Consider the following 464,485-nt stretch of genomic DNA (forward strand, 5'->3'; position numbering starts at 1 on the left):
AAACCTACGGCAAACATCATATTGAACAGGAAAAAAATGGAATGCTTTTTCTCTAAGATCTGGAATAAGATAAGCACTCCCACCACTTCTAGTCAATGTCGTATTGGAAGCCCTCATCAGAATTATTAGACAAAAAAGAACAACAAAGGAAGGGAGGGAAGGAAGGAGAAAAGCCATCCAAATTGGAAAAGAAGAAGTAAAATTATATTTTTGCGGACAAGATTGTATATATAGAAAACCTTGCCGGGTACGGTGGCTCACGCCTGTAATCCCAGCACTTTGGGAGGCCGAGGTGGGTGAATCACAAGGTCAGGGGTTCAAGACCAGCCTGACCAACATGGTGAAACCCCCGTCTCTACTAAAAACACAAAAATTAGCTGGGCGTGGTGGCAGATGCCTGTAATCCCAGCTACTCAGGAGGCTGAGGCGGGAGAATTGCTTGAACCTGACAGGCGGAGGCTGCAGTGAGCCGAGATCGTGCCACTGCACTCCAGCCTGGCAACAGAGCGAGACTCTGTCTCAAAAAAAAAAAAAAAAAAAAAGAAAAAGAAAAAAGAAAACCCTAAAGACACCACCAAAAAATTGTTAGAACTAAAACAAATGCAGCAAAGTTGCAGGATATGAAAATCAACATATAAAAATCAGTAGTGGCCCCAGCCTGGCCAATATGGTGAAACCCCATCTCTACTAAAAAAAAAAAAAAAAAAAAAATTAGCCAGGCATGGTGGCAGATGCCTGTAGTCCCAGCTACTCGGGAGGCTGAGGCAGGAGAATCGCTTGAACTTGGGAGGCAGAGGTTGCAGTGAGCCGAGATCGTGCCACTGCACTCTAGCCTGGGCAAGAGAGCAAGACTCTGTCTCAAAAAAAAAAAAATTCAGTAGTGTTTCTATATGCCAACAGCAAACTATTAGAAAAAGCCATCAAGAAACCAATTCCATAGATGATAGCTACAAAAATAAAATATTTAGGAATAAATATAACCAAAGAGGTGAAAGAGCTCTACAATAAAAACTATAAAATGCCGGTGAAATAAATTGAAGAGGACACAAATAAATAGGAAGATATTCTGTGTTCATGGACTGAAAGAATTAATATTTTTCTTTTTTTTTTTTTTTTTGTTTTGAGACAGAGTCTCACTGTCACCCCAGGTTGGAGTGCAGTGCTGTGATCACAGCTTACTGCAGCCTTGATGTTCTGGGCTCAAGTAACCTTCCTGCCTCAGCTGGGACTACAGGCACACACCACCCCGCCCAGCTAATTTTTTTAAAATTTCTTGTAGAGACGAGGTCTCACTGTTTCCTGGGCTAGTCTCAAACTACTGGGCTCAAGTGATCCTTCTGCCTCTGCCTGCCAAAGTGCTGGGAATACAGATGTGAGCCACCATGCCCAGCTTAGAATATTCTTCAAATGTCCATACCACCCAAAGCAATTTGCAGATTCAAGTGTGATCCCTATCAAAATACAAGAGCCATACTTCACAGAAATCGAAAAAATTATCCTAAAATTCATATGGAACCACAAAAATAGCCAAAGCAATCTTGAGTATGACTTCACAATAGACTACAAATCTAAAGTAACCAAAAAAGCACCATACTGGCATAAACATAGACAGACCAGTGGAACAGAATAGAGAAACCAGAAATAAATTCACACACTTACCAACGATTTTTGACAAAGGTGCCAAAAACACAGACTGGAGAAAGGACAGTCTTCAATGAATGGTGATGGGAAAACTGGATTATCAACATGCAGAACATTGAAACTGGACCCCTATCTTTCACCACATACAAAAATCCACTCAAAATGGATTACGGACTTACATGTAAGACTTGAAACTGTAAAACTACTAAAAGAAAACAGTAAAATTCTACATGACCTTGTCTGTGCAAGGACTTCGTGGATAAGAACTCAAACACACGGGCAGCAAAAGCAAAAACAGACATGAGATTACATCAAACATCTCAATCCCAGCATTATCTCACTCATTCCACCTCTGGGAGTTACTCTGGGGCAGTCTCTGGCTGGATTCATCTTTCTCTGTGCTCTGCACAGACCTAGTACCAAGGGGACTAGAAGCAGCATTTACTTGTTCACTAAAAAAGGGGTATCTGCAGGAAGGTGCTGCAGTTCAGGCTGTGGCCACGCTGGGGCATCAGTAGACAGGTAAAATGTAGTACGATAACCCACAGAAGGTGCATCGTGACGTGCTTGACAGTAATTCTGTCTGAAGCGTTTTGTTTTGCTTTGTTTTGTTTGAGACAGGGTCTCACTCTGTCACACAGATTGAAGCGCAGTGGCATGATCTCAGCTCACTGCAATCTCCGCTTCCCAGGTTCAGGCGATTCTCCTGTCTCAGCCTCCCGAGTAGCTGGAATTACAGGCGTGTACCACCACGCCCGGCTAATTTTTATATTTTTAGTAGAGACGGGGTTTCACCATGTAGGCCAGGCTGGTCTTGAACTCCTGACCTCAAGCTATCTGCACACCTCGGCCTCCCAAAGTACTGGGATTACAGGCGTGAGCCACTGTGCCTGGGCATAAAGTGTTTCCATTAGCAGTACTCATATTGCGGTATTATTGTCATCATCATCATTTTCATAAAGTAGAAAGTAAAACTTCTCTCAATGGTACCCATAATTTACACTGAAGATGTAACTATTCCTTGAGAACAAGATAGAACCTGGCCTGGGAAACAGAACTAATGCTTGTAAATTAGTTCTGTGACAGCTATACTGATTTCTTCTATGGTTGCTTATTCTTCCATACCATGTAAGTAAATTCCATGATTATTAGTTTTGGGTGATTCATGCCTTCCCCACTAGAAAGAACAATTTGGTTTATTACGCTATCTTCCACCTGTTTCTCCAACACCAGTCACTATTTCAGTCAGAGCATGAAGAAAAATAATTTTGGAAATGGAAACCTGATGTTCTGCCATTTAAAGGTACTTCATGAAATCCACTCCAAGAGGGATCACTTGCTTCATTTCCTTGCAGAGTTGTTTTTGTTTGTTTGTTTTTTGCGATGGGGTCCCACTCTGTCGCCCAGGCTAGAGTGCAGTGGTGCAATCTTGGCTCACTGCAACCTCCGCCTGCTGGGTTCAAGCAATTCTCCTGCCTCAGCCTCCTGAGTAGCTGGGATTACAGGCGTGAGCCACCATGCATGGCTAATTTTTCGTATTTTTAGTACAGTTGGGGTTTCACCATGATGGCCAGGCTGGTCTCAAACTCCTGACCTCGTGATCCATCCGCCTTACCCTCCCAAAGTGCTGGATTACAGACATGAGCCACTGTGCCTGGCCCATTTATTTCTTTATTGTGCAAGCAGTGACTTATTTATCCACTGCCTTTTTTTTTTTTTTTTTTTTTTTGAGATGGAGTCTGGCTCTGTCACCTAGGCTGGAGTGCAGTGGCGTGATCTCAGCTCACTGTAACCTCTGCCTCCCAGGTTCAAGCAATTATCTTGCCTCAGCCTCCCAAGTAGCTGGGTACAGGTGTGCACCACCACACCCAGCTAATTTTTCTGTTTTTAGTGGAAATGGGGTTTCGCTGTGTTGGCGAGGCTGGTCTCGAACTCCTGGCCTTAAGTGATCTGCCTGCCTCGGACTCCCAAAGTGCTGGGATTACAGGCATAAGCCACCACACCAGGCCTGGCTCTCCATTTCTTGAACACCACCTTTACCCCAGGTACAGAATTAGTGGTAAATAGTTACACATTACCTATTACATAAACTTTCCATACCTAAGAAGTTCTCTCCCACCTTTTCTGGACACTATATGCTGCTAATTTCTTCTCATATTCTTAAAGATTTATTTCCGAGTAAAAAATTTCTATTTGCTTAAATTATCAGATATATATTTGATATACATGTCTGTGAATAGTGTGCAGAGGAAATTAAAAGTATCCCTCTTCAATAAAGGGAAGTGGTTATCATAGGCCCTGGGTCTGGGAGTGAGGTCCAGGTCTACAGTGAAGGGGGGAGGAGACAGGGAAGTCAATCCTGGGGATCAAATCTAAATGCCTACTAAAATCCAAATGGACTGTGTAGGAACAGGTCCCTCATGGATAGAAAAACGAAAAAAACAGTGCTGAGAACAAGTAGGAAAGAGACCTAGAGACTAGGCGCAGTGGCTCACGCCTGTAACCCCAGCACTATCGGAGGCCGAGGTGGGCAGATCACTTGAGATCAGGAGTTCAAGACCAGCCAGGCCAACATGGCGAAATCCCGTTTCTACTAAAAATACAAAAATTAGCTGGGTGTGGTGGAGCGCACCTGTAATCCCAGCTACTCGAGAGGCTGAAGCATGAGAATCCTTTGAATCTGGGAGGCAGAGGGTGCAGTGAGCCAAGATCTCACCACTGCACTCCAGCTTGGGCGACAGAGCAAGACCCTATCTCAAAAAAAAAAAAAAAAAAAAAGAGAGACCTAGAGTGTCTTGGTATGCTGAAGGTCCCACAAGGTCTGTGCAGTACTGTGGTCTTTTCTCCCTTTTTTGTGTGTAAAACATACATAAAATTCACCATCATAATCAATTTTAAGTGTACAGTTCAGTGCCATTAAGAACATTCATACTAGTGTGCAACCATCACCACCATCCACCTCTGGAACCCTTTTTATCTTGCAAAATTGAAACTCTATGCCCATGAAATAACTATCCATTACCCAATTTCCCTAACCTTTGGCAAATGGTATTGTACTTTCTCTATCAATATGACTAGTCTAGATACCTGATATAAGTAGAATCATACCATATTGTCTTTACATGAATGGCCCATTTCACTTAGCACATCAAGGTTCATCTTGCAGCATATTTGTAAATTTCCTTACTTTGTAAGGCTCAGTAATATTCTCTTGTATGTATAAACTTCCTTTTGTTTACTCATCTGTTGATGAAAACCTGAGTAGTTTCCAGAGTTTACCTATTGTGAATGATGCTATGCACACAGGTGTACAAAACCTATTTGAGACTTTGCTTTCAATCTTTTTTGTTTTGTTTTGTTTTTTGAGACGGAGTCTTGCTCTCTCACCCAGGCTGGAGTGCAGTGGCGCGACCTCAGCTCACTGCAAGCTCCACCTCCCGGGTTCATGCCATTCTCCTGCCTCAGCCTCCCGGGCAGTTGGGACTACAGGTGCCTGCCACCACGCCCGGCTAATTTTTTGTATTTTTTAGTAGAGACGGGGTTTCATCATGTTAGCCAGGATGGTCTCAATCTCCTGACCTTGTGATCCACCTGCCTCGGCCTCCCAAACTGCTGGGATTACAAGCGTGATCCACCACGCCCGGCCCTGCTTTCAATCTTTTTATTTTCCCAGAAATGGAAATGCTGATCATATGTTATTTCTATATTTTAATCAGGGGATCTGCCATACTGTTTTCAGCAGGCTTATACCACTTTACATTCCCAGTGATAGTGCACAATGTTCTCCAACATTCCACATCCTTGACAGTATTTCTTGTTTTCCATCTTTGATACTACTAATCCCAATGAGATGCTATGTATGTCTTGAGTTTGATTTGTATTTCCCTAATGACTAAAGATGTCGAGCATTGTTACGTGCTTATTGGCCTTCTGGGTATCTTCTTTGGAGAAATGTCTATTCAAGTCCTTTCCTCCATTTTAAAATTGGATTGTGTCTTAGCTTGGGTTGCTAAAACAAAATACCATAAATTGGAAAGCTTAATTAATCAACAAACATTTATTTCTCATGGTTTGGGAGGCTGGGAAGTCCAATATCAAGGCACTGGCATAGTCCATGTCTGGTAAGGGCCTGCTTCCCGGTTCAAAGATAGCTATCTTCTCACTGCACCCTCTCATGGTGAAGGGCAAAGCTAGCTCTCTAGGGACTCCTATCAGGAAACTAATCCCAATGACAAGGCCTCCATCTTCATGATGTCCTCCAATCCTAAAAACCACCAGAGACAGGGCCTCCAAATACTATCACATTGTGGGGGAGGGGGGGGCGCGGGGGTAACGTTTCAACATATGAATCTGAGGTGGCATACACTCAGCCAAAACATTACACCTCTGGCCCCCAAAATCCATGTCATCACATGTAAAATATATTCATCTCATCCCAAAGGCCTCAAAAGTCTCAGTTAATTCCAGCATGAAGCCTAATGTTTAAACTCAAACTCCAAAGTGTCATCTCAATATCACATCACTCAGATATGGATGAGACTCAATTCATGCTGAGGCAAAATTCTTCTTCAGCTCCGAACTGGTGAAAACCAAACTAGTCATGTATTTCCAAAATATGAGACAGGCACAGGATAGAGATTCCTATTCCAAAAGTGAGAAACAGGAGAAAGGGGTGAGCTCCCAAACAAGTCTGAAACCCAGAAAGCAAACTGAAGACTTTCCATATTCTTTAGATATGTAGATACTTGTAGACCTGTCCTCCACTATTGATTTTCACAGGTATTCGAAGGTTGTGTGATAAATGAAAGCTTTCCCACATTCTTTACGTAAGGTTTATCTCCATTATGAGCTCTTTCATGTCTTTGAAAGGAACTGGAATAACTGAACGTTTTTCCACATTGCTTACATTCATAGGGTTTTTCTCCGGTATGAGTTCTTTCATGTATTCTAATGGAACTGGCATAATTGAATGCTTTCCCACATTCTTTACATTCATAGGGTTTTTCTCCAGTATGAGTTCTTTCATGTGTTCGGACAGAACTAGGACAGTCAAAGGCTTTACCACATACCTGACATTTATAAGGTCCATCTCCAGTGTGCAGTATCATATGTTTTCTAATCCTTTTAAGAGAAATGAAGGCTTTCCCACATACCTGACATTCATAGGGTTTCTCTCCAGTGTGAGTTCTTTCATGTATTTGAAATGAACTGGGGCAGTCAAAGGCTCTACCACATATCTGACATTTATAAGGTCCATCTCCAGTGTGCTTTATCATGTGTCTTCGGACACTTGGGAGAGAAATGAAGGCTTTCCCGCATTCCTTACATTCATAGGGCTTCTCTCCAGTGTGAGTCCTTTCATGTGTTCGAACATTACTGGAAGAACTGAAGGTTTTACCACATTTATTACATTCATAGGGTTTCTCCCCAGTATGAGTTCTTTCATGCTTTCGAACATAACTGGGAAAAATAAAGGCTCTCCCACATACTTTACATTTATAAGGTCCATCCCCAGTGTGCCTAATCATATGACTTTGAAAATTTGTGAAAGAAATGAAGGCCTTCCCACACTGTTTACATTCATGGGGTTTCTCTCCAGTATGAGTTCTTTCATGTATTCGAAATAAACTGGGGCGGTCAAAGGCTTTTCCACATTCCTGACATTTATAAGGTCCATCTCCAGTGTGCCTAATCATGTGTCTTTGAAAACTTGGAAGAGAAATGAAAGCTTTCGCACATTCCTGACATTCATAGGGTTTCTCTCCAGTGTGAGTTCTTTCATGTATTTGAAATAAACTTGGGCGATCAAAGGCTTTCCCACATTCCTGACATTTATATGGTCCATCTCCAGTGTGCTTAATCATGTGTCTTCGAACACTTGGGAGAGAAATGAAGGCTTTCCCACATTCTGGACATGCATAGGGTTTCTCACCAGTGTGAGTTCTTTCATGTCTTCGAAAGGATTGACAAGAACTGAAGGCTTTCCCACACTGCTTACATTTATATGGTTTCTCTCCATATTCCTGATAGTCATATGGTTTGTGTCCAAGGTGAGATCTGATGTGCCTACTAAGGGATGAATGATGCATGAAGACTTTCCCACACAAACTACATTCACATGGTCTTACTATAGTAGGAATTTTCTTGTTCAGATTAAGATTGAGAATCTGACTGAAGGCTTCTCCACATTGATCATATTCTTTACTTTCACTGAGTCCCTCTTCCATATGATTTCTGGAAAAAATAGAAAGCAAGATTTAGTGGTTTATGACTTTATATTTATTAATAGGTATTCGACTTACATTTTTACCATAATCGGGGAAAGGGTAAGTTTTCAGGCCTGTATGAATTGTTTGAAAGTGAATGGATGGAATGCTCTGCAAGAGAGCTCAACAGTAGCTATCACCAAAAAAGTGATATCCATATATACAGTTTCTTAATACTATTTCCAACTGAATGATTTTGCAACACTGAACATCTATGCCACTTTTTCTTTTTCTGGTGAAAAAGTTGTAGGAATAAATAAATCTGAAGCTGGGCTTACTGGTTTGTTTCCTTATTTTTAAAATTTCATGACATACTAAGAAGGAGACATTGCTTTCTCTTGTCAGTGCAAATTACCTTAAAATTCTCCCCTGATTTTTGTACCAATCTTCAATGCTCTGGTCTTCCCATTTTTTTCCTAAAATATAGTCAGAAAAAATCCTTATGAACTGATAGACATTACAGAAAAATGACTAGATTCTAAGTTCATGATAAGGTGCAAACAACCCTGATTTATTCACCCAAGTATTCCCTTTTCCACATCAGACATCATGAAAAAGCATTAAAAAGCAAGAAATACTTCTTCTCTAACTGACTAAAAGAAGGAATGATGTCATCCTTACCTACACAGGCCAGGTTTCTAAAGGTTTCCCGCATCACATCTCTGTAGAGTTTCTTCTGGGAAGGATCCAGCAAAGCCCACTCCTCAAGTGTGAAGTTCACAGCCACATCCTCAGAGGCCACTGAGTCCTAAAACATCCCAAATATGCAATGCAGGAGGAAGAATGAGATGACAGTACAGGGATGTAAACTCAATTCATAAAAGTTCACAAATGGCTAGGTGCGGTGGCTCATGCCTGTAATCCCAGCACTTTGGGAGGCCAAGGCATACAGATCACCTGAGGTCAGGAACTTGAGGCCAGCCCGGTCAACATGGTGAAACCCCATCTCTACTACAAATATATGAATTAGCTGGGCGTGGTGGCGTATGCCTGTTAATCCCGGCTACTCAGGAGGCTGAGGCAGGGGAATCACTTAAACGAGGGAGGCAGAGGTTACGGTGAACCGAGATCACGCCACTGCACTTCAGCCTGGGTGAGAGAGAGAGACCCCATCTCAAACAAACAAACAAACAAAAAACAAAACAAAAAAGTTGACAAAACGATGTGGCAGTCTCCAAACATTTATTTTATGATAAATAAATATGGTTGTCAGAATTCCGTCTACATTCACTTTCTCATAAATTTAATTACCCCATGAAAACATGCAACTGATCTCTACATTTTTACTGTAGTCACTGCAAGTTTTATTGGTCTCTAATGGCAGGATCCAGTTCACCTTGGAGAAACAAATAAAATGCTATACAAAGAAAACAAATTTTGGCCAGGCCTGGTGGCTCACGCCTGTAATCACAGCACTTTGGGAGGCTGAGGCAAGAGGATCACAAGGTCAGGAGTTTGAGACCAGCCTGACCAACAGAGTGAAACCCCGTCTCTACCAAAAATACAAAAAAATTAGCCAGGCATGGTGGGATGCACCTGTAATCCCAGCTACTCGGGGGGCTGAAGCAGGAGAATAGCTTGAACCCAGGAAGCGGAGGTTGCAGTGAGCTGAGATCGTGCCATTGCATTCCAGCCTGGAGGACAGAGAGAGACTAAGTCTCAAAAAAAAAAAAAAAATTTAAGATCATCATTCCTACCGGGAAAAACTTCCATTTCCTTTCATATCTCACACCAATCAGCATTCCATGAAACACAGGGTAGGCCAGGCGCACTGGCTCATGCCTGAAATCCCAACACTTTGGGAGGCAGAGGCAGGCGGATCACCTGAGATCAGGAGTTTGAGACCAGGCAGCCCAACATGGCAAAACCCTGTCTCTACTAAAAATACAAAAAATTCACTGGGCGTGGTGGTGGGCACCTGTAATACCAGCTACTTGGGAGGCTGAGGAAGGAGAATCGCTTGACCAGGAGGCAGACGTTGCAGTGAGTAGAGATTATGCCACTGCACTCCAGCCTGGGTGACAAGAGCAAAACTCTGTCTCAAAAAAAAAAAAAAAAAAAGAAAGAAAGAAAAAAAGAAACACAGGATAAAAACTGAAAAAGGTATCCATGAATAAATAAATATACGCTGAAGAAGCGAAACCATTTTCTTCTGTTCCCTTCATCAAACATGAGAGGCCAGAAGGCCCGTAGAAATCCACGTTCTGACAAAATCCAGCTGACCACACTTTCCTGAAGGATTCCAGGCCATCAGACGTAGACAGATCAAGTTGGTTGAAAGAAAATATTCCTCTGCAAAAATAGTCATTTTAACCTGCATGTATAACATTTGTTATAGACTCACTGATTCCTTTGACTCTGTCCCATTTCACTAGGCTAGGAAGCTACTGGGAAGACAGAACTCAGGCATGAAGAAGAAGGTATGGCAACTTAGGCAGCGCCCCCTCACCCAGCAAAATCCCCATAGTCATGAACGTCAAGGGCAGTTTCCCACCTATTTTTACCTTACATACACACACATACTAAGAAGACAAAATGCCAGAAGAGTTTTTTCTGGCAGATACATAACAAGGTACCCTATGACTTGCTAACCTTGAGGAACAGGTTAAGAGTTGCAATTTCTGAGGGATTTCATTCAAGTCCAGATGGTTTGATGGTGAATTTGACCATGATTATAAAATACATGAAGGGATCAGCAGTGCTTTTCTCCAAAAGAACATAAAATCCTCATTCTCAAATTTCAAGAGGAAATGATTCCTGACCAGTCACTATGTGATACTACATTGTGTAATGTCAAGGCAAAATAAAATAAGGGGAAAGATGGGTTCTTTTGGTTTTCTTAGAAATGGGAACTTGCTCCATCATCCACACTGGAGTGCAGTGGCATGATCACAGCTCACTGAAGCCTTGATCTCCTGGGCTCATGTGATCCTCCCTCCTGACTCTCCCAAGTAGCTAGAACTATAGTCGCAAGACACCATGCCTAGCTAATTTTTAAATTTTTTGTAGAGATGGGGTCTTACTTTGTTGCTCAAGCTGATCTCAGATTCCTGCCTCAGCCTCCCAAAGTGCTGGGATTACAGATGTAAACCACCACACCTGGCTGGAAAGATGGGTTCTGAGAAAGAATGAAATGTCCTCAAGATAGCCTCTTACAAAATATTTTTTAAATTCTATAAATCCCCTAAAAACTGTTGAAGAGTCAACAAAAAGTTCTTCTCCAAATGTAGCAGGAATAATGAATATCTAACAATGGCCAAAGTCTTCTGAAGAACAACATGATAGCTTCCCTAACCTTTAACAAGAATTCTGAATGCTGGCCAGGTATGGTGGCTCATGCCTGTAATCCCAGCACTTCGGGAGCCTGAGGCAGGCAGATCACTTGAGTTCACTTGAGTCAGGATCATTTGAGTTAGGAGTTTGAGTCTGACCTGGGAAACACGGCGAAACCTCGTCTCTACTAAAAATACAAAAATTAGTCAAGCATGTTGACGCGCACCTGTTACCCTAGCTACCTGGGAGGCCGAGGCAGGAGAATCACTTGAACCCGGGAGGTGGAAAGTGCAGTGAGCCGAGATTGTGCCACTGCACTCCAGCCTGGGTGGCAAGACTCTGCCTCCAAAAAAAAAATAGGAGAACCATGGTAGGCACTGAGGAGAAAAGACCACATATCTTTCTTACAATACCACAGAAGGCCACAACCCAGGCCAGGAACAAAGGCTCACTAACAAATCATATGGTTACAGAACATGTCACACCTCCAGGTAAAATGCTCAATTAAAGCCCAAGAAGGAAGGTCAGAGACAAAAAAAGAAACAAAAGCAAGGGCAACTAATAGAAAAAAGTAAAAACTATGGTAGATATTAATACAACTGTATCAATAATTGAATGTCAATAGTCCAAATATAATTAGAAGACAGATGCTGTTATAGTGGATTTTAAAAACATAGTATGTTGGCTAAAAGGAAACCACTTTAAATACAAAGACACACATATTAAAAGTAAAGGGATAGGGAAATATATAAAATGCTAACATTAATTAAAAGAAACATGGCATGGCTATCTTAATATCACAAAGTACACTTCAGAGAAAGGAAAAAACACAGAGATAAGCCAGGTGCACTGGCACATGCCTATGGTCCCAGCTACTTAGGAGGCTGAGATAGAGGATCGCCTGAGACCAGGAGTTCAAGGATATAATGCGCTATAATTTATTGTGAATAGACCCTGCACTCCAGCCTGGGGAACAGCGAGACCTTCATCTCTATAAAAAAAATTTAAAAAAAAAATTTTTTTTTTAAATTAACCAGTTGGGGTATCACAAACTTGCAGTCAGCTACTTGAGAAGCTGAGGCAGGTAGATTGCTGGAGCCTGGGAGTTCAAGGCTGCAAAGAGTTATACGATCACACCACTGCATTCCAGCCTGGGAGACATAGTGAGACTCTGTCTCTAAAAAAAATAAATTAAATTTTTAAAATAAATAAAGAGATATAAGTGAGCATCACATAATGATAAAGGACTCAACATGCCAAAAAAACCTGACAACCCTTAGTGTGTGTTTGCATAACAAGCGTCGCAAAATACATGTGGCAAAATACAACCGATAGAACTGCAAAGAAAAAATACACTAATCTACTTGTATAGTTGGAGACTGCAGCACCCCTCTAGCAGTAATTAAGAGATCCAACAGGCAGAAAATCTGAAAGGACATAGTGAAGTAAATAGCGTCATCAAACAACTGGATTTAATTGAAATGCATGGAATACTTCATCTAACAATAGCAAAACACAAATTCTTCTCAAGTTCACAGGAATATTCACAAAAATAAACCAAATACTGGGGCATAAAACACACCTTAATAAATATGAAAAATTAAAAAAAACATACAAAGTATGCTCAGACCGCAAGTCATTCATCTAGAAATCAATAACAGAGATAGTTACCAACTCCCCCACATCTTTAGAGATTAAACAACACAATTCTAAATAAGCACATGGATCAAAGAAGTCTGAGAAATCAAAAATAATTTTTGACCTAAAATGAAAAAGAAAACAAAATTTATCAAAAATTAGGGTATGCAGCAAAAGCAGTGCATAGAGGAATATTTACAGCATTGAACACCTACACCAGGAAAGAACAAGGGTTTATAATGAATCATCTAAGAGTCTACTTCGGGCTGGGTGCAGTGGCTCACGCCTATAATCCCAGCAATTTGGGAGGCCAAGGCGGGCAGATTACTTGAGGCCAGGAATTGGAGACCAGCCTGGACAACATGGTAAAACCTCATCTCTACTAAAAATACAAAAATTAGCTGGGCGTGGTGGCGCATGCCTGTAATCCCAGCTACTCAGTAGGCTGAGATACAAGAATCACCTGAACTTGGGAGATGGAGGTTACAGTGAGCCAAGATCATACCACTGCACTCCAGCCTGGGCAACACAGCAGGCTGCTGTCTCCAAAAAAAAAAAAAGAAAGAAAAAAGAAAAGAGTCTACTTCAGGAAAACAGAAAAACAAGAGAGCAAATTAAACCCAAGTTAGCACACACACAGACAGAATAATTGGAGAAGTCAATGAAATGGCAGGAAATCAATAGAGATTAAAAAAAAAAAAACAAGTTGATTATTGGAGAACACCAATAAAATTGATAAAACTCTAGTCATGGTAAGAAAAAAGAAATTACTAAGATCAGAAATGAAAGAAGGCAAAAGTAAAAACTAAAGAACATTTGACAAAATCTACCATCCACTCATGGTGGCAAACTGGGAATAGAGAACTTCCTCCTCAGAAAGAACATCAATGAGGAACCTGCAGCTAACATCATACTTAACAGTGAGAAACTAGATGCTTTCTACACAAGACCAGAAACAGGGTAAGAATGTCTTCTCTCACCACTGCTATTCAACAACATCCTTAAAGTCCTACATAAGCAACAAGACAGAGGAAATAAAAAGTATATCGATTTAGAAGGAAGAAATAAAATTGTCTTTGCTGCATAAGACATGATTATATAAAATATATAGATGGCATATAAACATATGAAAACATGCATATTTTGTCACTGGGGAATTACAAATTTAAAAATTAAAGACTAACACAACCTTTATTAGAATGGCTAAAATTTAAAACACTGAGAACATCAAATGATGGCAAAGATGTGAAGCAACAGGAACCCTCATTTGTTACTTGTGGGAATGGAAAACAGTGCACCTATTTTGGAAGATGGTCAGTTTCTTATAAAACTAAACATACTCGGCCAGGCACAGTGGCTCATGCCTGTAATCCCAGCACTTTGGGAGGCCAAGGAGGGTGGATCACCTGAGGTCAGGAGTTCAAGACCCGCCTGGCCAACATGGTGAAACCCTGTCTCTACTAAAAATACAAAAATTAGCTGGGCATGGTGGCACATGCATGTAATCCCAGCTACTCGAGAGGCTGAAGCAGGAGAATTGTCTGAGCCCAGGAGGTGGAGGCTGCAGTAAGCCGAGATCTTGCCATTGCACTCCAGCCTGGACGACAGAGCAAAACTCTGTCTCAAAACAAAACTAAACAAAACATACTCAACATATAACCTAACAATCATGCTCCTTGGTATTTATCAAAATAAGCTGAAAACATGTTCACACAAAAACCTGTACATGGATGTTTATGGGAGATTTATTCATAATTTCTAGAATTTAGAGTTAACCAAGAGATTCTTGATAAACAAACGAACAATCTGCAGTACATCCATATGATTAAATATAATCATATGGATAAAAAGAAGATATCAAGCCATGATAAGACATAGAGGAGATTTAAAAGTATGTCACTGGGCCAGGTGTGGTGGCTCACACCTGTAATCCCAGCACTTTGGGAGGCAGAGGCGGGAGGATCACCTGAGGTCAGGAGTTTGAGACCAGCCTGACCAAATGGTGAAACCTCTTCTCTACTAAAAATACAAAAATCAGCTGGGCATGGTGGCAGACACCTGTAATCCCAGCTACTCAGGAGGCTGAGGCAGGAGAATCGCTTGAACCAAGGGGGCGGAGGTTGCAGTGAGCCAAGATCACATCACTGCACTCCAGCCTGGGCGACAGAGTGAGACTCCGTCTCAAAAAGAAAAAAAGAAAAGTATGTTACTAAGTGATAGAATCCAATCTAAAAAGGCCATATACAATGTATTACCAACTATAAGATACTCTGCAAAAGACAAAACTATGGGACATGAAAAAGTCTTTGGTTCTAAGGGATTTCAGGATGCAAAGGGCAGATGAATGAATGTGTGAACTGTAGGTGATTTTTAGGGCAGTGAAACTACCCTAACAGAAATAACACACGTCATTAAACATTGTCAAAGTCCAATGAATATACAATAGTCAACTCTAATGTAAAATGTGAACATTAATGCATCCATATTGGTTCAACTGTAGTAAATGTACCACAGTAATACAATATATAAAAAATAGGGCAAACTGGCCGGGTGCGGTGGCTCACGCCTGTAATCCCAGCACTTTGGGAGGCTCAGACAGGCAGATCACGAGGTCAAGAGATCGAGACCATCCTGGCCAACATGGTGAAATCCATCTCTACTAAAAATACAAAAATTAGCTGGGCGTAGTGGTGCGTGCCTGTAGTCCCAGCTACTTGGGAGGCTGAGGCAGGAGAATTGCTTGAACCCGGGAGGTGCAGGTTGCAGTGAGCTGAGACTGTGCCACTGCATTCCAGCGTGGCGACAGAGCATGACTCCGTCTCAAAAAAAAAAAAAAAAAAAAAAATAGGGCAAACTGTAAAGAAGAGTGATCATTAAATAACTCTGTACTTAATGATCAATTTTTCTGTAAACTTAAAACTGTTCTGAAAAAATCTGTTACAAAAAGTTAAAATGAAGAGACTCATGACTGAGAAGTAACTAATCACTGAACCATGTGTTCTTTTTTTTTTTTTTTTTTTTTGAGACAGGGTCTCATTTTGTCACCCAGATTGGAGTGCAGTGGTATGATCACAGCTCACTGCAGCCTCAACCTCCAAGGCTAAAGTGATCCTTCCACCTCAGCCTCCCAAGGATCTGGGACTACAGGTACATGCCACCATGCTCAGGAAATTTGTGTATTTTTTGTAGAGACGGGGTTTTGTCATGTTGCCCAGGCTGGTCTCAAACTCTTGGGCTCAAGCAATCTGCCTACCTTGGCCTCCCAAAGTGCTGACATGGCAGGCGTGAGCCACCATGCCTGGCCCATATCATATTTCATGCAACTGATTTGAACTTATTTTAGTAAGCCATTATGGTGATGAATGAGGTCTTCAGCCAATGCCTTGTTTAGGAGCCCTGCACTGTATATTCTGAGAAGTTAGGAGGCCAGCACTGTATATTCTGAGAAGTTAAATTAGGGCCTTGGTTACCATCAGTACTGTCTAGAATTCGGACATGGATGAGTATCCATGGTATTGTGGACTTCGTATAAGATATGTATTGGCCAGGCAAGGTGGCTCACATTTGTAATCCCAACACTTTGGGAAGCCGATAGAGTGAGCCATCACATCCAGCCCTGAAGTCTTATTCTCATTGGTAAATACAAGAAAAACAGTAACAGATTATATAGATTTGGAATGAACCTGAAAACTCCTAATACTTTTAACAGATGGTTTTTAGTATATATGTGCAATCATAATCACAATTTTCATCACCTCAAAAATAAGCCCATGTACTTTTTACCTGTCAATCTCCTATCCTCCCATCTTCTTCCGCCAATCCCCAGCCCTTGATAAGCAGCAATCTTTCGGTCTCTATAGATATTCCTATTATGGACTTCCATATAATCAGAATCATGCCATGTGGTATGTGACTGGCTTCATTATAGGTTTCTTAAGTCACATCCATGTTGTAGCATGCATCCCCACTTTGTATTTATGGTAGAATTATATTCCACTGGATGGACATTACACATTTTCTTTATCTATCATCCAATGATGTATTACAGTCAGCCCTCCATACTTGGAGTTTCTGTATCCTCAGATTCAACCACCCTCTGATCATGTACTATGTGGTTAGGTCTATGATGGTTAGGTACATACTGAACACGTACAGACTTTTTCTTCTTTTTATTATTCCCTAAACAACACAATATAGGCCGGGCGCGGTGGCTCACGCCTGTAATCCCAGCACTTTGGGAGGCCGAGGCGGGCGGATCACGAGGTCAGGAGATCGAGACCATCCTGGCTAACACGGTGAAACCCCGTCTCTACTAAAAATACAAAAAATTAGCCGGGCGTGGTAGCGGGCGCCTGTAGTCCCAGCTACTCGGGAGGCTGAGGCAGGAGAATGGCGTGAACCCGGGAGGTGGAGCTTGCAGTGAGCCGAGATCGCGCCAATGCACTCAGCCTGGGCGACAGAGCGAGACTCCGTCTCAAAAAAAAAAAAAAAAACAACACAATATAACAACTATTTACCTAAAATTTATGTTGTATTAGGTATTATAAGTGAGCTAAAGATGATTTAAAGTATATGGAAGACAATGTTTTCTAAGCCGGGCGTGGTGGCTCACGCCTCTAATTCCAGCACTTTGGGAGGCCGAGGGGGGCGGATCACCTGAGGTCGGGAGTTCGAGACCAGCCTGACCAAAAAGGAGAAACCCTGTCTCTACTAAAAATACAAAATTAGCCAGGTGTGGTGGCGCATGCCTGTAATCCCAGTTACTGGGGAGGCTGAGGCAGGAGAATCACTTGAACCCAGGAGGCGGAGGTTGCGGTGAGCTGAGATTTCGCCACTGCACTCCCGCCTGGGCAACAAGGGTGAAACTCCGTCTCAAAAAAAAAAAAAAAAGAAAAGAAAATGTTTTCTTAATTTCCATCTTGGGTTGTTCAGTGACAATGTATAGAAATAACAGATTTTTGCAGGTTCCATTTGTATCCTACCAATTTGCTTAATTCATTTATTACTTCTAAGTGCATGTGTGGGGTGGGGAAAGCTCTTGGAAGTTCTACATGTAAAATCACATAATTTGTGAACAGGAAAAAATTTCCTTCTTCCTGTCCAATTTTGATATCTTTTCTTTTTCTTGTCTAATTACTCTGACTAGAACATCCGGTACTATGTTGAATAGTAGTGGTAAAAGTTAACTAAGTCTCAATAGATTTTTTTAAGTAGAATAAAAAATAACAGTAAGTTAAAATATAAAATGATTGTATAACACACATTCAACATACGAATATACATTTACACTGTTAATATATAAATACAAAATAAAGTAAAATATAAAATAATATTAGCTGGGTGCAGTGGCTCACACTTGTAATCCTAACACTTTAGGAGGCAAAGACAGGAGGACTGTTTAATGCCAAGGAGTTTAAGACCAGCCTGGGCAACATAGTGAAATCCTGTCTCTATTAAAAAAAAAAAAAAAATTTGGCCAGGCGCAGTGGCTCACGCCTGTAATCCCAGCACTTTGGGAGGCCAAGGCGGGTGGATCACGAGGTCAGGAGTTAAACACTAGCCTGGACAAGATGACGGAACCCCGTCTCTACTAAAAATAGAAAAAAATTAGCCAGGCATGGTGGTGGGCACCTGTAATCCCAGCTACTTGGGAGGCTGAGGCAGAGAATTGCTTGAACCCGGGAGGCGGAGGTTGCAGTGAGCCAAGATTGCGCCATTGCATTCCAGCCTGGGCAACAGAGCAAGACTCTGTCTAAAAAAAATAAATAAATAAAAAATAAAAAAATTTTAACTCGTCGAGTGTGGTGGCACAAGCCTGTAATCCCAGCTACTTGGGAGGCTGACACAGAAGGATACTTGAGTACGAGAGGTCAACACTACAGTGAGCTATGATTGCGCCACTACACTCCAGTCTGGGCGACAGAGCAAGACCCTGTCTCAAAAAAAAAAGTATCAACTTTAGTTAATAATAATGTTATTGGTTTGCCAATTTTCATCATTATCAGATGTAATATGTTGGTTTATAATCATAACTAATACACTACACTAAGGCAGTATGTTAAAAATAGGGGAGGTAGGCCAGGCGTGGTGGCTCACGCCTGTAATCCTAGCACTTTGGGAGGTCGAGGCAGGTGGATCACCTGAGGTCAGAAGTTCAAGACCAGCCGGGCTAACATGGCGAAATCCAGTCTCTACTAAAAAAATTCAAAAAAAAAATTATCTGGACATGGTGGTGGGCGCCTGTAATCCCAGCTACTCCAGAGGCTGAGGCAGAAGAATCGCTTGAATCTAGAAGGCTGAGATCGCACCTCCTGTCACCGCACTCCAGCCTCGGTGACAGAACGAGACTCCAACTCAAAAAAAAAAATAGGGGAGGTAGGGAGAAGGGGCTCTGTAATAGCTCCCAAATTTTTCTGTAAACTATGAATTAAAAAAGCAAATAAACTAACCTTTCATGGAAAATTCTTGTGTAAAAAAAGAAAGCTGGCTGGGCACAGTGGCTCACGCCTATAATTCCAGCACTTTGGGAGGCCGAGGCGGGTGGATCACAAGGTCAGGAGTTCGAGACCATCCTGGCTAACATGGTGAAACCCCATCTCTACTAAAAATACAAAAAAAAAAAAAAGAGTGGGGCAAGGTGGCACGTACCTGTAGTCCCAGTTACTTGGGAGGCTGAGGCAGGAGAATCGCTTGAACCCAGGAGGCGGAGGTAGCAGTGAGCTGAGATCGTACCACTGCACTCCAGCCTGGGCGACAGAGCAACAATTCCTCTCAAAAAGACAAAAAAGAAAAAAGAAAAAGGCCAGGCGCAGTGGCTCATGCCTGTAATCTCAGCACTTTGGGAGGCCGAGGTGGGCGGATCACAAGGTCAGGAGATAAAGACCATCCTGGCTAACACGGTGAAACCCCATCTCTACTAAAACTACAAAAAAGAAAAATTAGCCAGGTGTGGTGGCGGGCGCCTGTAGTCCCAGCTACTCGGGAGGCTGAGGCAGGAGATTGGCGTGAACCTGGGAGGAGGAGCTTGCAGTGAGCCGAGATCACGCTACTGCACTCCAGCCTGGGTAACAGAACGAGACTCTGTCTCAAAAAAAAAAAAAGAAAAAAGAAACCTGACATTCCATAGTACACACAGTATAATGTCACTTGAGTAAGATTCATTCAAAAATGAAATATATAACTGACTGGCTTAAAATAAAATATATTGACATAGGGTTAAATACACAGGTTAAGAAAAGCAAGGAAATTATCTTATAATCTATAACACTGGCCCCATCTGGAAAGAGAATGGATGATTTGGCTTCTAGGAATCATTTCAAGTGGGGCATGTGGTGAGAAGTCTTCAAAGTCCTGGCCTGGCTGTCATGAGACTGACATTCCCTTTACAATGTTTCAGTTGACTGTGCAACTGTTTTATGTAGTTTCCTCATATGCAATATGTTTAGTAAGTTTCCACAATGAAAACTCAATACACAAATAAATCTCAGTGTACTCCGAATTGTGAGCATCAAGCCATTGAAGTAAACATTTAAAAGAAAGCATAGGGCCAGTGTGGTGGCTCACACCTGTAATCCCAACACTTTGGGAGGCTGAGGCGGACAGATCAATTGAGGTCAGGAGTTCGAGACCAGTCTGGCCAACATGGTGAAACTCCATCTCTATTAAAAATACAAAAACCAGCCAGGTGTGGTAGCTCATGCCTGTAATCCCAGCACTTTGGGAGGCCAAGAAGGGCAGATCACGAAGTCAGGAGATCACCACCATCCTGGCTAACACGATGAAACCCCGTCTCTACTAAAAATACAAAAAATCAGCCGGGCGTGGTGGTGGGCACCTGTACTCCCAGCTACTCAGGAGGCTGAGGCAGAAGAATGGTGTGAACTCGGGAGGCGGAGCTTGCAGTGAGCTGAGATGGCACCACTGCACTCCAGCCTGGGTGACACAGCAAGACTCCGTCTCAAAAAAAAAACCAGCCAGGTCTGGTGGCAGGCACCTGTAGTCCCAGCTACTCGAGAGGCTGAGGTAGGAGCATTGCTTGAACCCAAGAGTGGAGGTTGCAGTGAGCTGAGATCATACCACTGCACTCCAGCCTGGGCAAGAGAGACTCTGTCTCAAAAAAAAAAAAAAGACAGCATAGCCCCAGCCCCGGGAATGTGGCAAAACCCTGTCTCTACAAAAAAAAAAAAAAAGAAACACAAAAATTAGCTGGGTGTGGTGGCACGCACCTGCAGTTCCAGCTACTCAAGAGGCTCGAGGGAGGAGGATCACCTGAGCCCAGGAAGTCTAGGCTGCAGTGAGCCATGACTGCACCACTGCACTCCACCCTGGGTGATGGGGTTAAGACCCTGCCTCAAAAAACAAAAATAGCTAGGCAGGGTGGCTCACGCCTGTAATCCCAGCACTTTGGGAGGTTGAGATGGGCGGATCACCTGAGGTCAGGAGTTCGAGACCAGCCTGGCCAACATGGCAAATGCCCATCTCCACCAAAAATACAAAAAAATTAGCTCGGCGTGGTAGAACGCACCTGTAATCCCAGCTACTTGGGAAGCTGAGGCAGGAGAATTGCTTGAACCCAGGAGGCGGAAGTTACAGTGAGCCAAAATCGCGCCACTAGACTCCAGCCTGGGGATGGAGACTCTGTCTCAAAAAAAAAAGAAAAAAAAAAAATCAAATTAGGAAGCACTACATGGAGAAATGGCATAGATCCTTAGAAAAGAGGCTGAATATTACCATGATTTATGCTTAAGCTGTCCCAAATACAGTGCTTTATTTAATTCCATAAAATTCACAACCAGATTTGCTTGGTATGTTTTTAAACTTAAGAAATGCTATTTCTGCCAGGCATGGTGGCTCACGCCTGTAATCCCAGCACTTTGGGAGGCCGAGGCAGGCGGATCACATGGTCAGGAGATCAAGACCGTCCTGGCTAATACGGTGAAACCCCGTCTCTACTAAAAATACAAAAAATTAGCCGGGCGTGGTGGCAGGCACCTGTAATCCCAGATACTCAGGAGGCTGAGGCCGAGGAATCGCTTGAACCCGGGAGAGAGGAGGTTGCAGTGAGCCAAGATTGTGCCACTGCACTCCAGCCTGGGTGACAGAGCGAGACTCTGTCCAAAAAAAAAAGAAATGCTATTTCTTGGCGGGGCATGGTGGCTCACGCCTGTAATCCCAGCACTTTGGGAGGCCAAGGTGTTCAAGACCAGCCTGGCCAACACAGTGAAACCCCGACTCTACTAAAAATACAAAAATTAGCCGGGCATGGTGGTGGGCGCCTGTAGTCCCAGCTACTCGGGAGGCTGAGGCACAAGAATTGCTTGAACCGGGTAGGCAGAGGTTGCAGTGAGTAAAGATCAGGGCACTACACTCCAGCCTGGGTAACAGAGTGAGACTCTGTCTCAAAAAAAAAAAAAGGTTTAAGAAACACTACTTCTAGGCCAGGCACACACATGGAATCCCAGCATTCTGGGAGGCCAAGGTAGGAGGATCACTTGAAGCCAGGAGTTCAAGATCAGCCTAGGCAACATAATGAAACCTTAACCAAAATTAAAAATTAGCTGGGCATGATAGCACGTGTCTGTAGTCCCAGCTACTCAGGAGGTTGAGGCAGGAGGATCGCTTGAACCCAAGAGTTGTAGGCTGCAGTGAGCTATGATCACGCCAGTGCAGATCATGCCTGGTGACATAGCGGGACCATCTCAAGGAAGAAAGGAAGGAAAGAAAGGGAAAGGAAGAAAGAAAAGAAAAAAGGAAAGGAAGGAAGGAAAGGAAAAAAAGGAAAGAAAGGAAGGGAAAGAAAAAAGGGCCGGGCACCATAGCTCACGCCTGTAATCCCAGCACTTTGGGAGGCCGAGGTGGGTGGATCACCTGAGGTCAGGAGTTCTACACCAGCCTGACCAACGTGAAACCCTGTCACTACTAAAAATACAAAATTAGCAGGGCATGGTGGCACATCCTGTAATCCCAGCTACTTGGGAGGCTGAAGCAGGAGAATCACTTGAATCCCAGAGGCAGAGGTTGCAGTGAGCCAAGATCATGCCATTGCACTCTGGCCTGGGCAATAAGAGAGAAACTCCACCACAAAAAAGAAAAGAAGGTGCCAGGCGCGGTGGCTCACGCTGTAATCCCAGCATTTTGGGAGGCCAAGGCGGGCAGATCACCCAAGGTCAGGAGTTCAAGACCAGCCTGGCCAAAACAGTGAAACCTTGTCTCTACTAAAAATACAAAAAAATTAGTCAGGCGTGGTGGGGTGCACCTGTAATCCCAGCTACTCGGGAGGCTGAGGCAGGAGAATGGCCTGAACCCAGGAGGTGGAGGTTGCAGTGAGCTGAGATCACACCACTGCACTCCAGCCTAGGTGACTGAGTGAAACTTGGTCTCAGAAAAAAAAAAAAAAAAAAAAGAGAAGGGGAAGGGAAGGGGAAGGGGAAGGGACCACTTCTAAAAACTGAAATAGCCGGGTGCGGTGGCTCATGCCTACAGCACTTTGGGAGGCCAAGGTGGGTGGATCCTGAGGTCAGGAGCTCGAGGCCAGCCTGGTCAACATAGTGAAACCCTGTCTCTACTAAAAATACAAAAAATTAGCCAGGCATGGTGGCACACCTGTAGTCCCAGCTACTCGGGAGGCTGAGGCAGGAGAATCACTTGAACCCGGGAGGTGGAGGTTGTGGTGAGCCAAGATCACGTCACTGCACTCCAGACTGGGCAACAAAGCGAGACTTCATCTCAAAAAAAAAAAAAAAAAAAAAAAACCTGAAATAGGACTCAAATATCTAAAAACAGCAAAGACTTCGTACAGTACACTGTTAGAAAATGTTACAGCCTGAATCTGTGTGTCCCTCCCAAAATTCATATACTGAAATTCTAACTCCTAATGTCGTTGCATTAGGAGGTGGCATCTTTGGGAGGTAATCGGGGTTAGAGACCATGAGTGTGGTGCCCTCATAAATGGGATTAGCACCTTTAGAAGAAATGACAGGAGACAGCTTGCTTCCTCTCTCCTCTGCCTTGTGAGGATACAATGAGAGATGATGATCTGAAAACCACAAAGGAAGCCCTTACCAGATACTACATCTGCCAGCACTTGAACTTGGACTTCCCAGCCTCCAGAACTGTGAAAACTACATGTGTGCTGTTCAGCCACCCAGCCTATGGCAATGTATTACAGCATCCCCAGGTGACTAAGACAGTACAGCACTTTCTCAACCATACATCAGGGTTATGAAATAATTAGGACACTATGGCAGTAGCAGAAAGATAAACCAAAGAAATATGGGAAATTCTGAAACCAGGGCATCTATGTAGGGTATGTGAACCTATGACAGAGCAGGTATGGTCAGTCAGGGACAAAACGATGGACAGTTAAACCCCAGCGGCAGTGATAACCCATCTTCTGCCATCATCTCCACATAATGTTGTGAATTCAGTGTAGAGCTATCTATTGCAGTGAATTCTTAAAATTGTATGTTACCTCAGAAGCCACTTTGAATATGGCTTTAACTTTCTCATACCAGAAGCAGGGCTTAGTCACCCTTAATACAGTTTCCAGTTCTACGCCTCCTCCCATTTCCTCCATGTGGTCAATCCAGTTACCTGCCTTACACAGCCGCCTCCCTGTGACCACCTCTGCATGAGATGGCTAGATACAAACTGCTGGAAATCATCCAACTGACTCTACACAAGGAATGCACAGAGAGGCTGCAGGGACCACCTCTCAGTCACCATGTGACTCCACGAAATTCCCATCTGGTTGCTCTAAACTCACCAACTAGAACTCCCACAGAGTCTCCAATAAAGGCGTCTGTCCAGATTCCTCTGTCTTGCTCCCTGGTTAGGTGTGTATGTCAGGTCCGAAACAGCCACCCTCTTCCTGTTGGCCTACAAGGAGAACTATCCTTTCTCTCTGGGATCTATTACCTAGCAGCCTGTTTCACCCACAGTTCACAAGGAAACCCACATTCAGAAGGTTAAACAAGCCCGAGGACCATTCATGTGAAGATGTGGCCCACTCCTAAGAGATGAGTGAGGGAGCCGGGTGTGGTGGCTCATGCTTGTAATCCCAGCACTTTGGGAGGCCAAGGCGGGTGGATCACCTGAGGTCAGGAGTTTGAGACCAGCCTGGCCAACACGGAGGAACCCCCCGTCTCTACTAAAAATACAAAAAATTAGCTGGGCGTGGTGGCGCGTGCCTATAATCCCAGCTACTCAGGAGGCTGAGGTAGGAGAATCACTTGAACCTGGGAGGTGGAGGTTGTGGTGAGCCGAGATCGCACCATTGCACTCCAGCCTGGGCAACAAGAGCAAAATTCCGTCTCAAAAAAAAAAAAAAAAAAAAAGAAATGAGTGAGGGAAACATCCTGGGAGCTCCACGCACCCTACTCTCTTCTCCTCATGACGTGATTCATGGTCTCGATTCTCACCAGTGACCAGATGTTTACCTGGAGTCAGTTTAAGGTTCTGACCTCTGGTGTCTTTTCTGTGACACCCAAAGTGTAAACACCGACCAGTTCTAACAGCAGGTGTCTAACAGTTCAGTTCTGACACCACTCAGAATTAGGACAGACCTACAAGTTCAGGGCTCAGTCTCACAACATGCCAGTTCACATGCCAGTCACAAGCCGCAGGGCCACCCACATTTCTGAACAACTGTGTACAAATCGTGAGCTCCCATAATCTCCTCCTCGGGTTCAATAATTTGCTAAAACTATTCAAAGAACTTAGCAAAACATGTTACTTAAGTATAACTCAGGAACAGGCAAATAAGAGCTGAAAAATGGCAGGGAAAGGGGGGTGGATATAGGCAACGCTCCTCATCTTAGGGTGCACCACCCTCCCAGCACATCAATGTCCTCATCAACCTGGAAGTACTCTCTGAATGTCTTTGCTCAAAAATTTTTACACAACTCAATCTCCAGCCTCCACTCTTTCCTGAGGTAGGGAATGGAGCTTAAAGCAACAACCCTCTAGTCATGGGTTTGGTCTTTCTGGTCACCAGTCTCCACTCTGAAAGTATCCAGGGGTTCCACAGAATCACCTCATTAGCTTAAAACTCAAGTATGGTCTGAAAGGGGATTGTTGTGAATAACAAAACACACTCCACCTATCACTTAGGGAATTCCAAGGGTTTTAGGATCCCTGTCCCAGGAACTGCAGACAAACACCAAATATATTTATTACACCACAGAAGCAAATACACTCGTAAATTCATAAACCTTTTCTCCAGCAGAAAGAAGCCAAAGGTGTCTTTCTCTAAGTCTGACCCTCACAGACATTTGCAGAAATTACACTGTGACTAAACCAACTCTGTGGATACAAAACCAAATTGCTGACAATGTTGAATTTTACCCAAGCTCTATAATCCTACAGAATAGCTATGATTAAAACACTCTCCACCACCACCACCACCCTTGGTGTTCCGGAGAAGCAGCATACTTGGGGGGGAAAAAAACCCTATTACTAACTTAGACGTCCTTTATTTTACCTATAAGAAAGCCAGACAGGCGGCTGGGTGCAGTGGCTCACGCCTGTAATCCCAGCACTCTGGGAGGCCGAGGTGGACGGATCACAAGGTCAGGAGATCAAGACCATCCTGGCTAACACGGTGAAACCCCATCTCTACTAAAAATACAAAAAAAAAAATTAGCCAGGCATGGTGGCGGGCACCTGTAGTCCAGGCTACTCGGGAGGCTGAGGCAGGAGAATGGCGTGAACCCAGGAGGTGGAGCTTGCAGTGAGCCGAGATCGCGCCACTGCACTCCAGCCTGGGTGACAGAGCAAGACTCTGTCTCGAAAAAAAAAAAAAAAACAGAATCTCCAAATTCCCATCGTTTACTTCATCAACAACTGGCTGGACAGTTTTGTCTTCACTCATCAGTCAAAACAAAGTATCTGTAAATCCAACCTTAATGGTTGTTTCTCTCCTCCTTTCAGGCCCTGAACTTTGACCCATCCTCCACAGCCTAAGGAAGCACCCACCCAATCCCTCCTTTATAAACCATCCTAAAAACAGACTAACCTCAGGAAAAATATTATCTGATCTAGGATCCGATTTTGCACTTTCCACTCTGCCCTCTCCTCCCACCTATTCCTAATCTTATTTGTTCCTCCCCATGAATGAAAAACTTTTTTAGGGGAAAAGGAGGAGGGGAGACAGGGTCTTGCTCTGTTGTCCAGGCTAGAGTACAATGCCAGAATCATTGCTCACTGGAGCCTTGATCTTCTGGGCTCAAGGATCCTCCCATCTCAGCCTCGGCTGGGACTACAAGTGTGCACCACCACAATTTTTTTTAATTTTGTAGAGCGATGGTCTTACTATGTGTACAGGTTAGTCTCAAACTCCTGACCTCAAGCAATCCTCCTGTTTCGGCCTCCCAAAGTGCTGGGATTATAGATGTAAGCCGCCACTTCCACCAGAAAAGCCTTTTTCTGCCTAACCTCTGGGATGCTTGCAGATCTTGTATCTACTGCTTTCACCTTTTCGTTATACTCCTTTCACATAAAGTCACTTCTTACCTAACTCCAGATTTCTTGTATTTGAGGATGTCTAGAAACAACTCTCTCAAATCATGGGAGCCCATGGTTTACTGTTATTATCTGAACAATTAACAATTACAACCTCAGACAGGGTATCACCCTCCCAACTATACCTATGTGTGCATCCCCAGCTTTCCAGTGGTCTGTAGCTTCTCTCAGTATAAAGGACCCCTCCCCTGGTTGGAGTGATAAGGCTGGGATGCCTGCCAAGTTCTACCCAGGAAGAACCAACTGGGACTTCAATGACCTCCCTTTGCAGGCTCTTACTTTGGAGTCACTCTGAGGCACACTTGGCCTCAGACCTCTGCTTCCTTAGACAAGACTATTCACTTACTTTTTTTTTTTTTTTTGAGACTGAGTTTCACTCTTGTTGCTTAGGCTGGAGCGCAGTGGCACGATCTCGGCTCACCGCAACTTCCGCCTGCTGGGTTCAAGCAATTCTCCTGCCTCAGCCTCCCGAGTAGCTGGGATTACAGGCATGCGCCACCATGCCCGACTAATTTTGTATTTTTAGTAGAGACAGGGTTTCTCCATGTTGGTCAGGCTGGTCTCAAACTCACCTCAGGTGATCCACCCACCTCAGCCTCCCAAAGGGCTGGGATTACAGGCATGAGCCACCGCGCCCAGTTTCACTTACTTTTAAGTAAGAAAATATCCTGTGTTTGAAGAATCCAGCAAAATCACTCAAACTTACCATTTATGTATATAGGAGGAAAGGAAACTGTAAGACATTTGTATTCTTTTTTTTTTTTTTTTTTTTTTTGAGACGGAGTCTAGCTCTGTCGCCCAGGCTGGAGTCCAGTGGCACAATCTCGGCTCACTGCAACCTCCGCCTCCCGGGTTCACGCCATTCTCCTGCCTCAGCCACCCAGCAGCTGGGACTACAGGCACACGCCGCCACACCCGGCTAATTTTTGTATTTCTAGTAGAGACCGGGTTTCACCGTGTTAGCCAGGATGGTTTCGATCTCCTGACCTTGTGATCCACCCACCTCGGCCTCTCAAAGTGCTGGGATTAAAGGCGTGAGCCACCGCGCCCGGCCAATTTTTTGTATTTTTTAGTAGAGACGGAGTTTCACCGTGTTAGCCAGGATGGTCGCGATCTCCTGACCTCGTGATCCACCTGCCTTGGTGCTGGGATTACAGGCGTCAGCCATTGCGGCTGGCAAGACATTTGTATTCTATAGCTTAAACATGAAAAGCACATTTATCTATCCCTTTCAGACAATAGAGACCTCACATTATTATTACTTCCATGACAACTTCTTTACTAATATTTAATTCACTAATATTTAATATTTCAAAGTCCCATCTGATAGGATTTAGCATTAATCACCAAAGTCCAGATGAAAGGATACAGAACAGTTATGCATTACGACAAAATCTCTGCCCTGCAAAGGAGAAGATATTTTAGAGAATCTCTGTATTTCACCAATTAATGTGGAAATGTATTCGTTTCTCTGTAGCCATAATGGAAGACTGAATTTCCCTACTTATCTGAGATTCTTATCCCCAGTAGCATTCTCAAGGCTAAGTTCTGGGATTGATCTGAAATCACCCAAAAGAAGAAAACAGACCTGAGAAACCTACCATACATGTTGTGGAGAAGAAACTACACAAATAAGATTTTTTAACAAATTGAATGTAAGACTAGATCATTGTTTTCCCTCAAATCTACTTTCTGCCTCTTTCTCCCCCTTATGACCCTCCCTTTGTAAACACTTTATCTTGTCTTTCAAGCACTACTGATAAAATACATTTTACATTTAATAAAAAACAGGATCAAATAAGGAAATAAACCTTTTCAAGGGTTTACAAACCCAGGGAGAGGCAATGCTGACCTGGAATACAGACATTTATCTGATTCCAATGTCAGGTGAGGTCACCCTATCCCCCAGGACATCTCCCAGCCCCACCCTGGCTCACTGAGTGCTCAGTGACCAACCTCCCTGAAGACAGTGAATTGTGCCCTGCTCAGTCTGCCCCAAGGGCATTTTAACTTTTAGGTTCTCGCACCATTTCAATGGAGTAGGTTTTCCTTCTCCTTTGAGATAGTTCACTAGACTAAAAACAATCCAGAGGTCAGGAATCATTTGTGTCTTTTCCTCTCAGTAACAGCCTAAGATTGGGTAACCATCAATGTGTCCCTAAGGAACGGAAACTGGGGTTGAGGAAGAAAAGCTGAGCGTCCCAAAGGGTAAACTTTTCAGAGGAAGGGGATACCGGGAGACTCCTCCCACCTCAGGGCATGCAGCTGCTCCCGTGAGAGGCCCCACCCCTACACCTTAAGCTGTCCTCTGGGAGGAGTGACCCAGGGGTTGATAATCACTAGATCCTCCCAGAGAAGTGGCAGCTGTGGGTATCCTGGGTCAGGCCCAGGCAGTTCTGAAAATCAGGACCAGGAAAAGATAGAGGGCCACATCACCTTGTAAAGTTTCCAAAGGGGAAGCTCCACCCAAAGACATTTTGATTAGGCGTTGGGGCTTAGGAAAGATAAAAGGAGGGGAAGCACAAAAATTTTTTACCACGGCCGGGCGCGGTGGCTCACGCCTGTAATCCCAGCACTTTGGGAGGCCGAGGCAGGCGGATCACCTGAGGTCGGGACTTCGAGACCAGCCTGGCCAACATGGAGAAACCCTGTCTCTACTAAAAATACAAAATTAGCCGGGCATGGTGGCGCATGCCTGTAATCCCAGTTACCCGGGAGGCTGAGGCAGGAGAATCGCTTGAACCCAGGAGGTGGAGGTTGCAGTGAGCTGAGATCGCGCCATTGCACTCCAGCCTGGGCAATAAGAGCGAAACTCTGTCTCAAAAAAAAAAAAAAATTCTTTTTTTTACCGTAGAGTGTTAGGTTCTTATTTTCTGTTTCCCTCTCAGGTTACAAGTACACAAACAAGAGGCCGGGCGCGGTGGCTCACGTCTGTAATCCCAGCATTTTGGGAGGCGGAGGTGAGCGGATCACCTGAGGTCTGGAGTTTGAGACCAACCTGGGCAACATGGAGAAACCCAGTCTCTACCAAAAGTACAAAAAGTAGCCGGTCGTGGTGGCGCATGCCTGTAATCCCAGTTACTCGGGAGGCTGAGGCAGGAGAATTGCTTGAACCTGGAAGGCGAAGGTTGCAGTGAGCTGAGATCTTCCCACTGCACTCCAGCCTGGGCGACAGAGCGAAACTCTGTCTGAAAAGAAAAAAAAAACAACAAACAGAAAACAAATCCTTTCAAAAGAGTATGGTGAAAGAAACTATAAACAACTAAAATACTGTGTCTTAAATGTCAAACAAAAAACAGCTGATAATGTTGATTTGGCGAGGGGAGGTCACCTTTGGGAATGCGGGGAAGGAACCGGAAATTTAGGCATTTATTCCCAGCCCCAGAAAAAGCTAGGCTAAAAAAAAACGGGAGTCGTAGGTTTGAGATTCTTTTTCCAGTACGTTTGGAAGACTCGGAGGAAGACCATTCCCCCGGAAAAAAAGAGGATGTACTGGGAAGGCCACAGCCCACAGCTCTTCCCATGCACGAACCGCACACCCGAGACGGGATTCCGCCTTATGACCCTCCCGTGTCCCAGCACAAACAATCCGGAGAGAGGCGGGGCTGCGGGCGCGGAGCTGCCCAGAGAGGGCTCCGAGGCCGGGGCCGCAGTCGCCGCGCAGGGACGGGACAGGACGCCCGAGGTACTGGCTACGGCCCAACCCACCCTGCGGCCGAAGGGACAGAGGGCCGAGCTCCGCCAGGGAACTCGGGTCCCAGACCCTGGAGTCGCTGCAGGGAGGCCAGGGTGCTTCCACAGCCGGTTCCGGCCGGTTCCCACAAGCCCCTCCCCCAGTCTCCAGGCGCCCGGCCCCGCACACGCACCATTTCCTGGCTTCCAGGGTGTCCCAGGGTCCTGCCTACGGCTCTCTCCGGCCTGTGCAGGTCCCAGCGCGCCAGACGCTGCGGTGGAGCCACCGGGGCCACTGGAGAAGCGGAGACCGGAACCCAAACGCAGTGGACACGAAACAGGAAGACCCCGCGGAGTTGTTGAACGTTGCCCCCCGTCCCCCTTGCAGAGTTCCTGATTGGATGGTTTGCAGGTCCCCGCCCTAGTGCCCCTGATTGGGTGATGATTCAAGTCCTGCCCCCTTGGTACTGAGTGACAGGAGAAGCAATGCGGTATGTGGCTGAGTAAAGACAGATTGACAGGGTCTTGGCCACTGCCCTTCGCGGGCTGGGCTTCCTCCCTCTGTAACCTTCTGTGCCGGGGAGGTTATTTGCATTTAAGCAGAAAGTGTTTCAGGCTCTGCAGAGGTGACACTGGCGTGTTTCTGCACTCAGGGTGCCCTTCCTGCCTTTTCCTCCCGGACACAGAGTCACAAGTGTGCATAGGGAATGACAGACTCGGCGTCCAGTGGAGCCATCCCCTGGCCTCGGAGTAGGAGGCGCGCCCAGGCCAGGCCAGACCACAGTGTAACAGGAGGGAGGAGGGCTTGCTTCTTTCAGGCAAGAAAATTAAAACGGACAAAGAAATAAAAGTATTAAATGTATAGGAAAAACTGGAGTTTTTGTGACAGCGATCATCTATAAAGAAACCAAGAGAAGTAAGCAAACATTTGAACTAGCTCAGACAAGCAGCCTGCTTCACCCGCAGTTCACAAGGAAAACCCACAATCATAACGTTAAAAATATTCCCAAGCGCCGGGCGCGGTGGCTCACGCCTGTAATCCCAGCACTTTGGAAGGCCAAGGTGAGAAAATTGCTTAAGGTCAGGAGTTCAAGACCAGCCTAACCAACATGGTGAAACCCCATCTGTACTAAAAATACAAAAATTAGCCAGGCGTGGTGGCAGGTGCCTGTAATCCCAGCAACTCGGGAAGCTGAGGTACGAGAATCGCTTGAACCCGGGAGGGGGAGGTTGCAGTGAGCCGAGATAGCGCCATTGCACTCCAGCCTGGGCGACAGAGCGAGATTAAAAAATGAAATATGAAATGAAATGAAATAATGAAATGAAGAAATGAAATATAAAATAAAATAATCCCAAGCTTGGGACCCAGACTCTAACTGCTGAAATGGAACCCCAGTGTGGATCAGAACCTGGTGATGAGACAGGGACACTTAAGAATTCAACTTTGGGAGCTCAAGGTGCCCTCCAGTCCTCTCCTCACAGTGTGGAAACACTCTTTCCTTCAAAACCTTCATTTGTACCAGCAGGAAACTCTCACCCGAAGTCAATGTAAAGTCGTGACCTAAATAAACTGTCATGTTCCCAAACCTTTTCTCCAGGGGACAATGCAAACAAGTTTTTCACTGAGCCTGACCTTCACAGATTTTCTTCATGTATACAAATTACAGCCTGACCTCAGCGACCCCATGAATGCTAAAACCAAAACACTGTCCAGGAAATGGCCCCAGGCGCCAAAGGTACAACCTCAGAAAAGACAGAACCCTCCACCCCCAACCCAACCACATCTGCACATGGATCTCCTGCTTTTCACAGCTCTGCAGCTTCTCAGAATCCACATTCCTGGCCAGGCACGGTGGCTCACACCAGCACTTTGAGAGGCCCAGGTGGGCGGATCACCTGAGGTCAGGAGTTCAAGACCAGACTGGCCAAATGGTGAAACCTCGTCTATAGTAAAAATACAAAAATTAGGCGGGTGTGGTGGCGCATGCCTGTAATCCCAGCCACTCGGGAGGCTGAGGCAGGAGAACCGCTTGAACCCGGGAGGCAGAGGTTGCAGTAAACCCAGACTGCGCCACTGCACTCCAGCCTGGGTGCCAAAACAGTGAGACTCTGTCTCAAAAAAATAATAAAAGTAAAAAATAAAATTAAAATTAAAAAAAGAATCTGCACTCTTGAGCAGCTGGAGGCCACCTGCAAGGGAGGGCAGGCTGCCCAAGAAGCACCCTTTCCCTCTCTTTGCAGGCTCCAGACTGGTCTCAGGCTCTCCTGCCCACTCAGTTTATTCACTTGCTTCTCACCAACACTGATCCACTTAGGTAAGAAAAAAGACCTTCAATCCCCTTTGCTGTTTGTTTGTTTGTTTTTAAGAAACTAGCAGAGTTCCTGCTTTCCTTCTGTGGTTATGTATAAGCTGGAAGACAAAAAATTCTAAAATACTTTATATGGATTTTAAAACTGGCAAGTAATGATTCCTTTGAGAAAACAAAGATATCAGCTATGCTATTATGATTTATACATTGGTTTCCATCCATGGTTCCTGACTCATAACTCCCATAGTCCTTATTACAGTAAACAGAAACTCTCTCTCTCTGACCTTCTCCTGCCCCCATTCACCTGTCCACTGCAGAACTCTAATGTGATCGTGGGTCATAAGACTTTCACTCCAAAGAGTGCCCTGTCCTGTATGGTGGGGAAAGGAATTCTACACAGAAGCCAAAAATTATCTGGACAGGGGTTGGATGCAGTGGTTCACGCCTGTAATCCCAGCACTTTGGGAGGCTGCGGAGGGAGGATTGCTCGAGCCCAGGAATTCAAGACCAGCCTGGGAAAGATGTCGAGACCCCATCTCTATGAAAAATAAATAAAAAGGCCGGACGCGGTGGCTCATGCCTATAATCCCAGCACTTCAGGAGGCTGAGGTGGGCGGATCATGAGGTCAAGAGATCAAGACCCTCCTGGCCAACGTGGTGAAACCCCCGTCTCTACTAAAAATACAAAAATTAGCTGGGCGTGGTGGCGCGTGCCTGTAGTCCCAGCTACTTGTAGTCCCAGCTACTTGGGAGGCTGAGCCAGGAGAATCACTTGAACCCAGGAGGCGGAGGTTGCAGTGAGCCGAGATCACTACTGCACTGCAGCCTGGCAGACAGAGTGAGACTCCGTCTCAGAAAAAAATATTTTTCTTTTTATTTATTATTGTTATTATTTTGAGACGGAGTCTTGCTCTGTCGCCAGGCTGGAGTGCAGTGGCAAGATCTCAAGTTGCTCACTGCAACTTCCGACTCCTAGGGTTCAAGTGATTCTCCTGCCTCAGCCTCCTGAGTAGCTGGGATTGCAAGTGTGTGCCACTACGCCTGGCTAATTTTTGTATTTTTAGTAGAGATGGGGTTTCACCATATTGGCCAGAGTGGTCCTGAGCTCCTGACATCAAGAGATCCACCCGCCTCGGCCTCCCAAAGTGATGGGATTACAGGCGAGAGCCACTGTGCCCAGCCTAATAATTTTTTGTTTCCTTTCTTTAAAACTGTTTTAGGTGTGGCGTCACATGGCGTGGCAGCACATGGTGTGGTGGTATATGCCTGTAATCCCAGCTACTCAGGAGGCTGAGGCAGGAGAATCACTTGAACCCACCAGGCAGAGGTTGCAGTGAGCCGAGATCTTGCCACTGCACTCCAGCCTGGGTGACAGAGCAAGACCCTGTCGAAAGAAAGAAAGAAAGGGAGGGAGGGAGGGGGAGAGAGAGAGAAAGAAAAAGAAAGAAAGAAAGAGAGGAGAGGAGAGAAAAGAAAGAGAGAGGGAGGGCCGGGTGCAGTGCGGTGGCTCACGCCTGTAATCCCAGCACTTTGGGAGGCGGGGGCGGGTGGATTGCCTGAGCTCGGGAGTTCGAGACCAGCCTGGCCAACATGGCGAAATCCCGTCTCTACTAAAAATACAAAAAATTAGCTGGGCGTGGTGGCGGGCGCCTGTACTCCCAGCTACTCCAGAGGCTGAGGCACGAGAATCACTTGAACCTGGGAGGTGGAGGTTGCAGTGAGTCAAGATCGTGCCACTGCACTCCAGCCTGGGTGACAGAGTGAGACTCCATCTCAAAAAAAAAAAAAGAGAGAGAGAGAGAGAAAGAAAGGAAAGAAAGAAAGAAGGGAGGGAAGGAAAGAGAGAGAAAGAGAAAGAAAAAGGAAGGAAGAAAGAAAGAAAGGAAGGAAGGAAGGAAGGAAGGATTATACCAGTGCTGGGGAGGACATAAGAGAAACTGGATTCTACTCCTACTCCTACTCCTACTTTGGTGGTGGAAATGTAAAATGGTACAGAGAGCGCGGTGAGACGCAGAGTGCGGCCGGCTTGCCGAGTCCCAAGCAGGCAGGTGAGCTGGAGGGCGGGGATGTCCCGGGACAGGCCGCGGCACCTGCCCCGCAGACACCGGGGCCCTCGCTGTGCCGGGCACAGACGAAGCCCCAGCCGAGACGCAGCGCCTCCGGGTGGCTGCGGGAGCGGCGGGCGGGAAGCGGGGCGGTCGCGATGGGCGTCAGGGTGCAGAGGGCCCTGGAGGCGGTCTAGGGACACAGGCTCGGCCGCCTTGCTTTAGACCAGGAAGCCGCGCAGATCCGGGACCTGGGGGACCTCTCTGTCCCAGTGGGGCGAGACCTACCTAGCCCTGACGATAGCGGAGAATAGCCTTAACCGGCCTGGAAGGTGAACGAGTCCCCTGACTACGAGTGGAACGATTAGCGGCCATGCGGCTGTTCGCCTTCGTTCTACCAGACCTTCATATGGAAGAGAGAAACGGTAAAATGGCCTGGCACATGTGGTCCTGGGAAATCCCCAACACCCTTTGGGAAGATTTACTGACCGTCTATAGAAGGCCTGTGTAGGCCAGGCACGGTGGTGGCTCACGCCTGTAATCACAGCACTTTGGGAGGCCAAGGCGGGTGGATCACCTGAAGTCGGGAGTTCAAGACCAGCCTGACCAACATGGTGAAACCTGGTCTCTACTAAAAATACAAAAATTAGTCGGGCGTGGTGGCGGATGCCTGTAATCCCAGCTTCTCGGGAGGCTGAGGCAGGAGAATCACTTGCAGTGAGCCGAGCTCGCACCCATTGCTCTCTAGCCTGGGCAACAAGAGTGAAACTCCAGCTCAAAAAAAAAAAGAAGAAGAAGGCCTGTGTCTATAATAGGAAAAAGCTGCTCAACTTCTCCCTCAACCTAAAATTTTTTTTATTTATTTAATTTTATTTTTTTGAGACGGAGTCTTTCTCTGTTGCCCAGGCTGGAGTGCAGTAGCGCAATCTTAGCTCACTGCAACCTCCGCCTCCCGGGTTCAAGTGATTCTCCTGCCTCAGCCTCCCAAGTAGCTGGTACTACAGGCCACACCACCACGCCCGGCTAATTTTTATATTTTTAGTAGACAGGATTTCTCTATATTGGTCAGGCTACTCTCAACCCCCTGACCTCGTGATCCGCCCGCCTCAGCCTCCCAAAGTGCTGGGATTACAGGCGTGAGCAACCGCTCCCGGGTTTGTTTGTTTTGTTTGTTTGTTTGTTTTGAGACAGAGTCTCACTCTGTCGCTCAGGCTGGAGTGCAATGGCAGGATGTCAGCTCTCTGCAACCTCCACGTCGCGGGTTCAAGCGATTCTCCTGCCTCAGCCTCCCAGGCAGCTGGGATTACAGGCGCCCACCACCACGCCCCACTAATTTTTTTGTATTTTTGTAGAAATTGGGTTTCACCACGTTTGCCAGGCTGGTCTCAAACTCCTGCTGGCCTCAGCCTCCCAAACTGCTGGGATTACAGGCGCAAGCCAAGGCGCCTGGCCTTTCCTGGGAATTTTAAAACAAAATATGCAAAATATATTCATTTACGAACTCTACATTTGTCATTGCACTCCAGCCTGGGCAACAAGAACGAAACTCCGTCTCAAAAATAAATAAATAAATAAATAAAAATAAAAAATAAAATTCCTATGAAATATTGTCTTCTGAAGATTTGAGCATTTTTGCCCACTGGGTTGATGGAGACAGAAAGGGTTCTAGGCCAGAATGTTCATATTTGGAAGACTTTCAAATTATAACTGTTGTCACATGTTTGCAGTTTATTCAAGACTGCTGTTACATAGTGGAAAAATTAACTCCTTACTTCAAATGTCTAGTCTACCTAGATGTTTGGAAGTGTCCCACGTATATTAAATGTAGAGGTAGTGAAATATCACTGTAAATATCTTTTTGTTAAAATTTATAGGAAACACTGCCTTTTGGAAATTGAATTGTTTAACTACCTTTGTGAGCAGTGTAGTACTGTGTATAGTTGTTCGATAGTTTAGAGGAGGTGGGAGGGAAGAAATTGCAAAAGGTAATAGGCCAGTGTGTTCATAATTGGACATTTTCAGACACTATTTTTCTGTATGTTTTGTGCATTTTGTTTTGCTCTGTATATAGCATATACAATGGGCAAATGCATCCTAATTTTGCAACATCTAATTGCTGGATGTTAAAGAGGTTGCCAGTGTGTGATAAAGTACTTAGTAAATTTAGCATATTTTGTATACTTTGTGTTGAAATTCATAGGAAACTTGTCTTCTGTGAATGACTTTTGGATAGGAGTTTGTTCAACCATCTCTAAGCATTACACATGCGTGTACTTGTCCACTGGATTGAAAGCAGAGAGAAGGAAGTGAGGAGGGAATGGTTCAAGGCCAAAATGGTCATATTTAGGAGATACCTCAGATTATAACCACGGTTACATATGTGGAATTTTATTTAACAGTGCGTGTACATGGTGGACAAGTTAGATGAAATATCTAGTATTTCTAGATATTTGGAAGTGCTTCATGTATTTAAAAGTAGTAGTAGCATAACACTGTTTTTTGTTTTTGTTTGAGACGGAGTCTCACTCTGTCACCCAGGCTGGAGTGCAGTGGCACGATATCGGCTCATTGCAACCTCCGCCTCCTGGGTTCAAGCAATTCTCCTGCCTCAGCCTCCTGAGTAGCTGGGATTACAGGGGTGCACCACCATGCCCAGCTACCTTTTGTGTTTTTAGTAGAGACAGGGTTTCACCATGTTGGCTAGGCTGGTCTTGAACTCCTGACCTCAGGTGATCCACCCACCTAGGCCTCCCAAAGTGCTTGGATTACAGGCATGAGCCACTGCGCCCGGCAAATAATACTTTTTGTAAATAACTTTTAAAAACTGATGGGGCTGGGGCCAGGCACGGTGGCTCACGCCTGTAATCCCAGCACTTTGGGAGTCCAAGGCAGGTGGATCACGAGGTCAGGAGATCGAGACCATCCTGGCTAACATGGTGAAACCCTGTCTCTACTAAAAATACAAAAAATTAGCCAGGCGTGGTGGCGGGTGCCTGTAGTCCCAGCTACTTGGGAGGCTGAGGCAGGAGAATGGCGTGAACCCAGGAGATGGAGCTTGCAGTGAGCTGAGACTGCGCCACTGCACTCCAGCCTGGGTGACAGAGCGAGACTGTGTCTCAAAAAAAAAAAAAAAAAAAAAAAAAACAACTGATGGGGCACAGTGGCTCACGCCTGTAATCCCAACACTTTGGGTGGCTGATGCTGGTGAATCATTTGAGGTCAGGAGTTCCAGAACAGCCTGGCCAACATGGCGAAACCCTGTCTCTACTAAAAACACAAAAAGTAGCTAGGCTTGGTGGTGAGTGCCTGTAATCCCTCAGCTACTCAGGAGGCTGAGGCACGAGAACCGCTTGAACCCAGGAGGCAGAGACTGCAGTGAGCTGAGATCGTGGCACTGCACTCCAACCTAGGTGACAGAGTGAGACTCTGTCTCAAAAAATAAAAAAAGAAAAGAAAAAAGAAAAAAAAACTGGTGGGAAATACTCTTTGGAAGTAGAATTGTTGAACCACCTCTGTGAACAGTGTACTCTCTGTACTTGTTCATTGGGTTGACGGAGGTGGGTGAGATGAAATTTCCTGATTAGGACATTGTACTACAGCTATGCAACATGTTACCATTGAGAGAAAATGGCTGTATAATTTCCTACATGTGAATATGCAATGACCTCAAAATAAATTTTTGTTAAAAAGTACACCACTGGCCAGGTGCGGTGGCTCACGCCTGTAATCCCAGCACTTTGGGAGGCCGAGGTGGGTGGATCAGGAGGTCAGGAGATGGAGACCATCCTGGCTAACATGGTGAAACCCCGTCTCTACTAAAAATACAAAAAATTTGCCGGGTGTGGTGGCGGGAGCCTGTAGTCCCAGCTACTCGGGAGGCTGAGGCAGGAGACTGGCGTGAACCCAGGAGGTGGAGCTTGCAGTGAGCGGAGATCGCACCACTGCACTCCAGCCTGGGCAAGAGAGCGAGACTCCATCTCCAAAAAAAAAAAAAGTATACCACTGGATTCTGCAAACCTCCCGAGCACACGTCGGTAGCCGGCTCCCTGGCTGTCTGAATTACCAAGCTGTCTCCCCAGCTGTATTTCCAAAATGTCACTTTCTAACAAGCTGATGCTGGACAAGCTGGACGTGAAAGGGAAGCCGGTCGTTATGAGAGTCGACTTCAATTTTCCTATGAAGAACAACCAGATAACAAACAACTGGAGGATTAAGGCTGCTGTCCCAAGCATCAAATTCTGCTTGGACAATGGATCCAAGTCAGTAGTCCTTATAAGCCACCTAGACTGGCCTGATGGTGTCCCTATGCCTGACAAGTACTCCTCAGAGCCAGTTGCTGTAGAACTCAAATCTCTGCTGGGCAAGGATGTTCTGTTCTTGAAGGACTGTGTAGGCCCAGAAGTGGAGAAAGCCTGTACCAACCCAGCTGCTGGGTCTGTCATCCTGCGGGAGAACCTCTGCTTTCATGTGGAGGAAGAGGGAAGGGAAAAGATGCTTCTGGGAACAAGGCTAACGCTGATCCAGCCAAATTAGAAGCTTTCCAAGCTTCACTTCCCAAGCTAGGGGATGTCTATGTCAATGATGCTTTTGGCACTGCTCACAGAGCCCACAGCTCCATGGCAGAAGTCAATCTGCCACAGAAGGCTGGTGGTTTTTTGATGAAGAAGGAGCTGAACTACTTTGCCGAGGCCTTGGAGAGCCCAGAGCGACCCTTCCTGGCCATCCTGGGCAGAACTAAAGTTGCAGACAAGATCCAGCTGATCAAGAATATGCTGGGCAAAGTCAATGAGATGATTATTGGTAGTGGAATGGCTTGTACCTTCCTTAAGGTGCTCAGCAACATGGAGATTGGCACTTCTCTGTTTGATGAAGAGGGAGCCAAGATTGTCAAAGACCTAATGTCCAAAGCTGAGAAGAATGGTGTGAAGATTATCTTGCCTGTTGACTTTGTCACTGCTGGCAAGTTTGATGAGAATACCAAGACTGGCCAAGCCACTGTGGCTTCTGGCATACCTGCTGGCTGGCTGGGCTTGGACTGTGGCCCTGAAAGCAGCAAGAAGTATGCTGAGGCTGTCACTCAGGCTAAGCAGATTGTGTGGAATGGTCCTGTGGGGTTTTTTGGGGTTTTTTGTTTGTTTGTTTGTTTGTTTGTTTTTTGAGATGGAGTCTCACTCTGTCACCCAGGCTGGAGTGCAATGGCGCGGTCTTGGCTCACTGCAACCTCCACCTCCCTGATTCAAGTGATTCTCCTGCCTCAGCCTCCCCAGTAGCTGGGACTACTGGTGCGTGCCACCACGCCCGGCTAATTTTTGTATTTTTAGTAGAGACTGGGGTTTCACCATGTTGACCAGGCTGGTCTCGAACTACTGACCTCATGATCTGCCCACCTTGGCCTCCCAAAGTGCTGGGATTACAGGCGTGAGCCACCGCGCCCGGCCTTCTGTAGGGGTTTTTGAATGGGAAGCTTTTGCCCGGGGAACCAAAGCCCTCATGGATGAGGTGGTGAAAGCCACTTCTAGGGGCTGCATCATCATCGTAGGTGGTGGAGACACTGCCACTTGCTGTGCAAAATGGAACATGGAGGATAAAGTCAGCCAGGTGAGCACTGGGGGTGGTGCCGGTTTAGAGCTCCTAGAAGGTAAAGTCCATCCTGGGGTTGATACTCTTGGCAATATTTAGTACTTTCCTGTCTTTTAGTTCCTGTGCACAGCCCCTAAGTCAACTTAGCATTTTCTGCATCTCCACTTGGCATTAGCTAAAACTTTCCATGTCAAGATTCAGCTAGTAGCCAAGAGATGCAGTGCCAGGAACCCTTAAATGGTTACACAGAATCTCAGCTCATCTCTACTGTAAAAATTAAAAAAGTGAGGTGAGAGGATCGCTTGATCCTGGGAGGTTGAGGCTGCAATGAGCCATAATCTTGCCACTGCACTACCTGGGAGTGACACCCTGTCTCGAAAAAACAACAACAACAACAACAAACTGGCACTCCACATTCAAAGGGAAGAGAATTAAACTCCATTTAAAGGGACTAAATGTTTCTGTCTCCCACCTCCAATAAATTAATATAATAAATCCCTACTCTCCAGTGTGCTGGTATTTGCAGATGGGGCCTCTGGGAGATAATTGGTGAGGTCATGAGGGTGGGGCACGCATGATGGAATGAGTTACCTTATAAGAAGAGACACCAGGGCCGGGCGTGGTGGCTCACGCCTGTAATCCCAGCACTTTGGGAGGCCGAGGTGGGCGGATCATGAGGTCAGGAGATCGAGACCATTGTGGCTAACACTGTGAAACCCCATCTCTACTAAAACTACAAAAAATTAGCCAGGCATGGTGGCGGGCACCTGTGGTCCCAGCTACTTGGGAGGCTGAGGCAGGAGAATGGCGTGAACCCAGGAGGCGGAGCTTGCAGTAAGCCGAGATCGCGCCACTGCACTCCAGCCTGGGCCACAGAGTAAGACTCTGTCTCAAAAAAAAAAAAAAGAAGAGACACCAGGCTGGGCGTGGTGGCTCACACCTGTAATCCCAGCACTTTGGGAAGCTGAGGCAGGAGGATCCTTTGAGCCCAAGAGTTTGAGGTTGCAGTGAGCTATGATTGTGCCACAGCACTCCAGCCTGCGTGACAAAGCGAGACCCTGTCTCAATAATAATAATAATAGGCTGAGTGTGGTGGTTCACACCTGTAATCCCAGCACTTTGGGAGGCCTAGGTGGGCGGATCACCTGAGAACAGGAGTTCGAGACAGTCTGGCCAAAATGGTGAAACCCCATCTCTACTAAAGATACAAAAATTAGCCGGGCATGGTGGTGGGCACCTGTAATCCCAGCTACTTCGGAGGCTGAGACAGGAGAATCACTTGACCTCAGGAGGCAGAGGTTGCAGTGAGCCAAGATCGCACCACTGCACTTCATCCTGGACGACAGAGTGAGACTCTGTCTCAAATAATACTACTACTAATAAATAATAATAATAATGAAAAGACACCAGAGACCTCTCTTTCTCTCTGTCTTTCTCTCTGTCACCCCTATGCCCTCTTCCCAGCTTGAGGACACAACCAGAAAGTAGCCATCTTTGAGCCAGGAAGAAAGCCCTCACCAAGAACAGAATCTACTGTCATTTCGACCTTGGACTTCATGGTGTCAAGAATCGTATTTTGTTATTGTATTTTGTTATTTTGTAATCGTATTGTATTTTGTTATAGTGGCTCAAGTAGAGTAAAAGACAGAAATGGCAAGAAAGTTAAACCCATCCCACTAGAGGTTTGTCATGGAGGGGACAGAGCGTTGGGTTTAGGCCTGAGCTTTGGAGTTGGAAAGAATTGAGTTCATACCTAGGCTGGGGACCTTGAACAAGTCCCTTGAGTTCTCTAAACCTCAATAGCCCCTTCTGTAAAACGAAGATAATAAAGTTGTTGTGAGTGCACCTTGAAACTGCAAGACACATGTCTTAGCACCAGGTAGGCACTCAATAAATAGAGGTAGTGCTATTCTTTTTATTAATGTCTTTCTAGTTGGTCATGCTAATGATATAGTGGGACAGGCAGAACTGGGTCTTCAAGACTTCAGGTGCCAGGCTGAGGAGCTTGGACTTGCACTTGAGAGCACTAGGGAGCCATGGGAGGTGTGTGAGCAGGGAAGAGAGAGAAAAATGTCCCTTTGGTGCCGAGGTGAATGACTAGGAATTGAAGTTTGGGAGACCAAGGAGGACACTTTGACAGGTACCCAGGTGAGTGTCTAGACCTGGGTGGTGGCAATCGGGATGATGGGAGTGAGAAGAAATAAGTAGGTCAGGCTTGGTGGCTCATGCCTGTAATCCCAGCACTTTGGGAGGCCAAGGTGGATGGATAACCTGCGGTCAGGAATTCAAGACCAGCCTGGCCAACATGGTGAAACCCTGTCTCTACTAAAAATACAAAAATTACCCAGGTGGGGCCAGGCGCAGTGGCTCACGCCTGTAATCCCAGCACTTTGGGAGGCTGAGGCGGGTAGATCACGAGGTCAGGAGTTCAAGACCGGGCTGACCGACATGGTGAAACTCTTGTCTCTACTAAAAATACAAAAATTAGCCAGGCATGGTGGTGCGTGTCTGTAATCCCAGCTACTCGGGAGGCTGAGGCAGGAGAATTGTTTCAACCCAGGAAGTGGAGGTTGCAGTGAGCCGAGATCATGCTACTGCACTCCAGCCTGGGCAACAAGAGTGAAACTCTGTCTCAGAAAAAGAAAAAAAAATTATCCAGGCATGGTGGCAGGTACCTGTAATCACAGCTGCCCGGGAGGCTGAGGCAGGAGAATCACATGAACCCGGGAGGTGAAGGTTGCAGTGAGCCGAGATCGCGCTACTGCACTCCAGCCTGGGTGACAGAGTGAGGCTCCGTCTCAAAATAATAATAATAATAAATAAATAAATACATAAATAAGTAGTTAAGTAGTTCAAGATGAGTATTGGGTATAGGGCTTGAATGGTAGCTCCACGACCCAGGTCGGAAGTAGCAGTTAAGAGGGGTTGGGGTCGGGGTATCAATGTCAGTTTTCACTTTGCCTAGAATGTTTTTTCTTGTTGTGTCTTCCTGAAATATTCTTACTGGTCCTTGGAGACACTGCCCAAAGATCCCTCCTCTGAGAATCTCCCTGGAACATGTGTGGTCCTGCAAAGCTGCTGCTCATGATGTTATCCTACAAACATCCAAATCCCGGCATATGAGTTTCTCTAGGGCAGTCTCTGGCTGGTTCCATTGTAGGATCTGTCCACGCCCTGCATATGCCTGGTACCAAAAAAGGAAACTGGGTCTGCAGGACGTTGCTGCAGTTCAGGCGTTGGCCGCGTGGGGGCAGAAGTGCACAGGTCAAAGCGTCTGGAAAAAGCCCTCAGGCTGCAGGACCAGGAGAGCATCACCAAAGACGTCCCTGGTTGAGAACTACGACTTTTTATTCGTTTTAAAGGGGCGCATAGGCACTAGGATCGTTTTGTCCACCTAATCCACCCACCCAGCGACACACGCCCCGCAGCCCATAGCTGGAGGATATTTACGCAAAACCTAAATCAGATCAGTCTTTCCTCTGCTCAGAACATTTTTTTTTTTTTTGAGGGACGGAGTCTTGCTCTGTCGCCCAGACTGGAGTGCAATGGTGCAATCTCGGCTTACTACAACCTCCACCTCCCAGGTTCATGTAACTCTCCTGCCTCAGCCTCCCGAATAGCTGGGATTACAGATGTGCGCCACCACGCCCAGCTAGTTTTTGTATTTTTAATAGAGACAGGGTTTCACCACGTTGGTCGGGCTGGTCTCGAACTCCTGACCTCAAGTGATCCACCCGCCTCGGCCTCCCAAAGTGCCGGGATTACAGGCATGAGCCACCGCGCCCAGCCTGCTCAGAACCATTTGTGGCTCCCACTTAACCCAGTGGGAGTGCTGAAATAAACATTTTACATGGCATTTACAAATGCGATATTTTATTCTTTAATCCTTTAAAATCTTTCCATCAATAAAACTCTTCAGAAGTCCTTACCAGTTGTTACAAATCTAAAATATAAATATACAAATAAGTGGTAATGTATGTTCTCTCAAACATTCTGACACTACTTCTACACTCAACCAAATTGTGATATACTTTTCCATTTAAAATTACCAGTCTTAGCCGGACGTGGTGGCTCACGCCTGTAATCCCAGTACTTTGGGAGGCCAAGGCGGGTGGATCAACTGAGGTCAGGAGTTCAAGACCAGCCTGGCCAACATGATGAAACCCCGTCTCTACTAAAAATACAAAAAAGTTAGCCGGGTGTGGTGGCCAGTGCCTGTAATCTCAGTTACTTGGGAGGGTGAGGCAGGAGAATTGCTTGAGCCTGGGAGGCAGAGGTTGCGGTGAGCCGAGATCAAGCCATTGCACTCCAGCCTGGGCAACAAAGCAAAACTCTGTCTTTTTTTTTTTTTTTTTAAAGGAACCTCACTCTGTTGCCAGGCTGGAGTGCAGTGGCGTGATCTCAGCTCTCTGCAACCTCCACCTCCTGGGTTCAAGCGATTCTCCTGCCTCAGCCTCCTGAATAGCTGGGACTACAGGTGTGTGCCACCACGCCTAGCTACTTTTTTGTATTCTTAGTAGAGATGGGGTTTCACCATGTTGGCCAGGATGGTCTCGATCTCTTGACCTTGTGATCCACCTGCCTCAGACTCCCAAAGTGCTGGGATTACAGGCGTGAGCCACCGTGCCCAGTGAAACTCTGTCTTTAAAAAAAAAAAAAATACCAGTCCTGGTGAGGCGCAGTGTCTCCCGCCTATAATCCCAGCACTCTGGGAGGCCAAAGCGTGTGGATCACTTGAGGTCAGGAGTTCAAGACCAGCCTGGCCAATGTGGTGAAACCCCATCTCTACTAAAAACACGAAAATTAGCCGGGTGTTGTGGTGCATGCCTGTAATCCCAACTATTTGAGAGGCTGAGGCAGGAGAGTCACTTGAACCCAGAAGGTGGAGGTTGCAGTGAGCCGAGATCATGTCAATGCACTCCAGCCTGGGCGATAGAGCAAGACTCCCTCTCAAAAAAAAAAAAAAGCCCGGGCGCGGTGGCTCATGCCTGTAATCCTGGCACCTTGGGAGGCTGAGGTAGGCAGATTGCCTGAGCTCAGGAGTTCAAGAGCAGCTTGGGCAACATGGTGAAACCCTGTCTCTATTAAAAATACAAAAATTAACCAGGCGTGGTGGCGGGCGCCTGTAATCATGGCTGCCCAGGAGGCTGGGGCAGGAGAATCACCTGAACTTGGGAGGTGGAGGTTGCAGTGAGCTGAGATTCTGCCACTGCACTCCAGCCTAGGCAACAGAGTGAGATTCTGTCAAAAAAAAAAAAAAAAAAAAAAAAAAAGCCGGGCACGGTGGCTCACGCCTGTAATCCCAGCACTTTGGGAGGCAGAGGCGGGCGGATCACGAGGTCATGAGATCGAGACCATCCTGGCTAACACAGTGAAACCCTGTCTCTACTAAAAATACAAAAAATTGACTATAAATCATGCTGCTATAAAGACACATGCACACGTATGTTTATTGCGGCACTATTCACAATAGCAAAGACTTGGAACCAACCCAAATGTCCAACAATGATAGACTGGATTAAGAAAATGTGGCACATATACACCATGGAATACTATGCAGCCATAAAAAATGATGAGTTCATGTCCTTTGTACGGACATGGATGAAATTGGAAATCATCATTCTCAGTAAACTATCGCAAGAACAAAAAACCAAACACTGCATATTCTCACTCATAAGTGGGAATTGAATAACGAGAACACATGGATGCAGGAAGGGGAACATCACACTCTGGGGACTGTTGTGGAGTAGGGGGAGGGGGGAGAGATAGCATTAGGAGATATACTTAATGCTAAATGACGAGTTAATGGGTGCAGCACACCAGCATGGCACATGTATACATATATAACTACCCTGCACATTGTGCACATGTACCCTAAAACTTAAAGCATAATAATAATAAAATAAATAAATAAATAAATAAATAAAAATAGAAAAGAACTATGTACCATTAAAAAAAAAAATACAAAAAATTAGCCGGGCGTGGTCATGGGCGCCTAAAGTCCCAGCTACTCAGGAGGCTGAGGCAGGAGAATGGCGTGAACCCGGGAGGCAGAGCTGGCAGTGAGCCGAGATTGCACCACTGCACTCCAGCCTGGGCGACAGAGCGAGACTCCGTCTCAAAAAAAAAAAAAAAAAAAAGTATTGAACTCTTGTTGATGATGTGAGCAATGGAGAATTAGGAGGGAAGTGTACAGCCTTGTGTAATTTATATTAACATGCGTAAAAATCGAGATGGATGAAGCGATACCTACAAAGAGATTAAAACAAGCTGGGCACGGTGGCTCACGCCTGTAATCCCAGCACTTTGAGAGGCCGAGGAGGGCGGATCACCTGAGGTCGGGAGTTCGAGACCAGCCTGACCACCATGGAGAAAACCTCTCTCTACTAAAAATATAAAATTAGCTGGGTGTAGTGGCGCATGCCCGTAATCCCAGCTACTCAGGAGGCTGAAGCAGGAGAATCCCTTGAACCTGGGAGGCAGAGGTTGCGGTGAACCGAGATCATGCCATTGCACTCCAGCCTGGGCAACAAGAGTGAAGCTCCATCTCAAAAAAAGAAAAAAAAACACACACAAATATATTCAAATATTAATTGCGTTATCTAGGGGTATGTGGGTGTTTAAGAGAAACTAAATCCTGTTATCCATAATAGCTACACCATTTTACATTCCCACTAACAATGAAAAGCATTCCAAATTCTATGGATCCTCACCAGCACTTGTTATTTTCTGTGATTTTGACGAACGTGAAGAATTATCTCTTTGTGCTTTTGATCTTCATTTCTCTTATGACTTGTAATGTTGAACATCTATTCCTATGGAGGCTTTTTTTTTTTTTTTTTTTGCATTTTTTAGAGACAGGGTCTCACTCTCTCACGCTGGAGTGCAGTAGTGCAATCATAGCTTACTGCAGCCTTGAACTCCTGGACTCAAGAGACCCTCCTGCGTTGATCCCAAAATGCTGGGATTATAGGCATGAGCTACTGTGCCGGCCAATATCAAGACACTTTTCCAAGTGATGAGACCAGCCATTTAGTCTATCCTTAAAGAACTGAGTCATGGAAATTTAATCATGTCAATAGTCTTTTTTACATTATTAACCAAACAAAAATGAGTTCCTTTTAAAGATTTTTTTTAAGATTAGGAAATAGCTGGGCTTGGTGGCTCAAGCATGTAATCCCAGCACTTTGGGAGGCTGATTGCTTAAATCCAGGAATTTGAAACTAGCCCAGCCAACATGCTGAAATCCTGTCTTCACAAAAAAATACAAAAAATTATCGAGGTGAGGTGGCACATACCTGTAATCTCAGCTACTGGGGAGGCTGAGGTGGGAGGATCACCTGAGCCTGGGGAGGTTGAGGCTGCAGTGAGCCCTGATCCTACCACTGCACTCCAGCCTGGGCAACAAAGTGAGATCCTGCCTCCCAAAAAAAGTTGGAGCGGGGAGGCTGGGCGCGGTGGCTAACGCCTGTAATCCCAGCACTTTGGGAGGCCGAGGCGGGTGGATCATGAGGTCAGGAGATCGAGACCATCCTGGCTAACATGGTGAAACCACATCTCTACTAAAAATACAAAAAAAATTAGCCGGGGGTGGTGGCGGGCTCCTATAGTCCCAGCTACTCAGGAGGCTGAGGCAGGAGAATGGTGTGAACCCGGGAGGCGGAGCTTGCAGTGAGCCGAGATCGCGCCACTGCACTCCAGCCTGGGCGACCAAGCAAGACTCCGTCTCAAAAAAAAAAAAAAATTGGAGCGGGGAGGAGGAGCCACATCAGGATGGTACGGTGGATGCCTAATGATTTTACAATAAAACTCTCACAAAATTGTTCTTGTTCAACAAAAGGAATGTGCAGGAGCACTGTCGTGGTGGTATAGGACTCTCTGGTGGAGCTTTCCTGGATATTTTTCTGCCAAAGCTTTGGCTGACTTTCTCAAAACACTCAAGCAGAGGTTTTTATTCTTTGACCTTCCAGAAGGTCACACTTAGTACTATGTTTTTTGTTTTGGCTTGATTTTTTTGAGACAGTCTCACTCTGTCACCCAGGCTGGAGTGCAGTGGCCCGATCTCGGCTCACTGCAACCTCTGCCTCCCAGGCTGGAGTGCAGTGGCCCGATCTTGGCTCACTGCAACCTCTGCCTCCCAGGTTCAAGCGATTGTACTGCCTCAGCTTCCCAAGTACCTGGGATTACAGGCGTGCAGTACCACGCCCGGCTAATTTTTGTATTTTTGGTAGAGATGGGGGTTCTCTATCTTGGCCAGGCTGGTCTCGAAATCCTGGCTTCAAGTGATCCACCCACCACGGCCTCCCGAGGGGCTAGGATTACAGGCGTGAGACACTGTGACCGGCTGGTACTATGTTTTGAACATAGGAATTGTGAGGCCTCTAGCTTTGTTCTTGTTTTTCAAGATTGTTTTGGATATTTGAGATTCTTGGAAGTTTCATATACATTTTCAGATTCTTTTTTCTATTTTTGCAAAAAAATGCCATTGAATTTGTTATGAATTGCATTGAATCTGTGCATCACTTTGAGTAGTGATTTACAATTGGATAATTTCACAATGTTAAGTAGTCTAATCTATGAACTGGGGATGTTGTGAGAATATAGAGAAAAACAAATCAACACAATTTCTCTGAGTGTTAGGCTTTTCCATACACACCCAGCAAGCAATTCTGCAGAGGATTCACCAGCTAGATATCCTCAAATTCTATTCAATTCCAATACTATCTATCTGGAGATAGCATCACATCCCAAAGATTAAGGACAATGTTCCACAAGACTGTCCCTCATCTTAGATGCCAGTCACAAGCCAGGGCCTCTAGAACTTCTGACTGACCAACTTAAACACTGGGGTTCCGAAAACCCCTTCCTTGAGTTTAATTAGTGTGATATTTAATATTGAGTGTCAACGTGATTGAAGGATGCAAAATATTGTCCCTGGGTGTGTCTGTGAGGGTGTTGACAAAGGAGATTAACATTTGAGTCAGTGGACTGGGAGAGGCAGACCCACCCTCAGTTTGGGTGGGCACCATCTAATCAGCTGCCAGCGTGGCTAGAATAAAGCAGGCAGAAGAAAATGCAAGGAGCTGACTTGTTGAGTCTTCCCGTCTTCATCTTCCTCCTGTGCTGGATGCTTCCTGCCCTCAAACATCAGACTTCCAATTCTTCAGCTTTGGGATTCTTGGACGTACACCAGTGATTTGCCAGGGTCTCTCGGGCCTTTGGCCACAGACCGAAGGCTACACTGTCGGCTTCCCTAACTTTTGAGGTTTTGGGATTTAGACTGATCCACCACTGGCTTCCTTGCTCCTCAACTTACAGACTACCGTGGGACTTTACCTTGTGATTCTGTGAGTCAATTCTAATAAACTCCCTTTCATATATACAGATATCCTACTAGTCTTTCCCTCTAGAGAACCCTGACTAGTACGATTTGCTAGAACAGCTCAGAAAACTCAGAGAAACATATTAGTTTAATTTACCCCCCCCCCTTTTTTTTTCTGAGACGGGGTCTTGCCTTGTTGCCCAGACTGGTCTTGAACTCCTGGGCTCAAGCGATCCTCCCACCTCAGCCTCTCAAATAGCTGGGACTACAGGCTCATGCCACTGTGCCCAATTTTGTTTACCCACTTATTACAAAGAATATTACAAAAGATACAGGTGAACAGCCAGATGGAAGAGATGTTTGACTCTAGGTGTGACACCTTTCAGGAACCTCCACATGTTCAGCTCCCCAGAAGCTCCCGAACCCAGGCCTTTCAAGTTGAATGGAGTCATCATTATGTAGTCATGACTGATTACATTATTGCCCATTGATTATCAACTTAACCTTCAGTCCATCTCCCGACTCTGGAGGTCCAAAGGAATGGAGCTGAAAGTTCCAATCCTATAATCACATGGTTAGTTCCTTTGCTACCTGCCCCCATCCTGAGGCTATCCAGCAGGCCCAAGCCATCAGTCAACTCATTAGCATACAAAATGTCACTTATCACTTTTAAGACTCAAAAAATTTTAGGGGTTATATGACAAGAAACGGGAAGAAGATTGCTATGGTATGAAGACAGTAGGGACACCTTTTATTAGCAGCCTGTGGACCCCAAGCATGGAAATAAAGAAAAATCCTGAGTTTAAAGGAAATTCTAGGCACCTAGTGAAGCCATGAGAAGCAAATAAGTAACTTGTTAAACAAGAAGGTAATAGACCTAAAACAATAGCTCAGGAAGTTAGAGGCCCAGATATGTTTGCTTTCCCCATATAAACTAAGGATAAGATCTTTTTTTTTTGAGAGGGAGTCTTGCTCTTTCACCCAGGCCAGAGTGCAGTGGCGCTATCTCTGCTCACTGCAAGCTCTGCCTCCTGGGTTCACGCCATTCTCCTGCCTCAGCCTCCCGAGTAGCTGGGACTACAGGCGCCCGCCACCGCGCCCGGCTAATTTTTTGTATTTTTAGTAGAGACGGGGTTTCACCGTGTTCGCCAGGATGGTCTCGATCTCCTGACCTCGTGATCCGCCCGCCTCAGCCTCCCAAAGTGCTGGGATTACAGGCGTGAGCCACCACGCCGGCAGGATAACATCTTAACATACATCCCGGAGTTGTCTTTCAGAGGCTTGGAACCCCACTGAGGACCCCCGCTGAACAGATCCATTCACTGGCACAGACTCCTAGATAAGGAAGAAGCGAAGACTAAACTCGACCTTTGTTCTGTTTCTTCCTTGGGGGATTAGAGAAAGTCACTCCCTGTAACCAGTTATTTTTCTACTGACCCCTGTCAGGCCTCTGAGCCCAAGCCTGCACGAATACATCCAGATGGCCTGAAGCAAGTGAAGAATCACAAAAGAAGTGAAAATAGCTGGTTCCTGCCTTAACTGACATTACCTTGTGAAATTCCTTTTCTTGGCTCAGAAGCTCCTCCACTGAGCACCTTGTGACCCCCACTCCTGCCCGCCAGAAAACAACCCCCTTTGACTGTAATTTTCCACTACCTACCCAAATCCTATGAAACAGCCCCACCCCTATCTCCCTTCACTGACTCTTTTTGGACTCAGCCCGCCTGCACCCAGGTGAAATAAACAGCTTTACTGCTCACACAAAGCCTGATTGGTGGTCTCTTCACACGGACGTGCGTGACAACCCGATTTTTCTTTTTTTTAATGTTATGACCTCATTTTTCTCAGAGATGAAGTCTTGTTATGTTGCCTAGGCTGGTCTTGAAATCCTGGCCTTAAATGATCCTCTTGCCTAGGCCTCGCAAAATGCTGGCATTACAGGCATGAGCCACCGCACCTAACTCAAAGTTTTTTTTTTTTTTTGAAATGGAGATTCACTCTTGTTGCCCAGGCTGGAGTGCAATGGCGTGATCTCAACTCACTGCAACCTCTACCTCCCAAGTTCAAGCGATTCGCCTGCCTCAGTCTCCCAAGTAGCTGGGATTACAGGTGTGAGCCACTTGCCCAGCCTAGCTTAAATTTTTAAACAAAACTTCTCTCTTCCTTTTTTTTTTTGTTTGTTTTTGAGATGGAGTCTCGCTCTGTTGCCCAGGCTAGAGTGCAATGGTGCAATCTTGGCTCACTGCAACCTCCGCCTCCCGGGTTCAAGCTATTCTCATGTTTCAGCCTCCCGAGAAGCTGGGATTACAGGCGCCCACCACCACACCCGGCTAATTTTTGTATTTTTAGTAGAGACCGGTTTTCGCCATGTTGATCAGGTTGGTCTCGAACTCCTGACCTCAGGTGATCCGCCGGCCTCGGCCTCCCAAAGTGCTGGGATTACAGGCGTGAGCCACTGCGCCCAGTTTACTTCTTTCTTCCTTAACCAATTGCAGATGTGATCTTTGAATCTACCTGTGACTTATGAGCCCCACTTCAAGATATTCCATCCTTTTAAGCTTATACCACTGTGTAACCTGAATGTACTGATTTATGATTCTTGCCTGTAGCCTCTGCTTTCCTGAAATTTACCCCTGCCTTTTCCGTGTGTGTCTGTGTGTGTTTCCCCTGCTGTCTTTACAATACTCCTGCCTTTAAAAACTCTTACCTGCGGCCAGGTGCGGTGGCTTACCCCTATAATCCCAGCACTTTGGGAGGCCAATGTGGGCAGATCACCCGAGGTCAGGAGTCCAAGACCAGCCTGGCCAACATGGTGAAACCCCATCTCTACTAAAAATACAAAAAATTAGCTGGGTGTGGTGGCAGGTGCCTGTAATCCCAGCTACTCGGGGGCGGGGAGGGGGGAGACTGAGGCAGGAGACTTGCTTAAACACAGGAGGCAGAGGTTGCAGTGAGCCGAGATTGCACCATTGCACTCCAGCCTGGGTGACAGAGCAAGATTCCGTCTCAGAAAAACAAAACAAAACAAAACAAAAAACCCAAAAAACTCTTACCTGCAAGCTATTGGGAGCTCAAGTCAGGCCAGGTGAGGTGGCTCACTCCTGTAATCCCAGCACTTTGGGAGGCCGAGGCTGGTGGATCACAAGGTCAGGAGATCGAGACCAGCCTGACCAACATGGTGAAACCCCATCTCTACTAAAAATACAAAAAATTAGCCAGGTGTGGTGGCACGTGCCTGTAGTCCCAGTTACTCGGGAGGCTGAGGCAGGAGAATAGCTTGAACTCGGGAGGTGGAGGTTGCAGTGAGCTGAGATCGCACCACTGCACTCCAGCCTGGGCGACAGAGTGAGAGTCTGTCTCAGCACTCCTGCCTGGGCCATAGAGCAAGACTCTGTCTAAAAATAAATAAATAAATAAATTATAGAGTGTACCTTCTTACATTTAGTGGGATTCCTAGATATAACTGATTCCTGGGATTGATTAATCCCATGAAGGATTGTCAGTTAGTGCATTACAGAGATGTTAAAATTAGAAATTTTAACCCGGGAGGCGGAGATTGCAGTGAGCCGAGATCGCGCCTCCAGCCTGGGCAACAGGGAGACTCCATCTATAAATTAATTAATTAATTAATTAAATGGGGCCTAGCTATGCTGACCAGGCTGGTCTCAACTTCCTGGGATCAAGTAATGCTCCCACCTTGTGTCCTAAAGCACTGGGATTACAGGTGTGAGCTACTATGCCTGGCCTCACGTTGACATCTGATCTCCAAAGCAGCTGTTTTGAGAGGTGCGGCCAGGTGGCAGGTGTTTGGGTCAAAAAGGCAACTCCATCACAATAGATTAACGCCCTTCTGTTATTGCTTTCACAGGAATGGTTCCCACGAGAGTAGGTTATTAAAGGGTCTGTCTTCCTTGATGTCCTCTTACTTCCTGTCTCACCACGTGATCTCTGCACACGCTGGCTCCTCTTCTGCTTTCTGCCGCAAATGTAGGCAGGTGAAACCCTCCCCAGATGCAGCCTGAACAAGATTTTACTAATGAGAAGAGCACGAAGTCTTTCATGAGGCATCTACCCTATGACTTAAACACCTCCCACTAGGCCTAAAACCACTACACTGGACCATATTTCAATGAACTATGGAGAAGACATTGAAACCGTAGCAGGAATTTCCTGGATGACAACAGATGCTTTACATAATTTAAGGATACTGGGATTTATTCAGGTTTGAATACGTTTGTTGAGCTACAGGAATGCCACAGGGGTTGTCCCTTATAACCCAGAGGATCAGGGTCTCTGTTGAGATAGAAGCATGGGCAGCGGCAGCAGCAGAGGTACTTAAAGGTCCAGCTGAGTGTGAACTTCAGGACACCATCTAATGGTAGCTTCCCCACCTTCTCTTCTTTCGCATTTTTTCTTTTTTTTTGAGATGGAGTCTCGCTCTGCTGCCCAGGTTTATGTGCAGTAGGGCAATCTTAGCTCACCGCAACCTCCACCTCCCAGGTTCAAGTGATACTCCTGCCTCAGTCTCCTGAGTAGCTGTGATTACAGGTGTAAACCACCATGCCTAGCCTTCTTTCTCACTTTTTTTTTTTTTTTTGAGACGGAGTCTTACTCTGTTGCCCAGGCTGGAGTGCAGTGGTGCGATCTCGGCTCACTGCAACCCCTGCCTCCCAGGTTCAAGAGATTCTACTGCCTCAGCCTCCCGAGTAGCTGGCATTACAGGCGTCCACCACTATGCCCAGCTAATTTTTGTATTTTTAGTAGAGATGGGGTTTCACCATAATGGCCAGGCTGGTCTCAAACTTCTGACCTCAGGTGATCTGTCTGCCTTGGCCTCCCAAAGTGGTGGGATTACAAGCGTGAGCCACCACAACTGCACCGGGCTCTTTCTCATTTTCAAATGACTGCTCTTTCAGGAATGACCACTAATGGGGCCCCAACATGCACAAGATGAAATCTCACCACCAGCCCCCACCACCAGACCTACAGGACAAGGCCAACACCTAGCATCAGTCCCAGCTTCATTCTACATAGAAAGGCAAAGTGAAAACTCCTAGCCCCAGACCATTTTAAGGAGGGCCCAAATCCGATACTCCTGCTCCTAAATGCCAAAGACTTATAGAAACTGCCATCTTTGGTTGGCTAAATCTGGAACACAAGTTTGTTCGGCCTCAGCAATGGAACACAGAGCAGCAAGCAGCAGCAGCTCAAAGAGCACGCTGGCCACCAGGTAGCAGAGCAGGTTAGCACCTGAGAGAAAGGGAAAGCTGACCCATTGCGTGGTGACCAACATCTAGACATCCTGCTGACAGTGCCAACTGTTACGGTTGCCTGAAAAGGTGTGCTTCAGAGGTTGACACCGAGAGCTATGTGGTGCACACACACACCGAGAGTATGAAAAGGCTTATTACAAAAATGAGGTATCAGGGAGAACAATGCAGGGCTCTCAAGCAAGTATGACATGGCGTGAGAGCAAGGAAGATGGCATTCCTGTCCCTTATGAGTACTGATGCAAAAATCTTGAAATAAATGCCAGCAAAGCATATAAAGCAATATATTCAAAGCATTATGCAATATAACCAAGTGAGATTTGTCCCTGGAATGTAAGGATGGTTCACCATATGGAAATTGATCAGTGGAATACACCACATTAGGAAATGACGGAAAAATGACAGTCTCAATTGATGCAAAAAAGCATGACATAATTCAACACCCATTTATGATTAAAAATCTGCAACAAACAAGGAATATAATTTACTCAAATTGCTACAAGGCATATATGAAAAACTCAATAAAATCTTTGATGGTGAAAAACCATATTTTTAATATCTAATATCAGAAACAAGGATATTTGCTCTCACCAGCTCCATTCAGTGTTAAGGGGGGTGCTCCCAGGGAAATCAGGCAAGAAAATGCAAGCATTCTAGCCGGGCCTGGTGGCTCAAGCCTCTAATCCCAGCACTTTGAGAGGCCGAGGCAGGCGGATCACAAGGTCAGGAGAGCGAGACCATCCTGGCCAACGTGGTGAAACCCCGTCTCTACTAAAAATAAAAAAACTAGCTCGGTATGGTGGCACGCGCCTGTAATCCCAGCTACTCAGGAGGCTGAAACAGGAGAATTGCTTGAACCTGGGAGGCAGAGATTGCAGTGAGCCGAGATCATGCCACTGCAGTCCAGCTTGGTGACAGAGCGAGACTGTGTCTCAAAAAAACAAACAAACAAAATAACCAGCCAGGCACAGTGGCTCACGCCTGTAATCCCAGCACTTTGGGGAGACCGAGGTGGGTGGATCACAAGGTCAGGAGATTGAGACCATCCTGGTCAACATGGTGAAACCCCATCTCTACTAAAAATACAAAAAAATTTAGCTGGGTGTGGTGGCACGCGCCTATAGTCCCAGCTACTCAGGAGGCTGAGGCAGGAGAATTGCTTGAACCCGAGAAGTGGAGGTTGCAGTGAGCCAAGATTGTGCCACTGCACTCCAGCCTGGCAACAGTGAGAATCCATCTCAAAAAAAAAAAAAAAAAAAACCTAAAAGCATTCCATATTTAAAAATATATATAAATATATATACACACAGCCCTCTAGACAAATATACAAAAATCACACACGTTGTCACTGTACATACAGGTGGACAGACACAAATTCACAAACCCACAGGTGTAACAGCCCAGATACTAAAAGATTCTCCCAAATAGAAGGACCCCAGGTGTTCTGATCTCTTCTCCAGGTTTCTCTGGCTCCTCAGGAATAACCACCACAGTGCCTTATATATTCTTGCTTGCTTTCGTGTCTTCCAGAATGCCAGGATCAAGGGGACAGAGATATTAGCACAGCTTTGTTGACTACACCTATTAGAGGGAGTTACACAGAGGAAAATACTTACTGAATATTAGGACTCACACAGACACATACACAAAAGGGTTTTACAAAAACATCATCATAGACCCACATATACTTGTCCTTCAAAAAGTGAATGTTCTCACTCCCATTCCTGTAGCAGAGATACCCCTTAGTTCCCCAATACCTATCACAAAAGATGGCTCCTTGAGCCCATTCTGACAGTGAAGGAATCTCGAACTTCCTGACCTCCCACAGTACAATAATCATCTCTCTACAAAAGCACAACATGGCAGCTCAAGAATGTGAAAGTAAGGACCTGAAATGGGTTGAGTAATAATGTTCCAACCCCTCATACTACCATAAATGTTCCTGGTGAGAGAAGCGAAGGTGTGTATCTCCTGGCTCAGCCACCAGGTCCTCCACTGCATCTCCACAGTAGCCGTCACTTCCACTGAGGCCTCATCTGCCAGCAAACCTTGCTCCAGTCAGCCTCTGGACCCTAGTATCTTCACCGTGGTTTTGGATGCTGCCACCTGACCCAACCCTGCTGCTGGGGCAGGGTGGAGGCCAGAGGCCTAAAGAGTTCCGACCCAAGCGACACAAAGATCACTTCTGGGACCCACCCAGGGAGACTGTTGTTACGAGGGTGGATGGTGACCTGGTTTCCCTCAATGCTGCCACCTCCCTTCTAAAACACACTGACTTGCTAAGAAAAGGGGGGACTGACTCCAACAAAGGACAGACCCGACCCCTATCGTGCCTATGCAATTCAGAAAAGGGAGAATTCGGAGGCTCCAGCAAGCAGTTTATTGGGAGTCGAGTTCACCTTGCCTTGTGATGTGAAGCAAGGTAGTTCCATGGCTTGTGAACCCTGACACCAGCACCTCCCATACACAACAGAGCTGGAGCGCTGCAGGGTGGGTCCTTTTCCAAGAAGAGCTAAGTGCTAGTCTTAGCGGGAGGCTAGGAAACCAGTCCTGGAGCAGGATGCATGTGACATGCACTGATGTGAGAAGGCCGGAGCATCATCAGTGCATATGCCGCTGAATATCTCAGGGTAGAATGTGCCAGAAAACAGGGAAAGCAAGTTAGGGGAGGTAAGAATTCTGAGTGTCCTACAGCTAAGACATGGCAGAGTGTGTCTGTGACTCCACTAGCAGTTTTGAGATTATTCTGACTGTGGTGGTTGGTGCAGGGCTGGTAACCGCAGGAGAGTGGATGCTGTGTGGTCAAGGGGCGTGTGTCCCATGATACAGGTTCTGCTTCTTCAGTCTCTCACCTCAGAGCCACCTGCGGTTGCCACAGAGAAATTCAGATGTGAATGTTTAAACATGTTTCCCAGTAAGTATCCAAAGTGTAGGTTTGAGATGGGAAGTGGAGCTGGAGATGACCTCAAAACAGCCCTGGAATAATGCAAGGCTGACAATGTCTGTGAATTAGGATGTGCATAGGCAGATCCCACTTGGGGAGAAACTGTAAGATGCGAACCACCGTCTTAGAAGTACAGCATTCCCACAGTCTGACCCGAGGACACTGATGGAAACTTAAAAGGCAGATTCTGGGAGTCTTCTCACTTCTCTCCAGTCATGCGTGAGAGCTGAGGGCAGGCACTGCCCTAGAGGGTGTTTCCTAACTTCTGACTGGATGCCACAAAAGGCCTGCTGGGGCCCAAGTCCTTCTTCCCCATTCCTTTAATTCTTCCTACGAAGAATCTCGACAATGGTTGCAGATGTCATTGAAGATGTTCCCATATTGCTTACATTTAAGAAGGCGGCTCTCCAGTGTGGGTGGTTTCATGGTTTTAAAATGAACTGGAGGCTGGGCGCGGTGGCTCACGCCTGTAATCCCAGCACTTTGGGAGGCCGAGGAGGGCGGATCACGAGGTCAGGAGATCAAGACTATCCTGGCTAACACAGTGAAACCCCGTCTCCACTAAAAATACAAAAAATGAGCCGGGCGTGGTGGCGGGCGCCTGTAGTCCCAGCTACTCGGGAGGCTGAGGCAGGAGAATGGCATGAACCCGGGAGGCGGAGCTTGCAGTGAGCTGAGATCGCGCCACTGCACTCCAGCCTGGGCAAGGACTCCGTCTCAAAAAAAAAAAAAGAACTGGGGGCCGGGTGTGGTGGCTCACGCCTGTAATCCCAGCACTTTGGGAGGCCAAGGCAGGTGGATTACCTGAGGTCAGGAGTTCAAGACCAGCCTGGCCAACATGGTGAAACCCCGTCTCTACTAAAAATATAAAAATTAGTTGGGTGTGGTGGCATGTGCCTGTAATGCCAGCTACTAGGGGGCCTGAGGCAGGACTGCTTTGACCTGGGAGGCAGAGGTTACGCCACTTTCACTCCAGCCTAGGCAACAGAGTAAGACTCCAACTCAAAAAAAAAAAAAAAAAAAAAGTAAAACGAACACTTTGGGAGGCCAAGGTGGGTGGATCATTTGAGGTCAAGAGTTTAAGATCAGCCTGGTCAACATGGTGAAACACTGTCTCTACTAAAAATATAAAAATTAGCTGGGCATGGTGGTGGGCACTTGTAATCCCAGCTACTTGGAAGGCTGAGGCAGAAGAATTGCTTGAACCCAGAGGTTACAGTGAGCCAGGATCACACCACTGCACTCCAGCCTGGGGCAACAGAGTGAGACACCATCTTGGGGTGCGGGGGGGAAAAAAAGGTTGGGTGCTGTGGCTCACACCTGTAATCCCAGCACTTTGGGAGGCCGAGGCAGGCAGATCACCTGAGGTCAGGAGTTTGAGACCAGCCTGACCAACATGGAGAAACCCCATCTCTACTAAAATTACAAAATTAGCCAGGCGTGGTGGCGCATGCCTGTAATCCCAGCTTCTTGGGAGGCTGCAGCAGGAGAATTGCTTGAATCCGGGAGGCGGAGGTTGCCGTGAGCCGAGATCGCACCACTGCACTCCAGCCTGGGCAACAAGAGCAAAATTACATCTCAGAAAAAACAAAAACAAAAAACAAACCCCACAAAAGATGGGATGGATATAGAATTTTCTTTATAGTTTCTCTCCAGTATATATTCTCAGGTGTCTTTAAAAGATTACGTGAAGTGAAGGCTTTCCTACACTCCATACATTCATAGCGTTTCTGTCCATGGAGTCCATTCACATATCTGCAATCCCGCAGGAGAGTGGAAGTTCCTCCCCCATTTGTTAAATATTTCATTGCCGCATGAGTCACGTCTTCAAAGTGAATTAGGACAACTGAAGGCTTAATCACACCGTTTACATTCCTTGAATTTCTCTCCAGCGTAAGTACTCTCATACATCCAAAAGGAACTAATACAACTGACAGCATTACCACACTTTACTTTCTTAGGGCTTCTGTCTACTATGAGTCCTTTCGTGCACGTGCAAAGACTTTGAGTAACTGAAGGCTTTACCACATTGTCTACACTGAAAGGGTCTTTCTCCAGTATGAATTCTTTTGTGTACTTTCAGGGAATTTAAACAAGTGAAAGCTTTGCCACACTGCTTACACTCACATGGTTTCACTCCAGTGTGACTTCTTTCGTGCCTTCGAAGGTGACTGAAGTAAATGAAGACCCGACCACACTGTTTGCATTCATAGGGTTTCTCTCTAGTATGGGTTCTTTCATGGATTCGAAAGTGAGTGGAATAAAGAAAGGCTTTACCACATTCTTTACATTCGTAAGTTTTCTCGCCAGTGTGAACTCTTTCGTGCAACTGAAGGTAACTTGAAGAATTGAAGGCTTTACCACATTGTTTACATTCATAGGGTTTTTCTCCAAAATGAGTTCTTTCGTGCACTTCACAGGAACTAGATGACTTGAAGGCTTCCCCACATTTCTTACATGTATAAGGTTGAACTCCGGTGTGGGTTTTCACGTGTTTTCGAAGGCTTGAGTGAGAAAAGAAGGCTCTCCCACATTCCCTACATACAAAAGGTTTCTCTCCAGTATGAGTTTTCTCATGACTCCGTAAGTACGTGGGACAACTGAAGGCTTTCCCACATTGCTTACATTCATAAGGTTTCTCTCCAGTGTGAGTCCTTTCGTGGGTTAGAAAAGGCTGGTAATATATAAAGGCTTTTCCACACTGTTTACATTTGTAGGGTTTCTCTCCAGTGTGATTTTTTTCATGGCGCCGAAGAGCAGTGAGATATCTGAATGCCTTCCCACATTCCTTACATTCATAGGGTGTCTCTCCAGTATGAATTCTTATATGGTTTCGAAAGGAAAAGAGAAATGCGAAGGCTTTGCCACATTCCTTACATTCATAGGGTTTCTCTCCAGTGTGAATTCTTTCATGGGTTCGAATACTGGAGCTGCGAGTGAAGGTTTTCCCACATTCTTTACATTTATGTGGCTTCTCTCCATATTCGTGACACTCATTTGGTTTCTGTTCAGTGTGAGATCTCATGTGCCTATTAAGGGAGACCTGATGCATGAAGACTTCCCCACACACACTGCAGTCACATGGTTTTAATCCAGTAGGAGTTTCCAGGTTCGTATTAAGATCAGGAATCTGGCTAGTGCTTTTTCCACATGGACAATCTTCTTTATTTTCACAGAGTGCTTCAACCATAGGACTTCTGTAAAGAATGAGTGCCGTATTATTAATAGTTTTGTATGAATGATCTTATATTTATTAGCAAGTACCAGAATTACATTTTAAATATTTTCAGAGAAACTGTATGTTATCTGCCCTGTCTAAATTGTTTTGAAAGCTAATATACTCAATAGTCTAGAACAGGCCGTGACCATAGCTATTATCAAAATAGTTAAAAAAAATTATTATTATTATTTTTGAGACAGAGTCTCTCTGTTGCCCAGGCTGGAGTGCAGTGGTGTGATCTCGGCTCACTGCAACCTCCGCCTCCTGGGTTCAAGTGATTCTCCTGCCTCAGCCTCCCAAGTAGCTGGGATTACAGACATGCACCACCACGACCCGCTAATTTTGTATCTTTTTTAGTAGAGACGGGGTCTCAAACTCCTGACCTCAGGTGATCCGCTCGCCTCAGCCTCCCAAAGTGCTGGGATTACAGGCATGAGCCACTGCGCCCGGCCAGGATTTTTAAATGCTGTTTCATAGTGATTTCTTCTCACACCCTGAACATCTATTGCTTTTTTTTTTTTTCTGTAGAGACAGGTTTTCGCTATGTTGACCAGGCTGGTGTTGAACTCCTGGCCTCAAGCAATTCTCCAGCCTTCACCTACCAAAGGCTGGGATTAGAGGTATTCGCTACCTTACCCAGCCAATGACAGTTTCTGTTGTTTTTTTTTTTAGACGGAGTCTCGCTCTGTCACCAGGCTGGAAGTGCAGTGGATCGATCTCAGCTCACTGCAATCTCCACCTCCCAGGTTCAAGCGATTCTCCTGCCTCAGCCTCCCGAGTAGCTGGGACTATAGGTGCACGCCACCACGCCCGGCTAATTTTTTGTATTTTTAGTAGAGACAGGTTTCATCATGTTGGCCAGGATGGTCTCGATCTCCTGATCTCATGATCCACTGGCCTCAGCCTCCCAAAGTGCTGGGATTACAGACATGAGCCACCACGCCTGGCTGCCCATGACAGTTTCAATGAAACACCTTCAGTAAAAATTTTCTAAGAATGAATAAACTTGAAACTCTGCTTATTGTTTTGCTTGCTTGGCTTTTGAAATTTATGAAATACTAAGATTCTCTCAGGGGCTATATAATTATTTGTGAATGCAACTCACCTTAGATTTCTTCCCTGGTTTTTGTGTTCATCTTCAATATCCTGGTCTTTCCATTTTTCCCCTAAAATACAAGCCCAGAGAACTCACAATAAATTATTAGAAATTATAGAAAATTATAACACTCTAAGATCCATGATTAGCTATTGATTAGCTATGACACTGTCTGATCTACTTACTAAAGTATTCTCTTCCCACATTTTTTTTTTTTTTTGAGACAGAGTCTCGCTGTTGCCCAGGCTGGAGTGCAATGGCGCGGTCTCAGCTCACTGCAACCTCGGCCTCCCGGGTTCAAGCAATTCTCCTGCCTCAGCCTCCCGAGTAGCCAGAATTACAGGCACCTGCCACCAGGCCTGGCTAATTTTTTATTTTTAGTAGAGACAGGGTTTCACCATGTTGGTCAGGCTGGTCTCAGACTCCTGACCTCGTAATCCGCCCGCCTCAGCCTCCCAAAGCACTGGGATTACAGGCGCGAGCCACCGTGCCTGGCCCCTTCCCCCATTTTAAACCTTGGAACTCAGTTGTTGTGCAAGAAACACCTGTTCCCTCCTTAATTAAGTAGAGAAATTATGTCACCCTTACCTATACAGGCCAGGTTCTTGAAGGTTGCCCGCATCACATCTCTGTAGATATTCCTCTGGCCAGGATCCAGCAAAGCCCACTCCTCCAGGGTGAAGTTCACAGCCACATCCTCAAGGGAGATGGAGTCCTAAAACATCCCCCATGTGTGTTTAGGAGGAGGAGAGAGATTCGCAGTAGTGAGGATCCATTCTCAGAATTCCTGAGAAATTCCATATAATCCTGTAGTCTCGCTTTAGTGGTATAACTTGGTTGTCAGAACTCTTGACTCTTTCCATACTCACTTCCTCATAAATTTAACACTATCGTGAACATACAAAAATTATTGCTCTCTCTCTCTCTCTCTCTATATATATATACATATATATATATATTTTTTGAAACATTCTTGCTCTGTCGCCCAGGCTGGAGTGCAGTGGCACAATGTCGGCTCACTGAAAGCTCCGCCTCCTGGGTTCACACCATTCTCCTGTCTCAGCCTCCCGAGTAGCTGGGACTACAGGCGCCCACCACCACACCCAGCTAATTTTTTGTATTTTTAGTAGAGACAGAGTTTCACCATGTTAGCCAAGATGGTTTCCATCTCCTGACCTCGTGATCCGCCCGCCTCGGCCTCCCAAAGTGCTGGGATTATAGGCGTGAGCCACCGCACCCCGCCATTATTTCTATATTTTAACTGTGGTCACTTGAAGCCTTATTGTTCTTTTTATTTTTATGTTTTTTGAGATGGAGTCTTGCTCTGTCGCTCAGGCTGGAGTGCAATGGTGTGATCTTGGCTCACTGCAACCTCCTCCTCCCAGGTTCAAGTGATTATCCTGCCCCAACCTCTCAAGTAGCTGGGACTACAGGCACATGCCACCACGCCTGGCTAATTTTTTGTATTTTTAGTAGAGACGGGGTTTCAACATGTTAGCCAGGATGGTCTTGATCTCCTGACCTCTTGAATCGCCCCCCTCGGCCTCCCAAAGTGCTGGGATTACAGGCGTGAGCCACCGCGCCCGGCCACCTTATTGTTCTTTAAATGCAGACCCAAGGCCATCTTGGAGATATGAGAGAAATGCTGTACAAATGAAACAAACTGTAAGATCATCAATTCCTTGTGAGAAAAACTCTTTCATTTTCTACCTTATTACATACTGTACCACTCAGCATTTCATGAAACTTGGGGTCAAATCTGGATGAGATTTTAATAAATGAATACACCCTTTAGACTATAAGCTGCACATCTCCCATTGAGGATGAAAAACTGTGTATTTTTCTTTTTCATAAACAACATGAGAGATCAGGAAGTCTGTGAAAAGCCAGAAGTCACTGGCCATGTTGCCCTGAAGGATCTCGGGCCATTAGAACCATGCAAATCCAGGTGGCTGAAAATATTCTTCTGCATTAGTATTAATTTCAACGTGTTTGTGTAATATTTATCATAGGTTCAGTTTTTCCTTTCTGTCTCATTTCATGGGTCTAGGAGGTTATTGGAAAGAAAGCACAGCAACTTGGACCTCTATAAACCCCTGTACTCATGAAGGTTTATTACTCGCATGCTTGAGCTCTCAGGCAAAGCTGTGTAACTCTCAAGCACTTGTGAAATGGCTTCGGAGAGCAAGAAAAGGAGCCTGGCTGGGGATTTTTACTGACATTAGGGAGTGGGCTAGTGTGAGTTCAAGCATACAGGTGGAGGCTGATGTGAATTGACTCTGTCGCCAGCACCAAATGAGGGTGACCCAGGCTTTCTTCCTACCACGTCCATATGTGGGGTACACAGTGGAAACTGAGGAATGAGGTTTTAAAGCTGTGAGCAGTCAAAGGCCAGGCGGGGTGGCTCACGCCTATAATCCCAGCACTTTGGGAGGCAGAGGTGGGCAGATCATTTGAGGTCGGGAGTCCAAGCACTAAACCTCCAGCCCTTTTTCTCTCCCCCGATTTTGGGGGCTAGGGCTAGAGGAAGATCAAGACTGGGTGTCTTTCGGGACATCAATCCCCACCCTGAAGTTAGGTAGGCATTCCTTCCAGTAGTCATTTATTTACAACAAGAGAGGGTCCATTACCCTTATCACTCATGAAATTCCAAGAGATTTAGGAACTCTGTACTAGGAACCACACACAAAGACCAAACAAATGTCTTTCTTATCATAGCAAAGAACATCATAGCTCGGGGCACAGGCTCACCAGAAGACAGATGATTCATAGGATTATATCATGTTTCCACTCCAGCCACTGGTAACAGTGTGACATTAGAGTTTTGTTTTTATTTTGAGACCCAGTCTCGCTCTGTCACCCAGGCTGGAGTGCAGTGGTGCAATCTTGGCTCACTGCAACCCCTGCCTCCAGCATTCAAGCAGTTCTCCTGCCTCAGCCAACAGAGTAGCTGGGATTACAGACATGCACAACCACACCCAGCTAATTTTTGTATTTTTAGTAGAGACAGGGTGTTTCTTCATGTTGGCCAGGATGGTGTCGAACTCCTACCTCAAGTAATTTGCCTGCCTTGGCCTCCCAAAATGCTAGGATTACAGGAATGAGTCACCACTCCTGGCCTGGGTTTTTGTTTTAAAACAGTAGAACAGGCCAGGTGTGGTGGCTCACGACTGTAATCCCAGCACTTTGGGAGGTGGGGGGCGGGCAGATCACTTGACATCAGGAGTTTGAGACCAGCCTGGCCAACATAGCAAAACCCCATCTCTACTAAAAATACAAAAATTTGCCAGGTGTGGTGAGCACCTGTAATCCCGGCTACTTGGGAGGCTGAGGGAGGAGAATCGCTTAAACCTGGGAGGCAGAGGTTGCAGTGAGCCAAGATCGTGCCCCTGCACTCCAGCCTGGGCGAGAGAGCGAAACTCCACCTCAAAAAATAAAATAAAATAAAATAAAATAAAACAGTAGAATACAATGAAACAATATTCTATTTCTTTCTGCATGTTTCACAATTGAAGAAATCTCTAGAGAACCCCCAAAATGACAGAACACAGAAAACCAGGGACACCAAAGGCAATTTTATCTGACACCTACGGCTACTGAAAATAGTAAACACAGCCTAAAATCAACAGGATAAACCTAAACCCTCACATTTAAAGCCTGTTTACCTCAGTTCCTTTTCAACACCATGCCCAGATCTCAACAAAAATTACAAGATATATTAAAAGACTTAGACGGTTTGAAGAGAGAGTGCAGGCATCAGAACCAGACTGAGATATAAAAGAGATGCTGGAATTATCAGACCAGAAATTTATTTCTTTTCTTTTTTTTTTGAGACAGAGTCTTAACTCTGTTGCCTAGGCTGGATTGCAGTGACACAATCGCAGCTCACTGATACTGTCATAGTGGATAAAAAAGAACACCTGGCCAGGCGTGGCTCACGCCTGTAATCCCAGCACTTTGGGAGGCCGAGGCAGGAGGACCTCTTGAGGTCAGGAGTTCAAGACCAGCCTGACCAACATGGAGAAACCCTGTCTCTACTAAAAACACAAAATTAGTCAGGTGCAGCGGCACATGCCTGTAATCCCAGCTACTCACGAGGCAGAAGAATCACTTGAACTTGGGAGGCAGAGGTTGCAGTGAGGCGAGATCGCGCCATGGCTCTCCAGCCTGGGCAACAAGAATAAAACTCCATCTCAAAAAAAAAAAAGGAAAAAGAAAAAAGAATACCTAATATATGTTGTCTGCAAGAAATTCGCTTTTTTTTTTTTTTTTTTACTTTCTTTTGTTTTTTAGAGACAGGGTCATGCTCTGTCACCCAGGCTGGAGTGCAGTTGTGGGATGACAGATGACTATAATCTCAAACTCCTGGGCTCAAAGGACTCTCACCTCAGCCTCTGAGTAGCTGGAACTACAGGTGTGCACTACCATCCCTTGATAATTTTGTTTCTTTTTATAGAGATGGGGTCTCACTATGTTGCCCAGGCTTGTCTCAAACTCCTGGCCTCAAGCAATCATCCTGCCTCAGCCTCCCAAAATGCTGGGATTACAGGTGCGAGCCACCATACCTAGGCCAACAAATCCACTTTAAATATATCACAAAGATTGGGGGGAGGGGGGAGGGATAGCATTAGGAGATATACCTAATGTAAATGACGAGTTAATGGGTACAGCACACCAACATGGCACATGTACACATATGTAACAAACCTGCACATTGTGCACATGTACCCTAGAACTTAAAGTATAATAATAAAAAGTAATAATAAATAAATATATCACAAAGATATATTAAAAATAAAGGAATAGAGAAAGATATACTATGCTAACACTAATTATTATTATTATTATTTTGAGACAAAGTCTCACTCTGCCACCCAGGCTGGAGTGCAGTGGCGCAATCTTGGCTCACTGCAACCTCCACCTCCCGGGTTCAAGCGATTCTCCTGCCTCAGTCTCCTGAGTAGCTGGGATTACAGGCGCACACTACCACACCCAGCTAATTTTTTTTTTTTTTTTTTTTGAGTCGAAGTTTCGCTCTTGTTGCCCAGGCTGGAGTGCGATGGCGCAATCTCGGCTCCCTACAACCTCCGCCTCCCAGGTTCAAGCGATTCTTCTGCCTCAGCCTCCTGAGTAGCTGGAATTGCAGGCACCTGCCACCACGCCTGGCTAATTTTTGTATTTTTAGTAGAGACAGGGTTTCACCATGTTGGCCAGGCTGGTCTCAAACTCCTGACCTCAGGCGATCCGCCTGCCTCCCAAAGTGCTGAGATTACAAGCGTGAGACACCATGCCTGGTCAATTTTTATATTTTTAGTAGAGATAGGGTTTCACCACGTTGGTTAGGCTGGTCGCAAATTCCCGACCTCGTGATGTGCCCGCCTTGGCCTCCCTAAGTGCTGGGATTACAAGCATGAACCACCATGCCCGGCCAACACTAATTTTTTAAAAGCTGGCACAGCCTTATTAATTTCAGAAAAAGCTGACTTCATAGCATGAAATTATCAGTGATAGAAGGGCATTACATACTGACAAAGGGGTTAATTCACCAAGAAGACAAGGCAATCCTTACTGTGTATGTACATAACCACAGAGTGGCAAAATATATGAGGGGAAAACTAATACAACTGCAGGAAGAAATACATGAATTCACTGGTACAGCTGTATATTTCAATAACCCCCAGCATTAATTTAGAGATCCAGCAGGCAGAAATCAGGAAGGACATAATTAAATTGAACAGCACCATCAAAACAACTGGACTTAATTGAAATCCAGAATAATTCATTCAGTAACAGCAGAATATACATTCTTCTCAAGTTCACATGGAATATTCACCAAGATATCTCACATTCTGGTAAATAAAATACTTCCTAGCAAATTTAAAAGACTAGAGAATACAAAACATGTTCTCAGATCCAGAATTGATAACAGAAAGATAGCTTGAAAACCCACAAATATTTGGATATTAAATCCTGAACTTCTAAATAATGCATGGATGAGAAAAGTCTCGAGATATTAAAATTATTTTGAATTAAATAAAAATAGAACTTATCAAAACATGTAGAATGCAGCAAAAGGAGTGCCTGGCTGAAATGTATACGATTGAACACATATACCACCAAAGAATGATCTGTAATCAATAATCTCAGTGTCTAACTTAAAAAACTAATAACAGGCCAGGTATGGTGGCTCATGCCTGTAATCCCAGCGCTTTGGGAGGCTGAGTCAGGCAGATCACCTGAGGTCAGGACTTCGAGACCAGCCTGGCCAACATGGTGAAACCCCATCTCTACAAATACAAAATTACAAAAATACTCTCTAATGTACTCTAAAATATAAAAATTAGCCAGGCATGGTGGCACAGGCCTATAATCCCAGCTACTTGGGAGGCTGAGGCAGGAGAATCACTTGAACCCAGGAGGCAGAGGTTGCAGTGAGCCCAGATCGCGCCATCACACTGCAGCCTGGGTGACAGGGCGAGACTCTGTCTCAAAAAAAATAGATAGAGAAAAACCAACAAAACCAAAAGGTGGTCTTGTGAAAATATCAATAATTAACTGAAAAATGTCTCCTCAAGCTAGCTAACAACAAAAAGACAAAGATTATTAATATGACGAAAGGGGGAAAATGAAGAAGCACTTGACAAAATTGAACATCTATTTATGATAGCAAACTAGGAATAGAAGGGAATTTCTTCTTCTTTTTTTTTTTTTTTGAGACAGGTCTCACTAAATTGCCCAGGCTGGAGTATATTGGCTATTCAGAGGCGCCGTCATAGTGCTACAGCCTCAAACTGGTGGGCTCCAGCAATCTTCTTGCCTTGGCCTCCCAAGCAGCAAAGACTACAGGTGCATGCCACTGCATCGGGCAAGAGGAACTTCTTGAGAAACTACATACAAGAAACCTGCAGTTAACATCACGCTTAATGTGAAAAACTAGATGTTTTCCTAGTAATATGAGGAACAAGGTAAGAAAGACCCTTCTCACACTCTCACCATTTATTTATGTATTTATTTATTTATTTATTTATTTAGTGAGAGAGTCTCACTCTGTCACCCAGGCTGGAGTGCACTGGCACGATCTCGGCTCACTGCAATCTCCGCCTCCTGGGTTCAAGCAATTCTCCTGCCTCAGCCTCCGGAGTAGCTGGGATTACAGGCATGTGCCACCACGCCCCGCTAATTTTTTTGTATTTTTAGTAGAGACGGGGTTTCACCATATTGACCAGGCTGGTCTGGAACTTCTGACCTTGTGATACGCCCGTCTCGGCCTCCCAAAGTGCTGGGATTACAGGCATGAGCCACCATGCCTGGCCTTTTGTTTTTTTAATTTGAGATGGAGTTTCGCTCTGTTGCCCAGGCTGGAGTGCACTGGTGCCATCTCAGCTCACTGTAAACACCTCCACCTCCCGGGTTCAAGAGATTTTCCTGCCTCAGCCTCCTGAGTAGCTGGGATTACAGGTGCACCCAACCATGTCCAGCTAATTTGTATATTTTTAGTAGAGATGGGGTTTCACCATGTTGGCCAGGCTGGTCCTGAACTCTTGACCTCAATGATCCCCCCAACCCCTGCCTCGGCCTCCTAAAGTGCTGGATTACAGGCATGAGCCACCGTGCCTGGCCCCTCTCACCATTTCTATTCAATATTGTACAACAGTGAAACTAAGAAAAAGAAAAAGAAATAAAAGATATACCAACTGGGAAGGAAGAACTAAAGCTGTCTATATGCATATGACATGACTGCGTATGTAGAGAATTTCAAAAATCTACAACAAAGAAAATTCCTGGAACCAATAAGAGCAAGGTTGAAGGACACAAGCTCAACATATAAGGCCAACTCCTTTCCTACACAGCCACACAAATATAGTCAACTGATCTTTGATGAAGAACCAAAGGCAGCTGGGTGTGGTGGCTCACGCCTGTAATCCCAGCACTTTGGGAGGCTAAGATAGGGTGGATCACTTCAGCCCAGGAGTTCAAGACCAACGTGGGCAACATAACAACACTCCATCTCTATTTCTTTAAAAAAAAAAAAAAAAATTTTTTTTTAAATAAAAGAAAAATTAAATGAAAATGGATCAAAGATGTAACTGTAAAATACAATAAGACTCCTAGAGGATAACATATAAAATCTAGATGACCTTGGGTTTGATGATGAATTATAACATAAATTATAAGTTTGACTTCATTAAAATAAAAAAGTCCTGCTCTGGGGCCTGGCACGGTGGCTCATGCCTGTAATCCCAACTCTTTGGGAGGCCGAGGCGGGCGGATGACTTGAGGTCAGGAATTTGGACCAGTCTAGCCGACATGGTGAAACCCTGTCTCTACTAAAAATACAAAAATTAGCCAGGTGTGGTGGTGCATGCCTGTAGTCCCAGCTACTTGGCAGGCTGAGGTAGAATAAATCGCTTGAACCTGAGAAGCTGATGTTGCAGTGAGCCGAGATTACGCCACTGCACTCCAGCCTGACTGACAGAGACTCCATCACCGCCGCCCCCCCAAAAAAGAGTCCTGCTCTGGGAAAGACCATGTTAAGAAAATGAAAAGACAAGCTACAGACAGGGAGAAATTCTTTGCAAAACACCTATCTGATAAAGGACTGATATTCCAACTACTAAAAGAACTATTAAAACTCAGTAACAGGAAGACAATCCAATTAAAAATGGGCAAAAGATATGAACATACACATCACCAGAGAAGATTTAGAGATGGTAAAGCAGCACATGAAAACATGCTCAACGTCACATAGCATTAGGGAATAAAAAAAAACTAAGATAAATAAAACTGAGTAAGATATTACCACACTCACTAAATGGCTAAATTTTAAAACACTAAAAACACCAAATGATGGTGAAGATGGAGAACAATAAGTATCATCATTATTTGCTGCTGGCAATGGAAAATGATACTCCCACTTTGAAAGGCAGACAGTTACAAAAAAAAAAACACACTCTTAAATTGTAATCCAGCCATCATGCTCCTAGGTATTTACTAAAAAGAGTTGAAAATTTATGTTCATGCCAAAACCTGCACATGAATGCTTATAGTTTTATTCAAAACCTTGCAAACCTTAGAGTGAACCAAGATACCTCTCAAGAGACAAATGGATAAACCATCTGGTTCACCTACAGAATGATAAAAAGAAATCAGGTATCAGCTGGGCGCGGTGGCTCACGCCTGTAATCCCAGCACTTTGGGAGGCCAAGGAGGGCAGACCATGAGGTCAGGAGATCGAGACTATCCTGGCCAACATGGTGAAATCCTGTCTCTACTAAAAATACAAAAATTAGCTGAGTGTGGTGGCGCTTGCCTATCATCTCAGCTACTCGGGAGGCTGAGGCAGGAGAATCAGGTATCAAGCCATGAAAAGACATGGAGGCTAGGTATGGTGGCTCTCACCTGTAGTACCAGCTACTCAGGGCACTGAGGCAGGAGGATCACTTGAGTCTGGGAGTTCAAGACCAGCATGGGTGTTATGATGAGACCCCATCTCAATTAAAAAAAAAAAAAAGACGTGGAGAAACCTTGACTTGAACATATATTATTAAGTGAAAGAAGCCAATCTAAATGGTTATATACTGTGTAGTTTCAAAGATGACATTCAGGAAAAGGCAAAATTATGACAGAGTAAAAAGGCTTTTGACTGTCAAGAATTTGGGAAGAGGGAGGGACTAATGAATAGGAGAAGCACAGGGGATATTTAGGTGAGGGAAAGCATCCTACATGATGCAGCTATGATGAATAGCAGTTATTATACATTTGCCAAAACCCATAGATTGTATAACAGAGTCAGCCCTAATGTAAACTGTGGACTCTGAGGCATCAATATTGGTACATCACTTATAACAGATGTATTAAAGTAATAGAAAATATAAAAAGGATAAACTATGTGGAGGCAGAGGGATCAAGTGGGAACACTACACTTTCTCATCAATTTTTCTGTAAGTCTGAAATAGCTCTACAAAAATAAAGTCTACTAGAAAAAGAAAAACGATGAGGACAGGCTAATGACAATTCACACCATGACTGGTTGATGAATGAAACATACAACCTTTCACTCAATTCATGAATTTTATTTTAGTAAGCCTTTATGGTGCTTCGTGAGCCAGAGACTGGTAAAGGCAATGAAAGTTCCACAGGATGCCTTGTTCAAAAGCCCATCACTCTCTATTTTGAGAAGTGAAATAAGAGCTTTGATTAGTATCAGTAGTGTCCGGAACTCTTGCACGAATATGAGTGTCCAGGCGGAGCCTTGGATTGTGGGATTACCCTCTGTAGAGGTGTGTATTATCTTGACTTATATAGCTAGCCGTGAGGTAAAAAAAGATTCCCAGAGTTTTGTGGGGTTTTTTTTTTTTCCCCTTTGAGATAAAGTCTCGCTCTGTTACCCAGGCTGAAGTGCAGAGGCGCAATCTCGGCTCACTGCAACCTCCGCCTCCCAGGTTCAAGCGATTCTCCTGCCTCAGCCTCCTGAGTAGCTGGGATTACAGGCACGAGCCACCACACCTGGCTAATTTTTTTGTATTTTTAGTAGAGACGGGGTTTCTCCATGTTGGCCAGGCTGGTCTCGAACTCCTGACCTCAAGTGATCCACCTGCCTCAGCCTCCCAAAATGCTGGGATTACAGGCGTGAGCCACCACACCCAGCCTAATATTCCCAGAGTTCTTTTACTACAAAGGTGCAACTCTTAGACAATCACTCAAGAGTGTGTAAACATGTGCAGATGGGATTTATTGTTGGCCACTGCTAAGATGACTAACTGATGAGCTGCCCCTTGAATCCAGTCCTTTATTAGGTCCATTTCAATTAAGGGATAAAAAGCAGCAGCTCCAACATGTACAAATGTGGCCATGTCAGCCATCAAGTCTACACACTCCCCACTGCTGTTCACTCAGTAGCAAAGGATCTAGGAGAAGGTAGACCTCCTCCAGCACCATGACATCTGGCAAGGAAGAAAGAAAAGAAGTCACCCTCCCACCCCAACTCCTGCAGAGAGGATATGCTGAAGGCTAACGTTTGGCTCTGTAATTTTGAAAGGAGGTCTGTGTAGGTTGCTGTTTCTAGGACCCATGGCAAAATGAGCAGTTGAGTAGAGTCACATGCTCAGGGCCCGGGAGAGCCTCAATGTTCAGGATAACCTAGTACAAGGTGATCATTGCAGCTCTAATGGCATATAGTGTGGGGCCAAGGGCTGTTTCTTGCATCAGAGCCCTATGGACAACTTATGGTCATCATGGATAATTACAAGAGGCATAAGAGGAGGTTTCTAAAGCCACTATAGCGGCCAGGAATGGTGGCTCATGCCTGTAATCCCAGCACTTTGGGAGGCCATGGCAGGCAGATCACTGGAGGTCAGGAGTTTGAGACCAGCCTGGCCAATACGGTAAAACCCCGTCTCTACTGAAAATACAAAAATTAACTGGGTGTGGTGGTGCACACCTGTAATCCCAGCTACTCTGGAGGCTGAGGTAGGAGAATTGCTTGAACCAGGGAGGCAGAGGTTGCAGTGAGCCAAGATTTTGCTACTGCACTCCAACCTGGGAGACAGAGCAAGACTCCATCTCAAAAAAAAAAAAAAGAAAAGAAAAGAAAAGAAAAAAAGAGCCTCTATAGTGCTCTGGAGGCACTAACAGGAGTGCCTGCCGTATGGCAACTTAAACAGTGTCTAGAGCCTCTGTGGTAGTGATATCTGGGCAATGATGACCAATTTGCAAGTCACAGCATAAATGGGCTTAAGTAAACTTTATAAAGGACTGTGTTACCTCCTGAACATCAAAAAAGCCCAAATGATGTTGTGGGTGCCAACAGGAACAACAGCAGTAGGCAGAGGTTGCAGTGAGCTGAGATCACACCACTGCACTTCTGCCTGGGCGACAGAGTGAGAGTCTGTCTCAGCACTCCCACCTGGGCAACAGAGCAAGAAGACTCCATCAATCCATCCATCAATCAATCAGTGTACCTTGCTTACATTTAGTGGGATCTCCAGATATAGCTGATTCCTAGGATTGATTAATCCCATGAATGATTGTCAGTTAGTGCATTACAGAGATGTTAAAATTAATTCAGAACTAGGCTGGGCCTGGTGGCTTATTCCTGTAATCCCAGCACCTTGGGAGGCCAAGGCAGGAGGATTGCTAGAGCCCAGGAGTTTGAAACCAGAAATATATATATATGATTTTAAAAATAATAAAATTCAGAACTAATGTCGGAGAGGCCTGAAAGCCAACCACATGCAGTGTCCTTTTCTCTCTTTTTTTTTTTGAGACCGAGTTTTGCTCTTGTTGTCCCCGCTGGAGTGCAAGGGCGTGATCTCGGCTCACCACAACCTCCGCCTCCCGGGTTCAAGAAATTCTCCTGCTCCCTAGTAGCTGGGATTATAGCCATGCACCACCACGCCCAGTTAATTTTGTATTTTTAGTAGAGAAGGGGGTTTCTCCATGTTGGTCAGCTCCCAACCCGCCTGTCTTAGCCTCCCAAAGTGTTTGGATAACAGGTGTGGGCCACCATGTCCAGCCTTTTTTTTAGTTGCATAATTCTTTTACTATATTTTGGAGTTGCAATTAGGTCAAAACCTAGAAAAATGCTTCATTTTTTTTTTCTTTTGTGCCCTTCCTTCTTTAATCTTTCTCTGTTTTGTTTCTGTGGTCACTTGATATGCTTCCGGTTATCTTCCTACCTTAATATTTATTAATATATTTTTTTCCTCCAGAAAACCTCAAATTGTAGGTTATGGGCCTCACCCATGGCACTGGTGGCATTAAAAGGTTTCAGGGCTGGGTGTGGTGACTCACACCTGCAATCCCAGCACTTTGGGAGGCTGAGGCAGGTGGATCACCTGAGGTCAGGAGTTTGAGACCAGCCTGGCCAACCTGGCGAAACCCCATCTCTACTAAAAATACAAAAATCAGCCGGGTGTGTTGGCAGGTGACTGTAATCCCAGTTACACAGGAGGCTGAGGCAGGGAGAATTGCTTGAACCTGGGAGGCAGAGGTTGCAGTGAGCCAAGATCATGCCACTGCACTCCAGCTTGAGCAAAAGAGCAAGACTCTGTCAAAAGAAAAAAAGAAAAAGAAAAAAAGGTGATTTGGGCCAGCGCAGCAGCTCACACCTGTAATCCCAGCACTTTAGAAGGCTGAGGCAGGCAGATCACTTGAGGCCAGGAGTTCGAGAACAGCCTGGTCAATAAGATGCAATCCCATCTCTACTAAAAATACAAAAATGGGCCGGGTGTGGTGGCACACGCCTGTAATACCAGCTACTCAGGAGGCTGAGACATAAGAATTGCTTCAACCTGGGAGGCAGGGGTTGCAGTGAACTGAGATGGTGTCACTGCACTCCAGTCTGGGTGACAGAGAAAGACTCCGTCTCAAAAAAAAAAAAAAAAAAAAAGTGATTTGATCAAGGAATCCAAGGGAAAGAAACGCAAATGTTTTAATCTGTTTAGATAAGGAATTGCTTCTCCGCCGTTAAAATGGAAAACTCACAATCGAAAGGTAAATACATTCACAAGGGCCAGGCATGGTCACGCCTATAATACCAACATTTTGGGAGGCCAAGGCAAGAGGATCCCTTAAAGCCAGGCGTTCGAGACTAGCATGAGCAACATAGCAAGACCCTGTATCTACAAAATAAAAATTTGAAATTAGCCAGTAGTGGCAGATGTCTTTAGTCCCAGCTACTCAGGAGGCTGAGGCGGGAGGATCGCTTGAGATGCAGTGAGGTTTGATGGCGCCACCGCACTTCAGCCTGGGCGACACTGCGAGACCGTGTCAAATACAAACAAACAAATTCCCAAACTTGAGAGCGGTAACCCAGACAGTGGGTCAGTGCCTGGTGATGACAGCAGGGGCATCTGAGCAGCCACAGGAACGAACTCTGGGAGCTCCACACGCCCTCCTCTCCCCTAGCTGCAAAAAAAATGTTCCCTCCTCCAGGCTTCAATTCTCACAGGTGGATTCACCTTAATGTTCTGACCCAAATGGATTCTCAAACACACGAGAATCCGTCATGACTTTCCCGGGGCCCCTGCACAATCTTCGGAGACGCGGGGCTGGGGGCGCCCAGCTGCCCGGAAAGGGCTCCGGGGCCGGGGCCGCAGTCGCAGGGACGGGACAGAACGCCTGAGGTCCCAGCTGCCGGCCCAGCCCCACGCTGCTGGGAGACCCTCGGGTCAGCTGCGCCAAGGGGACTCGGGTCTTCCCACAGCCGGTTCCGACAAGTCCCCTCCTCGGGTCTCGGGACTCCCGGCCCCGCACACTCACCATTTCTCGGCTTACGGAGGCTCCAGGAGTCCTCCCTACGGATCCCTCACTACCTGCAGGTCCCAGTGAGACAAAGCATACGCAGAGCCACAGACAGTCCGAGGCTGGGACGCAATCCTAGCGAACCGCTAGAATAAGGATGTTCACACGCGCATTCAGAGCTAGGGTGCAAGCGGCTTTTCAACACCGATGCTGACTGGACAGTTTGTGTGCCCCCGCCCCCTGACCCCTGAGTGACAGCCATGCAGGAGGGCACGTGGTTGAGCCGAGCTAGCTTCCCAGAGTGGGTTTTCCCGGCGGGGATATTTGCATGTAAGAGGAATTTGTTCTTTGCCCGAGGTCCATTTTTAAGTGGCCTATTCAGTAGTGTTAAGTGTTGTTACATTGTGAAACCAATCTCTAGAACTGATTTAATCTTGCAAATTTGAAACTCTTTATCGATTGAATAACATCCCATTTACCGCTCACCCTCAGCCCCTGACACCCACTAGTCGACTTTTTGATTGTGTGAATTTCACTGTGGGTACCTCATATAGGTGGAATTATTCTGTATTTGTCCTTTTCCGACTGGCTTATTTCACTTAGCATAATGTCCTCAATCTTCCTGATGTTGTAGCATGTGTCAGAATTTACTTCCTTTTAAGACAATTAAAGGCCAGGCACGTTGGCTCAAGCCTGTAATCTCAGCACTTCGGGAGGATCCCTTGAGGCCAGGATTTTCACACCAGCCTGGGTAACACTGTAAGAACCCGCCTCTACAAAAATAAAAATTAAAAATTAAAAAATATAGATTCCGGCCGGGTGCGGTGGCTCTCGCTTGTAATCCAGCACTTTGGGAGGCCGAGGCGGGCGGATCACGAGGTCAAGAGATCGAGACCATCCTGGCCAACATGGTCAAACCCTGTCTCTACTAAAAATACAAAAATTAGCTGGGCGTGGTGGCACGCACCTGTAATCCCAGCTACTCAGGAGGCTGAGGCAGGAGAATCGCTTGAACCTGGGAGGTGGAGGTTGCAATGAGCCAAGATCGCGCCACTGCACTCCAGCCTGGTGGCAGAGCGAGACTCTGTCTCAAAAAACAAAAACAACAATTAAAAAAAATAGCTATTGCAACAGAAGCTACTCAGGTTTTTAAGAAAAAGTGTGGTTTAGACACTTAGAAATGTCTTTGGGAAAAAAAATTGTTAAGTGCACTGTAAAAGCATCACATTATCTAGCCTCATAATAATTCTCCCCTTTTTTTTTGGAGGCAGAGTTTCTCTCTTGTTGCCCAGGCTGGAGTGCAGTGGCGTGATCTCCGCTCACCGCAACCTCCGCCTCCCGGGTTCAAGTGATTCTCCTGCCTCAGCCTCCCGAGTAGCTGGGATTACAGGCACGAGCCACCACGCCCAGCTAATTTTGTATTTTTAGTAGACACGGGGTTTCTCCATGTTGGTCAGGCTGGTCTCGAACTCCCAACCTTAGGTTGGGATCTGCCCGCCTCGGCCTCCCAAAGTGCTGGGATTACAGGCCTGAGCCACCATGCCCGTCAATAATTCTCCCTTTTTAAAACCCAGGATTCTGCCGGGCGCGGTGGCTCATGCCTGTAATCCCAGCACTTTGGGAGGCCGAGGCAGGCAGATCATGAGGTCAGGAGTTCGAGACCAGCCTGGCCAACACAGTGAAACCCCATCTCTACTAAAAATACAAAAATTAGCTAGGCATGGTGGTGCGCACCTGTAGTCCCAGCTACTAGGGAGGCTGAGGCAGGAAAATCGCTTGAACCTGGGAGGCAGAGGTTGCAGTGAGCCGAGACTGCATCACTGCACTCCAGCCTGGGCAACAGAGCGAGACTCCATCTCAAAAAAAAAAAAAAAATTAGCCGGGTGTGGTGGCGGGGTGCCTGTGATCCCAGCTATTCTGGAGGCTAAGGCAGGAGAATCGCTTGAACCTGGGCAGTGACCCAAGATCACGCCACTGCACTTCAGCCTGGGCAACAGAGCAAGACTCTGTCTCAAAAAAAAAAAAAAAAAAGAAAGAAAGAAAGAAAAGAAAAAAAAAGAGACATAAAGAAAGTTATAAAAATAAATAAGTATTTTTGGTTAAAAAAAGCATAAAGAAAAGATATTTTATATAAAAAAGGATCTTGTATGATAGATTCTTGTCCTAAAGAAAAATGACTGGTTGTTTAAAAAGAGGGATGTTTAGGACAAGTCAGAAAGTCAAGGCATATCATAGAGTGTAAGTCATGAAAGAATTTATGAAAGGGAACTTATGCAAGAAATGTTGTAGAATTTAAAGGTGTTTAGGCCTCCTGAATGCTTCATAAAATGCCATTATGACTCTTAACTGTACAACTGCCTGCTTTACAGCTAGGGAAGGCCTGGGACACATGAAGTTAGATGCTAGAATGAGTCAGACCTTATCTGCACTTCTGTCTAGGTCCTAGGCTCCCCACCTGGTCCATAATTAAAATCACTTACCAGGTTTTTCACCAAAAGTAAAAGTTGCTAAGAATCAGTATTGTAACATGTAATTGAGACTACCGGAAAAAACAGTTTTACATGCAAGGTGTGTAAGGAAAGTAGAGTATACTTTTGGTAAAAAGATTATAAGAAGGCATGGGAGTGAGGATTTTTTTTGCCTAAATTAAAAGGTTAATGGATTAAATTAGATAAAATAAAGCTGAAAGTTTAAGCAAGTTGTGGAAGGTTGATTGTAAAAGAAATTCTGTGTGTAAACATATTGGCTAAAGTTAAAGGGGGTATTATCCAGTTTTTCTGTAAATTGAATATTAAAATAAAAGCACAACGGGTTTCTCTTAGAACACTAACCTGCTCTTTAACAAAAATTGTAAAGGGTAATAAAAAATCTATAAAAATTGCCAAACATTGGCGTAAATATGTCTATAAAATTGGGTAAATATGTCTATAAGGTTTTATTAAGAATTGGGTTTAGGCCAGGCGCCGTGGCTCACGCCTGTAATCCCAGCACTTTGGGAGGCCGAGGCGGGCGGATCACGAGGTTAGGAGATCGAGACCATCCTGGCTAACATGGTGAAACCCCGTCTCTACTAAAAAAAAAACACAAAAAATTAGCCAGGCATGGTGGCGGGCACCTGTAGTCCCAGCTACTCGGGAGGCTGAGGCAGGAGAATGGTGTGAACCCAGGAGGTGGAAGTTGCAGTGAGCCGAGATGTGCCACTGCACTCCAGCCTGAGCGAAAGAGCGAGACTCTGTCTCAAAAAAAAAAAAGAAAAGAAAAGAATTGGGTTTAACAGTAATAGTATACTAATGTAAATGTGAAATTTGGCTTATTTGGTACAAAAATCATAGAGGAAGCAATGTCAAATATAAAATGGAGTATGGCTTTCTTTGGACTATATCTGTATATATATGTTATTGGTATGTGTTCCAAAATGATGGAAAACTCTTGTAATTCTGATATATCTTAGTGTATGTTATCAGTAATAATTATAATTATTATGTTAAATTATTGTGTGCCACAGAGTAACAGATTTCCTTGTCAATTGTGTCTTTAGCTATGGCTACCCTAAAACTTTGTCATCCATAAACAATTGTTGTCTTGTCTTGTCTTGGTCCTCTTTAGAAGGTGGTTTTATAATCAGCTATAAAGCTCTAACAGGTGCTCTTGAATCCAAGTTTTAGATAACTTTGGAGATTGTGACATCAGAATAGAGAAAAAATGTTCAGGACTCTTGTCCTAGCACTTTGGGAAGCCAAGGTGGGTGGATCACTTGAGCCCAGGAGTTCCAGACCAGCCTGGCCAACATGACACAACCTGTCTCTCCAAAAAATACAAAAATTAGCCAGGTGTGGTGGTGCACGCCTGTAGCCCCAGCTACTTGGGAGGCTGAGGTGGGAGGATCCTTTGAGCCTGGAAGGCAGAGACTGCAGTGAGCTGAGGCTCACAGCTTTCCAGTCAGGGAGACAGGGTGAGACCCTGTCTCAAAAAAAAAAGAAAAAAAAAAGGCCAGGCGCGTTGGCTTACGCCTGTAATCCTAGCACTTTCGGAGGCCGAGGCGGGCAGATCACGAGGTCAGGAGATCGAGACCATCCTGGCTAACACGGTGAAACTCTGTCTCTACTAAAAATACAAAAAATTAGCCAGGCGTGGTGGCGGGCACCTGTAGTCCCAGCTACTCGGGAGGCTGAGGCAGGAGAATGGTGTGAACCTGGGAGGCGGAGGTTGCAATAAGCCGATATCGTGCCATTGCACTCTAGCCTGGGTGACAGAGCAAGACTCCGTCTAAAAAAAAAAAAAAAAAAAACAAAGAATTGGGGTCTCACTCTGTCACCCAGGCTAGACTAGAGTGGTACAATCATAGCTCACTGCAGCCAAAACTCCCAGGCTCCAGCAATCCTCCTCCCTCAGCCATCAAGCAGCTGGGACTACAGGTGTATGCCACAAACCTGGCTAATTTTTTTAATAAGATATGAGGTTGCACTATATTGCCCAGGCTGGTCTTGACCTCCAGGACTCAGATGATCATGCCACTGTGCTCGGCCCAATTTTATTATTTTTTTGTATGTCTATCCAACTGTCACAACACCAATTTATGAAAATAATATTCTAGGCCAGGTGCGGTGGCATAGGCCTGTAATCCCAGCACTTTGGGAGGCCAAGGCGGGCAGATCACGAGGTCAGGAGATCGAGACCATCCTGGCTAACACGGTGAAACCCAGTCTCTACTAAAAATACAAAAAAAATTAGCCAGGCTTGGTGGCAGGTGCCTGTAGTCCCAGCTACTCAGGAGGCTGAGGCAGGAGAATGGCGTGAACCCGGGAGGCGGAGCTTGCAGTGAGCTGAGATCTCACCACTGCACTCCAGCCTGGGCGAGAGAGCAAGACTCCGACTCAACAAAAAAAAAAGAAAAAAGTAAAAAAAGAAAATAATATTATTTCCCGATTCCTGGCACCGTTTTTGAAACTCAGTTGAATATATATATATATATATATATACATATATATATATATATACACACACACACACACACACACACACACACACACACATATATATGGGCCTATTTCTGGAATTTCAATTTCATGCCATTGATCTCTATGTCTGAATTGCCTCATGTATTTGACATGAAAATTTTGCGGCTACTGGAGACTGGGTGACATAAATTGTATATCAGAAAACCTTTGGCTGGCGTGGTAGCTCCTGCCTGTAATCCCAGCACTGCGGGAGGCCGAGGCAGGAGGATTACCTGAGGTCAGGAATTTGAGACCAGCCTGGCCAACAGGGTGAAACCCCATCTCTACCAAAAAAATAAAAATAATTAGTTGGGCATGGTGGCAGGCACCTGTAGTCCCAACTATGTAGGAAGCTGAGGCAGGAGAATCACTTAAACCCAGGAGACAAAGGTTGCAGCGAGCCGAGATGATGCCACTGGACTCCAACCTGGGCAATAGAGCAAGACTCTGTCTCAAAAAAAGAAAACCACTGAGGTCTTCCTAGAGGGTAATGGTCATCTACACAGTGCAGCCCATCATGTATATTTCTTTTTTTTTTTTTTTTTTTTGTCGAGACAAGGTTTCACTATGGTTATGCAGGCTAGAGTACAGTGGTGTGATCTCGGCTTACTGCAGCCTTGACCTCCCAGGCTCAGATGATTCTCTCACCTCAGCCTCCCGAGAAGCTGGGCCTACAGGTGCGCACCACCATGCCCGGCTAGTTTTTTGTATTTTTAGTAGAGACAAGGTTTCGCCATGTTGGCCAGGCTGGTCTCGAACTCCTGGGCTCATGCAATCCACCTGCCTCAGCCTCCCAGAGTGCTGGGATTACAGGTGTGAGCCACCACACCTGGCCCCATCATGGGTTTTTCTTATGTGCAGAGTACTTATTCAAATCCACAGTGATTTCCCAGTTGACACACAGACAAGAACTATGGATTCTTAGAGAATATCCAAGTTATAATTGAGTCAAACTGCAGAGAGAGGGTATCATTTTGAGTACCACCCCCCAGTTTGGTGGAAAAGAAAGTTGTGATATTGTGAAATATATAATTTGGGTTTTGTCCAGGGTTCCTGGCTCACAGTTGCTAAAAACCTTGTAATTTCCTAAGCGACTAGAGCAATTGGAGTATCCTTTGTTAAAATATTTGGGCTGCCTGTAATCCCACCATGTTGGGAGGCTGAGGCAGGCAGGATGCTTGAGCCCAGGAGTTCAAGACCAGCCTGGGCAACACAGTGAGATCCTATCTCTACAAAAAATACAAAAATTGGCCAGGCATAGGGGTGTGTGCCAACAGTCTCAGCTACTTGAGAGGTTGAGGTGGGAGGGTCACCTGAGCTCAGGGAAGTCAAGGCTGCAGTGAGCTGTGATGACACCACTGCACTCCAGCCTAGGTGACAGAGTAAGACTCTGTCTCAAAAAACAAACAACAAAAAAAAAGGCTGGGCGCTGGGGCTCACATCTGTAATCCCAGTACTTTGGGAGGCCAAGGTAGGTGGATGCTTGAGCTCAGGTGTTTGAGACCAGTCTGGGCAACATGGCGAAAACCCATCTCTACTAAAAATACAAAAAAATAGCCAGATGTGGTGGCGTGCACCTGTAGTCCCAGCTACTCAGGAGGCTGTGGTGGGATCATTGCTTGAACCCGGGGGTGGAGGCTGCATTGAGCCAAGATTGTGCCACTGTCACTGGGTGACAGAGTGAAGGAGACCCTATCCCAAAAAAAAAAAAAAAAAAAAAATGGCCTTTTGTATTCAGTTCTTAAAATAGCTCTAGAAGAGTTCCAGAGTGACAGGTGGAAGAAATGTCTTTAGTTATTCATAACCATCCCCTTTCCGCCACAGCTAAGTTTATGTTAATGGGGTGATTTTTGGAAAGCTCCTACAAACCACAGGATGTGAGGCTAGTTGCCAGGGGAACCAACCATGTGACTGGAGCTTTGAAACTTTTCAGCTCTGTCCCCACCTCCAGGGAGGGAAGAGAAAACTGAAGGTTGAGTTGATCACCCATAGTGAATGATGTGATTAATCATGTCACCATAATAAAGCCACCATAAAAACCCAAAAACACGGCTCAGAGAGCCTTCTGGTTGGTAAATAAGAACATAACCATGTGCCTGGAGGTATCTCTTCATCTGGCTGTTCATTCGTATCATTTAAAATATCCTTTGTAGGGCCAGGTGCGGTGGCTCACGCCTGTAATCCCAGCACTTGGGAGGCTGAGGCAGGTGGATCACTTGAGGTCAGGAGTTCAAGACCAGCCTGACCAACATGATGAAACCCCATCTCTACTTAAAATACAAAAATTAGGCCAGGTGCAGTGGCTCACACCTATAATCCCAGCACTTTGGGAGGACAAGGTGGGCGGATCATGAGGTCAGGAGTTCGAGACCAGCCTGGCCAGCATGGTGAAACCCTGCCTCTACTAAAAACATAGACACACAGAAAAAAAATTAGCTGGGCATGGTGGCATGGGCCGGTAATCCAGCTACTTGAGAGACTGAGGTAGGAGAATCACTTGACCCTGGTGGGCAGAGGCTGCAGTGAGCCGAGATTGTGCCACTGCACTCCAGCCTGGGCAAAAGAGTGAGACTCTATCTCAAAAAAAAAAAAAAAATTAGCCAGGCGTGGTGGTGGGCGCCTGTAATCCCAGCTACTTGGGAAGCTGAGGCAGGAGAATTGCTTGAACCTGGGAGGCAGAGGTTGCAGTGAGCTGAGATCGCGCCATTGCACTCCAGCCTGGGCGACAAGAGCAAAACTCCGTCTCAAAAAAAAAATAATAATAATAATAAATAAAATAAAATATCCTTTGTAGGCTGGGTGTAGTGGTTCACACCTGTAATGCCAGCACTTTGGGAGGCCAAGGCAGATGGATCACTTGAGGTCAGGAGTTCGAGACCACAGCCTGGCCAACATGGTGAAACCCCTTCTCTACTAAAAATACAAAAATAGCTGGGCGTGGTGGAGCATGCCTGTCATTCTAGCTACTCGGGAGGCTGAAACACGAGAATCATTTGAACCCTGGAGATGGAGGTTGCAGTGAGCCAAGATCGTGCTGCTACACTCCAGCCTGGCAACAGAGTGAGACCCTGTCTCAAAATAAAGAGTAAACAAATAAATAAATAATAAAATATCCTTTGTAAGACTAGGCACAGTGACTCACTCCTATAATCTCAGTGCTTTGAGAGGAGCGAGGTGGGAGGATCTCTTGAGACCTGGAGGTTGAGACTAGCCTGGACAACAGAGCGAGACCCTAACTTTACAAAAAATAAATAATTAGTTGAGTGTGGTGGCACATGCCTATATTCCTAGCTACTTGCGGGGCTGATGAGGGAGGATCGCTTGATCCCAAGAGTTGAAGGCTGCAATGAGCTATGATCCTGCCACTGCACTCCAGCCTGGGAGACAGAGTGAAACCCTGCTCTATTAAAAAAAAAAAAACCCTTTGTAATAAATGGGTGAATGTAAGTAAAGTGTTTCTGTGAGTTCTGTAGGCTGCTACAGCAAATTAATCAAACCCAAAGAGTGGGTCATGAAAACCCTGATTTACAGCTTGTTGGTCAGAAGCATAGGTCACATCCTGGGACTTACAACTGACATTTGCAGTGAGGGGCATTCTTGTGAGCCGTTAGCTTTTGGTATTGGACTCCGTCTCCAGGTGGATACTGTCACAATTAAATTGAATTATATAGCACACTCAGCTGGTGTCTGCTTGAGAAGTGGTTATTGGTGGACCAGAAGTGAAGTATTCTGTTAAATATTTTGTTAATGGTTTTCCTATCCCTTTAAGAAAAGTGTATTTGAGACCCTCGAATAGGATTTTTTTTTAATTTAATTTTTTTTTTTTTTGAGACAGAGTTTTGCTCTTGTTGCCCAGGCTGGCGTGCAATGATCTTGGCTCACCGCAACCTCCACCTCCCGGGTTCAAGCAATTATCCTGCCTCAGCCTCCCAAGTAGCTGGGATTACAGGCATGTGCCACCACGTCCCGCTAATTTTGTATTTTTAGTAGAAACGGGGTTTCTCCATGTTGGTCAGGCTGGTCTCAAACTCCCGACCTCAGGTGATCCACCCACCTCGGCCTCCCAAAGTGCAGGGATTACAGGCATGAGCCACCGCGCCTGGCCTAAAATAGGATTTTTTTTTTTTTTCATTTTAGAGACAGAGACTCACTCTATTGCCCAAGCTGGAGTGCAGTGGCACAATCATAGGTCATGGTAGCCTCCAACTCTTGGACTCAAGGGATCTCTGCTATGGGACTACAGGCACATGCCATCACCCTGGGTAATTCTTTTTTTTTTTTGAGACAGGGTCTGTATCTGTTGCCCAGGCTAGAGTGCAGTGGCATGATCTCAGCTCACTGCAACCTCTGCCTCCTGAGTTCAAGCAATTCTTCTGCCTCAGCCTGCTGAGTAGCTGGGACTACAGGTGTGCACCACCATGCCCCGCTAATTTTTTGTATTTTAGTAGAGATGGGGTTTCGCCATGTTGGCCAGGCTGGTCTTGAACTCCTGACCTCAAGTGATCTACCCACCTCGGCCTCCCAAAGTACTAGATTACAGGTGTGAGCCACTGCACCTGGCCAATTTTTTTTATTTTTATAGAGACAGGATTTCACTCTGTTGCCCAGGCTTTGATGTCCTTTTATAAAAGGAATCACTGGAAGATTTTTATTTTAATGATCAGCAAAGGCCTAAAAGTCCATGACCATTCACAAGTATCATTTCCATATGGTAGATTTCCAGCACATGTTAGGAAAGAAAAAAAATGAACAGCTTTGTGTTTTACTAAAGAACAAATAAAAATCCCATTTTTATTCAGTATTTCAATAATTTATGTTTGCACATCACTGTGGTAACTAATGTGATTTCATAATCATTAGCATTTCATTTGATTAGCCCCACCCAATCATACCTCCCATCTTGCAAATGAAAAAAGTTAAGTATGGAGAGCACAAAGTCTTGTCTAAACTCATATGGCTCATAAGTAATAATGAAATTGGCCGGGTGCGGTAGCTCATGCCTACAATCCCAACACTGGGAGGCTGATGTGGGAGGATCACTTGAGTCCAGGAGTTCAAGATCAGCCTGGGCAACATAGCAGGACCCTGTCTCTAAAATTTAAAAAATTTAATTTTTTTTTTTTTTTTTTTTTGAGATGGAGTCTCACTCTGTCACCCAGGCTAGAGTGCAGTGGCATGATCTCGGCTCACTGCAACCTCCACCTTCTGGGTTCAAGCAATTCTCCTGCCTCAGCCTCCCAAATAGCTGGGATTACAGATGTGCACAACCACACCTGGCTAAAAAAAGAATTTTTTTTAAATTAGCCAAGCATGGTGGCGCACACCTAGTCCTAGTTCCAGCTACTAGTCCCAGCTATCCCAGCTACTAGGGAGCCTGTGAAGTTGAGTCTACAGTGAGCTGTGATCTTGCCACTGCACTCCAGCCTGGGTGACAGAACATAATAGTAATAGTAATACAATATAATAACAATAATAATAATGGAACTTCTCAGTATTAAAGTCCAAATGTGTGCCACCACATATACTGAGCACTGTCAAAAACTGAAAACTCAGGCCAGGCATAGTGACCCACACCTGTAATCCCTGCACTTTGGGAGGTTGAGGCAGGAGAATTGCTTGAAGCCAGAAGCTTGAGACCAGCCTGGGCAACACAGCAAGATCCCTGTCTGAAAAAAAAAAAAAAAAAAAAGGAACAAACAAGAACAGCATAGAATCTGCAGACAGAGAAGCAGCAGCAAATCAGTGGAGGCCAGGATTGATACCTTCCCCATTTCAGGTTTTGGTAGACAGGAAGGACAGTGACCCAGACAGTGAAAAATACCAGCATGCTGAACTTAAGGATTGGCTTATTGAAAATGTCAGGCAAGTTCCTGGCCAGAAAAGCCACATTGAAGCTCCCATGAGCCAAGGAACCCAGGATTCACAGAACAGTCAATAACCAAATCGTGGTTTTATGTGAAGATGACATATTCAGGCTCAGATTATGTATCCACATGCATGAAGGCTGTAGTCATTCCCCATGAAATTCCTCCCACTTCAGCATGCCAAAGTGTTGGGATTACAGAGTCACTTAGATCAGGGAACTGATAGCAATGACAAAATTAGGTACCCCTGACACTAACCCGTGCCTTATCCGTCTCTTGCATGGTTACCTTGAAGGTCAGAACTGCAGTGATCGTTTTGTCCAAACTATGCAAACAAGTAAACATAACTCCAAATGTGTGGTTTTTGTGTTTTTTTGAGACAGGGTCTGGCTCTGTTGCCCAGGCTAGAGTGCAGTGGCACCATCACAGGTCACCGCAGCCTCAGGTTGAAGCCATCCTCCCGTCTCAGCCTCCCGAGGACCTGGGACTATGCCACCATGCCCAGCTAATTTTTTATCTTTATTTATTTATTTATTTATTTATTTTTGAGACAGAGTTTCACTCTGTTGCCCAGGCTGGAGTACAGTGGCGCGATCTCAGCTCACTGCAACCTCCTCCTCCCAGATTCAAGTGATTCTCATGCCTCAGCCACCCAAGTAGCTGAGATTACAGGTGTGCCTCCCACCATGCCCAGCTAACTTAAAAAATATTTTTAATAGAGATGAGGTTTCAGCATGTTGGCCAGGTTGGAAACCAACTCCTGGCCTCAAGTGATCCACCCACCTTGCCTCCCGAAGTGCTGAGATTACAGGCATGAGCTACTACACCCAGCCATTTTTTTTATTTTTTGTAGAGACAGAGTCTCACTACATTGCCCACACTGGTCTCAAACTCCTGAACTCAAGCAATCCTCCTACCTCAGTCTCCCAAAGTGCCAGGATTACAGGCATGAGCCACTGCACCCAGCCCAAATGTGATATTCCAAAGGATGCAGGTGGCTGTGTTGGGATGGCCAATGAAGGTAAGGGACAATGGAAGTACAGGGTGAGGGCAATGAACAGGACATACCTGAGAGCCTGGTTATTGGCCTTGACTATGGGAGTGCCTTCACAAAGACCCCAAAGACCCCCCCACAAAGAGGTCATAGAAGGACAGACCCAAATGGTCATTATAAACAAGGAAGGTAGCCACGCTGACAGGTAGCGATCTCACTTACAGTTTGAGTCTTGATGCTTTGTCCATGGTGTTCACTGTTCTGCATCTAATTAGAAACAAGAGGATGCATTTTGTGAGTTTCAGCAATTTAGAACTAAACATGACCTTTGACAGCCTTGGAAGCATTGTTCCCCCTGCATCTACCTGTACACACAGAGCTACAAGAAGGGTGGATCATGGGAGTTTTCAAGATTACACTGTCTCCTCTATAATGGGAAAAATGAAATATGTTTCTACTTTAAAAAAAAAAATTTTGAGACAGTCTCTCTCTCTCCCAGGCTGGAATGCAGTGGCACAATCTTGGCTCACTGTAACCTCAAACTCTTAGCCTTGAGATCCTTCTGCCTCAGCCTCCGAAGAAGCTAGGACTACAGGTGAACACCATGCCCAGCTAATTTTTAAAAATTTTTTGAGAAATGGGGTCTCGCTATGTTGCCCAGGCTGGTTTTGGGCTCTTGATCTTTCCAAGTTCTGTAGGGACACTTTAGAAAACTTATTTGAGATAAATTTCCTTCCACTTTACAGCAACACGGATGGAACTGGAGGCCATTATCCTAAGTGCAATGACGCAAAAACAGAAAGTCAAAAACTGCATCTTCTTACATATAAGTGGGAGCTAAACAGTGGGTAAACATGGACATACAGAATGGAATAATAGACATTGGAGATGCCAATAGGTTGGAGAGAGGGGGGGATGAGGGATGAAATATTACCTATTGGGTACAATATACACTCTTTGGGTGATGGGTGCACTAAAAGCCAGACTTCGCCACTATGAAATATATCCACGTAACACAAGTGCATTTGTAACCATAAATCTACAAAAATAAAAATAAAAATGAAAAGCAATAAAAACATGCTTAAACTAAAAACAAACAAACAAAAAAACAACGAAAACAAACCATTTCCTTCCAGAGTAAAACGCAGTTTACTGAGCACGTCTCATAGATCGTGATTGGTCTGAAGAGTCCCTGTGCCCAGGTTAGGGTTGCAATTTACCACCCGAGCCAAGTGCTCGGGTGTCCTACGGATTGTTTTTTCTTTCTTTCCTTTTTTTTTTTTTTCTTGGGATGGGTTCTGGCCATGTTGCCCAGACTGAACTCAAACTCCTGGAGTCAAGCGATCCACCCGCCTCAGCCCACCCACCCCCCGACCTCCCCCACCGCCCCCACCACGCAGTAGCTGGGACTACAGGTGTGCGCCACCAAGCCCTGCCTTGGGGTTCCTTTTCTAAAGTGCCAAATGTGTGGAGGTGGGGAAAAGAAAGGTGGACGCCTCAACGCTGTTATGGTCAAAGATTAAAATGCAACCACACTTTTTATTACACATGATGGGGTAACCGTCTGTTTATAAACAAGGGTCACTATTCCACGAGAGGCCTTACAACATTATGCCAAGCCCCTGGTACCTGGAGGACATCAGACCCTCCTGTTCCTGTGCGGCCTTGACTAGACGACCACTTGCTCTGGACTTGCTCCTCGAGGGGTCGCTCCATCTGGAAACTGAGACTGGAATTCCTGCGCATCCCTGTCCCCGCATCCAGAAACACTGCAGGAAGACTTCCGTGTCCGACCCGAGATCCGGAACAATTTCTGCTTCAACACAATTGTCCACGGAGGGCACCAGTTCCGTCCCACCGGCGGAAGCGAGGTCTGCCTAGCTACTAGACCTGCTGCCTAGCTGTCATTCGGACAAAAGGGGGCGGGGCTGTACAATTGTCCAATCAGGGGCGGCGCCGGAAAGGAGAGTACGGCTACGCTGCGCAAATGCGTGCTACGTCACTGTGCGATCGGGTTGTGCTTAGCTTGGGGTCTCCTGGCCCCTTGACGCGTCAGGTTGCTGTACCCCTGCATCGGATGCGCTGTACCCTGCGCTGGCTCCGTGAACCTTAGGGACAACACCGGGACACCCGCGAGGCCGGAAAATGGTGAGTGTGCAGGGCCGGACTAGTTGGAACCGGCCGTGATCGCGGGACCCGGGCCTCCCCACGGTCACCTCCGGCCGCAGTGTGGGGCTGGGCTGGCAGCTGGAACTCCAAGCGTCCTGTCCCGTCCCTGCGCGGCGACTGCGGTCCCAGCCCCGGAGCCCTCTCTGGACAACTCCGCGCCCGCAGCCCCGCGTCTTTCCCAGATCGTGCAGGGACCACGGGAGGGTCATGGGGAGAATCCCGCCTTGTGTGTTTGGTTTGTGTGGGAGGAGCTACAGTCTGGGGTTCCCAGTCCCTTCTTTCTTCCCAAAGGCTGTTTCCCCCTGAGTCTTCCAAAGATGTTGGAAGCAGAGTCTCAAATCCACTACCCTGTCCCCCCAGCCTAGCTCCTCCCACGGCGGGCCATTAATCCCTAGATTTCCGGATCCCTCCCCGCATTCCCAAACGCCTACTTCCGCTCGCCAGTGGAAAACATCGTCACCAACTCTTTGTCCTGTGTGGTGCATTTCAAACGCACGCAGTATTTTAATAATCTTTTTTCCAATAGATGCCTCTTTTAAACGATTTATTTCTTGTTTGTGGATATTTTACATCAGAGAAAAATCAGAAAAATTATTCACTTGGAACTAATCTGCATAAAATGCTGTGCCCCTCATCCTGGTATCTTTCCAGGGCACAGACATCCTATGGGAACTCCTTTGCGTTGAGGTTCCTTTTTGTAGACTTTCCTGGGTAATCTATCTTTTCAGCACAGTTTCAGATTGGCACTGTCCCGCCTTGGGTTTATGACCTTGAAAAGATTTATTCACTCGAATGTCATTTTTCCAATAAATATAAAATATATGTTATCAGAAGAACTTGAGAGACAGTACAAAATATTTCCAAAGGGCAAAAAAGAAATGAATCTCAGAAAACAAAAAACATCCCAATATTACATTTGTTAAAAATTCTTTGTTCTTTCCCTGAGCACATGGAATATGTTTCTCAGGTCTGTTCTTTTAGTTTGATGTTTCAGATGGTATTCCAGGACTTAAACTTGCAACATCTAGAAGCATTCAGATAGAAGTAATACTTTTGTAAACTATTTATTGCCATGGAAATAATTAACTGACATTATTATTTTCTTTTTTTTTTTTTTAACAGATGGGGTCTGGCTGTGTTGCTCAGGCTGGTCTTGAACTCCTGGGCTCAAGCGATCCTCCACCCTCAGCATCCCAAAGTGCTAGGATTCCAGGCATGAGCTACTATGCCCGGCCCAACATTCTCATTTTCTGAAAGCAATAGTGAGTTTTCTTGTTAAATGGCTTAAAATTTTCTTGCTTCCTTCCTTCCTTTATTTATTTATTTATTTATTATTTATTTACTTTTTTTTTTGAGACGGAGTCTAGCTTTCTCGCCAGGCTGGAGTGCAGTGACACGATCTCAGCTCACTGCAACCTCTGCCTCTCGGGTTCAAGCGATTCTCCTGCCTCAACCTCCCAAGTAGCTGGGATTACAGGCACAAGCTACCACGCCCAGCTAATTTTTGTTTTTTGTTTTTTGTTTTTTTGTTTTTTAGTAGAGACAGTGTTTCACTATGTTTCCCAGGATGGTCTCAATCTCCTGATCTCCTGACCTCATGATCCTCCCGCCTTGGCCTCCCAAAATGCTGGGATTACAGGCATGAGCCACCACGCCAGGCCTTTTGCTTCCTTTATACGTAAACACTGTGTTTAAGTAATTCTGCTGGATTTTTTTTTTTTTTTTTTTTTTAAGACCAAGTCTTGCTCTTTTGCCCAGGCTGGAGTGCAGTGGCACAATTTTGGCTTACTGCAACCTCCGCACTTGGAAGCTGAGGAGCCACAGGCAGATGCTGTTAGGGGAAGAGGGGAGGATGTCTGAGGTTTTAATTGTGGTTTCCTTGGGTGTGTTTTTAGACATTACATTTGAGTTTCACATCTGTAAGGTAGGTACACTGAGTGTAATTGGTGCATATTGACAGCCATTCTCCTGCCTTAGCCTCCCAAGTACCTGGGATTACAGGCACGCACCACTATGCCTGGCTAATTTTTTTGTATTTTGAGTAGAGGCGGGGTTTCACCATGTTGGCCAGTCCGGTCTCGAACTCCGGACCGCAGGTGATCCACCCGCCTCAGCCTCCCAAAGTGCTGGGATTACAGGCGTGAGCCATCGTGCCAGGCCTTCTGCTGGATGTTTAAGGAACAATCCTTAAGAATTTAAGGGCCCAGCGCGGTGGCTCACGCCTGTAATCCCAGCACTTTGGGAGGCCAAGAGGGCGGATCACGAGGTCAGGAGATCGAGACCATCCTGGCTAACATTGTGAAACCCCGTCTCTACTAAAAATACAAAAGATTAGCTGGGCGTGGAGGCGGGCGCCTGTAGTCCCAGCTACTCTGGAGGCTGAGGCAGGAGAATGGCGTGGACCTGGGAGGCGGAGCTTGCAGTGAGCCGAGATCGCACCACTGCACTCCAGCGTGGGTGACAGGGTGAGACTCCATCTCAAAAAAAAAAAAAATTTAATTAAATTGTCTCATTTAAAATTACTAGTAGTGTTCCAGAGCCTTGTGACTGGGGAGCAGAGGCCTGAGATAAGTGATTCCAAGTTAAGTCCACCTTTGAGCCTGCAAAGAAAGATCATTGAAGGCCCAATTGGTTCTTCCTGGGGAGCCTCCCCTACAGGTCTGCCAGCTACTCATATGCCCACCATGGAAGGATCCTCTTGTACTGAAAGAAACTGCAGAGCACTTGGAAGCTGAGGATGCATAGGCAGATGCTGTTAGGGGAAGAGGGGAGGATGTCTGAGGTTTTAATTGTGGTTTCCTTGGGTGTGTTTTTAGACATTACGTTTTGAGTTTCACTTCCGTAATATAGGTGTACTGGGTGTAATTGGTGCATATTGACAGTGTCTGTGAAGGTCAGGACTTATGTTTCCTAGAGACAGGGTTAATGAATTGGGGAGCTCATTTGCATCAGAACCTCAATCTCAATCTGGTTGAGAGTTTCCTCACTTGGGAAAACGGAAACCTAGGGAAGCTAATGTTTCTTTGCTGCCATAGGAGAGAAGGAGGTGTGGAGCTCCCATAGTTCCTTGCTGATCAGGTGCTTCTATCCTCCATTACCAGGTACTGACCCACTCTAGGGGTTACATGTTTCTTTATTTTTATTTTTTTTTGAGACCGAGTCTCACTCTGTTGCCCAGGCTGGAGTGCAGTGGCACGATCTCGGCTCACTCCAACCTCCGCTTCTTGGGTTCAAGCCATTCTCCTGCCTCAGCCTCCAGAGTAGCTAGGATTACAGGTGTGTGCCACCACACCCGGCCAATTTATTTTGTATTTTTAGTAGAGACGGGGTTTCACCATGTTGACCAGGCTGGTCTCAAATTCCTGACCTCAGGTGATCTGCCTGCGTTGGCCTAACAAAGTGCTGAGATTACAGGTGTGAGCCACCACGCCGGGCCGGGGTTACATTTTTCAAGCTGGGAGAGTCTGGGTCCAAGCTGGGGAATATGTTTAACTTTTTTTTTTTTTTTTTTTGGAAACGGAGTTTTGCTCTTGTTGCCCAGGCTGGAGTGCAATGGCACAGTCTCGGCTCACCGCAACCTCCGCTTCCCAGGTTCAAGCGATTCTTCTGCCTCAGCCTCCCAGGTAGCTGGGATTACAGGCGTGTGCCACCATGCCCAGCTAATTTTGTATTTTTAGTAGAGATGGGGTTTCTCCATGTTTGTCAGTCTGGTCTTGAGCTCCCCACCTAGGTGATCTGCCCACCTTGGCCTCCCAGAGGGCTGGGATTACAGGTGTGAGCCACTGCGTCCGGCCTTTTTTTTTTTTTTTTTTTGATACAGCGTCTCACTCTGTTGCCCAAGCTGGTCTGGAACTCCTGGCCTCAGGCCGTCCTCCCACCTTAGTCTCCTATGTTCAACGTTTTTTTTTTTTTTTTTTTTTTTTTTGAGACAGGGTCCCACTCCGTCGCCCAGGCTGGAGTGCAGTGGTGTGATCATTGCTCACTGCAGCCTCCACCTCCTGGGCTCAAGTCATCCTCCTGCCTCCTCTGAGTAGCTGGGACTGCATGCATGCACCACAATGCCCATCTAATTTTCGTATTTTCTGTAGAGATGGGGTTTCGCCATATTGCCCAGGCTGGTCTGGAACTCCTGGGCTCGAGCACTTCTCCCGCCCTGGCCTCCCACAGCGCATGGCCTCCCACAATTTCTTGACATCCAAAAATACTTTTGCTGTCTTAAGGTTTTATATTTTCCAGAATGTAATACACGTGGAGTTATTCAGGATATAGCCTTCACAGATTGGCTTCCTTCACTGAGCAATGTACTTTTAAGGTCCTTCTGTGTCTTCATGGCTTGATACCTGATTTCTCTTATCATTGAACAATATTTCATCATAAGATTGTACCGGCTGGGCACGATGGCTCATGCCTGTAATCCCAGCTCTTTGGGAGGCCGAGGCGGGCGGATCACAAGGTTAGGAGTTTGAGACCAGCCTGGCCAACATGACAAAACCCCGTCTCTACTAAAAATACAAAAATTAGCTGGGCGTGGTGGCACACACCTGTAATCTCAGCTACCTGGGAGGCTGAGGCAGGAGAATTGCTTGAACCTGGAAGGTGGAGGTTGCAGTGAGCCAAGATAGTGCCATTGCACTCCAGCCTGGGCAACAAAAGCAAGACTCCGTCTCAAAAAAAAAAAAAAAAAGATTGTACCACAGATTGTTTATCCATAAACCTGTTGCATGATGTCTTGGTTAAGTCTTAAATTTGGCAGTTATGAAGAAACCTCCTGTAAATATTCATGGGCAGGTTTTTGTATGAACAGTATTTTTCAACTCATGTGAGTAAATAGCAAGGAATGTGATTGCATGGTCCACTGGTAAGAGGACGTTTTGTTTTGTTAGAAACTGCCTATCTTCCAAAGTAGACATACCATTTTCCATTTCCATTGGCAAGGAATGAGAATTCTTGTTGTCTACATCTTTGCTATCCATTGCTGTTCTCAGCATTTTGAACTTTGTACGTTCTAATAAGTGTAAAGTGATATCTCTTCAGTTTTATTTGCAGCTCCTTAGTGACATATAATGTTGAGCATCTCTTCATATGTGTATTTGCCATCTGTATATCTTTCATTGGTGAGATGTGTGTTCAGGTCTTTTGCTCATTTTTCACTGGTTCATTTGTCTTATTGTTGTTGAGATTTAAGAGTTCGAATTGGAGGCAGGCATGGTGGCACACGCTTGTCATCCCAGCTACTCCAGAGGCTAAAGTGGGAGGATTGCCTGCACCCAGGATTATAAGCCCAGCATGGGCAACATAATGGATCCTGTCTCAAAAAAACAAAAAGGACGCTAGGCATGGTAGCTCATGTGGGGCCACCCAGGCTGCTGGGGAGCAGAGCTGAGAAGTGGTGCTGGGGCTGGAGCTGCCAAGGGATCGGAGAAAAAAATTAGCCCAATGTGGGTGGCACACCCTTGTAGTCCCAGCTATTTGGGAGGCTGAGGCATGAGAATCGCTTGAGCCTAGGAGGCAGAGGTTGCAGTGAGCCGAGATTGCACCACTGCACTCCACCCTGGGCAACACAGCAAGACTGTCTCAAAAAAAAAGAAAAACAAAAAGAATTCTTTGGATATTTTAGATACTAGTCCTTAATCAGATAAGTGCTTTTGTGAAGATTTGCAAAAATCTGTCTGTGCCTTTTATTTTTATTCTTTTAACACTTTCTTTCACAGAGTAGGAGTTTTTCATTTTAATGAAGTGAAACTTATTTTTTCCTTTCATAGATTGTGCTTTTACTGGTTTATCTAAAAATTCATCACCAAAGCCAAGTGGATAGTTTTGCATGTTACATTTACATCTATGATCGATTTGGGCTTAATTTTTGTGAAAGGTGTAAGATCCATGTATAAATTTTTTGTGGGTGTATGAGAGTTTAATAGTATAAATTTCACTTAGGTACTATTTTTGTTGCATTCCACAAATTTTGATAAGTTCTATTTTCATTTAATTCAAATTTAATTTTTCTTTTTTCTTCTTTTTTTTTTTTGAGACGGAGTCTTGCTGTGTCACTCAGGCTGGAGTGCAGTGGTGCACTCTTGGCTCATTGCATCCTCCGCCTCCCGGGTTCAAGCGATTCTCCTGCCTCAACCTCTCAAGTAGCTGGGATTACAGGCACGTGCCACCATGCCTGTCTAATTTTTTTATTTTTAGTAGAGATGGGGTTTCACCATGTTGGCCAGGCTGGTCTCGAACTCCTGACCTCGTGATCCGCCCACCTTGGCCCCCCAGAGTGCTGGGATTACAGGCGTGAGTCACTGCACCCGGCCCAAATTTAATTTTTATTGAGATTTTTTTGATTCATGTTTAGAACTGTGTTGGGTTTTATTTCCAAATATTTGATGGTTTTCTAACTATTCTTCTGTTACTGATTTCTAGATTAATACCATGGTGGTCTGAGAGCATATTTTATATAATGTATATTCTTTGAAAATTGTTAAGGTGTGTTTTTGTCCACAACATGGTTTATCTTGGTGAATGTTCCACATGAACTTGAGAAGAATGTGTGTTGTTCTGTTGGATGAAGCATTCATGGATTTTAATTAAACCCAGTTGTTGCCTTTCAACTAAACTTTGTCCTTTCTGATTTTCTACCTGCTGGAACTCTTTTTTTTTTTTTTTTGAGACAGGGTATTACCCTGTCACCAGGCTGGAATGCAGTGGCATGATCTCAGCCTACTGCAACCACCACCTCAGCCTTCTGAGTAGCTGGAACTACAGGTGCGTGCCACATACAGGGCTAAATTTTGCTTTTTTTTTTTTTTTTTGAGACGGAGTTTCGTCCTTGTCACCCAGGCTGGAGTGCAGAGGCAAGATCTCAGCTCACTGCAACCTCCATCCACTGGGTTCAAGCGATTCTCCTGCCTCAGCTTCCCAGGTAGCTGGGATTACAGGTGCACACCATCATGCCCGGCTAATTTTTGTATTTTTAGTAGAGATGGAGTTTCACCATGTTGGCTAGGCTGGTGATCATCAGGTGATCCGCCCACCTTGGCTTTACAAGGTGCTGGGATTACAGGCGTGAGCCACCACGTCCACCAACCATCTATTCTTTTTCACAAGTATTGTTTTTTTAAATTTTTGCCTCCTTTGAACATTTAATGAGTATTAATGGAATTACACTTAAAGGGTTTTTTGGAGCCTAGGCAACATAGTGAGACCCATCTTTACAAAAAATGAAAAAATTAGCCAGGCATGGTGATGCACACCTGTAGTCCCAGCTACTCAGGAGTCTGAGGCGGGAAGATTGCTTGAGCCCAGGAAGTCAAGGCTGCTGTGAGCCGTGACTGCACCACTGTACTCTAGCCTGGGCAACAATGAGACCCTGTCTCAAAAATAAAATAAAGGCCGAGCGTGGTGGCTCGCGCCTGAGGCCAGGAGTTCAAGACCAGCCTGGCCAACATGGTGAAACCCTGTCTCTACTAAAATACAAAAAATTAGCTGGGTATGGTGGTGCGTGCCTGTAATCCCAGCTACTCAGGAGGCTGAGACAGGAGAATTGCTTGAACCCGGGAGGCGGAGGCTGCAGTGAGCCGAGATCACGCCACTGCACTCCACCCTGGGGAACAAGAGCAAAACTCCACCTCAAAATAAATAAATAAATAAATAAATAAATAAATAAATAAATAAATAAATAATTTTGTGGTGATTTGTTTACCTCTCAGTGTGTGTGTGTGTGTGTGTGTGTGTGTGTGTGTGTATTTATTTATTTTTTTGAGATGGAGTCTCACTCTGTTGCCAGGCTGGAGTGCAGTGGTGTGATCTCAGCTCACTGCAACCTCCGCCTCCTGGGTTCAAGCGATTCTCCTGCTTCAGCCTCCCGAGTAGCTGGGACTACAGGCATGAGCCACCATGCCCAGCTAATTTTTGTATTTTTAGTAGCGACGGAGTTTCACCATGTTGGTCAGGATGGTCTCAGTCTCGACCTCGTGAGCCACCACGCGTGGCCACCTCTCAGTATATTTCTCATATGCTAGTATCTGAAGCTGCAGGCTATCCGTTCCAATGGTTGTGGTGTTTAGACTTTTTCACGGTTTTGTTTTTGTTTGCTTTGTGGAAAATAATGCTCCTACTATTTTTGTTTCAGTCTGCAAGTGCAAACGCACAATAAATTCTCTGGTAGTTGGAAAAAAATTACTGGATCTTGGTCAAGTTTAAATTTACAAACTTAAAAAAAGTGGTGGAGTGTATCAGTTGATCCTCCGTTTGTACATGATTGTTCTCTGTAGTCATCAACACTAATGTTATCTTTTTTTTTTTTTTTTTTTTTTTTTTTTTTGAGACGGAGTCTCGCTCCGTCGTCCAGGCTGGAGTGCAGTGGCGCGATCTGGGCTCACTGCAAGCTCCACCTCCCGTGTTCACGCCATTCTCCTGCCTCAGCCTCTCGAGTAGCTGGGACTACAGGCGCCCACCACTTCTCCTGGCTAATTTTTTGTATTTTTAGTAGAGACGGGGTTTCACTGTGTTAGCCAGGATGCTCTCGATCTCCTGACCTCATGATCTACCTGCCTCGGCCTCCCAAAGTGCTGGGATTACAGGCGTGAGCCACCGCGCCCGGCCACTAATGTTATCTTAATCGACTAGTTTTGTCTTCCTACTCAGTTTGAAGTGGGAACTATTTGACATTTATATCCTCATTAGCAAGGAGATGAACCTTTTTTTTCTGTTTTCTTTTTTCTTTTTATTATTTAGTAAAAGGCTATATAAGAAATCTTTATTTATTTATTTATTTTTATTTTATTTACTTATTTTTTTGAGACGGAGTCTCGCTCTGTCGCCCAGGTTGGAGAGCAGTGGCGTGATCTCGGCTCACTGCAAGCTCCACCTCCCGGGTTCCCGCCATTCTCCTGCCTCAGCCTCCCGAGTAGCTGGGACTACAGGCGCCCGCCACGGCACCCAGCTAATTTTTTGTATTTTTAGTAGAGACGGGGTTTCACAGTGTTAGCCAGGATGGTCTCGATCTTCTGACCTCGTGATCCACCTGCCTCGGCCTCCCAAAGTGCTGGGATTACAGGTGTGAGCCACCGCACCTGGCCTGTCTTTATTTATTTTTGGCTGGAGTGCAGTGGTATAGTTATGGCTCACTGCAGCCTTGACCTTGCAGGCTCAAGCAATCCTCCCACCTCAGCCTCCCAAGTAGCTGAGACCACAGGCGTGCACCACCACGCCTGGCCAAGTTTTGTATATTTTATAGAGACAGGGTTTCACCATGTTGCCCAGGCTGGTCTCGAACTCCTGGGCTCAAACGATCTGCCCACCTCAGCCTCCCAAAGTGCTGGGATTATAGGCATGAGCCATCACGCCTGGCCAAAATGTTTATTTTCCATTAAATGTAAATGTAAATAAACCTTACAGAGAGCACCCAGGCATGCAGATGGACTTGTCAGGAGGGATTGCTCCCTGGAGCCAAATTTCTTCCTGCTCAGACCATAGTCCTAATTACTTAAGAAAACCCCTTCTAACTGTGTGGATCTTTTAACGTATGGTGCACATGAGTGCATGGAAATGAGAGAACCTGGGACAACAACCCCTAGAGTGTCTGTCTGGGATTACTTCCTCCTGAAACTGGAGAAAGGGGATTTTATGTTCTTTTTTTTTTTTTTTTTTTTTTTTTGAGATAGAGTCTCGCTCTGTTGCCCAGGCTGGACTGCAGTGGTGCGATCTTGGCTCACTGCAACCTCTGCCTCCCGGGTTCAAGTGATTCTCCTGCCTCAGCCTCCCAAGTAGCTGAGATTACATGCATGCGCCACCATGCCCAACTAATTTTTGTATTTTTAGTAGAGGCAGGGTTTCACCATGTTGGCCAGGGTGGTCTCGAACTCCTGACCTCAGGTGATCCACCTGCCTCGGCCTCCCACAGTGCTGGGATTACAGGCATGAGCCATCCTGACCCAAATTTTACGTTCTTTTGGAGCTATGAAATTACCTGTTAATTTTATGATCATGGGCAAATTCACCATCAGACCATTGTGGACGTCAGTGAAGTCCCCTGAAAATTGATACTGTCAATCTATTCTTCAAGGTCAGCAAAGCCCAGATGACATGATTATGGATCTTCCAGAAAGTGCTCTTCTGACATTTTATCTCAATGTGTATATGTATTTGTGCTAAAAATTGGTTGGAAGCAGTTCTGAGGCTCATGGGTATAAGGATTTTGTGAAAGTCTTAAGTTGTGAGGGCCCCTTCCTTGTGCCTGAGCTCTGTCTTCCCAGTAACTTCCTAGTCTCACGAAATGGGACAGAAAGTAAAAGGAAAAACTGGGTCTATGATAGATATTACACACACAGCCGAGCGTGGTCGCTCATGCCTGTAATGCCAACACATAGGGATATATATATCGGAAACAAGTTGAAATTAATACGTCTCTAAAAGAGTATTTCCATTCAGTCAGCAGAATCTGAGTGCTTCTGATGGCCTCAAATACTTCAGGACGATATAGGCAGCTAGACCTTCTTAAAAGTTGGATTTCCACAAGCCTCCTGGCCTCTCATGTATAACAAAAGGGGATAGAAGATTCTCAATGTGTATTTACTTATTAAAACCTCCACCTCATTTAATCCCATATCTTAAGGAATGCTGAATGATTTGGGTAATAAGAAATTAGGCTGTGGGCTGGGTGTGGTTATTCATACCTGTTATCACAACACTTTGGGAGGCCGGGGCAGGAGGATCACTTGGGGCCGAGAGTTAAAGGTCAACCTGGACAATATAACAAAACCCCAGCCGGACGCAGTGGCTCACGCCTGTAATCCCAGCACTTTGGGAGGCCGAGGAGGGTGGATCACGAGGTCGGGAGTTCAAGACCAGCCTAGCCAAGATGGTGAAACCCCATCTCTACTAAAAATACAAAAAATTAGCTGGGCGTGGTGGCACGCGCCTGTAATCCCAGCTACTTCGGAGGCTGAGGCAGAGAATTGCTTAAACCTGGAGGGGAGGAGGTTGCAGTGAGCCGAGATCGCACCACTGCACTCCTGCCTGGGTTACAGAGTGAGGCTCCGTCTCAAAAAAAAAAAAAAAAGAAAGAAAAAAAAACCCATTTATCTGGGAGTGGTGTCGCACATCTGTAGTCCTAACTACTCGTGAAGCTGAGGCAGGAGGATGTCTTGGGGGTCCAGGGATTTGAGGCTACAGTGAGTTAGGATTGCTGCACTTGAGCCTGGGTGACAGAGCAAGACCCTGTCTCTTAGAAAACAACAAACAGACAAACAAGAAATAAGAATTTATCTCATAAAGAATTGAAGATCTTGCCTATAATCTCAGCAATTTGAGAGGCCAAGGCTAGTGAATTGCTTGAGCTGAGGAGTTTGAGACCAGCCTGGGCAACATGGCAAAACCCCATCTCTACAAAAAATATACACAAAATACTTACCTAGGTGTAGTGGTGTGTTCCTGTAGTCCCAGCTACTCAGGAGGCTGAGGTTGGAGGATTGCTTGAGCCGGGAGGTCTAGGCTCCAATGAGCTGTGATTGTACCACTGCACTCCAGCCTAGGTAGCAGAGCGAGACCATCTATGTCTCAAAAAGGAAGAAAAAAAAATTGATCCTAAAATTTGTCTCATTTGTGTAGGATTTCTTTCATTTTTCTAAGTTGAACTAGATACTACCATTAGAGAGCAATAGGACTTACAGTGACCACAGTGAAGATGTAGCTATAAGTTTATGTGTTCAATGTGCTGTTACATTTCTAACAATTGAGTCATGCACTAAATGTTTGGAGACCACAAAATCATGTGTGAATTTCTTATGAATTGAGGATACCTCTCATCCTTGTCAATCTCACCTATTCTCTACTTATATTGGATGTTTCAGGACTCAGTGGCTTTTGAGGATGTGTCTGTGAGCTTCAGCCAGGAGGAGTGGGCTCTGCTGGCTCCTTCACAGAAGAAACTCTACAGAGATGTGATGCAGGAAACATTCAAGAACCTGGCATCTATAGGTAAGGATGACATCATTTTTTCTTTTTTCTTTTCTTTTTTTTTTTTGAGGAGGGGGACAGAGTTTCACTATTGTCCAGGCTGGAGTGCAATGGCACAATCTCAGCTTACCACAACCTCAGCCTCCCAGGTTCAAGCAATTCTCCTACCTCAGCCTCCCGAGTAGCTGGGATTACAGGCACGTGCCACCATGCCTGGCTAATTTTTTTCTTTTTAGTAGAGACGGGATTTCACCATGTTGGTCAGGCTGGTCTTGAACTCCTGACCACAGGTAATCTGCCCGCTTCAGCCTCCCAAAGTGCTGGGATTACAGGCATGAGCCACTGTGCCTGGCCTTCTTTTTTTTTTTTTTTTTTTTTTTTTTTGAGTCTCGTCCTGTTCCCCAGGGTGGAGTGCAGTGGCGGGATCTTGGCTCACTGTAACCTCCGCCTCCTGGGTTCAAGCGATTCTCCTGCCTCAGCCTCCCGAGTAGCTGGGATTACAGGTGCCCACCACCATGCCCGGCTAATTTTTCTATTTTTAGTAGAGACGGGGTTTTACCATGTTGGCCAGGCTGGTCTCGAACTCCTGACCTCAGGTGATCCACCCGCCTCAGCCTCCCAAAGTGTGGGGATTACAGGCATGAGCCACCGCACCCCAGTGACATCATTTTTTCATATCGTCAGTTAGAGAACTGCCATTTCTTGCTCATAATCACTGTTCCGAGATTTGGAATCTGAAAAGGAAACACTTCTGTAAATAAACCAGGCATGGTTACAGCTCGTTGTGAACCTATAATCTAATAATATTTGTATAATTTTTAATAATTTATCATGATTATTCTTGATCTACATTTTAGGGGAAAAATGGGAAGACCCGAATGTTGAAGATCAACACAAAAACCAAGGACGAAATCTAAGGTGAGTTGCACTCACAAGAAATAACAGTGTTCCTTGAAAGAATCTTAAAAATGTTATGGCCGGGCACGGTGGCTCACACCTGTAATCTCAGCACTTTGAGAGGCTGAGGTGGGTGGATCATGAGGTCAGGAGTTCAAGACCAGCTTGGCCAACATGGTGAAACCCCGTCTCTACTAAAAATACAAAAAAAGTTAGCCAGTTGTGGTGGTGGGCGCCTGTAATCCCAGCTACTCTGGAGGCTGAGGCAGAGAATTACTTGAATCCAGGAGGCAGAGGTTGCAGCGAGCCGAGATCGCGCCACTGCACTCCAGCCTGGGCAACAGAGCGAGACTCTGTCTCAAAAAAAAAAAAAAGAAGTCGTGACACTTTTAAAACAAGAAGCAAGCTTAGCTCCAAATTTATTTATTTATTTGTTTTATTTATTTTTTCTTGAGATGAGGTTTTGCTCTGTCACTCAGGCTGGAGTGCAGTGGCATGGTCTTTGCTCACTGCAACCTCCACCTCCCGGGATCAAGTGATTTTCCTGCCTCAGCCTCCCAAGTAGCTGGGATTACAGGGACGTGCCACCACACCTGGCTAATTTTTGTATTTTTAGTAGAGACAGGGTTTCTCCATGTTGGCAAGGCTGGTCTCAAACTCCTGACCTCAGGTGATCTGCCTGCCTCAGCCTTCCAAAGTGCTGGGATTACAGGCACAAGCCACTGGGCCCCAAATTTATTTATTATCAGAAAATGTTTACCAAAAATTTTTTCTCAAGTGACACAGATGTCCACTGGCTGAAAAATATTATACTTGGGCCAGGCACTGTGCCTCACGCTTATAATCCCAGCACTTTGGGAAGGTGAGGTGGGCAGATCACCAGACGTCAGGAGATCAAGACCAGTCTGGCCAACACAGTGAAAACCTATCTCTACTAAAAATACAAAAATTAGCCGGGTGTGGTAGCACACACCTGTCATCCCAGCTACTCAGGAGGCTGAGGCAGGAGAATCACTTGAACCTGGGAGGCAGAGGTTGCAGTGAGCCCAGATTGCACCACTACACTCCAGCCTGGGCGACAGAGTGAGACTCCATCTCAAAAAAAAAAAAAAAAGAAGAAGAAGAAGAAGAAAGAAAAATATTGTACTTGGGAACAGTTTTGTTTGTTTGTTTGTTTTGTGAAACAGAGTCTCGCTCTGTCACCCAGGCTGGAGTGGAGTGGTATGATCTTGGCTCACTGCAACCTCTAACCCCTGGGTTCAAGCAATTCTTCTGCCTCAGCCTCCCAAGTAGCTGGGATTATAAGCGTGCATTACTATACTGGGTTAATTTTTGTTTTGTTTTGTTTTTTTTGAGACGGAGTCTCGCTCTGTCACCAGGCTAGAGTGCTGTGGCGCAATCTCGGCTCACTGCAACCTCCCACTCCCTGGTTCAAGGGATTCTTCTGCCTCCGCCTCCCAGGTAGCTGGGATTACAGGCATGCATCACCATGCCCGGCTAATTTTTGTGTTTTTAGTAGAGATAGGGTTTCACTATGTTGGCCAGGATGGTCACGATCTCCTGACCTCGTGATCTGCCCGCCTCGGCCTCCCAAAGTGCTGGGATTACAGGCGTGAGCCACCATGCCCAGCCAATTTTTGTATTTTTTAGTAGAGATGGGGTTTCACTATGTTGGCCAGGATGGTCTCGATCTCCTGACCTCGTGATCTGCCTGCCTCGGCCTCCCAAAGTGCTGGGATTACAGGGGTGAGCCACCATGCCCAGCCAATTTTGTATTTTTTAGTAGAGATGGGGTTTCACCATGCTGGCCAGGCTGGTCTCAAACTCCTGACCCCAATTGATCCACCCACCTCGGCCTCCCAAAGTGCTAGGACTACAGGCATGAGCTACCATGCCAAGGTGTGGAAACAGTATTTTATTTTATTTTTATTTTTATTTTTGAGACGAAGTCTTGCTCTGTCACCCAGGCTGGAGTGCAGTGGTGCCATCTCAGCTCACTGCAAGCTTCGCCTCCCAGGTTCACGCCATTCTCCTGCCTCAGTCTCCCGAGTAGCTGGGACTACAGGCGCCCACCACCACGCCCGGCTAATTTTTTTGTATTTTTAGTAGAGACGGGGTTTCACCCTGTTAGCCAGGGTGGTCTTGATCTCCTGACCTCATGATCTGCCCATCTCGGCCTCCCAAAGTGCTGGGATTACAGGCGTGAGCCACTGTGCCCGCCCAGAAACAGTACTTTAAAGCCTCACATATAATTTCCGGAAGCCAAGGTGAGCAGATCATTTGAGCTCAGGAGTTCGAAACCAGCCTGGGCAACAAGACGAGACCCTGTCTCTACAAGAAACAGAAAATTCAGTCAGTTGTGGTGGTGCATGCCTGTAGTCCCAGCTACATGGGAGGCTGAGGTGGGAGGATTGATTGAGCCTGGGAGGTCAAGGCTGCAGTGAGCCATGATTGCATCACTGTACTCCAGTGCGGGTGACAGAGTGAGACTCTGTCTCAAAACGAAACCAAAAAAAAAAAACCCCATACCTCAATATTACTGTTTTGATAATAGCTATCAGTGACACAAACCCTCTTGCAGAACATTGAGTATATTCGTTTTTAAACAAGTCAGACGGGGCAGAAAACTATTTCCCTGAAAATGATAAAAATTTAGTTCTGCTGCCGGGTGTGGTGGCTCATGCCTGTAATCCCAGCACTTTGGGAGGCCAAGGCGGGCAGATCACTTGAGGTCAGGAGTTCAAGACCAGCCTGACCAGCATGGTGAAACCACGGCTCTACTAAAAATACAAAATTAGCTGGGCGTGGTGGCGCATGCCTGTAATCCCAGCTACTTGGGAGGCCGAGGTAGGAGAATTGCTTGAAGCTGGGAGGTGGAGGTTGCAGTCAGCTGAGATCGCGCCATTGCACTCCAGCCTGGGGAACAAGAACAAAACTCCGTCTCAAAAAAAAAAAAAAAGAACTTTAGTTCTACTACCCAATAATAAATATAAAATCATTAATACACAACCAGTATTACCGTGCTTCTAATTTTTTACAGAAGCCATACGGGAGAGAGACTCTGTGAAGGTAAAGAAGGTAGTCAATGTGCAGAAAACTTCAGTCCCAATCTCAGTGTGACGAAGAAGACTGCCGGAGTAAAACCATATGAGTGTACTATCTGTGGAAAAGCCTTCATGCGTCTTTCATCCCTTACTAGACACATGAGGTCTCACACTGGATATGAGCTATTTGAGAAGCCATATAAATGTAAGGAGTGTGAGAAAGCCTTTAGTTATCTCAAATCCTTTCAAAGACATGAAAGGAGTCACACTGGAGAAAAACCCTATAAATGTAAACAATGTGGAAAAACCTTCATATATCACCAGCCCTTTCAAAGACATGAGCGGACTCACATTGGAGAAAAACCCTATGAATGTAAGCAATGTGGAAAAGCTCTTAGTTGTTCCAGTTCGCTTCGAGTTCATGAAAGGATTCACACTGGAGAAAAGCCCTATGAATGTAAACAATGTGGGAAAGCCTTCAGTTGTTCCAGTTCTATTCGAGTACACGAAAGAACTCACACTGGAGAGAAACCCTATGCATGTAAGGAATGTGGGAAAGCCTTCATTTCCCACACAAGTGTTCTAACACACATGATAACACACAACGGAGATAGACCTTATAAATGCAAGGAATGTGGAAAGGCATTCATTTTTCCCAGTTTTTTACGAGTACATGAAAGAATTCACACTGGAGAGAAACCCTATAAATGTAAACAATGTGGTAAAGCCTTCAGATGTTCCACCTCCATTCAAATTCATGAAAGAATTCATACTGGAGAGAAGCCCTATAAATGTAAAGAATGTGGGAAATCTTTCAGTGCACGCCCAGCCTTTCGAGTACACGTGAGAGTGCATACTGGAGAGAAACCCTACAAGTGTAAAGAATGTGGGAAAGCCTTTAGTAGGATCAGTTACTTTCGAATACATGAAAGGACTCACACTGGAGAGAAACCCTACGAATGTAAAAAATGTGGGAAAACTTTCAATTATCCTCTAGATTTGAAAATCCACAAGAGAAATCACACTGGAGAAAAACCCTATGAGTGTAAGGAATGTGCAAAAACCTTCATTTCTCTTGAGAACTTTCGAAGACACATGATCACCCACACTGGAGACGGACCTTATAAATGTAGGGACTGTGGGAAGGTGTTCATTTTTCCTAGTGCGTTACGAACACATGAAAGAACTCACACTGGAGAGAAACCCTATGAATGTAAACAATGTGGAAAAGCCTTTAGTTGTTCTAGTTACATTCGGATACATAAAAGAACTCACACTGGGGAGAAACCTTATGAATGTAAGGAATGCGGGAAGGCCTTTATTTATCCCACAAGCTTTCAAGGACACATGAGAATGCATACTGGAGAGAAACCCTATAAATGTAAAGAATGTGGGAAGGCCTTTAGTCTTCACAGTTCCTTTCAAAGACATACAAGAATTCACAATTATGAGAAACCTCTTGAATGTAAGCAATGTGGAAAAGCCTTCAGTGTGTCCACATCCTTAAAAAAACATATGAGAATGCACAATCGATAGAAACTCTATAAATGTGTGAAATAGGGGAAAGTTTTCAATTCTAACAGATGCTTTCAAAGTTGTGAAAATTCCCACTGAAGAGAGAAATCCTATCAATGTAAGTAATATAGAAAGCGAGATACAAGATGATTCATGTATAGTCAGGTACCACATAATCATGTTTCATTCAGCAATGGACCATATAGGTTGGTAGCCCCATAAGATTATATAACACCTAAAACATTTCTATCAACTGCAATTTAGTAGCAGTAGTAACACCATAGTGCAGCACATTATTTAAGTGTTTATGGTGCTGGTGTAAACCTGCTGCACTTTCAGTTGTATAAAAGTACAACACAGCGGCCGGGCACGGTGGCTCACGCCTGTAATCCCAGCACTTTGGGAGGCCGAGGCGGGCGGATCACGAGGTCAGGAGATCAAGACCATCCTGGCTAACACGGTAAAACCCCATCTCTACTAAAAATACAAAAAATTAGCCGGGCGTGGTGGTGGGCGCCTGTAGTCCCAGCTACTCGGGAGGCTGAGGCAGGAGAATGGCATAAACCCAGGAGGCCGAGCAGACAGTGAGCCGAGATCCGGCCAACAGAGCGAGACTCTGTCTCAAAAAAAAAAAAAAAAAAAGTACAACACAGCTGGGCATGGTCACACCTGTGATCCCAACACTGGGAGACTAAGGCAGTAGGATTGCTTGATGCCAGGACTACTCTGGTCAACCTAGTGAGACCCTGTCTCTACAAAAAATAAAAACATTTTCTAAGTGTAGTAGCACACCCTGTAGTCCCATCTACATGGGAGGCTGAGGCAGGAGGATTGCCTGAGCCCAGGAGTTCAAGGCTACAGTGAACCAAGATCACGTGATGGCAGTCCAGCATGGGTGACAGTGAGACTCTGTATCAAAAAAAAAAAAAAAAAAATTGGCTGGGCACAGTGGCTCATACCTGTAATCCCAGCACTTTGGGAGGCTGAGGTGGGAGAATCAGTTGAGGTCAGGAGTTCAAGACCAGCCTGGTCAACATGATGAAACCCTGTCTCCATTAGAAATACGAAAATTAGCTGGGCGTTCTGTTGTGCCCGTAGTCCCAGCTACTTGGGAGGCCAAAGCAGGAGAATCGCTTGAACCCGGGAGGTGGAGATTGCAGTGAGCTGAGATCTACCACTACACTCCAGCCTGGGTGACAGAGCGAGACTCCGTCTCGAAAAAAAAAAAAATTACAGCACAGATGTGCAATATATACTTGATAATAAATGGCTAAGTTACTGGTTTATATATTTACAATCCTGTTTTAGAATGTATTCCTGTGTTTTTTTTAACAGTAAGACAGTCTCAGGCAGGTCCTTAAGGAGATATTCCCGGAAAAACATTGTTATGATAGGCGATGACGGCTCCATGTGCAGGACTGCCCCTGAACGTATTCTGGCGGGACAAAACATGGAGGCAGAAGACAATGATATTGATGATCCTCACCCCGTGTAGTCCTACACTAATGTGTGTTTGTGTCTTAGTTAGTCTTTAACAAAAATAGTTTAAAAAAATTTAATAGAAAAAGCTTATAGAATATGGACATAAAATATTTTTGTACAGCTGTACAATGTGTTTTAAGCTAAATTATTACAAAGTCAAAGTTTTTAAAAATAAGTTTATAAAGAAAATAATGTACAGTAAGTTAAGGTTTATTCATTATTGAGGAAAAAATGTTTTTATGAATGTAGTGTAGTCCAAGTGTACAGTGTTTATAAATTCTCCATTAGTGTACAGTAACATCCTGGGCCTTCGCATTCACTCACCACTCAACTGACTCACCCAGAGCAACTTCTAGTCCTGCAAGCTATGTTCATGGAGTGTCCTATGCAGGTGCATCCTTTTTTATCTTTTATACTGCATGTTTACCCTGTGTATTTTCTGTGTTTAGACTCATAAATACTTAACATTTTGTTACAATTTCCTACAGTGTTCAGTACAATAACATGTTGTATGGTTTATAGCCTAGTAGCAGTAGACTGTACCATATAGTCTAGATGTGTTGTAGCTATACCATCTAGATTTGTGTAAGTTCACTTTGTGATGTTTGTACCATGAGGAAATCACCTACGACACGTTTCTCAGAACATATACCCATGATTAAGCAATCTCTGCCTGTAAAATGCTCCAGAAAATTCACACCGTGATATAAATTCATCACACATGATATAAAAGTTAAGGCAAGGCATGGTGGCTCATGCCTGTAATCCCAGCACTTTGGGAGGCCAAGGCAGGCAGATCACCTGAGGTCAGGAGTTCGAGACCAGCCTGGCCAAGACGGTGAAACCCCATCTCTACTAAAAATACAAAAATTACCTGAGCGTGGTGGCATGCACTTGTAATTCCAGCTACTTGGGAGGCTGAGGCAGGAGAATCATTTGAACCTGGGAGGTGGAGGCTGCAGTGAGCTGAGATTGTGCCACTACACTCCACCTGGGCAACAGAGCAAGACTCCGTCCCACACACCAAAAAAAAGTTAAAAATTTTTTATCACTGGCTCATTCTTCAAGTACATCTCTGGACTATGAATTGTAACTTACTACTTTTCCAAGAAGTCTTGGAAGTGAGATAATTCTGTAAGTACTCTTTAAGCAGTAGTCAAAAGTTTAAAAGGTTGTGTTTTCTCATTAAATCAGTTAGTAAAACTTTTCTCTTTCTCTTGATGTCTTGATTCATGAGTAAACTGAAGTGTATTTTTTTTTTTCAAGACGGAGTCTTGCTCTGTTGCCCAGGCTGGAGTTCAGCGGTGTGATCTCGGCTCACTGCAAGCTCCGCCTCCCGGGTCCACGCCATTCTCCTGCCTCAGCCTCCCCAGTAGCTGGGACTGCAGGCGCCCACCACCATGCCCAGCTAATTTTTTTTGTATTTTTAGTAGAGATGGGGTTTCACCGTGTTAAGCCAGGATGGTCTCGATCTCCTGACCTCGTGATTCGACCGCCTCAGCCTCCCAAAGTGCTGGGATTACAGGCTTGAGCCACCGCACCCAGCCTGAAGTGTATTTTTTTTTTCTTTTAAAGACCAGTGTTAGTAGAAGTGTATTTTTAATATACAATTAGTTTTAATTTGTGTATAGTTTTTCAGTTGTTCTCTGAATAAAGAGATTGTTGAATACTGACACACTGTAACTAGGATTTTTCCTACTGGCCTCATGTGGAAGGTGGTGCATATATTACCCATTATATATTTATTTCACCTTTTCTGAAAAACTGCTTTTTAAATTTCTTGGCCAGACACGGTGGCTCACTCCTTTGTAATTCCAGCACTTTGGGAAACCAAGGCAAGCAGATCACTTGAGGTCAGGAGTTCGAGACCAACCTGGCCAACATGGTGAAATCCCATCTCTACTAAAAATACAAAAATTAGCTGGGCATGTTGGAGGGCACCTGTAATCTCAGCTACTCGGGAGGCTGAGGCAGGAGAAATGCTTGAACCTGGAAGTCAGAGGTTGCAGTGAGCCAAGATCACGCCACTGCACTCCAGCCTGGACAACATAACGAGACTCCATATCAAAAAAATTAAAATATAATAAATTTCTTGCCGGGTGCAGTGGCTCACACCTGTAATCCCAGCACTTTGGGGGCCAAGGTGGGCGGATCACGAAGTCAGGAGATCGAGACCATCCTGGCTAATCCAGTGAAACCCCGTCTCTACTATAAATACAAAAAATTAGCTGGGCATGGTGGCGGGCATCTGTAGTCCCAGCTACTCAGGAGTCTGAGGCAGGAGAATGGTGTGAACCCGGGAGGCGGAGCTTGCAGTGAGCCGAGATTGTGCCATTGCAATCCAGCCTTGGCAGCAGAACGAGACTCCATCTCAAATAAATAAATAAATAAAATGAATTTCAGCTAGAAGAGCCTTATTCCATTTTCCTTTTTATTAAACATCTGGCATAAGTTGGTAAGTATGTGAAGTTTATCATATATTCTTATGTGAATTATTTTCGCCTTTTGTTTTTTATAATTCTGTCTGGGATTTGAATAGTAGAGTTTGAATTCAGGAAGGACACCTGTGATAGGACAATAAAATCTAGAGCTGGACATGGCCCTCCTGCTACCTGTCGACACAGGTAAATTTCCTAGAATCTGTTCCCTTTATAGATCCATGTTGAAATTCACTAATAGCCTCACTTGCATGAGATTTGCCAGGCAGAAGTGAAGAAGACATTAGTCAGGTATTGGAACCCCACCATACAGGGAGACAGCCTGCTTCCTGCTCATTTTCCTGGTTATTTTCTCTGCCAATCAAAAGTATCCTGAAAACACCCTGAGCTGCTTGACTTCCATTCTCAAAGAGATGTGTTGGTTTCCACGGTTGTCTCCACGAGCTCCACATCAAAGATCCACGTACAGTTTGGATTTTCCTTCTAGCCTTCATGTGTGGCCCAAGCATCTAATTCAGACTGTCATGGTTGGCATTGTTCTCTGAGGTTCTGTCTTCCCTTTGTGTTTCTATGAGCTTTAATTTGTATGGTTCTTGTTCTGGTAATACCACTAGGGACTATGTATTCCTGATTCCACCATGACAGCTACAGTAAAACAGTAAAAAAAAAAAAAAAAAAAAACTATATGGGAGTTTGTTCTCTTACTGCATTATACAGTGACTACTCTCCCCCATCCTTCCATTTGAGAATAATCACCTTCCTCATATCAGACAAATTGTGGGTGTTTCCAACTATTCCTGAATATTCTCCATCGGTTTATTTTCATTTATGTTTGGTTGTATGCAACTAAAATAATGCATTTTTTATTTATTTGAAGCAAAAGCTTCTTAGATGTTTCTTAGAAATATTTTGTTAACTGTTTCCAAACAACATGTATACTGTCAAATATTATCATCATCTGGGTGCAGTGGCTCATGGCTGTAATCCCAACAATTTGGGAGGCTGAGGCAGGATTGCTTGAGGCCTGAAGTTGGAGACCAGCCTGGGCAACATAGTAAGACCCCATCTCTATTAATTCAAAAACAAATAATTGTCTTCCCCGTTTCCTGAAAGGCTATATTAAAATATCCCATTACAGTTATGAATATTCAGATCAACTTTGTCATTTTGTCAAGATACATTCTGACTCAATATTAGCATGTGCATAAATGTTCTGGTATTTTTCCCTTAGATGTTTTTTATACTTACACATTTTGTCATAAAACAAAATTCTCTTCATAACAGTGGTATTTTCAGTGCCCTATTGCCAGCAATCACCACGGTCACACCTGTATTCAGAATTAATTATGGTAATACAGTAGTCAATTCTGATCCAAAGTTTTGCTTTCTGTGGTTTTAGTCACTCATGGTCAAACACAGTCCAAAAATACTTAGTGGAAAATTCCAGAAATAAATGTTTCATAGATTTATTTATTTATTTATTTATTTGAGACAGAGTCTCACTCTGTCGCCTAGGCTGGAGTGCAATGGCGCAATCTCAGCTCACTGAAACCTCTGCCTCCGAGGTTCAAGCAATTCTCCTGCCTCAGCCTCCCGAGTAGCTGGGATTACAGGCATGTGCCAACATGCCCAGCTAATTTTTGTATTTTTGGTAGAGATAGGGTTTCACCATGTTGGTCAGGCTGGTCTGGAACTCCTAGCCTCAGGTGATCCACCCACCTCAGCCTCCCAAAGTGCTGGGATTCCTCCCATCTTACACATGAAAAAACGGAGGCAGAGAGAGCACAGGGTCTTTCCCAAACTCATGTAAATCAGAGTTATAGAATCTCAAAGTTTTGAAGTTCTAGTGTGTTCCACCACCTGTCAAACTTTTTTTTTTTTTTTGAGATGAGGTCTTGCTCTATCACCCAGGCTAGATTGCAGCAGTGCGATCATAGCTCACTGTCACCTTGACTTCTGGGGAGTGATCCTCCTGCCTCAGCCTCCCAAGTAGTTGGGACTGCAGGTGCATGCTTCCATAAGCGGACTTAGAAAATTTGAATGAGGCCATACTGGGTGCCTCATGCCTGTCATCTCAACACTTTAGGAGGCTGAGGTGGGAGGATGGTTTGTGCCCAGGAGTTCCACGTGGCAGTGAGCTGTGATTACACCACTGCACAGCAACCTGGGCGACAGTGAGGCTCAGTCGTGTTGAAAAAAGAAAAGACAGAGAGAAAGAAAGAAAAAGAAAGGAAAGAGAAAGAAAGCAAAAGAAAGAAAAGCAGAGATATGAGAGAAGGAAGGAAGGGAAGGAGAAAAAAGGAAAAAAAAGAACTGAGACCCCATCTCTACAAAAGTAAAAAATTAGCTGGGTGTGGTGGGGCACACCTGTGATTCCAGCTACTCCAGAGGCTGAGGTGGGAGGATGGCTTGAGCCCAAGAGTTCGAGCCTGCAGTGAGCCATGTTCATGCCACTGCACTCAGACCTGGGTGACACAGTTCATGTCAGCCACCCTCCAAAACAGGCAAGAATGCTATGTGTGTCATAGCCTATAATTTGTACCACATTAAGGTTGCTTTGATCTAGGGCAGAACTTACGAGTACTTGTTTTTTTTTTGGTTTTTTTTTTTTTTTTTTTTTTTTTTGAGAAGGAGTCTTGCTCTGCCACCCAGGCTGGAGTGCAGTGGCGCGATATTGGCTCACTGCAAGCTCCGCCTCCTGGGTTCACGCCATTCTCCCACCTCAGCCTCCTGAGTAGCTGGGACTATAGGCACCCGCCACCATGCCTGGCTAATTTTGTTTTTATATTTTTAGTAGAGATGGGGTTTCACCGTGTTAGTCAGGATGGTCTCGATCTCCTGACCTCGTGATCCGCCCGCCTCGGCCTCCCAAAGTGCTGAGATTACAGGCGTGAGCCACCGCACCCGGCCAAAGCACCATGCTCTAAAATCCCCACCAAGCCTTTGTCTCCTTGCAGTTAGCTCCTCTCTGGGTGTGCTGCCTGGTGGAACCCTGTAATGTATTTTCTTTCTTTCTTTCCTTTTTTTTTTTTTTTTTTTTTTTTTTTTTTGAGACGGAGTCTCACTCTGTCGCCCAGGCTGAAGTGCAGTGGTGCGATACCGGCTCACTGCAACCTCCGCCCCCCGGGTTCAAGCGATTCTCCTGCCTCAGCCTCCCGAGTGGCTGGGATTACAGGCGCCCGCCACCGCGCCCGGCTAATTTTTATATTTTTAGTAGAGACGGGGTTTCACCATGTTGGCCAGGCTGGTCTCAAATTCCTGACCTCAGGTGATCCACCTGCCTCAGCCTCCCAAAGTGCTGGGATTACAGACGTGAGCCACCGCGCCCGGCCAACCTTGTCTCTTAAAAGTAAAAATAAAATGAGAGATAAGAAGAAATATTTTTGGAAGGCGCACAGGGGAATAAAGCCACCAGGGCATTTTAATCATAAACTCCTTGTCCCATCAAGGCCATCCCTACCCTTTGCCCTCCCCTCCCCAAGACCTACCCTGCCCCGCCCCATCCTGGCCCCCTCCAGCCTTCATCCCCCTTTTTCCCCTCTTTCCCCACTTTGTCTCCTCTTCCCCACTTTATCACCTCTTGCCCCTGTGCGGCCCCGCCGAACTGGAAACGTTTCCAGCAGGTGATTCAGATGCGCCTGTGCAGGACTGTGACCAGGTGCAAGTCGCCCTCCCCTGACCTCCCTGTTTAGCCTGAATGATCCTTCCCAAGTGTGTTGCTCCATTCTCGCGCTGCTATAAAGAACTACCTGAGCTGGGCGCGATGGCTCACACCTGTAATCACAGCACTTTGGGAGGCTGAGGCGGGTGGATCACCTGAGGTCAGGAGTTTGAGACCAGCCTGACTAACATGGTGAAACCCCATCTCTACTACTAATAATAAAAAAATTAGCCGGGCGTCATGGCTCACGTCTGTAATTCCAGCTACTCAGGAGGCTCAAGCAGGAGAATCCCTTGAACCCGGGAGGCAGAGGTTGCAGTGAGCGGGGATCACGTCATTGCACTCCAGCCTGGGCAACAAGAGTGAAACTCCGTCTCAAAAAAAAGAAAAAAGAAAAAAACTACCTGAGGCTGGGTAATTCACGAATAAAAGAGGTTTAATTGACTCACAGTTCTGCAGGCTGTACAGGAAGCAAGGCTGGGAGGCCTCAGGAAACTTTTATCAAGGCGGAAGGCTACTGGGGATCGAGTCAGTCTTCACTTGAAGCAGGAGAGAGATCAGGAGAGAGCACGAAGTAGGAAGTGCCGCACATCTTTAAACCATCAGATCTCCTGAGAACTATCACGAGAACAGCAAGGGGAAAGCCGCCCCCATGATCTAATCACCTCCCAGCAGGTCCCTCTCCTGGTATTAGAAATTAAAATTGAACATGAGATTTGGTTGGGGACACACAGCCAAACCATATCACCAAGGTTTTCTGTAAGTGTCTGATGAATACGCACAGTGGGAACTGCAGCTGAGCTTTAGGTGGCATCCTAAAAGCCTCTTTGTTAGCCTGAGCCCCTGTCCTCTTAAGAGGGAGAGTTGGGGCTGGGCGCGGTGGCTCACGCCTGTAATCCCAGCACTTTGAGAGACCGAGGCGGGTGGATCATGAGGTCAGGAGTTCCAGAGCAGCTGGCCAACATGATGAAACCCCGTCCGTACTAAAAATACAAAAATTAGCCGGGCGTGGTGGCGGGCGACTGTAATCCCAGCTACTTGGGAGGCTGAGGCAGGAGAATCGCTTGAACCCAGGAGGCAGAAGTTGCAGTGAGCCGAGATTACACCACCGCACTCCAGCCTGGGCAACAGAGCGAGACTCTCTCAAAAAAAACAAAAAAACAAAAAAACAAAAAAACGTGGGGGTGGGCAGACTTGGAAAAAATTTCAGGACTCACTCTCAGCGACGGTGCCCCACGTGAGTTGGAGGCCAGGAGCAAGGCGCCTTCCTGGGCCTCCCTGGCTGCGATCCTGTCCTCAGGAGGGCGACCCCAGTCACGTGCGACCGCTCAAGGCGGTCCTCAGAAGCGGAGGGGACCTCCGCGGGCCAGTAGGCCTTCAGAATTCTTAGAAATCACTCACCCCCGTCCTGCAGTGACAATCTCAGGAGAGCTTGTCTACAGACTGGCGCCTGTAGAGAAGATCCTGCCATTGCCCCTGGCTTCCAGGAACTGAACTGGAGTCTGAGCATCATGGCAGAATCTTATCCCACCTATGCAGCAGGCTAGCTCCAGGGAGAAAATATAAACGTCAGGCCGGGCGTGGTGGCTCACGCCTGTAATCCTAGCACTTTGGGAGGCCAAGGCAGGCGTATCACGAGGTCAGGAGATCGAGACCTTCCTGGCTAACACAGTGAAACCCCATCTCTATTAAAAATACAAAAAATTATTCAGGCGTGGTGGCGGGCGCCTGTAGTCCCAGCTACTCGGGAGGCTGAGGCAGAAGAATGACGTGAACCCGGGAGGCGGAGCTTGCAGGGAGCCAAGATGACGCCACTGCACTTCAGCCTGGGCGACAGAGCCAGACTCCGTCTCAAAAAAAAAAAAAAAGAAAGAAAAGAAAATATAAACGCCAACAAACAGGTAATTCCCAATCACCGGCAAGACCCCGCCGGATTGGACCCCGACCCTCAGCAGAGGCCACCTTGTCCGGGTCTCACTCTAACCTGTACCGCGGCCCCAAGATATCAGAGGCTGCCTTGGTGGACCCGGGGCACTTTCCACAGAACTCCCTGAATGGCCAAGGCTGGTCCTGGCCTCAATAGGCCAACTCAGCAAACGTGGAGAAGGCAGGGAACGGTGGCTAAGGGAAGTCATCCCAACATTTTGGGAGTCCGAGGCGTTATATGGCTTGAACCCAGGAGTTCAAGATCAGCCTGGGCAATATAGCAAGACCCCATCCTTTTTTGAGACTGAGTCTTGCTCTGTCGTCCAGGCAGGAGTGCAGTGGTGCAATCTCAGCTTACTGCAACCTCTACCTCCCAGGTTTGAGCGATTCTCCTGCCTCAACCTCCTAAGTAGCTGGAATTACAGTTGCCTGCCACCACGCTCGGCTAATTTGTTTTTTGTTTTTTGTTTTTTGCTTTTGAGACGGAGTCTTGCTCTGTCGCCCAGGCTGGAGTGCCGTGGCGCAATCTGGGGTCACTGCAAGTTCCCCTTCCGGGGTTCATGCCATTCTCCTGCCTCAGCCTCCCGAGTAGCTGGGACTACAGGCACCCGCCAACACACCCGGCTGTTTTTTTGTATTTATAGTAGAGACGGGGTTTCACCATGTTAGCCAGGATGGTCTCGATATCCTGACCTCGTGATCCGCCCGCTTCAGCCTCCCAAAGTGCTGGGATTACAGGCATGAGCCACTGGGCCCAGCCTTTTTTTAAAAATTTTTAGTAGAGACAGGTTTCACCATGTTGGCCAGGCTGGTCTGGAACTCGTGACCTCAAGAGATCCACCCACCTCGGCCTCCCAAAGTGTTGGGATTACAGGAGTGAGCCACCGCAACCGGCTACCATTTCTAATAAAAGCAAACTTTTGTTCAAGTGTATTCATCAAAAAGGCCCCTCGCATGTGACCACAGCCAAGCCAGGAAGCCTTCTTCAGGTATCCCTAGCCAGCCTGCAGGAGGTCTTGGAAACTTGTTCAACGGATAAATATAACTGGGCCCACAAAGAATCACAGGAATACTTAATCCCTCCAGCCTCCAGGGCCAGCCTGGCCCCAGCTGTGTAGGGGGGCTTAGAAGTGTTTTCAGGACTCATCTAACTACCAGGCCCAATCTGGCGGTGGGCAGAACCTGGGGCCCTTCCCACAGCAGTCCGAGGACCTTCCTGACTGTGATCCTGGCCCCAGCAGGGGGACCTAGAAAACGCCAGTGAAGCTGTGGGCAAGCAGGCACCAGGTGGGAAAGCGGCCAAGCTCAGGGCACCCTACTCCGTTCACCTGCGACGGCAGCAGCCAGTCCCCACGGGCGGAGGGGACCTCATGCGACATTCAGCCCGCGAGATTCTCAGAGACTGCTCGCCCGCAACACGCAGTAACGATCTCAGGAGAGCCCATGTTGGGGCGGCGCGTGTCGTAGCCGAGAAGACTCTGTCATCGCCGGCGACCTCCTGGAACTCTCTCTTGCGGTTTGCAGCCAGATCACTTCCCATACACGCGGCAGCCAAGCTCAGGGGATGGCATCAAACTGACCCTAGGTGGCGCTCGAAAACCCGCCGGACCTCACCAGACAGGCACTTTCCCCAGTCTACACCGCCTGGTTCGGGTCCCACATGAACCTGTAATACACTCGGCCCAAAGCGGTCAGAGGATGGCCTGGTGGGCCCGGGGCACCCTCCACGGAACTCCCTGAATGGCCAGGGCTGATCCCAGCCTCCATAGGCAGACAGAAAATGTGAATGAAGCCCTGCTGGATGCCTCATGCCTACCACCTCAACACTTTGGGAGGCCGAGGCGGGAGGAGAGATGTGCCCTGGAGATGTTGCAGTGCGCTATGATCGCATCATTGCACAGCAGCCTGGGTGACAGCGAGACCCAGTCTGTTTTATTTTTCGCGGAAAAATAAAACAAAAAACAAAAACAAACCAAAAAAAATGAAAGAGAGAGGGAGAGGGAGGGTGGAAGGAGGGAGGAAGGAAGGGAGAGAGGGAGGGAGGGAAGGAGGGAAAAAGAAAGAGAAAAGGAAAAAGAGGCCGGGCACGGCGGCTCACGCCTGTAATCCCAGCACTTTGGGAGGCCGAGGCGGGCAGCTCACCTGAAATTGGGAGTTCGAGACCAGCCTGACCAACATGGAGAAAACCCGTCTCTACTAAAAATACAAAAATTAGCTGGGTGTGGTGGCGCATGCCTGTAATCCCAGCTACTAGGGAGGCTCAGGTAGGAGAATCGTTTGAACCTGGGAAGAGCAGGTTGCAGTGAGCCAAGATCCCGCCATTGCACTCCAGCCTGGGCAACAAGAGTAAAACTCTGTCTCAAAACAAAACACACACACAAAAACAAAAAACAAACAAACAAAAAACCCACAAGAGTGAAAGTCTGTCTCAAAAAAAAGGAAAGAAAATGAAGAAGAACATTCAAGATGGAAGGAAGGGAGGGAAGGGAAAGAAAGAAAGGAGGGAGGGAGTGAGGGAGGGAAAGAAAAAGAAAGAGAAAAGAAAAAAAAGGAGCGTTTGGGAAGGCCCACAGGGGAATGAAGCCACAACAATATCCTACTCAGAACCTCCTTCTCCCATCAAAACCATCCCTCTACCTCCCCTTCCCCCTGCTTTCCCCACCACTGCTTCTGCGGCTCCCAGTGATCCCCCTCCTTTTACCCTCCCCGTCCCTCTCTTCATGCCCCTATTCCTATCTCCTATGACTCAGAATTGGCAACGTTTTCAGCAGGTGCTTCAGATGCGTCTGCATAGGACTGTGACCAAGTCCAAGTCGCCCACCCCTAGCCCTCCCTGTTTGGCCCCAGTCATCCCTCCAGACATTTTCTGAAGGTGTCCGATGAATGGTCGCCATGGAAACTGCAGCTGGGGTCTGGGTGCCCTCCTTCATCCTCCCTGTACGCCTGGGCCAGTGTCCCTTCTTAAAAGGGGCCTTGGGAAAAATTTCAGGACGCACTTTCTGCGACGGTACCTTATGTGAGTCGGTGGGCAGGAGCTGTGTGCCCTCTGGGGTCCCTGGCTGCAATCCTGGCCCCAGGAAGGGGACCTAGAAAACTTTTCCAGTAGGCTGGGCATGGGCTCATGACTGTAATCCTAGCAGTTTGGGAGGCCGAGGCAGGCAGATCACTTGAGGTCAGGAGTTTGAGCCCAGCCTGGCCAACATGGTGAAACCCCGTCTCTACTAAAAATACAAAAATTATCCGTGCATGGTGGCACGTGCCTGTAATCCTAGCTACTCGGGAGGCTAAGGCAGGAGAATCGCTTGAACCCAGGAGGCAGAGGTTGCAGTGAGCCGAGATCGCGCCACTGCACTCCAGCCTGGGCAATAGAGCGGGACTCTGTCTTCAAAAAAAAAAAAGAAAAAGAAAAAAAGAGGCCCGGCGCGGTGGCTCACGCCTATATAATCCCAGCGCTTTGGGAGGCCGAGGTGGGCGGATCACGAGGTCAGGAGATCGAGAACACCCTGGCTAACACGGTGAAACCCCGTCTCTACTGAAAATACAAAAAGCCGCGCCTGTAGTCCCAGCTACTCGGGAGGCTGAGTTTGCAGTGAGCACCACTGCACTCCAGCCTGGGTGACAGACCGAGAATCCATCTCAAAAAAAAAAAAAAACGAAAATGTATCCAATGATGCTGTGAACAACCCGGCACCAGATGGGAAAGCGGCTGAGCCCAGGGCGCCCTACCCCATTCACCTGCGACGGCACCAGTCGGTCTCCAAGGGCAGAGGGACCTTCATACGCCACTCTTCTTCCGCGATTCTCAAAGATTCCCATCCCGCAGTAATGATCTCAGGCTCCCCCCGGATCCCGCAGTAACTATCTCAGGAGAGGCCATTATGCAGCACCGCGTGTGGCCGGCCGAGAAGACCTTGCCATCTCCTTCGGTCTCCTGGAACACTGTCCTGGGCTCTCCGGCCGGATCTTGTCCCACACACGTGACAACCGAGCTCCGGGGATGATATCAGAGTGATCACAAAGTGGCGCCCGACCACCGGTGGGACTGCGCCGGACCTGGACCTTCCCCTACCCGACCAGATGCCACCTGGTCAGGGTCTCACTCCAACTTGTATCTCGGCCCAAAGCAGTCAGAGGGTAGCCTGCTGGGCCCGGGCCACCCTCCACGGATTCCCTGAATGGCCAGGGCTGATTCCCAGCCTCTACAGGCTGGCATAGAAAAATTAGGGAGAGGCTGGGCATGGCAGTTCAAGCAAGTCATCCCAACACTTTGGGAGGCTGAGACGGGAGGATTGCTTGAGCCCAGGATTCTGAGGTTGCAGTGTGTTTTGATCAGGCCAGCACACTCCAACATGGGTGATAGAGGGAGTCCCAGTCTCTCTTCCCAGGTTCATGCCAGTCTCCTGCCTCAGCCTCCCGAGTAGCTGGGACTACAGGCACCCGCCACCATGACCAGCTAATTTGTTGTTGTTGTTGTTGTTGTTGTTTGTATTTTTTTTTTAGGTGGACAGGAAGTAGAATTTATTGGTGAGTATTAAGAGGGGGGCAGCACACTGGAAGCCCTCATGAGTGGAGGGCCCACCACTTGTCCAGAGGGCCACGATTGGGGATGTACTTGACCCCACAGCCATCTGGGATGAGCCGCTTTTCAGCCACCATGTCTTCAAATTCATCAGCATTGAACTTGGTGAAGCCCCACTTCTTTGAGATGTGGATCTTCTGGCGGCCAGGAAACTTGAACTTGGCCCTGCGCAGGGCCTCAATCACATGCTCCTTGTTCTGCAGCTTGGTGCGGATGGACATGATAACTTGGCCAATGTGAACCCTGGCCACAGTGCCCTGGGGCTTTCCAAAGGCACCTCGCATTCCTGTTTGGAGCCTGTCAGCCCCAGCACAGGACGACATCTTGTTGATGCGGATGACGTGGAAGGGGTGGAGCTGCACCCGGATATGGAAGCCATCTTTGCCACAACTTTTTACCATGTACTTATTGGCACAAATTCGGGCAGCCTCCAGGGCTTCAGAGGACAGCTGCTCATATTCATCTGACACCATGTGGCCACAGAGCGGAAACTCATCCACTTTTGCCTTTTTCCGCCCCAGGTCAAAAATGCGAATCTTGGCATCAGGGACACCTCGGCAGAAGCGAGACTTTGGGTACGGCTTGTTCTTACAATACCGGTAACAACGGGCGGGGCGGCGGCCTATGGCGACACCAGGATCTTCAGTGGCACACTGAAGGGAAAGAGAAATTTTTTGTATTTTTAGTGGAGATGGGGTTTCACCATGCTGGCCAGCATGGTCTCAATCAGGAGACTTTTTAAGGTTTTCAGGGGGTTCATCCTGTGGCCAGATTCTATGCAGCAGGACAACTATGCTGGGGTGCCCTTCTCGGGCCTCGCTGGCTCACCTGTAATAATCCCTGTCTTTAGAGGGTGACTTAGACAAATTTTCAAGGAGCACATCCAGGAACCAGGCCCCATGTGTGACCAAAACTAAGCCTGGGTTGCTCTGCCCTATGGTTCCTAGCTGACCTAAGCTGTTTCCTTATCCCCACCCCATCCCCAAGGACTTACAAATATTTCCTGGAGGCACATCCCACAATCAGAGGCCTCTGCAGGATGGCAGCCCACCTGTGGTCCTTCTGCTGGCCTCCTTCTTTGGCTGCGACCAGTCCCTACCACTGGCTGGGACACAGGAAACTTTGCACTCAGAGCCTCCTATGAAGGAGCCCACATGGGGCTGTGGGCAAACTCAGGTCACCCTCTCCAGGCCTCTCTGGTTGGCCAGGTCCAATCTCTCTTCCTGGAGAGGGTCTTATAAAAGTTTTCTGCGGAGGGGTCACATGTTAAAACAGGGACGCATGTGGGACCAGGGCTGAGCCTGAAGAGTACTCCACAGTCCTCCTTACTCAGCCCAGGCCAGTCACTACCATAGGAGAGGGACTTAGAAATATTTTTGGTGGGGGTGATACCTCCAGTAACAGGTCCAATACGGCAGACGGGTGCAGGGAGCCCTTTTCAGGCCTCACAAGCTGGCCCAGCCCTCCGTCAAGAAGGAAACTTGAAAAAGAGCACATCTGGGCTGGGCGCGGTGGCTCACGCCTGTAATCCCAGCACTTTGGAAGGCTGAGACAGGCAGATCAACGGGGTCAGGAGATCAAGACCATTCCGCCTTACACGGTGAAACCCCGTCTCTACTAAAAATACAAAAAATTAGCCGGGCATGGTAGCAGGCGCCTGTAGTCCCAGCTACTCGGGAGGCTGAGGCAGGAGAATGGCGTGAACCTGGGAGGCGGAGCTTGCAGTGAGCCGAGATCGCACCACTGCATTCCAGCCTGGGCGACAGAGCGAGACTCCATCTCAAAAAAAAAAAAAAAGAAAAAGAGCACATCTGGTGACCATGCCCCAAGTGGGACCACAGCAGAGTGTCCCCTGGCACCCCACCCTGGCATCCCTAGGTGGCCCATGCTAACTGGCCCATTGGAGGGGTTCTCAGAGGAAACATTAGAGGGCCAACATGATACCACCCTCCCTGGGCTTCCCTGTCCACCCTGGGCCAGTCCTTGTCATCAGAGGGGGCCTAAGAAACATATGCTGTTGGTGCTTGCAAACTGACCCCAGAACACTTAAAAACTTTTTATTTGTATTTATTTATTTTTTTGAGATGGAGTCTCACTCTGTCACCAGGCTGGAGTGCAGTGACACAGTCTCGCCTCACTGCAACCTCCGCCTCCTGGGTTCAAGTGATTCTCCTGCCTCAGCCTCCTGAGTAGCTGGGACTACAGGTGTGTGCCACCATGCCCAGCTAATTTTTGTATTTTTAGTAGAGAAGGGGTTTCACCATGTTGGCCAGGATGGTCTCAATCTCTTGACCTTGTGATCCACGTGACTCAGCCTCCCAAAGTGCTGGGATTACAGGTGTGAGCCACCGCGCACTGCCTACTTTTTTTTTTTTTTTTTCTAGAGACAGGGTCTCACTCTGTCACCCAGGCTGGAGTACAGTGGAGCCATCATGGTTCACTGCAGCCTCAAACTTTTGGGCTCAAGCAATCCTCCCACCTCAGCCTCCCAAGTAGTAGCTGGGGATTATAAATGCACGCCATCCTATCTGGATAATTTTCTAATTTTTAATTTTTTTTTTCAAGAGATAGGATCCAGACTGGTTGCAGTGGCTCATGCCTGTAATCCCAGCACTTTGGGAGGCCGAGGCAGGTGGATCACTTGAGGTCAGGAGTTTGAGGCCAGCCTGGCCAACATGGTGAAACCCCATCTCTACTAAAAATACAAAAATGAGCCAGGCATGGTGGGGGGCGCCTGTAGTCCCAGCTACTCAGAAGGCTGAGGCAAGAGAATCGCTAGAACCCGGAAGGCGGAGGTTGCAGTGAGCCAAGATTGCGCCACTGCACTCCAGCCTAGGCGACAGAGGGAGACTCTGTCCCTCACACACACACACGCAAAGAGATAGGATCTGGCTCTCTTGCCCAGGCTGGAGTGCAGAGGTGTGATTATCACTTACTGCAGCCTTGACCTCCTGTGCTCAAGCAATTCTCCCAAGTAGTTGGGAATACAGACACTTCACCCAGCTAATTTTTTAAATTTTTTGTACAGACAGGGCCTCATTTTGTGGCCCAGGCTAGTCTAGATCTCCTGGGCTCAAGTGATTCTCTCTCCTCAGCCTCCAGAGTTGTTAGGATTACAGGAGCAAGCCACCACACCCGGCTCTGGGTCATAAATTCTGTCCCCCTCCAACAAGCAAATAACAGACAAAAAAAAACCCACACTCAGTCACAGAGCGACCTGAGTCTTAGTAGTAGCATTTTAATGGCAGCAGCCCCAAGAGGAGAGTCAGAGTCTGGTCTGCCCCCGGAGCAGGAGGCTTGGGCTTGGAGGGCCCATCCCAGCAGACCTAACCATCCACCTCCTTCCATTGAACTGAGGCCAGGAAAGTGCGGATTTCCATGGGTTCCAGCGTGATGTTGGCCGGGTCCAGCTGGTACAGAGTTTGGTGGGGTGTGGGGCCTGGAGAGATGCAGGGGGAAGGAGGAGTGAGGAGGTGCAGACTTCCTCTGACTCACCCGACGATGCTTCCTCCCCTGGGTCTAGACACAGCTGCATATCCCCGAATCTGTCTCCAGGGCCTCAATCCCAGACTCTTAACCTGCTTCCCCGGTCCCGAATACCACCCCCAGGTCCAATGTCCTCATACCCTCAATCTGGCCACTGTCCTCATACCCTCAATCTGACCCCAGGGGTGATGAACACCCTCCCAGAACTAGTCATGGATGGGGATTTTCAAATCTTGTTCTTGGGACTAAACAGCACCCACAAACCTCAAGACCCATTCCTGGTTTGCCGCACCCATTTCAGATCCTTTAAGCCCCTAACCTGGGTCTGGACTCTGCCCCATACCCTCATGACCTTTTTGAGTCCTGGCCAACATCCCATGCCTCACACATTGCCCCCACCTGCCGGCCCCAGGTAAGACTCCACCCCTTCCCTACCCCTGACCAGGGCCCCACCTGTGTTTGTTGTCCACTTGAGCCTGGAGGCTGCCTCGCGGAGCTGGTTGGCCACCAGCGTGGTCTCCTGCAGGCGGGTGATGGTGAAGGTGGAGAACAGGTCCTGCGGGGAAGGGGATGGGCCCAGATGAGTTGGGGCAAAGCCAGGTTTCTCTTCTCTCCCTCTCTCTTGCCTCTCTCCGATCTCCTTCTCAATTCTGCCCTTCTCACCCTCAAGTTCAAGGTAACGGGGGCGCTCAGGTTACGTCCGGAATCCTCTCCTACGGCAAACTGGTGCTCCAAGCGCAGCAGCACCATTTCGGGGCCCCAGATGGCCAGCGTGAGCAGGTGCACCGAGGGCGGCAGGTCCCTGCGCAGCCCTGAGAACTGCGGAAGAGAGGGCGGGGCTGAGTTGGAGAGGGGCGGGGCCTGGATGGAGAAGGGCGGGGCCGAGCCAGGTCAGGAGGCAGGGCTAGGTTGTAGGGGCGGGGTTTCGCCGGAGAGGGGCAAGGCTCAGCCGAGAGGAGCGGCCAGGGCCGTGACAGGGAGGGCTGAGCCAATGGGGAGATGGGTCGGTCCCAAGCTTAGGGTTCGAGTCCCGATGGAGCAGAACTGATGTGACCTGAGACTTTGGGAGTTACGGCGGGGCTGAAGCCGCGGGGCGGGGTGAGGCAGGACAGAGCCTGGGGGCGGTGAGAGGGCGGGGCTAAAGTGAAATGGGCGGGGCCGGAGGTGAGTTGGTGGTTTAGGGGCATGAGCTAGGGCTGTGCCTCTACACAGTCCAGGGGGGTTGGGACTGGGCTGGCACTGGGCGGGGACTGCCCAGGGGATGGGGCTGGCCCGAGGATTTGGGGCTAATTATGGCCAAATGGATCCCCGCTGAGCCTAGGAAACTCCGCACCCAAACCCGGCTCCCTGGTAGACTTCAATCCGGTCCTCTCTGCCTACCCCGCTGCCCCTCACCTGCGTGCGCGGAGGAGCCCCGAGATTGTAGGCGGCGCCGCCACCCGGGGCCAGCACCACCTGAGGGGCCAGGACCTCCTGCTCCGCCAGGAGCCGGTGTCCGGCGGCTGCAGCCTGGGCTGTGTCCAGCAGCACCAGGTGGCGCCCTCGCACCCACGCCCCCGACCCGTTCTCCATTAGTGGCTCCGATACTCCGCGTCCATCGTCCTTCAGCAGCCTTCGGTGCACCTGGGGGGAGAGTGGCCAGGAGGGGGTGAGAGTCGTGGGTTTGTGGGTGTCCTTGGGCCAGAAACTGGGTAAGGGCGTGTGGGAATGTCAAAAGAAATTAAAGGGTGGGAGGAACGGATGAGGATGAAGGTGAGGGTCTGGTAGGGCAACCCCAGCAGAGGCAGAATCCAAGTAGGCATGGGAACCAGGCCGGAAGGAGGTAAGTGCCTAACAGGGGGGCCTGGATATGGCACGCCAGAGCGTGGAGGGAGCCTGGGCAGGAGATGGAGAAAAACGGAGAGGAAAAGCCACACACAGAAATGGAGTCCTTGGCCGGGCGTGGTGGTTCACGCCTGTAATCCCAGCACTTTGGGAGGCCGAGGTGAGTGGATCACCTGAGGTAAGGAGTTCGAGACCAGCCTGGCCAACATGGTGAAACCCCATCTCTAGTAAAAAATACCAAAATTAGCCGGGCGTGATGGTGTGTGCCTGTAAGCCCAGCTACTTGGAAGGCTGAGGCAGGAGAATCGCTTCAACCCAGGAGGCAGAGGTTGCAGTGAGCTGAGATAGCACTATTGCACTCCAGCTTGGACAACAAGAGCAAAACTCCGTCTCAAAGAGAAGAAAAGAAAGAAACGGAGTCCTCAGCTTAGTGGGGCCTGAAAGCAGAGAACTGGGCCAGAAACAGCCTTCAAGGTCCAGCAGGGGGCCAGGTTGGGAGGACCCTGGCTCGGATGGGGCTCTGACCCACTCACCATGAGCTCCAGCGAGCCATCTCTCAGGCTGCTGCCCCCCTGGGAGCGGTCAGTCAGCACAGTTAGCTGCATGTTTCCATCCTGGGGGTTAAAGGGTGAAAGTAGAGGGCAGTCAACCCCAACCCCAGGCAGCTTTGAGATGCTGCAGATAAGGGGTGATTCCCTTTCTATCGAGGTGGGGAGGTGCAGGATGGGGGAGAGCTACCGTGATGTAAATCCGGGTGTTGACTGGATAGTAGTTTCCTGCCACGGGCTCCGTCTGGTTCAGTTTCCAGGTGGGTCGATAATCCCGCCTGGGGTTGGGGGTGAGCTGATCAGGCTTGGGATCTGGCTCCCCAACTCTTTTTTTTTTTTTTTTTTGAGATGGAGTCTCGCTCTGTCACCCAGGCTGGAGTGCAGTGGCGCGATCTCGGCTCACTGCAAGCTCCGCCTCCCGGCTTCACGCCATTCTCCTGCCTCAGCCTCTCGAGTAGCTGGGACTACAGGTGCCCGCCACCACACCCGGCTGATTTTTTTGTATTTTTAGTAGAGACGGGGTTTCACCATGTTAGCCAGGATAGTCTCGATCTCCTGACCTTGTGATCTGCCCGCCTCGGCCTCCCAAAGTGCTGGGATTACAGGCGTGAGCCACTGCACCCTGCCTGGCTCTCCTGCTCTTCACTCTCCCTTCATCCTCTGTCTCCCACACTCATGTAATCAGCAAATTTCCCCCACCACCCCTGGGCCCCAACACACCACAGACCACCCCCTCAGTGCTCTCAGTCACCCCCCACCTCCTCTCCAGGATCTCCCGGCCATTGCTGTCTGTGTAGAAGCGTCCCTTTGTCTCCAGCGGTGTGTCAAAACGGCTGATGACCTCCTTCCCCCAGGTGTCGCTGTACCCAATGGGATGGCAAGGTTGTGAGCCTTGGATAAACCCCTCTGCCCTTGCTTCCACACCCCTCTCCCAGCCTGTGCCACTCACCCCACAGGTATCGGCCCCACCGACCACTCTAGCTCCAGGTGCCGCTGTCCTGGGTACAGGCGAACCACCTGGGAACACCAAGCTGAGAAGTTCTGGTGCACCTCCTGCACCAAGGGTGTCTGCGGGCACACGGGTGAGGTGGATGTCAGTCTGTACCTGAGCAGAGGTGAGTCCTACAAATGTCCCCCAACCCTGGCCATAAACCCCATTAAGGCCTACATCAAGGTCAACCTTCAGTCACCGCCACATAATTCTTTTTTTTTTTTTTTGAGACGGAGTCTCGCTCTTTTGCCCAGGCGGGAGTGCAGTGGCGCGATCTCGGCTCACTGCAAGCTCCGCCTCCCGGGTTCACACCATTCTCCTGCCTCAGCCTCCCGAGTAGCTGGGACTACAGGCACCCGCCACCACACCTGGCTAATTTTTTGTATTTTTAGTAGAGACGGGGTTTCCCCGGGTTAGCAAGGATGGTCTCGATCTCCTGACCTCGTGATCAGCCCGCCTCGGCCTCCCAAAGTGCGGGGATTACAGGCGTGAGCCACCGCGCCTGGCCCACATAATTCTTTTTTATTTTTTTTTTTTGAGACAGAGTTTTGCTCTTGTTGCCCAGGATGGAGTGCAGTGGCACAATCTTGCCTCACTGCAACCTCCGCCTCCTGGGTTCAAGCAATTCTCCTGCCTCAGCCTCCCGAGTAGAGGGATTGCAGGTACCTGCCACCACCCCTGGCTAATTTTTGTATTTTTAGTAGAGGCGGGGTTTCTATCCATGTTGGCCAGACTTGTCTTGAACTCCTGACCTCAGATGATCTGCCTGCCTCTGCCTCGCAAAGTGCTGGGATTACAGGCGTGAGCCACTGCACCCGGCCTCTTTTTTTTTTTTTTTTTTTGAGACAGGGCATCACTATGTAGGCACCTAATCAGCAAATGCTCCCACCTGGTCTTGAACTCCTATGCTCAGCAATCCTCTTGCTTCAGTCTCCCAAAGTGCTGTGATTACAGGCATGAGCCACTGCATCTGGCTTACCACATCACTCTTGAGCGTGGCATAAACGCCTCCTGTTCACCATTGCCCCATAGAATAGGATTCTAGCTTGGCACATGGCTACCTGGGATAAAGACTATATTGTCCAGTCTTCCCTGAGGGTATCAGTAGCTGAGTGACCAGTTTGCCCCATAGAAAGTGATCCAAGTGGTGTCAACAATGTTCCTTGCCCCTGTCCCTCTGCTACTGACTCAAACACAAATGTGGCGGCTGGAGCTTCAGCAGCCATCTTGGACCATGAGGTGGAAACTGAATATTGGGGAAGGCAGAGCAACAAGATAGAAGAGGAGGTCCTGGGTGATTATGGAACCACCCCACTTTCTCTGGACTAACAGCCAGACTTTTTGTTAGAAGAAAATAATCTTCTATCTTATTCTAGTCACAGTTAATTTGGGTAACTCTGTTAGAACAGGCAAAACTATATACAGATATGCAGACATTCATCTCAAAGGGACTCACATGAAATGCGAGGCTCCTGAATGTGGACAAATGTGAGTTTTGTCATCTATGAAAGTCAAACATCAATGAGAGGCCCTGGGAAACCACTGTTCCTAGCCAGATGCACCCATAGGCATTCACCCTGAGACTCACCCAAACCCAATCAATCCAAGGGTGGACTCTCAAATATCCACTCCAGATAGAAGCTCCTCTTACTACAGACTTTGGTGAATTCTTCAAGCAGTGATATTTGGCTCTCCTGATTCATGGGCCAAGTGGGAATGCCCCACCCCCAATTTCCAAAACTAAGTATGTAAACGTCCACAGCAGATGTGAATGGCTTTGTATGATGTGTCCTATGGGGAGACTCTCATACAACCAGCCATGAATATCAATTCTACAGAAGGACCCTCAAATATTCCCCCCGCTGATCTGTGGGTCTTAGCCCACTGATCTGAAGGAAAAGTAAATCCTCCCCTACCCTCACTCTACACATGGCCCACCACCCTCTTGGGCTCCATAACTTCCCCATTCCCAACTGCCCACTCATCATTCCTAGTCCCTGACCTTCACCAGGTGGATCTGAGCCCAGCGGCTCACAGGCAGCGGTTTCTGTTGGTTGGGTCTGAAGATGTAGGCACCTGAGGCCTGGTCACTTTCGTTGTCACCTATACTGGCGTTGTACCTGGAGTTGGGGCAGTTGAGAGTCAGGTAAGGGGCCCTAGCTCCATGCCGAGCACCACCACCCCACCCTCAGGCCTGGTGATCTTCCCTTACCAGAAGAAGGTCTGGCGAACAGGCAGCAGGAGTTGCTGATTCATGTTCATAATCTCCATCAACAGCCCTGTGTCAGGATCAAACGTTGCCCGGATGTGCTGGGCAGAAAAGGGTCCACAGATGGGTTTGTGTGTGTATGTGTGTGTGTTTTCTTTTTTTAATTTTTCTTTTCTTTTTTTTTTTTTGAGACTGAGTCTCACTCTGTAGCCCAGGCTAGAGTACAGTGGTGCAATCTTGGCTGACTGCACCCCCCACCTCCCGGGTTCAAGTGATTCTCGTGCCTCAGCTATCCAAGTAGCTGGGATTACAGGTGCCCACCACCCCGCCTGGCTAATTTTCATATTTTTAGTAGAGACAGGATTTCACCATGTTGGCCAGGCTGGTCTCAAACCCCTGACCTCAAGTGATCTGCTCACCTTGGCCTCCCAAAGTACTAGGATTACAGGCATAAGCCACCGTGCCCAGCCGGATATTTTTTTTTTTTTTTGAGACAGAGACTTGCTGTGTCGCCCAGGCTGGAGTGCAGGGGCGCAATCTCTGCTCACTACAGCCTCTGCCCCCGGGTTCCAGCAATTCTCCTGCCTCAGCCTCCTGGGTAGCTGGGATTACAGGCACATGCCACCATGCCTGGCTAATTTTTGTATTTTTAGTAGAGACGGGGTTTCGCCATGTTGGTCAGGCTGGTCTCCAACTCCTGACCTCAGGTAATCCACCCGCCTTGGCCTCCCAAAGGGCTGGGATTACAGGCGTGAGCCACTGCACCTGGCCTGGGTTTTTTTTTTTTTTTTTTTTTTTGAGACTGAGTCTCGCTCTATTGCCCAGGCTGGAGTGCAGAAAGTGGCGTGATCTCGGCTCACTGCAACCTCCACCTCCCGGGTTCAAGCAATTCTCCTGACTCAGCCTCCTGAATAGCTGGGACTACAGGCACATGCCACCACACCTGGCTAATTTTTGTATTTTTATTAGAGACAGGGTTTCACAATATTGGCCAGGCTGGTCTCGAACTCCTGACCTCATGATTCACCCCCCTCAGCCTCCCAAAGTGCTGGGATTACAGGCATGAGCCAACACGCCTGGCCCCTTTTTTTCTCAATTTAAAATTTTTTTAGGGCCGAGCGCGGTGGCTCACACCTGTAATCCCAGAACTTTGGGAGACCAAGTTGGGTGGATAACCTGAGGTGAGGAGTTTGATACCAGCCTGGCCAACATAGTGAAACTCCATCTCTACTAAATTAAAAAAAAAAAAAAATTTAAATTTGTTTTCTAGAGATGGGGGTCCCACTATGTTGCCTGGGGCTAGTGTCCAACTCCTGGGCTCAAGCAGTCCACCACACCCAGCCATTCAACCTGATTTTCTTTTTTTTTGTTTGCTTTTGAGACAGAGTCTTGCTCTGTCCCCCAGGCTGGAGTGCAGTGGCATGATCTCAGCTCACTGCAACCTCCACCTCCTGGGTTCAAGTGATTCTCCTGCCTCTCCCTCCCAAGTAGCTAGGACTACAAGTGTGTACCACCACGCCCAGTTAATTTTTGTATTTTTGGTACAGACGAGGTTTCACTGTGTTGGCCAGGCTGGTCTCAAACTCCTGACCTCAGGTGACCTGGCAGCCTCAGCCTCCCAAAGTCCTGGGATTACAGGCATGAGCCAACGTGCCCACCCCAGCCTTTTCTTTTTTCTTTTTTTTTTTTTTTTTGAGACGGAGTCTCACTCTGTTGCCCAGGCTGGAATGCAGTGGCGCCATCTCAGGTCACTGCAAGCTCCGCCTTCCAGATTCACGCCATTCTCCTGCCTCAGCCTCCCGAGTAACTGGGACTACAGATGCTCACCACCACGCCTGGCTAAATTTTTTGTATTTTTGTAGAGTCAGGGTTTCACCATGTTAGCCAGGATGGTCTCGATCTCCTGACCTCGTGATCTACCTGCCTCGGCCTCCCAAAGTGCTGGGATTACAGGTGTGAGCCACCGCGCCCGGCACCCCCAACCTTATTTTCAACCTCACCACCTCTTACCAGGGCCTTCCAGGGCCAGTGCAGTCAACCCCTTCCAGGTCCCTGCACTTCCACACTGGCTGCCTACAGTCTGTTCCCCACAACAGCCAGAGCACACCTGTGATACCCTAAGTCCCATCAAAGCCCTCCTCTGCTGCGGACCAGGGCCAACTTGGGCATCTGATGTGTGAACCACAATGCCAGAACTCACAAGACTTTTAGGGGCCTGTGGGAACGTTTTAACTTCTTTTCTTTCATTTTATTTTAATAAAAATATAAAAAAGATATTTTCTTCCTAACATGAACAGTCCTACTGAAGAACTTCTTTTATTTTATTTTATTGAGACAGGGTCTCACTTTGTCACCCAGGCTGGAGTGCAGTGGCATGATCTCGGCTCACTGCAACCTCTGCCACCTGGGCTCAAGCAATCCTCCTTCCTCAGCCCCCAAGTAGCTGGGATTACAGACATGTACCACCACGCCCAGCTAATTTTTTGTAGAGACTGGGTTTCACCATGTTGCCCAAGCTGGTCTCAAACTCCTGAGCTCAGTAGATCCACCCACCTCAGCCTCCCGTGGTGCTAGAATTACAGGTATAATCCACCATGCCTGGCCTATTTTATTATTATTCTTTTCAGACAGGGTTTCACTCTGTTGCCAGGATGGAGTACAGTGGGACAATCATTACTCACTGCAACCTTGAACTCCCCAGCTCAAACAAGCCTCCCATCTGGGCCTCCAATTAGCTGGGACAACTCCTGGGCTCAAGTGATCCTCCCGCTTCAGCCTCCCAAAGAGCTAGGAGTAGACACATGAGCAACAATGACTGGCAAAAGCCAAAGTCTTCCTGTTGGTCCTCAAGGCCCTCAAGGTCTGACCTGTCACCCGTTCACCCTGCTTCAGCCACACTGAGCTCCTTGTGGCTCCTGGAATTCTGCACACTCTCCTGCTCGAAGGCTTTTATGCCTGTTATTCTCTCCCCACCTGGATCTCTCTTCCTTCAAATAGCCACATGGCTCCCTCCCTCAGGTCATATCTTAAATGTCACCTTTATCGGGAACACCTTCCCTGAAACGTCCCTGCCAAAATTGCAAACCACCACCTGCCACCAACTCTGACATGTCTGTCAAGTGTCACCCATGATCACACTGGGTCCTCATAACAGTCCCAGGAAAGGACACTGAGGCTCAGACAAAGGTCACTTGCTCAAGGACACACAATGAGGGGAGTTGTGACAGGAGGTCATAAGCCTAGGGACCTGCTGACCCAGAGTCCACACAGCTCACCATGACACTTCAAATTTGTCACAGGAGCAGGAAAGGGGATTGAAATGGGGTCTCACCTCATTTTCGATGGTTAAAGCAGGGGACCAGGATCTTCTGGGGATGGGCTGTGGTGCGCGGGCCTGGGGCTTCCAGCGAGGCACCTGGGCTACCGAATAGGTGCTGAAGCCCAGGGCGGGCAGTGAGGCTGAGAACAGCAGCTCCGGAGGGTGCGCCTGGCTGTCTGAGCTGGGAAATATCACCACCTCGGATAAAGGAGGAGGGAAACTGAGTCAAGAGTACCCATGGAAAGCTATACATGCATGGAGACAAAAAACTCAAGGAAGGAAAAGAGTCCTGAGATGGGGAAAGGAAATGGAGGTGTGTGTGGTGGGGGGACAGTCAGATTCCAAGGAAATGATTGCAGAGAAGATTCACCAGGTGGAAAAAAAAACCCACCGGGAGGGTGGAGAGACCATGGAGTCGGGGGAGTGAAGGAGGAAGTAGGGGAAGAAACCCTACTTTCTTCCCCTTGGGGTCTCAGCTGAGTCCCACAGAACCTCACCGGACTCACAGAACCGGAAGTAGGGAGGCAGGTTCTCGGGGGAGGAAGAGGTTTGGGGGAGGACGTTTTCTGGAATGAAGGAGCTGTCCATAAACAGCAATACATTTTCCTGGGGAAGCGGGGTATTAAAATGGAGGACCAGCCAGGCACGGTGGCTCATGCCTATAATCCAGCAGGCGGAGTTTGAAGTGAGCCAAGATCGCGCCACTGCACTCCAGCCTGGGTGACAGAGCGAGACTCCGTCTCAAAAAAAAAAAAAAAAAAAAAAAAAAAGGGAGGACCACTCACAGGAGGCGTATGTTCCCAAGGGGAGACTGATATTAAGGGGCAGAGGGAGAAGATACAAGAGGGGGGAAGAGATATGCATGAGTGGGAGGTATTCATGGAAGCAGGCGGTATCCATGGGGGCGATGAGGAAATGCCCATTGGGGGAGGAGTCCCAGCGGGGGAATATTCGTTGTTTGGGCTCACATCGCTGGGCACTGTCCTGCCATTGGGGTCCTTCACAACGAAAACGCCTTCGCTGACCGGCAGCCGTACCATCCAATTCACCTTCCGCCCCAGGGGATTATAAACAATGACCTGGAACTGGGGAGGCGGGGGTCAGAGAGGGCATGGGTCACAGCAGGCCTTCTCCAAACCCACCCACTTTGCACAGAAACACCCCTGGCTGGTCCTAGTGTGGTCACGGCACTTAAGGCCAAGCCCCCTCGAGATGCGTTGTTCTCTCTGCTGACCCAGCTTCGCAGCCCACGTAATTTCACTCATGTATAGTCCTCCAAAAACATTTTCCAACTACCCCCTCTAAAGCCCATCTGCCCTAGATCCACCCCTCCCGTCCCGGCTCACGCGCGCCGCCGTCTGGCTGAGCGGGCAGATGCTGATGTTTAGCTGTCGGCAAAAGGTGAAGTGATCTTTGAAGCCTCTGAGCCGCGCCAGCGCGTTGCTCAGAAGAACCTGCGGAAGAGCGCAAAGGGACCGGTGGGTTCAGGACGCCAGGCCTGACTCCTCCCCTCTCCTCAGGCCCCGCCCCGTTCCGGTCTCTGTCCCGCCTCCCTCAAGAGTCGCCCCAAAACCCCTTCTAGCCCCACCCTGCTGCCCTTGACTATACCCCATAGCTGTCTCCGCCTCCTCTTGCCCACGCCCCGCCTCCTTCCCCCCTCCAAAGCCCCGCCCCGTTCCTGTATCTTTCCCCGCCTCCTACAAGCCCCGCCCCCACGAACCCTTGTAGCTCCGCCACAGGGCTCTCGGCTACGCCTCACACCTGTCTCTGTCCCCTTTCCCAGGCCCTGGCCCCGCCCCTTCCTGTCTGCACCCCCGTGTCTCCCAAGTCTCGCCCCGCGCACCTCGCAAGGCCCCCAGCCTGCCGCAAGCTGGCGCGCGTAGTCGTTGGCCACGTGCTGGCGGGAGGTGCCGCTGACGGCGTCGTGATGCTGGAGCACAGCCATCGCCTCATCTGCTCATAGACAATGAGTCCGGTGAGGTTCTGTGGGACTCAGCTGAGACCCCAAGGGGAAGCAAAAGGTCCGGTGCTGGCGGGCAGGATTCTTAGAGGCTTTAAGAAGGAACTCGAGGACGGCTGGGGGCGGTGGCTCACGCCTGTAATCCCAGCACTTTGGGAGACCGAGGCGGGCGGATCACGAGGTCAGATCGAGACCATCCTGGCTAACATGGTGAAACCCCGTCTCTACTAAAAATAAAAAAAATTAGCCGGGCGTGGTGGTGGCCGCCTGTAGTCCCAGCTACTCGGGAGGCTGAGTCAGGAGAATGGCGTGAATGCGGGAGGTGGAGCTTGCAGTGAGCCGAGATCGCACCACTGCACTCCAGCCTGGGAGACAAATCGAGACTCCGTCTCAAAAAAAAGAAGAAACTCGAGGGGGGCGGCCTAGGGGTGGTTTCCAACTTCAGCCGCAAACCTCTTCCCCTCTTGGGCCCGACACTTACTGAGGGGTGCACTGTCTCCGGAGCCATAGGGTCCCACGTTGGCCGCCAGGCCCACCAGCGCCTCCAGCTGGTTGCACACCTGGAGGCAGAGGGGTATGTTGGGGCGCCCAGCCTGTCGGGCCTCGGGGCTGCATGCCCCCTCTAGCCCGGCTCCTACCCACCTGCAGGAAGTTGTAGCTGAGGCGCTCGTAGCGTTTGAGGGCCGGCCGACTGGAAAAGTAACCGGTCCAGAACTGGTGGGGGCCATCCGCGTAAGGGAAGAAGTCGTCACGTTTCACTGACCTACAGCGGCAGGGGCATTGAGGGCAGGTCATGACCCACGGGGCATGCCAACCCCCCCAAGCTCCCCAGTTTCCCCAAATACCAGGTGAGGTTGGCCTTGTTCAGCTCCCAGAGGTAACAAGCGGGGGTGGAGTAGAGAACATGGACACTGCTTCCTTTTGCCTGCTGCTGGGGGAGGCGACGGAGTGAGCCCTCGGGAGTCCGCACCTTCCTGGGGAAGTGCACACACTTCCACACATGTGTGCACATTCATGCATCCCGTAGGTTCAGTTTCTCTAAATACATATTTGGCGTGCAAGCCAATGGTTGGGTGTGAAAATGAATTTTGGCTGAAGTCAAACATGACCACTAGCCTTTTTTAAAAGGATTTCAGAGATGCAAGAATAAACCTGAAATTTTACTAAACTTTTACAATAATTCCAGCTTTATTATTAAAAACTTTTGTGGAAAAACTAAGTGTGACATTATAGGGCAGGAATAATCGTTTTGCAGGACTGTCAGATTGTTACCAAAAAACACAACTTTTTTTTTTTTTTTTTTTTTGGGGACGGAGTCTTACTTTGTTGCCCAGGCTGTAGTGCAGTGGCTCAATCTCAGCTCACTGCAAGCTCCACCTCTTGGGTTCACGCCATTCTCCAGCCTCAGCCTCATGAGTACCTGGGACTACAGGTGCCCGCCACCACACCCGGCTAATTTTTTGCATTTTTTAGTAGAGACGGAGTTTCACCGTGTTAGCCAGGATGGTCTCGATCTCCTGACCTCATGATCCGCCCGCCTCAGCCTCCCAAAGTGCTGGGATTACAGGCATGAGCCACTGTGTCCGGCCTAGACACAATTTTTATAATGAATGGAGGTGCACTTTCACCTGAGCAAGGTGGAGGAACAAGAAAGTGACCTATGTGAGGAAAAGGATGTTTGTTTTGCACGAGCTGTGTCCCCCAGTGTACACGGTAGGTACTCAATAAACTTTTTTTTTTTTTTTTTTTGAGACTGAGTCTGACTCTGTCGCCCAGGCTGGAGTGCAGTGGCACGATCTCAGCTCGCTGCAAACTCTGCCTCCCAGGTTCCAGCGATTCTCCTGCCTCAGCCTGCCGAGTAGCTGGTCTTACAGATGAGTGCCATCACGCCCACCTAATTTGTAGTATTTTTAGTAGAGACAAGGTTTCACCATGTTGGCCAGGTTGGTCTCCAACTCCTGTCTTCAAGTGATCCGCCCACCTCAGATTACAATCCCAGCACTTTGGGAGGCCAAGGCAGGCAGATCACTTGAGGGCAGGAGTTTGAGACCAGCCTGGCCAACATAGTAAAACCCTGCCTCTACTAAAAATACAAAAATTAGCCAGGGTTGGTGGCACATGCCTGTAGTCCCAGCTACTTGGGAGGCTGAGGCAGGAGAATCACTAGAACCCAGGAGGCAGAGGTTGCCGTGAGCCAAGATCATGCCACTGCACTCCAGCCTGGGTGACAAAGCAAGACTCTGTCTCAATAAATAAATAAATAAATAAAATTTTAAAAAGAAAAAATAAATAAAAATAAATGACATAAAAGAGCTGTTTTGGTGAAATAGCAGTGCTGGGAGCAAGTGGAAGGCGGGAATGGAGATTGCACCGTAGTGAGGACAAGATTGATGGGAAGGGGTGTCTGAGATGGGAGAGGGGGGACAAGTTTCTGTGCTGATGAGAGTGACTGACTGTGCATACAGCCACAGCCACAGGCCACTTAGTGTGAAACACTAACACATCTGTGTTGGGTAAAATGATAACTGCCCAAAAGTGTCCATGTCCTGATCCCCAGAACCTATTACCACATTAGATTACATGGCAAAAGGGGAATTAAGGTTGCAGATGGAATTGAGGTTGTTCATCAGCCAAACTTAAAGTAGGGAAATTAGGCCACACAGTGGCTCACATCTGTAATCCCAGCACCTTGGGAGGCCGAGCGGGGTGGATCACGAGGTCAAGAAATCAAGACCATCCTGGCCAACATGGTGAAACCCTGTCTACTAAAAATACAAAAATTAGCTGGGCGTGGTGGCACGCGACTGTAGTCCCAGCTACTTGGGAGGCTGAGGCAGAAGAATCACTTGAACCCAGGAGGCGGAGGTTGCAGTGAGCCGAGAGCAGGCCACTGCACTCCAGCCTGGGCAACAGAGCGAGACTCCGTCTCTAAGTAAATAAATAAAATGTGGAAGAGAGAGGCAGAAGAGGTGAGAATGACAGAAAGGGATGTGATTACAGAAACAGGGTCAGAAAGATGCTATGTGGCTGGCTTTGAAGATGGAGCCAAGAAGAGATTTTGAATGTGGGTAACTTCTAGATGTTGGAAAAAGCAAGGAAATTATATTCTCTCCTAGAGACTGCAGAAGGAACATAGCCTTGCCAACATCTTGATTATAGCCTGGTGAGACTCAGGCTGGATTTTTTTTTTTTTTTTTTTTTTTTTTTTTTTGAGACAGAGTCTTTCTCTGTGGCCCAGGCTGGAGTGCAGTGGTACAATCTCCACTCACTGCAACCTCTGCCTCCCGGATTCAAGAGATTCCCCTGCCTCAGGCTCCCGAGTAGCTGGGATTACAGGCACGCACCATCACACCCAGCTAATTTCTGTATTTTTAGTAGAGACAGCGTTTCACCATGTTGGTCAGGCTGGTCTCGAATTCCTGACCTCGTGATCCGCCCGGCTCGGCCTCCCAACATGCTGGGATTACAGGCATGAGCCATTGCGCCCGGCCTCATGCTGGACTTCTTACCTACAGAACTGTAAGACAATGTTATTTCTGTTGTTTTGAGCTGCTAAGTGTGTGGTCATTTGTTATAGAATGACCACAATAGAACAATAGAAAACAAAGACAGCACTGAGAGCTATGCACATAACCCAAGGCCCCCGGATGCAAGCGCACATGTGCACAAGGGTACCACAGGGTAGGCGCACTGACCTGCGCATTTACCAGCCGGATGAGCTTGTCAAGGTTCTTGAACCACATGTTGGCATTCTCATATTGGAAGTCCGAGCCCATGGTCATCACAATGTGGTTGGTGCGGTAATACCGGCCCTGCAGGCAAGAGGGGAGTCCTGAGGCCAGAGGATCCTGGGCCATCCCTGTGTATAGCTGTGTTTTGATGTATATGGGGTCAAGGATGTTGGGTGCACAGGCATGGGTGGGGGTATGGCACTTGGGAGCGTGGGGACACAGATAAAAGTAGCCACCGGTTGTTGAGCAGTTCTCTTGGACCCATTACCTAGAAGAGGGCATCCAGTCACCATGCCATGCTATCTCTTGCCCAGCCTATGCTATCTCTTCTAATGAGGAATGCACATAAATCCAGGAGGGGGACATTGTGATGGTGAATAGAATAGCATCTTCCTCCAGGGGGCATGACAACATGATTACAGGGGCTCACACCTGTAATCCCAGCTACTCAGGAGACTGAGGCAGGAGGATCACTTGAGTCTAGGAGTTTAAGACCAACCTGGGCCACATAGCAAGACCCTGTCTCAAGAAAAAAAAAAAAAAATTAATCTAAAACAATTTTTTTTTTTTGAGACAGAGTTTCACTCTGCTGCCTAAGCTAGAGTGAAGTGACGTGATCTCGGCTCACTGCAACCTCCACCTGCCAGGTTCAAGCGACTCTCTTGCCTTAGCCTCCCAAGTAGCTGGGATTACAGGCGTGCACCACCACACCCGGCTAATTTTTGTATTTTTAGTAGAGACAGGGTTTCGTCATTTTGGCTATGCTGGTCTTGAACTCCTGACTTCAGATGATCTGCCCATCTTGGCCTCTCAAAATGCTGGGATTATAGGCGTGAGCCACCGTGCCCAGCCATCAATTTTTAAAGAAAGGAAAAAAAATTTTTTTTAAGGAGAACGTGTTATGCCAGGCATGGTGGCTCACACCTATATCCTAGCACTTTGGGAGGCCAAGGCAGGAGGATCACTTGAGTTCAGGAGTTTGAGACCAGCCTGGGCCACATGGTGAGACCTTATCTCTGTGAAAAAATAATGTTTTTTAATTATAAAAATGTTAAAGGCTGGACGCGGTGGCTCACGCCTGTAATCCCAGCACTTTGAGAGGCCAAGGCTGTGGGTCAAAAGGTTAGGAGTTCGAGACCAGCCTGGCCAATATGGTGAAACCCCCTTTCTACTAAAAAGACATAAAACTTAGCCGAGCATGGTGGTGGGCACCTGTAATCCCAGCTACTCGGGAGGCTGAGGCAGAAGAATCGCTTGGACCCAGTAGGTGGAGGTTGCAGTGAGCCGAGATCGTGCCACTGCACTCCAGCCTGGGCGACAGAGTGAGTCTAAAAAAAATTAAAAAGGAATTCTCAATAAAAATGTTAAAAATAGACTAGGCACAGTGGCCCACACCTGTAATCCCAGCACTTTGGGAGGTTGAGGCGGGCAGATCACCTGAGGTCAAGACCAGCCTGGTCAACATGACGAAACCCTGTCTACTAAAAATACAAAAATTAGCTGGGTGTGGTGGCAGGTGCCTGTAATCCCAGCTTCTTAGGAGGCTGAGGCAGGAGAATCGCTTGAACCCGGGAGGCGGAGGTTGCAGTGAGCTGAGATTATGCCACTGCACTCCAGCCTGGGTGACAGAGCAAGACTCTGTCTCAAAAAAAATAATAATAAATAATAAATAAATAAAAATGTTAAAAATAGAGGCCAGGTGCGGTGGCTCATGCCTGTAATCCCAGCACTTTGGGAGGCCGAGGCAGGCAGATCACTTGAGCTCAGGAGTTTGAGACCAGCCTGGACAACATGGTGAAACACCATCTCTACTAAAAATACAAAAAATTAGCTGGATGTGGTGGTGCGCACCTGGAGTCCCAGCTACTCGGGAGGCTGAGGTGGGAGAATCGCTTGAATGCAGGAGGTGAAGGTTGCAGTGAGCTGAGATCTGCTCTCCAACCTGGGTGACAGAGCAAGACGCCGTGTCAAAAAAAATTAATTAATTAAAAATAAATTAAAAATAAAGAGGCATGGTGGCTCACGCCTGTAATCCCAGCACTTTGGGAGGCCAAGGCAGGTGAATCACTTGAGGTCAGGAGTTCAAGACCAGCCTGGCCAACATGAGGAGACCCCAGTGCAAAAATACAAAAATTAGCTGGATGTGCTTGTTTGAACCCAGGAGGCGGAGGTTGCAGTGAGCCGAGATCGCACCACTGCACTCCAGCCTGGGTGACAGAGTAAGACTGTCTCAAAAAAATTAAAAATAAGGAGAACGTGTTAGGGGATGCCTGTACCATGGAAAGAGCTCATTGTATTGTATATACCGGACTCGAAGGTTCTGGACACCAGGGTTACCTGGGCAGTGGCCACATTTAGGAAGTAATCGACCAGCTCCTTGGCGTTGTACTCGGGGCTGCGGGGGTCCTCCACCACCGGCCGATCGACACACAGCACATCCCAGCACAGATTCCTTGGCGGGTTGTAACCATTGGGAAGCACACCTGCAGGTCGCACCAAGTTCAAGGGGTGGCCCATCACCCAGACCTTCCCTGGTTTCAAAGCCGGCCATGTCCCACCCAGGATGGGCTTCAGAATTTGTGTCCCAATGCAAAAGGAAATGCAGGGCCTTTGTTCCCAGACTATAGGAATTCCAGGACAGTGACAACAGAGCAGATATCAAGCCCAGGGCCCTTCTGAGTGTGTGGCACCATGGCTGGCCCTGCCCTCACCAAGCCCCCTACCAGTGAAGAGGTCCGCGGTCGGGGGCTTCAGGCTGGTGCTGGCCCGCCACACCTGCTCCATCTCCAGCTTCTGCATCCGTACCCACTTATCTTGATAATCAAGGCGCCCAAAGAAGAAGCCGTCGAAGCCCATCTGGGGATGAGGGAGGAAAAGGCAGTGTGAATTAGCGCCCAGCCCTCTCACCACCAAACTCCCCTCTGCTTGGGAGGGGCAGGTCAGAGCACAGGTTAAAAAGCAGTGCTAGGTCGATGTGGTGGCTCTTGCCTATGATCCCAGCCTTCTGGGAGGCCAAAACAGGAGGATCACTTAAACCCAGGAGTTTTTGAGACCAGCCTGCACAACACGGGCAGACTGTCTACAAAAAATTTAAAAATTAGCCAGGCGTAGTGGTGCGCTCTTGTAGTCTCATCTACTAGGGGGGCTGAGACAGGAGAATCGCTCGAATCCGGGAGATTGAGGCTATAGTGAGTTAGGATTGCACCACTGCACTCCAGCCTGGATGACAGCAAGACCCTGTCTCAAAAAACAAAAACAAAAACACGTAGGGCTGAAACAGAGAGGCCTCCAGCTTATTTCCAAGCTTGGGGAAGTTTCAGAACTCACCACCTTGGGCTAGCAGGGAGAGGGCGGGTCCAACATCAGAACCCAGGTTCACCTCCCCAGCACTGTCAAAGCGCAGAGCAGGCCTGACTCCAGGAATGAGGTTCCCCCTTCCACAGCCTGAGGATGGATGGGGTCTGAGCACAGGTAATGAAGCTGTTTTTAAGGCAGCCTAGGCATCCACTTGCCACCCGGTTTAGGGAGGAGCCAGGACCCTAGCTAGTGGGTGGGGCCAGAACACCAAGAGGGGCCTATTAGGGGAGAGGGCGGAGCCAGCCGGAGCTGGGTCAGCCTGGGCTGGGCATAGCCGGCTGAGGCCAGAGCTCAAAAGCCACTGGCCTTACGGCTCACTCAAGGGGCAGGGCTTCAACAGGCCTAGGCCTGGGCCTGGTCCTTGTGAGACTGCAGGGAGAGGGCGGGGTTTGAGTGGGCGAGGGAGGAGCCAGAGTGAGTGAAGAAGTGGGCCCAAGAGAGGTCCCGGGTCGCACCTGCGCAAACAGCGAGGCCTGCTCCCGAGAGTGGCCGAAGGGGTCAATGTGCCAGGCCACACGGGGTCGCCCATCATTGCCAAATGTGTCCTCCAGAAAGCGCAGCCCAAGTGTCATCTGGTCCACGATGGCACCGTAGTGGGTGGCTGCCTCATCGTTCATCACCCAGCCACCATTGGCGAACTCCAGGCGCCCTGTGCCAGGACAGGGAAGGTCAGGGTCAGCGGTCAGAGCCAGGAGTGGGAGTAGGGTGGGTGATACTGGGAATGTGAAAGCCTGCCTGTGTACACATTTCTGGCGGAAGGACAAGAGGGGTCGCTCCCAGGCCATAGTTCCCAGATATGGGAAAGAGGCCCCCTGCATGGCAGGCTTCCCAGAGGATGCACAGCAGGTGGGGCTTTGTGGGATGTATAGGTCTCCAAATGGAGAGTCCAGGCAGGCGGAGCGACACGCATGTTATACAGCTTGCACGTGGCATGACAAAATCTCAGAAACCAGAGATGCAGAAGCAGAAGCTGGGCTGGGCTTCCTCTTTTCACTTCCTTGGGGTAGGCTCACCCTGGCGCACAAGGTCTCGCACGACTTCCTGTGTGGCATTTGTCTGCTGGTGCCACCAACGGGAGAAGAAGGCAATCTCCACGTAAATGAAGCGACGGGTGGGATCTGCCAGCAAGGCAGAGATGACCGAGTCCAGGATGTACTGCACACCGGCGTGCTGGATGTCATTCTTGACTGTGGATAACAGGGATAAGGCTCTCAGGGCACAGCAGAGCCAAGAGGGTTATTCCTAGACAGAGAAGCCCAAACCCTGGATATTAGGGTAGCACTGGCCCCACCCTAATGTCCAGGACCCAGAAGGGATTACACGGACCATGGGGATCCCAGGGACCAGTCCCCATCCTCTACTCACTTCCATAAAAGTACTGGTCCACGGTTTTGAGCCAGCCCACGTCATCATGTGTGTGAGGCAGCAGGTGCACGTTCAGCATGTTCGGCTGCACTGTGGGGCATGTCTGCACAGGGACCCCAAACACACATACCTTGTCAATAACCCCCGAGGTCGGGGGCTGCAGAGTAAGTCTTGATCTAGAGGTGAGTGACTCAGAGAGGCCTGACCTCGCCTATGTGCAGAGGAGGCCAGGCCCTCCCAGGCAGGACACACACATACATAGTTGTGCTCATAGATACAACTCCCACTTTGCACAACCCCACAGGGCAGCTCTCCTTCACACTCCGGGGAAATAATAATAGAAGTAGCTGATGTTTGTTCAGCATTTGCCGACAGCAGACGGCCACCCTGGGAGGTGGGGTGATGTTATCCCCAGTTTCCAGATGAAGGCACTGAGGCTTAGAGAGGATAGGTGACTTGCCCAACGTCACACACTCAGGAAGTGTAAGAGCTAGGCTGGAATTTCAGGCAGACTCCAGAGTCCCAGCTCTCAGCCAGCACCTCCCCCCACACATACACTGCTCACCCCCTGCCACCTCCTGCCCCTCCAATCCCACAGTTAAGTGCAGACAAAGTCTAGGCAAGCATCCCGGAGACACGGAGGCAGGTACAATCAGACACAGTCCTATACTCAGATGCGCACAGCCAGACCTCGCAATGACACAAAGCACGCACTCAGACCACACTGTCATATCATCAGCCATTCACTAGACACCCACAGGACAGACCCACCCACACCTCTAGACTGTATTCTGGGTTTCACTCTGCCTCCTGTACGTTTCAGCTCGGAGGCCCCACTCACCTCGTATCCCCCGGCCCGAGCACCGGGAGCCGCCAGCAACAAAAGGAAAAAGCAGAGAGGCGGGAGCGGTGGCCGCAGGGCGCGGGACATGGTCCAGGGGCCTGCTGAGTCCAGGCAGCCGCGAGCGCAGACCCCCGAAACCCGCGCGTAGGCGCCCATGGCTCAGCAGCTTCCTCCTGGGGTTCCCCGGCCCTGGAAAGGCCGGGCAAACGCCCCGCCCCCAGACCCGGCCGGGCCAATCGGGGTGGGGGGCGGGGCCAGGGCGCGGTCTGGAGGCTCACGGGAGAGAGGCTGTAGCCCTGGGCAATCCCGGGGGTCGTTACAGGAAGGTAGGAAAATGCCACCCTCAGGGCACTGGTTGGGCTAAAGGTGACACTGGCGTCTCACGGGCTATGAAGAGTCTTGGAATGCCTCTTAATGCCGGTAGGAGCAGAAGTGCTTTTCCTAAGGGGGCCGGGTTTTCCTAGCCGGTGTAGTGTGTCCATGGGAATCCAGGGTGTCCCATGGACCTTCAGCGCTAGGGGCCTGGAAGGACCTAGCTTGCCTAAGAGGAGGATCTGATGAAGAGTCCTATACTGTGGGGATTGGGACGTTGGGTAAATACCCCTGGAGTACCGGGGATGGGATCCAGCCTGGTTGAGAAGGATCCCTGGGTGTTCCGGAGAGAAAAGAGGGTCTGACAAGTGGGGAAGGACCCCGAGTCTTTCATGCCTTTCCCAATTCCTACCAGTTCATTCTCTGATAAGAAAACAAAGCCCAGGGCAGGCGCAGTGGCTCAAGCCTGCAATCCCAGCACTTTGGGAGGGCCAGGCTGGTGGATCACTTGGGCCCGGGAGTTTGAGACCAGCCTGGGCAACATGGGTTGTTTTGTAGAGACGGGTTTGAAAACACAAAATTTGTAATTTTACACAAAATGTAAAAATACAAAAATTAGCTGGGCATGGTGGTACATGCCTGTAATCCCAGCTACTTGGGAGACTGAGGCAGGAGAATCACTTGAACCTGGGAGGCGGAGGTTGCAGTGAGCCGAGATCAAGATCATGCCATTGCCCTCCAGCCTGGGCAACAAGAGCAAAACTCTGTCAAAAAAAACAAGAATTAACTGGGCATGGTAGCACGTATTTGTGGTCCCAGTTATGTGGCAGGCTGAGATGGGAGGATTGCTTGAGCCCAGGAGTTTAAGGCTGCAGTGAACATAGATTGTGCCACTGCACTCAGCCTGCATGACAGATCAAGACCGTTTTCTTTCTTAAAAAGGAAAAAAAAAAGGAAACCAAAGCCTAGATTATCTAGGTCAGCAGGGCCATCTGGTGAGTTGCCAGAGGGCAGAAGTCACTGTCTTGTCCCTAGCACCTGACTTAAGACACAAGGTTTATGAAGTAAGCAAATGAACAGCCAGAAGCCTCCAGACTGGGGCCCCACACCAGGCCTATGGGGCTAGAGCCCTTCCCGCCAGGTAGGAGGAACACCCCAATGAACAGAAGAGGCTGACAGCCAGAGTGAAAAACTTTATTATTAACAGGTTTCAACGAGAAAGCAAATGAATACCCCTAGAAACATGGACAGCATCTCCCCCAGCAGCAGGCAGGGGAAGGGAGGCAGGAGGGGTAGGCCGAGGGTGTTCCCTAGGAAAGGGCCAGGTTCCCTCTATCCAGCTGGGGGCACCGAGACGGCCTCATTCAGGGAAGTCCAGGATGGCAGCTGAAGGCAGCAGGTTTAGCAGCCAAAGCCCAGGCCTAGTGGATAGACAGGGTCCAAAATGTGACCCTTCTAGGCTGATATCACCATGGGGGCGTCATGGGCTGAGGATTCTGCAGATAGGACATCACCACGGCAGAGATGGACAGCCTGAGACAGGAGAGAGGTGTCAGTCTAGGATGGGCAGGCTGGGGTCCCCCCACCCCTTACTCAAGAGTCACTTGTTCTGTAGGGCAAGTCTCACATGAAGCTACTCATCATTTGCTTCGTGTCCTCCGAGCTCCGAGAGTTGGCAAAGCTGATGAAGGAGCAGTAGACAGCGACCCAAGCACACCACTTCAGCTAGGGAAAGGTAAGTGGGTGGGCAGGTTAGTGAAAGGCACAACAATGAGTCCCCGAAGCCACCTTTCCAGACACCAGATCATGCCCACTGATTCCATCTGATGCAGCTGGGACCTTGCCCCACCCGGAACTCCTCAGTCCCACCTGCTCATGGCATACTCTAGATACGTGGTTTCTAGTCCTACTGTCTGGCCTGCGTCTCTCAGGGCCAAGAGAGACTCTGACATCCCACATGCTTAAGACCCTGCCCTTTTTCCACAAGTCCTCTCCAAGTTGCTTCAAAGCCTGGCCCCACTCGCAGACCAATCTGCCACATCCCCAACCTGACTCGAATCCTTGACTTCACCAAAGACTGGGGCTTTCTCGGCCCAGCGTCACCGCAGCCCCACTCCCGGCCGATCTCAGGTCCCGCCCCATCAGCAATGACAAGACACCCCGCTTCATTCCAAACCCGCCCCCGGGCCTCGTTCTCAGGTCCAACTACACCCATAGAAGCTCAACCCCGCCCACCTTAAGCATGAGGCCGCACATGCTGAAGATCATGCCCAGCAGGTTCATGTAGTCCGGCGTCGGGTCGTCCAAGGCCGGGTTACATTCGCTCGGCGGGGGCTTGTACCTGCGACAGGCTCGCGGGTCAGGGGCGCTCAGGTCCTGCCCCCGGGATAGACAGGCGCTTCCCAGGGCCCCGATCCACACCCACAACCCGAACCCGTGCCCACGACGCTGGGGTCCTCACCTCAGCACTTTGTTCGGCCTCCGTGGGTCCGACATATTGTTAGTGGACATAGCGAGTCGAAGGCCAGATCACGCCTCTTCCGCTGCAGGAATCGCAGCTTCCGGCGTGCAAACTGAGGGCGGATTTTAGAGTAACACCCGAGGCCCTCGCATTTCCGTTCCTCATGACAGAGGCTTGGACTCCCCTTACCCAGAGAACGGAGATTTAGGAGAAGCCAGAAGTCTTCCTTTCAAAGGGAAAATGGGGAAAAGAACCTGAAAGCGGGCTTCAATAGTTCCAACCCGATCACCGAAATGCCAAAATGATGAACCCGGAAGTGATAAACAGGAAGTAGGTCAGGAAGAACAATAATAAGGTTACACCCAAGCGTGGGTTTCCAAGGCGCGGAATTTTCCGTACAGACCGATTTAAGGCTGCAAGGAAGGAGTCCTGGGAGCATGGCTTTCCCTGAGCCAAAGCCGCGGCCTCCAGAGCTGCCGCAGAAACGGTTGAAGACGCTGGACTGCGGGCAGGGGGCAGTGCGAGCCGTACGATTTAATGGTGAGCGCCTTCGTCTTCATTCCGGGTCCTCCTCCCGCCTCCTGAGATCGACGGCCCAGTAACCCCCGCCTGGTGTTCCCCAGTGGATGGCAATTACTGCCTGACGTGCGGCAGTGACAAGACGCTGAAGCTGTGGAACCCGCTTCGGGGGACGCTGCTGCGGACGTACAGCGGCCACGGCTACGAGGTGCTGGATGCGGCCGGGTGAGCCGGGGACCAGGCTGGGATGGGAGCGCTGAGGCTGGGATCCGAGGTCGATGCTGATCCTCCTCCTCCTTTATTCCAGCTCCTTTGACAACAGTAGTCTCTGCTCCGGCGGCGGGGACAAGGCGGTGGTTTTGTGGGATGTGGCATCAGGGCAGGTCGTGCGCAAATTCCGGGGCCACGCAGGGGTGAGTGAAAGCCTGGAGACCCTCATTCGAGCGGAGGGGACCCGTATTAGCGCATAGGTGGTGACACGGCCACCCCCATTACACCGTAAGGATCCCTTCCCCAGATGACGATCCCCCACTCCGCATGCCAGGCTAGGCAGTCACCAACCCCTGTCCTTGCTGTTCCCCAAAACCTTTCACCTCCCCTTCTCCTAGCCTTTGCCCTTGCTTTAACCGACACTAGGAACCCTGCCTTTATCCCAGTCCTCCAAAGTCCAGCCTCCTCTAAGTGGCAATAACTTTCTCAGAAGGTGAACACGGTGCAGTTTAATGAAGAGGCCACAGTTATCCTGTCCGGTGAGTCTGGGGCCTAAGCACGGGGGCCCAGGGTGCTGCCCTCCCCCTCCAAACCTGACCTCACCATCATGCTGGCCTCACAGGCTCTATTGATTCCAGTATCCGCTGTTGGGATTGCCGCTCACGGAGGCCTGAGCCAGTGCAGACGCTGGATGAGGCCAGAGATGGCGTGTCCAGTGTGAAGGTGTCAGACCACGAGGTCCTGGCAGGGTGAGTGGAGCCAGGACCTGGTCTCACCCCAGGTGCTACTGGGAATCATAGCTGCCCCCATGCTCAGATTAAAACGTACTCTCAGCTGGGCACAGTGGCACACAGCTGTAATCCCAGCTACTTGGGAGGCTGAGGTGGAAGGATCACTTGAGTCCAAGAGTTCGAGGCACCATTGCACTCCATGCTGGGTGAAAGACAGACTGTCTACAAAATAATAATAATCTGGCCGGGCACGGTGGCTCACACCTGTAATCCCAGCACTTTGGGAGGCCAAGGTGGGCAGATCACTTGAGGTCAGGAGGTTGAGATCAGCCTGGCCAACATGGTGAAACCCCGTCTCTACTAAAAATGCAAAAATTAGCCAGGTGTGGTGACGGGAGCCTGTAATCCCAGCCACTCGGGATGCGGAGGCAGGAGAATCGCCTGAACCCGGGAGTTGGAGGTTGCAGTGAGCCGAGATTGTGCCACTGCACTCCAGCCTGGGCGACAAAGTGAGACTCCATCTCAAAAAAAAAAAAAGATAAAATAAAATGATTTCTAAAAATAAATAAAAATAGGCCGGGCGCTGTGGCTCATGCCTGTAATCCCAGCACTTTGGGAGGCAGAGGCAGGCGGATCATGAGGTCAGGAGATCGAGATCATTCTGGCTAACACGGTGAAACCCCGTCTCTACTAAAAATACAAAAAATTAGCCGGGCATAGTGGCAGGCGCCTGTAGTCCCAGCTACTCAGGAGGCTGAGGCAGGAGAATGGAGTGAACCCGGGAGGCAGAGGTTGCTGTGAGCCAACATCGCGCCACTACACTCCAGCCTGGGCGATAGAGCAAGACTCCGTCTCAAAATAAGTAAATAAATTAAATAAATAAATAAATAAAATATAAAAATAATCATAAGGAAGAATTTTTTTTTTTTTTTTTTTTGAGACGCAGTCTGGCTCTGTTGCCAGGCTGGAGTGCAGTGACGTGATCTCGGCTCACTGCAACCTCCAACTTCTGGGTTCAGGCGATTCTCCTGCCTCAGCCTCCCTAGTAGCTGGGACTACAGTCGTGTGCCACCACGCCCAGCTAATTTTTGTATTTTTAGTAGAGACGGGGTTTCGCCATGTTGGCCAGGAGGGTCTCCATCTCTTGACCTCGTGATCCACCTGCCTTGGCCTCCCAAAGTGCTGGAATCACAGGCGTGAGCCACCGCGCCTGGTGGAAAAAATATATTTTCTATTCATTAAATGGAAGTGAAGAGATCGTCATAAAGATCTTCATGTTGAGAAAGCAGAGGAGGAGGAAGAGGAGGGATTGATCTTGGTGTCTCACAGCTGATAGAGGCAGAAGAAAATCCACATACAAGTGGACGCGTTCAGTTCAAACCGTGTTGTTCATGGGTCAACTGTACTTTGAAAAGTGCTCCCTCTGGTGGCTGTGGGGGTGCAGGGAGACCAGAACAGTCTAGATGCTGGTGCTGGGTAGTGGGGAAAGTGGTGGGACTGAGTACTGAGGAGGAGGAGCTGGAGAATGCAGGAAAAGGGGGAATTGGGCCAGGTGGGGTGGCTCACACCTGTAATCCCAGCACTTTGGGAGGCTGAGGTGGGCGGATCACCTGAGGTTGGGAGTTCGAGACCAGCCTGACCAACATGGAGAAACCCCGTCTCTACTAAAAATACAAAATTAGCAGGGCGTGGTGGTGCATGCCTGTAATCCCATCTACTCGGGAGGCTGAGGAAGGAGAATCTCTTGAACCCGGGAGGCAGAGGTTCCGGTGAGCCAAGATCATGCCATTGCACTCCAGCCTGAGCAACAAGAGCAAAACTCTGTCTCAAAAAAAAGAAAGAAAAGGGGGAATCGGAAGGACTCCAAGGGCTTGGAAAGGGGGTGTGGGTCTTGGAAATGATGGAGTAGGACGTAATTGGCCCTGGGCCTGAGTCTCAAGGCCAGAGCTTCAGAATTCCACTCCTGTGCACTGGAAGAGCAGGCCCACTGGGCTGGGAAGGCACAGGGCTGCCTGGAGCCATGTGAGTGTAGTCAAGGTTCCCGCTGGATCTACCCTCTTCTGCAGCTCTGTGGATGGCCGCGTGAGACGCTATGACCTGAGGATGGGGCAGCTCTTCTCAGACTACGTGGGCAGTGAGTGTGGCCGGGGATGTGGGACAGGCAGGGAAGATGGGGGGCCAACCAGGGGCACCCCACCCTCACTCACCTACCCACCCTTCCCCCAAGGCCCCATCACCTGCACCTGCTTCAGCCGGGATGGGCAGTGCACCCTGGTGTCCAGCCTGGACTCCACATTGCGGCTCCTGGACAAAGACACAGGGGAGCTGCTGGGCGAGTGAGTCCTTGTGGTCGTGGGGATCCCCTTCCCTCCTCTCCCACCCCTGGAGAGGACCAAGCCCCCCGATCCTGTCCACCCTTAGGTACAAGGGCCATAAGAACCAGGAATACAAGCTGGACTGCTGCCTGAGCGAGCGTGACACACATGTGGTCAGCTGTTCTGAGGACGGGAAGGTGTTCTTCTGGGACCTGGTGGAGGTGAGGTGCCCCCAGCCCTACTTCATACCTAGATGCCTGCCCCGTCTCAGCCCTGTCCTTACCTCAGTAACTCCAGGGCCTGAAGGCTAGGATCTTTTTTTTTTTTTTTTTTTGAGACAAGTCTTGCTCTGTCGCCCAGGCTAGAGTGCAGTGGCGCAATCTTGGCTCACTGTAAACTCCGCCTCCCAAGTTCAAGCGATTCTCCTGCCTCAGTCTCCTGAGTAGTTGGGATTATAGGTGCGTGCCACCACACCCAGCTAATTTTTGTATTTTTAGTAGAGACAGGGTTTCACTATGTTGGTCAGGCTGGTCTTGAACTCCTGACCTCATGATCCACCCACCTCAGCCTTCCCAAGTGCTGGGATTACAGGCGTAAGCCACCACACCCGGCCCTTTTTTCTTTTTTTGAGACTATTGCCCAGGCAAATGCAGTGGCGCCATCTCAGCTCACTGCAACCTCTGCCCCCCAGGGTTCAGGTGATTCTCATGTCTCAGCCTCCCAAGTAGCTGGGATTACAGGCCCCTACCACCATACCTGGCTAATTTTTGTATTTTTAGTAGAGACAGGGTTTCACCACGTTGGCCAGGCTGGTCTCAAACTCCTGACCTCAAGTGATTCACCTGCCTCGGCCTCCCAAAGTGCTGGGATTACAGGCCTGAGACACCGTGCCCAGCTTGGGCTAGAGAGAAGATGAGGCAGGAAGGGCATTCCAGGCAAAGGGAACAGCATATGTTAAGAGGTGTAGCCTGCGCATGCATCAGTCAGGAAACAAAGGCTTCAGGGTGGCGGCAGGTGCGGCAAGATCCGGGGTCAGGCTGGACTGCAGATGCCAGGCCGAGCAACTGGCACTGACCCCTGGGCAAGGGGGAGCCGACGGCCATGTCTAACCTTGGGTGAGATAGGGCTGTAGTCATTCAAGAAACTGGAGCTACATCTTAGCATCCCTGTGCATGGTTTCAAGCCCTGAGCCCTGTCCTTGACATGTCCCAGCCTGGTGGGGAGTCAGGCCAGAAACAGACCATCCTGGTGTAGTGGGGTCAGAGTCGGGGGAATCTCGGCAAAGGAGACATCAGCGCTGGGCTTGGCCAGGGGAACTAAGGCCCATAAGAGGATGGAGGGAACCGGGGGGGCCCTGGAGACTTGGCGGACAAGCTCTTGCTTTAGGAACTAAGGTAGCAAGAATGTTCCACCTATTTCTTATGGGCCCAGTAGAACAGAAGTTGCCTTGGAGGGCAGGCACATCAAGGGACATTTTCAAGGTGGAAAGAGGAAGCATGGCTTGCTTGAGGAACTGTTTACATTGTGTTGGGACCAGGGGAAGTGGGGCTCATTGGGGCTGCCAAATGGACAGGATGGAGCCCAGCTGGTGGCAGGGAACAGGCAAGCTGCGAGCAAGGCATGCTCCAAGCATGGTAGTGGCAGAAAATCAGCAGTCTCTGGACATGGTCTAGAAGCAGAGCCAAGAGGAATGACTGATAGAGGAACATGTGGTACAAGAAAAAGACTCCCGGCCAGGCATGGTGGTTCACACCTGTAATCCCAGCACTTTGGGAGGCCGAGGGGGGTGGATCACGAGGTCAGGAGATAGAGATCATCCTGGCCAACATGGTGAAACCCCATCTGTACTAAAAATACAAAAATTAGCTGGGCATGGTGGCGCATGCCTGTAATCCCAGCTACTTGGGAGGCTGAGGCAGAAGAATCGCTTGAACTAGGGAGTCGGAGGTTGCAGTGAGCCCAGATCGCGCCACTGCACTCCAGCCTGTCAACAGAGCAAGACTCCATCTCAAAAAAAAAACAGAAAAAGAAAAAGACTCCCAAAGCCAGGCATGGTGGCTCACACCTGTAGTCCTAGCACTTTGGGAGGCCAAGGCAGGAGGATCACTTGAGGCCAGGAGTTCGAGACCAGCCTGGGCAACATGGTAAGACCCCATCTCTGCTATTTTAAAAAATAAAAAATCAATAAGAGGCTCCCAAGACTTGCGGCCTGAACACCTGGTAGGACAGAGCTACTGAGGGGCTCAGTCTGAGGTAGATTAATTTTGCAGTGTCCAGGAGGCAATTAGAGGCAGGTGGCTGAAGGTCGGGGAGAGGTGACTGAGGGCTTCAAGCAGGACTGAGATGGGGGCTGCCCAGGGACCTCAGAAACCAGGGTACAGCCCAGCCACAGATAACCACTCCCTACCCCTCGCTCCACAGGGTGCGCTGGCTCTGGCCCTGCCTGTGGGTTCCGGTGTGGTGCAGTCGCTGGCCTACCACCCCACAGAGCCCTGCCTGCTGACCGCCATGGGAGGCAGCGTCCAGTGCTGGCGAGAGGAGGCCTATGAGGCAGAGGATGGAGCAGGCTGAAGCCAGGGGACCCACCAACAGGACCAAGGACCGAGACATAGACATGGAAGGACTTCAGATACCATCTTATTCTAGAGACGTAGCTGACCAAAAAGTAGGGGAGGGGCTGGGTCTGCAAATTAATAAATAGAAGAGGGGGTAAGACCTTCCTGGGACCGCAGCCGCTCAGTCCTCGTTCTTCTCATGCATGAAGGCATCCATCTTCTGGGCAAAGGTTTCAGCCACAAGCAGGGGGAAGACCAGGGAGGCGTCAGCATAGACCTGGGTAGGGGGGAACCTGGGTAAGCCATGGGACCCACACTCATCGTCCCAGAGACCCTATGCCCCACCCAGCCAGCGCTTACCTTGACGGGCTGTGCATCCACCCGGATCTTGCCCCAGGAGACAGCCTCGTCTGGTCGGGCACCTGAGTCAGAGCCATCAAACTCCTGGGCTGTGTTGATGTAAACAGCGTAGTCGGCCCCGTTCCGCTGTGGGGAGGGGGGGGGCACGGCGGGCCCAGTCAGCCAGTCACAGGAGACAGACAGACACAGAGGGAGGACACCGTAGCCAAACAGGCTGAGAGGTGTGTCCCAGATGAAGGAAGCCCTTCGCAGACACTCGCTCCCAGACAGGGCCCATGTCAATGTCTGGGGTCACTAGAGCTGCTGGGCAACGATGGCTGTGTTTCCCCAGACCCAACAGCCAGGTGTCAACAACCCTGCCCCATCTGCAAGGCAGGAGCTGCCAGCAACTCTATCTTCAGAAGCCCTCCAAATCCAACCACCGCCTGCCTCCTGATCCCTGCATGGTCACCACTGTCCTGGACTGGAGTTCTCACTCACCTGCCACCATCTGTTCACCACATGGCCACCAGGGGGAGCATGGGAACCCGAGTCAAGTCCTCTCCCACCTCTCAGTGCAAAAGCCAAAGCCCCGCCTCAGCCCACAGGGCCCAGCGGGCTCCCTGTGGCACCTCCCTGCATCACCTCCTGGCCCTCACCACTCCACCTTCCCCTCACCAGGTACCCAGCTGTTCCTGGATTACTTCAGGCGCCCCAGAGCCTTTGCAATGGCTGTTCCCTCTCCTGGGAACTTTGCAATCCAGAAGCTCAATGCTAGCACAGCAGCACAAACTCCTGGCACGGGAGACAACCACATAGCTCCTGGGAGATGCCTCCCCAAACCCCTGCTCCCAGCTCACACTTCCAGAAGCCTCCTTCCAAAACCTCTTGCTGGACAGCACCCCTTTCTCTTCTCATGCCATCATTTAGTATTCCCCGTAGCAATGACTGCCCCCTGGTGTGGATGTCACTTGTTTGCTATCTCCCCTACTAGAACATCAGTCCCAGGGGAGCAGGGATCCTGGCCTGTCTAGTTCATGCTGTCTCCCCAGCACATGGCATAGGCCCACCACACAGCATGTCTGCACAGTGGGCCGAAGCGCCACCCCCACTCACCATGAGGTTGGCATTGGCAATGTGGTGCTTGACCACGCCCCCGCCCAGAATGATCATCCCAGTGCACTTGGCAAAGATGGCCTGTGTGTTGATGAGCCTCAGGTCTGGGGGAAGAGGGCCGAAGTCAGGCCTTGGACTCAGCCAGCCCTCCTTCCCCTCTCCTCTGTGGCCCTAGCGCCTCACCCTCAACGATGTCCAGGACCAGGCCCGGGTTCTTGTAGGAATGGAAGAAGATCATGTCGCCCAGCGAGCCGTCTGTAAGTGCGGGACTAAACACAGGGATGTGGTTCTGCAGAGAACATGACAGGACAGTGGCTGGAGCTCAGAGCCTCGTCCCCATGCTGGCTATATGACTATCTGACTGTGGATGGGGTGCCTAATTTCTCCAGGATTGTTTCCTCAATTATAAGCATAACAGAAACACCTCTCACAGATGAGGCCTATATGAGAAAACCCACAGAAAACACTTAGGATAGTGCCTGGCACATAAAGAACCAGCCTATTCTTAGCTTGCTGAGCTGTTTCTCTCTCTCTTTTTTTTTTTTTCCCCTGAGACGGAGTTTCACTCGTTGCCCAGGCTGGAGTGCAATGGCACTATCTCAGCTCACTGCAACCTCTGCCTCTTGGGTTCCAGTGATTCTCCTGCTTCAGCCTCCCGAGTAGCTAGGATTACAGGCGCATGCCACTATGCCCAGCTAATTTTGCATTTTGTTTTTTTAGTAGAGACAGGGTTCCACCATGTTGGCCAGGCTGGTCTTGAACTCCTGACTTCAGGTGATCCACCCGCCTCAGCCCCCAAAGTACTGGGATTACAAGCATGAGCCACTGTGCCCGGCTGTCTATCTCTTTTTTAAAGAGCCAGCTTGTGGCCGGGCGCGGTGGCTCACGCTTGTAATCCCAGCACTTTGGGAGGCCGAGGCGGGTGGATCACCTGAGGTCAGGAGCTCGAGACCAGCCTGACCAACATGGAGAAACCCTGTCTCTACTAAAAATACAAAATTAGCCAGGGGTGGTGGCACATGCCTATAATCCCAGCTACTTGGGAACTTGAGGCTGAGGCAGGAGAATTGCTTGAACCCAGGAGATAGAGGTTGCTGTGAGCCAAGATTGCGCCATTGGACTCTGGCCTGGGCAACAAGAGCAAAACTCCGTCTCAAAAAAAAAAAAAAAAGAACCAGCTTGTGCAACATGGTGAGTTCCCATCTCTACAAAAACAATTAGCCAGGCATGGTGGCACGCACCTGTAGTCCCAGCTACTCAGCAGGCTGAGGCAGGAGAATCGACTGAGCCCAGAAGCTCAAGACAGCAGTGAGCCATTATTGTACCACTGCACTCCAGCCTGGGAAACAGAATGAGACCCTGTCTCGTAAAAAAGAAAGAGTAAGTAGGCTGGGTGTGGTGGCTCACACCTGTAATCCCAGCACTTTGGGAGGCCAAGGCGGGTGGATCACTTGAGGTCAGGAGTTCAAGACCAGCCTGGCCAACATGGTGAAACCCCATCTGCAGAAAAATACAAAAATTGGCCGGGCATGATGGTGGGTGCCTATAGTCCCAGCTACTCAGGAGGCTGAGGCGGGAGAATCACTTGAACCTGGGAGGTGGAGGGTGCAGTGAGCTGAAATCACACCATTACACTCCAGCCTGGGCGACAGAGCAAGACTCTGTCTCAAAAAAAAAAAAAAAAAAAAAAGACTATGTAGCTTTTTTTTTTTTTTCTGGTTCTGATTCTCTAATTAAAGGGAGTGGGTAGCTCTTATTTTATAGCATCTGGGAGTGTGGGACCCTGAGCCAGGCCCCAGGGGAGTTGCTAAGTGCTGCCTCTACTGTTCCAGAGATAGTCTGGGAGGAGCATAAGGATGCTGAGGCCCCACTAGTTATCTGTGTGACTTCAGACAAAATTACCTAGCCTGGCCAGGCACAGTGGCTCACGCCTGTAATCCCAGCACTTTGGGAGGCCAAGGTGGGAGGACTGCCTGATGCCAGGAGTTCAAGACCAGCCTGGGAAACACAGGGAGATCCCCATCTCTACAAAAAAATTTTAAAATTAGCTGGGCATGGTGGCATGTGCCTGTGGTCCCAGCTACTCGAGAGGCTGAGGTGGGAGGACTGCTTGGCCCCAGGAGGTTGAGGCTGCAATGAGCTGTGATCACACCACTGCACTCCAGCCTAGGTGACAGAGCAAGAGCCTGTCTCAAAAAAAAAAAAATTACCACGCCTATCTGTGTTTGAGTCTCCTCATCTAAGAGTGAGGATGCTGAGAATAACAGTACTGAATCCCCAGGAGGCTGGAAAGATGAAATAACACATGCCAAAGTCTGGCTACTTTGCTCCCGCTTAGGTCCTCACCTTCTGGGCCCAGTAATACACGGACTCTGGGTTGTTGATCTCCTTGCCCAGCCGGGCGATCATCTTAGAAGGCGTCCACTTTACACCCTAGGAGAGGATGTGAGCTTCAGGCCATGCCTCCCCTGACTCCCACTGGACTGGCCGCTCCAGGTTGCCCCAGCCCCACCTCTGTGTTCTGCTCCATCACCATCTGGTCCAGAATGGGCATCAGCCAGTCCTCAAACTTGCAGTAATTGTCATTGGGCACCAGCAGGTTTCCGATCCTGAGAACAGGAGGCATGTAGGCATCAGGCCCCAGGACCCTTGGTCCAGCTCCCCTGCCCAACACCACTCAGGGTTCTCACCTATTGATCCCGTTCTCCCGGAGCTCCTTCCCCCTGAGGCTAAACTCGCCCAAGTATGTGGGCGCCAGGCACTTGATGAGGTCTTCCTCCACGCCGCCAGCTGTGGTCACCAATACGTCCACCTGCAGCCACAAGGCAGTGAATTTGGCCCAAGAAGGAAGCCCCTGCCCTCATTCTGGGCAGAACTTCTAACCTCATCCTTGTCCAGTGACTCTTATGAGGGAGCTCTGCTACAAAACAAAACTTGATTCTATTCCTCTGCTTAAAACAGACCCCTATCTGCCCATCTCACTTAAACGATCAATAACTGCATTGCCCACTGACCCAGAGGCCAAGGCCACGGCCCCACCAGGTCCCCACCATGTTGTGCTGCACAAGGTAGCGAATGGTCTCACGGATGCCTGAACTGATGAGGTTGGATGTATATCCCAGGAAAATGGTGCAGCTGGTAAGTGGGCGGCGGCTCTGGGTCAGGTCCGCGTGCTGGTCTTCATCCTGTGACAGCGGTTCCAGCTTCTTCTCGATCTGTGAGTAAGGGCCAAGTCAAGTTAAGCACTGGCCTTAAATCCCAGACTCAGGACTCCAGGTGGGCTCCAGAAACAGATTTCACCCCAGGCCCTGCACATTCAGGGATACAGGACCAGTTCTACAGGGGACCAAGGAACATCTCCTGTGTAAACTCTGCCCCTTCCCAGACCAGATCTCAAGACACACGTTCAGGATTTGCCCCCACCCTGTTTTTTTTTTTTTGGACGGAGTTTCACTCTTGTTACCCAGGCTAGAGTGCAATGGCGCGATCTCGGCTCACTGCAAGCTCCACCTCCCGGGTTCAAGCGATTCTCCTGCCTCAGCCTCCCGAGTAGCTGGGACTACAGGCGCGCACCACCATGCCCGGCTAATTTTTTGCATTTTAGTAGAGACGGGGTTTCTCCATGTTGGTCAGGCTGGTCTCGAACTCCCGACCTCAGGTGATCCGCCCGCCTCGGCCTCCCAAAATGCTGAGATTACAGGCATGAGCCACCGTGCCCGGCTTTTTTTTTTTTTTTTTTTTTTTTTTTGAGACAGAGTATCGCTCTGTCACCAGGCTGGAGTGCAGTGGCGCGATCTCAGCTCACTGCAACCTCCACCTCGCGGGTTCAAGCGATTCTCCTGCCTCAGCCTCCCGAGTAGCTGGGACTACAGGCGCGCACCACCATGCCCGGCTAATTTTTTGCATTTTAGTAGAGACAGGGTTTCACCATGTTGGCCAGGCTTGTCTCGAACTCCTCATCTCTTGGTCCACCCGCCTCGGCTTCCCAAAATGCTGGGATTATAGGCATGCGCCACCGCGCCCAGCCAGCCCCCACCCTTTTAGGAATCAGAGAGCATCTCCTTTCAGATCCGGTCCCTTCCCCGCTGGGAAAAGCAAATCTAAATTCAAGAACCGCCCAGACTTAGGCTCCTCCTCCCATATCCTCCCTTAATTTGTCTTGCCCCAGGCTCCGCCCATTCCAGAAAGCTTTAAATGTACCTAGAACCCGCCCCCACACCAAGAATCAGTCCTCGCCTCCTCAGGTTACCGTACTAGCATGTAACTACTAGAGTGCAAAATCCCCTTCCCAGGACAGAAACTCCCGCCCAGAATAGGTCCCGCCTTCCTCCAACTATTGGGCAGCTCAAATAAAAGACATATCCCCTCCACTGGAAACGCTGCCCCCGTCTAGTACCGCGTTGGTTCTACAAGCCACGCCCCTCCGCGTCCCTAGAAATTCCGCCCGGTCCTCACCATGGCATTGACTTGCTGTACAGCGCGCCCGAAGTTGGTTGCCTGGAAGCCGGTGGTGCCGAAGGCCTCCAGCAGTGCGCGGTAATTCACACCGCGGTTGAAGTCGTAGCCCCGGACCTGGGTGCTTTCGGGCGGCAACGTCGAGCTGTGCTTTAGCACGGCGGCCAGCGCCGCCGCTGGCGCCTCCCGTTCCAGGGAACCTTCCATGCGCCTGTAGCCGGCTCTCGAGTCAAAGCTGCCCCTAGGCCGGGCTTACGGCGGCCCAGAAACGCGTTAAACCCCGACGCGCGCGTCTCTGCAAGAGCACAGCAAGTAGGGAAAGTGCTTTGGGAGAAAGACCGGAAGTTGGTTTATCACGTGACCATTTTTAGCCCCTGTAAACCAGGTCGCCGCCATTTTTGTGCGTGTGTTCCGTAATACGGAAGCCGCGAGGAGCCTTTAGGCCCTTTCTTTTTTTTTTTTTTTTTTTTTTTTTTTGAGACGGAGTCTCGCTCTGTCACCCAGGCTGGAGTGCAGTGGCGCGATCTCAGCTCACTGCCAGCTCCGCTTTCCGGGTTCACGCTGTTCTCCTGCCTCAGCCTCCCGAGTAGCTGGGACTACAGGCGCCCACCACCACGCCCGGCTAATTTTTTTGTATTTTTAGTAGAGACAGGGTTTCACCTGGTCTCGATCTCCTGACCTCGTGATTCGCCCGCCTCGGCCTCCCAAAGTGCTGGAATTACAGGCGTGAGCCACCGCGCCCGGCGCCTTTAGGCCTTTTCCTCCTTTCTTTTTTTTTTTTTTTTTTTTTTTTTTTTGATACAGGGTTTCGCTCTTGTTGCCCAGGCTGGAGTGCAATTGCCCGATCTCAGCTCACCGCAACCTCCACATTCCGGGTTCAAGCGATTCTCCTGCCTCAGCCTCCCGAGTAGCTGGGACTACTGGCATGCACCACCATGCCCGGCTAATTTTGTATTTTTAGTAGAGGCGGGGTTTCTCCCTGTTGGTCACGCTGGTCTCGAACTTCTGACCTCAGGTTATCCGCCCGCCTCAGCCTCCCAAAGTGCTGGGATTACAGGCGTGAGCCACTGCGCTCGGCCTTTACTTGTTTTCATGTGTTCTCGACTTCCCATGAATGAAGATTCTTCTTTATTTTTATTATTTATTTATTTAATTTATTTTTGAGACAAGAGTTACGCTCTTGTTACGCAGGCTGGAGTGCGGTGGTGCAATCTTGACTCATTGCAACCTCTGCCCCCCTGGTTCAAGCGATTCTCCTGCCTCAGCCTCCCGAGTTGTTGGGATTACAGGCACCCACCACCACGCCTGGCTAATTTTTGTATTTTTAGTAGAGATGACATTTCACCATGTTGGCAAGGCTGGTTCTGACCTCAGGTGACCGCCCGCCTGGGCTTTCCAAAGTGCTGAGATTACAGGTGTGAGCCACCGTCCCCAGCCAAAATTCCTATTTTAATGCCACCTGCTGGAGACCCACTGCTTGGCCCGGCACTCGCCCATTCGTTTCTGTTCTGTCCCCTCGGGAGGAGAGGATGGTTTTGTTGTTGTTGTTGCTGTTTTGTTTGTTTGTTTGTTTGAGCTAGAGTCTTGCGCTGTCTCCCAGGCTGGAGTGCAGTGGCACGATCTTGGCTCACTGCAACCTCCGCCTCCCGGGTTCACGCCATTCTTCTGCCTCAGCCTCCCCAGTAACTGGGACTACAGGCGCCGGCCACCACGCCCGGCTAATATTTTGTATTTTTAGTAGAGACGGGGTTTCACGGTGTTAGCCAGGCTAGTCTCGATCTCCTGACCTCGTGATCCGCCCGCCTCGCCCTCCCAAAGTGCTGGGATTACAGGCATGAGCCACCGCGCCTGGCCTGCTGCTGTTTTTTGATAGGGTCTCACTCTGTCGCCAGGCTGGAGTGCTGTGACGCGATCTCGGCCCACTGCAACCTCTGACTCCCGGACTCAGGTCATCCTCCCATCCCAGCATTCCGACTAGTGTGCACCATCGTGCCCAGCTAATTTTTTTATGAGGGTCACTTTTTTTTTTTTTTTTTTTTTTTGAGACGGAGTCTCGCTCTGTCGCCCAGGCTGGAGTGCAGTGGTGCAATCTCGGCTCACTGCAAGCTCCACCTCCCAGGTTCATGCCATTCTCCTGCCTCAGCCTCCCGAGTAACTGGGACTACAGGTGCCCGCCACCACGCCCAGCTAATTTTTTCTGTTTTTAGTAGAGAGATGGGGTTTCACCGTGTTAGCCAGGATGGTCTCGATCTCCTGAACTCGTGATCCGCCCGCCTTGGCCTCCCAAAGTGCCGGGATTACAGGCGTGAGCCACTGCGCCCGGCCGAGGGTCACTTCTTAAGCGTCACCCATGGACAGGATTTCGGTCACCAGGCAGAGTTAGACACAGTTTCATCCTTCCTCAGCCACTTTTGTCTGATGGGATAGTGAGCCCGGTTTGTGCCCTCACAAGTCTCCAAAGCCTTCACATGCTGCATAACGCTCTGTTCTTCCTTCCCTTATAGCTGCAGCTGTCACCTCCACCTCCTCTGGGAAGCCTTCCCTGAACTTCCACTGGGTCAGTGGCCTCTTCTGGGACCCAGGGCTGACGTCTCTTTCCCTCCTGCAAGAATGTGAGACCCTGGGTGTCATCTGTATCTCAAACACACCCTCCTAACAGTGCATACGGCCAACAGGATTATTCACTCACTCTACAATTCATGTAGTCTATTCTCTATGGTGGGCTCCGTGCTAGGCACTAAGGATTTAGTGGTGAACAAGACCAAGATGTGGACCCTGCCCTACTGGAGCCCACAATCTGATTGGGAAGATAGAAAATTAACAATAGTGGTGAGTGCTATCAGGCCTTTTTTGTTTGTTTTTTTTTTTTTTGGAGACGGAGTTTCGCTCTTGTTGCCCAGGCTGGAGTGCAATGGCGCGATCTCCACTCATCGCAACCTCTGCCTCCCAGTTTCAAGCAATTCTCCTGCCTCAGCCTCCCGAGTAGCTGGGATTACAGGCATGAGCCATCACGCCCGGCTAATTCTTGTATTTTTAGTAGAGATGGGGTTTCACTATGTTGGTCAGGCTAGTCTCGAACTCCTGACCTCAGGTGATCTGCCTGCCTCGGCCTCCCAAAGTGCTGGGATTACAGGTGTGAGCCACCGTGCCCAGCGCAATCAGGATTTAAACAGGGTAATTTGAGTCTTTAGGTGGAGGGGTTCGGGATTTTAGTTGGAGGGATGGGTGAAGGACGCCAAGGAGGTGAGATTTGAGCCAAAGCCAGAAGGCTGAGAAAATCCCCGTATGTGAAGATGCAGAGAGGCCGTTCCCTGCACATGGGAAGACAGAACAGCAAAAGCCGTGAGGCTGGAATGAGCCTACCTTGGTGGAGGAGACAGACATCCTCCTTGACATCCTCGCTTGGACCTCAAAGTTGCCCCCTCAGTTCCCTCTCCACCTATCCCTGCTCTTTCTGCATCTCAGCAAACGGCCCCACCCTCCACTCATCCACTAGACTGAAAAATAGGGATTGGGGCTGGGCGCTGTGGCTCACACCTGTAATCCCAGCACTTTGGGATGCCAAGGAGGGCAGACCACCTGAGGTTAGGAGTTAGAGACCAGCCTGGACAACATGGCGAAACCCCGTCTCTACTAAAAAATACAAAAATTAGCCGGGTGTGGTGGCACACACCCGTAATCCCAGCTACTCAGGAGGCTGAGGCAGGAGAATCACTTGAACCCGGGAGGTGGAGGTTGCAGTGAGCTGAGATGGTGCCACTGCACTCCAGCCTGGGCAACAGAGCGAAACTCCGTCTCAAAAATAGGTAAATAAAAATTAAAAATGAGGAGTGGAGCTTGCTGTCTCCCCTTTTCTCACACCCCACATCCATCCTTCTCAGCATGTCTGCCAACCTCTACCTATAAAGTAGGTCCGAAATCCAGGTGTTTTCTTTATCCCCATAGCCTGCAAGCTGGCTTTGGTCTCCTCCAACCCATCTCCCACCTAACAGCTAAAATCAGAGAGCTCTTTTTTTTTTTTTTTTTTGAGACGGAGTCTTGCTCTGTTGCCCAGGCTGGAGTGTAGTGGCGTGATTTCGGCTCACTACAAGCTCCGCCTCCCGGGTTCACGCCAGTCTCCTGCCTCAGCCTCCCAAGTAGCTGGGACTACAGGCGCCCGCCACACGCCCAGCTAATTTTTTGTATTTTTAGTAGAGACGGGGTTTCACCATGTTAGCCAGGATGGTCTTGATCTCCTGACCTCGTGATCCGCCCACCTCAGCCTCCCAAAGTGCTGGGATTACAGGCGTGAGCCACCGTGTCCAGCCCGAGCTTTTTTTTTTGATGCAGGGTCTCACTCTGTCACCAGGGCTGGAGTGCAGTGGGACAATCACACCTCACTGCAGCTTCGACCTCCTGGCGTCAAGTGATCCTCCCACTTCAGCCTCCCCAGTAGCTGGGACTACAGGTGCATGCCACAGCTCTTTAACCATAAATCAAACATGTCACTGTTAAAACCTCCTAATGGTAGCTTCCCCCTGGGAGTAAAATCCAAGCTTTTCACAGTGGCCTTAAAGGGCACCTCTCAACCTCCCTGCTGCCATCTCCCACCATGCTGGCCCTCCCTCCCTCTCTCCTCTCCAGCTACACGGACCTCTTTGCTATTCCTGGAACCCACCAAGCTCTTTTTTTGTCCAAGGAGTCAGGTACTTGCCGCTCCTTCTGCCTAGAACACCCCATTTCTCAGTTCCTTCTCCTCCTTTGGGCCTAAGTTCAAATGTCACCTCCTCTGAGAGGCCTGCCCTGACCACTCCTCTCCCCTTTACTTTGATTTTATTCTTCTTTCATATGCCCTTTCACATGTATACTCTTTCACTGAGTACATTTTCTGTTGTCCATCCCTGCCTGACTAGAAAGGCAGCTCCATGAGGGCAAGGTTTTGTCTTGTTTCATTGCTAATTTGGGTTTTTGCACAGTGCTGGGCACATATTAGAATCTCAGGTGGGGCAGGGCTCAGTGGCTTATGCCTATAATTCCTTTGGAAGGCCAAGGCAAGAGGATCGTTTGAGGCCAGGAGTTCAAGACCAGCCTGGGCAACATAGTAAGAACCATCTCTACAAAAAGTTAAAAACATAAATTAGCAGGGCACGGTGGCTCACGCCTATAATTCTAGGTAATCGGGAGGCTGAGTTGAGAGGATCACTTGAGCCCAGGAGTTTGAAGTTACAGTGAGCTATGATTGTACCATTGCACTCCAGCCTGGACGACAGAGCGAGAACCTGGGCTTAAAAAAAGAAAAGAAGGCCAGGCACGATGGCTCACACCTGTAATCCCAGCACTTTGGGAGGCCGAAGCAGGTGGATCACTTGAGGTCAGGAGTTCGAGACCAGCCTGGCCAACATGGTGAAACCCCTTCTCTACTAAAAATACAAAAATTAGCCAGGTGTGGCCGGGCGCAGTGGCTCGTGCCTGTAATCCCAGCACTTTGGGAGGCCGAGTCAAGTGGATCACCTGAGATCAGGAGTTCAAGACCAGCCTGACCAACATGGTGAAACCTCATCTCTACTAAAAATACAAAAAATTAGCCGAGCATGGTGGCACATGCCTGTAATCCCAGCTACTCGAGAGGCTGAGGCAGAAGAATCGCTTGAACCCAGAAGGCGGAGGTTGCAGTGAGCCGAAATCACGCCATTGCACTCTAGCCTGGGCAACAAGAGCGAAATACCATCTCAAAAAAAAAAAAAAAAAAAATTAGCCGGGTGTGGTAGCATATGCCTGTAATCCCAGCTACTCAGGAGGCTGAGGCAGGAGAATCACTTGAGCCCGGGAGGTGGAGGTTGAAAGTGAGCTGAGATCACACCACTGCACTCCAACATGGGTGATAGAGCAAGACTCTCTCTCAAAAAAAAAAAAAAAAAAAAAAAAAAAAGAACGAAGGCATTGGAGATTTGGGCCTGAGCAGTGGCGACAGGAGGAGAGGCAAGGCTGCATGTTGGAGATGGCAGAGGCTGACAAAGCAGATGTGTTGGGAACAGTTAGCAGGAGATCCAGCAGGCCCGGGGGAGGCCAGGGCCTCCTCACTCCCCCAGCCAAGGCACCTAGCCCACAGGGACCCAGGTGACACATGACACCAGAGGAGCCACAGGGCCTCCTGGGGCAGGGACCCCCTCAGCCGAGGCAGCTGCTGCTGCTGCAGGTGGTGACATTTCACTCCATGAGAGTCCTGGCTTCAAAGTCTTTGCAGGGGTAGCCGAGGGAGAAAAGGGGGTTGAAGAGGACAGGCTGGGTTGGGGAGGGAGCCACAGCAGGGTGGCCACCAGAGGACCAGGCAGCCAGAGGTGACTTGGGCCGGAGCCCTTAGCCGAGGTGTGTGGGCCTGATGGGTCCAGGAGCAGCCACCCTCATCCTGCAGCCCCCAAGGAACATAGAAGGAGGTGTGGGAACCCTCGGGCAGCCCTAGGCTCCCCCTAGGGGACTGAGGTTGGGCCTGCTGCCCACGGCCTGCCCACTTTACCCAGATGTCCAGCAAGGTGGCCATCAACAGTGACATTGAGCAGGCCCTCTGGGCAGTGGAGCAGCTCCAGATGGAGGCAGGCATCGACCAAGTGAAGGTGAGGGTCGGGGCCAGTGCAGGAGGCGGGAAGAGGTGGGAACACATGGGCCAGGGGACAGGTGCATGCCTGGGTCTGGTCTGGCTGAACCAGTTGGTCTGCAGGTGTCCAAGATGGCCGCCGATCTGCTGAAGTTCTGCACGGAGCAGGCCAAGAATGACCCCTTCCTTGTGGGCATCCCGGCCGCCACCAACTCCTTCAAGGAGAAGAAGCCCTATGCCATCCTATGAACCCAGGACAATGCCACCCTGTGGCCTGGGCAAACCAGGGAGCCTCAATAAACATGAAGTGAATACTTCTCAGGGCATGGCTGAGCTGGGCTGAGATGGGAGACCAGAGGGACTTTGGGCTTGCAGGGGCCAGGTGCGTACCTAGCCCAGCCTCCCTCCCTGCCTGCCCCCGGGGTCACAGCCACAGCAGCACACACACACCCTGGAGCCCCAGACGGAGAGCACGCCATCCCTCTTGCCCTCGCCAGCACCCATGGGATAGCCTGAGCAGGTACCCTTTCCCACCGTGCAGACAAATGGCCAGGATTTGAGTCATAATCTATACACCACACGCGTCACACATCACACACACACGTGACATCATAGACACAGATGCCCACGATCCTCAGGACTCTCCCTCTTCAAACAAATGCACAGCAACAGCTGACATGCACCCCCAGCCCAGACTTGCTATCTCTCCCAGTCACTCCCATGCAGGCCCGCAGCCCCACGGCCCCAAGCAGGCACAGGCAGAACCCCAGCAGGCAAACCACACTCACACTCCAGGCCCAAGCACCAACATGTCAGGTTTATTTCTCCTTCGCTCTCACCTGAGAGCGGGGCATCCAAATCATAACAAAACCAGGGCCCAAGAGTGGGAAGCGGCCCCCTGGGTGGGCCTGAACCCCAATTTCACCCTTCCCCCGGGCATAGGGCCCAGGCCAGGACGCTCACCCGAATGTGGCTGGGCCTCCTTGTGCCCTAGGCCCACGGGGCGGAGGCAGCACCAACATTGGGGATGGTCCCCCAAGAACAGAGGAGGAAGCCCAGCCTCCGGCAGGCAGTATCCACATCCACGTCCACCTGCTCAGGCCTGCAGCCTCCAGACCTCTAGCGACAGGTCTCCAGAGCCGGCCACCACCAGGTTGCCCTCAGCACAGACCTGGGAAGGGGGAGGAATATGAGGAGTCAGGGACGATGGCATTCTGGCCAGCTGGGCAGGGCACATGGGGCAGGACCTTACCCTATTGAGCCCATTGTCATGCCTTCGGGTGCAAATGGTCCTTGGTGGGTCTGTGGGCACGTGCACCTAGTGAGGGGCAATGGGCGAGGTCAAGAGGTGTGCCCCTGGCTGATGGAGGTAGGGGAGAGGCAGGGACTCTCCTGGGGTGGGGGCTGGGCAGGAGCCTCACCCGGATGGTCTTGTCAGTGGATGTGGTGTACAAGGCTCCCACGGAGTACTGGATCCCAGTGATGGGAAAGCTGTGGCCCACATCAAAGGACTGCAGGAGGAGGATCAGGCAACACTCAGTCGAGGCTCTCCCAAGGCCCGCCCTCCCCCACACCACCAGGGGCTCAGGGGTAGGAAGGAAGCCCGGGGGGAGGGATAGTCAGGGGCAGGAGCTCCAGCAGACCCGGATAAGCTGGAAGCAGCCATTGCGGTTGGCAAAGACGTGCAGCAGGCCCTGGTTGTCACCAGCCCAGAGCTGGGGTTCCTGGTAGGACATGCAGAGCAGGTAGGAGTCCAGCTACGAGAGGGACAAGGGACGGGACAGCTCAGGCCGGGCTGGGCCTGCAACAGTCCCCATCCCTCCAGGCCCCTGGGGAGGGCCCACCTGCAGACGCTGCAGGACGCTGTTGGCTCGGCGGTCCACCACCACCAGGGTGTGGTCCTCGCTGCCTGAGATGATGTGCCGGTCATCCGCCAGCAGGGTCAGCACGGGTCTGGAGTGTAGTTGCTGGTGCTTCAACAGGGCTGGGCCGGCTTCATGGGTGATGGGCCGGTGAGGAGGGATATCAGAGCCCCTCGAAGGCCCCCCCAGCCCACGGGAGCATCCCGGGTCTCCATCCTGTCTGGCAAAACCCTCGATCTGCTCATTCCCCCACCCCACAGAGTGACCCATCTCTCCTCTCCCGCCTCAGGTAAATCCAGGCTTCCACAGGAGCCCCAGGCCTCTGCCCATCCCCATCCACATCCCATATCCCTCCTCCGACCCCATCTACTGTTCTTAGCACAGAGCTGACCAAGGTGGTCTCAGTCTTGCATCCACCCTCAGGTTGGCCTGAAACATGCCTCTATCCCGCAGCCCCGCTCCAGCTCTGCCTGGACAAGGTACACTGGCCCTTCAATTAACAAAAGTAGAATGAATAAATAGGCCAGGCACAGTGGCTCACACCTGTAATCTCAGAACTTTGGGAGGCTGATACGGGCAGATCATCTGAGCCCAGGAGTTCAAGATCACCTTGGGCAACGTGGCAAGACCCCGTTCTCCATTTAAAAAAAAGAAAAATGGCCGGGCGCGGTGGCTCACATCTATAATCCCTGCACTTTGGGAAGCTGAGGTGGGTGGATCACCTGAGGTCAGGAGTTCATGACCAGCCTGGCCAACATGGTGAAACCTTGTCTCTACTGCCTCAGCCTCTGGAGTAGCTGGGACTACAGGTAGGCGCCACCACATCCAGCATAAAAAAACGTAGTTAATCCACCACTGTTGCTATTATCATCTTCCCCCATTAACCCCATGGGGCTGCTGTGGTATTAGTATCTGGATTTCACAGATGGGGAAACGGAGGTTCAAGCTTGTCTGGAGGTCACACAGCTAGGCAGTGGGACAGCCAGGACTCTAACCCGCCCCCAGGGCTGCCCAAGCTTCACCTTCACCCGCTGCCCAAGTTGCCTGTATTGTACCAGCACAGCATGGCCACTCTGAGTGGTGAGTATTTGGTTAAGTGACTATGACCCCAGCCAGGCTGTGAAGCCCCAGTGTCTCCTTCCCTAACATGACATCTCCCAACCTGGGCCCCAGGACCCTTGGCCCACCTCTGGGGTCGTAGATGGTCACCTTCTTGTCATAGGTGCCAGTCACCAGGATGTCAGGCAGGTAGGAGAGGCACAGCACGGCTGAGCTGGCCCTAGGGACACACAGACCACAGGGCTTTGGCTGTGGCCAGACAGGGTCCTATCCCCGCAGGCCCCCTGCCCAGGCCCCCACACACTTTATCTCGCCGAACTGCTGCCCATCCGCTGCCATGTCCCAGAGCTTCACTGTGCTGTCCCAGGAGCCGGAGCACACGCGGTGGTCCTGCGCTGCCAGTGACCACACCCAGCCCTGCAGGACAGGAGCAGCAGTCACACACCTGCCACAGCCCATGGGGGTCCCAGACTGGGATCGTTCTGTTTTTGCAGGTAAGGCTCAGAGAGGTCAAGAGACTCACCCAAAGCCACATAGCTCTTCCTCCCCAGTGCCCACGGTGATAGATGCTGCAGCAAGTACAACACCCAACTCTGGCTCCAGGTGATCACCCCCATTGCACAGATGAACCCAGAGCAAGTTCAAGTTGAGTACAGATTAAAGTTTGTGTCCATGGGTCAGCCTGACTTCAGAGTCCAGGAAAGGCACACCCCACCCAGAAACTTTTTTTTTTTTGGAGACGGAGTTTCACTTTTGTCATCCAGGCTGGAGTGCAGTGGCTTGATCTTGGCTCATTGCAACCTCTGCCTCCCGTGTTCAAGTGATTCTCCTGCCTCAGCCTCTCTAGTAGCTGGGATTACACGCTTGTGCCACCACGCCCGGCTAATTTTTGTATTATTAGTAGAGACGGGGTTTCACCATGTTGGCCACGCTGGTCTCAAACTCCTGACCTTAGGTGATCCGCCCGCTTCAGCCTCCCAAAGTGCTGGGATTACAGGCGTGTGCCACTGTGCCTGGCCCAGGAACTCTTTTTTTTTTTTGAGACAAGGTCTTGCTGTGTCACCCAGGCATGAATGCAGTGGTGCGATCATGGCTTACTGCAGCCTCCACATCCCAGGCTCAAGCAATCCTTGTACCACAGCTTCCCAAAGAGCTGGGACTACAGGTGCATGCCACTACGCTCTGCTAATTTTTTTTTTTTTTTTTGAGATGGAGTTTTGCTCCTGTTGCCCAGGCTGGAGTGCAATGATACGATCTCAGTTCACCACAACCTCCGCCTCCCGAGTTCAAGCAATTCTCCTGCCTCAGCCTCCCTAGTAGCTGGGATTACAGGCATGTGCCACCGCGCCCAGCTAATTTTGTATTTTTAGTAGAGCCGGGGTTTCTCCATGTTGGTCAGGCTGGTCTCGAACTCCTGACCTCAGATGATCCGCCTGCCTTAGCCTCCCAAAGTGCTGGGATTACAGGCGTGAGCCACTGCATCCGGTCTTTTTTTTTTTTTTTTGAGACAAAGTATCGCTCTGTCGCCCAGGCTGGAGTGCAGTGGTGTGATCTCGGCTCACTGCAAGCTCCGCCTCCCGGGTTCATGCCATTCTCCTGCCTCGGCCTCCCGAGTAGCTGGGACTACAGGTGCCCACGCACCACGCCCGGCTAATTATTTGGTATTTTTTGTAGAGTCAGGGTCTCCCATGTTGCCCAGGCTGGTCTCGAACTCCTGGGTTCAAGCAATCCTCCTGCCTCGGCCTCCCAAAGTGTTAGGATTACAGGCCTGAGCAACTAACTGCACCCTGGCCCAATAACATTTCTAAGTCAAGTTCTGCAAGAACTCAGCACCAGTGGTGGTTTGAAGCCACATGACAAGTGATTAAGAGTGTGGCCTCTACTTTGTGACCTGGCAAACCATATCACCTCCCTCAGTTCATTCATCAGCAAATTGGGCAGAAAACATCCCTTGCCTCAGGAGCTAATATGCACAGGGTGCTGAATGCTGACTTTTTGCCCACCAATCCCGCTGAGGAGGGCACTATCGTGTATCTCATTTTACAAATGGGGAAACTGGGCCCCAGAGAGGTTGAGTTTCTCACTCAAGGTCACACAGCCAGGAAGCAGCACAGTGAGAATTTGAACCCAGCATCCTGGCCCCAAGCCCAAGCTCTCAGCTACCGGCCTGACCACCTTAGCGACTGGTGGAGATGCTCCTCCACAGCCACCTCTCACGAGATGACAGTCATGCTCAGAGTTGGCTGATCTCCAAGGGTAGTCTCATAACTGCTTTACACTGGGCCTCTCAAGGTGTACCTGACATCTATTGAGCACCTACTGTGTGTCAAAGCCTGAGCTTGGCTGGGCACCGTGGCTCATGCCTGTAATCCTAGCATTTTGGGAGGCTGAGGCAGGCAGATCACTTGAGGCCAGGAGTTTGAGACCAGCCTGGCCAACATGGCGAAACCTCGTCTCTACTAAAGAAAAAAAAAAAAAAATATATATATATATATATATATACACACATACACACACACACACAAAAAAGAAATTAGCTGGGCATGGTGGCACATGCCTATAATTCCAGCTACTCAGGAGGCAAGGTTGCAGTGAGCTGAGATTGTGCCACTGCACTATAGCCTGAGCGACAGAGTGAGATTCCATTAAAAAAAAAAAAATTAGCTGGGCATGGTGGCAGGCACCTGTAATCCCAGTTACTTGGGAGGCTGAGACAGGAGAATCACTTGAATCCCGGAGGCAGAGGTTGCAGTGGGCCGAGATCATGCCATTGCATTCCAGCCTGGGTGACAGAGCGAGACTCTGTCTCAATAAAAATATAAATAAATAAAGGCCAGGTGACTCATGCCTGTAATCCCAGCACTTTGGGAGGCTGAGGCGGGCAGACCACGAGGTCTGGAGATCGAGACCATCCTGACCAACATGGTGAAACCCTGTCTCTACTAAAAATAAAAAAATTAGCTGGGCATGGTGGTCCTAGCTACTCAGGAGGCTGAGGCAGGAGAATTGCTTAAACCTGGGAGGCGGAGGTTGCAGTGAGCCGAGATTGCACCACTACACTCCAGCCTAGCAACAGAGTGAGACTCCATCTCAAAAAAAAAAAAAAAAAAATTAGACATGTGTGGTGGCATGCACCTGTAGTCCCAGCTACTCAGGAGGCTGAGGCAGGAGAACCGCTTGAACCCGGGAAGCAGAGGTTGCAGTGAGCTGAGATCATGCCACACTCCAGCCTGGGTGACAGAACGAGACTCCGTCTCAAAAAAAAAAAAAAAAAAAAAGCCTGAGCTTAATGCATGTCCACATTAATGCATAATGCATCTCCTTCATCCTCATCCTAATCACCCACTGGACAGAAGTAGAAACTGAGGCACAGAGAAGTCACACATCTCACTCAAAGTCACACCAAGGTTAGAAAAGTCAGATTCAAATCTATGCGGTCCTGTACCAAAACCTGGGGCCTTAACCAAGATGCCCTACTCAGGCCTCACACCTCCTATCCCCACCTGACCCCTCACCTCATGGGTACTATTTCGCTTAGTGCCTAAGGTCTTGACCAGAACCTGGTTGGACTCCGTCCCCAGCTGCCGCAGGTCCCACAAGTTGACGTTGCGATCTCGGGAGCCCGACAGACAGAGTGACCCACCCTGGAAAGGGAGCAAGGTGATGTTGTCAGGGCCACCCTGGCCCACCCCTGCCTGGCCCCCCACAGACCCCGTCTCACCTGGAGCAACAGCACTGAGTCAACGGAAGCCACGTGGCCGTCGGCCAGGCAGAAGTATTCGACCCAGCGCCCATCCTCTGCCCAGCGGGACAGGTGCTGCTCCAGCGCAATGCAGGCTGCCGGCCAGTCAAAGTTCTTCTCTGTGGGTTACCACGAGTAGGGTGCCCAGTGGGCAGGGACCCTAGCACCCACGCCAGCTGGCCAAGCCCAACCCTGGCTTCCAGGGAGCCCACACTACACCAGACTTGGACAGAACCCCATGGAGATCCCTACTCCCACCCCAAGCCGACCCAGGCTGTGGTCTTGGGACCACCTGCCTGCCCATTTCCCAGGCAGGTCTAGGACTACTCACTCCAATTTCCAGAAATTGGGAACTGGGGTCTCAGAACTACCTCTCCAGGCGCCATCCCCCAACCCAAACTCAGGGCAGAGCAGTCTCAGGATGTTGAGGTCTGACCTCAGGCTCAGCATAGAAGCTGGGACCTCATGACTAACCCTTCCTGCCTCAGCCATCTGAACCAGACCAAGGGGGCTGTTTCTCAAACAGTATCTGGAAACCGGGGAGCCTTGTCAAGATGCAGAATGCAAGCCCCAGATGCAGATTCTGTGATATGGACGGGGTCCAAGCATCTATGTTTATTAAGCTGTTTGGGAGAGTCTGACCTGGGGGCTGGATGGCAACACCTTGAGAATCACTGATCCCGGAGTGATCCTGATTCCTCTCTAAGCAGAATCAAAGCTTCCAGGTTAAGGGTATCAAACACCCAAGCTGTAATACATCTTGGCTTAAGGGCCTGAGGATCCAGCTGTATCAGGATCAACAATATCGATTCAAAGGTCCCAAGCTGTCTTCCCTCAGGAACCAATCAACTCAGGGCCAAGAGCCACTGTCTCACCCCTAACTGGGTCAAGGCTCTAGGGCTCAGGAGTTTTGACATCAACAGGTGCTGTCTCAGCTTCTAAGCTGGACTCAGAACCTGAGGATCCTTGGGCTCACTTTGAGCCCCAGCATAAACTCCAGAGCCTAAGACTTCAAGTCCCTGTGTCAATCCCCAGTCAGGGGTCAGTGGCTTAGTACCATAAGACCCCAAGACTGAGGATATTTGGATCCTGAGTCGTCCAGGAACCACAGCCCCATGTTAGGGTTTCACAGCCTCAGGACCCCAAGTGCCTGACTGCCTCGTGGTCCACCCAGAGGTCGTCAGGGGCTTCGGCACCACCAGTAACTACCTTAGCCTCCAGCCTGAGCCAGGAGAGCCACGAAGCCTGCACCAGAGGCTGCATCCGGAACACCCCATGTACCTCTTCCCCGCCCCAAGCCTGACCTGGGCGGGCGCCCCCGGCCCCCGGTCCCCGGCCCCCGGCCCCGCGCACCTTCCACCACTGGGTAGGGCGCGCGTACGCGGCGTAGCGCGCGTAGCCTCCAGGTGACATGGTCAGACACGAGGTCGCGCAGCGCGTGGCACACCCGCGACAGGACGTGGAGCACGAGGCGGGCGTCCAGGTAGGAGCAGATCTCGAGCAGCAGCTCCGGGGGAAGGCTCAGAAGGCCCGGCTCACTTACGGCCGAAACCTTGGACGCGGCCCGAGGCTCCGAAGCGCTCGGGGACGCGGCGGGTGTGGATAGCTGCGAGGGGCGCGAGAACGCCAGCCCGGATTTTGGCGGACTGAGAACGCGGGCCACGTAGGCCTTGGCCTGCGCGTCTGGGTCTGTCTCTGACTCTGGGTCCGAGTCATCATTGTCCCAGGTGCGGGAATCATCGCACCGCCCTAGGGGAAGCTCCATTGCAACCGGGTGGACGCTGCCGGCCTCGCGTCTTGTCTCCTAGGCAGCACGAGGGCACTTCCGGCGCTGTCTGATGACGTTTCTGCGCCCACCGGAAGCGACGAAGTCAGACACTGGCTTAATACAGAACATCGCCCCGCTTACAGGGTCTCCTGCAACTGCGTCGGCCTTAGGCTGGAAAATGCAGGTTCCTGTTTCTGCGCTTTTTAAACTAGCCGATACCGAGAGCCAGCCAACTCTAGCTAAACACGAAACTCAAGCCAGGCGGGGTGGCGCGCGCCTGTAGTTCCAGCTACTCAGGAAGGTGAAGGGGTAGGATCCCTTGAGTCCAGGAGTTCGAGACTGCAGTGAGCCATGGTTGTGCCACTGCGCAACATAGTGAGACCCTGTCTCTTTAAATTAGACATAAAATAAACACTGCTTTAACGAAGGCATCTGTTATATGTGACACTGAGCTTAGAAACCCAAAGGCCCCTTTCCGAGTTCAAGGAGTAGAGATTGGAACTCTTGCCTCTTTTCCCAGAGCCAGAAATATGCAGTTACACTGCAGAGGCCTCAGTTAAGTGACTTTTTTTTTTTTTTTTTTTTTTTTTTGAGAAAGGAACCGGGGCCTCAGAACTACCTCTCCAGACCCCATTCCCCAACCCAACCTTGGAGGACAGCAGTGCAGTCCTCCAAGCGGAGTGCTTGGCTCATTGCAACCTCTGCTTTCTGGACTCAAGTGATCCTCCACCTCGGCCCCCCAAGTAGCTGGGACTACAGGCGCGCACCACCACACCCGGCTAATTTTTGTATTCTTTTGTAAAGACAGGGTTTCACTACGTTGTCCAGGGTGGTCTGGAACTCCTGAGCTCAAGCCATCCGCCCCCAACTTGGTCTCCCAAAGTACCAGGATTACAGGCGTGAACCATCGCGCCTGGTGGAAAGCTACCTTTTTCTTTTTTTTGAGACGGAGTCTCACTCTGTCACCCAGGCTGGTGTGCAGTGGCGCGATCTCGGCTGGCTGCAACCTCCGCCTCCCGGGTTCAAGCGATTCTCCTGCCTCAGCCTCCAGAGTAGCTGGGAATACAGGCACGCGCCACCACACCCGGCTAATTTTTGTATTTTTTAGTAGAGACGGGGTCGCACTATGTTGGCCAGGCTGGTCTCAAACTCCTGACCTCGTGATCCGCCCGCCTCAGCCTCCCGAAGTGATGGGATGACAGGCGTGAGCCACTGCGCCCGGCCTAACATCACACTTACTAAAACAGCATGTTGGCCGGGTGCGGTGGCTCAGGCCCGTAATCCCACCACTTCGAGAGGCAAGGTGGGTTAATCACCTGAGGTCAGGAGTTCAAGACCAGCCTGGCCAACAAGGTGAAACCCCGTCTCTACTAAAAATACAAAGAATTGGCCGGGTGTGGTGGCAGGCACCTGTAATCTCAGCTGCTCAGAGGCTGAGGCAGGAGAATCACTTGAGCCTGGGAGGCGGAGGTTGCAGTGAGCCGAGATGGCATCATTGCACTCCAGCTTGGGCAACAAGAGCAAAACTCCGTCTCAAACAAAAAAACTGCAGGTATTTACTGCAAGCCTCTTTTGAGCCAGGCAGCTAACCAATCCACGTAGGTCATCTGCGCAGTCCTTGCTGTTTGCTCTACTTGACACTCTTCTCTACATGGCTCTGTTCAAACATCGTCTTCTCAGTGTGGCCTTTGCAGGTCACCCTACATAAGATTTCAACCGTTTCCCCCACCATTCTCTCTGCCTTCCTGTTTTTCTCTATAGGACTTAGCACAGTTCCACTTTTTATACTCTATCCTCTCACTAGAATGCAGGCCTTATTTGTTGAATATTGGATGTGTGTCAGTATTTTTAAATTTTCCCACGTTGATCTTTGGGCCACACCAAGGTTGCAGTAAGATTTTATTTTGGCTGGGGGCGGTGGCCCACACCTGTAATCCCCGCACTTTGGGAGGCTAAAGTAGGTGGATTGCTTGAGCCCAGGAGTTCAAGACCAGCCTCAGCAACATAGCGAAAACCCCCTCTACAAAAAATACAAAAATTAGCCAGCATGGTGGCATGCACCTGTAGTCCCAGCTACTTGGGTGGCTGAGGTGGGAGGACTGGTTGAGCCAGGGAGGTTGAGGTTGCACTGAGCCATGATTGCGCCACTGCACTCCAGCCTGGGTGACGGAGCAAGACCCAGTCTCAAAAAAAAGAAAGATTTTATTCTGAAGATTGTGGTTTCCCCCCACAGCTGAAACTACTCATTTGCCTGAGTGATTGTAACTAATATTAATTAAATTACCCTCGGCCTGGGGCTGGGCTGAGCCTTCTACAAAAACCTTGACCCAGGGTCAGCTGATGATAAGAGTGCGGCAAGGCCTCACCCCTTACCACTCAGTTTAGAGTACGGCAGAGGGGCATCTTGAACCTGGGCTGTGACACTAATGGCTCACCCTTAGTGAGCTGAAGTCCCAGAGAATGAGCTGCACATTTCATATACGTTACAAATTTAATCTTCCATCTTTCACATTCGTCTATCTTCCCACTCTCAAGTATCCCCGGTGCCCCCGACATTTCTTCACTACCAAAGCCAAGGACACAGGAAGCCACAGACTAAGGAGTTCACAAGAAACTGATCTTTACTCAACAAAGTTCTACACAAGTGGAATCTCACGCCACCTCGGCGCCAATCCCCAGCACAGCACAGTAACAAATGGACAGACCCGGGAGCCCGCAGGGGGAAGAGAGTGAGGAGGGAAAGAGGGACTGTGGCTCAAGGCCAGTCTGGGTCCACAGCCCTGGGTAGGGGAGAAGGTTGAGAAGCTGAAACTTCATTGTGCAAAAAACAACCAAAAATAAATTAAAAAATTAAATAGTTTTTTTTTTTTTTTAAAAAAAGGAAAACGAGAAGAACCAGGCTCCCCTTCCCTGAAGGTGTTTGTATCCCCCCCATCTTGAGTAGCGAGGGGTTACCAATCCCATCAGACAGCCAATCCATCCACACACCCCAAGACCCAGCAGAGGATGCTTCAAAGAACTGGAATTACCAGAAAATTAAAAGGTATTTTTAAAACTTTTTTTTTTTTTTTTTTAACAAATGGCTTCCAGAGACCTGCTCGAGTTTCATGGGGTGGGCGTGCAGGGACACCCAGCTAATTTATGGAATGTGTACTGAGTGCCCCTTGGAATAGAGGCAGGGCCTGACCCTGACTATGGAAAGACACAGGGCTTGGATGGAGGGTCTGGCGCCCAGGAGGGATGGATGGAGCAGGCCCCAGGATGCGAGACTCCAGTCAAACTCCAAAACACAAGGGGCTCCCCAAAGAAGTAGAAAGCAGGGAAGGAAAAAAAGGGAAAAAATGCTAAGGGGGTCTGCAGGGCCCAGTTTTCTGGCCAACTGGGAAGTAACTACACCCCCACCCTCTCTAGGGGAGCCCCTCCCACCTTGACCATGTTCCCACACTATTCCGGAAGGTTCTCTAGAATTGCTGACCCAGTCTAGTAGGATCTCTGGGCTCACTGGGTACTATGATGAGCAGGAAGTCCCAGGGAGATGGAATAGGGAACAGGGGACACACCACCTTTCCCTTCCACCAAGCCTTGGTTTCCTTTTTGCTGGCAAAGCATAAACCTGTGTCCTCTGTCATCATCAATCAAACGCCCCTGCCCCAGGCCTTGAGTTAAAACTGGGGCCTGAAACGTGAGAAGGGGGCTTTCAGAAGCACAGAGAAACGGACTGCCCCTGAAGCTGCTTACAGAGAGAGATGCTCGGGGTAAGTGCCAGTAGCTCTGGCTACACCCAGCTCTCTTCAGGAAAAAGGTCCCAACCCAGTGTCTTCAAAAGCCACTGGAGCACACAGGAAGGAGAAACGGTGACCTCTGGCCAGCCCCAGCCACTCCAGTGGTTCTCACCCTGCGAGCTAGGCTAGGATAAGGACGGAGACACCACCAGCTGAGGCTGCAACAAAGCTGGCAGGGAGTGTGTGGAGCGGGTCCCAAGCATGTGCGTGCTGACAGGGCGACTCCCAAGGTCACCATCCTCCTCCCCCCGCCCCGAGATCCCGCCTGAGGCCCCCCACCCACCCAGCCCTCCCCAGTCACCGCCAATTCCGGCAAAACAGCAGAAGCTTCTTAAACTCTAGATGCAGGTTACACGGAAGGCCTTACGGGTTAACTCAGGGGTTCACTAATTCTACTGTCTCCATGCAGTCGGGGAAATGGTGGAGCGGCTGGCCCAGCCTCGCCGGTTATGGCACCCGCACATGCGTGTGGCCACATGTGTCCGTGTGAGTGTACGCGTCCCTACGAGGGCCCCCCTCCTGACCTGCTCCTCCCTCACCTCATCCGAAGCCGGATTCGGTCAGCTGTGTAATTCCTCCCTCCCATGTAGCTGGCCCAAGTGGGCTGCCAGAGATGACCCTATTAGAGCCCAGGGGCCCTTGCCCACCAGAAGTCCCCCCCACCTCCCCGTTTGCAGGATGAGCATGGTGGCCCCACCCACCTGCCAGGAGGGCAAGTGGACGGATGGACGGACGGACGGACGGACGGGGAAGGCATCTGGATTTGAGTCCCACTCACTCCTCCCTAACCCCCCTCAACCAGGGCACAGCGACTTCCGGATGCAGCGCACTCCCCAGTAATCCCTCCGACGACGACGCAGACAGAAACCTGCAGGGGGAGGAGGAAGGTCATGGCCTGGGACCTTTCGGCCCCCAAGACAGTGCTGACTTGCCAGCTGCAGTCTCCTCACCTGGCAGTCTCCATGATCACCTAGACCCCGTAGAAAGCCGCCAGCCTCTCCTTGAGCAGCGGCGGGAATTGCTCAGAGAACTGCTGCCAGTTATCTTCCCCAACTTGGTCTTTGAAACCGTGGAGAATCTGTGGGGAGGGTGGTGGTGAGGGGTAGGCAGGGGCAGAACAAGGGGAGTGCGCCTCTTCCCCCATCCCCAGGCCCCATTGTTACCAGATGGTCTCACCCCTGCCTGCTCCCGGAACTAGATCAGGGCCCAGACAGAGCCTCACCTTATAAAACATGTCCCGAAGGTCATCCTTCGGGCTCACCCAGGAGGCTACAGCATCGCAGAAGAAAATAAAGTCCTGAAACGTGACGGATCCCAGGTGAGGGGCCGCCCGAGCCCAGCGCCCGCGCCTGCCCTCAGAGCCCAGCTGCCCCAACCTGCACAACGCCCCCCGGGTTGACACCGATCATCATGCAGATGCCGCGGAAGGCTGAGTCCTTCTCCTCGTTGTCCCTGATGTTCCTGAGGGACGTGCACCTGTGGGAAGGTGAGCAGCTGGAGGTCAGAGGGCAGGCTGGGCATGCATCTGTGGAGGGCTGGGTCACTGGGGATCAGTGAGTGGGCCTGGGACATGCATCTGTGGGGGTGGGGCAGGGCAGGGAGTCAGTAGGCAGATGGGGCTGGAAATGCACAGGCGAGGGAGGGGGTTGGGCCCGTCCCGCCCACCACACAGCAGGCTTGACACGTGGACACACACCAAGGCCGGATGAACTGCTGCAGCATGGGTGCCACCTCCTGGGGGCACACGTAGCCCAAGCGGCCGATGGTGATGGCTGGAATGGCAGAGGGACTCGTCAGGCGACCTGCAACCCCGAGCGGCCCCGGGACGGTACGTGGCAGGGCCTCTGGCACAAGGCACCAAGCCCCGCCCCATGAGCCCCAAGGGAATGGCTACTGCAGCCACCCTGGTCCCCCAAGCTTGGCCCAGCCAGGGGTCCTCCTCATCACACCTGAGTCTCTTCCCAGGTCTCTCTGCATCTATCTTTCTTTCTTTCCTTTCCCTTTCCTTTTTGTTTTTTTTGTTTTGTTTTGTTTTGTTTTTGAGATGGAGTCTTGCTCTGTTGCCCAGGCTGGAGTGCAGTGGCATGATCTTGGCTCATTGCAACCTGCCTCAGCCTCCCAAGTAGCTGGGATTGCAGGCACGTGCCATTACCCTCGGCTAATTTTTGTATTTTTTAGTAGAGATGGGGTTTCACCATGTTGGCCAGGCTGGTCTCGAACTCCTGACTTCAGGTGATCTGCCTCCCAAAGTGCTGAGATTACAGGCGTGAGCCACTGCACCCAGCCTGAGGCTGCATCTTTCTTGGGGCTTCTCCCAGTGCCCCCTTCCAGGTACTTCCAGACACCCTCCTTGGTTCCTTGACAAGGCTCTTTCTGATGCCCTTCCCAGCCCAGAACCCCACCTCCAGAAGGCGGGCAGGGGTGCAGGCAGCAGCCGGGCCAGGTGCCCACCTGTGTTTTCCAGCAGTGTCTTGGGTGTGTTGGGTCGGTTAATGATCTCCACCAGGTTGTTGAGGACCATCTGCACATAAGGCTGCATCTCTGCCCCTGGGGGAGCACCCAGTCAGAGCCCTGCACAGCCCCCGCCACCCACAGGGGCCAGGGGGCCGCCCCACCTCACTCACTACTCGCCCCAGTTCCAACTAGAGACTGGCCAACCACTACCAGTGAGGAAACAAAAGACCTTCTCCGGCTAATCCCCACCCAGAATCCCTGGCCAACCAGAATCCCTGGCCAACCAGGGACAGACCCCACCCTCCAAACAACAGAGGCTTCTCTGGAGTCGCTAAGGTGACAACACGCTGCCCAAGTCAAAGGAAAAAAAAAGCCAAAGTCACCCAACCAATCCGAATGAGTCTTTTAGCCAACTACACAAAACGGTCCAATCAGAACAGCCCTCCTATCCCTCCTCTTTAGAGAAGCCAATCACAAATGACCTTTCTGCTTGGCTCCACCCCTGACGACCCCCCAGAGACTTGCCTTGAAGGAAGCTGTCAGTCAGAGCTAGGCTCCCGCCCCCAGGTTGAGAACAGGCTAATGGGGGGCGCGTGTTGCCACTTGCAGGGCACTCACCCATCTGCATGCAGATTTCACCAATGGCCCAGGTGGCGTTGTTGCAGACGGAGATGAACTCTGGGTTCAGGTTGGTGCCCAGAATGGGCATGAACTCGGCTGGTGGGGAGAAACAGGGGTGCTGAGAAGGAGGGCCAGCCAGGGTAAGCTGCAGGACCTAGTCCAGCAGGCCCCATCAGACAGTACGAATACATCCCAATGTGGTCACAGTCATCCCCGGGTATTGCTCTCCATCACTTGAGGCCGGGGCTGGGGTCATGGGTTAGGGACAAGGCGAGTGTCGTACCGATACAGGGCTTGACATGGATGAAGCAGGCTTTGGTGAGGTCTCCCAGGAGGGCAAAGGAGCTCTGCCGCACCTCAGGCATCGAGTCCTGGGGATTCAAGAAAGATCAGTGTGGCTAGGCTCCCCTCCTTCTAACCAGGACAGCTCAGGGGGCACAGTCCCTGGTACATGTCCAGCCTCTGCCACTTTCCAGTTCTAGAGCTCCCAGCTGTTCCTTAACCTCCCTAGCCTCCAGCCCACATCTGCAAATGGGAGATGGCAGTGCCCCAACGGTCATCCCTCAGTGTCCGTGGGGGATTCTTTCCAGGTCCCTGCAGATATAAAAATCCACGGATGTGCAAGTCCTTGATATAAAGTGGCACAGTGTTAGGGCCAGGCGCAGTGGCTCATGCCTGTAATCTCCAGCACTTTGGCAGGCCGAGGCAGGCAGATCACTTGAGGTCAGGAGTTTGAGACCAGCCTGGCCAACATGGCAAAACCCTGTCTTTACTAAAAATACAATAAAATTAGCCAGGCATAGTGGGACACGCCTGTAGTCCCAGCTTCTTGAGAGGCTGAGGCAGGTGAACTGCTTGAACCCTGGAGGTGAAGGTTGCAGTGACCTGAGATCACACCATTGCACCCCAGCCTGGATGACAGAGTGAGACTCTGTCTCAAAAAACAGGTGGGGGGCGGTGGAGGGGGCATAGTGTTTGCATATGCACCTATGCACATTCTCCTGTACACTTAGCATCATCTCTAAATCACTTATATCTAATACAATGTCAACAGTATGGGAATAGTTGTTATACTGTATTGTTTAGGGAATAATAACAAGAACAAACTTCTGTATGCGTTCAGTACAGATGTAATTTTTCCTCTGAGTATTTTCAATCTGAGGTTACTTGAATCTTGGGATGTAGAACCCACAGATACAGAGAGCCAACTGTGCTGGGGCAGGGACTTGGGCTTTCACATTTTCTATTTTCTTTCTTTCTTTTTTTTTTTTTTTGAAGACAGAGTCTCAGTTTATTGCCCAGGCTGGAGTGCAGTGGCATGATCTCAGCTCACTGCAACCTCTGCCTCCTGGGTTCAAGCAATTCTCCTGCCTCAGCCTTCCAAGTAGCTGGGATTACAGGCACCTACCACCATGCCTGGCTAATTTTTGTATTTTTCGTAGAGACGGGATTTCACCGTGTTGGCCAAGCTGCTCTCAAACTCCTGACCTCAAGTGATTCACCTGCCACAGCCTCCCAAAGTGCTGGATTATAGGCGTGAGCACCTGGCCTCACATTTTCTATTTTCAATACTGTTTGCTTTTAAAAAAAAATTTTTTTTTAATTTTACAACTGGGGTTTCACTATGTTGCCCAGGCTGGTCTCAAACTCCTGGGCTCAAGCAATCCTGCCTCGGCCTCCAGGATTACTCTTTAAAATAATTAGAACAGCACCTTTTCCCTGATTTCCTTTGGGCACAACCAGGCCCTGACTCCCCACCAGGGGCAGCCCACGCAGGCTGCTGGGTGTCATCACTGTCCAGGGTCCCCACCCACCTGCATGCACTGGAACAGCAATGTCATGATGTTGCTGCGAGCCACCAGCTGCTCCACGTGACCACCCAGGCCCTCGGCCAGGCCGCTGAGCAGATCCAGTGCTACGATCATGAAGTCCTTGTCGGGAGCCTCATACTGCTCGGGGTGCTGGGTGTACATCTAGACACAGATGCCGACAGGGGCACGGGTAAGTGGAGCAGGCCCGAGGCAGGCCAATGGAGAAGCACAGGTGACGGGCCTAGGGTTGCTCACCATGGCCTGAGCCAGTGTCTTCTGCACCAGGGTGACACAGCGCTGGTAGACGGGCTCACAGTAAGGCAGGAAGCCACTCTGCAGGGCGGTGGCCACCGATGACAGACACTGGCAGGGAGGAAGGCAGGTGGGGAGAACTCAGGCAGGGTGGGCAGGATGGGTTTCGGGTGAGGGGCAGGAGCCCACTCACCTCCAGCAGGGGGAAGAGGTCCTTGTCTTCGTCCTTGAGCTCATTCCACTTCTGGATCAGTGGGGGCATCAGCTTCTGGATGTATTCCTGGAGACGGAGCACGAAATGGGCACTCCCTGGGTCGGGGTGGCAGACTGTGACTCAGGCACCTGTTGCCCGAGTGATGAGGCCTGAGCGCCTCACCGTGGCTCATGGGACCCTGAAAGGCCTGCCATCTGGCCAGACCTCGAGGCCTTCATTCTTCTCACCTGTCCAAGCACCGCCCGCCCCACCCCACCCCCCGGGAGCCTGGGTCACTGCCTCCTGGTTCCCGAAGCACAGCACTTACCACGCTGTCTCATAACTGTCTTTCTCCCCCACTAGACTGGGAGCAGGGCGAGGGCGGGGCCGGGTCTGTCTGTCTGCCTGTCGAGGTCACGGCCACGTCCCTGGCGTGCAACACGGGGTTGCCACCAGGTCACTGGATGCCCAGGGGCACGGGGATCGGGAGGCGGGGGCCGCTCTGGGGTCTCACCGGCTGGTTGAGGTGGTGGCCTACAGAGTCGGCCAGGGTGCCAATGGCGTCATAGAGGATGAGCAGGTTCTTGTGCTGGTATTTCCCAAAGGCAAAGACAAGGGTGTCCAGGATGTAGCTGAGGTAGGGCACCAGCTCCGTGCAGGCCTCTTCCTCCAGGGTGGCGAAAGCACTGGTGGGAGGGAGGATGAAGCGGGGGCTCAGTGGACCATGGCAGGTGACACTGGGCCATGGGCAGTTGGGGAGGGCAACTCAGGATCAGCCAGTACGAATACGCGATAAATCAGTTCCACATCAACAGTCACAGGTGTCATCACTTCCCAGAGGGTGGCCGGGGGAGAGTGGGGGCTGTGGGATCAGGGGTCCAGGGTCACCTGCAGGCCGCCTCCTGTACCCTCTTGTTGCCATCCAGGATGCGTTTGAGCAGCTCTGTCATCAGGGGCTTGAGGTGCATGTCGGGTGGCTGGCTGACCACCCAGTGGGCATAGCGGCTCAGCGTCCAGCAGGCGATGGAGCGGACCAAGGCCTTCTTATCCGACAGGCACTGGATCAGGTGCGGGATCAGCTCGGGCAGGTAGGGCACCATGCCCTGCATGCAGCCTATAAGGAAAGGGAACCAAGAGGGGGCAGTTTGATTGGGCCCAGCCACACCCACCCTATGGAGAGAAGAGTCAGCCGCACACAACATATAGGGAAACTGAGGCTTAGAGTTTAAATCACTGGCCCAGACTCATTTCACAGAGCCAGGTAAAGGCAGGCACAGGAGGGGAAACAACAGAAGCCTCTCATCCCAAAGCCCCGGGTTATCTTTATTTTTTTTTGAGGCAGAGTCTCGCTCTGTCGCCCAGGCTGGGGCGCAGTGGTACGATCATGGCTCACCGCAACCTTCACCTCCTGGTTCAAACAATTCTCCTGCCTCAGCCTCCCAAGTAGCTGGGATTACAGGCCCCTGCCACAATGCCCGGGGAATTTTTTATATTTTCAGTAGAGACAGGGTTTTACCATGTTGACCAAGATGGTCTCAGTCTCCTGACCTCGTGATCCACGCGCCCTGGCCTCCCAAAGTGCTGGGATTACAGGCGTGAGCCACCGCGCCCAGCCAAAGAGCTCCGTGTTATTGCGTTAATTCAATTCATGCATTAATTCATGTGTTAATTGAATTCATGTGTTAATTCAAAACTGGCTCCGTTACATAGTGAGTGGGGTTTTATGGGGCAGCAGTGACCCAAATGGAATAAAAGCACTTTGCATTTGAAACAGTTCTTAAGATGTTTGTGAGTTTTCTTTTTTTTTTTTTTTTTTTTTTTTTTGAGATGGAGTCTTGCTCTGTTGCCCAGGCTAGAGTGCAGTGGTGTGATCTGGGCTCACTGCAGCCTCTGCCTCCCGGGTTCAAGTGATTTCCTGCCTAAGCCTCCCAAGTAGCTGGGATTGCAGGCGCCCGCCACCATACCCAACTAATTTTTGTATTTTTAGTAGAGACGGGGTTTTACCATGTTGGCTAGACTGGTCTTAAAATCCCGACCTCACGTGATCCCACCTCAGCCTCCCAGAGTGCTGCGATTATAGGTGTCTGGCCGTTTATGATTGTTCTATTTCTCCTTATTTTTGTTTAATTTTTTAATTTATTATTATTATTTTTTTGAGACGGAGTCTTGCTCTGTTGCCCAAGCTGAAGTACAGTTGCACAATCTTGGCTCACTGCAACCTCCGCCTCCCTGATTCAAGCAATTTTCCTGCCTCAACCTCCCGAGTAGCTGGGACTACAGGCGTGGGCCACCACGTGTGGCTAATTTTTCGTATTTTTAGTAGAGACGAAGTTTCACCGTGTTAGCCAGGCTGGTCTCGAACTCCTGACCTCAGTTGATTCACCCGCCTCGGCCTCCCAAAGTGCTGGGATTACAGGCGTGAGCCACTGTGCCCAGCCATTTTTAACAATTTTTTAATGTTTTCTTTGAGACAGAGTCTCGCTCTGTCCCCCAAGGAGGAGTGCAGTGGTGTGATCTCCACTCACTGCAACCTCTGCCTCCCAGGTTCAAGTGATTGTCGTGCCTCAGCCTCCCAATAGCTAGGACTACAGGTATGCACCACCACACCTGGCTAATTTTTGTATTTTTAGCAGAGATGGGGTTTTGCCATGTTGGCCATGCTGGTCTTGAACCCCTGGCATCAGGTGATCCACCCGCCTTGGCCTCCCAGAGTGCTGGGATTACAGGCTTAAGCCACCACACCCAGGGTTTTTTTTTTTTTTTAAATATCACGAACTCTGCTCTTTTATTTAAAGAGAACAAAGATAATAGCACATCGCCAATAATCCAAGACACAAGATCTATGTTTACCAGTTTGAGCTCAACTCCTATAGATCTTTTTACCATAAACATGTAATACTGGCCAGGTGCGGTGGCTCACGCCTGTAATCCCAGCACTCTGGGAAGCTGAGGCGGATGGATCACCTGAGGTCAGGAGTTCGAAACCAGCTTGACCAACACGGTGAAAGAAACCCCGTCTCTGCTAAAAATACAAAAATCAGCCGGGTGCGGTGGTGGACACCTGTAATTCCAACTACTTGGGAGGCTGAGGCAGGAGAATCTCTGGAACTCGGGAGGCAGAGGTTGCAGTGAGTCAAGATTGCGCCATTGCACTCCAGCCTGGACAGTAAGAGCAAAACTCCGTCTCAAAAAAAAAGAAATTAGCCAGGCCTGGTGGTGAATTCCTGCAATCCCAAGCTACTCTGGAGGCTGAGGCAGGAGAATTGCTTGAACCCGGGAGGCAGAATGTTGTTGCAGTGAGCCAAGATCACACCACTGCACTCCAGCCTGGGCGATAAGAGCAAGACTCCATCTCAAAAAAAAAAGAAAGAAAAAAGAGGCCAGGCGTGGTGGCTGGCTGGGCAAGGTGGCTCACACCCGTAATCCCAGCACTTTGGGAGGCCAAGGCAGGCAGATCATGAGGTCAGTAGATAGAGACCATCCTGGCCAACGTGGTGAAACCCTGTCTCTACTAAAAATACAAAAAAATTAGCTGGGCGTGGTGGCATGCACCTGTAGTCCCAGCTACTCAGGAGGCTGAGGCAGGAGAATCACTTGAACCTGGAAGGCGGAGGTTGCAGTGAGCCGAGATCATGCCACTGCACCCCAGCCTGGCGAGAAAGCAAGACTCAGTCTCAAATAAATAAATAAATAAATAACACAGCTTATGTAATCTATTAACATATGTAAGCGTATTGTGTGATATATACCCTATTAACATGAGATATGAGATACATTAAACACATATTACATGTCGAAACATTTCTTTAGACAATTTTTTTTTGAGACAGGGTCTCAGTCTGTTCTCCATGCTGGAACGCAGTGGCGCAATCATGGCTCACTGCAGCCTTGACCTCTCACCTCAGCCTCCCAGTTAGTTGGGACTATAGGCACTTACCACCACGCCGGCTAATTTTATCAGGTTTTTTTTTTTTTTTTTTGGTAGATATGAGGTCTCACTATATTGCCCAGGCTGGTCTTGAACACCTGGGCTCAAACGATCTGCCTGCCTCAGCCTCCCAAAGTGCTAGGATTACAGGCATGAGCCACCACACCTGGCCTTTTTAAAAAATTTTTTGTAGAAAGAGGGTTTCCCTATGTTGCCCAGGCTGGTCTCGGACTCCTGGGCTAAAGCAGTTGTCCTGCTTCAGCCTCCTGAGTAGCTGGGATTACAGGCGTGCACCACAGTAACTAGACAAATTTTAGACAAATTTTGAAAGCTTACAAGGTTGAGGGTTTTTGCTGCCATGCCTGAAATTTTTGGCACAGGTCTGGATGCTGAGGCAATGGTATATGATGCCTCCAACGGACTCACAAAGCCCTCCTGTAACAAGTTTTATGTCCCACCGGGACCATGGGAGCCTGAAAACCCCACCGATTACAGAACACCAGGTTGAATTTGATGAAACACCACCTCCCACGGGTTACTACTGACTCTGGCAGGCCAGCCCGGCAGCCAGGAACAGGTTTAAGGCCCAGACACACCCTGAGTGACTGTAAGGAAGTGGCATCAATCTTTCTGTACCTCAGTTTCCCCGTCTTCGAAACTGGGATCCGGCACCCAGCTCATCAGGTGGTGGTGAGGGCCAAGGATGTTTGTCTACATAAGTGCACGAGGCAAGCATGCAGCTGTGCCTGCTGTTATTATCATTGTTGCTGTAATTATGCTTACAACATGAAAGAACTGCCTGCCTGCAAGAACGAACAAGAGGCCTTGCACTGTGGGGCTCCAGGGGTTCCTTTCAGGCCCAGAAACCAAGGGGAGAATTGAGATCTCAGAGCTGTTTGGAGTGGGGTGAGTAGGCCTCCAGGGAGAACTGAGGCATTGGTGTGGCTAGTAATGTGGGCCAGCCCTACAGTCTCATGCCAGCACAGGGCTCAGAGATCAGGCGCACTCACCCTCAGCAATGGCGCCCAGCACCAGGATGCCCGACTCCTTGACCACCCACTCGGGGTGGAAGAGGAGGCCTTTGAGTAGTGGGAGTAGGTGGGGCAGCAGTTCCTCCCGGAAGACATTGGCGAGGACGTCCAGTGCAGCCGCCGAGCACTTCCCTGGGGAAGGGGGAACAATGGGGAGGCTCAGGGCGGCCCCTCAGGCAGGTGGCCAACCCTCCTTGACTGCACTCCCAGGATCAGAGATCATGCTCAGAATCTTCACGATCAGCTTCTTTTTTTGTTTGTTTGTTTTTTTGAGACGGAGTCTCACTTTTTCGCCCAGGCCGGAGTGCAGTGGCACTATCTCGGCTCACTGCAAGCTCCGCCTCCTGGGTTCATGCCGTTCTCCTGCCTCAGCCTCCCGAGTAGCTGGGACTACAGGCGCCCGACACCACGCCCGACTAATTTTTTGTATTTTTAGTAGAGACGGGGTTTCACTGTGTTAGCCAGGATGGTGTTGATCTCCTGACCTCGTGATCCGCCCGCCTCAGCCTTCCAAAGTGCTGGGATTACAGGCGTAAGCCACTGCGCCCGGCCACAATCAGCTTCTAATCAGCTTCTGCCTCAGCTTCTAGTCACCTCCCAAGAGGGAGTCCAGGGCTTGCCACCCCACCACCCCCCCCCAGGCAGGGGCACACACTCAAATTCCAGTCGGACAGAGCATCATCATCATCGTCATCCTCCGCGTCCTCGGAGCCATCAGGCCGCTCAGCCTCGTGGGGCAGTGTGACCGTGCGTGACTTGTGGAAGCGTGGCTTGATGTCCTGCTCACTGTCGGGGACAGCCTCATCCTCCTCCACGTCCCCCTGGGGGACAGGCAGACTGTTAAGTACTTTGGGGACCACAGCCACGACACCCACGCCCATGCCCACCCATGCTGGGTGGGCCCTGCCTGACCTTGAGCAGGATGATGTCAATTTCCGAGTACTTCATCCCATTCACCAAGATGGGGATCAACCTGCACAGAGAGGGACTGTTTATGGGGATGCAGGGGCCGTGGCAAAAGTTGGGGGGAGGCACAGCTTGGGGAGGAGGCAAACAGGTGCCAACAAAGTGACCAGCCCCCCAATCAGCCACAGAGCAGACCCTGCAGAGCATGATGGTACTGCTAGGTGCAAATTGATCCATTTCCCTCTGGGGAATTATCGGAATCTAGTCTCTGCCGCTATGATTAGGATATAAATGATACCACTCCTGCCTCCAGAGAAAGGTTTTTTTTTTTTTTCTTAAGAAGCAGGGTCTAACCCTGTGGGCGGCAAGCCACCCAGGCACCGAGGCAAGAGACAGAGGAGACGAGCTGTTCCAGTATAATAAAATATAAAACAAGAATAGTTATACCAGATATAGATCTTAGATATGATTATATATGAATATCATTAATCATTAGTTTGTAGCAATTACTTTTTATTCCAATATTATGATAATCCTCGCTCTGTAATCATAGCCTAGGAAAAACCAGGCCATACAGAGATAGGAGCTGAGGGGACATAGTGAGGTGTGACCAGAAGACAAGAGTGCGAGCCTTCTGTTATGCCCGGACAGGGCCACCAGAGGGCTCCTTGGTCTAGCGGTGACACCAGCATCTGGGAAGACGCCCGTTACCAGGCGGATCATGGTCCAGCGGTAGCAAAAGGTGTCAAGGAACAACACCTGCTACTTAGCAGACCAGGAAAGTTGGGGGGGGGTCTCCCTTTCCCCGGGGGAGTTTAGAGAAGACTCTGCTCCTCCACCTCTTGTGGAGGGCCTGACATCAGTCAGGTTTGCCCGCAGTTATCCGGAGGCCTAACCGTCTCCCTGAGATGCTGTGCTTCAGTGGTCACACTCCTAGTCTGCCTTCATGTTCCATCCTGTACACCTGGCTCTGCCTTCCAGATAGCAGTAGTAAATTAGTGAAAATACTAATAGTCCCTGATATGCAGAAATAATGGCATACGCTGTCTTTCTCTTTGTCTCCTCTCCCTCTCTGCCTCAGCTGCCAGGCAGGGAAGGGCCCCCTGTCCAGTGGACACGTGACCCACGTGACCTTACCTATCATTGGAGGTGACTCACATTCTTTACCCTGCCCCTTCTGCCTTGTATGCAATAAATAACAGCGCAGCCAGACATTCGGGGCCACTACCGGTCTCCGCGCATTGGTGGTAGTGGTCCCCCGGGCCCAGCTGCCTTTTCTCTTATCTCTTTGTCTTGTGTCTTTATTTCTACACTCTCTCGTCGCCACACACAGGAAGAGACCCACCGACCCTGTGGGGCTGGTCCCTACGTAACCCTATCACCCAGGCTGGAGTGCACTGGTGCGATCACAGCTCACCACAGCCTCACGCTCCTGGGCTCATGCAATCCTCCTGCCTCAGCCTCCCAAAGTGCTAGGATTATAGGCATGAGCCATGGCACTCAGCCTGCAGGAAAGCTCTTGACCCAGGCCTGGCCACTCAGTGGATTACAGACCCCTGAATACACTGAAAATCTTGGTACAGTGCCTGGTCCCTAGCACAACATTAAGGCAGGGACATGCGGTCCTATTCCTGGCCACTTTCCTGAGATAGGGCAGAGACTAGCCAGGGTAGGGGAGCAAACAGACTAGGCAGCCAGCCCCTCAGCTGCAGCCCAGAGTTGTAAGTGACAGAGCCTTCATCACCTGCTCATCTAGGTGTCATCACTCCCCAGGAGCCGTCTGCCCAGCCCTAGACTGTTATCAATAATTTGGGGCCGGGCACAGGGGCTCACACCTGTCATTATAGCAGTTTGGGAGACCAATGCAGGAGGATTGCCTGAGCCCGTAAGTTTGAGACCAATTGGGACAATATAGTGAGACCTCACCTCTAATGAATGATAAATAAATAAATAAATAAATAAATAAATAAACATACAATATGCTGGGCGTGGTGACTCACGCCTGTAATCCTAGCACTTTGGGAGGCCAAAGTGGGCAGAACACAAGGTCAGGAGTTCGAGACCAGCCTGGCCAACATGGTGAAAACCCGTCTCTACTAAAAATAAAAAAAATTGGCCTGGCATGGTGGCTCATGCCTGTAATCCCAGCACTTTGGTAGGCTGAGATGGGCAGATCACAAGGTCAGGAGGTCAAGACCATCCTGGCTAACACAGCGAAACCACATCTCTACTAAAAATACAAAAAATCAGCTGGGCTTGGTGGCGCTCGCCTGTAGTCTCAGCTACTCAGGAGGCTGAGGCAGGAGAATCGCTTGAACCTGGGAGACGGAGGTTGCAGTGAGTGCAGATGGCGCCACTGCACTCCAGCCTGGGTGACAGAGCAAGACTTCATCTCCAAATAAATAAATAAATAAAAAGAAAAATTAAAATTAAAAAAAATTAGCCCAGTGTGGTGGCGCACATCTGTAATCCCAGCTACTTGGGAGGCTGAGGCAGGAGAATCACTTGAACCCAGGAGGTGGAGGTTGCAGTGAGCCAAGATCCTGCCACTGCACTCCAGCCTGGGCGACAGAGTGAGACTCTGTATCTCAAATAAATAAATAAATAAATAAATAAAATAAGGCCAGGCGCGGTGGTTCACGACTGTAATCCCAGCACTTTGGGAGGCTGAGGCAGGTGGATCACGAGCTCAGGAGTTCGACACCAGCCTAACCAACATGGTGAAACCCTGTCTCTACTAAAAATACAAAAATTAGCTGAGCATGGTGGCAGGCACCTGTAATCCCAGCTACTCAGGAAGCTGAGGCAAGAGAATCGCTTGAACCCGAGGGGCGGAGGTTGCAGTGAGCCGAGATTGTGCCACTGCCCTCCAGCCTGGGCAGCAGAGTGAGACTCCGTCTCAAAAACAGAAATTTAAAAATAATAATAATAATGATCTGGGGGCTGGGTACAGTGGCTCGCACCTGTAATCTCAACACTTTAGGAGACCAAGACAGGAGGACTGCTTGAGGCCAGGGATTCGAGACCAGCCAGAGCAACTTAGCAAGACCTCATCTCTACTAAAACTTAGAAAAGATTAGCTAGGTGTGGTGGGATGCGCCTGTAATCCCAGCTACTTGGGAGGCTGAGGTAGGAGGATTGCTTCAGCTGGGAGGTCAAGGCTGCAGTGAGCCATGATTTTGACACTCCACTCCAGCGTGGATGACAGAGCAAAACCTTGTCTCAAAATAAAAAGGAAAAAAATGATTTGGAGAGAGGCAAGCAATCCAAGTTTGTCAAGGAGGGTCAGTTTTAGGACTTTTGTTGGAAACACTGGTCGAAAATTTCTTTACTCTGAAGTTCCTAAGCTGGAAAGGCACAGAAGGCTACAGCACTACCCAGAGGGAAGGTTGTGCCTAAGAATGAAGCCAACACAAGGGAAGCAGATCTGAGACCACACAGATGCCTTTCACATCCTTTGAGCTCCTGGATACAGCCATACCCCTGAAGCCTTTGTTGATTTTTCATTTCTTTTTTTTTTTTTTTTTGAGACGGAGTCTTGCTGTCACCCAGGCTGGAGTGCAGTGGCACGACCTTGGCTCACTGCAACCTCAGCCTCCTGGGTTCAAGCAATTCTCCTGCCTCACCCTCCCGAGCAGCTGGGACTACAGGCGCCCGCCACCACGCCCAGCTATTTTTTTATATTTTTAGTAGAAATGGGGTTTCACCGTGTTAGCCAGGCTGGTCTCGATCTCCTGACCTTGTGATCTGCCCGCCTCGGCCTCCCAAAGTGCTAAGATTACAGGTGTCAGCCACCACATGTGGCCATTGATTTTTCATTTCTTTCCACCTATCAGTTACCTAATTTTGAAGTCTTCAAAAAGTGGCATTCTTACCACTTACACATAAATATATACTGAATGTAAACTGACAAGGATGTGGACTGAGAGAAGCACAGCAGGTGACCAGAAGGGAAGGCAGAGGCATAGCAAGGGGTCGAAGCTGGGGTAGGACAGTGGGCAGCAGCAGCACTCACTGGACCAGATGGGAGGCCAGGACTTCCTTGCAGATGGGCTGCTCGGCCAGCGTCAGCCAGAACTCACAGGCCTCAAGGGCAACGTTCTCATCATGGTCCTGGGTCCTCTGCAGCATGTACTGTGGTAGGGGGGAGAAGCTGAGGCCTGGCCTGGCTGGGGGTGGCTCCCTGACCCCTGCCACCGGCCCCCTGCCTGCCCGCCTGGGCTGGCCTCGACCATGCACACCTGGATGATGCTGTGCATGTGGGGGATGAGCCTGTCAATCCGCACTTCCAGAAGCATCACCAGGGCACGGCACACATTCTTCCGCACCTCGGGGTCATCATCCACGGCCAGGGCAAATAGGTGCTGCAGGGAGGAACAGGGTCAGCTGTAGGGGCCCTCAGTCCTCGCCCTGCCCACCCCCAGCCCAGCGGCCCACCTCGATGAAGGTGTCAATATTGTCCATCAGCGCCTGGGCCCGGTCCATGATGAACTGGTTCACGCAGGCGATGGCGTGGGACCTGGCGGGGAGCAGACACGTGGGTCACCCTGACCCTGCCCACTCCAGGCTCCCTGGAAGCCCCCAGGGAGCTGCACCCACCGGATCTTGGGACTGCAGTGCTTGAAGAACTGCAGGAACTTGGGGATCATGATGTTGAGGGGCCTGTTGAGGGCGTCACTGTCCAGAAGCTCTGATGAGTCTTCACAGATCTTCTGCAGGGCTCCAAAGGCTCCCTGAGTGCAGAGGGGCAGAGAGACAAAGGTGGGTGGTGGGTGGTGGTCCCAGCCCCCCAGCACCCGCTCTGGCCATCCATGGCTTCTTGCCTACCTCACAAGTGTTGTAATCCTCCGAGTTAAGCAGGTTGCAGAGCTGGGGCAGCAGCTCGGGCCACATCTGCAGCTCACCCTTGGAAGCGATGGTGGTGATGAGAATGCCTGGGGCGGCCGGGAAAGGACGCTGCCTGAGGCTGGGCGGGGGCTGCCCAGCACCTCCCCCTCCCACTGGACACCCCCAGTGCTGCCTTTCTGTTCCCTAGCCCATGTACGCCCTCCACATCCCCCCTCCTTTTTTTTTTCTTTTTAAGAGATAGAGTTAGCTCTGTTGCCCAGGCTGGACTGCTGTGGCACAATCAATAGTCCACAGCAGCCTCAAACTCCTGGCCTCAAGCCATCTTCCTGCCTCAGCCTCCTAAGTAGCTGGGACTGCAGGCACATGCCACCACGCCCAACTAATTTTTAAAATTGTTTGTAGAGATGGGATCTCACTATGTTGCCCAGGCTGGCCTAAAACTCCTGGCCTCAAGCAATCCTCCTGCCTTGGCCTCCAAAAGCACTGAGATTACAGGCGTGAGCCACCGCTCCTGGCCTTGACATAGGTAGAAGGGTACTCCTTGACTCAGTAAGCACCCTGAGCCTTACTGTGAGTCAACTCTGTTCCAGGCCCTGAGGCACAGCACAGAGCAAAACACAAAATCCTCACCCTTGGGAGCTGGAAGCAAGCTATGAAGTAAAGATAAATTAGCAAAAAAAACTGGGAGGGGCCGTGCATGGGTGGCTCATGCCTGTAATCTCAGCACTTTGGGGGACCGAGGTGGGTGGATCACTTGAGGTCAGGAGTTCGAAACCAGCCTGGCCAACATGGTGAAACCCCGTCTCTACTAAAAATACAAAAATTAGCTGGGTGTGGTGGGGGGCACTAGTAATCCCAGCTACTCGGGAGGCCGAGGCAGGAGAATCACTTGAACCTGGGAGGCAGAGGTTGCAGTGAGCAGAGATCACGCCACAGCACTCCAGCCTGGGATGGAGCAAGACTCCATTTCAAAAACAAACAAAACAAAAACAAACAACTGGGAGGGGCCACATGCCAAGGACTAAGGGTGGAAATACAGCAGAAAAGATGGTGAGAAAGGGTTGTAGGTGAAGGTAGCAACTTTAAATTGGGTGGCCAGAGCAGGCCTCGTTGAGGTGACATCTTGATATCTGAGCCAAGACCTGAAGGAGGTGAAGGAGGCGAGGGAGGAATCATCCAGGTTTCTGGGGAAAGGGCATCTGAGGCAGGGGACTCTATGGTGCAAAGGCCTGGCGTAAGGACAGACATGATGAGAGAGGGAAAGGAGGTAAGGGCAGGAAGGTGGCAGGGATGCTTGTACTGCCTATTAGATATCCAGGAGTTACATACAGCAGGCATCTGAGGTGCCAGGACAGTGCACATATCTGGTGACAGAGCTGGATATGGGTTCTGTTAAGTGCAGAGATGGTATTTGCTGCCATGAGATGGCAGTGTTTCCCAAGGGTGGAAACTCAATGAGAGAAAGGTGCTCCCTGCAATGGGTAGGTACACAGTGAGGATTGTGGAACCTTAGCCACACCCCCTCATTCTGTGTGCCTCAGTGCTTCCAGCCCTCAGAAGAGATAAAGAAAACCGGCCTCCTAAGGTTATCAGTAGGTTTCTTTTTCTCTTTTTTTTTTTTTTTTTTTTTTTGAGATGGAGTCTCACTCTGTAGTCCAGGCTGGAGTGCAGTGGCACAATCTTGGCTCACTGCAACCTCCACCTCCCGAGTTCAAGTAATTCCCCTGCCTCAGCCTCTGAAGCAGCTGGGATTACAGGTGCCCGCTGCCACACTCAGCAAATTTTTGTATTTTTAGTAGAGATAGAGTTTCACCATGTTGGCCAGGCTGGTCTCGAACTCCTGACCTCAGGTGATCCACCTGCCTCAGCCTCCCAAGGTGCTGGGATTAGAGGCGTGAGCCACCGTGCTCAGCCTGGATCAGTAAGTTTCAGTGACTTAGCAAAGAGCCTGGCACATAGAATGAGCTCAGGAAGTCCACATCCTACTACTGGCCTGGGAGGGGGTTTTTGCAGGACTAAAAGTTACTTTTTATTTTTGAGATGGAATCTCAGTCTGTTGCCCAGGATAGAGTACAGTGGCATTATCTTGGCTTACTGCAACCTCTGCCTCCCAGGCTCAAGCAATTCTCCTGCCTCAGCCTCTCGAGTAGCTGGGATTACAGGTGCCCACCAGCTGTAATTCCCAACTAATTTTTTGTATTTTCAGTAGAAACGGAATTTCACCATGTAGGCCAGGCTAGTCTCCAACTCCTGATCTCAAGTGATCCGCCTGCCTTGGCCTCCCAAAGTGCTAGGACTATAGGCGTGAGTTACCGCACCCAGCCAAAAGTCATTTTTTTGTTTTTATTTTATTTAGTTTTTTTTGAGATGGAGTCTTGCTCTGTTGCCCAGGCTGGAGTGTAGTGCCGCAATCTCGGCTCACTGCAACCTCTGCCTCCTGGGTTCAAGCAATTTTCCTGCCTCAGCCTCCTGAGTAGCTGGGATTATAGATGTTCACCACCACGCCCAGCTAATTTTTTTTTTTTTTCGAGATGGAGTCTCGTTGTATTGCCAGGCTGGAGTGCAGTGGCGCCATCTCGCCTCACTGTAACCTCCAACTCCTGGGTTCAAGTGATTCTCCTGCCTCAGCCTCCCGAGTAGCTGGGACCACAGGCGAGTGCCACCACGCCCAGCTAATTTTTTGTATTTTTAGTAGAGATGGGGTTTCACCACGTTGGCCAGGATGGTCTTGATTTCCTGACCTTGTGATCCGCCCACCTCAGCCTCCTAAAATGCTGGGATTACAGGTGTGAGCCACCATGCCTGGCCAGCTAAGTTTTTTGTATTTTAAGTAGAGACGGGGTTTCACCATGTTGGCCAGGCTGGTATTGAACTCAACCTCTGGTGATTTGCCTACCCTGACCTCCCAAAGTTGCTGGGATTACAGGCGTGAGCCTATTCTTAGTCATCTTTCTGTAACTTCCTCAGGCCACCTTCCGAGAGTCAGAAAAGGCTCTGCTGAAAACCTAATTCTGTTGCACCTGAAACATGAATACCTGCATTATTTTAACTGCTATACCCTTAGCACTCAGCCCAAGGCCGAACACAAAATTCTAGATGTTGCATGACTGTCTCAGAGGCAAGAAGGACTGTTTCAGGAGGGAGTGGTTCCAGAGCGTGGCCCTGCACTGCCTCAGCTGTTTCTGACTTCTGCTGCTTACCTAGACAGGTCCCTTAATAGCTCAGTGCCTCAGCTTCCTCATCTATCAAATGGCAATAGTAATAGTACTACCACAGAGGGTGCCAGAGCATTCCATGAAGCACTACACTTAACATGCTGAGAAGTGAGAGTTCAGTGTGTCCTCAGAGGCCAACCCCCGCTGCCCCTCTCACCAATGGTGGCTCGGATGAGCGAGGAGGCGTCGCCAATGTTGTTGAGACACTCCTGTTTGATGAAGTCTGCCACAGGGGGTGGGAAGCTCTGATAGTGTGCCTTCACGTTGTTCTTGAGGATGAGGCCACTGAGAGAGCGCGTTGGCTCATCTGGGAGGAGGAAGGCTGAGGTTCAGGGGCCCAGGGGGAGAAAGCAGGGTCCCGATCGCATGGAAGGGAGCAGAGGGCGTACCTTCTGACTTGAGTCTGGTCAGGACGAAAATCAGGTAGTTGTTGAAGTCAGGAAACTGATTGAGTTGTTTGAGTTTCTGCCAGGCTGTTAAGGGACTTGGAAGACAGAGGCCTTCCCCCAGCCAGGTCCCCTCACTATGTACCTGACACCATCTCTGACCACTGGGACCAGGCTGCCAGCTCCTGGGGGATCCCGCTCCCTAATAAGCCCACAATGACACAGAGCACCTCAGACACGTCAAATTCATATAAGGGGCCGGGCACGGTGGCTCACGCCTGTAATCCCAGCACTTTTTGGGAGGTCAAGGCGGGTGGATCACAAGGTCAGGAGTTCGAGACTAGCCTGGCCAGCGTGGTGAAACCCCATCTCTACTAAACATACAAAAAAATTATCCGGGCATGATGTGTGCGTGCCTCTATTCCCAACTACTTGGGAGGCTGACGCAGGAGAATCGCTTGAACCCAGCAGGTGAAGGTTGCAGTGAGCCGAGATTGCGCCTCTGCACTCCAGTCTGGGCGACAGAGCAAGACTCCATCTCGAAAAAAAAAAAAAATCATACAAGGAGTTGGGTGGAAATGTCTGAGTTTCCCATCCACTCCTGAAGACCCAGCCAGAGCAGGAGAGGGAAGGAGAATCCCACTCCTCTTAAAGTGGCAGCTACTAGTCAGCGATCCCCACTAACAGGCCATGAAGAATTTTTTTTTTTTTTTTAAAGAGGGAATCCAAATTTTGGGGTGAGTCATGCTCATGGTTTAAATATTTATTTATTTATTTTCAGACAGAGTCTCACTCTGTCACTTAGGCTGGAGTGCAGTGGCATGATCTCCGCTCACTGCAACCTCCGCCTCCGAGGTTCAAGCGATTCTCCTGCCTCAGCCTCCCGATTAGCTGAGATTACAGGCTTCTGCCACCACACCTGGCTTAATTTTTGTATTTTCAGTAGAGACAGTGTTTCTCCATGTTGGCCAGGCTGGTCTCAAAACTCCTGACCTCAGGTGATCCGTCCGCCTCGGCCTCCCAAAGTGCTGGGATTGCAGGCGTGAACCACCGCGCCTGGCCTATATATCTTTTCTTTGAGACAGGGTCTGGCTCTGTCGCCCAGGGTGGCTGGAGTACAGTGGCACAATCTCAGCTCACCACAACCTCTACCTCCTGGGCTCTAGCCATCCTCCCACCTCATCCTCCCAAGTAGCTGGGACTACATGTGCATGCCACCACACCCAACTATTTTTTGTATTTTTTGTAGAGATGGGGTCTCCCTATGTTGCCCAGGCTGGTCTCAAACTCCTGGGCCCAAGCGATCTACCTGCTTCGGCCTACCAAAGTGCTCCGATTACAGGCATGAGCCACCCCGTTGGGCCAGGGCCTACTTTAATAGTTAATGGAGTAGATGCTAGCGTTCGATGAACATTAGGAATTTTCATCATTTTCTATAACAATCCCCGCAGCTCTGGAAATGGGACCCAGGAATTGTAATCCTTCTCTGTCCAGGGCAGATCCTCCGCACAGCAGAAAAAATCTGGGGACTAGGGGAGTCAGTCCCTCTCTTTCTCTCTGTGGCCTTTGGAAACTGCACACATCTACCCGGCTCCCCCAGCCCCGGAAGGAAGGAAGGATACATCCTGCACGATGCGCTGAGTGGCTGTGTTGGGCGACTGTGAGTCTTTGAGCAGCTGCAGGACCTGCTGCAGGCCCTGCTCGTCTGGCTGCCAGTCCATGGCGCAAGGCAAGCTGCGGAGGTAGGGGCCGGGGTCAGCGCTGGGTCTCTGGGGCTCCGTGTGAGACCCAGGTGGAGCCCCTGAGGCCGCGGTGGCCGCATGACGACGGGAACGCCCTCGGCGGACAGGCGGAGGCCTCCGATCCACGCCCGCCCAAGTGCGGGGTCCCCGCCAGCTGCGCCATCCTCGGCCGCGCAGTCGCGGGCTCGGGAGCGCGGGAGGGGGGATGTGGAAACGGGCCACAGGCGGCGGCGGCGGGGCCCGGCGGATCCTCATGGGACCCAGCGAAGAGCCCTCGTCCCAGGGTGGCCCATGCCGCCGACCCCGGCTCCGAGCCCGAAGGCTTCCACCTCCCTCGCAGCGGCTGGGCGAGGGCCCAGCCGCCTCCACATCCAGGGGCCCCGCCCCAGACCGTGATAGCGCCCCGGCCCCCGTGGTCTCTTCTATGCAGGCACAGTCCCTGAAGAGTCCCCTTCCCCCGACACTTGGCCCTTAACTTCTGCCAGATCCCAGAGGCCTCCTGCCCTAGTCCAATTTCTGAGCTTCCCCAGATGCGCCGTCCCAAGACGATCGTCCTGATCTCTCCTGTCCCCTGTTCCTGCCCTTCAAGCTCAGTGGATGCCAGATATCCCCCTCTGTGGCCTAGCCAAATTCTAAGGATTCCCCTTAATCAGGCCCAAAGCAGTCCCCAGGTAGGTCTCTGCTGCCTCTTCGAATGAGAGCCAGCCAAGCCCGGCCAACCCACTATAGGAGCCCCCTGGACCGATCCCAGTCGCCTTCGGGAATCAGGTCTGGCCAAGCCTCTCCCTGAAATTCCCTCCGACCCTGTCAGCAGTAACCCCTGCTGAGGGATCTCTGTTGCCTCTCCCAGTCAAGTTCGGCCGAGCCCCCCACCACCTCGTGTCAGTAACCCCCTGGTCCGATCCTTGCAGCCTCCCCCAGTTCGGCCTGGGTAAACACCCCCCGGGGCATTCCCCTCAACGGATCCCAGCAACGCCTCGAAGTCAGATCCAAGAAAACCCTCTAGGCCGAAGTCTGACGCCCCTCCCTGTCAGGACCCAACGAGCTCCCCTCCCCCCACCCCGCTCAACTTTTCAGTGCGGCCTCCCCCAATCAGACCCAACCATGCCCCACCGAAACAGGCCCCTACACACACCCGATCCTCGCGACGTCCCCCAATCAGGCCCCAAGCAGTCCCCAGACGCTTCCCCCAATCAGATCCCCTCCAGCCCGACCCCAGCAGTCCCACTGGTCCTCTTCTTGAGGAGCCCCGACATGGCCTGGCTCCGAGGCCCCACCCCCTAAGCTCTGCTCGGTTCCCCCCTCCCCCGCCCGGCCCGTTCTAGCTGCCAGGAGGATCGGGCCCAACCGGCTTCCCGGCCTTTCCCCGTCGGGCGCGGCCCCGACGCCCGGGCCGCGCGCGGCGCAGGCCCGGTGCCCGGCGGGGGTCGACGCAAGCCGGGGCCAAGAGGGTCGGGCTCTGAGTGAGGCCCACTTACCCGGCCCCGGGCAGCAGCGGCGGCAACTCGCGCTGCGGCTTCTCCAGAGACTCGCGCGGAAGGAGGGAGCCAAAGAGAGAGAATTAAAAAAAAAAAAAAAAAAAAAAAAAAAGAAAGAAAGAAAAAAAAAAGAAAAACGCGGCCGTAGGTGAGCCGCCGCGGCTCCCGTACTCCGTTCAAACTGGTCCCGCCGAGCCAATCGGAAGGTTCAACCTTCACACGTGCCCTGGCACTTGGGAAACCCGGGCTGAGACAAGGTCCGGTCACGTGACCAAAGAGTTGCCGTTTCTTTGGCCTCTCTAGCCAGCCGGTCCTCCCAGTGTCTCGTTTTCCCAGCATCTTACACTGACCTGACCGCAAGCTCTTTAGCTGGAGCCAGGAGCTTGGTAGCGCGTGGGGACTTTGTGTGTGATGGATCCAGGAACCCCTCGGCCAGAGCCAGCACCCTCCTTGTCACCTTCCTCCACTAAAAATTGAAATGTGCCTCCCTTCCCCCATCCAGAGGTACTTGGGAGGAGTACGCTGTGTGTGCGCAAGGAAAGAGCTGAGCGTGCTCTTTATACCCCAGAGACAAAGGAAAGAAAGCAGGACAAAGTAAATGCCTGAGACAAGCCGGGTTCCTACAGAAGCCTCTGCCACTTTTTGCATTATTTTCCAGTACTGTTTGATAGTTTTTACAAGGAGATGAAAAAGCCACAAGGATATAAATTTTTGAATAAAACGAAATGAACTAATAAAATAAACTTTGAACCACGCCTAATCCCTTTCCCTACCTGAAGTTGAATGAGGTGGAACAGCGCAGGAAATTCTGGCAAGGGCAGGGTCATGAAGAAAGAAATCTTCTTGATCCTTCCGACGTCTGAAGACAGTAGGGCACCGTTTTTCCTTCTCTTGAGAGAGGAGCAGATGGTAAAAGGCTGGAGACCCTGTAGCGTCTTGGTTTCCCCTCCCTGCCCTGCCGATAACAAAGTGGGAGACCTCCTGCCACTTGAAGCCTCAGTTTCCCCACTTGTCAAATGGGTATAAGAGCAGTTCGCGCGATTAGAGATCATCCAAGTTAAGCATGACCTGGCCAGCTCTAAATTGTTCCTTAAAAACGTGGCTTTACCCTCCAAGGCTCAAGGCTGTTCTTTTACTGTATTCAGCCCCTCCCTAAGCCGATATTTCATGAATTCACCAGCTCTAATCCCAAAGAACAACCCACCCTGCCCTGAGGAACTTTTTGACCCTCGAGAGAGGCAGAGGTCAATTTTTGCCCCTGCCTGAAGGAGGGGAACAGCTATCTCAACCCACTTGCCGTAGGCAAAGTCAGTCCCGGCTCCGTTCATTCATGAAAATCAAGTCCCGGGCCTCCAAGGTTAGGGAAGTGTCGGCAGGCGCCTAACTCCACTCGGAGAATCGCGGAAGACACCCTAAAGGAGCAGTTGGGATTCCGAGGTAGCCAGTTCCGCTGGACTGAAACCTGGGCTGAGAAACACGTGCAGAAAGCCGCCACCAAGGCATGCGTAAAGGCCTCCCTCTCCCCCACCCTCCGATAAGCCCTGGAACTACAAATCCCGTCCTGCCATGCGCCAGGGTCGCCGCGCTTTGGGGTTTTGGCTGAGACTCAAATTGGCAGGAGGGTCTCTAGACCAACCGAGGTGCATGGGGAGCAGAAGAGTGAGACTGGGGAGCTGGGGCTGGATTTGGGGGTTCCTGGGGCGAGTGTGAACGATAAGAGCTTTCTGGTCAAATTTGGGGGCTGCCCCAGATAAAGATCAGATGGGGAGCGAGTTTGGGATGCAGGAGACAATTTGTTAAGGTTCACCCCCTTCATATAATATGGCAAATTTTCAGCGGCCCTCCGCAAGCCTTGGGGCAGAACAAAGTAGCCCCTGCTGCATGTGTGGTCCACATTGTTGGCCCTTGTGTGGTCACGGAATTTTTTCTTCCTCTCCAGCTGGTGAATTTGAGTGTTGAATCAGGACAAGGTTTTGGGTTTTTGGTTTTTTGTTGTTTTTGTTTTTCTATTTCTTTTTGTTTGTTTTGTTTTGTTTTGTTTTGTTTTTGAGACGGAGTCTCGCTCTGTTACAAGGCTGAAGTGCAGTGGCGCGATCTCAGCTCATTGTAACCTCCGCCTCCCGGGTTCAAGCGATTCTCCTGCCTCAGCCTCCCGAGTAGCTGGGATTACAGGCATGCACCACCACGCCCGGCTAATTTTTTTTAATAGAGATGGGGTTTCACAATGTTGACCAGGATGGTCTTGATTTCTTGACCTCATGATCTGCCTGCCTTGGCCTCCCAAAGTGTTGGGATTACAGGCGTGAGCCACCGCGCCTGGCTTTTTTTGTTTTTTTGTTTTTTGAGATGGTGTCTTGCTCTCATTGTCCCGGCTGAAGTGCAATGGCTCAATCTCGGCTCACTGCAACCTCCGCCCCCGGGTTCAAGCGATTCTCCTGCCTCAGCCTTCCGAGTAGCTGGAATTACAGGCGCCTGCCACCACGCCAGGCTAATTTTTTGCATTTTTAATAGAGATGGGGTTTTGCCATGTTGGCCAGGCTGGTCTTGAACTCCTGACCTCAGGTGATCCACCTGCCTCGACCTCCCAAAGTGCTGGGATTACTGTGCCCGGCCCAGTTTTCCTATTTCTTTCTTTCTTTTTTTTTTTTTTTTTTTTTTTGAGACACTGTCTTGCCCTGTCGCCCAGGCTGGAGTGCAATGGTGGGATCTCAGCTCATTGCAACCTCCGCCTCCGGGATTCAAGCTATTCTGCCTCAGCCTCCGGAGTACCTGGGACTACAGGCACCCGCCACCACGCCCAGCTAATTTTTGTATTTTTAGTAGAAACAGGGTTTCACCATATTGGCCAGGCTGATCTTGAACTCCTGACCTTGTGATCTGCCCGCCTTGGCCTCCCAAAAAGTGCTGGGATTACAGGCGTGAGCCACCGTGCCTGGCCTTTTTTCCTTTTTTTTTTTTTTTATTTTGAGATGGAGTTTTGCTCTTGTTGCCCAGGCTGGAGTGCAATGGTGCAATTTCGGCTCACCACAACCTCTGCCTCCCGGGTTCAAGTGATTCTCCTGCCTCAGCCTCGCGAGTAGCTGGGATTACAGGCATGTGCTACCACGCCCTGCTAATTTTGTATTTTTAGTAGAGACCGGGTTTCTCCGTGTTGGTCAGGCTGGTCTCGAATTCCCGACCTCAGGTGATCCACCTGCCTTGGCCTCCCCAAGTGCTGGTATTACAGGCATGAGCCACCATGCCTGGCCTTTTTTCCTATTTCTTAAGCGCCTACTGCATGTCAAGTGGTTTCCAAATGTTATCTCATTAATACCGGGTGTAGTGGCTCATGCCTGTAATCTCAGCACTTTGGGAGGCCGAGGGCAGATCACGAGGTCAGGAGATTGAGACCATCTTCTGGCTAACACAGTGAAACCCTGTCTCTACTAAAAATACAAAAAAATTAGCCAGGAGTGGTGGCCTGCGCTTATAATCCCAGCTACTCAGGAGGCTGAGGCAGGAGAATCGCTTGAACACGGGAGGCGGAGGTTGCAGTGAGCCAAGATCACGCCACTTCACTCCAGCCTGGGCGACAGAGCGAGACTCTGTCTCAAAAAAAAAAAAAAAAAAAGGCCAAATGTTATCTCATGCAAATCTCACAACAGCCCTATGCCTGGCAAACTTACCCTAGTTCAATTAGAAGCTCTCTGTGCCAAAAGAAACTCACAGAATTGGTGTCCAACCAGCCGGGCGCGGTGGCTCACGTTCATGCCTGTAATCCCAGCATTTTGGGAGGCCGAGGCGGGCAGATCACAAGGTCAGGAGATCAAGACCATCCTGGCTAACACGGTGAAACCCTGTCTCTACTAAAAATACAAAAAAAAAATAGCCAGGCGTGGTGGCGACCGCCTGTGGTCCCAGCTACTCGGAAGGCTGAGGCAGGAGAATGGCGTGAACCCAGGAGGCGCAGCTTGCAGTGAGCCAAGATCACGCCACTGCACTCCAGCCTAGGCGACAGAGCGAGACTCTGTCTCAAAAAAAAAAAAAAGAATTGGTGTCCAACCACGAATCTGAAATGTGAGACAAACGTGTTCTCAATTTACAGCAGCCTCCCTTCCCAAGCCTCTCATCACACTGTCCCCCGAGTTCAAAGGTCAGCACTTCAACTAACTTAACACAGTCCCCAAACGCAAGCCAACTTCTTCACGCTGGAAAGCACTAGCTGTTTTAAACAATGGCAGGGTTAGATTCTATGAATATTGCCCTTACTTTAGAACTTGACTCTAGAGATGCTTCTTTATTTTATCCCTATTTGATAGATGAAGAACCTGAAGTACAGAAAAGCTAAGTGACTTACCCAAGATCACACAGTCAACAGACACTAGAATAGTTAGAAGCCAGGGCTGTGTGACTCACCAAAACCTGGATATGATTCTCCTCCCTCTTCAGACTTTTCTCAGGTCAGAGCAGGTAAGTACTGTAAAGGGATATGCCTGGACTTTCAGCCTCTCCTGCCTCTTGACACTAGAATAGAGGCTGAGATGCTGCAGGGCGACCTACTTCCCAGGCTTCTGTTGCTTTTTAAAGATCCAGTCTCTGCTGGTGGCTTTGGGGGAGGAGGAGGTAGGGATGGCTCCATTAGCTTCCTGTGTTCCGTCCCCCCATACTCCATCCCCAAGGCCAAAGTCACACCTGGGCTAGCTTAGCATCCCCAAAGTAGGAGGGAGAGACCTTTCAGCCCATGTGCAAAGTAAAGCAGAAAAACCTTATTGTGTGTTAGCAGGAAGCGAAAGAGGAAAGGTATCCTATTCTTTTTTTTTTTTTTTAATTTTTTGAGATGGAGTCTCTGTTGCCCAGGCTGGAGTGTAGTCACTGCAACCTCTGCCTCCCCGGTTCAAGCGATTCTCCTGCCTCAGCCTCCCAAGTAGCTGGGATTACAGGCGTGGGCCACCACCCCCAGCTAATTTTTGTATTTTTAGTAGATAGGGTTTCACCATGTTGGTCAGGCTGGTCTTGAACTCCTGACCTTGTGATCTGCCCGCCTTGGCCTCCCAAAGTGCTGAGATTATAGGCGTGAGCCACCACGACAGCTAGGCTTTTTTTTTTTTTTTTTTTTTTTTTTTTTTTGAGACGGAATCTCACTTTGTTGCCCGGGCTGAAGTATAGTGGCACAATCTTGGCTCACTGCAACCTTTGCCTCCTCAGATTCAGGACATTCTCCTGCCTCAGCCGCCCGAATAGCTGGTATTACAGGTGCGCGCCACCACGCCCGGCTAATTTTTTGTATTTTTAGTAGAGACAGGGTTGCACCACATTGGCCAGGCTGGTCTCGAACTCCTGGCCTCAAGTGATCCTCCTGCCTCGGCCTCCCAAAGTGGTGAGATTACAGGCGTGAGCCACCGCACCCAGCCAACTTTTATTTTTTGTAGCAAGAAAGGTCTCGCTGTGTTGTCCAGGCTGGTCTCGAACTCCTGGGCTCAAGTGATCCACCTGTGTCTCGACCTCCCCAGTCACTGGGATTACAGATGTGAGCCACCATTCTTGGCAGGGCAGGGTTTTTGTCTGTTTAGGTAGCTGACTTCACATAGCAGATGCTCATCATTTGTTACATGAGTCAGTGCTCCACCCCAACCTGCACAGACTGCATCTGGCAAAATCTGAGAGCCTGTGGTGTACCGGGGTGGGCCCACCTCAGCCCACTCCCAGGACCACAGCCCTGTGCCTTCCACCCTCTACTTGCTGAGGCCGTGTTTCTCTGAGTCTTGGTCCTCTTTTGATTGAAAGTGGAAGGAGGGGCCAGGCACAGTGGCTCATGCCAGTAATCCCTGAGGCCGCAGATCACTTGAGGTCAGGAAACCCCGGCTCTACCAAAAAGATAAAAATTAGCCAGGTGTGGTGGCACACTCATGTAGTCCCAGCTACTTGGGAAGCTGAGGCAGGAGAATTGCTTGAACCTGGGAGGCAGAGGTTGCAGTGAGCCCAGATCGCGCCATTGCACTCCAGCCTGGGGGCGGAGTGTGCCTCTGTCTCAAAAAAAAAAAAAAAAAAAAACGGGAAGGAGGGGGCTGGGTGCAGTGGTTCACACCTGTAATCCCAGCACTTTGGGAGGCCAAGGCGGGAAGATGGTTTGAGCCCAGGAGTTCCCAACCAGCCTGAGCAACATGGTGAGACTTCGTCTCTACGAAAAATACAAAAAAAAAATGAGCCGTGTCTGATGGCACATGCCTGTAGACCTCACCCAGGAGGCTGAGGTGGGAGGATCGCTTCAGCCCAGGAGGTTGAGGCTGCAGTGAGCTGTAATCTCACCACTGCACTCCAGCCTAGGCAACAGAGGGAGACTTTATCTCAAAAAAAAAAAAAAAGAAAGTGGAAGAGGGCCCAGCCCTAAGCTGGGTAGGAGTGCCAAGGCTGCTCAGCTGCTGCCATTCCTGCCTGGGAAGACTGGGGTGAGCCTATAGCTGGGGGACCCCCCAACGTTGCTCCAGGTCCAGCAGGTTTGAGGAGTTGGGAGGCAAGGGCATCTTAAAACCTGTGTGGGTTTGGTGGAGAACAGGTGGAGCCAGGCAGCTTCTGGCTCCAACAGGATGGGCAGTGGAGCCAGGAGGAGGGCATGGAAGGGCTAGGTCTGTGCCAATGATCATGTTCTGTAAGGTTGGACAGAGAACCCCCTCGCCCTCTTTCTCTTGAGGGTGTATGCATACAGAAGGGACAGACTCCAGCCTCCCTGGAAGGGCTTCAAGTAGCTAGAGGACTGAGTGGCCTTTCCCCCAGTGGAGCACACAGCCCCATGGAATCCAGCTCTCAGCACTCCTCACCTCCTCTGCTGCCAACATGCAGTCCCCTCCACTCCCCTCCTCAGTCTCCCAGGTTCTACCCTCAGCCCCCTTCAGTCTATTCCCCACAGGAGCCAGAGGGATCCCCTGAAGATATAACGTATGATGTTGCTACCTCAAATACCCCCCAAAGCCTTCTCCTCACTTAAGAATAAAATCCTGGGCACGACGCAGTGGCTCAGGCCTGTAATCCCAGCACTTTGGGAGGCCGAGGTGGATCACCTGAGGTCAGGAGTTCGAGACCAGCCTGGCCAACATGGTGAAACCCTGTCTCTACCAACAATACAAAAATTAGCCAGGCATGGCGGCAGGCACCTGTAATCCCAGCTACTCGGTAGGCTGAGGCAGGAGAACGGCTTGAACCCAGGAGGTGGATGTTGCAGTGAGCCGAGATCGCGTCACTGCACTTCAACCTGGGTGTCAGAGACAAGACTCTTTCTCAAAAAAAAAAAAAAAAAAAAGAATAAAATCCTGGGCCAGGAATGGCTCATACTGGTAATCCTAGCAGTTTAGGAGGCCGAGGTGAGAGGGTTGCTTGAGCCTAGGAGTTGCAGACCAGCCTGGGCAACATAGGGAGACCCCGTCTCTACAAAAAAATTAAAGAACTAGCAGAGCATGGTGGTGTGAACCTGTGGTCCCTACTACTTGCGGGGCTGAGGTGGGAGGAGGCCAGGAAGTGGAGGCTGCAGTGAGGCAGTGAGCTGCGATCGTAGCACTGCACTCTAGCCTGGGCAACAGAGCGAGACCATCTCCCCCCAAAAAAAAAAAAAAAAAAAAAATTCCTGAATTCTCCCCCCCATAATCCATTCATCCATCCTCCTCACTTAGGAGGCCCCCATCAGGCCCAAGCTCTCTCCAACCTGGCTGTTCCCTCTGCCTGGGACTCTGCCTCACCTCCCTCAGGACTCTAATCAAATGTCACCTAAAAGACATACCCCCCTCCTCCCTAGCTGCAAAAGGGCTTCCCCTTTTTGTTTGTGTCTGTCTCCTTCTGTAAGGGCAGGGAGGGTGTGGTCTGCGTGCTCCCAGCTGTGGTCCCAGAGCCTTGCAGAGCCCTGGCACATAATAGATGCTCCTAAGTGTCTGCTGAATGCACAATGCAACAGCTTTGGCCAAGCCAAAATGGAACTGTGAAGAGAAAGTGAGCCTAAGGTGGCACGGTAGAGATGCAGCAGTGAGGGGAGATAGGTCTTGGGGAAAGTCCAGGCCTACAGGAGGGGATGTGCCCCTGTCCTTCCTACCCCTTCCATATCCCGCTCCTTACTGGGTCAGGCCCAGGCTTTGACAGGTACAATGCCAGCAACCGGGGGAAGGCTTAGGTCCGACAGCGCAAAGAAGACAAACCAAGCACACAGCTCCGGCACTAAGTCAAGTTCTTTACTTCCCAGAAGTGATGGCTAAGGGGAGGGAGGAGGGTGAGAAGAGGAAGACAGAAAGAGCCAGAGAGAATGAGGAGGTGAGAAGGGGGGGACAGTAAACCACTGTTCTATGAAGTCTCACGAGGCAAGTGCTCAAGGTAAAAAAAGAGTCCTGGAGAATCGTCCACGGCTGCGGGAAGCATCTCGGTTTCCTTCTGCTTTTAAGTCCTCTCAGGGAAGGCTGTCGCCGCTGCCGCTGCATTAAATAGTTATGTACATCGCAGAGAGTCCCAGGCCATGGGCAGGCGGGGGAGGGGCGTCATTTCACCAGGGGCCGAGTTTTATCATCGTCACCGCACTGGTGAGCTTTGTACTTTTTCACTTCTGCCATGTACTTGGCCCACGCGTCACCTTTACTTGTTAATACCTGTGGAAAGGGGATACGGGTTAGGACGGGGGTGCCAGGAACCAGGGTCAGGACTGCCCTGAGACAGGTGACCCATTCCCAGAGTCTTCCCGGAAGACTCTGGGTTTGAGCTAAAGATTATAAAGTCAAGTTCTCTGGGGACCCATTGACAGCCCTCCTACCCTGCCAGGCACACTCATCAAAGGCCTGGATACCAGACAGGGAGGGAGAAGGCTGGGCGCAAAAGCTGGAAGGGAAAGGCAATGTGGGTGGACCCCCTGCACCAAGCTGGCTCACCTCATCCTCCGTCTTCTGCTTCTTGGCTACTATTCCCGTCTTGAGGGCTAGTTTGTTCCCGCCTCTGCGTTTGCCCACCTGGGTGAAGGGACAGAAGACTGCAACGGTTACAGGAGCCGGGACCGCCCTTGGCGGCGCTGAGGCCCACTACACCTTCCTAGCCCGGCCTGGTGGCCCGTCCTGACGCCGCGCCCAGCTCCGCCAGCCGGCCGACCTGCGCAGCAATCAGAGAGGAGCACACGCGACTCAGCGCCTGCCCTGGGCCCGCGGTGCCCTCCCAGGGAGCAAGAAGAGTGCCCACCTCAGTAGGGACCAGCTCTGTTCTCACTTTCCACGCCAAGGCCTCATCCTCCCTAGCAGGGACCACAAGAGGTGGCAACAGCTCCCTTTATTGAGCACGTACTGTATGCCAAGCCCTGTGCCAAGTGCTGTGGATGTATCATCTCCTTTCATTTTCACAGCTACCCTAAGATGAAAGTTAGAACCACCCCTTTTTGACCAGGCGCGGTGGCTCAGGCCTGTAATCCCAGCACTCTGGGAGGTAGAATCGGGTAGATCACCTGAAGTCAGGAGTTTGAGACCAGCCTGGCCAACATGGTGAAACCCCATCTCTACTAAAAATACAAAAAATTAGCCGGGAGTGGTGGTAGGCGCCTGTAATCCCAGCTACTCAGGAGGCTGAGGCAGAAGAATTGCTTGAACCTGGGAGGAGGAGGTTGCAGTGAGCCGAGGTTGCACCATTGCACTCCAGCCTGGGCAACAAGAAGTAGACTCTGTCCCCCCAAAAAAAAAAAAAGAAAAGAAAAAAAGAACCACCCCTTTTTCATAGATGAGGAAAGTCTTTCACAAGGAGAGGTCATGCTAACAACAAACAATGGAGCTGATTCAGGGTCAGGTGGGTCGAAGCCTCTGGACAACATCCTTAGACATCAAGCAACATTGCCTTCCCTGTGCCTAGCCTGGCATGGCCTCTTTGAGGGTGCAGCCAAAATGGCCCCTCAATGAACAAATGAAAAAGATGCAACGACGACTGCTACTCCCATTCATGAAGGGACTCCACTCGCAGGTATCACACCAACCCTGGTCCTGACGCTTTTCCTTCCTTACCCTTGCCTCAAAGAGTCTTCCTCTAGCCTTTCATCCTGTATCCCACCTTCTCCCATTGATTGAGGGCTTCCTGCGCTCCAGGGGCTCCAACAGTCTTCACAGACAACCAGGCATTCAGTAACCTGTGCTGCTGGGACTATTTCCATTTTTTTTTTTTTTTTTTGGAGACAGAGTCTTACTGTCCAGGCTGGAGTGCAGTGGCACGATCTCAGCTCACTGCAACCTCCACCTCCCAGGTTCAAGTGATTCTCCTGCCTCAGCCTCCCGAGTAGCTGGGATTACAGGTATGCACCACCATGCCTGGCTAATTTTTGTATTTTTAGTAGAGTCAGGGTTTCACCACGTTGGCCAGGCTGGTCTTGAACCCCTGACCTCAGGTGATCTGCCTGCCTCGGCCTCCCAAAGTGCTGGGATTACAGGGATGAGCCACAGAGCCTGGCCTGCTGGGATTATTTCACACCGATTTTTTTTTTTAAGATACTCTCTTGTTCTGTCATCCAGGCTAGAGTGCAGTGGTGCAATCACGGCTCACTGCAGCCTGAATCTCCTGGGCTCAAGCGATCCTCCTGTCTCAGCCTCCTGGGTAGCTGGAGCTCCAGGCATATGTGGCACCATGCCCAGCTAATTTTTTAATTTTTTTTTGTAGAGATGCGTTTTTGCCATATTGTCCAGGCTGGTCTCCAACTCCTGGGCTTAAGCGATCCACCCACCTCGACCTCCCAAAATGTTGGAATTACAGGTGTGAGCCACTGCACCCAATCCACGCCCATTTTTAACAAATGAAGAAACTGAGGCTTGCAAAGGTTAGATCATTTGCCCAAAATCACATGCTGGATCCAGAACTAGAGCCCCCAGTCATGTTATTCTCAACACTTTTTCCTCCACACTACTGGGACTTGATCTTAACACCACAGACATGGCAAGCTCAGAGCCAAAAATCAATATATGCCCTATTTACTTAATCCAGAGTTTCTCAACCTGGCACTAATAACATTTTGAGCTGGATTATTCTTTGTTTGGGGGTGGGAGGGCGCTGCCCCACGCATGGTAGGAAGTTGAGCAGCATCCCTGGCCTCTACCCATAGATGTCACTAGCACCCCCTCCCGCAGTTCTGACAACCAAAAATGTCTCCAGACTTTGCCAAATGTGGGGGTGGAGGGAACTGCCCCAATTGAGAACCACCAGTTTAGCCCTTCCTGGAAGACAGGCTCTGTGCTAACCACTTTTCCAGGATCACCTCATAAAACCCTCACCACATCAAGAGATGCTATGATGTCTATTTTTGCAACTAGGGAAAATGAGGATAGGCAAACCCAGAGGCTCCAGGAAAGCAGCGATCTTGTCTGTAAGTTCACCACTGCATACCAGCACCTAGCACAATGCCTAGCACGAGGTAAATTGCTCAATAAATGGAGGTTGGTCGAATAAGATACAAGGAAGTCAAGCAATTGTCCTAGATAAGTAATTGTCCTTACATAGTACGTGGTCTGAGTCTAACGCATATAGCTCAGAGTCCAGACTTAAATTTACTCCCTTTCCTCACAATTAGTGGTGGTCCCATGACCCAAGGTCCGGGTACCACTCAAACAGGAATCCTGATATCCACGTTTCCTCATTCTCCACAGTGCTGATTCCTAGGCAATTCCTCAGCTCCCAGTTCCCACGGGCAAGCTCCTGGAGTCCCCACGCCCGCCCCTAGACCCCAGTTGTCGGGAATCCAAGTTCCACACCCTCAGCGGGTGACCCGGACGGGCCCCTCATTCAGAACGGAAAGTGGACCTCGGTCCCGATCCCCCTTCACGGGCCCCGACTCCCGCTGCCAGGACAGGCCGTGGCGCCCGCCCCCACCCCCACGGCTCCTTACGAAGCTAAGTGTGGAGCCCGGACCGCCCTTCCTCTTCGGATCCCCGGGGCCAGCGGCGGCGGCCGACTGGTCGGGTCGCTGCGGACCCGGGGGCGGCTCCTCCTGCCGCTGCCGCTGCTCCTCCTCCATCTTCCGCTTGAACAGCTCCAGGAAGCTGCCGTCGTTGGCGAACAAGTTCACGCCGCCCGACACCGGGCTCGAACCCGCGCCCGACACCTCCTCGTCCCCGCTCTCGGGCGACGTCCCCGATCCCGACTCAGCCCAACGGCTCCCGCCACCGCCACCGCCCGCGGGGCCCGGAGCCTCCCGGCCCTGAGGCTCCGCCCGTCTCCCTCGGGCAGCCATTTTGTCGCCAGGTGCCGCGCAAAGGACTCCGGGAAGGCCGCTCCGGCCCCGCGCTTGGCGCCCGACTCGCCTCGTCCCGAACAATGCATGCCGGGAAGAGCGGTCAGGCCCTCCAGCGCCCGCAGCGGGGGCGGGGCGAATGAGGGAACCAACCCGAAGGGGCGGGGCTAGGGGGAGGAGCCCCCGTCTCGCGGGTTTTTTTGTTTGGTTTTTTGTTTTCTTTTTTTTTCAGACGGAGTTTCCCTCTTGTTTCCCAGGCTGGAGTGCAATGGCGCGATCTCGGCTCACCACAACCTCCACCTCCCAGGTTCAAGCGATTCTCCTGCCTCAGCCTCCCGAGTAGCTGGGATTACAGACATGCGCCACGACGCCCAGCTAATTTTGTATTTTTAGTAGAGACGGGATTTCTCCATGTTGGTCAGGCTGGTAATCTCCCGACCTCAGGTGATCCGCCCGCCTCGGCCTCCCAAACTGCTGGGATTACAGGCATGAGCCACCGCGCCTGGCCTTGTTTTTTAAAAATTAGAGACGGGCGCCTGGCTATATTGCCCAGGCTGGTCTCGAACTCCTGGCCTCAAGCGATCCTCCTGCCTTGGCCTCCCCTCCCAAAGTGTTGGGATTACAGGCGTGAGCCATCGGGCCCAGTCTTGCTGTTTTGGTTTTTGGTTTTTGGTTTTTTGTCTTGTTTTAGAGACAGAGTCACACTCCGTCTCCAAGGCTGGAGTGCAAAGGCATGATCAGGGCTCACTTCAGCCTCGACCTCTCAGGGCTGAGGCGATCCTCCCACCACAGCCTCCCGAGTAGCTGGAAACACAGGCATGCGCCACTACGCCTGGCTAATTTTATTTATTTATTTATTTATTTATATTTGTGGAGACGGGGTTTTGTCATGTTGCCCAGGCTGTTCTCAAACTCCTAGGCTCCAGCAGTCCTCTTACCTCAGCCTCCCAAAGTGCTGGGATTACGGGCGTGAGCCACCGAGCCCTGCCTCTCGGGTTTTCAAAATTCAGCAGTACTCAGGCTGGTGTTCCCCAGACAGGGGCTCCCGGAGAATGAGACTGTCGTCTGAGACTGGGGCTGTAGCTTGCTCTCTGGAGTTGGTTTCACTTGGGGCTAGGAACAGATTCGCTTTCCAGGGCTAGAATCCCCGTCTGACGACACCAAGAATAATCTCTATGAGTGGAAGGACCTCATTTGGGGCTGTGTGCTCAGCTGACACCTGGGAACTTGAATCCCTAACTGGGGAATAGAGAGCATGTCTAGTCTGGGCCCCCCAAGTAGAAATAGGGGTATCTTTGGGTTGGGTACCCATCTCTGGGATAAAGCTCACATTTATTGGGGACATAGCTGGCTCTGTGGAGCTGAAGTCCCCGTCTGAGAATCAGCTTACTTTTTTATTTTATTATTGTTATTATTAATTTTATTTTGTTTTATTTTATTTTTTGAGACGGAGTCTCTCTCTGTCGCCCAGGCTGGAGTGCAGTGGCGTGATCTCGGCTCACTGCAACCTCCGCCTCCCGAGTTCAAGCGATTCTTCTGCCTCAACCTGGTCTCGATTCCTGACCTCGTGATCTGCCTGCCTCGGCCTCCCAAAGTGCTGGGATTACAGGCGTGAGCCAACGCGCCCAGCCTATTTTATTTATTTATTTAGAGACGGAGTTTCACTCTTTCACCCAGGCTGGAGTGGAGTGAAGTGGCGCAATCTCGGCTCGCTGCAACCTCTGCCCTCCGGGTTCAAGCGATTCTCCTGCTTCAGCCTCCTGAGTAGCTGGGATTACAGGCGCGTGCCACCACGCCCGGCTAATTTTTGTATTTTTAGTAGAGACAGGGTTTCACCATCTTGGCCAGGCTGGTCCCGAACTCTTGACCTCAGGTGATCCACCCGCCTCGGCCTCCCAAAGTGGTAGGATTACAGGCGTGAGCCACCGCGCCCGGCCCGAGAATCAGCTTATTTTATGAGCTGTAGTATTCAGATGAAGTCGGGGTTATTTCTAGTCTGTAGTCTCCCTCTAAAGTTGAGTGTCATGGGCTGGGGTCTCCATCAAGGGCCTGGAACCCAGCTTCTGTTCCTGCTCTAAGACAGAAGTTCAAACATGAAATATGGTATACTGGAGTCTTCTCTTGAAATACAAGGAGGCTTTTAGGAATTCCTTCTACGAAACGGAGCGCAATTGCAGAAATGGTGTCTGCTAGGCATGGGAGATCAGGGCGTACAGGACAAGACTCTGTGGACTCGCCCACTCTAAGCCACTATCAGCCCGGGGACCTATCGCCAACCGAGTCAATTCGTCTATGATTGGTTTGCGGCAAGAGCCAAGAGGCTCACAGCCTATTGAATAACAGAGGGGGCGGACCTGAGGTGAGGTTGGGACCTACGGTGAAGAATAGAGGGAAAATGATGGACATAAAGTTGAGCCTATGGAGTCAGGCCAAGGAGGACCGGGAATCTAACTTCACCGAAAGGGCATGGACTGGGTGTTTGGCTGGTTGCTAAGGAGAGGTTGGCGCTACCGGAACATAAGAGTGATTGGTGTAAGTAAGAAAAGACATAGCCAATGAAAGGAGAGCTGCAAGACCTAGGGCCCAATCAGTGAAAGGGAGTAGCCTAGACCGTACCGATGTGTTCATTAGGTAGGGGGAACCCTTGGAAAATTATAGACCAGAGGTTGACAAAGTGAACCCTGGAAGCAAAGAATAGTGAAAATATAATTTATATTTCTCCTAAAAGGCAAGTAATGAGGAAATTAACTCATGCTCCTAGCTTCGCTAGGAATGTGATAGAGAATTTCCCCTGTAGGTTCTTCGTATGGTGCGCTCCGCTGGATCACGTGAGCCAGTTCCAAAATGGCGGCAGGGGTGGCCGGGTGGGGGGTTGAGGCAGAGGAGTTCGAAGATGCGCCTGATGTGGAGCCGCTGGAGCCTACACTTAGCAACATCATCGAGCAGCGCAGCCTGAAGTGGATCTTCGTCGGGGGCAAGGGTGGTGTGGGCAAGACCACCTGCAGGTAAGGAGGCTGCGGCGGGGGCCAGGAGGCGTGTAGGATATACCACTGGGCGAAGGGGAGGCCAAGGACCGGCTTTTCCACCACGACCGGGGCATGGGGGCTGGCGGGGGTCTTTGGGTTTCACTCTCTGGAAGTTACCTGGAGCAAATGAGAAAGACCTCAATGCAGCCCTAGCACTCTCTTGAGTTGGACCATCCGTGTTGGGGCTCAAGTGCCGAACCACAGTGAACTCAGCGCCCGGGGGACGGGGAAGCACTTAGATATCCCCATCAGCTGGACCGTACCTGAGTGAATCCAGAGTTGTGGGTGAGGGCGGCACCAGAACAAGCAATCCTAGTTTGGTGAACCTTGGTGTTTTATGCCCAAGGCGAGAGTGAGGGTGGAAAGCGAGGGAGAGGGCACGTGGTCAGACTGTCCCAGGCAGCTACAGGCAGGAGGTGTCCGTTGGACAGATTATCCTGGACAAGCAGACTGAACCATCCTGTGCTTACTAGGGAATGCAGGGGACCCCTTAGCTTATTAAGGAAGGGGGCACGGAGTCAAGCTATGCTGGCTGGACCACTGGGCCATGCCACTGTGCCCAGCAAAGAAGAAGCAGGCACTAGGTCAGACAGACTCAGTCAGCTGAACCTTACCTCTCTAGTCCACATAGAGGGGTCAGGAGATAAATCAGAGAGGGTTCCTTTGTAGGGACTGAGGCTCAATCCCACCGTAACCCATACTCTCCTCTCAAGGCCCCTGCTGATCCGGGTCACCTGCTCCAGGGAACCTACCACTCCCCTTGCAGACCCAGGGAACAGAGCCCATCCCCTCATCCCCTATCTTTTGACTTTTCCATTACTCAGCTGCAGCCTGGCAGTCCAGCTCTCCAAGGGGCGTGAGAGTGTTCTGATCATCTCCACAGACCCAGCACACAACATCTCAGATGCTTTTGACCAGAAGTTCTCAAAGGTGCCTACCAAGGTCAAAGGCTATGACAACCTCTTTGCTATGGTGAGTGGAACAGGGCTTAGCCCCCACTTCTGGGAAAAGCCTCTTCCAGCCTTTCTTGTGCGCACACACCAGCAGCCACCGTGTCCTATCCACTCTATATCCTGTGTCTCTCGTGTTTCACTCCTTCCTCAACATACTCACAAGGGAACCAATGAGGAATTGCAGAGCAGGAAGCACACCAGAGTGCTTGAAGCTTAGTGAGCCAGGGTAGGGGAAGGAGAAGTTGGAGAGACCAATCAGAGCCACATGGTGTGGGACCTTATGGGCCACGCTAAGAAGTTTGGCATTGACTCCAGGTTATTAACGGGAAGCTGTTTGTTTTAAGCAGGGCAATGTCGTGGCCAAATTCATGTTTGAAAAGTACCCTTTGACGGCCAGGTGGAGATTTAATTGTCAGTCAGGGTAGAAGCAGGGAAACTAACAAGGAGATTGGGGATGTAACCAGTTGAGAGATGACAACATCCTGGACTCTGGTGGAGGCAGAATGTTGGGGGAGAAGTAGTCAGACTTGAGGTTTTTTTTTTTTTTTAGACACTCAAGACTCCTCTGTCTCCCAGGCTGGAGTGCAGTAACCCGATCTAGGCTGACTGCAACCTCCGCCTCCCAGGTTCAAGCAATGCTCCTGCCTCAGCCTCCCGAGTAGCTGGCATTACAGGCTTGCGCCACCACTGCCTGTTAATTTTGTTTTTTTTAGGAGACAGGTTTTCACCATATTGGCCAGGCTGGTCTCAAACTCCTGACCTCAAGTGATCTGACTGCCTCGGCCTCCCACAGTGCTGGGATTACAGGCATGAGCCACCACATCGCACCAGGGATGTATTTTGGAAGTAAACCAGTAAGATTACTTGGGTGAGAAAAAGAAATCAATTGATTGCATGTCTTTCTTGTCTCTCTGAGCAGCTGGGATGGGGAAAACTAGGAAAGGAGTAGGTTTAGAATGAACAAATAAAGAATTTCATTTTGTCCACAGTGAATCTGAGTTGCCCACTGGAAATCCAAGTGTAAACATCAAGACAATAGCTTGTTTATGTGAGTCTGGAGCCCAGAGGAGGTTGGCATTGATTTGGAAGTCACTGTCCCAAGGGTGGCATTTAAAGCTGGGTGAGGGCTGGGCATGGTGGCTCATTCCTGTAATCCTAGCACTTTGAGAAGCCAAGGTGGGCGGATCACTTGAGGTCAAGAGTTTGAGACCAGCCTGGCCAACATGGTGAAACCCCGTCACTACTAAAAATATAAAACAATTAGCTGGGCATGGTGGCAGGTGCCTGTAATACCAGCTACTCAGAAGGCTAAGGTAGGAGAATTGCTAGAACCCAGGAAGCAGAGATTCTCCTGCCTCAGCCTCTGGAGTTGCTGGGATTACAGGTGCCTACCACCATGCCCGGCTAATTTTTGTATTTTTAGTAGAGACGAGGTTTTCTCACGTCTCAAAAAAAAAAAAATTGGCTGGGCGCAGTGGCTCACTCCTGTCATCCCAGCACTTTGGGAGACCGAGGCGGGTGGATCACAAGGTCAGGAGATCAAGACCCTCCTGGCTAACACGGTGAAAGCCCATCTCTACTAAAAATACAAAAAATAGCTGGGCGTGATGGCAGGCGCCTTTAGTCCCAGCTGCTTAGGAGGCTGAGGCAGGAAAGTGGCGTGAACCCCGGAGGCGGAGCTTGCAGTGAGCTGAGATCACGCCACTGCACTCCAGCCTGGGCGACAGAGCAACACTCTGTCTCAAAACAATAATAAAGGCCGGGCACGGTGGCTCACATCTGTAATCCCAGCACTTTGGGAGGCTGAGGCGGGCAGATCATAAGGTCAAGAGACCGAGACCATCTTGGCTAACACGGTGAAACCTCATCTCTACTAAAAATACAAAAAAATTAGCCAGGTGTGGTGGCGGGCACCTGTAGTCCCAGCTACTCTGGAGGCTGAGGCAGGAGAATGGCGTGAACCCGGGAAGTGGACCTTGCAGTGAGCCGAGATCGCGCCACTGCTTTACAGCCTGAACAACGGAGCGAGACTCAACAAAAAATAATAAATAAAAATAAAATACAATAAAGAGATGCTGCAGAGTGAGGATGCTGGCAGAGGACAGTCCTCAGGTGGGATGAGCTCCATCCAGCATACAGACCCAGAACTTGGGCGCTGCCAGGGTCAGGGACTGGGAGGGAAACAGGAGGAATTGGGGCACTTCCCGGGCAGAGATGAGGGTGTTGGCAGCCAATGGCTTCTCTTTCTTACCAAGGAACAGGCAAGGGTCTCAGCAGTGAATGGGATAGAAGTTTGAGGAGGGAGAAAATACCACATAAACACTTCTTAAGGTAGCAGGAGGAACCAGAATTGTCTGGATCATCAAGTGCCCATTGGAGATTTGTGTTCAGAAGAGGGGAGCAAGGGCGGGCGTGGTGGCTCATGCCTGTAATCCCAGCACTTCGGGAGGCTGAGGCGGGTGGATCAGAAGGTCAGGAGTTAAAGACCAGCCTAGCCAAGATGGTGGAACGCCATCTCTACTAAAAATACAAAAATTAGCTGGGCATGGTGGCTCACGCCTGTAATCCCAGCACTTTGGGAGGCCGAGGTGGGCGGATCACAAAGTCAGGAGATTGAGACCAGCCTGGCTAACAGGGTGAAACCCCATCTCTACTAAAAATACAAAAAGTTAGCCGGGCGTGATGGCGGGTGCCTTTAATCCCAGTTATTCGGGAGGCTGAGGCAGGAGAATGGCGTGAACGCGGGAGGTGGAGCTTATAGTGAGCCTAGATCGCGCCACTGCACTCCAGCGTGGGTGACAGAGCAAGACTCCATCTCAAAAAAAAAAAAAAATACAAAAATAAGCCAGGCACGGTGGCTCACGCCTGTAATCCCAGCACTTTGGGAGGCTGAGGCGGGCAGATCACCTGAGGTCGGGAGTTCGAGACCAGCCTGACCAATATGGTGAAACCCCGTCTCTACTAAAAATACAGAAATTAGCCTTGCGTGGTGGCTGGCACCTGTAGTCCCAGTTACACGGGAGGCTGAGGCAGGAGAATTGCTTGAACCTGGGAGACGGAGGTTGCAGTGAGCCGAGATCATGCCACTGCACTCCAGCCTGGGATACAGAGCGACACTCCATCTCAAAAAAAAAAAATTAGCCGGGCCTGGTGGTGGGCGCTTGTAATCCCAGATACTCGGGAGGCTGAGGCAAAGAATTGCTTGAACCTGGGAGGCGGAGGTCACAGTGAGTCAAGATTGCCCCACTGTACTCCAACCTGGATGACAGAGCGAGACTCCGTCTCCAAAAGGGTGAGGAGCAAGATGGGAATACTCTTCAGGAGTGTTCGGCCCTCAAGTGCAGTGATACTAAAGAGCTAGAAAGCCATACCTATAATTTCAGTGCTTGCAGAGACTGAGACAAGAGGATCACTTGAGGTCAGGAGTTCAAGACCAGCCTGGGCAACAAAGGGAGACCCTTTCTCTACAAAAAACAAACAAAATTAGCTGGGCATGGTGGTGTGTGCCTATAGTCCCAGTAAGTTGGTAGGTTGAGGCAGGAGGATCGTTTGAGCCTAAGAGTTTGAGGCTGCAATGAGCTATGTATGAGATGGTATCTTTTTTTTTTTTTTTTTTTTTTGAGACTGAGTTTCACTCTGTCACCCAGGCTGGAGTGCAGTGGTGTGATCTCAGCTCACTGCAACCTCCACCTCCTGAGTTTAAGCAATTCTCCTGCCTCAGCCTCCCAAGTAGCTGTGATTGCAGGCGCCCGCCACCACATCTGGCTAATTTTTGTTTTGGGGGGTTTTTTTTTGTTTGTTTTGAGTCGGAGTCTTATTCTGTCGCCCAGGATGGAGTGCAGTGGCGCAATCTCGGTTCACTGCAACCTCTTCCTCCCGATTTCAAGTGATTCTCCTGCCTCAGCCTCCCGAGTAGCTGGGACTCCAGGTGCATGCCACCATGCCCGGCTAATTTTTAGTATTTTTAGTAGAGACGGGGTTTCACCATGTTAAGCAGGATGGTCTCGATCTCCTGACCTCGTGATCCACCCGCCTTGGCCTCCCAAAGTGCTGGGATTACAGGCGTGAGCCACCGCGCCTGGCCTGTATTTTTTTTAGTAGAGACGGGGTTTCAACATGTTGGCCGGGCTGTTTTCAATCTCCTGACCTCAAATGATCTGCCTGGCTTGGCTTCCTAATACACTGGGATTACAAGTGTGAGCTACCGCGCCCGGCCAAGACGCTATCTCTAAAAGAAAGAAAAAAAAAGCTGGAAGTAACCAGAGTGGGGGATTTTGCCAACAGCAAGGGGAAAGGGAGTGTTTGCAGAGGGAACCTGTGGAGGCTGGGCTGGATAAGGGTGCCAGCCAAGAGGAACACTGACAGTTTACAGGGGCCAGGTGAGGGGATGAAGTAGTCCAAAGAAGCTTAAAATATATGAAGCATAAGAAGAGGGTGCAGTGATGAGTGGGCAAGCTCCCCAACAGGGAATGACCCCTAAGGCCAGCGAGTTGGGTATTTCCCCATGGGACCCATGAAGTTACCAAGAAGAGGTGACAAAGGAGGAAGATAAAGAGGGAGGCATTGGCCGGGCATGGTGGCTCATACCTGTAATCCCAGCATTTTGGGAGGCTGAGGTGGGTGGATCACCTGAGGTTGGGAGTTGAAAACCAGCCTGACCAACATAGAGAAGCCCCGTCTCTACTAAAAATACAAAATTAGCTGGGGTGGTGGCGCATGCCTGTAATCCCAGCTACTCAGGAAGCTGAGGCAGAAGAATCACTTGAACCCTGGAGGCGGAGGTTGCAGTGAGCCAAGATCACGCCATTGTCCAGCCTAGACAACAAGAGCGAAACTCCATCTCAAAAAAAAAAAAAAATTACAAAAATTAGCCAGGCATGGCCGGGCGTGATGGCTCGTGCCTGTAATCCCAGCACTTTGGGAGGCCGAGGTGGGCGGATCACGAGGTCAGGAGATCGAGACCATCCTAGCTAACACAGTGAAACCCCGTCTCTACTAAAAATACAAAAAATTAGCCGGGTGTGGTGGCGGGCGTCTGTAGTCCCAGCTACTCACTGCACTCCAGCCTGGGTGACAGAGCGAGACTCCATCTCTTTTTTTTTTTTTTTTTTTTTTTTTTGAGATGGAGTCTCGCTCTGTCGCCCAGGCTGGAGTGCAGTGGCGTGATCTCAGCTCACTGCAGGCTCCGCCCCCCGGGGTTCATGCCATTCTCCTGCCTCAGCCTCCCAAGTAGCTGGGACTACAGGCGCCCGCCACCTTGCCCGGCTAATTTTTTGTATTTTTAGTAGAGACGGGGTTTCACCGTGTTAGCCAGGATGGTCTCGATCTCCTAACCTCAGGTGATCTGCCTGCCTCGGCCTCCCAAAGTGCTGGGATTACAGGCGTGAGCCACCACGCCCGGCCAAGACTCCATCTCAAAAAAAAAAAAAAAAAAAAAAAAAATTAGCCAGGCATGGTGGGGCATGCCTATAGTCTCAGCTACTCGGGAGGCTGAGGCAGGAGAATTGCTTGAACCCAGAAGGTGGAGGTTGTGATGAGCTGAGATCGCGCCACTGCACTCCAGCCTAGGCAACAAGATCAAAACTCCATCTCGGGGAAAAAAAAAAAAAAGAGGGAGGCATTGAGTCTGAGACTGGCCAGGGACCCCAGCCATGGCCATCCCTTCATAATTCTACATACATGTTTGTGTTTTGTTTTGTTGTTTGTTTTTTGAGACAGAGTCTCCGTCTGTCACCCAGGCTGGAGTGTAATGGCGTGATCTCGGCTCACTGTAACCTCTGCCTCCCGGGTTCAAGCGATTCCCCTGCCTCAACCTCCCGAGTAGCTGGGATTATAGGCACCCGCCACTATGCATGGCTAATTTTTGTATTTTTAGTAGAGACGGGGTTTCACCATGTTGGCCAGGCTGGCCTCGAGCTCCCGACCTCAGGTGATCTGCCCGCCTCCGCTTCCCAAAGGGCTGGAATTACAGGCATGAGGTACCGCGCCTGGCTGGATTCCCCATATGTGCTGACGACCTCTGTGCCAGGCACTGTTCATGCTAAGCGCTGAGGACACAGCAGTGAGCTAGATGGTAAAACCCCTGCCCTTGAGGGGCAGACGTTCCTGCTGTGGAGACAGATGATAAACAAGGGAATCATGAGGGATGTGAGGAAGGGCTAATTTTTTTTTCAGATAGGTCTTGCTATATTGCCCAGGCTGGTGTCCAACTCCTGGGCTCAAGCGATCCTCCCATCTCATTCTCCTGAGTACCTGGGACTACAGGCGTGAGCTATCCTGCCCAGCTCCTAAGGGCTAAACCTTAAGGAGAAAGGAAGGCAGGGCAGGGGTGTCGGTGGATCTGTGCTGTTACTTAGGGTGGTCAAGGAGTCTCTCAGTGGAGGGATGATGATCCGGAAGAGGTCATGGCCCAGTCATGGGAGTATCTGGGGTTGCAAGTGGCAGGTTGCAAGTGGGGAGTAGCAGTGTAAATGGCCCACAGTGGATTTCAGCTTCCCTTTGAGGGCCCTGGGCACAGCTTGCAATTTTCCCCTTGTTTTTGACCCTTTATGCAACCATACAAAACCCTAAGTACTACCTCAGGGTCCCCCCAGCCGTGACCTAATGAAACGCCTGTGGTCACAGCCCACCACAGGCTCCCTCTGGCCCTGTGCCCAGGTAGGAAGGCTCCCCCTGGCCCTGTGCCCAGGTGGGAAGGCTCCCCCAGCAGTAGCAGCAACCTCAGTCTCATCCCTTTGGCCCCCAGGAGATTGACCCCAGCCTGGGCGTGGCGGAGCTGCCTGACGAGTTCTTCGAGGAGGACAACATGCTGAGCATGGGCAAGAAGATGATGCAGGAGGCCATGAGCGCATTTCCCGGCATCGATGAGGCCATGAGCTATGCCGAGGTCATGAGGTCAGGCCCAGCCAGCAGGGGTGGGGGCTGCCTGGGGAAGGGGAAGAGCGGACACAGAGGGCCTGACCCCTGTCTCCCCTCAGGCTGGTGAAGGGCATGAACTTCTCGGTGGTGGTATTTGACACGGCACCCACGGGCCACACACTGAGGCTGCTCAACTTCCCCACCATCGTGGAGCGGGGCCTGGGCCGGCTTATGCAGATCAAGAACCAGATCAGTCCTTTCATCTCACAGGCAGGCGGCGGGGGCCCCCACCTGCACCATCCAGGCAGCCGGGAGTGGGAGTAGGCCCGGGCCCCCAGACCCTCAAATGCGCACTAACAATTCCCTTTCCTTCCCACCCCTTCTCACTCTGGACTTCTCCCTGGAGGGGATGGGACGGAGCTGTCTTTCCTCCCCCACAGGCAGGACTCAGTGTCCCTGCCCCTGCCCGCTAAATACCCTAGACAGAGCCAGAAAGCACATTCCAGAACCAGGCAACCTGCCTTCAAACCCTCTACACTCACCATGTGACCCAACTGCTGTGTGACCTCAAGCAAATCACTTCACCTCTCTGGGCCTCACCTTCCTTGTCTTGCAAATGGAGATCATGAGAGTGCCCCATGGGTTATTATTATTATTTGAGACGGAGTCTCGCTCTGTCACCCAGGCTGGAGTGCAGTGGTGCGATCTTGGCTCGTTGCAACCTCCACCTCGTGGGTTCAAGTGATTCTCGTGCCTCTACCTCCCAAGTAGCTGGGACTACAGACATGTACCACCATGCCCAGCTAATTTTTGTACTTTTTGTAGAGATAGGGTTTTGCCATGTTGCCCAGGCTGGTCTTGAACTCCTGGCCTCAAGCAGTACACCCACTTCGACCTCCCAGAGTGCTGGGATTACAGGCATGAGCCACTGTGCCCAGCCCCCATGGGTTATTATTACGATGACAACCCTAAAGCCCCCACAGTGCTGCACACCACCAGCACCACCCACCATGGTGTATGTGCACGTGTGTGTGTGTGTGTGTCCCCTGTGGGGACCTGTGCCTCAGGTGGTAACACTGAGCCCTTACTGTGTGCCAGACACTATTCTGAGCACATTATATGCTTCAGCTCATCTGGTACAACAGGTCTGGGAGGTAAAGTTTAGAGATGGGGAAACTGAGGCTCCAGGAGGGTCAAGCCCCTTAGCTATGGTTCCCTAGAAATGGCAAAGCTGAGGCCGGCCGCAGTGGCTCACGCCTGTAATCCTAGGACTTCGCAAGGCCGAGGCAGGTGGATTGCCTGAGGTCAGGAGTTCAAGACCAGCCTGGCCAAAATGGTGAAACCCCACCAGTACTAAAAATACAAAAATTAGCCGGGCATGGTGGCGCGCGCCTGTAATCCCAGCTACTCAAGAGGCTGAGGCAGGAGAATCGCTTGAACCCAGGAGGCGGCGGTTGCAGTGAGCCAAAATCACACCATTGTACTCCAGCCTGGGCAACAGAGTGAGACTCCATTTCAAAAAAAAAAAAGAAAGAAATGGCAAAGCTAGTATTTGACCAACTCCAGGAATCTGCTCATGGGCCTGAGCCTTTAACCACTGGGAGGTATCAGGAGTCATCCCTCGGGTGTTTAGTGAACCCCCAACCCAGGAGGTTTAAGGAGCCCCAGGTAAGCTATGAGCCCTCCCACATCCCCCCTGCAGATGTGCAACATGCTGGGCCTGGGGGACATGAACGCAGACCAGCTGGCCTCCAAGCTGGAGGAGACACTGCCCGTCATCCGCTCAGTCAGCGAACAGTTCAAGGACCCTGTGAGTGGTGGTCTGGCTGGCGGTGAGAGGCCCGGGGGCTGAGGACAGGGGCAGACCCCGCCCATCACTGTCCTCTCTCGTGCCCTGTAGGAGCAGACAACTTTCATCTGCGTATGCATTGCTGAGTTCCTGTCCCTGTATGAGACAGAGAGGCTGATCCAGGAGCTGGCCAAGTGCAAGATTGACACACACAATATAATTGTCAACCAGCTCGTCTTCCCCGACCCCGAGAAGCCCTGCAAGATGTGTGAGGCCCGCCACAAGATCCAGGCCAAGTATCTGGACCAGGTGTGCCCACCCACCCAGCACTGGCTCAGCAGAGGCACCTCTGCCCCTTTATTCTCTGATCTTTTGCTCTACCGTCTGGCCCTCTGCCCTCTAGCCTCCTGCCCTTTGCCCCCACATTTCAGATCCTTCACCCTTATTCTGGCCATAGAGGACTGTGGCTGGCCTGGCCTAGGTCCCTGTGACCCTGGAGAGCAGGGGGTCTAGCCCAGTGATCTCTGACCATAGTGATGCAACTCCCACTTATGACACCTTAAGCTCCTGCCCTATATTCTCTCCCTGACTCTGGAAGCTTTCTAGCTTTACCGCTTCTATTGATCCACACTCTATCTCTGCCTTCCTGCCCCCTGACCACTGCCTTCTACCCTCTGCCCTGGCTGCAGATGGAGGACCTGTATGAAGACTTCCACATCGTGAAGCTGCCGCTGTTACCCCATGAGGTGCGGGGGGCAGACAAGGTCAACACCTTCTCGGCCCTCCTCCTGGAGCCCTACAAGCCCCCCAGTGCCCAGTAGCACAGCTGCCAGCCCCAACCGCTGCCATTTCACACTCACCCTCCACCCTCCCCACCCCCTCGGGGCAGAGTTTGCACAAAGTCCCCCCCATAATACAGGGGGAGCCACTTGGGCAGGAGGCAGGGAGGGGTCCATTCCCCCTGGTGGGGCTGCTGGGGAGCTGTAGTTGCCCCCTACCTCTCCCACCTCTTGCTCTTCAATAAAATGATCTTAAACTGCTGTATTGTTGACATTGGGAGGTGAGGGTAAGCACCTTTATGTACAGTTGCACAGGTTGTGCACTGGACAGAAGTGTCACATCTAGAGGGGCCCATTCACAACAGAGACCTAATAGAGATGCATGTTTATTGTGGCAACTTTGGAAGGAGGGTGTCTTGGGTGAGAGATACCTTTGTCTCATTCTGTGTGGGTTAAGGTGTCCCTGTTGGGCCTGTGAAGCCTGGAATGGAAGACAGAGGCATTTTCCCACTTCCTTGGAGGCTCAGAGCGTGGGAACTGGGAGGCCCCTTGGCCAGCCTCAGGCTGGTGGGGAGCGGAGCGGATTAGGCCGGCAGTGGGCCCGGCGCTGCCTGCTGTTTGGTTTGGGAATTAGTGGGCGCCCTGGGGAGAGGCCAGGCCTGCCAGACTACGGATTAACAGTCTCCACCCCCCAATTCCTGCCCCCATGGGATGGCATCAGCCCCTCCCAGCAAAGGGCTGCAGCAAGGGGGCTGGTTAGTGGGCAGGGTGACAGAGGACTCGGGCTGGAGGGGCTCCTGAAGTCTCATCCTGACTCCAGAGCGGTCTCAGGCTGTGGGCACACAGGCCTGGAAGGCACCTAGTGGACCCCCTTACCCCCTGCCCTTCGCTCCTCCCTCTGCCACTGCCTGGGCTGCTATTGTTGTCCCCACTTGGGAGACTCAGGATGGGGTATGACCTTGAGAGTTTACAAGTTCCAAGCCAGAGCTGGCTAGGGGGGACAGAAAGGGGGTTCCTGAGGGGACACGTGAGTCGGTGTTCAGGCCGGGCGCGGTGGCTCACACCTGTAATCCCAGCACTTTGGGAGGCCGAGGTGGGTGGATCACTTGAGGCCAGGAGTTCAAGACCAGCCTGGCCAACATGGCGAAACCTCGTCTCTACTTAAAATACAAAAATTAGTCGGGCGTGGTGTTGGGGTGCTTGTAGTCCCAGCTGCTCTAGAGGCTTAGGTGGGAGAATCGCTTCAACCCCAGAGGCAGAGGTTGCAGTGAGCCGAGACAGGGTAAGACCCTGTCTCAAAAAACAAAACTGGTGTTCAGGTCCAGTCATGGTGGCTCACGCGTGTAATCCCAGCACCTTGGGAGGCCGAGGCAGGTGGATCACGAGGTCGGGAGTTGGAGGCCAGCCTCCAACTACTCTCTACTAAAAATACAAAAATTAGCCAGGCGTGGTGGTGCCCACCTATAATCCCAGCTACTTGCGAGGCTGAGGCAGGAGAATCACTTGAACCTGGGAGGCAGAGGTTGCACTGAGCCGAGATTGCGCCATTGCACTCCAGCCTGGGCAATAGAATGAGACTCCGTCTCAAAAAAAAAAGTGTTCAGACCCAGAGTCTGGGTGTGCCAGGGTGTGTGTGTAAGGGGAACCCCACCAGGAGCCTAGACTTGTCACTCCAACTCCCTGGGGTGTGCACAAGCAGGTGTGGGCCTGTTGGGGTGGCATGTGTAAACAAACACGATGGTACAGCCGGCTCCGCGCCAAACTGCCAGGATCCAAATCCCAGCTGTGCTACGAACAAGATGAGATGTAACATCGGAGCCTCAGTTTCCCTACTTAGATAGTAAGATGACCAACTTAGCATGCCCGTAAGGATTCCATGAGATGAAACACGCAAGGCGTTTATACCAGCACCAGACAGGAAACCGCAAGAAATGTTATTTTTCGTTGTCAACAATTAGTAAGCATATCAAATAGCCCAGGAAGCCTGCTCCCAGCCCCTGCGGGAATTCAGCAGTCGGAAGTGTGTGGGGATGCGGGTGAGCTGGGGTAGGGAGGATGAAAAGGAGGAGCCGGCTTCAGTGAATGCAAGGACACTTCCTAGGGAGTGGGGGCTGCTGATCGAGAACTGAGCTCATCAGCACCGAGCCTGCCACCGCCTTGCCAGGTTCCGCAGCTGACGGCACCGCCCCAGCTGCCCCCTCGCCCCCATTTATGGGCTGTCCGGCAGCTGGACAGCGAAGGCATGGGTCACAGGGTGACCAGCCCAGGCGGGTTCCTAATTACTCCGGGCAGGGTGAACATCTGCCAGTCTGGGAACACGGCGTCCCAGCCTGCTGGGCTTGGAACCTCGGGCGGGGCTATGTAGAATGCACGAGGGGCTCCTGAGCACTCTAGGATGCCCATCCCAGGGTTTGACCCCTGAACCTCTGCCCCTCCCACACCAATCTGTATGTTAACGTTCTTCAGGCTGGGCAATGGAGGGGGAGTGGGTACTGTTTGTGCCAGGCTGGGAGTGTCCCCTTTAGAGGTGTGTCTGTGAAGAATGAACATCTGCCCAGAATCCATGCCAAATGCAGGACAAAGTTTTGTGTCCCCAAGCTTGTGTGTTCATGGCAATGCTGAGAGTATCTGAGACCTGTGGGTGTGGGTGTGGGCCTGCCGCCGGGAGGGAGCGTTGGAAAGGGGGTTGCCTTCACATATTGGTGTACAAATGCTGGTGAGTTTCACCAGCAGTGATAGCTAGGGGACCCTTGAGGGAGGGGTGGCTGTTGTGTGTGTCTTTGCAAGATTGGTGAACCTCAGGCCCCGCTCTGAGCCTGGGATTGTGTGCCACCGCACTGAGGAAAGGGTTTTTGCATTTGGTGTGTGATCATGGCTGCATCTTTGCACAGCGGAGATCGGGAGTAAAACCTCCTTGCAGTGGAGTATGACTGTGTGTGTGAAGGCATTCTGAGGTCTGGGTGGGGTCTGGCACTTGGCTGGTTGTGTGGGTGTCTTTGTTACATGGCGTGATCATGAGGGAATTCAGACCGTTGGGAGAACCGTGTGTATGAAAGAGGAGAGCCTAGTATGTCAGGGTCCACCTGCCTTATATATGCGTGATGGGGGCAGGAGGGGTTGAGGTAGGTGTGTCTTGTGTGACCCTGGAAGGTTCTGTGACAGTGTGTACTGCTCCTCTGGGTCACCATAGTTATGTGAGGCTGTCTTTTTGTTTTTTCAATAGAGATGGGGATCTCACTATGTTGCCCAGGCTGGTCTCGAACTCCTGGCTCAAGTGATCCTCCCACCTAAGCCTCCCAAAGTGCTAAAATTACAAGTGTGAGCCATCGTGCCTGGCTGAGGCTGTCTTAAGAGCAGCTAGATTTGCTTCTGGGACTATGATGTGTGTTTCTGCGTGCATCTCTGTGACACTGTGTGATTACAGGTGACTGTGAAGTGACCCAGCCTCACTGAGCAGTGTGTGTGTTTCTGGGACTGGGAAAAAGACCATCCCTGCCTCCTCCCCCAACCTCTGGGTTCCAGATCCCTAGGACCTGCCAGTGAGCGACTGGGAGGGGAACAGGGAGGGGCGAGGGAGGACAAGGCGGATTTCTCCCCCCGTGCCAGGTAACAAACTTGTGGGACTCCAAACAAAGTTCTGAAGCTACAGCCTAGCCGAGGGAGGAGGACCAGGAAAGGGAGGCACACCCACTCCCCAGCCCCACCCAACACCAAAGCCACCCGCCCATTCCATCCCTGTCCCTGTGGGTCCTTGCACCGGCCACCTTCAACACAGGTGAGATGAGCCCAGGCTTGGGGAAATAGGGGGCCCTGAGGGAAGAGGGAACCTGCGGGCAGGGCAGGAATGCATCCGGAGTCCTCCCGGGGCGGGGAGTGGAGGGCTTGGAAGGCTGGAGGGGAACGGAGAGAGGAAAGGTCAAGGCGGATCCGGGAGGAAAAGGGAGTGGGGGGAGCCAGGGCAATTAAGCAGAAGGTGCACAGGCTGGGGCAGGGGGCTAGGGGACCTGGAGGCTTAGGGACAGGGCTTCAGAGGGAGTGCAGGGAGCGGAACGGGTCAAGACTGGGAGCTGGGGAAGTGGAGAAGGGGGAGCCAGAAATAGGGGCTGAGGGAGAGAATTTGGGAGAGGTGGAGCCTTGAGAACCTAGAAACTCAGGTGCTGGGGACTTGCGGAATGGGGCATGCTACAGGTGGCCTCTGGGTGAAGGGGATCGGGCAGAGGGTGACTCAGGAGCTGACTGCAGGGACCCAAGGGTCTTGGTGGTGGGGGACGGCAGTTACCAGAGCCCACGGCCAGGAGTCCAGGGAAGGGGACAGCCTGAGATGAAGATCAGGGAGGGGCACTGGGGGCTGGACTAGACTGAGTAAAGCTGGGAGGAGAAGGCAACTCAGGCAAGGGTCAGGACTGAAGGGGTGGCCGGCCGGAACATGGGTGGAATCCCTGTGCTCAGTTATCCCCGCACCTCTCCACCCACACCCACAGCCCCCACCCGGGCCACCCACTCTCCCTTGGCCACACCTGCCGGGTGCCACGATGACCGTCACCTACACAGCCCGAGTGGCGAACGCCCGCTTCGGTGGCTTCTCCCAGCTGCTGCTACTGTGGCGTGGGAGCATCTACAAACTCCTGTGGCGAGAGCTGCTCTGCTTCCTCGGGTTCTACATGGCGCTGAGTGCTGCCTACCGGTGAGGCTGCCCCGAGGTGTTCATGTTCTAGCGGAGGGGGGGCAGCTATTATATATATATAATATATAAAAATTATAAAAATATAGAGATATATAAGTATATATATCTATGTTTTTTAAATTGAGATGGAGTCTCACTCTGTCACCCAGGCTGGAGTGCAGTGGCATAATCTTCTCTTACTTCCACCTCTGCCTTCCGGGTTCAAGCGATTCTCCTGCCTCAGCCTCCCGAGTAGCTGGGATTATGGGTGCCAGCCACCATGCCTGGCTAATTTTTTTGTATTTTTAGTAGAGATGGGGTTTCACCGTGTTGACCAGGCTGGTCTCAAACTTCTGACCTCAAGTGATCCTCCTGCCTCGGCCTCCCAAAGTGCTGGGATTACAGGCGTGACCCATAGCGCCTGGCTGGGGGCAGCTATTATAAAAGAAGCCAGGGTGGGGGGCACAGCAAGAGAGATCTGAAGCTGGGGATGGAGTCACCCTTGTGACCTGTGACCCCTCATCTCTATCCCGCAGCTTTGTGCTGACCGAAGGGCAGAAGCGCTACTTCGAGAAGCTTGTGATTTACTGTGACCAGTATGCCAGCCTCATCCCTGTCTCCTTCGTGCTTGGTGCGGTCCAACCCCAAGTCCCCAGTTCCCATGTCCCTGAGAAACCCATATCCATTCATGCCTTTTGAGGAGCCCCCATTCCTGCCCCTCTGAGACCACCCCCCCTCAAATCCAACCCCGACAGCACTGCCCACCCATTTTTGGATCCATATCATGAAGATGCCAGATGTGGCTCTACACTCTGAGACCTGGGGTGTCACCTGGGGTCACAGTGCCCCCTGAGGTGCCCCCAGGAGAGCTCCATCTCACACACAGGACTTATTCCTGGTCACCCTGGGGATTCTCACCAGTGTCTGTTGTGTTATTAGGGGGGACAAACCCCTAACCCTCCAGGGACCCCATAGGACTCCATCCTCTCAATTCCAGCCTGGGGGCATTTCTCTGACAAGTCTTGGACCCCTAGTGACCACAAGTGACCCTAGCCTGCCCAAGTCTCCCTGATGTAGACCCTGTCCCCAACCCCTTCAGAAGTTCCTGGCTCAGGGGCCGGGTGTGGCTACTGTGACAAGCCTGACCAGATGTCTCTGATGTACACCCCCACAAACCAGGCCCCTCTCCCCTTGTTTTAGGTCCCTATGCCTTCACAGCAAGCAACAGTCTGCCCACGTGCCCCTAACATGGGCTCTGTGCCTCTACCCCCATACTGGGATCCCAATGTCACATCTGAGGTTACTCCCAAGTAGCCAGCGACCCAAAGGGCTGCTCTGCCTTTTTTTTTTTTTTTTTGAGATGGAGTCTTGCTCTGTTGCCCAAGCTGGAGTGCAATGGTGCGATCTCAGCTCACTGCAACCTCCGCCTCCCGGGTTCAAGTGATTCTTCTGCCTCAGCCTCCCGAATAGCTGAGACTACAGGTGCGCCACCATGCCCGGCTAATTTTTGTATTTTTAGTAGAGACGGAGTTTCACCATGCTGGTCAGGCTGGTCTCAAACTCCTGACCTCATGATCCACCCTCCTCGGCCTCCCAAGGAGCTGGGATTACAGGCGTGAGCCACCGCGCCCGGCAACTGTCCTTTCTGACCTCAGGGCTGGACCCCCAAGTTCCCAGCCCAAATGTGGTCAGGTTGGCCAGCACGCTCGGGTTTCCCTGATGCAGACCTTACGTTGCCCCCTCTCCCACAACCTGGGCCCCCAAACCCCTGGCCCTGGTGTCCCCACTGAGCCCCCATTCCCCGCTCCCCTGCAGGCTTTTATGTGACGCTGGTGGTGAACCGCTGGTGGAGCCAGTACCTATGCATGCCGCTGCCCGACGCGCTCATGTGCGTGGTGGCGGGCACCGTGCACGGACGCGACGACCGCGGCCGCCTCTACCGGCGCACACTCATGCGCTACGCGGGGCTCTCGGCCGTGCTCATCCTGCGCTCCGTCAGCACCGCGGTGTTCAAGCGCTTCCCCACCATAGACCACGTGGTGGAGGCTGGTGAGTACTCGGCCAGAGGCAGGGCAGAGACCGGGCAAGGACCAGGTGGAGGGGGGCAAGGGGCGAGCTATCCCTGACCCCTTTCCTCCAGGGTTTATGACCCGCGAGGAGCGCAAGAAGTTTGAAAACCTGAACTCATCCTACAACAAGTACTGGGTGCCCTGCGTCTGGTTCTCCAACCTGGCGGCGCAGGCCCGACGCGAGGGCCGCATCCGCGACAACAGCGCCCTTAAGCTGCTGCTCGAGGTGGGCCCAACCAGGAGGTCATTCATATAGAATACCAGGGAAATTGTACCCCTGGAGCTGTGTCAACAGCGGCCCTCCAAGCACCCCCACGAGGCCGATTTCAAACACCCTCACCAGGTGCACTCTTACCTCCATGGGGCTGATTCCAATGCCCTTGAGGGGCAGCCCCTGGGTGCATGGTCCCTCATCCAGGTGCACACTCTCCACCAAATACCCTCCCTGGAACCCCCAAAGCACACTCCCAATTCCCACCAGGTGACCACCCACCTCCATCCCACGTACCTACACTTAATATCCCTGTGTGAGCTCACCATTCAGGCCTCCTCATGACCTGTATCCACCCCCAGGAGCTGAATGTTTTTCGGGGCAAATGTGGAATGCTCTTTCACTATGACTGGATTAGCGTACCCCTCGTGTACACCCAGGTAACCCCATCATGCCTCTTTTTATATTCGGTGTCAGTGGCCCTGATGCCTGGTTTCCAAGGGGAAACCAAGAACTAGCTAAGACCCCCATCATAATGATGCCCAATCCTAGCCTTGGCCCCCAATGACCCCCCTGAGCCCTGCCCCGCCCTTCCCAGGTGGTGACCATCGCACTGTACAGCTACTTCCTGGCTTGCCTCATTGGTCGCCAGTTCCTGGACCCGGCTCAGGGTTACAAAGACCATGACCTAGACCTGTGTGTGCCCATCTTCACCCTCTTGCAGTTCTTCTTCTATGCCGGCTGGCTCAAGGTAGGTGGGTGATCCAGGCTGGAATTTCGTGGGTGGGGCGGGCATGGGGTTCCCAAGTTTCCACCTAACTGCTCCCTCTCCTCTCAGGTAGCTGAGCAGCTCATCAACCCCTTCGGAGAGGACGATGATGACTTTGAGACCAACTTTCTGATCGATAGAAACTTCCAGGTGAGACTCAGTTTCCAGGTGAGACTTCCAGGTGGCGACCATCCCGGAGTGCCCAACAGGGTTCTGGTCCCACCCCTGCCAAGTCTTGCCAGGTCTCACCCCAACCATCCTTCCCTCTGTGGTCCCCACCCACCCGAAGGGGTCCACCCTGTGGTCCCGGCAGGTTGCCCTGCCCCCACTTTACCCTGTGTGTTTGCACCCGTAGGTGTCCATGCTGGCAGTGGACGAGATGTATGATGACCTGGCTGTGCTGGAGAAGGACTTGTACTGGGATGCAGCCGAGGCTCGCGCCCCATACACAGCGGCTACTGTCTTCCAGCTGCGGCAGCCTTCCTTCCAGGGCTCCACCTTTGACATCACGTGAGCCAGTTGGGTGGGCAGGGCCACCTGGGGCAGGGCTTATGGCTCTGCGGGGCACATCTGATTGAAAAGGTTAAGGGGAATCAATTCTGGAGATGGGGATAAGAGCTAAAGTCTCAGGACTGTGATAACGCCAGAAGCTAAGATAGGAGTCAGGGGACAAGGTCAAGGTCTGAGACTGGGCCACTGACTGGGGACAGAGCTAAGGGCTGAGGTCAGCGAGGATCAGACCGGTCAGTGGTGATTCCAAAGGAGATGAGGGCTGAGGCCAGGAGCAGTGGCTCACGCCTGTAATCCCAGTACTTTGGGAGGCTGAGGCAGGAGGATCCTTTGAGCAAGCCCAGGAGTTCAGACCAGCCTGGGCAACATAGTGAGACCCCCCTCTCTACTAAAAATAAAAAATTAGCCAAGCGTGGTGGTGCACGCCTGTAGTCCCAGCTATTCAGGGGCTGAGGTGGGAGGATTGCTTGAGCCGAGGAGTTCGAGGCTGCAGTGAGCCATAATGACACCACTGCACTCCAGCCCAGGCAACAGAGCAAGAGCCTGTCTCAAAAAATGAAAATAAAGGCCAGGCGCAGTGGCTTATGCCTGTAATCCCAGCACTTTGGGAGGCCAAGGCAGGTGGATCACTTGAGGTCAGGAGTTTGAGACCAGCCTGGCCAACATAGTGAAACCCTGTCTCTACTAAAAATACAAAATTAGCCGGGCTTGGTGGCTCACACCTGTAATCCCAGCTAATCGGGAGGCTGAGGCAGGAGAATCACTTGAACCTGGGAGGCAGAGGTTGCAGTGAGCCGAGATTGCTCCATTGCACTCCAGCCTGGGCCACAAGAATAAAACTGCATTTCAAAGCATAAAAATAGGCCAGGTGCGGTGGCTCACGCCAAGGTGGGCAGATCACGAGGTCAGGTGTTAGAGACTAGCCTGGCCAACATGGTGAAACCCCATCTCTACTAAAAATACAAAAATTAGCCGGTGTGGTGGCACGCACCTGTAGTCGCAGGTACTCAGGAGGCTGAGACAGGAGAATCGCTTGAACCCAGGAGGCGAAGGTTGTGGTGAGCCGAGATTGTGCCACTGTACTCCAGCCTGGGCAACAGAGCGAGACTCCGTCTCAAAATAAAATAAAATAAAATAAAATAAAAATAAAAAAGGAAATGGAGCTGAGCCACGACTGAGGTTGAAGATCAAAGTTGAAGTGCAAACACAGGGTGAGGCCAGGCTCTGGGTTTAGGAGCTAAGATCTTTGGGGATAAGTGGGACAAAGCGGTGGGTGGAGTCAGGGAAATCAGCGCGCCTGGGACCCTGCTCTGTCAACAAGAGGCGAGGCCGCAGCGCTGGCCCACTGTCGGTCCCGCAGGCTGGCCAAAGAAGACATGCAGTTCCAGCGGCTGGACGGCTTGGATGGACCGATGGGAGAGGCGCCCGGCGACTTCCTGCAGCGCCTCCTGCCGGCGGGCGCGGGCATGGCCGCGGGAGGCCCGCTGGGCCGGCGCCTGTCCTTTCTACTCCGCAAGAACAGCTGCGTGTCGGAGGCGTCTACTGGGGCCAGCTGCTCATGCGCGGTTGTCCCCGAAGGCGCGGCCCCGGAGTGCAGCTGCGAGGACCCGCTGCTCGACCCCGGCCTGCCGGAGCCCGAGGCCCCGCCCCCTGCGGGTCCCGAACCGCTTACCCTCATCCCTGGGCCTGTCGAGCCCTTCAGCATCGTGACCATGCCCGGGCCCCGGGGTCCGGCGCCACCCTGGCTGCCCAGCCCTATTGGCGAGGAGGAGGAGAATCTGGCCTGAGATCTTAGAGCCCAGCCCCCTAAGGACAGGGAACCAGGTCCCTGCACGGCACCCAGGCAGGTGTCCCGGTCTGCATAAGCCTCGTGTGCCTTTGTAAAGTCCACCTACACTTTTGACCAGCTCTCGCTGCCCGCCTGTGTTTGGCTCTGTGCTAGGGGCGGGAGTTCTTCCAGACTCTTGGACCAGCCCGCCCTGACCACCAGCTCTACTTCCCAACCCCCACTGCCTGAGAGGTCTCTAGCAGTGTCCTGCCTGAATTCTTTCCTTCAAGTGAAGATGTGACTGACTACCTCCTCGAGTTGTCATGAGGATGAAAGAATGGCATTAAAGCATTTGGTATACAGTAGGTGCTCAATAAATTGCTAGTGATTTTTACTCAAACGTTGTTAGTCTGATTTCTCCTGCCAGACATTATCCATTGTCCTAAGTAAAATTTGGGAGTTCTTGCAGGTTCTTTTTTTTTTTTTTTTTTTGAGACGGAGTCTCTCTCTGTTGCCCAGCCTCGAGAGCAATGGTGTGATTTCTGCTCACTGCAACCTCTGCCTCCCAGGCCCAAGCAATTCTCCTGCCTTAGCCTCCCAAGTATCTGGGATTACAGGCACGCACCACCACACCCAGCTAACTTTTGTTTATTTTTAGTAGAGAGGGGGGTTTCACCATGTTGGCCAGGCTGGTTTCGAACTCTTGACTTCAGGTGATCCACCCACCTCTGCCTCCCAAAGTGCTGGGATTACAGGCGTGAGCCACCAAGCCCTGCTGCAGGTTTCTTCTTTCTTCTTCTTCCTTCTCCTCCTTCTCCTCTTCCTCCTCCTCCACCACAACCACCATGCCCAGCTTATTCTAGGTTTTTTTTTTTTCCTTTGAGTCAGAGTCTCACTTCATCACCCAGGCTGGAGTGCAGTGCCACGATCTTGGGTCACTGCAACCTCCACCTCCCTGGTTCAAGGGATTCTTGTGCCTCAGCCCCCCAAGTAACTGGAATTACAGGTGCGCACCACCACACCTGGCTAATTTTTTGTATTTTTAGTAGAGACGGGGTTTCACCTCTTCCAGGTTTTATGATGGTGCCCTGCTTAATTCTTCCCAAACTCTGCTGTCTGAAACACCCACATCAGTGCCCTGGCATTACTCATTAATGAGCCAGCCACTGTCCCAGGATCATGGGTTCTTCTTGCCTCAAGCCTGTGCATTCTCAGGCCCTCAGGGCTTCAGGTTTTACTAATTTAATATCACACGGACTCCTGATGACTCCTGAATATAAATGTCCAGCCAAGGCAGTGAGCTATGGTCATGCCACTGCACTCCAGCCTGGGCAACACAGTGAGACCCTGTCTCAAAAAAAAAAAAAAAAAAAAGAGGCCTGGTGCTGCGGTGGGGCTCACACCTGTAATCCCAGCTGGGAGGTGGAGATAGGTGGATCATTTGAGGTCAGGAGCTGGAGACAGGCCTGGCCAACATGGTGAAAGCCCGTCTCTACTAAAAATACAAAAATTAGCCAGGCGAGGTGGTGGGCACCTATAATCTCAGCTACTCAGAGGTTGAAGCAGGAGAATCGCTTGAACCTGAGAGATGGAGGTTGCAGTGAGATTGTGCACTCAAGCCTGGGCGGCAACAGAGTGAGACCCCATCTAAAAAAGAAAAAGGAAGAAAAAGAAATCCAGCCAGGATCCCTTCTCTAACTGTAGACCCAGAAAGCCAACTGCCTCTTGGATGCCTCCTTGCAGAGATGTCACAGACACTTCAAACATAACACACTTGAAATCCAGCTCCTAATCAGCCCCCCAGTCTGCCCTACCCTGTGTGTTAGCTTTGTCCTTCCAGGTGATAAGGCCAAAAGAAGTCATGTGGATTCCTATTCCCGCCACAGGCCATCACATCAACCCAGTGGCCACACCAACCCAGCAGCAAATCTTATCAGCTTTGCCTTTATTTTTATTTTATTTATTTATTTGTTTTTGAGACGGAGTTTTGCTCTTGTTGCCCAGGCTGGAGTGCAATGGCGCGATCTCGGCTCACTGCAACCTCCACCTCCCAGGTTCAAGCAATTCTCCTGCCTCAGCCTCCCGAGTAGCTGAGATTACAGGCATGCACCACTACGCCCGGCTAATTTTGTATTTTTAGTAGAGACGGGGTTTCGCCATGTTGGGGCTGGTCTCGAACTCCTGACCTCAGGTGATCCGCCCGCCTCAGCCTCCCAAAGTGCTGGGATTACAGGCGTGAGCCACCGCGCCCGGCCGAGATTTGCCTTTATTTTTATTTTATTTTTGAGACGGAATTTCACTCTTGTCACCAGGCTGGATTGCAATGGCATGATCTTGGCTCACTGCAACCTTCGCCTCCCAGGTTCAAGTGATTCTCCTGCCTCAGCCTCCCAAGTAGCTTGGATTACAGGCGCCCACTACACCCAGCTAATTTTTGTATTTTTAGTAGAGACAGGGTTTCACCATGTTGGCCAGCCAAAGTGCTGGGATCACAGGCGTGAGCCACCGTGCCCTGCCAGCTTTGCCTTTAAATCGTATCTAGAATCCAACCATTTCTCACTCCTCCAGGACCCCAGCCTGGCCAGAGCCCTCACTATCACCCACCCACCCACCTGGACTACCAACCAGGTCTTCAAGCTCTGGCCCTGGCCTCCTAAGCCTGTTTCTCCCAGAGTGGCCACCAGAGGGCGCCTATGAACACCCGAGCCAGGTCACATCCCTCCTTTGCTTAGACTCTTCCGTGGCTCCCACCGCACTTAGAATAAAAGTTAAAGTATTCTCTGCAGCCCACAAGTCCCTGAATAATCTCCCCACCCTCATCTGCTTTCTTTTTCTTTTTCTTTTTTTTTGAGACAGAGTCTCGCTGTGTTGCCCAGGCTGGAGTGCCAGTGGAGCCATCTCGGCTCACTGCAAGCAAGCTCCGCCTCCCGGGTTCACGCCAGTCTCCTGCCTCAGCCTCCCGAGTAGCTGGGACCACAGGCACCCGCCCCCACGCCTGGCTAATTTTTTTGTATTTTTATTTTTATTTATTATTATTATTTTTTTTGAGATGGAGTTTTGCTCTTGTTGCCCAGGCTGGAGTGCAATGGCATGATCTCAGCTCACCACAACCTCCGCCTCCCAGGTTCATGCGATTCTTGTGCCTCAGCCTCCAGAGTGACTGGGATTACAGGCGTATGCCACCACATCCGGCTAATTTTGTATTTTTTTTTTTAGTAGAGACGGCGTTTCTCCATGTTGGTCAGGCTGGTCTCAAACTTCTGACCTCACGTGATCCGCCCGTCTCAGCCTCCCAAAGTGCTGTGATTACAGGCACATTTTTTTGTATTTTTAGTAGTGACGGGTTTCACCGTGTTAGCCAGGATGGTCTCGATCTCCTGACCTCGTGATCTGCCTGCCTCGGCCTCCCAAACTGCTGTGATTACAGGCGTGAGCCACCGCACCCGGCCTTCTGCTTTCCTTTTATTTTTTGAGATGGAGTCTTGCTCTATCGCCCAGGCTGGAGTGCAGTGGCACAATCTCGGCTCACTGCAACCTCCGCCTCCCGGGTTCATTCTCCTGCCTCAGCCTCCCGAGTAGCTGGGACTACAGGCACCTGCCACCACGCCCGGCTAATTTTTTTGTATTTTTAGTAGAGACGGGGTTTCACCATGTTAGCCAGGATGGTCTCGATCTCCTGACCTTGTGATCCGCCAGCCTCGGCCTCCTAAAGTGCTGGGATTACAGGCATGAGTGTGAGCCACCACGGCCAGCCTTCTGCTTTCTTATTCACTCCACTCCAGCCACTCTGGTCCCCTTACTGTCCCTCCAGCACACCAAGTGAGGTGTCATCTCAGGGCCTTTGTGCAAACTGTTCTGCCTGGATCTTCCCCAGGTACTTACATGGCCTCTCCCTCACCTCCTTCAGGTATCTGCTTCAATAATGTCACTTCCTTGGTGAGGCCTCCTTTCTGGGCCTTTTTATTCTTTTTTTTTTTCGATGGGGTCTCACTCTTGTTGCCCAGGCTGCAGCGAGCTATGATTGTTCCACAGTGGTGGCTCACTCTGGTAACTCTGGGCACCAAGGTGAGGGAGATAAAGTGGGCCAGGGTTTAGCCCACTGCTTTTAAGAAAAGCTTAGTGGCCAGGCGTGGTGGCTCACTCCTGTAACCCCAGCACTTTAGGAGGCTGAGGTGGGCGGATCATCTGAGGTCAGGAGTTCAAGAACACCCTGGCCAACATGGTGAAACCCCGTCTCTACTAACAATGCAAAAATTAGCCAGGCGTGGTGGCATGCGCAGGTGGTCCCAGCTACTCAGGAGGCTGAAGCAGGAAAATCCCTTGAACCCAGGAGGCAGAGGTTGCAGTGAGCCAAGATCGTGCCACTGCACTCCAGCCTGGGCGACAGAGTGAGACTCCATCTCAAAAAAAAAAAAAAAAAAAAAAAAGCAACAACAACCAAAAAACAAAACCACCACACATTCACAGACACACAAAGGTGATCCTCACCTACCTCTGGTTGGTGCTATTGGTCACTCACATTTTAGTAAGAATGCAAGCCAAGCTTTTCTTTCTTTTTCTTTTTGAGATGGAGTCTTGCTCTGTTGTCCAGGCTGGAGTGCAATGGCATGATCTCAGCTCACTACAACCTCTGTTTCCCAGGTTCAAGCGATTCTCCCACCTCAGCCTCCCGAGTAGCTGGGATTACAGGCATGTACCACCATGCCCTGCTAATTTTTGTATTTTTAGTAGAGGAGGGGTTTTGCCATGTTGGCCAGGCTGGTCTCAAACTCCTGACCTCAGGTGATCCACCCACCTCAGCCTCCCAAAGTGCTGGGGTTACAGGCGTGAGCCACCGTACCTGGCCGCTAAGCTTTTCTTAAAAGCAATGGGCTAAGCCTCTGGCCCACTTTCTCTCCCTCACCTTGGTGCCCAGAGCACAGCCAGGGCAGATTGAACGCCTTTATTTTTCTCAAATATAAAATCAGAGTCTCCTGAGGCAGCACATGAACTCCAGAGAGAGAATCAACGACAAGAATCACATTGCTAAAAAGAACAGGCCTATATCTACCTCCTGCCCTCCCTCCCCACCAATCTGGGAGAGGGAAGAGCAGAGATCATGGCCTCAAAGCTCTCGAGCAGCTGGCTGAAGCCCAGTGCTGGGCGCCATGTGAGCTGGAGGAAGCCAGGGTGGGTGGAGCCCAGGCTGGCTTGATTGTGAGGTCTGTCAGTGCTTGTCAGTGGGGCGAAGGTTCAGAGATGCCAGGCGTCCCAACGGTCCACGGCGAGAATTGGTTGCCAGCCGCTGCTGTGCCAGGAATGACTGGGCATGGGCAGGCGCCCGCTCCTCCCCGGCTCGCTGCTGCAAGGCCATGCCCTTCAGGAGGAGGTGTGGTTGGGGTCAGGTGAGCTCACAGGACCCCCCCACCAATATTCTACCCATGAGATCTTAGAGCCCAGACCCCACACTTACCATATTATACCAGGCACTGATGAGCAGCTTTTCTTCCTGCTCCCGCTGACTTCGGCTTTTCTCAAAGTCCATCTGTCAAGGAGGCAAGTGTCAGGGGCCTAGATACGCTGGAGGCAGTGTAAAGGGACGAGGACACCCACCTCCAGGTGTCGGATGCGGACATCCCGTTCTCGGAGCTGTGTCCTCAGGGAATGGAGTTCTGGAGGTGCCCCCGCAGCTGGCCGCTGCTTGGGTTCCATGGTCTGCATGACCTACAGGTTGAGGAAGTCATAGCCAGGTGACTTTGGCCCTGAAACCCCCTGGGACATACTGGGGTGTGTGTATTCATTCATTCTTTCATTCATTATAGAGACAGAGTCCCCCTATGTTGCCCAGGATGGTCTTGAACTCCTGGCATCAAGCAATTCTCCTGCCTTAGCCTCCCAAAGTGTTGAGGTTACAAGCATGAGCCATTGTGCCCATCCATCCAGTACTTTATTTTTACTTTATTTTTATTTTTATTTTTGTGATGGAGTCTGGCTCTGTTGCCCAGCCTGGAGTGAAGTGGCGCACTCTCAGCTCACTGCAACTTTTGCCTCCCGGGTTCAAGTGATTCTCCTGCCTCAGCCTCCCGAGTAGCTGGGATTACAGGCGCATGTTACCAATCCCGCCTAATTTTTCTATTTTTCATAGAGACGGGGTTTCGCCATGTTGGCCAGGCTGCTCTCGAACTCCTGACCTCAAGGGATCAGCTGCTTCAGCCTCCCAAAGTGCTGGGATTAGCGGCGTGAGCCACTGCGCCTGGCTGTGCGGTACTTTTTTTTTTTTTTTGAGATGGACTCTTGCCCTGTCGCGTAGGCTGGAGCGCAGTGGCACAATCTCAGCTAACTGCAACCTCCGCCTCCCGGGTTCAAATGATTTTCCTGCCTCAGCCTCCTGAGTAGCTGGGATTACAGGCACCCACCACCATGCCCAGCTAATTTTTGTATTTTTAGTAGAGATGGGGTTTCACCATGTTGGCCAGGCTGGTCTCGAACTCCTGACCTCATGTTCCGCCTGCCTTGACCTCCCAAAGTGCTGGGATTACAGCCGTGAGCCACAGCACCCAGCCAGCTGTGCAGTATTTTAATGTGACAATCAGTAGCAGTGGGGAATCACGCAGAAGTCTGTCTTATGGTGGGGTATGACAGGTATGAGTTGGGGGCACAGATGTGCAAGCAGGAGGTTTGACTCAATAGGAGGCACAAAAAGTAAGAAGCCAGGGCAGGCAACTTCTGGGAACACCCAGCGTCCTCACCATGCGGGCCTTGTCCACGTAGCGGCGGTATCGCTCTTCCATGGCCCGCAAGTCCGCGTCCTTCTTCTGCAAGTTATGCTGCAGCTCCTCGATCCGCCGGGCTGCTGGCGGAAGAGGTGGCCCATCAGCTCCACGCTGCTGGGCTCTGGGATCTCCCCACCCTCTGGTCACTAGATCCTACTTACTGCTGCTATCAGTGGGTGGCTCCAGCTCCTCAATGTACTCCCGCTTCCTCTGCAACTCCAGATCTGCCTCATGAAGCTTCTGCCTGTGGGCCGGGGATGAGCAGCAGTGGGCTGACCTCCGAGCTGGCTTCTCTTTTGTCCCAGTGGTAGCCACAGACCTCCCCGCCAGCCAGAAATGCCCCTACATGGCCACAGAGCCCTCTCTGCCTGCCCCTCATGCCTGGGGGCTGTGTGCCCTGGTCCCACCAGCTCCACAGCTGTCAGAGCCACAACCCTCCGCACCCTTAGCAGGTATACCCTGGAACAGCCCTCTGCTGTCCACTTCTTCCCATCCCAAAGCTCCCAAGTTGGTTCAGCCACCATCTTCCCTTGCTAGCTTCTTCTACTCTCAACCACTCCATCCAGCAGCCAGGGATCTTTCTAGAATACAAATCTCTTCAATAGCAGACAGGTAAAATAAAAGAAAGAAGGCCAGGCGCGGTGGCTCATGCCTGTAATCCCAGCACTTTGGGAGGCCAAAGCGGGTGGATCATCTGGGGTCAGGAGTCCGAGACCAGCCTGGCCAACATAGTGAAACCCCGTCTCTACTAAAAATATAAAAAATCAGCCAGGCATGGTGGCACATGCCTAAGAAACTCCCCCCTAATGTCAAATCCATGCCCCCACGAGGAGTTCCCTCTTTCTGCGACTTACAAATGTTCCTCCAGCTTCCTTTTCAGCAAAATGGACTGGGAGAGAGAAGAGGCAAGGTGAGTGGGGGATCCAGAGAGGCCCTAATTCTTCCTTCCCAGGGTGAGGGTAGGGGGTGCCATCCTGGGCCCATGGTACTTACAATGGCCTGTATGGGGCATCGGGCAGCATGGGAGAGAGAGGAGGGTTACTTCGGGGCACAAGGGAGGGCCAGGCTGGGAGGTGGTGGGTGACACTCACATCTTCAGTCTTGCCCCCCTGCTCCTGCAGGGCTTTCTGCAGGTCCTCCACCTGGGCCCGCAGCTCGGATAGCTGCTGCTGGTTCAGCCTGCGAGGGTGGGGGCCGCTTAGTGCCTGTGCCCACTTTTGGCCCCCTCTGTCCCTGCTCTGCGCAGGTAGGTCCCCAGGGGCTCACCGGTGCTGCGTCTCCAACCCGTGGCGCGCGCGGTTGGCATCCTCCAGGTGGCGCTGCAGCTCCTCCTGCCGCTCCCGGTCGGCCGCCTCCTGCCTGCACAGCCGCTTGTTCTCCAGCTGAAGCCGCAGGAGCGTCTCCCTGCAGACCCGGGAGGAGAGAGCAGGGCCAGGGTCGAGTCACCCCGCAGGCTCGCTGGGGCTCAGGGCGAGTGGAGCTAGGAGCGGGACAGAGCCCTGGGGAAGAGCCCAGCCAGACCATGGGGTTGGAGCACCGAGGACCTACTAGGGGTTCAGGTTCCCGGCCCAGGGTTAAAGTGGACGGAGCGCTAAGCTGGGATAGGGCGTGGGGCTAGGCAGGGGCGGAGCTACAAGAGTGGATTCGAACAGCTGGGATGGGACTACAGGAAAGCGGGAAGCAGAAATGGGAAGAACTAGGATGGGACAGTTTTTTGGGTTTTTTTTGTTTGTTTGTTTGTTTGGTTAGTTTTGGCTTTTTGTTTGTTTGAGATGGAGTCTCGCTCTGTCGCCCAGGCTGGAATACAGTGGCGCGATCTCGGCTCACTGCAACCTCTGCCTCCCAGGTTCAAGCGATTCTCCTGCCCCAACCTCCCGAGTAGCTGGGACTACAGGTGCGTGCCACCACACCCGGCTAATTTTTTGTATTTTTAGTAGAGACGGGGTTTCACCGTGTTAGCCAGGATGGTCTCGATCTCCTGACCTTGTGATCCGCTCGCCTTGGCCTCCCGAAGTGCTGGGATTACAGGCGTGAGCCACCGCGCCCGGTCGTTTTTCGGGGTTTTAAATCATTTTTATTTTGTAGAGAGGGCCACTATGTTGCCCAAGCTGCTCTCAAACTCCTGGGCTCAAGTGATCCTCCAGCTTCGGCCTTCCAAAGTGCTGGGACTTAGAGGCATGATCCACCGTGCCTGGCCCGGGGTGGGAGAGTTAATCCCGGCAGGGCACAGGGGACTGAAACTCACAGAGGTTACACTAACAGGGGTGGACGCTGGGGGAAAGGATCAAAGTCAGCGGGGCTAGGGCATAGGATTTTTGTGCAGGAACTGGAGCCAGGTGTTGGACATAATTTGTGTACTAAGGATAGACCCTTGAGAAGCAAAGTCATCTGGTAGGGCTGGACAGAGCCAAATCAGGAGTAAGTGGGCCTAGGAGCCCGGCTAGCACCTGGAGCTGAGACCAAGCAACCGGGGCTAGCAGAAGATGGGAGGGCGGGAGCGGGGCTGAGGGCGGGCCTTGGCAGGCCTGGGTGGGGCCAGAGTTTTGAGTGACCCCAGGATACCTGAGCTCCGCAGGCAGGATCTCTGCGGCTAAGTTATCCACCGGTGGGGAGGTGGGATCCAGTGAGGGATCTGAAGAATGCGAGAAAAGTCTTCAGGTCTCTTCGCATCCCCTGTCCCCGCCCCTAGGGTCTTCTTCCCAAGGATCATCTTTTGGGGCTTCAAGTTCAGCCAACAGTCTGGCTTGACACAAGCTCCATCCCCGGCTTGATAGAGAACCGGGAGGGTTGGCCAAGCTTTTTAGCCTTTGCTCCACCCTGAGACCCTGAGCCTCTCTCTTCAATTTGACCGTGTCACCTCTTTCTGGTCACCTCCAGCCTGGCCTAGCTCTGTCCCCAACCTAGACATGCACTGGGACACAACCTGTTCTACCCAAACAGTACACCAGGACAGGTAAGACCCCGGGATGGGGCTTCATCTCACCGGCCTGGGTCAACCCCCGCGGCTGCAGCTGGGCGCAGCGCAGCTCCTCATTGGCCTCCCGCAAGGAGTCCCGCTCCGCCAACAGCCGCTGCAGGGACAGGGTACAAGACACTCCACGGGTCAGGCTCGGCCTCCTGGGAAATGGGCTACCCCAGAATTGGCAGGGTGGGGCTTGGGCAGTGGGACCTCAGCCTCACCTCCTTCTCCTTTGTCACCGACTCATACTTTTCCTCCAGGTTGCGGCATTCAAATAGCCATTTCTCGGCCTTCATGGCCTCCTCCTGCCGCTGGCCCTGCAGTTCCTGCACCTGAACACAGAGAGGGGAGGAATAAGGACTGCAGGGCTGGGAGCAGGGGCAGGGGCTGAGTACAAATGGTCCCCGATCCAGGATGGTTTGACTTATTATTTTTTTGACTTTACTATGGTGCTTTCAGCTGTGTATGTTTTTGCTTGTTTTTTTTAGAGACAGGGTCTAGCTCTGTTGCCCTGGCTGATCTGAAACTCCTGGCCTCAAGCAGTCCTCCCACTTCAGCCTCCCAAAGCACTGGGATTACAGGTGTGAGCCGTTGCACCCAGCCAACTGTGAATGTTAATAGTAGGAACCCATACAACCATTCTGTTTTTCAATTGCAATGAATTAGTCTTCAATAAATTGCATTATATAGTCAACGCTTTATTATAAAATAGGCTTTATGGTAGATGATTTTGCCAAACTAGGCTAAGGTAAGTTTTCTGAGCATGTTTAAGGTAGGCTAGGCTAAGCTGTGATGCTCGGTAGGTAAGGTATGTTCAATGGATTTTCTTTTTTAAAAAAATTTAAAAATTTTTATTTTTTGAAAACAGTTGGAATCTCGCTATCTTGACCAGGGTGTTCTCGAACTGCTGGCATCAAGCGATCTCCCATCTCAACCTCCCAAAGTGCTGGGATTATAGGCATGAGTCACCACGCCCAGCTCTCTTTTTCTTTTTCTTTTTTTAATATCTTTTACTTTTTTCTTTTGAGACAGAGTCTCCCTCTCTCAACCAGGCTGGAGTGCAGTGATGAGATCTTGGCTTACTGCAACTTCCACCTCCCAGGTTCAAGCGATTCTCGTGCTTCAGCTTTCTGGGTAGCTGGGATTACAGGCGCGCGCCACCAGCCCGGTTAATTTTTTTTTTTTTTTTTTTTTTCGAGACGGAGTCTTGCTCTGTCGCCCAGCCTGGAGTGCAGTAGCACGATCTCGGCTCACTGCAAGCTCCGCCTCCCGGGTTCACACCATTCTCCTGCCTCAGCCTCCCGAGTAGCTGGGAGTACAGGCGCCCACGACCACGCCCGTCTAATTTTTTGTATTTTTAGTAGAGACGGGGTTTCACCGTGTTAGCCAGGATGGTGTCGATCTCCTGACCTCGTGATCCACCCGCCTCGGCCTCCCAAAGTGCTGGGATTACAGGCGTGAGCCACCGTGCCCAGACTAATTTTTCTATTTTTAAGTAGAGACAGGGTTTCGCTATGTTGGCCAGGATGGTCTCAAACTCCTGGCCTCAAGTGATGTGGGGTTACAGAAGGAGTTATGGGGTGCCCGCCTTGGCCTCCCAAAGTGCTGGGATTACAGGCGCGAGCCACCGCGCCCGGCCTTTTTCTTTTGAGTCAGGGTCTCACCCTGTCACCCAGGCTGGAATGCAGTGATGCAGCCACAGCTCACTACAACCTCGAAATCCTGGGCTCAAGTGATCCTCCCGGCTCAGCCTCCCAAAGCGCTGGGATACCAGGCCTGGCCTTTATGCATTTTAGGATATTTTCAATTTACCACGAGTTTTGTTACATGGGTGGGTAGCCCCAAGTAAATCAAGCAGCATGGTGAAGCGGCGGGCATCAAAGAATTTAGAGGAGCGGTACTTAAGGGAAGGGAAAGGCTGGGCTTACTAACCCAGACAGAAGAGCAGCGTGGGTGGAGGGAAGAGGCCCGGAGGGCGTGGCCTACGTACAAATAAGGGAGGGGATCGGGGTGGGCGGAGGGCTGGCCAACGGTGAGAGACTTGCTACCAGGGGCGGGGCCCCGGCCCTAACCCCGCCCCCGCCGCACCTGCCGCCGCTGCGCCTCCAGCTGGGCGCGCAGGGAGCCGGCTCGGCGTAGCTCATCCTCCAGTTGCCGCGTGCGCTCGGCGTGGCCGGCGTTGCGTTCCTCCAGCTGCCGCACCTGCCGCCGCAGCTCCCTCAGCTCGCCCAAGCGGCGCCGGCAACTGGTCAGCGTGGCCTCCAGCTGCCCAGCACGCTCCGAGGACTGCCTAGGGGAGTGGGAGGGAAGGGGGAGGGCTGAGAGCTCTGATCAGGGGTCAGCTGGGATGTGGAGTGGCCCTTGGAGCACAGGGTGTTGTTCAGCCTGAGGCTTTTGGGTTCAACGTGAAGGGGTCATGAAAGTCGAGGGTTAGGGGTCAATCAGGGCCTGGAGCTGTTGAGAGCCATTACAGCAATGGTTAGCCCAGGGTTATAATCAGGTATCCGCTGGGGTGGAATTGTGGGGACACAGAGGGTGGGGTTATAGGGGGAGTGATGGGGAGCCTAGAGAGGTCTGAGCATCTGCCAAGGACACCTTGGAGTCATTGGGAGAGCTATGGGACAAGAGGACTGCGGGGTCCTTAGAAGTGCAATTGGGGGGTGCACTAGTACCTTCGCATTACAGAGATGCTATAGGGGCCCAGTGCAGCCCTTTGTGGTTACAGAAGGCACAGTAGAGTCAAAAGGGGGTGCAAAGTAATTGCATTGTGGAGTCCTAGAAGGTACCATGGGATCCAGGGGCATTATGAAGCCCAAACTGTGCAGTGGGATCTGCAGAGCATTGTAGGGGAGGTTCTTGTGTTTTGGGGGGGGCCACAGGGATGCTATGGGGTCTTGGAAGCATACTGTGGGATAAGGGGGGGGCAGTGTGGGGTCCAGGGGATATGGTGGAATTCAGGATAGTGCAATGTGGCCTTGGGCGTTCTGTAGGGCTCAGGGTGGCACTGTGGAGTCCAGGGGGCATATTGGGGGTTCACTGGGCACATGAAAATTACAGAGCTGCTATGGCATCAGAGGGGAACTCTGGAAACAGGTTTATCCCCCGCCCCCCGTGATGGGGACCCAGGAACCCACCACTCACCGTAGTTCATCCATCTCATCCTTCAGGGCCTGTGCCTCCTGGGCCAGGCTAGTCAGCGCCTGGTTCCGGTGCTGCAGCTCCGCAACCTCCCTCTCCAGCTCGGCACAGCGCAGGCGCTCATCCTCCCTGCCACTCTCCAGCCTGGGGGTGTTGGGGGAAGAGCACATGAGGGGGCTGCCCTACCCCGGTCCCCTGGCTTGCCTGGCCCAGTCCCCAGCTGATCACACCTGAAGTTCTCCTCCTGTAACTGCTCCAGCTGGGATTGCAGCAGCAGCAGCTTCTTGGCGGTGAGACCTGGGGTACCCTCGCCTTCAGGCCGACCCATCCGCTCCCGCAGCCCTGCATTCTCTTGCGCCAGGCTCTGCTTCTCCTCTGACAGGAGCATCAGCTGCGGGCAGGGCAGAAAGATGAGCTTGGGCTTGGAGAGGGACTACTCAAGTGACCCTGCCCCACCTAGGGCCCTACCTGCCGCTCCAGATCCAGACAGCGCTGCTGTAATTCGTCCCCCTCCTCAGCCTCCTCACTTAGGAAATAGTACCTGCGGGACTGCAGAGATGAGGGGGAAGAGGAACTCAGGGATTCAGGAGAAGGACGGGGGGAGGGAGGCTGAGATCTCTAGAGGCCAAATGGAGGGGGCCAAGAAACCCTCAGGATTGAAAAGAGGGCTGGCGCCGGGTGCAGTGGCTCGCGCCTATAATCCCAGCACTTTGGGAGGCTGAGGCGGGTGGGTTACCTGAGATCAGGAGTTCCAGACCAGCCTGCCCAACGTGGCGAACCCCTTCTCTACTAAAAACACAAAAATTAGCCGGGTGTGGTGGCGCGTGCCTGTAGTCCTGGCTACTCGGGAGGCTGAGGCAGGAGAATCGCTTGAACCCGGGAGGCGGAGGTTGCAGTGAGCCGAGATCGTGCCACTGCACTCCAGCCTGGGTGACAGAGTGAGACTCCATCTCAAAAAAAAAAAAAGAAAAAGAAAAAGAAAAAGAAAAGAAAAGAAAACAGGGCTGGGGTTGGAGACTGAAGGAAGAGCGATTCCAGAACACTGGAGACCTGGTACAGGAAGTGGCTAGCACCTTGGAAGATGGGCGTGGCTTACAGGCTTAAGGACAAGCCCCTCCCCCTTAGGCAGCCCTGAGCATCTGTAAGCGGGGTCTGGACCTTTAACAAGGTTAAGTCACAAGGTTAATCACAGCAAACTTATCCCCAACTCCCGGCCTTTGGATTTGCTGATCCCTGTGCCTGGAACACCTTTCCCCCAAATCTCTTACCTGGCTGTCAAAGTTGCCATACGTCTCTGGTGACAGGGAGTCAGGAGTGTCTTTGGTCATGAGCTGGGGAGTGGGAAGGGGCATTGTAATGAACTGGATATCTGAGGCCAGCCTTCAAAGTATCTACTATCTAACCTGAGAACCTCTCCATCCTCCCGTCAAGGCCAGTTCTGCCCAATAACCCCAGCCCAGAGGCTGCCCTCCTGCCTCCAGCACAGAGGGAAGCCAGATCCCTTGAGCCTGCTAGATTGCGACTTAGAGCTGGGAGGAGCTGGCAGACACATGAGACAGAGATGTCTGGCCAGCTGAGTTCCAGGCAGAGTCCAGACCTTACCAGGGCAGGGCCTGTGCCCAGTTCTCTCTGCCCTAGAGATGTCCCCTCTCCTGACATTTTCCAGTTGCACACTGAGTGCCCCCACCCACCTCTTGGATGGCTTCCATCACCACATGCTGAACCGATTCTTCCAGCGTCATGATTCTCTGGATGTGGTCTGGGGATCAAGGTGGGGGAGGCTGAGACCCAGGGGTGAGGTGGGGAGGAAGGAGGATTTCCTCAGGCCAGCCCTGGGGACCCCCTAAGCTCCCCATACCCTGCTTTTTCTCGCAACTGATGGCACAGCCCAGCACCAGCTGAAGCAGCTTGCCGAGCTCTGCCGGGTCTGAGAACTCTCCAATGAGGCTCACATCTGGGAGATGATCTTCTGACACAGGATGCGCCAGGACCTGGGGAGAAGGGGGTGTCAGGGGCTCATGGGCCCACCCTTCTCCCAACTCAACCCCCTGAATCCCTTTACAGTTACTCACATCCTGGGAGTACTCTACTAGGCTCCGTAAGACCATCTTCAGATTGCTGACCTAGGGAGGAACAAGGAACTGTGGACAAGTTCAGAGGCCTCCCACTCTGAATCTGTAGGTCCCATCCTTTCTCCACCTCACTTCTCCTTCCCTGCTCATCTCATCCTATTCTGTCTGTGTGCGCCTTCCTCTAGGGGTGACCTGTCTGGCTGTCTGCCCCTTTTGTCTGCCTGACCATCTTTGTTTCTTTTTTTTTTTTTTTTTTTTGCTTTAGCTTTTTAAGACAGGGTCTGGCTCTGTCACCCAGGCTGGAGTGCAGTGGTGCAATCTTGGCTCACTGCAGCCTCGACCTCCTGGGGTCAAGCAATCCTCCTATCTCTGCCTCCCGGTAGCTGGGACTACAGGCATATGCCACCACAATCGACTACTTTTTTTTATTTGTAGAGAGGAGGTTTTGCTATGTAGCCCAGGCTGGTCTCAAGCTCCTGAGCTCAAGCAATCCTCCCACCTCAGCCTCTAAAATTGCTGGGATTACAGGCATGAGTCACTGTGCCCGGCCTGCCTGACCATCTTCCTTCATATGTCTCCAGAACCAAGTCACTTCTCACCACCTGCCCCACCATCCTTCAGCCCTACCCATCCATCTTTACCTCTCACCTGGATTAGTGCACCAGCTGCCTCTCCTCTTCCACTTTTGCTGCCTACATTTTATTTCTCTCCATGCAGCCAGGGGGAGCTTTATAAAGCCCAAGCCAGGTTGCATCTTTGCTCTGCTAAAACCCTGCCTTGACTTTCCACAGCACTTAAAAATAGAATCCACACCCCCACCATGGCCTGCCAGGCCCCTGATGACCTCATCTCCTACAAATCTTGCCCTCTTGCTCTGTTCTGCCCTCTCTGCCATTCCTCCATCACACCAAGTTTATTCCCAAATCACGGCCTTTACATCTGCTATTCCCTATGCCTGGAACACCGTTCCCCCAAATTTCACTTGGAGATTAACCCATCTGATGTAATCAGCCACCTATGCCCTCATTGCTCTCTCTCAAAGCCCTGCTTTTTTGTTGTCTTCACAGAACTACTGGCATCAAAAGTTTTTTCTTTTTCTTTTTTTTTTTTTTTTCTTCTTCTTGAGACAAGAGTCTCGATCTGTTGCCCAGGCTGGAGTGCAATGGCTCAATCTCAGCTCACTCCATCCTCCACCTCCCAGGTTCAAGTGATTCTCATGTCTCAGCCTCCCAAGTAACTGGGATTACAGGCGTACACCACCCCACCCAGCTAATTTTTGTATTTTTAGTAGAGATGGGGTTTCAACTTGTTGGCCAGGCTGGTCTTGAACTCCTGGCCCCAGGTGATCCACCCACTTTAGCCTCTCAAAGTGTTGGGATTACAGGCATGAGCCACTGCGCCCAGCCTGGAAGTTAATTTTTACGGTTGTGTATGTGTTGCTTGTCACTAGAATGATGGCTGTGTGGGGCAGGTTTTTGTCTGTGTTATTCCTTGCTGAATGCCCAGGCCTGGCACAGGGTGAGTACTCCATAGATGAATGGATGAACAAATGGTTGATCACCAGACATCTGTCCCTCTTCCTGCCCATCACCCAGGACATGTGCCTAGCTGGCCCGTCCCTGGTCATCTCTTCACCAGTCTGTCCTCTAATCAGGAGTCCACTTGTCACCTTCAGCTTCCAGTTGGGACCTGGATCTTCCGAGATGCCCTGGAGCCATGCCTCGTTGAACCAGGAGGGGTCTCTGGGGGCGAGAAGGTGGGATGAGCAGACTGGGGGACACTTTTGGGATCCTCCCCTTCAGCTCCACTCACATCTGGTTCAGCACATAGGCTACGGCAAGGCCGCTGCTCAGGTCCTGAGGGCTGGCACAGGGAGACGGAACGTGGAACGTCTGTAACTGAGGGGTAAAGGAAAGGACAACGGAAAGAGTTAGGGCCTGGGAGCGCCGAACCACTCCCCTTTTGCAGACTTTTCCAGTCAGCGAACCTCACATGGTGGGGCGGGCGCTGCTCCGCCACAGCAGCTCTGCGAGGGACTGGCTTCTGCTCACCTGAGACCGGAGGGGGCGTGGCCTCACTTCACCTCTGCCCAACAAACCCTGCGCGTCCAGGCCAGGGTGGTATCGCGAGTCACCTGGGCCCCACAGGCACCACGTGACCAGGCCAATTCACCTGTGTCCTCGCCCCACGTGAACCAACCACAGAGGGGCGGGGCCTCACCTGTCCTTTCCACGCAGACTTGCCACGTGACGGGGGCGGGTGCTCGGGCCAGAGTCCAACGGTCCAGCAAGTCGACGACCCCGCACCTCCCAGCCCCAGCACCAAGAGACTGACCGAACCAGGGCCAGGGATCCCGGGCAAGAGGAGCGGGCGCTCACCTTCCCCTAGCCCCGCCCCACGACCTACCCAGGTGAGCAGAGACCCGCATAGCTCAGCTTTGTCCACGCTCATGGCTCCCGATCGGATTCAATCCAGGCCACGGAGCCCCGGCGCCGCAGCAGCCTCCGGGTCCGCCACCAGCGAGCGCCCGCAGCCCCGACCTCCCGCTCGGCCTAGAGCGCCGCCCCGCCCCGCCCCCTAGGCGCAGGCCCCGCCCCGCCCCCAAGCCCAGGCTCCGCCTCGGTAACGTAATCTCCTCCCCACGCCCGCTCTTGCCTCAAGCCCCGCCATCTTGGATCCGGGCACCGTTCGGGCGCCCGCCCTGCCGCTAGGGGTCAGCCTGGCCCAGCCTTGTGCATCCGAGGGTGTTCCCACCTCCCATCCTCGCCCTGGCCCTTTTTGGGGTGGGAGGTCCTCAAGATCCTTTTGAGACGGAGGTGCTCCACCCTGTTACACAAGCGCATTCACGTCTTTTCCCTGCAACTTAAGTAAATTCTTGTGTCTAACCACTTTATAATCGGAGCCTTTGTGCGGGGAGGGGCGAGCCCTGGCACTTTCTATGGACTGGGAGAGGGGATGCTAAAGGGGTTTTCCCGCCGGACGCGGTGGCTCTCGACTGTAATTCCAGTATTTTGGGAGGCCTAGGAGGGAGAATTAATTTGGATAGAAGTTGGAGACCAGCCTCTCTTCAAAAAATTTAAAAATTGCCCAGGTAGCGGTGGCTCACGCCTGTAATCCCAGCACTTTGGGAGGCCGAGGCGGGCGGATCACGAGGTCAGGTGTTCGAGACCAGCCTGGCCAACATGGTGAAACCCCGTCTCTACTAAAAATACTAAAAATTAGCTGGGCGTGGTGGCGCACGCCTGATTTCAGCTACTCAGGAGGCTGAGGCAGGAGAATCGCTTGAACCCTGGAGGCGGAGGTTGCAGTCAGCCGAGATCGTACCACTGCACTCCAGGAGGCAACAGTGCAAGACTCCTTCTCAAAAAAAAAAAAAAAAATAGACATGTTGGCGTGTTTCTGTGGTCCTAGCTCCTAGCTCTACAGAGGCTGAGGTGGGAGGATAGCTTGAGTCCAGGAGGTCGAGACTGCAGTGAGCCGTGATAGGGCCACTGCACTCCAGTCTGGGTGACAGAGCAAGACTCTGTCTCAAAAAAATAACAATAAAAATTTAAAAATAGGGCCGGGCGCGGCGGCTCACGTCTGTATTCCAGCACTTTGGGAGGCCGAGGCAGGCGGATCACGAGGTCAGGAGATCGAGACCATCCTGGCTAACACGGTGAAACCCCTTCTCTACTAAAAATACAAAAAATTAGCCGGGCATGGTGGCACGCGCCTGTAGTCCCAGCTACTCGGGAGGTTGAGGCAGGAGAATAGCTTGAACCCAAGAGGCGGAGGTTGCAGTGAGCCGAGATCGCGCCACTGCACTCCAGCCTGGGCGACAGAGCGAGACTGTCTCAAAAAAAATAAATAAAATAAAATAAAATAAAATGCCTGGCGCGATGGTTCACATCTGTAATCCCAGCACTTTGGGAGGTCGAGGAGGGAGGACTGCTTGAACCCAGGAGTTCGAGAACAGCCCTGGCAACACAGCGAGACTCCGTCTCTACAAAAATAAAATAAAAAATAAAAGTAGCTGGGCGTGGTGGCACGCACCTATTCCCAGCTACTCCAGAGGCTGAGGTGGGAGGATCGCTTGAGTCCGGGAGGTCAACGCTGCAGTGAGCCGTGGTCGCGCCACTGCACTCCAGCCTGGACGTCAGGGGGGAGACCCTGTCTCAAGAAATAAATAAATGAAGGGATCCTCCCCGCATTATTGACTCCAGGAGTAGATAGGGGAACACGGGTATGGTCCTAGGTCGAGAAGAGGTCAGTTAGACACACATGTCCTGGCTGATGGATAGGCACCCTTGCCCAGCCTGGATCCGTCTTCCACGATATTCCCCCCGCGCCTTGCCCTCCCCAGATGCGCGCCCGGCATCACCCCCACCTCAGAACCCAGGATTTGGCTGAAGCTGCCGCGTCGCCCGGGCCCACCAGGGGGCGCGGAGACCGCAGAACGCGGCCTAGGGGGAAGACTGTGCGCCCGCCCTGAAACCCCGGCTGGGGCGGTGGAGGGGGGGTCAATGGAAAGTGATGGGAATTATAGTTAACAATAAATTGCAGTCACCATGTATGGAGTGCTTACTGTATGCAGTCCCTGCGCTAAGCGATTTAAATACATAGACTATTGAATCCTCCCCATGTCTCCAGATGGCAAGTGCTGTTTTAATTCCCTGCTTTGCCGGCGAGAAAACAGAGGTTCCGAGTGGACCGGGTTTTGAGGGGAAGGGTGAAGCCCAGGCTCGCGCCCTGTGACCCCAGGGTCCCTCGGCAACCCCTCCCCCGTAGACGGGCGGGGTAATGTGCACTAATTAGAGGTTATTAGCTGTACCCAGAGGGAGGGGCGGGCTCTGCATTGGGGGCGGGCCCAGATCGGAGGGGAGGGGCGCTGCTCCCACCCACCCAGAAGATCCTGGCGCCAGAGACCTTGCCCCGGAGCAGGGTGGGCAAAGTGACAGCTGCTCCCCGCGCGCATCGCACGAACGCAGTCACTCACCCCCAGACACCCGATTACAGCCCACTCATGCGCAGCCGTACGCACCCGGGGGCCTCGGATGCTCGTCCATATCCCCACAACCTCCTCCCGCGTGGTTTTCCAGACTCCAGCCCCTGGGAGCGGGTGGAGAGGATAGTGGGGGAAGGGGACAAGGGCCGGCAGCGCTGGCTTCCGGACTGGGCTGTCTTCCGGCGGTCGTGGGAACAGCTGCCGTTGGCTCCCCCACCTCGCATTCACCAGAGGAGAGGGTGCTGCCAATACAGGGAAACAGGGCCACCCCGTTCCCAGGTAGCAATGGGAGGTGAGCCAGGAACCACAGCTGTTACAAGCAGGGGTGGCTGGACATGCTGAGATCACCACATTAGGGCGGGGGTCGCAGGGATTTTGATGTTTAGGGGAAATCTGGAAATCCAAATATTTAGGCAAATTGACTTAAATTGTGCTAATGTTGGCGTCATGTTGTGGGCGTCCCAGATGTTCGGGGAGCCAGGAGTCCCCAGACTTAAGGAAAATCTGGGTGTGCTCAATTTGGGGGAGGAGCATAACCCTCCATTTTGCGGCGGCAGGGAGTCCCACATTTGGGGAAAAGCAGTGAGCTTCTATGTCGGCAGGGAAGACAGCAGCAATCTCTGTTTTGAAACACAGGGAGCCCCGCTGTGCGGAGATCCAGGCACCTTTAATTCAGCAAGAGGGGATGAAAAACCCTCCACATTTTGGAAGAAGGATCCAAACCCCTGTTTTAGGTAAAGAGAGCCCCCAACGTTTTGGGGGATGGTCTGAAGGCCGCCATTTGTAGGGACACAGAGCCCTGGTGTGCAGGTCTGGGCCAGCAGCCCCCAGCTGGATTGGGGAGCCCACCCCCTCTACTGGTTTCCAGGAACAGCTGGGCCCAGCCTGGGTTGTACTGCTGGGAAGCGGCTGACTCAACCCCTCCCTGTGGCCACAGCTGGACCCCGGCCTGCCCCCTCCAGCGTTCACATCTGGGCAGGGACCCAGTCTTCATCAGGGCTGAGAAGGGGACCCTCAGTCCCACAACTGGAGAACAGTGCCCCTCTGCCACTCCCCTGGCTGACCACAGCCACTGGGTGGACTCCATGCATCATTACCATGGAGGACTCTGGCAGGCCCCCTACAGCCCAGATATTGACATCCTGCCAGGAACTCCTAGCCAGTCCCCCCTCCCTGTGTCTGTGTGTGTCTGAGTCCATGTGAAATGTCCTAGGTTTTTTTGTGTTTTTGAGAGAAAGGGTTTTGCTATGTTGCCCAGGATGGTCTCGACCTCCTGACTTCAAGTAATCCTCCTGCCTCTGCCTCCTAAAGTGCTGGGATTTCAGGCGTGAGCCACGGCGCCTGGCCAAATGTGCTGGTCTTTGTAGGTGTGAGATGGAGGATCTGTGACTGTGTGTACACGGGCATGTGTTCTGCATCCATTGTGTCATAAGGCCTTCGAGTTTGTGCAACAGGCTGTGCCTGATTTGATGGGGGGGAGGGCTGGTTTCGGGGACTGGGGGAGGGGAAATTTGTAACATCCTTGTCGGTAACATCCTTGTCCGTAACATCCAGGTTGGGGCCGGGCTTGGTGGCTCGCGCCAGTAATCCCAGCACTTTGGGAGGTCAAGGCAGGCAGATCACTTGAGGTCAGGGGTTCAAGACCAGCCTGGCCAACATAGTGAAACCCTGTCTCTACTAATAATACAATAATCAGCCAGGCGTGGTGGTGAGCGCCTGTAATCCCAGCTACTCAGGAGGTTGAGGCAAGAGAATTGCTTGAACCTGGGAGGCAGAGATTGCAGTGAGCCGAGAACGCGCCATTACACTCTAGCCTAGGTAACAAAGCAAGACTCCATCTCAAAAACAACAACAACCAAAAAAACCAATCCAGATTTTAGGGTGACTAGGGAACCTCTAGTGTGTGCCCCTGTGTATCTCTGTATGGTCCAGGCAGAGTTTGGGTGGGGCTCTCTCCAATTGCATCTTCATGTGTTGTGTGTCTGTGTCTACTATATACGTCTATATGGGACCTCACTTTGGGTCTATATCTGTGTCATTCTTTTTTTCTTTTTCTTTTTTTGAGACGGAGTCTCACTCTGTCACCCAGGCTGGAGTGCAGTGGAGTGATCTCGGTTCACTGCAAGCTCCGCCTCCCGAGTTCACGCCATTCTCCTGCCTCAGCCTCCCGAGTAGCTGGGACTACAGGCGCCCGCCACCAGGCGTGGCTAATTTTTTGTATTTTTAGTAGAGACGGGGTTTCACCGTGTTAGCCAGGATGGTCTCGATCTCCTGACCTCGTGATCCGCCCACCTTGGCCTCCCAAAGTGCTGGATTACAGGCGTGAACCACCGCGCCCGGCATTTTTTTTTTTTTTTTTTTTTTTTTGAGACAGAGTCTCGGCCGGGCACGGTGGCTCACGCCTGCAATCCCAGCACTTTGGAAGGCCGAGGTGGGCGGATCCGGAGGTCAGGAGATCGAGACCATCCTGGCTAACACAGTGAAACCCCGTCTCTACCAAAAATACAAAAAATTAGCCGGGCGTAGTGGCGGGCGCCTGTAGTCCCAGCTACTGGGGAGGCAGAGGCAGGAGAATGGCGTGAACCCGGGAGGCGGAGCTTGCAGTGAGCGGAGATGGCTCCACTGCACTCCAGCCTGGGTGACAGAGCGAGACTCCGTCTCAAAAAAAAATAATAATAATAAAAATAAAAATAAAGAAAAAGAAGGCTGGGCGCGGTGGCTCACGCAGGTAATCCCAGCACTTTGGGAGGCCGAGGTGGGCGGATCAGGAGTTCAGGAGATCGAGACCATCCTGGCTAACACGGTGAAACCCCGTCTCTACTAAAACTACAAAAAAATTAGCCGGGCATGGTGGCGGGCGCCTGTGGTCCCAGCTACTCGGGAGGCTGAGGCAGGAGAATGGCGTGAACCCGGGAGGCAGAGCTTGCAGTGAGCCGAGATCGTGCCACTGCACTCCAGCCTGGGCGACAGAGCAAGACTCCGTCTAAAAAAATAAAATATAAAAAAAAAAATAACGAAAAAGAAAAAGAGACAGAGTCTCGCTCTGTCGCCCAGTCTGTAATGCAGTGGCGCCATCTCAGCTCACTGCAAGCTCCGCCTCCCAGGTTCACGCCATTCTCCTTCCTCAGCCTCCCCAGTAGCTGGGACCACAGGCGCCCGCCACTACGCCTGGCTAATTTTTTGTATTTTTAGTAGAGACGGGGTTTCAGTGTGTTAGCCAGGATGGTCTCGATCTCCTGACCTCCTGATCCGCCCGCCTTGGCCTCCCAAAGTGCTGGGATTACAGGCGTAAGCCATCGCGCCCGGCCGTCCACTTGACATTTTGAGTGTCCCTGTACGTGGTCTTGTCTCTGTGACTGTATCCCATTTCGTGCCCCCTATTTGTGGTAACAGGGGTCATGCGATGGCATGACTATCTTATGTGTCTGTATGTATCTCTGTGCCACCACAATCACCATGGAAGAAGTGTGGCTGTGTGACAAAACAAGCCCTGGTGTGCAAAACTGTGTCCCTCCCTGTTCCTGTTTTTTTTTTTTTTTTTCTTTTGAGACGGGGTCTCCTGTGTTGCCCAGGCTGCAGTGCAGTGGCACAATCGCTGCTCAGTGCAGCCTTGAATTCCTGGCCTCAAGTGATCCTCTCGCCTCAACCCCCACATACCTGGGACTATAGACACGACTATAGGCATGCACCACCATGCCCAGCTCATTAAGAAAAAATATTTTTGTAGAGACAGGGGTCTTGCTATGTTGCCCAGGCTGGTCTTGAACTACTGGCCTCAAGCGATCCTCTGGCCTTGGCCTCTCAAAATTCTGAGATTACAGGCCTGAGCCACTGCGCCCGTCCTATTTTGCTGGATGGGGTTGCTTTATCAGGATGTATCTGCCACCTACCTATGTATGAATATGGCTCTGTTTGCGTCCCTATCACAAACGCTATGTGACTGACGTGCCTGCGTGATTGTCTGCGTCTCCATCCACGTGTGTCCGTGTTCGCTGCGAGGCTGGCTGGACTAGAATGGGTTGTGCCAAGATGTGGCAGGTGTATCCTGCGTCCGTGTGACACTGTGGGTCAGGGAGTTTGTTTGTGACCTTGTGTGTAGGGGGCGGGAAGTGGGAGTCAAAGTCACAGAGGACAGCAGGCTGCGCGGACGCAGTGATGTGCGCAGAGCGCCTCCCGCCCCGCCGTTCCCCTCCGGGAGGCGCCCTCCCCGCGTTGCGGGGGCGCGTGCGTCGTGCGTGACGTGAGACACGACGGGGGTCGCTGCGTGCGTGGAACCCGACGCGGTCGTGCGTGCAAGCGCGGGGGGTGGAAGGGCGGGAGCTCTGCACTGGCTGCGTGCGCGCGTGCGTGGGCGGTGGCGGGGGCTGGGCGAGCGGAGGCGCGCAGGGCAGGACCAGCCCCGCCCCGGCCGGGACCTTGGGGCGCCGGTGAAACCCGGGAGGGGGCCTCCGTTAACCCCTTCCTGCCCGATCCGAAACTTGTGGCCCCTCGACCGAGCGCCCGGGGGCTTCCCCAGCGCCTGACGGGAGGGCAGTCCCTGTTGGGGGAGGGACCTTTCCCATGGAGCTGAGACCCCCCCAGTTGCCATGGGAACCAGAGCTTCCCGCGCAGCCAGGCGCGTGTTTCCTTTCCCCGCCCAGCCATCCTGCTTTTCCTCCAGCTGCCTAGTCTACTGACAATGCGCTTCCCGCTCGTGATCCCGGGAGAAGGGGGCTGGGGTCAGCGTCGCCCGGGCGTGCGTGACTCAGGCCAGCCCGGGGGTCCCCTGGCCGCAGCTGGCCTCGCTCCCGCTTCTCCGCCCCCGTGACTCACCCCTCCCGGCTTTCCCCGCGTGTGACTCAGGCCCCTGGGGAGGGGGCTGCGGAGTCTGGGACCCCTACAGACAGTGAGGCCGAGAACCAAGTTCTGGGGACTTCGCTCTCCGCGGGGAAGGCCTCCCCCACCAGCGAGCATCCGAGGGCCAGCGACTCCCCTTAGCAAGCCAGAGGCGCCCCCCCCAACCCCGCCTCTGAATCGGTAGACCCCCCACCCCCACCCTTGCAAACCTCCGGGAACCCAGCCCCCAACCCCTCCTCCCAGCCCACAGGAAGTTTTGGCAGAGCCCGTCGCGGCGATGAAACGGTTAAAGCCGTTTTCTTATTCATTTCATCCAGGGGCCCATTTTGACTCAGAGCAAGCCGGCGCCCCCCTCGAGCCTGGCCTCCTGGGGGCCTGGGTGCATACTCCACCCCACATGTACCATTTTTAGAGAGGGGAGGATGGCGCTTGGTGAGCTGGCTGGGGGTCTTGGGTAGCATATAGAGCTGGGTTCAAATCCTGTCTCTGCCCTCATTGCTGCCTGGACCTCAGTTTCCCCATCTGAAAATGAGGGATCATTATGTCCAGCTTGTTGGGTTGTTGTGGGGATTAGGTGAATAATAGATGGGAAACTCTGCATCCAGGGTTGAGCACGGGAGCCAGGAGAGGGCTCCTCCTGTTTCTCAGGCCTGGGTGTCAGGGTGCCCAGCAGAAGCGAGTCCTTGCCAGGCAGGCCATGCCCCACCCAGACACTCTAAGGCCATGGGGTTCATCTTGTCCACCCCCTGCCCGAGGCAGGCACCCAGGAAGTGAGAGGCGGGGCAGGAATGAGGCACAACCTGTTGGGCCCGTCACCTCCCCACCCCCCACCCTCATTCCAGTGCCCTGACAGGGCCCCCCCACGCTGCAGCCCCACCCCCGCCGCCCTGGACGCCTGGGTCCTGACCCGCGGGTGGCCCGAGGGAGGGGACGTCGGATGGAGACTGTGTCTCGGGAACATCCTGTGGACTGCTGGCTGGACAGACGGAGGAGGGTCAGCCCCTCCCGGGGCAGGGCAGACATTGACTGGGGGCAGAGTAAACATGGCCCAGGGTGACCAGACGGGGCGGGCGGGGGGCTGTAGGAATGTACACACACAGTCACCCCGAGAGAGCCAGTCCAGACACACAAACCCCTGTCACCTTGGCCACAGAGAGACTGCCAGCCAGGGACACACAGACAGGGTCAGACATACAGCTGGGCAAGATGATCCAGCAATGACTGTCACACATGGACACAGTGACAGACCAGACCCTCAAGCAAGAGACACACACCGTCAAACACATGAATGCATCCACTGGTCAAAAATACGCAGGCAGGCCGTGTGCGGCGGGGATAAATCAACCCAGCACATAAGCATGATAGACACAAACACACAGAGACTGACAGGTGAGAGGCACACAGCAAGGCAGACACAATGGCGTGTGACACACATGGAGACAAACACAATAGGCTAGAAACATAGGGGCAAGACAGACACAGAGTGAACTATATGTGAGACAAGCAGGCAACATGTGCGTGCTGATAGGAGAGACAGTCACCTTCAGCACCAGCACCCCGAGAGCCACACGAGAGATATGCAGACACAGGCATGCACTATCAGATCCTGACACGCAAGAGAAGGCAACACACACACACCCCAGATCTCCAACTCAGAAGATAGAGACAAGACAAGAGAGACAAACCTAGGGACAGAGATGATGTGTTCACAGTATGGCAGAGAGTCCCTGGCACCCTGGCCCACCACTGTTGCACACACATCAGAGATGCTCCCAGGGACACCAAGCCGAAGCCTTAGAGGTACACACCATCTCACCAAGAACACACACATGTGGGACCTGGCAACAGATTGGGTAGATCTGGGCAGACTGACACATTCACAGACATGGTCTGGCCAGACAGTCACACCCAGTGCAGAGAGGCACAGACAGGCCACAGTGGGACATTCATAAACACATCGGCACAGAGAGACCATGACAAAACCTGTTTGCACACACACACATGCACACATACAAACGGAGATCAGTAACAGGCAACATACAGATAAGCCACAGAACACACACATGGAAACAAGCCACAGACCTCACACACAGAGACCACACACACACACACCAAACACAAACCAGCCACAGACCTCTTTTTCACACACACACACACACACACACACACACCAGATCGTATACACACATACATACAGACCAGCCACAGACCTCTTTTTCACACACACACAAATGCACATTACAGATTGTATACACACAGACCAGCCACAGACCTCTTTTACACACACACAAACAGATCGTATACACACATACAGACCAGCCACAGACCACACACACACACAAACACACATACACACTGACACAAGTTAGCCATAGGAACTTTGAAACAACCTACACGTACATACATCTAGACCATGTGCAACCCATCCTATAGAGCTCACACACACACAGAGTGGAACAGAACTCTACACAGATAAGCCCTACATAGACCTTTGCATCCAGGGCTGGGCACAGAAGCGGGCAGAGGGCTACTCCTGTCTCTCAGGCCTGGGTGTCAGGGTTGGACCAGCACACACTCTCACATGCACCCTATAGGCCAGTCACACGCTTGCCCCCTGGACCTTGCCAAGGTTCTGTGGGGGCACTGGACACCCCAGTCTGTCTCTGCCCCACAGAGATCCTGACACTTCCTCTCTCCAAACATCACCCCCACTTCCCTCCCTCTTTGCTTTTGCCACTTCCCCTAGGAGGCCTAGCTCAGCAGCCTCTGCTCCTGCTGGGGTGGGGGCCTGCTATAAAGAGGTCACCCAGGGTCTTGGTGATGCCCAGGTCCCCCAAGGCTTCACCAGCAGTGGCAGGGATGGAAGCAGCTTCCTGAGAAACTCCCCTCATGCCCAACCATGTCAGCCTGGAGAGAAAGAGAGAGACTCTCCTTCCTGCTTCCAAGAAAACCTAGCAGCTTCCTCTCCAGGAGAGGGGGCAAAGGACCCCCAAACCACAGAGGTGGGAGAGGGAGGCGGCTGGTAGGCCAGGAGTTCCTGGGGGAGGGCTCCTGCCGGGCCTCAGATCCACACCCAGGGGCAGGGACACGGGAGGGAGGCTGGGTGCTGTGTGCTGCGACTTGTGGGTTCTCGCCCTGGCCTGCCCACTGGCTGACTCACAGGCAGCCCCCAGCCCAGTTTCCTAGTGAGGGCCCCACTGGTCAGTGGGGCCAGCAGGGAGGGGGGTCACCGGGCTATTTATAAGAAGGAGAAGTCCCTCGTGCCAAGACCAAAAGCCCCGAAGACACTTGTGGGTGGGGGTGGGTGAACTTCCTCCTTATCCTGTGCCCTAGGCCCCAGGCCCTGGGGCATTGGGGAAGCCTGCGCAGGGACTTCTTAGCCAGGTGCTGGTCTGGAGCCCAGGGCCTGGGCAGTACCCAGCTGCCAGTCTGGACGCTCAGGCCAGGCAGGGGAGGGGGCTGTCCTCCCACCCTCCTCGTGGGGCCGGCCTGGCGCCAGTGGGGCGGCTTGAGGGGGTGGTGCCCAGGCCACAAGGGTGACACTGGCAGAGGCCTGGAACCGGCTGTACCAGCTTGACTGGGCCCCCGCCCTCCCTGTCTGGCCCAATCTCCACCCCGTGCTCAAACACCCATGCAGAGTGCTTGGAGGAACCCTACTCCCACATGCTGGCCTGTCCACAGAGACCCATGCCCCTCTCTCTGTGCCCCACCACATTTCTCCCCCAATTAAAGGAGACCCTCAGTGGGGTGCGGTGGCTCACACCTGTAATCCCAGCACTTTGGGAGGCCCAGGTGGGAGGATCCCTTGGGGCCAGGACTTCCAGACCAGCCTAGGCAACAGAATGAGACCCTGTCTCGATAAAATATAAAAAAATAAAACTTAGCAGTTGTGGTGTGCTTGTAGTCCCAGTTACTCTGGAGGCTGAGGCAGGAGGATCGCTTTTACCCAGGAGTTCAGGGCTGCAGCGAGCTATGATTGTGTAGCTGAACTCTAGCCTGAGCAACAGAGTGAGATGGTCTTGTTTTCTTGCCCAGGCTGGAGTCCAGTGTCAAGGTCATGGCTCATGTGATCCTCCTGCCTCAGCCTTCGGAGTAGCTGGAACTACAGGCACACCCTCCTGACCTCAGCTAATTTTAAAATTTTTTTGTAGAGATGGGGGTCTTGCTGTGTTCCCCAGGCTGGTCTCAAAAATTTCTGGGCTAGGGCTGGGCGAGGTAGATCATGCCTGTAATCCCAGCACTTTGGGAGGCTGAGGCGGGCAGATAACTTCAGGTCAGGAGATCGAGACCGGCTTGGCCAACATGGTGAAACCCCATCTCTACTAAAAATACAAAAAATTAGCCTGGCGTGGTGGCGTGCGCCTGTAATCCCAACTATTCGGGAGGCTGAGGCAGAAGAATAGCTTGAACCTGGGAGGTGGAGGTTGCAGTGAGCTGATATTGTGCCACTGCACTCCACCCTGGGCGACAGAGTGATATTTTGTCTCAAAAAAAACAAAACAAAACAAACAATTAAAAAAAACTCCTGGGCTCAAGTGATCCTCCCCCTCGGCCTCCCAAAGTGCTGAGATTATAGACGTGAGCCACTGTGTTTGGCCAAAGTGAGGTTCTCTTTAAAAAAACAAAAAAAGGGCCGGGCATGGTGGCCCACGCCTGTAATCTCAGTACTTTGGGAGACTCAGGCGGGCTGATCACAAGGTCAGGAGTTCGAGACCAGCCTGACCAATATGGTGAAACCCCGTCTGTACTAAAAATACAAAAATTAGCTGGGCATGGTGGCATGCGCCTATAATCCCAGCTACTCAGGAGGCTGAGGCAGGAGAATCGCTTGAACCCAGGAGGCGGAGGTTGCAGTGAGCCAACATCATGCCATTGCACTCCAACCTGGGCGACAGAGCAAGACTCCATCTCAAAAAACAAACAAACAAACAAAACACCAAAAAAAGAGACCCTTCATGAGACGGCCTGCAGCTGGTACTGCATACATGCTTCTCTGGTTGTCATTATTCACAACACAGTGGCTAATGCTCTGAAGCCAGACAGCTTGGATTATATCTCAACTCTAGTGCTTCTAGCTGTTGGACACCAGACAAGTTCCTTAATCTCCTGTGTCAGTTTCTCATCTGTTACATGGGGATACAAATAACATGCATTTTGCTGGATTGTTGGAAGCAGTCGATGACTTATTTTATGTTAACCACTTAGAAGAGTGCCTAGCCCACAGTAAGAGCCATGTAAGTGTTGGCTATTAAAATAATAATTATTATTTCTCAGCCTATCTATCTTAAGTGTTTCTGAGTCTCACTGTCTGTCTGCGTGACGCTAACCTTGAACCCATTTGTCTCTCTGGGCATCTCTCCCTGCCCTGCCCCCCTGCCCTGCCCCCCTGCCCCCATACACCCACTGTTCCTTGCCCTCTTCCTGGGATGGACTCTGTCTGGGATGGCCTCACCTCTCTCTAGGACTCCCTCTGGCATGGCCAGCCTCAGCCCTGGCCAGGGCTGAATTACTGTGGCCTCCTGGCTTTTGGGACCTGCAAGTTAGCTTCCCAAGGTGCTGCCCTCTGGCCTGCCCTGCCCAACCCCCCAACGCTGCCCGCTGCGCCCCCGCGGGGCCCGGCCAGATGTCAGCTGCAGTTATTAGCCTGGGCGGGAGACACAGGCCTGGCAGCGTGCCTGCCAGACTCACAGGCCTCCGGAATCTCCCTTGAGCCTGGGGAGGGGGAGGGGAGCCATTCAAGCAAGGGGAAGAAGGGAGGGGGCATTTAGGGGTCACAGGGACCCTCCAAGGACGGGACGCCCCCAGCTTCTGCTGGGACCTTCCTCCAGCAAGGCCACTGCACTGCTGGACTTCCCCCTGCCCCCACATAGCTCAGTTTCTTTTTCGCCTCTTTCGTTTTCCTTCTCTTTCCCACACTTGGTGAGATCTAGGCTGCCCCAGAATGGCTGTTTAACCCCTATCCCTTAGCCTCTTTCTACCCTAAAGAAGAGAGAGGCTCTCTTCATCCTCCAGAAGACAGAGGCCTGGGAAGCTGAGAGAGAGAGAGAGAGACAGAGAGAGAGAGAGAGAGAGACAGAGAGAGAGAGAGAGAGAGAGAGACAGAGACACTAGGCTTCTCACCTCTTGGTCTAGTGGGTTCACACACTAACTGCTCGGAAGTCCCACCTTAAGTCTAACTGGAAGCCTGACCGTCTGCACCTCGCCGCAGCCCTTCCCGGGAAGGGGCTCTGGGTTCCCTCATATTCTCCCCTTAGATTTTCAGGTCTTCTCTGACTCGGGGAAGGAAGCTCTCAGATGACAGAGCTACTCTAGGGAAGGAGGGGGGCAACTCTAGGTATTCTGGATGATAGTAGGATGGGACCTGCAGACTAAAACGAGAGTGGGGCCCCTGACTCACATGAGTGAGTGCGGGGTGTTGGGGACGGAGCTCCAGATCTCCTGGCAGAAGGGAAGGGCACCCCACCCGAGGGAGGAGGCAGCCGCCGTTCCAGCCCGCCCAGGCGCCGGGGGCGCCTCGAGGCATCGGCCCGCCCTCTCCGCGCCCCGTCGGGCCGGGGGCGAAGTCCGACCCAGACCCGCGGGCAGGCGGGGACCTGCCGGGCTGGGTTGGGCCAGGCCGGGCCTGGCAGGACGCAGCCCCAGAGCGGCGGGGTGGGGCGGGGCCGGGCCAGGCGGCCGTGGGGGCCCCGGGGGCGGCGGTCGGGGCTGGTCGGGACTAGCAGTCTGGGGGCCCAGGCGCGCCCTGGGACCTGGCAGATAGTCGGGTTCCCCACTTCTGGCTCGGGCCCCAGGACAGCGCTGGTCCCACCTCTTCCTGTGCCCTAATATGGGCGGCGGGGAGAGACTTCGGGGGCCAGACCGCCCTCAGTCCTGCCCGCGGACTCCCGCCTGTTGCCATGGCGACCAGGCCCCTCTCCTCGGCTGCGTCCCCCGCCGTCGGGCCAATGGAACAGTCCCCATGCCGCCTGCCTCCGCGGTCCCCTGCAGGCGCCGCGGGCGGAACCATTGCTTGAGGGGAGAGGATGGTGGCTGGAGGCTGCTGCGGCTGGGCGGGCTCCAAGCACCCGGGCCTCCGCGGGGGCTCGCACGCCCAGGTTCCTCTTCCGAGGCGCAGGATGCGGCGGGACCCAGGGCGGGGCGCACGGTCCCGTAGGATCCGAGTGACGGAGACAGGGCCGGGCTCCTTCCCCCGGGGCTGTTGCCACACTTCCTGCCTCTGCGCTCTTTCCCCAGCCTGTTTCTAAGGAAGGGAGTGGGGTTGGGCGACCGCGCCCCAGCCGTCGGGCTGGGTCCAGGCTGTAGGAGCCGACACGGTGTTGGGCAAAGCCCAGGGTCAATAGGGGAGGGTTTTAGGATGGGGGACAGAGAATACAGATGACTAAGAGGTCACCATCGAGGGGGAGCAGCAGTCGTGGAAGATCCAGCAGTCCTGGTGCGCGGGACCCTCAAGGCCCCCTCCTCACATGTCAACTGAGTACACTCTTATTGTCTTCTCTGCTCCGAAGATGTGTCCGGCCCCTTCTAACTCTCTTCTTCATCCGGGCTAGCAAATGACCCCAGTGGTCCCCAATTTCTGGCAGACATGTCTCCATCTTCTACCTGGCATATTTTACCTGCCTCAGTGTACCCCAGGCCGCTTACTAGCTTTCTGCATATCTAGACTTCCCCTAATTCCTCCTTCCCGCTTACGGGAGAGCCCTCAGACCCTCCCATGAGCTCCTGGACCCCTACTCATTTCTTGCAATTTAATGGGTCATGCAGCTCCACCCACTCACCCCTTTTGATCTCTCCCCTCCTCCGTCCTGTGAAAATTCCAGTCCCGCATCCTTCTGAGCCCGGGACCCCCAGTCAATTCCTGGGTCAGGTGTCTCCTTAACCCTCCCGATTTACAGTGCTTAACCCTCATTTCTGCTTTTTGGGGTCTCCCAATGGATTGTCAGTCCTCCTACCCCTCTCGTATTCTGGGTACCGCAGGGGTTTCTTCGCACATACTGGGACCCTCACCCCACTTGCTGCGTACCAGGTCCTGGTATTTGTCCCAGTGGACTCCAGGGAAATCATCCTCCTCCCTGAAACCCCTCACTCATGTGCCTGGGCCCCCCAGCACCTCCTTCCATGCGTACCCCGAGGTCCTTTGAGCCCCTCCCCCTGCAGCCCCGCCGAGCCACCCGGCCCGTGGCCGCTGTTTACAAGGACACGCGCTTCCTGACAGTGACGCGAGCCGCCTCCTCCCCTTCCCCACGCTCGAGGAGGGGGGCGCGGGGGCCCGGCTCCGGCGACGGCCAATCGGAGCGCACTTCCGTGGCTGACTAGCCCGGTATAAAGGCGTGTGGCTCAGGCTGAGCGGCTGGGACCTTGAGAGCGGCCAGGCCAGCCTCGGAGCCAGCAGGGAGCTGGGAGCTGGGGAAAACGACGCCAGGAAAGCTATCGCGCCAGAGAGGGCGACGGGGGCTCGGGAAGCCTGACAGGGCTTTTGCGCACAGCTGCCGGCTGGCTGCCACCCGCCCGCGCCAGCCCCCGAGAACGCGCGACCAGGCACCCAGTCCGGTCACCGCAGCGGAGAGCTCGCCGCTCGCTGCAGCGAGGCCCGGGGCGGCCCCGCAGGGACCCTCCCCAGACCGCCTGGGCCGCCCGGATGTGCACTAAAATGGAACAGCCCTTCTACCACGACGACTCATACACAGCTACGGGATACGGCCGGGCCCCTGGTGGCCTCTCTCTACACGACTACAAACTCCTGAAACCGAGCCTGGCGGTCAACCTGGCCGACCCCTACCGGAGTCTCAAAGCGCCTGGGGCTCGCGGACCCGGCCCAGAGGGCGGCGGTGGCGGCAGCTACTTTTCTGGTCAGGGCTCGGACACCGGCGCGTCTCTCAAGCTCGCCTCTTCGGAGCTGGAACGCCTGATTGTCCCCAACAGCAACGGCGTGATCACGACGACGCCTACACCCCCGGGACAGTACTTTTACCCCCGCGGGGGTGGCAGCGGTGGAGGTGCAGGGGGCGCAGGGGGCGGCGTCACCGAGGAGCAGGAGGGCTTCGCCGACGGCTTTGTCAAAGCCCTGGACGATCTGCACAAGATGAACCACGTGACACCCCCCAACGTGTCCCTGGGCGCTACCGGGGGGCCCCCGGCTGGGCCCGGGGGCGTCTACGCCGGCCCGGAGCCACCTCCCGTTTACACCAACCTCAGCAGCTACTCCCCAGCCTCTGCGTCCTCGGGAGGCGCCGGGGCTGCCGTCGGGACCGGGAGCTCGTACCCGACGACCACCATCAGCTACCTCCCACACGCGCCGCCCTTCGCCGGTGGCCACCCGGCGCAGCTGGGCTTGGGCCGCGGCGCCTCCACCTTCAAGGAGGAACCGCAGACCGTGCCGGAGGCGCGCAGCCGGGACGCCACGCCGCCGGTGTCCCCCATCAACATGGAAGACCAAGAGCGCATCAAAGTGGAGCGCAAGCGGCTGCGGAACCGGCTGGCGGCCACCAAGTGCCGGAAGCGGAAGCTGGAGCGCATCGCGCGCCTGGAGGACAAGGTGAAGACGCTCAAGGCCGAGAACGCGGGGCTGTCGAGTACCGCCGGCCTCCTCCGGGAGCAGGTGGCCCAGCTCAAACAGAAGGTCATGACCCACGTCAGCAACGGCTGTCAGCTGCTGCTTGGGGTCAAGGGACACGCCTTCTGAACGTCCCCTGCCCCTTTACGGACACCCCCTCGCTTGGACGGCTGGGCGCACGCCTCCCACTGGGGTCCAGGGAGCAGGCGGTGGGCACCCACCCTGGGACCTAGGGGCGCCGCAAACCACACTGGACTCCGGCCCTCCTGCCCTGCGCCCAGTCCTTCCACCTCGACGTTTACAAGCCCCCCCTTCCACTTTTTTTTGTATGTTTTTTTTCTGCTGGAAACAGACTCGATTCATATTGAATATAATATATTTGTGTATTTAACAGGGAGGGGAAGAGGGGGCGATCGCGGCGGAGCTGGCCCCGCCGCCTGGTACTCAAGCCCGCGGGGACATTGGGAAGGGGACCCCCGCCCCCTGCCCTCCCCTCTCTGCACCGTACTGTGGAAAAGAAACACGCACTTAGTCTCTAAAGAGTTTATTTTAAGACGTGTTTGTGTTTGTGTGTGTTTGTTCTTTTTATTGAATCTATTTAAGTAAAAAAAAAAATTGGTTCTTTATTAATTTCTGTTGTCTTTTTTTCCAAGCTGGGAGGGCGGAGGGAAAAAAAAAAGCACTGGTTTGCCCCCAGCTCAGTGCTGTTGGTGGCTCGGTCCTGTATGTGTCCCCCTCGTCGGTTCGGCGCAGGCATCTTGTGGTCCCAGCCCAGGAGTCCCACCCTTCCCGCGTCCCCAGATCTCCAGGGTTGGATGGTTGGGGCGCGGGACGCGGTCCAGGGACCCAGGAGCTGAAGGCAGGGCGCTCCGGCGAGACTTGGAGTGCGCAGGCGCGTCCCCGCCCAGCCGCGCGCGCCGGGGCTTTCCCCGCTGACGCAGCGGAAGCGCTGCCCATACAAGGACCGATTCTGCCCAGTGACGCGACCGCGGTCTCTGGGCAGATTCCGGGAATCCCCTCCCCCGCTCTGCCGGGCAGGGCCGCGGCGCCGGGAAGGGGGCCGGGATTTTCCCGGGCAGGCGGCTGCCCGGGCACGGAAAGCCCCAGGCCTGGGTCCAGAGCGCCCGCGGTGGGCGGGCAGCGCTCCTGGGCCCCGGGAGCCACCCCTGTGCCACCTTCAAGACACTGGCGCCTAGGCCCCGCCGCGCCCACGCCCCCTCCGTCTGACCTGACCGGGGCGGAGGGTTGCTGCTGCCTCGGCGGCTTTGCCGACGCCGTCCCCTCTACCCCCACCCCCTCCAGGAAGGGCGGCGCCCGCCTGCCAGTTTCCCCTCACGGGTACCAGGCCAGGAGCGGGGCGACTGCCAGGTCTGGTCCTGCCGGGGCGGCTGCTCGGGCCGCTGGGCGCCGCCACCGCCCTCGCGCTGGGCTCCCTCCCGCGCAGCTGGGACACGTGGAGGTGGGGGTGGGGGTGTTGGTGCTGCTGGCACGCCTAGAGGGAGTCTGGCCGGCTTCGGGGTTGGAAGCCCCCAGAGCAGTGGAGAAAAACAGGTAGAGAAACCAGACAGGCAGTAGGGTGAGTGGAACAGACACTTCATCAATTCATTTGTACAATACCTAGAACAACTAGACCCTGGAGACACAGCCTGGACCACTCCAGACAAGACAATAAATAAACAAGCAAACATGGTTCTTTGGGGGTGGTGGTAAGTGCTAGTAAGAGGAAAAAAACAAACTAAAACAAAAAAAAAGGTCAAGGTGGCAATGATGGGGCAGGGAGGAAAGATGCTTTGCAGAATGGAGTGGGAACATGGACCTTTAATAGGGTGACTTTTTCTTTTTTATATTTTAGAGACGGGTCTTTGTCCTGTTGCTCAGGTTGGAGCGCAGTGGTGCAATCATAGCTAACTGCAGCCTAGACCTTCTGTGCTCAAGCAAGCCTCCCACTTCAACTTCCCAACTAGCTAGAGCTACAGGCATACACCACTATGCCTGGCTAATTTTGTTTATTTTTGTAGAGATGGGGTCTGCTATGTTGCCCTGGCTGGTCTGGAACTGCTGGGTCAAACAGTCCTCCCGCCTTGGCCTTTCAAAGCACTGGGATTCCAGGCGTGAGCCACTGCGCTTCTCCTGCAGTGACTTTTTTTTTTTTTTTTTGAGACGGATTCTTGCTCTGTCACTCAGACTGGAGTGCAGTGGTGCGATCTTGGTTCACTGCAACCTCTGCCTTTCGGGTTCAAGCGATTTTCCTGCCTCAGCCTCCCAAGTAGCTACGATTATAGGTGCCTGCCACCACGCCCAGCTAATTTTGTATCTTTAGTAGAGACTGGGTTTCAGCACGTTGGCCAGGCTGGTCTTGAACTCCTGACCTGAGGTCATCTGCCAGCCTCGGCCTCCAAAATGCTGGGATTACAGGCGTGAGCCATCGTGCCTGGCCATGGCTTTTCAACAGATTTGAAGAAGTGGGGTCCTGAGAAAATCCTGGGTAACAACAGCATCAGAGGTAACAGTTTTTTGTTTGTTTGTGTTTTTTAGATGGAGTCTCCCTCTGTCACCCAGGCAGGCTGGAGTGCAGTGGCTCGATCTCAGTTTACCGCAACCTCCACCCACAGGATTCAAGCGATTCTCCTGCTTGGCCTCCCAAGTAGCTGGGTCTACAGGCGTGCATCACCATGCCAGGCTAATTTTTGTATTTTTAGTAGAAACAGGGTTTCACCATGTTGGCCAGGCTGGTCTCGAACCCCTGACCTCAGGTGATCCGCCTGCCTGGGCCTCCCAAAGTGCTGGGATTACAGGCATGAGCCACCCCGCTCAACTGGGAGCAGCTATTATTTTTTTTTTTTGAGACGGAGTCTTGCTCTCTTGCCCAGGCTAGAGTGCAGTGGCACGATCTCGGCTCACTGCAAGCTCTGCCTCCCAGGTTCACGCCATTTTCCTGCCTCAGCCTCCCAAGTAGCTGGGACTACAGGCGCCCGCCAACATGCCTGGCTAATTTTTTGTATTTTTAGTAGAGACGGGGTTTCACCGTATTAGCCAGGATGGTCTCGATGTCCTGACCTCGTGATCCGCCCATCTTGGCCTCCCAAAGTGCTGGGATTACAGGCGTGAGCCACTGCGCCCGGCCTTGGGAGCAGCTCTTAAATGGCAAAATTCATGTAGCCAGGTGAGCCTGTGAAAGAACACCAGGAAGCCAGCCTGTCTGGAATGGAGTGAACCACAACAGGGCAGATGTCAAGGGAGACTGAGCAGGGGCCTTGGGGAGGAGTGTAGATTAAATTCCAAGGGAGATGAGTGACCCTTAGAGGGTATTAGGTGGGTACCAGCATTAATAGTGGATCTGTGGATTAAATGAGCATATTAGCCCTGTTCTGTAGGAGGAAATTGGGGTATAGAGTAGCAAAACTACTTTCCTGAACGCACACAATATTAAACTGCACCCCTGGGAACCCTGCCTTGCTGCTAATACCTGCCTTCTAGCCTAACTGCCACCCTCCCACCCCAGGGGCAGACAGGCAACCTTTCCAGCCTGGGGTGGGGCAGAGCTCACAGCAGGGACTCTGCACTCTGCACGTAGCTCAGGCTCTCATTCTTGGTTCTGCTCTTAAGACTGGGTCCCCACCCTCTTCCCCATAAGACTACACTGGGCTGGGTTCCTTTCAGCTCGAGGAAGCCGTCTTAGGAACTAGGAACTGGGCCCTACACAGGGGCCTTAGCCCCGAGCTTCACATAACTTATCTCCTACAAATTTTACCACGTGCATGGTGATCTGGGTTTGCAGTCCCATTTTACTGCTGAAGAGACCCAGAGACGATCACAACTCTTAAACGGCATTTGAACCCAGGCTGGCTGGTGACAAAATGTGGGCTTTGCCTTGCATGGCCAGATTTCTGGATGTAGGGCATCCTGGGATTTGCAAGGGACAAACGGCATACCCTACCCCTCCGAAACCGCCTTGAGCGCAAGCAGGAAAAGAGCAGGCACTGAGCATGTGATAAGACCGCCACCGTGTGGCGAAGATGAGCAACCACAGGGTCAGTTTCCCAAGCCTGAGCCTGAAGAAGGAAGGAGGTTGCAGGGGAGGACGAAAGGACAGAGCACACCAACAGACTCACACCTTTCCCTAATACTTTATTGGTCACCTCTAGGCCTGTGTGCGGCTGGGTGGGCTTGGGGGAGGGCGTCACTATTCAGCTCCTAGGTGGAGGCATGAGAAGGCCTTGGCCTAGCCCTCCAGGGTTCCATACTGTGGAGTTTGGAGGGGCAGGTCTGGCCTTTCCTGGGTCAGCACAGGGCACCCAGGTGGGGGCACAGGTGGACACCCAGCACAGGCATCTAGGCAGGGGCACAAGCTCACTATCCGTTAGCCAGCCTAATTGTGTTTGGAGAAATATTCCTTGCTGTCATCCACGTTGGGCTTAATCGTGTCACTGCCAGGCTTCCAGCCAGCGGGACAAACTGTGGGAAGACACAAGGATGCACATGAAGGCTACAGCCCCAGGTTCAAGGTGAAGCAAAGCAAGGGCCTGTGTTGCAGAAGAAAATGCTGGAAGCAAGTGGTCCAGGACCAGGAATGTGGATATTAAGATAAGCCCTCCAAGCCCAGTTCAGTATTTTTTCTTTTTCTTTTTTTTTTTTTTTTTTTTGAGACAGAGTCTTGCTCTGTTGCCCAGGCTGAAGTACAGTAGCATGATCTGAGCTCATGCAACCTCTCCCTCCTGGGTTCAAGGGATTCTCATGCCCCAGACTCCCAAGTAGCTGGAATTACAGGGGTGCACCACCACGCCTGGCTAATTTTTGTATTTTTGGTAGAGACCATGTTAGTCACGCTTGTCTTGAACTCCTGACCTCAAGTCATCTGCCCGTCTTGGCCTCCCAAAGTGCTGGGATTACAGGTGTGAGCCACCATGCCTAGCCAAGTTCAGTAGTTTCTCTTTTTCTTTTCTTCTTTTTTCTTTCTTTTTTTTTTTTTTTTTTGAGACAGAGTCCTGCTCTGTTGCCCAGGCTGGAGTGCAATGGCGTGATCTCGGCTCACTGCAACCTCTGCCTCCCGGGTTCAAGTGATTCTCCTGCCTTAGCCTCCTGAGTAGCTGGGACTACAAGTGCCCACCACCACACCCTGCTAATTTTTTGGTACTTTTAGCAGAGACAGGGTTTCACCATATTGGTCAGGCTGATCTCGAACTCCTGACTTCAGGTGATCCACCCACCTTGGCCTCCCAAAGTGCTAGGATTACAGGCGTGAGCCACTACACCTGGCCAAGTTCAGTATTTTCTAGCTGGTGTTTTTCGTACTCTTAATTCTTCAATTTCTTTTTGCCACCCAGCTCTCCTTTTTCTTCTTTTTTTCTTTTCTTTTTTTTTTTAAGATGAAGTCTTGCTCTGTTGCCCAGGCTGGAGTGCAATGGCGCTATCTCAGCTCACTGCAACCTCCGCCTCTCAGCTTCAAACGATTCTCTTGCCTCAGCCTCCCAAGTAGCGGGGATTACAGGCATGCACCACCAGGCTGGGCTAATTTTGTATTTTTAGTAGAGATGGGGTTTCTCCATGTCAGTCAAGCTAGTCTCGAACTCCCGACCTCAGGTGATCCACCCGCCTAGGCCTCCCAAAATGCTGGGATTACAGGTGTGAGCCACTGCATCTGGCCTCTTTTTTTTTTTTTTTTTGACCAATACCCCATCTCTTAAAAAAAAAAAAAAAAAGAGATGGGGTATTGCTATGTTGCCTAGGCTCGACTCAAATTCCTGGGCCTAAGCAATCTTCTGCCTCACTCTCCAGAGTAGGTGGAACTATCTACAGGCATGAGACACAGCATCTTCCTGTCTTTTTGGCTCCTTTAATCCCATCTTTGTCCCTCTGCCCCACCCCTACAGGCTTTTTTGTTGTTGTTGTTTTTGAGATGGAGTCTCACACTGGCGCCCAGGCTGGAGTGCAGTGGTGCGATCACAGCTTACTGCAGCCTTGACCTCCCAGGCTCAAGTGATCCTCCAGCCTCAGCCTCCTGAGTAGCTGGGACTATAGGCATGCTTCACAAACCAAGCTAATTTTTTTTTTTTTTTTTTTTTTTTGAGACTGAGTTTTGCTCTGTTGCCCAAGCTGGAGTACAATGGTGCGATCTCAGCTCACTGCAACCTCTGCCTCCTGGGTTCAAGCGAACTCCTGCCTCAGTCTCTCAAGTAGCTGGGATTACAAGTGTGCGCCACCACGCCCAGCTAATTTTTTGTGTTCTTAGTGGAGACGGGGTTTCATCATGTTGGTCAGGCTGGTCTCGAACTCCTGACCTCAGGTGATCCACCTGCCACAGCTTCCCAAAGTGCTGGCATTACAACCGTAAGCCACTGAGCCCAGCCCCTTTGTCCACCTTGGTTGAATGTCAGGCATTATTTGTCTCCTACCACATTAGAAACATCCTGCAGACAAAGCCCTGAGCTGAATCTTCTTTGGGGCCCTAACACCCATCTGGACAGGTAAGAGGACAGGCAGTGAATGTTTGCATGAGTGACGGAGGCGCTCAGTATGTACCCATGTGTCCTGTGTGTATCTGCTCACCTTCCCCATGCTCATCTGTGTACTGGAAGGCCTGGACCAGCCGCAGAGCCTCATCCACGGAGCGTCCCACAGGCAAATCATTAACAGTGATCTGGCGAAGGACACCCTTGCCATCGATGATAAAGAGGCCCCTGAAGACATCAGGGTTCCCAGTGAGGAGCTGGTAGCTCCCACTGCCAGAGACAAGGAAGGGACTACCAACCACCCGCTGCTAGCCACAGGGCTGGGGGCAGAGAAGACATTGTACAGGAGTGGTCCCAGCATCACAGGAATGGGGGGCAGGGCGCTCCCTGAGCCGGGCTGAGGGTCCCACAGTACCTGTAGGCAATGCCCTCATCTGTTTTCAGCACGCCGTAATCCTCAGACAAGCGTCTGGTCACGTCAGCAAGCAGGGGGATGTTCAGGGGGCCCAAGCCTCCCTCTTTCCGGGGGGTGTTGATCCTGGGAGTAGGGGAGACAGAGTTGGGGCCTCAGGATGCCTGGCACAGCAGGGTCCTCACCCTGTGGGACCAATGTGATAAGCACTGGAGGCCAGAGATAAGGGGCTTTAGAGTAGGCTGCTGGGAGCCTCACCCACCCCACCCTGGGTTGGGTGCAAGGACTGTATCCCCACGGCTGGGAAGACTGAGTTTGAGAGGCACAGCTCCAGCTAAGTGGCTTCACATGTGCTTGTAACTTGCAGCATCACCCAGCAGAGAGCCCGTGTTAAGAGTCCCCATCCTCCTCTAGCTGTGTCATGGGGTACAGCCCTTCACTTCGGTGAACTGGAGTTTCCATCTTCATGAAATAGGGCAGCACAGCCTCCCTCCTGGGAACTAAGTAGATAGAGTAGATAGAGTTGCATCTGAGTTGCATCTGCAACTCTATATGCCAGGCAACTAGTTGTCAAATGCTAATTACTGTCATCATCCTTAAAGACTTGGGCGGAGATGTTTCCATTATTTTCACGATGGGGAAACGCAGGTTCCAGAGGTTGAGCAATGGCCACGAAGCCACACAGCTGGGACCCGAGGGTGTGAGCTTAGCTGCAACCTCCCTCTTTGGCCCCTGCTCATACCAAGCCAGGTGGGTGAACTGAGAGTCCACCGAGACGCCCAGCACTTCACAGCCCAGCTTGCGGAAGTCCTCGGCACGGTTGCTGAACGCGATGATCTCGGTGGGGCACACAAAAGTGAAGTCCAGAGGGTAGAAAAAGAGGACCACGTACTTCCCTGGGGAGGAGGGACACAGAGGAGTTAGGGCCCAGCTTCTCTCATGCACGGCCCCGCTTCTACCTGGGCCCCCTCCGGGCGGCGCTCACCTTTGTAGTCCGACAGCTTCACCTCTTTGAAGGCGCCATCAACCACCGCTGTGGCCTTGAAGTCAGGGGCTGGCTTTCCGATGCGCGCGTTACCGGAGGCCATGACTGAAAGCTGAGACCCCCGCCCGGTCAGTGCGCCCGGGAAGACACTTTGTCCTCCCAACCCAAGGTCGCGCTGCGTGCTGGGCCCTGTGACTGAGTCAGCACGGCGGAGGCGACAGCACTAACCCTCACCCTCCCGGGTACCCGGTCTACGAGGCCCGGAGGCTGCCGGAGACCCGCTCTCCTGACCAGAGCACGAGTGACCCAGCCACTGCCACCAGCACCCCACGAGCGAGTCGGCCGGAGGGCGGTGTCGCAAGCCCCCAGCCCAAAAGGAGACAGTGAGGCCCGCACGAGCAGGGGGCGGGGATTCGGGCGATCGGGCCTGCGCTGCAAGGCTGTGGCCTCGGTTTCCCCCGCAAGGACAAAGGAGGCCACTATAGCGGATGGAAAGCAAAGGCGGCCAGCACTAAAGTCAGGATCGGGCCAAAGCAGCCTGAAGGGGGTCCTCCCGTCAGGTGCACTCCGGGTGTTCATACCTGCGTGGGCAAAGGCTAGACGCACGGACGATCACACGCGTGGACCCGCGTTCTCAGCGCCAAGTGAGCCCTGGGCCGCGAAGCCTTTTATGCCCGGCCCGAACCAAGACGTGCACGGCGCGGGGGAGGGAGCGGACGAGCGGAGCGGTCGGGTCCACTGCGCCCGCAGGTGCGGGGGAGCGTGCGGCCGGGTCCATGCGCCTGCGGGGGGAGACGCGTTGCTTTCGTCCGGGACCACTGCACCTGCCCGCGTGGGTAATGCGCCCGCCGCAGACTCCGCGCACGACTCCGCCTGGGAGCGCGCTGGGGGCCGTTGGAGTCCAGCATGGCCCGGACCCCGGCGGCGCTGCTGCTGGCGCCTCTGCTACTCCTGCAGCTGGCGACCCCTGCCCTGGTCTACCAGGACTATCAGTACTTAGGGCAGCAGGGCGAAGGTGACACCTGGGAGCAGCTGAGGCTGCAGCATCTAAAGGGTAACCTCAGGCGGCGGGGATGACGATGCCCAAAGACTCCCCGTTGCCCTACTTCTCCTGCTGGCTGCAAAGGGACCTTCCTCCGCGGGCTGCAAATCTCCACCCAGCTCCGCACTGGAGGCGTCCCCTTGGGCTGGTTACTTTTCTCTAAGGCTCGGTTTACTCTTGGATATATTGAAATAGATACTGCTTTAAAGCAGCTCCCAGGGGAAGAGGGGGTGTGGGCAGGACACTGAAGCTGTCACTCGGGGATAGGTGCCAGGAAGGGCAGAGACAGAGAAAGAAGGGGGCGGGCAAGCTTGGGAAATCAGAGAGGGTCCGATTGCAGAAGACCCGTGACCAGTGCAGCGAGAACGACAAGCGAAAGTCCCAAATGGAAAGATTTGGGGAAAGAATGTCCAAGGAAGAGGGAATAGCAAATGCCAAGGTGAAAAGTCCTGAAGGAGAAATGGAAAGAGGTCGGTGAGGTGTGGCAGAGACATGGGTGTGGGAGGGTAGGAGGTGTCAGACCTTAGTGAGCGGTGAGTTAGGATAAGATCGGAGTTGGGATAAGATCTGTCTCATAGGGGAAAGGGGCAGATTCAGTAAAGAGCCCTTTAAAGTGATCACAGTGGCCGGCGCGGTAGCTCACGCCTATAATCCTAGCACTTTGGGAGGCTGAGGTGGGAGGATCCCTTGGTTTCGGAGACCAGACCAGCCTGACCCACACAGCAAGACTCCATCTCTACAAAAAATATTTTAAAATTAGCCTGACTTGATGGCCCAGCACTTTGGGAGGCCGAGGCGGGAGGACTGCATGAGCCCAGGAGTTCAAGACCAGCCTGGGCAACATGGAGAGACCCCCTACTCTACAAAAATAAATAAATAAATAAAAATAAAAAATAAATTAGCCTGCCATGGTGGCATGCGCCTGTAGTCCCAGCTACTCAAGAGGCTGATACAGGAGGACCATTTGTGCCAAGGAGTTTGAAGCTGCAGTGAGCCATGATTATGCCCTTGCATTCCAACCTGGGTAACAGAGCAAGATCTTGTCTCAAAATAAATAAATTAAATAAATAAACAAACAAACTGATCATAAGAAATTGGTTTGTATATGCTAGCACAGCACCGGGAGATTTACTTACCTTCATTATGTCAATTATGCCATTTATCACTTGACAGCCCTGCTGTCAGGTGGCATTGTGCCTTCTAGGTAGGGCCATGGTCACACCCCTGAAGACAGAAGTCAGCTTCAAATGGCAGGCACCAAGGATGTTGTAGGACACTCACAACTGGGCAGGCTGGCACAGCCTGGAAGTGTCAGGTTGTAGTTCCTCTGGCCCACTTACGCCGTATATGAGCTTGGAAGGTTGGCTTGCTGTCTCTGGGTCTTGGTTTCCCCACCTGAGACTCGTGGAAATATTAAATGAGGCCAGGAATGGTGGCTGGCTCACACCTGTAATCCCAGCACTTTGGGAGGCTGAGATGGGAGTATCACTTGAGCCCAGGAGTTCCAGACCAGCCTGGGCGACATGGTGAAACACCGTCTCTGCAAAAAATACAAAAAAATTAGCCAGGCACAGTGGCATGTGCCTGTAGTCCCAGCTACTTGGGAGGCCGAGGTAGGAGGATTGTTTGAGCCCAGGAGGTTGAGGCTGCAGTGAGCTGTGACTGCGCCACTGCACTCCAGCCTGGGCAACAGAGTGAGACCCTGTCTCAAAAAAAAAAAAAAAAAAAAAGCTTAAATGAGATAATCTGTGGCAGGGTGTCTGGCATAGAGGCAGAGTCTAGCGAATATGTGCTTCTCTTATTTGTTAGTATCTTTATCTTTCTCCCTCTCTGGGGGAGGGGATTGGGAGTAGGCCCCCTCCACGTAGGTCTTCACCTCTGCCCTCCTTCTCTAGAAGTCGAGGACTCAATCCTTGGCCCATGGGGAAAGTGGCGGTGTCTCTGCGACCTGGGCAAGCAGGAGCGCAGCCGCGAGGTAGTGGGCACAGCGCCGGGCCCGGTTTTCATGGACCCGGAGAACCTGATCCAGTTACGGCCCTGCCGGCAACGGGATTGTCCATCCTGCAAGCCCTTCGACTGCGACTGGAGGCTCTGAGCCCGGGTGAGAGAGCAGGGCCGGGGCAAGTTGCGGGGCCCAGGGTGGGCGCGGAGGGAGGATGTGCGGTGCGGGGCGGGTATGAAGCGAGTTTGGGGAAGGGAGAACTGGGGCTCCAAGTCTTGAGTGACTTGAGGCTGATTTGGTTAGGGGGAAGCTGAGTCAGGAGCCGTGAGCCCCGCTGATATCTAGGGAGAAAAGGAGAAAAGTGGAGGGGGCGCCGGGCGCCGGGGCTCACGCCTGTAATTCCACCATTTTGGGAGGCCGAGGCAGGCGGATCTCTTGAGTCCTGGAGTTCAAGATTAGTCTGGGCAATATCGTTGAGATCACCTCTCCATAAAAATTTTTAAAATTAGGCCGGGCGCGATGGCTCACGCCCGCAATCCCAGCACTTTGGGAGGCCAAGGCAGGCGGATCACAAGGTCAGGAGATCGAGACCATCCTGGCTAACACGGTGAAACCCCGTCTCTACTAAAAATATGAAAAATTAGCTGGGCGTGGTGGCGGGCGCCTGTAGTCCCAGCTACTCGGGAGGCTGAGGCAGAAGAATGGCGTGAACCCGGGAAGCGGAGCCTGCAGTGAGCCGAGATCGCGCCACTGCACTCCAGCCTGGGCGACAGAGCGAGACTCTGTCTCAAAAAAAAAACCAACCAACCAAACAAACAAAAAAAAATTTAAATTAGACGAGCGTGGCGGCACATGCCTGTGGTCCCAGCTACTCGGTAGGATGGGGAGGAAGGATCGCTTGAGCCTGGGAGGCAAAGGTTACAGTAAGCCGAGATCGCTACACTGCTATCCAGCCTAGGCAACAGAGTAACATCCTGTCTCAAAAAAAAAAAAAAAAAAAAAAAAAAAAAAAAAAAAAAAAAAGTGGAGGGGGAGGCGCAGAGGAGTAAAAGGAGATAAAGAGACAATGAACTAGGACCCTGAGGAAGGGGCATGAGCCTGGTAAGGGGCAGGAACCCACAGGCAGAGGACATGAGCCCCAGTGAGCCCAGGGAATAGAAGTGGTGGATGCCAGGCACTGTGGCTGGCTCAGGCTTGTAATCCCAACACTTTGGGAGGCTGAGGGGACCGGATCGCTTGAGCCCAGGAGTTTGAAGCCAGCCTGGGCAACATAATGAGACCCCATCTCTACAAAAAATACCAAAAATAGTCGGGCACGGTGGTGTGGTGTGCACCTGTAGTCCAGCTGCTTGGGAGACTGAGGTGGGAGGATCGCGTCAGCCCAGGAGGTGGAGGTTGCAGTGAGCCAAGATCGCGCCACTGCACTCCAGCCTGGACAACAGAGAGAGACCCTGTCTAAAAAAAAAAAAAAGGCCGGGTGCCGTGGCTCACGCCTGTAATCCCAGCACTTTGGGAGGCCGAGGCGGGCGGATCACAAGGTCAGGAAATGGAGACCAACCTGGCTAACACGGTGAAACTCCATCTCCACTAAAAAGTACAAAAAATTAGCCGGGTGTGGTGGCGGGCGCCTGTAGTCCCAGCTACTCGGGAGACTGAGGCAGGAGAATGGCGTGAACCCGGGAGGCGGAGCTTGCAGTGAGCGGAGATGGCGCCACTGCACTCCAGCCTGGGGGACAAGAGCGAGACTCTGTCTCAAAAAAAAAAAAAAAAAAAAAAAAAAAGTGGGTCGAGGGGTGGGGGTGGGGACATTCATTCTAAGTTGGGAGGAATGAGCTTCTATAGGGAGCAGAGACCCTGAGCAGGAGTCCACTGAGATCTGTGATCTCCAACGGGGGTGGGGAAGGCTTGGCCTGAATGAGACAGAGGTTAGGAAGCACAGATCTTGCACGGAGTGGAGGTGGGCCGAAGGGAGCAACCAAGAGAGGGAGTTTGGGGACTCCAAATCCAAAAGCCTGGGTTTAGTGGAAGCGGGGCTACCTGGTCCAGGGGACTTAGAATGTGTACAGAAGCAGGGACCGTAAGTACAGGTCCTGAATCCAAGTGGAAGTTGGGGACCCAGTGATGCGGTGACCCGTGTCCTGGGAGTGGGGTGATATTTAACTCTCTAGTTCCCCGTTAGGCTGGGTCTTCGAAGCTACGTCTCAGTTTCCCTCTTATTTCCCCCTCTTCCCACCGGGCAACGCAGGCGGGGCCCCAGAGACCGTGAAGCAGAGCTTGCAAAGTGACCCCGTCCACCGAATTCCCCAAGCTGAGTGTTCGGCCATAGCCCTTTGGGACTACAATTCCCAGGAGGGCGCACGGCAGCGACGTCGGCGTCGGCTGCGTAAGCGTCCACGGCGGCGGGAGCGCCAGGGGCGTGTTCTGCCCGCGGATTGGCCGGAAGCAGGCTCCGCTTCGAGGCCCGCGGAAAACGCGCGCCGAGACCCGCTCCTGCGGTATTAGTTCTTGCAGCTGGTGGCGGCGGCTGAGGCGGCATGGATCTCAGCGAGCTGGAGAGAGACAATACGGGCCGCTGTCGCCTGAGTTCGCCTGTGCCCGCGGTGTGCCGCAAGGAGCCTTGCGTCCTGGGCGTCGATGAGGCGGGCAGGGGCCCCGTGCTGGGTGCGCCCTTAGGGCCAGGGAGGGGAGGGGCGTGGTACGGAGGATGCGGGAAACCGGAGTCGGGATTGCACCGCACCAGGGGAGGGGATGTGGTCGTGGTGATGGCACCTAAAGAAGCAGTGATGATAGAACAGGGATGAATGGCAACTTTCACGGGCTCAGTGATTGGACCCCGGCTGCCAGAAAACTGACACCCCTTCTCCCCAGGCCCCATGGTCTACGCCATCTGTTATTGTCCCCTGTCTCGCCTGGCAGATCTGGAGGCGCTGAAAGTGGCAGGTGAGCCCGAGGTGTTCGTCTGAGGAAGGGATTCCTGGGTATGTGCAGGGGCAGGTGAGAACTGAAAGGGGAGGGCAGGAACTGGGAGAACCAGCTGTTCCCCTTCTCTTCCAAACCTCCTCCCAGACTCAAAGACCCTGTTGGAGAGCGAGCGGGAAAGGCTGTTTGCGAAAATGGAGGACACGGACTTTGTAGGCTGGGCGCTGGATGTGCTGTCTCCAAACCTCATCTCTACCAGCATGCTTGGGCGGTGAGAGGTCCCCGGGAGGGGCAGCCAGCATGGGCTGACCAAGCTTTGTTCCTAGAATGAGATTAACTGGGCTCTGTTCCCCACCACAGGGTCAAATACAACCTGAACTCCCTGTCACATGATACAGCCACTGGGCTTATACAGTATGCATTGGACCAGGGCGTGAACGTCACCCAGGTGAGTTAACTGTAAGTTGTCCCCATTTGGTCATCTCAGGATAAAATGGGGACAAAACAGGAGTTCGAGACTGCAGTGAGCCATGATCATGCCACAGCATTCCATCCTGGGTGACAAAGGAAGACCCCCCAACCCAAAAATGGAGGCAGGGCGCAGTGGCTCACGCCTATAATCGCAGCACTTTGGGAGGCCGCGGCGGGTAGATCACCGGAGGTCAAGAGTTCGAGACCAGCCTGACCAACATGGTGAAACCCCGTCTCTACTAAAAATACAAAAATTAGCTGGACGTGGTGGCAGACGCCTGTAATCCTAGCTACTCAGGAGGCCGAGGCAGGAGAATCGCTTGAACCCAGGAGGCAGAAGTTGCAGTGAGCCAAGATTGTGCCATTGCACTCCAACCCGGGCAACAGAGCAAGACCCTGTCTCAAAAAAATAAAAAATAAACTAAAAATGGGAGGCCAGGCACAGTGGCTCACGGCTGTAATCCCAGTGCTTCAGGAGGCTTGAGGCAGGCAGATCACCTGAGGTCAGGAGTTGAAGACCATCCTGGCCAACATGGTGAAACCTCATCTCTACTGAAAATACAAAAAATTAGCCCAGCATGGTGGCGGGTGCCTGTAATCCCACCTATTGGTGAGGCTGAGGCAGGAGAATTGCTTGAACCTGGGAGGCGGAGGTTGCAGTGAGGTGAGATCGCGCCATTGCACTCCAACCTGGGGGACAGAGCGAAAAATAAAAATAAAAATAAAATAAAAAATAAATGTGGGCAAAAATGTGCAGTGTGCAGATTCAGCATCAGATACGTCTGGAGTGCCTCAGGCATATTCATTGCTACTGTTGATTTCGTGCTCCTGTTTCTGCCCTAAATGTGTGCCACACTGAGGACCACAGTGTAGCCCCTAGTCCCATCTCCATCTAATCTCTCCCTCATCCTAAAGGCTCAGTCTCCATAACAAATCCCACATGTGTCTACCTGCCACCTCTGTCCTAGCCCAGGACACCCCCCACTCCCTGGACACCTGCTGAGTGTCTTCTCTTGTCCCTCACCCTCCTATCCCTTCCAATCTGTGCCCCATGCAGCAACAGAAGGTAGTCTTTTTGAAATGCACATCTCGACATTTAGTTTTCCGATCACAGTGGAAATTAAATCAGGAAAATTCACAGTCGAGTGGGGCAGAATTACATTAAATTACCAGAGAAAAACATAAATCAGCATTGCCTCAAATGCTCTCAATGAAAGAACGGACCGTTCTGAGAGAATAACAAGGCAGAATAACCTCGACGTAGGAATTGTATGCTGGGTGTGGTGGCTCATGCCTGTAATCCCAGCACTTTGGGAAGCTGAGGTGAGCAAATTGGTTGAGGCCAGGAGTTCCAGACCAGCCTGGGCAACATAGCGAGGCTCCATCTCCACAAAAAGAAGAAGAAAGGAATTATAGCAAGGGAGACCTTGCTGAGGAGGGACCTGAGGACCAGGCCCAAATGCAGAGCTGGTGATACAGTAACTGGCGTAGACAGACAAGGGCCCTACCCGTAGGGGTTCACGGCCTAGCCTGGGCAGAAAGATGGTCAGCTGGAGGTTGGGTGCAGTGGCTCACGCCTGTAATCCCAGCACTTTGGGAGGCCGAGGCGGGCGGATCATCAGGTCAGGAGTTTGAGACCAGCCTGACCAACATGGTGAAACCCCATCTCTACTAAAAATAAAAAAAATAAAAATAAAATATGAAAGATGGTCAGCTGGTAAACAAAAAATAAAGGTTGTTTCTGAAAACAGTACTGCTGTGGAGATACCACTTTCCCCCAGCAGCTCTTGGACCCTCTGTTCGGTGCTGCAGCCAAAGGCCCCCATGCATGGGCCCAGCATCATGAACCTGGTCCCAGCTCAGGGCCTTTGTACTGGCTGTTCTCACACCTAGAGCCCTCTTCCCCAGATCTCTGCACAGTTCACTTCCTCACCTCCTTCAAGCCTTTATTCACCACTACACCTACCTAACTTTTTATTTTTTGTAGAAACAGGGTCTCCATATGTTGCCCAGGTTGGTCTCAACCACCTGCCCTCAAGCAATCCTCCCACTTTGGCTTCCTAAAGTGTTGGGATTACAGGCTTGTGCTAACACACTCTACCAATTTTTTTCTAGTGTTTTCTGCCACGTCAGTTCCTAGAACAGTATGTGGCATGCAGTAGGTGCTAAATAAGTTAGAGTAAAAGCAGCGTGATCAGAGAAAGCCTCTTCAGGAGGTGAGTTTTTTCTTTGTTTTATTTTATTGTATTTATTTTATGTTTTTATAAAGATGGGGTCTCACTGTGTTGCCAAGCCTGGCCTCAAACTCCCAGGATCAAGCGATCCTCCCGCCTCAGCCTCCCAAAGTGCTGGGATCACAGGCCTGAACAACTTTGCCTGGCCTAGGAGGAGATGTTCGAGTTGAAATCCCTGATTGATCCATCCTGGGGATGTGCTGGAGAAGAGGATTCTGGGTAGCAGGAAGAACGTGCCAGGGCTGTGAGGCTAGAGCATTGGTACAGTTGTTTGTTCAAGTAATATGTGTCTGTTGCTGTGGCAGGTATTCGTGGACACCGTAGGGATGCCAGAGACATACCAGGCGCGGCTGCAGCAAAGTTTTCCCGGGATTGAGGTGACGGTCAAGGCCAAAGCAGATGCCCTGTACCCGGTGGTTAGTGCTGCCAGCATCTGTGCCAAGGTCAGTACCCTACTAGCCATGGCTGGCTTCCACCGTCCCACTATATAGGGGCCAGGCATGGCCACCAAAGGGAAGGAGGGAGATTCCGGGTGCCTGTCTTGCCCACAGGTGGCCCGGGACCAGGCCGTGAAGAAATGGCAGTTCGTGGAGAAACTGCAGGACTCGGATACTGATTATGGCTCAGGCTACCCCAATGGTGAGCAGACACATGACCATGGTACTAATGTTGAAATGGCCAGGGCTGAGCACACTTCTGAGGTTTTCTTTTTTTCCTTTCTGTCATTTATCATTTTATTTTGCTTATTTTTTGTTTTTATTTGTTATTTTTGTTTATTTTTTGAGACGGAGTTTCACTCTTGTTGCCCAGGCTGGAGTGTAATGGTGCGATCTCGGCTCACTGCAACCTCCACCTCCTGGCTTCAAGCGATTCTCCTGCCTCAGCCTCGCGAGTAGCTGGGATTACAGGCATGTGCCACCACACCCAGCTAATTTTGTGTTTTTAGTGGAGACGAGTTTTCTCCATGTTGGTCAGGCTGGTCTTGAACTCCTGACTCAGGGGATCTGCCCGGCTCAGCCTCCCAAAGTGCTGGGATTACAGGTGTGAGCCGCCGTGCCCAGCCTATTTTTTGTTTTTATAGAGATGGGGTCTTGTCATGTTGCCCAGGCTGGTCTCAAATTCCTGGAGTCAGGCAGTCCTCCCACTTTGGTCTTTCAAAGTGCTGGGATTACAGCCATGAGCCACCACCCCTGGCCCTTTTTTTCTTCTTTTTTTAAAGAGATGGGATCTCCCTATGTTGCCCAGCCTGGTCTTGAATTCCTGGGCTTAAGTGATCCTCCTGCCTTGGACTCCCAAATAGCTAGGATTACAGGTGTGAACTACTGTGCCTGGCTAGAGGTTTTCTAAATTGCTCTGGTCACCCTACTCCACAGTGAAAGAGGCCAAGTGTTAGACAGTGGTGCCATTTGTTTATGGCCACACAGCCAGTGAGTGATGGAGCTGGATTCCAGGCCATAGGATTGCTGCTGTCTTCCCCGCTTCCCACTTTGCTGTCTTTCTGGAGCCCCAGTGATGGACTGAGACCCAAGGTGGGCATTTGTCCCTTTGTTAAGGGGAAGGGGACCAGGCGTGGTGGCTCATGCCTGTAATCCCAGCACTTTGGGAAGCTGAGGTAGGAGAACCGCTTGAGTCCTCGAGTTCAAGACCAGCCTGGGCAACATAGCGAGACCCCCATCTCTATAAAAAATTTAAAAAATTAGCCAGTTATAGTGGTGCCCACCTGTAGTACCAGCTACTCTGGAGGAGGAGGCTAAGGTGGGTGGGTTGCTTGAGCCCAGGAGTTGCAGGCTGCAGTGAGCTATGATTATGCCACTGCACTCCAGCCTTGGTGACAAGATGAGATCTTGTGTCAAAAAAAAAATAATGTTAGCCAGGTGTGGTGGCTCACACCTGTAATCCCAGGACTTTGGGAGGCTGAGGCGGGTGGATCCTTTGAGGTCAGGAGTTCTAGACCAGCCTGACCAACGTGGTGAAACCCCATCTCTACTAAAAATACAAAATTAGCTGGACGTGGTGGCACACGCCCGTAATCCCAGCGACTCGGGAGGCTGAGGCAGGAGAATTACTTAAACCTGGGAGGTGGAGGTTGCAGTGAGCCGAGATCGCATAATTACACTCCAGCCTGGGAAATGAGCAAAACTCCATCTCAAAATAATAATAATAATAATAATAATAATAATAATAATAATATTTAATGACAGGCTGGGCCAGGTGGCTCATGCCCGTAATCCTAGCATTTTAAGAGACAGAGGCAGGTAGATCATGTGAACTCAGGAATTCACGACCAGCCTGGGCAATATGACAAGACCCCATCTCTACAAAAAATACAAAAATTAGGTGTGGTGGTGCACACCTGTAGTCCCAGCTACTTGGGAGGCTGAGGTGAGAGGATGGCTTGAGCCTGGGAGGCAGGGGTTGCATTGAGCTGTGATAATGTCACTGCACTCCAGCCTGGGTAATAGAGCGAGACCCTATCTCAAAAAAATAAAAAGGCTGGGTGTGGTGTTCACACCTGTAATCCCAGCACTTTGGGAGGCTGAGGTGGGTGGATCACCTGAGGTCAGGGTGAGACCAGCCTGCCTGTCCAATATGGTGAAACCCCGTCTCTACTAAAAATACAAAAATTAGCCAGGTATGGTGGTGGGTGGCTGTAGTCCCAGCTACTTGGGAGGCTGAGGCAGGAGAATTGGTTGAACCTGGGAGGTGGAGGTTGCAGTGAGCCGAGATCGCACCATTGCACTACAGCCTGGGTGACAGAGCAAGACTCCATTTCAAAAAATAAATAAATAAAATTAAAATGTTTAATGACTTGTTCTTGGAGGTCAAGGAGATGTCTCAGAGGCAGTCTCCCTGCACTGCCCTTTTAGCAGCTCTTGGCCAGGTAAAGGTCCTGTGGCAAGAAGGTGCTTCAGACCATAGGAGGTGCCCCAGGTACTCAGCAGGAAGCCTTAGAAGAGCGGCAAGGAGGCCGGGCGTGGTGGCTCATGCCTGTAATCCCAGCACTTTGGGAGGCCGAGGTGGGTAGATCACGAGGTCAAGCAATTGAGACCATCCTGGCCAACATGGTGAAACCTCGTCACTACTAAAAACACAAAATGTAGCTGGGCGTGGTGGCATGCGCCTGTAGTCCCAGCTACTTGGGAGGCTGAGGCGGGACAATCGCTTGAATCCGGGAGGTGGAGGTTGCAGTGAGCTGAGATCGCGCCACTGCACTCCAGCCTGGCTACAGAGTGAGACTCCATCTCAAAGAAAAAAAAAAAGAGTGGCAGGGAGCTTGAATGTTATGGTGCAACTTGGACTGTCACCATTGCCCACCCTACCCCAGATCCCAAGACAAAAGCGTGGTTGAAGGAGCACGTGGAGCCTGTGTTCGGCTTCCCCCAGTTTGTCCGGTTCAGCTGGCGCACGGCCCAGACCATCCTGGAGAAAGAGGCGGAAGATGTTATATGGTGGGTGTCATGGATGTCCTGGGGGTGCTATAGGGAAGGAAGGAGGGAGGCTAGCGTTCAGCCCTGCCTGAGAGGGTTGCTCCCTGTGTAAGTGGTCACTGTCATCACCTCTCTCCCACAGGGAGGACTCAGCATCTGAGGATCAGGAGGGACTCAGGAAGATCACATCCTACTTCCTCAATGAAGGGTCCCAAGCCCGTCCCCGTTCTTCCCACCGATATTTCCTGGAACGCGGCCTGGAGTCTGCAACCAGCCTCTAGCAGCTGCCTCTATGCGCTCTACCTGCTTCCCCAACCCAGACATTAAAATTGTTTAAGGAGAACCACACGTAGGGGATGTACTTTTGGGACAGAAGCAAGGTGGGAGTGTGCTCTGCAGCCGGGTCCAGCTACTTCCTTTTGGAACCTTAAACAGAATGGGTGTTGGTTGATTAATTTTATTTGGTTTGATTTTTTTCATTTTTAAATTTTATTTATTTTATTTTATTTTATTTTTTTGAGAGATGAAGTCTCACTCTGTCACCCAGGCTGGAGTAGAATGGGGCAATCTCAGCTCACTGCAACCTCTGCCTTCCAGGTTCAAGCGATCTCCTGCCTCAGTTTCCCAAGCAGCTGGGACTATAGGCGTGTGCCATGCCCAACTAATTTGTTTTTTTTTTTTTTTGAGACACAGTCTCCTGTTGCCCAGGCTGGAGTACCATGGCACAATCTCGGCTCACTGCAACCTCCACCTCCCCGGTTCAAGCAATTCCCCTGCCTCAGCCTCCTGAGTAGCTGGGATTACAGGTGCACCCCACCACACCCGGCTAATTTTCTTTTCTTTTCTTTCTTTCTTTTTTTTTTTTTTTATTTGAGACGGAGTCTCACGTTGTCACCAGGCTAGAGTGCATTGATGCAATTTTGGCTCACTGCAACCTCTGCCTCCTGGGTTCAAGCGATTCTCCTGCCTCAGCCTCCCACGTAGCTGTGACTACAGGCATGCGCCACCACACTCAGCTAATTTTTGTATTTTTAGTAGAGACGGGGTTTCACCACGTTGGCCAGACTGGTCTTAAACTGCTGACCTCAGGCAATCTGCCCGCCTTGGCCTCTCAAAGTGCTGGGATTACAGGTGTGAGCCACTGCGCCTGGCCTAATTTTTGTATTTTTTAGTAGAGACAAGGTTTCACTATATGTTACTCAGGCTGTTCTCTACCTCCTGACCTCAGGTGATCTGCCCGCCTCAGCCTCTCAAAGTGCTGGGATTACAGGCATGAGCCACTGCACCGACCTTTTTTTAGTTATTTTTTAATTTTTAAAAATTTTTAAATTTTCTTTCTTGAGATGGGAGTCTCACTTTGTCACCCAGGCTGGAGTGCATTGGCACAATCTTAGCTCACTGTAACCTCTGCCTCCCAGGTTCAAATGATTCTCCTGCCTCAGCCTCCCGAGTAGCTGGGACTACAGGTGCGTGCCACCAGGCCTGGCTAATTTTTTGTATTTTTAGTAGAAACAGGTTTCACCGTGTTAGCCATGATGGTCTCAATCTTCTGACCTTGTGATCCGTCTGCTTCAGCCTCCCAAAGTGCTGGGATTACAGGCGTGAGCCACCATGCATTGCCTATTTTTATTTAAAAAATTTTTTGAGACAGAATCTCACTCTGTCACCCAGGCTGGAGTGCAGTGGTGCGATCTCAGCTCAGTGGAACCTCCGCCTCCTGGGTTCAAGCGATTCTCCCACCTTAACTTCCTGAGTAGCTGAGGTTCCAGGCACACGCCACGATGCCCAACTAATTTTTGTATTTTTTGTAGGGATGAGGTTTCATCATGTCGCCCAGGCTGGTCTTGTAGTCCTGGGTTCAAGTGATCTGCCCGCTGTGACCTCTCAATGTGTGAGCCACCATACCTGGCTGATTAATATATAAAATACATGATGTGGCTGGGCGCAGGGGCTCATACATGTAATCCTAGTGCTTTGGAAGGCTGAGTCAGGAGGATCTTGACCAGTCTGGACAACATAGGGTAACAAGAGCAAAACTCTGTCTCAAAAAAAAAAAAAAAAAAGTGCTGGGCTGCATGGGGGAAGATAAGAAAAAATAAAGAAAGGTCACGAACCAAACAAAAATCTTGGCGGGCAGGGTGCCGTGTGGCTGCAGTCCCAGCTTTTCTGGAGGTTGAGGTAGGCTCCAGCATGGGCGACAGAGCAAGACCATGTCTCAAAAAAAAAAAGCGTATCTGCGCATTAATGTTTGGAACAAGCTGCATTCTCTCCAGAAGGACCTAGAAGGCACAGATAAGCCCACCAGTGATTTGGGGCAGGTTGGGATGGAAGCTTCTCAAATGTTCTCCCTTCTTTCTTTGGTTCTGTTTTTGTTGGTTTTGTTTTGTTTTGTTTTGAGACAGAGTCTCGTTCTGTCACCCAGGCTGGAGTGCAGTGGCACAGTCTTAAGTCACTGCAACCCCCACTTCCCAGGTTCAAGCAATTCTCCTACCTCAGCCTCCCGAACAGCTGGGACTACACCATGCCCAGCTAGTTTTCGTATTTACCATGCCCAGCTAGTTTTCGTATTTTTAATAGTGACAGGGTTTCACCATGTTGGCCAGGCTGGTCTTGAACCCCTGACCTCAAGTGACCCGCCTGCCTCGGTCTCCCAATGTGCTGGGATTATAAGTGTAAGCCACTGTACCCAGTCTGTTTTTGTTTTCTGAGACAGGGTCTCTGTCACCCAGACCAAAGTGTTGCCATGTGATCTTGGCTCATTGAAGCTTCGAATGCCTGGGCTCACAGGGTCCTCCCACCTCAGCCCTGTGAGTAAGTGGAACTACAAGTATGCCACCACGCACAGCCAATTAAAAAAAAATGGCTGGGCGCGGTGGCTCACGCCTGTAATCCCAGCACTTTGGGAGGCCGAGGTGGGTGGATCACGAGGTCAGGAGATCGAGACCATCCTGGCTAACAACGGTGAAACCCCGTCTCTACTAAAAATACAAAAAAATTATCTGGGCATGGTGGCGGGTGCCTGTAGTCCCAGCTACTTTGGAGGCTGAGGCAGAAGAATGGCGTGAACCCGGGAGGCGGAGCTTGTAGTGAGCCAAGATAGCGCCACTGCACTCCAGCCTGAGTGATAGTGCGAGACTGAGCCTCAAAAAAAAAAAAAAAATAAATAAAATTAAAAAAAATTTGGTAGAGACAGGATCGCCCTGTTGCCCAGATTGGTCTCTCAAATTCCTGAGCTCAAGCGATCCTCCCATCTCACCCTCCCAAAGTTCTTGGGATTATAGGCGTGGGCCACTGCGCCTGCCCTGCTCTCTTTTTTGAGACAGAGTCTTGCTTTGTTGCCCAGGCTGGAGTGCAGTGTTGCAGTCTTGACTTACTGTGCCCTCAAACTCCTGAGGTCAAGCGACCCTCATGCCTCGGCCTTCAAGTAGCTAGCACTGCAGGCATGTATCACTATGCTCAGCTAAGTTTTTTATTTCATAGAGATGGGGCCTTCCTATGTGAGAGGAGGCCTAGCACTTTGGGAGTCCAACAGTATGTTGTGTTCTTGAGATGGGGTCTCACTCTGTCACCCAGGCTGGAGTGCAATGGCATAATCTTGGCTTACTGAAACCTCCACCTCCCGGGCTCCAGCGATTCTCCTGCCTCAGCCTCCCAAGTAGCTGGGATTACAGATGCGCACCTCCACGCCCACCTCGGCCTCCCAAGTGCTGGGATTACAAGCGTGAGCCACACGCCCGGCCCCCATACAGTTTTTTTTGTTTTTTTTTTCTTGAGATGGATTCTCACTCTGTCGCCTACGTCCCACATAGGAGGCTGCGGCAGGAGAATCGCTTGAACCCGGCTGGTGGAGGTTGCAGTGAGCCGAGATTGCGCCACTGTACTCCAGCCTGGGCGATACTCAGAGACTCAGTCACAAAAAAAAAAAAAAAAAAAATTTGGGCCGGGTATGGTGGCTCACGCCTGTAATCCCAGGACTTTGGGCGGCTGAGGCGGGCAGAACACCTGAGGTCAGGAGTTTGAGATCAGCCTGGCCAACATGGCAAAACCCCGTCTCTACTAAAAATACAAAAATTAGCTGGACATGGTGGCAGATGCCTGTAATCCCAGCTACTCAGGAGGCTGAGGCAGAAATGCTTGAACCTGGGAGGTGGAGGTTGCAGTGAGCCAAGATCGTGCCATTGCGCTCCAACCTGGGCAACAGAGTGAGACTCCGTCTCAAAGAAAAAAATTTTTTATAGAGATGGGGGTCTTGCTTTGTTGCCCAGTTTGGTCTCAAACTCCGGGCCCAAAGGATCCTCCCACCATAGCCTCCCAAAGTGTCAAATTGTTGAGATTACAGGCATGAGACACAGTGCCCGGCCAAGTGTCCTAATTTCTTATCGTCATTGAATTAGAGCTCACAAATATGACCTCATTTTACTTTAATTACCCCTTTAAACACGCTCTTTCCAAACACAGTCACGTTTTGACATGCTGGGGGTTAGGACTTGAACATATGAATTGGAGGAGACCCATTCAACCCATAACAGAGCATTTCTCCACTCCACGCAAATTCTTTGTAGGATGCAGAAGCCAGCACTGCACCAGCCAGCCAGAATCCCAGAACTGCCCTTGGACAGTGGAGGCTAGAGTGACCGGGAATGCATGATGGGGGACCCAGCTCTGATCTGGGGGTCTCAGAGCCTGAGGAACTGACTGGCAGAGGTCTGCGGGGTGAATGCGGTGGAATAAGTGAGAGGATGGAGGGGGTTCCAGGCATTGGGCACGTGTTGAGGCCTAGAAATGGGAGACCTGGCTTCAAGAAGGCCCGAGAGGCCAGGCGCCGTGGCTCACGCCTGTAATCCCAGCGCTTTGGAAGGCCGAGGTGGGCGGATCACGAGGTCAAGAGATGGAGACTATCCTGGCCAACATGGTGAAACCTCATCTCTACCAAAAATACAAAAATTAGCTGGGTGTGGTGGCGGGTGCCTGTAGTCCCAGCTACTCTGGAGGCTGAGGCAGGAGAATCACTTAAACATGGGAGGCGAAGGTTTCAGTGGGCCAAGATCATGCCACTGCACTCCAGCCTGGCGACAGAGCAAGACTCCGTCTCAAAAAAAAAAAGGCCCAAGAAGAGGGCAGTGAGAGTAGGCATTCAGGAGGAGGTGTGGTCTCCACCCAAGAGACACCCTCTATCCAACCCTCGTCTTGTTGTTATTATTTTGTTATTTGACTTAAAAGCTTATTTTTCTTTTTCTTTTGAGATGGAGACTCACTCTTGCTCCGGCTGTGTTGCAGTGGCATCTCGGCTCACTGCAACCTCCACCACATGGTTTCAAGTGAGCACATCCGGCTCATTTTGTATTTCTTTTTTTTTTTTTTTTTTTTTTTGAGACTGAGTCTTGCTCTATCGCCCAGGCTAGAGTGCAATGGCCCAATCTCGGCTCACTGCAACCATTGTCTCCCTGGTTCAAGCGATTCTCCTGCCTCAGACTCCTGAGTAGCTGGGATTACAGGCACCGACCACTCCGCCCAGCTAATTTTGTTTTTCTCTTTTTTTTTGAGATGGAATCTTGCTTTGTCTCCCAGGCTGCAGTACAGTGGTGTGATCTCGGCTCACTGCAACCTCCGCCTCCTGGGTTCAAGAAATTCTTCTGCCTCAGCCTCCCAAGTAGCTGGGACTACAGGCACATGCCACCACGCCTGGCTAATTTTTTGTATTTTTAATAAAGAAGGGGTTTCCCCATGTTAGTCAGGATGGTCTCAATCTCCTGACGTCGTGATCTGCCCGCCTTGGCCTCCCAAAGTGCTGGGATTACAGGCGTGAGCCACTGTGCCCCGCCTTCTTTGACTTTTTGTAGACACCGGGGGGTGGGTCTTGAAGTCCTGAGCTCAAGTGGTCTCCTGCCTTGGCCTCCCCAAATGCTAGGATTATAAGTAAAAGCTACCAGCCACCATGCACGGCCTGCAAATGTTACTTCTTTTTTTTTTTTTTTTTTCCTGGAATAGAGCCTCGCTCTGTCACCCAGGCTGGAGTGCAGTGGTGCGATCTCGGCTCACTGCATCCTCTGCCTCCTGGGTTCAAGCAATTCTCCTGCCTCAGCTCCCGAGTAGCTGGGATTATAGGAACCTACCACCACACCCTGCTAATTTTTGTATTTTTAGTAGAGACGAAGTTTCACCAAGTTGGCCAGGCTGGTCTTGAACTCCTGACCTCAGGTTATCCACCCGCCTCAGCCTCCCAAAGTGCTGGGATTACAGGCATGAGCCACCGCGCCCGGCCTGCAAATGTTACTTCTAACAACAGCCTTTGAATTTGTGAGAGCTCAGTGCTGGGTCCCCGTCCCAGCAGCGTGAAGCTCACATGGGAGTTGGAAAGAGTCCAGGGTTCCACACTGGCCTGCTGAAGATCCCCAGTGTCATGTTTTTGAGGTTTTTTTTAAGAAACAGAGTTGGCTGGGTGCGGTGGCTCACGCCTGTAATCCCAGCACTTTGGGAGGCCAAGACGGGTGGATCGCCTGAGGCCAGGAGTTCTAGACCAGCCTGGCCAACATGGTAAAACCCCATCTCTACTAAAAATACAAAAATTAGCCAGGCCTGGTGGCAGGCACCTGTAATCCCAGCTACTCCAGGGGCTGAGGCAGGAGAATTGCCTGAACCCGGGAGGCGGAGGTTGCAGTGAGCCGAGATTGCGCCTTTGCACTCCAACCTGGGGGACAAGAGTGAGACTTCGTCTCAAAAAAAAAAAAAAAAAGGCCAGGTGGCTCACACCTGTAATCCCAGCACTTTGGGAGGCCAAGGTGGGCGGATCACGAGGTCAGGAGATCGAGCCCATCCTGGCTAACATGGTGAAACTCCGTCTCTACTAAAAATACAAAAAATTAGCCGGGCGTGGTGGCGGGCACCTGTAGTCCCAGCTACTCGGGAGACTGAGGCAGGAGAATGGCGTGAACCTGGGAGGCGGAGCTTGCAGTGAGCCGAGAATAGCGCCACTGCACTCCAGCCTGGGCTAAAGAGCGAGACTCCATCTCAAAAAAAAAAAAAAAAAAAAAAAAAGGTCTCAGCCAGGCACAGTGGCTCATGCCTGTAATCCCAGCACTTTGGGAGGCTAAGGTGGCGGATCACGAGGTCAGGAGTTAAAGACCAGCCTGGCCAACATAGTGAACCCGCTATCTCTACTTAAAAATACAAAAATCAGCTGGGCGTGGTGGTGAGCGCCTGTAGTCCCAGATACTTGGGGAGCTGAGGTGGGAGGATCACTTGAGCCTGGGAGGTTGAGGCTGCAGTGAGCCGAGACTGCACCACTGCACTTAAGAGCCTGAACAACAGAGTGAGACCCTGTTTAAAAAAAAAACAAAACCAAGGCTGGGCACAGTGGCTCATGCCTGTTATTCCAGCACTTTGGGAGGCCAAGGCAGGTGGATCACCTGAGGTCAGGAGTTCAAGACCAGCCTGGCCAACATGGTGAAACTCCGTCTCTACTAAAAGTACAAAAATTAGTCAGGCATAGTGGCAGGCACCTGTAATCCCAGCTAGTAAGGAGGCTGAGGCAGGAGAATAGCTTGAACCTGGGAGGCAGAGGTTGCAGTGAGCCAAGATCGTGCCACACTGCACTCCAGCCTGGGTGACAAGAGCGAGACTCCATCTCAAAAAACAAAAACAAAAAACCTATGGCTTTCACATGTTTCCTTTTCTAAATGAGGTCCTGAGTATGTGGGACTACAGGCACAAACCATTGCACCTCGCTAATTTTTTTTGTTTTTTGTTTTTTTTTGGTAGAGATGAGGTCTTACTATGTTGCCCAGGCTGATTTTGAACTCCTGGCTTCAAGCAGTTCTCCTGCTTCAGCCTTCCAAAGTGCTGGGATTTCAGGCGTGAGCTGTTCTGCCTAATTTTGTCCAGCCTAACTTTTTTTTTTTTTTTTGGAGATGAGGTCTGGCTATGGTGCCCATGCTGTTCCCAATCTCCTGGCCTCAAGCAATGCAGTCACCTCAGCCTCCCAAGTAGCTGAGACTGTAGCCACGAACTACCAAAGCTTGCATCACACCCTCCCGTCTCTCTCTCTCTTTTTTTTTTTTTCTGAGACACGGTCTCCCTCTGTTGCCTCAGCTGGAGGGCAGATGATGGCTCACTGCAACCTCCACCTCCCGGCTCAAGTAATCCTCCCACCTTCAGCCTCCCAAGTAGCTGGGACTACAGGTGTGTGCCACCATGCCCAGCTAATTTTTTTAATTTTTAGTAGAGATGGGGTTTTGCCCTGTTGCCCAGGCTGGTCTGGAACTCCTGACCTCAAAGAATTCATCTGCCTCAGCCTCCTAAAGTGCTAGAATTACAGGTGTGAGCCACAGCTCCTGGTACATCACACTCTATCCTCAGGTTCAAGTGTCTCTGCCTGGCATCCAGTGTCTTCCAGGACCAGATCCCATCTCCCATGGTCTATCCCAGGCTTCCTGGTCAGCTCAGAGTTCCCAGAATATGAAATCTCCAGGCCTTTCACTTGGAATGTCCTCCATGGCTTGATTATCTGACTGGAGATCCTTTAAAGACTTGCTTTACTTCCTTGAATGCTTGTTCCTCCTCCTTGTCACAATAACACAGTCTATAACATCAGTAACCCAGTATGTAACATCATCCACCAGAAGCAATCATAATAGACGGTGTCTACATTCATTGAGTGATAATTGTGTGCCACACTTTCTAAGCATTTTATTTGACATCCCTCCCATTGGAGGTGGAGTCTATGATGCCTCTCCTTGAATATGAGCTGGCTTCAGTGACTCACTGTAGTGAATAGAAAGTGAGAGATGTCACACTGTGTGAGTTCCAAGGTTAAGTCATCAGAACTGAAACAGATCCCATCTGGCTTGCTCTCTTGGGATATTTCCCTTAGACCGTAGCTGCCATGTTGAGAGGAAGCCCAAGCCACAGAGAGGCCATGTGCAGATATTCTGGCCAACAGCCCCAGCAGAAGTTCAAGGCAACAGCCAACACCGACTACCAGATATGTGAGCCAGGAAGCCTTCAACGTGATTCCATCCCCAGCCACTGTGTCTGCAAGTATATGACAGATCTTCAGGAAGAACTGCCAAGCTGAACCGAGTCAAACCCCAGAACCGTGAAAGATAGTGACTTTTTTTTTTTTTTTTTTTTTGAGATGGAGTCTTGCTCTGTCACCCAGGCTGGAGTGTAATGGCGTGATCTCGGCTCACTGAAACCTCTGCTTCCTGGGTTCAAGCAATTATCCTGCCTCAGCCTCCTGAGTAGCTGGGATTACAGGCTTGCGCCACCACACCCGGCTAATTTTCTGTATTTTTAGTATAGATGGAGTTTCACCATGTTGGTTAGGCTGGTCTCGAACTCCTGACCTCGTGATCCACCTGCCTCGGCCTCCTAAAGTGCTGGTTTTTTTTTTTTTTTTTTTTTTTTGAGACGGAGTCTGGCTCTGTTACCCAGGTTGGGGCGCAGTGGCATGATCTCAGCTCACTGCACCTCTGCCTTATGGGTTCAAGTGATTCTCCAGCCTCAGCCTCCTGAGTAGCTGGGATTACAGGCACGCACCACCATGCCCAGCTAATTTTTTATTTTTAGTAGAGACAGGGTTTCACCATGTTGGCCAGGCTGGTCTTGAACCCCTGACCTCAGGTGATCTGCCCGCCTCGGCCTCCCAACGTGCTGGGCTTACAGACATGAGCCACTGCACCCAGCCGATAATGACTTTTTTTTCTGAGATGGAGTCTCGCTTTGTCGCCCAGGCTGGAGTGCAGTAGTGTGATCTCAGCTGACTAAAACCTCTGCCTCCCAGGTTCACGCCATTCTCCTGCCTCAGCCTCCCAAGTAGCTGGGACTACGGGTGCCTGCCACAATGCCCGACTAATTTTTTGTATTTTTAGTAGAGACGGGGTTTCACCGTGTCAGCCAGGATGGTCTCGATATCCTGGCCTCGCGATCCGCCCGCCTTGGACTCCCAAAGTGCTGGGCTTACAGGCATGAGCCACCACGCCCAGCCTAGTGACCTTTTTTTCCATCACTATATTGGTATGCAGTGTTAGATAAGCAGAAAAACTTGCACTAACTCACTGAATTCTCCTTTCTCAATCCTGTGAAAGGAATGCATTTCCGTTTTATTTTATTTATTTTACTGTAATTTTTCTTTTTGAGACAAGGTCTCACCCTGTTACCCAGGCTGGAGTGCAGTGGTACTGTCTCAGGTCACCACAACCTCCACCTCCTGGGTTCGAGTGATTATCCTACCACAGCCTCCCAAGAAACTGGGATTATAGGCATGTGCCACCACAGCTGGCTAATTTTTTTTTTTTTTTTGAGACAGATCCTTGCTCTGTCACCCAGGCTGGAATGCAATGGCATGTTCTCTGCTCGCTGCAACCTCCACCTCCCAGGTTCAAGTGATTCTTCTGCCTCAGCCTCCTGAGTAGCTGGGATTACAGGTGCGCCCCACCATGCCTGGCTAATTTTTGTATTTTTTAGTAGAGATGGGGTTTCTCCATGTTGGTCATGCTGGTCTTGAACTCCTGATCTTGTGATCTGCCCGCCTTGGCCTCCCAAAGTGCTGAGATTACAGGCATGAGCCATCGCACCCGGCTGCCTGGCTAATTTTTGTACTTTTGGTAGAGACGGAGTTTCGCCATGTTGGCCAGGCTGGTCTCGAACTCCTGGCCTCAAGTGAATGAACCGCCTGCCTCGGCCTCCCAAAGTGCTGGGATTACAGGCATGAGACACTGTGCCCGGCCCACATTCCCATTTTAAAGATGAAGAAACTGAGGCTCAATCTGGGCAACGTGTGAAACCGAAGTTACAGCATAAGTAAGTGGTAGAGCTGGGTTGTGAACACAGGTGGACGCTACATGGGGTCATTCCCACCAAATTCTGTAGTCTGTACATGTATAATATGGGGTCTTGGGCAGGAATGGTGACTTGTGTCTGTAATCCCAGCACTTTGGGAGGCCGAGGCAGGTGGATCACCTGAGGTTTCGCCAACATGGTGAAACCCCATCTCTACTAAAAATACAAAAATTATCCAGATGTGGTGGTGTGTGCCTGCAATCCCAGCTACTCTGGAGGCTGAGGCACGAGAAGCACTTGAACCCAGGAGGCTGAGGTTGCAGTAAGCCAAGATTGCACCACTACAATTCAGCCTGGGAGACAAAGCTAGACTCTGTCTCAAAAAAAAAAAAAAAAAAAAACACCAGGCGTGGTGGCTCACGCATGTAATCTTAGTACTTTGGGAGGCCGAGGTGGGTGGATCCCCTGAAGTCAAGAGTTTGAGACCAGCCTGGCCAACATGGTGAAACCCTATCTCTACTAAAAATACAAAAAATTAGCTGGGCTTGGTGGCAGGTGCCTGTAATCCCAGCTACTAGGGAGGCTGAGGCAGGAGAATCACTGGAACCCAGGAGGTGGAGGTTGCAGTGAGCTGAGATCCTGCTATTGCACTCCAACCTGGGCAACAAGAACGAAACTCCGTCTCAAAATAAATAAATAAATAAAAAGCTGGGATCTGGCTTTTGCCCAGGCTGGAGTGCAGTGGCAGGATTATAGCTTACTGTAGCCTCGATGTTCTGGGATCGAGTGATCTTCTTACCTCAGCCTCTCAAGTAGTTGGGAGTACAGCACATACTACCAGGGCCAGCTTGGTATTCTGTGTCTGCATGTCTTATTATTATTTTTTTTTTTTTGAGAGAGAGGCTCTCACTGTGTCACCCAGACTAGAGTACAGTGGTGATCTTGGCTCACTGCAGCCCTGAACTGAGCTCAAGTGATCCTCCTGCCTCAGCCTGCTGAGCAGGTAGGAATACAGGCACGGGTCACTACACTAGGCCAATTAAAAATATTCTTTTTCTTTTTTCTTCCTTTCTCTCTTTTTTTTTTTTTTTTTTTTTTTTTTTTTTTTTTTTTTTTTGTAGAGACAGGTTCTCACTGTATTGCGAAGCCTGGTCTTGAACTCCTGGGCTCAAGCAATCCAACCACCTCAGCCTCTCAAATTGCTGGGATTACAGGCACGAGCCTCTGCACCTGGACTTGAAGTGTGTCTTGAGGCCTATACAAGTTAGGCAGCTTCTTGGCAGCCCTGGTGGCACACAGTGGGAAGGAACCCCTCCTGCCCTTGTCAGCCCCTGTTCTGACCCCCTCTCCATTTCCAACAACTGGGTATTCCCATTTATGTTGACTGCTCTAGGGCACAGGCTATCTATCATTTACACTCTAGTATGAATCAGTCACTACTTCTAGGGTCTGAGGATTAGACGTGAGACATCCGTTACTTTCTGGCAATTGTCCTTCCCACTTATTTCCCCAAGAAGCAGCCACACTCGTCACGTGCTCTAGCTGGCGACTTTATTCAAAGAGGAGAGGGAAAAGTGAGAGAGTTGGGTCATTTCTGGGATAACCTGGAGAGGGGTGGGTCTCTGGAGCTCCAGGAAGGAGGGACAGACATCTCAAAACTATTACAGAAGGCCGAGAGGACGAGGGGTGGGGTTCTGGGTGTCCTGAGGGGCGGGGCTGGGGGAAGGGTCGCTCCCCCAACTCAGGGCCACGCGTCCGCTAGGGGCCGCTGCCGCTTCCACTGCCACTCCCGCTGCCCGCAGCGTCCAGGATGGAGGTGCGAGGGCTGCGGGAACGCCGGGAGGGAGCTTCCTGGGCCCGTCGTCCTGGTCTGGGACGAGGTACCGCGGAGATGGAGATGTTGAAGCAGTGACGGGCTCCAGGAGCAGCCACCGGTAGGGCGTGGCCCAGAGCCGAGCGACAAAGGTCCGTCCCGTCTGCGAAGGTCTAGGAAAAAGTGGAGTTAAGGCCCTAGTGGGCGGAGTCCAGAGACGTGGGGGGCGTGGCCTCGGGAAGGGAAAAATGTGTAAATTCCTTAGGGATTGGGGTCAGAGCCGGAGCGTGCGGCCTGGGAGTCTATGTGCGGAACGTGAGTGGGGGCAGGTCCTTGGGGAGGGTGAATGTTCTTACTGGGCCCTAGCGGGATGAATCAGGGTTGGGGCAGTGGGGGGGCGCGCAGAGAGGTCTGTATCAAGGCTGGGGTTTTGTAGAGGGTGACTGGGCTTCTGGGTCCTCCAGGGTAAAATGTGGATGGACCCAGAGCAGGAATGGTTTCTTGGGAAGGGCAAATCTGGACTTCGAGAGCTTTTGGGGTCAAAGGGCACAACCCAGTAGGAGGTTGGGCTAGGGAAGGGTGGGAGCAGGGACCTGGGGAGTACCAATCCGGTCTCTGGGGTCTAGACACGGTAAGAAAGAACTTGGTGGGGGCCGGGGGCGGTGGCTCACACCTGTAATCCCAACACTTTGGGAGGCTGAGGCGGGCGGATCACCTGAGGTCAGGAGTTTGAAACCAGCCTGGCCAACATGGTGAAACGCTGACTCTACTAAAAATACAAAAATTAGCTGGGCATGGTGGCATGCGCCTGAAATCCCAGCTATTCGGGAGGTTGCGGCAGGAGAATCACTTGAACCCCGGAGGCGGAGGTTGCATCGAGCTGAGATCGCGCCACTGCACTCCAGCCTGGGTGACAAGAATGAAACTCCGTCTCAGAAAAAAATAAATAAATAAATAAATAAATAACTTGGTGGGGAGGATCTCAGTCTCTTCCCTTCACCTTCTGCCCCACGCTCACCTGTCCATAGGTAAGGCAGCTGGGCTCACAGCCCCTTTTTTCTGAGAGTGGGAGCCAAGTCGGGCCGCAGGTGATATCATCTTCGCAGTTGGCGAACCTGGAGATGGCAAGTGGAGAGGTGGGTAAAGCCTTTGTAGTTACATTCCAGCGGGATTCTGGCTCTTCTAGACTGTGTTCACTATATGCCCCCACCTTTTAGATCCAGGCCCCGCCTTTTAGAACCACTCCCCTGCTAACTAACCCCATCTCTCCAGATTTCACCCTGCCCCATATTCTATCAGATCTTTCCATACTCTGGGCCACGTCACAACTGGCCTTGTCCCTACAGACCTCAGACCATTAGTTACAGGCCAGTCCCTCATATTTTCCCACTCTTTCGTTTTCCTTTTATTTATTTTTGAGACAGGGTCTTGCTCTGTGACTCAAGCTGGAGTGCAGTGGCGTAAGCATGGCTTATGGCAGCTTTGACCTCCCAGGCTGGAGCAATCCTTCCACCTCAGTGTCTCAAGTACCTGGGACTATAGGCGCGCACCATCATGTCCGATTAATTTTTTTTTTTTTTTTTGAGATGGAGTCCTGCTCTGTTACCCAGGCTGGAGTGCAGTGGCCCACTCTCTGCTTCCTGCAACCTCTGCCTCCCAGGTTCAAACAATTCTCCTGCCTCAGCCTCCCGAGTAGCTGGGATTACAGGCGCCCACCACCACGCCTGGCTCATTTTTGTGTTTTTAGTAGAGACGGTGTTTCGCCACGTTGGCCAAGCTTGTCTCAAACTCCTGACCTCAGGGGATCTGCCCACCTTGGCCTCCCAAAGTGCTGGGATTACAAGCGTGAGCCACTACGTCCGGCCCATGTCTAATTAATTTTTAAATTTGTTGTTGAGACTGGGTCTTGCCATGTTGCCCAGGCTGATCTTGAACTCCTGTCCTCAACCAATCCTCCTGCCTTGACCTCTCAAACGACTGAGATTACAGGCACCCACCCTTTTACCTTATCTTTTCAATCAAGAGGACTCACTCCTTAAGAAATCTGAGGGCCTGGCTGGGCATGGTGGCTCACCCCTGTAATCCCAGCACTTCGAGAGGCCAAGGCAGGCGGACCACCTAGGTCAGGAGTTTGAGACCAGCTTGGCCAACACGGTGAAACACCGTCTCTACTAAAAATACAAAATTTAGCCGGGCGTGGTGGCGGAAGAATGTAATCTCAGCTACTAGGGATGCTGAGGCGGGAGAATCACTTGAACCCAGGAGGCTGAGGTTGCAGTGAGCTGAGATCGTGTCACTGCACTCCAGCCTGGGCGACAAGAGCAAAATTCCATCTCAAAAAAAAAAGAAAAGAAAAAAAGGCCGGGCGCGGTGGCTCACGCCTGTAATCCAAACACTTTGGGAGGCCGAGGCGGGCGGATCACGAGGTCAGGAGTCTGAGACCAGCCTGACCAACATAGTGAAACCTCGTCTCTACTAAAAATACAAAAATTAGCTGGGCATGGTGGTGTGCGCCTGTAACCACAGCTACTCAGGAGGCTGAGGCAGGAGAATCGCTTAAACTCGGGAAGTGGAGGTTGCAGTGAGCCGAGATTGCGCCACTGCACTCCAGCCTAGGTGACACAGTGAGACTCCATCTCAAAAAAAAAAGAAAGAAAGAAAAGAAAAAGAAAAAAGAAAGAAAAGAAAAGAAATCGCAGGGCTATGAAAAGCCACATTGCCATATGGCAGGTATCTTAAAAGCTGGGGGCTTCTCATGCCTCGCCCCTATCTACCTGGGCTCTAAACATTAAGCTGCATCTCTTAAACCTTGGCCCTGTTGGAGGCCACTCCCCTTTACACAGAAGGCCAAGCAAACTGCAGGCTCCGCCCTCTTCCCCGCCCAAGTCACAACCCACGCCCCTTGCCCCCGCGTCTCCTACCAGGCCTGGCAGAGCTCCTCGCAGAGCGGCTGTGCCTGGCGTACCCCCAATAGCCGCAGGCGGAAGCGACTGCGAAGGGCACGTTGGAGGTGTTCCAGGAAGGATTCGCATCTGGACGTTGGGAGAGATAGGGTCGGATGGGTCAGGACCCGAGGGAGTTCCTGGGCAATGGGCAAAGTACGCGAGAAAACGGTGGAGGGTGCTGTACTCACTCAGGGCTCGGCACTCCACAGCGTTCTGGATGGTTTCCAGGGCCCGATGTCTCTGTTGTGTCCATCTCTGAGGGACAACAAGGTCCTGGCAAAGGGGAACCCTGTGAGCCAGGGTCTTGGATATTCAGGTAAGGTTTGGGAACTGAGGCCTGGGGATCCCCTGGACAGGGGAGACCCCAATTACATCAATCCTCACAAACCCATAACTTAAGACCCTTCCTTTGGAATGCAAATGCAGCTTCAAGTAGTAATAATCATTTCTTGTTTATAATAATCAACTTACTTGTCATGTGCCTGGTAGTGACACATATACTTAATCCTTTTCCTTTTTTTTTTCTTTTTTTCTTTTGAGACAGGGCCTCGCTCTGTCACCCAGGCTGGAGTGCAGTGGCGCGATCTTGGCTCACTGCAACCTCCACCTCCCAGGTTCAAACAATTCTCGTGCCTAAGCCTCCCAAGTAGCTGGGATTTCAGGCGCATGCCACCTCGTCCAGCTAATTTTTGTATTATTAGTAGAGACAGGGGTTTCACCATGCTGGCCAGGCTGGTCTCAAACTCCTGACCTCAAATGATCTGCCCACTGCAGCCTCCCAAAGTGCTGGGATTATAGGCGTGAGCCACCGAGCCCTGCTCATATGCTCATATGCTTAATCTTAACAACAGCTCTGCGAGGTATATTTGTTATTTCTCTCTTTTTGGGGGTCCATGTGAGACCCAGAGAGGTTAAATTACTTCCTCAGGATCACACAGCTACAAAGTGGCAGAGTTGGGATTTGAACCCAGGCAGTCTAATTCTTATCCACCATTCTTCAGCACTATCCGTGCCTCCCACCTTGGTGGCCATGCTAGGCCCCTCTCATAAGGAAATTCTAACATTGTCATGGCAGGGTAGGTGTGGGTTTCTGGGTGTTGGTGGTGAGGCAGGGTCTGGGGTGCTCACCTGCCAGGTGCAGCTTGCCTTTGCCCAGATCAGCTGCCAGCCCATGGTGTCGCTGGGACCTGGCTTGGAGTGGGCGGCTCCCTCCACAGGCTTCTAGCAGGATCCATGCCAAGGTCAGTTGCAGCACCCAGGTCAGGCCGATGGGTCGCATGTGGACCCTGCAGTCCATGTCCACCTGAGATAAGAGCTGGCAGGCATAGGGTGGGGTTCAGCCATCCCTTTCTGTGAGCTTAGGGTGGCACCCACCCAATGCATACCCAAGAAGCAGTGCCAGGCAGAGTAGGGAAAGTGCAGCTGAGGAGGAGGCTGGGGCAGTGGCCAAGGACGTTCAAATCCCAGGAGACCATCAGGGCCTGCCTCCAACCTAGGAGCCCCCCTCCCATCAGAACCATGTCCTCTATGTCCCTTCAGTGCCACCCCAACCAAGCTTAGACCACAGTGGCCCTCCTCCCATCCAGCAGGATCTCCCACCTTTTTAGTCTTCAAGAGACCCCTTCTTTTCTCAGAATGAAGGGGACCTCCCTAGGTCTTCCAATCCCCTTCTCCTGTTCAGTAATTCCTCCCTCTCTTCTATGCGGCCTCCCTCCTCCCTCTCTCGCTCCCTGCCGGCCCTTCTCTGGGTCACCTTCTCTTGGCCCACAATCGGCTTAGGGGCCACCCAGAGCTGGGCCTTTGGGACCAAGGCTGGTGTGGCAGGGCTCAGCTTCTGTCACTGGGGCCCAAAGCCCCGAGGCAGGGACAGCTAGCGGTCTGTGGAGACAAGACTGTCCCCTTCCTGCCTCCCCGCATTCAGCCCCTCACCTGTTGGTTGGATTGGGGTCTAGAGGCCGCTAAGACACCTCAGGATCCAGTCCAGGAAACTGGCTGCTGAAAGGGGCGTGGCTTAATGCAGGGGCGGGACCTCCCACCGTCCTGCCCACACTCCAGCTGACCAAAGGCTGGCCGACTTGGGGCTGGTGTGTATATATCCTTGTGTTTGTTTTTATGTTCAGCTTGTGGCTTAAGCTCTGTATCTATATATGTGGGGAGTGTGTGTGTGTGTGTATGTGTGTGTGAGGAAGGTGTGTTTGTGTGGCCTATAGCCTGTGTGTGTTCCCAGGCACCTGTGTCTTTTGTTTGTGTGGCTGTGTGTGTGTTGAGCATGTATGTGTGTTTTTGTTGTATGAGGTTATGTTTATGTGTGTTTCTTGGTGGAGTGGTTGTGTGTGTGTGTGTGTGTGTGTGTGTGTGTGTATACGTTCAGAATCTGGGGGAGGATTGTGTGTCCCAAGCAATGTGTTTGCAGTTGAATAAAACAGGATCTTAATAAATGTGAGAAGGGGAAATGTAGCATTGGGTTAGTGTCCCTGCAAAAATGTTGGAAGTCAGTGGATAAAGGTTTTTGACCATGAAGGTTGACCATGAATGAACAAAGAAATGTCATGTGCTGAGCAGGATGTGTTTGTGTGCACACATTATGTGTCCTTCTGAAGTTTCTGTGAATGTGTGTTGCTTGTGAACACTCCTTTAACTCATCCATTCATTCAACAAACATTTATTGAGCACCTACTGTGTGCTGGATTCTGGGGATGCAGTAGTGAACAAGACATGAAAATTTCAGCCAGGCATGGTGGTTCACACCTGTAATCCCAGCACATTGGGAAGCTGAAGTAGAAGGATCGTTTGAGCCCAGGAGTTTGAAACCAGGCTGGCCAACGTGGTGAAACCCCATCTCTACTAAAAATAATCACAAAAATTAGCTGGGCATGGTGGCACATGCTTGTAATCTCAGCAGTTCAGGAGGCTGAGGCATGAAAATAGTTTGAACCTGGGAAGCAGAGGTTGCAGTGAATCAAGATTGTTCCACTGCACTCCAGCCTGTGCAACAGAGTGAAACTCTGTCTCAAAAACAAACAAACAAACAAACAAAAACTCAAAATAAAAGACACAAAAATCTCAGGTTTCATAGAGCTGACATTCTAGGGGGAGAATCAGATGAGAAAAACATCCCTGCAGAGGGTATGGGTGTGTATGTCTATGTGTTGTGTTGGGAGAATAATTTGTCTGTTTTAGATGATAATTTGTGTGCAACTGGACATCCCTTGGTTTTGGAACTATGTGACTGTGCTTCCATTGGTTGAGTGTTTATATGTGTTTGTGTGTGTTTGCATTGGATGACTGTGTGTATGTCTGTGTTTCCTAAGTATGTGTTTGTATGGCTGCAGATGTGAGTTTGTGTGTATCTGTATTTTTGGATGTTTGCGTGTGTCTGCATTTGCTGAGTATGTGTTTGTATGTGTGTTAATTTGCAGAATGTGTGGGTCTGTGTTTGTGGAGTATATGTTTGCAGAGTATGTTCGAATAAATGTTTGTGTGTCTGTGTTTACTGAATATGTGACTGTGAGTGTTCGTGTGCCTCTCATCTCAGGGCAAGAGAGGCTTTTGTCTCTCTTTTATTGCTGTATTCCCTCCCAGATCCCAAAACACTACGTTGCACACAGTAGGTACTCAATATGTGGTAAGTGAACAAATCAGTAGATACCGTCTCTGGGTCCCTCTGTGTACACCCAGTGATGTGCTGGAGGCCTCAGTAAGCAAGACCTGCCGGACCTAGCTTTCCCCTGGTCCATCTTGAGGTGGTCCAGGATGCTTGTGGGTCAGATTTGTTCAGCCTCTGGGCTATGCCTCACGCCAGAGCCTCTGCACCCTTTCTCCTTCCCTAATCTCAGCCCCCGACCCTGCGCTTGGATTTCAGCACCGCGGACAGGAGCGCGCGAGACCAGCACCAAGGAGAGCTCCCGCGGTCTCCATCGTGAGATAGGTCGCCAGGGGCGGAGTCCGGGCCATGGACAGAGAGATGTGCCAGCAAGGGACTCAGCGAGACGGCGACACAAATGTGCCGACAAACATATACAGAGACAGACAGAGATAACCCAGGCAAAGGCGCGGACTTGAGGCGACAAGCTCCTGGTGAATACCAGCCTCGCCGTCGCCCAAGTCGTCCAGCAGGGGTCGCTCTTACCCAGCGACCGCGCCCTCCGGGACCTTGGGGCCAGATACTGGCCACCACCCCTTGGGAAGCCCTTCTGTCCCCCAGTGCCAAGACTGGGAGTTCGGAGGGCTCGGCCACTCTCCTCTCCAACTTTGGGAAGCATGGTGGGTTTGGCCTCACCTGTGTGAACATGGAGGAGCGGCGAGGGAGATGAAAAGCGCTTTAACTGCCCCCCTCTCCAACTACCAGCTAATCGCTCCTATAAATACAGACGGCCTGGCCTGGCTCCTTAATCCTGACCGTGAGGGAGGGGTCGCTAGAGGGGCTGCAGGGTTCCCTGAGGAGGCTCTGATGGTGGGGCAGGTGGGGGGGGGGCATAATATGTATGCACATGTTTTTCTGAGGTTGCGTCTCCTGTGAAGACGGGTCTCCTCAGTGAAAATGTTTCTCTGTAAGCATGAGATCTCTCCTGGGGCTGTAGAGGTCTCGTGGGTGGGGACAGTTTCCCACAGAGGATGTGGCTTTTAGGGGTCTCTCATTGGGGGTATCCTTTCCACGGGAATTGTTACTCCTGGGATCTTTCTCTTCGGGGAATGCCTCTTTCGTGGGGAGGGGGATGGCTTTTGAGAGGAAAGTCACCTCTCAGGGACCATATCTATTAGGAATGATTTTCAGGGTTGGGGGAGTTCTTGATTGGACAGGGCGTCCCTGTGGAAACTATCTCCCCCTGGGAATGTGTCTCACCAAGGGGGTCTCTGGGGGATGAATGTAGAGGGAATGTATCTCAGGGAGAAGGCTTCCTTTGGGGTGTTTCTTGACTGGGGATTCTACCCCTGAGTATATCTCTCCTCTGGGGTGTCTCTTTTTATAGTGGTCTCTCGGCAGCTTGGCTCCCATGGGGGCACCAGGAGGCTCCGCCCCCCCGCCAGCGCGGGCAGCGGTGGCTGAGCCCGGGCTCGGGCGCCCAGACGCAGTGACGGCGCCGGGCCCGCCCCACTTCGCTCCGCCCCCGCCCCCGCCCCCCCTCCCCTCAGCCGCCGCCGCCGCCGCCGCCGCCGCCGCCGCCGCGGTCCCCGCGGCTTCTCACTCCCTCCCTTCTCCCTCCTCCCGCCGCCGCTACCTCCCTCCTCCCTCCCCGGGCCGAAGTCGCCGCCGCTGCCGCCATGGACGATTCGGGCCTCATCCGCCGCCGGAGGCTGCAGGTACGCGACTGCCTGGGCCCCGGGTGGAGAGGAAGGGGTCGACGCCCTGGGGCGGGGCTGGGCAGGAGGCGGGAGAACTTGCACCAGGGTCAGCCGGGACGCCCCCACCCATAGGTTCGGGACGCTAACCGCGGGGAACGCTGTGGCCGCGCGTCCCGCCGCGCTGGGGACCCCGCCCCTCAGGCGCCGCCCGGCGATCCAGGGAGCTGCCGGAGGGGTGCAGCCTAGCGCTCCCCCTCGAGGATCGCCTGAGGGGCGCCTGGCCCGCCCTAGGGGGATGCGGCTGGGGCCGAAGTCATCGCCCTGGCGCCTCGCCAGGCTAGGGCTGAGGGGGCGCAGAGCAAAGTTATTGCCCTAGGGCTCATGCCCCTCGGGGCCATCGGCGCCGCTGGAGGCGTAAACATGTTTGTGCGGCAACCTCGCCCCTCACCACCCCAGGAGCCCCCTCCCGAGGCATAGGACGCCCTGCTTCCCCCACGCACCTGCCTGGCCATCAGGATTCTTCCTACTGCCCTAATTGGACAGGCACCTAGACAGCTTTCTCACTCTTCATTCCACCTCCTCCACTACAACATCCGCCCCCCCACCGCGATCCTCAAGTCCAGCCCAGCTTGTGGGTGGGCGGGAGCGATTTTTAGCTCCTTGCAGCCTTAGAAGATGCTGGTCTCGAGGCTGCGCAGGCGCAGGAGGCGTGCGTCCACTGCACGGAGTGGGACACTGAGGATCGCTGTGGAGTGTGGGGAAGGCGGGGACAAACTCAGGTGTCAGGAGCTCCTACCTCCAAGGTGGGGAGGGATTCTGTAGCCGAGAAGCGTCCTCTGCTCGTCTTCAGCTGCGTTTCTGAGGGGTTAGTACGGAAGTTCAGGGTTAATACGGAGGTCCGGTCCCAAACATCCCAGAGGGGAAGGTGATGATATCTGTGCCCCAAGGCCCTGCCTGGGGTCTGGCCCTTCTGAGCCTCCTTGGGGCTCAGCCCCAGGCTTGGTAATCTGGAGTTTAGATAAAGCCAAGAATGGGCCCAGACTCAGGCTCCATCCCCAGCCTGAATCTTGGGAAAAGAGGATTCAAACCCTCACCTAGGGCTTCGTCCATTTCTAGACTCCCCTAATCCATCATTCCCGAGGTTGAAGGCCAAGGGGAGCTGATTGGTCAGTGCAGCAGGAAAAATGGTGATCAGACTGCAGGAAGGACCTTCCAGGCGTCTGGGTAACGCCGGAGCCAGACATGAGTTGGAAAACTAATTTGCTTTCAGAGCCCAGATGGCCCGATCTCCGGAGCCTAGGCCTCTCTGAAGTGCTCCCACATTCTCTCCGCCTCTCGGGGGTGGGTTAGGAGAGTGGGTTCCGAGAGAAGGGAGGCAGCTGCGGCAAAGTTAGAGCAAGTACTGCAGCAGCCAGGTTGGGTCCGCGCCGTCGGGTTTCTGAGAAAAGGGAGGAAAGAGGCGGGGCCTGCACGGTGTGTCCCCTCCCTCCAGGCCGGCGTCAACTCTCATTGGCTCAGCGCCACGTGGGACTTTAAACTCCCGCTCGAGACACCGCCCCCAACGCGGAATGCTTCCACTCACCCACCCACCCACTCAACCCCAGGCTTGCTCTGGGTCCGGCGATCCCTGTCGGAGTCCTGTCCCCTCCGCTTCCCTTCTGGCGGGATTAACCACTTCGCTGCCTGGATACACCCACATACGTTGGTGCATCCTCTTAGGAACTGTCGCATCACTGCTGAGCGCCCGAGGGTCCCCTGTGTGCAGCTAGGCTCTTTTTTTTTTTTTGAAACGGAGTCTTGCTCTGTTGCCCAGGCTGGAGTGCAGTGACGCAATCTCGGCTCACTGCAACCTCCGCCTCCCGGGTTTAAGAGATTCTTCTGCCTCAGCCTCGCTAGTAGCTGGGATTACAGGCTCATGCCAACATGCCCGGCTAGTTTTGTATTTTTAGTAGAGAGTGGGTTTCACCATGTTGGCCAGCCTGGGCTTGAACTTCTGACCTCAGGTGATCCACCCGCCTCGGCCTCCCAAAGCTCTGGAATTACAGGCGTGAGCCACCACGCCCTGGGATTTTATATGTAGACAGCATCCTGAGTTCGAATGCCCTGTCTGCAGTGTCAACTATTAATCCTGTGCAGGAGAAGCGGAATCCACTTGGCCGAGCGGCTCTGCAGCTGAGATTGGAGGTGGCGTCTGTTTACACTGACGCCAAAGACCCGAACTTCCGCCGCTCCAGTTTGACCCTTTCTTTGTCCCTAGAATGTTTGGGGGCGCTAGCGGGTGGGGCTGGGTTCCAGGTCTTCTTCGGGTGGTGCTTAAAAGCCCTCCAGGGGCTTACCATCCAAGGCCGGGTTACCCGGATCTGGACACCCTGGGCTCTGTGGCCAGAAAATCCAGGTCTTGATTTCGCTTGGGCCATTGCAGACACGCAGCCAGGTCGACTGGTCCTGGCTGCGGCTCATTCACTCCGGTCATGCAAAGACAGAGGGAAAACCTGGTTTGGATTATCGGTCACCCGTGGCTCGGGAGGGCAGGGCTGCCCTTTGGCCCCGCCTATATGTTTGTCCGTTGTACAACGGGGTGGGAGGACGCTGTGGCCCATCCTCTGTCATGCAGCATGTCCCTCCTTAATAACGCCTGTTCTCCAGACTTAGTATTTATTGAGCACTTGCTATGTGCTAGGCACCATGCTAAGGGGCTAGGCATCTGCATCAACTCCTAAGATCCTCAAGGAGACACGGGACTATTGGAAGGTCATTTACCAAGGTCATAAAAAGCAGAATTGAGATTTGAACCTAGGCTTTTTGCTTTTAGAGAGCCTAGAAATGTCTAGGACATCCCTCATTTTCCTTTTGTTGGAGTCCCCTCCAAAGGCCTTTTGAAACTCTCCCCCAAATCTTTCCACCTGCAGCCCCACTCAGTTTCCTTCCTTCCACCTCACCCTGTGGATAGAAAACTGGCTGGCAGGTGTTGCCCCTTGTACCCCATTCCTTTCCTCAGAAAAGAGCCAAGACCCCATATCTCCTGATCCCTACAGTGACTTCCTAAGAGCTTGACAAATGGAAGGTGACCTTCTTCAAATGCAGACACATAAAGTTAATACTCACTAATTATTATTATTGTCATTATAAAAAATGACTACGCGGCCATCACCTGAATTTCCATTTTTATTTTTTTATTTTTTAAACTTTTCATTATTTATTTATTTATTGTTAATTGAGAGGGTGTCTTACTCCAGCAGTGGTGCAATCATAGTTCACTATAACCTCGACCTCCTGAGCTCAAGAGATTCTCCCACCTCAGCCTCCATGGTTCCCATTTAAATCTCAGTTGTGAGTCACTCTACTTACCTACCCCCCACCCCCTACCCCAACTCTATGACTCTATCTGGGAGTCAGATAGATCTGCTGAGGTGTAGATGAGTCATTCATTCTTTCAACCTTTCATTCATTCAACCTTTCATTCATTCATTGAGTACGCTAAGCTTATTCCCGCCTCCAGGCCTTTGCCCTTGCAGTTCCCTCCACCTGGAATGCTCTCTCCACAGATCCTCCCATGGCTGGCTCTTATCTTTCAGCAACCAGCTTAAAAGTCATCTCCACAGAGCAGCCCTGTCTGACAATGTGTCTCCATCCTAGCCATTGTCCATCACATCACCCTGTTTAATTTATTCATAAGACTAATTATTGTCTAAAATGATTTCGTTCACTTCTACACTAATCTTGTTTAATGTCCCCTTTACCCTATAAATACTAGTCCCAAAAGGCCAGAAACTTTTTTTTTTCTCCTTGAGACAGAGAGTCTTGCTGTGTTGCCCACGCTGGTGTTGCCTTGGACTCAAGCGATTCTCCTGCCTCAACCTCCCAAGTAGCTGGGACTAGAGGTGCACACCACCACACCGGACTTGTAATTTATTCACTACTGTGTCCCTAGTGCCTAGGATTGGGTCAGCATACAGTAGGTGCTCAAGACATATTTTTCAAATAATGATTCCTATTTCATTTGCACAAACACACGCTGATATGCCAACTCACTTGCCTTTATATGGCGCCCCGCCTGTGTACTTGGGCCTCTGTTGGTCTCTGAGGGTCAGGAGAGGAATCACCCAGGGATCCTCTCCCCCAAGAAACTTGGCCCGCAGTGCATGGCCAAGGGTGAAAGTGACAGTGCTGAAGAGGGGCCTGTCTTACCCTGCTTCTGCTCCTCCAGGGAGTTGATAATGCTTGTGGGCAGCAACGGCAGGTCCACGCTGACCTTCATCGTTTTGCCCCTTTGCCTTCCAGAAGGATTTGCCCCTGCCCCGGAAAAGCAGCAGGTGAGCCTGGGGAGAGACGTGGCGGGGGCTGGCCGCCCCTTCTCCCGCCGGGGTGGGGGCGCCAGGCGAGTGCGCGGGCGGGGCCTGGCTCGCCGGCACGCAGCAGCGCCCCCTCCCGGCCGGCTGCAGCCGCAGGGCCCTCCCCTTCCCTGCCCTCCCCTGCCCGCTGCGGCGGCTGCAGCCTCCGCCCCGCGCGCTTGCTCCCCGCGCCGCCGCCGCCGCTGCTGCCGCACCTGCCACCATGTCGCCGCCGCCGGGTCATGTCTGACTCTCTCTGGACCGCGCTTTCTAATTTCTCGATGCCCTCCTTCCCCGGCGGCAGTATGTTCCGCCGCACCAAGAGGTAGACCCCCGATCCCCTAGACATTGTCCCGGCCCTCCCCGCAAAAGCCGCCGCTCCGGGTGCTGCTGCAGGGCGGGGCCCGGGATGCTGCGCCCGGTCCAGCTGCGCCAGAGGTGCCCCAGCTGCGCCTTCCCGCCGGGGATGGGGTTGAATGGGGGGTGGTGTGGGCCGAGTCTGGGGGGATTGCACGCTGGAGAGGACGGCCGCGGGGGGAGGGGGCTGCGCCACTGGGGGTTTGTGGCGCCTTTGTCTGCTGGCGCTGCGGGCTCCAACAGCCTGGTGGGGGTAGAGGAAGAAGGGGAGGCTGGGGGGCTTGGCACCCTCAGAACAATAGCCGCAGCCTGGCCTCCCCCCACTCCCATGCCGCGTGCTCCTGGACGCGCTAATATGCTCAGTCACTGCGGCTGTGGGTGAGGGGACGGACGGAGGGGCTTGGGGCTCCCTCTTCGGGAGCTGGATGCTGAGGGGTAGAAAAAAGGGGGTGGTTATCATAACACAACCCCCCCCGAACACAGCCTTACACTGAAAATAGTGACACACAGCGTCACACAGGACATGATGTCACACACATACACACAACAGCCCTAGTGGCCCAGATACACTGGGAGGTGCCACACATACCTAGCCTTGCAGCTGCCACAGGTCAGAACCATGCACAGACACACAGGGGCACCACGTCGTGTACACCTAGTAAGATGTCACTTACATGGCGATCCACACACACAGTTATGTCATCCAAGATGCAAACATGTGTTTCAATATCCCATCCATGCATCCAAGAATGTCACAACACACGATGTCATATCTAGGTATCTCACATACTATGTCACACTGACATCAGGATAAACAGATGTAGGGATCTTGCAGAGACAGAACCACGCAAAATCACACGTTATCACATGCAAGACTCACCTAGAGAATGTCAAATGTGGTGACATGTTTGGACACAGTGTCACAAGATGTTAAATTCACACAATAGATGCTACATACACATGGACAAGCATGGTGAATGTCACACCCAGACGGAAGGACAGTATCGGACACAGACTCAGAATGCCACACAAAGACATAGATACATGTAGGGGGGATCATGCATCCTGGCCAGGCATGGTGGCAGGCACCTGTAGTCCCAGCTACTCAGGAGGGTGAGGTGAGGCGGGAGGATTGCTTGAGCCCAGGAGTTTGAAGCTGCAGTGAGCCACTGCACACTGCACTCCAGCCGGGCGACAGAGCGAGACATTGATTTAAAAGAAAAATAATAATAATAATACAACCTGCCTGTGTTACACCACACATTGTTATGGACAAGTGGCATTTCACACTGTGTCACATAGACACACAAATGCTCAAATTGTATCACACAAGATAAACCCACGTTGTGTCACACATATCACACTAGAATGCATTCAGCGTCACACATTGTTGAATTCATACAGTGGATGCCACACGTGGATACCTACAGTGAATGTCACGCATAGACTGAGACACGCTCAGTATCACCAATGGTGTCACCTAGACACAGTGACTATCACACCACGACAGACACTGTGCTACACATAATCCATACTGAGAGTTTCTCACACACATGTCATATGCACATCCCCTGCCATACACAGTCCTGCCGAGGCCTGCACCACCTCTTTCTTCGAGAAACCCTCCCAGGGAGCCTCCAAACACACATGGATGGGAGATAGGCGGGGATCTGAGACAGGAGGTCAGCTGGTGGGGCTCAAGAACTCACTGGGCTGCGGCCCGGCCCGGCCCCCCTGCCTTACCTTCCCCGCAGCTGCCGCACCAGTAATCGGAAAAGCCTCATCCTGACCAGCACTTCACCCACGCTGCCGAGACCCCACTCCCCGCTGCCAGGTCACCTAGGTGAGGCCAGTGGTAGAGACTTGGTGGGTGCGGACTGGCCTACAGTAGGCGGGGCCTCAGGCGAGGAAGCGTGGTCATGCTACGGAAAGGGCGCAGTTTGAATGGAGGCGAACCAGTTTGGATAAGGGGTGGGGCCATGCTTGTGTGGGTGTGGTCAGTCGCAGAGGGACGGTCATTGGGGGGCGGAGACTCAGGTGGGCGGAGACTCAGGTGGGACGGACAGAAAGGAGGAGTCGTACCTGAGGGGCGGGGCCATCCCAGATGAAGCCAGAATCGTCTTGGAAGGGGCCAGGCTGACTCGGCAACGAAAAAATTTAGAGAGGCGGGGCCACAGGCGAAGGGGCGTGGTCTCTCCATAATAGGCGGGACTAGACTAAAGACAGGACATGCTGCTGTTTGCACGCCGCTTTAGGGAACGAGAGACCTGACGGGATTTGCCCCCTCTTTCTCTCATAGGCAGCAGTCCCCTGGACAGCCCCCGAAACTTCTCCCCCAACACCCCCGCCCACTTCTCGTTTGCCTCCTCCCGAAGGTGAGTCCCTCCCCTCCAGGGCCCCAGAACCCTGGGCAGACCCTCCCCAACCACTGTCTGGGCCGCCATCTGTTCTCCTCCTAATTGCACCCGAGCTGGGGCCTGAGGGGACCAGCGAGTGCCCCAAGGTCTCAGCGGGAAGGAGCGCCTAGCCTTCGGGGCGGGGCCTATAAGAAGGCGGGGTCCAATCGCCGATCTGGAACGGGGAAGGCGGTGGGGCTCCCTTTGCGGCAGGTCGAAAGCGCTTGCGCCCTGGGCGCGGGGTCTTAGTCTCTCCGAGCCTTGCTCTCCTGGCCAGGTGTTTCCATAGCAACAGGACGGGGCAGCCAAGATGACGTGCGCAAGCGCAGATTGCGCGATGCCTATCGAGGGACTCTTGGTCCCCGAGGTGGGGGAGGACGACTAGGGCTGTTTCTCAAGGGGAGGAATCTCAGGTTTCTTTCCAAGGGTCTCTTAGGGTTTCTGGGGTGTCCTTAAATGAATTTTCTATGGGCCTTTGGTGAAACTGGGGGAGGCAGAGAGGTTTCTCTGATGTTTTCTGGAGAAACTTTTCTGGGAGTTTGGGCCTGTCTCTTTTTCTTTGAACCCTATTCATTCTAAAAATGGTGTCTAAACACCTGCTATGTTCTTAGGAGCTGGGCGTATGGGGTCAATGACGTCCTGTCTCTACCCTCTGAGTCGAATAGGGCAGGCAGGCCAGAGAATGGGGATCAGTGCAAAGGCTGATGAAGGCTGTGTTGTGAGAGTCAAAGGAGACTGTGAAGACAGACAGCTCCCTTGGGAAAGTGGGGGAACCGCCTATTGACCATGGAATTTAGCTGAGGGCAATAGAGAGCCAGGACAAGGCTCTGGGATAGGGTCTCACATGTTTATCCGCAAGCGGGGAGGACTGAGCGAGGGGACTGCTGGGAGGAAGGAGGAAGGGAGGAGTCCAATAAATGTGGTGTGTGTGTGTCCTTGTAACTGTGCAGTCTGTGTGCTGGTGTGTGTGTGTGATTGTCACTGTGTGAGGGATTACGTGCCTATGCAATGGCACGAATCTGCGAATGTGAACGTGTGAACATGTGTCTGTAGGATTGTAAGCATCTGTGAATATGTGAGAGGAGCAAGTCAGGTATGTCTCCAGGTGAGCGTGCAATCTGTGTGTGGGTGTAAGCGTGTGTGAGTATGTGGCTGTGAGATAGTAAACACAGAGTCACAGTGTTTACTGTCTCTCTCTCTCTCTTTTTTTTTTTTTCTTTTCTTAAGACAGAGTCTCGCTCTGTTGCCCAGGCTGGAGTGCAATGGCGGGATCTTGGCTCACTGCAATTTCCGCTTTCTGGGTTCAAGCGATTCTCCTGCCTCAACTTCCCAAGTAGCTGGGATTACAGGCGCCCGCCACCACGCCCGGCTAATTTTTGTATTTTTAGTAGAGATGGGGTTTCACCAGGTTGGTCATGCTGGTCTCGAACTTCTGACCTCAGGTGATCCACCCGCCTCGGCCTCCCAAAGTGCTAGAATTACAGGCATGAGCCACCGCGCCCATCCAGTTTACTGTCTCACAGCCACACGCTTACACATGCACATGCTAATGTGTGTTGTGCACTCACATGAGCACACGCCGATGTGTGTCCCTGTGTGTGTGCATCTGCATGCGAGTGTGAATGAGTGTGTCGCTGTGTGCAAGTTTCAATGTGTGGTAGTGAGCGTGAGTGTCTGGAATGTGCATCTGTGTGAATGTGGAAGTGTGGAGTATGTTTGGGTGAGTCTGTGTGTCCGAGTGTGAGTACTGAGTGTAAGCACATGTGTCTATAGGTGAGTGCATGTCTGGTCTTGCACGCGTGATTGTGCATTAGTGTGTGAGAGTGTGATATTTGGGTCCATGGATGGGATAGTCAATACGTGTGGGTGTCTGTGTTGAGTCATGTGTGAGTGTGTGTCTTCGTGTGTGTGAAGTGTAAATGTGTGCACTGCCAGTATGTGAGCCTGACCTGATAGTCACACCAACATTAATGGGTTTGGCTGCAACAGTGACTGTGTCTGTGTGCACGAGAGCATAAGGACACAAGATTCTATGTCAGAACATGTTGGGGGGTGGGAGGGGTCTTTTTTCTCTGAGAAGATCCAAGGGTCTCCCTCTGAGAGCTTTCTCATGGAGTGTTCACTTGGGGGAAATTTCTAGAATCTCTCTGGAAAGGCTTCATTGGGTGGGGGCTTTTCCAGTTCTCGGTGTCCACTCTGAATGATAAGAGAGGGGACCGTGGGGAGGAGAGCGGAGACGGATCCTCCCTCCAATTCCCCGTGCCTGCCTGGAAGAGTCCCTCTTTATCCCCTTGATTCTGAGGGCCTTGAGGAATCTTAGAGTGCAGATATATTCCCCCAACCCCCACCCTGACCCTGGCCAGTGGCTTCACCCACACCCTGAGGAGTTGGGGGACCTCTGGGGCCTTGTGGCCTCTGAGCACCTTGGCTGGGTTCCAGGGCGGACGGACGCCGGTGGTCTCTGGCCTCGCTCCCTTCATCTGGCTATGGCACCAACACGCCCAGTTCCACCGTCTCGGTGAGTGTGGAAAGTAGGTGGGTGGGCCGGTGGGTAAGGAATTCAGGGGCCCTCCAGCCTGAAGAACCACACCCAGGCCAGCAGTCCAGGCTGGGCTTGATGACAGTTTAGGGCCAGGCTCAGTGACTCACGCCTGTAATCCCAGTACTTTGGGAGGCCAAGACAGAAGGATTGCTTGAGCCTAGGAGTTCAAGACCAGTCTGGGCAACATAGGGAGACCCTTGTCCCTACAAAAAATTAAAAATTATCTGGGCGTGGTGGTGCACACCTGTGGTCCCCACTATTTGGGAGGCTGAGATGGGAGGATCGCTGGAGTCTGGGAGGTATAGGCTACAGTTGAGCTGAGATCGCACCGCAGCATTCCAGTCTGGATGACAGAGTGAGACCCTGTCTCAAAAGAAAAAAGCAAAAAAAGACAGTTTGGGTTTCCCCATTCTTCAAAGGTGTTCACTTGTCCATCTATTAAAGAGTTATGGGTCCGCCCCACTCAGAGCCCAATGCTCTGCCCTCAACACATTTCTGGGAGGGTCCTTCCTACTCATTTCTGACTCACTCATTTACAGCTGGTGACATAAGGCTCTGTGAGTTAAGCCATTTACTCTGATTTCAGCAGCTGGGCTGGGCCAAGCCACAGCTTTCACCCAGAGCCCACTTGCTCACCCCTTGGAACACCCAAAGTCCCTTCATCTGCTCCCTTTTCTATCCATGCCCATAGTTCCCTTATCCATCCATTGGCATGATGTTCAGCAGACATTTATCATGAGATTGTCATGTGGTAGGCGGGTTCTGCAAGCTGGGCCAGAGTGTAAATATTCACGCAGCCCTCATGGGGGAAGACAAGCCAGTAAGAAGGCATTCACAAAATAGAATGGTCAGAACTTTGATGCAAGTAGCACAAGGTGAGGTGATAGGGGAGAGGCATGTGACTCAGATTGGGGGGTTGTCAAGGAAGGCTTCCTGGAGGAGGTGACATTGAAACCAAGACAACAGACCAGCAGGAGTTTGGCAGATGGAAGAGAAGGGAGAAGAGTGTTCCAGGAAGGGGAAGAGCATGTGCAAACCTCTAGAGGCCGCAGAACTTGAAGCATTTGAAAAGTTGAAAATAGCTTTGTGGGGCTGAAACTTTGGGATGCGGGGGAGGAATAGAGATGATGCAGGCAGTGACCTTGATCAGGCTGGAACCTTGTCAGCCAGGGCAGCAAGGGAGATTTTATTCTAAATCCAGTGGGGAAGCCATGGAATGGTTTTATTTCTTTATATTAAATTGTACTAAAATTTCAGTTTGAACCATTTGAAATTGTGATTATGTAGGCTATAGATAATGCACACTAATTAAAAAAATAAAAGAGATGGATGGGGTGGGGAATTTTAACCAGAGGAGTGAGCAATGTGATGTTTAAAAATATCATTCTGGCCGGGCACGGTGGCTCATGCCTATAATCCTAGCATTTTGGGAGGCTGAAGCGGGTGGATCATTTGAGGTCAGGAGTTCGAGACCAGCCTGGCCAACATGGTGAAACCCTGTCTCTAGTAAAAATACAAAAATTAGCCAGGCGTGGTCATGGATGCCTGTAATCCCAGCTACTCAGGAGGCTGAGGCAGGGAGAATTGCTTGAACCTGAGAACTGGAGGTTGCAGTGAGCCAAGACTGCACCACTGCACTCCAGCCTGGGTGACAGCTATATGACCGGGCATGGTGGCTCACACCTGTATTCCCAACACTACGGGAGGTTGAGGTGGGAGGATTGCTTGAGCCCAGGAGTTTGAGACCAACCTAAGCAACATGATGAAACCCTGTTTCTACAAAAAAAAAAAAAAAAAAAAAAAAAAATTAGCCAGGTGTGATGGCTTGTGCCTGAAGTCCCAGCTACTCAGGAGGCTGAGATGGAAAGATTGCTCAAGCCCAGGAGGTGGGGGTTGCAGTGAGTGGAGGTCGAGCCACCGCACTCCAGCCTGGGGGAGAGAGAAACACCCTGTCTCGAAATAAAAAAAAAATAAAATAAAGCAAGAGGAGAGCCAGGCATAGTGGCTCATGCCTGTAACCCAGCAATTTTTTTTTTTTTTTTTTTTTTTGAGATGGAGTCTCACTCTGTCGCCCGGGCCTGGAGTGCAATGGCACCGTGCTGGCTCACTGCAACCTCCATCTCCTGGGTTCAAGCAATTCTCCTGCCTCAGCCTCCCGAGTAGCTGGGATTACAGGTGCCCACCACCATGCCTGGCTAATTTTTTTATATTTTTAGTAGAGACAGGGTTTCACCCTGTTGGCCAGGCTGGTCTAGAACTCCTGACCTCAGTTTTTCTGCCCGCCTCAGCCTCCCAAAGTGCTGGGATTACAGGCGTGAGCCACCGTGCCCTGCCCTCAGTCCCAGAACTTTGAGAGGCCAAAGTGGGAGTATTGCTTGAAGCCAGGAGTTGGAAGCCAGCCTGGGCAACATAGAGAGACCCTGTCTCTGCAAAAAAGAATTAGCCAAGCATGGTGTAGTCCCAGCTACACAGAAGGCAGAGGGGGGAAGATTACTTTAGCCCAGGAGTTCAAGGCTTCCGTGAGCCATGATTGTACTACATCCCTCTAGCCTGGGTGACACAAGGAGACCCTGTCTCTCTTTTTAACTTTAAATAATTTTAATAAATAGAGACACAGTTTCACTATGTTGCCCAGGCTGGTCTCAAACTCCTGGGCTCAAGTGATCCTCCCGCCTTCGCCTCCCAAAGTGCTGAGATTACAGGTGTGAGTCACCTTATTCAGTGGAGACCCTTCTCTAAAATAATAATGATAATAAAGCAAGAGGAAACAAGATAGAGTAGGGATAGGGAATAATGGGTGTGTATTCAGAGGAGGTCTTCCCGAGGGGTGACATTGAAGCAAAAATTTGAAGGATGAGAAGGAGGGATCCATAGTAGATGTGTTCCAAGCAGAAAGAATAGCTAATGCAAAGGCCCTGAGGAAGGAGCTTGCCTGGCTTGTCCAAGGACCATCAAGGAGGCCACTAGGCTGGGTGCGGTGGCTTGTGCCTGTAATCTCAGCACTTTGGGAGGCAGAGGCAGGTGGATCACCTGAGGTCAGGAGTTCAAGACCAGCCTGGCCAACATGGTAAAACACTGTCTCTACTAAAAATACAAAAAATTAGCCAGGCGTGGTGACAGGCACCTGTAATCCCAGCTACTTAGGAGGCTGAGTCAGGAGAATTGCTTGAACGCGGGAGGCGGAGGTTGCAGTGAGCTGAGATCACACTCCAAACTAGGCAACAAGAACGAAACTCCATCTCAAAAAAAAAAAAAAAAAAAAAAAAAAAGAAGGCCACTGTAGCTGGAGCAGAGGAAGTAAGCAGGAGAGTGAGAAAAATCCATGGCAGGGACCCAGGGCAGGATGAGGCAGGACCTTGTATAACTGGGGAAGGACTTGGGTGTTCACCCTGAGTAAGGTGGGAGCCACGGAGGGTTCTGAACAGAGGAGGCTCATGACTTGACCCAAGCTTTAACAGACTCACTGTCTCCACCCCTGTCTGTCCCTGTCCACCTGTCTGTGGCCAAGAGTCCCAGCCAAGATCCTAGGATCCAAGGATCGTAAATCAGGTCCTGATCCTGGCCTTGCCCAGTGACCCCATCGGCCTTGGGAGTCCCAGCTCAGGGTCCTGAGCTGTTGGGGGGCCCATGGTGGCTCTGACCCCGGCCCTGCCCCTGTCCCCAGTCCTCCTGCTCCTCCCAGGAGCGCCTTCACCAGCTGCCCTACCAGCCCACGGTGGACGAGCTCCACTTCCTCTCCAAACACTTCGGGAGCACCGAGAGCATCACAGACGAGGATGGTGGCCGTCGCTCCCCAGCCGTGCGGCCCCGCTCACGGAGCCTCAGGTGGGCAGGCATCCCTCTTCCTTCGTACCAAGCTAGTGGTCTTAGGACTTGTGCTTAGAGAGACCCCTGTCCCCGCGAATAAAAGGGTTACATCTCGGGGCGGGGGTTCTCTGCGGGCTTGGAGGCAGAGGACTGGACAAAATGGGCTTCTCTCCCCGCAGCCCCGGGCGCTCCCCCTCCTCCTACGACAACGAGATCGTGATGATGAATCACGTCTACAAGGAGAGGTTCCCGAAGGTGAGGTGGGACCCGAGGCGGTCGCGGGGTGACCAGCCGGCCTGCACTCTCGCTCGCCTTATCCCCGCGCGCCCCCTGGCGGCCTCGGTGCGCAGCGCAGGCTCCTGGCGGCCACAGCCTTCGGGCACAGCCCCGCGCCCCTCCTCCGTCCCTCCCGCAGGCCACTGCGCAGATGGAGGAGAAGCTGCGCGACTTCACCCGCGCCTACGAACCCGACAGCGTTCTGCCTCTGGCCGATGGCGTGCTCAGCTTCATCCACCACCAGATCATCGAGCTGGCCCGGGACTGCCTGACCAAGTCCCGTGACGGCCTCATCACCACGGTCTACTTCTATGAATTGCAGGAGAACCTGGAGAAGCTCCTTCAAGACGTGAGTGCACGCGGAGGCCGGGCTGATATCAGGCTCAGCACCGCCAAATTGTGCCCAATGCACCCCTTTCTTCACCCCACATACATTCAGGGAGCTCCTACCACGTTCCAGGCACTGGCGTGGAGCTGAGGACTCAGGGGTGGAAGTGGTCCCTTCCCTAGGTCTGACCGACTGAAGAGGCAGAATTTCACCTCGCTCATTTCCCTTAGGTCTTTACTCAAATGTCACCTTCTCAGGTGGCTTCTTAGGCGGTTCCCAGTCATTTAAAATATTAAACTCGGCCGGGCGCGGTGGCTCAGGCCTGTAATCCCAGCACTTTGGGAGGCCGAGGGGGGCGGATCCCGAGGTCAAGAGATCGAGACCATCCTGGCTAACACGGTGACACCCCGTCTCTACTAAAAATACAAAAAAAAAAAAAAAAAAAATTAGCCGGGCGTGGTAGTGGACGCCTGTAGTCCCAGCTACTCGGGAGGGTGAGGCAGGAGAATGGCGTAAACCCGGAAGGCGGAGCTTGCAGTGAGCCGAGATTGCGCCGCTGTACTCCAGCCTGGGCGACAGAGCGAGACTCCGTCTCAAAACATAATAATAGTAAATAAAATAAAATAAAATAAAATAAAACTTAGCCGGGTGCGGTGGCTCAGGCCTGTAATCCCAGCACTCTGGGAGGCTGAGGCAAGTGGATCACCTAAGGTCAGGAGTTCGAGACCAGCCTGGCCAACATGGCGAAACCCCGTCTCTACTAAAAATACAAAAATTAGCTGGGCATGGTGGTGGGCACCTGTAATCCCAACTACTTGGGAGGCAGAGGCGGGAGAATCGCTTGAACCTGGGAGTCGGAGGTTGCAGTGAGCCGAGATCACACCATTGCACTCCAGTCTGAGCAACAAGAGTGAAACTCTGTCTCAAAAATAAATAAATAAATGAAATAAAATAAAATATTAAACTCTACTCACATTTATCACCCACTTTCTCCTTAGTTTCTCCTTGACACTCAGCACCATCCATCATACTGTGTATTTTTGCTTATTTTATTTCATGTCTATCCTTCTCCAATGTCAGCCCCATAGTTGGTGAGGGTGGGGGGGTGGAGTTGTCTGTTCTGTCCACTGCTGTGTCCCTGCTGTTTGGAACAATACCCAGCACACAGTAGGTACTCAATAAATGCTGGATAAATTGATGCTTGAATGTCCCTTTGCAGTGGCATGCACCTGTAGTCCCAGCTAGCTACTTAGGAGGCTGAGATGGGAGGATTGCTTGAGGTCAGGAGCTTGAGACCAGCTTGGGCAACATAGCAGGACCCCATCTCTAAAACAATAAAAAAAAATTTAAGCCAGGCGAGGTTGCTCACGCCTTTAATCCCAGCACTTTGGGAGGCTGAGGCGAGCAGATCATGAGGTCAGGAGTTTGAAACCAGCCTGGCCAATAAGGTGAAACTCTGTCTTTACTAAAAATTCAAAAAAGTTAGCCGGGCTTGGTGGCACGTGCCTGTAATCCCAGCTACTCAGGAGGCTGAAGCAGGAGAATTGCTTGAATCCGGGAGGCGGTGGTTGCAGTGAGCCGAGGTTGCGCCACTGCACTCCAGCCTCGGCAACAGAGTGAGATTCTGTCTCAAAAAAAAAAAAAACAATAAAAATAAAAATAATTAGCTAGGTGTAGTGGCACACACCTGTTGTCCCAGCTACTTGAGAGGCTGAGGGAGGAGGATCACTTGATCATTCATTAATTCCACCAATATTTATTTATTTATTTATTTATTTACTTATTTAATTTTTTTTGGAGACAGAGTCTCACTCTATCCCACTGGGCTGGAGTGCAGTGGTGTGATCTTGGCTCACTGCAACTTCCACCTCCCAGGTTCAAGCCATTCTCCTGCCTCAGCCTCCCGAGTAGCTGGGATCACAGGCACCCACCACCATGCCTGGCTAATTTTTGTATTTTTAGTCGAGGCAGGCTTTCACCATGTTGGCCAGGCTGGTCTCTAACTCCTGACCTTAGGTGATCCACCTGCCTCTGCCTCCCAAAGTGCTGGGATTACAGGTGTGAGCCACCATGCCTGGCCCCCACCAATATTTATTAAGCACCTACTATGGGCCTGGCACTAGCCTAAAAGCTGGGAAATCAACTGGAAATAAAACAAAAATTCTTGTCTTTGGAGAGCTGACATTCTATTAATAGCAGGAAGAGACAGAAGATAAACAATAGGCGTTAGAAGCTCACCCCTGTAATCCCAGCACTTTGGGGAGCTGAGACAGGAGGCTTTCTGGAGCCCAGGAGTTGCAGACCAGCCTGGGTAACATAGCGAGACCCTGTCTCTACAGTAAAACAAGTCAAACAAACAAAGACCCAATAGGTATTAGGGCTGAGACCAGGACCAGGGTAAAGCAAGTAATTATTTCTTCCCCCAGAACATTAAATTAATTTTTGAAAAACTTGAAAAGTAGATAAATGAAAACCCAACATTATTTTAAGTTTACATATTTTATTTATAACCAAGCCAGAATGTGTTATAATTTTACTGTCCTGGTTTTAATGAAAGCAAACTCATCAATAATACTATTTTCATTGAAACCATTAGACATTTTCAAAGACACATTAAAACACATATAGGTTGGTGCACACTTTTTTTTGGCTCAAGTTACAATATGGCTAGGCACAGCCTGTTGGATTCTGTCTTTATTTAATTTTCTTTTTCTTTTTCTTTTTCATTTGAGATGGAGGACTCTCTATGTTGCCCAGGGTGGTCTTGAACTCCTGGGCTCAAGCAATCCTCCTGCCTCAGCCTCCTTGAGTAGCTGGGATTATAGGCATGTACCACCATATCTGGCTTAAATTTTGATATTTTGGCTTATGATAGATTTTTGGCATTAATTTTAGGCTTTTCAAGTATTGCAATAAGATATTAGTTTTTTCTCTTCTTTTCTTTTCTTTTTTTTTTTTTGAGACAGTCTCACTCTGCTACCCAGGCTGGAGTGTAGTGATGTGATCTCGGCTCACTGCAACCTCCACCTCCCTGGTTCAAGCGATTATCTTGCCTCAGCCTCCCAAGTAGCTGGCATTACAAGTGTGTGGCACTATACCCAGCTAATTTTTGTACTTTCAGTAGAGATGGGGTTTTGCCATGTTGGGCAGGCTGGTCTTAAACCCCTGACCTCAAGTAATTCACCCTCCTCTGCCTCCCAAAATGCTGGGATGACAGGCGTGAGTCCCTGTGCCCGGCCTCTTTTTCTTTTCTTTTCTTTTCTTTTTTTTTTTTTTTTTTGAGACAGGGTCTCTCTCTGTCACCCAGGCAGGAGTGCAGTGGTATAATCAGCTCACTGCAGCCTTAGCCCCCTGGGCTCAAGTGATTCTCCCACTTCGGCCTCCCAGGTAGCTAGGACTACAGGCACACACTACCACACCTGGCTAATTTTATTATTTGTAGAGACAGGGTCTCACTATGGTTTTGTTGTTTGTTTGTTTGTCATTGCTTTTGTTTTGAGACAGAGTCTCACTGTGTCACCCAGGCTGGAGTGCAGTGGTGTGATCTTGGCTCACTGCAACTTCTGCCTCCCAGGTTCAAGGGATTCTCCTGCTTCAGCCTCCCGAGTAGCTGGGATTACAGGCACCTGCCACCACGCCTGGTTCATTTTGCGTTTTTAGTGGAGATGGGGTTTCACTATGTTGGCCAGGCTGGTTTCAAACTTTTGACCTCAAGTGATCCACCCACCTCAGCCTCCCAAAGTGCTGGGATTACAGGCATGAGCCACCGTGCCCAGCCTCATTATTTTTACTGTGTGGCTTGGGCTTCAGTCTCCTCACCTGTAAGATGGGACAGTAGCAGCAGTATGTACTCTGAGGGGCTGAGAGAGGGGCCGGGCTGAGGCAGAGTGCCTATGAGCCCTGTCCCTCTGTGTCCCCTGCCACAGGCCTATGAACGCTCTGAGAGCTTGGAGGTGGCCTTCGTTACTCAGCTGGTGAAGAAGTTGCTTATTATCATCTCACGCCCTGCGAGGCTGCTGGAGTGCCTGGTGAGGGGGCTGGGCATGGGTAGGGGTGGGTTGGTAGACCCTGGGAGCCTGTGGTGATCCCACTCCTGCCCTGCCTCAGGAATTCAACCCCGAGGAGTTCTACCACCTGCTGGAGGCGGCCGAGGGACACGCCAAAGAGGGCCACCTTGTCAAGACGGACATCCCCCGCTACATCATCCGCCAGCTGGGCCTCACCCGTGACCCCTTTCCAGGTGCCGGCTGGTGGGCGCAGGGGGACTGGGGGTGAGCAGGCCCAGAACCCAGCTCGTGCTCACTCTCAGTCCCTCCCTAGACGTGGTGCACCTGGAGGAACAGGACAGTGGTGGCTCCAACACCCCTGAGCAAGACGATCTCTCTGAGGTAAGGCTAGGTGGCTAAGCAGTCAGTACCCTGGTTCCTGGGAGGGCAGGGCGGGGCTCATCTCCGGCTTCTTTGCCCTCAGGCTTTGTGGATCTCTTGGTCCTACACTCTGAGCCTCAGTTTTCCTATCCATAAAATGGGATTAATAATAGCTCTTCCAGAGCCTGGCATGCTGGCTCATGCCTGTAATCCCAGCACTTTGGGAGGCCAAGGCGGGCAGATCACCTGAGGTCGGGAGTTCGAGACCAGCCTAACCAACATGGAGAAACCCCGTCTCTACTAAAAAAAAAAAAAAAAAAAAAAAATTAGCCAAGCCTGGTGGCACATGCCTCTAATCCCAGCTACTTGTGAGGCTGAGGCAGGAGAATCACTTGAACCCAGGAGGCAGAGATTGCTGTGAACTGAGATCACACCACTGCACTCCAGCCTGGGCAACAAGAGCGAAACTGTCTCAAAAAATATAAAATAAAATAAAATAAAATAAAATAATTGCTCTTCCCCTGTGACCTCTTTGTCATGTTAAAATCCATGAAACATAAAATTTAATTTACCTTTTTAACCATTTTATTTTATATTTATTTATTTATTTATTTATTTATTTATTTATTTATTTATTGAGATGGAGTTTTGCTCTTGTTGCCCAGGCTGGAGTGCAATGGCGCTATCTCAGCTCACCACAACCTCCACTTCCTGGGTTCAAGCAATTCTCCTGCCTCAGCCTCCCGAGTAGCTGGGATTACAGGCATGTAACACCACACCCGGCTAATTTTGTATTTTTAGTAGAGACTAAAATTTCTCCATGTTGGTCAGGCTGGTTGCAAACTCCCAATCTCAGTTGATCCGCCCACCTTGGCCTCCCAAAGTGCTGGGATTACAGGCATGAGCCACCGCACTCAGGCTTTTTAACCATTTTAAAATGAACAATTCGGGGCCGGGTGCAGTGGCTTCGGCCTGTAATCCCAGCACTTTAGGAGGCCGAGGCAGGAGGATTGTTTGTGCTAAGGCATTTGAGACCAGCCTGGGCAGCATAAAAAATCAGCTGGGCGTGGTGGTGCACCCCTGTAGTCCCAGCTACTCGGGAGGCTGAGGTGGGAGGATCGTATGAGCCCAGGAAGTCAAGGCTTCAGTAAGCCATGATCACACCACTGCACTCCAGCCTGGGCAACACAGTGAGACCCTGTCTTGAAAAATGAAATTAAAAATAATAAAGAATAGGCCAGGTGCAATGGCTTATGCCTGTAATCCTAGTACTTTGGGAGGCCAAGATGGGTGGATCACTTGAGGTCAGGAATTCGAAACCAGCCTGGCCAACATGGTGAAACCCCGTCTCCACTAAAAATACAAAAAAATTAGTTGGGCATGGTGGCACATGCCTGTAATCCCAGCTACTCAGAAGGCTGAGGCAGGAGAATTGCTTGAACCCGGGAGGTGGAGGTTGGTGTGAGCCGAGATCCCACCACTGCACTCCAGCCTGGGCAACAGAGCGAGACTCTGTCTCAAAATAATAATAATAATAATAAAGACTAATAGTAATAAATAAACAATTCAGCAGCATTTAGTAATTCACAATGCTGTACAGCCATTAGATCTATGTAGTTGCAGAACTTTTTTATCACCCCAAAGGGAAACCTCACACCCATTACACACTCCCTCCTCATTCCTCCCTCCCTGCAGTCCCTGGCAACCACTAATCTATTTTCTCTCTCTGTGGAATTGCTTTTTCTGGATATTTCTTTTTTTTTTTAAGACAGAATTTCACTCTTGTTGCCCAGGCTGGAGTGCAATGGCGTGATCTCGGCTCACTGCAACCTCCGCCTCCCAGGTTCAAGCAATTCTCCTCCCTCAGCCTCCTGAGTAGCTGGGATTACAGGCATGCGCCACCACACCTGGCTAATTTTGTATTTTTAGTAAAGACAGGGTTTCACCGTGTTGGTCAGGCTGGTCTCGAACTCCTGACCTCAGGTGATCTGCCTGCCTTGGCCTCCCAAAGTGCTGCGATTACAGGCGTGAGCCACATGCCCGGCCTTTTTCTGGATATTTCCTATAAATGGGATCATATGCTCTGTGGCCTCTTATGACTGGCTTATTTTACTTAACATAACGTTTCTGAGGTTTATCCATGTTGTTGTAGCTTGTGTCACTGCTTCATTCCTTTTTATAGCCGAGTAATATTCCACTGAATGGTAGATGCATTCATCCACTGGTGAACATTGGGTTGTCCATCTTTCATCTGTTGTAAATAGTGCTCTTATGAATGTGGGTGTACAAATATTTGGCTGGACAACTGTTTTGAGTTATTTAGGATATACGTCTAGAGGTGGAATTTCTTGGTCATATGGTAGCTCTATGTTTAACTTATAGAGGAATCGTGCATGGGCTTTCGAGCAAGCTAACTGGCTGTATGTGTTAATGGCAGCTCAGCATGGGGAAAATTGCCAATTCTATTCCCAGGCCAGCCACACTTTGGCAGATGTTCCAGATGTCTAGTGGAGAGTCCTACCCCAATGGCCACACATGTGTTTTCTCTGAACTGCCTAGTGTTTTTCAAAAATTTGGGCTGGACATGATGGCTCACGGCTGTAATCCCAGCACTTTGAGAGACTGCGGCGGGTGGATCACTTGAGGTCAGGAAGTCGAGACCAGCCTGGCCAACATGGTGAAACCCTGTCTCTACTAAAAAAATACATAAAATTAGCCAGGTGTGGTGGTGCCCACCCGTAATCCCAGCTACTTGGGAGGCTGAGGCAGGAGAACTGCTGGAACCAGGGAGAAAAAGATTGCAGTGAGCCGATATCGAACCACTGCACTCCAGCCTGGGTGACAGAGTGAGACTCCATCTTGAAAAAAATAAAAATAGATAAATAAAAGAAGCAAAATATAAAAATTGAAAGATTTTTGCTTCAAAATCTGGGTTTGGGCCTTCTCTTGAAAAATCAGAAGTTCTAGGGCTGGGTGTAGTGGCTCATGCCTGTAGTCCCAGCACTTTGGGAAACCAAGGTGGCAGGATTGCTTGAGCCCAGGAGTTTGAAACCAGTCTGGACAACATAGCAAGACCCTGTCTCTACTTAAAAAAAAATAGAAGAAGAAGAAGTTCTAATAATACTGTGGTGAAACCAGCTGAGTGGGGGTGGTCCTGTGATATTGGGTACCTGCCCCTTCGTCATCCATGGCCTCCACCCTGGTCTACTGGCCCCTGAAGATGCTTAAGTTTGTAATCTTTATTTCAAATTGTGTCTATACAGCCACACAGATATATACACATACCTTTCCTTTATGTATATATTTAAAAGGAATCTCACAATATATGCCATTTGTTTAATTTTTTGAATAGGTAATGGAATGACATCACTCAAAATCTAAAACTCTAAAAAAAGGTATTTATCTCTCATTGTTTGTAGGATTCTGTTATTCCTTTTAATCAAACTTGTTAATTGAGTGATTCAAATCTTCCATCTCCCTATTCATTTATCTTGCCTGATTAATCTAATAGTTTCTGAGAGAAATGTGAAACCTTATTTTAAGCAAATTCTCCTTGTAATTCTGTCAATTTTTTTTTTTTTTTGCCATTTTGGTTTTTGTTTGATTATAGGTAAGAGTTCCATACAATAGTGTGCTAAGTATTGCAAACAATAAAGGAAAAATACAGCATAAGATACCTCTTACACTCTGCCCAATTCTGTCAATTTTTATGTCAGATATTTTTAGGCTACATTCTTTGGAGCATATAAGTTCAATATTTTTATATATCATAGATCTTTTTATGTAATATCTATGTAATAAATCTCTTTGTCCCTAAGAAAAATCAAAATAATTTTCAAGAAAGATATACAGTGAAAAAAATCTTACTCCTACCTTTTTTCCCCATTGCCCTATAGCCCTGAAATATGATTACATAGTTTTATTTTGCCACTTTTTTTTTTTTTTTTTTTAGACAAAGTTCCACTCTTGTTGCCCAGGCTGGAGTGCAACAGTGTGATCTTGGCTCACTGCAACCTCTGCTTCCTGGGTTCAAGTGGTTCTCCTGCTTCAGCCTTCCAAGCAGCTGGGATTATAGGCAACCACCACCACGCCTGGCTAAGTTTTTGTATTTTTAATAGAGACAGGGTTTCACCATGTTGGCCAGGCTGGTCTCGAACTCCTGACCTTCAGGTGATCCACTTGCCTTGGCCTCCCAAAGTGCTGGGATTGCAGGTGTGAGCCACCACACCTGGCCTTTGCCACATTTTTTTGCACATATACATACAATACATATTGCCTATTGCATTTTTACACTTAATAAAATAGAGGACTTTCTAAATCCATAGACAGAGAGTTTCCTCATTATTTCTAACAGTGGCACAATGTTTCTTTATATAACTACCCCACATGTGTTTGTTTGGCTAATTTAACGTATGGATTATTATTTCCAATCTCACAATGAGCAAGATAGTAGATATACCATTTTTCACATGTGCAAGTATATCTGTAGCATAAATTCAAAAGTAAAATTGCTGAGTCAAAGGGAACATGTATTTGTAATTCTGATCTGTATCAAACAGTAATTTACACTCCCAACAGCAAAGTATATATGTTCACCTACATATTTGCCCATAGAGGATATCAGGTTTTGGAGTTTTTTCTCCCAATCTGCTAGGTGAAAAATGGTATTTTGTGGTAGTTATAATTTGCCTTTCTGTTATTGTAAGTGAGATTGAGAATTTTTTTTTTTTGAGATGGAGTTTTGCTCTTGTTGCCCAGGCTGGAGTGCAATGCCACGATCTCGGCTCACCACAACCTCTGCCTCCTGGGTTCAAGCGATTCTCCTGCCTCAGCCTCCTGAGTAGCTGGGATTACAGGCATGTGCCATCATGCCCAGCTGATTTTGTATTTTTAGTATAGATGGGGTTTCTCCATGTTGGCCAGGCTTGTCTCGAGCTCCTGACCTCAGGTGATCCACCAGCCTCAGCCTCCCAGGTGATCCGCCCGCCTTGGCCTCCCAAAGTGCTGGGGTTACAAGCGTAAGCCACTGCACCTGGCCAATAATCTTTTTTTTTTTGAGACAGAGTCTCGCTCTGTCACCCAGGCTGAAGTGCAGTGGCATGATCTCTGCTCACTGCAAGCTCTGCCTTCCGGGTTCACGCCATTCTCCTGCCTCAGCCTCCCAAGTAGCTGGGACTACATGTGCCTGCCACCATGCCTGGCTAATTGTTTCGTATTTTCAGTAGAGATGGGGTTTCACAGTGTTAGCCAGGATGGTCTTGATCTCCTGACCACATGATCCGCCTGCCTTGGCCTCCCAAAGTGCTGTGATTACAGGCGTGAGCCACCGCTCCAGGCCCGAATCTTTTAATATGTTTAAGAGCTGTAACTCTGGCTGGGTGCAGTGGCTCATGCCTGTAGTCCCTACTCTTTGGGAGGCCAAGGCAGGCAGATTGCTTCAGCCTAGGAGTTCAAGAGCAGCCTGGGCAAGATGGCAAAACCAAAATACTAAAATTAGCCTGGCATGGTGGCATGTGCCTGTGGTCCCAGCTACCTGGGAGGCTGAGGCAGGAGAATCACTTGAGCCCTAGAGGTGGAGGCTGCAGTGAGCACCACTACACTCCAGCCTGAACATCAGAGTGAGAACCTATCTCAAAAAAAAAAAAAAAAAAAAAAAAGCTCTAACTGTAATTTACTTACCTCACCCACTTTTTTCTCTTCAATTGTTAGGCTTTTGTTATTGATTTTTGGGAACTCTTTATATATTTATATATTAGGATGACTATTTTGTTGGTTTCCTGCTATCTTTTCTAGTGGAAGAAGATGGGAATATGTCTTCAGAGTCAGTCTTGGGTTCAAGTCCTAACTTTCTCTTTCATTATGGCACTTGGATGAAGGACTCTCTCATTCTTTCTGTGCCTCAGTTTCCCCATGTGTAAAATGAAATTAAAAGCACCCTGCTCTCATGATGATGATGGTGGTGTGGTCTCCATCTTTTTCCTGAAGGGCCGCAGCAGCAAGGCCAAGAAACCGCCGGGGGAGAATGACTTCGATACCATCAAGCTCATAAGCAACGGTGCCTACGGGTGAGCCACCCGGGGCTCTGGCGGGGGGAGGGTGGCGGAGGCCGGGTGTCTCGGAGGTGACGGCCGGTCCTCGCTCTCTCCCCCTGCAGCGCTGTCTACCTGGTGCGGCACCGCGACACGCGGCAGCGCTTTGCCATGAAAAAGATCAACAAGCAGAACTTGATCCTCCGCAACCAGATCCAGCAGGCCTTCGTGGAGCGCGATATCCTCACCTTCGCCGAGAACCCGTTTGTGGTCGGCATGTTCTGCTCCTTTGAGACTCGGCGCCACCTCTGCATGGTCATGGAATATGTGGAAGGTGTGGCTGCCTGCGGGGCTGCAGGGAAGATGGGGCCATGCTCACTGGTCAGGGCTGCGGGGTGGCCTGCCTGAGCCGCAGTCACCATATTGATTAGTCGGCCTGTATGTTTATCCATCTATTTATTTCTCCAGTCATTGATTTGTCCATCCATTCTACCTATATATTTATTCAGTCATCTATTGGTTTATTTGTTTTTCATTTCATTCAGCATAAAAACATTCAGTCTGACCCATTATCCATCCATCTATCCTTCTATCTACTGATGTGTTAATCCATCTGTTTTTCCATCCACACATCCATGAACCTGTTTATTTTTATTTATTTATTTATTTATTTATTCATTTATTTATTTTTTGAGACAGAGTCTTGCTCTGTCACCCAGGCTGCAGTGCAGTGGTGCAATCTCGGTTCACTGCAACCTTCTACTCCCAGGCTCAAGCGATTCTTATGCCTCAGCCTCCCGAGTAGCTGGGATTATGGGCCTGTGCCACCATACATGGGTAATTTTTCTATTTTTAGCAGAGACAGGGTTTCGCCATGTTTGCCAGGCTAGTCTTGAACTCCTGACCTTAAGTGATCTGCCTGCCTGGGCCTCCCAAAGTGCTGGGATTACAGGCATGAGCCACTGTGCCAGGCCTATTTTATTTTATTTATTTATTTTTGAGACAAGATCTCACTCTGTTGCTCAGGCTGGAATGTAGTGGTGCGATCACAGCTCACTGCAGCCTTAAATGCCTGGGCTCAAGCAATCCTCCCACCTCAGCCTCCCAAATACCTGGGATTATAGGTGCGGACGACCACACTCAGCTAATTTTTGGGAGGCCAAGGTGGGGAGATCACAAGGTCAGGGGTTCAAGACCAGCCTGGCCAACATGGTGAAACCCTGACTCTACTAAAAATACAAAAATTAGCCAGATGGCACACTCCTATAATCCCAGCTACTCGGGTGGCTGAAGTGGGAGGATTGTTTAAACACAGGAAGCAGAGGTTGCAGTAAGCCAAGATCGTGCCGCTGCACTCCAGGCTAGGCTGAGATCATGCCATTGCACTCCAGCCCTGGCAACTGAGCAAGACCCTGTCCCGCAAAAAAAAAAAAAAAAAAAAAAGTTTTTTGTTTTTTGGTTTTTTTTGTTCGTTTGTTTTGTTTTTTATGCAGTCTCCCTGTATTGCCCAAGTTAGTCTCCAACTCCTGGGCTCAAGCAACCGTCCTGCCTCAGCCTTCCAAAGTCCTGGGATTACAGGCACGAGCCACCGAGCCCATCCCATATACCTGTTTATTAATCCACCTTTCCATCCATCCCTCACATCCCGCAATTTGTCTTTGTGGTTGTCCATCTGTTTATCCATCCGTATGTCTGTTTACCATTATACACCTATTTTTCTTTTTTTTGGGGGGGGATGGCGTCTTGCTCTGTCTCCCAGGCTGGAGTGCAGTGGCGCAATCTCAGCTCACTGCAAGCTCCACCTCCTAGGTTCACACCATTCTCCTGCCTCAGCCTCCTGAGTAGCTGGGATTACAGGTGCCCGCCACCATGCCCGACTAATTTTTTTTGTATTTTTAGTAGAGACGGGGTTTCACCGTGTTGGCCAGGATGGTCTCGATCTCTTGACCTCATGATCCGCCCACCTCGGCCTCCCAAAGTGCTGTGATTACAGGCGTGAACCACCACACCCGGCTTATACACCTATTTTTCCTTTTTTTTTTTTTCTTTCTTTCTTTTTTTTTTTTTTTTTTGAGACAGAGTCTTGCTCTGTCACCAGGCTCGAATGCAGTGGTGCTATCTCGGCTCACTGTAACCTCCACCTTCCAGGTTCAAGCGATTCTCCTGCCTGAGCCTCCCGAGTAGCTGGGATTACAGGTGTGTGCCACCACACCCGGCTAATTTTTTGTATTTTTAGTAGAAATAGGGTTTTCACCATGTTGGCCAGGCTGGTCTCGAACTCCTGACCTCAGGTGATCCTCCCACCTCAGCCTCCCAAAGTGCTGGGATTACAGGCGTGAGCCATAGCTTGCAGCCCATATATTGTTTTTAATCCATCCGTGCATGTATTCACCCAAATGTTAATCCATCTATTGTCCAAAACCACACATGCTGTGGCTATTATGACACATACATGATCCCTGGGGCCTCAGCTGTGCCTCCTCCAAGCCTTCCAGTCAACCATCCAGTCACTCAACGAACACCTCCTCATCATCTCCCTCGTGTCACATGCTGTGCTAGGTGCCAGTGACACAGAGGAGACCCAGGCACAGACATCTCCCCGCCATGGAGATTCCATTCTGGTCTGTATAGACAGACAATAAACAAGCAGAGCAAGCCAAAGAGATAAGGACATTTATTTATTTATTTATTTATGGAGTCTCACTCTTTCACCCAGGCTGGAGTGCCGTGGCGCAATCTTGGTGCACAGCAACCTCCATCTCCCAGGCTCAAGGATTCTCATGCCTCAGCCTCCTGAGTAGCTGGGACTAAAGGCGTGCCTCCACCATGCCCAGCTGATTTTTGTATTTTTAGTAGAGACAGGGGTTTCACCAGGTTGGCCAGGCTGGTCTTGAACTCCTGACCTCAGGTGATCAGCCCACCTTGGCCTCCCAAAGTGCTGGGATTACAGGCATGAGCCACCATGCCCAGCCAGGGCATTTCATAGTGAGGACATGAGGTCCATGAGGCTGGAGGAGGTGATGGGGAGGCAGGCAGGGAGCTTCTCAGAGGCCTGGATTATGATGGAATAAGTGACCTGCTAGTACAAAGTCTCTTAGGTGACAATTTGGATTTGGAGGAGTGGCAAGCAGGCCCATGGAGCCGAAGGCAAGTGAGCAAGGGAGGGGAGATGAGGATGAAGGGGCGCTGATGAGGAGGGTATTCCAGAGACTGGAATGGCATTGGATTTCATTCTGAATGCAACAGACGGTCACTGGAGCATTGTTGTTTTTTTTTCTTTTTCTTTTTCTCTCTTTCTTTCTTTCTTTTTTTTTTTTTTTTTTTTTTGAGATAGAGTCTCGTTCTATTGCCCAGGCTGGAGTGCAGTGGTGCATCCTCAGCTCACTGCAACCTCCGCCTCCCGAGTTCAAACAATTCTCCTGCCTCAGCCTCCTGAGTAGCTGGGATTACAGGTGCCCGCCACCACGCCCACCTAATTTCTGTATTTTTAGTAGAGATGGGGTTTCATCATGTTGGTCAGGCTGGTCTCAAACTCCAGACCTCATGATCTGTCTGCCTCGGCCTCCCAAAGTGCTGGGATTACAGGCGTGAGCCACCGCGCCTGCCTTTTTTTTTTTTTTTTTTTTTTTTTTGAAATGGAGTCTCACTCACGCTGTCACCCAGGCTAGAGTGCAGTGGGGTGATCTCGGATTACTGCAACCTCCGTCTCCAAGGTTCAAGTGATTCTCCTGCCTCAGTCTCCCGAGTAGCTAGGATTACAGGCGTGTGCCACCACATCTGGCAAATTTTTGTACTTTTAGTAGAGACGGATTTTCACCATGTTGGCCAGCCTGGTCTCAAATTCCTAGCCTTAAATGATCCATCAGTCTCGGCCTCCCGAAGTGTGGGGATTACAGGCGTGAACCACTGCGCCCAGCCTTGTTTTGTTTTATTTTTAGTGCATTGTCCAGGCTGGAGTGCAGTGGTGTGATCACAGCTTACTGCAGCCTTGAACTCCTGGGCTCAAGCAATCCTCCCACCTCAGCCTCCCAAGTAGCTGAAACTACAGGCAGGCACCACCATGTCCAGCTAATGGAGGGTTTTAAGTAGATTTGATATGATCAGATTTATGTTTTAAGAAAATCCATTTGGAGGCCCATTATAGTAGCTTACGACTGTAATCCCAGCACTTACAGTGGGAGACCAAGGCAGGCAGAACACTTGTGGTCAAGAGTCCAAGATCAACCTACCCAGCATGGTGAAACCCTGTTGTTGTTGTTTTTTTCTTTTCCTTTTTTTTTTTTTTTTTGAGACAGAGTTTCGCTCTGGCTAAACTCGTTGCCCAGGCTAGAGTGCAATGGCGTGATCTTGGCTCACCGCAACCTCCTCCTCCCGGGTTCAAGCGATTCTCCTGCCTCAGCTTCTTGAGTAGCTGGAATTATAGGTATGCACCACCACGCCTGGCTAATTTTGTATTTTTAGTAGAGATGGGGTTTCTCCATGTCAGCCAGGCTGGTCTCGAACTCCCAACCTCAGGTGATGTGCCTGCCTCGGCTTCCCAAAGTGTTGGGATTACAGGCGTGAGCCACTGTGCCCGGCCAATGAAACCCTGTTTCTACTAAAATTACAAAAATTAGCCAGGAGTGGCGGTGCACGCCTATCATCCCAGCTACTCGGGAGGCTGAGGAACAAGAATCTCTTGAACCCGGGGGCGGTGAGTGGGCAGAGGTTGCAGTGAGCCGAGACGGAGCCACTGCACTCTAGCCTGGGTGACAGAGCCAGACTCTGACTCAAAAAAAAAAAAAAAAAAAAAAGAGAGAGAGAAAAAGAAAAAAATTAAGAAAAGATAATCCATTTGGCTCTTGTGGAGAGAGCAGAATCAGGAGACTAGGAGGTAGATGACTGCTCTAGTCCAGGGTCATTGCAGAGGAGGAGGAGAGAAGGGGGCCAAATCAGTATCTCTATGGTGGGTCTGTGTGCACAATAGATGTGCTCAAATGCAGATTCCTGGGCCCCACCCTCAGAGAGTTTCTGAAACCAGCAAAATCTCGCAGAAAAGAGAACAGAAAAAGGAAAGAAATCATTAGCTTTCTTGGTCATTGGTGATTGAAAAACCAATATTACCTTCAGGAATGGCTGGATCTAGGTGCTCAAACCATTCCATCAGGAACCTCTCCATCTCTTGGCTCTGTACTCCCACATGTGGGCTTCCTTCTAGACAAGCCCTCATGTAGCAAGGTTGCCATCTAGCAGATCTCAGCTTACATTCTATGAGCTTAGCAATTCTTACAGGAAAAGAGTGAAAATTCCAAGGGCTAACTCACTGGAGCAACTTGGGTTACATACTGCCCCGGTTGCTGCACCTGGAAGGAAATCTAGCCTTTGTAGGATAAAAAGGAAATAGATATTGAGAAACTGAAATACCAATGTCAATTACAGTAAATCTGGCAGAGGGGCAGGTGCAGTGGCCAACACTTTGGGAAGCTGAGGCAGGAGGATCCTTTGAACCCAAGAGTTGGAGACCAGCTTGGGCAACACAATGAAACTCGTTTCTACAAAAAACTTTTTTTTTTTTTTTGAGACGGAGTCTTGCTCTGTCACCCAGGCTGGACTGCAGTGGTGCGATCTTGGATCTCTGCAACCTCTGCCTCCCAGATTCAAGCCATTCTCCTGCCTTAGCCTCCCGAGTAGCTGGGATTACAGCCGTCTGCCAACAAGCCAGGCTAACTTTAGTATTCTTTTTTCAGAGATGGGGTTTCACCATGTTGACCAGGCTGGTCTCGAACTCCTGACCTCAAGTGATCCACCCGCCTTGGCCTCCCAAAGTGCTGGAATTTCAGGTGTGAGCTACCATGCCCAGCCTTGAACAATTTTTTAAAAATCAGCTGGGAATGGTGGCTCACATCTGTAGTCCCAGCTACTCAGGAGGCTGAAGCAGGAGGATTGCTTGAGCTGGGAGGTTGAGGATGTAGTGAGCTGTGATCTTGCCACCGCACTCTAGACTGGGCAATGGAGTAAGACTCTGTCTCAAAAAAATATGTATATATATAGTGAAGGCCAAGAATCTGCATCTAAGGCTTCCAGCTCCAAGGTTCAGACACCAGGAGATAGAGGGCTGTGCTTCCAGATGCAGTTGATAAGTGGGTAGCCTTTGTTCCCCAACTAAACCTCACCTCTACCAACAACTGCCTGCATGACCCATCCTTTCTTTGAGTCTCCATCCCTTTGTGTATAAGATGAGCTGATGACTCCAACTTTGGAGGATGGCTAAGAGGACAAGAAGAACCCAGTAGAGGACCTGGAGGGAGGGAGGCCCCTCTCAGAGCCTCAGTTTCCCTTATCTATAAAATGGGTACAACATAACATGAGAAGTTGGTGCTATGGTGCATGTCCAGAGAGAGGAATGCCTCCCTCTTTACGCGGGCCCATTTCCTGGCCTGCAGGCGGCGACTGTGCCACCCTGCTGAAGAATATTGGAGCGCTGCCCGTAGAGATGGCCCGCATGTACTTTGCCGAGACAGTGCTAGCCCTGGAGTATTTGCACAACTATGGCATCGTGCACCGCGACCTCAAGCCTGACAAGTGAGCTTTGGTCTTTCCCATCACTCCCTCTGCCCCTTGGGAGGCCAGGAGGCAGAATGGATGGGCCTCATCCCTCAGATCCCCTGTGCCTACAGCCTCCTTATCACCTCCATGGGTCACATCAAGCTCACAGATTTCGGCCTCTCCAAGATGGGGCTCATGAGCCTCACCACCAACTTATATGAAGGCCACATCGAGAAGGACGCCCGAGAGTTCCTGGACAAACAGGTGTGTGTGCGGGCATGGGGGTCGCTGCGGGTGGAGTGACCCCGCAGGACCTCGGGAACCCAGGGCCTGGTGGGGGGCACAGCTCTCCCTTGAGGGCCCTCCTCTGGCTGGGGCGTGGGCTGACAGCCTGCCCCCAGGTGTGTGGGACCCCAGAGTACATCGCGCCCGAGGTCATCCTGCGTCAAGGCTACGGCAAGCCAGTGGACTGGTGGGCTATGGGGATCATCCTCTACGAGTTCCTGGTGGGCTGTGTGCCCTTCTTCGGAGACACACCAGAGGAGCTATTTGGACAGGTCATCAGTGGTACGTGGCTTTGCAGTGTACAGGGGCAGGGTGTGGTGTGCACGGAGAGATGGACAGGCTCAGGGTTCCAGGGATTTCAAAAGCGACCCCCCAGAGGATCGCTTGCACTCAGGAGGTCAAGGCTGCAGTGAGCCATGATCGTGCCACTGCACTCCAGCTGGGTGACACAGTGAGATCCTGTGTCCAAACAACAACAAAAACCGCCCCTAAGTTCCGTTTTGTTTTGCAGATGACATCCTGTGGCCCGAGGGGGATGAGGCCCTACCTACAGAGGCCCAACTCCTCATATCTAGCCTCCTGCAGACCAACCCTCTGGTCAGGCTTGGGGCAGGTAAGTCCGCCATGCAGAGGAGCTGAGGGCCCACTGATAGAGAGCAGGCCTCCAAAACCCCAGGCCCAGCCTGTGCTGTGGCCCCGGGGCGGGAGACATGGGGGGCGGGACTGGGCTGCTGGGTTGGCCATCAGCTGTGGCTGGAATCCCTTCCGTCCCAGGCGGCGCTTTTGAGGTGAAGCAGCACAGTTTCTTTCGAGACCTGGACTGGACAGGGCTGCTGAGGCAGAAGGCCGAGTTCATCCCCCACCTAGAGTCGGAAGATGACACTAGCTACTTTGACAGTGAGCTGGGACACCAGGCACGACCTGGGTCGAGGGGTGGGATCCGGGAAGAGGGACCCTGGGGTAAGTAAAGCCTGGGATAGGGCCCGGCTAAGTACCAAGATGTGATTCCTAGGTGCGAAGGTGGTATTTTGGTGGGGGCGGGGCCAAGTGGGGCGGGGCTGACATACAGGCGGGGCTCAGGCTGAAATGTAGGTAAGATCCTGAGATCGGGCTAGGTGTGGGGCGTGGCCTGGGGTGAGTTGTGAGTGTGGGCCTGGAACTGAACTAGAGAGAGGTACTAGCGCTCAGAATGGCCTGGGGTGATGCCAGGGTGCACAGCACTGTAGGTGGAGCGTGGCCTCTTTGGAGGCGGGGCTAGACGGTGCCACTGAGAATGGGGCAAGGACCTTGCCTGGGAGCGGAGCCTAAATTAAATACACTAATGAGGCAAGGGCGTGGCCTGACCTGAAGACTTGTAAACCCGGCTTGAACCAGGACTGGGCTCCTGTAGGGATGTGATATGAGGAGGAACCCCGTACCCTCAGTCACAGCCCATACCCGCTCCCCAGCCCGCTCAGACAGGTATCACCACGTGAACTCCTATGACGAGGATGACACGACGGAGGAGGAGCCCGTGGAAATCCGCCAGTTCTCTTCCTGCTCTCCGCGCTTCAGCAAGGTGGGCCAAGTCTGGGTGTGGGACAGGGCGAGACCCCAGGAGGGATGGGGCTTGGAGAGACAGTGAGAAACAGGTTCCCTGGTGCCCAAGGTCTCAGGAGCGGGAAGTTATTGATGGGGCGGGAGTCTGGAAAGTGGTAAGGCCACGCGAGAGGCAGGTTCGGGAGTCTATGGGACGGGCCTTTGGCATTGAGTGGAATCTAACAGGAATCAGGACAGTTGTGCAGATTGAGGCCATGGTGGGGCGGGGCTAGGTCTGGGTGGGGCGGGGTCAGGACGTGGGAATGAGGCCAGCAGCGAAGGCGGAGTAAAGCCCAGCGAAGTCTTGCTTTTATTTATTTATTTTTATTTTTTCTAATAACAGGCAGAGAAGCCATAGGCCTTGCTTTGAGAAGCAACTTGTAAAGGCGTGCAGGGCCTAGCCTGGGCTAAGGAGACATAAATTAAGGGGGTTGCTGGGAAGATGGGGCTGTGTAGAGAGCAGATTGGTCAGGGCATCGTCGGGGCAGAGCCTAGAATAAAACGCAGGGCCTAACTTTGTGGTGTGGGGCCTGAACTGAAGAATTGTAGGTTGGGGGATCATGCACAATTGGGCGGAGCCAGGCCTCGGAGGGTGGAGTGCGTTTTGCGGGGGATCCACTGCCAGGAAGCTGATTAGCTCCGGAGTGAAAGTGGAACCCGGGCTGGACTTGCCTCCCACCACCACCTACAGGTGTATAGCAGCATGGAGCAGCTGTCGCAGCACGAGCCCAAGACCCCAGTAGCAGCTGCAGGGAGCAGCAAGCGGGAGCCGAGCACCAAGGGCCCCGAGGAGAAGGTGGCCGGCAAGCGGGAGGGGCTGGGCGGCCTGACCCTCCGTGAGAAGACCTGGAGAGGGGGCTCTCCGGAGATGTGAGCAGGGGAATGGCGGAGTTTGGGGGCGGGGTCGACGGGGGCGTGTCTTCCATAACCACGCCCCCTCCATGCAGCAAGCGATTCTCCGCGTCCGAGGCCAGTTTCCTGGAGGGAGAGGCCAGTCCCCCGTTGGGCGCCCGCCGCCGTTTCTCGGCGCTGCTGGAGCCCAGCCGCTTCAGCGCCCCCCAAGAGGACGAGGATGAGGTCCGGCTGCGCAGGCCTCCCCGGCCCAGCTCCGACCCCGCGGGATCCCTGGATGCACGGGCCCTCAAAGAGGAGACTCAAGGGGACTCCGAGGCCAGTGAGTGCCCTATCGTGCTGCCTTCCCCAATCTTCCCCAATGTCCTACTGGTCATATAGTGAGCATCCCACGAACCTGGTGCTGTTTATGAAAGATCTCAGGTCCTACTCACATTGCAATTTGGGATTTTTTTTTTTTTTTTTTTTTTTTTTTGAGACAGAGTCTCACTCCATCACCCGGGATGGAGAGCAGTGGCGTGATCTCGGCTCACTGCAACCTCCACCTCCCAAGTTCAAGTGGTTCTCGCACCTCAGTCTCCCGAGTAGCTGGGATTACAGGCGCGCACCACTACCCCCGGCTAATTTTTGTATTTTTAGTAGAGACAGGGTTTCATCATGTTGGCAAGGCTGGTCTCGAACTCCTGACCTCAAGTGATCTGCCTTCCTTGGCCTACCAAAGTGCTGGGGTTACAGTCGTGAGCCACCACACCCAGCCCAATTTGGGATTCTTAACATTAGAAACACCCCAATACCATGGTCAGTCAGTGATACAGACCGATACAGACTATGTCTCTATATGAGGAGCAGTGAGGCATGCAGGTTACCTGCTCAGATGAAACTCACCATCCATCAGGGGTAAAAAGTGGGAAGAGCATTCCAGGCAGGGAAACAGTATGTGGGAAATCCCTGGCCTTGGACTAATTCCTAACACACCTGCTTTCTGTTGCAGCTGACCACCCACGCCCAGGTGACCTCTGCCCACCCTCGAAGGATGGGGATGCATCAGGCCCAAGGGCTACCAATGACTTGGTTCTGCGCCGGGCGCGGCACCAGCAGATGTCGGGGGATGCGGCAGTAGAGAAGAGGCCTTCTCGAACTGGGGGCAAAGTCATCAAATCAGCCTCAGCCACTGCCTTATCTGTCATGATTCCTGCAGGTAATGCTGGGCCCCACCTGGCAGGGGAGGGGCTGCCCCTCATTTGAGGCAGGACAGACCAATGAAAATGCTGCCTTTTCCCTGTCCACCGTGATTGGCTCCAGGCTGGACCAATGAGAGGCTGCTCTGCCACTGCCTTGGGAGGAGGGAGGAGCAGACACAGGGAGATGTGTATCTTCTTGGTTCTGATTTCTGACCATGGTTGTGTGTCTGTAGTGGACCCACATGGAAGTTCACCCCTTGCTAGTCCCATGTCTCCACGATCTCTGTCCTCCAACCCATCCTCACGGGACTCCTCACCCAGCCGGGACTACTCACCAGCTGTCAGTGGGCTCCGCTCCCCCATCACCATCCAGCGCTCGGGCAAGAAGTATGGCTTCACACTGCGTGCCATCCGTGTCTACATGGGTGACACGGATGTCTATAGTGTCCACCACATTGTCTGGGTGAGTACTCATGGGTGGAGTCTCCGTCACAGAGTGGAGGGTGGTGGGGAAAAGGCCCCTCCAGCTCAAACCAGTTAGCCTGGGTGAGACACCTCTGTGACCCTCTATGCCTCTTCCCTCTCTAAACCTGTTTCTTTTTTCTTTGACTTTTTTATTTTAGTCGGAGACTCACTCTGTCGCCAGGCTGGAGTGCAGTGGCAGGATCTCGGCTCACTGCAACCTCTGCCTCCTGAGTTCAAGTCATTCTCCTGCCTCAACCTTCTGAGTAGCTGGGACTACAGACGGGCGCGCGCCACCACGCCCAGCTAATTTTTGTATTTTTAGTAGAGACGGGGTTTCACCATGTTGGCTAGGATGGTCTCAATCTCTTGACCTCGTGATTCACCCACCTCGGCCTCTCAAAGTGCTGGGATTACAGGCGTGAGCCACGGTGCCTGGCCGAGACTGTTTCTTCATCTGCAAAATGGGGAGAATAGGCCAGGCGCAGTGGCTCAGGCCTGTAATCCCAGCACTTTGGGAGGCTGAGGTGGGCAGATCACTGGAGGTCAGGAGTTTGAGACTAGCCTGGCCAATATGGTGAAACCCTGTCTCTATTAAAAATACAAAAATTGGGCCGGGCGCGGTGGCTGTAATCCCGGCACTTTGGGAGGCCGAGGAGGGTGGATCATGAGATCAGGAGATTGAGACCATCCTGACTAACACGGTGAAACCCCCTCTCTACTAAAAATACAAAAAATTAGCTGGGCATGGTGGTGGGCGCCTGTAGTCCCAGCTACTTGGGAGGCTGAGGCAGGAGAATCACTTGAACCCGGGAGGCGGAGCTTGCAGTGAGCCGAGATTGGGCCACTGCACTTTAGCCTGGGCGACAGAGCAAGACACCATCTCAAAAAAAAAAAAAAAAAAAATTGGCCAGGCGCGGTGGCTCATGCCTGTAATCCCGGCACTTTGGGAGGCCGAGGTGGGTGGATCACGAGGTCAGGAGTTCGAGACCAGCCTGACCAACATGGTGAAACCCCATCTCTACTAAAAATACAAAAAAAAATTAGCCAGGCGTGGTGGTGGATGCCTGTAATCCCAGCTACTCAGGAGGCTGAGACAGGATAATCACGTGAACCCGGGAGGCGGAGCTTGCAGTGAGCCGACATCGCGCCACTGCACTCCAGCCTGGGTGACAGAGCGAGAGACTCCGTCTCAAAAAAAAAAAAAAAAATTAGCCGGAGGTAGTGGCGCATGCCTATAATCCCAGCTACTTGGGAGGCTGAGGGAGGAGAATCGCTTGAACCTGGGAGGCGGGTGTTGCAGTGAGCCAGGATCGCGCCACAGCACTCCAGCCTGGGTGACAGAGTGAGACTCCGTCCAAAAAAAAAAAAAAAAAAAAATGTGGGGGGAGGAATAATAACTATTTCACAAGGTGTTATGAGGATTCTAATGCATGCAGAGCTAAGTGTCCTGCATATAAGTTTAGGAGCTTTCCTTGTTACCAATCCCACTAACCCTGTCCCTATGGGGTGCTCTTTTCCCAGCACGTGGAGGAAGGAGGCCCAGCCCAGGAGGCAGGACTCTGTGCTGGGGACCTCATCACCCACGTGAATGGGGAGCCTGTACATGGCATGGTGCATCCTGAGGTCGTGGAGCTGATCCTTAAGGTGAGTGCAGGGAAGGAGGTACCCTGGGCTGAGGGCGGGGGAGGCCTGAGCAGCCCCTAGCAGAGCATTTTCCCGCATTCTTCCCCCAGAGTGGCAACAAGGTAGCAGTGACCACAACGCCCTTCGAAAATACCTCTATCCGCATTGGTCCCGCAAGGCGCAGCAGCTACAAGGCTAAAATGGCTCGGAGGAACAAGCGACCCTCCGCCAAGGAGGGCCAGGAGAGGTGGGCACAGCCGTAAACAGCCTGGTCTTTGAGCAGTGGGTGGAACTTAGGCGGGAGGGGCACAGATGAGGATGGAGAAGGGAAGAGCACGGGAAAGGTGGCGGGAACAAATGACCAACAAGCAAAGGGAAGAGAACAATTAAGAGGGGCTGCGGGCTGGGCGCGGTGGCTCACGCCTGTAACCCCAGCACTTTGTGAGGCCGAGGCGGGCAGATCACGAGGTCAGGAGTTTGAGACCAGCCTGGCCAATATGGTGAAACCCCATCTCTACTAAAAATACAAAAATTAGCCTGGCATGGTGGCGCTCGCCTGCAGTCCCAGCTACTTAGGAAGCTGAGGCAGAAGAATCCCTTGAACCCGGGAGGTGGATGTTGCAGTGAGCCAAGATTGTGCCACTGCACTCCAACCTGGGCAACAGAGTGAGACTCCGTCTCAAACAAACAAACAAACAAACAAAAAAAGAGGGGCTGGGATGACTCACACCTGTAATCACAGCACTTTGGGAGGCTGAGGCAGAAGGATCACTTGAGCCCAGGAGTCAAGATTAGGGGCAACATAGAGAGACCCCGTCTCTACAAAAAACTTAAAAAACTAGTTGGGTTTGGTGGCACACACCTGTGGTCTCAGCTACTTGGAGGCTGAAGTGGGAGGATTGCTTGAGCCTGGGAGGTCGAGGCTGCAGTGAGCTGTGATCTCACCACTGCAGTCCAGCTGTGACAACAGAGCTAGACTCTGTTTCAAAAAAAAAAAAAAAAAGAGGGGCTGTAAAAGTGGAAGGAGCCAAGAATGGAAGCTGTGCCAAGTTTCTAGGATCAGAGAAAAGCATTGTAGGAGGGTCTTGCACATATAGGCAGGCCCAGGAGATGTGAACTAGAAAGGGAGATGTCCAGAGACGGAGGGGGTCCAGGAGATGGTCCTATCCTGTTAGGTGTGTTTAGACAGAACTGGGAAAGGCTAGAATAAGAAATGTCTATCTGGAATGAGCATGCCAGGCAAGGTTCAGCCAACTGAAATCCTATCTTCCCTTATAGATAGGAGGAGCTAGGTGGGAGGTGGGTGGGGCCAGAAGAGTATTCTGTTTGTTTGTTTGTTTTTAGTATTCTGTTTTGATCAGTGAGTTTGGCCCAGACAAGTACAGGGATTTGGGTGAGAGGAGCCAGACGGGGTTGAGATAAGCACATTTCTTCCCACTCTTATAGGTGGGTTGTAGTGGAAGAGGAGGGACTAGAGGCAGGTGGGACCAAGTTGGTTTTGTTTGGATGTGTTTCTAGCCTGGACTGGGAGTGGCCAAAAGGTTGGGCAGGACCTGAAGTGGGAGGAGGGAGGAGCCAAGCAGCACTGAGTTAAGGGAAGTTCTGTCTTGATAGGTGGGTTGTAGTGAAAGACGGAGGGACTAGAGGGGTGGGCAGGACTAGAAGAGGTTGTTTTTGGCCGGGCGAGGTGGTTCACACCTGTAATCCCAGCACTTTGGGAGGCCGAGGTGGGTGGATCACCTGAGGTCAGGAGTTCGAGACCAGCCTGACCAACATGGTGAAACCCCATCTCTACTAAAAATACAAAAATTAGCTGGGAGTGGTGGCTCACTCCTGTAGTCCCACCTACTCAGGAGGCTACTCACAAAGCTGAAGCACGGTAATCGCTTGAACCCAGGAGGTAGAGGTTGCGGTGAGCCGAGATCGTGCCATTGCACTCCAGCCTGGGCGACAAGAGTGAAACTTCGTCTCAAAAAAAAAAAAAAAAAAAGTTTTTGTTTGGATGAGTGTTTGTAGCCAGAATTGGGAGTGGCCTAAAGTTGGGCGGGGTCTGAAGTAGGAGGAGCTAAAGGAAGTTCTATTTGATAGGTGGATTGTAGTGGAAGAGGGAGGAGCTAGAGAGGTGGGCGGGGCAGAACAGGATGGTTTTGTTTGGATGCTTGTTTCTAGCTTGGACTAGGAGTGGCCAAAGGGGGTGGGTGGGGACGGAAGTGGGAGGAGCCAAGCAGCACTGAGCTAAAGGAAGTTCTTTATCTTGATAGGTGGGTTGTAGCTGGAGAGGGAAGGGCCAGAAGGGGTGGGTGGTTACCGTTATGAGGCCGTGAAATGGGAGGAGCCCTGAGCTCTGGCGTCCAGGTCAAGGACGCTTGGCCCCCTCCCTGTCCCGCAGCAAGAAGCGCAGCTCCCTCTTCCGGAAGATCACGAAGCAGTCGAACCTGCTGCATACTAGCCGCTCGCTGTCGTCGCTGAACCGCTCGCTGTCATCCAGCGATAGTCTCCCGGGCTCGCCTACGCACGGGCTGCCGGCGCGCTCGCCCACGCACAGCTACCGCTCCACGCCTGACTCCGCCTACCTAGGTATTACCTCCTGCACCTGCGCGGGGACCGAGCAGCGCGGGGTGGCCTGGCTGGTGCTTGGGCTGTACTCACTCGCTTCACCTCCCGTCTCCCGCAGGCGCCTCATCCCAGAGCAGCTCCCCAGCATCGAGCACGCCCAACTCGCCTGCGTCGTCGGCGTCGCACCACATTCGGCCCAGCACGCTGCACGGACTGTCGCCAAAGCTCCATCGCCAGTACCGCTCTGCGCGATGCAAGTCGGCCGGCAACATCCCTCTATCGCCGCTGGCACACACGCCGTCCCCCACGCAGGCGTCACCGCCGCCACTGCCGGGCCACACGGTGGGCAGCTCGCACACTACGCAGAGCTTCCCGGCCAAACTGCACTCATCGCCTCCCGTCGTGCGCCCGCGCCCCAAGAGTGCCGAGCCCCCTCGCTCGCCGCTCCTCAAGCGCGTGCAGTCGGCCGAGAAGCTGGGAGCCTCCTTGAGTGCGGACAAGAAGGGCGCGCTGCGCAAACACAGCCTCGAGGTGGGCCACCCGGATTTCCGCAAGGACTTCCATGGCGAGCTGGCGCTGCATAGCCTTGCCGAGTCCGACGGTGAGACGCCCCCAGTCGAGGGCCTTGGCGCGCCCCGGCAGGTCGCCGTCCGCCGCCTGGGCCGACAGGAGTCACCTTTGAGCCTGGGCGCGGACCCGTTGCTGCCCGAGGGTGCCTCCAGGCCACCAGTGTCGAGCAAGGAGAAGGAATCCCCGGGGGGCGCCGAGGCGTGCACCCCACCCCGCGCGACGACCCCCGGTGGCCGGACCCTGGAGCGGGACGTCGGCTGCACGCGGCATCAGAGCGTGCAGACGGAGGATGGCACTGGCGGGATGGCCAGGGCTGTGGCCAAGGCGGCGCTGAGCCCGGTGCAGGAACACGAGACAGGCCGGCGCAGCAGCTCTGGCGAGGCGGGCACACCCCTGGTACCCATTGTCGTAGAGCCTGCGCGGCCCGGGGCTAAGGCTGTGGTGCCTCAGCCTCTGGGCGCGGACTCCAAGGGGTTGCAGGAACCCGCACCTCTGGCGCCTTCCGTGCCCGAGGCCTCCCGGGGCCGGGAGCGCTGGGTGTTGGAGGTGGTGGAGGAGCGCACCACGCTGAGCGGGCCTCGCTCCAAGCCTGCCTCCCCAAAGCTCTCCCCGGAGCCCCAGACACCCTCCCTAGCCCCAGCGAAGTGCAGTGCACCCAGCAGTGCAGTGACCCCAGTCCCACCCGCATCCCTCTTGGGCTCGGGCACCAAGCCTCAAGTGGGGCTGACCTCCCGGTGCCCTGCTGAAGCTGTGCCCCCAGCAGGCCTGACCAAAAAAGGAATGTCCAGTCCCGCACCCCCGGGACCATAGCCAAGGGGGGCATCGGCCCCGCGCTGTACAGCCTCCTGTATACATATGTACACATATAAATAAAGTGCGTCCGTGCTGCGTGAGTTTTCTGGGGCTCACTCCTCTCCAGGCAAGGCGAGACATCACACGACCCCACCCCCATACCCAGGTGCTTTTTGGGAGGTGGGACTCCAGTTCTGGTTACCATGGAGAGTGGAGGGAATTTTGGATAGACACCTCCTGTGGTCCCACTTCTGGTCTCACCTCTGCACCAACTGCCCCCAAACCTTTAGGGGGAGAATTGAAGCTGCGATGCTCTTGTGTCCCAGCGCCCACCTGAAGAAAATGTTAACAGCCTTGTCCACCAATTTCCATTTATTTACTCCTCAACAATCCTGATGGCAGGTATTATGTTTCCCATTTTGCAGACAGGTAGACTGTGTCACAGAGCGGTTAAGGCACACAATCAAGGTCATACAGCTAGGAAGGGGATGAACTGGGATTCAAAATCAAGTCCAAACTGGTTCCTGAGCCCTTAGATTTTTTTTTTTTTTTTTTTTTTTTTTTGATACAGAGTCTCATTCTGTCACCCAGGCTGAAGTGCCGTGGTGTTAGCTCATGACAACCTCTGCCTCCCGAGTTCAAGCGATTCTCCTGCCTCAGCCTCCCGAGTAGCTAGGACCACAGACGCGTGCCACCATGTCTGGCTAATTTTTAAATATTTTTAATGGATATGGGGTTTCACCATGTTGGCCAGGCTGGTCTCGAACTCCTGACCTCAAGTGATCCGTCCATCTCAGCCTCCCAAAGTGCTGGGGTTACAGATGTGAGCCACTGTGCCCGCCCGCCCCCCGCCCCCCACCCCCCCATTTTTTTTGAAACAGAGTCTTGCTATGTGACCCAGGTTGGCGTAATCATAGTTCACTGTGACCATGATCTCCCTGGTTCAATCGATCCTCTGGCTTCAGTGGCTGGGACTACAGGCATTTATCACCGTGCCCAGCTAACTTTTTTTAAGTTCTAGTAGAGATGTGGTCTCACTATGTAGCCCAGGCTGGTCTCAAATTCCTGAGTTCAAGTGATCCTCCCTCCTTGGCTTCCCAAAGTGCTGGGATTACATACGTGAGCCACTGCACCTGGCCATAAGGGTTAGATCTTATAAGCTCTGCTGGGCTTCCTGGCCATGCCATTACAGGGCTGGTAGTTCTTCACCAGCGGCTGGAAGGCTTTCCAGAGGGCTGGCAGCTGGGCACACAGTGTGCCCCCACCCCGTTGCTCCTCTCCCTGGTTCCGATTCATGTCACCCACACAGGTCCAGGGCCCTTTTGGGGACACGCACCATTTGGAGTGGTCCTCTGTGCTGTTGAAGCTTGGGCCGGCTGGTCCAGGGAAAGCTATCTGATTCACATTCAGAACCTGCCAGATATCCGAGCAGTTAGAGGGCAGGATGCCTACAGTTTTGTGCCAGAACTGGACCTGCAGGTTGGTACCAAGGGCTGCTGCCAACCAGCCAGAGTACAGGTCTGCAAAGGATGGAGAGAGGGCACAGGTAGGGTCAGGGCCACTGCTAGGGAGTCCCTAGTCCACTTCCCCTCTCTCAGCTCAGTTTCCATATTTCCTTTTTTTTTTTTTTTTGACATGGAGTCTTGCTCTGTCGCCCAGGCTAGAGTGCATTGGTGCAATCTAGGCTCATTGCAACCTCTGCCTCCGAGGTTCAAGTGATTCTCCTGCCTCAGCCTTCTGAGTAGCTGGGACTACAGGCATGCACAACCATACCCGGCTAATTTTTTAATAAAGAGGGGTTTCACCATGTTGACCAGGCTGCTCTCAAACTCCTGATCTCAAGCAATCCGCCCACCTCGGTCTCCCAAAATGCTGGGACTACAGGTGTGTGTCACCGCGCCCTGCCACAGTTTCCATATTTCTGAGCTCAGTTGTGAATTCCCAGCCCTGGGAATGATGACATTAATATTAATTTCCCTTCCCAAATTTGTTTTTGAGACAGAGTCTCACTCTGTCGCCCAGGCTGGAGTACAGTGGTACAATCTTGGCACACTGCAACCTCTGCCTCCTGGTTTCAAGCGATTCTCATGCCTCAGCCTCCTGAGTAGCTGGGATTACAGGTGCCCGCCACCACACCCGGCTAATTTTTGTAGTTTTAGTAGAGACGGGGTTTCACCATGTTGGCCAGGCTGGTCTCAAACTCCTGACCATGTAATCAGCCGGCGCCCTCCACCATGCCCAGATAATTTTTGTATTTTTAGTAGAGATGGAGTTTCACCATGTTGGCCAGACTGGTCTTGAACTCCTGGGCTCAAGTGACCCATCCGCCTTGGTCTCCCAAAATGTTGGGATTACAGGTGAGCCACCGTGTCCGGCCCTGAGTGTTTTTAATTAATTAACTTATTTATTTTGAGACTGGGTCTCATTCTGACACCCCTGCTGGAGTGCAGTGGCAGCATCATGACTCACTTGCAGCCTCGACCTCCTGGGCTCAAGCTATTCTCCCACCTCAGCCTCCTGAGTAGCGGGGACTACACGTGTGTGCCACTATGCCCCACTAATTAAATTTTTTTTTGTAGAGATGGGGTCCCGCTATGTTGTCCAGGCTGGTCTCAAACTCCTGGGCTCAAGCGATCCTCCTGCCTCGACTGGGATTACAGGTGTGAGCCACTGTGCCTGGCCTATTTATTTGTATTTATTTATTTATTTATTTATTTATTTATTTATTTTGAGACACAGTCTCACTCTGTCACCCAGGCTGGAGTGCAGTGGCACTATCTCGACTCACTGCAAGCTCCACCTTCCGGGTTCACGCCATTCTCCTGCCTCAGCCTCCCGAGTAACTGGGACTACAGGTGCCCACCACCACGCCCGGCTAATTTTTGCACTTTTAGTAGAGACAGGGTTTCACCGTGTTAGCCAGGATGGTCTCGATCTCCTGACCTCGTGATCTGCCCACCTCAGCCTCCCAAAGTGCTGGGATTACAGGCATGAGCCACTGCGCCCAGCCTATTTATTTATTTTTAAATAAAGACAGGGTCTTGCTCTGTCACCCAGGCTGGAGTGCAGTGGAGTCATCATAGCTCACTGCAGTCTGAAACTCTGGGCTCAATTTATCCTCCTGCCTCAGCCTCCCAAATTGCCTGGCTAATTTTTAATTTTGTAGAGATGAGGTCTTGCTATGTTTCCCAGGCTTGTCTTGGATGCCTGTCTTCAAATGATCCTCCTGCCTCAGCCTCCTAAGTAACTGGGATTACAGGAGTGAGGCACCACCTCTGGCACCCAAATGACTTACAGGCACCACTTCATTCACAATTTTTTAAGTAGATGTCAGTATCCCCATTTTTCAGATGAGTAGACCAAGGCTCAGGTGAAATTATACATCACACAGCAAGAACCCAGGTTTTGAACCCAGGTCTGTTCACTGATCCTGTGATTATAGCTCCCAAACAGACCTGGTCTCTACCGCTGACTCGAACTCAGCCATGGCCACACCAGTCACCCTGTCTGCAGAGAAGGAGATCTCCAACCCTCAACCTTGAGACTCACCATCTCCAAATTTGCTGAACTTGGCAAAGCTCTGGAAAACAGCCCCGGCCTGGGATGTGAGTGTGATGCTGCTGTTCCAGGGTTCTTGGCTAACGTGGTGGCCCTTGACCACATTCTCCAAGTCGGGGAATTCCTGGGCAAAGATCCCTTCCAGCTGGTAGTTATAGACCCAGGGGTAGGTGTAGGTCAGCTGCTTGCCTGGAGGACAAGGGGAGGAGGAAATGCAAGATCGTTCCAGGTTCTGGTCAGTAAACCCAGGACTCATCCTGTGTCCCTGACTCGACTTACCAATCTTCGAGAACTGAGCGAAGGGAAAAGACACACAGAGCAGGGTCTGCCCGTAGGTACAGGCGCTATGAGGCCAGCTGTATGCAGCAGAGGAGGCCAGTGGCGGGAAGTTAGGTACACTGTGGACCAGCCAGAAGCCCCCATCGTGGTCAAGGAGCAGGACACCTGGACCAAAAGAAGGCATTAGGGGAGGTCGGGCGCAGTGGCTCACGCCTGTAATCCCAGCACTTTGGGAGACCGAGACACACAGATCACCTGAGGTCAGGAGTTAGAAATCAGCCTGGCCAACATGGCGAAACCCCATCTCTACTAAAAATACAAAAATTAGCTGAGCGTGGTGGTGGACGCCTGTAATCCCAGCTACTCAGGAGGCTGAGGCAGGAGAATCGCTTGAACCTGGGAGGTGGAGGTTGCAGTGAGCTGAGATCCACCACTGCACTCCAGCCTGGGCCACAGAGCAAAATTTCATCTCAAACATAAGTAAGTAAGTAAGTAAATAAATAAATAAATAAAAATTTAAAAAAAAGAAGGCAGGCCCCGCGCAGTGTAATCCCAGCACTTTGGGAAGCTGAGGAGGGTGGATCACCTGAGGTCGGGAGTTCAAGACCAGCCTGGCCAACATGGAGAAACCTCATCACTACTAAAAATACAACATTAGCCGGGCATGGTGGTGCATGCCTGTAATCCCAGCTACTAGGGAGGCTGATGCAGGAGAATCACTTGAACCCAGGAGGCGGAGGTTGCAGTGAGCCGAGATTGCACCATTGCACTCCAGCCTGGGTAACAAGAGCAAAACTCCTTCTCAAAAAAAAAAAAAAAAAAAAAAAAGGCAATTAGAGGGTATTGCTCCAGGCCTCCGAGCAAGCCCATCTGCAACCAGGAACACCCTCAGTTTGCAGCGGGCTTAGAGAGGGTGCCAGCAGTGTTAGAACCACCGCTGAGCTCAGTTTTTGCAGGCATAAATTCTTATAGTCCAGAATAACGCCAAGAGTAATGTAAGGTAGGGAAACAGGCCAGGTGTGGCGGCTCATGCCGGTAATCACAGCACATTAAGAGGCCAAGGTGGGTGGATTGCTTGAACCAGGACTTCGAGACCAGCCTGGGCAACATGGCAAAAGCCCACTCTACAAAAATACAAAAAGTAGGCCAGGTGTGGTGGCTCACGCCTGTAATCCCAGCACTTTGGGAGGCCAAGGCAGGTGGATCACCTGAGGTCAGGAGTTCGAGATCAGCCTGTCCAACCTGGTAAAACCCCATCTCTACTAAAAAATACAAAATTTAGCCGGGCATGGTGGCACACACCTGTAATCCCAGCTACTCCAGAGGCTGAGGCAGAAGAATCGCTTGAACTGGGGAGACGGAGATTGCAGTGAGCTGAGATTGCGCCACCGAACTCCAGCCTGGGTGATGGAGAGAGAGTGCCGCAAAAAAAAAAAAAAAAAAAAAAAAAAGCCAGGCGTGGTGGGGGGTACCGGCAGGCCCAATACTTGGGAGGCTGAGGTAGGAGGATCACCTGAGCCCTGGGAGGTCAAGGCTGCAGTGAGCTGTGATACTGCACTCCAGCCTAGGTGACTGGGTGAGACCTTGTCTAAAAGAAAATAAAATGGGGGAAATAGATGCCCAAGGTCTGACAGGGGAGATCTCCCACCCCGCTATGGAGGTCAGGGGTTAGCTTGGAAAAATGCATAGGAACTCGGCTGGGCAGGGTGGCTCATTCCTGTAATCCCAGCACTTTGGGAGGCCAAGGCGGGTAGATCACTTGAGGTAGATCACAGGAGTTCGAGACCAGCCTGGCCAACATGGTGAAACCTCGTCTGTACTAAAAATATAAAAATTAGCCTGGTGTGATGGTGCGCCTTTAATACCAGCTACTTGGGAGGCTGAGACAGGAGAATTGCTTCAACCCCAGAGGCAGAGATTGCAGTGAGCCAAGATTGTGCCACTGCACTCCAGCTTGGGTGACAGAGCGAACTCCCACCGTCTCAAAAACAAAGAAAAAAAAAGTTGGAGGGAATAGATGCCCAGGTTCTGACAGTGCAGATCTCCCCGACCACCCCATGCACGTCAGGGGTTACCTTGGAAAAATGGGACCCGAGTCTCTCCCCAGCCCCCAATCCAGGCCTCACCCTTAGTGTGCCCACGCATGGAAGAGTCCTGAGCCTTGCTGGGTTGAGGCGGTTGGTCATTGTAGAGCAGGAAGGCGAGCTGGGGGCGGATAAACGGAGGCAACGTGAAATTCCTCCCAGGCAGGGCAGCCCTAGAGTTTCGCCCCTAGTTGGCCCGGGGCCCCCTTCACCTGGCTGGTGTTGCTCCGGTACAGCGGCTGCAGGCTTCGGCCCACGGCCCGCTCCGGGCTGTTGATGAGTCCCCTGCCGTCCCGCCAGCCTCCGGAGCTCTCGTCCAGATACTTGTACTGCAGCCCTCTCTGCGCCGCCTCCCCGGACCCTCTAAGAGCTGGCAGCTTGTAGACCACGAACCTGGAGGTCGGAGAATGCACAGAAATAGGAGAGAGGGAAGAGAAGGCACCCCAGGGTTCCCCGAGGAGGTAGCCATCCCGGTTGAGTGACCCCAGCCGGACCCCGGGGCGATGGTAGGCCCCCCGCTGCGCACTCACCAGTCTACAGGCTGCCCGGAGTCCCCGTAGCAGGTCAGGGCCCCGGCGGGGACGCACAGCAGCGCTGCCAGCAGCAGCGGGATCATCGCTGCTATGGGGCTGAGATCCAGGAATCTGTGTCGGGACTGCGGGGCGCTGGGTTACAACAGAGGCCAGGACTGGCACCTGGCGCCTTTCACTTCCCTAAACTTGCCTGGGAACTGGGGCGGGGACATCACGAGGGTACAGACTCCTCCCCCGAGACGCGATGCTGCGTTTTGGAGAGGCAAAAGGCAACGCTGAGTCTGCCTAGACCACGCCCACGACGGGCCCGGCGCTCCAGCGTCTCCTGGAGCCTGGCCACCGTTCCTTTTCGTGGTAGCTAATCCCAGCCCACGCTCTTCTGTCTGACCCAACTCCCGCCTGGGTTTCTGGATCAGGCACAAGTTTGTATTTTATTTTTTATTCCAGCCCTACAACCTGGGTCCAACTCTTGTGACCTTTGTTCTTCCTCCTTTTTTTTTTTTTTTTTTTTTGAGACGGAGTTTCACTCTTGTCGCCCAGGCTGGAGTGCAATGGCACGATCTCGGTTCACTGCAACCTCCGCCTTCCTGATTAAAGCGATTATCCTGCCTCAGCCTCCCGAGTAGCTGGGATTACAGGCGCCCGACACCACGCCCGGCTAATTTTTGTAGTTTTAGTAGAGACGGGGTTTTTCCATGTTGACTAGGCTGGTCTCGAACTCCTGACCTCGTGATCCACCAGCCTCGGCCCCCGAAAGTGCCAAGATTGCAGAAGTGAGCCACTGCGCCCCTTAAGAAGCGTTTGTGTTCCAGTGGATCTTCCCCTTTTTCTTTCTTTTTTTTTTCCTTCCTTTTTTTTTTTTTTTTTTTTTTCTGGACAATATCTCGCTCTGTTGCCCAGGCCGGAGTGCAGTGGCGCAATCTTGGCTCACTGCAACCTCTGCCTCCCCAGCTCAAGTGATCCTCTCACCTCAGCCTCCCGAGTAGCTGGGATCACGGGCACATGCCACTATGCCCAGCTAATTTTTGTAGTTTTTTTTTTTGAAACACGGTTTCACCATGTGGCTCAGGCTGAACTCCTGAGCTCAAGGGATCCACCTGTCTTGCCTCCCAAAGTGATGGTATTACAGGCATGTAATCCACCCCACCCAGACTCTCCTTTTTCATTCTGCACGTTTTCTCCAGGATCCCCTGAGCTAGCAAAGAGGTGACTGTATGTTTGTTTTTTGTCGTTTTGAGACAGGATAATGGTTTCTCACCCAGGCTGGAATGCAGTGACTCCATCACAGTTCACTGCAGCCTCAACCTACTGGGCTCAAGAGATCCTCCCAGGTAGCTGGTACTACAGGCCTGTGCCACCACACCCAGATAATTGTTCATTGCAGGGATGAGGGTCTCACTATGTTGCCCAGGCTGCTCTGGAACTCCTGGGTTCAAGTGATTCTCCCACCTCAGCCTCAAAGGATCATGGCAGGGCAAAGGGCTATGGGAATCTGAGTACTGGCTTGAAACTGCCTTTGCAAAAATTATGACAGAAAATTATGTCAGTGAAAGAGCTCTGACCTAACCAACTCCATCTTGCCTTTAATCTCCAAACTGCCCTTGCTTGGTCATTCCTGGAGTGGGGCCAAGCTAACTTTTTTTTTTTTTTTTGACACGTTGTCTCACTCTGTCGCCCAGGCTGGAGTCCAGTGGTGTGATCTCAGCTCACTGCAACATCCGCCTCCTAGGTTCAAGCAATCCTCCTGCCTCAGCTTCCTGAGTAGCTGGGATTACAGGCATGTGCCACATGCCCAGCTAATTTCTGTATTTTTGGTAGAGACTGGGTTTCGCCATTTTTGGTAGAGACGGGGTTTCACCTTGGGGCTCAGGCTGGTGTCGAACTCCTGGGCCCAAGTGATCTGCCCGCCTCGGCCTGCCAAATTGCTGGGATTAAAGAGGGAGCCACCATGCCTGGCCCCAAGCTAATTTTGGGAGGAATTTAGTTTATAGCTTAAATGATAATAGCCCTTCCCCAAACTAAACTGCCTTTGTAGAAATAATGAAAGGGCACTAGGTTAGGAGGATGAGAGGAGCCTGAATTCTGCTAAAATGTAGGTGTAGTAGTTAAATTATGACCAGCCATTTTTCCGGCCGGGTGCGGTGCCTCACGCCTGTAATCCCAGCACTTTGAGAGGCCGAGGCTGGCAGATTACCTGAGGTCAGGATTTCGAAACCAGCCTGGCCGGCATTTCGAAACCCCGTCTCTTCTAAAAATACAAAAATTAGCCCGGCATGGTGGCATGTGCCTGTAATCCTAGCTACCTGGTAGGCTGACACAGGAGAATAACTTGAACCCAGGAGGCAGAGGTTGCAGTGAGCCAAGATGGAACCACTGCACTCCAGCCTGGGCAAGAGCAAGACTCCGTCTCAAAAACAAAAACAAAGATGGCCAGCCATTATTCTGGAGGTCACAAGGTTTGCAACTTCCCCAGTTATTTCTGCAAATAACATGACTATTGCAAAACCTAATGCTGGCCTTTTTAGATGTCTTTTTAGGCTTTTTGCATATCTGACAACTGGACGACTCCACCCAGACTAGCAACTCTATGGTCCCCACCCAGAAGCTGACTCAGCAACTGTTTTCCACAGCTCCAGGATTGCATCAAGGCACCCATTCCCTAGCCCTCCTGCCCACCAAACTGTTCTTGAATAACCCTAGCCTCTGAATTTTCAGGTAGGCTGATTCAAGTAATAAAACTCCCATCTCCCATTTAGCTGGCTGTATGTGGATTAAACTCTCTCTATTGCAATCCCTCTGTCTCGATAAATTGGCTCTATCTGGACAGTGGGCAAGATGAACCCCCTGGGCAGTCATAGGCTGTGAACTCTTAAATCCAGGGAGATGTTTGCTGTCAATGTCCGCAGGGTTCAAGGCAGAAGAAAAGGACAGTGTAGCCTGAACTGGGTGGGAAAAGAGAGGACAGCAAGGCCTCCAGTGCCCAAGGGGGCTTGTTGGAGTTGAGGGGTGTCACTGTAGTTTAGGAGATGAGGGCGTGTAAGGCCCTCTAATATGACCTCTAGGTTTACAGCCTCCTGCCATCTTCCAGCCTCCAAAACCCAAAAATTCAGGCCAGCGCTGAAGCTTTATCTGGGAGGGGCATTTTTATAGGACCCATAACCATTGACAGTTAATATCAGCCACAATAAGGGACCTTCAGGAGCCGCTTTCTAGACCCAGGGTCTCTGGGAAGCCTCATCCCACACCCTCTCCTGCTGTCCAGGGCCATCTGGGAGCTGGTCTGAGTGTCCACTGAGTCCGTTTATTTGGCGGTCTGTCTCACTGGGTTTGCACGACAGTTTGGACATCTCTGTGTGGCTCCCTGTGGCTGAAGGCTTGTCGGATTTTCCGTAAGAGGCTCCCCCAGGGCTGTCTATGGGTCCGTGTTTGATATTTGGGTGGATCTTTGGGAACGCGAGTCCAGGAGAGGGTCCATTCGTGGGAAAACCACCCAGCATTGTGTCACGCGCGTCCGTGTGAAGAGACCACCGAACAGGCTTCTTGTCCCATCCCCAGTCCCTAGGAGAGTCCAAGTGCCAGGGCAGGGCTCAAAGGTGGCGCTTCATGTGCAAGGCCAGGTGGTCAGAGCGCGAAAAAGCACGTGGGCAGAGCTGGCAGCGGAAGGGGCGCTGCCCCGTGTGTTTCCGGTAGTGGCGGGTCAGCTCGTCCGAGCGCGCGAATCTCCAGCCGCAGCCTTCCCACGTGCAGGCGTATGGCTTCTCCCCTAGGGTACAAGGAAGCCATAAGCGCCACTGTCTGCCCAGTCATGTCCCCGGGTCCCCTGCATCTGGCCACACCCCTTTACTCAGCCTGGGCTGGGACTAGGATGAACAAAGTGAGGCCCCTAGGGCACAAAATTTAAGGAGGCACTCACTCTCAGAGGCCAGCCAAGTGCAAGTCCCGCCCTCTGCAACCCTTCTTCCCGTGTAACTACAGCGGGCGCCGCGCCCTGTCTCATGTCCGGGGCCCCGCCCCCTCACCTGTGTGCGTGCGCAGATGCGCCTTCAGGTGGGAGCTCTTGGTGTAGCTCTTGCCGCAACCCGGGTGCGCGCACGTGTGCGCTGCCTGCCTCTTGCGCGCCCACGAACGTCGGCCGCGCTTGGATGGCGCGGTCTCGGCTATCACACCTGGATCCTCTGCAGTCCCCCCGAGTCCAGTGCCCACCGTCCCGGGTCCCAAACAACTCAGGAAGGAGGGGGACGTGGCGGGACCGGGCGCGGGTCCCTGGAGCCCGCGGAAGAGCTGGAAGTGCCCTTGGTACTGAGGCGCCGGGTACATCGCGGGGTACCCGGACAGTAGCCCGTAGGGGGCGCCCGACGCCGCAGGCACTGAAAGCCCGGTCCGCGGGAAGTAGCCACCCGAGGAGCCGGCGCCGGGCCCCGGGTACACCGGTTGCAGCGCCAGCGCCTTGGGCTCGGGGGCCGGGGCTGGAGCCAGGGCTGGGCCCACGAAGGCGTCGGGAGCCCGGGCTCGCAGGGCAGGGCGCACCCACCCCGAGTGATCCTCCGAACCCAAAAGCCCAGCCACCAGCCCCGGGCCGCCAGCATATGCGCCCAGAGTCTCGGGCGGCGGCGGATATTGCGCCCCGGGGGCCTCGCTGGGCGCCAGAGCGCAGGTCTGGGGCGCGCCACCGGGCTCCGGGCCCGAGAAGTTGGTGAGGAGGAGATCCAGGTCCCAGGTGGCGTCCGCGCCCCTCTCATCGTCCTCCTCCTCCCCGGGCTGGTCCTCAGACTTCACGTGGAGGGGCGGCTCCGTGGGGTCAGGAGGACCCGGGCCCATGTCCTGCGCCTCTTCGGAGCGCCACCACTGCGGGAGGGAGCAGGCAGCTCGAGGTTCGGTGGACACTGGGGTGCCCCGCCCAGGGACATCGCGGGCTGGACACTCTGACGCAGAGGCTTTGGAAAGGGGTCTTGTTTGCCTGTCTGTCTGTCCCACTTCCCCAACACTGCCCCTCTAACCGCCCCTCTCCCCGCTCCCCCCCAGCTCCAGGGACAGAAACCGATCAGGTCTGGCTGGAGACAGGAGATAAGACTTCCACTATCTGGAACCACACTCGGGGATGGGGGAAGGGGTAGCAGAGCTGCTGGAGATGGAAAACTGGCAGGGGACGGGGGAGAGGATGCCAGCCTTGACTTAGTTTTCCCCCAGAACATCCCTCTCCTTCCCTGTCTCCCAAAACAAGATTAATTCCGAAATTTTGGATGTCCCCCAGACACACTCATCATTTCCCGCTGATATCTGGAAGATTGTCTGTGAGCCTAGATCTCGTTCCTTTTTTTTTTTTTTTTTTTTCTTGAGATAGGGTCTTACTCTTTTGCCCAGGCTGGAGTGCAGTGGTGCAGCTCACTGTATCCTTAATCTCCTGGGCTCTAATGATCCTCCTGCATCAGCCTACGGAGTACCTGGGACTACAGGCACACGCCCCCATGCCTGGCCTAATGTTTTTGGTATTTTTTGTAGAGATAGGGTTTCACCATGTTGCCCAGGCTACCTTCCTTTTCTATTACCGAAATAGATCACACTTAGAACCTCAAACCCCTAGACCACCCTCCTCACCCCCTGCCAGACTAAGCTGAGATCTCCTCTCCTGGACTGAGTGTACCTCAGTCCTGGTTAAGTCTCTTGATTTCAGGTCAAGATGCAGGTCTGGACCCCAAGATCTGTGACTGTGGCCCTGGATTCCAGCCAGCCCACCTAGACCCCACCTTCTAGGCCCCACCTTGAGGAAGTCATCCTGTGTGTCCGGGAAGGGGCCCAGGGCAGTCAGTGTGCTGATGGAGGGCAAGGCGGTCTCGGCTGTGGCCATGGCTGGCTGGTGCCCACCCTGGGCCTCAAGCCTCCTCTTCCTCGGCTGCCTCGTGAACTCTGAGGCTGTGATAGCCCCTTCGAGGGCTCCTCTCTGTCCTTAGCTGATTGGCTGCAGCCTCTGATAAGGCGAGGCAAGGCAAGGCGGCGGGGGAGGCACTGTTTCTGGGGCACAAACTTCACGTTGGCCTGTCTGGGGCTGGGGTTAAAGACTAACCCTGTGTCCAAAGCCAAGTCAAATATCAAGGGTTGGGGGGTTCAGGGTTTGAGGGTCCAGGTGCTGGGTAAAAACAGACATTGGGTCTCCAAAGGAGGAGAGACTTGGGGGTCTTCCCTCAGTTAACTTTCCTGGAAAAGGCAGAAAGGGTATTCTGGGAAGAAGCTGTGGGACCCCCTGTCCCCCTGATTGAGGCTCCGCAGCCCTCTCCCTCCTCAGTAAACAGCAACAACCGTGCCGATGGCGGGACTTGGCACAAGCTCCCCGCCAAGCATTATCAGACACCCCAGATGTTGGAGGCTGCTATCAGGTGGGGGCCCAGGCCAGCTAGAGCTCTGTCCTCTGGTGAAGGGGAGGGCTGGGGGTTGAGTCTTCAAATTAGCCTGGCATTCAATTTGCCTGGGTTGGGACCTCCCAGGGTCTCAGCCATGCAGCAGGAGGAAGCCCCTGCCAACTGACCCACCATTGTCTACTGGGGACCCTTGGGTGGCACTGCATGGGACTGCATGGAGGCTGGTTCAGTGCCAGCTGCTTTAGTGCGATGGGGGCAGCCAAGGGAAAAGTGACCCTCTCTCCTCCTGGGTGGGATAGGACCGTTGGATCAAGCCACAGGCAGTACCTGGCCTGCAGGAGACCAGTGCCCTGGCTCTGGGCCTGGCTGCTCCTTGATTCTGCCCAACATGAGGAGAGGATCTGAGTTTCTACAACAGGAACCTCCACTCTGGTGCCCTGGGAGCCTGGGAAGGGCACATGGATACGTATTACAGACACATAACTCATAGTCACTCATTGGAAGACTGAGGCAGGAGGATCACTTGATGCCAGGATTTCAAGACCAGCCTGGGCAACATAAAACCTATCTCTCCAACAAAAAGCTGTGAGTGGTGGTGCATGCCCATAGTCCCAGCTACTCATGAGGCTGAGGTGGGAGGATTGCCTGAGCCCAGGAGGTCGGGACTGCACTGAACTATAATCACACCACTGCAGTCCAGCCTGGGGCACAGAAAGCAAGACCCCGTCGCTGGAAAAAAAAAAAAAAAGTTGGGTGGCCATCTTTATTCCTGGCAGATCAACCTGGGTGACACAAACAAAAACAAGGCCAGGTGCGGTGGTTCACACCTGTAACCCCAGCACTTTGGGAAGCCAAGGTGGGGAGATCACTTGAGGTCAGGAGTTCGAGACCAGACTGGCCAACAGGATGAAGCCCTCTCTCTGCTAAAAATACAAAAATTAGCTGGGCATTGTGGCACATGCTTGTAATCCCAGCTATTTGGGAGGCTGAGCTGGAGAATTGGTTGAAACTTGGAGGCATGGGGCCAGGCGCAGTAGCTCACGCTAGTAATCCCAGCACTTTGGGAGGCCGAGGCAGGCAGATCACCTGAGGCCAGGAGTTCGAGACAAACCTGGCCAACACAGTGAAACCCTGTCTACTAAAAATATAAAAATAGGCCGGGGATGGTGGCACACGCCTCTAATCCCAGGTACCCGGGAGGCTGAGGCACAAGAATCACTTGAGCCTGGGAGGCAGAGGTTGCAGTGAGCCAAGATCATGCCACTGCACTCCAGCCTGGGCTACAGAGTGAGACTCTGTCTCTAAAAAACAAAAACAAAACAGGCTTGGAGCAGTGAGTAGTGGCTCATGCCTGCAGTCCCAGCACTTTGGGAGGCCAAGGTAGGAGGAATGCTCGAGCCCAGGAGTTCAAGACCAGCTTGGGCAACATAGCGAGATCCCGTCTCTAAAAACAAAAACCAAAACAAAGTTACTCACAGGACCATGCAATTACATAATGACATGAGTTCCTGTTCCCTCAGTCACACAGATCATATAATCCGTGCACATATAATTGTGTGTCTGTCTATGTATATGGACTATGCACAGACATACAATTCCCAGGCACTAAAACACAACCCTATGCTATATTGGTTACACAATGTCATAGCCAAACAATCTCTAAAACACAGAATTCATAATCCACAGGCAGGCACACAGTTATACAATCCTACTGACACAATTTAGCCGTAATTGAGCAGACACACATGGGGAGTCAGATACATTGTCACAGAACTTTTTTTTTAGACAGTGTCTCTCTCTGTCACCCATGCTGGAGTGCAGTGGCATGATTTTGGCTCACTGCAACCTCCACCTCCTAGGCTCAAGTGATTCCTCTGCCTCAGCCTCCCAAGTAGCTGGGATTACAGGTGCCTGCTACCACGCCACGCTAATTTTTTTTTTTTTTTTTTTTTGAGACAGAGTTTCACTTTTGTTGCCCAGGCTGGAGTGCAATGGCATGATCTCAGCTCACTGCAACCTCTGCCTCCTGGGTTCAAGTGATTCTCCTGCCTCAGCCTCCCGAGTTGCTGGGATTACAGGCACCCACAACCAGGCCTGGCTAATTTTTGTATTTTTAGTAGAGATGGGGTTTCCCCATGTTGGCCAGGCTGGTCCTGACCTCAGGTGACCCACCCTCCTTGGCCTCCCAAAGTGCTGGGATTACAGGCATGAGCCACCCCACCCAGTCAAAACCTACACTTTATATAGTCACACCACCGGTCACTTTTACAATATGTAAAGTAATTATTTAGTCACACAGTTGCATAGCTACCAGTGCCCAACCGTAGGGGATGCACCCAGTTAAACACAGACAACCGCAAGGACATGGCATCACAGGTCCTGAGAATCAAGACATACACATTTCTCAACAGATACACAATCAGAGTGGGTGCACCACAAATGCGCTACACAAAAAGACAAAACAGGCGGGGCACGGTGGCTCATGCCTGTAATCCCAGCACTTTGGGAGGCCGAGGTGGGTGGATCACTTGAGGTCAGGAGTTTGAGGCCAGCCTGGCCAACATGGTGAAACCCGTCTCTATTAAATATAAGAAAAAAGGCCAGGCATGGTGGCTCACACCTGTAATCCCAGCTACTCAGGAGGCTGAGGCAGGAGAATTGCTTGAATCCAGTAGGCAGAGGTTGCAGTGAGCCAAGATTGCGCTACTGCACTCCAGCCTGGGCAACAGAGTGAGAATCCGTCTCAAAAAAAAAAAAAAAAAAAAAAAATTAGCCAGGCATGATGGCATGCTTCAGTGGTCCCAGCTACTTGGAGGCTGAGGTGGGAGGATCGCCCAGGAGGTGGAAGCTGCAGTGAGCTATGATCGCGCCACTGCACTCCAGCCTGAGCGACAGAACGAGACCCTGTCTAAAAAGAAAAAACAAAAACAAAACAAAACAACCCATATAGACTCACAGAATCACACAAGTTCACACACACACACACACATACACAGACACAGACACACACACACACACACAGAGTCACAAGTATCTACATGTGCTTCCTGGGACAGACTGGCAGACAGGTTTGCTAAGATCGCCCACTTGGAGCTCGTCTTCCCCACAACCAGCACCCAATTAGAGAACTCGAGTCTGGCCTCCTGGGTTCGGGAGGACGCCTAGTGCTCGCGCCAGAATTTCTTTGTTTAATTCTTGACTCCCTCCGCACACACCCCCTGCAACTGACCAACCAGGAGTGGGCCGAGCCCTTTCCTACGGCCAATAAGAGGAGAAACCCAGCTGGCCAATCGGTTTCCCGCACTCGTCTTCCGCCCCTACCCCGTCCGCTTCTTAAAGGGGCTAGCCTATCTCTGTCTGGGCCCCACGATTTCCACAGGGAAGGCTACCTTAGCCCTTTTAAAAGGCAGAGCTGCGGAGGGGGCCGGATTCTAGGAGGAACCAATGAAAAGCCTCACTCGGCCTCCGCTCCTCCCACTTCTTGCTGAGGTCAAAGGCCTGCGTCAGTTGCACTGTAGCCTCGGCAGTGAACCGGGAGGTACTACCAGGTAAGGAAGGTGCGGTGGCCCCAGCCGTGGGTGAGAGGAGCTCCGCTCTGACACCCCCGCTCCTGTAGGTCGCCGTCGTTGCTCCGCTCGCTCTGAGAGAGCATGGCCCTGAGAGGCGTCTCCGTGCGGCTGCTGAGCCGCGGACCCGGCCTGCACGTCCTTCGCACGTGGGTCTCGTCGGCGGCGCAGACCGGTCAGTGCGGGGTCGGGAGTGTGGAGGGAAGGAGGGAGGAACTGGGGGTTTAGGGACTTTCCGGGGTGACTTTCCCGTTCTGTGCTTGCAGAGAAAGGCGGGAGAACACAGAGCCAACTGGCTAAGTGTAAGGACCTCTGGTCGCACCGTGTGTCTGCTGCCCCTGTTCAGCTGTCTGTCTGCCACAGGTGGACTCTGTCCCAGAATCCGAGAGCTGCCCGAGCGGGGTGGCAGGGTCGTGGCCAGGGTCAGAGGCACTAAGGCAGTGAGTGCGCTGTGCCTGCGGGGCCGGAGAAAGGTCACCTGATCAGTCTCGCTTGCAGCTCGCACTAGCCGGGGGGCGACATGGGTGTGGGGGGGTAGGGCTGATGAGGGTCCGAGAAGGGAAGGCACAGTGATCTTGCGGACTGGACCGAGGCGAATTCCCCTTCCCAGCCTCGCGTCCCGAGTTTGACTGGCAGGACCCGCTGGTGCTGGAGGAGCAGCTGACCACAGATGAGATCCTCATCAGGGACACCTTCCGCACCTACTGCCAGGAGAGACTCATGCCTCGCATCCTGTTGGCCAATCGCAACGAAGGTGGGCGGGCTGGTGGGTGCCCTGAGACTGCTCCTCCCCCTGGAGCCATAGCCACCCCTCCTCAAGGCCCCTCTGTCCTTGGGGCTGGGGCTTCCTGTGGCCTAGGCCTGGGCCTGAATTTGGGCACTGGTCCCTTTGCAGTTTTTCATCGGGAGATCATTTCGGAGATGGGGGAGTTGGGTGTGCTGGGCCCCACCATCAAAGGTAGGAACAAGTATCTCTCCACACACTGCAGACCCCTCTGTATTCTGAAAGCCTCTTCCTCCTTCCCTCCCTCCCTTTCTTCCTTCCTTCTCTTTCTTTTCTTTTCCTTTTCTTCCTTTCTTCTTCCCCCCGCCCCCCACCCAACAGAGTCTGGCTCTGTTGCCCAGGCTGGAGTGCAGTGGCACGATCTTGGCTCACTGCAAATTCTGCCTCCCAGGCTCAAGCGATTCTCCTGCCTCCACCCCTCTAGTAGCTGGGATTACAGGTATGTGCCACCATGCCTGGCTAATTTTTGTATTTTTAGTAGAGACAGGGTTTCACTGTGTTGGCCAGGCTGGTCTCAAACTCCTGACCTCAGGTGATCCGCCCACCTCAGCCTCCTAAAGTGCTGGGATTACAGGCATGAGCCACCACGTTCAGCCTTCTTTTTGAGATGGAGTTTTGCTCTTGTTGTCCAGGCTGGAGTGCAGTGATGCAATCTTGGCTCACTGCAGCCTCCACCTCCTGGGTTTAAGTGATTCTCCTGCCTCAGGCTCCCGAGTAGCTGGGATTACAGGCGTCCGCCACCACGCCTGGCTAATTTTTGTATTTTTAGTAGAGGTGGGGTTTCACCATTTTGGCCAGGCTAGTCTCGAACTCCTGACCTCAGGTGATCCACCCGCCTCAGCCTCCCGATTACAGGTGTGAGCCACTGTTGCCCGGCCCTTTTCTTTTCTTTCTTTCTTTTTTTTTTTTTTTTTTTTTTTGAGATGGAGTTTCGCTCTGTCACCCAGCCTGGATTACTGGATTACAGTGGTGCGATCCTGGCTCACTGCAGTTTCCTCCTCCTAGGTTCAAGCAATTCTGCCACCTCAGCCTTCTGAGTAGCTGGGATTACAGGGGTGCACCACCACGTCCAGCTAATTTTTGTATTTTTTAGTAGAAATGGGATTTCACCATGTTGGCCAGGCTGGTCTTGAACTCCTGTCCTCAGGTGATCCACCCACCTCGGCCTCCCAAAGTGCTGGGATTATAAGCGTGAGCCACCGTGCCTGGCCCTTTTGTTTCTTTTTCTAGAGACAAGGTCTCACTGTGTTGCCCAGGCTGTTCTCAAGTGATCCTCCTGCCTTACTGAAAGCCCCCTTCTTTCCCTAAGCCACAATTTCCCAGTCTTTAAAGTGGGGCTGTTGTCCCACCCTCTGAAAGTGACTGTGGAGATGAAATGAATAAACCTCAGCTAGGGCCAGCTTGGTGCCTGCCTCCTTGTGTGTCCTTATTCAGCCCTGTCTCTTGGGTCTTAGCTGGGCAGGGCCCTGTTCTCTATTGTCCTGCTTTCCCCTCCTACTACCACCAGGATATGGCTGTGCTGGGGTTTCGTCTGTGGCCTATGGGCTCCTGGCCCGAGAGCTGGAGCGGGTGGACAGTGGCTACAGGTCGGCGATGAGTGTCCAGTCCTCCCTCGTCATGCACCCTATCTATGCCTATGGCAGCGAGGAACAGCGGCAGAAGTACCTGCCCCGGCTGGGTGAGTGGCTGCCCATGGGGCCTGGTGGAAGGAAGACAGTCTCTGAGGTCTGGAACTCAAGGGTGGGGCTGTCCCCTGAGCCTATTCTGTCCCTATCTCAAAGATAGCATAAGTGGCCACCTGGACCCCCGCCAGACCCTGGGCTTCACCTGGAGATCTGATCCCTGGCCAGCCTGACTGTCCCCCTCTGTGACCACCGTCATCTCCCTATGTTTTCTGTGTTCCCCAGTCCAGCCCAAAGTTTAAAGTCCACCAGGTTCCTGCTGGCCATTTGCAGTGGCTCACACCTATAATCCCAGCACTTTGGGAGGGTGAAGTGAGAAGATCCCTTGAGCCCAAGAGTTCGAAACCAGCCTGGGCAACGTAAGGAGACCCCATGTCTATTAGAAAAACAAAAAAAGGAAAGAGCCTATGTGACCTGCGCTGAGTGGACGTTGGCCCTCTTCCGTGGTGTCTCGGAGGTGTTCAGCTGCTTCAAGATGAAGCTGAACATCTCCTTCCCAGCCACTGGCTGCCAGAAACTCATTGAAGTGGACGATGAACGCAAACTTTGTACTTTTTATGAGAAGCGTATGGCCACAGAAGTTGCTGTTGACGCTCTGGGTGAAGAATGGAAGGGTTACGTGGTCCGAATCAGTGGTGGGAACAACAAACAAGGTTTCCCCTTGAAACAGGGTGTCTTGACCCATGGCCGTGTCCACTTGCTACTGAGTAAGGGGCATTCCTATTACAGACCAAGGAGAACTGGAGAAAGAAAGAGAAGATCAGTTCGTGGTTGCATTGTGGATGCCAATCTGAGTGTTCTCAACTTGGTTATTGTAAAAAAAAGAAAGGAGAGAAGGGTATTCCTGGACTGACTGAGACTATGATGCCTCGTCGCCTGGGGCCCAGTACAGCTAGCAGAATCCGTAAACTTTTCAGTCTCTCTAAAGAAAATGATGTCTGCCAGTATGTTGTAAAAAAGCCCTTAAACAAAGAAGGTAAGAAACCTAGGACCAAAGCACCCAAGATTCAGCGTCTTGTCACTCCACATGTCCTGCAGCACAAACAGCGGCGTATTGCTCTGAAGCAGCAGCATATTAAGAAAAATAAAGAAGAGGCTGCAGAATATGCTAAACTTTTGGCCAAGAGAATGAAGGAGGCTAAGAAGCACCAGGGACAAATCGTGAAGAGACGCAGACTGTCCTCTCTGCGAGCTTCCACTTCTAAGTCTGAATCCAGTCAGAAATAAGATTTTTTGAGTAACAAATAAGATCAGATTCGCAAAAAAAAAAAAAACCCACAAGGCCCTGTGTGACCAGGCCTCTGCTGACCTTCCCACCTCATCTCTGGCCACTCATGTGATCCTCCCAGCCAGACTTAGCTACTTGAAATTCTCCAGAAGTACCACCAGTTCTTTACACATCTGTTCCCTCTCCTGGCACTGCTCTTCCCCACAGCCTCCTCCTGCTTAACTCCTCACACCCTTCCAGTTTGGCCAACTCCTTCCTGACTCCCTGGGTCCCCCTCCCCATCTTGGCATTGTGATCATGACTTTGGGGTAACCTGTCTCTTGAAAGCAGGGCCAGATCTAACTTAGTTATGAGGTCTGACTCAGGGGCGAGGGTAATTTTTTTTTTCTTTTTTTGAGACGAAGTCCCGCTCCGTCCCCCAGACTGAAGTGCAGTGGTACAATCTTGGCTTACTGCAACCTGCGGTTCCCCAGTTCAAGCAATTCCTGTGCCTCAGCCTCCCAATTAGCTGGGATTGCAGGTGCTTGCTACCCGTGCCTGGCTAATTTTTGTATTTTTAGTAGAGATGGTGTTTCACTATGTTGGCCAGGCTGGTCTCGAACTCCTGACCTCAAGTGATCCATCTGCCTTGGCCTCCCAAAGTGCTGAGATTACATGTGTGAGCCACCTCGACTGGCCTAATTTTTTGTATTTTTAGTAGAGATGGGGTTTCACCATATTGGTCAGGCTGGATTTTTTTTCTTTTTTGAGATGGAGTCTTGCTCTGTTGCCTAGGCTGTAGTGCAGTGGCATGATCTTGGCTCACTGCAACCTCTCCTGCCCGGATTCAAGCGATTCTCCTGCCTCAGTCTCCTGAGTAGCTGGGATTACAGGCACCCACCACCACATCTGGCTATTTTTTTTTTTTTTTTTTTTTTTTTAAGTAGAGATGGGGTTTCACCATGTTGGCCAGGCTGGTCTGGAACTCCTGACCTCAATTGATCCACCTGCCTCGGCCTCCTAAAGTGCTGGGATGACAGGCGTGAGCCACTGCACCCCGCCATGAGGATAATTTTTGAGTAAGGGGATGTATCAGGGACCAGGCAGCCTTGTGACTTTGTCTTGTGCCTGCAGCCAAGGGGGAGCTCCTGGGCTGCTTCGGGCTCACAGAGCCCAACAGTGGAAGTGACCCCAGCAGCATGGAGACCAGAGCCCACTACAACTCATCCAACAAGAGCTACACCCTCAATGGGACCAAGACCTGGTAAGGGTTCTGGGTGGTGGGCAGGTGGTGAAGAGGGGCAAAGGGGCACTGGTCAGACCCCTCACCGACTGTTCCATCCCCAGGATCACGAACTCGCCTATGGCCGATCTGTTTGTAGTGTGGGCTCGGTGTGAAGATGGCTGCATTCGGGGCTTCCTGCTGGAGAAGGGGATGCGAGGTCTCTCGGCCCCCAGGATCCAGGGCAAGTTCTCGCTGCGGGCCTCAGCCACAGGCATGATCATCATGGACGGTGTGGAGGTGCCAGAGGAGAATGTGCTCCCTGGTGCATCCAGCCTGGGGGTAAGTGGCAGCCACTTTGGGAATGGGTGTTGGGTCACCTGCGGATGCGGCTTTGTCAGGCAGGCTCCGTGCTGGGGACGCGGCTCCCTGTGCCTGTGGAGCCCACACAGTGGTGATTCTTACTCAGCCGGACTCGCTGACGTGCTGAAAACTGCCCCCATTTGGTGACCGTCTCGCTCATCCCGGCTCTGCCCGGGACACATGGGCCTGAACCAGCTCAGTCATTTGACTCACAGTGCATCTTCTGGCATCCGTCAGCCTCCTGGCTCTGAGCATCGAACCCAGATGCCACGCTGGGTGGGACTGTGTGCAAACCGAGTGAGCAGGCACCGAGCTTCAGTGCCAGGGCCGTCTGTGATGTGAACCACAACCTGAGTCCCCCTGCGTGGGGTGGCTGGGGAGGAGGCTTTCCCTGCTTCAGAGTTGGTTCTGCATAGGCCCTCTTGGTGTCTCTTGGGTGGGCCTGAGGCGCCATCTCAACCCTACAGGGTCCCTTCGGCTGCCTGAACAACGCCCGGTACGGCATCGCGTGGGGCGTGCTTGGAGCTTCGGAGTTCTGCTTGCACACAGCCCGGCAGTACGCCCTCGACAGGTGTGTGGGGGCTACAGTGAGATTCTCTGGGGGTGTGGGGCAGCTTGGGTTTCACTCTCTATACCATGGGTGACTCCCCAGCCCCCACCCACCAGGCCTGAGTTCCTTGCTCTGGAATGACCAGTGACGTCCTTCTGAGCAGCTGTGGGCTGAGTCAACGGCAGGGCCAGGGCGAGCTTGGGGGCACTGAGGCAGCCTGGGAAGGCGTCCTGGAGCAGGCGGCCCCAGGACAGGGACGGGGTGGGAGAGTGGGCCTCCCCTCGCTCTTACCCTGCCATTGCCCATGTAGGATGCAGTTTGGTGTCCCGCTGGCCAGGAACCAGCTGATTCAGAAGAAGCTGGCAGACATGCTCACTGAGATTACCCTGGGCCTTCACGCCTGCCTGCAGCTCGGCCGCTTGAAGGACCAGGACAAGTAGGGGCTGTGTGGTGGGGGCGGGGGGATGGCAGCGGTGGCTGGAGGACCTCGTGTCCTTCCTGGAGAGAAAGGTCCTTCCTGCCTGGTGGCCCTGGGGACCTGAACCTTCTGCTGTCCCTCTTGTCCTTGATGGGCTGGGCTGAGGACAGCCCCACTGGTCCCTCATTGGGAGCTTGGCTGCATCAGGGAATCCCCACCCCGGGCTAGGTTTGCTTGGAGCATCGGGATGCCAGGATCCCCAGTCCTTGTTACCCTCATGTGCCACTCCCAGGGCTGCCCCCGAGATGGTTTCTCTGCTGAAGAGGAATAACTGTGGGAAAGCCCTGGACATCGCCCGCCAGGCCCGAGACATGCTGGGGGGGAATGGGATTTCTGACGAGTATCACGTGATCCGGCACGCCATGAACCTGGAGGCTGTGAACACCTACGAAGGTAGGAGCTGGACCTCGGAGGGCTCACTGAGGCCTCAGTGTCTGGGGAGGGGGTACAGGGAGGTGGGACGGGGACAGGTCTGAGTCCAACTCCACCTATCACTAAGTGACAGTGTGACCTGGGGCGAGCCTCATCCCTCTGTCCCTCATCTGGAGTTGCTCACATGGGGACTGTGGGAGTGAAGTGCTTCATGTAGCACACAGAGGCCCCATCAGGCCTTGCGAGGGGCTCCCAGCTCTTTCTCCCACATGCTCGGGAGGAGGGATGTTCCTGAGACAGGTAAGCTCCGAAGGCAGCCCAGGGGTGAGGCCCGACTCCTAGCAGGCTGGTGGACGCAAGGGAGTGAGCGAAGCTACATGCAGGAATCAACGCTCCATTTTGTTAAGAGACAAAAGTCATCTTCAGATGACGGTGTTTGCACCCTGTAACTGATGGTGATTTACATGGGGGTCCAGAACCCCTTGTTTGGTGCGAAGACAGATGTGGAAAAAGATACTTAAAAAAAAAAAAAAAAGTGCAAACCCAGCATGCGCTATGTAGAAATAGAGGGAGGTATGAGGACCCCCCGGGCAGAGATGCTTCCAGACAGAACAGCAAATGCAGGAGGGGTGCCTTCCCTGCGCACCTTGCAACCCCAGATCTTGTCTCTATCTGGCATCTGGGGGGTGGGGGGATCCTACAAATGTGAGAATGACCCTGAGGACAACCAGCGGGCGCCATGAGATGGTTTTATGCAGAGAAGGGATGAGTCAGATTTGGTGCTTTAGGGGCTAGGCGCAGTGGCTCACACCTGTAATCCCAGCACTTTGGGAGGCTAAGGCAGGAGGATTGCTTGAGCCCAGGAGTTAGAAGTTATGATGAGCTATGATCACCCCACTGCACTCCAGCCTGGGTGACAGAGTGAGACCCTATCTATATTTAAAAAAAATAGGTTTGTACTTTAGGAAGTAAACAGAATTGGCTCTAAAAAGGAGGCTACAATCTGCCTTCTGCTTCAAGGAGCTGGGGAGGAGCAAAGGATGAGACACCAGGGCATGGGGTGTGGGATTCTCTGGGAGAGGCGGCTTCAGATGGGCAGAGGTCAGCTGAGGCAAGTGACTGCCCTTCCGATGTGCTGTCCCTCCCATCCCTCCCGAGGGTAAGAAAGGGCTTGCTGTGTTTCCTTGGAGCTCAGGGATGCTTTCAGCCTCTGTGGCAAGGAAGCGTGGCCAGGTTGAAAATCAAACATTTAATAAACTGTGGGGCTGGGGGTGGGGAGAACTTGCCAAGGGTGGGGAGCACGAAGCCTGGGCCTATGGCAGGGGCTGGACTTGCTACATTTTGGGAGTTCAGCACAAGGAGCTTTGGGTTTTTGTTTTTTTCTGCCAAGATGCATTATAGAACCATGAAAAACAATTTCTCAGTGTGGCCCAAATGGTGGCCTTACAGTCTTCTCCTGGAGACTGTCACTAAGGCGTGAGTCTCCCGGCAGCTGTCAGCATTCACCATCTCTGTTGGTCTGTACTTCTGAAGCAGTGGCCTGGGGATACATGAAAATTGATTTTAAAGGGACGTTGTGAGCTATGAAAACTCCAAACCGACTCTGTATTAATCTTGTCCAGGTACACATGACATTCACGCCCTGATCCTTGGGAGAGCTATCACGGGAATCCAGGCGTTCACGGCCAGCAAATGAGCCGCTCCATCAGGGGCCCGAAACTCTCAAGCCCCTTTCTGGAGAGATGCCTGGCTGGACCGTAGGAGCGCTGTGCTCTGAGCTTAGAAAGGGAGGTGGCGGATGGAGTGGGAAGTGAGAGACACTGATTTTTAAATATCAAAATTTCCCTTCTGAAGTCGTTCGGATGTGTTCCTTAAAAAGAAGATGGAATTCTCTGTAGAGCGTCTCAATCCACTTTTAACCATGGATGAGAACAGACTCCATTTACCCTGAAATAGCAGCTTCTCTTGAGAGGAGAGTGACATTGAAGCAACTCCGTCTGCTGCAGCTGACCCCCTCACACCGAGTTCACAGTGCGCCCTCCCTCCCTCCCATCTGGGGGTAGTGCCTTATGCTGGGTGTTGGAGCAGAGTGAGGGAGAGGAAAATAAAGAGCTGCACATCTGACCCCAAGGTGTCAGGCCGGTTTACTGGTAACCACCTGAGAAGTAGTTTCAGCCACAGAAGAAACGAACACGTCTGGGGGCTGTGAGTCGCCGGGACGTGGTGGGGACTTTCCCCTAGAGTGGTCTGGCCCCCATCTGAGTCTTAGGCTCTGGTGTAAAAAAGAAACCCAGGTTAGCAGTGCCGGTCTGTGCCAGGGCTGTGGGCAGAGGGGATGATTTCTGAGTGGCAGGGGTGCAAGGGACTTTGTCCTTTCTGTCACCACAGAGCTGCTCATACAACAGTGGGACATGACAACGGTTTGGCTTCTCAGCTCAGACACACCATGTTATAGGGGATCACAAACAAGATGGTGAGTGCACCAAGGGCTTTGCAGGGACTGTGGCCTGGCGGGGTCAGGGCTGGGTGCCTGGTTTCTGTTCACATTTACTCTTGGCTGGGCCATCCCTGTCCTCTTCCTCAGGCAGCGCCCCCCCTGTGAGTTTACTCATACCTCAGGCTGGAGACACAGGTCTTTGTACACAGTCTCCACGCTGTGGCAGACTTGTTTGAGCTCTGTCTCCAAATGGCTGATCTTTGCCATTTTCTGGGTGAACTCTTGGAGCTTTTCCTGGATGATCTTGTTGTGGTCATTATAAATCTGATAGATCCTCTCCTCTAATTTCTCTGTCAGATCCGAAACCTGTTAAACAATAAGATGTGTTCTCGGAAAATCAAACAAGAGGTATCACAAGACATCTGTGTTAAGTGGGTTTCTTAGATTTCTGCAATTTATCTTATGAAAATGACAAAATAGGCTGGGCACGGTGGCTCACGCCTGTAATCCCAGCACTTTGGGAAGCAGAGGCGGGTGGGTCACTTCAGGTCAGGAGTTTAAGACCAGCCTGGCCAACATGGTGAAACCCCATCTCTACTAAAAATACAAAAATTAGCCGGGCATTGTGGCACATGCCTGTAATCCCAGCTACTCGGGAGGCTGAGGCAGGAGAATCACTTGAACCCAGGAGGCGGAGGTTGCAGTGAGCCAAGATTGCACCACTGCACTCCAGCCTGGACGACAGAGTAAGACTCCGTCTCAAAAAAAAAAAAAAAAAGAAAATGGCAAAATAGGCCGGGCACAGTGGCTCATGCCTGTAACCCCAGCACTTTGGTAGGCCAAGGTGGGTGGATTACTTGAGGCCAGGAGTTCAAGACCAACCTGGCCAACATGGTGAAAACCCATCTCTATTAAAAATATAAAAGCTAGGACGGGTGTGGTGGCTCACGCCTGTAATCCTAACACTTTGGGAGGCCGAGGCGGGCGGATCACGAGGTCAGGAGATCGAGACCACTGTGAAACCCTGTCTCTACTAAAAATACAAAAAAAATTAGCCGGGCGAGGTGGCGGGCACCTGTAGTCCCAGCTACTTGGGAGGCTGAGGCAGGAGAATGGCGTGAACCCGGGCAGCGGAGCTTGCAGTGAGCTGAGATCACACCACTGCACTCCAGCCTGGGCTACAGAGCAAGACTCCATCTCAAAATAAATAAATAAATAAATAAATAAATAAAAATAAAAACTAACTGGGCATGGTGGTGTGCACCTGTAATCCCAGCTACTCGGGAGGCTGAGACAGGAGAATTGCTTGAACCTGGGAGGTGGAGGTTGCAATGAACCAAGATGATGCCATTGCACTCTAACCTGGGCAACAAGAGCAAAACTCGGTCTCAAAAAAAAAAAAAAAATTAGCAAGGCATAGGTGACGTGCACTTGCAGTCCCAGCTACTCGGAAGGCTGAGGCAGGAGGATCACTTGAGCCCAGGAGTTGGAGGCTACAGTGAGTCATGATCACACTACTGCACTCCAACCTGAGAGACCCTACCTCAAAAGAAGAAAAGAAAAACACCAAAAACTAAAACCCAGTGCAGTGACTGGGGGTCAGATTGCCTATATTTTAAATTTTTTTGTTTGTTTGTTTTGTTTTCTTGCGGCGGAGTTTCGCTCTCATTGCCCAAGCTGGAGTTCAATGGCATGATCTTGGCTCACTGCAACCTCCGCCTCCTGGGTTCAAGCAATTCTCCTGCCTCAGCCTCCCGAGTAGCTGGGATTACAGGCAAGCGCCACCACACCCAGCTAACTTTTTGTATTTTTAGTAGAAATGGGGTTTCACCATGTTAGCCAGGCTGGTCTCCAACTCCTGACCTCAGGAGATCCCTACCTTCAGCCTCCCAAAGTGCTGGGATTACAGGCATGAGCCACTGCACCTGGCCTGTTAAATTTTTTTAAGAGGCAAAAGTATATACAGTCGTGTGCTGCATAATGACATTTTGGTCAATGTCAGACTGTATATACAATGATGGCCCATAAGAGTATAATGCCATATTTTTACTGTACCTTTTCTATGTTTATATATATTTAGATACACAAATACTTACCATCATGTTATAAGTGCCTACAGTATTCAGTATGGTAACATGCTGTGTGCAGGTTTGTAGCTTAGGAGCAATAGGCTCTTCCACATAGCCTAGGTGTGTAGTAGACTATACCATCTAGGTTTGTGTAAATTCAATCTATGATGTTCAGATGATGACAGTGTCACCTAGGGATGCATGTCACAGAACTGTACAGTACAAGCTCAGCCAGGTTAGGAAGAAAGTACACAGAATAGAAGAGGCATCCAACAAAGTGGCCTCTGGGTGCTGTATCAAAATAAATAAATAAATAAATGTTTTTGTATCTTTTCTACTAGAGGCCAAGGCAGCAGGGTGAGGAGTTCAAGACCAGCCTGGGTAACATAGCAAGATCCCACCTCTACAAAAAAATGTTTAAAGAAAATTAGCTGGGCATGGTGGTGCACACCTGTAGTCTCAGCTACTTAAGAGGCAGAGGTGGGAGGATCATTTGAGCCCAGGAGTTTGAGGCTCCAGTGAGCTGTGATCGTGCCACTGCTCTGTAAGCCTGGGCAACAGAGTGAGATGCCACCTCTAAAAATATAAATAAATAAATAAAATAAAACAAGTGAGCCGGGCATGATGTTGCATGCCTATAGTCTCAAGCTACTCGAGAGGCTGAGGTGAGAAGACTGCTTGAGCCCAGGAGTTCAAGATTGCAGTGACCTATGATTCCACCACTGCACTGCAGTCTGGGCAACAGCAAGGCTTGTCTCAAAAAAAAAGAAAAAGGAAAATAAAGTCAATCTGTCATCAAGACACCTAGAACCAGCAAGCTGTCCCACTCATGTGACCCATTATGTATTTTGTTTGTTTGTTTGTTTGTTTGCTGGAATTATAGGATTATAGGCACGTGCTACCATGCCTGGCTAATTTTTTTTTTTTTTTCGAGACAGCCAAGATCATGCCACTCTACTCCAGCCTGGGCTGGGCAACAGAGTGAGACTCTGTCTCAAAAAAAAAAAAGAAAAAAGAAAAAACCAGAAAGAAAGAGGCAGTCTTCTTTTTCTTCTTCTTTTTTTTTTTTTTTGAGACGAAGTCTCGCTCTGTCACCCAGGCTGGAATGCAGTGGAGGGATCTCTGCTCACTGCAAGCTCCGCCTCCCGGGTTCAGGCCATTCTCCTGCCTCAGCCTCCGGAGTAGCTGGGACTACAGGCGCCCGCCACCACGCCCAGCTAATTTTTTGTATTTTTAGTAGAGACAGGGTTTCATCATGTTAACCAGGATGGTCTTGATCTCCTGACCTCGTGATCCGCCTGCCTTGGCCTCCCAAAGTGCTGGGATTACAGGCATGAGCCACCACGCCCAGCCCTCTTCTTCTTTTTTTTTTTTTTTTGAGACGGAGTCTCACCTGTCACCAGGCTGGAGTGCAGTGGTGCAATCTCGGCTCACTGCAACCTCTGCCTCCCAGGTTCAAGCAATTCTGCCTCATCCTCCCGAGTAGCTGGGACTACAGGCGCGCACCACCATGCCCAGCTAATTTTTGTATTTTTCATAGAGACGGGGTTTCACCATGTTGGCCAGGATGGTCTCCATCTCCTGACCTTGTGATCCCCCTGCCTCAGCCTCCCAAAGTGCTGGGATTATAGGCGTGAGCCACCGCACCTGGCCCCTATTTATTTATTTTTGAGACGAAATCTTGCTCTCTAGCCCAGGCTGCAGTGCAGTGCAGAGCCACTGCACTGAGCCAATTTTTCTATTTTTAGTAGAGACGTGGTTTCACCATGTTGGCCAGGCTGGTCTCGAACTCCTGGCCTCAAGTGATCCACCTGCCTTAGCCTTCCAAAGTGCTGGGATTACAGGCGTGAGCCACTGTGCCTGGTCCCCCCATTATATATTCTGAAGAGGCATCAGGTGCAATCATTCATGTAGGACCTGAACATCACACCAGCTTTTGCAAGATGTAAGCCCTGGGCATGTGGAAGAAGCTCCACTCCCCCATCACAGACCATTCGATGGCTTCTGCAGGACATATGGGTGTGACAATGCAAGTTGTGCCTCAACCCCCTACTCCCGTGGCTGCTCAACCTTGCGTGAAGTAAGAGGGCTGCGTGTTGGAGGCAGGAGGGCATCCAACGCCCCGCTCCCTCAGCCTGGCTCTCTCGTCAGGCAAATCATTCATTTCCAAGCCTTATCTATATGATGGGTCCAATCTCTTCTCTGTAGGACTATTCTAAGGGTAAATTGAGATACAGATGGTCCCAACTTACTACAGTTCAACTTACTACATTTTTGACTTACAGCATTTTCAACTCGCAATGGGTTTATTGGGACGTAGCCCCATCATAAGTGGAGGAGCTCCTGTGCTGTGTGTGAATGGCCTAGCACTGTGCCTGGTGTACAACAGACACTCATCAGTGGTTCATTCCCTCCCCTTTTGCATAAGGAATCCCCCCTCTCGCTGGGTGGAGTCTGTCACCTTGGTCTTCAGGCTGTTCCTGAAGTTGGTCATGAGTGCATGGTCCTTTTGCCGGCTCTTGTTGATGTTTTCGATCAGCTCCTGGGCTCTCTTCTGCAGGATGTCAATGCTTGAGTCCAGAGAGGAGAAGTAGAGTCCCGACTTCCCTTCCAGGACCGTCAGCTGGCAACTGGCACTGGAGGTGGCGACACAAGGGCAAGAAACCTGACTTCTCAGAGTACAGGAAGCGGCCAGGTGTAGTCGCTCATGCCTGTAATCTCAGCACTTTGTAGGCCGAGGTGGGCAGATCACAAGGTCAGGAGTTCGAGACCAGCCTGGCAACATGGTGAAACCTCGTCTCTAGTAAAAACAAAAAAACAAAAAATTAGCCAGGCACGGTGGCACGTGCCTGTAGTCCCAGCTACTTGGGAGGCTGAGGCAGGAGAATTGCTTGAACCCAGGAGATGAAGTTGCAGTGAGCCGAGATCACGCCACTGTACTCCAGCCTGGGTGACAGAGCGAGACTCCGTCTAAACAAAAAAAAAGGACAGGATGCTGAGATCAGCACCAGACTCTTCCAAGAGCGGCTGATCTGAGAGAGATCAGGTGGGGGGGGACCCGCGTTGTTGCCTTCCATGGGTGACACGAGGCATGCTTCCTAGGTTATTCCATTCACACACACGCCCTGAATGATGAGAATGGCACCCCCATTTTATAGCTGAGAAAACAGACCAAGAGGCACGACTAAATATGCCCAAGGTTCCAGACCAAGGAGGTCTGTCTGTCCCCAAAGCCCACTGTTATTTTATGACACCAACTTGCTTCTTTGGAATTTTGGAATACCAATAATAGTATCAATGCTTTCTTTCTTTTTTTTTTGAGACGGAGTCTCACTCTGTCGCCCAGGCTGGAGTGCAGTGGCGCGATCTCGGCTCACTGCAAGCTCCGCCTCCCGGGTTCATGCCATTCTCCTGGCTCAGCCTCCTGAGTAGCTGGGACTACAGGTGCCCGCCACCACGTCCAGCTAATTTTTTGTATTTTTAGTAGAGACGGGGTTTCACCGTGTTAGCCAGGATGGTCTCCATCTCCTGACCTCGTGATCCGCCCGCCTCAGCCTCCCAAACTGCTGGGATTACAGGCGTGAGCCACCACGCCCAGCCCAATGCTTTCTTTCTTATTTTCTTTTTTTTATAGAGACAGGTCTTGCTCTATTGCCCAGGCTGGAGTGCAGTGGCACAATCATAGCTCACTGCAGTGTCAGCTTCAAGTGATCCTCCCACCTCAGCCTCCTGAATAGGTGGGACTACAAGCATGTGCTACCATGCACAGCTAATTTTTAAAATTTTTAAATAGAGACTGGGCTTCACTATGTTATTCAGGCTGCTCTCAAACTTCTGGCCTCCCAAAATGTTGGGATTACAGGCATGAGCCACTGCACCTGACTGATGCAATCGGCAATCTCCTGCAACCTCTGTCTCCTAGGTTCAAGCCATTCTTCTGCCTCAGCCTCCCGAGTAGCTGGAACTACAGGTGCACACCACTACACCCAGGTAATTTTTGTATTTTTAGTAGAGACGGGGTTTCACCATATTGGCCAGGCTGGTCTCGAACTCCTGACAAGTGATCCTCCTGCCTCGGCCTCCAAAAGTGCTGGGATTACAGGCGTGAGCCACTGCGCCCAGCCTGATGCTTTCTTAAGTGACCTTCCTGTCATTAACCTGCTGCATCCCTTTCCCAACCTACTGGGTGATGTTGACCGCCTGGGGCTACAGTGTACCTGCACCTCCTTGCTCCCACCAGGTGAGGTAAATACCCGTTGAATTATATTTAAAGAGCATTTAAAGAAATGCGCACACACAAAAAGTTGTTGGTCCCATGCTGTACATGTAACTGTAATTATGTAATTCAAATATTGTGTTAACAAGTGAAATAGTGGCAGAAGAGTGACAGCTGTCTAAAAAGCTAAACAGAATGAAAAATTTTGAGTAATATGTAATGTTCCGTAACTTCATAATATTCAATGTAATAAAATGGAACTTCAGTTGGGTATGGGAGAGAGAACTAAAATTGAAGCAAAGATCATAAAAATCTAGAAAAATTCTGCATATAGATTGCTCTGCCAAGGCCTTGTTCTCTGCTTTAAAAACAGAACTGGGGCCGGGCGCGGTGGCTCAAGCCTGTAATCCCAGTACTTTGGGAGGCCGAGGTGGGTGGATCACAAGGGCAGGAGTTCGAGACCAGCCTGGCCAACATGGTGAAACCCCATCTCTACTAAAAACACAAAAAATTAGCCAGGCGCAGTGGCGGGCGCCTGTAATCCCAGCTACTCAGGAGGCTGAGGTACAAGAATCGCTTGAACTCGGGAGGCGGAGGTTGCAGTGAGCCGAGATCGCACCACTGCACTCTAGCCCGGGCAACAGAGTAAGACTTCGTCTCAAAAATAAATAAATTAATTAAATTAAATTAAAATAAATTAAAACAACTGAAAATTGTGGGTAATGCATTGTGAATGAAGTTTATGGAAAAAATGTGATCTGATAAGGCAACCCATTGGTATTTTAAATTAAGATATATTTTTTCTTCTTCTGATTCTCTGGTTTATTTGACTGGTTTGACGTCTGATCAGTTAGCGGTTCTGGCCAGGTAGAGCTGCCCCTGTGAGTCACAGCTAACATTTCCTCAGCCATGTTCCCGGCACTGAGCTAAGTCACATGCTTTGTCTTGGTGCATCCTCACGACCACACTCGGGTCGTCTGCTGTTCTCTTTACGTTATGGCTGAGGACATGGGCTTAGAGTGGTTACACCACCTTCTCAAGGTGGAGGACAGTCTGTGGCAGAGCTGGGCTTTGTACCCAGAAGGCCTGACTTCCCAGCTGGTATCCTGCTTCCTACTAAGGCACTCAGGCGCCACTCCCCTCCTGGATCTTACATTTCCTCGTCGCCCTCTGAGGTCCTCCAGCTCTGAAAGGCCAAGCCTTGTAGGTGTGGACAGAGCAGTTCCTGAATGCAGCAGGTCACACTTGTGTCCACAAGCAGGTTACTGATTACTTACAAAAATAAATCTCGGCCAGGCACAGTGGCTCACGCCTGTAATCCCAGCATTTTGGGAGGCCGAGGCGGGTAGATCCCCAGAGATCAGGAGTTCGAGACCAGCCTGGCCAACATGGTGAAACCCCGTCTCTACTAAAAATACAAAAATTACCCAGGCATGGTGGCATGTGTCTGTAATCCCAGCTACTAGGCGGACTGAGGCAGGAGGATCGCTTGAACCTGGGAGGCAGAGGTTGCAGTGAGCTGAGATCGTGCCACTGCACTCCAGCCTGGGCAACAGAGCGAGACTCCATCTCAAAAATATAAAATAAAATAAAAATAAATCTCAGCTATCTCAACCAGGCACAGTGGGCTCACGCCTGTAATACCAGCACTTCGGGGGGCTAAGGCAGGTGAATCGTGAGCTCAGGGTTTTGAGACCAGCCTGGGCAACATGGCAAAACCCCATCTCTACAAAAAACACAAAAATTAGCCGAGTGTGGTGGTGTGTACTTGTAGTCCCAGCTACTTAGGAGGCTGAGGTGAGAGGATCACTTGAGCCCAGGAGGTCAAGGCTGCAGTAAGCTTGATCATGCCACTGCACTGGAGCCTAGATGATATCATGCCACTGTACTCCAGCCTGGGCGACAGAGTGAGACCCTGTTTCAAACAAACAAACAAAACAACCACAACACACATATACACCCCTCCCCTCTCCACCCGGTCTCCCCCAGCCGGCCACCTCCCTCTTTCCTCCCCATCAAGGCCAAGGTTCTAGAAGGAGCTGCTTAAATTTTCTGGGCTTTTTTTTTTTTTTTTTTTTTTAGAGAGAGAGAGAGAGTCTCACCCTGGGCTTCTTTTCTTTTCTTTTGAGACAGAGTCTCGCTCTGTCACCGAGGCTGGAGTGCACTGGCATGATCTCAGCTCACTGCAAGCTCTGCCTCCCGGGTTCACACCATTCTCTTTCCTCAGCCTCCCGAGTAGCTGGGACTACAGGCGCCCGCCACCACGCCCGGCTAATTTTTTGTATTTTTAGTAGAGACAGGGTTTCACCGTGTTAGCCAGGATGGTCTCCATCTCGTGACCTCATGATCTGCCCACCTCAGCCTCCCAAAGTGCTGGGATTACAGGCGTGAGCCACCGCGCCCGGCCATCCTGGGCTTATTTTCTTACCCCCATTCACTTTTCAGTCCATTGTAATCAGGTTCCTCCCCCGGTTCTCAAATGAAACAGCTCCTACCACAGTCACCATGACCTTGTGGTTAGACCGATAGACATCTCAGAGTGACATGCTGACCTCTTGGCAGCAGCCAGCACTGCTGACCACCCTTCCCTGCTACTCCCGACATGTGGTATCCCAGAGGTCTGTGCTTGGGCCTCTGCTGTCTTCTTGCCAGACACCCTCAATCACACACTTGCTCTGCAGTGAGGCCTCCATGCCTCCTCCCTGCTGGCCCCTGCAGCTAATATCCCAGCCACCATTCCGCAATGCACAGGCTATTATTCTCCAAAGGCATTCATTCCCGTAGCATGGGATCCCTGAACAGTCCCCTTTCCCACCTACGTCCTGTCTCCTCCAGAAAGTGTTCCTTGGCTGGATTAGGTGCACACAGCACCTACGGTTTCACTGTTTACACCTTGGCCTCCCCCTGTAGTCTGCTGAAGGGCCAGGGCCATCCTTCATCTTTGTATCTTCAGTACTTACCCCTCATGAGAGAAGCAATAAATGTGTGCTAATAAGTAAATGACTTGCAAGTACTTTCCATTACCATCCACACTTTGGATTCTATCATCTAAATTCTGTCATCCCAGCCCATGCCTCTCTCCTGAGCACCCAAGAATATATGAAACCTCCCAGCCTCCCCACATGGCTGTCTCAAAGGCATCTGAAACTCCACATTTGCACAACCAAAAGCGTCATCTCCCAGGCAACCCGATTTCATCTTCCATTCCCTTAGTTAATGACATAAAAAGCCACCTGGTTCCCAAGCTCAAAACTTAGCAGCAAGCCTAGAGTCCAGCTTCTCTCTGTCCCTCTGCATCCTGTCTCAAAATCCCCTCATTTCTACCTTCTTTGTTTTTTTATTTTTATTTTTAATTAATTTTTTTTTCAGATGGAGTTTCACTCTTATTGCCCAGGCTGGAGTGCAATGGCACGATCTCGGCTCACCGCAACCTCCGCCTCCCGGGTTCAAGCGATTCTCTTGCCTCAGCCTCCCGAATAGCTGGGATTACAGGCATGCACCACCACACTCGGCGAATTTTGTATTTTTAGTAGAGACGGAGTTTCTCCATGTTGGTCAGGCTGGTCTCAAACTCCCGACCTCAGGTGATCCGCCCGCCTCGGCCTCTCAAAGTGCTGGGATTACAGGCATGAACCACTGCACCCAGCCTTTTTATTTATTTGTTTTTGAGACAGAGTCTTGCTTTGTTGCCCAGGCTAGAGTGCAGTGGAGTGATCTCAGGTCACTGCAACCTCCAACTCCCGGGTTCAAGCGATTCTCTTGCCTCGGCCTCCCAAGTAGCTGGGATTACAGGCACCTGCCACCACACCCAGCTAATTTTTGTATTTTTAGTAGAGACGGGGTTTCAACATCTTGGCCAGGCTGGTCTCCAACTCCTGACCTCGTGATCCACCTGCCTCAGCCTCCCAAAGTGCTGGGATTACAGGCGTGAGCCACCATGCCCGGCCCTACCTTCTTAATGTCTCTAAATCTACCATCATTAGCAGCTCTATAACTTTCACTTCTCAACTAGGCCATAGGGACCTTTATTTTATTTACTTATTTATTTTTGTAAAAAATTTTGTAATAAATTTTATGTAAAAAAAAATTTTTTTTCTTTTGTAAGAAATTTTCTTTTGTAAAAAATTTTGTTATTATTTTGTTTTTGAGACAGACTCTCACTCGGTCGCTCAGGCTGGAGTGACAGGCTGGAGTGTCGCTCAGGCTGGAGTGGTGCAATCTCAGCTCACTGCCACCTCCACCTCCTGGGCTCGAGTCATTCTCATGCCCCAGCCTCCTGAGTAGCTGGGACTACAGGCACACGCCACCACGCCCGGCTGATTTTTGTATTTTTAGTAGAGACAGGGTCTCACCATGTTGGCCAGGCTGGTCTCAAACTCCTGACCTCAAGTGATCCGCCTGCTTCGGCCTCCCAAAGTGCTGGGATTATAGGCATGAGCCACCGCGCCTGACCTTTTATATATATATATTTTTTTTGAGATGGAGTCTCGCTCTGTCCCCCAGGCTGGAGTGCAGTGGCACGATCTCGGCTCACTGCAAGCTCTGCCTCCCAGGTTCATGCCATTCTCCTGCCTCAGCCTCCCGAGTAGCTGGGACTACAGGCGCCCGCCACCACACCTGGCTAATTTTTTGTATTTTTAGTAGAGGCAGGGTTTCACCATGTTAGCCAGGATGGTCTCGATCTCCTGACCTCATGATCCGCCCGTCTCGGCCTCCCAAAGTGCTGGGATTACAGGCATGAGCCACTGCGCCCGGCCTGACCTTTTTTTTTCTTTTGAAGACAGGGTTTGCTACATTGCCAAGCTGGAGTACATCAGTACAATTACTGCAACTTTGAACTCCCCCAGGCTCAAGTGATCCTCTCATCTCTGCCTCCTGAATATCTAGGACTACAGGCGGGTACCGCTACTCCTGGCTAAATTTTGTTTAATTTTTCTGTATAGATGGAGGTCTTGCTATGTTACCCAAGCTGGTCTCAAACTCCTGGCCTCAAAAAATCCTGCCTCGGCCCCCAAAGTGCTGAGATTACAAACGTGAGCCACAGTGTCAGCCCCTAGTGACATTCTACACTGTAATCTGATTTCCTACTCCTGTTTGTCAGCCTAAAACCGTCCCCACCAGCCACAAGATCAAGTCTAAATTCCTTCACACAGCATACAAGGCCTTCCAGGGCCCTGGCCTCCACCCTCTCTTCCAGCCTTAATGGGTTTTTTTCTTTTTCTTTCTTTTTTCTTTTTTGAGAAGGGGTCTCACTCTGTCGCCCAGGCTGGAGTGCAGTGGCATGATCTTGGCTCACTGCAGCCTCCACCTCCTGGGTTCAAGCAATTCTCCCACCTCAGCCTCCCCTGTAGCTGGGATTACAGGTGCCTACCAACCATGCCTGCCTATTTTTGCCTTTTTTTTTTTTTTTTTTTTTTTTTTAGACGAGGTCTCGCTCAGCTGCCCAGGATGGAGTGCAGCGCCACGATCTCGGCTCACTGCAACCACTATCTCCCAGGTTCAAGTGATTTTCCCATCTCAGCCTCCTGAGTAGCTGGGATTACAGGCACCTGCCATCGTACCCAGCTAATTTTTGTATTTTTAGTAGAGATAGGGTTTCACCATGTTGGCCAGGCTGGTCTTGAACTCCTGACCTTAGGTGATCCACCTGCCTTGGCCTCCCAAATTGCTGGGATTACAGGCGTGAGCCACCGTGCCCAGTGCAGCCTTACTGTTTTCTTTTTTGTTTGTTTGTTTTTTTCAAGACAGAGTCTTGCTCTGTCACCTAGGCTGGAGTGCAGTGGCACGATCTCGGCTCACTGCAACCTCTGCCTCCCGGGTTCAAGCAATTCTCCTGCCTCAGCTTCCCAAGTAGCTAGGATTACAGGTGCCCACCACTGCACCCAGCTAACTTTTGTATTTTTAGTAGAGACAGGGTTTCACCATGTTAGCCAGGCTGGTCTCGAACTCCTGACCTCGTGATCTGCCCGCCTTGGCCTCCCAAAGTGCTGGGATTACAGGCGTGAGCCACCAAGCCCGATCTAGCCTTACTGTTTTCTACAGCCCCTCCATCTGCAGCAATTGGGGACCTACCACAATTTCCCCAAACATGTCAGCCTTTGCCTGGAATGACTTTCCCTTCCTGCCTCCTTCATAATGGAACATTTGGAACTTTTGCTTCTCTACCCCCGCTATACCTAGGCCTTGCTGGTCACAAAGCTGCCAAAGTTTATGAACATCAGTCCCCTCCAGCGCACGACACCTTGAGGGTGCAGACTACACCCTACTCATTTGTTTTGCAGCACCCCAAAGGCTTCATCAGTTTGCTGAATATCTAAATGAATGCAGCACTGACATTGGGGCTCCCACACCTCCTCGTACCCAGTTCACCTTGTTGTCTCAGCCTCTCCTGGATGCTCTCAACAGTTTCAGACCCTAAAATTAAAATCGATGAGAGCACCAGGTGTTTCTTTTTGTGTGATTGTTCACAACCTGCTTGAGCTGCTAATGGTTCAGAGCTGCTCCTTTTTAAGGCTCAAGGGATGAGGCTGGAACCGGTTTTCATGGCAGCTAAGCAAACAGTAAAAAAAAAAAAAATCACTTGAATTCAGCTAATTCGAGTTTCATGGTAGGACAAAGGCCTGTATCAGATGTCTGCTGAGAGCTTCTTTATTTTTCCAACCTCTCCTTTGGGGATTTATCCCTTTCGATTTCATTTTTCTTAATACTCAGCAGCTGCATATTAATCAGGATGCTAATGAATCATAGGCTTCCCTGGGCCTGCATTCACCAATTAACTTTAACAAACAAAATGCGTGGTGTCCTCTCTGCTGGCTTTCCCGGTTCCTAGGCTGGCTTCTGTTGCCGAACCCTGGACCGAGGCCAGAGAATGCAAGTCAGCCCAACACAGCACGTCGGGTGTGCATGGCCTGCGCCCGGATTGGGCAGTGGGCTGGGGGCTGTGAACACAGCGCTGCGTTCATCTATTATGGTCTGTCCTTCTAAGAAGTCCCTAATTTGGCTGCGAGGATTAGGACATAGTTCCCAAGCAGGGCCCACGCTGGCAGGGGGCCCAGGAGCTGCGGAGGAAATGGGTCTAAGCGAAGAGACCATCTGTTCGCTCCAGGTAAAGCTGTGATTGGCAGGCGACTGAGCCAGAACTGCCCGCTGGTGGGGCCCTCCCTCCGTGGCCTCTAACAGATATACAAGTAAACAATCCGCCAGCCACTTATGACCACCGCGGGTGGCAGTCCCGGGAGAGGAGGCAAGCTAATCAAACATTCAAGGGGGGAACACAACAGAATCTATGGCGCTTGGGCAAAACAATGTTTTGCTGAAGTACAGCCAGGAAGGGGGAAGGTTTGAATGGAAGCTGATGAGCCAGTTCCTCAACCTCTCCTTTTCTCTCTGGAAACGTGTTAACATTTTAATCATGTTGCTGAGTATCTGCTGCTGGATCTATTAACTGGCCCCTGCACTGGTTTTAATCCATCTGTTTTTTGGCCCAGGGTTCCTGTGGAGCTCCTTGAAGTCTCTAAATGATTTGCAGCGGTCTGTATCTCTTCACTACACAGATCCTGGTCTAAACATGCTATTCCGCAGTAAGGTATTAGCAAACAAACGACTTCAACCATTGCTTCCCTTTTTTTTGGTCTCCAATTGATAGCACACACCTATAAACCATTTCACGCGTGGCCTGCTTTCCAGCAGAGGAATGTGCGAGGAGAGGGAAGCTGGCTTGCTTTCTGCCTAGAGTCCTCAGGGCCCTGTCCTGACCCTCCTCTCACTCCTTCTCCAGGTGAGCTCATTCATTCCACAGCTGCTGCTGAAACAGTGACTCCCACAGAACCATCTCCAGACCCTCACCCCACCCCGAGTTCCGGGTCAGAAAGTTGAACTGCATCCTGGACATGTGGATGTCCCTGGCCACCGAAAGTGGCTCAGATAAACAAGGACAACACAGAACTCATGTTCTTGTCTCTGCCAGAGAAGCCACCACCTACTGGAAACCACCACAAGCTGGAAAGCAGACAGCAGTGATGTGCTTGTAAGCATTTAGCAACTGGCTGTGTGATGGGGGGGAAGCCCTGATTCGTAGTGTTTGCCAATTTCCGTGGTGCAGAGCCTCCCACCATTAGCCAATTTCAGGCTACCAACATGAAGACGCTAAATGCCAAGTTGGGAAGAGATGTGTAGAATCGGCTCTTTCAAGCCGGTAGGAGCTGGCCCCAGTACATCATGGCCAGGAAACATCCTCCCTCATCCCCTTCCTGTGTCTTATGGCACAAGGCACTTCCTCCATCTGCCCTGCTAAAGGCCACCCCCCACACACCCCCCATAAAAGCCTCCCACTAGACCTCCCTACACCCACACATTCTCCCTCCCAACCATTCTCCACAAAGCAGCCATATTTTTTTATTAATATTTTTTGAGACAGGGTTTTGTTCTTGTTGCCTAGGCTGGAGTGCAATGGTGCAATCTTGGCTCAGTGCAACCTCCGCCTCCCAGGTTCAAGCGATTCTCCTGCCTAACCCTCCCAAGTAGCTGGGATTACAGGCATGCACCACCACCCCTGGCTAATTTTGTATTTTTAGTAGAGACGGGGTTTTGCCATGTTGGCCAGGCTGGTCTTGAACTCCTGACCTCAGGTGATCCATCTACCTCGAACTCCCAAAGTGCTGGGATTACAGGCATGAGCCATCATGCCCGGCCTGCAGCCGTATCTTTTTATAACGGGAACCTGAGCATGTCACTTCTGTGACCCAGCAGTTCCTCTCCTAGGTATGAGTATGCCCAGAAGAAATGAAATCATCTGTCCACACACAAACTTTTCTAAATGGATTTCATAGCAGTGCTGCTCATAATAGCCAAAAAGTGAAAACCACCCGAATGACTATCAACAGATGAGTGGATAAACAAAATGTGGTAGACTCGTGGAATATTATTCAGCCATTGAAAAGATGAAGTCCAGATGCAGTGGCTCACGCCTGTAATCCCAGCATTTTGGGAGGCCACTGTATCTGGCCTGGAGTGATGAAGCTGTTTTAAAGTTGACTATGAGAATGGTTGTCCAGCTCTGAATATACGAAAAGCAATCAAATCATACCCTTCAAGGAGGTGAGCCGGGCGCGGTGGCTCACGCCTATAATCTCAGCACTTTGGGAGGCCGGGGCGGGCGGATCATGAGGTCAGGAGATTGAGACCATCCTGGCTAACACGGTGAAACCCCGTCTCTACCAAAAATTAAAAATAATAAAAAAAAAAGCCAGGCCTGGTGGCACATGCTTGTAGTCCCAGCTACTCGGGAGGCTGAGGCAGGAGAATTGCTTGAATCTGGGAGGGGGAGGTTGCAGTGAGCCAAGATCATGCCCCCTCACTCCAGCCTGGGCAACAGAGCGAGACTCCATCTCAAAAAAAAGAAAAAAAAAGGTGAACCGTATGCTATGTGAATTATATCTCAAAGCTGTTACTGAAAAAACCTCTAGGATAAAGTCTGTAGCCCACAAAATGCCTCATAACCTGGCCCCTTCTGCAGCCCTCCCCTTGCACTCACCCCTGTACCCCACTCGCTCGCCTAGCCACACTGGCCTTCCTTTAGCTCCCCGAATGCCACAAGCAGGGACTTCGCACGAGCTCTTCTCTCAACCCCTCCTTCCCCACCCTGCCCACACCTTCTGCTTCAACATCTCTTCTACAAGGACACCTTCCCTGGCTCCCCGTTCCAGGCTGGCTGCCCACAGGGGAAAGGTCTCCCAGCACCATGATCTCTTCCATGTTGTTGTTTGGTCAGATGCAAACACCAGGAGGGTATAAGCATGTCTGTCTGGAGGACAGGAGTGTCCCTGCTGCCAATCACAATACTGCCATATCAGCCTTTTTTTTTTTTTTTTTCCTCGAGACAGGGTCTCACTCTGTCGCCCAGGATGGAGTGCAATGGTGCTATCTTGGCTCACTGCAACCTCTGCCTCCCAGGTTCAAGCAATTCTCCTGCCTCAGGCTCCAGAGTAGCTGGGATTAAAGGCATGCGCCACCACGCCTGGCTAATTTTTTGTATTTTTAGTAGAAACAGGGTTTCACTATGTTGGCCAGGCTGGTCTCGAACTCGTGACCTCGTGATCCGCCTGCCTCGGCCTCCCAAAGTCCTAGGATTACAGGTTGAGCCACTGCGCCCGGCCAACATGAGCCTCCTTCTTGCTCTTTTGAGAACACATCAAGCTTATTCCTACCTGAGGGACTTCATACTTGTGGCCCCCTCTGCGTGGAAGGTTTGGGCCCAGAATGCCTCCTGGCTGGCCTCTTCTCATGTGACCTCTTCAGAGTTCTCCAACTGCTCTAAGGTCCCTGTCACTCTACTTGCTCCTTACTATATTTTGTTTCTTCATTCCACTTACTTGCCACCAGTTGAAATCACATTATTCACTTATTTATTTTTGAGACAGGGTCTTGCTCTTCCAGTGCAGTGAAGCAATCACGTCTCACTGCAGCCTCGACCTCCCAGGCTCAAGTGGTCCTCCCACCTCAGCCTTCCAAGTAGCTAGGACCACAGGTGTGTGCAACCGCACCACACCACGCTCATTTCTTTCTTTCTTTTTTTTTCGGAGAGATATGTCTCCCTCTGTTGCCCAGGCTGGTCTCAAACTCCTGGGCTCAAGGGATCCTCCTGCCTTGGCCTCCTGAATAGCCAGGACTACATGCATGCACCACCACGCCTGGCTGATTTTTGTGTTTTTAGTAGAGACGGAGTTTCACCATGTGGGCCAGGCTGGTCTCGAAATCCTGACCTCAAGTTATCTGCCAGAGCCAGCCTCCCAAAGTGCTGGGATTACAGGCGTGAGCCACTGCGCCCAGCCTCTACTATATATATACTTTTTTTTTTTTTTTTTTGAGACAGAGTCTTGCTCTGTCACCAAGGCTGGAATGCAATGGCACAATCTTGGCTTACTGCAATCTCTGCCTCCCAGGTTAAAGCAATTCTCCTGCCTCAGCCTCCTGAGTAGCTGGGATTACAAGTGTCTGTCACCATGCCTGGCTAATTTTTGTAGACACAGGGTTTCACCATATTGGCCAGGCTGGTTTCAAACTCCTGACCTCATGATCTGCCTGCCTTGGCCTCCCAAAGTGCTGGGATTACAGGCGTAAGCCACCGTGCCCGGCCTACTAAATTTTTCTTTTTTCTTTTTTTTGAGACGGAGTCTCACTCTGTCGCCAGGCTGGCATGCAGTGGCATGATCTCGGCTCACTGCAACTTCTGCCTTTGGGGTTCAAGCGATTCTCCTGCCTTAGCCTCCCGAGTAGCTGGGACTACAGGCGTGCGCCACAACACCCAGCTAACTTCTGTATTTTTAGTAGAGACGGGGTTTCATCATGTTAGCCAGGATGGTCTCCATCTCTTGACCTTGTGATCCACCCCCCTCGGCCTCCCAAAGTGCTAGGATTACAGGCATAAGCCACCACTCCTGGCTTTTTTTTTTTTTTTTTTTTTTTGAGACAGCGTTTCGGTCTTTTTGCCCAGGCTGGAGTGCAATGGCGCCATCTCAGCTCACTGCAACCTCCACCTCCTGGGTTCAAGCGATTCTCCTGCCTCAGCCTCCTGAGTAGCTGGGATTACAGGCATGTGCCACTATGCCCAGCTAATTTTGTATTTTTAGTAGAGACGGGGTTTCTCCATGTTTGTCAGGCTGGTCTCAAACTCCCGACCTTAGGTGATCCACCCGCCTTGGCCTCCCAAAGTGTTGGGATTACAGGTGTGAACCACTGCACCTGGCCAATATTTTTTAATAAATTGGCCCGACATTCTGGCCCGCCTCTAGTCCCAGCCATTTCGGAGGCTGAGGTGGGAGGATCACTTGAGTCTGGGAGGTGGAGGTTGCAGTGAGCCGTGATCATGCCACTGCGTGGTGACAAAGCAAGACGCTGTGTTAGGAGGGAAAAAAAAAGCAGCAGACACTGGCATAGCCTTGTGGAAGAAAAGGGTGAATGAGAGGGACCCAGGGGCCTGTGTAGACCCATAGGGCTGGGATCTTCCTCACCTAGCTGGCCCTCCACCAGCTTCCTCCTCGCAGTTCTCTTCCCACCGCGGATGCTCCTTGCTCTCCCCCAAGGGCTGCGGTTCCTGGTCTTTGCATTTCACATGGGGCACGTCCACCTGCAAGCACAGTCAGGACGGAGGCCAAGGAGGGAGGATGAGGAGTGAACAGATCGCCCTCCTGCCGACCCTTCAACTCTGGTCACCTTGATGTGCTGCTGCGGGACGGTGGGGACCCGCAGGAAAGACGGGCAGGGCTGGGGCAGGTGCCATGAGGGCAGGGGCATGGGGTGAAAGGACACTCTGTCCCTAGGGGACACCAGGACACCAGACCTAGAGGGGCCGGGTGAGGGCAGGGCTGTGGGAATGTAACTGGAGGACCTGGGCTCCTAACTGGTATGTGTGTTGGCTGGAGTCCTTCGAGAAAGGAGAAGAGGTAGGAGAAAAGAGATGAGGCCGGGCGCGGTGGCTCACGCCTGTAATCCCAGCACTTTGGGAGGCGGAGGCGGGCGGATCACGAGGTCAGGAGTGCGAGAACAGCCTGAGCAATATGGTGAAACCCCGTCTCTACTAAAAATACAAAAATTAGCTGACGTGGTGGTGCGTGCCTGTAATCCCAGCTACTCGGGAGGCTGAGGAAGGAGAATCACTTGAACCCGGGAGGCAGAGGTTGCAGTGAGCCGAGATCACGCCACTGCACTCCAGACTGGGCGACAGAGTGATACTTCGTCTCAAAAAAGAAAAAGAAAAGAAATGAAAGAAACGGGTGCGGTGCGTGGGTGTTTGTGTCTTTCTCTACTCCGTTCCGGCCACGCGCCATGTGTGGAAATCAGACCCGTCAGTGCGTCAGTCAGGGCCGGGTTCAGTCAGTCAGGAAATTTGAGGCCAGGCCTGATGAGAGGGAGCCCCAATGGCAAAGGACAAGCGGCCGGGCTCGGGTCCGCTGGAGATGGCTGGGATCGCAGCCGTTCCCTGCCTATCTGTCCGCCCGCCCCACGCGCGAGAAGGAAACAAGCGCCGCGTACTCCCTGTCGCTCCATTACGTATTTTCCCGCCTTCAAGCTCGCACCCTCTGCGCATGCGCCGACCCCGCCCCTGGCCAGCTGCGCTCCCGCGGCGAGTGTGTTGTGACGCGTGCTCCCGGCCCCGCCCCCTTTGAGAACTTGAGCGGCCAACTGGGCGGGGCCGACCGTTAAGCAGCAGTTTCGCGGTCCGGGGGCTGCGCGCGCAGTCGGCGCCCCTTGGGAACAAGAGGGCGCGCTCTGGGTGCGCTTGTGTGCCCCTGTGAGGCTCCTGGGTTCCACGAGGCGCCCAGGTTATACGGATCTCAGAGTCCTGTATTTATTCGGTGCTTCTAACTTCATCCACTCTGCCTTGGAAAATATTCTCCATAACAATTTTTTTTTTTTTTTGAGACAAGATCTTGGTCTGTCGCCCAGGCTGGAGTGCAGTGGTGCGATCACAGCTCACTGCAGCCTCGACCTCCCAGGTTCAAGCGATCCTCCTGCCTCGGCCTCCTGAGTAGCAGTGTCATTCACCACGCCCTTCTAATTTAAAAATATTTTTCTGGCCGGGCGCGGTGGCTCACACCTGTAATCCCAGCACTTTGGGAGGCCGAGGCGGGTGGATCACCTGAGGTCATGAGTTCGAGACCAGCCTAGCCAACATGGTGAAACTGTCTTTACTAAAAATACAAAAAATAGCCGGGCGTGGTGGCGGGCGCCTATAGTCCCAGCTACTCGGGAGGCTGGGGCAGGAGAATTGCTTAAACCCAGGACGCAGAGGTTGCAGTGAGCTGAGATCACGCCACTGCACTCCAGCCGGGGTGACAGAGTGAAGCTCCGTCTCAAAAAAAAAAAAAAAGATTGTGTGTGTATATATATATATATATATATATATATACACACACACACACACACACACACGCACACATAATTATATATTTTTTTCCTGTAGAAATGAGATCTCACTGTGCTAAGCCCAGGCTGATCCCCAACTCCTGGGCTCAAGTCGTCCTCCCGTCTTGGTCTCCCAAAGTGCTGTCTCAAAAAAAGAAGAAATTATCTGATCTACCCTATTGACTGTAGGTCATAAGACCCCCGTTTCAAAGAAGTTTCTGCCCCACACAAGGCCTATCTATCTAGATTCTTCTTGGCCTCTCTGAGCATGCATTCCTGAGACTCCAAGAAGAATCTAGACAGACAGGCCTTGCTGGGTTTCCCCACTCAGCCTATTAGTATTAGATGACACCCCCGGCTTTTTTTTTTTTTTTTTTTTTGGTCTTGCTCTGTTGTCCAGGCAACACTGGAGTGCAGTGGGAAGATCTCAACTCGCTGCAACCTTGGCCTCCCAGGTTCAAGCGATTCTCAGCCAACCAAGTAGCTGGGATTACAGATGCACCATGCCCAGCTAATTTTTGTACTTTTAGTAGAGATGGAGTTTTCCCATGTTGCTCAGGCTGGTCTCAAACTCCTGGCCTCAAGTGATCCACCCGCCTCAGCCTCCCAAAGTGTCAGGATTACAAGTATGAACCACGACAAACCCTTTTTGTCCAATCAAATTTCTACCTGGGTGTTCAAACTTTGTTGAACCTAAGCATAAGACACTTTTCATTAATCAGGCATGGTGGCGGGCACCTGTAATCCCAGCTGCTTGGGAAGCTGAGGCTGCTGTGAGCCAAGATCGCCCCTACACTCCAGCCCAGGGAACAGAGCCAGACTCCGTCTCAAAACAAAACAAAACAAAAACACAGTTTCCCCTGTATCTCTGGATCTTCATTCTGAAGGCTTGTCAGGTAACACTATGATCAAATACATTCGTATTCCTTTTCTCTTATTAATCTGCCTTTTCTCAGTAATTTTTAGTGAAACTTCAGAGGGCAATAAGGAAGCTTTCTCTTCATCCCTACACAGCCAAAGTTCAGATTTGATGGAAATGGTAAGATTCCAGGGTACTTGTGTTTATTTAGACACATAAATTGTATTTAACGACAGGGTCTCACTCTGTTGCCCAGGCTGGAGTGCAGTGGTGTAATCACGGCTCATTGCAGCCTCGACCTCCCAGGCTCAAGTGATCAACCTCAGTCTCTGGAGTACCTGGGATTACAGGCATGAGCCACTATGCTGAGCTAATTTTTGTTTTCTGTTTTTGGGGGACAGATCTCACTCTGTGGCCCAGACTGGAGTGCAGTGGTGTGATCTCAGCTCCCTACAACCTCCACCTCCTGGGTTCAAGTGATTCTCCCACCTCAGCCTCCCAGATAGCTGGGACTACAGGTGCCTGCCATCATGCCTGGCTAATTTTTGTTTTTTGTTTTTTTTTTTTTTGGAACAGAGTCTTCTTCTGTCACCCAGGCTGTAGTGCAGTGGCACAATCTTGGCTCACTGCAACCTCCACCTCCTGGTTCAAACGATTCTCGTGCCTCAGCCTCCCGGGTAGCTGGGACTACAGGTGCTCACCACCACGCCCAGCTTTTTTTTTGTATTTTTAGTAGAGACGGGTTTTCACCACGTTGGCCAGGCTGCTCTCGAACTCCTGACCTCAAGTGATCTGCCTGCCTCAGCTTCCCAAAGTGTTGGAATTACAGGCGTGAGCCATCACGCCCAGCCTAATTTTTTTTTTTTTTTTTTTTTTTTGAGACGGAGTCTTGCTCTATCGCCCAGGCTGGAGTGCAGTGGTGCGATCTCTGCTCACTGCAAGCTCCGCCTCCCAGGTTCACACCATTCTCCTGCCTCGGCCTCCTGAGTAGCTGGGACTACAGGCACCCGCCACCACGCCCGGCTAATTTTTTGTATTTTTAGTAGACAGGGTTTCACCGTGTTGGCCAGGATGGTTTCAATCTCTTGACCTCGTGATCCACACGCCTTGGCCTCCCAAAGTGCTGGGATTACAGGCATGAGCCACCGCACCCGGCCCTAATTTTTTTATTTTTAGTAGAGACGGGATTTCACCACGTTGGCCAGGCTGCTCCTGAATTCCTGACCTCAAGTGACCCACCCACCTTGGCCTCCCAAAAGTTCTGGGATTACAGAAGTGAGCCACTGTGCCTGGCTCAGTACCCAGACTTTTTTTGTGTGTGTGTATTTTTAGTAGAGACGGGGTTTCACCCTGTTAGCCAGGATGGTCTCGATCGCCTGGCCTCGTGACCCGCCCGCCTCAGCCTCCCAAAGTGCTGCGATTACAGACGCGGGCCACCTCGCCCAGCCCAGTACCCAGAATTTTGACCATCAAGTGGCACACTGAGCTAGAGGGACCCAACAAGACCCCTCACCCCTAAGGAAAGCCACCAGATGGGGGCAACTGCCCACTTTATTAGACAGTAGGTGGCCCACAGGTCTCCTCAGGGCCCACCCTCACAGTAGACACACCACACAGGACAACAGAAGGAACCTGCTACCCAGTCCTTTGTCCCTGGGATTCTGGTCCTGGGACAGGTGGGAAAGAGGAAGGTGGGTGCTGGCCTCACAGAGGCCTCATAAATACAAGGTCACTGGCCAGGGATGCGAAGGAGCGCAGCAGCAGGGACTCGGGAGGATGACCTGTCCTAGAGTGGCCCATGTCACGCAGCCTCCTGTGTGGGAGGGGGCCTCGGCTCGGCATCCAGGCGGCACAGGGGACTGTCATACACCATCTGCAGGTTCACCTTGTGGCCCACCAGCTCCCGGATATTGTTGATGCCATATTTGATCATCGTTGGGCTTGTGGGGGAGGGAACAGAGTTTATCATGAGGTCAGCACGTGCACCCTTCTGCTCAGATTTCCATGGCTCCCATCTTCTTCAGAGGAAAAGTTCAAGTTCTCCCCATGACCCACAGGGCCCTGCGCCAACTGCTCTATCACCTCTCACCCTCCGCCTTCAGCCACACCAGCCTCCTCACTCTTCTCCTAATACAAAAAGCACATTCCCACCTCTGGGCCTTTGAACTGACTGTGACCACTACTTGGGACACCCTTCCCCAGATACTCTCATGGTTTACCTCTTTATCTACCTCGATTTTGCTAAGGTGGCACTTCTTCCTCCATGATGCCTTCACTGACCACGTAGTTGCCTTAGCCCTCCCTATACCACTTACTGCCCTGGTACACACTTCTGTCTTCTTTTGCTGAGTGCATTTGTTTTTTTGAAACAGAGTCTCACTCTGTAACCTAGGGTGGAGTGCAGTGGCGTAATCTCAGCTCACTGCAACCTCCGCCTCCCAGGTTCAAGTGATTCTCATACCTCAGCCTCCCGAGTACCTAGGACTAGGACTACAGACGCACGCAACAGTGCCTGGCTAATTTTTGTAGTTTTAGTAGAGACGGGAGACAGAGTCACACTCTGTTGCCCAGACTACAATAGAGTGCAGTGGCATGATCTTGGCTCACTGCAACCTCTGCCTCCTGGGTTCAAACGATTCTCCTGCCTCAGCCTCCTAAGTAGCTGGGATTACAGGCACCTGCTACCACACCAGGCTAATTTTTATATTTTTAGTAGAGATGAGGTTTCGCCATGTTGGCCAGGCTGGCCTCGAACTCCTGTCCTCAGTTGATGCACCTGCCTCAGCCACCCACAGTGCTGGGATTACAGGCATGTGCCACCGCGCCTGGCCTGTTTTTATTCTTTGTAGAGGCGGAGACTTGCTCTATTGCCCAGGCTGATCTCAAACTCCTGGCTCAGGCGATCCTCCTGCCTTGGCCTCCCACAGCACTGGGATGACAGGCATGAGCTACCACGCCTGGCCTGATGTACTTGTTGGTCTTGCTAGTTATCATCCTTCTCGCTCCACTGGGACCCCAGATTCAGAGGGAGGGACGTAAGCTGTCACGTTCACAGCATGGGGCCGAGCATTCAGTTTGTACTTACGATGAAAGTTTTGTCCATTGGATGAATGAATGGGTGGTGCTGAAACCACGCAGGCCCCTACACCTGGAGAGTTGTTTGAGGCAGCTGGACACCCCGAGTTTCCACTTGGGCACTTACCGCTCCAGGGAGAGGCCCCAGGCAATGACCGACACGTTCTCGGGAAGCCCCATGGGCAGCAGCATCTCTGGACGGAAGACCCCCGAGTTTCCGACCTCCACCCACTTCTTCAGGCCTGCAGAGGCAGGACAGAGAAGACGGGCAGTGCGTGTTGAGTTTCTGGGCACTGCTGGTACAGGTTCTGGGTCTAGGTGGTGAGCTTGGGAGGTGGGGTACAGGCATGGCAATGGGGGGACCCCGGCCAAACCATAGTAGCCTGAGACCTCCCTCCCACCCCAGTACCAGGGCCCACCCTGACCTTGGTGGTAGCTGAACACCTCCATGCTGGGCTCTGTGTATGGGTTGTAGGCTGGCTTGAAGCGGAGTTGCGTGATACCTGCAGGAAGTGGGGGGCGGGCAGGAGAGCAGGGGTTTGGAGGATAATGCTGGTGATCAACACACCTGCCCGCTGCCTCACCACCATGGCCCACCCCTGCCCCCCTGCTCACCCAGCTTGGTGAAGAACTCCCGCAGAACGCCCATGAGGTGGCCCAAGGTGAGACCATGATCCGCCACCACGCCCTCGATCTGGTGGAACTCAGCCAGGTGCGTGGCGTCCAGGGTCTCATTCCGGAATACGCGGTCGATGGAGAAGTACTTGACCGGAGTGAAGGGCTTCTAGGGGTGACAACCGAGCCAGGCCCAGGTATGGGTCAGAAGGTCCCTTTGACAGCACCCTCTCCCCACTGGGGCCCCCGCCTGGGCCAACCGCACCTTCTGGGCAAGGCGGTAGAGCGCACGGGCGCTGGCTGATGTGGTGTGGGTTCGCAGTAGGTTTTTCCGGGCCTCGTCCAGCTTCCAGTTATACTTGTACCTTCAGGAGGGAAGGTGGGAAGTCCATGCAATGGCCCAGGGGTCCCCAGCCTCCTTCCCTTCCATACCAGGTAAGTCCTGCCTCACCCCTGTGAGCCGTAGCCGCCCTGAGAGTGGGTCCGCTTGACCCGCTGGACATAGTCCATTGGGAGCTGCAGGGCCTCCGCTGGATCTGGGCAGGACAGAGCAACATCAGGTCAGTCAACGAGCATTTCCCACCCCTTTTTTTTTTTCAGACAGGGTCTCACTGTTGTCCAGGCTGGAGTGCGGTGGTGCAATCTGGGCTTACTGCAACCTCTGCCTCCCAGGTTCAAGCGATTCTCGTGCCTCAGTTTTCTCATTTGTGTGTGGCTTTTTTGGGTTCTTTTTTTCTGAGACAGAGTCTTGTTCAGTTGGCCCAGCTGAAGTACAATGGCTCAATCTTGGCTCACTGCAACCTCCACCTCCCAGGTTCAAGCAATTCTCCTGATTCAGCCTCCCAAGTAGCTGGGATTACAGGTGCCTGCCACCACACCCGGGAAATTTTTGTATTTTTAGTAGAGATGGGGTTTCGCCATGTTGGTCAGGGTGGTCTCGAACTCCTGATCTCAGGTGATCCACCCACCTCGGCCTCCCAGTGTTGGGATTACAGGCATGAGCCACTGCACCTGGGCTTTATTTATGTATGTACGTATGTATCTATGTATTTTGAGATGGAGTCTTGCTCTGTTGCCCAGGCTGGAGTGCAGTGGCATGATCTCGGCTCACTGCAACCTCCTCCTCCCAGGTTCAAGCAATTCTCCTGCCTCAGCCTCCCGAGTAGCTGGGATTACAGAAGTGCACCACCACACACAGCTAATTTTTTATATTTGGTAGACGTGGGGTTTCACCATGTTGGCCAGGCTGGTCTCGAACTCCTGACTTCAAGTGAACCGCCTGCCTGGGCCTCCCAAAGTGCTGGGATTATGCCACTGCGCCCGATCTTTTTATTTTTTCTTTTTTTTGAGACAGAGTCTCGCTCTGTCGCCCAGGCTGGAGTGCAGTGGCGCGATCTCGGCTCACTGCAACCTCTGCCTCCCAGGTTTGAGTGATTCTCCTGCCTCAGCCTCCTGAATAGATGGGACTACAGGCACACGCCACCATGCCCAGCTAATTTTTGTATTTTTAGTAGAGATGGGATTTCACCATGTTGGCCAGGATGGTCTCGATCCACCCACCGTGGCCTCCCAAAGTGCTGGAATTACAGGCGTGAGCCACCGCGCCCGGCCTATTTTTTTTTTTTTTTGAGACGGAGTCTCGCTCTGTCGCCCAGGCTGGAGTGCAGTGGCGCGATCTCGGCTCACTGCAAGCTCCGCCTCCCGGGTTCACGCCATTCTCCTGCCTCAGCCTCCCGAGTAGCTGGGACTACAGGCGCCCGCTACCACGCCCGGCTAATTTTTTGTATTTTTAGTAGAGACGGGGTTTCACCGTGTTAGCCAGGATGGTCTCGATCTCCTGACCTCGTGATCCGCCCGCCTCGGCCTCCCAAAGTGCTGGGATTACAGGCGTGAACCACCGCGCCCGGCCTTTTTTTTTTTTTAAAGGGACAAAATTTTTTTTTTTTTTAGACGGAGTCTCGCTCAGTCACCCAGGCTGGAGTGCAGTGGCACGATCTCGGCTAACTGCCAGCTCCGCCTCCAGGGTTCACACCATTCTCCTGCCTCAGCCTCCCGAGCAGCTGGGACTACAGGCGCCCGCCACTACGCCTGGCTAATTGTTTTTGTATTTTTGGTAGAAACGGGGTTTCACTGTGTTATCCAGGATGGTCTTGATCTCCTGACCTCGTGATCCGCCCGTCTCAGCCTCCCAAAGTGCTGGGATTACAGGCGTGAGCCACCGCGCCCGGCCTAAAGAGACAAAGTCTTGCTCTGTTGCTTGGCCTGCAGTGCAGTGATGCAATCATAGCTCACTGCAGCCTCAAACTCCCAGGCTCAAGCAATCCTTCACCTCAGCCTCCCGAGTAGCTGCAACTACAGGCGTGCACTACCATGCCCAGCTAATTTTATTTGTACAGATGGGTCTTTCTATGTTGCTTAGGCTGTTCTCAAACTCCTGGGCTCAAGCGATCCTCCTCCCTTGCCCTCCCAAACAGTGGGATTATACCCACTGAGGCTGGCCAAGTTTCCTTCTTTGTAAAAAGGGGTAACAGTACTGCTTCCAGTAGTTGGCAGGAAGTTTAGAATAGTGGCTAGTATGTGATGAGTGCTTAGTAAGTTTTGGGTGCTATGACAATAATGACAAGAATGATGTTGCTCCTCTGGCCAGGTAAGCCGGCACCCAATGACCTCAACTGCCCTCTTGGTCAGGAAGGCCACCCCATTGTGGGAAGTCATTCCATTTCAGACGGTGCTAAGGGCAATGAAAGAAAGAAATGGGACAGAAGAATGAACACTAGGGGAGAAGGGCTTCTGTAGAACTCGGGGTGAGCCCGGGAGTGTTAGGCTGGCCTGTCTCTGGTGACACGTGAGCAGAGATTTGAGGCTGCAGCCTGCCTTGAAGATCTGGGAGAAAACAGCTCTTGGCTAAAGACGGAACATAAGCAAAGGCCCTGAGGTGTGCACGGCCTGGAATGCCCAAAGAAGACATGGGGGCAGGCAGGGTGTGGGGGCTCACGCCTGTAATCCCAGCACTTTGGGAGGCTGAGGCAAAACTGTTTGAGATCAGGAGTTTGAGACCAGCCTGGGCAACATAGTGAGAACAAAACAAAACAAAAATTCATTAATTTTGGGCTAGGCGTGGTGCTCACGCCTGTAATCCTAGCACTTTGGGAGGCTGAGGCGGGAGTATCACTTGAGGTCAGGAGTTCCAGACCAGCCTGGCCAACATGGCAAACCCCATCTCTATTAAAAACACAAAAATTAGCCGAGCGTGGTGGCGGGTGCCTGTAATCCCAGCTACTCAGGAGGCTGAGGCAGGAGAATCGCTTGAACCCAGGAGGTGGAAATTGCAGTGAGCTGAGATCATGCCACTGCACTCTAGCTTGGGCGACAGAATGAGACTGTCTCAAAAAAAAAAAAAAAAAAAAGCCAGGTGAGGTGGCTCACGCCTGTAATCCCAGCACTTTGGGAGGCCAAGGCAGACTGGAGTTTGAGACCACCCTGGCCAACATGGCAAAACTCCATCTCTACTAAAAATACAAAAATTAGCTGGGCATGGTGGTGTGCACCTGTAATCCCAGCTACTCGGGAGGCTGAGGCAGGAGAATCGCTTGAACCTGGGAGGCAGAGTTTGCAGCGAGCCAAGATCGTGCCACTGCACACTCCAGCTTGGGCGACCGAGTGAGACCCTGTCTCAAAAAAAAAAAAAAAAAAAAGACTGCAGGTGGCATAATGAGAACAGAGCTTGACACATCCAACAAGGATGGACTTAAATTTAACTCAATTAATTTTTTTAGAGGTAGATTCTTCCCTATGTTGCCTGAGCTGGATTTGAACTCCTGGGCTCATGCAATCCTCCTGCCTTGGCCTCCCAAATAGCCGGACTACAGGTGCACACCACCATGCCCAGTTCTAGACCTAATTTGATCAAATGGGATGCCCATCCTGTAAAGGCTCCGCCGTGGCCTGGTGTCTCTCATGTCTCAGGGAGGCCCTAGGGGCTGACCCACCTCGAAGGAAGAAGGTGTCGTGCTGGTCACGGGCTGGGTGCTGCTGGGGCTGGAAGAGGGCGTCAAAGTTCCAGAAGGAGCTCTCAATGAAGTTATCAGTCGGCATCTCGGTGAACCTGGTGGGAGACGCAGCCTGACTGCCCTGCCTGTACCCAGCAGAAGCACCAGGCACCGCCCCCAGCCCTGTGCTCACCCCATCTCCAGGAAGATCTGTCGGAACTGGGAGCGGACCTTGAGCAGCGGGTGAAGGTGGCCGCTGTCGGGGAGGACACCGTGGGCCAAGAAGTTGTAGGGCTTGAAGGGCCGGTCCCGCCAAGAGCCACTGGGGGAGGATGCAAGGGCCTGGTAAGGGCTGCCCGCCCCTGCCCCCTGCCCCAGCTCCCACCTGCCCTGACCCTGCGGTTGCCCACTACCTGGAGATCATCTCTGGGCTCAGCTCTGTCTCTTGCTTGGAGATGCTGGTACTAAAGGCACTGCCTTTGCTCACCCAGTAGGTCTTCAGGGTCCTGTGGCCAGGGGAAGGAAGGGGACGCCACTGCCATCTCCTCCTAGAGGACTTCCTTGATCTCCCGTCTGATGAGGATCCCCATGCTACCTACCAAGTCACTCTGCTTTATTTCCATCCTGACATTTATCACTACCTGAAATGTTCCTATGTGACCATGCCGTATCTCCCTGTATTCACTCACTTATTCATTCAACACTTATTGAGAACCTAATGTGTGCCAGGGTCTGTTCAAGGTGCTAAGTACACAACTGAGTGATGATACTAGGGAAAGTCTAGTAGATTTATTCTGTGCCAGGCTCTGTTCTGCGAAAGTCTCCCCACAAGCCCCGGAAAGAGGGCAGTTTTTTTTATTTGTTTGTTTTCCTTTTTTGAGACAGAGTTTTGCTCTTGTTGCCTAGGCTAGAGTGCAATGGCACGGTCTCAGCTCACTGCATCCTCCACCTCCCAGATTCAAGCGATTCTCCTGCCTCAGCCTCCAGAGTAGCTGGGATTACAGGCACCCGCCACCACACCCAGCTAAGTTTTGTATTTTCAGTAAAGACGAGGTTTCACCATGTTGGCCAGGCTGGTCTCGAACTCCTGACCTCAGGTGATTTGCCCGCCTCGGCCTCCCAAAGTGCTGGGATTACAGGCATGAGCCATCGTGCCTGGCCCCTTTTTCTTTGAGATGGGGGTCTCTCTATGTTGCCCAGGCTGGCCTTGAATTCATGGATTCAAGTGATCCTAACACTTCAGCCTCCTGAGTAGTTGGGATTATACACGTGAGCCACACACTTGGCCCAGGCTATTTTATAGATAAGGAAACGGAGACCGCAAAGGCCAGGTGACTTGGCCAAGGTCATAAAACTAGTTAAGTGACAGAGCCCGAACTTCAGTTAGGCATCCCAGCTCTAGTCTCTTCTCTCTGCCACTCTGTGTCTGCTCAAAGGGGACATTTGTCCTGTGAGAGGACGGCCCCTAGCCCATCTAGGTTCCAGAAGCCTGTCTGGTGTGTGTTCATTAAACTTTGGACCACACTAAGGACAGTGAAAGAAATGAACAAGCACCAAAGATGAAGACTAGGGGCGATGGGCTTCATGGAACTCAAGGGGAGAGGAGGGCTGTCAGGGTGGCCTCTTTAAGGGGACACAGGAGAGAGACTTGATGAGGAGCCTATCTTGAAGATCAGAGGGAAAACAGTTCTCAGCAGAAGGGTCCTCATGGGCAAAGACCCCAAGGCATGTAGGCTTGACAACTATGGCATTAAGCGTGCTGGGAGGAAACTGGCCACACCTGTGCTTGGTGTGGGCAAGATGTCTCCCTCCCACCATGTCTCCACCATGCTTCACAGGTGGTGGGGTCCTGAGCCTGCAGGGGGCACCCACTCACACTTCAGCCAACAGCTTCCTCTTCCTCAGCTCGCTCCTCTCCTTCTCCCCCAGCTTCTCAGCCTGTCCCCCCCGGACCAGCTGGAGCCGCCGCTGCACCTCATCCTCCATGCTGTCCACCTGCCAGGATAAGGAGTGTGAGGGGTGTGAGGGCCAGGGGCCCGCGTGCCCGTCCACCTGCCCCCTGACCAGCCAGCAGGAACGCACCACTCGGAACACCCGGGGCCCGTCAGCCGCACTCTTGTCCACCCGAATCCACTTGTTGGACATGGCCTTGCTGAAGCCCACTTTGCCACTGGGCAGTCGCTGGAAAAGAGAGGCTGCAGTGAGTGGGGCACGAGGGCCACCTTCATCCCATCACTCACTCCCCATTCACCCCGCAGCTCCTACCATAAGCTCGCTCTGGGCCAGGCCCTCTGGGGGAATGCTTCGAAACACACGGGCCTCATGGCTGCCCTCCCGGGCAATCTCCTCGCCCTCCACAGTAAGCTCCCAGCGCTTGGTGGACCGAAGTTCAGCCTCGATGACCTAGAGGGAAATGTGGGGAGAGGGTCCAGGCAGGGGTGAGGCTCAGAGCCAGGCATCCCCTTTCTGCAGCGCTGGGTCCCAGGTTGAAAGCACAGCCCTTAAAGCTAGCTTCACATCCCAACTATACAACTTTACAGCCAAGTGGTCGCAAGGGAAAGACTTCCCCTTGCTGTGTCTCCATTTCCCTTATGTAACACAGGGGTAGTAATAATGATAGTTTACACCTCCCAGGGTAAAGTACACCACTAAAGATGTTACCTGGCAGAAGACAAATTCTGTCGGTTTTGAACCTGTGACAGATTTGAATGAGAAAAATTAGGTGAACTGATTTGTCTCCACATTTTTTTGTTTGTTTTTGTTTTCTTTGAGAGGGGTTCTCACCCTGTCACTAGGCTGGGTGCAGTGGTGTGATCATAGCTCACTGCAGCCTGGACCTCCTGGGCTCAAGCGATCCTTCCGCCTCAGCCTCCCGAGTAGCTGGGACTACAGGCATGCGCCGCCACACCTGGTTAATTTTTAAATTACTTTTTTTTTTTGAGACGGAGTCTTGCACTGTCGCTCAGGCTGGAGTGCAATGGTGTGATCTCGGTTCACTGCAACCTCTGCCTCCCGGGTTCAAACGATTCTCCTGCCTCAGCCTCCTGAGTAGCTCGGATTACAGGTGCCCACCACCACCCCCAGCTAATTTTTGTATTTTTAGTAGAGATGGGGTTTCACCATGTTGGCCAGGCTGGTCTCAAACTCCTGACCTCGTAATTGGCCGACTCCGCCTCCCAAAGTGCTAGGATTACAGGCGTGAGCCGCCGTGCCCAGCCCTTTAAATTACTTTTTAAAGACAGGGTGTTGTTATGTTGTCCAGGCTGGTCTCAAACTCCTGGCCTCAAGTGATTCTCCTTCCTCAGCCTCCCAAAGTGCTGGCATAATGGGCATGAGCCACCATACCCAGCCTGTCTCCATGTTTAAATGTTCACATGTCAGTGCCCAGAATGTCAGAGACGGGCCCTGGAGGTCCACATTACAAACAAAAACTGAGGTTCCAGGTCCAGAGTCATGAAGACAAGGACAACAAGGGTAAGTAGAGTGCACAGGGCCTGGCTCCCACTTCGTTCTAATCCCAACTCTGCCCTTCACTTACTGTGTGACCTCAGGAAAGTTGCTTAACCTCTCAGTGACTCTTCTCATCCATAAGAGAAAGGTGTGATGGGTTCTACCTCAGATGATTTTAAGGAGTAGCTAAATTAATACTCAGAAAGAATATATAGTGCCTACCACGTGACAAACACTGTATAAATTTTTTTTTTTTTTTTGAGACGGAGTCTCGCTCTGTCGCCCAGGCTGGAGTGCGATCTCGGCTCACTGCAACCTCCACCTCCTGATTCAAACAATTCTCTGCCTCAGCCTCCCAAGTAGCTGGGATTACGGGTGCCCACCAACACGCCTGGCTAATTTTTTTTTGTATTTTTAGTAGAGACAGGGTTTCATCATCTTGGCCAGGCTGGTCTTGAACTCCTGACCTCGTGATCCACCCGCCTTGGTCTCCCAATGTGCTGGGATTACAGGTGTGACCACTGCACCCGGCATAAATTCTAATTACTATAATTATTTTTATGGCTATTACTGTCATTAGATTGAACCTCACCTCCTTGTATTATTTAACCCTCTGTGACGTATACAAATGTCAGATCATATTGATCAAGGCACTGTCACCCCACACAACACAGCTGCCATCTCTCCTCTGCATTGAGGACTATGGGCTCTGCAGCCTGAGTGCCTAATTTCAAATCTGGGCTCATCGGCCTCTTCTATTCACACTGATTATGTTACTGACCATCAGTTGTCACATCTGCAAAATGGGAATAACATGGCCATCAGCCAGGATTATGGAATGGATTGGACAAACAAGCTGAGACCAAAGTGGGGCACAGAACATGAGCTCTACGGATAAACAGCCCAGATCCTGGCCCCATGGATCTAGCCTTCTGGGTGGCCCACGGGCCCCTCAGCATCCTACTCCTGTGACTCTGTCACTGTCCACTTGCCCAAGTCAGAAGGCTGGACTTCATCTGTGCGCCCCCTGCCTTGTCCTGAATCCCACGCCTTCCCCACCTCCCCCAAGCTTCCTTCCCATAGCCAGACATCATGCCCTCCAGCTTGGGGAAGTGCCAGCTTCTTCTTTCATCCCTTCACCTCCAGTCCTGTCCATGCCAATTCTTCCCAAAGGTGATGTGGATAGCACACTCATCTGACCGGCTCTAGCTCCTGCTATCGCTTCCCAGTTCCCTCATGAGGTAAAGACCTAAGAGGCTTTGCAATTACAGCTATGCTGGTCTCCCTTGCCGCCTGCCATCCCCCAAGATCCCGGCCACTGATCTCTAAAGTGCTATCACTTTCCTCAACAGAGAACAGACTCAGCCGTCACCTGCACCAGGCCGCTCTCCCTGACCCCCAAGGCTGGGTCAGCTGTCACAGCTGGGACCCCTGTTTTCCCCCATCACTCTGGTTCTTGACGCACCTTCCTATTACGTCGCAACCTGCGTGAGGGCAGCAACCGCGCTTCCTCGTCCATCATCGTACCCTCTACCCACGCTGACCGTGCCTCAATAAACGTTTATTGCATGAGGAACATCCGTGCGTCTGGGCCCTCACTCGTCCCACTTCCCGCCCGCACATCCCGGAGTGGACACATATACAGCTACCCCAAACTAGGCCTGAGGGAATTTGGCTTGGACGTAGAGCGCCCGTGGCAAGGGGACTGTAGGTGCAAGGGCAAGGCGGTCCGGCATCACGGGCCCGGCTCACCTCGCCCAGCGCCTGAAGGCTCTTCACGGCGCCCACCACCGCCTGGTGCTCCATGCCCAGCTCAGCCGCCAACTCGGCGCTGTCCAGGCCGCCATCAGACGCCTCCAGCCGCCGAAGCAGCAGTTCCGCCACCGGACCATCCGCCATGACTCCTTCCAGTGTGCTCAGCGTGTCCGGGCCGGGGTGGGCGGGGGTTGCTGAGCCACCGGAACCGGAACCGGAGTGTGTACCGCCATCTTGAATGTGTCTAACTGCAGAAAAGGGCTCAATGTGTCGTCATCTTGAGTGTGGCGACGGAGCCTCAAAAGGTGCATGGGACTCAGTTCCCACCTCTACCCTGACTCCATCAATGGCGTCTGGTTGACCAGAGGGGTAAAATTGATTATGTCAAGGTCAGAAGCACCGCCCTGTTTTGAGTTTTATCTAGCCTCACTTCGAGCGGGCTTTGTGACCTTGGACTTCCCCGTCTCTGGGTTACAGAACCCTCTGCCCTTCTGGTATTCTCTCTTGCCCTAGGAGAGGCGGTGGGTGGTGGGCTCCAGAGATGGTCATTTTGGCGATGTCAGCTACTTTTAAAATTTCAAAGGAAGGCTGGGTAGGTACCGTCCCTTTTTATAGAGGGAAAAGGAATTCACCTAGTAAGTCAAGGTGGCACCTAACCTGTGTGGACTACCTCGTATGTGGTAGTACTTAGCCCAGAACTGAGTACTTCACGTGTAGTATTTCATTTCTCCCCAAAACTTTATGATGTAGATACTGATATAACCGCATTACACATGTGAGAAAACTGAGGCTCAGAGGGTGGTATGACTTGCCCAAGGTTCTACAGAGAGTTGGTGGAAATGAAGTCATAAATTATAAACCTTCCAGATCCTCCCACCCCTGTGCGCTGAGAGTAACGTCAGTGCAAATACTGCATGGCCTAGATTAGCACTATCCTATAGAAACACAGTGCAAAACATCTTTTTTGAGATAGGGTCTTGCTCTGTCACCCATGCTGGAGTGCAGTGGTGCAATTATGGCTTACTGCAGCCTTGACTTCCCAGGCTCTAAGGATCCTCCAACCTTAGGCTCCTGAGTAGCTGGAACTACAGGTGCACGCCACCACACCCAGCTTTTTTTTTTTTTTTAAGTATGGGTTTTGGCCATGTTGCCCAGGCTGGTCTCAAACTCCTAGGCTCGGGTTATCCTCCTGCATCGGTCTCCCAAAGTGCTGGCATTAGAGGCATGACCCACCTCGCCCAGCCAGCCAGACCCTGACTCTTACAAAAAAAAAGATGACTAATAAAATATTTTGCACTCGGCCGGGCACAGAGGCTCACCTCTGTAATCCCAGCACTTTGGGAGGCCGAGGCAGGTGGATCACCTGAGGTCGGGAGTTTGAGACCAGCCTGACCAACATGGAGAAACCCCGTCTCTACTAAAAATACAAAATTAGCAGGGCGTGGTGGCGCATGCCTGTAATCTCAGCTACTTGGGAGGCTGAGGCAGGAGAGTCGCTTGAACCTGGGAGGCAGAGGTTGCGGTGAGCCAAGATCGTGTCATTGCACTCCAGCCTGGGTGACAAGGCGAAACTCCGTCTCAAAAAAAAAAATTGCATTTTTTTTCATCCTAAATCTTCAAAATCTGATGCGTATTTTACACTTACAACACATCTCAGTTCGGACCAACCACATTTCAAATGGTCAGTAATCACATGTGGGCAGTGGTAACTTACGTCAGCACAGGTAGATTAGAATCCTAGATCTGCTGGCCAGGCTCAGTAATCCCAGCACTTTGGGAGGCTGAGGCGGGTGAATCACCTGAGGTCAGGAGTTCAAGACCAGCTTGGCCAAGATGGCGAAACCCCATCTCCTCTAAAAACACAAAAATTAGCTGGGTGCAGTGGGGGTGCCTGTAATCCCAGCTACACAGGAAGCTGAGGCAGGAGAATCACTTGAGCCTGGTAGGTGGAGCTTGCAGTGAGCGGAGATCGCACCACTGCACTCCAGCCTGGGTGACAGAGCAAGGCTCTGTCTCAAAAAAAAAAAAAAAAAAAAAAAAAAAGAATCCTAGATCTGTTATTTATGTCATTCAACCAGAAGGCGTAGTCTTTCTGTGCCTCAGTTTCTTGCTCACATGGAGGTGATTGGAGCCCAGGTTACTGTGAGAATTAAATGCCCACACATATTCACACTGCTTACTAAATTGAGTGTGGCCCATGTTCGAACACTCTTATAAGCAGAACACATTTATTCCTTTTACATCACAATTATTATTTGAGTCTGTAAAATGGGATTACTCATATCCCCAAATCCTGACCCTATATGAGGTTCTGTATTAAGGATACATTTCTCAAAGTCCCTTCTCTCCTCCCATTTTATGTTGATTATTTATTTATTTATTTAGAGAGTGGGTCTCACTCTATTGCCCAGGCTGGAGTGCAGTGGCATGATCTTGGCTGACTGCAGCCTCCACCTCCTGGGCTCAAGCAATCCTCTCACCTCAGCCTCCCGAGTAGTTGGGACTACAGGTGTGTGCCAGCAGGCCAGGCTAATTTGTGTTATGTATATTATATATTATAATATATGCTATATATAATATACATACTATTCATATATTTATGCATTATATATCATATATAATATATTATATATGTGTACATATATGTTTTTTGTAAGAACGAGGTCCCACCATGTTGCCCAGGCTGGTTTTGAACTGCCGGGCTCAAACAATCTGCCTGCCTCAGGTTCCCAAGGTGCTAGGATTACAAGTGTGAACTACCATGTCCGGCTTATTTTTATTTATTTTTGAGACAGGGTCTTGCTCTGTAACCCAGGCTAGAGTGTGCAGTGGCAACAACACAGCTCACGGCAGCGTCAACCTCCTGGTCTCAAGTGGTCCTCCTGCCTCAGCCTTCTGAGTAGCTGGGAACACAGGCAGGCGCCACCACGCCTGGCAATTAAAAAAAATGTTTTTGTAAAAATGGCCTCCTGCTATGTTGCCCAGGCTGGTCTTGAACTCCTGGCCTCAAGCATTCCTCCCATCTTGGCCTGCCAAAGTGTTGGGATTACAGGCGTGAGCCACTGTGCCCGGTGTGTTTTTAGTTAATTTCCACAAGAGTCCTTCCTTCCTCTCTTCTATCATGCAGCAAGTACTTTTTAAGCCTGTTCTGTGCCAGGTGCTGCAGGTGACACTGGAGGATGCAAAGTGAACAAAACAGGCAGTGTCTAACCTCAAGTAGGAAGCGCCAAGCCCACAGGTGCCTGACACAGGAACAGGAGGAAGGGTCAGCAAGAGGCCTGGGATGGTCCCTGGGATCCTCATGGGGGGGACCAGACTAGGCAATACTGAATACTACCTAGAGGAAGTGGTAGAACCCCAACTTCCCAGTTCATTCTCCCTCTTCTTTTTTTCGAGATGGAGTCTTGCTCTGTCACCTGGGCTGGTGGGCTGGAGTGGAGTGGCGTGATTTTGGCTCACTGCAATCTCTGGCTCCCAGGTTCAAGCGATTCTCCCACCTCAGCCTCCCGAGTACTGGGATTAGAGGCACCCGCCACCACGCCTGGCTAATTTTTATTTATTTATTTATTTATTTTTAGTGGAGATGGGTTTTCACCTTGTTGGCCAGGCTGGTCTCGAACTGACCTAAAATGATCCGCCCGCCTCGGCCTCCCCAGGTGCTGGGTTTACAGGCGTGAGCCACCGCACCCGGCCACCATTTCTTTTTTTTTTTTAACCAGAGACCCTTGCCAAGTCATTCCCCCCACTCCACTTTATTTTCCTTTTCATTTTTTCCTTCCTCTCTTTTCTGAGTCACAACCATTAGCCAGGAAGCACCCCCTCCCCACCCTCTTTCCTGGATCCCCCATTCCCTCCTTCCATAGTCCACTCCCGCGCTCCCAGGTCCAGGGCTTATTTGCCCAGAGTTTGGAAAACCCCCAGCTCTCCTTCCTCCTTTCTACAGCGTGGGGGCAGGGTACTGGTGCCAGTCACGTGCCTCTGGCTTCAGAAGAAGACTCTAGACTGGGGTCGGGGGGTGGGTCCTGCCCATCTCCCTAGCATCTTATCGTCCCTACCATCTGTGTCTTTTTTCCCTCCCCAAACGGAACCCCCTGCCCTCTCGCCTGTCTATAGCCGTTTAATTGCAAAAGCCAGGCCGTTTGTGGGAGACCACAGACAGCGACCCCCTTCATTTACCGGTTGAGAGGAGGGTAAAGGGGCTGCTGCAATCTGGGTAATAACCCTATCCCCACCCCAGGAGTCACAGTCACATCGTTAAGCCTTCCTCCCCTCTTGTCCCAGGACAGCTTTAAAAACGTTAAAAGCATTTCTGCTGGGTAGCATCTGGCCAGGGTCGCCCCCTCTGTCTGCTCAGGAACGTCTGTCACTTCAGAGAGCTTAAGTGACTTGCCCCAGTCACACAGCAGCAGTCCGATAGGCTGCCAGGGCTCTAGGGGCAGAAGGAGGAGAGGGCTGGCATTCTTCCCACTGGCCCGCGTGACTGTAGCACCGGGGTGCAGCGAAGCCCCAGGGCCCCAACCCGTGAGCTCTCTCCCATCCCAGGCGGGGGTGGGGGAGCAGCAGTGGGGTGCTGGTTCTCAAATGCAAGATAAGAGCTGGCTAAGAAAGCCTTGCCCAGCCCCTCCACCTAGAGGGAATGGGAGGGAGAGAAGCTGAGGGCAGGGTCCCGGTCCCGCGTGGAGACAGCTGCGCTCCCGCGGTTTCTTTAAACGCCCAGATGAGCAACGACGCGCGCGGACGAGGGCGGGGTTGGGTTCAGGTCTGGTCACATGACCTGGCCTGAGGTGCTCGCGGCCCCCACCCCACCAGTGGGCGTCCCCCCCAACGCGTGGTCGACCATCATTGGTCGGTGGTGAGGCCAATAGAAATCGGCCATCTGGGAACCCAGCGTTCCGAGGCGCAGCCTAACCTAGTGAACCGACGAAGGTCCAATGGAAAAAGACGGCCATGGGCATAGACCAATGACAAAGTGGCAGGGGCGGGCCCAAGGGCTGGGTCAGGTTGGTTTGAGAGGCGGGTGGGTATAAAAGTGCAAGGCGGGCGGCGGCGTCCGTCCGTACTGCAGAGCCGCTGCCGGAGGGTCGTTTTAAAGGGCCCGCGCGCCGCCGCCCCCTCGGCCCGCCATGCTGCTATCCGTGCCGCTGCTGCTCGGCCTCCTCGGCCTGGCCGTCGCCGAGCCTGCCGTCTACTTCAAGGAGCAGTTTCTGGACGGAGGTAACGCCTGGTCCCGCCTCGAGGCCGCCCCGACGACGCGGCCGGCCCCCGATCCTGGATCTGCGTTGTCGCCCGTAATTACCGTTTAGAGGTCCAACACGGTGGCTCCCCGGGACTAGAGCCGCGGGCGATTTCTCTTCTGCGTCCCTGGGGAGCGCGGAGGGCGTAGCGGCCTCCCGCGGCGGGAGTTAGGGTTAGCCCGAGGATCTCTGAAGGCACCCGACGTGTCAAACTAGAGGTTGGAATGGGGAGAGTCGGGGATCTCCTTTCCTGTCCCCAGCAGCTTGTGGCTCTCGGCAGATGTTTGGTGTGGGGGGGGATTAGCACAGCCGCTCTGACCTACCCCTCTAATCCCCCACTTAGACGGGTGGACTTCCCGCTGGATCGAATCCAAACACAAGTCAGATTTTGGCAAATTCGTTCTCAGTTCCGGCAAGTTCTACGGTGACGAGGAGAAAGATAAAGGTAAGAGCCTAGGAGTGGGTGCTCAGATCCGAGAGGACTTCCTGGCAGAAGTCCTTGTCTGTACACACACAGCCGGGACAGTCCCCTTGGAGGAGGACAGGTGGAGGAAGTGGGGGAGTCTTCTCTATTCTCTAAGTCGAGGGTCCTCGCGGGTCAAGGCCCAACGGTGACCTCACTACCGTCCCGTCTCAGGTTTGCAGACAAGCCAGGATGCACGCTTTTATGCTCTGTCGGCCAGTTTCGAGCCTTTCAGCAACAAAGGCCAGACGCTGGTGGTGCAGTTCACGGTGAAACATGAGCAGAACATCGACTGTGGGGGCGGCTATGTGAAGCTGTTTCCTAATAGTTTGGACCAGACAGACATGCACGGAGACTCAGAATACAACATCATGTTTGGTGAGGGCCTGCTTCCTGGTGCTGACCTCTGTCCCATTAGTTAGAGGGAGACCCAGACCCTATTGACTTTCTTAATAATGATTTTTTTTGGAAGGGGAGCTAAAAGAATAAGTCCCAGCAACAATTTATTGCATTATGATCGCAGATCTAGGCTGTTAATGTAATTTGCGTGTTTGTATATAGTTATTTCCCAATCTTACTAATGGGGATTTTGAGTTCTAGAGCACTGATTTTTTTTTTTCTCCTTTAAACTTAAGGTTCCACCCACAGCCCATTCAGGACAGAATCAGGGTCTGAGTTTCTCTTAGCCTTGACAGACCCGAGTTTAAGAACCAGGTCTTCCTTTTATAAAGAGGGGTGAGAGCCTCGAGATGATGGGTAGTCTCTGACTCTTAACTGGATCTGCTTCACACCTAGGTCCCGACATCTGTGGCCCTGGCACCAAGAAGGTTCATGTCATCTTCAACTACAAGGGCAAGAACGTGCTGATCAACAAGGACATCCGTTGCAAGGTGTGCCTGGGGGTGGTGGCAAATGGCTGTCATGGGGAGATTCAGAGGTCAGCCTCATTGGGGGGTGGCCCCCGCTCACCTTCTTCCTTCTTCAGGATGATGAGTTTACACACCTGTACACACTGATTGTGCGGCCAGACAACACCTATGAGGTGAAGATTGACAACGGCCAGGTGGAGTCTGGCTCCTTGGAAGACGATTGGGACTTCCTGCCACCCAAGAAGATAAAGGATCCTGATGCTTCAAAACCGGAAGACTGGGATGAGCGGGCCAAGATCGATGATCCCACAGACTCCAAGCCTGAGGTTGGTGTTTGGGCAGGGGCTCTGCTCTCCACATTGGAGGGTGTGGAAGACATCTGGGCCAACTCTGATCTCTTCATCTACCCCCCAGGACTGGGACAAGCCCGAGCATATCCCTGACCCTGATGCTAAGAAGCCCGAGGACTGGGATGAAGAGATGGACGGAGAGTGGGAACCCCCAGTGATTCAGAACCCTGAGTACAAGGTGAGTTTGGGGTTCTGAGCAGGGCTGGGGCTCACAGTGGGGAGTGCACCAACCTTACTCACCCTTCGGTTTCCTTCTCCCTTCTGCAGGGTGAGTGGAAGCCCCGGCAGATCGACAACCCAGATTACAAGGGCACTTGGATCCACCCAGAAATTGACAACCCCGAGTATTCTCCTGATCCCAGTATCTATGCCTATGATAACTTTGGCGTGCTGGGCCTGGACCTCTGGCAGGTGAGACCTGGAGGAAAAAGGAGGATCCCTGGGGTACCTCAAGTGCATAAGATCACCCAAGAGGAAAGGGACAGGGTAGGCACCCCAGGTGGGTCTGACTCAAAAATGGTACTTCTTATAAACAGTACTTCCTGGTCTGTCCCTGTGAAGTCCTCACAGCAACCCCTTTAAGGTTGTACTTGCTGTGCACCAAGTACTTCCCCAAGTACTTTTATGCAAATCAACTTCTTTAAATACCCCCAAAGACCTAGAAGGTGGTCAGGTAACCCAGTTTGTTAGCTGGGGCTGGGCACGGTGGCTCACCCTTACAATCACGGTACTTTGGGAGGCTGAGACAGGAGGATTGTTTGAGGCCAGGAGTTAGACAACTCAACCTAGCTTGGCAACACAGCGAGGAGACCCTGTCTCTACAAAAAAAAATTTTTTTTTTGAGACAGAGTTTCACTCTTGTTGCTGAGGCTGGAGTGCAATGGCACGATCTCAGCTCACTGCGCCCTCCGTCTCCTGGTTTCAAGCAATTCTCCTGCCTCAGCCTCCGGAGTAGCTGGGATTACAGGCATGTGCTACTATGGATGCCAGGCTAATTTTTTTTTTTTTTTTTTTTTTTGGAGACCATGCCTTGCTCTGTCGCCCAGGCTGGAGTGCAGTGGTGTGATCTCTGCTCACTGCAAGCTCCGCACCACCCCCACAACCCCCCAGGTTCACTCCATTCTTCTGCCTCAGGGTCCCGAGTAACTGGGACTACAGGCACCCGCCACCATGCCTGGCTAATTTTTTTGTATTTTTTTTTTATTACAGACATGGTTTCACCGTGTTAGCCAGGATGGTCTCCATCTCCTGACCTCATGAACCACCCACCTTGGCCTCCCAAAGTGCTGGGATTACAGGCGTGAGCCACCTCACCCAGCCTTTTTGTAGAGACAGGGCTTCATGTTGCCCAGGTTGGTCTCGAACTCCTGGCCTCAGGTCATCTGCCCGCCTCGGCCTCCCAAAGTGCTGGGATTACAAGGGTTAGCCACCATGCCTAGCCTCTACAAAAACTTTAAAAATTGGCGAGATGTCATGCATACCTGTAGTCCCAACTACCAAGGAAGAAGGATGATCACTTGAGCCTGAGGCATCGAGGCTGCAGTGAGCCATGATTGTGTCACTGCACTCCAGCCTGGGTGACAGAGTGAGACCCTCTCAAAAAAAGTTGGGACTTGGCCGGACACAGTGGCTCACACCTGTAATCCCAGCACTTTGGGAGGCCAAGGCGGGTGGATCACAAGGTCAGGAGATGGAGACCATCCTGGCTAACATGGTGAATGAAACCCCATCTCTAGTAAAAATACAAAAAATTTGCCAGGTGTGGTGGCGGGCGCCTGTAGTCCCAGCTACTCGGGAGGCTGAGGCAGAAGGATGACGTGAACCCGGGAGGCGGAGCTTGCAGTGAGCCGAGATGATGCCACCTCACTCCAGCCTGGGTGACAGCGAGACTCTGTCCCAAAAAAAAAAAAAAAAAAAAATGCTGGGACTGAATTTTTGTCTGTTTTGGTCACTGAAATACCTTCTGTGCCCAAGACAGTTCTGGCATGTAGTAGGTACCTGGAAAATACCTGAATAAGAGAGTGAGAAACAAGAAACAGGTGCAGAGAACTGAAGTCAGTGGCCCAAGGTCATGGGGGTAGGAAACCACAAAGCTGGGGTTTGAACCTGGGCAGTACAGCACCTGAGTCTCTCCATCTTTTTTTTTTTTTTTTTTTTTAAGACAGAGTCTTGCTCTGTCACCCAGGTTGGAGTGCAGTGGCTTGATCTTGGCTCACTGCAGCCTCTGCCTTCCAGGTTCAAGTGATTCTCATGCCTCATCCTCTCGAGCAGCTGGAATTACAGGCATGCGCCACAACGCTGGGCTCTTTTTTTTTTTGAGATGGAATTTCACTCGTTGCCCAGGCTGGAGTGCAATGGTGCAATCTCGGCGGCTCACCACAACCTCTGCATCCCAGATTCAAGCGATTCTCCTGCCTCGGCCTCCTGAGTAGCTGGGATTACGGGGATGCGCCATCACAGACCCCGGGCTAATTTTTTTAGTAGAGACAGAGTTTCACTATGTTGCCCAGGTTGGTCTCGAACTCCTGGCCTCAAGTGATCCATTCGCCATGACCTCCCAAAGTGCTGGGATTACAGGCATGAGCCCGTCCCTGGCTGTCTCTCCATCTTTCCATCTTTTTTTTTTTTTTGGAGATGGAGTCTCACTCTGTCACCCAGGCTGGAGTGCAGTGGCACGATCTTGGCTCACTGCAAGCTCCGCCTCCTGGGTTCACATCATTCTCCTGTCTCAGCCTCCCAAATAGCTGGGACTACAGGCACTTGCCACCACGCCTGGCTGATTTTTTGTATTTTTAGTAGAGACGGGGTTTCACCGTGTTAGCCAGGGTGGTCTCGATCTCCTGACCTCGTGATCCGCCCACCTTGGCCTCTGGGCGAGGATTACAGGCGTGATCCACCTCACCTGGCCTCTCCATCTTTTTAACTGCAGTGTCAGCGGTGTTCCTTGTCTTCTCTGCAGATGCAGGCAGCAGGATATAGTGGTTATAGGAACACAGGTGGAAACCCTGTCCAAAGCAAGGGCTATCGGGTATCACCTCTGACCATCCTTCCCATTCATCCTCCAGGTCAAGTCTGGCACCATCTTTGACAACTTCCTCATCACCAACGATGAGGCATACGCTGAGCAGTTTGGCAACGAGACGTGGGGCGTAACAAAGGTGAGGCCTGGTCCTGGTCCTGATGTCGGGGGCGGGCAGGGCTGGCAGGGGGCAAGGCCCTGAGGTGTGTGCTCTGCCTGCAGGCAGCAGAGAAACAAATGAAGGACAAACAGGACGAGGAGCAGAGGCTTAAGGAGGAGGAAGAAGACAAGAAACGCAAAGAGGAGGAGGAGGCAGAGGACAAGGAAGATGATGAGGACAAAGATGAGGATGAGGAGGATGAGGAGGACAAGGAGGAAGATGAGGAGGAAGATGTCCCCGGCCAGGCCAAGGACGAGCTGTAGAGAGGCCTGCCTCCAGGGCTGGACTGAGGCCTGAGCGCTCCTGCCGCAGAGCTGGCCGCGCCAAATAATGTCTCTGTGAGACTCGAGAACTTTCATTTTTTTCCAGGCTGGTTCGGATTTGGGGTGGATTTTGGTTTTGTTCCCCTCTTCCACTCTCCCCCACCCCCTCCCCGCCCTTTTTTTTTTTTTTTTAAACTGGTATTTTATCTTTGATTCTCCTTCAGCCCTCACCCCTGGTTCTCATCTTTCTTGATCAACATCTTTTCTTGCCTCTGTCCCCTTCTCTCATCTCTTAGCTCCCCTCCAACCTGGGGGGCAGTGGTGTGGAGAAGCCACAGGCCTGAGATTTCATCTGCTCTCCTTCCTGGAGCCCAGAGGAGGGCAGCAGAAAGGGGTGGTGTCTCCAACCCCCCAGCACTGAGGAAGAACGGGGCTCTTCTCATTTCACCCCTCCCTTTCTCTCCTGCCCCCCCAGGACTGGGCCACTTCTGGGTGGGGCAGTGGGTCCCAGATTGGCTCACAATGAGAATGTAAGAACTACAAACAAAATTTCTATTAAATTAAATTTTGTGTCTCCCTCCTGTGTCTCCTTCTGGGGAAAGACAGACTTAAGGAAACCCAGCAGTGGTCTTTTTGGGGTGGGGGAGTTTTCCAGTATATCTCCTTTTTCCGCTATTGCTAGAGAGGTTGCTGAGTGTTCCACAAGATTCCAGGGACCCTTATTTACCCCATAACCCTCAAAACCAACGGGGGAATGGCTGTTGCTGCTGTAAATACTCCACATACTAACTTACTGAATCCTTGAACCTAACTGGTAAGTTTTGGTTCTGTTTATTTATTTATTTTTAAGATAGACTCTTGCTCTGTTGTCCAGGCTGGCGTACAGTGGCTCAATCTGGTTCACCCTGCCCCTTAAACTGGCCTTTTTCATTCTTCTATTCCTCTGGGGTCCTGTGGCTCAGCCCAACCCCTCTGGGATGCCTCCAGGACTGGTAGATCCAAGGGAGAATTCTGTATTTAATGTAGTGAGGCTTTGAAAGTTAACATCTTTAAATACTTCTGGGGTCAGATTAGGGATAGTACAACAAAGTACTCCTGCCCGGAGACCCAAGAATGAAAATTGTAGGTTCATTCCAAAACTCCAGATCCCTAAAGAATGAATGAGGCTACAAAATGGCACCTTGCCCCCGCTTCCAACTTAAGGTTTTTTTTCTGTGCTTGGTGGCCTTTCAGGTATTTCTAGTTTTGAGTAACTTTCACTTTGACTGCTCTACAAGGGTTCCTGCCAGGATACCCAGACCAGAATAAAACTCATTTGGGGGCCGGGTACGGTGGTTCACGCCTGTAATCCCAGCACTTTGGGAGGCCGAGGCGGGTGGATCACCTGAGGTCAGGAGTTTTGAGACCAGCCTGGCCAACACGGTGAAACCCAATACAAAAAATTATCCGGGCGTGGTGGGGGGTGCCTGTAATCCCAGTTACTCGGGAGGCTGAGGCAGGAGAATTGCATGAACCCGGAAGGCGGAAGTTGCAGTGAGCCGAGATCGCGCCACTGCACTCCAGCCTGGGTGACAGAGACTGTTTCAAAGAAAAAATTCTCATTTGGAAGAGGCAAAAAATGAGGTTTTTACAGAAGAAATACAAATGTCTGTAACCAGTACAGGTACATGAAAACTTTGTTAAAAATTCATTTGAGCGTGAGAGTGGGGACACCAGAGTCACTTTGCAGCCCCGTGACGTCACCGATAACGGGCATGGCGTCACTCATGAGACCACGTGTGCGGGCCGAGCAAGAAGCTCCGCCCACAACGCGGAGTTTAGTCTGCGCGTGCCTCGCTCGAGAACGCGCTCGTGCGCATGCCCACAAAGGCCAAGGAGGGCGTGCGCAGGTCACGTGCGCCGGTGGTCAGCGCGCGCATTGCCTGCCCCGGAAGTGGTCGGCGCGCGGCGCGGCGCGCCTGGGCGCTAAGATGGCGGCGGCGTGAGTTGCATGTTGTGTGAGGATCCCGGGGCCGCCGCGTCGCTCGGGCCCCGCCATGGCCGTCACCATCACGCTCAAAACGCTGCAGCAGCAGACCTTCAAGATCCGCATGGAGCCTGACGAGACGGTGCGGGCCGGGCCGGAGCCCGGGGGCGGGAGCGACGGGTTTCGGGGGTGGGGTGGGGGCGGGGAGGCTAGAATCCCAACGGGAGGGGCAGGGAGGACGGCGCGGGTCGGCCCTGCCCAGACCCCCGACCTGCCCGACTTTCCTGGACCCCCCCGATGGTCTTTGGCCCAGCCCCCAGCCGATCGGGCGGCGCTCCTGCGCCGGTCTCCGGGCGAGGCCCCACCCCCGGGGCGCTGGCCAGGCCCCGGCTCCAATGTCAGCGCTCTCGCGGGGCGCGGGAGTCACAAGCTCGGATTCCTGGGCAGGCCAAGCTCTCCAGGACTGGGCTCCACGTTCCCAGCTTTGCAGGCGTCTCCTTGGGACACTGGTGGTCGAATCTAGGAGTAATGACCAGGAGATACTGAGTAGTGACGACAACAACGATGTTAATGATAATAAACGGGTCTCAGTCTTTATAATTTTGGTGGTCCGTGTTTGTTGGCCGTTTATTTTTTATCAGTCACCGAGTGTTGTAGTGTTGTTTTACCGCTCTGCAAAACGGGCTTGTCATTGGGGACCTCTGACCATTTTACAGATGTGGAAACCTAGGGATTGAGGAACTTTGCCACAGTCACAAACAAGTAATGGCAGAGCTGGGATTCAAATTCGGTTCTGCCTCGTGTGAGCGTCCACGATATAAATATTATGCTGCCTTTTTAGTCAAAAGTAGAATTAGGACCTAATTCAAACATACTGAGTGTCTATTGGGTACTTGGCGCTTTTTGCATAGTGAGGGAGACATTGAAGTCCACTTTTTGTAGAAAAGGAAACACACATTTTTTGATCCGCTCAAGTGTTTGGCTTTGGGCAAGTTAACCTGCCTACCTGTCTGTGCCTCCGTTTTCTCAAATATCAAATGAACCGATTGCCTGCTGGCTTCCGCCTGTAATCCCAGCACTTAGGGAGGCAGAGGCAAGAGGAGCCCTTGAGCCTAGGAATTCGAGATCATCCTGGCAACACAGTGAGACCCCGTTCTCTACAAAAAAAAAAGAAACAAAAATCAATAAATGAGACCAATTAAACGTATTTCATAGGAAACTTAAAAGGTATGACACATATACATTTACAGCAGCACTATTGGCCAGGCACGGTGGCTCATGCCTCTAATCCTGATGATTTGGGAGGCAGAGGCAGGAGGATTGCTTGAGGCCAGGAGTTTGAGACCAGCCAGCCTAACATAGGGAGACTCTTATCTACAAGAAAAAAAATTATTTTTAATTAGCCTGGAGTGGTGGTGTGTACCTTTAGTCCTAGCTACTCCCGAGGCTGGACAAGAGTACCAGTTGAGCCCAGGAGTTTGAGGCTGCAGTGAGCGATGATCATGCCACATCAATCCAGCATGGGCGGCAGCAAGATCCTGCCTCTTAAAAAAGAAATATCACTATTAACTATTAGTCACTTATTGTCCAAGGTAGAGTGTAGAGTGGGGGACTGTCCCCTTTATTCTGTTAATTATACTTTATACCACCCGAAATTACATTTTCTTCACATTAGTGTTCTCTCATTGAGAGCAGGGACTTACTTGTGTTGAGTTTGTTCTGTGCTGTGGCCTCTGTGTCTAAAACAGCACCTGGCACATAATGGGTGTTTAGTATAAGTAAATACTGTGTTGAATGGCATGATGATTGAATGAATTCAAATCTAGCATGCTTTAGATGCTGAGAAAGCTTAAAAAACCTAGCGTGCTTGCCTTTCTGCCATCAGGGCTGGCAGTTTCTGTCCTAAACTAGAAGGGAAAAGAGAATCTTGGGGTCTCCAGTGACTGTCTGTACCACTCCCTCTAGGTGAAGGTGCTAAAGGAGAAGATAGAAGCTGAGAAGGGTCGTGATGCCTTCCCCGTGGCTGGACAGAAACTCATCTATGCCGGCAAGATCTTGAGTGACGATGTCCCTATCAGGGACTATCGCATCGATGAGAAGAACTTTGTGGTCGTCATGGTGACCAAGGTGGGTGACGTGTGCTGGCTGGGAGGGTGGGTGGACGAGCTGGGGAGCTGGCAAAGAGCCTGTGTGCCCAGGAGAGATTAGCTGTGAACAGGGCGGGGCCACAGCGGAGCGGGTTGTTGGGTCTGATAGGGTTGTTGATGCCAGCTCCCTTTTTCTTGCTGTTGCAGACCAAAGCCGGCCAGGGTACCCCAGCACCCCCAGAGGCCTCACCCACAGCTGCCCCAGAGTCCTCTACATCCTTCCCGCCTGCCCCCACCTCAGGCATGTCCCATCCCCCACCTGCCGCCAGAGAGGACAAGAGCCCATCAGAGGAATCCGCCCCCACGACGTCCCCAGAGTCTGTGTCAGGGTAAGGCGGGGGCAGCAGTCCCAGCTTGGGCCCTGTCCTCCTAGCACATTCCAGCGTCCACATAAGTGGTCCCACACACCTGGAGGGAGGGCAAGCCGCCGGAAGCCAGGGTCCGATTTCTCTCTCTTGAATTTGCAGCTCTGTTCCCTCTTCAGGTAGCAGCGGGCGAGAGGAAGACGCGGCCTCCACGCTAGGTGGGTGGGTGGTCCCCAGGGCAGAGGTGACTGGGTGCCCCAGCCATCAGCTGGGCCTTGTCTGGGTGCGGGAGGGCCTGGGAGCTGCCCTTTCCTCTTCCTGGTGACCTAGGCTTTGCTGCTTCCTCCACAGTGACGGGCTCTGAGTATGAGACGATGCTGACGGAGATCATGTCCATGGGCTATGAGCGAGAGCGGGTCGTGGCCGCCCTGAGAGCCAGCTACAACAACCCCCACCGAGCCGTGGAGTATCTGCTCACGGTGAGGTGGGGCTTCCGCCTCGCGGGGAGGCCTTGAGGGAGTACCCAGGCGTCACTGCCCTGATGGGCGGTTGGGAAGGCAAAACCTGCCCTGAAAAGCCTTTGGGTAGTGATTCTAGCCACTAAAGGCTTCCCACAGGAGGCTGGATGTGAGTGATAGGTGGGCCTCTGGAGGGCAGGGCCGAGGCCTCATCTGTGTCCTGCCAGGGCATGGAGGAGGGTGGCAGCAGGAGGTCTGTGCATTAGAACTAAACAGGACCCCTGACAGGGAATTCCTGGGAGCCCCGAGCCGGAACACGGTTCTGTCCAGGAGAGCCAGGTATCGGAGCAGCCGGCCACGGAAGCAGGTGGGTGTGCACATGCCGCATCTGCCCTCCAGGTACCTGACTCACATCACACTCCACCCCGCAGTGCTCCTAGGAGCCCGGCGTGGTGTCTGACTGCACCCCTTCCTACTACCAGCAGGAGAGAACCCCCTGGAGTTCCTGCGGGACCAGCCCCAGTTCCAGAACATGCGGCAGGTGATTCAGCAGAACCCTGCGCTGCTGCCCGCCCTGCTCCAGCAGCTGGGCCAGGAGAACCCTCAGCTTTTACAGGTGTGGTCCCAAGGGCAGAGGGAGCTAGGGCAGCCACCATTTCCCTTCCCTGTGGGCACCAGAGTCCATAACACGTAGGAATCGTTCTAGGTCTGGAAAGCAGGACTAAGCACATGCTTCCCCCACGCCCCTGTGCTTCCTGTGACCTGGTGACCCCCATGGTTTCTCAGTCTTCCCAACCACCTTGTAAGGTGTGGGTGCTGTCAACATCACCTCCCACAGAAGAAGACACCGGAAACTTAGAGCAGCCTGTCATTCCCAGGGTCACGCAGCTGGTAGTGTGTGTGTCTGCTTCCTGCCTCGGGGTGGGGTCCTGGGCTGGGGCTCTGGCTTCACATACAGATGGTGCTGCGTAAATGTCTGTAAGGTGGCATGACGTCACCCAGGACAGCTGTGCCCCTGTTGGCTCTGGGACGACTCTGCTCAGTGAGGCTCCATCTTGCCCTTGAAGGTTCACAGGAAGAGTGGGGGAGTGGCCCCCTGGGTGCAAGTAGGTTCCTCTGGGTTCTCGGTGAAGTGCCTACCGGTCTTGGCTCAGGACCCTGCTGTCTGACCCTTCTCCTCTCACTTCTCAGTCCCTTGCCAGCTCCTCCTGGTCGGTCGTGTTCTTCATCTGCACTCAGCCCTCCCTCATAGTGTCCTGGGGCCTTCAGTCTGTATGGGAACCCCCAAATCTATGTAGCCAGCCCAGGCCTCTCTGAATGCCACACTCCATGGCTGGCTTAATTAACTCTCCATCAAAGTGCTCCCTAGACTAGACTTCTAAGACTTAGAACAGACCTCCCCAGTCCTCCCCGATCTCTGCAAGGATTAGCTTAGGGTTGCTTCAGCCCCAGGCCCTGGGGATCTGCTGGGGTCCACCCCTTGTCCTGTCTGCTCTTCCCACTCAGCCCCTCCCTGCACTCCAGCTCCCTGGCAGCCTCTTCCTGGGCCTCTGCCACTGCATAGTCCCACAGTCCACTTTTCAACCATGAGGCAGATGACTAAAAAGCACTTTCTTTTCTTTTTTTTTTTTAAGAGGAAATCTCGCTCTGTCGCCCAGGCTGGAGTGCAATGGCGCAATCTCGGCTCACTGCAACCTCCGCCTCCCGGGTTCAAGCGATTCTTTTGCCCCCGCCCGAGTAGCTGGGACTACAGGTGCCCGCCACCATGCCTGACTAATTTTTTGTATTTTTAGTAGAGACGGGATTTCACCCTGTTAGCCAGGATGGTCTCAATCTCCTGACCTAATGATCTGCCCGCCTTGGCCTCCCAAAGTGCTGCAATTACAGGCATGAGCCATCACGCCTGGCTGACTGAAAAGCACTTTCTTCTTTAATGTGAAAATGATCAGATGCATACAATGGTAGAGTTATATCAGAGCTTCCAGATACCCAGGTAGGGCACAGTGGCTCATGCCTGTAATCCCAGCACTTTGGGAGGCTAAGGCAGGCAGACCACTTGGTCAGGAGTTTTAGACCAGCCTTGCCAACATGGCAAAAACCCGTCTCTACTATAAATACAAAAAGTAGCTGAGCATGGCGGCAGGCCACTGTAGTCCCAGCTACTCAGGAGGCGGAGGCAGGAGAATCGCTTGAACCCAGGAGGCAGAAATTACAGTGAACCGAGATTGCCCCACTGCACTCCAGCCTGGGTGACAGAGTGAGAGTGTCTCAAAAAGAACAGAAACAAAAATGAACAAATGAACTTCCAGATACCTAAACCCAACACCCAGATGAGTTCACTTTTTTTGGTTTGGGGGCTGGTAGGTGGGAATAGAGACAGGGTCTATGTTGCCCAGGCTGGTTTTGAACTCTTGGGCCCAAGCAGTTCCTCCTGCCTTGCCTCCCAAATTGTTGAGGTTACAGGTGTGAGCCACCACACCCGGCCAAGTTCACCTTTCTAAAAGATCCACAGACCACGTCTTTTCCCGTGTAACTGTCACCACCGTGGCTTCCCCCTGCTCTAGAAAATGGGTCTGACTTGGGCCTTCCTCTCTGGTGTCATTGTCTGCCTCCTCCCCCTTCCCTTGTTCGCTGTTTTTTGTTTTGTTTTTGTTGTTTGTTTGTTTTTGAGATGGAGTTTCGCTCTTGTTGCCCAGGCTGGAGTGCAGTGGCGCGATCTCAGCTCACCGCAACCTCCGCCTCCTGGGTTCAAGAGATTCTCCTGCCTCAGCCCCCAGAGTAGCTGGGATTACAGGCATGTGCCACCACGCCCTGCTAATTTTATATTTTTAGTAGAGATGGGATTTCTCCATGTTGGTCAGGCTGCTCTCAAACTCCTGACCTCAAGTGATCTGCCTGCCTCAGCCTCCCAAAGTACTGGGATTGCAGGCATGAGGCACCGTGCCCAGCCCCATTCACTCTGTTCCTGCTTCTGTTTCTGAGACTTCCCAGATGCATCCACCCTGGGCCTTTGCACTTGCTGTTTGCTTTACCTGGAGGAAACCCTCTGCATCCGCCATACTGCTGGCCTCTCCACCAGCCCTCATCTGCAGTTCCTTCCTAGCCAGACACTTGCAGTTGTCTGGTTCATTTCTTGGCTCACTCACTTATTTTTGAGAGTCTGTTGCCCAGGCTGGAGTGCAGTGGCACAGTCTCGGCTCCCTGCAACCTCTGCCTCCCGTGTTCAAGTGATTCTCCTACCTTAGCCTTCTTGAGTAGATGGGATTACAGGCACGTGCCATCACACCCAGCTAATTTTTGTATTTTAGTAGAGACGGGGTTTCACCATATTGGCCAGGCTGGTCTCGAACTCCAGGCTGGTCTAGAATCACCTGAAGTGATTATAGGTGTGAACCACTGCAGCCAGCCTATTTATGTATTTATTTATTCAAGACAGCATCTTGCTCTGTTGCCCAGGCTGGAGTTCAGTGGCTTACTGCAGCCTCCGCCTCCTGGGTTCAGTCTTATGCCTCAGCCTGCCAAGTAGCTGGGATTACAGGCGTCTGCCACCACACCTGGCTACTTTTTGTATTTTTAGTAGAGATGGGGGTTCACCATGTTGGCCAGGCTGGTCTCGAACTCCTGACCTCAAGTGATCCACCTGCCTCTGCCTCCCAAAGTGCTGGGATTACAGGTGTGAGCCACCGCGCCCGGCTTATTTCTTGGCTCACTTAAAAGCACATCATCAGCTCTTCCAGGGTAGGGCTTGTGTCGACTGCTATGTTGTGTTTGGCCAGAACAGGCTCCTCTGGATATTTGCCTGACTGAATGAAAAAGCAAGGGCTGTGATGACCTGGGGAGAGGAGGGGACCAGGGCTGTGAATTACCTTCCCTTCCCCACCCTCTCCTGCAGCAAATCAGCCGGCACCAGGAGCAGTTCATCCAGATGCTGAACGAGCCCCCTGGGGAGCTGGCGGACATATCAGATGTGGAGGGGGAGGTGGGCGCCATAGGAGAGGAGGCCCCGCAGATGAACTACATCCAGGTGACGCCGCAGGAGAAAGAAGCTATAGAGAGGGTAAGAGGCCTGGCTGAGGGGTGACTGCAGGTGGGCAGGACCCCTACCCTCTCCTGCTCACACTTAACCCATCTTCCCACAGTTGAAGGCCCTGGGCTTCCCAGAGAGCCTGGTCATCCAGGCCTATTTCGCGTGTGAAAAAAATGAGAACTTGGCTGCCAACTTCCTCCTGAGTCAGAACTTTGATGACGAGTGATGCCAGGAAGCCAGGCCACCTAAGCCCCCACCCTACCCTTATTCCATGAAAGTTTTATAAAAGAAAAAATATATATATATTCATGTTTATTTAAGAAATGGAAAAAAAAATCAAAAATCTTAAAAAAAAAAACAAGCAAACAGTCCAGCTTCCTGTCCTCCTAAAGTGGCCCCTGTTCCCATCTCACTCTGAGAAGACCCGGGCCAGACAGCTGTCCCCCCGTCCTCCTCCCCAGCCCAGCCTGCTCAGAGAAGCTGGCAGGACTGGGAGGCGACAGATGGGCCCCTCTTGGCCTCTGTCCCAGCTCTCTGCAGCCAGACGGAAAGGCGGCTGCTTGCCTCTCCATCCTCCGAAAAACCCCTGAGGACCCCCCTGCCCCTATCCTCTTCTAGGATGAGGGGAAGCTGGAGCCCCAACTTTGATCCTCCATTGGAGTGGCCCAAATCTTTCCATCTAGGGCAAGTCCTGAAAGGCCCAAGGCCCCCTCCCCAGTCTGGCCTTGGCCTCCAGCCTGGAGAAGGGCTAACATCAGCTCATTGTCAAGGCCACCCCCACCCCAGAACAGAACCGTGTCTCTGATAAAGGTTTTGAAGTGAATAAAGTTTTAAAAACTAGCCCTATGGTCTGTGCCTGCTGGGGCTCCCCGCGCCCTCCTGTCTGGGTCTTGGGGGGCTGGCTGGGCACAGGCAGGCATGGTGACGGGTGCCTGGAAGGGGAAGAGGAGTCTGTGAATCCCTGCAGATTGAGGCTTCCAGTGTCTCCTCCCCCAGTGTGTCATTTCCAGGCAGTGGACCCCAGCCCAGCGTTACAAGGACTGCTTCTCCCTGGCCCCCACCATCATCACCACAGTCTGTTTTGGCTATACTTCCCCCCCACCAGCCTTGTAATTGGCTAATTACTGGAGATGAATGTTGGTAAACAGAAGCCTTCTTCTCTTCTGCCATCTGCTTCTCCATTATTTGCCCATTGCACACCCCCCTTTTCCTCCCACTGAAGCCCCAGTTAGTCAGCAGGGCCTAGAGTCCCTGTCCCCTTTTGAGTACAGCCAAGTGGGGGATTCCCCAGCCCTTAAGTATTGAGGGAGGAACCAGGGGACCCAGAGAGGCACACCTTGAGAGGACGCAGATCTCTTCAGGGGTACTGCCAGGTAGTAGGCTTTATTGGGAAGGGACAAAGCCTCAGGAGCTGGGTGCTCCAGAGGCTGCTGGGTCTTGAGCCACAGCTGCAGCCAATGCAGCAGCTCGCGCCTCCTTCTTCCGTTTCTGTTTTTCCTCCTTGAGGCGCTTGCGCTCCTTCTTCTCTAGGTCCTGGAGCAGCTCCTGGAAGCGGGCACTCCTTGGGTCCACCTGGTAGCCCAGGAGCTCCTGGGCCTCAGCCTGCAGTCGGGCCCTCCTCTCCTTGTCAGCCTGGGCCTTCTCCCAGTTCTCCCGCTGCTGCTGCCGCCAGTTCACAATCATCTGTGGCATCTTGGCCATGCACTCTGCGATGTGCTGCTCCCTGCAGGGGAGGGAGAGTGGGCTGTGACACTGGCACTCAGCCAGGGCAGAGCCCACCCACCCATATCTCACCCATAGGCCTTTGCCCACGAGCCTGCCTCCTCAACTCCCCCAGTAGATTAACTGTCAGGAAAAGCCCTTGACAAGTGAAGAAACGGGAAGAGATGATGAGAAAGTTACCTGTGCATAAATTTGATCACAAGGGCATGTCAAGCCCCAGTAAACCCCTGGTGCCAAAGCCAAATCAACATTTCACTGAGCTGCCTAGTGAGCAAGCCAAGTGCTACTCCCATGGATAATTTCACACCTTTATTTCATAGACATTGCTGAGCACTTCCTGTACAGAGGCCAGGCCCAATTCTAGGCACAGGAGTGAAAGCAAGAAAGACATTTCCCACCAATCCTTGAGTTTATAGCTACCAGTCACAGCCCCATTTTTTTCTTTTAAGTTCAGGGGTACAAGTGCAGGTTTGTTACATAGGTAAACTTGTGTCATGGGGTTTTTTTGTACAGATTTATTTCATTACTCAGGTATTAAACCTAGTACCCAGAGGTCATTTTTCCTGATCCTCTCCCTCCACCCTCCAAAAAGCCCTAGTGTGTGTTGCTCCCCTGTGTGTCCATGTGTTCTCATCATTTAGTTCCCACTTACAAGTGAGAACACGTTGTATTTGGTTTTCTGTTCCTGTGTTAGTTTGCTAGGGATGATAGCCTCCAGCTCCCGTCGTGTCCCTGCGAAGGACATGATCTCGTTCTTTTTTATGACAGCCTCATTTAAGGATTAGAAAAGTAAAAGAATTAAGCCCTATAATGGTCATCTGGCTGAGGAGGGGCAGAAACAGGAGTCCCTGCTCCATGATTCCCTGCCTGGGTGATCAGACGCATGACTTCACTTCGCCAAGCCTCAGTTTCCTCATCTCTAAAATTAGGGCAATCCCTTCTTCCTCTTAAGGCTATTAGGAAAACAAGAAGGTTAAACACCAGGAACACACTTGACCTACCCCCTTCACGCTCCAGGATGTGGCATTATCTATAAGAGATGCCCCTGGTCTGGCCGGACGCGGTGGCTCACGCCTGTAATCCTAGCACTTTGGGAGGCCGAGGCAGGTGGATCACCTGAGGTCAGGAGTTTGAGACCAGCCTGGCCAATATGGCGAAACCCCATCTCTACTAAAAATACAAAAAATGAGCCGGGTGTGGTGGTGGGCGCTTGTAATCCCAGCTACTCGGGAGGCTGAAGCAGGAGAATCTCTTGATCCTGGGAGGCAGAGGTTGCAGTGAGCTGAGATTGCACTCCAGCCTGGGCAACAAGAGCAAAACTCTGCCTCAAAACAACAACAACAACAACAACAAAAAGATGCCCCTGGTCCTTCAGACCTGCCTCTGTATCTGACCTCTGCCCTCTTGGTTCCAGGACCCATCACCTTCCTGCCCTCACCTTTTCCCCAGCCACACTGGCTTCCTGGCTGTTCTTTAAGGCATATCGTATCTCAGGGCATTTGCCCCAGCTGTTCCCTTTACCAGAAACTTTCTACCCAAGAGATCGCCCCATAGCCAAGTCTGGTTATTCAGGTCTTTGCTTAAACATCACCTCCTCAGAGAGGCCTGAGGCTTCCCAAACCAAAGCTGCCCTCAGGCACGCACTCTTCACTCTTTTACCTTCCTACTAGTCGGCTGTCACCATTGGTATTATCTTGCCTGTCAGCTGTCGCCATCTGATATTAAGGGCCCTTTTGGGGCCTGCCTCGGCCTCCCAAGTAACTGGGATTACAGGCACGAGCCACCGCCCCCGGCCTGGGACAGGGTCTTGCACACGGTATGCGCTCAGTAAAGACTTGGTGGTGATGGCCGGACGTGATGGCTCACGCCTGTAATCCCGGCACTTTGGGAGGCTGGGGCAGGTGGATCACTTGAAGTAAGGAGTTTGAGACCAGCCTGGCCAACCTGGTGGAACCCCGTCTCTACTAAAACTACAAAAATTTGCCGGGCGTGGTGGTGCACGCCTGTAATCCCAGCTACAAGGGAGGCTAAGGCGGGAGAATCGCTTGAACCGGGGAGGCGGAGGTTGCAGTGAGCCAAGATCTTACGACTGCACTCCAGCCTGGGCAACAGAGCGAGACTCTTGTCTCCAAAAAACAAACAAACAAACAAAACTTGCTGATGAATGACTAAATGGACGTTATTCTGAGTTTGTTTTGCGGCCAGGTGAGCGTATACATAAATCTACAACATGCAGATGCTGCGACGTGACCCCGAAGGGGTAGGCACGGTTTGGGGCCCAGTTCGCCCACGGGGCACAGAGGGCAGCCCCGCGTCTGCCTGCACGCACGCACCTCTCCCGACGCTTCTGCTCTTCGGCCAGCTGCTTCACCCGCAGCGACTCCTGCATGGTCGCCAGGCTTGGGTACCATTCGCGTTCTTCGGCCTCCAGCTCCCGCAGCTGCTCCGGCGACGGCCATAACGAACCGGGGACCACCCCGGAGGCGGCGCCGTAACGCGCGAACTGCTTAGCCGCGTAGCGCGGTCCCAGCTGCCACCGCGGGGTCAGGAGGTCCTCGGGGTCTGGCCACCGGGGTCCCGGCCTGCGGCGCGGGGGCGGCCGCGACCGGTAGCCACGGGAACCCGGGGCCAGGGTCGCCGCCACACCTAGTAGGCTGCGTGCCTGTCGCACGGACGCCGCCATCTTGGCTGTGCGGGGTCCTCACAGGCCCGCCGGGCTGTCCATGCCCGGTGCCTGAGCGCGAGGCCCGGTGTGGGCCAGGGCAGGGCGAGGGGTGTCCCTGCTGCCTCAGTTCGGGGGAGGGCGGAGAAGGGGATAGTATGGGTTTTATACGTTTCCAAGTATAACTTTAAATTTTAGTTAAGCAGTTACTGATTAAAGTCATTTTTAATTTTCACTTTTTTTCTTCTCCTTTCTGCACACTGACACTTAAAAATATATTTTTTTAGTCGGGCGCGGTGGCTCACGCCTGTAATCCCAGCACTTTGGGAGGCCGAGGCGGGCGGATCACCTGAGGTCGCGAGTTCGAGACCAGTCTTTTTTTTTTTTTTTTTTTCGAGACAGAGTCTCGCTCTGTCGCCCAGGCTGGAGTGTAATGCCGTGATCTCGGGTCACTGTAACCTCCGCCTTCCGGGAGGAGAGGAGAAACCCCGTCTCTACTAAAAATACAAAATTAGCCGGGCATGGTGGCGCATGCCTGTAGTCCCAGCTCCTCGGGAGGCTGAGGCAGGAGAATCGCTTGAACCCGGGAGGCGGAGGTTGGGGTGGGCCGAGATCGTGCCATTGCATTCCAGCCTGGGTAACAAGAGCGAAACTCCGTCTAAAAAAATTAATAAATAAAAATAAATATATACATGCATACACACACACACACATATACATATATATATATACGCTCACCTGGCTACAAATATATATTTGTGTATTTTTTTCTAAGTGTTCAGTGTTCTTTGGGTAAAAATTGTATTTTTGTTTTTTGCATATCAGAAACCATACTGTTTTATTCATCCATGTGTCTTCTGTGCACACAGTAGCCCTCCAATGAATAATCTGAAATCATGTTGAATGAACACATTGAAAAATCAAAAATAAGAGGCTGTGGCAGGGCCACTGATATGGTTTGGCTCTGTGTCCCCAGCCAAATCTCATCCTGAATTATAATCCCCATGTGTCCAGGGAGGGACCTGTAATCCCCACATGTCGGGGAAGGGAGGTGGTTGGATCACGGGGGTGGTTTCCCCCATGCTATTCTTTTTTTTTTTTTTTTTTTGCCTTCAAAAAGTTTTTTTTATTTTATCTTATTATTATTATACTTTAAGTTTTAGGGTACATGTGCACAACATGCAGGTTTGTTACATATGTATACATGTGCCATGTTGGTGTGCTGCACCCATTAACTCGTCATTTAGCATTAGGTATATCTCCTAATGCTATCCCTCCCCCCTCCCCCCCCCCACAACAGTCCCCGGTGTGTGATGTTCCCTTTCCTGTGTCCATGTGGTCTCATTGTTCACTTCTCACCTATGAGTGAGAACATGCGGTGTTTGGTTTTTTGTCCTTGCAATAGTTTGCTGAGAATGATGGTTTCCAGTTTCATCCATGTCCCTACAAAGGACATGAACTCATAATTTTTTATGGCTGCGTAAAAATTATATTTTTAACTTTACTTTTATACGTTTAAACTAGCATTTATTAGGCTGGGCTTGGTGGCTCACGCCTGTAATCCCAGTACTTTGGGAGGCTGAAGCGGGCGGATCACTTGAGGTCAGGAGTTGGAGACCAGCCTGACCAACATGGCAAAACCTTGTCTCTACTAAAAATACAAAAATTACCTGGGCGTGGTGGTGGGCGCCTGTAATCCCAACTACTCAGGAGGCTGAGGCAGGAGAATCGCTTGAACCTGGGAGGTGGAGGTTGCAATGAGCTGAGATCGTGCCATTGCACTCTACCCAGGGTGACAGAGTGAGACTCTGTCTAAACAAACAAACAAACAAACAAAAAGCCCACTAGCATTTATTATTTTTTTAATGTAAATGTGGCTGAACGCGGTGGTTCACACCTGTAATCCCAGCACTTTGGGAGGCTGAGGCAGGCATCACTGAGGTCAGGAGTTCGAGACCAGCCTGGCCAACATGGTGAAACCCCGTCTTTACTAAAAATACAAAAATTGGCTGGGTGTGGTGGTGCACACCTGTAATCCCAACTACTCGAGAGGCTAAGGCAGGAGAATCGCTTGAACCCGGGAGGTGGAGGTTGCAGTGAGCTGAGATTACACCACTGCTCTCCAGCCTGGGCAACAGATCGAGACTCTGTCTCAAAATAAATAAATAAATAAATAATTCTGTCACGTGCTGCGACATGGATGAACCTTGAGGACATTAGGCTAAGTGAAAGAAGCCAGTCACAAAAGGACAAATATTGTATGATTCCACTTATATGAGGTAATTAGAGTAGTCAAATTCATAGAGACAGAAAGTAGATTAGGAGTTCCAGGGGTTGGGGGTGGAGGAGTGGGAGTTATTGCTTATAATGTATAATATATTTTATATTGTAAAATATACAAAATAAATAAAACGAATTTGTGTTTTGTTTTGTTTTGAGTCAGAGTCTCACTCTGTCTCCCAGGTGAGAGTACAGTGATGCAATCTTGGCTCACTGCAACCTCTGCCTCCCAGATTCAAGGGATTTTCGAGCCTCTGCCTCCTAAGTAGCTGGGACCACAGGCGCAAGCCACCAAGCCTGGCTGATTTTCATATTTTACTAGAGACGGGGTTTCACCACGTTGGTAAGGCTGGTCTCAAACTCCTGACCTTAAGTGATCTGCCCACTTCAACCTCCCAAAGTGCTAGGATTACAGGTGTGAGCCACCATGACTGGCCACATTTTTTTTTGTTTTTTTTTGTTTTGTTTTTTTTGAGATGGAGTTTAGCTCTGTTGCCCAGGCTGGAGTGCAGTGGTGCGATCTCCACTCACTGCAAGCTCCGCCTCTGGGGTTCACGCCATTCTTCTGCCTCAGCCTCCCGAGTAGCTGGGACTACAGGCGCCCGCCACCACGCCCGGCTAATTTTTTGTATTTTTAGTAGAGACGGGGTTTCACCATGTTAGCCAGGTTGGTCTCGATCTCCTGACCTCGTGATCCTCCTGCCTTGGCCTCCCAAAGTGCTGGGATTACAGGCGTGAGCCACCACACCTGGCCTTTTTTTTTTTTTTTTGAGACAGAGTACTTACTCTGTTGCCCAGGCTGGAGTGCAGTGGCATGATCTCGGCTCACTGCAACCTCTGCCTCCCAGGCTCAAGCAATTCTCATGCCTCAGCCACCTGAGTAGCTGGGACTACAGGTGTAAACCACTGCACCTGGGGCTGGCTGATTTTAATTAGTATAATATCCTAAAATCCTAAAATTTCTTTCTTTCTTTCCTTCTTTCTTTCTTTCTTTCTTTCTTTCTTTCTTTCTTTCTTTCTTTCTTTCTTTCTTTCTTTCTCTTTCTTTCTTTCCTTCTCTTCTCTTCTCTCCTTCCTTCCTTCCTTTCTTTCTTTCCTTCCTTCCTTTCTCTTTCTTTCGACATTCTCTCTCTATCGCCCAGGCTGGAGTGCAGTGGCACTGTCTTGGATCACTGCAACCCCCACCTCCCCGGTTCAAGCAATTCTTGTGCCTCAGCCTCCCGAGTAGCTGGGATTACAGGCGCCCGCCACCACACCTGGCTAATTTTTGTATTTTTCGAGGTTTCACCATGTTGGCCAGGCTGATCTCAAACTCCTGACCTCAAGTGATCTGCCCACCTCAGCCTCCCAAAGTGCTGGGATTACAGGTGTGAGCCACCGTGCTTGGCATATCCTAAAGTTTCATCCATGTTGTAGCACGTGTCCGAATTTCTTTTTTTCTTTTTTTTCTTTTTTTTTGTATTTTTAGTAGAGATGGGGTTTCCCCGCATTAGCCAGGATGGTCTCAATCTCCTGACCTCATGATCCGCCCGCCTCGGCCTCCCAAAGTGCTGGGATTACAGGCTTGAGCCACCGCGCCCGGCCAACGTGTCAGTATTTCTTTCCTAGCCTGGGCAACACTGTGAAACCCTGTCTCTCCAAAAAATACAAAAATTAGCTGGCTATGGTGGTGCATCCCTGTAGTCCCTCCTACTTGGGAGGCTGAGGTGGGAGGATCAATTGAGCCTGGGCGGTAAAGTCTGCAGTGAGCTGTGAGTATGTCACTGCACTCCAGACTGGGTGACAGAGCGAGACTGTCTCAAAAAAAATTTTTTTTTCCTTTTTAAGGCTGAATGCTATTCCATTGTATGAATGGACCACATTTTTTTTTTTTCCCAATTGCAGATGTCAGGCTGAAAGAATGGACCACATTTTAGGCTGGGCACGATGGCTCATGCCTGTAATCCCAGCATTTTGGGAGGCCGAGGCAGGCGGATTACAAGGTCAGGAGTTCGAGAACAGCCTGTGGTGAAACCCTGTCTCTACTAAAAAGACAAAAATTAGCCGAGCGTGGTGGTGCGTGCCTGTAATCCCAGCTACTCAGGAGGCTGAGGCAGGAGAATCGCCTGAACCCAGGAGGTGGAGGTTGCAGTGAGCCAAGATAGCGCCACTGCACTCTAGCCTGTGTGACAGAGTGAGACTTCGTCTTGAAAAAAAAGAAAAAAAAAGCGGCCAGGCACGGTGGCTCACGCCTGTAATCCCAGCACTTTGGGAGGCCGAGACAGGCAGATCATGAGGTCAGGAGATCAAGATCATCCTGGCTAACATGGCGAAACCCCGTCTCCACTAAAAATACAAAAAATTAGCCGGGCGTGGTGGCAGGCACCTGTAGTCCCAGCTACTCGGGAGGCTGAGACAGGAGAATGGCGTGAACCTGGGAGGCGGAGCTTGCAGTGAGCCGAGATTGCACCACTGCACTCCAGCCTGGGCAACTGAGCAAGACTCCGTCTCCAAAAGAAAAAAAAAAAAAGAATGGTCTACATTTTGTTTATCCATTTATCTGTACGTGGACATTTGAGCTGCCTCCAATTTTTGCCTATTGTGAATAATGATCTTATGAACATGGGTGTACAGCATTTCTTCTTCTTCTTCTCCTTCTCCTTCTCCTTCTTCTTCTCCTTCTCCTTCTCCTTCTTCTTCTTCTCCTTCTTCTTCTTTCTTCTTTCTTCTTCTTTTTATGAGACAGAATCTTACTGTGTCATCCAGGCTGGAGTGCAGTGGCACGATCTTGGCTCACAGCAACCTCTGCTAGGTTCAATCGATTCTCTTGCCTTAGCTTCCCAAGTAACTGGGAGTATGACTGGGCACAGTGGCTCACGCCTGTAACCCCAACACTTTGGGAGGCCAAGGTGGGTGGATCACCTGAGATCAGGAGTGTGCACCACCACGCCGAGCTAATTTTTTTTTGTATTTTTAGTAGAGATGAGATTTCGCCATGTTGGCCAGGCTGGTCTCAAACTCCTGGCCTCAAGTGATCTGCCCACCTCCACCTCCTGAAGTGCTGAGGCTTTTATTCTTTTTTTCCCCGCTGAGACAGAGTCTTGCTCTGTCACCCAGGCTGGAGTGTAGTGGTGCAATCTCAAGTCACTGCAACCTCTGCCTCCCAGGTTGAAGCAATTCTCCTGCCTCAGCCTCCGGAGTAACTGGGATTACAGGCACACGCCACCATGCCCAGATAATTTTTGTATTGTTAGTAGAGACAGGGTTTCACCATGTTGGCCAGGCTGGTCTTGAACTCTTGACCTGGTGATCCACCTGCATTGGCCTCCTACAGTGCTAGGATTACAGGCGTGAGCCACTGTGACCAGCCTGGTTTTTATTCCTTTTTTTTTTGTTTGTTTGTTTTTTGAGATGGAGTCTCGCTCTGTCACCCAGGCTGGAGTGCAGTGGTGCAATCTCAGCTCACTGCAAGCTCTGCCTCCCTGGTTCACGCCATTCTTCTGCCTCAGCCTCCCAAGTAGCTGGGACTACAGGTGCCCACCACCACACCTGGCTAATTTTTTTTTTTTTTTTTTTTTTTTAGTAGAGACGGGGTTTCACCGTGTTAGCCAGGATGGTCTCGTTCTCCTGACTTCGTGATCCACCCACCTTGGCCTCCCAAAGTGCTGGGATTACAGGCGTGAGCCACTGTGCCCGGCCTCAGGTGTTTATTCTTAATGAAATAAAGTAGCATAGAATAAAATTACCAGATTGTTTCTAGTAATTACTATCACACTGTGGGCCTCCTCCTGAGGCTTTTTTCTGAGGGAGATGAGAGCCATGGAAGGTTCTCATCACAGGGACCAGTCTTGACTCAGGTGCTCACAGGCGCCCTCTGGCCGCTGTGGGGGGAATAGGCTGTGGGGGGCCGGTGGCCAGGGCGGGAACTGGGAGACCTGGAAGGAAGCGACTACACTGATCCAGGTAGGGGGACAAGGAGTGGGTGAGAAGCGGGCGGATTCTGGGTAGATTCTGGAGCTGACCGGAGTTACTGTCATATAAGATTGGGGGCGGGGATGGGTGTTAGAGAAAGAGATCGGTCAAAGGTGCTCTCCAAAGTTTGGAGCCTTAGCACCTGGCAGGACAGAGCTGCCTTTAACTGGGTCTAGAGGACAGCAGAAGGGCAGGTTGGGGGACAGTCAGGAGCTGGGATGTAGCAGAGCTGGGTGGGAAGCACGCCCGCCCCTCCAGGCTTGGCCTCTGGGAGGCGGGTGTCCTGGGCGCGGCCGCCGCACAGTCCCGGGAGCCGCCGCCAGAGGGCGAGCACGCCGCATCGCACTCGCAGCTCCGTGGAGGGGAGGGCGCGGGAAAGGCTGGCCTGGTCTCTTCCCACGGCCCCCCGGCCTCCAAGCTCCTCACCTGGGTGCGAGATAGAGGTGCCAGGATCCAGCCAGGACCCCCCAGACACCTCCGGGGCCCCAAAGCCTGGGATACGACTCTCACCCTCTTTGTCTGCTTCTAACACTCCCAACCTCCACCCCCACACCAAGCTGTTCCCACCGCCTCCAGCGCCATCTCAGGTGTCTGTAAAAATGCCACCTACTCGGGGAGGCCTTCCCTGACCACCCTGGAGACAGAAGCCCCCGCCCTGACGCCTCTAAGGAACATCCCATTTTAGCAGCTTCTTAATCAAGACTGTGAAATGATCTTTATTATTATTATTATTAATATTTTTTAGAAGGTCTCTCTCTGTCACTCAGGCTGGAGTGCAGTGGTGTGATCTGGCTCACTGCAACCTTCGCCTCCCGAGTTCAAGCAATTCTTCTGCCTCAGCCTCCAGAGGTAGCTGGGGTTACAGGTTCATGGCACCACGCCCGGCTAATTTTTTTTTTTTGAGACGCAGTTTTACTCTTGTCCAGGTTGGAGTTCAATGGTGTGATCTCGGCTCATCGCAACCTCCGCCTCCCGGGTTCAAGCGATTCTCCTGCCTCAGCCTCCCGAGGAGCTGGGATTATAGGCATGTGCCACCATGCCTGGCTAATTTTGTATTTTTAGTACGGACGGGGTTTCTCCATGTTGGTCAGACTGGTCTCGAACTCCTGACCTCAGGTGATCCACCTGCCTCAGCCTCCCAAAGTGCTGGGATTACAGGTGTGAGCCACCGCGCCCGGCCTTGCCCGGCTAATTTTTGTATTTTTTAGTAGAGATGGGGTTTCGCTATATTGTCCAGGCCTCAAGTTATCTGCCCTCCTCGGCCTCCCAAAGTGCTCGGATTACAGGCATGAGCCACTGCGTGCGGCCCCTTAATTATCTTTTATTGTCTGTTTTCTGCACAGTGTAAAATCCATGGCATTTTCTGTCTTGTCCTCCTGTATCACCAGGGCTCAGGATTAAGTCTGGCCTATACTGAGTGTTAAAGGAAAAAAAAAAAACAGCTGGGCAAGGTGGCATGTGCCTTTAATCCCAGCACTTTGGGAGGCTGAGGCAGGAGGATCACTTGAAGCCAGCAGTTTGAGACAAACCTGGTAACATGGTAAGACCCCGTCTCTGTGAAAATTTAAAAATCAGCCAGGCCGGGCGCGGTGGCTCACGCCTGTAATCCCAGCACTTTGGGAGGCTGAGGCGGGCAGATCATGAGGTCAGGAGATCAAGACCATCCTGGCTAACACGGTGAAACCCCATCTCTACTAAAAATACAAAAAATTAGCCGGGTGTGGTGGTGGGCGCCTGTAGTCCCAGCTACTCGGGAGGCTGAGGCAGGAGAATGGTGTGAACCCGGGAGGCGGAGCTTGCAGTGAGCCAAGATCGCTCCACTGCACTCCAGCCTGAGCGACAGAGCGAGTCTCTGTCTCAAAAAAAAAAAAAAAAAAAAAAAAAAAAAATCAGCCAGGCATGGTGTTGTGTACCTGTAGTCTCAGCTATTCGGTGGGTTTGAAGCAGGAGGATTCCTTGAGTCTGGGAGGTTGAGGCTGCAGTGAGATGCAATTGTGGGACTGCATGCCAACCTGGGTGACAGAACAAGACCCTGTTAAAAAAAAAAAAAAAAAAGCCAGGTGCGGTGGCTTACACCTGTAACTCCAGCACTTTGGGAGGCCAAGACGGGCAGATTGCCTGACCTCAGGAGTTCAAGACTACCCTGGGCAACATGGGGAAACCCCATTTCTACTAAAATACAAAAAAAAAAAAAAAAAAAATTAGCCAGGCATGGTGGCAGGGGCCTGTAGTCCCAACTACTCGGGAGGCTGAGGCAGGAGAATTGCTTGAACCCAGAAGGCGGAGGTTGCAATAAGCTGAGATCACACCACTGCACTCCAGCCTGGGGGTGACAGGGGAGACTGTCTCAAAAAAATAAAAATAAAAAGAGAAAAACAAGTCAGGCAAGATAGCCTCCTGTGCCTATATTCCCAGCATTTTGAGACCTGCTTTTCAAGACCAGCCTGGGCAACATAGTGAGACCCTGTGTCAAATAAAAAAATAATAAAATAAAAAGAACTGGCAGGGCATGGTGGCTCATGCCTGTAATCCCAGCACTTTGGGAGGCTGAGGTGGGCGGATCGCTTGAAGTCAGGAGTTCGAGACCAGCCTGGCCAACATAGTCTCTACTACAAATACAAACATTAGCTGGGCATAGTTGTTCACATCTGTAATCCCAGCTACTTGGGGGGCTGAGGCAGGAGAATCACTTGACCCCAGGAGGCGGAGGTTGCAGTGAGACGAGACACAGTGAGACTCTGTCTTAAAAAAAAAAAAAGAACACAAAAACCCAGCAACAATAATGTTACTCAGAGCTGATTCATGGTGTTACTGTGTAGGAACCTCTGTTTTAAGCTCCTTACATAAATTACCTCCTTGAGTCCTCAGAATAACCCAATGAGATAGGGACTGTTTTATCTTCATATTACAGAAGAAGAAGGTAGGGACCAGGATGGTTAAGGGATTTACTCAAGGTTGCACAGCCAGGAAATTGCAATGCCTAGGCCGAACCCAAGAAACCTGGCTGCAAGGTATGCTAGTTTTTAATTTTTTTTGAGACAGAGTCTCACTCTGTTGCCCAGTCTGGAGTGCAGTGGCGCGATCTCGGCTCACTACAACCTCCGCCTCCCGGGTTCAAGCGATTCTCCTGCCTCAGCCTCCCGAGTAGCTGGGATTACAGGCATGTGACACCACGCCTGGCTACTTTTTGTATTTTTAGTAGAGACGGGGTTTCACTTATGTTGGCCAGGCTGGTCTTGAACTCCTGACCTCAGGTGATCTGCCCGCCTGAGCCTCCCAAAGTGCTAGGATTACAGGTGTGAGCCACCGCACCTGGCCATAATTTTTGTATTTTTATTTTATTTATTTTTTAATTTTTTTTGAGACAGAGTCTCACTCTTGTCGTCCAGGCTGGAGTGCAGTGGCGCGATCTCGGCTCACTGCAAGCTCCGCCTCCTGGGTTCAAGCGATTCTCCTGCCTCAGCCTCCTGAGTAGCTGGGATTACAGGCGCCCACCACCACGTTCAGCTAATTTTTTTTGTATTTTTAGTAGAGACGGGGTTTCACCGTGTTGGTCAGGCTGGTCTCAAACTCCTGACCTCGTGATCTGCCCGCTTCGGCCTCCCAAAGTGCTGGGATTACAGGCGTGAGCCACCTCAACTGGCAATTTTTTTTTTTTTTTTTTTTTGAGACGGAGTCTCGGTCTATTGCCCAGGTTGGAGTGCAGTGGCGTGATCTCCGCTCACTGCAAGCTCTGCCTTCTGGGTTCAGGCCATTCTCCTGCCTCAGCCTCCTGAGTAGCTGGGACTACAGGCGCCCACCACCACGCCCGGCTAATTTTTTGTATGTTTAGTAGAGATGGGGTTTCACCATGTTAGCCAGGATGGTCTCGATCTCCGGACCTCGTGATCTGCCCACCTCAGCCTCCCAAAGTGCTGGGATTACAGGCGTGAGCCACCGTGCCCAGCCAATTTTTGTATTTTTAAAGTAGAGACGAGGTCTCACCATGTTGACCAGGCTGGTCTTGAATTCCTGACGTCAGGTGATCCTCCCGTCTCGGCCTCCCAAAGTGCTGGGATTACAGGTGTGAGCCACTGAGCCTCACCCAAAGTGTGCTTTTGCTAATTGGAGAATCGGGGTCCCAGGACTGGAAATGCAGCTGCCCAGGGTCTTCAGACATTGTGTGTCTCGGCCCCTGGCCCCAGACCTGTCTTTCCTGGTCCCCACAGCTCGCACACAGCAGGACCAGCCCCCATGTCTCTCAGCAAGTTGGGAGGAGGTGTGGGAACCCAGCTGGTCTGAATTTACTCTCCTCCCCCGCTGTGGGTCTACAGAAATGCCTCCCAGGCTATCCAGGAGGGGCCAAGAGATTAAAAGCAGGTTCAGAAGGCTCAGATGCCACTCACCAGACAGCAGGGTTGACTGCTAGTGACCTTGAGCCCAGTCCTGGACAGACAGACAGGCAGACAGACGCACGGACAAGCAGATGCTCCTTGGCCGGCTATCCACTCTTCTGTGCCTGCTTAGCGGGGCCCTGCCTACAGGCTCAGGGAGGCCTGAACCCCAGTCTCCTCGACCTCAGTCCTGGGCTGCAGCCAATCAGACCTGGGCTCTGGGCCCAGGGGCCCTGCCCTCACTGGTGCCAGCTCCTGCCCTTGGGAGCTGGAAGGCCTTCTTGGGCCTGCAGAAAGCCAGGCAGCTGGGGATGGGCAGGCTGCAGCGTGGGCAAGATGAGGTGGCTGCTGTGACTCTGCCGCTGAACCCTCAGGAAGTGATCCAGGGGATGTGTAAGGCTGTGCCCTTCGTTCAGGTGAGTGGGTGGGTGTGGGGAGGAGAGGGCTGGGTCTCACCATTGGCAGAAGGCACAGGCTGTGGCCCAAGAAAGATTTGGGTTCAAGTCCTGTATCCTCCACCTGAATGTCTCTGTGCCTCAGTTTCCTCCCTTGTAAAATGCGACCCAAGCCTCCTCTATCCTGGTCTCCTTGATTCCACTATCATGCCCCTCTCCACCCCCCAGTCTATTTTTCCACTCAGCAGCCAGAGGGTGCCTGTGAACACCAGAGTCAGATCTGGTTCCCCCTCCCCCTAGAACCTTGCATGGCTCCCACTTTACTCAGAACAAAAGCCCAAGTCCTCCTCACAGCCCACAAATTTCTGTACTCTCTGATCCTGTTACCTCCCTGATTTCACCTCCTCCCACTCTCCCCCTCAGTTACTTTGCTTCTACACATCAGCCTCCTTTTCCTCAGACACCAACTTTCTTTCTGTTTTTTTTAGACACGGGAGTCTCACTATGTTGCCCAAGCTAGTCTTGAGCTTCTGGCCTCAAGCAATCCTCCCACCTCAGCCTCCTGAGTTCTAGGTGTGAGCCCCTGTCTCTTGCTTGATATACCAACTTTCTTTCTTTTCTTTTCTTTCTTTCTCTTTCTTTCTTTCTTTCTTTCTTTCTTTCTTTCTTTCTTTCTTTCCTTCTTTCTTTCTTTCCTTCTTTCTTTTCTCTCTCTCTCTTTCTTTTTTTGAGACAGTCTCACTCTGTCACCCAGACTAGAGGGCAGCAGTACAATCTCGGCTCACTGCAACCTCCACTTCCTGGGCTCAAGTGATTCTCGTGCCTCAGCCTCCCAAGTAATTGAGATTACAGATGTGCACTACCATGTCCGGCTAAATTTTGTACTTTTTGTAGAGACGTGGTTTGGCCATGTTGGCCAGGCTGGTCTCGAACTCCTGACCTCAGGTGACCTGCCTGCCTCGGCCCCCCAAGTGCTGGGATTACAGGCGTGAGCCACTGCGCCAGGCCAATGAGAAGTCTCTTATGAGGAAGATGGCTCAGGATTTAAGCAGAGAAGGACCAGGATTTGGGGGAGAGATGATAGATCCACTTGGAGGGGATCATAGGAGGAACTAACATGCATTGAGCACCTACTTTGTGCCAGGCAGTGGGCTAAGGGCTTTCTGTTGGATGCTTCCGGGCTCCTGTGATATTGCTGTCCCTTACCCCTAGGGTGCTAGTTGGCTTCCTACTGGTACCATGATCAGGCCATCTTATCATCATATCCTGCTTAGCTTTTCTTTACTTTTCTTTTCTTATTCTTTATTTTATTTTATTTTATTTTATTTTTGAGATGGAGTCTCGCTCTGCTGCCCAGGCTGCAGTGCAATGGCGCGATCTCAGCTCACTGCAACCTCCGCCTCCCGGGTTCAAGCGATTCTCCTGCCTTAGCCTTCCGAGTAGCTGGTTTTACAAGCACACGCCACCATGCCCAGCTAATTTTTGTATTTTTAGTAGAGACGGGCTTTCACCATGTTGGTCAGGCTGGTCTCAAACTCCTGACCTCATGATCCACCTGCCTCGGCCTCCCCAAGTGCTGAGATTACAGGCATGAGCCACTGCACCCGGCCTTCTTTACTTTTCTTTTCATGTTTTTGTTTTTTGAGACAGAGTCTTACTCTGTCGCCTAGGCTGGAGTACAGTGGTGCAATCTCGGCTCACTGCACCTCCATCTCCCGGGTTCAAGCAATTCTCCTGCCTCAGCCTCCCGAGTAGCTGGGACCACGGGCGCCTGCCACCATGCTCAGCTAATTTCTGTATTTTTAGTAGAGGCGGGGTTTCACTGTGTTGGCCAGGATGGTCTTGAATTCCTGACCTCAAATGATCCACCCACCTCAGCCTCCCAAAGTGCCAGGATTACAGGCGTGAGCCACCACACCCGGCCTTTTCATGTTTTTTGTTAGAGACAGGGTCTTACTCTGTCACCCAGGCTGGAGTACAGTGGTGCGATCATAGCTCACTGCAGATTTGAATTCCTAGGATCAAGCAATCCTCCTGCCTCAGCCTTCTGAGTAGCTAGGCCTACAGACGCACAGCATTATCCCAGCTAATATATATATATATTTTTTTGAGACGGAGTCTTGCTCTGTTGCCCAGGCTGGAGTGCAGTGGCGCGATCTCGGCTCACTGCAAGCTCCGCCTCCTGGGTTCACGCCACTCTCCTGCCTCAGCCTCCCAAGTAGTTGGGACCACAGGCGCCCACCACCACGCCTGGCTAATTTTTTTGTATTTTTAGTAGAGATGGGGTTTCACCATATTAGCCAGGATGGTCTCGATCTCCTGACTTCGTGATCTGCCTGCGTCGGCCTCCCAAAGTGCTGGGATTATAGGCGTGAGCCACCGTGCCTGGCTAGCTCAGCTAATTTTTTTTTTTTAATTTCTTTGTAGAGACAGGGTCTTACTATATTGCCTAGGCTGGTCTCAAGCCACCACATCCCGCCCTTGGCTTTTAACTCCGAGGTAACCAATTCCCTGAATTAGTCCTCTTTGTTGAAAGGCCTAAAGTGATTTCTTCTTTTTCTCATTTAATTAATTTATTTGTTTATTTATTTCGGAGACAGAGTCTCGCTCTGTTACCCAGGCTAGAGTGCAATCATGATCTCAACTTGCTGCAACCTTCACCTCCCAGGTTCAAGCAATTCTTCCACCTCAGCCTCCCATGTAACTGGGATTACAGGTGTAGGCGCCCGTGCCCGGCTAAGTTTTGTATTTTCAGTAGAGACGGGGTTTCGCCATATTGGCCAAGCTGGTCTCAAACTCTTGGCCTGAAGTGATCCGCCCACCTCAGCCTCCCAAAATCCTGGGATTACAGGCTTGAGCCACCACACCTGGCTGTCTTTGTTGAATTTCTTTTCTTTTTTTTTTTTTTTTTTTGAGACGGAGTCTCGCTCTGTCCCCAGGCTGGAGTGCAGTGGCGCTATCTCCGCTCACTACAAGCTCCGCCTCCTGGGTTCACACCATTCTTCTGCCTCAGTCTCCCGAGTAGCTGGGACTACAGGCGCCCACCACCACGCCCGGCTCATTTTTTGTATTTTTAGTAGAGACGGGGTTTCACCATGTTAGCCAGGATGGTCTTGATCTGCTGACCTTGTGATCCGCCCGCCTTGGCCTCCCAAACTGCTGGGATTACAGGCGTGAGCCACCGCGCCCGGCCCTTGTTGAATTTCAATGATTTTCCAGGTGAGGAAACAGAAGCTCAGAGAGGCTAAGTAATTTGCCCCATGTCTCAGCCAAGAGACAGCAGAGTCAGGATTTGAACCCAGGCAGCCTGGCTGCAGCATCCATGCCTGTCAAGGTGGGGTGGAAGTGGACAGGTGATTATCCTCGCCACTCTGGCCCCAAACTCCGCCACCCTGACCGTCTCCATGCCTCCGGCCCCAGGTGTTCTCCCGGCCCGGCTGCTCAGCCATACGCCTCCGAAATCATCTGTGCTTTGGTCATTGCTCCTCTCTCTACATCCCTGGCTCGGACCCCACCCCACTAGTCCTGTGCAACAGCTGTATGCCTGCTCGCAAGCGTTGGGCACCCGTGGTCCTGTGGTGTCTCACTGGCAGCTCAGCCTCCCGTCGACGGGTGAAGATATCCACCATGCTGATCGAGGGGTGTCACTGCAGCCCAAAAGCATGAACTGAGCATCGTGGATGGGTGCACGGAGACACGCACCTTGGAGAAATGAGGGGAGATGGACCAAGAAAGACGTGGACCTGGATGATGTACTCTGGGTCAAGAGACCAGGGATGCAGGGTTAGGCAGACAGGTCCCCAGAGTCCTCACCCTGCTCCCCAGACAGTAGACACAGTGCCCCTCCTGGAGCTGCACCACTGATAGTCACAGCACACAATGATTGACAACTCACTTTTTTTTTTTTTTTTTTTTGAGATGAAGTCTCGCTCTGTCGCCCAGGCTGGAGTGCAGTGGCGCGATCTCAGCTCACTGCAAGCTCCGCCTCCCGGGTTTATACCATTCTCCTGTCTCAGCCTCCCGAGTAGCTGGGACTACAGGCACCCACCACCACGCCCGGCTAATTTTTTGTATTTTTAGTAAAGACAGGGTTTCACCGTGTTAGCCAGGATGGTCTCTATCTCCTGACCTCGTGGTCTGTCTGCCTTGGCCTTATTATTATTATTTTTTTAAGGACAGAGTCTCTCTCTGTCACCCAGGCTGGAGTGCAATGGCGCGATCTTGGCTCACTGTAACTTCCACTTCCCAGGCTCAAGCAGTTCTCCTGCCTCAGCCTCCTGAGTAGCTGGGACTACAGGCACCTGCCACCATGCCCAGCTAATTTTTGTATTTTTAGTAGAGACAGAGTTTCACCATATTAGCCTGGCTGGTCTCAAACTCCTGGCCTCAGGTGATCTGCCCACCTCGGCCTCCCAAAGTGCTGGGATCAAATCCACTGTTAATCATTAGGCTGAACTGTCTCTTATAGAATGAGGTCAAAGACACTCCCAGTTGCAGGGAGGGTAGATGGCCCCACCCAGACCGAGAGACACAGTGATGACCTCGGCCTAGGGACACCAAAAAAGAAAAAAAAAAAAAACCCAAACCAAAGCAGGCAGGCAGACAGCTGCTGGGGGAAATCCTGGGGTCCTTGAGACAGAGGCAGGACCCTCGTGTTCCCAGCTGCCTCTTGCCTTGATAGTGGTTGCTGTGTCCCTCTCAGACCCCCCACCTGAGTCTCCACAGAGCCCCACGCCTGGCGTGGCATTCCACAGAAACCATAAAGGTTGGCTGAGTCCAGCTGTCTATATGTGCATCTGTTTGTTCCTCCAACTGGGGTTCCCTGGGAGTGGGTGGCCCCATGACAGGGTGTGGGCATCTGAGTGCTCCCTCCCCAGCTGGGGCTCAGGGTCTTCAGCGGGCGAGGGCGGCCTGGCTTTGGGCGGCTGGAACCAGGGCCCTGGCAGATGGGCCCGTCTGGCACAGACGCAGGGACATGTGGCGTTGTCAGTGTTGCCTCCAAATGCCCCCCGGAGCGTGGGGCGGGGAGCCGGCCGGGCCCTTCTCAGCCCTCTTCCTGCCTCAGGAAGGAAGGCCTCAGGTGAGGGGAGCAGGAGGGGACCCGAGGAAACAGATGGGCCAGTGGGGCGTGGGAGCCTGAGACCCCTGACCTCGCAGGCCTCACAGAGAGATGGGAACGGGACAGGCAGGCAGCTCCCAAGGCCCCTTGCTCGAAGGGCCCTGGAGGGGAGGGTCATGAAGGGCTCTGTGGGGTCTGCCCCATCCCTGTTCCCTCCAGAGTTCTGTGCCAAACCCCAGGCAGTGTCCGAGTGGGCAGCTCAGCCCTGGCACCATGGGCAAGCCCCCCTCTGGTGGGCATGAGGCATTTGCCTTCCCTCCCTCTGCTGTGCCCACCTCCTGCCAGCCAGGGGAGCCAGCTGGGAACCTTGGTGCCGGGGAGCCCCCAGAGTCCCTGTCCCCTCCCGGGCAGTGCCAGCCGGCCCCTGCCCCGCCCCCCCAGGCCCAGTAATGGGTGGGTAATGAGTGCTGGGGGAGCGGGGGAGGGGCAGGGGATGCAGGTGCCACAGGCGCTGGCACGGGGGCCGCTAATCAGGTTTGCCAACGCCATCTGTCACCACACGAGCATCTGGGGCTCAAGGTGACCCTGTCACCCTCAGTTACAATTATGAGTTTGGCATCTGTATTAAAGCCCGCCAGCCGGCCAGGCGGGGGAGGGCCGGGGTGGGCACGGGTTTGCACGGTGAACCCCATCCCTGGGGTACCCTTCCCAGGGGCTGCGTGGCTGCCAGGCGTGGAGCTTCTTAGGGAACTATGTCTGTGTGTGTATGTATGTGTGTGTGTGTGTGCACACCCATCCCAGTCTCCACAATTCTTAAAGTGTGTCCGGGTGCAGGGCTGGAAATCATAGGTTTGTGTGTGTCTCCGTGGTGGCTGTGGGTCTAGGAGTTTGGTGGGCTGGCTGGGGGCAGAGCTCTGAGATTTTGTGGGTGCACAGATGTTCGTGCATCTGCATGCTGGGACAAGAACATATGGAGGAGGGTGTCTCTTTGGATGATGGTGTGTCTTTTTCTTTTATTAGTAGTATTAATTATTATTCTTATTTGAGTCAGGGTCTCGCCCTGTCACCCAGGCTGGAGTGATCATGGCCCGATCCCTGCAGCCTCAAACTCCTGGGCTCAAGTGATCCTCCCTCCTCAGCCTCCCGAGTAGCTGGGGCTACAGGCTCATGACACCACGCCCAGCTAATTTTGTTTATGTTTTTGTAGAGACAGGGTCTCACTGTGTTGCCCAGGCTGGTCTCGAACTCCTGGGCTCAAGCCATCCTTCTGGTTTGGCCTTCCAAAGTGCTGGGATTATAGGCATGAGCCACCACACCCAACCTGATGGGGTGTGTGTGTGTGTGTGTGTGTGTGTAAATGCACAGGGGTAGGTTGGGAGGGGTATCAGCTTTGGGAGAGGCCATGTGCAGTACTGCTGAGCTCCTCAGCTATCCCTTTGTTTCTGTCTTCGCCAACTCCTGCTACGTGGCTGTGATCTGGAGGGCTCTGAGGACGGCTTAAGAATCTGGATTTTGGCTGGGTGAGGAGTCTCACACCTGTAATCCCAGCACTTTGGGAGGCCAAGGCAGGTGGATTCATTGAGCTCACAAGTTCGCAACCAGCCTGGCCAAAATGGCAGAACTATGTCTCCACAAAAATATATTAAAAATTAGCTGGGCACCGGGCGTGGTGACTCATGCCTGTAATCTCAGTACTTTGGGAGGCTGAGGCGGGTGGATGACCTGAGATCAGGTGTTCAAGACCAGCCTGGCCAACATGGCGAAACCCCGTCTCTACTAAAAATATAAAAATTAGCCAGGCGTGGTGGCGCGTGCCTGTAATCCCAGCTACTTGGGAGGCTGAGACAGGAGAATCGCTTGAACCCAGGAGGCGGAGGTTGCAGTGAGCCAAGATGGCGACACTGCACTCCAGGCTGGGCGACAAAGCAAGATTCCATCTCAAAAAAAAAAAAAAAAAATTAGCTGGGCATGGTGGTGTGTACCTGGAACCCCAGCTACTCAGGAGGCTGAGGTGGGAGAATGGCTTGAGCCTGGGAGGCAGAGGTTGCAGTGAGCCAAGGTTGCGCCACTGCTTTCCAGCCTGGGTGATAGAGCCAGACCTTGTCTCCAAAAAAAAAAAAAAAAAAGAAAGAAAGCTCTCAATTTTGTAAGGTAGCCTTTGGATTCTAAATTCTTGGAGCTAGATTCTGGGTCTGGTGGATTCTAGTTTTGAGCAATAGGATCTAGATTTTTGGAATCTGAATCCCGGAGTATGGTTTCAGTGGCACCATCATAGTTCACTGCAACCTCAGACATGTGCCACTACACCCAGCTAATTTTTAAGTTTTTTGTAGAGATAAAGTCTTGCTATGTTGCCTATCGTGTCCCAAACTCCTGGCATCAAGTGATCCTCACGCCTTGGCCTCCCAAAATGCTGAGATTATAGCTGTGAGCCACCACGCCTGGCTGAGTTCGTGGATCTGGAGTATAGATCTTGGTATGATTGGAATCTTTTTTTTTTTTTTTTTTGAGATGGAGTCTCGCTCTGTTGCCCAGGCTGGAGGGCAGTGGCGCGATCTCAGCTCACTGCAAGCTCCGCCTCCCAGGTTCAAGCGATTCTCCTGCCTCAGCCTCCTGAGTAGCTGGGATTACAGGTGCCCACTACCACACCCAGCTAATTTTTATATTTTTAGTAGAGACGGGGTTTCGCCATGTTGGTCAGGCTGGTCTCGAACCCCTGACCTCAAGTGATCTGCCTGCCTTGGCCTCCCAAAGTGCTGGGATTACAGACATGAGCCACCATGCCCAGCCCGGTATGATTGGACTCTAGATGCTGATCCTGGGTCCTGGGATCTGGATTACCGGCTCTTAGTTCTGTATCTGCGTTCCTGCTTCTGGACTTCTGTCTCTGGGCCTGTGTGCTCTGTGTCCTCTCTGTCCACAGCTCCAAGTTCAGCAACTGCCTGTCGTCCCTCCATGGATGGGTGCAGAGACCACCTATGGCCACCAGGGGACACCCTTGGTCTACATTTGGTCCAAGCTGCCCGCCTGGAGGAGGAGTCTGGGACCACTGTGGCCCACTTGGACTCAGCCCTTTCAGGAGGACCAGGGGCTGGACATCACTTTCCCCCACTTCCATCCCAGTCTCTGCTGGGACCTGAAATCTGTCAGCCCCCACTGACTCAAACGTGGAGAACTGGACTGAGCACCCCCACAGCGTTCTGAACAGTACCGTGGGACAAGGTGCCTGCCCAGTGAGTAGGTCAGACCCAGGGTTGAAGCCATGTGTGTCCATGAGGGTGACAATGAGTGTCTGAAAACGTGTCCAGGTGTGAAGGCGAGGGTGCTCCGTTCATCAGGAGTGGCCACATATGACAGCATTGCTAAGAAGTGTGAGCCTGGGAGGCGCGGTGGCTCAGGCCTGTTGTCCTGGCGCATAAGAAAGTGAGGCCCAAGGCCGGGCGGGCGGATCACGAAGTCAGGAGTTCGAGACCAGCCTAACCAACATAGTGAAACCCTGTCTCTACTAAAAATACAAAAATTAGCCTGTCGTGGTGGCGTGTGCCTGTAATCCCAGCTACTCGGGAGGCTGAGGTATGAGAATTGCTTGAACCCAGAAGGCGAAGGTTGCAGTGAGCTGAGATAGTGCCATTGCACTCCAGCCTGGGCAACAAGAGCAAGACTCCGTCTCAAAAAAAAAAAAAAAAAAAAAAAAAGTGAGTCCAGGCGTTCAAGCCCTCATCTATGTAACAAAACAACAACAACAACAAAAATGTGAACCTGTGTGTTGGATGGTGTGTGGCCACCACTCACTGTATTCACATGTCTGATAAGGTCCTCGTGAGACAGTGCACCTACACGGTTGTGTCTATAACTGGGAGATGTCACCAGGAGCCCCTGTATGAGTCCGTGTCCATGTCATATTCATGTGTCTGCGTCTATGATTGTGTCACTAGGAATCTATAGGTATCCATAGGTATGACTGGGACCATCTGGGGGAAGTGTCACTGGGTGACGGTGTCCTGGAGTGTCAGAAACAGTGTCCTGGCTGGGTGCGGGACCTGTAATCCCAGCACTTTGGGAGGCTGAGGCGGGCAGATCACCTAGGTCAGGAGTTCAAGACCAGCCTGGCCAACATGGTGAAACAGTGTCTCTACTAAAAATACAAAAATTAGCCAGGCATGGTGGTGTGTGCCTATAATCCCAGCTACTAGGGAGGCTGAGGTGGGAGAATCGCTTGAACCTGGGAGGCAGAGGTTGTAGTGAGCTGAGATCATGCGCCATTGCACTCCAGCCTGGGTGACAGAGTGAGACTCTGTCTCAAAAAAAAAAAAAGAAGCAGTGTCCCAGCACTTTGGGAGGCCAAGGTGGGAGGATCATTTGAGCCTAGGAGTTCAAGACCAGCCTGGGCAACATAGCAAGACCCTGTCTCTACAAAAAATTTAAAAAATTAGCGGAACATGGTGGCATGCACCTGTAGTCTCAGCTACTCAGGAGGCTGAGGTGGGAGGATCACTTGAGCCCAGGAGTTCAAGGCTGCAGTGAGCTATGATTGTGCCACTGCACTCCAGGCTGGGTGCCAGAGCAAAACTTTGTTTCAAAAATAAATAAATATGGCTGGACATAGTGGCTCATGCCTGTAATTCCAGCACTTTGGGAGGCTGAGATGGGCGGATCACCTGAGGTCAGGAGTTCGAGACCAGCCTGGCCAACATGGCGAAATCTGATCTCTACCAAAAATACAAAAATTAGCCGGGTGTGGTGGCATGTGCCTGTAATCCCAGCTACTCGGGAGGCTGAGGCAGGAGAATGATGGAACCCAGGAGACAGAGGTTGCAGTGAGCTGAGATCGCACCACTGCACTCCAGCTTGGGCGACAGAGTGAGACTCCATCTCAAAATAAATAAATAAATAAAATAAAGAAGCAGTGTTCCTGAAGGCTGAGCCTCTGTGTCAACGGTGTCTTATCAGGAGCTGTGTGAAGGTGTGTAGGACAGAGGGTATGCTTTCTGAGAGTATCAAACCAGGGTGAGTGGAAGGGGCAGGTGGGACCAGAGACTCTCAGAGCAGGGAGCTGGGGTTGTTTCCAAGTTTCTCTCCTTCATTCCCTCACATCTGGGTATATCTCACCCTCCATCTTGCTATGTCTTTTTTTTTTCCCTTGGCACAGGGTGTGGCTCTGTCACCCAGGCTAGAGTGCAGAGGTGCGATCATGTCTCACTGCAGCCTCAAACTCCTGGGCTCAAGTGATCCTCCCACCTTAGCCGTAACTGGGACTACAGGTGCAGGACACCACGCTTGGCTAATTAAAAAAATTTTCTTTTTTCTTTTTCTTTTTCTTTTTCTTTCTTTCTTTCTTTCTTTTTTTTTTTTTGAGACAGTGTCTCGCTCTTGTTGCGCTGGCTGGAGTGCAATGGTGCAATCTCGGCTCACTACAACCTCCGACTCCCAGGTTCAAGCGATTCTCCTGCCTCAGCCTTCCAAGTAGCTGGGATTACAGGCGCATGCCACCACACCCGGCTAATTTTTTGTAGTTTTAGTAGATACGGCGTTTCGCCATGTTGGCCAGGCTGGTCTTGAACTCCTGACCTCAGGTGATCCACTTGCCTTGACCTCCCAAAGTGCCGGGATTATAGGCGTGAGCCATCGCGCCCAGCCCTTAACATGTTTTTTGTAGAGATGAGGTCTTACCATGTTGTCCAGGCTGGTCTCAAACTCCTAGGCTCAAGCATTCCACACACCTTGGCCTTTCAGAGTGCTGGGATTACAGGTGTGAGCCATCACACCCGGCCGCTATGTCTTTCTATGGCTGTGTGTCCTCTGACCTCTCAGCACTTCTGACTTTGTCTGGCTATCCCCATTCCCCTGATTTATTTTTTTATTTTTTATTTTTATTTATTTATTTATTTTGAGACAGGGTCTCACTCTGTCGCCCAGGCTGGAGTGCGATGGTGTGATCTCGGCTCACTGCAACTTCTGCCTCCCAGGCTCAAGAGATTCTCCTGCCTCAGCCTCCCAAGTAGCAGGGATTACAGGCGTCCACCACTACTGCCCGGCTAATTTTTCTATTTTTAGTAGAGACAGGGTTTCACCATGTTGGCCAGGCTACTCTTGAACTCCTGACCTCAAAAGATCCACCCGCCTCGGCCTCCCAAAGTGCTGGGATAACAGGCGTCAGCCACCGCACCCAACCCCCCATCCCCTGATTTTTCCCATTGCTAAGCACAGCACACCAGGCAAGGAGGGTCCAGGGGTATTGGCTGACTGGTCCTGTCCCGTCTCTCACCCCAACCCTTCCTCTCCCATCTTGCTCCCGGGCTCTGCCTCTCCGTGGTCTTCTCCCTCCACCCGTCCTTCCTCATTGGTGTGTTTCTCTCCACCTTCCAGGTCTCTCCCATTGTTTCTCCCTCTTGGATTCCCCATGTCTTTCCCTATCTCTGTGTCTGTCTTTGTCTCTCTTCTGTCTCTTTCCCCACCTTTTTTTTTGTGAGACGGAGTCTCGCTCTGTTGCCCAGGCTGGAGTGCAGTGGTGCGATCTCGGCTCACTGCAAGCTCTGCCTCCCAGGTTCACGCCATTCTCCTGCCTCAGCCTCCCGAGTAGCTGGGACTACAGGTGCCCTCCACCACGCCCAGCTAATTTTTTTGTATTTTTAGTAGAGACGGGGTTTCACCGTGTTAGCCAGCATGGTCTCGATCTCCTGACCTCGTGATCCGCCCGTCTTGGCCTCCCAAAGTGCTGAGATTACAGTCATGAGACACCGCGCCCGGCCTCCTTTTTTTTTTTTTTTTTTTTTTTTTGAGACACAGTCTCGCTCTGTTGCCCAGGCTGGAGTGCAGTGGCGTGATCTTGGCTCACTGCAACCTCCACCTTCCAGGTTCAAGTGATTCTCCTGCCTCAGCCTCACGAGTAGCTGGGATTACAGGCATGCACCACCACACCCATCTAATTTTTGTATTTTTAGTAGAGACGGGGGTTTCACCATGTTGGCCAGGCTGGTCTCGAACCCCTGACCTCGTGATCTGCCTGCCTCAGCCTCCCGAAGTGTTGGGATTACAGGCATGAGCCACTGTGCCCGGCCTTCTTTCCCCTTTTGTGTCTCATTTCTCCCACTCCATCTCCTCTTGTCCATTCTTCCCAGCCCTAAATCTTGTCCTATTTATGCCTCTTTTCATCTCTCTCCTTTTCTCCTAATTTTTCCCTGTCTCTCTCATCTCCCTATCTCTCCTCCTTTTTTCTCTTATTTATTTATGTATTTATTTTGAGACAGAGTCTCGCTCTGTCACCCAGGCTGGAGTGCAGTGGCGTCATCTCTGCTCACTGCAGCCTCCACCTCCCACGTTCAAGCAATTCTCGTGCCCCAGCCTCCGGAGTAGCTGGAATTACAGGCACGTACCACCACACCCGGCTAATTTTTGTATTTTTAGTAGAGACGGGGGTTTCTCCATGTTGGCCAGGCTGGTCTCGAACTCCTGACCTCAAATGATCCGCCCACTTCGGCCTCCCAAAGTGCTAGGATTACAGGTGTGAACCCCCATGCTCAGCCTCCTCTCTCCCTTTATCTCTGTCTCTTCCCGTTTTTTTTCTCTCCCAGTGTCTCCTTATCTGCCTCTCCCTGCCTAGTCTCCCGTCTCTCTCCATCTCTCAGTCCCCGCATCTCTTCTCTCATCATGTCTCTCCCATCTTTTTTCCCCTCATTTCTCTGTCTCTCAGTCTTTCCAGCTTTTCCCGTGTCTCTGTCTCTCCCCATCTCTGTCTCTCCATACCCAGTCCCCATGTCTCTCCATCTCCATGTCTCCCCATCTCTTCTCTCTCCCCATCTCTCTCATCTTTCTTTCTTTCTCTCTTTTTCTCTTTCTTTCTTTCTCTCTCTCTCTCCCTCTCTCTCTCTCTCTCTCTCTCGCTTTCTTTCCTCTCTCTGTCTCTCTCTCTCTCCTTTCTTTCTTTCTTACGGAGTCTCACTCTGTCGCCAGGCTGGAGTGTAGTGGGGAGATCTTGGCTCAGTGCAACCTCTGCCTCCCGGGTTCAAGCGATTCTCCTGCTTCAGCCTCCCGAATAGCTGGGACTACAGGCGCGCACCACCATGCCCGGCTAATTTTTTGTATTTTAGTAGAGACAGGATTTCATCATGTTGGGCTGGATAGTCTCGATCTCCTGACCTCGTGATCGGCCCGCCTCGGCCTCCTAAAGTACTGGGATTACACTGCGCTCGGCCTCTCATCTGTTTCTTTTCCTATCCTTCTGTCTCTCAATCTCTCCAGCTTTCTCCGGTCCTCCCAGTGTCTTCATCTCTCCCCATTTCTGTCTCTCCCCACCAGGTCTCCCTATCTCTTCCCATCTCTCTCCGCATCTCTGGGTCTCCCATCTCTGGTCTCTCCCTGTCTCTCTTTTTTCTCTCCCCATTTCTCTGTCTCTCCCCGTCTCCGTCTCTCTCATCTCTGGTCTCTCCCTGTCTCTCTTTTTTCTCTCCCCATTTCTCTGTCTCTCCCCGTCTCCGTCTCTCTCATCTCTGGTCTCTCCCTGTCTCTCTTTTTTCTCTCCCCATTTCTCTGTCTCTCCCCGTCTCCGTCTCTCTCATCTCTGGTCTCTCCCTGTCTCTCCTGTCTTTTTCTCTCCCCATTTCTCTGTCTCTCCCCATCCCGGTCTCCCCGTCTCTGTCGGCCCGGGTGGGTCCGGGTGGGTCCGGGACGGCCCGGCCCGGGCGCCGCGGCGAACAATGCCCCATTCACGCGGGCCGCCGGCGCCATGGCAACGCGCCCGCCCCGCCCTCCCTGCGCGCGGGCCGCGCGTGCCAAGAGGATGCCATGGTTACGTCAGGCGCGTGCCCGTCGCGCGCGCCGCCGTCCCGCGCGCTCTTGCAGGGAGGGGCCAGGCCAGCAGGGGGCGCGCGGCAGTAGCCTCTGCCCGGAGTCAGAAGGGGCGGTCTTCCCCGCTTCAAGGGGCCTTCAGCTGCTTCGTGCCTCAGTTTCCCCATCTGTAAAACGGGGGCGATGGGCAAAGCTAGATCGGAGTGTGAAAGAGACAGAAGGAGGAAGGGAGAAAGGGGAAGCAGGCGGCGGTGCTCCTTGGGGATGGTTGTGTGTCTGAGTTTGCATGAGTCAGTGGGTATATGTGTGTGCGAATTTGTGGGTCCATGTTTGCGCGCTTGTGTGGGTGTTTTATGAGAAGTTGAGAAGTGGTTGGTTGTAATTTGGGGGTGACTTGGGGCCCATGTGTTTGGAAGTGTGTGTGTTTGTATTTGCACACTTGTGTGTGATGGTATTAGTCGGTATCATTTGTGTGTGATAATGTGTCCGTGTGTTTGTGGTCCTGTGATTGTGCACCCCATGTTTGCCTGTCTGGTGTGTGGTGTGTATAGTGGGTGTCTGTGGTTTGGGTGTGGTTGTGGGTTCGGGGAACTATGTGTCCCATGTTTGCATGTCTGGGGTGTGTGTGTGTGTGTGTGGTGGGTGTCTATAATTTGGGTGTGGTTGTGAGTTCATGTAACTGAACCCCATGTTTGCATGTCTGGTGTGTGTATGTGTATGATGGGTGTCTGTGGTTTGGGTGTGGTTGTATGGTTGTGAGTTCATGTGACTGTGCACCATGTTTGCATGTCTGGCGTGTGTGTGTGTGTGGTGGGTGTCTATGGTTTGGATGTGGTGTGTGTGGCTGTGTTTGCATGCCTGGTGTGTGTGTGTATGGGTGTATGTGTGTCTGTGATGGTGGATGGCTGTGTTGTTGGGTGTGATTGTGAGTTTGTGTGAATGTTGTTTGCGTGTCACGCGGCCTGTGTTCACAAACTCACATGTGCTTCTGTGTGGAACTGGGTGTGGGTTCTGAGGACTTCGGGGACCTGGCCAAGTCTCCCTCCCCCACCTGGGGGCCTCCTGGCACGGAAGGGGGTGACCAGCTGCCTGGGACCTCCGACTCCCCACAGGTTCAGGAGAGCCCCAGCTGATGAATATTCATGAGGTGGGGGGGCTGGCACCCACTGCCAACAGCTGCGCGTCCATTAGTCCCCCTCCCTGCTCTGCCTGTACTGACTGCAAAGGGGAGGGGGGGTGTCGGCGTGTGTCTGTCCCTGTTTCCAAGACTCGGGGGCGGGGGTGTCCTAGGGACAATCGTGGGGGCCCAGTCAGCATGCCTGGCTGCTTGTGTGGACGGCTAAGGGGCTGTCTCAATGTTGTGACAGGCACTGGGAGAGTGACTGTTGTGTGACAGGTTGTCCTTGTAATCGTGGTGAGGCTGTCACCCACGGTTGCATTGTAGCTCCTTGGTCTGGGGACTGTGGGTGTTGTGTGGCAGTGTGAGTGAGCTGTGTACCTGTCACCTGCAACAGGGAGACTGTGAGTGTGTGCTATTCGAGTGACTGTGACCAGTGGTCTGTACCTACTGGCTGCCTGCTCTGTGACACAGTGACAACAAGGGTGTGTTATTGTGCTATTGGAATAACTGGGTTGGTTCAAACCTTGATCAAGGGACAGCTGCGGTCTGCACCCTGGGGAGGCAGTGGTCAGAGCTGCTTTTCCTCCTTGTGACTGGGTGGGGCGGTGACTCCGTGTGGCCACGTGGCTAGCACAGCTGCAGGGACATGCGGACTGAGTATGTCAGTGTGCCTCTGCTGGCCAGTGTGACGTTGATGTGGTGTGAGGGTCAGAGTGTCGGGGTTCCTGGGAGGATGTGTGAGACCGTGCAGCTGAGGTGTGTGTCACCAGAATTGTCAAGGGTGTGACTGTAGTTCTTCATGTGACAGCGTGGCTGAGGGTGTGATGGTGTTGCTGTGCAGGTGACACTGTGGCAGTGACTGCGTGGATCTTTGTGTGGTTGAAGGTGTGACAGTGATTGTGTTTGATGATCTGAACCAAAGGGCTATGACTGTCCTACCCTCACTTCCAGGCTGCACAGGGAGCCGGGTGCTGGAGTGAGGGGGCTCCTGGCATGGGATTGGCAGCTGCCTCGCCAGGGGCCGCACGTCAGCTTGAGACTGGGACACCTGGAGATCTGATGCCAGCTGGGGCACAGAACCTCCTCCCTCCATCTTCCCCTCCATAGGCTGGGTTTGGAGGAGTGGCCTCTAGATGCAGCTGGGACCAGCAGGGGGTGGGGCGGGATGTGCTTCTCTGGTCTAGGGGA

The 464,485-nt window shown here is 51.5% G+C and overlaps 31 protein-coding genes, 2 non-coding genes and 1 pseudogene across 78 annotated transcripts; 15 read left to right on the forward strand and 19 right to left on the reverse strand.

Annotated features, from left to right (window-relative positions):
• Positions 1–5,679: 5,679 nt before the first annotated feature.
• ZNF564 (zinc finger protein 564) lies at positions 5,680–57,591 on the reverse strand. 6 transcript variants are annotated; one of them, XM_055103656.3, is made up of 5 exons: positions 31,205–34,074; positions 30,337–30,526; positions 8,529–8,655; positions 8,263–8,323; positions 5,680–7,875 (listed from the first exon to the last, which is right to left on the reverse strand). In XM_055103656.3, the coding sequence occupies exons 2-5, from the start codon at positions 30,400–30,402 to the stop codon at positions 6,405–6,407; spliced, it is 1,725 nt and encodes a 574-aa protein (XP_054959631.1). In that variant the 5' UTR covers positions 30,403–30,526; positions 31,205–34,074; the 3' UTR covers positions 5,680–6,404. The 6 variants fall into 6 exon arrangements, with proteins under 6 accessions (XP_054959631.1, XP_057156599.1, XP_057156597.1 ...); XM_057300616.1 differs by lacking the exons at positions 30,337–30,526; positions 31,205–34,074 and adding an exon at positions 57,468–57,591; XM_057300614.2 differs by having other exon boundaries at positions 30,337–34,074.
• LOC100976996 (phosphoglycerate kinase 1-like) lies at positions 37,790–41,417 on the forward strand. Its single transcript, XM_034945720.3, is given in 3 exon segments — positions 37,790–39,838; positions 39,841–40,494; positions 40,811–41,417. Coding segments are annotated over 3 exon segments (1,269 nt in total). The 5' UTR covers positions 37,790–39,456; the 3' UTR covers positions 41,044–41,417.
• Positions 57,592–57,901: 310 nt separating the features above from the next.
• ZNF490 (zinc finger protein 490) lies at positions 57,902–90,788 on the reverse strand. 3 transcript variants are annotated; one of them, XM_034945719.3, is made up of 6 exons: positions 90,525–90,653; positions 89,830–89,934; positions 89,118–89,162; positions 63,385–63,511; positions 62,806–62,866; positions 57,902–61,677 (listed from the first exon to the last, which is right to left on the reverse strand). In XM_034945719.3, exons 3-6 carry the CDS (start codon positions 89,160–89,162, stop codon positions 60,438–60,440), a joined length of 1,473 nt encoding a protein of 490 aa, XP_034801610.2. In that variant the 5' UTR covers positions 89,830–89,934; positions 90,525–90,653; the 3' UTR covers positions 57,902–60,437. The 3 variants fall into 3 exon arrangements, with proteins under 3 accessions (XP_034801610.2, XP_034801609.2, XP_003814855.3); XM_034945718.3 differs by having other exon boundaries at positions 89,830–90,788; XM_003814807.6 differs by lacking the exon at positions 89,830–89,934 and having other exon boundaries at positions 90,525–90,774.
• A 49-nt stretch (positions 90,789–90,837) lies between these two features.
• ZNF791 (zinc finger protein 791) lies at positions 90,838–111,158 on the forward strand. 2 transcript variants are annotated; one of them, XM_034945715.3, is made up of 4 exons: positions 90,838–91,043; positions 102,908–103,034; positions 103,871–103,931; positions 106,951–111,158. In XM_034945715.3, exons 1-4 carry the CDS (start codon positions 91,041–91,043, stop codon positions 108,488–108,490), a joined length of 1,731 nt encoding a protein of 576 aa, XP_034801606.1. In that variant the 5' UTR covers positions 90,838–91,040; the 3' UTR covers positions 108,491–111,158. The 2 variants fall into 2 exon arrangements, with proteins under 2 accessions (XP_034801606.1, XP_034801607.1); XM_034945716.3 differs by lacking the exon at positions 90,838–91,043 and adding an exon at positions 92,188–92,326.
• An 11,313-nt stretch (positions 111,159–122,471) lies between these two features.
• LOC100969858 (large ribosomal subunit protein uL16-like) lies at positions 122,472–123,867 on the reverse strand. Its single transcript, XM_063599924.1, has one exon. It carries the CDS (start codon positions 123,026–123,028, stop codon positions 122,537–122,539), a length of 492 nt encoding a protein of 163 aa, XP_063455994.1. The 5' UTR covers positions 123,029–123,867; the 3' UTR covers positions 122,472–122,536.
• Positions 123,868–125,773: 1,906 nt separating this feature from the next.
• MAN2B1 (mannosidase alpha class 2B member 1) lies at positions 125,774–146,420 on the reverse strand. Of its 2 annotated transcripts, none has more exons than XM_008967657.5 (24): positions 146,187–146,420; positions 145,346–145,448; positions 144,994–145,167; positions 144,436–144,629; positions 143,347–143,479; positions 142,961–143,106; positions 140,588–140,704; positions 137,738–137,820; positions 137,535–137,655; positions 137,374–137,452; positions 136,776–136,885; positions 136,279–136,386; positions 135,901–136,017; positions 134,945–135,130; positions 131,617–131,714; positions 131,407–131,524; positions 129,363–129,481; positions 129,172–129,273; positions 128,604–128,691; positions 128,399–128,479; positions 127,437–127,664; positions 126,705–126,860; positions 126,495–126,597; positions 125,774–125,994 (listed from the first exon to the last, which is right to left on the reverse strand). In XM_008967657.5, the coding sequence occupies exons 1-24, from the start codon at positions 146,343–146,345 to the stop codon at positions 125,882–125,884; spliced, it is 3,036 nt and encodes a 1,011-aa protein (XP_008965905.3). In that variant the 5' UTR covers positions 146,346–146,420; the 3' UTR covers positions 125,774–125,881. The 2 variants fall into 2 exon arrangements, with proteins under 2 accessions (XP_008965905.3, XP_008965904.3); XM_008967656.4 differs by having other exon boundaries at positions 137,738–137,823.
• A 1,259-nt stretch (positions 146,421–147,679) lies between these two features.
• Positions 147,680–149,100, reverse strand: WDR83OS (WD repeat domain 83 opposite strand). The gene is made up of 4 exons (XM_008967658.4): positions 148,963–149,100; positions 148,737–148,842; positions 148,129–148,226; positions 147,680–148,034 (listed from the first exon to the last, which is right to left on the reverse strand). Exons 1-4 carry the CDS (start codon positions 149,010–149,012, stop codon positions 147,968–147,970), a joined length of 321 nt encoding a protein of 106 aa, XP_008965906.1. The 5' UTR covers positions 149,013–149,100; the 3' UTR covers positions 147,680–147,967.
• Positions 149,101–149,368: 268 nt separating this feature from the next.
• WDR83 (WD repeat domain 83) lies at positions 149,369–155,468 on the forward strand. The gene is made up of 9 exons (XM_003814812.4): positions 149,369–149,502; positions 149,586–149,706; positions 149,789–149,894; positions 150,182–150,230; positions 150,314–150,440; positions 152,489–152,556; positions 152,650–152,758; positions 152,844–152,958; positions 155,159–155,468. The coding sequence occupies exons 1-9, from the start codon at positions 149,400–149,402 to the stop codon at positions 155,306–155,308; spliced, it is 948 nt and encodes a 315-aa protein (XP_003814860.1). The 5' UTR covers positions 149,369–149,399; the 3' UTR covers positions 155,309–155,468.
• DHPS (deoxyhypusine synthase) lies at positions 155,357–162,966 on the reverse strand. 4 transcript variants are annotated; one of them, XM_034944473.3, is made up of 9 exons: positions 161,203–162,966; positions 159,798–159,962; positions 159,438–159,559; positions 159,260–159,356; positions 159,094–159,180; positions 156,931–157,036; positions 156,748–156,851; positions 155,653–155,714; positions 155,357–155,569 (listed from the first exon to the last, which is right to left on the reverse strand). In XM_034944473.3, the coding sequence occupies exons 1-9, from the start codon at positions 161,407–161,409 to the stop codon at positions 155,428–155,430; spliced, it is 1,092 nt and encodes a 363-aa protein (XP_034800364.1). In that variant the 5' UTR covers positions 161,410–162,966; the 3' UTR covers positions 155,357–155,427. The 4 variants fall into 4 exon arrangements, 3 of the variants coding, with proteins under 3 accessions (XP_034800364.1, XP_003814857.1, XP_034800363.1); XM_003814809.6 differs by having other exon boundaries at positions 155,653–155,778; positions 161,203–162,876; XR_004667743.3 differs by lacking the exon at positions 156,748–156,851 and having other exon boundaries at positions 155,547–155,569; positions 155,653–155,778; positions 161,203–162,920.
• A 1,120-nt stretch (positions 162,967–164,086) lies between these two features.
• On the forward strand, positions 164,087–168,310 carry GNG14 (G protein subunit gamma 14). The gene is given in 2 exon segments (XM_055104189.2): positions 164,087–167,901; positions 167,904–168,310. Coding segments are annotated over 2 exon segments (321 nt in total). The 5' UTR covers positions 164,087–167,699; the 3' UTR covers positions 168,023–168,310.
• A 260-nt stretch (positions 168,311–168,570) lies between these two features.
• FBXW9 (F-box and WD repeat domain containing 9) lies at positions 168,571–177,236 on the reverse strand. 2 transcript variants are annotated; one of them, XM_008967659.4, is made up of 10 exons: positions 175,790–177,236; positions 174,416–174,555; positions 174,255–174,338; positions 170,999–171,111; positions 170,823–170,914; positions 169,618–169,766; positions 169,417–169,530; positions 169,195–169,284; positions 169,026–169,091; positions 168,571–168,944 (listed from the first exon to the last, which is right to left on the reverse strand). In XM_008967659.4, exons 1-10 carry the CDS (start codon positions 176,199–176,201, stop codon positions 168,870–168,872), a joined length of 1,335 nt encoding a protein of 444 aa, XP_008965907.1. In that variant the 5' UTR covers positions 176,202–177,236; the 3' UTR covers positions 168,571–168,869. The 2 variants fall into 2 exon arrangements, with proteins under 2 accessions (XP_008965907.1, XP_003814862.1); XM_003814814.5 differs by having other exon boundaries at positions 174,210–174,338; positions 175,790–177,229.
• Positions 177,237–178,807: 1,571 nt separating this feature from the next.
• TNPO2 (transportin 2) lies at positions 178,808–204,397 on the reverse strand. Of its 11 annotated transcripts, none has more exons than XM_003814816.5 (26): positions 204,145–204,397; positions 203,625–203,741; positions 201,254–201,365; positions 199,635–199,710; positions 199,403–199,552; positions 196,010–196,116; positions 195,782–195,915; positions 195,620–195,701; positions 195,424–195,546; positions 195,198–195,316; positions 191,189–191,249; positions 190,932–191,097; positions 190,256–190,408; positions 186,206–186,431; positions 185,832–186,003; positions 185,318–185,404; positions 185,128–185,235; positions 184,876–185,034; positions 183,345–183,432; positions 183,059–183,157; positions 182,438–182,533; positions 181,683–181,758; positions 181,363–181,462; positions 181,209–181,283; positions 180,937–181,064; positions 178,808–180,854 (listed from the first exon to the last, which is right to left on the reverse strand). In XM_003814816.5, exons 3-25 carry the CDS (start codon positions 201,350–201,352, stop codon positions 180,957–180,959), a joined length of 2,664 nt encoding a protein of 887 aa, XP_003814864.1. In that variant the 5' UTR covers positions 201,353–201,365; positions 203,625–203,741; positions 204,145–204,397; the 3' UTR covers positions 178,808–180,854; positions 180,937–180,956. The 11 variants fall into 11 exon arrangements, with proteins under 11 accessions (XP_003814864.1, XP_003814866.1, XP_054960166.1 ...); XM_003814818.5 differs by having other exon boundaries at positions 181,683–181,788; XM_055104191.2 differs by having other exon boundaries at positions 203,625–204,376.
• Positions 183,227–183,303, reverse strand: LOC129394845 (small nucleolar RNA ZL2). Its single transcript, XR_008622210.1, has one exon. It is a non-coding gene; the product is annotated as a small nucleolar RNA ZL2 (small nucleolar RNA).
• Positions 186,085–186,154, reverse strand: LOC112437960 (small nucleolar RNA SNORD41). The gene has a single exon (XR_003026457.1). It is a non-coding gene; the product is annotated as a small nucleolar RNA SNORD41 (small nucleolar RNA).
• Positions 204,398–211,019: 6,622 nt separating the features above from the next.
• On the reverse strand, positions 211,020–215,141 carry TRIR (telomerase RNA component interacting RNase). Of its 2 annotated transcripts, XM_034944972.3 has the most exons (3): positions 214,697–215,125; positions 211,725–211,802; positions 211,020–211,448 (listed from the first exon to the last, which is right to left on the reverse strand). In XM_034944972.3, exons 1-3 carry the CDS (start codon positions 215,039–215,041, stop codon positions 211,341–211,343), a joined length of 531 nt encoding a protein of 176 aa, XP_034800863.1. In that variant the 5' UTR covers positions 215,042–215,125; the 3' UTR covers positions 211,020–211,340. The 2 variants fall into 2 exon arrangements, with proteins under 2 accessions (XP_034800863.1, XP_054960174.1); XM_055104199.3 differs by lacking the exon at positions 211,020–211,448 and having other exon boundaries at positions 211,726–211,802; positions 214,720–215,141.
• Positions 215,142–217,466: 2,325 nt separating this feature from the next.
• GET3 (guided entry of tail-anchored proteins factor 3, ATPase) lies at positions 217,467–228,707 on the forward strand. 2 transcript variants are annotated; one of them, XM_003814821.6, is made up of 8 exons: positions 217,467–217,573; positions 217,839–218,046; positions 218,892–219,039; positions 225,766–225,914; positions 225,998–226,148; positions 227,581–227,688; positions 227,779–227,976; positions 228,357–228,707. In XM_003814821.6, exons 2-8 carry the CDS (start codon positions 217,886–217,888, stop codon positions 228,486–228,488), a joined length of 1,047 nt encoding a protein of 348 aa, XP_003814869.1. In that variant the 5' UTR covers positions 217,467–217,573; positions 217,839–217,885; the 3' UTR covers positions 228,489–228,707. The 2 variants fall into 2 exon arrangements, with proteins under 2 accessions (XP_003814869.1, XP_063455996.1); XM_063599926.1 differs by lacking the exon at positions 217,467–217,573 and having other exon boundaries at positions 217,701–218,046; positions 227,779–228,707.
• A 3,328-nt stretch (positions 228,708–232,035) lies between these two features.
• Positions 232,036–242,872, forward strand: BEST2 (bestrophin 2). Its single transcript, XM_008967663.4, has 10 exons — positions 232,036–232,221; positions 232,928–233,130; positions 233,646–233,740; positions 234,925–235,158; positions 235,250–235,404; positions 235,752–235,829; positions 235,988–236,140; positions 236,228–236,308; positions 236,514–236,668; positions 238,029–242,872. The coding sequence occupies exons 2-10, from the start codon at positions 232,979–232,981 to the stop codon at positions 238,453–238,455; spliced, it is 1,530 nt and encodes a 509-aa protein (XP_008965911.1). The 5' UTR covers positions 232,036–232,221; positions 232,928–232,978; the 3' UTR covers positions 238,456–242,872.
• A 491-nt stretch (positions 242,873–243,363) lies between these two features.
• On the reverse strand, positions 243,364–258,551 carry HOOK2 (hook microtubule tethering protein 2). Of its 11 annotated transcripts, none has more exons than XM_063599928.1 (22): positions 258,381–258,551; positions 255,170–255,255; positions 255,027–255,099; positions 253,358–253,408; positions 253,144–253,276; positions 252,977–253,044; positions 252,554–252,616; positions 251,754–251,834; positions 251,516–251,676; positions 251,289–251,429; positions 250,236–250,437; positions 248,369–248,479; positions 248,172–248,259; positions 247,751–247,820; positions 246,455–246,592; positions 246,280–246,367; positions 246,043–246,077; positions 245,350–245,432; positions 245,165–245,265; positions 244,029–244,139; positions 243,889–243,960; positions 243,364–243,792 (listed from the first exon to the last, which is right to left on the reverse strand). In XM_063599928.1, exons 4-22 carry the CDS (start codon positions 253,391–253,393, stop codon positions 243,643–243,645), a joined length of 1,932 nt encoding a protein of 643 aa, XP_063455998.1. In that variant the 5' UTR covers positions 253,394–253,408; positions 255,027–255,099; positions 255,170–255,255; positions 258,381–258,551; the 3' UTR covers positions 243,364–243,642. The 11 variants fall into 11 exon arrangements, 9 of the variants coding, with proteins under 9 accessions (XP_063455998.1, XP_054960171.1, XP_054960170.1 ...); XM_055104196.2 differs by having other exon boundaries at positions 245,165–245,268; positions 258,381–258,549; XM_055104195.2 differs by having other exon boundaries at positions 245,165–245,268; positions 258,336–258,549.
• An 11,889-nt stretch (positions 258,552–270,440) lies between these two features.
• On the forward strand, positions 270,441–273,356 carry JUNB (JunB proto-oncogene, AP-1 transcription factor subunit). Its single transcript, XM_003814823.5, has one exon. It carries the CDS (start codon positions 271,816–271,818, stop codon positions 272,857–272,859), a length of 1,044 nt encoding a protein of 347 aa, XP_003814871.1. The 5' UTR covers positions 270,441–271,815; the 3' UTR covers positions 272,860–273,356.
• Positions 273,357–276,841: 3,485 nt separating this feature from the next.
• PRDX2 (peroxiredoxin 2) lies at positions 276,842–282,660 on the reverse strand. Its single transcript, XM_003814824.5, has 6 exons — positions 281,158–282,660; positions 280,577–280,688; positions 280,334–280,487; positions 279,595–279,717; positions 279,277–279,407; positions 276,842–277,185 (listed from the first exon to the last, which is right to left on the reverse strand). Exons 2-6 carry the CDS (start codon positions 280,677–280,679, stop codon positions 277,100–277,102), a joined length of 597 nt encoding a protein of 198 aa, XP_003814872.1. The 5' UTR covers positions 280,680–280,688; positions 281,158–282,660; the 3' UTR covers positions 276,842–277,099.
• THSD8 (thrombospondin type 1 domain containing 8) lies at positions 281,483–286,692 on the forward strand. Its single transcript, XM_034944744.3, has 4 exons — positions 281,483–281,630; positions 283,514–283,719; positions 286,429–286,500; positions 286,627–286,692. The coding sequence occupies exons 1-2, from the start codon at positions 281,483–281,485 to the stop codon at positions 283,711–283,713; spliced, it is 348 nt and encodes a 115-aa protein (XP_034800635.2). The 3' UTR covers positions 283,714–283,719; positions 286,429–286,500; positions 286,627–286,692.
• RNASEH2A (ribonuclease H2 subunit A) lies at positions 284,016–292,955 on the forward strand. Its single transcript, XM_003814822.5, has 8 exons — positions 284,016–286,221; positions 286,429–286,500; positions 286,627–286,750; positions 286,840–286,927; positions 289,490–289,627; positions 289,736–289,823; positions 292,510–292,633; positions 292,755–292,955. The coding sequence occupies exons 1-8, from the start codon at positions 286,095–286,097 to the stop codon at positions 292,891–292,893; spliced, it is 900 nt and encodes a 299-aa protein (XP_003814870.1). The 5' UTR covers positions 284,016–286,094; the 3' UTR covers positions 292,894–292,955.
• Positions 292,956–304,925: 11,970 nt separating this feature from the next.
• Positions 304,926–314,977, reverse strand: RTBDN (retbindin). Of its 6 annotated transcripts, none has more exons than XM_008967671.4 (7): positions 314,527–314,958; positions 314,229–314,290; positions 309,278–309,464; positions 308,338–308,452; positions 308,126–308,236; positions 306,223–306,319; positions 304,926–305,377 (listed from the first exon to the last, which is right to left on the reverse strand). In XM_008967671.4, the coding sequence occupies exons 1-7, from the start codon at positions 314,540–314,542 to the stop codon at positions 305,150–305,152; spliced, it is 816 nt and encodes a 271-aa protein (XP_008965919.1). In that variant the 5' UTR covers positions 314,543–314,958; the 3' UTR covers positions 304,926–305,149. The 6 variants fall into 6 exon arrangements, with proteins under 6 accessions (XP_008965919.1, XP_008965920.1, XP_034802220.1 ...); XM_008967672.4 differs by having other exon boundaries at positions 308,338–308,422; positions 314,527–314,933; XM_055104202.3 differs by lacking the exon at positions 304,926–305,377 and adding an exon at positions 306,036–306,110 and having other exon boundaries at positions 308,338–308,422; positions 314,527–314,977.
• MAST1 (microtubule associated serine/threonine kinase 1) lies at positions 313,283–354,393 on the forward strand. Of its 3 annotated transcripts, none has more exons than XM_034946328.3 (27): positions 313,283–313,450; positions 317,717–317,745; positions 319,875–319,963; positions 320,420–320,495; positions 322,956–323,034; positions 326,723–326,883; positions 327,045–327,120; positions 327,281–327,490; positions 331,396–331,497; positions 331,577–331,709; positions 331,790–331,857; positions 337,822–337,901; positions 337,991–338,199; positions 344,288–344,426; positions 344,522–344,654; positions 344,792–344,957; positions 345,187–345,288; positions 345,450–345,572; positions 346,124–346,233; positions 346,945–347,123; positions 347,201–347,427; positions 348,097–348,303; positions 348,520–348,749; positions 350,273–350,395; positions 350,485–350,621; positions 352,764–352,951; positions 353,049–354,393. In XM_034946328.3, exons 1-27 carry the CDS (start codon positions 313,412–313,414, stop codon positions 354,308–354,310), a joined length of 4,677 nt encoding a protein of 1,558 aa, XP_034802219.3. In that variant the 5' UTR covers positions 313,283–313,411; the 3' UTR covers positions 354,311–354,393. The 3 variants fall into 3 exon arrangements, with proteins under 3 accessions (XP_034802219.3, XP_008965916.4, XP_008965915.4); XM_008967668.5 differs by having other exon boundaries at positions 313,296–313,450; positions 317,714–317,745; XM_008967667.4 differs by lacking the exons at positions 313,283–313,450; positions 317,717–317,745 and adding an exon at positions 317,896–318,088.
• Positions 354,394–354,649: 256 nt separating this feature from the next.
• Positions 354,650–361,894, reverse strand: DNASE2 (deoxyribonuclease 2, lysosomal). Its single transcript, XM_003814825.6, has 6 exons — positions 360,744–361,894; positions 360,426–360,606; positions 360,256–360,334; positions 358,130–358,294; positions 357,842–358,039; positions 354,650–355,812 (listed from the first exon to the last, which is right to left on the reverse strand). The coding sequence occupies exons 1-6, from the start codon at positions 360,827–360,829 to the stop codon at positions 355,439–355,441; spliced, it is 1,083 nt and encodes a 360-aa protein (XP_003814873.1). The 5' UTR covers positions 360,830–361,894; the 3' UTR covers positions 354,650–355,438.
• A 1,807-nt stretch (positions 361,895–363,701) lies between these two features.
• On the reverse strand, positions 363,702–366,979 carry KLF1 (KLF transcription factor 1). Its single transcript, XM_003814829.3, has 3 exons — positions 366,505–366,979; positions 364,766–365,591; positions 363,702–364,509 (listed from the first exon to the last, which is right to left on the reverse strand). Exons 1-3 carry the CDS (start codon positions 366,589–366,591, stop codon positions 364,334–364,336), a joined length of 1,089 nt encoding a protein of 362 aa, XP_003814877.1. The 5' UTR covers positions 366,592–366,979; the 3' UTR covers positions 363,702–364,333.
• A 3,518-nt stretch (positions 366,980–370,497) lies between these two features.
• Positions 370,498–379,447, forward strand: GCDH (glutaryl-CoA dehydrogenase). 2 transcript variants are annotated; one of them, XM_008967678.5, is made up of 12 exons: positions 370,498–370,647; positions 370,716–370,840; positions 370,932–370,967; positions 371,276–371,419; positions 371,561–371,623; positions 372,957–373,127; positions 375,473–375,602; positions 375,686–375,902; positions 376,391–376,494; positions 376,784–376,909; positions 377,184–377,344; positions 378,946–379,447. In XM_008967678.5, exons 2-12 carry the CDS (start codon positions 370,750–370,752, stop codon positions 379,017–379,019), a joined length of 1,317 nt encoding a protein of 438 aa, XP_008965926.1. In that variant the 5' UTR covers positions 370,498–370,647; positions 370,716–370,749; the 3' UTR covers positions 379,020–379,447. The 2 variants fall into 2 exon arrangements, with proteins under 2 accessions (XP_008965926.1, XP_008965927.1); XM_008967679.2 differs by lacking the exon at positions 370,932–370,967.
• Positions 373,258–375,464, forward strand: LOC100987882 (small ribosomal subunit protein eS6-like; annotated as a pseudogene).
• On the reverse strand, positions 378,434–402,202 carry SYCE2 (synaptonemal complex central element protein 2). Its single transcript, XM_003814837.6, has 6 exons — positions 399,075–402,202; positions 398,054–398,169; positions 384,291–384,465; positions 379,938–380,126; positions 379,482–379,595; positions 378,434–378,863 (listed from the first exon to the last, which is right to left on the reverse strand). Exons 1-6 carry the CDS (start codon positions 399,087–399,089, stop codon positions 378,819–378,821), a joined length of 654 nt encoding a protein of 217 aa, XP_003814885.1. The 5' UTR covers positions 399,090–402,202; the 3' UTR covers positions 378,434–378,818.
• Positions 402,203–402,339: 137 nt separating this feature from the next.
• On the reverse strand, positions 402,340–414,112 carry FARSA (phenylalanyl-tRNA synthetase subunit alpha). Of its 2 annotated transcripts, XM_003814830.5 has the most exons (13): positions 413,688–414,112; positions 410,751–410,888; positions 410,568–410,666; positions 410,362–410,480; positions 408,899–408,991; positions 408,679–408,807; positions 408,486–408,601; positions 404,948–405,032; positions 404,762–404,861; positions 404,497–404,665; positions 404,307–404,384; positions 404,009–404,123; positions 402,340–402,746 (listed from the first exon to the last, which is right to left on the reverse strand). In XM_003814830.5, exons 1-13 carry the CDS (start codon positions 413,832–413,834, stop codon positions 402,608–402,610), a joined length of 1,527 nt encoding a protein of 508 aa, XP_003814878.1. In that variant the 5' UTR covers positions 413,835–414,112; the 3' UTR covers positions 402,340–402,607. The 2 variants fall into 2 exon arrangements, with proteins under 2 accessions (XP_003814878.1, XP_063455999.1); XM_063599929.1 differs by lacking the exon at positions 408,899–408,991 and having other exon boundaries at positions 413,688–413,881.
• Positions 414,113–418,584: 4,472 nt separating this feature from the next.
• CALR (calreticulin) lies at positions 418,585–424,624 on the forward strand. Its single transcript, XM_003814832.5, has 9 exons — positions 418,585–418,904; positions 419,268–419,369; positions 419,562–419,765; positions 420,183–420,277; positions 420,373–420,582; positions 420,671–420,784; positions 420,874–421,017; positions 423,672–423,764; positions 423,848–424,624. Exons 1-9 carry the CDS (start codon positions 418,814–418,816, stop codon positions 424,046–424,048), a joined length of 1,254 nt encoding a protein of 417 aa, XP_003814880.1. The 5' UTR covers positions 418,585–418,813; the 3' UTR covers positions 424,049–424,624.
• A 1,232-nt stretch (positions 424,625–425,856) lies between these two features.
• On the forward strand, positions 425,857–433,791 carry RAD23A (RAD23 homolog A, nucleotide excision repair protein). Of its 2 annotated transcripts, none has more exons than XM_003814834.5 (9): positions 425,857–426,156; positions 427,980–428,141; positions 428,309–428,490; positions 428,629–428,684; positions 428,818–428,945; positions 429,213–429,291; positions 429,407–429,540; positions 432,817–432,981; positions 433,064–433,791. In XM_003814834.5, exons 1-9 carry the CDS (start codon positions 426,085–426,087, stop codon positions 433,175–433,177), a joined length of 1,092 nt encoding a protein of 363 aa, XP_003814882.3. In that variant the 5' UTR covers positions 425,857–426,084; the 3' UTR covers positions 433,178–433,791. The 2 variants fall into 2 exon arrangements, with proteins under 2 accessions (XP_003814882.3, XP_008965929.3); XM_008967681.4 differs by having other exon boundaries at positions 425,946–426,156; positions 429,410–429,540.
• Positions 433,792–434,307: 516 nt separating this feature from the next.
• Positions 434,308–437,429, reverse strand: GADD45GIP1 (GADD45G interacting protein 1). Its single transcript, XM_003814836.7, has 2 exons — positions 437,007–437,429; positions 434,308–434,674 (listed from the first exon to the last, which is right to left on the reverse strand). Exons 1-2 carry the CDS (start codon positions 437,354–437,356, stop codon positions 434,356–434,358), a joined length of 669 nt encoding a protein of 222 aa, XP_003814884.3. The 5' UTR covers positions 437,357–437,429; the 3' UTR covers positions 434,308–434,355.
• A 1,999-nt stretch (positions 437,430–439,428) lies between these two features.
• Positions 439,429–453,773, forward strand: DAND5 (DAN domain BMP antagonist family member 5). The gene is made up of 2 exons (XM_034945643.3): positions 439,429–448,355; positions 451,755–453,773. Exons 1-2 carry the CDS (start codon positions 448,032–448,034, stop codon positions 451,998–452,000), a joined length of 570 nt encoding a protein of 189 aa, XP_034801534.2. The 5' UTR covers positions 439,429–448,031; the 3' UTR covers positions 452,001–453,773.
• Positions 453,774–464,485: the final 10,712 nt, after the last annotated feature.

Source organism: Pan paniscus, chromosome 20 (genome assembly GCF_029289425.2).
Source record: "Pan paniscus chromosome 20, NHGRI_mPanPan1-v2.0_pri, whole genome shotgun sequence".
Taxonomy (NCBI): domain Eukaryota; kingdom Metazoa; phylum Chordata; class Mammalia; order Primates; family Hominidae; genus Pan; species Pan paniscus.

Coding starts and splice junctions, on each gene's coding strand:
- ZNF564 (XM_055103656.3), bottom strand. CDS start 30,402: ATGCGCCACCACGACCGGCTACTTTTTGTACTTTTGGTAGAGACTGGG. Junction 8,656..30,336: donor GGTTTCTCCATGTTGCCCAG/GTTGGTCTCAAA, acceptor GGGATGTTTTAG/GACTCAGTGGCCTCTGAGGA. Junction 8,324..8,528: donor TAGAAACCTGGCCTGTGTAG/GTAAGGATGACA, acceptor ACTATATTTTAG/GAAAAAAATGGGAAGACCAG.
- ZNF490 (XM_003814807.6), bottom strand. CDS start 90,641: ATGCGCAGGAATTCCAGTCTCAGTTTCCAGATGGAGCGACCCCTCGAG. Junction 63,512..89,117: donor AAAGCATCAAGACTCAAACT/GTAAGTGAGATC, acceptor GGGATGTTTTAG/GACTCCATCTCCCTTGAGGA. Junction 62,867..63,384: donor CAAGAACCTGGCCTGTATAG/GTAAGGGTGACA, acceptor CTTGTATTTTAG/GGGAAAAATGGAAAGACCAG.
- ZNF791 (XM_034945715.3), top strand. Junction 103,035..103,870: donor CAAGAACCTGGCATCTATAG/GTAAGGATGACA, acceptor TCTACATTTTAG/GGGAAAAATGGGAAGACCCG. Junction 103,932..106,950: donor AACCAAGGACGAAATCTAAG/GTGAGTTGCACT, acceptor AATTTTTTACAG/AAGCCATACGGGAGAGAGAC.
- LOC100969858 (XM_063599924.1), bottom strand. CDS start 123,028: ATGGTGTCAGATGAATATGAGCAGCTGTCCTCTGAAGCCCTGGAGGCT.
- MAN2B1 (XM_008967656.4), bottom strand. CDS start 146,345: ATGGGCGCCTACGCGCGGGTTTCGGGGGTCTGCGCTCGCGGCTGCCTG. Junction 137,656..137,737: donor AACAAGGCCAACCTCACCTG/GTATTTGGGGAA, acceptor CTGCCGCTGTAG/GTCAGTGAAACGTGACGACT. Junction 136,018..136,278: donor TCAGCCAGACGGCGGCGCGC/GTGAGCCGGGAC, acceptor CCGCCTCCCCAG/TTCCAGGTCATTGTTTATAA.
- WDR83OS (XM_008967658.4), bottom strand. CDS start 149,012: ATGTCCACTAACAATATGTCGGACCCACGGAGGCCGAACAAAGTGCTG. Junction 148,843..148,962: donor AGGCCGAACAAAGTGCTGAG/GTGAGGACCCCA, acceptor AGCCTGTCGCAG/GTACAAGCCCCCGCCGAGCG. Junction 148,227..148,736: donor TGTGCGGCCTCATGCTTAAG/GTGGGCGGGGTT, acceptor ACCTTTCCCTAG/CTGAAGTGGTGTGCTTGGGT.
- WDR83 (XM_003814812.4), top strand. CDS start 149,400: ATGGCTTTCCCTGAGCCAAAGCCGCGGCCTCCAGAGCTGCCGCAGAAA. Junction 149,503..149,585: donor GCGAGCCGTACGATTTAATG/GTGAGCGCCTTC, acceptor GGTGTTCCCCAG/TGGATGGCAATTACTGCCTG. Junction 150,441..152,488: donor GACCACGAGGTCCTGGCAGG/GTGAGTGGAGCC, acceptor CCTCTTCTGCAG/CTCTGTGGATGGCCGCGTGA.
- DHPS (XM_003814809.6), bottom strand. CDS start 161,409: ATGGAAGGTTCCCTGGAACGGGAGGCGCCAGCGGCGGCGCTGGCCGCC. Junction 159,560..159,797: donor ACCTTGTGCAGCACAACATG/GTGGGGACCTGG, acceptor TTGTGGCTGCAG/GTGGACGTATTGGTGACCAC. Junction 159,181..159,259: donor TGATGGAGCAGAACACAGAG/GTGGGGCTGGGG, acceptor ATCCTCTCCTAG/GGTGTAAAGTGGACGCCTTC.
- FBXW9 (XM_003814814.5), bottom strand. CDS start 176,201: ATGGAGCTTCCCCTAGGGCGGTGCGATGATTCCCGCACCTGGGACAAT. Junction 174,556..175,789: donor GCCCTACCCAGTGGTGGAAG/GTGCGCGGGGCC, acceptor GGTAACCCACAG/AGAAGAACTTTGACTGGCCG. Junction 174,339..174,415: donor ACTCAGTGCTGTTGCTCCAG/GTGAGACGGGGT, acceptor CTCCCTTTCCAG/GGTGGGTCACTCTGTCTGTC.
- TNPO2 (XM_034946480.3), bottom strand. CDS start 201,628: ATGAGGATCCGCCGGGCCCCGCCGCCGCCGCCTGTGGCCCGTTTCCAC. Junction 196,117..199,402: donor GCTCATCCGAGCCACCATTG/GTGAGAGGGGCA, acceptor CGGCCGCCCCAG/GCATTCTCATCACCACCATC. Junction 180,855..180,962: donor GGCTGGCGGCTTTCTACGGG/GTCTAGGTGATC, acceptor CTCCCCCTGCAG/GTTTCTGTCTGCGTCGTCGT.
- TRIR (XM_034944972.3), bottom strand. CDS start 215,041: ATGGCTGCCCGAGGGAGACGGGCGGAGCCTCAGGGCCGGGAGGCTCCG. Junction 211,803..214,696: donor CGGGCTCCACACTTAGCTTC/GTAAGGAGCCGT, acceptor CCCTTCACCCAG/GTGGGCAAACGCAGAGGCGG. Junction 211,449..211,724: donor AGCAGAAGACGGAGGATGAG/GTGAGCCAGCTT, acceptor CCCTTTCCACAG/GTATTAACAAGTAAAGGTGA.
- GET3 (XM_063599926.1), top strand. CDS start 217,886: ATGGCGGCAGGGGTGGCCGGGTGGGGGGTTGAGGCAGAGGAGTTCGAA. Junction 218,047..218,891: donor GTGGGCAAGACCACCTGCAG/GTAAGGAGGCTG, acceptor TCCATTACTCAG/CTGCAGCCTGGCAGTCCAGC. Junction 227,689..227,778: donor GCGAACAGTTCAAGGACCCT/GTGAGTGGTGGT, acceptor CGTGCCCTGTAG/GAGCAGACAACTTTCATCTG.
- BEST2 (XM_008967663.4), top strand. CDS start 232,979: ATGACCGTCACCTACACAGCCCGAGTGGCGAACGCCCGCTTCGGTGGC. Junction 235,830..235,987: donor TACCCCTCGTGTACACCCAG/GTAACCCCATCA, acceptor CGCCCTTCCCAG/GTGGTGACCATCGCACTGTA. Junction 236,669..238,028: donor GGCTCCACCTTTGACATCAC/GTGAGCCAGTTG, acceptor TCGGTCCCGCAG/GCTGGCCAAAGAAGACATGC.
- HOOK2 (XM_055104198.2), bottom strand. CDS start 255,808: ATGAGCGTGGACAAAGCTGAGCTATGCGGGTCTCTGCTCACCTGGGTA. Junction 255,100..255,169: donor GCCTATGTGCTGAACCAGAT/GTGAGTGGAGCT, acceptor TCTCGCCCCCAG/AGACCCCTCCTGGTTCAACG. Junction 250,438..251,288: donor GATGAGATGGATGAACTACG/GTGAGTGGTGGG, acceptor CCACTCCCCTAG/GCAGTCCTCGGAGCGTGCTG.
- JUNB (XM_003814823.5), top strand. CDS start 271,816: ATGTGCACTAAAATGGAACAGCCCTTCTACCACGACGACTCATACACA.
- PRDX2 (XM_003814824.5), bottom strand. CDS start 280,679: ATGGCCTCCGGTAACGCGCGCATCGGAAAGCCAGCCCCTGACTTCAAG. Junction 279,408..279,594: donor GATGAGGGCATTGCCTACAG/GTACTGTGGGAC, acceptor TGATGTCTTCAG/GGGCCTCTTTATCATCGATG. Junction 277,186..279,276: donor CACAGATGAGCATGGGGAAG/GTGAGCAGATAC, acceptor GTCTTCCCACAG/TTTGTCCCGCTGGCTGGAAG.
- THSD8 (XM_034944744.3), top strand. CDS start 281,483: ATGGCCCGGACCCCGGCGGCGCTGCTGCTGGCGCCTCTGCTACTCCTG. Junction 281,631..283,513: donor GAGGCTGCAGCATCTAAAGG/GTAACCTCAGGC, acceptor CTCCTTCTCTAG/AAGTCGAGGACTCAATCCTT.
- RNASEH2A (XM_003814822.5), top strand. CDS start 286,095: ATGGATCTCAGCGAGCTGGAGAGAGACAATACGGGCCGCTGTCGCCTG. Junction 286,751..286,839: donor TCTACCAGCATGCTTGGGCG/GTGAGAGGTCCC, acceptor TCCCCACCACAG/GGTCAAATACAACCTGAACT. Junction 292,634..292,754: donor GAGGCGGAAGATGTTATATG/GTGGGTGTCATG, acceptor TCTCTCCCACAG/GGAGGACTCAGCATCTGAGG.
- RTBDN (XM_008967671.4), bottom strand. Junction 308,453..309,277: donor AGGCAAGCTGCACCTGGCAG/GTGAGCACCCCA, acceptor TGAATATCCAAG/ACCCTGGCTCACAGGGTTCC. Junction 305,378..306,222: donor GCTGCCTTACCTATGGACAG/GTGAGCGTGGGG, acceptor ACTTTTTCCTAG/ACCTTCGCAGACGGGACGGA.
- MAST1 (XM_008967667.4), top strand. CDS start 318,006: ATGTCTGACTCTCTCTGGACCGCGCTTTCTAATTTCTCGATGCCCTCC. Junction 323,035..326,722: donor CGCCCAGTTCCACCGTCTCG/GTGAGTGTGGAA, acceptor CCCTGTCCCCAG/TCCTCCTGCTCCTCCCAGGA. Junction 348,304..348,519: donor ATCTGTCATGATTCCTGCAG/GTAATGCTGGGC, acceptor GTGTGTCTGTAG/TGGACCCACATGGAAGTTCA.
- DNASE2 (XM_003814825.6), bottom strand. CDS start 360,829: ATGATCCCGCTGCTGCTGGCAGCGCTGCTGTGCGTCCCCGCCGGGGCC. Junction 360,335..360,425: donor ACCGGAGCAACACCAGCCAG/GTGAAGGGGGCC, acceptor ATCCGCCCCCAG/CTCGCCTTCCTGCTCTACAA. Junction 358,295..360,255: donor CATGCGTGGGCACACTAAGG/GTGAGGCCTGGA, acceptor CTTTTGGTCCAG/GTGTCCTGCTCCTTGACCAC.
- KLF1 (XM_003814829.3), bottom strand. CDS start 366,591: ATGGCCACAGCCGAGACCGCCTTGCCCTCCATCAGCACACTGACTGCC. Junction 365,592..366,504: donor CACAGGATGACTTCCTCAAG/GTGGGGCCTAGA, acceptor TCCCTCCCGCAG/TGGTGGCGCTCCGAAGAGGC. Junction 364,510..364,765: donor GCATCTGCGCACGCACACAG/GTGAGGGGGCGG, acceptor CTTGTACCCTAG/GGGAGAAGCCATACGCCTGC.
- GCDH (XM_008967678.5), top strand. CDS start 370,750: ATGGCCCTGAGAGGCGTCTCCGTGCGGCTGCTGAGCCGCGGACCCGGC. Junction 371,624..372,956: donor GCTGGGCCCCACCATCAAAG/GTAGGAACAAGT, acceptor TACTACCACCAG/GATATGGCTGTGCTGGGGTT. Junction 376,910..377,183: donor CGCTTGAAGGACCAGGACAA/GTAGGGGCTGTG, acceptor TGCCACTCCCAG/GGCTGCCCCCGAGATGGTTT.
- SYCE2 (XM_003814837.6), bottom strand. Junction 384,466..398,053: donor GCTGGTGGAGGGCCAGCTAG/GTGAGGAAGATC, acceptor CGCCACCTCCAG/TGCCAGTTGCCAGCTGACGG. Junction 378,864..379,481: donor TGGCTGAAACTACTTCTCAG/GTGGTTACCAGT, acceptor ATGTATCCCCAG/GCCACTGCTTCAGAAGTACA.
- FARSA (XM_003814830.5), bottom strand. CDS start 413,834: ATGGCGGATGGTCCGGTGGCGGAACTGCTGCTTCGGCGGCTGGAGGCG. Junction 408,992..410,361: donor AGGAAGCTGTTGGCTGAAGT/GTGAGTGGGTGC, acceptor CCCTGGCCACAG/GACCCTGAAGACCTACTGGG. Junction 405,033..408,485: donor CGACACCTTCTTCCTTCGAG/GTGGGTCAGCCC, acceptor TGTCCTGCCCAG/ATCCAGCGGAGGCCCTGCAG.
- CALR (XM_003814832.5), top strand. CDS start 418,814: ATGCTGCTATCCGTGCCGCTGCTGCTCGGCCTCCTCGGCCTGGCCGTC. Junction 419,766..420,182: donor AGAATACAACATCATGTTTG/GTGAGGGCCTGC, acceptor CTTCACACCTAG/GTCCCGACATCTGTGGCCCT. Junction 420,583..420,670: donor CCACAGACTCCAAGCCTGAG/GTTGGTGTTTGG, acceptor TCTACCCCCCAG/GACTGGGACAAGCCCGAGCA.
- RAD23A (XM_003814834.5), top strand. CDS start 426,085: ATGGCCGTCACCATCACGCTCAAAACGCTGCAGCAGCAGACCTTCAAG. Junction 429,541..432,816: donor AGAACCCTCAGCTTTTACAG/GTGTGGTCCCAA, acceptor CCTCTCCTGCAG/CAAATCAGCCGGCACCAGGA. Junction 432,982..433,063: donor AGAAAGAAGCTATAGAGAGG/GTAAGAGGCCTG, acceptor ATCTTCCCACAG/TTGAAGGCCCTGGGCTTCCC.
- GADD45GIP1 (XM_003814836.7), bottom strand. CDS start 437,356: ATGGCGGCGTCCGTGCGACAGGCACGCAGCCTACTAGGTGTGGCGGCG. Junction 434,675..437,006: donor GAGCAGAAGCGTCGGGAGAG/GTGCGTGCGTGC, acceptor CCTCCCCTGCAG/GGAGCAGCACATCGCAGAGT.
- DAND5 (XM_034945643.3), top strand. CDS start 448,032: ATGCTCCTTGGCCGGCTATCCACTCTTCTGTGCCTGCTTAGCGGGGCC. Junction 448,356..451,754: donor AGGCTGTGCCCTTCGTTCAG/GTGAGTGGGTGG, acceptor CTCCGGCCCCAG/GTGTTCTCCCGGCCCGGCTG.